The 503,164-nt window shown below is 40.3% G+C and overlaps 27 protein-coding genes, 1 long non-coding RNA gene, 1 other non-coding gene and 1 pseudogene across 58 annotated transcripts in view; 21 read left to right on the forward strand and 9 right to left on the reverse strand.

Annotated features, from left to right (window-relative positions):
* The window catches only part of LOC134883078 (uncharacterized), a 51,132-nt gene extending 49,211 nt beyond the window's left edge, over positions 1-1,921 (forward strand). For all 3 annotated transcript variants that reach the window (XM_063911207.1, XM_063911209.1, XM_063911210.1), the window contains 6 exons: positions 172-190; positions 647-666; positions 782-822; positions 978-1,044; positions 1,208-1,248; positions 1,346-1,921. In XM_063911207.1, coding sequence (XP_063767277.1) covers positions 172-190; positions 647-666; positions 782-822; positions 978-1,044; positions 1,208-1,248; positions 1,346-1,438 — 281 coding nt within the window. In that variant the 3' untranslated portion in view covers positions 1,439-1,921. The remainder of the gene's footprint in view (positions 1-171; positions 191-646; positions 667-781; positions 823-977; positions 1,045-1,207; positions 1,249-1,345) is intronic.
* Positions 1,922-24,262: 22,341 nt separating this feature from the next.
* Positions 24,263-30,388, forward strand: LOC134883253 (uncharacterized). 2 transcript variants are annotated; one of them, XM_063911545.1, is made up of 10 exons: positions 24,263-24,820; positions 25,258-25,284; positions 25,530-25,826; positions 26,083-26,379; positions 26,636-26,917; positions 27,080-27,376; positions 27,739-27,798; positions 29,027-29,122; positions 29,920-29,957; positions 30,068-30,388. In XM_063911545.1, the coding sequence occupies exons 1-10, from the start codon at positions 24,787-24,789 to the stop codon at positions 30,155-30,157; spliced, it is 1,518 nt and encodes a 505-aa protein (XP_063767615.1). In that variant the 5' UTR covers positions 24,263-24,786; the 3' UTR covers positions 30,158-30,388. The 2 variants fall into 2 exon arrangements, with proteins under 2 accessions (XP_063767615.1, XP_063767614.1); XM_063911544.1 differs by having other exon boundaries at positions 24,264-24,820; positions 29,024-29,122.
* Positions 30,389-30,655: 267 nt separating this feature from the next.
* Positions 30,656-62,971, reverse strand: LOC134883600 (voltage-dependent calcium channel subunit alpha-2/delta-3-like). 4 transcript variants are annotated; one of them, XM_063912055.1, is made up of 39 exons: positions 62,764-62,971; positions 61,162-61,243; positions 59,208-59,426; positions 57,665-57,781; positions 55,953-56,012; positions 51,748-51,910; positions 51,046-51,177; positions 49,748-49,808; positions 49,489-49,639; positions 49,202-49,276; positions 49,008-49,097; positions 46,555-46,668; positions 45,496-45,574; positions 44,309-44,442; positions 43,874-43,891; positions 41,985-42,056; positions 41,390-41,470; positions 41,216-41,290; positions 40,290-40,373; positions 39,951-40,022; positions 39,777-39,838; positions 39,624-39,691; positions 39,456-39,501; positions 39,245-39,342; positions 38,661-38,754; positions 37,626-37,721; positions 37,399-37,520; positions 36,721-36,798; positions 36,564-36,625; positions 36,428-36,472; positions 36,277-36,339; positions 35,832-35,902; positions 35,646-35,721; positions 35,437-35,477; positions 34,881-34,936; positions 34,679-34,796; positions 34,428-34,541; positions 34,144-34,225; positions 30,656-31,465 (listed from the first exon to the last, which is right to left on the reverse strand). In XM_063912055.1, the coding sequence occupies exons 1-39, from the start codon at positions 62,886-62,888 to the stop codon at positions 31,373-31,375; spliced, it is 3,489 nt and encodes a 1,162-aa protein (XP_063768125.1). In that variant the 5' UTR covers positions 62,889-62,971; the 3' UTR covers positions 30,656-31,372. The 4 variants fall into 4 exon arrangements, 1 of the variants encoding a protein (XP_063768125.1); XR_010168295.1 differs by lacking the exons at positions 30,656-31,465; positions 34,144-34,225; positions 35,437-35,477; positions 35,646-35,721; positions 35,832-35,902 and having other exon boundaries at positions 34,881-34,925; XR_010168296.1 differs by lacking the exons at positions 30,656-31,465; positions 34,144-34,225; positions 34,428-34,541; positions 34,679-34,796; positions 34,881-34,936 and having other exon boundaries at positions 35,444-35,477; positions 35,832-35,898.
* A 7,730-nt stretch (positions 62,972-70,701) lies between these two features.
* On the forward strand, positions 70,702-75,261 carry LOC134882743 (parapinopsin-like). Its single transcript, XM_063910652.1, has 4 exons — positions 70,702-71,296; positions 71,506-71,834; positions 72,729-72,971; positions 73,528-75,261. The coding sequence occupies exons 1-4, from the start codon at positions 70,969-70,971 to the stop codon at positions 73,633-73,635; spliced, it is 1,008 nt and encodes a 335-aa protein (XP_063766722.1). The 5' UTR covers positions 70,702-70,968; the 3' UTR covers positions 73,636-75,261.
* On the reverse strand, positions 73,974-127,517 carry cacna1da (calcium channel, voltage-dependent, L type, alpha 1D subunit, a). Its single transcript, XM_063910651.1, has 48 exons — positions 127,210-127,517; positions 125,937-126,042; positions 110,759-110,898; positions 107,080-107,258; positions 106,463-106,615; positions 106,064-106,260; positions 105,596-105,699; positions 104,036-104,202; positions 102,375-102,449; positions 100,636-100,723; positions 100,362-100,388; positions 99,715-99,875; positions 99,126-99,351; positions 98,815-99,022; positions 98,004-98,124; positions 97,786-97,873; positions 97,654-97,684; positions 97,412-97,566; positions 97,180-97,309; positions 95,818-95,877; positions 95,682-95,741; positions 94,287-94,393; positions 93,991-94,078; positions 93,790-93,897; positions 93,647-93,699; positions 93,405-93,551; positions 93,062-93,263; positions 92,688-92,846; positions 91,993-92,103; positions 91,026-91,109; positions 87,040-87,072; positions 85,940-86,068; positions 85,778-85,843; positions 85,601-85,692; positions 85,322-85,481; positions 84,629-84,756; positions 84,424-84,520; positions 84,215-84,317; positions 83,973-84,074; positions 82,310-82,443; positions 81,414-81,530; positions 80,663-81,051; positions 79,862-79,888; positions 79,118-79,246; positions 78,854-78,993; positions 78,184-78,290; positions 77,630-77,947; positions 73,974-77,342 (listed from the first exon to the last, which is right to left on the reverse strand). The coding sequence occupies exons 1-48, from the start codon at positions 127,515-127,517 to the stop codon at positions 77,037-77,039; spliced, it is 6,420 nt and encodes a 2,139-aa protein (XP_063766721.1). The 3' UTR covers positions 73,974-77,036.
* A 12,220-nt stretch (positions 127,518-139,737) lies between these two features.
* Positions 139,738-148,399, forward strand: LOC134883326 (transketolase-like). The gene is made up of 14 exons (XM_063911648.1): positions 139,738-140,069; positions 141,385-141,502; positions 141,608-141,721; positions 141,831-141,928; positions 142,726-142,917; positions 143,262-143,380; positions 143,525-143,721; positions 143,826-143,990; positions 145,011-145,167; positions 145,621-145,751; positions 145,867-145,950; positions 146,040-146,133; positions 146,523-146,645; positions 147,313-148,399. The coding sequence occupies exons 1-14, from the start codon at positions 139,963-139,965 to the stop codon at positions 147,498-147,500; spliced, it is 1,887 nt and encodes a 628-aa protein (XP_063767718.1). The 5' UTR covers positions 139,738-139,962; the 3' UTR covers positions 147,501-148,399.
* Positions 148,400-151,427: 3,028 nt separating this feature from the next.
* On the forward strand, positions 151,428-162,512 carry LOC134883325 (protein bicaudal D homolog 2-like). The gene is given in 9 exon segments (XM_063911647.1): positions 151,428-151,940; positions 155,340-155,552; positions 156,424-156,576; positions 157,047-157,505; positions 157,984-158,976; positions 159,169-159,244; positions 159,247-159,319; positions 159,785-160,016; positions 161,107-162,512. Coding segments are annotated over 9 exon segments (2,442 nt in total). The 5' UTR covers positions 151,428-151,700; the 3' UTR covers positions 161,110-162,512.
* A 388-nt stretch (positions 162,513-162,900) lies between these two features.
* Positions 162,901-167,066, forward strand: card19 (caspase recruitment domain family, member 19). Its single transcript, XM_063911649.1, has 6 exons — positions 162,901-162,940; positions 163,397-163,536; positions 164,291-164,447; positions 164,585-164,647; positions 164,729-164,794; positions 164,964-167,066. The coding sequence occupies exons 1-6, from the start codon at positions 162,934-162,936 to the stop codon at positions 165,071-165,073; spliced, it is 543 nt and encodes a 180-aa protein (XP_063767719.1). The 5' UTR covers positions 162,901-162,933; the 3' UTR covers positions 165,074-167,066.
* On the forward strand, positions 166,200-166,327 carry LOC134883643 (U6atac minor spliceosomal RNA). The gene has a single exon (XR_010168305.1). It is a non-coding gene; the product is annotated as a U6atac minor spliceosomal RNA (small nuclear RNA).
* A 2-nt stretch (positions 167,067-167,068) lies between the features above and the next one.
* Positions 167,069-172,620, reverse strand: ninj1 (ninjurin 1). The gene is made up of 3 exons (XM_063911651.1): positions 172,440-172,620; positions 169,188-169,425; positions 167,069-168,096 (listed from the first exon to the last, which is right to left on the reverse strand). Exons 1-3 carry the CDS (start codon positions 172,494-172,496, stop codon positions 167,954-167,956), a joined length of 438 nt encoding a protein of 145 aa, XP_063767721.1. The 5' UTR covers positions 172,497-172,620; the 3' UTR covers positions 167,069-167,953.
* Positions 172,621-174,650: 2,030 nt separating this feature from the next.
* wnk2 (WNK lysine deficient protein kinase 2) lies at positions 174,651-197,035 on the forward strand. 6 transcript variants are annotated; one of them, XM_063910304.1, is made up of 28 exons: positions 174,651-176,063; positions 181,046-181,218; positions 181,511-181,731; positions 182,121-182,278; positions 182,846-182,934; positions 183,135-183,354; positions 184,119-184,371; positions 184,654-184,958; positions 185,903-186,025; positions 186,419-186,451; positions 186,653-186,769; positions 187,688-188,257; positions 188,433-188,482; positions 188,598-188,760; positions 188,845-188,961; positions 189,053-189,223; positions 189,506-189,539; positions 189,641-189,793; positions 189,982-190,853; positions 191,057-191,114; positions 191,215-191,279; positions 191,439-192,028; positions 192,135-192,367; positions 192,459-192,689; positions 192,866-192,964; positions 193,764-193,808; positions 193,923-194,245; positions 194,655-197,035. In XM_063910304.1, exons 1-28 carry the CDS (start codon positions 175,392-175,394, stop codon positions 194,952-194,954), a joined length of 6,438 nt encoding a protein of 2,145 aa, XP_063766374.1. In that variant the 5' UTR covers positions 174,651-175,391; the 3' UTR covers positions 194,955-197,035. The 6 variants fall into 6 exon arrangements, with proteins under 6 accessions (XP_063766374.1, XP_063766376.1, XP_063766375.1 ...); XM_063910306.1 differs by having other exon boundaries at positions 192,866-192,940; XM_063910305.1 differs by having other exon boundaries at positions 189,653-189,793.
* A 291-nt stretch (positions 197,036-197,326) lies between these two features.
* On the forward strand, positions 197,327-212,929 carry LOC134882538 (inter-alpha-trypsin inhibitor heavy chain H3-like). Of its 7 annotated transcripts, XM_063910313.1 has the most exons (20): positions 197,327-197,511; positions 200,229-200,389; positions 200,525-200,629; positions 200,948-201,110; positions 201,208-201,309; positions 201,866-201,994; positions 202,147-202,263; positions 202,419-202,587; positions 202,663-202,773; positions 202,984-203,165; positions 203,263-203,442; positions 203,544-203,665; positions 206,919-207,112; positions 208,146-208,169; positions 208,403-208,417; positions 210,777-210,797; positions 211,205-211,225; positions 211,633-211,653; positions 211,916-212,636; positions 212,915-212,929. In XM_063910313.1, the coding sequence occupies exons 1-19, from the start codon at positions 197,440-197,442 to the stop codon at positions 211,933-211,935; spliced, it is 1,929 nt and encodes a 642-aa protein (XP_063766383.1). In that variant the 5' UTR covers positions 197,327-197,439; the 3' UTR covers positions 211,936-212,636; positions 212,915-212,929. The 7 variants fall into 7 exon arrangements, with proteins under 7 accessions (XP_063766383.1, XP_063766380.1, XP_063766382.1 ...); XM_063910310.1 differs by having other exon boundaries at positions 211,633-212,636; XM_063910312.1 differs by lacking the exon at positions 212,915-212,929 and having other exon boundaries at positions 212,622-212,668.
* On the forward strand, positions 212,828-225,844 carry LOC134882219 (uncharacterized). The gene is made up of 10 exons (XM_063909829.1): positions 212,828-212,831; positions 212,915-212,929; positions 213,155-213,217; positions 213,352-213,366; positions 214,025-214,066; positions 214,691-214,798; positions 224,802-224,970; positions 225,198-225,343; positions 225,477-225,561; positions 225,648-225,844. The coding sequence occupies exons 1-10, from the start codon at positions 212,828-212,830 to the stop codon at positions 225,751-225,753; spliced, it is 753 nt and encodes a 250-aa protein (XP_063765899.1). The 3' UTR covers positions 225,754-225,844.
* Positions 225,845-227,978: 2,134 nt separating this feature from the next.
* Positions 227,979-236,414, forward strand: il17rc (interleukin 17 receptor C). 2 transcript variants are annotated; one of them, XM_063910503.1, is made up of 15 exons: positions 227,979-228,122; positions 228,411-228,741; positions 229,106-229,343; positions 230,162-230,259; positions 230,356-230,467; positions 230,550-230,591; positions 230,694-230,812; positions 231,176-231,232; positions 231,417-231,477; positions 231,584-231,801; positions 232,205-232,258; positions 232,345-232,396; positions 232,510-232,611; positions 232,967-233,005; positions 233,102-236,414. In XM_063910503.1, exons 2-15 carry the CDS (start codon positions 228,634-228,636, stop codon positions 233,644-233,646), a joined length of 1,845 nt encoding a protein of 614 aa, XP_063766573.1. In that variant the 5' UTR covers positions 227,979-228,122; positions 228,411-228,633; the 3' UTR covers positions 233,647-236,414. The 2 variants fall into 2 exon arrangements, with proteins under 2 accessions (XP_063766573.1, XP_063766574.1); XM_063910504.1 differs by having other exon boundaries at positions 230,165-230,259.
* LOC134882668 (protein disulfide isomerase Creld1) lies at positions 235,557-247,455 on the forward strand. Of its 3 annotated transcripts, XM_063910508.1 has the most exons (7): positions 235,557-235,669; positions 236,546-236,824; positions 236,925-237,008; positions 237,586-237,681; positions 237,782-237,922; positions 243,003-243,110; positions 246,566-247,455. In XM_063910508.1, exons 2-6 carry the CDS (start codon positions 236,644-236,646, stop codon positions 243,098-243,100), a joined length of 600 nt encoding a protein of 199 aa, XP_063766578.1. In that variant the 5' UTR covers positions 235,557-235,669; positions 236,546-236,643; the 3' UTR covers positions 243,101-243,110; positions 246,566-247,455. The 3 variants fall into 3 exon arrangements, with proteins under 3 accessions (XP_063766578.1, XP_063766575.1, XP_063766577.1); XM_063910505.1 differs by lacking the exons at positions 243,003-243,110; positions 246,566-247,455 and adding an exon at positions 237,994-239,013; XM_063910507.1 differs by lacking the exons at positions 243,003-243,110; positions 246,566-247,455 and adding an exon at positions 237,994-239,013 and having other exon boundaries at positions 235,569-235,669; positions 236,653-236,824.
* Positions 243,257-275,288, reverse strand: erc2 (ELKS/RAB6-interacting/CAST family member 2). The gene is made up of 17 exons (XM_063910502.1): positions 275,236-275,288; positions 270,214-271,047; positions 261,183-261,617; positions 260,810-260,884; positions 258,311-258,466; positions 257,299-257,466; positions 256,656-256,823; positions 255,436-255,573; positions 254,415-254,555; positions 254,131-254,271; positions 252,695-252,730; positions 250,831-251,033; positions 247,269-247,383; positions 246,555-246,715; positions 245,904-246,051; positions 243,770-244,390; positions 243,257-243,542 (listed from the first exon to the last, which is right to left on the reverse strand). Exons 2-17 carry the CDS (start codon positions 270,889-270,891, stop codon positions 243,513-243,515), a joined length of 3,414 nt encoding a protein of 1,137 aa, XP_063766572.1. The 5' UTR covers positions 270,892-271,047; positions 275,236-275,288; the 3' UTR covers positions 243,257-243,512.
* An 8,025-nt stretch (positions 275,289-283,313) lies between these two features.
* On the reverse strand, positions 283,314-344,251 carry bsnb (bassoon (presynaptic cytomatrix protein) b). The gene is made up of 14 exons (XM_063912071.1): positions 344,073-344,251; positions 336,726-337,116; positions 323,172-324,155; positions 303,454-304,245; positions 295,866-302,219; positions 290,934-293,031; positions 289,914-290,581; positions 289,617-289,811; positions 289,081-289,192; positions 288,843-288,989; positions 288,659-288,714; positions 288,312-288,423; positions 287,679-287,856; positions 283,314-286,669 (listed from the first exon to the last, which is right to left on the reverse strand). The coding sequence occupies exons 1-11, from the start codon at positions 344,249-344,251 to the stop codon at positions 288,674-288,676; spliced, it is 11,961 nt and encodes a 3,986-aa protein (XP_063768141.1). The 3' UTR covers positions 283,314-286,669; positions 287,679-287,856; positions 288,312-288,423; positions 288,659-288,673.
* A 1,011-nt stretch (positions 344,252-345,262) lies between these two features.
* bap1 (BRCA1 associated protein-1 (ubiquitin carboxy-terminal hydrolase)) lies at positions 345,263-354,776 on the reverse strand. 2 transcript variants are annotated; one of them, XM_063911916.1, is made up of 17 exons: positions 354,561-354,776; positions 353,624-353,653; positions 353,429-353,483; positions 353,073-353,205; positions 352,432-352,551; positions 351,900-351,961; positions 351,619-351,761; positions 351,213-351,291; positions 350,992-351,115; positions 350,600-350,732; positions 350,326-350,492; positions 349,183-349,313; positions 348,611-349,074; positions 347,659-347,897; positions 347,400-347,492; positions 347,227-347,299; positions 345,263-346,236 (listed from the first exon to the last, which is right to left on the reverse strand). In XM_063911916.1, the coding sequence occupies exons 1-17, from the start codon at positions 354,595-354,597 to the stop codon at positions 346,103-346,105; spliced, it is 2,217 nt and encodes a 738-aa protein (XP_063767986.1). In that variant the 5' UTR covers positions 354,598-354,776; the 3' UTR covers positions 345,263-346,102. The 2 variants fall into 2 exon arrangements, with proteins under 2 accessions (XP_063767986.1, XP_063767985.1); XM_063911915.1 differs by having other exon boundaries at positions 347,659-347,900.
* A 557-nt stretch (positions 354,777-355,333) lies between these two features.
* rad54l2 (RAD54 like 2) lies at positions 355,334-382,415 on the forward strand. The gene is given in 23 exon segments (XM_063910948.1): positions 355,334-355,475; positions 370,371-370,569; positions 370,729-371,026; positions 371,110-371,240; positions 371,351-371,494; positions 371,608-371,834; positions 371,923-372,105; positions 372,232-372,365; positions 372,454-372,650; positions 372,734-373,076; positions 373,167-373,344; positions 373,601-373,831; positions 374,079-374,197; positions 374,507-374,625; positions 375,036-375,135; positions 375,231-375,436; positions 375,788-375,957; positions 376,199-376,395; positions 376,635-376,819; positions 376,954-377,043; positions 377,130-377,222; positions 378,816-379,036; positions 379,039-382,415. Coding segments are annotated over 22 exon segments (4,497 nt in total). The 5' UTR covers positions 355,334-355,475; positions 370,371-370,421; the 3' UTR covers positions 379,822-382,415.
* Positions 380,847-384,433, reverse strand: LOC134882921 (transmembrane reductase CYB561D2). The gene is made up of 3 exons (XM_063910949.1): positions 383,986-384,433; positions 383,854-383,891; positions 380,847-383,566 (listed from the first exon to the last, which is right to left on the reverse strand). The coding sequence occupies exons 1-3, from the start codon at positions 384,116-384,118 to the stop codon at positions 383,063-383,065; spliced, it is 675 nt and encodes a 224-aa protein (XP_063767019.1). The 5' UTR covers positions 384,119-384,433; the 3' UTR covers positions 380,847-383,062.
* Positions 384,434-386,515: 2,082 nt separating this feature from the next.
* On the forward strand, positions 386,516-393,037 carry rassf1 (Ras association domain family member 1). Its single transcript, XM_063909951.1, has 7 exons — positions 386,516-386,735; positions 388,578-389,084; positions 390,183-390,301; positions 391,601-391,705; positions 391,829-392,117; positions 392,202-392,317; positions 392,435-393,037. The coding sequence occupies exons 2-7, from the start codon at positions 388,799-388,801 to the stop codon at positions 392,582-392,584; spliced, it is 1,065 nt and encodes a 354-aa protein (XP_063766021.1). The 5' UTR covers positions 386,516-386,735; positions 388,578-388,798; the 3' UTR covers positions 392,585-393,037.
* Positions 393,038-393,884: 847 nt separating this feature from the next.
* Positions 393,885-396,893, forward strand: tusc2b (tumor suppressor 2, mitochondrial calcium regulator b). The gene is made up of 4 exons (XM_063910085.1): positions 393,885-394,074; positions 394,909-395,152; positions 395,674-395,794; positions 395,895-396,893. The coding sequence occupies exons 2-4, from the start codon at positions 395,004-395,006 to the stop codon at positions 395,958-395,960; spliced, it is 336 nt and encodes a 111-aa protein (XP_063766155.1). The 5' UTR covers positions 393,885-394,074; positions 394,909-395,003; the 3' UTR covers positions 395,961-396,893.
* A 2,821-nt stretch (positions 396,894-399,714) lies between these two features.
* hyal2b (hyaluronidase 2b) lies at positions 399,715-405,160 on the forward strand. Of its 4 annotated transcripts, XM_063910081.1 has the most exons (5): positions 399,715-399,860; positions 400,868-400,937; positions 401,535-402,514; positions 402,880-402,969; positions 403,051-405,160. In XM_063910081.1, the coding sequence occupies exons 3-5, from the start codon at positions 401,564-401,566 to the stop codon at positions 403,444-403,446; spliced, it is 1,437 nt and encodes a 478-aa protein (XP_063766151.1). In that variant the 5' UTR covers positions 399,715-399,860; positions 400,868-400,937; positions 401,535-401,563; the 3' UTR covers positions 403,447-405,160. The 4 variants fall into 4 exon arrangements, with proteins under 4 accessions (XP_063766151.1, XP_063766152.1, XP_063766149.1 ...); XM_063910082.1 differs by lacking the exon at positions 400,868-400,937 and having other exon boundaries at positions 399,742-399,860; positions 403,051-405,110; XM_063910079.1 differs by lacking the exon at positions 399,715-399,860 and having other exon boundaries at positions 400,690-400,950; positions 401,537-402,514; positions 403,051-405,110.
* A 218-nt stretch (positions 405,161-405,378) lies between these two features.
* abhd14a (abhydrolase domain containing 14A) lies at positions 405,379-409,389 on the forward strand. 2 transcript variants are annotated; one of them, XM_063910084.1, is made up of 5 exons: positions 405,379-405,707; positions 406,423-406,595; positions 406,786-406,901; positions 407,627-407,862; positions 408,419-409,389. In XM_063910084.1, the coding sequence occupies exons 2-5, from the start codon at positions 406,429-406,431 to the stop codon at positions 408,599-408,601; spliced, it is 702 nt and encodes a 233-aa protein (XP_063766154.1). In that variant the 5' UTR covers positions 405,379-405,707; positions 406,423-406,428; the 3' UTR covers positions 408,602-409,389. The 2 variants fall into 2 exon arrangements, with proteins under 2 accessions (XP_063766154.1, XP_063766153.1); XM_063910083.1 differs by having other exon boundaries at positions 405,381-405,707; positions 406,315-406,595.
* A 669-nt stretch (positions 409,390-410,058) lies between these two features.
* LOC134883458 (aminoacylase-1-like) lies at positions 410,059-417,225 on the forward strand. 2 transcript variants are annotated; one of them, XM_063911830.1, is made up of 15 exons: positions 410,059-410,196; positions 410,586-410,727; positions 411,333-411,397; positions 411,519-411,623; positions 411,717-411,811; positions 411,999-412,075; positions 412,873-412,962; positions 413,691-413,747; positions 413,858-413,931; positions 414,025-414,074; positions 414,739-414,883; positions 415,520-415,588; positions 415,674-415,753; positions 416,442-416,502; positions 416,624-417,225. In XM_063911830.1, exons 2-15 carry the CDS (start codon positions 410,601-410,603, stop codon positions 416,786-416,788), a joined length of 1,260 nt encoding a protein of 419 aa, XP_063767900.1. In that variant the 5' UTR covers positions 410,059-410,196; positions 410,586-410,600; the 3' UTR covers positions 416,789-417,225. The 2 variants fall into 2 exon arrangements, with proteins under 2 accessions (XP_063767900.1, XP_063767899.1); XM_063911829.1 differs by lacking the exon at positions 410,059-410,196 and adding an exon at positions 410,219-410,493.
* Positions 417,226-420,822: 3,597 nt separating this feature from the next.
* LOC134883435 (voltage-dependent calcium channel subunit alpha-2/delta-2-like) lies at positions 420,823-450,745 on the forward strand. Of its 3 annotated transcripts, none has more exons than XM_063911796.1 (38): positions 420,823-421,142; positions 428,290-428,371; positions 431,368-431,484; positions 431,706-431,765; positions 433,357-433,401; positions 433,612-433,747; positions 434,251-434,382; positions 434,503-434,560; positions 434,651-434,701; positions 436,219-436,318; positions 436,457-436,618; positions 436,726-436,836; positions 436,944-437,022; positions 438,334-438,383; positions 438,566-438,655; positions 438,782-438,847; positions 439,386-439,460; positions 439,551-439,628; positions 439,807-439,878; positions 440,069-440,140; positions 440,301-440,362; positions 440,499-440,575; positions 440,951-441,011; positions 441,107-441,204; positions 441,292-441,382; positions 442,158-442,220; positions 442,349-442,452; positions 442,767-442,865; positions 443,017-443,108; positions 443,209-443,256; positions 443,593-443,664; positions 443,949-444,101; positions 444,185-444,237; positions 444,431-444,486; positions 445,223-445,346; positions 445,445-445,554; positions 445,660-445,742; positions 445,845-450,745. In XM_063911796.1, exons 1-38 carry the CDS (start codon positions 421,027-421,029, stop codon positions 445,938-445,940), a joined length of 3,294 nt encoding a protein of 1,097 aa, XP_063767866.1. In that variant the 5' UTR covers positions 420,823-421,026; the 3' UTR covers positions 445,941-450,745. The 3 variants fall into 3 exon arrangements, with proteins under 3 accessions (XP_063767866.1, XP_063767868.1, XP_063767867.1); XM_063911798.1 differs by having other exon boundaries at positions 440,069-440,110; XM_063911797.1 differs by having other exon boundaries at positions 439,551-439,625.
* Positions 450,746-451,715: 970 nt separating this feature from the next.
* On the forward strand, positions 451,716-476,380 carry LOC134883436 (uncharacterized). Of its 2 annotated transcripts, XR_010168274.1 has the most exons (5): positions 451,716-452,268; positions 452,673-452,730; positions 454,615-454,736; positions 464,822-465,014; positions 476,176-476,380. It is a non-coding gene; the product is annotated as an uncharacterized LOC134883436 (long non-coding RNA). The 2 variants fall into 2 exon arrangements; XR_010168275.1 differs by lacking the exon at positions 464,822-465,014 and having other exon boundaries at positions 451,717-452,268; positions 476,176-476,364.
* LOC134883433 (myosin heavy chain, fast skeletal muscle-like) lies at positions 454,223-465,013 on the reverse strand. Its single transcript, XM_063911794.1, is given in 40 exon segments — positions 454,223-454,340; positions 454,585-454,716; positions 454,852-454,947; positions 455,034-455,138; positions 455,226-455,396; positions 455,563-455,688; positions 455,771-455,974; positions 456,058-456,366; positions 456,512-456,636; positions 456,770-456,935; positions 457,025-457,208; positions 457,287-457,483; positions 457,567-457,685; positions 457,844-457,970; positions 458,050-458,439; positions 458,518-458,608; positions 458,716-458,861; positions 459,268-459,444; positions 459,527-459,769; positions 459,867-460,122; positions 460,214-460,350; positions 460,442-460,565; positions 460,651-460,768; positions 460,914-461,001; positions 461,085-461,155; positions 461,245-461,551; positions 461,637-461,807; positions 461,899-462,048; positions 462,150-462,268; positions 462,367-462,505; positions 462,608-462,711; positions 462,801-462,899; positions 462,979-463,042; positions 463,120-463,212; positions 463,307-463,415; positions 463,523-463,550; positions 463,734-463,890; positions 463,983-464,126; positions 464,812-464,970; positions 464,972-465,013. Coding segments are annotated over 40 exon segments (5,808 nt in total). The 3' UTR covers positions 454,223-454,319.
* LOC134883434 (myosin heavy chain, fast skeletal muscle-like) lies at positions 472,036-487,185 on the reverse strand (annotated as a pseudogene).
* A 6,356-nt stretch (positions 487,186-493,541) lies between these two features.
* The window catches only part of LOC134882542 (myosin heavy chain, fast skeletal muscle-like), a 10,523-nt gene continuing 900 nt past the window's right edge, over positions 493,542-503,164 (forward strand). The window contains exons 1-36 of the mRNA XM_063910320.1: positions 493,542-493,560; positions 493,770-493,982; positions 494,236-494,379; positions 494,472-494,628; positions 494,724-494,751; positions 494,841-494,952; positions 495,042-495,134; positions 495,227-495,290; positions 495,397-495,495; positions 495,595-495,698; positions 495,907-496,045; positions 496,160-496,278; positions 496,407-496,556; positions 496,643-496,813; positions 496,900-497,206; positions 497,309-497,373; positions 497,519-497,606; positions 497,691-497,808; positions 497,889-498,012; positions 498,122-498,258; positions 498,395-498,650; positions 498,745-498,987; positions 499,066-499,242; positions 499,334-499,479; positions 499,668-499,758; positions 499,855-500,244; positions 500,347-500,473; positions 500,586-500,704; positions 500,800-500,996; positions 501,089-501,272; positions 501,363-501,528; positions 501,853-501,977; positions 502,062-502,370; positions 502,456-502,659; positions 502,742-502,867; positions 503,035-503,164. The exon at positions 503,035-503,164 is cut by the window's right edge and continues 41 nt beyond it. Coding sequence (XP_063766390.1) covers positions 493,782-493,982; positions 494,236-494,379; positions 494,472-494,628; positions 494,724-494,751; positions 494,841-494,952; positions 495,042-495,134; positions 495,227-495,290; positions 495,397-495,495; positions 495,595-495,698; positions 495,907-496,045; positions 496,160-496,278; positions 496,407-496,556; positions 496,643-496,813; positions 496,900-497,206; positions 497,309-497,373; positions 497,519-497,606; positions 497,691-497,808; positions 497,889-498,012; positions 498,122-498,258; positions 498,395-498,650; positions 498,745-498,987; positions 499,066-499,242; positions 499,334-499,479; positions 499,668-499,758; positions 499,855-500,244; positions 500,347-500,473; positions 500,586-500,704; positions 500,800-500,996; positions 501,089-501,272; positions 501,363-501,528; positions 501,853-501,977; positions 502,062-502,370; positions 502,456-502,659; positions 502,742-502,867; positions 503,035-503,164 — 5,410 coding nt within the window. The 5' untranslated portion in view covers positions 493,542-493,560; positions 493,770-493,781. The remainder of the gene's footprint in view (positions 493,561-493,769; positions 493,983-494,235; positions 494,380-494,471; positions 494,629-494,723; positions 494,752-494,840; positions 494,953-495,041; positions 495,135-495,226; positions 495,291-495,396; positions 495,496-495,594; positions 495,699-495,906; positions 496,046-496,159; positions 496,279-496,406; positions 496,557-496,642; positions 496,814-496,899; positions 497,207-497,308; positions 497,374-497,518; positions 497,607-497,690; positions 497,809-497,888; positions 498,013-498,121; positions 498,259-498,394; positions 498,651-498,744; positions 498,988-499,065; positions 499,243-499,333; positions 499,480-499,667; positions 499,759-499,854; positions 500,245-500,346; positions 500,474-500,585; positions 500,705-500,799; positions 500,997-501,088; positions 501,273-501,362; positions 501,529-501,852; positions 501,978-502,061; positions 502,371-502,455; positions 502,660-502,741; positions 502,868-503,034) is intronic.

The following is a 503,164-nucleotide window of genomic DNA, read 5'->3' on the forward strand; positions in this document are numbered from 1 at the left end:
TTCACACCTGCTTGAACATGATTGGACGTCACTAGTAACACAGCTGTGAATGAGCCAATAAATGTGAAGCTTATCAGAAACAGCTGATGTCTAATAAGCCAATACCAACACTATACCACAGCTTCAGTGCTTTGCCCCAACAAACACCATGCTTCTTTCTCTCTTTTTCAGAAAGATGTGCTGCGCAGAGGTGAGAATATATATGTTTTACCTTTTCAGCAAGAGTTGAGTTAGCAATGAGGAAGTTTCTATCAGTTTGACATTTCCTTTATAGGCCTACAGAAGTTTGTCTTATCCTCTTCAAGTAGCTTCTTAGTGCAGCCGCTGCAACAATTGTTCTGCTGTGTAAAGAGAGGGATTCGATATAATCTGCAATGCGAGATGCCACCCACAGTGATTCTTCACACTGTACTTTTAAGAAGTGACCATTTAGGTCTGACAGGTTTTTTAAAAATAAATGTATTCCTTTTGATATTATCTTTATTGTCAACCAGTGAATGCTGTTTCTAGGTAATGAGCACAACATGATGCAAGCTAGCATTTCGCTACAACACTTAACCTAGTGCATCTGGTCCTTGTACATAAGTGTATGTAACAATTCTAATGTGATTTTCAAAACTAAACTAAACTCTTCCCATCTGTATAGGACACAAGCCAATGTCACTGGTAACGTATACATGAAGCAGTCAGGAAACATCACTGTATTATTCAAACATACAGTATACTGACATCATATTATGGTCTTCTTTTGTGTTGAGGTGTGTTTTACTTTCTGTTACAGATGACCTAATGTGCATGAGAAAGATGGACCATGGAGGATTGGTAATTTAAAAAACTGTTTTCTATGTCAGATATAACGTCCCCTTCATCTTAAATAATGGAGCACTTGAAAAGCAAGGTTCCTCAAGGTTTATTAACCAGTAAGATTATTTATAAATTCCCCTCACTTTCTCTCCCCTCTTTCCTGTTATCTTCAGTTACCTGCAGGTAATGAGGAAGCCTACAGTACGGTCACCTCAGTACCTGCTGCAGTTTGTCTTACTGGTGAGCTGCAACTGTATAATTGAATAAGAACTACTCCCTAATTTACAGCACCTTTCCCAAGAAATGGCTTCTGATACAAGCAGATATTTAATCACTGAAGACTTCTTACAAATAGATCAGGTGGACTAAACCACTGAAACCATCCTCTCTGTTGTTCTCGCAGGTCCTGAGAAACTGAGCCGGCAAGAGTCTCAAAATGAGGATGTGAGTGAGACGTGAGACAGTGTGAAATACATTTGCTACATGTTTATATATAGTAATGATTTAATGAGCCTTAACAGTTGGTTTCTCTCTCCTTTAGTCTGACATATACCATGTGTACTCCACCATCTCCGAGGAGCCACCCCCATCAGCCCTGAAGGACTTGGTGTACAGCACCCGCCAGGCTTATTAAATAGAAAGCAAACTTCCTAAAGGACTGTTTTTTGAACCATGTGCCTTTTTTTTTTCTTTTCACTTTTCTTTCAATCTTTTATAGTATCTTATGATCTAGAGGGAAATCAATGTAACTAAAATGTCATATCTGTAAAACAATTAAAATTGAAACACTCAACCACAGAATCCCTCTTGCTAAAGGTAATAAATAAACAGGTCTTCGATTTCTTCTCGTCTGTCAGAAAGTGTGAAAGGGGGCATTATTTGCATTAGTCCATCATTTTCTTTGACATTTGGAAGCTTGCATCAATCTGGGGATGCTAAATACACAATCAGGATTATATTTAATAAAGTACATCATAGTATGTATATCCCATAGTGTGTATGTTTGAGCCGTTTAAAAAAAAAAAAAACGTTTCAGGAAGACCTGCACTCAGTTTACTGTATTTTATCTTTAGTTTTAATGAAGTTGTTTGAATTCAATTAAAAGTAAGACAATGCATATGATGAACAGGGTATTTCCTGAAACAGTTGGCTAACATGAGCTGGGTCTCATAGAGTGCATGCGAGTTCCTGTGGCCTGTCTGTCAGTGTGATTCACTTCTGTTTCTAGCTGTGGTTTTCCTGAGAACATGTTCTTCATAGTGACAGTATGTCAGAGTCCATGAAGTCAAACAACAGGTGCAGTCTTGAAAGGATTATTTAACATATTCATCATGGCTAAACATATGTTGTTTGTGATCCTCATTTGTAAGTGAAACCTCTTCTTTCTTTTATTGTTAATGAATGGTTGGTAGACAGTGGTTAAACACACATACAAGCACCTTTCTTTGTATGTGAAAGAGCCAGATAGATATCGTGAGCCCGTTATGTATGGGCATCAGCATGTGATATGAAGCTTTTACATCGAGTTGAGAGAAAAACAGCAATTAACATTTAGACTTTACTATGTCACGTCTTCCTTGTTAAAATGTTTTTTCTTTAACAGATTCCTTTTCTGAGAAAAATGCACACGGTCAGTTTTTCTTGATTTGACAAATTCTACAAACCATTTGGCTTATAGATATATTTTTTCTAAATTGTAGTTATCCATTAGGAATTTGATTGTCTCGTGACAAACAAATGTGTTCTTCTTCATTTCCTGCTATTCCTGCACCAACACTGACAGCATATCCACTGATATTCACAGAGAAAGACTCAGTCACTCTGCACTGTCGGACTCCACCATCTGTTTCTGTGTCTTACTGCTATTCCCATACTAACATTATCAAATATCGATATTGTACAAGAAAAGAGTTGTGTTGTAATAACAGACATGTTTTTGTAACAATACACATTGAAGAGAGAAGTTTGATATAATGTACACATAAATATAAAAACCTCGTTAATACCTCAGATTGTACAGGCATACATTTAAAATAGAAATCATATCACATAACAAAAGCACTTACCATATTTGTTACTTGGAAATAAAAAATATATGTTTTATTCAGCAGGTCTGTCTGTTAGCAGTGTTTCCCCTCCTGTGACTCCTCTTACAACCAATAAAACAATTTTAGATAATAAGCTTAAAATAAGTGAATAATAATCCTGTGTATTCTGAATACTTTTGAATGTACTTCTGTTGAGTCGTCAATAAGTACCGTTAGTAAGACAAGTGAGCCTGGTAGATTAATCCTTACTCTGTTAACATCAGTAAAACCACCATCAGGTTATTATTCTGTCTTTCTCATTGTTTTCACTCCTTGAAAAGTGTTGGTATACACATTGTAGCGTCCCCGACTGAATGATGGTAACTGTTTAATGTATACCCTTGATTGCATACGAATTGTTTCCAACGTAAGAGCTATAAAAGAAGAAATATAATACAACAATCGGTTACCGTCGGCTAATAGACGATAGCAGTTTCGCAAATTCAAAGCATGAACACAAAACTCTGCAAAAACCACGAAACAACAAAGCATGACATCACTCAACATATCAAATAGACTTGGAAAAAACCTTGTGCCTTTATCAGCCAGGTGCTAAAAACCCAATTTAACGACTTATTAAATGTTCATTGTAGCACTGTCCATCGTCATTGCACATGTCACGGTAGAAGTTCTTTCAAAATAAAAGTCCAGATCTTATACTACCAAAATAAAGGTGCAAAAAGAAACTCCAAAGGTTATTTACACACATATTATACGATATTCTAAATATTCTCAACACTGAATATATTTATAAAGAGTAATTATCCTGAATCTCAGTTTAAGCACATAGTGATGGTTGCTCATTGATTACTCAAATACTCTGTGAAGGATGTTCAGTTGCTGTATGTGTAATTAACCTTTCCACTGTGAAGATGTTAGCCCATATTGTTCAAGTAAAATAAAGCCATTATCCACTTATAATACAGCTATAATTAACTGTTGTTTCACCAGGTCGGACTGTTAACACCCCAAGTATCACTGGTAGTTCCTCCTTTTCCCCCTCACACAAGTGAAACCAACATCAGGTTGAAGAATTACACTCCTCGATGTCAGATTGCTTATTTAATGACAAAGATGAAGAAGCCCTGCAGCAATTCACAAAATAACAATATGAGCTACAATCAGTAATTCCTTCATGCACATGTCTAACACAAATATCAGCAAGAACTTAATAATGATGATATAAGATGACATAAATGATAATGATAACCAAATAAGATAAAGGACTTACATGAATTATGTTAGCATGCTTAAAATCCAAACTCTGTAACAGGAACGTCTGTATTGCTTACTGTTTAACTTCTGTAACCGGAACGTCTATGATACTTACAACAATATGGCCGACTCCTAACTGAGTATTAATAATATACTACCCCCTAGTGGCCAGTGGTAAACTCTGCATCCCCCCCAGTCCGTAAAGCTATGAACGGGAATAGGTTAACGGACTCAGTCTTGCATCCAATGGCCCGTCTCGGGTTCGTAGCGTTTGGGTGGCTTCCTCGGGCGGCATGGCCGGTCAATGCGGGGCAGCGATGGCGGTGATTGCGACACTGGAAGCGACGCATCCGGGGTGACTCCTGCAGGGACGGGTACATCTTGGGCCCCAAAACCAGAGGTTGCCTCACCAGGGGGCGCAGGCGGGGAGGTTGTCACAGCCGTGTCACTGTTCCCATCTGCTGCTCGTGGAATGAACCCCTGGGGTGTCACAGGCCCCGGGTGTGCGGGCAGGGTCTGGCGTTCCAGGGTCGCGGGTGGCAGCAACAGCACAGCTGGCTGCTGTCGGGCGTAGGGGGTGGCTGGAGTGTAGCTGCGAAGAAATCGCCGGTTTCGCAAAGTAAGGCGCCCCGACCCGTCAACCTTAATCCGATACTGATCGTGACTTAGCGACTCCACCACGACTCCCGACCGGTCCCACTTGAGAGGGTTTGGGCCCTGCTGATTCTGGAGGAAAACTTTCTCGCCAAGTGCCAATGGGCGGAGTGGTCTTGAGTGAGCCCTCAAAGACTCAGTGGTGTGGGACATACGGGTCCGAAGGGCATCCTCCTTCGCCGCCCATGCCTGGCGCCAGAGTGGCCGGATATGTGGGTTCGAGAACTTTTCTAGTCTGTTGACAAAAGAAAATGAATCTCGAAGGGGGCGACCAAAAATGATCTGTGCCGGTGAGAGGTTGCAGTCGGGGTCAGGCGTGTTGCGCAACTGTAACATTGCGCGCAAAAAGCGATCATGATCAATACTGCCAGTTGGGCCAGTGTTAGACATCAGAAGGCGCTTAGCAGTCTTCACTGCAACCTCCGCTCTCCCATTCGACTGTGGGAACCCGACCGAGGAGACGCGATGTCTGACGAGCCATAAGCGGAGGAAGTCCTCTGTATGACTAGCTTTGAACTCTGGACCACCGTCGCTTGAAAGTTCCTCCGGCACGCCAAAGGTGGCAAAGAACGTGCGGAGGTGGCGGACCAAGCCAGCTGAGCCTCCTAGATCAGTGCCTGCTGTGGAGCTTAGGACCTCCACCCAGCCCGAGAGTCGATCTCCGACAACTAGGTAGTGGCGGCCTCCATAATCAAAGAAGTCAGCAAACACCGCCTCGAATGGGGTCGATGGTGGTGGGGATGGTAGGGGGGGCGTGGCTGCCTGTGATGGAGCATTGCGGTTACAGTCTGAGCATCCTTGCCTGGCGGCTCGGATGTCCTTCGACATTCCGGGCCAGAAGACTATGGCACGGGCGTGCTGCTCCATCGCAGAGGTTCCTTGATAAGCTGCATGGAGGTGCCGGAGGACTCTGTCACGGAGCGACGCTGGAACCACAACACGGTCGTGATATAGGAGGACGCCATGTTGTGCGTAGATGGACTCACAGGCTGGCGACAGACTCGCCAGGATAGGATCATTAACATCCACCCTGCCCTCGTGCTCGATCAGGTGCAGGAGGTGGCCGAGGCATGTGTCAGCTGCCGTCTCTTGCGCCAGAAGGGACCATGAAATGGCTCCAAGTTCTTGTGCATCGTCGCGGATGGAGGCCATTAGTGCCGACTCCACGGCATCAGGCACGCTTGGTGATCCCAAAGAGAGGCCGTTCGCAGAGCCCGAGGGGGAAGGATGTCTGGAGGTCGCATCAGCGGCATGGTTGCTCTTGCCAGGCATGTATATGATGTCAAAGCGCCATGGCAGGGTGCGCTGCTTATGTCTGAACAGGCGTGAGTTTGTTATCTCATCTAGCGTACGGTCGCCAAAGATCTTTACAAGGGGCTTATGGTCGGTGACCACTACGAGGTTGTCACATCCTTGTGTGAAGTACCGCGTTTGCTCCAGGCCCCAGGCCACGGCAAGGGCCTCCCTTCGATGGCCGCATAGCGCTGCTCCGCCGAGGATAGGAACCGTAAGCCGGCGAGGGTGATCCTCCATCCTCCTGGGCAACAGTCCGGTATGCCTGAAGTGCAGCTACAATGTTTCTGGAGCAGGAATTAGCCAATACCACGCCTGGACCAGTCAGGGCGGAGGCAGGTGCGCCTACGCATGTCGAAGATCTCCACACCCTCACGGATGGCCCCAACTATGGCTTGTTTGGACGCTTGGAAGGCTTCCTCCAGTTCCGGGGACCATGAGAATTTGCAGCGTGGGCTGAGGAAAGGCTTGAATGGCGCCATAGTGTCGCGCAACTGGGCGTAGTTCGCCACCTGGTTGACGAGGCCGAACCAGCTTCTAATATCCGTCGTAGAGTCCGGGGTGGGGAAGTCTCGGATGGCGTCCAAGTACTTCGGGAGTGGCTCTATGGTAGCGTCTGACACCCTGAACCCAGCAAAATCAACACTCCTTTCTGCGAATTGAAACTTATCTGGGTTTAACACAATGCCTGACCGGCCGACACATGCCATGAAGTCGATGGTCCTCCACCAGTGATGCTCTAGGTCAGTGTCATAGTGAATAGTGTCATCCACACAACGTTCTTTGCGCTCAAAGTCCGAGAGGACAGCGTCAAAGCGGCGGTTGTAACCGTCCCCCGATGACAGGAAACCTTGTGGCGCCCTGGTGTAGCGCCAGCGGCCGAAGGGCGTGATAAAGGTGGTTAGATGTCGATCCGACTCACGCAGGGGCACACTATGGTAGCCGTTCCAGGCGTCCGTGACAGTTTTCCAGGTGTCCCTCGGGATGCGACGTGCGAGGTGAAATGGGGATTCAGTGGCGAAGGTTTCACGTTGGCAGAACTTGTTAAGAGGCGAGAGGTCCACAGTCCTGCGGGGGGAGCCGTCGTGCTTCCGAGTGACCACCATGCGATGGCACCATTTCACCGGTTCGCCGTATGGCACACGTTCAATGACTCCAAGGGCTTCATCCCGAAGGAGGTCGTCGTAGACTCTCTGCTGCCAGTGCAGAGACACGATGGCCGCAGTGTGGCATGCTTTTGGTGTGGCTGCGGGATCCACGTGCATTTCGATGGGTGGCCCCTCCATGGGCTCGATGAGGGCAAGTGTTGAATGTAGATGAGGCGTATCTCTCGAGTAGCCACTCTTTCATCCGACCATTGTTCTCCGGTGTGCAGGGGAACGGTAACGCCTGAGGACGTGGAGGAGGGGCTGAACGCTGGGGGCATGAGCATGGAGCGTCATGTGGATTATTTTGGCCTGTGCAGCCACTGTTGGTGGACCTCGTAGCATTCACAGACAAGGACTTGTCTGGTGTGTCACGAGTGCCAGGGCCATGCTCGTCTCTGGGTCCACCTCCACTGTTACCTGACGGGAAATCCGTAGGCAAGAGGCCGAGGCTAAGCAACGACTCATAGGAGAGGTACATTGCCCGAACTGAGCTGCTCACGTACACCATTGAGCGGCAGGACGTCACACTGCAGTTGCTGGGGGCTGTTGAGAGCCTAGCAAAGAATGCTCCCTCAATGGCTATGGGGGAGCGGTTGGCGGCCGACAGGCTAAGTTTGACGGGACGCAGGTCGTCACGCGAGAACCCGCAGGCGAGGAACTCCTCTAGAGACCAAAGATCAGATTGTGCGCCAGTGTCCGCAATGGCGGATATGTGCACCTCATTGACCGAGCGGTTGTGGATGCTGTCCCTCGGCCCGACTGACCTGTCACCTGAGATGGTGATTGGGACTCGGGGGTGGTCTTTTAGCTTGGCCCGCCTCCATTCACCCCGGGAGAAAATGTGGTGCTCGAGCCTGATGTGTGTGGGATGATGGACAGTGCTGTGTGTCATCTGAGCGCGGTGACGGCCCCCGCAGCGTCGGCCAGGGCGTGCCCCGAATTGAAAAGATGATATCTGGGAGATCTGCACTGACTCCACGGCAGCCTGCTGACTATTGGTCGATGGCTGTTGTCGGCTCTTCCGGCGGCGGGCCCTATAGCAGTCAATGCAAATCTGGTGTGGCTTGACATTCCATCCGCGAGACCCCTCCGTGAAGACCCTAAAAGTGCTTTTACAGTCCGGGCACGAGGCTTGTCTAGCCCTGTCTGTCGGGGCTGGGGTCGGGGTGGGGTTTGGCCGTATATCTTTCTTTAGGCGCTGGAACGACGACATGGCTGACAGAGTGGATGATGGGAGAGCATTGCGGGCCATTTCCTTATTCTCAACGACTGCAATTACATCATTCACTGGTTTTGTAAGAATGTCAGGTATTCCCAGTGTTTCGCGGCGAATATCAGAGTCATAAATTCCATTGATTAGAACATCACGGATAATGTGGTCGGTTCTACATTCTTGCCACACTCGCATACTGCTGTGTAGGCGCATGTCTCCGCCTTTCCTCGCACTCTGGCAGTGAAGGCACGGAATGCTTCATCCCGATCCTGGTGAAACTGAAGCAGCTCGGTGCGCAGGACACATGTGGCTACTGGAATGACAGCTAGTGAACGCATGGCAGCGATCAGATCCACCAGGGGCCCAGAGGCGATGTTGGGATTAGCTTTCAACAGGCTGTCTCCAAGATCAGGCCCAGCGCACTGAAATAACTGGAAAGGGGCCTGGGCAGCCCCTATGCCTGAGCCGGTGCGAAAGACATCCCAACGACGAGTAAATACGTTCCATTCCTCTATCGTCACGCCAACGTCGACTTTAGGCCGATCAAGTTTCGGGCCATGTGCAGTTGGGACTTGGGCTGGCGGGTTCTGATGGACAAGTCCGTGATTCGTCAACAGAGCAATGGCGAGTGCTTCGGATACATCTCCAGTTACGAAAGCGCAGCCAGGAACAGAACATCCAACAACAACCATGGCTTCTTCATGAAGAATTACACTCCTCGATGTCAGATTGCTTATTTAATGACAAAGATGAAGAAGCCCTGCAGCAATTCACAAAATAACAATATGAGCTACAATCAGTAATTCCTTCATGCACATGTCTAACACAAATATCAGCAAGAACTTAATAATGATGATATAAGATGACATAAATGATAATGATAACCAAATAAGATAAAGGACTTACATGAATTATGTTAGCATGCTTAAAATCCAAACTCTGTAACAGGAACGTCTGTATTGCTTACTGTTTAACTTCTGTAACCGGAACGTCTATGATACTTACAACAATATGGCCGACTCCTAACTGAGTATTAATAATATACTACCCCCTAGTGGCCAGTGGTAAACTCTGCACAGGTGACATAATTATTCCATGTTTCATACTAGCTCTAAAATAAATAAAGATATTAATCAGCAAATTGAAACTGATATGCTGCTTTATATTTGTACCCCTGAACAAAGACAGTATATTCTGTGGTTTTAATGTTTGTATGTTTAGACTTGGGATTCCTCCAGACATTCCTAGTTCACCTGCACTACACATTTGGGCTTACCAGGTCTGTCCATAGGCTTCCCCTGCCACTCGACCCAAGTGATCAGTTGACAACTCCGCCCCTCTCTTCACCCTAGTGTCCAAAACATGCGGCCTCAGGTCCGATGATACGATAACAAAATCGATCATGGTCCTTCTGCCTAGGGTGCTCTGGTACCATGCACACTTATGAACATCCTTATGTTCGAACATGGTGTTTGTTATGGCCAATCCATGACTAGCACAGAAGTCCAGTAACAAACCACCACTCCGGTTCAGATCAGGGGGGCCGTTCCTCCCTATAACACCCCTCCAAGTGTCTCCATCATTGCCAACGTGTGCGTTGAAGTCTCCCAGCAAGACTAAGGAGTCCCCTTCGGGAGCCCCATACAGGACTCTTTTCAGGGTCTCCAAGAAGGCCGAATACTCTGAACTGCTGTTTGGTGCATAAGCCAACAGTCAGAGTTTTCCCCCCCATAACCCGCAGGCGTAGGGAGGCGACCCTCTCGTCCACTGGGGTAAACTCCAACAAAGCGGCACTCAACCGGGGGCTTGTGAGTATCCCCACACCCGCTCGGCGCCTCACACCTTGGGCAACTCCGGAGAAGAATAGAGTGCAACCCCTATCAAGAAGTAAGGTTCCAGAGCCGACGCTGTGCGTAGAGGTGAGCCCCACCATATCCAACTGGTAATGCTCCACCTCCCGCACAAGCTCCGGCTCCTTCCCCCCCAGAAAGGTGACATTCCACGTCCCCAAAGCCAGCTTCTGCCGCCCGGGTCTGGTCCGTCGAGATCCTCTGCTTTCGCTGCCACCCTCCTGGCAGCGCACCTGACCCCATTGCTGTTTCCCGTAGGTCCTTAGAGAGACTGTGTATAGTTAATTTGAAATCCAAGCAATACTTTTGGCATTTAACTTTGCCTTCATATGTTGTTAATTTATGTCAAAATAAGTTACATCATTATCTTTATGAACAGAAACTAGAATGACGTTATAGCTAAATTAAATATATAATTGTATATATTAATTATAGCAACAGAAATAAGGTCAGAAGAAAACCTTCAGTTAACACCATATATTTATTTTAGGTATTTTATACACACACAAACACACACACACACACACACACACACACACACACACACACACACACACACACACACACACACACACACACACACACACACACACACACACACACACACACATACACACACTGCAGGAACTTGACAGTGAGTCTGCTGTGTGGTAGATTCAGTCTGAAAATACATATGTGAAGTGTGTGTCTGTGGCCTGTCTGTTACTGCAATGTGATCCTCTTCTAATGCTACCTGTGGCTTTCCTGCCAACGTTTTTTTAAATTGCACTTGAGTTTGTCACATACTCAGAAACGAAAATAATAATCTGAGGACCGTACCTCGGCTTCATCATGGCTGGACACCTGCTGTTTGTTATCCTCATGAGTAAGTTAAAACTCTTATTGATTTATTAATTATTACTGTAATGTAGGCTATAAACAACCAAATGCAGGCAAGCAAATTACGTGTTCTATTATTGGTCACCCACATTCACAAACTGTTCAGAGGGATGAAATATTTGCTCTTGTTGTCTTAGCTGCTGCCCTGTGCTGGGGAGGCAAAACTCTCACTCAATACTAAGTTTTAAACCTTTGTTAAAGTCATTAAGTTAACTTGCTAATTTTCTTTTTTGACAGATTCTTATCAAATGTATCAAGCACAAGGTCAGTCTCTGGTAGATTGTCTTTAAAAAGGTTTTTTTGGAATTCATTTGACCAATCCCACTAACTGCTTGGTTGTAAAGTATATATTTTTCTCTAACTCTTATCCCTTTTCCCCATTAGCAGTAATTTCAAATCAATTTAATTATTCAGTATTTGAAAGCATTGGGTTTCATTGCCTCTAATTGATTGTCTTTAATGTCCAAGTTTTATTGTATTGTTGGATATTTAGCTTATCTTGCAAACTATTTGATTGTAAAGTATATATGTTTATCAATTTCCTACATTAAACCATTTTTGCACCATTAACAATACTTTCATATCAATTTAATTATTCATTATTTGAAAGCATTGAGTTTCATTGTCTTAATGCAGCTTTTGAGTGAAATAATTTAACGTATTCCCCGCACAATTTCCAGATCTTCTCCACCGACACTGACAGTGAATCCACCGGTGATCACAGAGACAGACTCAGTCACTCTGCACTGTCAGACTCCACCGTCTGTTTCTGTGCCTCACTGTTATTTCTACACTTTAAGTGAGACATTGTCAGAGTTTTCCCTTGTCTGAAGACACTGAGAGGAACTGAGCTGCTGGAGATATCACAGCAGGGATCCCCTGCTGAGGTTCAAGTGAAATGTTATTACACTGTAACATTTGAAGGGTCAAATTCTCCATCTACAGACAGTGACACTTCCTCCATCACCATACACAGTGAGTGACTGCTATTACCATACTAACATTATCAAATGTTGATATTGTTCAAGAAAACAGTTGTGTTGTAATAACAGACTTGTTTTTATAACAATACACAATGAAGAGAGAAGTTTGATATAATGTACACATAAATATAAAAAAGAGTAACACATGACAGAGACTATTCTTACATTGAGTATAACCTCAGATAGGACAGGCAAATATTTAAAATAGAAATCATATCACATAACAAAAGCACTTACCATATTTGTTATTTAGAAATAAATAATATATGTTTTATTCAGCAGGTCTGTCTGTTAGCAGTGTTTCCCCTCCTGTGACTCCTCTTACATCCGGTAAAACCATTTTAGATAATAAGCTTAAAATAAATGAATACAAATCCTGTGTATTCTGAATACTTTTGAATGTACTTCTGTTGAGTCGTCAATAAGTACTGTTAGTAAGACAAGTGAGCCTGGTAGATTAATCCTTACTCTGTTAACATCAGTAAAACCACCATCAGGTTATTATTCTGTCTTTCTCATTGTTTTCACTCCTTGCAAAGTGTTGGTATACACATATTATGTGATATCTTATCTTATCTTCTCTTCTCTTATTATGCGATATTCTCAATAATCTCAGCACTGAATATATTTATAAAGAGTAAGTGTCCTGAATCTCAGTTTAAGCACATAGTGATGGTTGCTCATTGATTACTCAAATACTCTGTGAAGGATGTTCAGTTGCTGTATGTGTAATTAACCTTTCCACTGTGAAGATGTTAGCCCATATTGTTCAAGTAAAATAAAGCCATTATCCACTTATAATACAGCTATAATTAACTGTTGTTTCACCAGGTCGGACTGTTAACACCCCAAGTATCACTGGTAGTTCCTCCTTTTCCCCCCTCACACAAGTGAAACCAACATCAGGTGACATAATTATTCCATGTTTCATACTAACTCTAAAATAAATAAAGACATTAATCAGCAAATTGAAACTGATATGCTGCTTTATATTTGTACCCCTGAACAAAGACAGTATATTCTGTGGTTTTAATGTTTGTATGTTTTTGTGCCTCTGAAGACACAATAACTAGTATGACTCATGTGAGTCCAGGTCCTGATCATGATGAAACAGGTAGACTAAAGATTCCTATTGTTGCATAAAAATGCTAACATGAATTGCAGTGGATGTTTTAGAAATGTTTTGTCTGTTAATAGGTTCAAGTGTTCGTACGCCTGGTATTGAAGATAGCTCTATCACTGCAACCCCTCAGAAAACAGCATCAGGTGAGTACATTTATTTGTTCACCACTTAAACTCCACGATTAAATGTTTAAAACCTTATTTACTCAGAAATGCATACTTCTATTCACAGCATTTGCCTTTTTGATATTGTTAATGCTATGAAAAGCACAACTGACATATATATTGCTTCTCGTTTCAAAGCAGAAATATGGAAGTTTGTAGCAGTTGTTACTGGATGTGGAACACTTGTGGGGTCATCTTGCTGGTTTCTGCAATTCTCTGTAACAAGAGAAGTACTGGGGAGAACTCAAAGCAACAAAAAAAAAAGCAAAAGTTCCGTTTAACAGATTGTCTCTGATTACAAAACATATGAAAGCTCAAAATTGCATTTCCAAAAGCACTGCAAGAAAAATGTAAGAATAAGTCAGTATGAGACAACTACTAAAAAGCTATAAGCTAAAAAACAAACCTATTTAAGTCAAAGACAGAAGTTTAATGATTGGACATTCATAGCAAATACTTATACAAGAGGTGTCAGGTTGAAGTGCTGATTGCCCCACAGCTGGTGAAAGAGTCATGGTGGTAAAGCATGAAGGAAACAGAAGATTCCAACAACACAGCTCCAGTTCTGAACACATTCTGGTTAAAATTGACTACACAGTTACATATTTGAGCTCAGTCCTTAAAAGCTGTTCGTAATTTTTAAGACATTTGAATACAGCTTCAAGTTGACTAGAGATACTAAAACCTATAGAGTGTTAGTATGTGTTACGTCCCAGTTCGTTAGGAAAAAGGGAAAGCAACATAAAACCTAAATGGTAAAAATCAAGTTGTTTATTGAAACTCACATTGAAATGACAAACAAGCAGCCTTTAAAAAACAAAGGGCAAAAAGAGTGGATTTTTTCCTCATCAGGTTGCACAGAACAACAATGCGAGACATGCATCTCAAAGTAGCACTGAAACACACTTGGTGAAACCACACCCGCACTGAGAAAAAAATAATCTCATTTGCTGAAATCGGACACGCTTTTTCACATGTCGGATTGTGGTGTGAGAACATTTTACATTTATCTTTTCAAGACCATGTCTCCAACCTATATCATGTATGTAACAGGTCACAGGGCAGGAGCACCACATGTGCATGGTCTTTACAACTATTTGATTTCCACGGTCAAGCTGTAGTATCTTATACAGGCCGGTTCAAGCCTGCACAGCCATTGAACTACTTAAAGTCTGTCCTTCCTATCTTCACCACCATGCCCAAGAGTGGCTCATGCCTGCCTTCCTCTAGTTCCCCTGGAGGTGATGCTCTCAGGGTTGAAATATGAGCCATTCACTCTACTTGAAACAGTTAAACTGAAATGAGTTTCTATCTAGTCCTAATTTTTGATGGCCTGTTTGTCAACTAAAACTTAAAGAAAAGCTCCCTATGAAAGGCAAGTATGACAGGCCACCTTACATATTGAATATAGAAAGTGGAGAGATAAAGAATCAAACTAAGTACTTTACATATATAAAATATGGAAATGAGCAAAAGTCTCTCAACCATTCTCTTAAATGCTGTCCAAGATATGTCATTCATTGTTTGATATATTGTTTTGTCTTTCTTACTAGCAGGTTCTCAGAAAGTGAAAAGCACGCAGCAGAATCAAAATGAGAATGTAAGTCTGACATGAGGGGCAATAAACCATAAGCCATATTTCATAATATATATATATCATAGTTTGTGTATTTCTTATTCCAGTCTGAGACATACCATATGTACGCAACCATCTCGGAGGAGCCAGCGGCATCAGACCTCAAGGGTATAATGTACAGCACCGTGCAGTCACACTGAAACTATAGCGTACAGAGAGAAGCAGATAGTCTAAGAACTGTTCCTGAAATGAACATTGTGTATGAGGTTCACTGGTATAATGTTGATTGAGTTTGACAGTTTTACAAGAATTACAGCTATGACATTTTTAAGTTAAAGTTTATGATGCATAAAGCTCAGCATGTGTTTCAAGCTGCATTTCAATTTAGCTTTTTTTCAGATCAAGATTAAAAGAGTGTTTAGTTTAGCTCCAGCAAAGATCACTTCAGTCCTATTTCTTTACTTTGATACTGTTTTTGAACAGGTTTTATTTGATCTGACTATGTTTCTACATATTTTGTAAATACATATGTTGTCACTTTATTAGCTTTTTGTTTGAATGTCATTGCTCTTTTTCAGAAATAATGGCTGGACCTAAAACATTATCTAATCTTTCTCATGCATGTTGAGCTTTCCTGAAATGTGCTCTGATTTAAAATTAAAATAAAGTGAAATGAAGTACTTGAAATGTTTTGGCTGTATTACATTATTACTTAAATATGGGAGATTGTGTAAATCAGAGAAGGCTGAGAAGAGTGTAGAATTGGTCTGGATTTACAATGATGAAAAGGTAGAAAGCTAATATCTAATTTGGCCTATGCATTCTTTCCCCTAAAATGACAATGACAACAGCAGAGAAGCACCATCAGTCCTGAGAGAGACTGTAGTTAATTTCAAATCCAAGCAATATTCTTGGCATTTAACTTGACCTTCACATGTTATGTTCTTTTAATTTATGTCAAAGTAAGTTACATCATTATCTTTATAAACAGAAACTAGAATGATGTTACAGCTAAATTGAATATATAATTGGGTAACAATTTTATATTAAGGTACACAAATTCCCCAACAACTAGTTGTTAATTAAGATGCATATTAGTAGTGTATTGGCTCTTTATCAGTCATTATAAAACACTTATTAATGCCTTACTCTACATGACAATATTCTACAAGTAATAGGCCGTTAGTTAAAAGTTTTTCCTCAATAACCCTCTAATTAGTGCTTATTTATTGCAAGTAAGGAAGTTGTTGTACATGAGTTTTTTTCTTCTTATGCTCTGCTCAATATGGGCCTAATAAGGCAGTACTACCACAAGAATAGTCATTCTCCCATAATAACACCAAACAAATATGGTCTATTCGACATGAAACTACACATGTTAATTGTGTCAAAATAACTCAAAATTTGTTTTTTCTGACTTAGAATATGTTCCCTCTTTGAAAGTGGTTTGCATGACCTTAGGAACAAATATAAAGTCTGAAGCCTGTGAAAGGTAATTGCAGATATTGCAGATAGCAAGTTGATAATTACACTCAAAGTCAAAAGCTTTGACACTATTATTTATCTAGAGAGCTCTGTCTGCTAGAAACACTGACAGAAAACGATTAAGCGGTGAAAAGTAGGTCTTTGTACATGTAACCCATGTGACAAAAGAGGGTTACAAAAGGTATTAATATTGTGGGGACTATTGCTACTCAATATCACCCTGGGATTAACTAAACTGGGTTAGCTAATTGGACGCATTTAAGGCAAGACTAAGCAATATAGTTTCAATATAGTTTATTTTCAAAGAAAAACAGCGTGTGCACAGACACGGTCAAAAAACTATTGCTCTCCAGTCACAATCAATCTCTCCTGTGCCAGGGGGATCATTTATGTATGTTGTTGCCCCACTAGCGCCATCTAGTGTTCAAATAATGAAAACAGATAAGCATTCTAATGGGTGCATAAAGATTAATAATGATTCTGCCTCATTTAAAACAAGTAGAGGGATAAGCCACTCAGAAAAGGTGGTTTGGTTAAGACGGAGAGGAGACATGTGTTAGAAATAATCAATATATTGGAGCATAACATTAAAAGATAATTCACTGTTTCTGGAGGGATCATATTTGTCCAATTCCGGTACTATTACCGGATGTTGTTTTTAGCCTCAGATAGCATAAAGCTAATATTGTATTGTATATATGAGTAGAGGGAGAATGACCAGTGGAGTTACATACTAAACACACCGCCTCTACCTCTCACTCATTGATGCTGCAATGATACTGTTGCCTGTTTAATACCTGATAACCCTCAGAAGGATTGCATAATAGAATATCGTAGATAAGAGATCCAGGATATCACTAACAAGATGGCGACGGTGACGTCATAAGAGGACCCGCCCCCGACGACATCAGCCTATAGAAGAATCCGGAGAACCCCATGTGACAAGCGGCCAACACGATCCAGCCCCCCACTACCAACCAATGAGAGCACGAGAGCGGAGTGCGTCTTATTTTGAAGTTGTTTATTGTATGGCGGGAAAGGGGTGGTTTTATAAAACATGTTTGTATTGTGAGATCGAACTCTCTTTTGTTCCGGACCGCCAGACAGTAACTACTGATGAGCTCCACTCAGTCAGTGGCCTGTGGACGCGGGTCCCGGGCTATTGAGCCACAGCTGTGAAACTTTTGTAAAACCTACTGCTGCATCCTTTTATGAAATACTCCTTTTAAAACTTACAAGAGGAGGTTTGCTTTCTTTCTTTTGAATCGACACCTGGGCTTCGAATAAACGAACATTTCTTACAAATGCGTCGCCTGTGATGAGGATCAGAGCAGAAAGATTGGATGAGCGATACAAGTTAACAAATTTAGCTAAAACTAATTTATCTACAAGCAAATAACACATTGAAGGAGATCGAAAGAAGAAACAACCGGGAGCTTTGAAAGTCCCTTCTTTTCTTCTCAACTATCTCTGTAAGCTAGCAGAATGCTGCTAACGCTAGCCTGAGTCTCGCGGCAGACTGCATACTTTGTTTTCTGTACTTTCATTTGTGGCTATTTTCCATAGCTCTTTACAAACCTGTAGTAGATGTAAGTTCCTAAGATATGTGGTGAATACAGTTGTATGCTAATTGGTATATTTTTTCTGAGTCTTGACAGTGGAGCTACCAAGAGCAAGATATTGATCTGTATGTTTCATATTTGCACATTTATATTTTTGTAAACGTTTTATTGAACATTTTGTTGACACTTTTCAAATGTATGGCATGGTTATATCATTTTAATCTTGTCAAAACACAATAATCACTTTTCACCTATTGTGTAAGTTCATATAAGCAGGTCACACAGTATGATCACACACACATAAACATGAAGTAAAATCTGTATTTTATTAAAAAGTTCAGGCTGCATATGTGTTCTCAGCCTTGGAAAACTTGACAAGTTTTGGGATGTGTTTGAACATCTCTTTAGTTGTTCACACATTAAAGAGATATTTCAATGTGTGCCTACTTTGTTCATGTACTGTTGAGGTTCATTTCAATAGTTTTGTGCTATAATGTATTTACAAAGTGTGAAGAGGAGTCAGCTTTAGAATAGGGAATCTGTGCAGGTCAATTACAGTCAAACTATTAGCTTATTGGTTGTAAACAAGACTTCACTTTAAAATAGGGGAACATATTCTTAGTAAGAAATACCATGATATACGCATGACCAAGGCCAAAAGGGTGGGTGGAAGGGTTCCGAAGGTGGGATTCGGGCGGATGGCCTGGGGGTAAGGCAGAGGACGAGGAGGGTGTCTCGGGCGGACAGCTCGGGGGAAAGGCAGAAAACGAGTTAGAACAAGGACAAGGCCTGTGGCGGGGGAACCGAGGTGGTCGGAGACATGGGCGTAGACCACGGCGGGGAAACTCCGGGAGGCGGAGACGGGCGTAAAACACGGCGAGGGAACTCCGGAGGCTGGAGACACGGGCGGAGGCAAGGGTGTAGACCGTTGCGAGGGAACTCTGGAGGACGATCTGGAGGACAGTTTAATAGCTCCGCAGGGCGGCGAGACATTTCCAGAGGACGGCCTGGAAGGCGGCGAGACAGCTCCGTGGGACGGCCTGGAAGGCGGTGTGACGTCTCTGGAGGATGGACTGTAGGACGGGCTGGAGGATGGCGAGACGCCTCTGGACGATGGGCTGGAGGCCGACGGGCTGGAGGCAGACGCAGGCCGCAATGGGAACCCTCTGGAAGACTGGCAGGAGGCCGGCCGGACCACTCCGGAGGAAAGTAAGGAGCACCTGGAGCAGGAGGCAGCAGGACCACCAAGGAGACAGGAGCACCATTCGGCGGGACCCCCGACGGGACATGAGCTGTTGTCGGCGGGAACCCCCGTCGGTACTGGCCTCGGCGTGACCCCCGAAGAGGCAGGTGCATGGGCCGGCAGCCCCACCGACAGGACATGAACTAGAGTCGGCGGGACATGAGCTTTAGTCGGCGGGGCCCCGACTGGACAGGGACATGGGTCGGTGGGACCCCCAACTGGAAAGGGACATGAATTGGTGGGACCCCAAACGGAGCAGGTGTGCGGGCCCCCATCAGAACAGGTGACGGCGGGACCCCCAACAGAACAGGAGCAGGTGTTGGTGGGACCTCCATTGGAACAGGTGACGGCGGGACCCCCATCGGAAGCGGTGACAGCGGGATCCCCAGCGGAACAGAAGCAGGTGTTGGCGGGAAACCCCATCGGAACAGGTGACGGCGGGACACCCAACGGAACAAGAGCAGGCGTTGGCGAGACCCCCATCGGAACAGTTCAGGGCGGGACCCCCAACGGAACAACAGCAGGTATTGGCGAGACCCCCATCAGAAAAGGTAATGGCAGGACCCCCAACGGAACAAGAGCAGGCATTGGCGAGACCCCCATCGGAACAGGTAATGGCAGGATCCCCAACGGAACAACAGCAGGTATTGGCGAGACCCCCATCGGAACAGGTCATGGCAGGACCCCCAACGGAACAAGAGCAGGCATTGGCGACACCCCCATCGGATTAGGTGTCGGGACAACCGACTGAACAGGCGAGGCTGGAGTCGACGGGACAGGCTGCTTGGGCCAAAACTTGAGCCGCAAGCGTGGCTGCAGAAGGCTTGGCTGCAGGAGGCTTGACTGCAAGCCTGGCCTTGATCCCTTTTGAACCTGTTGAATGCTTCGCAGGCCTCCAAAGGCCAGGCGGGATCCCTAAAAGGGATCCACAAGAGGTGCTAAGTCGGGAACAGGCAGAGGGCTAGCATGCCTGGAGCTAGCAAGCCGGGAATCAGGTGTGGTCTCATAATCACCTATGAAGTATTTTTCCCAATCCGGAAATGAGCCCCTTAACCAGGGCCTTGACGTCATTTTTTGGCGTGCCATGGACAAGAACTTCTCCTCTATACTTGAGGCATATCGACACAAATTCTTTAAGCGAATTAATTTGTATTTCACCTCGTGTAGCTCAGCTGCTGGGTCCATCTTTGGTCAGTTCGTTCTGTCAAGGGTGGGGGAAATAGGATCCAAGTACAGCAACAAAGGGAGGCAGGTATGGGTCCAAACAAAAGGCGAGCTTTATTCAAAAAAAGCTTTTTACAAAAATACAAAGTTTGAGAAATCCACGACATGAAAAACACCTGACTTGACATATGAAGGACCACAACGAACTGACAAAGAACACAAGGGAAAATGTAATGGAAAATTATGGCAATGACTAATGCAATGAGTGTATACACGTGTCTGTTACCTATAGAAGACAGGCTGCTTTAGAATAACATCAAATAAGGATGTTCGCTGGATGCACAGACCATGTCTACCTATTATATAAGACCCATGTGCTGTTATGGAACATGTGTGTCGGGGTCAACGACAGGTTGCCCACTGTGTTAGAATAACAGCACCTGCCTGCATGCCTATAAAGATACTACATGCACAGTTCTCTGTGCACAATTTATCCAGACTGTCTTGCACTCTGTATAACCTGTGACTTCAAGCTTGAATAAAACTCACAAAGACAACTGTGCTCGGATTTTCTTATTTACAGACCTTTATTCTCTTTGACATATACATCAGAACAATTTCCACAACAACAGCAGAACTAAGTACAAAGACACTAATCACAACACAAGCCACAGCTGGGGAGGGGAGGAATAAACACAAGGGAAAATGACAACAATGAAACAATCAGACATGAGGAAAACCAAAAGACAGGAAGTAAAACTACACATGACACAACGGAGGGAAAACTTTTCAAAATAAAACAGGAAACAGACACAAAACAAGGATCATGACAAATACTTGTAGAATATTGTCATGTACAGTAAGGCATTAAAAAGTGTTTTATAATGACTAATAAAGAGCAAATATACTGCTAATATGCATCTTAATTAACAACTAGTTGATGGTGAATTTGTGTACCAATTTAATTATTCAATATTTGAAAGCATTTGATTATATTGTCTTAATGCAGCTTTTGAGTTATATCATTTAACATATTTCCCACACAAATTCCAGCTCTTCCTCCACCAACACTGACAGTGAATCCACCGGTGATCACAGACACAGACTCAGTCACTCTGCACTGTCAGACTCCACCGTCTGTTTCTGTGTCTCAGTGTTATTTTTACACTTCAAGTGGAGGAAGTAGAGTCTTCTCTTGTCTGAGGACACTAACAGGAACTGAGCTGCTGAAGATGTCACAGCAGAGTTCACCTGCTGAGGTTGAGTTGACGTGTTTTTACACCGTAAATCTTGGAGGGATAAATGATCTATCACCATACACAGTGAGTGACTGCTGTTCCCATCTACCAATATTATTATCAGCACAATAAATTGGCATGGTGTGAAATCTGTAACAAACTAAAGAAAGTAAAAACTGATATAACAAAAATTAATTTGTTTTTTGTTGGTTGATTGATGGATTTTTTGTGTTCAATATTTTCTATATGATGATTTGATACACTTTCTTTGTTTTGGATATTTTCCAAGAGTTATCACATCAGCTGACACGTGATAAATATATTAGGAAGTTTTTAAATATGTCTGGTGTTATAAATCAGTTATTTGAAGATACGATGAGAATCACACATTATCCAGAGCGAGACAACATCAAGTACAACCACAGGTTTGAAGTGCTACACCTAGAGAAATAAATCCACACGATAACAGCATTCTCATGAATATTATCTCAAAGGTTTTTCATTTGTTTCTTAATTTCCAGGGTTGACTTTCGCAAATATTTAATTACATTTTAATATAAATTATTCTGCAGGCCAGACTAAAGGCACACCGATATACCCTGGTGGTATTGTCTCTTCTTCAGTGAAACCAGAGTCAGGTTATATATTAACTTCTCAATAATTCATGTTGACTACTTAGAACATGTTTGGACATTTATCATTTGTTTGTTTTCCATTAAAACTCTCACTTCTGCAGGTAGTTTGAATTCTGCTGCCACAACTCTTTTGAATTCAACATCTGGTGATGAAAAGACAGGTATAGCTTTTTTTTTATAGTGCATCAAAATGCCAAACTGCTTTGCTAGGAATTTGTATTAATGCTTTCCACTATTCACTTCCTTAAGCTGTTGGTGTCTCTGAAACTTAAGTGTGAGCAGGAAACACGTCATTTCTTACAGCTGCATCATGCTAATGAGAAAAACAGCATTCTGACATTGTGTTTGAAACATTTTATTTTTAATAATGTCCCGTCCTTTGTGCAAAATACAAATATTGTAGATTATATGTATATTATATATATATATATATATATATATATATATATATATTCATTAATGTAGAATGTCATATTTGAGAGATTCATTTCAGTCAAGAAACTGCTGGATCAGAGAAAATACTAACTTTAATTTTACATAATAACATTATAGGGCATCAAAAGGAGTCTGTCGTGATCGAAATTCAAACTTTCTTGAAAAACAAAATCATCCAAATCGTGTTAATGGATTGTTTGTCACAACTGTTTAGTGGATTACTTTTCTGAGTTTGGTGGAATAAACCTCCACCAGAGGTCCCTATAGGGCCTCCTACACTGGATGTGAGCTAGGTCAAAACTCAGCTGCAGTTACAGTCCTTCACATTATATCACAGGGTTTGCCTCAACAAGAGGTGAAAACAGGCCATAAATCTCTTGTATTGTTAATGATGTTGGTACTTGTTTCCCATTTTAGCAACAATATAGCACCATTTGTAAACCAATATTTCCTCTAACAGAAAGTTAAGATGAATTTCGAACATAATTTCAAATGTTAAATAAAACAAATATATGTTTTTTTTGTTTGTTTTTTTTCATTTTCTAGAAAACTGCATTTCCAAAAGGTAAGAATTCATATTCAGGTTTGATCAGTTACACTTCAACGAGTACCAGTATTTATGTTTGTTTCCATCATGGCTCTGGTTTATCATCATACCTGCAGATATTCAGTCTGTCAGCTGCGCAAGACTCTGAGTGTCTCCACTGTACAGATACATTTGGCTTTACAGTTTCTTTTAAAGTCTTATCTCTGTTAAGTCAACAAAATGAATGCAAAGCAGAAGAAGATGGAGGACGAGGTGGAGGTGGTGGAGCAAGCTGCAGCAGACACACAATGTTTAGGGAGAGAAATACAGTATTTCAATGTGCAAATGCATACTGTGCTTCTGAATTCCTTTGTATTCCTTTTAACGACACCTGTTGTTTTATTTTATTCTCCAATTTAAACTGAAAGCAAACATCACTGGTTTGCAGGGTGATTATGACGACACCTACAGCGTTGTCACCTATAAATGTAACAGTGGTGAGCTGCTTTCTCTTCCTGTTTAAGGCATGAGGTTTTTACACACGTTTATTAACCACTTGGTGCTGCAAGTTCTGCTAAATGCTAAAGTTTTTATTGCAGTGTATCAGAAAATAAACACCTTTTATACGTTGAAAAAATGCATAATGATCACTGACATCTAAACTTTACTGAAGGCAGTTAAGGCTTGTCTTTTTCTTTCTTGTCATAGTGACAACAGCAGAGAAGCTGCATCAGTCCTGAGAGAGACTGCTCACAGCCATCAAAGTTCATTTGAAATCCAAGAGTTTTCTTTCTTTGCATTTATTTTTAAATTTCTGTTAATTTAAATTTGATCATTATGTCCAGGTACAGTACATGTCATGTATCAGGTGTTGCTATGCTTCAAATGAAAATGATTAAACATGATTAAAGAGTCTCCTTCATTTTATAAGTCAAAGTTCAGGTTTGTTTTAAATGATTTAGCCCTTAAACACAAACATGATTGTACCAAAGTGCATTACACAAAAGGAATTGGTGTTGGGATACAATCAAGGCGAAAATCAATAACACACGTTCGTGAGAAAACTCTTTTTCTAACATGACTTAAATAAGAATTACACCAACGACACATTTTACTATGGTCTGAAAAACATATTTACTTTGACAACCCGTCAGTGAAGACTTGCATATACTTTATAAAGTGTTTTATACATACACACACACACACACACACACACACACACACACACACACACACACACACACACACACACACACACACACACACACACACACACACACACACACAATTTATCAACCAAACAACACGTACTCGTCTTTTTTAAGCATTGAGTCTCTGTGTGGTCAATCCCAAAAATAAAACCGTAAAGATAATTTAAACAGGATGTGAAGTGTGTGTCTGTGGCCTGTATGATAATGTCATTCCCTTCTACAGCTACCTGTGGCTTTCCTCAGAGTTTTGTTAAATTATGCTTGAGTTTGTCACACAGTCAAACTCACAAGCTTCATCATGGCTGGACGCCTGCTGTTTGTCATCCTCGTGTGTAAGTTAAACCTCTTATTGATTTATTCATTATTAATGTAGGCTATTACAAACTTATGCAGGCAAGCAAATTTTGTTTTTTACAAATGCTAACCCACAGGTCAATTTAAAAAATATTTTCAGAGAGTGTTTTATGAACATGTAGTTCAGTGCATTTCATACTCATGGAGTGTCCATGTGTTCAGAGACCTGGTGAAGGCTTAGTGAGCAAACAGGTCGTACAGTTAGAAAGCTTCTGAAATGGATTAATATTTACTCTTATTTTTATAAGTGTAATATGTAATGTGTTGTTGTTGCCTACGTTTCCATGTGCTGATTGTGACTCCATTGGGGAGGCAAAACACGTTCAACTGTTACGTTTTTTTCCCGTTGAAGTCATTCATTTGTTAACTTTACGTCTCTTGAACTTGCTAACTTGCAAATTCTATTTTTCGACAGATTTCTTTCAATTGTATGAAGCACAAGGTCAGTCTCTAATCGATTGTCTTTATTGTCCAGGTTTTATTATTGTTGGATATTTAACTTATCTTACAAACTATTTAATTGTAAAGTATATCGTTTTTAGCATTTCCTACATTAAATCATTTTTCACCATTAACAATACTTTCATATCAATTGAATTATTCAGTATTTGAAAGCATTGGGTTTCATTCTCATAAAGAAAAATTTTAGTGATATATATATATTTTTTTTCCCCGCACAATTTCCAGCTCTTCTTCCACCAACACTGACAGTATATCCACCGATGATCAGGGAGACAGACTCAGTCACTCTGCACTGTCAGACTCCACCGTCTGTTTCTGTGTCTCAGTGTAATTTCTACACTTTAAGTGGACACACTGTCAGAGTTTTCTCTTGTCTGAAGACACTGAGAGGAACTGAGCTGCTGGAGATGTCACAACAGAGATCACCTGCTGAGGTTCAAGTGAAATGTTATTACGCTGTAACGTTTGAAGGGTCAAATTCTCCATCTCCACACAGTGACACGTCCTCCATCACCATATGCGGTGACTGACTGCTTTACTTCCATTCAAAGTTATAAATATATTTATTTTTAGAGAAAAGTCTGACAGATATAAATCTCCTGAGAGTTATGTATCCTCCATCATCATTCATAGTCCACCCTGTTAAATTTCACTATGAGCACAACACTTGTTTAGGTTTTCAATAGGCATTCGCTGCCATTATATATCAATTAAAACAGTAATGGTTTTAAACAAATAACATAACTTTATTTTTTTTCACATATCCTTATATTTCCAGCTCTTCCTCCACCAACACTGACAATGAATCCACCGGTGATCACAGAGACAGACTCAGTCACTCTGCACTGTCAGACTCCACCATCTGTTTCTGTGTCTCATTGTTATTTCTTCACTTTAAGTGGACACACTGTCAAAGTTTTCTCTTGTCTGAAGACACTGAGAGGAACTGAGCTGCTGGAGATGTCCCAACAGAGATCACCTGCTGAGGTTCAAGTGAAATGTTATTACGCTGTAACGTTTGAAGGGTCAAATTCTCCATCTCCACACAGTGACACGTCCTCCATCACCATACGCGGTGACTGACTGCTTTACTCCTATTCAAAGTTATAAATATATTTATTTTTTGAGAAAAGTCTGACAGATATAAATCTCCTGAGAGTTATGTATCCTCCATCATCATTCATAGTCCACCCTGTTAAATTTCACTATGAGCACAACACTTGTTTAGGTTTTCAATAGGCATTCGCTGCCATTATATATCAATTAAAACAGTAATGGTTTTAAACAAATAACATAACTTTATTTTTTTTCACATATCCTTATATTTCCAGATCTTCTTCCACCAACACTGACAGTGAATCCACCGGTGATCACAGAGACAGACTCAGTCACTCTGCACTGTCAGACTCCACCGTCTGTTTCTGTGACTCAGTGTTATTTCTACACTTTAAGTGGAGGAAGTATCAGAGTCTTCTCTTGTCTGAAGACACTGACAGGAACTGAGCTGCTGCTGATGTCACAGCAGAGATCACCTGCTGAGGTTCAAGTGAAATGTTATTATCGTGACATGACTAAATCTCCTGAGAGTGATGTATCCTCCATCATCATTCAAAGTGAGTCAACACTGTTAACATTGACTTAAGTATAGGAGCACAACACTTTTAATGTTTTTTTTTATAAGAATGCTCTGCCATTATATATAAATTAATATCAGCAATGTTTTCAAACAAATTACATATTCAGCTTTGTAACCAAACATATATTTATATTTCCAGCTCTTCTCCCACCAACATTGACAGTGAATCCACCGGTGATTACAGAGACAGACTCAGTCACTCTGCACTGTCAGACTCCACCGTCTGTTTCTGTGACTCACTGTTATTTCTACACTTTAAGTGGACACATTGTCAGTGTCTTTTCTTGTCTGAAGACACTGACAGGAACTGAGCTGCTGGAGATGTCACAGCAGAGTTCACCTGCTGAGGTTCAAGTGAAATGTTATTACTCTATAAAATATGGAGGGTCAAATTCTCCATCTCCACACTGTGACACGTCCTCCATCACCATACACAGTGAGTGACTGCTTTACTCCCATCCACAGCTATACATATATTTATTTTTAGAGAAAAGTGATTTTATTGCAGGTGTTAATTTCTGTTAGGAAATTCAAATCCAATCAAATAAAGAAATACTGATTCGACAACCCCGTATTAACACTAAAGTGCCACCAGTGTACAATCATATGGGTGATACGTTTTTTGATGTCAGTACTTTTTTTAACGTATACACATATGCGTTCCCTATTTGGATTGGGGTCAGCAATAGACATATATGCAAATCATACAATATAAGCCATTCCCACAGCTTACATCAATATTTGTTTTTTTGTGAAAGCTGAAATGCTTCATTTAAAATCTATCTTCTCTTTTTATAGATATTGTGGAAAACGAGTCAAGCACGACCCAGTCGATTGCACCATCAGAGGGTACCACAGGTAGGACATTTTATTTATTATTTAGACACACAATCGAACTTTTCTCTTGTGTTGCTTTTCATCAATCTACATTTTTGGGGGTTTGAGAGGTGTGCTTTTTCTTGAATATAAAGGAACTATGGCACCTTTCTTTTGGTGCTCAAAGTGCCAGAAAATACATTTGAAAATTTAAACTCAAAATGATCTACCGACCTCGTCAACAGTTTCATGTAGGAAGCTTTCTATTTTTACCGAGAAATACCTGTCACTCGAAGATTATGAATTTTTAATGTTCGGGGAAACTGTCCCTTTAGGTCAGCAGTCCAGAACATTTTAAAATATAATTATCAATTAGTTTGACATTTTGATCTGTTCTTTGTGTTTTCATTTGAGAGGTCTGACTGTTATTAGTCCTTATCCTTTCCCCCCTGTAACACCTGCAAAACAGACATCAGGTAACAAATGTCCACATATTGATTGTGACATATGTCATTTACAATGTAGGCGTTTGAGTGCATCCAGTATATGAAATATACTTTTGTTGTTTCACAAGGTTGAACTGTTGTAATGTCACATAATACTGGTAGTTCCTCCTCTTCCTCCCAATGAAACCAATGAAAGCAGCATCAGGTGAAATAACTTTTCCATTATTAATACTGACTCATCAAACATTCTGATATATCTTAATCATACTAAGAAGATCCCTCTGGCAAAGGAAAAACAGGAAGGGATTCTTCATATTTCATAGAAATACAAACCTGATATAATGTGGATTTTCAAAAATATTTGTGGGCAGTGTGCACTCATAATATTCAAGTGATATTGTGCCTGCTGCTTTAGAGGAACCTTCTCACATATTCCAAAATGTTAATAAAAAAACATGTCACTATGTATGGCGGCTCAATTCCCATTTAAATTTGAGTTGCCAAGAGGCTAAGTTTGGCTTCATGCTGTGACACATTTTCAATGAGAAAGTCCATACTGAAGTTTGAAACGGTTGAACATATTTAATAAACAAATCGAACAAATAATAACTTACCACCCTAACAGTCAACAGAACTAACTAACTTCATAACTGACATACTATTCTTGATTCTTAAATTTTTTGAAACTGTAATTCAGGTTTCCAATGTCATTCTTTTAATTCATCATGTCTGTGATGAATCGTTGTATTTATGCACAGAACATGATAATGTTGGGAGAAGCATATGTTGGACTGACACTTGTATTGCTTCTTGTTTCAAAGCAGACATATGGAAGTTCGTAGCAGCTGTGGCTGGATGTGGAGTTACTGTGGGCATCATCCTGCTGGTTTCTGCAATTATGTGTCCCCACCGAAGACCTGGTATGAATGTGTCAATGTTTTTGTCTTAAAAGATCAGAATCGGTTTTTAATCACTTCATCTAAAAACAAAAAAATTGTTCAGTTGGAAAGACTTGAACAATTACTGAGAAGACATAAACCATTTGGATTGGGTCTGAAAAGTCATTTGCAGTTAAAACAAATATTTAAAGCAGCTTCACATTTGTTCAGTTCAACAGTTTACGTAGCTCACATCTACTAAAATAACTATTGGTGCGAGCAAGACCTGCATCTTAACTGATGGTTAACCACGCGAGTGGGTTACCACCACTGCACTGAGAAAAAATAAACTCTTCTCCTCTTCACACTGTTTTTCACATACAAAGTATTGTTTGAGATGGTACATAAATTCTTCTCTCAAAAGAAAAATAACCCTGGAAGTGTAATGCTATCCAAGAAACACGTAATCATGACAAGTTGTAGTTGTGACCATTAGATTACATTTCATTTGGCTGACGCTTTTTTCTGAAGCGACTTAGAGAAACAAACTCTGAACAACAAGGAAAGTGTAGATATATTCACTTCAAGCAAGTCACACCATTGTTAGTGCTGGGGAATTTGTTACCAGGCCTACGCTAACTCTATAGCCTACATGTTGCTAGAATTGAATTGCAAAGATGCAATCGAAACACATGTGTTTTCAGTTTGTGATGGGAGTTATGCAGTTTCTTCTGTCCTGATGTCAATGGGGTGCTCATTCCACCATGTGACCATCACATTGTGTACCTTTTATTTTCAGACCTTGCAATAAAAAAGGCATGTGTGTGTATTTTTCTCAGTGGCAGTTCCTGATGAGGTGGAGACCAAAGTTGAATATGTAAGCTTGGCACGAGACAAAAATAAACAACTGCAGCATATATAGTGTTGTATATATATATACACAAAAGACATATGTACAAACTATATTTGTTTTCTTTCTTTTCCCAGTCCGAGACGTACCATATGTACATAATCCCTGAGGAGCCGGCTGATCCAGACTTGAGCTGTAAAATATACAGCACGGTGCAGCTACACTGAAACGTTTATACTGAACAGCAAGAGGAAGCAGGCAGTCTAAAAAAAACTGTTAAAAGAAAAGCAAACCATGTGTCCAAAGTAAATTTTATAATCCAGTATAATGTAAGACGAGTTAAATGTTTGTATTTTCTGTTTAATGTTTTGTATGCAGTTTTACATCTATGAACAAAAGTTTTAAAAATGGGGAAAACCTCAAATATATTTCTATTCTACGGGATGTAATTTGTAAAATAATTCTGTGACTTTGAACTATAAATGTATTTTATGATTATATTGCTTTGAATTTCTTTCTTTTTTGTCTGTCCCTTAAGCATCATTGTTTTATATCAGTTTACACACACACACACACACACACACACACACACACACACACACACACACACACACACACACACACACACACACACACACACACACACACACACACACACACACACACACACACACACACACACACACACACACACACACACACAAAAAACACAAGGGGTAAGTAAAGGAAGGAAAATATTTCTTTGTATTTATTCATCATCTCTCTCAAACATGAGGTTAAGTGTTTGTAGTCACCTTCACAAATTATGGCTGTTGTATCAATGTAACATTCTGTGATCTTCTTCATGCAACTTTAGCTCGTCTGAAATGTCTTCTGCTTTAAAACAAGGAGAAACTGGTAGAATAAAGCAAGTTCTAAAATAAAACATTTTAAATAAATAAAAATATGATGGCTCTGTCAGCTGTGTTCAGCAATTTACTGCCAAAATATAAAGACCACTCTTCACATATGACAAAAGTGCATTTTACATTCCACATACTCTTACATTATACTTCTTTTTTTCCTTCAAACCGAAGAATCAAACATATTAAATGTCTTACTATCATACTTTTCAAAAATGTTCTTTTTTTTTTATATACTTAAACTTCAGCACACATCGTGACACTATGGAAAACTGTCGTGGCGTGATCTGCAATGCTCTGAGCAAAGTCACCTAGCACTTTCTTATCCTCATTTTCTGTTGCTGCGCCACATCGCTTATGTTTCCTGCTTTAATGGATGTGAGCCTTAGTGCTACGGATAAAGATTTGTTTTCTTGGTGGAGCGCTGCCTGTTGCACAGGTATGAGCAAATTCATTTCTGATTGGCCATGTTCTCTATGTGTTTATAAGCATCTTCTTGTTGAGTTAGTCCATACTGAAGTCCGGTCATGCTGCTAAAGGTCACCTGCTAAAGGTCGATGCTATCAGAGGGAGCAGAGCTGCAGCTAGAGGGCTGGAGAGGCGCGATGCTGAACCACACTCCATGGCATTTTCCTGCAGAAGACACTCTTTTGTAATACATATGTTCAGGGTATGTTATTGAATATTTTCAGGGTTGATATGCTTTGTGTTGGCAGAAAGGAGTGGCTGCTTATAGATGTAACCTGAAGTTATTGAAACGAGTCATCTTATTTCCATAGTAGAGGTTGTAAAATAAGACAACAGTTGAACCACATTGAGAGGTAAAACTGAAAGGATACACCTGGTCAATAGTCCCTCATTGTACAGGAAAACATTACGCTGGTTTTAAACAGCTACAGTTTAAGCAGTGAGTTGGTTTGTGGACTGACAGTTTGGTGATACAGTGGGGCAAAAAAGTATTTAGTCAGCCACCAATTGTGCAAGTTCTCCCATTTAAAAAGATGAGAGAGGCCTGTAATTTTTATCATAGGTATACCTCAACTATGAGAGACAGAATGAGAAAAGAAATCCAGGAAATCACATTGTAGGATTTTTAATGAATTCATTGGTAAATTCCTCGGTAAAATAAGTATTTGGTCACCTACAAACAAGCAAGATTTCTGGCTCTCACAGACCTGTAACTTCTTCTTTAAGAGGCTCCTCTGTCCTCCACTCGTTACCTGTATTAATGGCACCTTTTTGAACTCGTTATCAGTATAAAAGACACCTGTCCACAACCTCAAACAGTCATACTCCAAACTCCACTATGGCCAAGAACAAAGAGCTGTCAAAGGAGACCAGAGACAAAATTGTAGACCTGCACCAGGCTGGGAAAACTGAATCTGCAATAGGTAAGCAGCTTGGTGTGAAGAAATCAACTGTGGGAGCAATTATTAGAAAATGGAAGACATATAAGACCACTGCTAATCTCCCTCGATCTGGGGCTCCACGCAAGATCTCACCCCGTGGGGTCAAAATGATCACAAGAACGTGAGCAAAAATCCCACAACCACACGGGGGGACCTAGTGAATGACCTGCAGAGAGCTGGGACCAAAGTAACAGAGGCTACCATCAGTAACACACTATGCCCGCCAGGGACTTAAATCCTGCAGTTCCAGACGTGTCCCCCTGCTTAAGCCAGTACATGTCCAGGCCCGTCTGAAGTTTGCTAGAGGGCATTTGGATGATCCAGAAGAGGATTGGGAGAATGTCATATGGTCAGATGAAACCAAAATCGAACTTTTTGGTAAAAACTCAAGTCGTCGTGTTTGGAGGAGAAAGAATGCAGAGTTGCATCCAAAGAACACCATACCTACTGTGAAGCATGGGGGTGGAAACATCATGCTTTGGGGCTGCTTTTCTGCAAAGGGACCAGGACGACTGATCCGTGTAAAGGAAAGAATGAATGGGGCCATGTATCGTGAGATTTTGAGTGAAAACCTCCTTCCATCAGCAAGGGCACTGAAGATGAAGCGTGGCTGGGTCTTTCAGCATGACAATGATCCCAAACACACCGCCAGGGCAACGAAGGAGTGGCTTCGTAAGAAGCATTTCAAGGTCCTGGAGTGGCCTAGCCAGTCTCCAGATCTCAACCCCATAGAAAATCTTTGGAGGGAGTTGAAAGTCTGTGTTGCCCAGCGACAGCCCCAAAACATCACTGCTTTAGAGGAGATCTGCATGGAGGAATGGGCCAAAATACCAGCAACAGTGTGTGAAAACCTTGTGAAGACTTACAGAAAACGTTTGACCTCTGTCATTGCCACCAAAGGGTATATAACAAAGTATTGAGATGAACTTTTGTTATTGACCAAATACTTATTTTCCACAATCATTTGAAAATAAATTCTTTAAAAATCCTACAATGTGATTTTCTGGATTTTTTTTCTCATTCTGTCTCTCATAGTTGAGGTATACCTATGATAAAAATTACAGGCCTCTCTCATCTTTTTAAATGGGAGAACTTGCACAATTGGTGGCTGACTAAATACTTTTTTGCCCCACTGTAAGTATATCATCAAGGTTTATCTAAAATCTGTATCAACCATAATTTAACATGGAGCACCAAATTATAACCAATAAGAATAATGGGCAAAAAAATATATAAACAATAAGTTGTTAAGGCTGAAATGATCCTGTTATGGTCAAATCCTGCCTAACTTATTTGTTCTCCATTTCACGGAGTTTCTAAATGTCTTACAGTGATAATACACATTAATGGTTTACTTGTTTCACTATGGATTCCTGCCTTATAGATCAATCTGTAACAGTTATTTGAGCCTGACTCATTGTTTATTGGTTGATTACAGTGAAATAGAATTTGTCTTTGACATTAATGTAGCTATACATCACTTATGTTTCATTTTTTCACTCTCTAGACATAAACTGTAACATATATGACAATATATGACTGAATTGTGCCCTTATTCGAAAGATAAATGGGCTCCAGTCTTATCGTCTGTACTTTAAATATGAAGCTACAGTGACTAGTTTGCTGAGTTTAGGTAAAAGATTTGAAGCAGATAGCTTGGCTCTCTTCATTGTTCCAATCTGCCTATAACACCTCTAAATGTTTTCTATTTCTTGGCCATGAGCAGTGACTTCCTAAAGCTTTGCCGTAAACATTAAGTCGCAATCAACCGGTAAAAAGTTCAGGAAGTAAAGAAATACTCCGGTACATAAATCAGACTGTTCCTCCAGTCCCCCATCATCAACTTATAACTGTGTAACTGCACATGTAGACACACATTTGCATGTAGATGGACACACATACCTCAGGGTGGAAAGGATGACAGGATTCAGGCTTCTTCCTGTCCTTCTGAAACTTCAGTCTGTCACATTTTAGTGACTCGTTGTGTTCAAAGGAGTCAAGGGTGTAAAAACATTTACAGGACATGTTCAATGATTCACCAACATAAATACCATCCATTGAGTCAGATGCAAGTCAAACATAAGCCCTATAGAAGAAAATTATACATATTTCAGAGTCAGTAATATGATCTACTACTTGCATCTGCTTCCACATATGAAACATGCTTGTTTCCTGTAGAAAGGATATACATGATCTCGATGGGATCCATGGTTACTGGAGGAGAACTGCTGCAGTCACACTTGTTGTCCACAACCACCATGAAGAGGTTGCTGCTGGGAATCTGCTGTATGACGAAAGATCTGCAGTACAAATAGATTATAAGAATTACACAGTATATGATAAGAGTAGACTGAACATCGACTGTTTAGTTTGAATCGATATGGTTAGGAAAGGCAGCGATTATGTCAGGATTTCACAAGTTGGCCTGAAGCAGTACCTGACACAGTCCTCACAGTCAATGTTGCCTGTTGTTTCTTTGATGGTCCGTTCGGAGACAAAGGCAGGGTATTCTGTATCACACGGCACCATGTGTGTTTTACCTCGAGGCCTTTGAGCTGAATGTGTGACAAAGCAATTTCAGCTATGGAAAAGCCCCAGAGAAGCGGAATAACGCTCACGCCTGAAATAATCGAAGTTACCTTTCACGGAGAGATCCACATTCCACCAGCTGTACAGGTTAAACTCTAGAAGAAAACTAGAGAAGAACATAAAGATCACATTATAACAAATGTTCCAGAGACAGCAATTAAATATTAAACTATATCAGTTGCACTTATTGTGAGTCGCTTTGGATAAAAGCGTCAGCCATATACAATGTGATGTGATTGAATGTATAGTTAAGGATAAAAATGATTAATAGTTAACTGGTTTCTTTCTTAAAGGGTAAAGCGTTCTTAATAAATAAAATAATTAAATGTACAACTATAACTATTAAGCACAATATATATATAGTATCATAAAAGTAATAGAAGTTCATATAATATCATTTTATGTGTAAATGCCTATATATATAACTGATGAAACTAATTATACATTTTATACACAACTTTTTTCATCCACTAACCTAATTACCTCTCCATCCTACAAATAAAACCCCTATAAAAGATGACCACATTGTTTAGGCTTCATCATATCATGTCATTTATGGGACCATGTAATGTGCACTTCCTTCAAATAATGTTGTATGTTGCTTACATGACAAGTTCAGTCAGGAGCCACTTAACAACAGTGAAGGGCTGAAACAGACAAGAATTTAGTGTTAGAATCTGAAACGAAATGAGCTGAGATATGACACAGATTTGAACTCAGGTGTAGATGTACCGTAGTGAAGCAGATACATAGATAATGGTACAATTATTGTTTTACATGTCTCTATCTTTATATCAGCTGCTGTTCTGACTTACGTCTGATAGAGAGCGTGCACTGTCGCTGCTCCCAGCGTACTCTCTGCAGAGCGCCTGGTAATCATACAGCGTGATCCTGTAACACAAACAGAGCAGCAGAGGATGTAAAGTTAAATATGACATTTATGTTTAATGCTTTAATGTATCAGTTTACTGCTCAGAGAAATTTGATAATGTGTCTCAGACCTTTTGAAGGACCCCATCTGGAGAAGTTTGTTCATAACAGCACCCTCTACCTCTCCGAAGAAGAGCCCTGTCTGAGAGAGAAGTTGTGTCAAAGCACACAGGCACACCGATTGAAGATTTTCCAACCATGTTTTTCAGTGCTGCTGCCACGAGTAAAAAAAGAGACTTCAATTTTCTTTCTCTAACTTGCATCCTATATCCCTTTAGAGGTCACCTTTTATGAAAATTCCACTTTTTCATGCTATGTATCCATAAATATGTGTCCCCTCTGTGTTAAGAGATTCTGTAAATTGAGCTTGTCAGATGTTAGCCAAGGGTTACTCTACACATTCAAGACCTATTGAGAAACATTTAAAGGCAACTGGAAAAGGTAAATTGGAGAGTGTTAAGGTGTTTCCCTTTTTCCACTTTTGTTCATAGATGTAATCCTACATGCACACAGTACCTGAGAGGGCTCCTCTGTGACGAGTATGAAGGCATTGTTGTCAATGAGATAGCAGTTTATGTCCTATCAGACAAGAGAATATAAGATTTATGTTAACAAAACAACCTGAAAGAAAATAATTCAAAAGTCAGAGTTGTGTGACTTTACTTACCGGGTTATCACAGCTAATGCCACATTTTCCATCCAGAGCGGTACACTGATCACAAAACATAAGTATTTAAACTTCACACCTGATCTCAGAGCTCTTTACGTTGTAAGACAAGCTGCAGTGGCTGTTGTTTAGTTACCTGTCTGCAGGCCGTCCAGAACTTCCTCTGGAAGAACTCAAGCTTCATCTGGATCCCTACAGCTGAGCACAAGACCAAACATGTAAGAGAACAAAAGTAGATACAAAAGTAACATGAATAAAATAATCATATGAAAACTGGTTGTGAGGTTTGTTACCGGCAACGATTGGAGACTTTCTGTCGTCGAGGAGCTGGATTGCAGTGCTGGCCAAAACCACACTTTTGTTTTCTAACGCTAGAGAGGAAGAGAAGAGGATAAAGTTGATCAGATTACACTCTCTGCTCACCAGATGGCGCTGTTTACCCAGAAGCCCCAGTTGGTTGAAGAAACCGCAGTACAAGTCCATTACATAACAGTTATGTCCAGCCAGAGCATTTTATTCTACAGCCAGATGCCTCCAATAATTTTAAATGGCCGCTGTAATAGCAAGAGTTCAGGTAACGAGAGGATGCAGTCATCATTAACAGAGTAAAGGTGGTAAATGTCCAGAGGAGTGAAGCTGAATCCTCCATCCTCTGGCTCTCAGACAGAACGTGGGCCACATTAACTGAATTAAAGCTGTGAGGGAAGTGAGCTGTGCCGCACATCCTGTCAGGGGAAACCAGTAAAAACCACAATCCATAACAAAAAGAGGGACATAGAGAAAGACTGATTAAGTTGTTAAAATGCTGAATAGCCAGGGAAACCACACGAAATTCAAAAGAGTAATTTATATAATGCACTACATAATTGAAGTTGAGCTGCAATAGCCAGTGTGGTTTTGTGTGGGCTCAGGGGACTTTCATTTTGTACTGTACGCTTGAATCCCTTAACCTCTGGCTTTGTTCTTCGTACCTGTGCTGAAGGGGATGGAGTAGACAAACGTCCCGGGGACCTGCTCTGCAGCTCGCTTGTACCACAGTGGGAAGTGATCAGCATTAAACACACCCTCCTTGTCCTCCGCCGTCAGGAAGTCTCTGAGGAAGCACACAGAGCCGAAGTGAGGCGACGAGGAAAGGATTGGATTCATCAAGCACAATCACAGAGTAATGATTAAAGACGTGTTGAGCAGCGGGACTCACTGATTGGAGAGCTGATCGGCCGGGACAAACAGGTTGGTCCTCGACAGGCCGGTGCGCGTACCCAGGAAGGCAATCTCCACTCCTTTGTCTGAGTTCCTGTTGGTGTAATGTAAGGTGGTAAAAAGAGTGCTTTAATTCCCAACTGATGGTATAAACGCAATATTACAATGCCATGTGATTAAGGTTTGCTAAATGTATTAATGCAACATGACTCAGATCTGCTGCTCATTTATCTGAAAGGCTGCTTTTTCAAATATAAATTCAAGTAATACATATGTTTAAATAAAATAATCACAAGTTGCAAAGCATTATTAAACACATACCCATCATCTATGCATTTTGAGATAATCAACAACACATCAACACGTTAAATCAGGATTTGGAGTTACAAGTTCACATTTCTTAAGTGTGTTTTAATTTAACATTCAAATGTTCACATGTGCATTGAAACAGTTTTTGGCCACTGTGATTATTCCCCATGTTTATACTGGTTGTGATAAACACCTTTATACCCAACGTCATTCTCAAGTTGAGCATACTCAATGAGGCTTCAGCAATCGGCTATAAACCAAAAGTGTGTCTCTAACATTGGAATTGCTTTAAGATGGAAACATTTAAAACAACCAACAGAGCTTATTGTCAGAGAAAATATGATTTCAGAAGTGTCTGTAAAAATATGTTGGTGCCACTTTCTAAAAAGGCCTATTTGATAAGCATGCTTTGTAACTTGCTTTGTGAATGGTTTAAAACACTTTATTTGAAAGGCATTAATTAGAATGATTATGGTTGCCAGCTTGGGAAAAATCCCTTCGGCTGATGTTTCTTCTACTTGATCAACTTATTAGCATTTACAAATGCAGACTTAATGGATTGTTGTTTCATCAATTATTTGCAACTATTATTTACTGCAGATGACTTGCAAACATTTACTGACGGCTTATTAGAAATCCCCAATAAAGATCCTTTGTTAATTACTAGCTATTTGTAGATGTGGACTTTGAAAGACAAACTAAGTAGGAACCAAAATGTTCTTACTCTGACTTGTTGAGGGCCAGACCCGTCCAGTAGGCCTCCAGCGGAGCGGTGACCACAGCATCAAATAACACCTCCTGGATCAGCTCTCGGTCACCTGCAGAGAGACCCAAAACGACTATCACTCTTTCATCCCTTCACACCAGCGACATCATCTTGTTTGTAAAAATGTATGCATAAAAAAGCACATTTGTACAGATAATTGTCCCATTCTCCCGAATGCCATGTCTCAAGAACACCTTCAGGAAGTTTTTTAAATTTGGCACAAACCTTCTCTTGGACAGATGAAGAATTTGTTCGATTTTCATGTTTAAACGGTCACTGGGATCTCTCAAAATAAACTAATTTGGCCATAATTCAACAATTAATTTTCTAATAAATTTCAGACGAATGTCTAATAGGATAAAGTGATGAAGTGAAGACACTTTGGACATACACGCATGTAAATTGCACTGACTGTTTTTTTTATATTCAAGGCAGTATTTCTAATGTATTTCATATTCATGCCTTATATGATAATTAGAATTTGATCACTGATATAACAGGCCCCAAAGACTTTATTCAGGTCTGTCTCAGACATCCCTTACATTTGAGGTGTGACCTGCGGCCCGTCATAAACAGCTTGATGGCTTGAATCTGGGTCAGGTGTCGGTGCTCATGCTGCTCCTCCGTGTTGCAGTAAGTCCTGTGGTCCAAACAGAGCCACACTGTTACATCACAGGCTTCCACATCCCTGATGAACACAGAGGGATAACCTACATAACGCATGAATGCCCGCTCCCATAACCCCAGCGTTACCATTCATCTGCCAGGGCGACATCTGGCTGTTCCAGATCACGGAGCCCTGAAAAACACAAGTCAGTCACGCTTCAGCAGTGCCAGCCTGAATGGACTGATACAAGAGCCCAAGTCAGAGTGACATGCTTTTCGCTGTATTCAGTAAATGACAGGGTTGGAGTGACATACCGGCTTCGACTGACACATTTCCTCTGAAGAAGTACTTTCCATGACCTCTGGAGAGGGCCACCCCGACACTGGAGGCACAAACATAATGAAACTTTAACTGAGACATTAACTGACAGAAAATCATTTCAGGAATGCATGATCATTTTCCCTCACCTGAACGGCGTTCCTTTGATGTCAGTGTAGAAATAGTCATTGTGCATCTTCAGGACACGCCTCTTAAAAAACAAAAAAGAAATGCAGATGAGATTTACCAGTTGAATTCATAGACAATGAAGAGAACAAACCTCCTCTGATAGGGAGGCATTCAAAATCTATGTGCAGCCTCACCCCTCTATCCACCGTCTTTTTCACCTCCATAGAGAAAGTACCTGTCCTCCTTTTTACCATAGCGTTGCGTAGCTGAAAGATAAAGCATTTTAAAACGCACAAAGAGCAGAGAAGTTGAGGCTGGGTGTCTGCAGCACACTGGGTGTAGCTGATATTTAACTAGGATACTGAAAACAGAGTCATTCCACAATGGTTCTTAGGGTTTAACTGAAAAAGTAGATCCTTTACTGGACCAACTTATAAACATGAAGTCTGGGAACAATGTAAAACCAAGGGATTTTTTTAGTACACCAAAGTATAATTTGAAAATAACATATTTTTGTGGGGTTTTTCACGTACAATATCATCTTTGTCCTCCCACTCCACCTCCGAGAGATCCACGCTGCTGTAGTTGGGCTTCCTCCTCTTCTGGCCGTCCTGATACTGCACAAGGGAACAAAATATAAACTCTTTACAGATCCATTTTATGTCATGACATTTTATTTTAAATGACCACGCAAATCTGCATGTGACAGATCATTTTCAAATGATAAGCTTGATTTCAAATAAATAAATCTAATTAGAAAAGCTTAACTGTAATGTGTCTTTTGTGTTTGGATGTTAACATGAAAACTTGCTGTATGCTCTTATTTATCAAGCCTTGCTATGAAGGTTTTGCTGTGTAATTATTTAACAAATCATCTGTGAAATTAACACTGTCATGTAAATTAAAAATAATTAATATGATTGAGAGGATATCCACGCTTAAATACACCAAATCATTAAACTGTACATGTCAAACTCTGCTACAGTATGACATCTGCTCCACAAGAAACAACAAGTCAATGACTACAACCACAGCACAGTTTTAGCCACAAGGAGACACTCACAAAACACAGACACACACACACACAGTTGCACAGAGAGGAATAGCACTACACTGGCACACACAGAGCTCCTGAGGAACCAGCGGTCCCAGGGCGAGCGGCTGTGGTCTCTGCCAGCGAGGGTTAAGTTACCTCTGGGAAATCTCAGGCCAGTCAGCCCTATGAGTGGCCTTTATCCCTGCATGCATACATCAAAGGAAAAGGCGGGGATTACAGATATATACGTGCCCATTGAGCCTCCAAACCAGAAAACACATTTCTTTCCTGTGTGCCCTTGTGAAGTGGGCTTGTTAATTTTGTGTAAACAATTTCATGGAATTAACAAAAAGGAAAACTGGGTAAAGTCAGGGAATGCTGTGAGACTTCTGGTTTAAAAGTCATGTTAAGAAAGTGAGTTACCAAAGGCCTGAGGTCCGGGTGTATCAGGATGTAGCCGTTGTTTGTGATAGCAAAAGCGTACCCATGGATTCCTAACTGGAGACACAAAGGGAGATACACAAGGAATAAGAGTTAAATATTAAATTCACAAAAATGAAATAATTTATTCACATTTTAAAGAACAGCTGACTGTACCATATGTTTAGGGATAAGCTTCATCAGCTCCTGCAGAGGGATGTCTGTTCCTGCTACCCCCAACAGAATCCCCTGGTTCTTCTGCATGAAGAAATCCAAAACACACAAACACAACTTTAGATGAAATTTGTACGAACATTAACTTAAAGCTACTTAAATACTGGTAAAACTACCAATACCAAAATATAACGCAAACTCTATTACAAGTGAAAGTCCTGATTTCCAATCCTACTTATGAATTAGAGTCGAAATACACTTAAGTTATCTAAAGTAAAAGCTTGTTATATATGACATGTCCTATGTCACTGTTAATATAAATGACAGATTTAGATAGCACAAACTAATCAATGTGTGAGTAGCAGTTTTTTTTTTCAGTTGATCAAGTGGTAACTAGTTTAAAGTCTGAAATCTAACAAAAATAATTAAAAGCCATTGTTTATTCTTTAACAATGGATGAAATTGAAGAGATTTATCATATTTTGTGTGTGTAACTAGCAACTGAAGCTGTCAAACAAATAAAGAGGATGAAGAAAGTAACTATGTCAATATTGTTCTTAATAGTTCCGAACATCACGAGTCAACCACGTTCACTCACCGTTTCATTCTTTGTGCTGAAGACAGGCATGGCGACTGTAGTCATCAGACTTGGGCCCGATTTGTCCTTCAACTGAGAAAAAAGGAAATAATATAAACCGTTGAATACTGCCTTTACCTGAGTAATCTCATTTAGAGAGGTATCAGCATGCTCTCTGATCAGGTTTATAAGCAGAAATCAAAGAACAAAAACTGCTCATAAAAGGTGGGAGAACTTTAAGAATGACTCAGCATGTATTCATCAGCACACCTCATGAAGTCTGAACAATAACCAACACAGTTACACATACTGTACAGCATATTACACTGCATATGTATTTAACACAAGTAGACAAGCTGAGATTCCAAAGAAATGTGAGTTCTTCCTCAAGTATTACAGCAACAACTACAAAAGCTGCAATTAACAATGTTTCAAAATCAATAAATGTAAAACAAAAAAGGCTGCCGTGGCAATGTTAATCAATGTTTGCGTGTGAATAAAAACCTATTCTGTTTTGTCACACAGTACAGTATAGCTAATTACCAGTGAAGACGCAGCCTAAATGAAATTCAATTCAATTTAAATTCCCAGATAGAAAAAATGGAAGCATGAGTTATTCATCAGAGAATGACAGCTTCAGGGCTTGATAATAAGGGACTACAAAATGAAATGCTGTGGTAGGGAACAGAAAAAAAGGTCTCACCACATTATAGTACTATTTGACACTGAATTAATTCAAAGCACAATCTAAATGAATTCCTGGATCCTGGTCGCAGTCTCTCTGTTGTCTAACCTGAACCGTGAGAGTCTCAAGTGACGCTCAGAGGGCTCTGCAGGATGAAGGCTGACATAATTAAGCACATGAGCACCGTTAAAGTAGGTCTACTATTCCCTCACCTCAAGCTGACACAGCTGAGTGTGCCTACATCCTGTGTGTGTGTGATATTCATTTGTGTATGTGCATGTATGTGAAGCAAATAGCTGTGAACTGCAGTGTGTACTATCTAACTTGACAAAATGAAGGATGGTGGAGCCTTAAATTCATCACAAGAAACACACAATGGAAGTGGAAACTGGACTGCTTTAGTCTCCATGCAAACACACACACACACACACACACACACACACACACACACACACACACACACACACACACACACACACACACACACACACACACACACACACACACACACACACACACACACACACACACACACACACACACACACACACACACACACACACACACACACACACACACACACACACAGGTAAGGCATGAACGTCCACACTACCCCCACCCCCTCCTCTCTCACTCTCCCTCTCCCTTTTCTCTCCCTCTTTCTTGGTCTCCCCTCCAATGTCAGTTTTATTATGGGCTTTAGGAGATAAAATGCAATGATCCACAGAATGATGAATGGTGTGTCTGAGGCTGAGATACAAGAGCACACACTCCAGAGGACAATCTCCCAACCCTTCTGTGTGTGTGTGTGTGTGTGTGTGTGTGTGTGTGTGTGTGTGTGTGTGTGTGTGTGTGTGTGTGTGTGTGTGTGTGTGTGTGTGTGTGTGTGTGTGTGTGTGTGTGTGTGTGTGTGTTTATGCTCATCGTCTCCATACTGGTACATTAAATGCTTTCCGGCTGCTCCTGCCCCTCAGAGTCTCTCCTCACTTTAGACTTTGTAAGAAACGGTAAAGCATAATGTTGAAAAGTAGGGACAGTAAGCGGCTATTTCACCTCTCTAGTCACTTCTACTTTATAAAACACAACTCGAACCTGCAGCGTCCCATTGGAAAACTTTCATTTCATGCTCATGGTCTCCTCTTTTTTTGGTACGACAACAAATGTTTTTTACAAGAATGATTCTTCCTGAAGGCATGTTAAGGTCCGATCACATTTGGATATTTACCTTGTGAGCCTGGGAAAGCTGAAATGAAAGAAGAGACGCACAAAGATTGAATCATGAATTAGAGCCTTCACTTTTTGCATTGACTTTGTGGACGCAGATGTACAATGGGGTGGGGGGGTGGGGGGGGATCCATGCAGATTAATGAAGCTCATAATGAGGAATCATTCCAGCAGCATGAAGAGTAATGATGAGAAAGCAGAGCCACACATGTGCACACGTACTGTATAGTGCAGGGATGGACAATAAAACATGAATCCTGCAACAAACTACAGCCTCAAAAAGGGGAATCAAAGCATGATGCTGCACTGTACATAAAAGCATGCAGTGTCAATCATATACAAATGTAAATCGAGAATAAGGACTAACAACTTGGACAATCACACCAAGTCGTGATACTGCTTCTACCTAAGAGGTAAAGCACTGTAACACACTCACAGCGCTGTCTACGTAAGCTTCAGTCCACACTGTGTCGTGCTCATGGTCGATAACCTTCGGGCGGCTCATGACGTGGAGATATCTCATCACGTTCTCCTGAACATCTGCTAGCGTGGAGATCTGACTGAAATATCCTGAATATAAGAACACATGAATATTACTTAAAATAAGCCAAAGCATTCCCATCTTCAACATGAAATGATGTATTTGGATTATTATCACAATATCAGATTCTGTGGCCAAAATAATCCACACTGACGATGTTATCGCAATTTCTATAGAAAATATGAAAAATGTAAAATAAATACTTCGTATTTGACTTTGTTTATTGTCTGCTTTGTCATTTTATTGGCTAATAAATTATACTTATTTGAGTGTGGGAACTTGTGGGAGGGAAACAAAATGAGAACCAAAAGCAACAGAAATGTTAACTGCATTGTTTTCATTATTAATTATAAACTAATTTAATATTTCAGTTTTTAAAGATTGTTTTCAATACAGGTATATTTTGACTAAGATAACACTTTAAAGTATTAACACTGATATCTCGTGATCTGATATTGTGGACGTGTTGGATCAGCAGCCTTTAGTAGAACTTAGATAAAAGTGCTATCACAAAAATGTTGTCCAAGTTTCCCCAGCGCCCTTACATAATTGTATCATTTTCTGCTGACGTAAACACTTTGTTTACAGTGACACAGGTGCCATTTTACTCGTGTCAGCCTCTTCGGTTGCTGACAATGCCTCATATTGGACATGTAAGGTTATTCCACAGTGGGGGTCTGTGTGGGGCAGGATGTTGGGGGGCTTGTTTCCCTACAATCCCTCTGTGATCTGTTTTCCTGACTGTGACTTTCCCTTCCAGAGGGCACTCATCCACAGCATTGACACGTGGGAGCCATCAGCAGCGAGCAGCCGAGGGGGAGACAATCTGACAGGAAGAGGGATTAGAGCGGATTGACCTCTGACACCCCCAAGTACCACTTCATTGCCTCTTGGCGAAAAGAGTCTGAGCCAGCACATACACATACATGCACACAGGAAAATACACACTACTGACACATACACTGACTAACCACACGGACACCCACACATCCTCAACCGTTGACGTATTACTCCACAGAAACATCAGCTCGACACCCTGACAGGAAGCTGTCCTGAGAAGTGTTTATCAAAAATTCCCAAACCTTTGTTGGCACAAGCCATCCACTTGAGGTTATCAGCAAATGCAGACTCTCGTCCAATCAGGTATGGGAATATTCGCACCTGTGCAGAGTACACAAGGATGTCGACAGTTTCAAAGATGGGTTAGGGATTTAGAACAACATGCAAAGTGAGGCGACTCCTTCGTGCTCTGTCTTCCTGTCCTGATTCTATCACGCTATGGAGGAAGAATTAGCTGCATGTTTTTTACATCCTCATAAGGAAACGCTGAGAATTAAGCTGCTTTCTTATCATTCTATCAACTATCATTCATCGTTGTTTGTATTTTTGACAATAACCTTTTTCTCAGTTTGCTCATTTCAGTTCATTTCAGTTCATTTTCTGTTGTAGGGGTTTGGCATTAGGGCATGTTTCTCTGTCCTTTCAAGAACTCAGTGTGACATTTTGCCAAACCTGCACGGCTCATTGGCTCCAGATGCTTTGCTAAGCATGAAGCATATAGAAATCACTGAATGGCTGCCATATAGCGGCCCTGAGGGTGTAAGAGGGTGGGGGGTGGGGGGGTATTCAGCCAAATACTGCCCTGTACCCTGCCGCACACTGCCAACACACATATGCTTGGTAGGACTGAACAAAAGCCCCTGGGCTGTTGTTTTTATTGCTTTGTGAGTGTCACAGCAGTCCATTTCATTTCAATTGCATTTAGGTCTCACAAAGGGTGGCTAACAAAAGATTTTAAAGTCGTCCTTGAGTCAAGGAAGGGTGGGGGGGGCAGAGAAATAGCAGTTTTCACTCTAAAGAAGAAGGAAATGTTGCGTTGTAATGCACCAACACATGATAAGCAGCATGTAGACATAGATTGTACATTACAGAGTTCTGAGTGGTAATGCAGTAAGAAACCAATTCCTCAAAACATCACGACAGGAACTCCGGCCGCCATTAGGTATTAAAATGGACATTTATCCCTGCTGAAAGAAACATGCTGAGCAAGCAGAAAATTCTGAATAAGGACAAGAATAACAATAAAGATGTGATACTGTGAAGAACAGAGGAGAGGGGGAAAGAAAGAAAGACATACTAACCTTTCTTTCTGGCCAATTGTACTTCTCAAAAACGTCGTCATACATTTCCGTCGCCCCGTCAGTCACAAGCATTATGGCCTGACTGCACAAACTGCCATGTCCAGTTTGATTAAACTGCAGAAAGACATAAAAACCATGAAGATATAAATGCAATAAAAATAAATAAAGTATAAACTATATTGTTATTGAAACATTAAACAAACAGAGCTGTCTGTTCCCACTGTAAATGATGACGCTGCCATCAGCCAATACAGTACAGATAATGTATTGGTAAATAAAGAGTGTGGTCCACTTTATTCTGATGCCAGAAGATGCATCGCAGTAATTAAGTGGTTTATTGACCTGTAACAGAGTCAATGTGGAGAGAAATAGGAGGATGTAGTGACACGAACACAGGATTAAAACCTTCAGAGCTACTTTCAAATCACTCGGGCCTTTAGATCTCTCTCGTAGAAAATGTGATGCCATGTAAAGTAAGAAGTTATATTCATGTCTGATAATTGTCTCACCACTGCACCTGTGTTCTTATATTCTGGCTTCTTAAAAGTTCATACTGTAAGGGCTGGGCCCAGTCTTTCCATTATGTCCGTTGCACAATAAATATAAAAGTTAATTATTAGAAAATGTTCAATTGTTATCTATTATTTTATGTTCAATTATACAGAATAAACCCTTTAGTAAAAGATTTTTATGAAATGTTAATTGTTTTGCTCACAATTGACCTTTTTCCCCTGTTAACTTTATGACTTGCCACAAAAGGTAAAGCACGGGTATAATTCATAACATTAACAGTTGCTCTCTTTCATTAGGCTACAAAGTAAGCAGTGACAGTGAGCAAACATGCACAACACCATGACACCAAAGCAGATGAATGGAATACAACCATAAATAATCACATGTATATTTCCATTTTCATGATTGTATGTTTTGTACGTTTTAACACATTAAAGAATTCATTGCAGTGTGCAGTCCGCTCCCGCAGTTTTTGTGCAATCTCCATTAAGCTCAAAACTCAAATGGCAGATATGAGAGGGTCAACAGCTTCTCTGATTCACCAGAGTTTATTTTTTGCTTAACCTCTTCATTTTCTTTTTACTTCAGATAGTGTCCTACCTGCATCTTGATCTTGTTGTACTTAACACCTGTATAGCACATACACACTATGTATACTTTCATTTCTGATTTGAACATGCTATAAGTTTGTTATGTTTTTCTTAATAAATGGTGATTTGGCTGTATTTCTAATGTGGGGTCTTTATCCCCTGAGGCAGAGGGGGATTCGCAGTGACAGAGTGAGTCTCTGCACTCTTCTGCTGAGCATCTGTCCTTCAGCTTAGCGTGTGTTTGAATATAGATCTTGCCATATGTTTCAGTATTGTAAGTAAATAAGGAAGAGTAAATCAAAATGTTAACGATAAAAGACATAATCAATGACAGGGATCGTTAAACAATTGATGCTGATAAAATCTAATCAATCTCAACCTTGAGAGAGTTAAATCAATGGTCTTGTTAAAAAATCGGGGAAAAAGGAAAAGATTTGGGGATAGTAATATATGGTGAAGTTATATTAAATGCTCACTTATTTAGTATTCTTCCACATCCTCTGCCTGTGAAAGGGGGAGACGGTGCCTTATTCATATCATTTCTTTTTTAATCGTAACACTGCTCCTGTGAAAATGGTGCATTGCTCTTCAAGTGAAGCATGTTTCTTTTTGATGTGGTCTTTGATAGGATGCATTTCGACTTTATTCACTGAGCAGCAGTGTAACAATGACTTTCAGTTGTAAGATACCGGCTACCTGATTACCATATTCATTGCATGGCATTAATTAATCTGACAAATGCAGAGGTAAAAGCTGCAGTCCCTCAGCCTCAGTGGCGGAGGCAAAGCTTGCCTGAAAACTGGGAGATAAAAGGAGTGCGGCGTGGCTCCTGGCCTTATCTGCTTTGTGTTCCAATCAGCCACGTTATTAATCATCAACATTAATTAGAGCCATTAATCATGATTCAGAATAGATGTGTCTGTGTTTGGAAGGCGGAACAGGGATAGCGCTGGAGCGTTTCGACAGCCGACACACCTCCCAAACGCTCAAATATAACTGACTGGAGTGTGCTACTTTTAATGATTAGCAGAGAACATGCAGTGGGTTGTACTTGAACAATTCCAGTCACTGAAAAAACAGTAGCTTATAAAATGAAAGTTATCCCCATGTTCGATTGGAGTCCATCAGTACAATGAAACCTAGGCAAATGTGTCAAAAGGGAAAATCTTTATTATTATAATATATAAATGAATAAATAATGTTGGGAACTCAAGAATACTCAACAGAACTTTCACACAATCTGTAGACTTGGGATACATTACTTCACTGGAATATAGATTGGATTTTTGTTCGAGCAGCATCCCTATTGTCAGTCGCAGAGTAACAGAGGTTTACTGAACGGGAACTTACTTCATTCAGGATTGTGAATGCTTCAGCCAGAGCGTCGCCCAGCAGCCCTATCCCCTTAGCAAACAGCTTGTCCAGATGTTCGCGGAAGTGCTAACAATAAAAACAAATATAAACAGTTTTAAACATCAATTACAGAAATTCAAGCTGAAACAATCCACGTACATCCATCACATATCAGAATGAGCTCGACTCACGTCTTTATTGGTCCTGTCGGCTCGGACCAGCGTGCCATTCAAACAAGGCTCCACATAGTGGATCTCCTGATTATACTGTGAGATGCAAAAACATTAAGATACATCCATACATAATGAAGTCCAGTTATCCCAAACTTAACACATGTTTTCTTAACACAGAAATGTCTTTTGTAAAAACTATTTTGTTGAGACTATAGACAGGGAGACCATGGCTGAAGACAGAGACATGAACAAACATATAAACAAACAAAGACACAAACTGAGGAAAAGTTGAACTAAAGACATACTGCAATGACGTTGAAGAAGTCATCATCTCCAAGTGTGTCTAATATGGAGGAGACTGTCTGCCTGGCGATGGTCAGCCTCAGTCCTTTCATGCTTCCACTCACATCGATTAAGATAACGACATCTTTAGGAGACGTTGCTGCCTGAATATACCTGAAATGTTACAGAACACATTTTGACACCTTGTCGCAGTAATGAGTGAGGAACTAAGAAATATTTACTGACAATAAAATGCAGCAAGTCTAATATGTAGAGGCTTACCACTTCCTGTTTCTACAGTCAAATCCAATTACACCATGTTCATCTGGATGCCACTTTACTCCTGTAAAGTAGATCAGAAATGTAATAAGATAAGCAACCTCAAACATATGTGGATGTACTGCACACATACAGTGTGTGTAGGGCTGTTTTTAGTTTAAAGCTGACTGTAGGCATTTCAAGTCACCACAAACAACGTATACTTTACATTCACAGGCAGGTTACCAACAATGCTGTATGTTTAAAAAGCTTTGTTTTTTTTTAATTGGTGCCCGAAAAAATGCAGTTTTAAATCCTACATTTATAGCCAGTGCAGATAGAAGCTCCTTCACTTGACTAACAGAAACAATTTGCAGTATAAAAAGTATGTAATTACTATAGAATATTGTTTTTACTGTGAGGAATGCAGTCCTACATGGAAATACCTGTTTTTGCAAAGGTTAGAAGAGTTGTTGTCAAAATTGTAATTAATAAAAATGCATCATATCTTCTACACTGGTAATGTGCTTTTGTACTGTATATAAAATCTTAATCTGAAAGGTGGGGAAAATAAATGAAGTGAAGTGAAAACTGGAAAAGATAAAGCGTCAGAAAATGAAGGTACTCGAGCAGGTTCAGGAGATGTTACATGGCCCAAGTGCTTGAGTTAACGTACTTAGTCACTTTCCACTATTGTCCACAGTATAATCTATATATTTTGGGGATCTATCTGCCTTTATTAATGTTAACACTCTCTGGATATTTCATAGAGCAAAAAACAGAATCCAAGAAGAGTTAGAGAAGAAGTGTGCTTTTTAAATATAGGATATAAATGATGATTACATTGGTAAAACTGAATAGTGTTTAGTAATCTCTTTATTATAAAATTGTTTCAAATATATTTAAACACACTGAGTTCATAGTTGTAATATCATCAGCTGTCTTTCTGTAGCGCCACCTTAGCACTGCAGTGAGCTGCCTGCCTGTTTCAATGTAACAGTCTGATAGGTTCGGTTGGATCCAGCAGCCACGCACTGTTCCTCAGCACGACAGCAGACCCACACCGGCAAATTCTGATTAATTACAGTCTGTATATATGCATCCTCTCTGATGGTCTGTAAAATTACAACATTAGCCAAATTACCCCTTTAGTGATTCTAAATCATTTGTTCTGATCTGGGTTGTTCTCTTGTACTATCGTCTGATGGTTCCCTTTCTTTGCAACACACATACACACACACACCCCCCCACACACACATGCGCACACAAGGACAGACGGTTAAAAAGGAGGATAGACAGACAGACATATTGTAGGCACTCACCAGGGTACTGCCTGAAGAAACCTTTGGCACTCCCAAAGTACTGCCAGATCAGCGTTGGGTCTCTTTCAAAATTATCCACAAATACTTTATTCAGAGCCTCGGACCAGTAAACTCCGTTCACTATATCAGGATCTGAGGAGGATGTGGGAAAAAAAGCAGAGAAAAGGGAAGAAACCAGTAATTCAATGGTAATCATAGTCATCATTCTGGTTACCATTACAGAGTGCACAGTTGACCTTTGTCCCTTATTGACCCCCTGAAGGAGATACAATGCCTGTGACTAAATCATCCCCTCCCCTCCTCCTGCTGGACGAGCCTCCCTTTGTGCTGTGAACAGAGACTTATGGGGAGTTCATTACAACCAAACAAAAGCTGCCCTGGAGATTCAAAGAGCGAGCTGACACACTCCGTTAAAAAACAAGAAGCGACTTAACAGCAAGCGTATGACAAACATCTTCCAACCCCACCCCCCGCTCGCCACTCTTTCCCAGTCTCTTTGAAAGGCCTGCAGTTGCTTTCCCTTTATGTCTGGACTGTTATTGATCCCACAACTCCACTTCTCCCTGGCCGTGACACTGATACAGAGTCAGATTCCATTTCTTTTTGTCACCACTTACTTTCCTCCCTCCTGTTCTTCTCCCCGTTCATCACAGTGGGTAAATAACAAGCATGATCCCGGCTATGTGCAGGCAGAGCTCTCACCTTTGTTGTACATGTTGGTCGGTACCTGCACAACACTGAGGCTCAGGTTGACCGACAAGTTATTGAAATGGTCGTTAGGCTCCAGGAGGAACTCTCCGCCGAGCTCTACGTTATTGCCCTCCTCGTCCACCTCATTGATCAGCACGGCGTTGAAGTACTCATACTGAGGAAAAGAGAGACTAGTATTACACGAATTACAATAACACTATAGTATTGTGTTGTTTAGTGCATAAAAAATAGGTTCACATTTAAACAAATCCAACTTAAAGCAATACTTCCCAAATGTATATTGCTTGCTTTTAATCATTCTTCAGCACAGGCTATCAAAAGATCTCTTCAAAAGGGGATTTCAATGTAAGTGAGTAGAAAATACATTGTCCTGGTTCTGTGCAAAACTCCACTTTAAAGTTCAACCAGAGTCTGAGCTGTCCAAGTACCCTCCAAAGTTAGTCCTTTTAGTTTTAACTAGTTTTAGACTATTTTTCCCCTGACAGAGTTTCTGGGAAAAGGGGATAATGAAACAGAGATGAAATCCGGAATAGATTTTTTCATAGCTAGTATGGACAGGAACCACAATTAGACTATGCATCTACGATTGTAAGCATTGTTGAATGTAAGACTTAAGGGGTTACACACTTTTTCCTGATAAAGTTAATGCCTTTCTTAATTAACAAACAAACAAGCAATGTGTGCTTGGTCCTCACAGCAGTATAAGCTCATTATAAGGTAGAAAAGTAAAAGAAGAAAAGCAAGAAGACAGAACTGCAAAATAAAGCAAGTGTTCCAGTAAAATAAGGTGTACATATATGTATGTATGTATATATATATATATATATATATATATATATATAGGTTTTAATGTTTCAAAATAACATGGTTTCATAGCTTCTCACAATATGCAAATATTACACAACATATTTATACTGGATTTATCTGGAAGAGGCTTATGACCAAAATTATCTAGGTAATTTTCTCCAATTGCACACATTATTTGGGATCAACTTGGTGGCTTGCTCAGCGACACTTGACTTTGTGAAATGTGCATCCACTACAGCAGCTGTAATAGTCAGTTTCAAGGAGGAAGTGCAAATAGGACTTCATGACTTCTTGTGAAAAGTCTTGCCTCTTTAAAGTGAAACTTTTGTATATCCTGTCCTTCAGTGCCTGCAGAAGAAGGACTACCTCATCTGAGCGGCCTCTATGTGGCATGTGGTTCCTATATTGGCTGCACTGAAAGTGAGGGAGAGGGAGAGAGAGAGAGAGAGAGAGAGAGAGAGAGAGAGAGAGAGAGAGAGAGAGAGAGAGAGAGAGAGAGAGAGAGAGAGAGAGAGAGAGAGAGAGAGAGAGAGAGAGAGAGAGAGAGAGAGAGAGAGAGGGATGGGTGATGGACTCTACAGCATCACACTCGGGGGAGGCCGCGCGGGCATCACCATCAAGCAGCCGCTGACAGCTCATACCACGCCTGAGCACCTCTCTGACGAGCTGCGGCAGGGCGGGTGGTGGTGGTGGTGGGTGTTGCTGCAGAGGGGAGCAGCAGGGGAGAGAAACGTGCACCCTCAGCAGAACTGATAGTGCTGTAGAGAGGCACGTTAAACGCCAGGGTTATTACTGTAGAGCAGGCCATGGGACACTGCAGCTCTCTGAGACGCCCCACCGACTCTTACACCACCGCAGTTAGCTGGAGGCCCTGCTGCAGAATGAGGAGCTACATTACGGGCTGCTGGGTCTTAATGTGTACCGCCAAAATCTGGAGACAGTTGGTCCAAATAAGACTTCTCTCTGTTCCCCGAAGGTTTAACAGGCCCTGACTTTTGCTGCATTTTCTATAACTAAAAGCTGCGTAGTCGATTAACACATTAAATGCTGCACACTGATTCTCAATATTAGGTACAATAATATGTGATCCACAAAATGTATGCGCCATTTTATAGTACAATCACCCTTGTACTTGTATCCTTGATATAGGCAAAATACCCTCTACACTGTTCCATAAAATTAACTAAATACATTTTTTGTAACAGTGTTCTTAAATCGGTGTGATTCTTAGAAACCACTTTGATAACAGCAGCCAATAAAAAATACAATAATGAAATATTTAAAAACATACTGCTCTTCCATTTAAATTAATGTAAAATACTAAACAATAATTTGAAATCACACAATACATTTTTAAAAAAGCTGAATGTGGTCCTTTTTCTTAAGGCTTCTTAAAATAAGGTTTCGGCACAAAGGTTAAAATGAGCTTGAATTCAGAAAAGGAAAATTCAATGAAAACAATCTGCGGCTTTATTTAAAAATATAATGTAAATGTTAACATTTCCTATTTCTGATATATTTCCAAATGTTCCTGATTTTCATAATCAGACGCCACATTAATGTTGAGAGTTAAAGGCTAAGCTCTGTAAAAACATTAGGCCAAAGAAACTTTAAGCCAAGAAACATTAATGTAAATACAATTTTAGAGCCTAGTCTCTTTTGCTCCATCAGATTTGATCTGCACACCCTTGAACTGCTGACTATGATCGGGTCAATGCAAAACACCGACTGTCCTGACACGAAGCAGCTGAGATAAGAGCAGCCGGCTTATCTCATTGTGGTCAGTGAAATGGTGCGTGAAAAATGTGCAGTGTCAGGGGAGGCGAGGCTGGCTAAATGATGCCACAAGGAGTAATATCATGACATCACATCATTATTGCGGGAGGATATTGAATTTTCCTTATTATTTTTATGGCCTTTAAGATGAAATGTCTCTGATAGGCCTGTACTGAATATAATAGCTTGAATAAAAAACAAAAAAAGCTTGGACTTAACAAAATCATTTATTTTCATATACAGGTAATTAAAAAAACTAATTAATAGTTAGAATAGAAAAAGATATATGACCTCGTGTCAAAAAAAAATCCAAATCCAGGTAATTATCATATAATAGATTTTGCAGAAATGTTGTGAAAATGTTTTATCCAAAAGAAATTTGAAGGAATGTAATTAATACTGGTGGTTTATTATATTTGTGGAGTCCATACATAATGTTTGATTTAAGGATAAATGGTTTGAAAGTTGAAGAGATGTAAGAGATACCATAAAGAAATTTGGAGAAAAATTAAGCCTTGTTTAAAAAAAAAAAGAAGATAAATAACATTAACTTAAAATATGTAACAAAAACACGTCAAATTCATGCATAAATAATTAGCTTTAGAGGGAATATGTATTAAAGAAGAGGTACGATTAACGATGAAGGTTTAAACAAATAAATAACAGTTCCTTATTATTAGTTAAAAACATCAGTCGTTTTTTTGTTGAAAGTGCTTAAAAATGGGAACAAGCAAGTGAAACGTTTTCCTATGATGTAAATGCTACTATTAACTGTAAAGTACCGCCGTTATTTCAGTGTTTTGTTGCTCGAGTGGGTTTCCAATTTAGAGCCATGAAAGTGAAACAATGCGCCACGCAAAAGAGTTTCATTTGTCTTTGTCCAGTGAGAGAGAGAGAGGGAGGGAGAGACAGAGGGGGCGAGAGAGAGACTAACAAACCACAGAAATACTGCATTCCCTCTGCAGACACTTGGAGGCTCAGTGCGCCGTGGAAATCCAAACTGAGAACCGCTAAACAACGTCCTGAAGAGCACTCAATGTAAATTATGACTAAAATTAAAAGCACTGAAAGCCTACTTTTATCACCATTTTTTAAATTTATTTTTTAAAGTCTGCCTTAGCCACAAAGACCGAGTCCTAAACTTGATTTCTCCTGGAAAATGTTACCACTTTAATCGAAATATTTAACCATGCATTACAACCTGCAGCACATCCTTTAATTCTGCCTGCAACATCAGGACACAATAATCGCTATAGAGCTCCATACTGTATTACAGTTATTCGGTCACTGGTTGCAGCAGCACAGCCCTATTTTGAGCAACGACAACATTTAAAATCAGTCAGTGTGAGTTATGGCAGCATGGCACTGCAGCCTTCAATATGTGCGGCATAGCTTTTCAAAGAAGCGTTGTATCAAACCGCTGACGGGACTTGAGTGTGAAGGGCGATGCCAACGCAGTTAAAGACTTTTAGGGCCTATTACCCTTCTCTAACCTTGCAGCATCTCCTCCCTTGCCCAACTTAAAATAATGCATCCTGGTAACAAGATGTCACACCATTTTTAAAGAATAATTATACCCCTCTTTACTATTCTTTGTCCGGGACAAACCTCACCTGCAGGTCGGGATTATCTTCATGCTGATGGTGCGCTTCTTCTGCTGCCTCCACCAGCCGCTGAGAGGCGGAGAATACCGTGGTTAATAATAGCTTAACACACAATATAAAATGTTAAAACACACATGCAACTCAATCTCTAAATAAAACGTTGATATTCACCATTAGCTTCACTATTCTTTAAGGCTTCCACAAACTTCGGTTTCTAGTAGCAAAATCCATTTATTCCCAGAAGTGTTTCTACCCCCCCCCCCCCGCTGCTCTCGGTATTTGTCCAACGTGCTGTTTTTGCACTCTGCCACTCAATTATTTTCAAACTTGAAAAAATGTAATTCCATTGCAGAGGAACATGATCGAGGACCAATGCCGGGTTTTAGATTAATCTTTGGACGGAACCCATGTCCATCTTTTTTTTTTAAATTGAACTCAATAATAGGTTTTTTGACAGAGCTGTTAGTCTCTTCCTCTTGGCAATCCTTATGTTATTTATTTAAAAAAAAAAAAAAAATGCATAAAATATAGGGCAGTACTGGGGAGTGCAGCTGTGAAATGATTGATGGAGGCAGGATTTCATGTAGCGATAATAACTGGATTCTGTAAAATCTGCTTGGCTCTGTGTTTCCGGGGGAAATGCCACCTAAACGTTACAGTCACTCCCGCCCTCGTAGCCGGGCGGCAGGTAATTAACACCTCTCACATGTGTCAAAATAACTGCTATATAAACACAACTGCGGCGGTGTGGCAAAAATGCAATTGACCTAGCGGTGAGATTTCATGTCGTCAGCAGTGGGGAAATAAAATAAAAACACCAAGGAATGAATATTATTTTTTTCTGATTTTAATACATAATATGCATGTTTTAAACCAGGCAGGCAACCCCCGACACTTTATTGAGGTCATTTCTTCATTTTAAACTCGCTTTTCAATTTCGAGAAAGTGATGACGTCATCAGATTAGTAACCTAATTATCACACGTGTCGTTTTTTTAAGAGTTACGTTTGTGCCATTTATTGTTTTCACCTAATAAAAAAAAAAAAAACCCTGATATGTCGATGTATCTCATGGAGTACAATCGTGTTCATTAAATTAAGCCTTTTCCTATACCTGTCATTTATAAACTGAGCTGTCATGAAGTGCCGCACACATGGGATCAGGTGGGGGGAGATAAACCTTATCATTTCCCAGCAGTCCCTGCGAGGTGCAGCATTAAAATGGTTACAAGCTCCTCTGCGCTGAGGTCACAGACAGGCTGCTGCTGAGGGGCTGACAAAGGCTCAGGCCTGTAATAAATTACATGAGACCATATTCAAAACGTAGCTTCCCATTAACAATTAGATGTTGGTCTTTGAACACAACAATAGTCTGCTTTTTAGGTGATCATGTGCTTAATTTAGGGACTGCTGGAAAATGTGGCCTTTTGTGGTGGGAAGGGGGCTATCTTACACTTTATTAATAAACAATAGTAGACCGTACCCATTTGATTAATATTTGTCTTTGGACCTTAAAGACACAATGGGGCCTTACCCCAATATCACAACACAATAAAACGGTGGTCTTTTTTAAAACCATCCTTCACCCAAATATTTTTTTTTCACATAGACACTCAATCACAGGTTAGTAGATTTAGCAATTGCATACAATGATGGCAATTCCTGAAATATGAATGTATAATAAAGTGCCTTTTTAAAGAACTTGTGTTAAATTGCACATACCCGGGTGGCCTCTGCTTTTTTCCGGAACACTTCCTCCAGCTTCACAGCCAGGTTTTTGACCAGTTTCACACCATCAATTTCTTCCACTCTGACTGACTTTTCAGGTTCTTTATATTTCTGAAAATGATCCAAATGTGACATTCACACATATTGTAACTGTTATAAAACTGTCTGCAAGAAAATAAGCGGCTCACCTAATGAGTTTATGTGGTGGATTAACTGATTAGGATTAACACATTAGGGGTGAATTAAATGTCCACTTAAGACAAAAAAAACAAGATAAGATAATTAAGATAATCATCTTTTTCTGTGTGTTGTGCAACATCTAAGAGCACTTTTGTTTCCCAGCGTCCCACTCCAGAGAGGAAGGGAATTGTTAAACAAGGCTTATAAGAATTCACATGTTGGCTGACAAGCTGCATGCAGCCAGTCTCAGATGAACGGTTGATAAAACCCTCCCTGCATCACAGAGTGATTGATAGTCTTTATCCTGTCGCAGTCATTGGCTGCACATACTGCTCCTTTATCTGTGATTGGCTGGAGATGGCCATGTTGTGTGGCCGGTGTAGGGGGCGGGGCTGGATCTGAAGGCTATGCATGGTAAGAGGGTAATTGAAATGGAGTCAAAGCACAGGAGAAAGATAATAACGTGTCAAGCTTGGGGGATTCTGGGTAATGAACTACACCTCACATAGTGCTGATTCTGCTGGATACACAGGACCTCCAGTGATACAGAACAAAGCCTGCCACAGCTTGGAGGAATATAACATTACATAATCCCAAGACTGCCTCACACACTCAGACACACAAAGCAAATAAAAACAAAAACCTAAACCACTCACGCTGTCCAGTCGGCTTCCTATAATTTTATCTGAAAATAAACATGGGCCACATAAGGCCCACATTCAAACACATTAAACATCGCCTGGACAAGACACACACAAAAACACACACTCACCAGTACATGAGGCGACAAATTACCTACTGAAAGGAAGAGTGTGGGCTCGCAGTGAAGCAGAACAGTTCATTTCACGCCTGTCCTCCTCGCCTCAGCACCCGGAGTCCCCCTTCACCCCCCTCGGCCCCCCTCACACTCCTCCAGTCATCAAGAGGAGGTTAAGCCCCATCCATCAAAAGCACTGATCATGGTTATTGATTAGAGCAATGACCAAAGCAAGAAGTGGGCCGGGAGCCTGTAAAAGACCAGCGTTTCCCCCTCTGCAGAAATCTTAGTAAAATCGGGTAATTCACCATAAAAGCATCTAATGATCAGCCTTAATGACGAACCCCTAACGACCCGTCAGCTTCCTCACAGCTCACTGCTTTGTGCTGACTGGCTCAGCACAGCTCTCTGTCCATGAACAGGAACACAGACAAACCGCTTACATACACACAAAAAGAAAGGGGACAGATCTGCAGGGCATATCGCAAAAAGAAATTTGTACAAAAATGAAATATAATTGGGAACAAATACAAGGGCATTGCTTCAGCTTCCACCAGGTGATTGAACATTACATCTTATCCTACATTAAGTAACAGTCACCTCAGTGCAAGGTGGTCCAAGGTTTGGACCCAGGAGTCGCTTTCTATATGCTGTTTGAAAGCTCTCGCCATGTTTGCGTGGACTTCCTCTGATTCCTCCGCTTTCCTCCCACGCTGCGAGACATGCAGCGTTTTTTGGGTTAATCCTTCCTTTGACCGTGGATCCAGGCTCAGAGCTGGAGTTTGTCCCTGGACGTGGCGCTGTGATGGCCCACAGATCCTAAAATAGTTAGGGGGGTCAAATGCAAAGGATTAATAAGTGTCTCATGGTGTAACTTAACCTACAGCAAGAAAGTAAAGAATAGTCAAAGGCACACGCATCAGGGTGTCCCAGGAAATAGTCTACACAGGATTTATACTGTGCATGAGTTAAATGGATGCCATGTTCACTGGGTGACCAGAAAAATACTACCACTGTCCAATGTGACGCAGTCCTGTGATAAATTACAGCTCATACAATGAAACGAGTTGTCGGAAGACGTTATTCTGTCAATTCAAGGGCTAATGTATGAGGTGTTGGTGAATTAAAATTGTATCATTAAAAGGTGTCTCCAATTGTTTTGTTCTGTCATATTGTGCATGCAATATAAAATACAGCTAAATTCAACACTACACCACAAACTACAGCAGGACACCTGCGTCAAAACTGTTAAACAGAAAAATAAAAGGGAACATTTTAGTTAAGGTTTTATTCATTCTTTATGTGTGTGTCCTACAAAACCCAGCAAGCATTAAGTGTGACCCTACAAAATAAAACAAGCTTTAACTGCTGATTAGACAGAAAAAAGACCTGAGGTAAATTTGAGTCTAAATCCTTCTAAAGTCATTATTTAGTTTGGTTAAAACCTTAAGGGCCAATTACCTACTATACATGTTTGAGGTATTATGTACAGGTACACAACCTGTCATCAGTTTAACCTCTTCAACCCTTGTGCGTCCTTCTCTGTTGTTTTCCTTAATAAACACAGTCTATGTTGTTTCCCAGCTCATTATACGTGTCCAATCATTATAGCCAAATCTAATCATTGGACACATAATGCACACATTTTCCAGAACATTTACATTTGGTGTAATGATGCAGCCATAAAAACACTGTGTGTTGGGTGTGTATATTTAACATGGTCATTAAATATCAAAAAGTCTGTAGAAACAAGTAAGATTGTAAAACTGAGAGTGGATATCCTTTTCCTAAATCTCTTTTGCAGTCTGTTTGCAGATGTATTATCATCCAGTTTGTCTCCTTGTATTTTTACCTACTGTATTTAGTAAGAAGAAAGGTAAGGCTAAAACCAGACCAAGCCAGATTTAATTAAGATTGAATGTCTTTAAAAACAAGTACAATTTCAGGCATGGGTTAAGAAGACTTCAAACTGATTAAACCATGCTGATGAAAAGACTCAGCAGAGGCCTGGGAGCACAGAGCACACATATGCCATCAAGTGGTCAGAAAGGTAAATCTGCTGCACCACCATCAGTCAGTCTCTGCTTACTTCACTCATCATATTAACACTCCTTCCCTCAACCCCTCGCCAACTATCGAACACATCCACACACTTATTCAATTTGTCTCCTTGTCACATTCATATCCAGAGGTGGAAACTCTTGACTCTAGAGAGTTAACTGGAGAGATGAGATGAGAGAGGAATCAGAGCTGTGGTTAATGGGCCGTGTCAAGAACAAACACACATTTGCGCAAGCAAGCATGCACACACACACACACATACACACACAAGTACGCACACAAACACACACATGGAGCCTTGTCCCTACTAAACACACCTGAGTCTCCTCTAAAACCACGCATCAGCATTCATCTGAGACACCAAAATGTCTCTGCAGCCATTACAGAGGGAATGCATTATTACATTGTGCATTGTATGTAACTACATTAGCATCAGACAAAAAGGGGGGAAATGCATTTGTTCTCATCCAAGACTGGGAGATAAGAAAACTACCTTTTGAAGGAGTTGGGATCCAGAATATTTAGCAGAAATTGATTTTATCTCTCCACCAAATGCTGAAGCCCAGAGCTTCACGCTAGAAAGCAAAACAGACAAATAACACTTTAGCAGAAAATCTCCTAAGGGTGTTAAGATTTGTGTAAAAATGAGTAAATAAATGTAAGTGATAGTGATTGATTTGAATATTTCTTATGTGGTCCAAGTTTAAATATTTTATTACAAAAACCCAATTGAAACACTAAATAATCAGTTAGGGCTTTAAATGTGTTATCATTTTCTTCCCACTGAATACTTCCTGTCCTCTCCTCACCCCAGCTGCTCCTGAATGCCTTTAAGCTCTCCTCAGCTGTCACTTTCTTTTAGCTTTTTTTTTTTCTGACACGATCAGTCAAAAGATTATGTTCATGGCCCGTTGTCCCTGACCTTCACTCTCCTGACAGATGATTGCTTGTAATTTTGATGATCTATACTGTAGTTACTGGAGCTCCTTCCATTAAACTGCAAATTACTCTGGCTTAGGCTGCAGTGGAATACTGTACCTACAATTTAGAACCAGATGCATTTAACCGTCCTTAGAATCTGTTTAAAGGATTGGGAAATTGTGGAAAACTACATTTATAAAACAGCAATCCTAATAAGGATTTGCTTTTGTGTACAATGGTAAACAAAGACAGCCCAGAGGTTTCTTAGCACAAACATTTTCCAAACTGTTTCTTAAAAAAACATTTAAAACTCAATTGACGTTCTGTTTACAAAAATCTTTGGGGATATTAAACCAAACTTACTATTTAAAGAGCTTGCAGGAAATGTTACTGCAATCTTTTTGAGAGCATTTTAGCCTTTTGGAGTGTTTGCACCAAAAGTTACAAAACATATATTTCCACACTTGTCTCAGGTTTTAGTAAAAAATTAAACAACATTTCACAATAGCCTTTGCGGTCAAAAGCAAAAACAAATCTGCTTTATAAAGAAAAATGAGATTCACTAACAGTACATTATTGTCATTATAGACTATTGGAAATTATAGATTGCACCTGTAAAGGCCTGCAGCATTGAGATTGCAACTCTAGGAATATACGTTGAGATTAAAAAGCTCATTTTAAAAATTTGTTTAAAATAATTTCATTTTTATCAATTTAAATCTTCATAAATAGGTGATACAAATATTGAGTTAAACGGGACACATATAATGATTATTATCAATTCAATGATTTTATATATTGCAGCCAAATACAAAATATGAACCTCTTTGCTGTAGAAGTAAAACCAACATTTCAGTTTCTCTATCTTTTGTTTTATTTTTACTTTTATTAAAATCGTATTAGTAATTGCTTGTTTTTCTTTAGGCCTTTGTGTGGTGTGGACAAAATTATAAAATTAAATTTCACTAAGTTAAATTTAACTCCACTTATATGCATTGAAACATGTTCAAACAAATAACCTATCTGTACCTGTTCAATCCTCTTTCAAATAAATAAAATCCCCCAAAAAATAAAACAATTCTGCACTTTAAATGTCTACATTTGCTTTGTTTAAGATATCAACATATCAGGTAACTCCACGTGAAACAAAGTTGCAGAAGTGCTGCTCACTCACACTGACAGAGGGATCCCTTGCTGGGACCCCGACACCTCCACCACATCCAGCCCGACGAGCATCCAGAGCAGCAGCAGGCTGCTGCTGCACATGTGCGAGAACAGGAGGCTCCACTTCCCCAGCATCTTCCGCTCTGATAGAAAGTCTCTGTACAGTAAACAAAATTCCGTCTCAGCCCTGTGCTGTTCTGCAGGACCGGTGCACCGTCTCCAGCCGCGAAACTGCCGACACGTAGCCTACTGTATATGAGAGAGAGAGAGAGAGAGAGAGAGAGAGAGAGAGAGAGAGAGAGAGAGAGAGAGAGAGAGAGAGAGAGAGAGGGGGGGGGGGGGGACAGAGACAGAGACAGAGAGAGAGAGAGAGAGATAGTCACCCTCCAGTCTCTGCGCTGCTCATTCCTCCTTTTTACTCTGAAAGGGGTCCCCCCCACCCCCCTCATCCGGCTTTCTGCTGCAGGACCTTTTATTCCTGTAAGCGTGTCGTCTGCGTGTCTGCACCGAAGCCCGAAAAGCTTGAGGAGGTAAAATGTGCAGAATCTGCTTCCTGCATACGAGAGAGGGGGGAGGGGGGGATCCTCTGTTCAGTTTCCAGCTGTGAAGAGGAGCGTGGACAGGTGTTACCGGACACAAAGCGGCAGACACTACGTAAATGCATCTGCAAAATGCTGAAAATCAAACATCCCTCTTAACTTTGCTTCTGTCTGTGACGCGCTTCTCTCATGTCGACTGTTCAGAAGTTGTTGTATTAAACGCTGACACTGCATTATACTGTACACGCTTCATGTATTGCATTGTCTCAAATCTCCAAGCTGCACACACAAAACTGCGCAAAAGCTTGTGTTTTTTTAAATGTATTACTATAACTGCAATGATATTTTTTAATGCATAGCGTGATGAATTATTATGAACTTAGAGGTTGAAATACAAAGCACAGTATAAAGGGAGATTCTTAACATAAAATGGCTCTGTGGGCGATAATGGGACTGCAGATGTTTGATGAAGGCTTCTGCACTGCAAGCAGCAATGTAACAAAACAAAAAAAGTGAGCATACTGAGTTCAAATGGATACCAATACAATAATCGAAATAAGAGAGCCAGTGTTGGAGCAAGTGCTCAATCCATTTGTTTTAGTAAAAGTACAACAATCAGCAGAAATGTCAGTAACAATGTCCCAGCTATCATTTATGTTAATGGTTTCAAGTGAAAGTCCATCAAAAACTGTGGATGAGATCTAAAGAGATTGGCATGGGACTCTTAAATACGTATTTGTTCAAAATGTTGCTGCTTTATGGCATTCAATATTCAGCTGAACCTTTGTTATTCTTTATTCTAACAGCAAATTGACATCAACTATTGTTTATGGTGTGCCATAACTCAGAACAAATTCTTGTGAATATCAGATGGGATTTGTTAGGTTTTTGTTGATATAGACCCTTTTTCACTGTGAGAAGAACTGTTACAGTGTTCCCAAAAATGAGAATGACATTTATGCTCTATGAAAATGGAGTTTTATAATCCAATAGTTCAAATTACATTCAAATACAAAGCACCTCATTAGAGAGGTTCAGTCCTCTAGGCTTGTTTTTTAATGTACTCAGTGTATCTATTAATCACAAAGCAAAAGTCATCAGTCAGGTCTCTGTGGGAGTGCAGAAGTTGTTAAGCCGTATCTCTGTCATTGTAGATCAGATGCGGGTCTGAGGACAACAAACAGAGACAACTCCATTCAGCTGTGGTATTGTACAGAGAGCCGCAGTGTCTTATTCACCTCACTAAAAATCCTGCCGCACCTCCTGCTGCTGACAGAAAACTATCAAGCGTGGCAAGGGAACCAATATATTACTATTATTATTATTATTATTATTATTATTATTATTATTATTATTATTATTATTATTATTATTACCAAGGTCTACTTTCCCTCACTATCCCAGCTGAAGGTGGTTTGAGATGTCATGCCAGTAGTGTAGACATACAATAGGTACTCCTGTGGTGTAAATGATCAGCAGTTCATCAGAGACCGAAAGTCAACATCAGTGAAGTCTCTACCATGGGCAGCCCAGCGCTCTGTCGTGATGATTGGTGAGTGCACATCAGGGATACTGTTCCTGTTAACAGGAGACATCCCTGTGCACCCGAATCCAGCATGGACGTCTGTCGCAGTCAGCCAGGCCTGTCTACACAGAGGAAGAACTGCTTGTCCAACCCCCCCCACCCTCTTATACCAAATGGGTTTCGTACTTCTTAAAGTCAGCAGGCTGGAGGGCATGTGAAGTGTGAGATGGATGGGCCATCACATGCACATTAAGGGCTTCCTTCAGCTGTGTGAAATCCAGATTGTAGACATTGCAATCTAACAGGAGGACATGTCTTGGTAACTACTGTGTAACATCTCACCCACTACAGAAACATTGCAACATTTTCTGGGCAACCATAAACCCACTCATCCCTTTCCTTTAGAGGTGACCATTGTCGACTAAATGTCCCCGCTGCATGAAGGCTGTAATGACTGAATTCCTTCTCCTCATCATTTATGTCACGGCTTACTTACCTCCGCAATCACACACATGGAGCAAAACAAGTCTTGCAAGCGAGACCTCTTGCAATTCCAAGATGTAATAGAACATGTCTGATGTGTAGTTCATCCAGCAGATTTTCACACCGTTGAAATCACTTTTCAGGGTTCAGTCCTGCTGCAAGGGCCCCTGGTTATTTAGTGCTGAGGTCTGGTTTCTAATTCAAAACATTTTGAAGGCAATAATACCCCGCAGTGCATTCTACTTCAGAGAAGCCCTTGATATTATTGGCCTTTGCATTATTACTTCTCTTTTGGTTAGTGGGAAACAAGAGATTGATAAAACCGACTTGTTCTTTCTCAGATTATTCTGACTGGCATTGCTTCTTTCCAGATGCATAGCCAGAGCCCGTAACTTTGCCTGTAATGTGTCTTTGCGATTCTTAAATTGAGAATTTAGTATCTGGCCTCTCTTAACTCTATCCTGTATTCATTGATGGCATCCCTCTTCTGACTTTCATCTAACCGATGTATTGACACCCTCCCTTCACATGTTTTTCTCTTCTTCTTTCTCTATTTCCCCATATCTGCCTGTCCTCCTGCCTGGTGATTTTGCATGAAACATATGCAGAACAATGAATCTGTTCTGTACCCTCAAATTCTGTATCACTGTGTTTGTGTGTGGGTGTCACTTAAGCTGAAAAATCATGTCCTGCATTGAAAATGTCACTGAAATACAGCCCATTCAAAAGAAGCCACAGTAAAAGTCAGCTACTCATAGTGCAGAGTTGCTTCTGTCGGTGTTAGAACTATATATATGACTATTAGCTGTTTATCAAACTTCTTGGTTAAAATATGATAATAAATAATGTTTTATAGGCCTTAAAAAAAGGTGTGTAGACTCTTAATTTAAAAGTATACCAAACCATAGCTCCTAAATAAATGTAGCAATAAGAAAAGAAGCCAACAATATACTGCCAAACTGTGGTGGAGTAGAAGTGTAAGGTAGCATAAAACCAAATCAATTGTAGCACTCTTGGACCCAAGTGGCTTCCAGGCTTGCATTCATTGAAAATATATTTGTTTACTTTGTTTCGTTCTGGAAATACAGAAACACAAACATCACTGCAACGTTTGGGAAGTTGTATGTACTGTATGATGCCCGTGTTCATTCATGTAAACGCTTAAACTTGTAAAACATAAAGCAAAATGTTCGCTTGGAATAAAAAGTACCGAGACCCTCGATATCCTGCACAAATACACACCTTATTATTTTAGCAGGCTTTAGGTTCCTCTCCGGGTGTCCATACAGGCTAGGTGAAGCACTGGTTCACACTCCTCATTTAACCGATATTAAGTTCAAATTTGCACCACCGATAGTCCATCAAACGTATACCTTCATTGCACATCTTTGTCACTACATTTATACATATTTTAACCACTTTTGCTCACCTGGAAATATAAATACAAGCACCTCTGCAACGTACCTTCTTACTGCAGGCTCAGAATAATGTCTGCACGCCTTCCTGCATCTCACCTGTAGGACCCCGGAGTTGCCCTAAGTGCCTGTGTGTCTTTCACTCATTGTAACTCCAATTTAAACTTTAAACTATAACTGATATTGCACAGGAACATATAAATAATAAAGTTACAGGTTAATCTAATGAAAACAGGCCGTCGTATAGCTTAGTGGGTAGAGCTGGCGACCATGTACTGTGGTTTGATTCCCATGCGGTTGACCCAGGTTCGAATCTGGCCTGAGTCCCTTTGCCGCGCGTCATCCTCTCTGTCTCCCATTTCTAATATTAAAGAAGGCCCTGGTTCCCCAAAAACTATTTTGAATAAATCTAATAGAACAATACTTTTGCTAGTGTAACGGAGTAAATAGGTTGTCTTGCAGGTTACACTAGGGTCCATTTAAAGACCCAACAATACTGTGGGTACCCCACAATCAAATGAAATACCTCTACATGTTACCTAACTGCAGTACTTGAACAAATGTGAGCCTACCATACTGTATAAGGCTTACTTATAGTCTTCTATTAACTTTGTACATTTGCCTATGATTAACTGAAGTGTAATATTTCATCACTTTGGCCAATGACATGACTCATGACAGCATACGTTCCATGTTGACCCCAGAGACTATTCAAATGTGTATTGACTGGAATAATTGCACGTATGAAGTATGAGGTTTTGGTCAGTTTGCCACATTCATCAGTGCTTACTACAGAAAATAAGACCCATAGATGTTCCCATAGTCATCTCTAAACGCTGATTAGGAAGCGATAATGATGTCACGACAGCAGGCAGGATGATGCACCACCTTCACCCCTCCACCACCGCAGGAACTGTGTTTCCACTTGAAGCTTTTATTAGTTCAGTAATTGCATCGTACATCAAAGTTGTGAGGAGCCTGTACTGTCTGGGACGTGCCGATAAGGTGCCTGCATGTTGGATGACGGACAGTATCATCCAGTCTCTCTCACAACACCGCCTCCCTCAAAGCTTTAATTAACTATCGACGGCAAATAAAAGCAGTTCTCTGTCACAATACTGAAGAAAGTCCTGTAGTTATATTTGTCTGGTTAAAAAAACAACACCTGCAGCTCAAGTACTGCTGATCCCTGAGCAAGGAATATGTAACCTACTTTAGGGTCATAGCACAAGTCTCACCACTATCATTTTTGCAAGAGGATAGAAATGTCATGACCTCCACCCACAGAGTGCATTGGGTCAAATACACACATTAGTAGGTTAGTAGTTATTTACCATATGTCAATGGATTGATGGTTTGTACTGCTGCATTGCCAGTGATTTGTTGCCTGGCTTGTTTCAAATATTTATTGTGACACATTTAGTGGGTTAAAGCAACTTTGAAACAAACATTTAATGATCGTAATGATAATTAATAAAGACAGAAAGTTTCCACAGAAAGTTCTTCTGGGCCCCCAATGAAAAACACATACTGTAATCACATGTGCTTTTCACACTAGTCATGATGTCACATGATCGTGCTATCTGAGGTGAACACAGATGAACTTAACCAAGGCTGAAGGTATTTCAGGACTTGTTTATCTGGCTCTACTGATGTTTTCCAAGATGTAACATACATAAAAATGGATCTTTATCTTTTTTATATTAAATTCAACAATGAAATTAAAGAATTGCACAATATATATACGCAATTCATACTCCTCCCAATCCCAATATTCAATTCTGACTCAATTAAAATCTTGAGTCAGAATTGAATATCAAATTCAAATTGTATGACTGATTCTGATGCCTAACCATCAGGCTTGGAAACTCAGATTTATTCTTCCTTATTTAATATTTTATAATAATAACTATTATTATTATATATTTATTGTTTGTATTTTATTATTTATAATGTTGAGCATGTCTGACATGTTTATTAATGTGAATGTTTTATTTCTATAAATAAGTGAAATTATAACACAAAATAAAATAATATTCTAAAAGACTATAAACGTTCACTAAAAAAACCCTGTTAGTGTCAAACTTTTAACATACGTACATTATCTGGCACAGTGAAGCTCAAACAGCACAGTGAAATCCCTCACTGTTAAAGGAGATCTCACTGCAGAAACAGGGACTTTTTCTTAAGCTGATTTGCAGAAAATGATGTACAGTGATGAGTGGAATATTTTCAAGTAGTAATTAATGCAGTGTTTTCCTTTATTTTATGGGTTTAACTGCCACAATTATTTACTGAAGTTTAGAGACGTATATAATCCCATATGTGCTCTCCAAGTTGCTGGATTTGGTTTGAAGTGCATCTCCATGGGTATATTGACGACACATTTAAAGCTTTTATGTAAAGAAATACAATTTTGATTTATGGTAAACTCAAACCCTAACGCTTACCTGAGGCTTTTAACCATTTTGCTAGGATTTCAAGTAAAAACAGGAGACAAGGAATGTGATGAGGTAAAAGCGCTGAAAACAATAAATGTACAGTGCCTCTGTTTTAGGCAAATATATAGTTGTATAGCTTTATAATCCGAGCCAGACTGCTGTCTCAACCCAAACAATTGTAATCTCTTTCTTGACTTGATTGGACATAAACCTCTTAGAAGGTGAAACTTTGGACACCTGTTGTCGTTCAGTCCTGAGGATTACTCTTCAGGGATTACCTCACCTCGTGCCCTCGGCAGCCCGGGGATCATTCATGTCAGACAAAATACAACTGTTGAGTTATTCTCATCCAGCGAGCTTTAAATGCAGAATAATACATCTCACCTCTGTGAACCTTAGAGGCTTTTAGGTCATGTACAGACCCATTGTCACGTTCAGGTACCGATAAAGATTAAATGCCATGTCAATATGTTTAATAGAGATTTATTAATAGCACATCAGGGGGTTAATGACTGGCTCCAGACTCTCCATTGTGTACATAATTAAAAGCTTAACCAATGACTTCACCAGTTTGTGAATATCACTGGGGTTAATGGGATCTTAGTGTAGGAACATGGACTTATTCTTAAGCTGACTTGCATAAAACAATGTCATGCGTAAGGCATAAATATAAAGGTACAACGGTCAGGTTTTATCTCACCTATGTTTTAATTCACATGTAAGTAACATTGCAGGAGGTGGACAAAATAACCCAATCAGCTCCATATAATACAAATATAGTAAAGTTCAGTTAAGTTTAATCTCCCAGGCCTTGGCCGTTGCGCAACTGGCTGGGGCACCTGCAACGTACACCGGCGACCCGGGTTCGATTCCCGACCAGTGGTCCTTTCCGGATCCCCCACCAACTCTTTCTCCCACGTTCCTGTCACTCTCCACTGTCCTATCTGATTAAAGGCAGAAAGCCCCCCAAAAAATATCTTAAAAAAAAAAAAGTTTAATCTCCCAAAGATGGAATGAGGTTTTAAAGCAGGTTCAAATCATCAAAATTCTCCATATTCGGTTTTACATGCTTTCATCTCTCCTTGTTACACGCTGTTAGAGCCTTTACAAAAGAGTTAAACAATTGCACAAAAAGATAGACAACATTATTTTATATTATATTTCATATTGTTGGCTAAGATGTATTGTTCGTACATGTGCTGCAGTAAATATGTTGACCTGACTTGATACTAATTAAACTTTATCTGACCCCTAGTGTGTGTGTGCGTGTGTGTGTGTGTGTGTGTGTGTGTGTGTGTGTGTGTGTGTGTGTGTGTGTGTGTGTGTGTGTGTGTGTGTGTGTGTGTGTGTGTGTGTGTGTGTGTGGTGTGTGTGTGTATGTGTGTGTGTAAGACACAGAGAGAGAGAGAGAGAGAGAGAGAGAGAGAGAGAGAGAGAGAGAGAATAAGAGACTTAGAAAAGAGAGGGAATGATCCAGAGATCATCAGCTCTCATTGGTATTTACTGTAACTAAATTCTTGTGACACATCTTTTCTGATCATTTCATTTTCACACTTGTTCAGTAGACTGAATCTGGTGAGAAACACTGCAGAGATGTCCTGTACCTTACAATCAAGAAAAAGGTGAGGGATCAGGGATCATCATTTGGAGGAATTACTCTTTGTTAAATCCAGATCTGAAGGACTTATGCTTAGACTGTCGGCATCTGATCCCAGCTGTCACACTTCAGGAGTGGGAAAATGAACACCTAGGAGCTCCGGGACAAGAACAAAACTACTTGACAATTTCAAAAGGAAATAAAGCCTTTTACCAATGCATCCATCTGCTATGCGAAATGCTTCCTACTACGTGGGCCCAAATGGGGAACCCCCTCTGTCAGGCACTGGCTTCATCATCCTCTCCATCATTATGGCCCTTTTTACCGGCCCGGCCATCGTACTCAATGCTACAGTGATCATCGTGTCCCTCATGCACAAGCAGCTGAGGCAGCCGCTCAACTTCGCTCTGGTGAACATGGCTGTGGCTGACCTGGGAACAGCTATGACTGGAGGGGTGCTGTCCGTGGTCAACAACGCCCAGGGGTACTTCTCCCTGGGAAGAACAGGCTGTGTGATGGAGGGCTTTGCAGTGTCCTTGTTTGGTGAGTGAAAGAGAGTATAAGTTGAGTACAGTTCTTAAACTGTTCAGAATGATGGTGCAACATGCATATCCTTTACACAAAATATTACATTTAAGTAAAAAAATTCAGGATGACTAATTTCATCACTGAGTTAACATACATTTTAGCTTACGATATACATTTCATTTTTTATAATTTCCCCCATTTCCTTTCTCCTCTCTTCTCAACAGGCATCACATCTTTGTGCACAGTTGCTCTGATTGCAGTGGAGAGGATGTTTGTCGTGTGTAAACCACTGGGGCAGATTACCTTTCAAAAAAAACATGCATTAGGAGGTATTGCCTTGTCCTGGCTGTGGTCTCTCACTTGGAACATGCCCCCCCTGTTTGGCTGGGGCAGGTATGAGCTGGAGGGCGTTGGGACGTCCTGTGCACCGGACTGGCACAACCGAGACCCTCAAAACTTCTCCTACATCCTGTCTTACTTTGCAGTTTGCTTTGCAGTTCCATTTGTCCTTATTCTAGCATCCTACTCGAAGTTAATGTGGACATTACACAAGGTTAGCACTTACACATTTTGCTTCATAACAGTTTGGTGAAAAGTGGCTACATTTTAATTTTTGACGTCACTATTTATTACACTGACGTACAATTTCCATATCCCCATACTACAATGTTTTACTTTTAGAACCACAAAATGTATCTGAAATCTATAATTACTGACTTATATTTAATTAATATTTAACATTGACAAGAATTAGCTGAGTTTATAAAATACAGGGAATTGTTAAAGATTAAACCTGTGACCTCTAACCAAACACAACATGAATTCAGATCTGTTAACTGTTTTCATTTCCCCTGTCAGCCTCTCTGTTGATTTTATTTAAATTACTTTAGGCTGAAAGGGGTAAAATAACAAAGTACTTTACAAAAAATATGACATAATTGTGTAGAAGATTGTTTTTCCTTTTTCTTTGCTTTCCCATTGATTGTTTCCCGACCAATCAGATTTATGTAACCCTTTGAAGGCGGCCAGTACAAATGGACTTATCGACTTAACTGGATATTTATAATTAGCTCAATTTAAATGATTAGCTTAACTTAAATTAACAGTAGAACACTGCTTATATTTTGAATTTATATCAACGATGTAATCACACATGGTAATGTATCCCACTCATGGGCCATTTTTTGCAGAATGTTCACTTTTACTTTTTCTAATTTAATTTAATTGATCAAAATGAAACTTTTACTGAAGGAGTATATTGCAGCATTTTACATGGAGTATTTTAACATTGTTTTATTGTTATTTTTTTATTTGTTCTACCTTTGTCTTGAGGAGTATTTAATAGGTTGCAAAACGGTCTTTATTGAAATCAAAGCTTTGCATTCTTGTAGTGTGCAGCCAAGACTATTGGACCCCATAACTGTTTTAAAATGATATGCTGCTACAGGTATCCAAGATGGCCTGTCTGGAAGGCGGTGCAGTGGCTAAAGGAGAGACGAAGGTGGCGTCCATGGTGGTTTTGATGGTCCTCACATTTCTCATCAGCTGGTTGCCTTATGCCAGCCTGGCCTTGCTGGTGATATACAACCCTGATGTGGAGATTCACCCGCTGGTGGGCACAGTGCCTGTTTACCTGGCAAAGAGCAGCACTGCGTACAATCCTATCATCTACATCTACCTCAACAAACAGGTATTGTTACACCACACATAGTAGATAATACTTGAATACAGCATAAAGGGATTGCTTTGAATCAGCTCTAAAATACTTCATGTCAGCTCCATCTAGTGGTGTTGATGGACAGTGTTTAAGGGTAAGAGTGTAAAGACGTTTCTACAATTTAATATATTTACATGTTTTATTTGGTACATTATATTGTTTTAATGTATGGTATTTGTATATTATTTGTTTGTTTAAAAATATCCTATATTTACATATCCTATATTATTTCAAGAGTGTTACAGTCTACAAAATAAAGTTATTATTGCCCCAAACTACATTGCATGTTTAACAAATGTTTATGTACAGTACAGCTTATACATGCTTAGTAGGTTACAATGTAACATAAGTTATTGTTCATTTTGCCACATATTTACATTGGTTAAATCATTATGTAAAATACATTATATAAATTGTATGTATTTTCCCACAATAACGCAGCTTTAATTAGCTGCAGATTGTTTGTCAATATGTTTAAAGAAGACATGTGCTTGCTAAACTTGTTAGGGCTCATTTTGTTTTCTTACAGTTTCGTAAATACGCAATTCCCTTCCTGATGTGTGGGAAAGATCCCTCAGAGGACGATGAGACATCAGATATGACGACTGTGGAGAATACCAAAGTGTCTCCCGCCTAAAATGTATACAAACGTACAACCATCTCGTAGATTTCTGCCTGAAATGTATACAAACATACAACCATCTCGTAGATTTCTGCCTGAAATGTATACAAACATACAACCATCTCGTAGATTTCTGCCTGAAATGTATACAAACATACAACCATCTCGTAGATTTCTGCCTGAACTGTATACAAACATACAACCATCTCGTAGATTTCTGCCTGAAATGTATACAAACGTACAACCATCTCGTAGATTTCTGCCTGAAATGTATACAAACGTACAACCATCTCATAGATTTCTGCCTGAAATGTATACAAACATACAACCATCTCGTAGATTTCTGCCTGAAAGGTTCACAATCCAGATTGCACTTCTTTTTGTCACCTGACGCACACTTATCAGCAACACTATAACTCCAATGTTTAGATGGGTTTGTATTTCTTAAATGATGGATTGATGGTTAGGATTAATATTTCTTTGACTTCACATGTACAGACTTAGTTAGTGGTGACAGAAACAGTGTACAGGTTTTGTGCAGAATACAAATAAACGAGAGCAGTAATTCAGCATAAGTTTATTCAATGATGATCAATAGAAAATAAAATATTAGTTTCGATTCAAATAAAGTCAAGGCCAAAATAAAATGAAAAATACAAAAAATGTATTGATATAAAACCTAGAAGGTTATAGTAAAGCATTTGCTACTAAGAGAAATGATGTTTACTGAATAAAAACATTAAGGAGCAAATATCAAGACTTTCAAGTAGAGAACATTACCATGGGTCTTTCCATACGTTTGTACATATTTTACATTATCTTCTATTTTAATACAGCTTTCAGAACATTAATAGTTGTAAGAGTAATTATAATCATAACAATATGAAGAAAACTAATAGAAATGTTCAAATTAATAATGTGTTTCTCTGTAAACCGGTACTCTACCATTTTTATTTTTTCCCCTACCTGCGAACAGAGAAACAGTGCACCTTGAAAATATTTTTTAATACTCTTTCATTCCCAGCATTGTAAGGTAATGTGTAAATGACAAATATAGATTCCACTAAACCATACACACAGTCACAAAAAGTACAAAATTGTCTCACCTTAATACACAAATCTGTTTAGAAAAAGGAGAAACAAAAGCACTATACAGTTACTTGTGCAAAGACAAACAGCTATGTGCTAATATTTAAATACCATTGGTATAGACCAAATCATCTTTTCTTTTTTCAGGAATCCCTGACATGAGGTAAAAGTAAGTTCTTTTCATCTGAAGTTCAACACAACTTTTAAAAGTGTTTACAAAATAATGCATATCTTCAGTTCATCAGTACTGTATTTGCTACGAATAGTACAATATGCCTGTTATGTGCATTGGTCCTTTTATATGACAGTCATCAACAAAAGGACTAGAACACAATTTTTTTTTACTCACAAACAATTCAAAGAGCCCTTTCAATGTGCACACAAAATGGAAAACCTACATTTTCATGACAGTATTCGGTTGAATTAGAGTACAGAGCGCACTCGCCTACAAATCAAAAACTCATGAACACATTAACCCTAAATATCCTAGGCGCTAATTCAAACTCTCAATGGTTATGCCTGAAAAAGCCCACTTCAGTTTACTTAGTCCAGTATCGGTGTTGTAATAGATAAATAAAGGAAAATTGATCAAAACAAAATAAACTTTATTGTCCTGTGTTCATACCTGTGGGCTTCAGTTGCTCATTTTATGCATCCATGTTGAGTTCTCCCTCCTAGCCTCATTAGTAAATATGATAAAAACACAAAGTCCAGGTTCAATCCCAATCTCGTTCACAGACTTGACTGCGGGACACTGACAGACAGGTAAATTGAGACAATGATATGTTGTCACATTGCCTAACGAGGTATACTGTATGCAGGAACCAGGCCGGCTGAGAGAGAAAGGGGCGGGGGGTTTAGTATTGCTTAGCCTCTCTCCAGCATCCTGACAGCAGGACACCCTCTGTCCTTCTTCCTACAACACGTTGGGACTGTTTCTGACCTTTGGATGTGTGCACGAGCCTCCTGCCACCACACCGCTGCGAAGCCTCTCACACTTTACGAAGGCTGAGATGTGATTGCCAAGATTCAGTACAAAGGTTGAATGGAATTACACCCTCAACGAAGAGTATGTCATGGAATATCCCAGCACAAGCTATGATAAATATGTATTTATCCCTGTTATAACCATCTATCATTTCCCGTTCTTTCAGCAGCAAAAAGGCATTTCAGTAGGGGCTGACCTAGGTTTGACTCTGAAACCAACTAAAAAAGCAGCATTGTTAATGCACTATGCATCTTAAATTCTTGTGCATGCCCTGCACAAAATATGCAAACAAAGGTGTTCGTCACATCTGTATAAAATTTCTGCGCTGGATCCTAAAAATGCTCCTTTAAAGGGGGCTTAACCTTATGCAACTGGTGTTGGTTTAATTAAGTAACACGTGTTCTCCTAAGCTAAGAAATCAAAGCCATTTGCATATCTTGTGCAGTATCGTAGTCACACAAGCAGAACGTCTTAAAAATGCTGTTTTCATAGGCAAAAAAAGGGTGCATATCAGCAAAAAAGGCAAATAAAAAAGTCTGCTTTTATAGCATAACAGGAGTCACAAGGGTCCATATTGCTGATCTTTTAAATTATACATAATTACAAAATATAGAATATCTCTTTACAAAGTTTCTTTTGTTATATAATACAATTTACAGCATATCAACTAGGAAATATTAATCAGGATATTCTAAAATTTTAAAATAACCTGCCTGCTAGTGCATTTATCACAAATGCTTTTGTCGCTTCAAAAGTACATATCTCAAGTTGAATGATGCTATAAGTAGGACAGTTAGTTCCTGCATAATCTGGTACGACTCTACTGGTGCTCTTCACTTTTTTGACTCAGCTGTAGCGATCATTAAACGGTCTGCACTAAAACAACAAAGGGAACGAGTAGGAACTACGGGAGGAGATATGCCTTTCTATGCTTGCATTGAAAACTTGCATGATATGCCAAACCTTAATAAAGTGACCGAGGTAATGACATCGTACATCTGATTGTCATCACCCTTAGAGAGTATCTCAAACCTTTGCCAATTGGTCCATCTTTCACTGGTATCAATGTCCTCATCTCTGATTGGCTGCAGGCTGAAACTGTAAGTCACCTCCAGTGCCTCCGTGCTCAGCAGGTATCTGGCTCTTTGTTGTGACCTCTGTTGCCAGAAGGTGGAGAACAATTAAATGAACAGGACTAATGTGTCTCTCTTCTATATGCCTTTTCCCTCCAATGTTAAAGGCACTTCTTTTGGTCAGAGCCAACAGATGCATTTCTTTTTTAAATTTCCACAGGTTGTAGTCTGACAAAGTTCTACGTTGCAGTTTTCTACAGCCACTGCTATAAAGTCGTGATGCAGATCATCTCGTCTGCCAGGTCCTCCTCATAAGGAGCTCTGGGTTCTGTCTCTGGCTCCTCGTCGCTGTAGCTGGCTGCAGTGTCCTGCAGTTCATAGTCCCTTGGAGTCAGGATGGGGAACACGTTGACCCCGTTGACGCTTGGGGCCATCCCTCCGTTCAGCAGGTGGCTGGCTGCACTCTCCATCTCATCTATCGTCATCTCACATGCATCTGCTATCTCGTGCTTTGTGGCAGCGACGAACTTGGGATCCTTGGCATATCTCCCAAGCCCTTCAGATATCAAAACCTGCTCAACAGAATGAGACGAAAAAAATATGTAACTGGATTTCTGCAATCTTGAATTCCTTATCTGGTTTGTCACATTTTGTTACAACAACAGAATAAATCTAGCAAGTGCATATTCACAATAGCTGTGTTTGCACACGCTGGTTTACAGACAAACACAACCTCACAATCCCTTTAGCTCTATCCATATTTGAACCTGCAAAAACCTTTTTTTAACTTTTAAAATTAGATTTATTTGGAAAGTCACACCTCTCTTCCTTCAACATCCCGACCAATCCTTAAACTTACCGCTTCCACAAGGCTGGTAGCGCTGCCTCTCTTCTGGTGGTACTGGTTGTGGTACTCCGGCGGCACCTGCAGGTGGACAGGTGAGTACATCCTCTGGGAGAATTCCGGGTCGTCAGTGTACCAGGAGCTCTTCCGCACAGACACTTGGCTGCTGGCAGAGCTCCCCCTGTGTTTGTGGTCGACTCGGATGAGAGGGGTGTAGTATGGCGACTGGTCCTTACTGGCCGGAGTGGCGGGGGGCGTGGCCCAGGAGCGGGTGGAGCGGGTCGGGGAGAGGCGGTGGGCTCTGCTGGAGTCCAGGCCTGCTACAGCCATAACCTGATGTGTCAGGGGAGACAGTTAGCACACAGCCACACAACAATACTACTACTCCAGGAGGATTAGTGCACAATTTAATTAACTTTAATTAAATTTAACTAGCTTTAAATGCACATGATTTTATATAGTTTATTATAGAAGAGAAATGATACACACCATGCAAGTCAACAAGGTAATGGAGTGTTCAAAACAGTGTGAACAAAAGTACGGGTGAGGGAGCCTTGTGCCTGTGTTACCTGGTGCTGCATAAGGTGCAGTGGCAGAGCAGTACGCTGGTGTGGAAGCTCGTCCTGGCTACCTTGTCTGCGCAGACACTCAAAGTTGAAGGATGGCCTCCTGTGACCTGAGCGAGTGAGGAGTGGACGGTAAGTGACGACGTGCAGGAAGCTTCGACTGCATGCAACACTCAACAAACACTAAACTAGGTGAGCGGGTAATGTAGTGGTTTGAGAGCATTCAGAAGGTTGAATCTTTAGTGAAAAAGAAAGCTGTTTTATGACTTGGATACGTTACATATACACATGTTTTTTAAACAGTCGGTTTGTAGCCAACTTGTTATTTTTGGATCCAATAATCTGCTTTTATCTACTATGAAGTCATTATTGAGTTCTTTATAACATTGTGAAATTTTGAGTTAACTTAGCTGATGACTTCAAAATTGTTTTTGGCATCTGTTATGTCTCTGTATGTGTAAATAGTGCAACTTAGTTACACTCACATTTTATTTGTGTGTGTAACGGGGCTGGGGTGTGTTTTAAAAGACAGGAGTAACACTCTACCAATGTTTGGACCCTACATCACACATTATATGGCTGGACATGTTTGTGTTTCATTAAACCTTCAATGTATAAAACGTTTGCATGAAGACATTTTGAATGTGTTACAGGATACAAAAGGGTTAGATACCTTGAGGCGTGGCAGGCAGTAACCGTCTCTTTGGTGACCTCCGTGAGTCGTGGTAAAGCGGCTGCTCGTCATCGTCATAGTAACTGTCAGGGTGATGGTAACCTTTGGGAGTCTCATACTCCGTGTCACTGTTCTGATACCTGTCAACACAAACAATAAAGATGTTGGACGCCAATGATTTTGGACACGCTTTTATGAAACCGTTTACTTTAATTTTGTGGATCTTTAGACATCTTAATGCATGTTTCCTTTTCTGAGATATACCTCTCTCCTGACAGCATGCTGTCATCCTCATAGAACTCCTCCCCGCTGTAATACTCCCCGGAGAGCCGGTCTTCATCAAACTCCTCCTCCCTGCGGATGGTAGGGTGGTGTCCATCGACTCCATGTGACCTGAAGAGAGGTCATTGCACAGGAATCAGTGCCTGCACACCGCTGCTGTTCAGCGAAGCAACTAAAACATGGCCATGCCCTGCCATGCAGACGCAAGCAATGCAACTGACCACCCTTATTTTATTCAATATGAACCACAGCAAAACCAAGACAACAGGCAGAACATTTGGGCTGAAAAGCATCACCCTGTCTCCAATCACCTCTTCTCTTTAGAGGTCCTTCGTTAGCTTAGTTAGAACGAGTGGATAAGTGTAGGTCTTTTTAGGATGAACCTAGATTTATAAAAAAAACCATTCTCCTACACTTCCCTTGTTTTCAAGCATGTTGGTCCTTCTTCAGAGCAAGCACGTCACTTTGTCACATGCACAAAGAGGGCTGCTCTCAGCAATAAGCCGGCCGCTAACGTTCATGTTATTGCTACTTCAAAGCATCGACACAACTGCGTCACAACAGAGGCAGATGACAACCAGACAAATGACTTGCCAGCATACAGCACATAACACTGACTTAGCGAGGATGCAACCATTCCCTGGATGAAACAAATGACATAAAAATAAACTCCTTCTTTTGCTGTTAAGACATACCGCTGGAGCCAAACCTAAAAAAGCAACATACCTAACATAGGTCTCATAGTAGCGCCTTCTGTCCAAGATAGCAGAGGGATGGTTGAGAGAAAGCATTTTGGTTAGGAAGGAGAAAAGGAGGAGAGAACACAGAGAAAAGGGCAGAGAAAGCATGACATATATATCATACAGTATATGAAACATATACAGCATTCTCATATATATGTATGAAGAGGAGAGAGTGTGATGGCAGGTGTTGACTCAAGTGTTGGGGGACAATTCCATTTTCTATTTATGAGATAAGAAACAATGTAAAACTCATTACTCTTTTGTAAAGTGGCAGCAATGAAATTGTCCCCCAAATGTATTGGGTACTAAAGAAAATACTGGAGCAGCTGACTAAACAGAGCATGGGAAATCAGGAGATAAGTGCACTATTGATCACTTGTGAAATGAACTGTCAGTATGAGACTACGCTTGTGATCCATTATGAAGTGAAGGGTTTACAGTACAGTAAAGGTTTGTGCAAAGGGAAGATTTGAAAAGAAGCTGGGTCCTGACAGCGGGAAAAAAGTGCTTTCAACAGATAATGTCCTTCTCAGTGAGCACAAACTAATGTTTTTTTTTAATTGCTTTGAATACGTCATTCAGATAGCTGCATGGCAGTGTCAAGTCAACCATGAACAGATGATTTTCAAAACTTCTGCAATCTATGAAATTTCTACATTTGGCAGGGTCAGAAATTAGAACATGTGCTCAGAGACACAGGGTGCACAGATCTGACTCCATGTGTACGATTTTAACTACATTGTTTCTGCAGCAGGTCAAGCCTTGATGATCAGTGTGTGCATACCTTTGCCCCTGAGGAGTCCGGGGCTTCTCGTAGTCATAGTAGGAGCTGCGAAGACCTGGGTAGCCGTTGGGCGGTGCATGCTCATAGTACCGATGGTGTCCTCCGTTAGGCAGGCTGGACACGTTGGCATTGTTGAGGTTGATGTTGGTGGATTTTGGAGACTTGCCGTAGGAGTTGTGGTGGCGGTTGTGATGGTGGTGGTGGTGGTGATGGTGGTTGGGGTGGGACATTGCGTTGGCTCGAGACAGGCGTCCCACCGGCTGGTCCATGTGGGCGTAGTGGGGTGGAGGCTGCACCTGCAGAGGTCGCTGTGTGGCGTTGGTCTGGTGGCCGTTGGATCGCCGATGACCACCATTCATGAGATGGTTACCGAAGAGTCCGCCGTTACGCTGTGGAGGAATGCTCAAAGTAAAACCACCAGAGCTTCTACTTCTCACAAAGCAGCACAACTAATGTTCAATTGATGTTAAGTCTCAGAGCTGAGTTTCAGAAATTTTATGAGCAAAAAGAAGTTGAAAAGCTGGTTTTATGGCATATGGCGTGAGCAAACATGTTTGTAGTTTGTTGGAATTGAGATGAAGAAAAAACAATCCAAAATAAATCTAATTATTGTAGAAATATAAACTAGAGACAAGTACTAGTACTAGACTAGCACTATATATATATTTAGCTGATTAATATGAATATTTTACAAGTACATTTTTAAATGCCACAAACACAACCTCCTGTCATGTAAAATTAAATCAGTTACCCTATAAATTTCCTCGTCTTCCTCTGGAATAAAGTCTACTAGCTCGTCATCCTGCAGATCACATGATATCGCTCGGCGAATTTCGGGCCCGATATCATGCAGGGTGCGAAGGCCAGCCTGTAACCATGACAATAAGAGAGCTAAACGCTACAGCGGGGACCTTCATCTCACAGCAGAAAATCTGACATCACACAGTCACAGCCAACACACATACACACACCTGCGCTGAATATGCAACACCTGACAGTAACAGTACTGACAGACAATGAGACAGACAAATGTGCTCTCCATAATGCAACCTGCTGAGAGGATTACTCCCAGAATCCAGCTGTGCTTTGTCTCACATGTGCTGTGGAGGAAGTGTAATTTCCTTCCTTTTTCTTTATTTTGGTGATGTTTTTTGTTATTTTTACCAAATTAGCACAATATACACAAAAATGTCATTATAAACAAATTAAAAGTTGGTTATGTTTACTGTCAATGATACTGATATATGGGGGTACACTGTAGTCATATATCGTATATTATAAAGGTAACAGAAATGGCGACAAGCTCGTGAATTTCATGAGTGGATGATGAATTGTAAAGCAGACGATGACACACGCTTAACATCAACATTGATGATATTTACAGAGACATAAATAACAAATTCACACATTGGGAACATAAAAGAAAAAACACATTAACAGATTCATACTGTACACCAAGACCATGAACGTCCTGCTGGATCATAAACCATAACATTAGCAAACTTAATGATATTTAATGAAATGCACAAAAAGACACATTTTACAGATTGAAACAACACAATTGCAATGCATGAAAATCCATGTTTTCCCACAATTTCAAACAATCTCTCTCCTAATTAACACGCACAGAAACCGGGCGAGACTCACCTGTAGAGCGATAGCTGTGTTGTTCTGCGTCGGGTGAGCACCCACCAGGCCTTCCTCTTTACGTTTCTTGAATTTCCTAAAGTAGTCCTGTATCAGGAAGGTGGCATAGAACTTCCCCACGGTTACCTCATCATCTGAGTGAACAGACCACACAAATGCTTCCTGTGTCAGTCACTACACACTGTACCCTGGGAGAGAGAAGGAGACGCTCTTCTCCTCTCGTCCATTACAAACTGTCGGTCCATCACCTCAGGACGGCAGACAAATCAGACACTCTTTAAGCAATTACATGTTTTGTATCGTAACTATATACATCCATCTTGATGGAGTATATACTGTACCTTAATCCGCACCACATAAATTATTTTACTTCATAACCTTCATGTGAGTTATATATATACATATATCTAGATCTGAATAGCTTTGGATGATAGAATTAAAAACATATTTCTAATTAAATTATGTTTAATTGTATCATTAGGACTGATTTAAGAGGTGAGTAATAACTATTGTAACTCTTACTGATGAAGACAAAATAAGCAGAATCAAGACCCGATAGACTTCACATACACATACAGGATGTTTATAAATACTGTTACTCTGCACGTGTGAATGGCTGTGTAATACAGGCTGCTAAATAGAGACTTTAAAGATATAATCTATGTTTAACAACTGCTATTTGAATAATACAAAACTACTATTCCTTTTAATTTGTTAACACTTTTGAGATTGTTAAGTGAGAGGTGGGTGCATGAACTAAATATTTTTTCTAAGTATTAACATGTCAGAGAATGCCATTTATTTGACTACTTTAGCACATGCAAGCAAGCAGATCTACAGTATGCCTTATACTGTACATGGCCGTGTGTTTGGGTAAATGCACCTGTTTGTGCCTATGTTTTCTTTTTGTTATGTGTGTTAGTCGTTAGATATTGCACTTAGAACTGTGTATTCATATCTTCCTGCGTTATGTATTTTTGTAATATTTTTATCTTTTTTCTGAGTGTGTGAGAATCATTCTGAAGCAGGGGTCTGAATCACTTTGAACAAGCGCACTGGGGATAGAGATCGGAGAGAGAGGCAACACTAGTTCCATGCCACCACCCTAAAACAGAACTGCTTCAGAATATTCTGAAGTGCTTCAGAGTTTTGGATACAAAGATATAAAAGTGTGAGAAGAATAAGCTGTGGAAGCCCAAGCAGTGAGAAGAGGACAGATATTAGGATAACTGAGTGAGACAGAGAATTTGAGAAAGGAGAGAAAGAGACAGATAAATAAGAAAAGAGAGAGAGGTTAGTGAGAGGACAGAGCATGCACTCGCACGGTTGTCTACAAGGCCATGCAAGCCCAAAGCCCAGCAGATAGTCAGTGGCCTCCGTCAGCATCCGGGGCAGAAGGTAGGACACACATGGATAAAAACACACTGCTGAGGGGACAACCAGGAGAACATGAGCAGAGCAGAAACAGCACAATACAGCTTTACTTGTGTGTGAGAGTTAATATGTGTGCTACTTTTTTGAGGACGTAGTTATAAAAGAGTAGTTTGGAGATTCCTGTAATTTAATGCAAACAGCATATGGTTAGAGTGTGTGAGGTGCTTTAGCTTTGTTTGGGTGTCAAACTATAACAGAAGGACCAGGAGGTGTGTGTGATTTCACTAACCACCAGCAGGGGGCACCACTTGATCCAGGAGCTTCATGCTGGTTCTCTTCCAAATTTTCTTGATGACAGCTCGCAGCTCTTCGTTGGCCTGCTCTAGATTACCTGCAGCACAGGGAAACAAACGTCCCTGAGAAACCAGCACCATTTTAACTCCTCACAAGCATTCCATTACTGGTAACAGAGAATCAGCAGAGTGTTGTATGTGTTTCTGGACAGGACAGTGTTTTATATTTTGCTCATACCTTCTGTTTTGATCTTCAGGGCAGTGCGCACCAGTGCAAACAAAGTGGCGTTAAACATGACTGTGCCGTCACTGTTTAGAGGCATGTTCATAGCTACCAGCCTCTGAAAGAAGACATACATGTTTTGTTTTACCAAGGTCCAGGATAACGATCACTAGTTATGTGTATATTTTACAAATAAGATTATAAAATATGGGAAGAACAGAGACCTTGCAAGCGACTCTGTGAGGGCACAGCTTGCCGAAGCCGAGAGGAGGCTGGATGCGACGAAGAAGTGTCACAACATCCAGATGCTTTATTCTGCCCCTGTGTGAGAAAAACAATCAGATGTAAAACATTTACTGAGACAAACCACTGCACAGAAAAACATGAATGTGAAATACTTTCTTGTACTTTAGGTAATAAAGCACATACTTGGCCTCGGGGTCGTACTCTGACCAAATTCTTTTGAATTCATCGAGGTGGTGTGGACCAAGAATGGACCAATCACGTGTTAGATAGTCAAAGTTGTCCATGATGACGGCCACAAACAAGTTGATAATCTGGAGGGGGACAAGAAGATGGTCGCACATACTTTTGCTTAGCATTGTGGGGTGGTTTAAATGTGTTTCCAAAATCATACCTGCACGATCACTAGACAGAAAGAATATATTGTTTTTTAAACTACAGCACTCTTGGTTAAAATAAATCTAACCTTACAAATGAAAGCGAACAGCTCGTAGGCCTATAGAATGGGCTCTGATTTCTGAATGCTACATGGTCTTCCATAAGTCTTGCAGACCAGATCATTTAAACTAAATTAAATGATAAGACACACATTGATAAGGCATCAGTGGTGAGTCTCTAAATATTAGGTGCCATGTTGTTTAAGGAATATTTTCAATGTTGCATGGACCTGTACGTAAACAAATATTGAGAGCAAGGTATTCATATTAATATTACTCATTCTTTGAGAATGGCAGCCCTTCAAACGTAGACATTTAAAATCTTATGGTCTTCTTGTGATTCTGGTATGAAAAACAGTACAGAAGGTAATACTACACGGCAAATACTGCACTTAATAAATAAGTAGTTGTTAATAAAATATTGTTCAACTTTTGTGATTACCAAGAAGGCGCAAAGCATGTAGAAGGTGATGAAGTAAATTATTGCAAATCCACTGCCACACGTCATCTCCTCCCCGGGGTTGTAGTCAGACTCTGGGTCACACAGTTTCCCTGGCATACAGGCCAACATGATCTCCTGCCACGCCTCTCCAGTGGCACATCTGGGGGATCAGATAGGCATAACAGACTCAAATGTATTACTTAAATAATTGACCTATTAAAAACAATGAACACAGTGAGTCTGTTTGCTGATGATCCCTGACTCGAAAGTCCTTCACACCTGAAGAGGAGGAGCACAGCCTGAGGGAACGTCTGGAAGTTGTTGTTTCTGTTGATGTGTGTGCCGTCCACCATGGCAACCTTTCCAAACACCTGAAGCAGAAAAATAGCAAACATGAAATTGCTTACGACCCTGCCAACCCCACAAAAACCTTTTCTATCACATTTAGAGACTCACCTGCATGCCAATGACAGCGTAGATAAAGAACAGCATGGCTATCAGAAGAGCAACATAGGGCAGCGCCTTAAGGCAAAAGAGAGGTGAAAAAGGTAGAAAAAGGTTTAACATGGCAATATTTCCCTCAGTCGCAGATCAAGTAATCGTTTCACTGTGCCTCACCTGGAAGGATTTGATAAAAGTCCAAAGCAGCGTTCGAATGCCTTCCCCTCTGCTGAGGAGCTTGACCAGCCGCATGACTCGAAAGAGACGAAAGAAGGTGATGGAGATGCGAGCGCTGTCCTCCGTGTTCTGTGGAGAAACAGTCCAGAGTCAGAGGACAGGAGAGGAGCAGTGCATTAGGAGGACACAGAGCACCTGGCTGCGCTTCACAGCATGTCGAGGTCTGAACTGAGACCCTGGCGTCAGAAACATATGGACTGAGAAAACAGCACTGCGTCTTAAGGGCAAAAGTGCCGGTTTAGAGCACACCCGTGCATTTTTGCATTGGGGCATGAATTAGTTTTCTGCTTAGGTAGCATCATCTATTAAAGTTCAAAGTGCAGTTATTATAAACAGCATTTAAAAGGCTGCAGATGTTGGCAAATTTCTGGTAAAATCATAATGCAACAGAGTCTCTGAAGCAGTGTAGCTCCAGCTGATATGTTTCTTTTATACTGCGTCTAAAGCACTGTCAGGGGCCCTGTCACTGTTACACCTACAGGGAAGGAAGCCAGGAGGCAAGCATGCTGGAGAAAACCTTCCCATACAAGCATGGCACCCTCAGTCCAGAGTCACTGCATGCAGAGTCACAGTGGGGCCAACCCGAGCAGGTCAGCCAGGAGGTTCAGAGGTCAGGCCCCAGGACCTGATCCCAGGGCTCACCCATGGGTCCCCACCCCACGCAAGTATGGTGGTAGAGACCATGAAGCGGTGTCAACAGCACAAACGTGAGGAGCGGCACAGAAACCGCTCCCACCTAAAAGGTCACGCAGCGTCACGTTTGAGTGACACACTCTCTTAAGAAATAAATCCAAACATTTAGGAAAATGAAAAGCAATTGTCTTTTAAAAAAAATAATATGCAAACAAAACAAATGCAAGAAAAAACATTCAAAGAATGGGAACATACCACGAGAAAGTAAATAAAATAGAAAATAGCAATAGATCATAGGAGGTATAATGGAAAAATATCAAACCAAGAAATGCAGATCTAAACATGGCATGTCCCTGAAGGGGAGGAAGGGAGGGGAGGAGAGGGGGATGGGGGGAGGAGCATCTTACCCCCTGCTCATCCACCTGAGGAGTCTCCGTTGGCTTTAAAATCAAAGACCTGCATTAATGACTTGTACAGAGTCCATAGGTCTCATACACATAATATGACCAAACACATAAACATTACATTGTAAACTTTATCACACAACGGCAGCACACGTCAAGACGCAGACAGAACAGAGTCACTACTCCTCTCATGGACGGGACAAAACTGTCTGATTGTTTACCGAAGACAAAGACAAGACATTCCTGTATCACTGTCTATGTACACTTAATTTAAGGACAGACATAAACACAATATCGTAACACTTTAAACGCCTGCCACACAACAGGTTTACAGCTTAACATTCCTACGTAGGACTTGCAGTCAGACGGACATACAACATGAAATTACTTCATTACTTATTAACATGTACGACTAACATAAAACTTTATCACTCCCCCGGTGTAATGGTCATAACTGATTGGTCATTACTTTTGGGATTAAATGGATCTTATGGTTGAAATGTATTTGCTGCTCTCCAGACAACGTTAATGAGAAGTTAACTGACTGATGTTATGAATTCATGTCATTGTAAAAGCACTGTCAACTATTCTGACAGAGCCTCGACTCACAGCTAATAACCTGTTTCCTTTGTATTAACACTTAAGGGTCAGATGTAGGAACACCAACATTTGATTTAACAAGAAACAAATCAAAAATTAACCCATTAAAATGACTCTGGTAAGACAGCTGCATCTCACCAATGATTTTATGTAAACCAAGTATTTTTCAATGCACACCCACACAGAGTTATTGTTCATTGCAATTCATATCATTAACAATAAATCACAGTATATTAAGCGAGCATTTGTTCATATAAAGATGCAAAAGGAAATTGGATAAGAGGTGAAAAGTAAATTCAACCTGCATAATTATAATTTGTAAAAGAATGAAATAAACTCAGCACTGAAAAGATTCATACCAGGAGGCTCAAAACTGAAAACAAAGAGATACTCCAGACAGATATGGCTTTGTTCAAATCCCTCAGCACAGTACTTCACAAAACCATCAGAATGAGGTGCAGAATGAGCGGAAATCATAAAATTAAATAAAATGTAAAATTAGCTTGAGGAGGTTCTTTAGGTAATCCTGGCCACAGCCTTGATGGAGCATGCACTGCTGGGGAAGCACTGCACGCACACGCAAGGCATTTGGAGGATGACGAGCCGTAGGTAAATTCATAGCAATGCAGCAACTCATGCATGTCATTGGTGCCCTGCAACAAAACTGCCATAGCAGGGCGCTCTCACAGTCTGGTGCAGAAAGAGGTGAATGAACAACAGAAGAGAGAGGAGAAAGAGTGAGGAGGAAACCCAGTGAGAGAGAGCAATACTGGGTCAGGAAGTAACACCAGACAGTGTGAGTCATACTGGATGAAGAGGAGAGGTAGAGAGGTGTGAAGAGTAGAGAGAGTTGAGAGTTACTGTAGGAGTGTTCATGCACCTGACTGGAGTCTACACACCTGCGCTACACATGAGCTCCACTCTGAGCTTTAAGAGCTCACTACAGGAAGACAGAACAAAACACAGAGACAATCACTCACAGAGACACAAACACAAGATCATCAAAGAACCTCAAACTCAGCTGCATTAAACCACCATCAGTTCACAAAAACCAGGTCTAACTCAGTGTTTTTCTGATCCACTGAGAATTATGAGTCTACTGATTCTTACCTGATGACTGTATAATAATAAAGATGCTGAGACTTTTACTTTAATTTGTGGACTGCAAATTAGGAGTAGTCTATGTTTTAATCTGTAAAAGTAACTGTTTCTATCAATGACACTAAATTGTTTTTTACTAATATTATTGCATTGAATAAGAAATCTGTGAAGACGCAGCGGCCTACACAACCTTAAGGAAAGTATACGATATTTCTTAAAGACAGTTTCAGCTTTTCAAGGAGTTTGAGCTCCACTGATTCTCTATTAAAAATGTCCGTATTGTTGTGTAGGACGGATATTTCCAAGCTCTGAGCTCCAGGGCCATTCTGTCTGGAGGTTAAGCTCGAGGAGTAAGGCAAGAGAGAAAGGGCAAACTTCACAAGGCTCTATGAAAACTGACCGGAGGGGAATGGACTGAATGGCCGAGCGCCATCTGTGAGAGGCGGGACATGGAGAGGATGTTAGGGAGAAAGGTGAATGGCTAACACTTCCCAGCATGCATTTGGAGAGGTCACAGCAGTCAAGTCAGAAACTGAACAATCTCACAGCCTATGACTGGAATGGCAGGCAAGCAGCTCAAATTCATAAATCAAAATGACACTTCAGATCAGCTTTCAGGAATGATTACATGAAAAGGTTCATATCTGATCTGTGAGTTTGCTGTAAAACACAAACTGCAACAACCACATGCAATGCAAACCACAAGTAAATGATGGATAAAATGCGCCTCACAAGAATATCTATGAAGTCCTTGTGAAATTGATATTATGCCCCCAACCTTCACAAAACACATATGTTTATACATACAGCACACCTTAAAATATGTTAAAACAGACATGCATACATTTAACCAACACACACCCACAACCGTATGTTTTAAACAAAGTTAGAGCTTGTTTATACACTCATGCAGACACACATTTAGGAACACAAACTGAGAAAACACAGAAAACATGAAATACAACTCCAGAAAAACAGCACTGTAGCTCAGACGTTAGAGCACTCAGGAGAGGGGCGAGGGGCAGGTGAGCAGTTAGTCCCCTTCCTAACAAACACTATCATCATCATAACAATTGATCCTGGACTTCAAAACTGACTATCTTTACCATTTGAGTAAACTCAAACCAAACACAACAAAGTTCATTACAGACTTTAGTCTTTGTTTTAGGTGTGTTTGTGACGAGCAGAGCCATAAAGAGTTGATTATTTTGTAGTTTTTAAAAGTAAAGAAGTAGTTATTTCCTTTTTTATCGAGCCTGGACATGAATTTTCAGACTTTGACTGACTTTAATTAATACTGAAATAAGCTAATAATTCAATTTAAATCTATTTGATACTGTTCGATAAAACTAACACAAATCTATTTTTGCCTGAGTCAATAACATTTAATGACCAATTAATCCACTATAAGGGGTCCCGGAGATAAAGTTGTTATAGAACAGGTGACACACACACACAACATTGTTGGTCATTGCCATACTTGCCTCTACAAGTTTCTATGAAAACAAAACGGACAAAAGTAAGAATTAGAAAACGTCATCATTAATCATCCTGCTCAGAACAAACATACAGGCCTCAGTTCACAGAGAGAGAGACTCCCGTTTCTGTCCCAAATCTCGCTGTTGTGTAAAAGATTAACAGTCAGCATGTTCAAACATTTTGTCATATTTCCTGCAACAAACAGTTCTGCAACACATTGAGAATAAAACATTTAGCAGAAGGAAAATTCCAACAAGACAGACTATTAGATGTACTCATTGTGCTGAAATGTAACAACAATAACAATAGGACATAAACAAAGGTAAAACTGAAGCTTTACAGAATAAGCCAATGGCGCTCTAAAACTTTAATGACTTCTCCATGTATACAAAATTCAATGTTTTAGCAAGCAAAGTATCATAATAAATATAGAAGTTCATAATTTAGCAGATACAATTTTAAAGTGGAGGCTACATTAAATACACTAGGGAAGTGTTTCCCAAACTCTGAAGGGACATCAAGTGATTAAGGAAATAATACAACATACTTCTGTGCTAATAAATAGTTGTTTTCTTCTTTTTTCTTTATTGTTTTTGAAATGCTAACTAGTTTTACTTCTTAAGGACTGAAAATATCCCTTAATGAAAGGAAACAAATGAGAAAAAAAATATGGTTTAATGTTCACGGCCCTGGAAACAAAGAGGCTGGGAACCACTGCACTAGAGATTGAGAATAAATCTTACAAATGCCATGTGGCTTTTCTGTAAGGCTTCTGTTCAACTTGGAAAGCAGAAGAAAGAAGTACTTACATTCACTTCAGTGATAGCAATATCGACGACACTACCGACAACAATTAAGGCATCGAATGTGTTCCAAGCATCAGCGAAATAGTGCTGTTAAATCACGACGGTACATAAAAGGGAAGTGAAGGAAAAGATGAAAGACCATGAAAAGAAACAGAGGGAAACAGAGTCAGAGAGATGATCAGAAGAGTAGATTTAATGAAATGGCAGGGTCAGGGAAGGACAAAAAGAGAGAAAAAGAAGAAACAGTATTAAGATTTATCAGATAAGAAGCCAGAAGTTAGAGTCCTGCCGTGGTAATCCGCAGTGTGGGCCGAGGTGGCCCAAATAGAGAGAGGAAGAGGGCAGAGCGACTCGTTGCAGCTTTACTTACATCGATCTCACTGAGCACAATGTCTACTATGCTGCCAATCACAACCAGGGCGTCGAACACATTCCAGGCATCTCCAAAATAGCCCTAAGTGAGGTGGAGCGAGCGGGTGGGCAAGGTGGAAGTGAGATCAGCACAAACAAAAAGTCTTCACTGAAATAAAAACTGTCTAATAATTTCAGACACACAGAAACCACTGCTGGCTCTGAAGAGCTCACTGCATTATAGTGCACAGAGTTGTGCAGAATGTGGTTTATCTGCACCAAATTGATGTGGATAATTAAATTACATGCAGAAACACTGCTGCCATCAAGTGGACAAACAGTGTGTGCTTTGAATCTAAAAAGAAAGTCAGCACTGCACCCCACTCTGTCTCTTACTAGTAGCCTGTCCTTCTTCGCAACACAGAGCTGTTGGTCGGGCAGTTGAGGGTAAAATGAAACAAAAAAAGTGTACAGACTCATCAGTTTTCAGACGTACCCTGCTCCACTCTTTTACATATAGTCAATAGTTTGTCATTTGCGGAAAATACGTTTATTTTCTTTTTTTCTTGAAAGTTAGACGGAAGTGCTTGTCAGTGAAGACATTTGCATGTTGACTCACCCTGGGCTTGAAAGCGATGAGTTTGAGAACCATTTCCACAGTGAAGACAGCGGTGAAGACCATATTGAGAATGTCCATTACGTAGTTAAAGAGCGCTGACTGGCCGTAGTGCTGCAGGGAGGAGATAAAATGCATGGTAAAGGACAACAGAAAGAAAGGAGACGCTTTTATTCATTTTAAACAAATCAGAAAACCTGGTGAAAATGATTGAAAAGAAGAAACAAATTGTACCATAAGAAACAATAGCTTTAAAAAGTCTTCCATTAAAGCCACTATATTTCAATTATTTATTTAATTACAGCATCTTTGAAAGGTGAAGCTTTATAAGACAAGAGTACAGAGACACTCAGAGGGAAAATATCTTTTGCTTTTAGTCCATTTTTTACTTTTTCCCTGCATCCTGCATTGATGTCTCAAACAGTTTTTATTTCAGATAAAATCCATTGGAGGGATCCAGATCTACAAGTAAGCAGGTACTGATAACCAAAACCTTACATTTGTCATCCATACTGGTGAAACTATATTTTCTAATTATAAGCAATCAACGTAATGTTTTTGTGATACATTATAATGACATTTTGATGAGATGTTTTAATACATATATTATAGGATGGTATAAAACTAACAGAAGAATTTTCGTTTTATATTGAACATATAAATCATACATTCAGAAGAGTTAACTGGTCACTTCTTACCTGTACGGCCAGGCAGAGCGTGTTGAGCATAATAAGCACAAACATGATGTACTCAAACCCGGTGGAGTTCACCACGTACCAGAATTTGTACTGGTACGGGTTCTTAGGGATGTACCTCCTCAGTGGACGTGCCTTCAGAGCGTACTCCACACACTGACGCTGCACGGAAAAACACAAGGACGGTTTCAGTGCTCGGTTATTGACACAGTTGATTCCTACTTCTCAGTCCAACCTCGACTTTCTTTACTACAAAGTCAAGAGATTTACTGCAGCCGATTTTCTCTTCTGTTGAATAACTTGAAATCGGTATATTTTAACACAAAGAAACACACTGCTTCCAAATTCCCACATTTCGTGAACCTCATGACTCTGACCTGATTTTTGTCGAGTTCACAGTTTTTGTACTCTTTCTCTCCTTGTTCCTGAAATGTGACGATCACAAAACCTACAAAGATGTTCATCATGAAGAAAGCAATGATGATGATGTAAATGATGAAGAAGATGGAAATCTCCACGCGGTAGTTGTAAATGGGACCCAGGTTCTCCCTGTTAGAGTCGATTGCCTTGTATAGCAAACTGAGGAGAGAGGAGAACAGAGAGATCAAAACTCACAGGCAAAAATATTATTTAAACTTTTTTACAAGGGGCTAATAACACTGTTTCTGACTCGTATTGTTACAAAGCTTTAATAATTGGATTAAAACATTTGAATCTTACGAAGGCCAGCCTTCAAAGGTGGACACAGTGAACAGTGCCATCATAGCCATGAGGACGTTGTCAAAGTTGAAGTCGCTGTTGTGCCACATCCGTCTGTGGATGGTCGGCTGGTTCACATCTCCATCCTTATACAGGATGTAGGTGCCCCTGTGAGGAAATAACATGTTAATTAGGGGTTAAGACTGAAACTAGGATCACAGCTGCAGGTAATCAGCTGTGAAGAAACACAGAAGAAAACTAACTTGCACTCTTCTGAGTTGGACTTGGCTTCATCTGTGCAGCGGTAAAATTTTCCCTGTGGAGGAAAATGTGAAATGAAACACTTATATTATACAGTGTTAACCACTATGTCTTGCTACATCAATAATGCAGATTAAGTGCTGACCTTAAATAGCTGCACCCCTATACAGGCGAACATGAACTGGAGCAGAGTGGTGACGATCATGATGTTTCCGATAGTTCTGATGGCCACAAACACACACTGCACCACGTGCTGTAACAGAAAAACAAGAAGATGTTGCGGCATCCACCTTGACTGTGGTTGTTATTGTGGCAATCTGCAAGAGACTTCGTGATGAGGTCTCACCTTAAGACCTTTGGCCCGATTGATGGCCCTCAGGGGTCGAAGAACTCGAAGGACCCTAAGAATCTTCACCACTGAGATGGCCGAGGACCTGAACAATGGAAGTCAATGTTGTGATGTCTGGCTAATTTGCATATTCTTTATGTTTTTTAAGAAGCGCAGGGAAATGCAAACATGAATATAAAACCAATTAGTTCCAGCAACAATTGAAAAGAGGATTTTTCAATTGTAGCTGGAACTATTTCATTAAACAGGGCTCAAATCAGAGGGCGGTTGTGTCTGAGTTTAATTGTACTCACTGAATGCCAAAGGAGACGAGGGAAACTCCCACCACCAACAGGTCGAGGAGGTTAAAGTAATTTCTACAGAATGCCCCTTTATGGAGAAAGGCTCCATATGTTGTCATCTGAGGAGCGACAGAGGAAGTTAGAGGAGGAAAAGTAAAACAAAATACACATATTTCATCCAATGCATACAAGACACACACAAAAACAAAGTCACACTGCACAAGACGCAGACACACACATTGTACTGTATTAACATGTCAAATAGGTAGAAAAAGAAATGCTAACATACATCACTCTCAGTCTTGCACACACAGCTCCACACTCTTGAAATCACTCTGATTCGGGGTGGCAACTCAGAGCAGTGAAACAGGAGGCTATATCTACCGTCGCCACCCCCACAGCCCTTAACTACATGAATGTAGTAGTAAGTCATTCATTTCACAATCAACTATGGGATGAGGCAATAAAACATGCATTTTGTTGCCATGATGTCAGGGATTGTTACTACCTGCAAGAACTCTAGGTATAGTGATTGGAAAGTAGAAATGGCCTTGCTGTCACATTCATGTGGACCGTTATCTTAAAGCACATTCCATTATGTTCTTTAATAGTTCAGAATAAGGGGAAGCAGCTCCCAATTAAAACTTCAGAGTTCAGCAGGCAGAGAAGAAAAAACAGCCAAAATAACTCTTCTTCAAATAATAAAAGTAAAGGATTAATTTTCCAAGTGCATGTAAATGTGGAGCCTTGCAGAAAGCTGGAGAGAAGAGAGCGCTAACCAGGAGCTTTGGAGTAAGCAGAGTTGAACTTGGCAGGTTTTTTGCCCAAGCGGCTGCAGACGCAACTCCACATTTCTATGCACTCAGTCAGGGAAAGCAGACTGAACCATGCTCGGCAGGAACATGGTTGGTTTTGCCCCCTCTTTTATGAGTAATCTGAAGAGCAGTCAGTACGAGAGGCATGGAGTTGGCTTTGACTGGAGTTGATTTCAAACACCTCCCTGATGATGACCTCGAACTCAACTTCAGCCAATGCCTTAAAGATGTCTGAACAGCCCATTAAAATGTGTTGCATCGCACAAAGGGTTGCATCATGTTTTTACATATCTCCATCATCAAAATCATTTCAGCGATGACTGCCCGGATGACGTGACACCCATGTGATTATGTAATGTAATGTAGATGCGATGTTTCCTTCCCCCAACTTGAGTTCTTTGATTAGTGTATTTTGAAGAAATCTGTTTGTGTAAGTGTGTGCAAAGTTAAAACTCCAATATTTGCTAAAAGAGGTGCCATGAAGAAAAAAGTAAATAAGAGAAAGGAAACAAACAAGCCAGGTTGTACTGAGTGGCAGGTGACACACAAGGAGAGAATGCAGCAAGGCTCTCGTTGTCATTTAAGGGGTTACCTTCAATACGATCTCAAATGTAAACATACTAGTGAAGACATAATCTGCATAGCCTAGGACCTGGAAGGCAACGAAACGTTTGGAATGTTATTGGGGTACAGTTAGTCACAGCAAGGACAGGGGACATGGCATTTACCTTCAATACGATCTCAACAGTAAAGATAGCCGTGAAAGCATAGTCAAAGTAACCAAGTATCTGCAAAAAGCAACGTACATGTTTAACAAAGACAGTTCATCGTGCAGCTTCAAACATCATATTTAAAGATGAATGAGATAAAATACATCTGAAGAATTTTCTAGGAAGAAGTTGTTAGTATTAAAAACACAAAGCACTTTAATAAGTAGCTCTAATTAAGTCAAAGTACTGCTCCTTGATAGATGAAATATAAGACATATAACCATAAAAGAATGTAATCGACAATGGTGTGTTAATAATCATAAAAATGAACTGCAAATACAACAGAAAGATCCGGCTGCTTGATTGCTTCCTGTAGCAGTGGTTAGCCTCTTATGGAGCTTATAAAGTATACAGTAAATCGCATATGCTTTAAAATATTGTCAACCAAAGTGTAATATAAGTTAAAAACTTCTAGATGGAATTGAACGTTAATTTTATTCCTGAAACGCGACACTAGTTTGACCTAAAGTACATCATTGTAAAATAACCAACGCCTTTTATTTAGTTTTGTATGAGCTGTGTCTTCACAGGCAACATTTTAAAAGCTCTCCTTTATGGTGCATTTAAGGACACACTGTGATTTGTGAGCCATATTAAATTCATAAGCTTTGTTGCTGTCAAACAATTCCAGGAGACAAACCACATTTTTGAAAAGCTTGCTGCTGAGTACATAAACCGCTAGTCATCAATGTTGGAATAAAACAGCCTGAGCAGGTCGCGGACCCCACCATTAAATTTGGACAATGTGTACTTTCAAGCATTTATCCCGGCGTCTTGACACGAACAGCCTTTGTCCTGGTAATTACGCTGTATGTATTGGTATGGATTCTAAACTGCAAGTAATATTTTTGAAATGTATTATCAAGGACATGATGGATGACACAGAAGTAAAAACCTGTTTCCCTTTATCTCTGCTTCTTTTGGCCATCGTTATAGTGTGGAGAACATAATAAGAAGAACAGCAACAGTGCACAAAAGTATTTATGTTTTTCTGATAACATCTCTCTAACATATCATAAAACACACTTTAAATCCTCCTTGGACAACGGTGTTTTCAAGATGCTGCCTCACTTTATAAACTCATGTGGGAAATGCTTTGGAAAATGTTTAGTAATTATCCATTGTATGTATGGTATAATAAATGAGCTAAATCATGCAAAACCACCAGTGTGGTCAACACATTATAACATCACTAAATCTACTAACTACTTAAAATGCTAAATAACAGTCATATTAAATATTTGACTTCAGCCCTTTATCTCTGCTACACAGGCTGCTAGAGGCCGTCAATGCATTTTAATTGGAGGTTCGTGGACTTACAATATTTCGAGCTGAGAAGTTTCGGATTGGATCCTCAGCAGCAAGAGACACGGAGCTGAGCATGATGAACACCAGGATGAGGTTGGTGAATATGTGGTGGTTGATGAGTTTGTGGCAAAACACACGAAACCTAAAGAAAAAGAAAAATACAGCACAGCCCGAGACATCAGTGTGATAAGAGGTATGACCCGTGTGTATGTGTCCATGTGTGTGTGGCCTGTGTGTTTCATACGGGTTGGTGGTGCTGAAGATGAAGAAGGCGCTTCCCTCAGGGATAGGGGTGATCTTTTCCTTCTTTACCAGATCAGAGATGACCGGCCGAGGCCCAGATGGAACTTCTGGATCCTCCTCGTCCCCTGCAGTGTCGTCATTCTCCTCCTCTTCCTCCTGACAGAAAAGCAGAGTGTTTTAAAGTGTGTTTGACTTCTCGAAATGTAAAGATATGTAACTGTTTAATTCAGAAAGTAATAATACCTTTTCCTCTTTATCGTCATCCTTTTTGTCCCTGTAATGAACATATATATTGTTATAAATAATGGAGAGGAGTTTGAGCATACATCTGAGCATGTTTGCCACAGAATGACACGGTAGGAGATCAGCTGTCACCCTTTCTTGTCGGCTTCGTCTGTGTTGAGAGACTCTGCATCTGCCAAGTTGTCCACAGCGATAGCCAAGAACACATTCAGCAGAATATCTGAGTAAAGTGTTCGGTAAAGGACAAGGCTTTTTGTAAAAACGCTTCTTTATATCTTCCATTAATAAAAAGAGGAATGTAGGTTAACTTCTCTCAGTTTCAGTAGTTTTGCGTGTGTGATAGAGGATACAGTTTCCGCAGATGAAGAGGATGATGAAGTAGAAGCACACAATCATCCCAGAAGAGGAAGGGCCTCCGTACGCCATGATGCCATCGTACATCACAGCGTTCCAGTCTTCTCCGGTCAGGATCTAAAATATATCGGAATATTTATTTTGTGAGAATCAACAACAGGCGTCTCACGTTTATGGAGGGCACGTGTTGACGTCACAGGCCACAACCCTTCAATCCCTGCTGAAAGGCTATAATAAACCCATTAGAGCTGCTTTAAGCTAGCCAAATCTACTCCATGCATTTTATAGATATGAGAGTGCATTGTTTTATAATCAAAAATAATCTTTGGGACATGCAGAGAAAGGTTGACATAACATTAAGATGAATGTAGAGACAATGTTTGGCACAAGTCTATTAATTTCTCTTTAAACACCAACCAAAATACTGAATATATATTAAGCAGTACGTTTGGCAGTTTGGGTTGACGGACTATGACAAACTATGTGAAAGTGACTCTTCCTTAATTACACCAAACCTTTCCTGGCATTTCTTTACCACTACTCTCTGCAGTGAGCCAATACTCAGCGATATATCAGCCATATTGATTTATTGCTCTGGCTCAGTTTCTCTCCACCCTTCAGCAGTCTGTAAAACCTCTTACCATAATTATTTCTAAATCTGATCACACAACAGCGTTTATCATTTTTATCTGCATTTTAAATGTTTTTTTCCACAGGATGCACCAATGGGCAAAAACTGATTGTTAGCTTTTCAGAAGGGGGGGTACTTTGGTAAAACAGTTCTGTCGTAATCTGAGCAGCACGTACCTGAAACACTGTGAGGAGGGCTTGGGGAAAGTTGTCAAAGGTACTCCTCTTGGTCTGGGTCTCGTCAAAGTTGAACTTTCCACCAAAGACCTGCATGCCCAGCAGCGAGAAGATGATGATGAAGAGGAAGAGCAGCAGCAGCAGGGAAGCGATGGACTTCATGGAGTTCAGCAGAGACGCCACCAAGTTACTTAGAGACTGCCAGTGACTGAAGTAGAGGAAAGATAATGAGACAGGTGATGAACTCGACACACACACACACACACACACACACACACACACACACACACACAGCATGGTAACAGTCTTACCGTGTGACCTTGAAGATCCTCAGCAGGCGGACGCAGCGGAACACGGAGATACCAAGAGGAGACATGATTTCCAGCTCCACCAGGATGGTTTCAGTGATTCCTCCGCACACCACGAAGCAGTCAAAGCGGTTGAACAATGACACAAAATAGGCCTGTAGCCCAAGACTGTACATCTTCGTCAACATTTCACACGTGAACAGGGCTAGCAGCACCTTGTTGGCCACATCTGAAACCCAGAAAGAAAGAGATAACATTATGTATAATAGATTATAGAGGGCTTAGGATGCACAAAATAATCGATTCTGTTAAAAACAAACACATTTAATTATAATTATATAAATAAAACAGAAATTCATAAAATGTTCACTAACATTTCATTTTTATTATACATTCCCATTAAAAAAATTGAAAATTGGAAAAATCTGCAAAAATATCCATCATCACAACAAGCAATGTTAAGAAATCCTTTAAGATGTATGTTCTCCTTCTCCCACGGTTTCCACTTCATTGATATGAAAAAAGTGGATCATTATAATATTAATAATAATAACAATAAAAATAATACAATAACTATAATAATAAATCATACCCTGCACTTGTGTCAGCCACATGGGCTGGTTGTAATGCTCTGATGATATGGTGAGCGTGTTGAGGAACACCAGGATGATGACCAGCCAATAGAAAGGCACCGATTTGACAGCCAACCGGCACTTCCTTCGGCAGAACCTGTTCCAGCGACGCCAGCGCCGACTGCAGGAGGAGAAAGAAACATCAGTACGACGAATAACCCTAATGTAAAACGCTTTGCTAGGTAAATGTTTAAGAAGGGCACAGGACTTGGTCACAATTATTACAGTTCAAACAATAGAATAAATACATCACCTCAGTGTTTCATAACAAAATCACTACAGTCTGTATCCAATAATAAGAAGAATGCAAAGGAGTGAGGGAGAAGAGCCACGGGGGAACTGCATCAATACTTTTTTGCAAGTCATACGTTACAGTAAATGAGGTGAAAAATACTGCGCAAGACTGTTCTCTAAAAATACCTTTAGGTACATGCTGACTTTCTAAAAGCTGTTGATTTATCATCCTCAGTAAAGACTCATTAAAATACAGTAAAATGAAAGCCAAGCACTTAAAAATGAAAATCTGTATAATCTAACGCTGGGCATGAACCCCTATAGCAAAAGCTGTATGCACCATGCCGAGACAAAGACTCAAGAAGATACTGACCTGAACTTTGACTTTGAAATTTTTTGACTGAAAGAAAGAAGAACGTCAAAGTTTACAAAGGAAGGTTGAAGCAGAGGTTTGTTAGGCATAGAAATGGTCCATCTGCAAAAGTCAAAAGCATTATAGAATAGGAAGTCAATATAAACATGCAAAGTTTTATTGTGGCTGCTTGTCCTGTAACCTGAAAAGCAGCGCTCCAGCCAGCTATCTGTTGTATCTTAATTCTATGTAAAAACAAGTGTTGTTTTTGAGAATGTTTGTTTGTAGTTCTCACCACAGAGGTCCGCAGCATGGTGTCTTTTCATCCTCCCCGTTTTGGTTCTCTGTGTTCACAGATTCTGTTTCGCTCGCTGGAACGCTCGCTGCAGCAGCAAATAAAGCAAACAATTACAAAATAATACTCGCTTCACTGTGGCACCAGATTCTTCAGATAGAGTCAGTGCAGTGCCTCCAGGGGCAAGAAAAAAATAAATCAGAAAAGGCCTTTATCATATCACGTTATTCTGACAGGAATTTCTTCAAATTTAAGCAAAAAGAGACACTGAAGGAACACATTTTAGTGATGAGCTGAGATTAAAAAATGTTTCATCATGCTCCCAAGCCTATGTGCGTCAAAATGATTTGGTAATTATTTAAAAAAATAAGCAATGATTGTATGTCATTGCTAAACCACGTTACAGCTGCAAAACTTTGGACCTCATAGAGAGGAAGGAGCTTAGCGCTGTGGCTGTGCATCACTGTCATCATTAGTATCATTTACCAAGTGCTGAAAGGGAGCTGACACGGGACAGGCGAGTGGACAGCTGCTCTATGAGGGCTGACTGATGCAGACAATGAGGGAGCAGAGGGAAGAGGGGAGCAGGCCAAGGAGGACAGAGCTCTTAAAGCTGTCTCTGAAATGCTACACTCAAAGTACTGCCAGCGCTGCGGAAAGACTTTCTGCACAGACAGATGATTAACTGTGCGAAACGCCTCAGTGCTTTAACTCGTGTGAGGGAGCGTGGTGTGTGCCGCTGCTTAGCTTATGTAGACGTGTTGGCTTTGATTCCTGAGCGGTCGGACAGCTCTCAGCTCTGAAAATAGTGCTGACTGCTGGAGTAATGATCTGGGTTTAGCCCTGTTTCCTATATTCATACTGAGCCGCTGCTTTTGAAATGGGACATGGAGAGGAAACGGGGCGTGCCTGCTATCGAACGCAGCCACACTTTATTCCATATAAGACTAACTTAATAGTAAAATATGTGCTTTTGTATTTAGAAACAGAGGGCTTTTAAAAAAAAGAAAAAGTGAGAAAAAAAGGAGAGGACAAAAACTGGAAAAGGCTGTGATGCTCGGACACAAAAGGTTTGACAGAATAGTAAAGCACAAAGAGATGCACAGCAATACACTCACACAGTCTCACTCAACACACACTTCATGCTCCAACTGGGATCTTTATTGCAACTGCTGCTTGGACTTCGGATTCATTTCATGGTTTTTACAATGGCTTGTATTCACCAATTATGAGTGTTTGTAAGGATCAATGATTCTTCATTGACGGATTGTCAGTCGCTTTGGATGAAAGCGTCAGCTAAATGATATGTAAAATAATAATAATCACTTAAACGAGAGTTGTAAATTATTGTGTTTGTTTTTGGGCAGCAGCAGCAACAGTAAGAATCTGGCACTTTAAGTTTATGGTTATAATGCATATGAGGTTAGTAGTTTTTTGTGTTAATTCCTGTCCTGCCTGTTGCACCATGAGTTAATCGAAGCAAATTCAGTTTTTTGTAAAGGTAAAAAAGCTATCTCAACATTATAATCTTTATAAAAATAGAAAATAAATTCTGAAGAGTTCTAGTCTGATCTGATTCTGGTCAAATGATTGAGTATAAATTGACAAATGTTCTGGTATCAGATTAATATGAGCATCAAACACTCGCATGTACACGCACCCACACCCGCACACCCACACACACACACATACACACACATACAAGCAAGAGAACACTGGAGGGAAACCACAGGATTTACCATGAGTGTCGGACGACTGGCTGAACCACCCAAACCTTCCTTTCTTCTTCTCAGTAAGGTCAGCCAGAGTCACCCCTTCATGTGTAATGCATGCAAGCCCATGCATTCAGACACAACGGCACAGCAGAGGGACATGGGGGGCGAGAATGGGCTGCTATCAAAATGGGTCAGAGCAGACAAGCACCACAGGACAACAACAGTATTCAAAATATCAATATCCGACAATGACAAGAGCAGCAGGAGCCACGGGGGGCTGGGGACACTGAGGAGGGCAGAAGAACAACACGGAGAGCTGTTAGTCACTGAAGGCGCCTGCAGGTGACGAGGCCCTGCGCTAACATGTCACAGTGCTAAGTAAAGCATTTCCATGACGTGTTAGCCGGGGATCGTCATGTATCGTCGAGAACACCAAAAGCCGGGATAGGTGTTGAAGTAAAGCAGTATGGACCTGCCTCCCGTCACACAGAACCTCCGCGGATAAAGGAGCCTAAACTTTAACTCTATATGACTAGAGGAAAAGACAGGTGGGAGAGGCGACAGTAAATGGACAGAGTGCATTCAAAAATGAGGGGGGAGATCGTAATGAGCAGACAGAATGTAAAAAAATAAAGATCGTACAACTCAAACTAAAGGTGCATAATGTTGAAGTTCTGCATCACGTGCTGATTATATAAAGAGGATTTGGATTAAGAGTTTCTCTACTGCTCAAGTAACATCTTTTTTCCTCTTCTCAGATAAACTGTAATGGTAGTCGCAGCGTGTTCCACTTCTATCAGTGAGTTCCATCGAGCATGAAGATAAGAACAGTCTGTACCGCTCTGCTTCAAACACCTCATGCATCTACAGTATGTCGCTATGAAAATGTATGTGTTCTTTGATCACGGTCAGGAAAGTCTCGCTGAGTATAGCTGAAATATTGTTCATCATTATGGGAAAATTCCATCATGAATTGTATATAAATTGTTAGGTTTTCAACTTTAGCTGACCTTTACCTGCAGCTATGATCGATCAACAGGCTTCACCTATTTCTCCTTCACTCAGTAATTTCCTACAATTCCCATAATGACTTTCCAAAATCAGACCAACATAAAGTCTGCAAGAACTTCAATATGGATTATTTTTCCTTTCGTATGTCAGTGGAGAAGAATGATGTCCTCTCCGGTGGATTTCTTCTTGCTGTACATGATTCTTAAAACAGCAGCAACATTGTAGGGCTAAAATAGGAGGAAGTGTTTTAGATTTTATGTTCGTTTCTACAAATAAATCCTGCTGTTTCTGTGCTAGATATGTCTAAACACGATTCAACAGTTATCTAAGGCATAAGAAGAATAGAGCTTTATCACCCCAAATAGACACAGGCATGCAAGCATTGGTTTGGTTTTAAACAGTATAATGGGATACAGTATTTCTCTTCAAAATCTAAAACATCACCTCAACCTAACCTAACTTATATTTTTTTTAAATAATACTCCAACTATGACACATGAAAGATTTCTAAAAAACTACTGCATTTCATTATCATATACAAACATTCGAGCCAACAATGACAGCGGGATAGATTTCTCGACGTGGCACTAACACACTTGATCAGTTTGAAGTATTGAATGGCTTTTGAGGTGCTAGCGCAGCATTTTCTGGGAGGAATGAGATAAGGTGCTTACGGTTGCGCTTGGTCTCATCTGCCTCATCCTCATTGTCCGGGTCGATGTCCTCGGCCTGAGTGATCCAGTCCAAGTAACCCTTCAGATCCTCCTCCAGCTGCTGCTTCTCGCGCAGCTTCTGGAAGTCTCCTCGTGCTTTGGCTTTCTCTCTCTCCTTGGAAAACTCTCTGGGTTCGCAGAGGGACACATAGACCAAACAGGAAGACATACAAATACAAAAGAGTGCATGAATGACCAAAAAACACACAGAGAGACTTACTTTCACTGCAAAAAAGAATGTATTTTTACACATAATGGAAGAGTATTCCTTCCAGTATTTAAATAATTGGCATTATTAAGGTATTTTTACTACATTGGATTATCATTATCTACATATTCACACTTTAAACCCAGCTTTTAAATGTCTTGTGTGTTGTTATTTTTTTAACCCTAGCCACTGGAGGGAGATGTACACCTTTGAAAGCGAACACAGCACTATATTTAGATCCCGACAGTACAGTAGCGTATCCTTCAGGCAGCGTCTTAATCATACAGAAAAGGCAATTTAGGTGGACAGATGGCTTCAAGACACACAATATTTGCACCACATCTGAATTCAAAGATTATATAAAACAAAGATTGTTGAAACTAAAATATGTAGGGATCCAGAAGACGACATGTAAATATATTCAGTGAATATTGAGATATAGTCAGTACTGAGAGAAATGTGTATTTAAACTGTGATAATTAAAAAGACAAAAAGCAAAGCATTTAGGAAGCTAAAATAAATGATGCCAGTCTAAAGAAAGAGACTTCAAGAGTGTCTGTATTGATGACTCTGTTAACCTTGTTGGCTTTTTATTTTTAAATCAGGCTTTTTTGGCTGGTCAACCATCCAGAGTTAATTCTACTGTAATACCCCACCCCCACTCCACAGAGCTGGGAAAGCAAACTGGGGTTTGAGAGAGCTTAGGAGCGCAGAGGGAGTGAAGGGCGAGGAATAAGATTAATTTCTCTCTCAGGAGGTTTGGTGGGTTTGAGGACGGGGAGGGAGAGGAGACGCTCACTTTGCAGTTGCCGCGGAAAGGACGTGATAGTTTTATGCCAACAGAGGTCAGAGAAGAATGCCTGAGAAAGAATATTCATTTATCTCGTGGTCTTAGCACAGAATAGACAAAGTAGGGTATAATATTTTTATATTTGTGTATAAAGATTGTCAGGATCCTTATATCCAAAGCCTCTGCAGCACAGCCTTACTTATTAATAGGCTAACACTAAATAGTAAGCAGTGCCGGAGTGCACAACAAAACACTGCACACGCTTTGCACACTGCAATCCAAAACCACTGCACAAATTTCCTCTTACCCACTTAGCACACCTAACACAAGGTTTAACACGAAAAAGGATCCCAGTATGATCAGGCTAACAAAATAAATCCAGGGTGTTTCCCAGCCGATGGCGTCATTGACCTACAGGAGCCAAAAGTAGCCGGTTAACAGACAGAAACACAAAAAGAGCAGAGACCCTCCAGCCTGAAATCAAGCAGAAGGTCTCTGTTTGCAAAGAGAGGAAGGTGCTTACCCGCTCAACACACCCAAAACCAGGTTAAGAACGAAAAAGGAGCCGAAGATCACAAGACTGACAAAGTAAACCCATGGAAGTTCAAAGCCCATAGCATCGTTCATCTGGAGGAACAATCATCACCACAGAGGAAGGAGAGGAGTAGGAAGAGAGGAAGAAAAGAGTGAAACAAACTGTTAAAGGTAGTAATCAGAAAAAAAGAATAGCTTTTCGTTCAGATGAAGAAGAATAGAGATCTTTGAGGAATATTAAAAGTAGCAGGACAGCATGTCACTGTTGTTGTGAGTTGTTGAATGCATTCAATCTGTTATTCAATCAATCATATCAGAGTGATAAGAGCTGCCTCAAGAAGTTTTCAGCTGCGTCACCATCACAATGTCAGTCACATATTAGTCTGATGTGAGAAGACAATTGATCTGAAGCCGGCTGGCAGTCACAAGATATTGAACTGGGGACGCAGAGACTCACCCAGTACAGCACGTCCGTCCAGCCCTCCATGGTGATACACTGAAACACTGTCAGCATAGCAAACAGGAAGTTGTCAAAGTTAGTGATGCCTCCGTTTGGACCTTGCCAGCCTTCCCTGCATTCGCTGCCGTTGATGGGGCATTGCCGCCCGTGCCCTGAGATCGCACATGGAGCTGGTTCCTCTTCTGCAAGCGCGTCTAAAGAAGAGAGCATCATAAGAATTGCAGGAAATTACTGTTGTTCAAATTTTGGATTATTTTAAACAGGGGTCTCACACAGTATCTGGAGTCATCATACAACTTTCTAGCAAGACTGTAATATTAGCAGGTGTATGTGAGGTGAGTAGAGTAGAACGTTTACTCTGTTGAATGTGTAAGAAAGATAATCAAAAGGGCTTACCTGCACCAGGCAAGAAGCAGGTTGCGTGCATTTTACCGATGAAAAGCTCCAGGCCAATAATAGCATAGATGATGATAACAAACAAGACCAGGAGGGCAATGTGGAGCAGAGGGACCATGGCTTTAATGATGGAGTTCAACACCACCTGTAAACCTAAGCAAGGCAGAAAAATAAACATTGTATATGAAGCTTTGCTGCACTTTGAACGCACAGTAATGTAACAGACAAATATCTGCTGCTACTTCCTACCACTCTCTACCCTCTGCCATTATTGCAAAAAAACATTCTTGTAAAACATGATGGTTTACATTACAAAAGTATTAAATCTACATGTTTTACATTAAATATGTGCAGCAGTGGAAGACGTACTCAGATCTGTTACTTCAGTAAAAGTACTAAAAGCACACTGCGATGAAAAGACTCCACCCAAAGTAAAAGTCCTGCATTCAAACCAATTCCATCCAGAGTAATAATATGTAAACCACAAACTCACAATTTAAAAAAGGGACTTTCAATGGCTAAGTCTTTAAACAATATGAACAGAAAATACTGGTAAACTGTATGTATTGGGTATGGCTGAGTTGTCTGTGTGTGGGTTTAGGCAGCTCAGTACTTACTGGGTACTCCTGAGACCAGCCGCAGGGGTCGCAGCACACGAAAGGCTCGAAGGGCTTTAACATCGAATCCACCTGGTTTTCCTCCATGTCCCTGCATTGACGGATGGTTAATTTCTCCTTCTGCTTCGACTTCTACCTTATCTTCTTTGGTCAAAAGCTCCAAGACAACACTGAAGAGTCTGTGAGAACACAAAAACCTCACAATATGAGTCTGCTGAGGGAAACCTGCTGTACAAAATACAACGCGTTTGCTAAAATGTTGTTTATATTATATCGTAGGGTGTACTTATATTATGAGAGTAAAGCTGAAATGGTCTGTCTATTGATCGATTTTAAGTTGACTGACAGAAAATTAAATCAGCAACTATCTTGCCATGGTCCAGAGATGAACATGAATTCCTTATACATCTTTCATTGATTCAAGGTTTGCACCCTTATAATAAAGCGTTACCATTACTTTGTACATACTGAAACACAGTACTGTTTTGTATCATCCATAATCGCACATTATATCATTTCCATCACAAATTATTAATAAATACAATTTATCTTTGTACTTACTTACTTTATATTTACTCCCTTAACCAATTGTATTACATATTGTGGCTCATTACACAGCTAATAAATGGTGTAACATCTGGTAAATCAAACTTTTAGCGAGGTAAATTAATTACTGAATCAACCACTACGAAGTTCTCTCACACATGATTTATTATAATTCTGGGACTCTGTAATAAGGAAAACATCTTTAAATTCTTTCCTGGCTGAGAGGGTTTCAATTTAATTGTGGATCCCTCAAAGCATCATTTAGCTGTGAAACTATAACGTAGCATGTGTCATCAGTTTATTTGACAGCCACCCACAAACCGTACTGATATCACCAGCATACAGTTGAGTCTGCAAGAGTTACAGCAAAGTATATTGAATACAATGCACCGATAATGTATACAAATTGGGTAGTTAACACTGTTGTAGTAGCTTTCACATATTTATAGTGTTTGTAAAGCAATGGTGGGTTATTTTAAATATAAAGTCATGGGTGATGCTGAGAATGCATTACAGCAGTATTTTACCCCTTGTGTCTCAATATCTATGCCGATTAAAGTATAAAAACAGCTGAAAAATGTTTCCAAAAGTGGTCTAAAAGTGAAATCAGCCGTAAAAAAAACCCTCACCATGAAAGAGGTCACTGCATTACAGTCAGTCAGACATTCCTCACCTAGCCAAGAGGGGAAATCATCTGGACACATCACATCAAAGCTGTGCACTAAAAACAGTGAATGAAGCTGCCGATGGGAAGGAGTTCTGAGGGCCTGTGAGCGCAGTTTGCTCAGACTTATGTTGTACTGAGTCACAGCTGCAAGACTGCCCGTGTGCCACCGGGGTATCGTTACTCATCCAGTCATGTTCAAAAGGAAAACATATCGACACCTTTACCTCCTTTTTACTCCTCCTACTCCTAAGGAGATCTGCACTCATGAATGTAATGCGTTCTTACAGGGTTAACAAAGCGTATCATCACATCAGGTGGTTTTACCTGCTTAAACACATTTACAACAAATAACTTCAGGAGCTTCATTAATGTACTTCTTCTTTTAAGGCATCCAATAGTTATGATTCATTTCTTTACTGTATTAAAAACAAACAGTTGGAAAACAGAACATCCTTTTTTTCTTCACTCATGGTACTGAGTACAGATATTGAGTATATAGATTGTTAGAAAGCCCACACAATGCCATTATAAGTCGATAAGTTTGTTTGTTGATGTTATAAGTGTCTTTCTTTAATGCTCGCGGTGATTTGAGCTGTTACGTGCGAATGACGTCATAGGAGCTGCCGTGCCTGTGCGCAATCTGAAGATCTATGTTGGAAGTAATGTCTCTGGCTTGTTAGCGTTGCTGGATGCTAGCTTAGTTGCTAACTTCTCTGTATTTGTGTATTTCACTTGCTTGTTTATTACAATTGTATAATTATTTTCTTACATTAATAATGTCATTCCCTTGTTTGTGCTGTTGTTGCAGACCACAGCCACACTTCGCTAACAGCAGGAACAACCTTTATTGAAGATCTGAACTGGGAAAGTCTGTTCTCCGTGTTCTTTTACCGGGACACACCCATCCACACCGTGCCATCTCAAAACCACAATTTCTTGGAGACACCACTCTCCTTTACATAGATATTAAACATATTGACATATCTAGCAATTCAGCACTGCACTACATTAGAGTTAATTTAAAGCAAAGTGGTTGGCTGTCATTGTCTTTATGTGTTGGTCTCCACCGTCTCAGCAGCTCAATAGACATCTCTTGAGCTGCGGACTGCTCCACTATGTATGTTCACCAGTAAAAAGCTGTCAGGAAGTGCAGGTCAGAGCGAGAGAGTACCATCTCAGTACATGAGGTCAGTTTCAGTAATTCATTGTTAATAAAAAAGTACTATTAAGTTTAGTTTAAGAGCTTTAAATACACTAAATAACAAAATTCTTCTCTCATAATTACCCACCTCGACTTAAAGTAATGTTCCCACAACCTTACTGTTACTCTTTTGCTGCAGAGCTATTTTACATTTCTTACACCCACTATCTTTTACATGTATTACAAAAATCGTTTTAATAAATCTTCCCCCCCACTATGGCTCTTTTTTTCATTAAATAAGTGACAGGCTTTTTACTGTAACATTAGACCTTACATGTGTTATTTAACTTGCATTTAAACTATCAAGAGCATTATACATATAAAACCACATTCAAGCCCTAGTGAAAGCACAGCTGAAACTCCAAGCGCCTACTACTTAGGCTGAACGTAGGCTGAACCTTGACCTTTTGGCATACATTTATAAAACCATATTGACAAAGCTATATTTGAAGACTGACAGTATTATTTCAGTGTGATTTAAATGACACTTAAATGATTAAGCTGCAGCGGTCAATCTCCATAGCAGACTTTTTTGCATTTGACTGCATGGCAGATCAACCCTGCATGCTGCATACAGACAGAGATTTGACCCAGCTACCCACTGGACTGTGTGTAGGAGAGGAGAGAGAGGAAGGAAGATAGAGGAGAAAAAAAGAGACGCTGCGATAAGGATGAAGATAACGTGAGCAGAGTGTGCACGGGATAAGGAAGGGGGGGGGTTGAGGTGGGGAAGTGTAAAGCATGACGTTCAAGATCAAAATGGAAGGGGGAAGTATAAGAAAGAGCCGCAAAGACAAGGCAGAGCAGGATGGGAGAGTGTGAGAGGAGAGGAGAGGAGAGGAGAGGAGAGGAGAGGAGAGGAGAGGGAAAATAAGAGGGAGTGTTGGAGAAGAGATGAAGTATGGAGAGATGGTGACTCACTCCAGTGGTGGTAAAGCTCTGATTTATTCTCTCTGTCTTTTCTGGGTCATACAATGTGGGTGTATGAGGGTCTCTGTTAGCACTTGGTCGCTTGGAACAGAGGCTTAAGCAACTTTCACTTTAACACTGGCTGCTTCTCTCATAAACACTGTAAACGGCAGCTGTCAAACTGAGATCAATGTGCAAATCCAAACCCCAAGCTGAAAATAACAAAACCTCATAATTTATAAAAGAACACATTGTTCAGCTGGCTTGATGCCAAATGTAGCAGGTAATTGTTTTAATCAGATACATTATTTAGTTTCAGAATAAGTTCATTGAAATATCTAAACTCGATGACTTACCCTATGACGACAATGACGAAATCCAGCATGTTCCAACCGTTCCTCACGTAAGCGTTTTGGTGCATCACCAAACCATAAGCGATAATCTTCAGAAAGGTCTCAATTGTGAAAATGATGAGGAAGGCATACTCGACTGTTTCCTGCAGACACACAGAAAATAAGAGAATAATAGATTTTTTTTATAGGAACTACAGATGATGTATTATTATGGAGGAGCATGAGCACGACATTAATAAACACACACAGGTACAAACACTGAAGCACAAATACAGAAGAATGCACAGCAACAAACTGATGCAAAAACGTGATGAAAACGTTAAATCCAGCTCTATAGTATTCATGAATGTACTGTAAGGAGAAAAGAGACAGCAACTTTACAAACAGGAGTGCCAAATGTGCAGAATAATGCTGTTCATGGTGTGCCCTTATCTAAAGCATTTCCTGTTTGTTCAATCCGTAACATTTGATATTGACATAGCATTTGAATGTATCCAACCGAACCAAAATAGAAGAGTTGCATGTCGTTTCACAAAGCCAGTCACTGAGATGGCTGCAATGAGGAACGCTTCAACAAATATGGTAGTTATTGGATGAGCCAGTGAAGCAGGCTGAGTCCAATAAAATGAGGATGACTGGTGTCACATGTTGATTTAGGTCCAACAGTCCAATCGATTCAAAAAGAAAAAACAACATTGTTTAACCACAGCAGCCAAAACTCACCTGTGTCGACCTCCTTCTGATCCAATTGGGTTTTTACACTTTCTGAGAGTGTCTCAGCAAATATTCACAGAGGACTTTAAGAGCCATGACAACATAAGAAACCTTCAGGTGCACAAGAATATTTCAAGCTAGGAAAGAAAGGGAGGAACATCAATGTTTTTTATTTACTGTTTCAACCTCAACATTACAGTGAAGCTGTTTTGCGTTTTGGGTCAATTGCTTTTTTTTGCTCTTGAACAGACCACAAAGAAAAAAGTGGACGAACAACTGACCACTGATACACATGTACTTTTAGAGGCTGCACAATTATGTTTCTTCGGTTTTAGCTTTGCATAGGTCTTATCAACCGGTTATCCTTTGGAACTCAGGATTGTAGAATAAATAAAAGAAAATGCACAAATAAGGACCGCACTATGATTAAAACCAATGATTCATTAAACTGAACATCCGGTCAGAAATCTCTCTCCCGATAAGAATGTATCTGAGAGAAAAGTAAAAGTACAAGTAAAAAGGGTCAAACACACTTTGGTTTTTAGACAGTATGTACTGGAATCAGTGATGTAACTCAGCATTATGTCTCTGCGGTTGTTTCAAAGACAGAGAGAACACGAGAACATAAAGTCATCAGGTTGAGGTCGATTAGGAGTGTGGCTTACAACAGAGGCACACGGTGCTGGATAAAGAAGGTAAGTGCATGTTAGTGCACAGGGATGTGTGAGAGGTTGATGGTGGACACACCACAGGGTGACTCAGCTTATTTAGGACAGTGCTGGGACCTCCCTGGAGATATGAAACCAGAGAGAGGCCCTCTTCATCCTTTATGCACGAGACAGGTCAACGTAAACTCTGCACACAGGCTAGTACCTGTGATATCTGTTTCTCAATCCAAACCGCCATTTGACTTTTTAGATGGGAAGACCAAGGGCTTCTACTATACACAAACATATATAGTATATATATATATACAGCTCCGGAAAAAAAGAATAGACCACTTCAGCATTATCAGTTTCTCTGGTTTTACTGTTTCTAGGTTTGTCTTTGAATTAAATTATATATATTTTTTATTGTATTCTATAAACTTCTGACAACATTTCTCTGTGTTAAAATTCAACCGACACTGGAATGGCTGCCATACATGTAGAGATTGACATTTAAGAAAAATTTGAAGTGGTCTCTTCATTTTTTCCGGGGCTGTAGAACTTAAGAGAAACTTCAACTTAAGAGAGTCCTTAATCTTTTTCTCTGTGTTCTCTGCAGACATCATCAAAGCAGGAGCGCTTTGGGCTACGGGTCTCGTTTTCCCAACAGTTTACTGCGGATTGTGAGAAGCACTTAGCCCAGAATAGGAGACATGGGCCTCTTTGTTACTGAAGTAATAGCTTGAGTTAAGCTTGTGGCTGCTTCTTCTGCGACGGAGCATGCTCGGGCCTCAGGGAGCACAGAGAACAGAACAGAAGATTCATACGAATGCGGATGGAAAGGAAGTGACGGAGAGAAATGTGAACAATGAGAAATATTTCTTGAGCGAAAAAGATCAAACTGCTGCTGCAGGAACCTGTTGGTAAAAATGAGGATTCATTTAGGTGGTAATAAGTCCAAAATAAACTACAATGGTTGAGCCATTTCTTTGCCTGCCAAAGATCTTTAGTACTATGATGTGGTAAACTTTTCTGTTAATAAAGAATCACATGTTTCGTTCTGGTGTGTGGTCTATAGCAGTAATTGAGTAATAATTGAGCAAATATGGAAAGCAGCATGAAATTCGTCAGAACAGCTTTAACTTTCCAAGCCACAATTAATTAATTTATGCAAATTGCCACTTCTTGGTTTGAGAAAGCATGTTAAATATAATAGCAAATGATAACCATTCCCTCTCAATTAACCGGCAATTTATTCAATCATCAGCATCTTAAACTGCAAGCAGAAATAGAACGAGGGAGAGCCACAGAAAGAGAAAGAGTGAAAAACGAAACCTTTGGGAATCACCATAAATATCTATGACTCATCCCACTATATCTGTGCTGAAAAGAGACTTACAGTAGTATATTCTCTTTTCTCATACAGTATATGAAACAATAAGCGGTTTATGCGTTTATTTCACTTGCTTCTATTCAGTATACACACAAACCACATGATACAACAAGCACTCACACATACACAGGCAGTCCTTCTGTATACAGCCCATGTTTATGTTGTAAAACGCACGCTAACAGCACATTATAAATGCATGCAGAGCAGGAAACAACATGGCATTATACATGTCCATCCTCAACGCCCACAGCAGTACAGGCCCCCCCCTGCCCCAGGGAGACGTTCATCTACATGCACAACTCAGTTCATCTCATACACTCACATCACCATGTGACAAAGGAGGCTAACCCGCTCAACCATACATTCTTCTACATAACTGGCCATATGACTGAGCCATGCGAACATAAGCCATGTAAACCTATTAAGAATTCAAATAGGCCTGTGCGCAATGCCCATGAGGCTCCGTTTATCTTCTTCCAGACTTCACACACAAAGCAACAATTACATTTTATCAGTGGCGGGCCGTGCATTTCACACCTAGGCCTTCAGTGATGTCCTACACAGTCCTACCTGAATTATTCCACCTCTTAATACCATCATTATGACGCCATGGCTCTAGAAACTATACATTTAGACAGAAACGCAGTATAACCGGGCGTTGCATCACCTTAACATAGTCAAGTACAACAGAGTTATATTAATATTTCCGAAGCATTTATAATCAATACATCAGCATTTACAGTTAATTTAATTAATCAGATTATCTGACAAACCGCTCCTTGACACCTGTGTCCGTCACATAACGCAGGACAAGTGCCAGCTGTGCTACATTACCCACATCTGACGTCTCGTCCACCATAACAGCGACAAAGGGTGCTTTTTTAATCTTCATTTTGATCTCTTCTCCCATCACTTCAGCAATAGCATAAATCAGGTCGTTTTGTATTTTGCCTGACGTCCCAGTAAACATGTTGTTTGTGTGCAGGTGGTAATGCAAATCTGTGTTGTTCTCAGCAAGAAAAGAAAGAAGCTCCACGTAGTTTCCTCTGTTTCTGGACTCGGCGCTTTCATCGTGTCCCCTAAATGAAAGTTCCTGTTTACCCAAAAACAGGACACAATCAATCAGTCTTTCAATAATTCCCTATTTTTGTTCACCCTTTCGTTGTGGAGCTCCGTTTCCCTGGGCACTTGTTCGTTGAGCTGTAGATCCACTCGGGTGTCCCCAAAGGTTTTCAAAAGCACCAGTGCTTCCAAGTGCCCAGCCGTGCTTTGGTGTCTCGTTGCTGCCTTGGTTAGACAACTCAAGTTTGCAAATTTAGTGTGGCTCCAAACACCAAATCGATCAGTTGCAAATACCAGGCATTCCCGGCAGTACAATTTGCAGTGCCTCTCGGAGGCTGTGAGCCAGGGGTACCGCTCGTAGTTTCCCTGCTGTGCTAGGCTCGCTAGCGTTGGAGTTGGTCGTTCCCTTTTCAAGATGTGTAGCTTTACTTGAAAAGTTCGTTTTGAAAATGGCGTTGTTATTATATCTTCGACCAAATTGATCTCTTCTCCTCCTTCAGCCATTGTGGGTTGAAAAAAATAGCTTGTAGAAATCTACACAAATTAGCTCGCTCAAGTTCTAGTTATGTTTGCTAGCTTTTATGGCTCTGCCTACTGCCTAGCTCTGCCTCTCAATAGTGCGTATCCAATCAGAAGATGTGCACGTGCTAACGTTAGCGTACGCCTGCTAGCTGGCCCGTTGTCGCCACCTCGAAATCTGATTGGTTAACGCCACAATTTTGTTTGCGTTCACTTTAAGCTACAGCCGCCCGCACTGTTGATTCTGAAGGCCTAAGGGCAGATTTCTTTGACCCTAGCAACACATTATGGCTGAAATATGATTGGATAAAAGCTCTAACATAAAGGCCAGCCCTCCAAATCTCGTTCTGAGGCTGGAAGCAGCGCAGCCAAGACGAACGCTATAAAATGAAGAGAATAGACTATGGGGAATAATTTAATACGTATTTGTGGAAAAAATATATCAAAATTTAATTTATATTCTGATGATGTTTAGGCCAGCAGAGAAGGCCTTGCTGGCCCTGACGGCCCACCACTGCATTTTATTCACACTAATAAACAGTGGAAATGGCATCATGAAAATACAATAAAAACTTGTTTATTTCTACATTATAGTATTATTATCATTTGCATAACGCTGTTTAAAACGTCCTCAAGTGATAGGAAGACTAATCAGTGTTGAATATTTTGAATTCAAGATATTAAAATACATTAAACATGAAACACTACACATAATGTTCATTATTGCTTCCTAACCAGCTATGTCCCATTCCTTTATATATTAAGTTAATTTAATCTTTACAACCCTGAGTTGTTTTGTGTACAGAAAAGAATAAAATAACTAAATGAAAATATTCAGATTGTCCTTAAAAAAACAAAATTATTTAAAATAGGTAAGACAGTAAATAACGACAACATTTGAAACAGGCCTGCAGCCATAAAATATATCCCTCATTAATGGCACGACAGTCAATTGGAAAAGTGAGACTGTGGGTAAATGAACACACTGTTGGGGCTGCAACTGGATTATTTCCATGATTTCATATTTGTAAATAATATTTTTGTTCTATAAATGTCAGTAAAAATTATCGACCGCACTGTCCTAAGCACTAACTGATGCCTTGAAATGTCTAATTTAATGCAATCCAACAGTCCAAACCCAAAACAGAGCAGTTCAGAACAGACGACAAATCTAAAAATATTCGTTTGAGAAGCTGGAAAGCAGAGAATTTCTGAAATTTCTTAAAATAGTAAGTTTTTAATGGGAGTGAATTTCAATCAATCAGATTAATTGCTGCAATATGCAATATGTGCTAATACATGCATTCTGGAGCCTATAACCTGTATTTTGTATTACATGATCACCTGAGTGTTACTACATGTGCGTGTATGCAAAGCCACATCTGAGCGTTTGGTGGCCAGGCCACATTCACATGAGTCAGAGTGACATCATGCATGTTTGATATCTGTGTGCGACCAGAGCGCTTACAAGCAGAGCAAACACAACAATCTACAAGCTATAATACCAATGTAAACACAAACCATATAAAGTGAAGCAGAGAGTCCACACAGTCAGCACATACGACCAAACACACAGTGAGACCACACAGCAGCCGATACATGACGTACACTGTGCAGCTAGCAGCAGCGGGACAGTTTGAGAGCAGACCTCAGAGAGCCACAGAAATCTTATAATGTCATTTTGGATCTGATCCTGCACACAATAAGCAGACATATATTCTGTAGGACTTTACACAGTGTTCTCCCTCCCCCACGTGCTCTCATTCCCTTGCTAACTCTCATTCCTTCCCCTGTCTGTAGAGATCAGTCAGTGCCAACCAGCCACACCAGGCATTTAGTGCTTCTTCACCGCCTACTCCTGCAGGTTTGCACAGTAAATACATGTGTTTGAGTGTGCAGGCTATGTTGAGATGCATGTTTAAGTGGGTGTTATGCATGTGGTTCTTGTTAATCTAAAGGCCTGTTACACTTCCATAACAGCTGATCCTTCTTTCAGGAATTTGACATTTTATTCCCGTTTATATACAGTGGGGCAAAAAAGTATTTAGTCAGCCACCAATTGTGCAAGTTCTCCCATTTAAAAAGATGAGAGAGGCCTGTAATTTTTATCATAGGTACACTTCAACTACGAGAGACAGAATGAGGAAAAAAATCCAGGAAATCACATTGTAGGATTTTTAATGAATTAATTGGTAAATTCCTCGGTAAAATAGGTATTTGGTCACCTACAAACAAGCAACATTTCTGGCTCTCACAGACCTGTAACTTCTTCTTTAAGAGGCTCCTCTGTCCTCCACTCGTTACCTGTATCAATGGCACCTTTTTGAACTCGTTATCAGTATAAAAGACACCTGTCCACAACCTCAAACAGTCATACTCCAAACTCCACTATGGCCAAGACCAAAGAGCTGTCAAAGGAGACCAGAGACAAAATTGTAGACCTGCACCAGGCTGGGAAAACTGAATCTGCAATAGGTAAGCAGCTTGGTGTGAAGAAATCAACTGTGGGAGCAATTATTAGAAAATGGAAGACATACAAGACCACTGCTAATCTCCCTCGATCTGGGGCTCCACGCAAGATCTCACCCCGTGGGGTCAAAATGATCACAAGAACGGTGAGCAAAAATCCCAGAACCACACGGGGGGACCTAGTGAATGACCTGCAGAGAGCTGGGACCAAAGCAACAGAGGCTACCATCAGTAACACACTACGCCGCCAGGGACTTAAATCCTGCAGTTCTAGACGTGTCCCCCTGCTTAACCCAGTACATGTCCAGGCCCGTCTGAAGTTTGCTAGAGGGCATTTGGATGATCCAGAAGAGGATTGGGAGAATGTCATATGGTCAGATGAAACCAAAATAGAACTTTTTGGTAAAAACTCAACTCGTCGTGTTTGGAGGAGAAAGAATGCAGAGTTGCATCCAAAGAACACCATACCTACTGTGAAGCATGGGGGTGGAAACATCATGCTTTGGGGCTGCTTTCTCTGCAAAGGGACCAGGACGACTGATCCGTGTAAAGGAAAGAATGAATGGGGCCATGTATCGTGAGATTTTGAGTGAAAGCCTCCTTCCATCAGCAAGGGCACTGAAGATGAAGCGTGGCTGGGTCTTTCAGCATGGCAGTGATCCCAAACACACCGCCAGGGCAACGAAGGAGTGGCTTCGTAAGAAGCATTTCAAGGTCCTGGAGTGGCCTAGCTAGTCTCCAGATCTCAACCCCATAGAAAATCTTTGGAGGGAGTTGAAAGTCCGTGTTGCCCAGCGACAGCCCCAAAACATCACTGCTTTAGAGGAGATCTGCATGGAGGAATGGGCCAAAATACCAGCAACAGTGTGTGAAAACCTTGTGAAGACTTACAGAAAACGTTTGACTTCTGTCATTGCCAACAAAGGGTGTATAACAAAGTATTGAGATGAACTTTTGTTATTGACCAAATACTTATTTTCCACAATCATTTGAAAATAAATTCATTAAAAATCCTACAATGTGATTTCTGGATTTTTTTTTCTCATTCTGTCTCTCATAGTTGAGGTATACCTATGATGAAAATTACAGGCCTCTCTCATTTTTTTAAATGGGAGAACTTGCACAATTGGTGGCTGACTAAATACTTTTTTGCCCCACTGTATATTCCTGGTAGTTCTCAACAGGAAATAGAAGACTGTGTTTATGCTTGTCCCCACATTGATTTTCATTGTTAAATTTTCTAATCTTTTAAACTACTGACTCAATTAATTAATAGAAGAATAAAGCAGCAATAACATGTCTCGAAATCCAGCAATAACATGACAAAATAAGATATGATAGGTATCGTCTATCTCACCTGTTCTAATGTCATGATGATCCATGTGTTTATAAATGTCTATCTACATACACATGTATTTGTGTGTGGTATGTGAAGTACTGTGGGGGTAGGCAGGAGTAGTGTGAGGATGTGGATGTCACTCTGCCAAGTAAAACACTACATGTGCAGGTCATCTTAAGTTTAGCCACTACCAATGTCTTCACAAAGAAAGAAAACATCACACTGAATATTCCTTGCATAAGCTCTGTGATGAATTGCTAAGTTTGGCCCTATAAGTAACACAATCTACACAAATGATGTAGTTGTTGAATCAAAATGTTTTCTCAGTGTGCAAAATGCTGCAGACCTGTTCGCGTCACACGACAATAGCTCGTTGCAGTATTACTACATTAAACATATTTTAAAGTGATGGTGTACAATACACCCAGACCTGTACAGAGGAGCCGATAGAATTCAGTCTACTGAGGTCATGTGAATATAGTGAAGAGAAAGAGGGAGATAATGGAACTGAACCTGAACGCATCACCTCAAGGGGAATAAATCATTCTCATGAATGTCCATTTCAGTAAAGCTTACACACTATTTTCTCTATTACAAATATGGCACACACATAAACACACCCACTTACGTAAGGAAGGACATATGATAAACATAGTAACTGGCATGAAAACCAAATCAAAACTCAGGAAATTGGAGTAAGATCCCAAAAGACAAAGTTCAGCTCTTCAGCTCAACGCTGCACGTCAACCAATCAGCTCAGCTCTTCACTTTTATTGAAATTCCTCTCTTGCAGCTTTTGGCTCAAGCATGCATTGAACAAGACCTTGCTTAAGTTAAATATTATTACAAAAAAATATATCGGATTACTCACTCAATGCAGTAAATGCAGTCTGGCTTGCGGTAAAATACTATAATATCTGCATGACATGATAAGGAAAGGAAGAGAAATATTGCTAAAATGTACGTCCACTGCTATATTTGGATTTGCAGGTTGTCTTTATTGTCTCTTCAAAAACTCTTCCCAGTATGATTCGGTGTCATCCTCAGTTATCATGCCTCGCATGTTAAATTCACTGCTCTCACTCTGTCGACTTCAGTCTCCTTCACATACACGTGCACACATTGGAAAAGTTTGCTTTAACAGAACTAGTAGATCTTAATAACAGCAAGTGATATATTTAATGTATATATTTGGTTCAAAGCAATCGTCTGTGATTCTCCTTTAAGAAAGCCTACAGTATTTGACGCACATGCTCTGCTGTTGTACTTAATCATGGCTGCACTTTCACACAGTATCCAAACAAAGCTAACACCGCATTCACTTCCTCTTTGCTCTTTCTTAAACACACGCTCTCTCACACTTGCACACACATGCAGAAATACACATTCAAGATAACAAGCAGGGACAGTGCTAGTGTGAGCCCCCAAATGAGCAGTTACGTTAAGTGACTAAACACATACTTCTACCATCATCTCTATGGGAGTCCACAGTACAGACGTTGCTGCTTGTGCCAGCCGACACACGCACGCAGGCACGCACGGACAGAGTTCCAGATAGTGTATACATGGACTGCCTAGACACACTCTCCTGACGTTCTTGATGCACATTAACTAATGTGAAAAGACGGCTGGGCTGAATTACCACTAAATCTAATGACTGTTTCATGGCAGGTTGAGAGGAAGATGAGAGACCAGGAACTGAACAGGGATGGATTCAGCAGAACTGATTCTCCCTACTTTATTTCCTTTTCATCCTTTATTAGTCTCTTGTCATAATAAATGGATCTCACAGTGTATGGATGGAGTTACTTTTTTGTCTGACAGATTTGATGGTATTGACCATCTTGATTTAAATGTCCCCTATTATACTCGTTTTCAAAAATATATTATAGGTCTCAGATATATCCAAAACATGTCTCTGAAGTGTTTGACTCGAAATACCCAACAGTTCATGCATTGTACATAAACCTCTCTGTTTCAGCCCTGTTTCAAAGTGCTGATTCTGTATCTGTAGCTTTAAATGCAAATTAATTAACCTATACTTTAATTAGACGAGTAGCGTCAGTACAAAGGTACTTAAGAAACTGTATCCTGAATAATGAAAACACATCTTTTAGAAAGTCACAGATTTTTCAGTGTACTGCAGAAAACACACACACACACACACACACACACACACACACACACACACACACACACACGTCACCCACATACATATGTACAATTTTTTTTACACGCGCAGCCACAACATTGGCACATAAAGCGCTCCTCATATGGAAATGCATGTCATCAACTCCCGGAGTGTAGAGTCCAACCACAGGCTACGATTACTACATCAAAACAAAGACTGTAGCAATCAGCAACATCATTGGCTAAAGGTTTTTATATCATGTTTGCTATGTACAAGGCAATTTAAAACAATAGAATAACAAATACAAACTGTGCATGTATGTGTGCAAAATGGGGAACCTAATCTGCATCCATTCAAACAGTTTGATAAAGTATGTAGAAGGAAATTATTGATGCACCTAAAATCTTATCAGATAAGAAAGAAAACTTCACTGTGCCGCTGATAATCTCTCTGACATAAACCACTACAAGCTGGCGCATGTGATGGCTGGCTGTGATCAGTCAAAAGGCATTGGCTGCCAGTTACAAGTTTGGCAGTGCGATGGTTTTTAATATGTATTTACATCAGAAATCACCTTGTTGGTAGTTGCTTATTTTGTAGTACACAGTAGCTGGATTTCACACCTACAGTATAACAGATAACAACACGTGACTTTAGCGTGGCATTTGAGAGCTCATTGAAGTCTGTTTTTAAATTGTGAACTGACTGTCGATGTACGTTTTCGGGGAGGACTCCTGATAGATCCATGTGATAAGTTAAACTGCAGTGGATTTTGAATTTTGAGATGGGAACTGCTGACTGCTGCCTAGATGGTGCTGATGAACTATGGCAAGTATTTGTTTAAAATGAAAATACAGCTATCCTCCTAAAGCTAAGCACTAGTTTATATTAAATTGATTTTAAATGTGTCGCGCAAGAACAGGAATATCTTTCATGTTGCACTGACTATGGCATCAGGCAAGTGAAACTTTTGAGGGTAAAACTGTGTTTTTTGTAGAGGACCTCGTGTTTAAAAAAGTACTTACTACTCAACATAGTTTCTGCTTTGTTGAAACCAGTTCTCTTTCAATTGCACAAACCATTTTGTAATACTGCAAGAATATCAAGTCATGAAATAAGTATAACACTTGCCTGCCATCTCAATTAAAACTGGCATTAGAAAATATGTGCTGTCTGATTGTGTGTCATAGTATAAAACACAATAACATTACATTCAATTACTGGGGGATGACATGACAGGCATGTAACTTAATTTTTCTTAACAAACTTCACTTGTTAATCTTAAACAGGGGGGACAGTTGTTTACAATGATCAACTCCCACCCCTTCACCTCTTCTTGTCTCAACTATTACAGCTAGCTTTGGCAGCAAACGTAGCAAAAGATCATCATTTTTTTATGCATATGGTAAAACATGAAAAACATGCCACCATTTGCATGAAATGTGGGTATAAAACATTACTTGTAACATGCAACATCACAGCACTACATGTTGTGCAATCTTAGCTAAATGTATACACCCTAGTCAATAGCATTCAATCATATTAAAAAAACAATTTTTAGCAAAATGATTAATTCATTAAAAAATGCTGACATTCTTAAGTGTGTCCAATTGTGAAACAGATTAAAGCTGTGCATTCTCTTCAGGTTTCCAAATGACCTCTGAATTGGTTTGTAGAGGGACATTTTTTGTCTTTACATGTTTGTGTCCTTATGTCCCCAGTAAAATAAATAGCTCTGCGGCTCCAGAGGTACGCAATTACAGTGGTATGGGCAAACACTTCATGATACCATACACAATTCGCTCTGTGTTGCCTTCCGAAGGATGAGATGTATGAATCACATTCACCACGAAAAGGTCATTGTTTTGCTCAGCTACCTTCAGCAGGAGCTGCCTGGGGTGTTGAGTCTCAGATAGAGAAGTCAGAAGTGACCTTAAAGCGAAGGCAGACTATTTGTCTGTCCCCTAGACAAGGTGGGTGCTGAGAAGACACAGTCACGTGCAGAATGGGCAGTGTGTCTTATGACTAAACAAATGAAGAGCAAGAAAGGCGAAAGCTTAGCAGGAGAATTTTGGGGAAATTACTGAATTCCTGTAAGGGTTTGTTTTCTTACATGCCTGTGTGTGTGTGTGTGTGTGTGTGTGTGTGTGTGTGTGTGTGTGTGTGTGTGTGTGTGTGTGTGTGTGTGTGTGTGTGTGTGTGTGTGTGTGTGTGTGTGTGTGCGTGTGCTCGCAACATCCTGTTACTCACTTGTGCCTCCTGGTGTAAGCAGGACCCCAATCTTTTGCCCTGCGTTCAGCCCGAGGAGGAAATTGCTTTCTATTTATAATGAGCTGCTGCATTTAACCAAGCCTTACTAACAAGACGGGCAGACTCATGCTATTAAGGCCTCTGTGACTTTGCAGCATTGCACAGTTCTAACCCAAAGCCTCTCTGCAGCACATATAGGCTCAATGTGGACAGTGTAGCACAAGCAAAGAAACAGACCCAATAGTTTTACCTTTAAAGAGTTAATGTTATATGAGAACGCACTAAGTAAACTACATATCCGTGAGTCTAGAAGTCAGCTTCCTGTTTCTCTTGGTGCTGAAAGTTACACCTCTTCTGAATGTATTACTCAGTGAAAACCAGCTTAGCTCAGCAGCCTTGTGATATAATGTGATCCTTGCTTTACACATCAGGCCTCTCAGCACCCCACCTCAGGTTTCATATCAGTCCTCAGTCCACCTGTGAGGCTGTGGAGCAGAGCGGTGTGAGATGGCAATCTTCCCGACAGCCTTACCTGCTGGCTGCTTTTGCAAAACTAGATCAGCACTTTTACCTGTAGTGCTCCTCCTGTGACTACAGTGTGAGTTCTGTAGAACAACTAAGGCCAAGCTGGCACACCTGCCCTACAAAGTATTCTATTGTTCAGCCCGTTTGAAAAGGGTAATATTGCATTATACGCTCTTTGGTATCTGATTTATTGTTGACACTGCAGGAATAAACCAAAGTCCTGTGCAAGCAATAGACCAGGATCAGTACAAGGATCAGCAAAAACATGTATAGTGCAGACAAGAATCCATAAAGCAGGCATTCAAAGTTTAGCCTCAATGAAAGAAAGCAATTGAATGATAAATAATTTGATATCCTATCATCAACATGTTTTACTATTTCTTCTTAATGACCGTGTTCATGAAGCATCCATAAATCCAATCCCACACTTTGGTTTACAGAGACATACAAGATCCAGCAACAAATATTAAACAGCAAAGCATCAACAGGTTGAGACAATAAACATAATAAAAACCCTAACCCTTAAAATAATATGTTGAACTATTCATGACATATTCACATTTGCAGCCTTACATTGCATTACGTTAGATCATATTAGAAGCGTAACGTAGCTTATTTCCAAGCAATGTTATGCCATTTGGTTATCCCTGGGGTGAATATTGAAAGACTCCCAGACTTTCTGAGGGTGCTCAGAATTTATTAATACTGAAGTTACTAGGTTCCATATTGATTGCATTGCAAATCTACAGTATTAAACGTCCCGAGGTAGAGGCTATACATAAATTACAAGTATAATAAAAGCCCCTGTCAACGCTAACACACATGGTTCATTATCAGTCTTAGGCTTGGACACACTTTAGTGAGTAGCATCTGTCGCTGATTGCTCTTTAGCTCAATGGAATTGCTACATCCGTAAACCAAAAAGAAAAAGACAGCTGGTGCGTGTGTCACTACTCTAATGCAGTATTAAAATAATGTTCCAACGGCATTGTTAATGTCTTGGATTCACATCAAGGCTGCCAAATGTAATGTCGCACCAGTGTCTAAAAATGTATCCAAATTCTAAAGTCATTGTACTTTTCTTTTACTTGACCCTGTTAGAACAATCCAACTCTTCTACTTCCACTCCAAAAACAAACCCTGAAAATGCACTGTACTGTACATGATACTTTGTCATACACTGTAAGGTCCCAGGTGGTCCAGTTTCCCCTGATGCACAACCTCTGTGTAAACCAACACCCTGAGATCACCCTCCAGGAGGTCAAACAGAGAAGCAGGACACCTTCTTTAAAGTAGACCAGACACACTTTTTACTGAAGCTGTAGCTAATCGAGCACAGCAGGTTCAGCAGCGTAACAGTCAGAGAAACACTCCGGCAGGTTTTTTATAGCGGGCTGGTATCATTTCTCTAACATGGTGCTGCTCTCAGACCAAGCTTTCAAGAACATTCAAACGTCTACATTGAATAAACTGCTCATGAATCATTGAACACTACAGCTGCATACTGCTCATCTAAGGACCACATTCTGTGTGTTTGTCTAGCTTTTGGAGAGTGCACTCATCCCCAGCTGTGGAACAATGCTTACAACACTACATCACCCATAATTCATCACACAGACATAAATGCACAAGGTGCACAGAGTGGTGCAATGACGATAAATGCTAAAAATAGAAAGCTGAATAAAACCTCAGTACAGGGAAACTATGGCATGATAAAGCACCAATGAGGATAGCTGTCAAAGTGTTTCTGCGTATAGGCATAGCAGCATATCTGCACCATAAAGCAAAATACTGAAGATACAATCTGTATGCAGCATCTCAAAAGAGTGATCAAATCAAACTTCAACTGAAAGAGGATTATGAAGTAGCATTTGGTTATGTATCATAAAATGTTTTTACCCAAACAAGAAAACAACAAAAGGATCTAACTAAGATTATCTTCCAAACATATCGCAAACATCGCAACAGATAAAAATCCTTAATTCAAGCCACCCATCACAGCCTTCACTCATAGAGTCCATATGAGAACTATGTAGAGCATTACCAATCAGTCTGTAGTTTGTGTAGCAGCACTGACACAACACGCATCAAATGAATTAACTGATTATTACAGTGACGTAGAAACTACTCACCAGGTCATGGTTTGTGGAGTTGGAATCATCTTCTGGGAAGGGTACATACACAGCTAAGGCCATACAGTTGGCAAAAATAGCAATTAATATAAAGATATCAAATGGCCTGAGGAAAAAGGTTAAGGAAAACATGAAAATGATGTATCAAACAGGAGGAAATACATTGGGTAAAATATGTTAAGTTATTATGTGTTATATCTTCTTCTTCTAACTTATTTAATCGGTATTTCCCGAAAAATATCTCAATCTGCAGATTTACCATATGTTAGCCAGATGATAAAGTGACACTAAGAAACAATTGCCATACTAAAAAGTATTACTAAATCTAAGAACACTCTGTAAATTATGAAATAGAATGGTTATTGTGATGCACAACTTCACAAAAATAGACTGTTGGTTAAAACAACCAACCACATTGCCAACGACAGTTTACTTTATCATTGCTTTATATCTTTTAGTAAGTCAATTCTTCACCCTTTGATTACTGACTGGTATTACAATTACTTTTTGTTTAGAAACAAACACACTACTGCACTGCTGGATGCAGAACAATTTGGAGTCCTGATACAGCCGCAGCTACACTTCACAAGGAGTGCTGATATTAAATCCCTATTGACCTTTTTTTGGACAGAAACATAAAAGGTGGATTATAAAATATTTCTTTGCCATTCACATTAGGCAATCTCCTTTATGACATCCGGTGGCTTTTGTGATAAGCAACAAACTCACCAGAAAAAAAGCTGCATCGTGGCCGTAAGGGTTAGGAGGGTAACTTTAAAGATGTACTTCCATACATCTTCAAAGCAAAAATGTAATTTGAGCAAACAGAAAAGGCCCAGTTTTAGTTGAATAAATACAGTTTAGCTCAACCTCAATATTCTATGAATATGGCTGCACTTACTGAATAAAAAAAAAGAACAAATGAACAAAAGAAAGTAAAAGCCATAAAGCACCAAGTGAAAGCGTTTTTTGAACTAGAGTTCCCGATGACATACTTGAAGAGTACCTCTGGTTTAAATCGAGACTCATTTCACCTGGTGTTCAACCAAAAGGCCAAAACCCGAAGACATCCAATCTACACTGACAACAAAATGAGTCTCACATTGAACCAGATAACGCTAGTGTTTTTCCTTGAAAGATTAATCAGCTAACAAAACAGATGCCAATTAGTTTTCTAATCTTATCGATTTATCTACTTAATCTGAGCTCTGTGAACAGGTAATGATCTTTGGTCAAATCTCAACACAGACATGCACCCAGCAGTTAAGGATACTTCCACTCCACCAGGCTGATGCAGGCCCTGCGTATGGGGTTGTTGAGGTTGAGGCAGAACAGAGCCCTCGGGGGCCTGCTGTTGGCGTTACTGCCCTGTTTCTTGCTTTTGGCATACTGCTGCCTCTTCTTCTGTGCCAACGCACCTACCGGGATGGTAGTGGACGCTGGGGCAGGCAGGGCAGCAGGTGCGGGTGGTGGCGCGGGAGCTGGGGCGGGGGCCACAGCAGGGGCAGGGGCAGGGGTAGAGGCGGGAGGGGCCTCTGGGGCCACAGGGGCTGGGTCCGGGGCGGGCCCGTTGGCGCTCATGGTGCGGGCGTGGCTCTGTGAGGAGCATCCAGCAGCATGGATCTGCCAGGGTAGACGGGGTGGCTAGAGGAGGGCAGAGCAGTCTGACCAATGAGCTGGCACGTCACCAGAAGGAACGAGTCTGGTGCTGCTGGCATAGTTTGCCTCTGAGAGTGAGAAAAAGGGGAGAAAATCATCAGTATATTTAACAACAATAAATTTTACAACTATCGAATAATAATTGATATTTCTTTCACTTGTCTTCCAATCACTACAGTACATCAACTTGCATAATGCACTAGAATACACTTTCAGGTTGTTCTCCGTGTTTATAAAGCTGTGTAAGATTCCACTACATAAGTTTGACCTGCGACAAAGCTACTGAGACCTCTCGGGTAATGTTTCTGATATTTTCAATATTTCAGTTCTGTAAGTCAGTACGATGTCTGATAAAGCTGCCTCTAGATTGTGTGCCCCCAAATGCTTTAATAGACCTCCTTATGCAATACATTGGTTGTAACGTATTATATATATATATATATATATATATATATATATATCCCAGCAGTGCTTGTGCTGCAGAGGTGCACTGAGAAGGTATAATGTACATTAGATGGTCTCAAAGGCAATGGGAGTACAATGAAGTAAAAAGATCAAGGCAGGGGTAATTCATATTGTATAAAGAAAATACTGAGCCACAATCTATGCAAGAACATTTTAGTTTAGGTTACACATAACTGATGTTATGATCACAGACCTACAAATATCAAAGAATAAAGAAAATAAGCCGGACAGCTGATTGAACCGCTCCAGTCTCTTTAAGGATGCACACAAGATAATTCAATAATGTCAGCACACTTGCAATGTCTTTTGTTTGTTTTTGTGAATAGTGAAAATAATTAAATGTGCAACTGAAGCTGAGGACCACAAGAAGTGTAGCAGGTTGTCCTGGTTCTGTTGCCATACAATTCGTAAATGTATTTAATCCAACATTTCCTAATTCTGAAAATATTGTATGAGGGGAAAATATAATCAGATAATATACAGATGTCAAAACACACTGAGAAAGGAAGCTTTAATTTCAGCACTGCCCCTCTCAGGCATCTCTTGGTCACATCAGTTGTGTAAGTCCTTGAACTGCTGAGCAGGCCCCGCAGAGGAAGAAACAGAAAAGGTCACATTGCAGGGATGCTCCAAGAAGAATTCATCTTCATATGGCAAAGAGAAAATATGATATGTGTGTTACTTTGATGTATGACTGCCCATCATGTGGTGAATTCAGCCAGCTTTTCATCTCCTTTGTGCTACGATGGTGCCTTCATGTAGCCGAGGCTAGTGAGCTCGATTTGTGAACAATGCCTACCAAATGCGCTTATTTTTAGGAATTTTAATTTCACTGCTGCATCGACAACGTCGACCGTGCAACCGTGATGAAAATGAACACTGACATTTCCATGAGCGATTCGTGACAAAGTAACCATCATCAAGCGTCCTCGTAATTCTCCTTGGACGCCACCAAGGTAGGAAATGGTAAAATCACCCCCAAAAATTATGTGAAATGACAGGCTGACTCCGGGCGCTCATAGTGAAAAATTGAGCAACGCACAGCCTTCAGATGGTCCTCGCTGCTCAGCAGAAAGAGCTGGCATCGTTATTACAACAAACCTCGAACAGAGAAGGTCTTACTCTCAGGGCTAATATAGTGGACAGTCCACATGACCAGAGCCCACCTCTGTTTGTGGAAAAGGTACCCGCCCGGTATCAGCCCAAACCAAACTCCATTCAAATGTATTTACATACGTATTGTTCATGACAGGACGATGAATCTCCTCCTCTGAATCCATAAATCATGACAACGTCGAGAAAAAAGTGGCCATTTAATTATAACGGCTGTCCTCTTACAATAAAAAGCTATCATCACTGCCTGCATGCAGGAAAACGCAGCTATGCTAAGAGGCTAACTTCAGTCAGTGGAGCAGAAACCGCACCGTGCTGTACCTTTTATCCGAGGACTTTATGACTCAGGTCCTCTCCGCTCGGTAACACGGGTCCAGGGCAAGAAACACAGGTCCGGTCTCAAACAGCGGTGTACAATTCATCAGCTCCGGTAGCAGAAGGGACACATAAAGCCTGGGCATTAATTAAGCTCTTCCATGGTGATCGTGGAGAGCTGGAGACAGGAGAGTGCGCACCAGACAACAGAGCATCCTCGTCCGCTGCCTGCTTATCGTCACGGCGCCAGTCAACAGTGAAAGAATAGCAGAGCTCTCCTCCTCACATCCGGAGGTGCTGCTGTGGCATGTCCGCAATGTTACCTGCTCACCAATAAAAAGGTGACCCATTTAAAACAGGCTGTCACATGCCGCATGCGTTAATCACGTGAAGGTCACTAAGGCAACAGAATAGACTCAAATCATCGAGCCTGATTATTTGTTCATTTTGTAAGTGAACTGTGAGGCTAAACAGGCTTAGTAACTCATCTTACTTTCTAAAGGCTATACAGGTTGAACCTAATGGTTAAACAAGAAGACTACTTTATTAATGCGTTATTGTTACGTTTTAACCCATAACCTATAGCTTTTGTGCTGCCGTACATCTAACTGACAAGTTATTCATAAAATTGACTAGCTAACTGATTTATTCACTATAGCAAAACACAAGTTACACTTTTGAGCCCGCCCAAATATGGCTGATATCCTTAAGACAGGAAACTAACTGTTCCCCAAATTTCAGGGCCCAGTTTTTTTTTTTTGCCATACTCAACTATAAACCATGCTGGATTAAGACAGAAAACAGCATCTCTTGTTATGTCTTAACTGTTTTCTCACTATATCTGTCCTTCTAGTCGTGAAAACTGATACTATTCCTTATTTTTCTAATCAATTACACACAATTGTCAAAAGGACGTAAAATCATTATAGAGTTAATTATAAATAATGAGCAAAAATAGCATATGTCCCAATCTTCAGAGATCTGGGTTCTGTAAATGCAAAAGGCCCAGACAAGACTAAGACAGGTTTGACTATGTCTGCACTGAATTGCAGGATTGGGAGATTCTGCTGGTCGCAGTGAAAACAGCCTTAGCAATGTACACCCCACCAACTACAACAGGCTTTCTATTGATCATCAGCAAATAGTTGATCAGCAGTTGGTTTTTTTTGCATCGTTAACATTCATTTGGAGTTGTGAGTCTGTCTTTTATTCTTGTTATTTAGGTCTTTCCTGCCAAAGTCAGTGAAAAAGTCTCCTTAACACTGACATGTTGTCCTCCATCAAACTGTTCCCTTTTTCAATGTGACTACATTTCCCATTTGCCTCCTGTGCATGTGACGAGAAAGTAAGTCACACCACCCTCCTGATCTAATTGTAAGAAACACTAGAGCAGCTCATTGTGAGCAAGCACATTTTGGAGTTCTTCAGATGTAGGCTATCTAGTAAAAACAAAACTATGCCTTTGCTCACATATTTCAACACATTTATCATTAATTTAGGGATGTCCAGCGGGAAACTATTTTACATCCAGAAATAATTTTTAAAATGTACAGCAGTTTTTACTCGGTCAAAGATAATGCCTCCAATAACCTACTACAAAACGGTGTAAGTTTTGACGTAATCTTTTAATCCTATGGTTTACATTGTTGTTAAATTTGAAAAAAAGCAGATTTATAGGTTAGGACAGTCTGACAAATGCAACTTGCATCTGTCATGCATACAACACACTAATCCCCCCCCCCCTTATAAAAAACTAATGACCAAATGATAGCGTTGACCTACAGAAGACTCTTAAAAACTCTTCAGTGGATTTTATTTTCAAGGACTCATTACATTGGCGTCAAGCAACTTGAGTAAAAGCAACACGTAGAAACACCGTCCGTTAAGCCAGATTGACTTCTGTTATTTAGACTATTTCAATGAATGGTTTCACCCAGAAGTATTTCTTTTCTCCAAGTCATGCCTTCAATACTATCTCAAACCATAGGCAGCATAAAAAAACAGAACCTGATCATAAAATTGCAATTTTCTGAAATTAGTGTTCACAGATCAGTACTGCTGAGCTGTTACTGTCAGTGTTGTAAAGATCCTACCTGCCAGAGTAGAACAGCTGAGCCTCGGCTTCACCTACATGTCCCAGCTGACAACAGGGAGTAGAAAACAGTCCTCTTCCCGGGCGGGCTGGTCAGTGAGTGAATGGCAGCAGTGTTTGTTGAGAGGAGGCAGGGACGAGGCTCCCCATATCAACTTACCTGTCTGCCCAGGATAATGGTTTCTTCTAGAATCGCCTTGAATTATTCACCTATGGATGAGAGGTGTGTGTGTATGTATATGCGTGTGGTGGTAATTGTGTGGCTGCTGCTGCATGTGTTGTTTTCAGAAGGCAGACAATTGTGAACACATTTTTTCATTTAAAACCAAATGTATTAATATAATATTAATATATTAACTCAGGGCTTCTGTATTGTAGGTATTTTTATTGTGTCAACCCATGTATTCAAAGAAAAGTTCAAACAAGATTTAATCTTTGATATAAGATCATTTCTTATGTTATAAAAAGAAAATGCAGCTTCTAAGACAGAAACAGTTCCCTCATTTAATGTTTGGTCATAAAGCAATCGTTTGAAAATTGGGAAATACACAATTATATATTTCTGTTTGACAAAAGTAAGATCAATAAATACAAGAATAAATAAATGCATCTCTCATTAATGTATAGTAATGTGAAGTTTGAACCAGAAGGCATCCAGCTCAGCATTAACACTGGAAAAAGTAGGAAACATCTAGCCTGGATACGCATCTCTAAAGATCACTAAATAACACACTGCAGGAAGCCACTGCACTCATTAAGAAATATTTCTGGCCTAATATCACAAAATAATAAAGTACACAACTTTCTGCTTTTACATTTTGGTATGTGTAACGATGAAAAAAAATATATAGTATAAGGCAATTATTTTCGATCTATTGAGGTTCTGGTATGTTTTGTTTATCCAAGCTAGTGGTTTCCCCCTGCCTTTAGTCTTTATGCTAGGCTAAGCTATCCTGTTAGCGCTATAGCTTTACATAGCTTCTCATAACTCCTGAGAAGAATCACAATCAAAATGTCGAACTATTCAATAGATAATAATGTTTAGACAGCCCTTCTATTAGTTTACCCCGATTTAAACACAGTATTTACATTGATTTGGACTTTATAAGGAAACATATCACTTCTGTTTCACTTCCCTTGGGAAACTGCTTTTTCTTCTTTTTTCCCCTGCTCGTTTCTCCTGTTGTTCTTGACCTGGTTTTGTCTATACTGTGGATTTCACTACAAAGCTGGCCATACTGTAGCGAGGATGGTGGAAATAACAGTTAATGTTTCTGTATCCATTCACCTGGAACAGCCGATGTGCAGGTAGCTGTGTGTGTGTTTGTGTTTATTGTGACATTGTGTTTAAACTCTTCAAACACACACAACCCCAGTGTGTACTTCCAAGGTGGAAAGCGCAATGCAGTTTGTTTTCAGTGAAAATGGGGGAAAAACACAGAGGGTGCAGTGGCCCCCAGGGACCACAGTGTCATTTGGCTCTGAAGAGCAGTATGCACCCACCTCTGATTGGATCTGCTTCTCTACTCTTTGTTCCACAAAAAAAAATCTGAAGAATATAACAACTATTTCTCAGGATAAATGGGGACGTTATGATCTTTATCTCCCAATAATAGATGTTCAGTATTTTTCAGATTACTTTTTCAAAAGGTCCTGATTAAGATTTCTTGTCTTCTATTCAGTGCATAAGCAAATCAGATAACACATTTTTCTCAAAGCAGGTCTTTGATTTCAGCTGTGTTAGTGGTACTTTTTGTTGGCCATTCTCTTAAGAGATTATGATGTTTTGGAAGATAAAAAAGCACAACGTGTTTAGTTTACACACTCAATTCACTGAAACAGCTGTTATGTTTTTAGATCTCTTTGAAAATGCACTTAGCTTTTACTATTTGCTTTATCCCGCCCCCCCTCTCTCTCCCTCCCCCTCATTCTCCTTCCCTCTGTTTCAGCATCTCTTTTTAAATCAGATTGCAATAAAGCTACTAGTGTTCACTCTTAAGCTGCAAAACTGCTATTTTCTTTCCAGTGCTGTTCTCATCTAATCTCAACTCCATTCAACATATTGGTATCACAACATACTTTAAATCTGATATGTATTTTGTCAGTCATATTGTGGTAATAAAAGTTTCTAATATGTGAAGCGAGTTTGAACATTAGCACGTGCAAAATTATGTTGATTTCCTTGCCTTACCATGCATATAAAATCTGTTTAGTATGGCACTGAATCAAAAGCACTGATGCAAGAATCACTGCTTCTGCATGTTTATGAGAGCAGTGTGTATATTTGCGTATGTGTGTGTGTGAGAGGGAATGTGTTGGTGGAGCTGCTTGAAGGAGAGCAGTAGTGATGGAGCCTGAAAGCCCTGCAGCGCAACTGTTCTCCCAGTGCATCGTCAACTTCACTGCTGAGCCCACAACACACGCTCAGCCTTAACCCCTGCTCACTCCACACTCTACTCTTCTCTCTGAATCTTCTTTTCTTTGTTTCTCCTCTTTCACTCTCTCTCTCTCTGTGCTTATCTGAAGCTTTTCAGCTGAATTTTTATAAGGCTTATCTTAAAGTAGTTGAATCCACTTGTCTTGATTTCCTCATCTATTCATCAATTCCACCATGGTGCCACAGCCATGTCTCAGGCTTTTTTCACCCACCCATGTGTGCCTTTGTCTCAATCCAGACAACCTACTTTCAAGATGATCACCCTTTTCAGCTGCGAACAGCTATATGAGTGAATGCTCTGTTGATAATTCAATCACAAGTCCTATGCTCTTGTCTTAAACGCTGTAAGGAGGTGGGGCCTTTGGGTGACAGACAGCTCTCAGATAGAAGGGCAAGCAGTATGTCATCATGGTGACTACAGAGCAATTTAAGGAAATGGAGTGATAAGAGCAGAGTGGAAGAGGCTCAAGCCTGAAGGAGCGACTGGCATTAAAGCAATGTTCCAAGATTCATGGATCTGAGATTCTACGCATACGAGTGTGAGAATATTCAGAGCTTGTTTATGTGTGTCCATGTGCACATGTCAGGATGCCTCAGTGCATGTGCATATGTAAGCCTTTATATCAGTAATGTGAATCTGTATTTGTGCTGCTTCTAAAATCCCATTAATCATTAAAGCCCAACAATGCTGACTACATTGTTGAAGCTAAGCACTGCATTGTGTTGGAATAGCCACACACATGCTCGGTGTTATATTAAGGCATTGTTTCAAAAGTGGTTGCTTTGCTCCTCTTTTTCTGCCAGAGAGATTAAAAATAGAAACATTCATGCTCTCTGAATGTACTTTCCCTCCAGGAAGTGTGCAGTTGTGGGTGTTCGACATTGGCGGCTTACCATCACGTGGCATCTTCTTCCCAGGCTGCCATTGGCTGGCACCTGTGGGGCTCTGTGAAGAAAAGCTTTTCTGACAGGACCCAGGAGCCCAGAGGAGTTGCTGCAAACTGGGAGAAGGACAATGTCGGAGGAACCAGGAGAGCAGTGGGGGGGCTCAAGAGATGGCATCACCTCGGCTGTGAGCGTGGAGGTGCTGGGATGTGACCTCCAAGTCACAGCAAAGGACAGGAATCAACAGAGATGTCTACATGGATGGTGAGATAAAGAGGATATGAATTACGGGTATCCTCATATCTCATAGCTCAGCTCATAGCTCAGCTGACATTTCATTTGTTGTCATCCCTTCTTACTGTTTCCCAAAACTTTACATCAATTCAGATTTGGTTTCATTCTGTGGCTTAAAATACACGTGTCATTACTTTGACCTCACTATTGATTCAGTTTAAATTAATTTCAAAATTAATAATTTAATTCAAAAATCCTCATCCCCATTTTTTCCAGTTCAGTAATGAGCTAATAAAGTGAATGGAACTATATCATATAAACCACGGGCCATAAAAAATATTCAACATTTATAGGGAAATAGGGTCCTCTGGTGTTAAATGTGAGAAATACAACTGACCAGTATTGCAAGGCTTTTCAAAATGGAGTATTGAAATACAATGAATGTTCATACAACGCATAAAGGATTACATCCAGAGGATCCTAAACTGTCTACCTCACATCATTTTCTGGGTTTTTGTTTACCTTTTATGTTAAGCAAGTAATGTATGATTTATATATATATATATATGAAAAAAAGAAATTGGACAAAAATCATTGAAACGTCAAGACATTTGACTATGATGTTCATTCAGATCTTATTGAGCTAGATATAGCCTACATTTCCTCACTGCTCCATAACATTTTTTTTTTTTTTTTACAATGAATGTAATACTACCCACTCTTTTCCGTCCGTTGGAAGATTCCGGACTGAACCACAGCAGCAGACTGAACAACTCTAATCTGTGAGCAGTTTCATCACATATGCTTTAGCAGCAGCACATGTTTAAAATTAAAGCTGACACGTCTCTCCACATGGCTAAGCTGGTTTTGTGATATTATGCAATAAAATGTTGGCTCTTTTTTCGGAATAAACCAACCATTAATGGACAGTTTGTGATTGAAAATGTATCAGATGTAGCAAAAGGTCCTAGATGGTACAATGTAACGAGTTTCGAGTCTCTTCATAAATCTCCTCATATTTTATTTATTCTCTTCACCTTCTATGTTGACTCAGCAGGTGCCTAATGGAAAGAGGTCAAATGTAGCATCAAAAATAATCCTCTAGGTGGCAGGCCAACTCTGTCCATAATAATAATCCCCTCAAATATTTTGTGCATGTGAAGCAACCACCCCATTTAGCTATAAAAAATATTGTGTAGTACAACTATGGGCATTGCATGGGTTATGTTTTCAATTAATGGCAATATTAACTGTACTTATAAATAACTGTTCTTACAACCTTTTTACGTTTAGATAGATAGAATCGGAGGATGAAACCCTCTTTATTTGTCACACACATGCACACAGCAGAGCACACACAGTGAAATTAGTCCTCTGCATTTAACCCACCCTAGTACTAGGAGCAGTGGGCAGCTATCGTGCAGCGCCCGGGGAGCAATGGGGAGGGGGGATTGGAGGTGTCCGGTGCCTTGCTCAAGGGCACCACAGCAGGGCCTAGGAGGTGAACTGAGACCTCTCCAAGTAGCAGTCCACTTCCATATTTCAAGTCTGTTCGGGGACTTGAACCAGCGACCCTACGATTCCCAGTCCAAGCCCCTGGGCTTGGGCAGTGCCTCAAATGGATTTTGAATGTAATTTGTATACCTTATATTTCATTAATTTAATATTGCTTATATTTTACAAACCATTTTAAAACAGTTAAAAACGTATCCGATAGACCAAAACATATAGGCTAATTTCAACTCAATTAAAACACAAATGTACATTTTAAAAGTCTAAACCACATTATTAGTTACTCTAAAGGCCTTAACGTTTTTATCGATCATCTTTAATAAAGAACTAATATCACAACTGCATAGCCACTTTTAACATGGGTCATCCAAACTAAACGTTGGGCTCAGCCTCACACACCCTCTCACTTTTCTACTAAAGCTAAAATGTAAACAAACCCTCGTCGCAGGCCTGAGTTGTAGCTTAGCCAGCGCCAGCGTTAGGGCCTAAAACAAGCCATTCCACATGTTAACTCCTTTATATACAGTGTATGGTTCAAGTCAGTCTATTAGTACTTACAATTCGTTGACACAGTCAGGAGTAGGTTAGGGGGAATATATCTCCGGTACCGCAATAAGGCTGCAAGTTGGTGCTCCAAAGGTTTCCCCATTTTCTCCACTCTGTCATAGATGCCCGTATCCTGAATCAAGAACAACCAGGTAAAACAAATCAACATGCCATTTCAAGACGATTTAACAATAGCTTGGCTCAACTAGCTCAAAATGCAAAGTTAAAATCTACTATGCTAATGCCAACGGCTACTCGCGACGAGCTACAGAATACGAGTTTTATACAGTCTAAGGTTTTAGACCTAAAATATTTCACAGGTAAGAAAGAAGTCGGATACATGGCTTAGTATGATATTCATCCCAACATAGATTGGCGCAAGAAATCAGTTTACAACTTCCGTTTTGTTCATGAAGTCCACTACATACACAATTTTTAAAAGTTTTTTTTAACGTGTTTATAGTTGGCAGGATATAGGTTACGGCATAAAACATGTCAGTAAATGCTTACGGGTGAATGTCTAAAGCTTCTATGTTTTATAAAGACGGTGGTTGTAAACAGGTGACTAAATCAATGACACGACACGTGTCCGTCGTTAGCTTTCTTGTGGAAATCCATGCGACGCTAGCTGCTTCCGGCTAAGCCCCGCCCCTTTACCTGTCCTTGTGGTGATAGCTGATGATTTAGGGAAATTCCAAATTAAAGTTCAGGGAAACAAAGATTGACATATCATACTGCTAAGCGGGGCTCTCGTACACATCAAATAAATAACATTCTTTTAAATTAATGTTAATTTTAACAATTCATACGTTTGAAAATAATTTGTGGTTGAACCATATTTATAAATGTTTTAATTTTGTATAACTTTTAAGATGTTACATTTCTAAATTCATCATGTTTAGCTACAAATCATATGCAAAGATACCAGCTAATTTTTTTTTTAATCCCTAGTTTAAAATAATAATAATAATAATAATAATAATTAACGATGTTTCATTACATTTTTGTTGTAGTAATTCTGCTGTTTTACCCTTTAGGTAGAGTATGCTCTGAGCAGTGAGGTCCATGCTTGTATTTGAAGGGTGTCATGGGAAAATAACGTAGTTTCCTCAGAGTAATACAACTCAGTATCATGGCAGAAGTGAAGTGAAGAGGAGATCCAACTGAGGAGAGAAATTGTGCTCTCTCTATTGTTCTCTCACTTTTTTCACTCTTTCGTTGTCTTATAACAGAGGCAGTAAACTGTAAATGTGTTGGCAACAAAACTTATTTTCTACAATACCAACATCCAATGGGGCAATCCCATTGCTTTTTGTCGAGGAACCCTTGCGATGCTACTTCCAGCTAAGTTCTGCTCCATTTCTCAGATAAAAAATTGCTCTAATGGCATGACAATAATTAAGTACAATATTGCCGAAGCTACTTGCATCAGATTGTTGCACATTACTACACAATGTTAGAAACTATACTGTACTGCACAACTACAACACAGAAATCCTACTATATATTGTACCATGACGCCAGAAAACAAACAATTAACAAAAGTAAAGAATAATAGAAAATACATTTAAAAAAATAGATTTAGTGTTCATCTTTCTCTCTCTTGAATTCTTGTATTGTTATGCTTGAACAATTATCGTCAGCACGGTGATTAGATAGAAGTGATTACAGTATGATAAATGAGGTGGAGTCTGGGTATAGATTACTGCAAATGTAGAATTTAAAGCGTGAAAATGCCAACGTCTTGTGCTCTCTCTCTCTCCCACATTTTCTCTTTTGTTCTGTCAGTCCCTATTTTTATGTTTTTTGTTTATTTTTTACTTACATCCATCATCTCTGTTTTGTGTTACGTTTCTAAGAAAAGTCCACTTAGGCGTTTCCAAACTTCGGCTTCAGCAGTAAGAATGTGCTGTTTGGCGTGAGTAAACAACAAAGAACCATCAACATCAAATTCATTAGCTTAACCCCCCTATACCCTCAGGGGACATGGAGGGCTGGAACCAATGCCAGCTAACATTGGGTGAGAGGCGGGGCACACCCTGGACAAGTCGACAGCCAATCTCAGGGCTGACGCACACACACACACACACACACACACACACACACACACACAGAACCATTCACGCCCACATTCACACCTACCATCACAATCTGAATTATTAGTTTAGACAGCAAAGCCAAAGAGAATCAGGGTGAGATGCTTCAAATGCCTGACCCCCCCTCCTCTTCCCAATTATTCAGCCCCTCCTTAGACACCCACACACTAATGCACATCTAGCTGTGACACACCTCCAGCATCCCAGTCTCACAGTGGCCAATGAAATGAGCCGCTTTGATTTTAGCAGAAACACCCAGCCCACGTCACTGGATTCCCCCTCCTCTCTCCTCCTCTCTCCTCCTCTCCCCTCCTCTCCCCTTCTGTCTGGCTGTGTGTGGTGTGTGTGTGTGTGTGTGTGTGTGTGTGTGTGTGTGTGTGTGTGTGTGTGTGTGTGTGTGTGTGTGTGTGTGTGTGTGTGTGTGTGTGTGTGTGTGTGTGTGCAGTCTATCCTTGTGCATCTATGTGTCTGCACGCTTGACAGGATATATCCAGCCTCTCCTCTATTCTATCTCTCTTTCTCTCCGGCTCCCTCTTTATCACACACATACACAGCTGCTGCTCTTTGCGGCAACTTTTACTCTCTCACACACACATTTAATACTCACAAACTTAAAATAGGATCATTGCTGGTCCACTTTTCTGGTGCTGAGGAACTTGACATTTAGCCTTCATGGAGGATTACCACAAACCAGACCAGCAGACAGTGCAGGCGCTGAGGAACATCGCCAACCGCCTGCGGATCAACTCCATCAAGGCAACGACTGCAGCAGGCAGCGGGTGAGTCGCCTGCACTGGCTCTCAGACATGAGCTTAAACAATGTGATTGCAATGCAGACGTGCACAATGAATGAAACACATAATGCAAACTTAATATTTCTTTGCAGCCTGGATCGAAAAAAATGTAGAGTCTCTGGTCTCTGTCTACTGACCTCTTCCCACATAGTGAAGTGCTAAAAGAACAGCATGTACTGCCTTTGTTCTCCTCCTATGGAAAGGCCTATGGAAACCCAAAATGGAAATACCTACATATCACAATTCCTGTATTATTCTGCTTTATAGAACATTTATGGACCGTTTTCAGAAATGAAAGGACTCAAAAGGCAAACAGATAAATAATATATTTTTCTAGCTTTGGAAAGCTAATATGCAGTACAGCACAATCGACTACCATGTGCAAAACTGGGTCAATTGTATGTTGCAGATAGACTTAAATACTGCGTTGTTTACAAGAACATTCATTAAAAGTGAATTTATTAAGCTGATATCGTGATATTGTGTCCCCTTAAAACAATGTGAAATACTGGTAGTGCATTGTTACATTTCCAGTGTCACAAATTCTAAAGTTCAAAATGCATGTTTTTTATTTATCACTATAATTAAGAATTGTGTGAAGCCTAAAACGTTCTCTATATTTAAAGAAGCAAGAGGGTTACCATGATTGAGAACCACTCACTATGGCATAGGGTAACAGACACTGATAGGGACAAAGGGAAGCACTGAATTATATTTGACAAAATGTAACCTAATGTAACATATCTAAGTCTTATTAGTAGTAATGACTAATGGCTTTGTTACAGTTTTGCATGTGTAATATTCATACAGTTTTAATAGAAAATACTTTTATTGATTTATACCTTTAGTTGTGGTAAAGACTGAAAACAAACCATAAATATCAGCACATCATAATGCTTGCACTACCAAAATGTGGGTAGTTTATTTTAAAAGTGCTAGGTAAGGATTGTTTGTATGATTGCATCCACTGCCTGATCTCTTTATAATCTGGTTAGGGCCTTTTAATGAAGTATACAGCACGTTGTTTCTAGGGCTCAGTGATTGAACTACCACAAATAGACTTTATTCTGTGTATTCCAATTCATTTCAAAAAGTTACTGCTCCAAAATTTAACTATTTTACCATTTGTGACATTTAAAAAACCCCATTAGTTTTTATTTTAAACGTAGCGTTTTCTTAGGAAATGCATAGTACTAGTTGTATTGCGTGTATGTCTTTGTGGTTACGGTACATTCATGCATGTCTTTGTACTCATGCCTGCTATATGTGTAACATATAGCATGTCTCATCTTTTGCACAGACACCCCACATCATGCTGCAGCGTGGCAGAAATCCTGTCTGTGCTTTACTTCCACACCATGAAGTACCGCCCTGAAGACCCGAGGAACTTTAACAGTGATCGCTTCATCCTGTCCAAGGTGAGAGTCAGGTTTTTAATGTCGTACAGATTTTGACCTTTTCTTTTAATCACTTCAGTGTAGAATGCAAAGAAAATTTTGATTTATGATTTTTTTCCCCCACAGGGTCACGCTGCACCGGCCCTGTACTCCATGTGGGTTGAAACAGGTTTCCTCAAGGAGAGCGAGCTGCTCAGCTTGTGCCAGGTTGACTCTTCCCTGGAGGGCCACCCAAACCCCGTAAGCTGTCAAATAAGGAGCCACCTTATAGAGCGCAAACAGTCTAGCAAATGTTTTTAATAACACTGTGTATGTGTGTGTGTGTGTGTGTGTGTCTTGTGCATTTCAGAAGCAGCAAATTGTGGATGTTGCCACTGGCTCTCTGGGACAGGGTCTTGGTGTCGCTTGTGGAATGGCTTACACTGGGAAATACTTTGACAAGTCCAGGTAATTTGTCATACATGTGGATTAACAATTGAAAAATATCACACTGGTTTGATCATTTTAGTTTCCTTAAATGCATTTTGTTTTTCTTTTGCGATCTAGATTTCTTGCTTGTGTTTAAAAAACCCTTGCCTGGTCTATATGAACAAATAGAAATGTGTAGGTCTGCAGAATTCATTAAAGTGTTCAGTGATTAGGATTTTCCAGTTTCTGTGGGTATGTTCCCCGGCTACATGCTCTGCTCTCACAATTCTTCTGCTCTAATAATCACACACCCAGTAGTCATATCTCACTTGTATGTACCATCAAAGCTGATTTCATATCTGATTCAAATTCCGGCATTGTGGATTTCCCATTTAATCTTTTTTAGGTATGACTTATTTATTTTCACAAACTGATTCAATGTTCCTTGTTGCCTTATTTAGTTGTATTTGACCCATATGGCGCCATGGGTTCTTAAGGGAGACATGTTTTAAATGCAGGTGTGAAACTCAGCAGCCACACCTTAAGGGGCCTCAAGCTGTTATCATGTCACAGCTGGTTATCATCCCAACTGTCAGCTAATGGAAAGAGAATCAATCAGACTGGAAAACTGTCAGAGAACATTTTCCATTTTTGTAAGATTTGCACCCCACCTCACACACGCAAACAAACACACATACACACACACACACACACACACACACACACACACACACACACACACACACACACACACACACACACACACACACACACACACACACACACGCATGCACGCACACACACATACTAATCGTATCATCTCACCCTTTTCCCAGCTATCGTGTGTTCTGCCTGCTGGGGGATGGAGAGATGTCGGAGGGTGCTGTCTGGGAGGCCATGTCGTTTGCCTCCTACTACCAGCTTGACAACCTGGTGGCTATCATGGACATCAACCGTCTTGGCCAAAGTGAAGCTGCACCCCTGCAGCACCATGTAGAGAAATACCAGAAGCGCTGTGAAGCTTTCGGGTAACGTAAAGATCAAAATGTATATTGCAGTAGAGGCTGATCCAGTTTCAATGTAGCCCACTGTATGCTGTGATGGATTATTATGTGGTAGGTGGTGGTAATAGAAGAGCATTATCTGTCTATCCATAGCTATTACATTTATTACACTGCCATGGTGTGCATCTATGATTTCCACCTATATCAAGCATAGTATACCAAGCGTACCAGATGTCAGGCATTAATGTGTGTGTGTGTGTGTGTGTGTGTGTGTGTGTGTGTGTGTGTGTGTGTGTGTGTGTGTGTGTGTGTGTGTGTGTGTGTGTGTGTGTGTGTGTGTGTGTGTGTGTGTTTGTGTGTTTGTATAGCTGGCATGCCATTGTTGTTGATGGACACAGTGTGGAGGAGCTTTGCAAGGCTTTTAGCCAACCACGTCATCAGCCAACTGCCATCATTGCTAAAACCATCAAGGGCAAAGGCATTCCAGGTAACTATCTGTCACTCTCCGCTCCTCATCTGCAAATGCATTGCTCTCACCCTAGTGCATATTACATAACAGTCTAAGTGTGTAACGCATTAGTGAAACACTGTTTAAACAGAACAATGTGATAAGCTGTTCATGTTGTTACAGCTGCAGAGGATAAGCTGGGATGGCATGCAAAAACTCTACCCAAAGACATGGCCGAGATGGTTATGAAGGATCTGCAGAGTCGCATCATGAACAGCAGCAAGCACCTGTACCCTCCGTCTCCCGTAGAGGACTCACCACCGGTCAGCCTGAGGAACATCAGGATGCCGAGCGCACCCAACTACAAGACTGGCGAAAAGGTTTTCCACCCGCACACAATAAACCACAAAGGCACATTATTTAATTATTTATAAAGATGAAGCTTTGTTAATGACTATTTTATTTGGTCTCACTTTTCTAACAGATAGCCACACGTAAGGCATATGGGATGGCTTTGGCAAAGATAGGCCGCTACAATGAACGTGTTGTGGTCCTTGATGGAGACACCAACAACCTCACCTGCTCGGACATCTTTAAGAACGAGCACCCTAACCGCTTTGTGGAGTGCTACATTGCTCAGCAGAATATGGTATGTGCCCCTACAACCAGCATAATTAATTCCCTCTCTTATTTTGTAAAGCTTTTAAAACCCCTCTTTAATATTGGAATTTTGCTAAGAAAATGCTCTTTCTCAGTTCTGATTGGATAGGAGTCAACCTTACATCTCACAGCTGTCAGTCGGAGCTTGCGGTATTTAATTAAACATGACTTGTCTATTCATAATCAATAATGAACAAAGCAGCCCACTTGCTTTGTTATGGCCAATGTAGCTGCTGTTGACAGACTCCCCACATGGTCATTTGTCATTCTTTATCTGAGCTTAGATTAATGATTTGGAGAGAGGCGTTCAGTCATAAATTCCTTATGCCGTTATTGCTGGCTCAATCAGCACCAAACTCTAATGTAGGTCATGTGAGTGATTTTAAGCAGTCATGACAAGTGTAGTCAGAAGTAAAATATTAATCAGCGCCGAGCCGGGCACCATCTGGCTGAATGCAAGAGAAAGTCAAGCGCTGAATGGCAAAACGTCTGGCGATTGAAAATATATCGATTGAAATTATGCAAAATGTTGTAAAAAGAGAAAAATGTACTTTTATGGTAACCTTTATTATTAAATACATTCTATTTTAGTTTGGATGATACATTTAATATTTTAAATGCAGCCTTTAAAGTCATTTATTTTTGGTTGTATCTAGACAAGTCTATCTGACATTCCATTTATGCTTTCATAGATGGTTTTGTGGTGGTTTTGAAAAAGCAAGGAAATCACTTTTGGTATTTGGGAGAGTTTTGAAGTCAGGCTAAAGGATATTATTTGTAAGTGGAGGCATGCCACTGAATCCACGCATATGGGAAAATAAGCTCTGGAGCTTCGGGAAACTCTTCTGATCCCTCTGGACTTATCATGGTCTGTGGTTCAAAGAGACTTTAGAATATGGTTTTTGATGCAGATAGTTCTAGATCTCTAGAAGCACAAGTGACATGTGGAAGGTTATATTTCTTTTCTTTAGTATTGGTGCTAAAATAACTTTAAATTCCATTTACCCAGGTCAGTGTTGCCATGGGATGTGCTGCCCGTGAGAGGAACGTTGTGTTTGCTAGCACTCTTGCTTCCTTTTTCACCCGTGCCTATGACCAGCTTCGGATGGCAGCCATCTCTGAATGCGACATCAACCTGTGTGGCTCCCACTGCGGCCTGTCCACTGGTAAGACAGGACAATCCTTCTCACACACCTTACCCTACCAAACCTTCACAAAAATGCACCTTTATTCCCCTCCAACTGAAGCCAGACATCTTCACAGACCATATGCACAGTACCCCAATGATGAAGATCTTTTAAGAATGATCTTTGTGTGTTTGTAAGTGTACAGTTGTTTCAATCCTCACTTTCCCTCTAACTCTGTGTTTTCCTTGCTGTATTCACCCCCCTTTGACCTTACAGCTAGTACTCAATCTTCCCATTTCCTCCCTTCCTCACTGCCCTGGAAGCTGTCAACAGGGAACCAGGTGTCCCTCTGTTAGTGCAGGTATACTGCATGCAAAGTCTGGCTTTATGTCTGTGTATCTGCATGCAGCCATTAACCTGACCTGTCAGAAACCTTTAAGAACATTGTGAAAGTTGGACCTATACAATGAAACACAAATGTACATATTACAGGAGAGGAAGGCCCCTCTCTGATGGCTCTTGAGGACGTGGCTATGTTCAGGGCTCTTCCCACAGCGACCATTTTCTATCCCTGTGACGGTGTGTCTACAGAAAAGGCTGTGGAACTGGCTGCAATCACAAAGGTACAGAAAACATAAACGGATATCTGTAGAACATTTATTTGTTGGCAAAGCCAAATGTGCCTATTTAGTGTCAAAATGTCTCAGTGATCAAATGCCAATGTTTCCATTCAAAAAGGGTGTTTGCTACATCCGAACCAGCCGCCAAGACAGCGCCATCGTCTATAACAGCAATGAGGACTTCCATGTTGGACAGGCTAAGGTGATTCGCATCACTGCAAAATAAACGCACCATGCGTTGTCAACACTGTAACCTAAAAGACAATATAATACTTTTCTCTTTGTTTCCAGGTGGTGTACCAGGGCAAAGATGACCAGGTGACCGTGGTTGCAGCTGGAGTGACTTTGCATGAGGCCCTGGCTGCAGCTGAACACTTAAAGAAAGGTACAGTACATGCAATTCTGCAATCATAAGAAGATAAGGAATAAACCAAATCATCTCTGACACTTCAATTAAATGTAAATATGCTAAGATAAAACCTATTGTAAATGCCAAATTCTTTAATGTTATCTATAATTGTCACGCTTACTGTGCATAAAATAAACAACGTCTATCCTTAGATTTTGCACTCATAGATAGTGTCTGCTTTAAGTGGACAAGTACCATATCATATTTCATAAATGCATTGCGATGATCTTAATGACTGGCTTCTTATTAAAAGCAGAATTATTGTTACAAGGACCACTACATAGATTGCATGTTTCGGTGGCCGCGGTTACATTTAAAGTATCACGTTATGTTGTTTTCATTAACTGAATGAACTGAATTTCCAGAGAGGATCTCCATCAGGGTTATTGACCCCTTCACAATCAAACCACTGGATGTCAAAACCATCATCGACAATACGCGCGCCACAAGGGGACGAATCCTCACCGTGGAAGACCATTACTATGAAGGTAGGCTTGCATAAAAGTTGCTGATACTGTTCATCTTCTGCATAATGTATGACCACCACCAACCTAACAGCACTGCAGGGTAATGCAGCTTTGGCCCTGTCATTGGTCCGGACCCTTGGGTGTGTTGCGGTGGCATGTTTTTATTGGCTCAGAGACAGAGACGCAATATGGTGGCATTTGCTTATTGGCTCAGGAGAGACTGACTGTTGTGTGCCCTCCTATCAGGCAAGGTATTTTATGTTTTAAATGCGAGAGCAAGAGAGGCAGAGTGCTGTCAGATTTCCTTAACTGAGCATGTGCCCATGGGGCTGTGTGTGACCTAGATAACACAGACAGCCATGCCCTGTGCCTGTTAAGATGAAGGGGGAGGGTGACTTGACTAGACAGTCCCTTTATGGCATTCATGTGATGTTAGGTATCTTTTTCGCTTTACATCTGGGCTAGAAAATAGTACAATGGTCAAGGGAACATGTTTAGATTTAACTTGTTTGTAATGTTTTTTGTCATCTCTAAGTATTGTACATGACATATTGAGATGACATTATGCCTATAAAAAGCTTAATTTTGATTGTCAATTAAGTTTCAAAGCTTTTGAATGCGATGCCTCAAGGATGAGGATTTGCCTGCTCTCTACATCCCTCTCATGTAATGACTTGTTGTTCCACAGGTGGCCTCGGAGAGGCAGTGTCCTCAGCAATGGTCAATGAGCCTGGCCTTAATCAGCTTCGTCTGGCAGTGTCTCATGTCCCCCGCAGTGGCAAACCACATGAGCTGCTCAAGATCTATGGCATCGACCGTGACTCCATCGCCCAGGCCATCCGCAAGATGCTCAGCAGCTCCACCAATGCCAAGTAACTTGCTCCCTGCCCCACCCACTTATCTGATCTGATATGAAGATAAACAATCAAGTATGTTTTATTCACATGACACCCAGCTCTTCACTGTGAATCCCCCTAAGTATGTACTGAAGTAACGTGATTTTGTGCCGTACACTTTAAAGTAGAGTTCCACATTTGTCTTTCTTTCTTTCAAACGTCCATCTCATCACATACAAGAACAGAAATATACAAATCCAAACAGACATCCTCAATCCTAAACTCAGCGTTGTCATGAATCCAGTTAATTTATCAAAATGTGTCCATAACTGGCAGTGATGCTCACCATGCAAAACTATTCATTATTACATGATCAATATGCTCTTATGTGTCTGTTTTTGTATTGCTCTTTGATTAACTTCAACTGGAATGTTTTATATTGTTCTTATGTAGCTCTTGGGTGGGGCATTTTACTTAATCATGGTAGTTGTTTCAGAAAGAAGCCAACAGAGTTGTTGTTTGTAGAAAAAGTAGTCGAAAGTAGAAAATCAAACAAATGTAGGTAGGTTATAAAGAGCAGACACTCAAAACCATAAGTCACATGTTCAGTTAAATTTGGTTTCATAAGTTGTTCCATTTCTCTTTAGCACTGTATTTTAAAAAAATCTGATTTAAAGTTACTATCAACATACACGCCTCAGTGTTCATTTGTGTTAGCTGTACAACTGGACCATACCAGCAGTGTGGCGATAATAACTATGTGCTCAGTGACATTGTCTTTTTTTACATAAAGTGGAGGTCTTGATGCCCTTCACGTGCTGATGGAGAATGTGAATAGCTGCAACTATGAAACTAGAGTTACATATGTCTTGTTAACCCAAGAAAAAACACTTTCTTTGTAACTTGAAATTTTGTATGTACCTTACTTTCATGAAATAAAGCCCTCTGCATTTGAATTTGAGTTTTTTCTCAGTGTTTTTATTTGTTTTGAGTGTTTTGTTAAAGTGTGTGGATAAAGCAGTAGACATGCACATCTGAACGTTCGTTTTTTACTTTAAGCAGTGCACAAAATCATGAAAACAAGTTAATTCATCACACATGTAAACAGCACTGTGAAATGCATCCTCCTATTTATCCCATTCACGTTTTAAGAGCAGTTTTTAATTTTAACCTACAAAAGGTCAACTAGAAATCTGATGGTGAAATTGACTGACAGAGAATATTATGTGCCTGTTTCTTTCGATACATGCATGGCTTCATGGTCAAATTCAGCATCTGTGACTAGAGATAATTTCATCAAACACAACTCTGCGGTCTGTGGTTGCAAATGTCTTCTACCACCCAGGCCGCCGTCTCTTGCACAGCGCCCTGTTCAAAAGATTTTAAAATACCATCACACAAGACATTTAAAAAACAGCATTGAAGCTACCATCAAGCTGCAAACAATCAACAGTGTGCAGAATAAAATCTTATTTGCAAGCCCACTTACCCCAGAGAGCTGTATTTCCTTTTTGCTCCACTAAGAGCAAATATAATGATTCCAAATCCATATGACAGTGTATAAACTGGAAAAAAAGCATAAAAGTTACCACAGAAATAGCATCTTACCATGGCGTCTGCATTTATTACATGCTATAAAACCATGTAGTTTACCGTGATAGGAGTTTAAGTTTATGATGGCCACAAAAAGTGCAACACAAAATCCCCAGTAAACATCTAAAGAGAAAGAGAGATGGAATTAAAATATTATGACATATCTGGAAACAGATCTGAATCTAGACCTGATTGGTAATTATATTTCAAGGTATATCATTCAGCATTTTGCGATGGCAATCGAAACCAGCCATTTTATTGCTCACTCAGGTGCTGGTACAGATTATAATCAATTCATGTATCAAGTGTCTGTACCTCTTCTGTCATATGGAGGGCCTTTACATCTCCTAGTATGGGCTGGGATATCTGACAGAAAATATAACAAAGAATTAACATTAGTATTAGCATTGTTGTCAAAAGAAGATTATGGGATTATCTCAAATAACATATCAAATGCACATCTTCTGGTAAAAATATGACAGCAATTCAATTCAAGTTCAAATTACCTGATATTATGCCCACAACCTCAAACACTATGGTGGAAAACACAGCAGAAACTGATGGAATAATGAGTGCTGGAACACAACACGAACATTATTAAACAGACGACATTCTACAAGTTGTAAGTAAATTGACCATTTAGATCAGTTGTTAAGAATCTAAATAAGGATGTATGTCTACTTACAACGGAAAGGCCTATACAGTGCTGTTCCACATCCCAGACCGAAACAGATTGAATAAAAATGGTAATATTTGTCTGAAATGTTCAAAAGAATAGATAAAAAAAATCTTTAACATTGTCAAAATAAACATTGATTACTTTTGTTTTCTACCGCCACATTAATGTACAGTACATACAGTGTTGGTATAAGTCCCCTTCCATATTCCTGAAAAAGACACATTATCAGGATCTCTTGATATAGTAAGAACAACACCAATAGACTGATTGGTAAACACAGAGTAGGCTGTTGCTAGAGACAGAAACAGATGGGGGAGACTGAAAAAAGAGAGAGAAAGCAGGCGAATGGGAGAGAGGGAGAGAGAGAAAGAGAGAGACCAGGATTATATAGTAATATAAATCAGAAATATTATAGTGAGTATAAACTTACATTACAACAGGTAAAAACCCTGAGAACCAGAAAAGAACAAGTATACACACCGTTTATATTAAGTTGCAGGTGAATTTTCCAGGCAGGTATTCCAACAACACCTATAAGACAAGTTTGTGAAACCTGTCAAACAACTCCGTTAAGTAATAAGCACAGACAGAAGGAAAGTCCCAGATAAGTAGGTTTTACTTTCACATTCTTTCATAGGCTAGTTTTATATGTTTGTTAGGCGTCAAGGCTTAATGGCAATGGTTTAATAACGAGAAATCTGAATTTTTAGCTTTTGGCTTCACATAGGTAATGTCTGGACAATGGTTGTAAATATTATTGATGTAAACATCACAAAACAAACATTAGAAACATTGTAATATATTTACATCATCTCAGTCCGTGTAATTAAGCAAAAGGACACATTTGATATTTCAAGTCTGATTTTCTTCATTTCATATAATCCTAATTTTAATGTAATATTTTTGGGTTCAGGACTGTTGATCTCAGCTCTAGGAGCTGCTGATGGGCAATTTATTGACGATTGATAGTTTAAACTATTCATCAGAAAATATTCGACAGTTAATATACTATGAAAATAACCTCAGATCATCAGATCATGAAAAACATAAAAGTGTTTTTTTAATACTGTGAACCATGTTGTTGTTCAACTTTCTGAATATATTTTTCACATTTCTGCACAGCCCTCCACTTTAAAATATAATATACTGAAGTTTGCACATATAGTCATGTATTCATTGTACTACGTTTGTTTGTTTTGTTTATTTGTATATACAAATTTGGGGTAAATACTTTGTTGTTTTCTTTTTTTAATGTTTAATATTTTCTTTAACTATATTATTATATTTCGTAATATATATTTTAGAATAATTTTATTTTTGACATTATCTTACAACATATTTCTGTATGTTTCCACCTCCATATACCAAAGCAAATGTATTGTATGAGTAAAAGTACCTGGCAATAAACTCGATCCTGATTCTTCTGATTGTAGTCTTACACCCATAAACAAAAACTAAATATAATGCAGCAAGTCTGAAACGTTAATAAAGTCGTAGTTACATTATAAAGTCTGTAGATGGCAGTGATGTACTGACATCTTCAGTAAATTACCAGAACCGGTCCAAGCCGGCGCAATGGATTCTGGTACTTGAAGTCAATAGGACAGCTGCAGAGCGTAGATTGTGATATGGTGGAAAAACCTCAAAACTACATTTCCCATTCAAGTCATAGCCATTTGAATGTCGTGAAAGGGGAGCTTTTTTTCCCCAATCGATGATCTCAACTGAAGTTTCCTCTGTCAGCTTCACGTAGAGGCTGAAGAAACTCCTCGAAAATGAAAAAAGTATCGTCGAGGTTGAGCTTCGTTGAAGTCCTCGGCGGGAATAGTCAACTGGAACGTAATAACATTTAGACAATGCGGCTCAAACAAAGAAGGCAGTGATTTGTGGTCTCGGTGGTTTTCTGTGCTGCTCCTGCTTAGCCAGGGCTGGGTCCCGTTACATTGAGTGAGTCGGCGGCTCACCAAGATGTCTATGGAGGAGCAGGAATATCCCGAAGCGGTACTGGTGACAGAGGCCGGGCCGCAGTGGCTTCAAGTCGAGGTCGAGCGTCTCACCCGGGAGCTCCGTGAGACGACCCATGAAAAGATCCAGGCGGCCGAGTACGGGCTGGCGGTGCTGGAGGAGAAACAGCAGCTCAAGCAGCGATTTGATGAGTTGGAGACAGAATACGAGACGGTCCGACATGAGCTGGATCAGCTGAAGGAGGTAACCCAGGGTCATAGCCACGCAGACACTGACACTTTGAAGATTTGCGGTAGATTTAACGTTAACCCATTAGCTGTATCGGTATGTGAACAAACGGCTGTAAACCGAGCCGATCTCCTGTTGAAAGCATGTTACCAGACCAGAGGTTGTTGCAGCAACAACACTCTTTTTGTATTGGTAATCCCAGTCATCATACAATATAGTAGTTAATCAAACACTGGTTGAAGTTCATATAGCAATCATGGCCCTGGTTCCTTTAAAGCTCAGCTATAACTTTAATGTATGCCTCCAAAAACGACAAAGTGCCCCAAAGAGCATACCGACAAGCTGAAAAACTATATGAAGTCAGCCAGATTATCATAAACTAGACAATATTCGTGTGGTTTAATGATTTCCTCACCTTGTAGGATAAACATCAACATTACTTTTTGGTCACTTGCCCGTACTTGCTCCTGGTATGCAAGTAAGGTTGAGGCCTTCAGATCAGACGCCTGCAGCTGCAGCAGTATGTCAAATTGAGATGCCTATGTGGCCAACCTGCTGTGAGTTTATTGGGTTTAAAAGTAACAGGAAGGGTCCATGCTGTAGTAGAAGAGACACACTTGTCAGACTTGTTTTGCATTTCAGATTAAAGTGAAGCTTGAGAAAGATGATATCCCTCCTATGTTATTTTTGTAACGCTTACTCCAATGTCCTTTTCTATCATTTATCCTGCTCTTTGGAGAGACATTTCTGAAGTAAGACTACAACAGTGCTAGCATTGTTTTTTGGGGGGATCTTTCAGTGTCTTTGGGTCACTTAGCAGTCAAAAGAGACCTTGATTCACATGGCAAGGAGGTTTTATTATTCATCATAACTCAATTCAGCCTGAGCCTTAACCCAATTTAGCAATACAACGTTAAGACTTCAAGCCATGCTGTTGTCAACACAACTATAGCTGTCCCCTCAGCCCTTGATCTTTGAAAGGAGCGGTACAGTTTTAGTTTTCCATTTGATGCTGTGTGACAGTCATCAGAGCTAACAATTAAAGAATAAGTCAAACCTAAGGCGGGATGGTAAAAGCAGCATCCCACACAGCTGAATGTGAGAGAGACATTCAGACACCAAAGTCAACCAAATACAACGCAAACATTTGTTATTATCTATTTAATAAACCAATTCTTTTTTTTAGAAATGTTCAATAACGACAGACATAACAAGGAGTTGCATTGGATACTGACATTAAACATGTTGGGAAGTTAGGACTCTACATCAATGGAGAAGTTAGGGGGTTTCCTGTCTGCTTACTAACGTCAGTCGTGTATATTCTTGCAGGCAGTGTTACTGTATCCTGAAGCACTTCTGCATTGGCTTTGAGGATGAGCACTTGTGGTCACCACTTGTTATCGATTTGTCATTGTTAATAATTGTGTGTATTGGAAAACGGTGGTGTGGTGATTTACTGGTAGCCAGAAAGCCACAAATGCATTAAGACGGAAACAGATGACAGCTGTTATCAGACGCCTAATCGATGGGCTCAGATGGATGTCCGTCTCTTGTTTCGATATTCAATAACCTGGCTGCAGCAACAATTCGTTTTCCTATCAACTAATTTGCATTCTATTTTCTTGCCTCTATTTTCTATTTCACATTTTCTGACATGTAAAAAAAACAAAGCTAAAACATTCTAATTCTCACTGTCATGTATAAAAGTTGCTTGTTTTATTTAACCAACAATGAAAGCCTAAAATATAATAAGTTAACATATATATGACAAAGAAATGCATCAAATCATCTGTAAGCTTAGCTTTAAAAGAAGCTGCAACCAGGGAACATTTGGCATTTAATTGACGGATTGTCTGACTCATTGTTACAACTGTATTTCTGAATAATAAATGAGACGTCATCTAGTTATGTTGAAGAACTCACTTGTGTCACTGGTTATGCTTAGTTGTTGTTAGATGGGGATTTTTGCCCACATAACGTTTTTTTTTTCATGGCAGATGCATACACCCAGTCACTAAGTGAGTCATAGACGTAGTCATTGTCTTGGTATCTCATGATGCTGACGGTCACTTCTCTTTTTAGTAGAGTATGGCCCCGATGTAGGAGAAGTGATTCATTAGCACCCACTGTGCTCGAGGCTGCAGATCGATTCACGTTTTCACCGACCGCTGCCTGTCACATGTTTGTTGACGGAAAAACTGTTGCTAAAGCCAATGTGGAGTTAGAGACTAGAGGGAGAGCTGCAGCTCTGTGGGTTTCTTGACTTTCTTGGACAGTCGTTGTGATGTCAGCAGTCTGGCTCAGGGGCATGGCTTGTTGGCTGCATGTCCACAAGCCTTTAATTCAGATGGCTGTGGGAATAGGACATTAACCATTCATCTTATTTAAAGTATTGTTCTGACTCTGTTAGCTTAAGACTATACGCATTTCTTGGTATCTGTCAAATGTGCATTCACTACTGCGCTATTGGTGACCTTCATTAGACCTTGATGCTTTTATGGGACCAGAGAGTGCCGCATCATTTTCCCCAGCAGTGTTTTGTTGTTAAGTTGGTCCAAAGTGACTCTGTATGCCACAAATGCAACAGCTTTTCAGTTTAGTTGACTGACAGTACATGACCAATTTCTGCTTTATTTTGCAATATCAGTCATTCATTTAGAAGCTATGCTTCAGCTGGATAACATGGTGATAGTTTAAATAACTCACTGATGGTCACAATATGTGATTTCGTGTAAAGGAATGCTCATCACTCCCAGGCTGTTGATCAGTTGCTCCATCAGTCAAGTTGTAAATGATGGGTATATATTAAGGTTTGGTTTGCAAAGATTCTAATTAGCAGAGTTTGTTAAAGATGACTCAAAGCGTTGATTTGAGTGCTGTAGTTTATTTGTTAAGGTTTGATTTGACATGTGTTTGTAACTGTAGTGATTACTGTTGTTATTATTAGAAAGTGCAGGGGCAAACCAGACATACATAGTGTGTCTCAAGTTTTTATTAAAATGTGTTAAAACCAGATCAATGTTTAACTTTAAATTCAAATTTGGTTGTCTCAACTCAGATTTCCATGACAGACCAAACTGAGAGAGATGATTTTGGATTGGACGACAGCGTCCTCCAGCTTGTCATGTGAGCATGATGAATCCAAATGCATATAGTTCAAATGTATCAGTGCCTGCACTAATCTCTTTTCATGCTCTGCCAGTGAACCTCGTGACATAAAACCAATTTGTAGCAGTAGTATAAAGTCACTGTATTTATTACTGGCTTTTGGTGTTTTGGAATAAACAATGTTTGGGTAAGATAACTCTTATCATTTGCCAGAGCGTTTTTTTAAAAGGTCTTAAAACAGACCGGCTCTTATATGTTGATCAAAGTAGTATTTCTCTGATGTTCATTCTTTCCCTGTGTCCCCAGGCTTTTGGACAGGCTTACTCGGCCCACAGGAAGGTGGCAGCAGATGGGGAGAGCAGGGAAGAGTCACTGATCCTGGAGTCTGCCAGTAAGGAGGCTCTCTACCAGCAGAAGGTCCTCGAGCTGCAGAACGAGCTCCGGCAGTCCAAAGTTTCCCTCACCAGCGTACAAGCTGAAAATGATCGCCTGTCATCCATCGCCCTTGAGATAAGAGAGGTGAGAGGCTGTTTAATTGTCAAAGTATTTAAATATGAGGAGCAAGGAACAGACTTCAAAAACTACGCAGCCATGAATATTTCTGTTGCTCAGTGAATATTAATGTTTTCTTTAATGAAAAATAATCCTAATGTCTCTGTTAACAATGAACTCTTTATGTACACATTTAAAACTGTTTCTTACCAAGTTTTTACTTTTGTGTATTTCTAATATGTTGACTAGAAATTGCTCCCTAGACATTGTTGACACACAGATCCACCATTTACGCGTGTGGTGTGTTGTGAGCCACACTTTTGCTTTGTAAAACTCATGGAAGTGCTAAAATCTGGTTTAGTTTATCTCACAGATGTAAGTGGGAGCCAATAACTGAATCAAAGTACTAGTGGTTTGAAATGGTACACATCTTCCCAATAATGAACCAGTTCAAATTAAAATAGAATGAAAGAGACGGTTAGTTTAAACGATTTAACTTTAGACTGACGTTGAGGCCAGACAGCCACTAGTCATCAGGGTGAGTTGTTAGAGAGTTGAAGCCTGTGCTTGTGGTGGGGGAGGGTCTGCCTAGGAGAAGCAGGAAAGATGATGTAATGGTCCACTGTGGTTGACACAAAGGATGTCCTCTGCCAGGACTCTATAGCATGGATTGGTAAGTGGACCATGTCCTCCTTCTGTCATTACAGTCGCCTGCCAAAAGTCTTGCCCATGTGCTATGTGAAACATGCTGACACACTGATCCTTGTGTCACCTGACCAACTACACAGTTGCAAGGACGTAGTTTGCACTTCGTGGGTCATTTCCGATCAATAAAAAACATTGAGCATTTTTAAAAGTAGTTTTGATTTTTGTTTTCATGCATTCTCCCTGTGTGTAGGGTTCAGAGCTGGCCGATCTGCAGCGGGGTCAGCTGCGTGATGACTTGAGAGAATGTAAGGTACGGGAGGCTCGTCTGCTGCAGGACTACAGCGAGCTAGAGGACGAGAACATCTCTCTGCAGAAACAAGTCTCTGTGCTGAGACAGAACCAGGTGAGCTAAAGGACATGGGACATTGAAGTTGAAGACACAAATTGAAGTTGGTGAAAGCGATTGGAAATAGTAAGGTTTTTCCAGATTAAACTCCTTTTATGAACAAAATCACACCCTTTTTTTGTCAGTATGTCATGTAAGAAAGTGACAAGGCAAGACATGAAAGACACCTATTCAACACTGCATTCCACCACTGAGCATCCTCCCCCCTTTTCTGTTTTTGTTTGTCTCTTTATGTATTTTTTTCTTTGTTTTCGTAGTACTCTGTCAAAAAGTCTTTGAGTTTCTACAAAAAAAAGAGTTTTGTTCACCTTATTAGTAGTTACAGTGCATTTTAATTCAAGATTGTGTATAATGATAACTGGAAAAGATATGGTCATTTTTGCACAATGTATCTTGGCGGATAAGAAGAGGCCACAAATCAATTAAGTAACATTTTGTTTAATTTCTATTTTTGACTATCTGCTTAGGTGGAATTTGAAGGTCTCAAGCATGAGATCCGGCGTCTGGAGGAGGACTCTCAGTGCCTTCACAGCCAGCTGGAGGAAGCTATGCGCCTGAGAGAAATCGCCGAACGACAGCTGACGGAGGCCTTAGAAACAATAAAAATAGAGCGTGAGCAGAAGGCCACTCTCCGCAAGGAGCTCTCGCACTATATGACCATCGGCGGCTCCCTGTACAGCAGCCCTTTCAATATCTCCATCGACAACCTAAAACTCCACGATGATCACTCCACCGTCTCCGAGCCCGACAACGACGACCTAATCAGAGGCTTTGAAAATGGCTTGGCCAAGCTCATTGAGGGTGAAGAAGACAACAGAGGAAACAAGAGAGGAGAGGCTTTCAAGCCAGCTCCCAGCCTGGTAGATGACCTGCTGACTGAGCTCAACATCTCTGAGATCCAGAAACTTAAACAGCAGCTGATGCAGGTATGAAGTCCTTCAAATGCTCTTTGCCCAACCAGCCCCATAACCTGCCAGTTAACCACAATGTATTGCCTGATCACATATTTTCAACACATTCACTCAAATTAAATTCAAAGTATGTAGTTGCACAGAAAGAGTTGATTGTCCTTTCTAACTGCTCCTGGGTACACCTTTGATCTGAGCAGATGTATCTGGCTTTAGTTTACTCACTCTGCTCCATGAAAGCCTTTAGAAGCAGTGCCCAAACAGATCATTGTGCCAAAACTAAATGAGTCTGTTGAAAAAAAAGATCTTTGATAAAACAATATTCCATTCATAGACAAGCTAAGTAAATGCACAAAGCTCACCAGGGATTTAAGTTTTTGAAGAAATGCCTTTTTGATGATGCCGAAACAGCAAGATTTGTTAATACGGTCCACATCAAGTGGAGTGCTTACATTGTAAATACATGATTGTTGATCATCTGTGTTTTTATGTTTAGGTGGAGCGTGAGAAATCAGCCCTGATTAACTCCCTGCAGGAGAACCAGAAGCACCTGGAACAGGCCTATGGGACTGTGTCCGAGCAAAAGGAAACGGTCAACAAGCTGACTGAGAACCTCACTGCCATGAGGAAACTACAGGCCAGTAAGGAGCGCCATTCTGCTCTGGACAGTGAAAAAGACCGGGACAGCCACGATGACGGAGACTACTACGAGCTGGACATCAATGGACCGGAGATCCTACAGTGCAAATACACAGTGGCTGTGTCTGAAGCTGGGGAGTTGAGGCAGGAACTGAAGACGCTGAGGTCGAAGTACGAGGAGTGTCGAACGCAGTATGAGGATGAGCGTGCGCGGTTGGATAGCGACGTCCATGACTTGAGGTCAAAGTTGTCGTCCCTGGAGAAGATAAGCCGAGCGGATCAAGCAGAGGTGGTTCGTCTGGAGAAGGAGCTGCGTTTGGTCAGCACGTCAGCAGGAGAATCACTCGGCAGCCTCAATGTGGCCCAGGATGAGCTCATAACGTTTAGTGAAGAGCTGGCCAATCTCTACAACCATGTGTGTATGTGCAACAACGAGACCCCTAATCGTGTCATGCTCGACTACTACAAGGAAGGCAAGGGCATAGTGAGAAGAGGTAAAGAAGGGAAGGAGCAGCAGTCTTCCATACTTCTCACTAACGGGCTAATCACTGAGACTGAATCTGAAAACTCCAGCAGCCCCACAGTCACATCCCTCCCTGAACACCGGCCAGAACCGATGAACGTGTATAACCTCGTAGCCATCATCGGGGACCAGATCCTCCACCTGCAGCAGGCAGTGGACCGCACCACTGAGCTGTCACGTCAGAGACTAGCAAACCTGGAGCTGAGCACAGTGGCAGACAAGGACAAAGAGGCTTGCATGGGAGAGATCCTCAAACTGAAGTCCCTGCTTAGCACCAAAAGGGAACAGATTGCCACTCTCAGGGCTGTGCTCAAGGCAAACAAACAGGTCAGAGGACCGCACTGTGTCTGTATGTGTGTGTGGGCTTCTGGGCCGCTGTATGCATGCCTGCTGCTGTGTATGATTCTCAGAGGAAGGATGTTCATTGTTTCTCATAGACTTTGGCTTAAAATAACTGCTGAGTTTAGTGCAATAAATGAATAATGAATGAATACTTATATAAGATCTTATTCCTTTTAGACGGCTGAGGTTGCTCTGGCCAACCTGAAGAGTAAGTATGAAAGCGAGAAAGGCATGGTGACTGAGACGATAATGAAGCTCGCAATGAACTAAAGGCTCTGAAAGAAGATGCTGCCACGTTCTCATCTCTTCGAGCCATGTTCGCTACAAGGTATGATTACTGGTTTACAACCTAAATGTGAACACGCACTGATTTACATTTTATTCCTGACAAACTTGAAATTAGCCAACACTTGGTCAAGTGGTCCAGCACTCGCACCATTACACATGAGAACTCATGTACTGTATACGTCACAGGAAGTATGAGAACATGACCAGACTTATTTTAGCTTATTCTTCCTAAAAATAAAAAGAGAAAATCAAAAACATTCAAGTTGGTATGTATGAGACACAAAGCATTGTGGGAACAGTCTGATGTAATACTTGTGTGAGTGAACTAGCAGAGCCCTCATCCTCCCATCTGGAAATTGCTGTCTCAGGGAATGGAGAAAACATGTGACTGCAGTAGTGGATAGAAAGCAAATTGCTCCACCTGCTGGAAATAATGTCCATCTCTGGTTTCTTCCTATTCCCCTCTCTTTATCTTTCCTCTTCATCTTTCCTCTCCTCCCCTCAGGTGTGATGAGTATGTGATCCAGCTGGATGACATGCAGAGGCAGCTGGTTGCTGCGGAGGATGAGAAGAAGACTCTGAATTCTTTGTTACGCATGGCCATCCAGCAGAAACTGGCCTTAACCCAGCGCCTGGAGGACTTGGAGTTTGACCATGAGCAGGCCCGCCGCAACAGCGCCACAGCAGTAGGAGGCAAGGGCAAACCAAAGGCCAAGGGAGCCTCTTCCAGCAAACATGTAAGTTGTATGCTCTACTGCAGAGCCAACCTTGAGCCACAAAGCATGTACGGAGGCGCTGGGTGCTTCTGCAAGGCTTAAAGTGGCCTTTTGAACTTTAAATCTTTATTTTGCAAGATTTGTTGTTCTCTCCAGTTGTGCATTCATTAAGGTGTTCTCACTCTAAGCTCTCTGTTTTGGAGCCATTATACTTCTAACACAATGTATGGCATACTAATATTATTTCTTCTTAATTATTTTTGGCCTGTTATAGTACATGGTTGTGCTCACAATGTTAGACTGGTCCAGCAGAACCATTCCTCCCTTTTTTGCTACTATTCAGGGAAAAAATATCATACAGAATATATTTAATTGGCCACAAGTGATGCACAAATCTCCTGAACATGAGGTATACGTGTTAATTTCCTTGGGATATTTATATCTTTATTTGGCTTGCGGTCCACATGAAACTGGAAGCTTGAGTGCTAAATTAAATTCAACTGAATTAGCTTCCAGGCTACATCCAATTCCAAATGTATATGTTATAATTATAGGAACATATAATTAGTAAGTGTAAGAGGATGATGCCACATGGAACCAACAAAAAAATATATGAAAAAGTGCTTGGATATTCTAGCCTGAGAACCATTTCTGAAGAGTTTGGATGAAGAGGTTTAATTAGTATTTTTAACCAACTATTTTTGCATTTTGTTAACATGTTAGCTACCTTGTTATTTCTCTTGAGGAATTCTTTGGTATTTAATCAGTTCATATTCCAACTTTTTTTTTCCGCTCACTGTACCGAAAAAGGCTTGTCTTCTATAGCACATGATATACTTTCCTCTATGTTCTGTATCATACTCAGGACCTGAAGAGTTTGATTTAATTATTTCAATGATTATGACAGAGAGATTGTGTAAACATTCCCTGTATTATCAGTGACTCCCTACTGAATCCTGCATGCAAAACAACCCTCAGTCTTCTGCTTCCATCTCATTTTTCTAACTGTTACCTTAATGATTAAACTTGATCTGAGTGATTCACTGGAAATATACATTTCAACAATCAAATGAATGTGATTTTTCTTCTGTTTTTATTTTTCTGTTTGCAGTAAACCAATCATGCCAAGTGTCCTTAAGGAGGTCCGTCAGACTGTCTGTGACAGTTTCCAGTCACCTGGTTCCTTCACTCTCTAATCATGGTCCAAATCATGTTAATGTTAACACAAGAACATATACAGTACAACAGGATTTGCCAAGGGCCTTGTTTTAGAGTGCCGAAACCAGTGTGTTTAAATCAGTTGAACATTAAGAAAGAATGACGTGTGTCCTCTGCAGTTCTTCAGTCTTCCAACAATATGCACCACTATTATTATTGAACCATAGAAAGCATCAGCGTGGGCCTTTTGCTGATCTCTCATGCCAATGTTACCATGACTGCACTTTTTGTTTTCCCTACCCATAGCTGTTTCCTCTATCTTTTAAAAAATCATCCAAATTATTTTCAGAATGATACTTTTTTTTTTACCAGATGTGCATGTCTATCTACCAGATTCTTGGTGATATTTGTAAGTGATTCTACATATTTTTTATCCCTATTTATTTCAAAGCAACAAATTGAGAGATTATGTGGTAGTTATTTTTAAACCAGAGTCTAACAAGAGGGACAAAAACACTTTTCTGCCTTAGTTGTTTTCCTTTTGGCCTTAAATGTATGTACCCTTTCAAGGTAATCAAGATTATTGATAACCTTTTTTCCTGTTCATCTGATCAGAATAAATATGAAATATATTATTTTCACTAAAGACGATCCTGCAAATATGGAACTTCAGTTTCAGGGTATTACTACATGTTGTGTAAGTGTGCTTGTCCTTTGTAGACATGGCAAAGCTAAAAACAAATTCAGTATGCTTGTTACGACTAAGAAAGAGTATTAATGCAAAGCTTATTTAAACATTTCTAAGTTAAAGTCAGATGTTAAAAGTATTCATTAACTTTATTCATGAAGGAGAGTTTTAATGTTATTGTTTTAATACACCTCTACAACGTTTGAGTCCTTATATCTGCACACAAGCCTGCAATGCCATTTTGTGTCTGTTTGTATGAGTGCAATTTGCAAACATGGCCAAGAAAACACAACTAAATGTTTGTGCTATGTAAAAATGTTCACACATTGTTGCTCACATAATTGGTCCTAATTGTGTTTTTTTTAATATGGTTTTACTATAACTGCAATTGTATTTATTTGACACTGCTCGGATGCCATCATCCTCTTTCTTTCATAAGGGAGTCTAGAGTGAAAGTGGCTGTTCAGAATATTGGTCGTTGAAGACTGAACATGGGGTAAAACACTAGTAAAATGTTTGACTGTGTGTTATTTGCTAACAGTTATGGATGGTGAAAAAATAAACTTTTACAAGTGTAATTTTCGTTCATTATCATGCAAGCATAATGTTACTCTCATCCAATTGTCATTTTTAATAAAGCTTCATTCTTTCACCGTTGAGACATTATCCTATACTGCTTGTTAAGAGTGAGTCAATTATGATGCCTCCAAGAGTTGAGAAATGGGTTCAGTATTACAATGTTTATGCCTACCTGATGCCTAAGAAACGAATACATAAAGTATACATGCACTTTTTCTAGTCTCATAGGACACAAAGATGGATCCTTTTCAAATTCTGACATTTACCACGAAAGAGTTTAATGAATTGCTTAGCCATATTTGGAAGATCATTTCCTAGATTTATTGTAAGACATTTCAGTATTTGTATAAAGTTAATTTCGTTAATCTGGGTTTTACCACATCTATTTCCATTTCCGGTAAAAAAAAAAAAAAGAACGTTTTTTTTCCCGTTTTTAAGACGTCTACGTAAACCACTCCCTGCCTGCGCGTTGACGTCAGGGGGCGTGTCAAACAAAGGACAGAGGGGACTACAATGGGAGGTTTGTGTCTTTCCTTACGAGAAATTACTGTTATTTTAACAAAGGTTACAGTTAGCATTCTGTTTTGGTTTAATCTCTTCCCAATGGGTCTATACACACGAACATTACAACAGCGCTAACGACCTCAAAGGTTGCCTGCCTTCGCCAATGACAATGTAACGTCTCAGTCAAGTCCTGTTTCTAAAAAGTTTCTTAACGACACTTTTGCACTTACTAAGTGTTCGATTTGCTATCAGCAAATGTTTAGAAATATTGCCGATCATCCATGTCCTCTCACACTCTGTCACAGTTACGATTAGAGACTGGAGATCATGTCAACTTATTTTCTGTATTCAGTGTCTACATGCTACCGAGAACTGACGTCCCCATGAACCAGCTACCCTGTTGTCAGGCAGTGTTTTCAATGTATCGATATGTTGAGTTATTGTTTAAACATGTCTCTGGTAACGTGAACAGACAGTTTCCATGAGCAGTTGTTGGAGGACAGCACCTTCCTCAGAGCTGACCGCAGACTGGATACAGAGCTGGTGGACAAACTCATCCTGCAGCTCAACAGGATCTACCCACAGATCCTCTCAGACAAGGAGGCCACCAAAGTAAGTTCTCATTCACAACGTTCCTCACTGACTGGATCACGTGCAGGCAGCGGTGGAAGAGATGAAGTAAAAGATGTACTGCAAAGGGAAGCATCCCTGTCAATATTAAACTTTATTTGACTATTATTACTGCTGGTTCATTTGTAAGCAGCATCTGTTTTTAGTTTTCAGGTATCTGGTAAATATAATTTTCTTTTACTATTTTAGGAGATGTCTACTGTGAAGCACATTGGACTGCAATTCTTGTAGGAAAGATACTGAACAAATAAAGCTTTTTATAATGCATTATATTCTATAAATTTGTAGCAAGTTCTTATGTGAACTGTTCAATATAGATAGCTATGGGTGACGGATACATTTCAAGTTAGAAATGCATTATTACCATTTGACATTGAGTGAAACGATCATGTTGAATTGTACAATATACTGCAGGAAGGTGCAAATACCTTAAAATGATATATTTCAACAATTATATAAATTGTACTTGCGTACAAGTAAATGTACTTGATTATGTAACATCACTGTTGAATACATTCTTGTGAAACACCTGATCTTCTTGGTACATGAGTCTTCTTTCTTTGAACAGAGGCTGCTAATTATGTCCTGAAATCTACAGTATATGAAAACATAATGAAATCCAAAAATTCTTTAGTGGACATGCTTTTTCCTGGCCGGGGCAAGACATGCCAGCAAGCATTTCCATATACCCTATATATTATGATATCCTGTACTAACTGTTGTGATTGTTATACAGTTCAGAAACTTGGACGTGCAGACAAGTGTTCGACTGGGTGAGCTTCTGACACACCTGCAGGGGAAAGGAGATGAAGCCTGCAGGGAGTTCTACAGAGCACTTCACTTGCATGTGGAGGAGGTTTACTACAGCTTGCCTACCAGGCTCCGCCTCAGAGGTTAGTCCCCAAAAACAGCCTCTCTTTATCATATGTGAGCTGATTATTCATTATTTAGATATTACAGAATGGGTTAAAGATATGTATTTGTTTGTTTTAGTATACGTTAGATTTTATTCTTATCCGTCCTGCTCTAGATTCCTTAGACCCACTCTCATATCCACGTGTCCAGCAACAGAGACATGTTCTGAACGACAGAGGTAAGATGCAGGTTATTATGTTTTAATGTTTAGCAGCAAAATCCTATATATAAAATACTATATGTGCTAACCTCTTTCCAGGGCCCGCCTTCTTTCTGGGCTGTTTCAGCGTTGCAGTGGGAATGGCTTTACTTTACTACTACAGTGGTAAATATATTTCAGTTTTTTTAACATCACCTGACATTGTAATGTTAATAATCAGATAGTGTCAGTATTAATGGATATTTCTTACCAATCTAAGAATGTATGCTTTTGAACATAGTACTTCACATAATGGTGTTAATTCAGTGTTACAAAGATGGTGTCTGTGCTGTAGAAACAAAAGTGACGGGAGGAAGCCGGGCCCTCGGGATGGCGGCTCTGGGTTTGAAACGAAAAGCTCAGGAGGTTCTCATATGGTACACTGAAGAAGGCCTCATGAAATAAGGGGGGCGACTCCTTCACACCAGGTGCTTCACCAGTTCTGCTCCTATGAATTGTACCAAAGCATAGCACACTATATCTTTACTGGATTTGAATACTAATTTTCTACTCAATTGTAGCCTATAAAGTATTCTGGTTGTGTTCTAAAATGAGAAATATTGGGTAAATGTAGAGCTACATTTGGCCCTTTGCTCTGTTTTCTTCACATGTTACCTATTTAAGTTGGTAAATAGGACTGAATACACTCTGGCATGAACACAGGGAAATCATAAACAAGCTCATTAAAGAAGTTGTTCTCGCCACCTTTAAATGGAAAATAAAACACATTTTACAAACCAAATAAACACACAAAAAACAGCGACTACACTGGCGACAAAATTAGCCATTTTGAAAGACTAAATATTTACAAAATTGGAAGTATGTTCTTTACTTTAAATGTCCATTTTCAGCACTACACAAACTATAGCCTTTATCATTTAACATTTCGCAGTCCTATAATAACTATCCTTAAATGCAGAAAGCAATACCCTGCATGGTATGTGCTTCCTTACACGTTTGTGCTGAACCCCTTCTTTTGTGAAGAATTACATCTACTTTTCTTCTCATTTGCAACCGATGTCAAGCATACAACTTAAATGTTCTCCCCAAATTGACCTTTGGTGGAACATTTACTGCCCTCTTGTGGCTAAAAGTGAACTACATCACCAGCAGTGTACACGTTTTGGCTTGTGTTGGTTTCATAATAGCTTTCCGAAAATCTGCTGCTTACATTAAGACAGAAAACGGGAAGATGCATTTTTAACAGCAGTACATTATATTGAGCTGGGTCCGTATAAAAACACTTTTAGACGAGTTTTGCAACCACGTGATTGCTTTCGCCAATGAAACGCTATACCATCGCAGTGCATTATGGGAAAATACTTTACCCAAAACATAAAAATGTCTAGTTAAGAGTCGTAATAATAAGAATCATTTACCAATTTAGCTTTTTACGAATGAATTATTCACTAGATGTGTCTCATACGTGTGTTTGTTTTTTTTTTGTAATCCAATCCGGAAGTTACACCGTAATGGAACGTAGGTTGCACATGTCAGGGTATATATAGGGCGGACTTTCCTCGTTATTCTTGTGTTGTATGAAAGGAGAGAAGGTTAGCACTCCCCTTGACAAGGATGGAATTGGCCCTAGTGGCCATCAACACATATACGGTTAAGGCACTGCCACCTACTTCGTGGCATCTATAACCAGATTTTTTGATCAGTATAACTTCGATGTAATCCAACAAAGTTTGACGGTGTTCTTTTCCCCGATCACCGTTTAGACCATGTAATCTTAGAAAGGAAACATGCCTTAATATTTTTCCTTGTCTTTGTTTCCGCTGGGTCGGGCAGGATGTAAACACTCCCCCCCTCTTTGCCTAAGCATTTAGCCTCTGCTGTGTGTCTGTCTCATAGAAGGAGCTAATAAACTCAGTTCGCGAGCGTTAAAGTGCATTTACATTTGCAATTCACAGCTATATATATTTTATCTTATAGTGTGGATATTATATCATTGTGCCTTTTGGTTGACTATTTGTCAATAATTTAATTACATGTATTCATTTAGTCTACACGGGTAGGAAGAATAAGATGGTATTTCTCAGGCTGTTTGTAAACCATGACATACAGAACATACTAGTAACAATCATGATGGTGCTTTGGTAAAACTGTCTCTCTGTTAATTTTATTTTGGTGGGTAGACCACTAAAGCCAATATCAAGAACATCTAAACATTTTCTATGTGCATGACTTGTTGTTATTGTATGTAAGAATTTTGTAATATTATTCTAAATGGACATATTGATAATTCATTTTGGATGTCCATTTCTTGGCGGTTTGTTACATTTTGTGTAATGTGTCATGTAAAAAGGCCTTAAATTAAAGTGCCATCGTTTGCAGAACTGAGACTTGTCTTTCACAAAAATGCATGATTAGAATAAATGGGACAAAAAACACATCTTATAATGTTCTGAAGTTTTATTTATAAAATGTAAGTCACAGTGTGTAATACAAGGTCATGTAAAGCTTTGGAAATATATGGTCATTTAAAAAAGTGATTAAAAAATGCCTAAAAGTAACCGCATACACTATATACTGCAGTAATTGAATGTTTTGAACTAACATATACAAGACAACACACAAAAGGCTTTGAACAGCACACAAAACAGAGTATGTAAGGTCCACTTCATTTGATTGGTTGAGGTTTATGATAGTGTAAACTTTAAAAATGTAAATAAAAAAAGTAATAAAGCTTTTATATCATGTAATGCCTCATGAACAGCATGGTCCATGATGCATTTACTATTAAGGATGTCTTTTGGATTATGCTATTGTGATTCTATTCTTTATTTATTTTGTAATCTGCTGGCATTCCTTATGGTTTAGACTGACAGATACTGACACATTTTAAAAATAAGGGTAGCATGCACTTTTTGGCTCCTGATGTTTTTTTTTTTATAGGTAAAGGCAGTTGTTTATTTGCATTAGCAACCTGAGCATGATGAGGTAATTAAACACATCGATAGCCACATGAAATAAAAACAGACCGAACATTTGTCCAAAGTCAGAGAAAGGGAAGGGAACACAAACAAACGCACACACACACACACACACACACACACACACACACACACACACACACACACACACACACACACACACACACACACACACACACACACACACACACACACAGCCTCATGCCTAGGACTTCAACAAAAATAGAAGTGCATGTGCAATGCCACTTAGTTTGGGGAATAGATATTCTGCATATTTGTACGAATAATGTGGAAGTTCTTCTTTACATAGTTGATCAGCAGGCATGTAGAGTTGTGTAAAGGGTGATCAAGAACTCGGGTTGGGCCGCTGTACACCAAAGGCTGTGATGAAGACGTTAACCACGACTATGAGAAAGACAAAGGTTGTGGTAACATTCTCCAAGATGTTCAGCTTGTAGTGCATGCTTTGATCATTCAGGTTCCACTTAACTGTAAAAAAGACAAAAAGTGAAGACATTACTGAGGTTTGTCTAGTCAGTAGGAATAAACTTCTTATCACAGAGTTTCCTGTTGGATTGGTAATCATTTCTGAGCTTTGTGGTATAAGTTAACAACACCTGAAAGCACAGCCCTCAGGTGAATAATTAGCTTCTTTCTCCATTAGGAAATTACATGGTTTGCTGGGTTGAGAAGGATGTTTTTTTAGACAGAGAAGGTCTTTATTTTTTTAATGGCTCTCTTGGATTTGGCAAATCTCCAACACATTTTTGTTTTCTTCAAAAGTTAAGAGAGCACTTTAAAACTGGAATTTTATTTTTTATTTTGTTTTCTATGGGGAAAAATGGTGGAAGTGAAAGTAGCTCAAACTGAAACAGGAACAACTGGGATTTGTATGACCAGGTCACCAAAGTGACACACAAAAATGACCTCAATCCGGTTGTAGTGGAAAGCAAAATAGATCATAAATACACCATACATAAAACAACATAGGCAGTGTGGAAGACCATCAATTGACCATGATTAATTTTCCGTCCTTTTTTGTTGAACAGTAGAGAAAAGGGTTACGCTTGTCTCTTTGGTGAAATGAGAGTTTAGTAAACATGACTATTACATCACAGGGTCTGTGGTCATGAGTTTAGGTATGTGCTCAGGGTTTCAACTCTTGTGTTCCCATGTGAAAGTGTAGTTACACATTGTAACAAGTACACTTTTTTTTACCCTGCCTGTGTCTGTAACAGCAGGCCCAAAAAGTCACATTTGAAACTTAAATGTGTTTGCATGTTTAACTTCAGTGTCATAAAAGCATGGGAGATCTGAGTATTCAGTTACACACACGGTGGTCTGGCTTGGATCTTTAAACAGATTTTCACAAAACATTTGCTTTTGTTACATAACTGTTGTTTTTATCAAGTTGAAACATCCAGCTAATCTCGACAAAGTAAACATGATCTCACATTTACTTTACATAGGGTTGCAGTAAATGACCAAAACAATATAGTTTATATATTTCAATGATCTCTAAATCTTCAAATTTGTGAATAAAAAGCTTGTCAAATAAAACTTGGAGACTCTCAAATTACCTATGAAGAGGAGCAAAACACCCACTATTATTTGTAGGATGAGGGAGATGCTAATGAGAGTAATAAGGGGGGCATAGAAGGTGAAGACGGGTCCTTGCTCCAGCACAGCCTTCAGCTGTGAGGCGTTAGCCATCAGTAGAGCTACATCCAGCATGCTCTCTGCCGCGCTCTTCTTATTGGCATAATGGTTCATGTTCAGAGGCCCCTGTAGCCTCCTCCCTTGGTCTCGCAGCGGGACCTAAAGGCAAACATAAACCATGACATCAGTATCACACCATAATGACGGTTAGAAAAGTGGTAGTAATATTCTTCAATGAATGACTCAATTATGGTAGATTTCATGAACATAAAATATATTGTCATCAGGTGACAGTTAGTTACTTACTTACCCCCCCCGGTCTAAGTTCATTTCCCCCCTCTGCATAATTACAAAATATTCTAATAAGTGGGAAAGAGGCCGAAAAAGCGGGAAATAGATTGGAAACATACGTAGATAAGTTCTAACAGGTGCACTCTGTCAGCCTATTAAGGTTAAGGGCTGATTAAAAACACGTTAGATGACATTTATCGAGCTATTTTCAACTCGAGATAATGCATATTTTATACAATTGGTAAGAAATGTCAATAATAACACCAGCATTGATGAGTTTATATCATTAGTCTTACAGCTTGAAAATGTGTGCGTGCACAAACTCTTTAAACTAAATGATCTAACTCACTACATCTGTAAATGAACCCACTGTTAGTGTACTGATGTAATGGAAATTAACTTTGAGTATTTTCACTTTCACCACAGTAACACTAATGCTGGAAAGCACCTGCTTTCTTTTCCTAAATTGCATAAAGAAGGTTTTTAAATGAACAGTACAAAATAACAACACACTGCTGCAGTGTTGAATTTGATTTAAACATGTGAGGGCTGACAGGAAAAAATGATGTCATCTGCACAGGAAATTCAGAGCTGGATAGGTGGGAGTGGTTTTTCAGCCTAAATCTTCCACTTACAAATATTTGTGTTAACTCAAACAGGGAACTATTTACCAAAGCTAGTCCAGCATATGTTTGACAATTAAAATGACATTTCTTTAGTTTTCTATGAAAAAAAAATGAGTGAAAGTGTTTCAGTGGCTAAAATGAAACAGGAACAATGACTTAGTTTTAGTGTTACCAGGTCACCAAAGTGACACACAAAAATGACCTCGATCTGGTTGTAGTGGAAAAAAATAGATAATAAATACACCATACATAAAACAACATATCCAGTGTGGAAGACCAACAATTAACCATGATTAATTTTCCATCCTTTTTTGTTGAACAGTAAATAAATGGGTTACGCTAGTCTCTTTGATGAAATGTGAAATGAGAGTGTAGTAAACTAAAAACAAAACTATTACATCACAGCAAACCAGGGTCTGTGGTCATGAGGTTAGGTCTGTGCTCAGGGTTTCATCTCGGTGGAGAGTTGTTCAGAGAGTGCAACCCCCTTGTCCAAAGGTTGACAACGTCGCACACTGAGGCTCAATTAAGCGTTTCTGTTTCTTAACCTCTAAGAAATGACCAAGCCAAAGAGGAAAACGGATGAGGATTGAGATGAGTGTCAGAGTCAATAGCTGTTCCCCACTAAATGTCTTCATACTGTTACAGCTTGATTTTCAGTTTCTGTCCTCTGACAAGGTATGGTTTCCTATGAATATGGTGCTTTCTAGGGATGGGAGAGCTTTCTTTAAAAGTTGGTTATAATGTTTTCCTTATGTGCTGTGGTTTTTTGGGAGAGGTTTTTATGTTGTCTTCTCAGAGCATCTGGATTCTTGCTAGTTGTGGGCTTGTGAAGCTATAGGCATTATTTACAATATTGGGTTCTAAAAGTGAAATTGATTTGATGACTTGATACGGCTTGCTGCCCAAAACAAACACTTTAAATTGTAGAACTTAAGTTATGTGAGCGCAGAACAAGAAGACATTTCATATTGTGTTTCTAAAATCAATATACCTGTCTCAATTATATTTTATTTTCAGAATCAATAGGTTATATTATAACACAGTCATAGATGAGATAGTATGCATTGAGGTTATTATTAGTTATACACGGTACCAGTGGTGAAAAAGGTATTCATATTCTTTAATTAAGAAAAGGTTACAATACCAAACTGTAGAAATATTAAATGTACTGCATTGAGAATGGCACTCGTAAAAGTAAAAGTATCATTAGGAAACTATACTCAAATTATTAGGACTATGAGTACTCATGGCAGAAAAAATTCAAAAGAATATTTAACTATTTAAAAAATATTTCAAGTATAAGCAGCAAATCCTTATATTTAAGAAGCTGGAGCTGTGCAATTATTCCGGACAAAAAAAGTATGGGCAAAATTACTGCCAATTAATTTCCTGTCAACCCACTTTTGGTTTTGGCTACATAAATATAATGTTGGATTGCTCAATCTATACCAATAATCATATTTTAAAGGTTTTTCCGAAGTATTGTGTGTCAGAATCTGAAAACTCTTTAACATAAATGTAGTGGAGTAAAAAGTACAACATGTGCTTCCAAATTTAGTAGAGTAGTAGAAAGTAGTAGAGTACAAAATACTCAATGATGATAAAAATGAGAATTGCTCAAATACAGTTCTTGAGTAAATGAACTTTCCACCACTGCACAGTACCATATATATGAAGGGGGAACAGTTTAGCCTTCGGACCGGCTTATACCAAACAGCTATGTTGCCTATTGCTTTTACATGACTGAATGTAACCACTTTTTAACAAGCACAGTTTAAAGCTTAGCGTCAGTTCAGATGATCATATTCCTGGTTCAAACCTCAACAGGATTCCATTACAGAGCAATCTAACCTGCACCCACACGGTCTGCTGTATCATCATTAAGTGCAAACTGAGCCCCTGTAGATGAGAGCAGGGAGACAAAGGCAAACTCTGCACACAATACAAACACACGTTACTCTGTTGGATAGTGATGCTAATCTGCTAACCGGTCACATTGGGTTAATGACCTCAAACCCAGACACTGAATGACCCTTTACCAATGGTCAATACATACAAATTATAATAATAACAAAACACCGTTAGGATGTGTGGAAAACAACAGCAGTTTCAACATTAGATATCCGCTGTACCCGAAAAATATCTCTGAATTGTTTGCTTTTGAGGAGATTTTGCCGCGCCTGAGTTGCCCTGTATGTCAGTGGACGCTTTACATTACGCTATCTTTTGTCGCGGACACCAGTGTTAACTTACCTCCGCCTCTCCGTTTCGATCGGCATCACCGTTCATTTCATAGTTATCCGTAGCCATTTTCTTAATAACCCACTTATATCCACAAAAGCTTGGTTTATATTTAGTGTAGGCTTCAAGGGAGTCGGTGCTCCAGTCGGCTGGTACGGAGTGTATAAAGGATAGCGTGACGACAAGAGGGCAGAAAAACTCCAGACTACCGCCCCTCCTACACGGGGGAGACCGTCCTGAGAAAGGGGGCTGTTAGTGGAAGTATAAACACGGCAGGCTGCTCACTGGAAATTATGGGGTTATTTCCCACAGTTGAAGTGAAACCATAATTTCATTAGAAATAGCAGTGTTAACGACTGTTACGTTATTTAGCCTTGGCTCACGGAGAGACAGTGAAGGCACCATGAGGTTTCATTGCCATCTCGTGTAATAATGTGGTATTGCATGCTCAACTCTGGGAGGAGATGCAATGAACGGGTGCTGTATTTTTATCATAATGTTCAAGGAAAACATGAATATGAAAAACTAGATGTTGTTTCAGAGCCTTTTACAACAACTTCTACACAAGTGACACCATAAGCAAATTACATTTTTTTATTTTCTTTGGTGCTGGATTTGACAAATTAAGTAAACAAACAAATTATTAACAAGAATGAATTGGTTAATTAACCGAGACCACTAATGGGCCCCTGTGGTTTCTTTTTTATTCCGGCTCATCCTCTTTGTTCTGTGCTAGATACTTACAATAAAACATTTGCATTTTTGTTGAAGTTGAACACAGCAAAAGAAAGATAACAAAAAAGAATAGAAGTTGCCCACTCGCCGAACCTCTCAATCTAAACTTGAGTGCCACCTACATCCAGTGATTTTAGTGTAAGAAGTTAATAAATAATTTACAATTGGGGAAAAGTGTAAAATCATTATTAGTGAAAACTGGCATGATTATTATTTTACACCAATGGCAATTCAGTACTTCTTAAACTAGGTATTATTACAGATTAAGCATAATACCATATAAATGAATACTGTTTGAACCTCGCAGGAGTACATTGTAATGGGATTATAACCATTAACATTTTTGCATCGCTACCCCACGAGTCAGATCATGTAAGTGTATATCTATTTTAAGAAGATTTGGCAAAGTAAGATAAAAGCAACAAGTGAAAGTGTAAATGAAAGTCTTATCCAATGAAACACATGCAGTCATGTGTCTTCCGGAAACAAGACAATGAACGGGATGGCCATATACTTTTGTTTGTCACATTCAAGGCTTCACATTGTAAACCGGCCCCCACACATTGACCGCACCCACCAACACGGTTCCTATTATTTCCTCTGTTACCCTGGTGATCCAGGCGGGTTTGACCACAAGACTGACCTATAACATTTTAGAAAGATCCTTTAAGTTGATTGTTGATTAAAAAAAAATTAATATAATGTAAACCTTAAGTGAGCATTTTGACCTATACATTCATGTCCTAAGTACAATGTTTTCCCCTTTTCATGACTTTTTGGTATAAAAAAAAACTTTAGGCTATGTCAAGCATACTAGCATGACAATGTGCATCTCAGCATATGGATGCAAAATATGACTTAAAGCACAAATCAACACATTTTTGTTGACAGTAAAACATAATTTAGTTGAGACCCTAGCCATTAGCTGCTGGTAATAATATTCTAACATACATTTTGCCAGAGAAATACAGCAGAGCGTGAAAAGTGTGCCAACAAACCCTGGTCAGGGTTTTATAACATATAAGACTCACATAATATACTATAATAGTACACAAAAGTATTTGAAAAGCCATTTTAAAACAATAATACAATTATAAAATCATTCAGATTCAAAAGGTAAAATTACTGTTTGTTTAATAGAAACCTACAGAAAGCACTTTATTTATTACTACCGTATGTAGCCTAATGTGTCGTATTCATCGGCCCCTCTGCACAGGCTCAGTACTGCATTAAAATGAGCTCCGGTGCGTTTTACAAGGCAGCCCATAATCCCTTGCAGCGTCCCTTTCGGTTGTTACGTTTAGAAAGACATCTCCCCACAGAAAGCTTACCGCGTCACGCCAGGGCGGACATGTGGTCCATGCAGCCTCTGTCACGGGAGGCTGAGGGTGCCGCCTAAAAGCGTGCGGAGTTATTGGATACGTGTTGTTGCTAGGGGCGTGGGCTGTGCCGTGAAATATTTTAGTTTTCCTAAACCTGGATGAGATTAAATACAGGAAGACAGCAGTCATATAAACTGGACGACAGATGAGCAGATTTATTTGACCTGAGAGAAACTGTGCCGCAGTGAGACATATCTAAGCGCTTCTGTCCATCCTGCACTCTCCGGTACTGTAAGGAGAGGGGGAGAGTACGGAGGACAGCTGAAGGAGCGACGCAAAGAAGCTGAGGTCACACTTCTCGGAACTCATTTTCACCCGGAACACCTGCTATTTATTTGCATCAAAAGATGGATGAGTGTTTACAGGGGATGACAGCTGCGCTCTTGGTCTTCCCGTGATGTGACTTTGCAGGGATTACTGAGCGAATAAGACATCCTGGTCTGTTAACACAGGCCAGCGGTTTGTCTGCGGGAAAATAAATCAGATTTTATAGTTTGCGCTGGAGCCGGGACCTTATGCAATGTGGAGGGAAGTGTGTTCGTGAGCTCATATAGCTTTACCTGGCAATGACATCAGGCTTAACTTGAATGGCTCCGTGCTGTATTGCAGCAAGGTGGACCGGGGCGTGAGGTGGCAATGCGCGCATCCTCCGAGTTGGACGTTTTGTGGGGGTGTTATGTTTCCTAAACGAAATTCAAAGCATAAGGCCATACATCCATCCTGAGCTGGCGAACTGCGTCACTGCATGCGAGTCTTGCAGGTAGGCAGTATACTCTCCAACCGCCGGGAGAGGAGCATCATCCTCTCTGCACTATGTCTCCGATAAACGCTTAACAGTTCAGCAGGGATGGAATCGGCTGATGAATCAAGTAAAGATCCGCCACTGGGATCCACATTTTCCTCAGCACCCAATTTAGATTTGGACATAAATGCAAATGGTAGGGTTATATATCAGAATGGGACGGACCTCAATGTCAACAACATCCAAATCGCAGCCCTGCGAGGAGCCAGTGACCCCAGCGCATACCCCTCTACAGACTACCGCGCGCTTGTCCGCCAGAGGTTCATCCGGCGGAGTTTGTGGTTGTCAGACTCCGAGGAGCAGCAGCCAGTGGACACGCCGGAGCCTGTCAACAGCTGCCCGGTACTAAACATTGACCTGCGGACCATTGTTGATCGGACTCGGAGCCGGGTTCTGCAAGGAGCCCGCCTAGGCCTCCAGGAGACTTCCAGCACAGAGAGCCATGTGGGGCAGAAGGACAGCGCCTCAGAGAGCGCCGACGAGGAGAAGAGAAACCGAAGCGAAGCCATGCCAAAGGTAGAGGTGGCGCCCTCGGACATCTCAGGTAAAGCCGGAAGTGACGAGAACGAAGAGGAGCCCGGGATGAAAGCTGTTTCCACTTCACCTGGGGGGAGATTTCTCAAGTTTGATATTGAGCTGGGGAGAGGGTCCTTCAAAACCGTCTATAAAGGTCTTGACACCGACACCTGGGTCGAGGTAGCATGGTGTGAACTCCAGGTGGGTTCATTCATCATTCAAGGCCAACATCAGCCAGTGATATGATTATAACAGCACTATGGGTAATGGTTTGTTAAAAAACAACAACAATGAGCACAAAAAGTCAGTTTGCAGTATTGTGCAAATGTCACCCAGGATGTTTCTCTCAAGAAAACAAATGACTAGTTTAATCAGAATCCGAATCAGAAGTACTTTATTTATCCCAAACTGGGAAATGTTTGCGTTGCAGCGAAATACAAAAAGAAGCAAAACAAATACAAATAATTAGAACTAAAAAATAAAGTAAAAATAAAAACGAAAGAAAATGAATACAAATGAAATACAAATGTACAAAAAGGCAATAATAATATAGTGTAAATGTACAATGTTAAGTGTACTGGCTCTAAGTTTATACTTTGAAATGTGCACATATTTGCCCCGATCATCAAACTAGAGGTGTCGCAGATCATATCATACAAACTCAGTCAGGGGTCTCACAGGTAATATTCTGTTAATGTAGCATCATAGGCACCTTGTATGACAGTAACCATAACTTCTTACAAATGCCTCAAAATTCACCCAAGAGCAGGTTGAAATTGATGAGCTAGTCCGCTGTTACAGTTATTTGTTAAATTGATTTAAAGATTTTTATCAACAGAATAGTTCTGTTCCATTGTTTTTTATACTCTGATATTGCTGAGGTACTGTGCTTTACAGCGCCAGGTGAGATACTGCGTTTGGTTCCTATTGGGGAACTGAGAAAAGGCATTATTCAGAGTAATGTTACAGGGCACAGTGAGGAAGAGGAGGAGACTGTCAATCATGTTGCTGTCTTTGTCAGCACTCACTTTGCTCCAGCCTCCCCTCATAATTTGCTCCCTTATTGTTTTTTTATCATGTAGTTTTGTGTTTGTCAAAGACATTAAGACTTCAATATTCTCATTTTTTGCTGTATACTTCCTTGAGATATAACTAAATTAGTGTTTCAGCTTTTGCACCTAAACCGTGTTTAGCCCTAATTCACACTGTTGCCAGACAATCTTTTGACACTGTAATTAGTCATCCTTATAGCATGGAGCTAATATAACCATTATAGCAGGCACAGCTTACTGTATCACTAACTATTGTATCTCCTTTTAGGGTTTATATTTTTCTAAGCTTTTGCAGTCAGTCTAGAGCTAATTACTACCAGACAAACGACCCCGGGAATTGGTTCAGCCACTGTTTAATCCAATAGTTTGCATCTCTCGATTAGTTGATATAATGGACAGATATCTAAAATCTGGTGTTTACCAGAGATGTGCTCATTAGTTTCTTAGAAAAAGTCATTCAAATGTGGCGGGGTGGTGAGGTGAAAATCTAGAGTATTAAAGTTTAATAAAAGGGGGACCGACAACGCCACCTGGGGACTTGCACCCCAAGATATAAACCTTCAAAGATTTGGGCACAAGTTCGTACTGAGGGGCAGAGACATGTTTTGTACAGTAAGAAACTTTTATTAATTATGAATAAAACAACAAAGAAGCTTAGAAAGAGGATGCTAAAAAGAGAAAATACAAAGTAATCACGTTGTAAACAATAGTACAGTTTAATATCTTTATTACTAACAAAAGGTTTTAAAATCTTTATGTAAAAGCTGACATTTAAATCAAAACAGAAAAATAAACTAAACCTCGGTGAGATGAGGCCAGTTAATGGGGTCGCATACTACTTTGTGACACTCGGGTGCAACCAAATACTCACAGGTGCAGTCACAGCAAACCAGTCACAGCAAGCAGGTCACTCATTCGTGGTGATCCCCGGTGATCTCCACCACAGCAAACAGTGATACGGACTAGCCCTCCCCATATACTGGCACTCAGCTTGAATAGCAAACTAAGACTAAAAACTAAACCTAAACAAACAAGAAAATCCCAGCTGGCAAAAGGAACTAAACTAAACAAAACCAAAGTAACTATACAAAACTAAACTAAACAGCAATGAACAAAACAGCAGTGAACAAAACAGCAATAAACAAAACAGCAGCAGGTACACCACCATAGGAAGTCAGCAGACAACTGTAAGGAAATATAAGCAAGTCAGTACAAAGAGACAATAACTTGTTGTCAACATGTGGTCAAAGACAGCCTACCTGCACCACCGACCATGAGGACAGGGCCATGGGGAAAAATGATTGCAGCAGGTGCCATTTATACTCTCTCTAATTAGGGGGAGTGGTTCTGGGAGGAGTCAGGCCCTGAGCTGCTTTTCCCAGCACCTAGCTACAAAAACATAATTAAAAAATCGGAAATTGACTAAAGGTAGCACCAACAGGGAGCAGCCTAACTATTAACAGCCAGCCAAGTCATGAACTTATTTTCAGCAGTATGCCACATTTTTTTCTCCATCACATCTTTTTTTCATCAGACTTTGATTATATGCTTTGTTTGAGTCAATGCGCTTCATGGTTCAGGCTGAGTCAGAAACTCAACATAAATGTATGAACTTTCGTTGAGCTAAAAATGACCATAATAAAAATACTGGTTGTGACTTTGAGACGCAGCCCAGCAGCAGTATTTTATAGGTTTGGTGTGGCTTGAGAACGACTAGAGCTGAGGCTTTTTTTGTCTTCCTACTCTTGCAGAACTCAGGTTCACCCAATCAGGCCCAGGGGAATAACTAATCACAGCACAACTCAATAAGGTTCAGACATAGAATGAAATCACTATTGCGTTGTGCTTATCTCACAGCTTTTTGTTGGCAACAACACAGGTCCAGATTCAAGTGAGGCTACGGATGAAGCTGAAGTTCTCTATTTGTTTGATGCACCTATACTATAGTATATTATACATATAATGAACCTTATTTGCATGTCCAACTTCAATCAACCCTTGTTGAAATTAAGGAAATTAGTTCCTAAATGATTGTGCAGAGGTGATGAATTGTCCTGTTTCCTCTCAGCCTTGAGTAAAACTTTAGTATTCAAGTCTTTCTGGTTTTTAAAGACCCACTATTTTTTTAGTATAACTATTCACGTCTGAGCAGGATTTTATGAGATTTAGTGATGATTCTTTCCATTCTGTAAGGCTTTGCCCTGCAGAGCTTTTGTGCATCACTGACAAAAAGCTGTTGCAACTTAAATAGATAGAGGTATGCTAGTGTGTGGGTTTGCGGGTAAAAGTAAGAATGAGACAGCAAAAAACATTCATGCTCATAAAATGGTTTGTAAATCAGAGAGTGCCTGTAACAGCCCGCTGGACTTGTTACTATGATCAAACAGCAATTTGTTACCTAAAGTGAGCAAATTATGCAACCTGATTTAGTAAAATGCCAAAACACTTCACCAGCTTCAGATCTGTTGCTCAATGTTGCACATTATTTGTCTTGTTTGATGGCTTAATTAGGAATACTAAAACTGGAGAGTGGAGAGTGAATTTTGCTGATGCAGCCCTCTGCACCAAGACAGAAAAAGAGAGGTAGAGAGAGAGAGAGAGAGAGAGAGAGAGAGAGAGAGAGAGAGAGAGAGAGAGAGAGAGGAGAGGGGTTCAGCTGAGGACAGCAAGATACAATCGTAGTTTTCATACAGAGCAATTAAAGAATACTATATTTATATGCATTGCAGCGTTTGTCTCTCCATCAATCCATTATTTAGTAATGCCTGCTGTTCATACATTTTTTCTATGCTTTCATTGTGCAAAATGAAGACTCAGTAACAGAGATTCTGTGTTGTAAGTGCCACACCCTGCTCAGATCTTCTCTCTGCCGAGGACCATTACTAACCTGTACGTAAACTTCCCGGAAAATTGGACAATGCGAACAGAAAGATAGTCTGACTGTAATATATATTTTTTATAAATGGAAATCATCATTATGAAAGGGGCTAAAGCAGGTGAGGCATATCCTTCACAATGCCGCTCGTAATCGAAGACGCATTAGGCTGCACTGCATAGGTCACTGTGGACTGAATGAAATCTGATTCCCCAGCATCAGTCAATAATCAATGCGAAGTGATGTACGGGAGGTTATTGTTGCGTTCCAGACATTTAAAATACTACATTCAACCGTATCCTGGCCCTTAAAATGTGTATATTGAGACAGCAGGAAAGAAATCCAGAGGTCATTCAGCATTTTGTCAAGGCTGAGGCGATTGGGTTGTATCTGCCATGCTGACTGGAGAGAACAGAAATGTAGAGGATGTTCGCCCGTCAGCTGTTTTACTATTTATACAACGGTTCAGGGAAGGCAGGGGCCAAAATATTGATCCAGTATACACAGATTCACTCAGGCTTGTTACCCAAAGATACAATTTGAACTCTGAAGAATTGGACTTTAACTAACATTCAAGATTAAGTTATTTTGTATGACTTGTGTTCTTTGATGGATAAGAATTAATGTCCAGTTGCTGTTTTAAACTCTTATTGTTATATTTCTATCTTCCTTTTTATTTTTAACCAACAGCACATTGGACATTAACTGATTAAAAATGCATCATAATCGTCTAATGAAATGTAATATTTTGTTTATCTGGCATAACAGATGTTTTTGTCTCTGTATAACAGCACCAGATTAAATAAGGATTTTACTTTATCAGGGTTTCACTCACATTGGTAAGTTTATTAGTCCTGTGTGTTTTACACACATATAAAATGAAACAGATGGTTCAGTCCCACATGTTTACATAGTGAAAATGCCAAAGTTGTGTTCACTCTTAACATGAGCCACAGGCCTTTGTAACAGGGTTCCCACATCTGAAGGAATGGTAAACTATTCAAAGGAGGTTTAAAGGGGGTTTTATCTTCCTGTTTACCTTTCAGAATATTAGAAAAAACACTGAACATGTTGATGATTCAGCACCTTCTTCCTGCCCCTCTTCAACTCTACAAACTTGTTCAATTTCGACAAATTAAACAGCACTGGAGCTCTCCTTTGATAAGGCTCGAGGATACTGACAGAAGTCAGTGGATGAACCTGGAATTTATTATTTTTCATCCAAAAAATGAAATGTCTTTTTCCTTTTTCCCTAGGAACGGAAACTATCAAAAGTCGAGAGACAGAGGTTCAAAGAGGAGGCAGAGATGTTAAAGGCTCTCCAGCATCCCAACATCGTGCGATTTTATGACTTCTGGGAGTCACCGGTTAAAGGGAAAAAATGCATCGTTCTGGTGACAGAGCTGATGACCTCAGGGACACTTAAAACGTGAGTCAATTATTGAAATCATTTTCTATGATTTGTAATATTGGTGGATGCCATGGTTTGTTTTCCATCTTAGCTCATGAGTGTCCTTTTCAACCGTATCAGTAAATCACTGATCGTAAGATGCACATATTAGTCTCCTTGTATTAGTCTCACCTAACAGTTCAATGACCATTAGACGGTCAACATCATGTGAATCATGTTTTATACTTATTGCCTTTCATTTTATTCAAAGTGTTTTGAATACCAAAAGTCTTTAACTGGTGACAACTTGAACATCTCCTTTGTCTAATAGGTATCTGAAGCGCTTTAAGGTGATGAAGCCTAAAGTTCTTAGGAGCTGGTGCAGGCAGATTCTCAAAGGCCTCCACTTCCTCCACACAAGGACACCTCCAATCATCCACAGGGATCTGAAGTGTGACAACATCTTCATCACTGGTCCTACGGGTTCTGTCAAAATAGGAGATCTGGGCCTAGCAACACTGAAAAGGGCCTCTTTTGCTAAAAGTGTTATTGGTAAGTCACTGTCTGCATCAGGAATATGTTTTAAACCTGAAAATACAAAACTGACATTATCAACTTTTAAGATGATACAGCAAATGATACAGAGTAATATAAACATTAATTTGTAATCACTCTGGTAACCCGGAGTATGTTAGACCAACACATCCTGAGGGAAATATCTGGCTCTTAAGCTTTGATTGAAAACGTTTATTTTAAAACAAAGATTAACATCAAATCAAAGTGTCATAGTTGCATCCCAATAATTTCTTTCACGTGAGTGATGACTGAAAACATCCTTGTTGGGTTTCAGTCCTTGACACTGATATTGATCTCTCTGAAATAGGATGACACACTTGAGACTGCAATTTACTTGATCATTTATGTGTTGCATTATTCTCTAGGAACTCCCGAGTTCATGGCCCCAGAGATGTATGAGGAGCACTATGATGAGGCTGTGGATGTCTACGCCTTTGGGATGTGTATGCTGGAGATGGCCACCTCAGAATATCCCTACTCTGAGTGTCAAAATGCTGCTCAGATCTACCGAAAAGTCACCAGTGTAAGATCACATTTAAGGCTGTTAAATCACAACTGCTTTCGGTCAGCGTTAGCTTTTCTTAATGAAAAAAAAACATGATGACACCTGCCCACATGTATTCGTTGTAAAAGTAAGTCTTGAAATCTCATAATTGGATTCATACAGTCAGCACACTAAGTTAGGGATGTAGAAATGTTTGATAACATAAGCTACCAAAGCTACTAGTCTTTAAAGCAAGTGATGCTGTAGCTGCATTGTATTAAGCACAGGTGAATTAACATCTTAGGAAATGTAACCTTTTTTTTAAATACATTTTTTCAGTAGTTTTATACATGTAGTCTGCCCTTAACTAGCAAAAGTTTAATATTTTCTTATTAAAAAAATTACTCCTACAATAAACAAATTTGCACAATTTTACTCCGTTCTCATTTAATTGAATACTCATTTCATCTTTTCAGCGCCCCAGGAAACCTATTATACATTGTTTTTAGTTGAGGTTGAGGTTTCAGGGAGAAAATTTTACACTGCAGACAGCGCTTTCTGTACTATTGGTATTTCGAGAAATGCTAATGCTGGTTTGTATTGCAGGGGGTGAAACCTGCTAGCTACAGCAAAGTCAGTGATCCAGAAATCAAGGAAATAATCGGGGAATGTATCTGCCACAGATGGGAAGAAAGGTAAGCTGGACCTTTGCCAGAGGCTGATCTTTAACTCAACTCCGTGTTGTTTTGTTTCTGTTTTTGCAGTGTGACATCAATGCCAGTATTTGGCTCTGACCCAGTTGATGTTTTTGTGTGTTATGCATCATTGATGTTAGGTCACTATCATCGTGGCCTGTAGCCCAGGGCAGTATCTGATGTTTGTCTGTTTCCTGCAGGTACTCCATCAAGGACCTCCTTAATCACGCCTTTTTTGCAGAGGATACAGGTGTGAGGGTAGAGCTTAATGAAGACGATGATGGCAAGAAAGCATCCATTGCCTTGAAGCTGTGGGTTGAGGATACAAAAAAACTGAAGGGGAAGTACAAGGAAACTGGTGCCATCGAGTTTTCCTTTGACTTGGCGAACGAAGTCCCAGAGGTGGTTGCCCAAGAAATGGTGAACAAAATCTTTAAATTACCAAAAGAATCATTGTATTTTGATAAGTATGCACAGACAATAGTTGGAAAGTTTATGCCATTGGCAGTTAATAGGTGTGTTAAACCAGAACAATCAGGTTATCTAAACAAAGGATTGATCCCTTTTTTCTTAAGACTTGTTTGGATGTCTCTGCAGTCTATTGACCTTTGCTTTTTAACTGGCCCTGACTCACTCTCCTGTCCCACAAGCGTCATGTGTCGAATCTTTGAAAATACCAATTTCTGATGGGCTGGCTTGTGTCTGTAAAAATTCATTGACACTTCAAAAATAGCTTCAATTCAGTCCGCAAGGAATATTAAGCTGGAGGTAACCATAGCAACAATACTTCTTTGTTCTTCTAGGTGCAGGGATACACAATGAGCGAGTAGATGTCATTCAAAGAGATGCCTTCTTATATCAGGACCACTTTTGTGGATTATTAACTATGTGGTATAAATGCACTCCAAAGGTTTCTGTATACAGAAGTGTCTTGTAATAATACAGTCTTTACTTTGAAACACAATCCTGGGCCCTTTATTAGGTGTAATGTAACTGGGAATTGGTTAGTGGTCACGTCGGTAATCATATGCCTGATGTACTTTATTGATTAAAACTAATAGCAACTGATCGGTTGATCTTTGCTGTCCCATGTAATGAATGTCAATGTATTGATTGATTACATAAACTGTGGAATTACAATCTTTGTTCTGAGCTGCAGTGAACATCTTACCTGGTTTCTGTAGGTCGAATCAGGGTTTTTTCTGGAATGTGATGTAAAGATAGTTGGGAAGTCCATTCGGGACCGCGTGGCTATCATTAAATGGAAAAGGGAGCGGACTGTCTCAGCAGCTGTGAAGAAGCCGCAGCCGAACCTACTGACGGTGCCCGGACCCGCCGTACCACAGGCAGCCATATTAGCTACGACAGATGGTGAGGAACAGGAAGTGGAGCAGCAGACACTGGTCTGCTCCGTGCCAGTCAACCCATCTACCACATGTGAGCATGTGCAATCAGTAAAACACTTGAATGTATCTTACATCATACAAACTCATTAATCCATTAATAGGACAGGATACACTGCTATAAAACGTTACATTCGTATATAAAAAATTAAATGAGGCTGCAGCTTCTGAGTAAGACCTATTAGTCATCATAAGACATCATCACCCAGCTTTTGAATTTTAATGAGATGCTTCCCCCTGTCCTTTCGCTGTGTCCGTCCTTCCTGCAGAGGACATTGTTGAGAAATATAATGTTTTATTCACTCTGTTATTACAGCTGACAGCGGAGTCGGCCCTGCCATGCAATTAGATGATCTAAATAATCAGCAAAGTAGCTCCAACCAGTCGCTTCCAGAGCCCATCTCCACAGCCCAGATGGTCTACAGCCCTCCTGCTCTGGTTGACCCCCATCACCAGGGGCCCTACCAGCAACCCACAGCACAGGCCTCTCAAGAAAACTACACACAAACATCCTCTCAACTACGCCAGGGGGCCTATCAGCAAACCACAGACCAGCTGCATTCTGGGGCCTATCATCAACCTGCTGCACAACTGCACCAGGGGCCTTATGAGTCTCAAACAGTGAGTGACTTCATTTCTCATTTCTGTGTGGCAAGTTTCATATTTTTTTTTCATTAGAATCCTTTGAATTTACAATGCAATAATCGCTTAGCATGCTATCACAACAATGTGTTTTAGGGGTGAAAGGTCTCACCATGTTGAGGTGTTAATGTCAGAAAACACTCTCTTGCTAAGACAATGAATAAAAACCCCTCTCTGTGTCAAACACAGGATCTAGCGTAACCAAATAGCATAGACAACCTATGCCACAGGCTTTGTATCCTCTAACTCAGCCCATAATCCATCATTATTATCTTCTCCAATGCCCTCACACACACACTCACATCATGACTCAGCAAGTCATTTCAATTCACCTCTGCGTCCCCTGAGTTTACTGCCTCCCTCCGAGCTCCGTCGGAGTATCACAGCCCCACCTCCAATGAATGGCTTGCGTGTCTCTCCTTGTGACAGTCAAGACAAAGGGAAGAGCATCCTTTGGACACACAAATATGCACTTTTTCTCTACATCTGCTTAGTTCTTTTCAGTCTCTAACCCAGGCTCAACCACATCTCCTACAGTCACCTTTTTTTTTTTGGCCTCTTCTTATCCCCCATTCTCAAACTGTCAACCAAACCCAGTGACTTTTTCCCTTAATGTCTTTCCCCACCCTCACAGTTTGTGCTCTCACTGAATTAATATGAGGGTGGATATCTCTTCTGAACCACTTTTTCATCACATCATCAGTCGCAGAACCAGTGCCCCCACCCCTCCGCTGTGCATCCACTGCACAGTGCACAAGAGCCTTTTTATTTTACCTTGCCTAAATTAACCTTGTCATGTCTAGCCCTTTCTTGGACACACTTAACATTTTAACCATGTTAAAGTAAATACACTAACATGACCATGTCAGACTACAAATAACAGAGCCAAATGCATTCAAACCCTACTATGTGTTTTCTGACAGACTAGTTCGGCTCCAGCTACACCAGCCCCTACTGTGCACCAGAGTAGGCAGACAGCACAGAGCTTCCCAGCTGCAGACCCCAATCCACAGCCACAGCTTACTACCCAACCCACACAGGAGCAGGTATTGCATGCATCAACTGCGACAGGCCCTGGCAACAGCTTTAGTGAGACACAAAACTTTGGTAGTCAACACCTGCCAACAGAGGGAATTGTTCCAAATGCATGTTTGATTTTTAGAAATACTGATTCTACGTTCAGCATTCATTCTCACCTTTTACAGTTAACTAAAACATTTCAACATATAAATGTTGTATTTAGTGGTACCAGCTAGCTGAAAGCACACTATTTTGAGTTATATCTGCAAGTGAGGTTGGTACAAAGTGCATCTGATACCCCTTTTTAATTCCTCATCAGATATTGTTCATCTATATATATTTGTTTGTGTGTGTATGTCAATGTAAATGGTTTTACATGTGTTTTTTGTTTCCTTCCCATTTGTCTTTATTCCATTCAGTGCAAAGTTCAACCAGCTGCTGTCCTGCCCCAGGTATGGAAAATATTTATTTTAACTTAACTGCGGGCTACAGTGCATACACTGCTAACACCACAAAATAGTTGGATCAAATGACGTCTAGCTGTCACACTGCTCCCTTTTTAAATTGGAGCTTAGACTAAAATATCTTAAGTTTAATGCAGAAATGACTTTGTATTTCCATCACACAGTTCATACTCTCCATTGTTTTCTTAGCTGTTATCTGCTGAGCAGCCCACACCTCACCTGAGCCCTGCTGACATACCAACCAGTTTTCCACAGTCAGTATCCAGTACTCCTCCCCTGCTCCTGCCCCTTCAGATCAGCACACAGGTGTGTTGTAGAAACATTAGCGCACAGTCACACATGAAGGCCAGTGACCAGTCCCTGCCAAGGCGATATTCGCTTGGAAGTTCAAGAAGCTTTAAATTCAAATTTGCTTCGCTACGGGAAGCAACATTTTCATACCATTGCTTGCATAAAATAAAAGCAAATGGGAGGCAAATGTAAATTATGGACATGTGTGACTGTCCTTAGAAACATCAAACTTGGTAGAAACATATTACAAATATTAGTAGTGCATATATAAAGGGCCTGTCTGAATGTTATTTCTATCGACTGGTTGCCTTTGTTCATTTTTGATCATTTTCCATTCTTTCCCAGTTTTCCTCACCATGTCCTTTTCAAATAGGGTGCCTCAAGCCCTCTTTCTTCCCCCCACCTCTTCTGCCATGTGCCTACCGCAGCTGTGGCCCTCTTATGTCTAGCTCCCACTACTCACCCTTAATCCACCATCCCTCCCTCACTCTGACCTCTCATGCTGCCCTGTCCTCTCTCGGCTCCCCTCAGACCCCTCTGTCCACACCTCAGCACATCCCCAACTCTGCACTCCCTATTCCACTTTTAGCTATGGCCATGTCTTCTGCAGTGCCCCAGCAGCAGGGCGGCCCTCCTTTATCTCAGACAAACTTCAGCTTCCATACCACCCATACATTACCTCTCTCCCAGGTACAACCCATCCCATATTCCGCCCCCTACCCTGAGCAGGAATTGGTTCAGCCGCCTGTTCAGGTGAATATTTAGCTTAGTTCTAACTGTTGTGGTTGGGCCATTGGAAATCTCTAATACTACGGTAGCAATGTGTCTTGTGCTTATAATGCATGAAGGGCATGTGTTTAGGGATTAAAAGGTAAATATAAACCAGTTATAATGTAATGAAGAGCAGTCCCCTAAATATGCCATTGTTTCCAGGTACAGATGATTCCACCTCAGGGTAATGTGGCCCTGGTCCGACCTGGGATGCCTGCTGTACAGACTCCTCTCTGGGAAAGTGGAGTAGATGCAGAAACTTCTACAGCTGTCCAAGACAAACAAACAAATGATCCTACTGTTTCAGCTTCAGCCTCAATCTTAGCTACAGCTCTAGTTGAAATTCAATCCCAAACACCAGCTCTGGTCCCAGCACAAAACCAACCACAGCTTCCAGTATCAGATCAAGCCGAGGTCATGCCTCAAACTATGGATTCAACATTTGTTATTGACCCAACATCAGTCCCAATACAAGATCCAACGTCAGTGCAAACGAAAGCCCAAATTCAAGCACCACTCTCTGTGTCAGATCTCACTTTTGAATCACCAAAAGACTTATCGATAAGCTTAGCTCCAGCCCCTGTCGCAGCTTCTGTCCCAGCTGCAGTTCTGCAGCCTGCTGGCACCCAGACAGCAGGCTCAGTGTCTGAGAGTGCCAGCGTGGCCACAACTCAGCAAAACCTTGAGTCCACATCTGCATCTGGCACCCTTCAACAAGAGTCCTTTCTAGAGGTGGGAATTAAGCTACATTTTTTACACTTTTGAGTCTAATATTGATCCATACACTTATGCATACTTTCTAAAAGAGCATGTTTTATATATTCTTGCAAGACTCCATTCTGTATATAATGAAACTTTGACCAAGGTCTCCTAACTGTTTTGCACATGCACAATTCTCTGTCTTCAGGATGTGCTTCAAGACAAACCCATATCTATACCCAATTATGCCTATGACAGGTGTGTCCAGTTTTTCATGTTTTTTTCAGCTATTTAGAGATTCTATACAACTTAGTGTGATGAAAATGTGTCACCGACATAGAGGTGATAAAGTGTTCATCTTTTTCTTTTATAGTCTCAACTCTGATGTGGCATCTGGTAGGGAAACAAGTGATGGCTATGACAGCTTGGCTAGCGTAGGGAAGGGAGACGGAAAACCCAGGAAGCACCACCGCAAGTCTGCCCGCACGCGCTCCCGGCAAGAAAAGACCAGCAAACCCAAACTGAGCATGCTCAATGTGAGTCATACTGCCATTTTTTAAGTAACAGTTTTTTGAAATTGTGATGTGTATGATTGTTTAGTGTATTTTCTGCCCACACAGGTTTGCAACACTGGTGATAAAATGGTTGAATGCCAGCTGGAGACACACAACCACAAAATGGTGACCTTTAAATTTGATCTGGATGGAGATGCTCCAGAGGAAATTGCCACTTACATGGTTAGTTGAAGATTTTGCTGTTTGTAGTTTATGCAGTTATTTGGTTATATTTGTGACACTGTTTAACATATTTTAACCTGTATGCTTACAGGTAGAGAATGGGTTTATCTTACTGATAGAGAAAGAGATCTTCATTGACCAGCTAAAGGACATTGTTGATAAAGCTGAAGACATGCTGAATGAAGACATTGAGGGAGAAAGGGCCTCGGCCTTAAGTTGTAGTCCTGAACAAGGCCAGATATTTGAAGGACTGGTAGGAGAGGTAAGAGCGATATACTTGGCAACTTTTGCAACATTTGACTTTCATCATTTAAGACAGTATAACAGATTGATCATTCCTTTCCTTGGTCATTTAGCTTCCTGAATCAGTATGACTATATTAATTTAGTTGAAATATCAGAATTGACTATGAATATTATTTTTATTATATGTAAATCACTTCTCCCTAAAATCAGACATGGTTATACAAAATGAAATGCAGAGGGGCAAATAGAATATTGACTTAGCTAACTTTCATCTGTCTACTTCTCTGCCGAATCAACAGCCTGGAGCACATCAGCCTGTATATCAGCAGAACGGTAAGCAAACAATAATGTCCTTCATCCCGTATCCATCTGCATGTTTTCATTTTGAATGTCACATTCCCCCTGAAGAAAATGAGTGGAAATTGTTTGAACAGTTCTTCATACAGGAAAGAGATGGTTCATAATTTGCCCCGTTGAGGAGACGCCCACATCCAGCCAGGAAACCCCGTCTGATGGGACTGTTACACAGTCTCCTGGGAGTTCCACCACTACCCAGCCTGCTGACAGTGTCACTGCAAAACCCAGAGGTGACTTTGTTGCTACAGAGCCATTTAAGCCAAAATATACAGCTTCATAGAACAATAGCACTACTTTGTGGCAGCTGAATGAATGGCAGCCCAAAAATCTTGTGTGCATTTATAACTTTTAAATAAAAAGTTGTTGTTTTTTTTAACTAAAGAATGCTCTCTCATCTTGTTTTTTTTTTGTCCTATAGAAGAAGGGTCATCCTCCACAATGTCTGGTGGTAGTGGAGGCTTCACCTATGATGTCTATGGATTCTGTAGCCCTCCGATAATGTCCAACACAGACCCTCTCTTCTTAGCTACCCTGTCTCCCCCTGTGTCTGCTCCCCCGACCCTTCAGTCAGTGACATCAGGGGTGCCTGCGGGCAGCTTGGTGCAGCCCAGTGTTCATCAGGCTCAGCCCGCCAAAGCACAAACTTTGCCCCCATCATCCCCACATACGTCTTTCCCAATTGATGAGTCACGGGGATCCCCTCTGGAATCTGTCTCTCCAATTCATGCAACTCTGCAGATGCCCGACTTGTCATGTGCTGCTGCTATGGCTGATGAGGTGCCCTGCTGCTCTCTGGTTATGCCCTTGTCTCTGGATGTGAGCGGTTTACAGGCTGTGCCTTCTCTCGCTCCTCTTCCACTCCAGGAGCCATGTTCAGCCAAAGATCCTCCGTCTGTCTCCTATGCCTCGGCAGCACGCAGCGAGCGCCCACAGCAACCTGTGGTGCTTCACCAGCCTTTTTCCAGCATAGGAGGAAGCAAAATGTCCTCGGTACCCCAGAGCCCAGCGCCATCCCAGCACGGCGCAGGGCATGGTGAGTCAGATGGTGAAGGAAGGCTTGGCCGTGGAGGCTTTGTGGACAGTACTATAAAAACACTGGATGAGAAGCTAAGGAACCTGCTCTACCAGGAATATGCTCCCATGTATCCATCAGGCAGTGCTGCAGAGACACCGGGCTCCTGCACCGAGTACATCCAGTCTCCTCCGGGTCCAGACAGTGCCGCCGGAGGGTCCGGAAACAGCACGCCGGGGCCAATAGGGGAGGGCCGCTACAGGGGAGGAGAACAGCTGGTAAGTACAATCCCCAGTGAGTGGTTAAACTGAATGACAATATAATGTATTTTATTTGCATGAAGTGTAAAAAAAAAGTAAGAGTAAGATTTAACCTACAGCAAGATCTCATGAGAAATATATTAACAGGTTCATAATAAAACTGTAATAAATAGTTTGTATCGTAATTAATAATTGCTTGTTTTGTTCATCTCTTACATTAGCCCCAAATTCCAGAGAGAATGGATAGTTTGAGCACGTTGAGTGACTCAGCTGTATGTGGTATGTACAACACACTAATCAATCCAACAACACTGCTATCATTAACTATTTGTTGATTTTGACAATGCCACAGTGATCATTGTTGTTGAAATGTTTGCAGCTTCCCTGTCAAGAAGACACGTTCCTCACTCCACCTCCTGCTCTGGAACAAGAGGCCGATTTAAAGTACGATTACAAGATTGAACTCATATTTACACACCAGTTTCAGCAAATACGATAAAAATATCTGTAGTTTTAAGGTGCAAGTAGAATTGTCTTTTTAGGTGAGTTCAAATGCATTTGCTCTATATTGTGTTTGGCTGACTTGCTCTTTTCTATTGTCAGATCATCTCTGTTCCTCCTGAAGTGGCCAACAGACGAGATGTGAAGCAGAGGAGCTGGAGCAGTGCTGCCTCACCAGCACATCCTGTAGGGTACAATGAGGACTACATCCAGGCTGAGGCCTTGTCAGAATCCACCACAATTGGCCGTTTCTCTGTGGTTAGCACTGAAGATGACATGACTCAGAGGACGCGTTGCAGTCGATACTCTGCCCCGCCAGATTTCTACCTGGACACACCTCCATCAATTGCCAAGAGGGAATCTCTGCCTCGGGCCGTGACATCCAACTCTGTCGCTGTGGATGTCACGGTCCATGCTCGTTTCCTCTCCTCAGACTCAGGGGCTGAGAGCAGTCCTGCAAAGAGGGCTCCTGCCACCCCGTCACAACATACTCGCTCTGAACGCAGAGGAAGTGACCTCATGAAGAGGGCAGTGGCATTCCTCCGTCGTTCAGGGCGCAGCAGCAGTGTGCAGAGCTCTGACTCACCAAGCAGGCATGGAGGCATGCAGGGCTCAGCCTATGCCAGCAGTGATAATGACTCAGAGATGGAAGACTCAGACATGAAGACGGAATTACAGAGACTCAGGGAGAAGTGAGTATAGCCATGTTTGGTTTTGGCCTTTTCAAGTGTCTTTTCATGAAAATTGGTCGTCATTTAGCTTCAAGTGACCACTATGTTGTAACTTCCATTCCCTCAGACATCTGAGGGAGATCTCTGAGCTGCAGGCCCATCAGCGAGGGGAAGTGGAGTTGCTGTATTGCCGGCTTGGCAAAGCCCCTCCTCCTGGTCTGGGTCTCTCTCATGTTGCACCACCTGCAGGGCGAAGGAAGAAGTCCAACAAGCACAGACTGAAGCCTGGCAAACTTCTCAGCCCTCTGGTCCAACAATTTAGAAATGTCACAAACAAAAGTAGTGACTCCAGTAGAACCGGTGATTAACTTTTCAGAATGGCAAAGACTTAATATTTACAGCAGGGGAAAATGAGTACTCCCTTCTGATGCCTGTGTGCGTGTGTGTTCAGTTGTTGCTACAGGTACAAGTGAACCCGCAGTGAGCCTAAATGGCTCACCTGCCAAAGGGTCTTTCCCCACTCAAGGGAGGGCTCGGTCCTGCACAAGTCACCTTCCCAGCTCAACACCAGAGCCTGTGCAGACTCAGCAGCCCTGTTCCCTCAAGGGCTCTTTGTCTTCTGATAATATTTACGGTGGACTACAAGGAGACGGCACTGGCACACAAGCTCCACCGGGACAAGGTGAGCACACAACCGAACATCTCAGCCCGACAGTCTTTACACAAATGCAAGACTTTAAACATGTATATTCATCAGAGATTAGTAACAAATACATGACTGTGGATTTTCATAATAATTCAGTGTCTGCTCTTCTTACCCTGGTGTTTTCTTCCCTCTTTCATTATACTCCTCTACAGGCTGGTCTAATAATCCCCAAACATCCGAGAGAGTGACCTATAAATCGAGTAGCAAGCCACGAGCTAGATTTCTCAGTGGGCCTGTGTCTTTGTCTATCTGTTTGTACCTCTTCTCTTCCCGCATAGCTTCATTTTTCTGTTTATCATTATCCTCATTTATTTCTCTACTTTATATAGCTGTGGTTGGTTTATCAGTTTACTGATATCTTTTTATCAGTCTTTGGCAAGTATTATGCAACACTGCCAGGTTTTTTGAACGCTTTGCCTCATCCTTATCACTTGCTTTTATCTTTTATTTTAGCGCAATAAATATTGCTTATTCAAACCCATGAAGGAAAAAAGTAAAATTAAACATTTTGATGATTATTAAATGTATGTTTAATTAACACAAATTAATTATAAAAAATAAATAAATAATAATAATAAAAAAATAATTATGAACTAATTACCCTTTTCAGAATGTTGAGGTTTGGATAATCAAATTTAATTTAATGACATTATTTCACATTTAAAGTGTCTCCTAATAATTCAATCTAACACCCTCTGACAAAAAGTGTTTTTCTACTTAACCATCATCCTAGATTTCTGCATGCCCCCTAATCTGCCATAACATTTTTAATTTCTCATTGTTTCTTAACCTCTCCTTTTGTTCTCTGTATCCCTCTAAAAAAATATAAAGCACGTTGATATGGATAATTCACTTAGACCACTTGCATGATTTTGCTTTAAATGGACTCACTTATTTTGAGGAATGATTGCTTTGATTGTTACTTTTGTTTTACTTTGGTTCTTGTTTTTGTGGCAATATTCAGCATCTTTGTTTTGCACTGCATCTTGTTATTTAACATTACCAGCTAATGGAAATGTACATTTGTATTAAGTATTTTTTGTCTTACAGGGACAACACTGAAGCGTCTGTGTCTCGGGAAAGAGCGTGGCAGCAGTACGTAGAATTACTGTGTCTCGCTAAAATTCGTTCCAACGGGTGTTACTTTAAATCCGTTCAATGAACCCAACAACATGATTTCATGGTATGGGTGTATTTGTGTCTTTTCAGGGTCTGGAGCTGGGCCAGGGGCTTTCAATCCAACCCAGCAGCCACCTTCCGGTGCCACGCCTCCTTCTCACCAGCCGGTGACAGGACTGGCCCAAGCTCAGGCAAATAACAGCAACAACAAGACAGCCACATACACTGGCTTATCCATTAGTGCCGATGAAAACAACCTGTCTGAAGACTTGCAGCGGCTGATGGAGGACTGGGCCCAGGAGGTGCTTATCGTCACCCACAGGCCGCGCACTAACTCTCTGAGCATTAGTGGGCAGCAGCTCTGGAATCAGGTTGTGCACCGAACGCATGGACAGCTGACAAGTGCTTCAGATGTGAGTGTCATGTTAGTTATGTACCAGTTTGCTCTGCAGTCATATAAAACAAAATGATTTCAAAATATTTTTAAAGTTAAGTTGATCATAGAGGTACAGTGGTAGTTGTGCATATACCCAGTCTTTAGATAATGCAGCCTGAATTGGAAACATTAGGCTTTGATTAGCTTAGAGTTAGGTACAATTAGAATTATTTTAAACTACTGTATATGTTAAGACTAATATTTAGTTCATTACGCCCTGACAGTAATCAACCATTAGCTTTTGAAATTAGAAATATTTACAGTTTGGTCCTGAATGTGTTACATGTAATGGGCAGCAATATCCCTTTATAATTGATTTTATTTTATGACATGCAGTTGATCATTAATGTGAAATTCAATATCAGCCCATTGTCTGACCTTGATAGGTATCATGGACAGCCCCAGCTCCGGAGGCCTGCAGTGCTTCTTTGTCCTGGCCTGATAGCACGGAGTCAACAATCATTAACAGCCCCTCCACTGGGCCCCATGGCAGTTGTCAGCTACGCTCTCCTGCTGCATTCAGGGCCGTGTCCTCGCCTCTCTCTGTTAGCCAGTGGCCTGGGTTGCTCTTTCCTCTTCCTTCAGGAGCCTTTGCCTTTCCTGCCGTGCGCTCATCCCAGGATGCCCCCAGCCCCACTTCAGATCCATCATATCAGACGCCGGACCCCAAAGCCAGGACTCTGTGACTTAAGTAGCATTGTGTCTTCCAACTCCGTTACCAAAAATAAATCCCACTATAGTTCTAGTCAATCTTCTTCTTCTTATTATTATTATTATTATTATACTGTATATATATGTATATATATATTTAACCAGCATGTATCTAATCACATGTACATATTTAAATCCATTCTTGAGTTTAATGTTACTTTGTTATCTTGCATCAACATACCTCATGTCCATATTAGAGTACATAATCCTTCAGTGCAGTGTGATGGTAGTAGTACATGTAAAGAAGTATAATAAACCCAATCAGGCTAAAAGAATACATTTTTGTCATAGCTTGTAAATGTATCTTACCACTCATTAAAAGTGAACTGTTCATTAATAGTAGGTTTATATAAATAGTTCATGTTTGTTTGCTCATACCACTTCTATGGTTGTGTGTATATATGAATTATTGTGAGTCTGTACATAGCCTCTGTGTTTGTACAGATAACATGAGATAATCCATTGCTCGGTGCTGCAGATATGCGTCTTAATGCAACACCTCATTAGCCACCATCATGCCGTCACTGTGAAGACTTGACATCCTGGTCAGTAGGACCGGTTGCTTAACTTTGCTCTCAGTCCAAGGATAGGTTTCATTCTTCATCGATGAAATGCTTCCAGCACAAGCGCTAGAAATATCTTTAAGAGATTTGAATGAACTTGAATTTTATCTTCAGGTGTTAAAAACACCTGTGAGAGTGCCTTGAAATGAAGTTTCAGTTTTATGAAGAGAAACATTACAGATACCAGATATTCTGCATTCAACTCACACGGTAAATGATGTGATTTGAATAATGAATGTGGAATTACACATTTAACTTAGCAACACAACATAATTAAACACTTGAATCTGGTCATGTTGATAGACATGAAATATCAGAGATTGTAAAACAAAACCTTGTTCACTGAATTCATTTTCTTGTGGGATTTGTTCTAAAACCTGCATCATCTCCTGCATGAATACACTGATATTCTGAATGTGCACAGGTTGATGTGATTTGCTTCTAGGGGATATTATTAAGAGAAAATAGCATTGAAACACAACAACATGGAAGGCTGAAGGACTCAACCTCGAGCCAAAACCATTGTCATGCCATACCTCTAATGCCGTCTGTAGCTTTACATATGGTTGCCTTTGTGGTTTTTAAGAGATTACTGTGTGGGTGGTTGTTGTTTGAGACATATTGATGATATGATTATGTGAGAGGTCCATGAAGAATGTGAATAGATGAGAAGCCACAACTGTTTGACATGTTATTACTACAATGCATTTCTAGATTATGTTTATTCAACGCTGGCCTCACATGATCATCCGGCTTATGAAGCTAATTACACGTATTATGGCAGACTCAATTCAAAGATCTCCAACAAACATTACACTGTAATGCTATAGGTTATTTCAATAGTGCAGCCTCTAAACCACCATTTTCACTTCCAATACTTATAGCTCTTGTAAAACTTTAAAATATAGTTCATTAATGTTTTGATGTGTTATGGTAAAACAAAGCAGAGACAAAAATCGATATAGTCAAGAAGTAGGCTGGACTTAATAATTTTAGACAGTGTATGGATCAAGCTTGAGAAATACTGAAAGCTCAATTTCCCAGAATGCTATTTAGTAGGACATTTGACATCATAATGGTTATTTTGTAACTTTTGGACCTTTCCAGAGCCACAGAATACAAGAGTACAAGCAGTTCTCTTTATGATGAAAAAACTGCGCGACTGCAGTGCCGCTTTAAAAAACCTTTCATGTTAGCACAGTGTGACGATATTTTGTTTGAAAATCAATACATTTTCTTAAAGGTAGAATTTCTTCCATAATGGTTTATGGATTATTATGTTTTTCATGAAAACTTCTCCTATGCAGATTTTTCTTTGTGCTTTTCACAGTTACTTCTGTATTTGATTTTCTTTAATGCTTTCAAAGCAAGCTAGATGTATGGTTCCTTTCGTCCACTGTATCACCTGTTTTCAAACATGGATACTATTCCACAAAAGCTGTATATACTTGAAGACAGAAATAATAAATTCATATTTGCTTGACATCATACAATATTACTCTTGTACTTGTTTCATTATCAGTGCATTGTGAACATATTATCCTACATTGTCTTTCTGTATTTCATTTTGAGTTTTTAAAAACTGCTTAGATAAGTAGTCGAAATTCCAATTGATTTCTGCAATGTTATCAGATTTTTGTCTCCCATTCCCAGCAGTATGCAAATGTGGGAGGTGATTTGTGTGTGTGTGTGTGTGTGTGTGTGTGTGTGTGTGTGTGTGTGTGTGTGTGTGTGTGTGTGTGTGTGTGTGTGTGTGTGTGTGTGAGATGTTGATACAAGAGAGAGAAAGAGGAGTTTGACCTTTTAAACAAATGAGTATACACATCATGTTGTCCTTGTCTGTTTAAGTTTATAACACAGTTTGAACTGCAAGCATTGCATTCTGGAGGGAGCCATCATGGAGAGAGCTGTGCTGCAAATCACCCTCTTTGGGCTGCTGCTGGCTTTGGCTGCGACACAACCGAAAAACGTGAGGACACTTAACTTAATATAACTGAGCATGCTGCTGCAATGAAACTGAATCTATTGAATACATCAGTTTAGTAGGACCATCTAGGGATTTTTTGTAATTTAACAATGCAATGCACAGTCAAAATCATGTTATTCTATGTGTGTGAATCAGTGGCAGCAGGGGCATCTTTCTCCAGGGGGGAGGGCAATACCGAAATTTAAGCAAATATATGCACAAAGTAACAACATATGTCATATTACAACGCAGGGCTAGCTCAAATGCACTGCAGAACTTGATACAGTCTAGTATTTTAGAAAGGATGTGCCTGTTTTTGTCAACCTCATTATTATGCTTACTGATCCCTATCCTGTAGCTTTCAATGAGTTGGACAGCTATTTTTTATTTCCCAAACATGGCTAGTCCCATAGCATTTTCCATGTGGACTCTAGTTTGTTCCTGCTTTTAGTTTTTTCTGATATGCGCTTAAACCCTTATGTTGTGTTCGGGTCTGCCAAAACCCGTTTCAAGTTAAAATGATATAATACAACAAGTTTGAATCAACAACAAATTTGACGTAATCGCTCTCAACACCTCCCCCTGTTCGCTGATTGGACCGATAGAATTCTGAGTTTCAGTAATCGTACGTAATGAGTTCTTGCTATAGTAATATAACGCATTACTTCTGAAATTTGTCGTACGATCGCTTGCCAGTTCACACTTCACAACTCGCTCGGGAGTCTTGAAGTCGTTGTGGTGTGCACGCTACGCGATTGAACGGCGACAGAGGGTCACACACTACACGATTTGTCACCAGTTGAAATCCCCGAGGAGTCTGTCTGGTCTCCAAACTACATTTTGTCACGAATACACGCGAGATGTTTTACCTAGAAACTGTCAATAAGTTACTTTGCTTAAGCTTGTTAGCACATCAGCTAACGTTAACTTCAGTGAATTGTTTAGCCTAGCTACAACTTTACAGTTCAAAATCAGGTTTCAAACAGCTGTGTCGACTTGTTGTGTTGGACAACGCTTCTTTTTCTTTTTAGAAAGTTGTGCAGCTCCTCCCGGGCTTTTCCTCACCCCGTGTCTTGCGCTCTCATTGGCTGTAGCTCGTGGGCGCACCCATTACCAGGCACAACCCTTTTCACACTACAGGATTTGGACTCTCCGACAGGTCCAGATATTTAGCTTGCTAGAGATCTGTCGGGCGTCGAGGACGAATCGGGGAGGCGTCGGGGAGTCTCTTGAGCAGTTCACACGACGATCCGACGCCGACTGCCGAGCGGCGATTTAACGCCGATTTAGTGCCGACTCGTCCCGGAGCTCCAAAATCCGTCTGGGAGCGGCCGATTGGGCTAAAAATCGTGTAGTGTGAACTTGACATAACTGGCCCTAGTTGAATTTTAGTTGAATACCCCTGCCATAGAGACTCGTTCATATACAGAAGGTTACAGGGCCGTGCAGAGGCCCCACTAACATATTATTAATAACAAACAGCGATGTCATGTTACCGGTATCAAATATTATTTACCCCACTTAAACGGAGCATGAGTTTAATTTCTAGCTCTTTTCCTAATTTTCAGCATACTGTCAGATAAATAGATAGCTTTAATTACTGAGCTGCAATAAACTACATTTTTGCATTTAAAGCCATACTTTTTCGGTTATGTTGGTGAAAGTAACAAAAGTAACGCAACAGTAGTGTAATGCATTACAGTTCAGAGACAGTATTAATGTAATGTAACTTATTACTTTAAAAAGACAGTAATAAGTAATATACTGTATAACATTTTGGAGATAAGTTGCCCATCACTGGTAATATAATGAGTGAATTTATGTTAAATATGGTGTGCCTAAACTATGTATTTACTCAAATGTACTTACTGGCAATGCCACACCAAAATGGAAAGATAATGTTCAGAGGAGCTGAGCTGACATGTGACCTTCACCTTGAACAACTGAAAAATGACCATTCCCAGAACAGGAAGTGACATCATACCCCAATCTGAGAAATTACTCTGTCAAAATAAAAGTCACTATCAAAAATATATTCCCCGTGACATCACAATAGTCATTACTTTTGAGTGTTTAGGTTAAATCATGGGTCAAAATTGACCCGCGAACACCATGAACGGAAACGACTTTCGAACACAACACAAGGGTTTAGTCACTCAAACCTGTCTGGGTCCCTGCTGGGTTTGATCCTGACATTTGAAAACGGAGGCAGGGGAAGCAAAATTCAGCACTGGCGTGGCTACAGGTAGTTAGCCAAGCCTTCTTTCTAAACCAGCTCCTTGAAAAAGAGCACGTATACAGCCTTCCTCTGTCTGTCTTCCCTTTTCTCCGACAGAAACAGGAATCCCATAATTTTTATTTTATAACAACACTCTCAAATCAGCATTTCTTGGACAAATGATAAATAAAATAAAACTTTCAAAAATATTTTTTGTAAACTTTTTTTTGAAAATTCACATTGGGGGGGGTCACATTTTGAGCATAAAAGAATAGGACCCCATGATATTGTTTATCAAACTTTAGGCTTAAGACTTGGTGATGTTGCGGTCATGGAGTAATGGGAGTCATTGTGACATCAAAACTAAATAACAAGAGGGGTGTTTCTGCAGTTCGCCATCCACTATTAGTTTTTCACGTGATCTTTGGTCAGCTTATCTCCAGCCAGCGTGATTAACCAAACCATTTACTTGTGAAATGTTCCTCCTGCTGTATTTGTTTAGGAGGACTGGGACATCTACAGCTTTCACATCAACTCCACAGTGAGCAGTCGTTATGCAACCACTGTCATCACGAGCCGCATGGCCAATCGTATGGACGAGTCAAAGGAAATAGAGTTCCACGTCCGGATTCCCAAGAACGCCTTCATCAGCAAATTCAGAATGTGTGTTAAGCAAACATATTTACAGGAATTTGCACAGAAATGATTTGACATCACATAATCATAAAGAAAATATCTGGCATACGCATACACGGCAGAATACGTATATAAAAACACATTTACCTTTTTCTTCTTCAGGTTTATTGATGGCCAAGTGTACGATGGCGTTGTGAAAGGTAAAGAGAAAGCTCAGCAGCAGTACACTGAGGCTGTGTCCCGTGGACAAAGCGCCGGACTTGTCAGGTACAACAGATCCCTTTTTTGCCACGTCTTTTATTTTGTATTTGGTATAAGAGCTGTGTGTTTCCTCTGTAGAACAAAGGAAAATACATTTCTGTATTACCTAAATGTTTGCATTTATGTGGAAAAGTATGGCAAGTTAAACATAATTTCGGTAAGATCTTTCAAATGAAACAATCTGAGAAGGACATATTCCCCTTTGGTTGAACTAATGTAACACATACCCAGTGATTAGAGTTTATAAACACAGGTAATACTTTTTTTAAATGGTCACAAGACAGAGGGGGTAACCACTGTTTTAATGCAAGGTTGATCTTATAGTTCTGTAGGGAGGACCCTGGAGGAATTTAAGACCTCTGTGACTGTGGCTGGTCACAAAAAGGTCACCTTTGAACTCACATATGAGGAGCTGCTGAAACGCAGGCTTGGAAAGTACGAGCTGCAAATCCACGCTCGACCAATGCAGCCTGTGAAAAACTTTAAAGTGAGTCTTGAGTGATGTATTCAGGCAAACATTGCAGCGGGAAAACATGTTCCATGTTCAGTACTTCTAACTATTTTAATGTATTTCATTCTGCCAGGTTGATGTGTACATTCATGAGAAATCTGGCCTCAATTTTGTTGAGGTTAAAGGAGGACTAGCCCTGGCTGATGCCATCAACAAAACACATGCAGACCATGAGGTACATCATGCAGTGATTAGAACTTTTGTATTTAATTATGAATTATATTTAACCATTTAGCTACATATACAGCTCCGGAAGACCACTCCAAATGTTTCTTAAATCTTAATCTCTACATATGTGGCATACCCTTCTAGTGTTTGTTGAATTTCAACACAGAGAAAAATTGTCAGTAGTTTATAGAATACAATAAAAAATAAAAAATCATTCAACTCAAAGACATACCTATAAATAATAAAACAAGAGAAAATGATTATGCTGAAGTGGTCTCTTAATTTTTTCCGGGCTGTATAATGGCATTGTAAATGATACATTCTGTCATTGGCTCATGCTTTTACATTTTTATATATCTATTGTTAACGCACTTTTTCAACAGTTTTCGCTTTCTGGTGTGATGTTAAACTGCATGTTGTTGTTCCAGTATTGTGAAGCAGAGAATCATTTTCAATCATATCAAATTTGACAAAAGGCAGAGGACTTTTGAAGAATAAAACATGTTCAATCAACTTCTGTGTCAATAAAAAGTCTGTAAAAATCTTCTTCATCCTGTTTCCAGGCATGGGTGAACTTTTACCCAACAGAGGACCAACAGAAAACGTGTGACAGCTGTGGAAAGCAGGGTATGAATGGAGATCTGGTTATTGTTTACGATGTCAATAGGGACAGCGGACTGGGAGACATTAAGGTACAGCAATAGTTATTTTTATGGAATCATTTAAATGGTCTATTGTTTTTTATTAAAACAATACCAAACATACAACAAACAAATATTTAACCATCACCTGTTGGTTCAACAATATTTTGTAACAATCAAACTCTCTTTTTTCTTCCCCCAAGACTTCAGCAGGGTACTTTGTTCATCACTTTGCCCCAACTAGTCTTACCCGCATGTCAAAAAATGTTGTCTTCTTGATCGATCAAAGTGGCTCAATGTACGGCAAAAAAATTCAACAGGTACAGTAATTGAAGAGTGTGAGTGTGTGACATATTGTTCATTTCAGTAAGACTGAACTCTTTATTATATACACGGACACAAATTAAACACAACACATTACATTATTTTATGCTTGAATTAAACTTTTGATTTGTTAATGATATTTTTTGCACAGACCCGGATTGCCTTAATCCACATCTTGAACGACCTGGCAGAGGATGACCACTTTGGTCTTATCACCTTTGATGGCAGCGTTTTTTACTGGAAACGAGAACTCGTTCAAGCCAACAAGCAAAACTTGGAGAGTGCCAAGACATTTGCAAGGAATATTCAAGAAAATGGAGGTAAAGTTTTTAATTAAAATGTTATGAAGGGATGAAAACAGAACGGTGATAATGACATGTTTTATTTATTTTTAGCCACAAACATCAACAGTGCAGTGTTGGAAGGAGCCCGTATGCTCAACGTACATCACAGAGAAGATTCAGCGTCCATCCTCATTCTTCTCACTGATGGAGACCCAACAACAGGTTACAATAAAACACTCTTGTACATAAACACAAACCAACACTTCAACAAAATGTCACAAGGACCCCTTGGGACACAGTCCATCATTTAAAAAATAATCTCATGCAGTTTTTTTCTCAATATCTCCTCTGCAGCTAGTCACAGGATAGTTGTTGGATTGGAAAGTCTGAGTGGAATGGTTTTATTTAATGACATTTCATTTGTCTTTGCAGGGGTGACAAATCTTGAACAAATCCAGTCAAATGTCAGAGCGGCTATAATGGACAAATTCCCACTCTACTGTCTCGGTTTTGGTTTTGATGTAAACTTTGAGTTCCTTGAGAAGATGTCGCTACAGAACAATGGTGTGGCACGACGGATTTATGAAGACTCTGATGCTGATTTACAGCTGAAGGTATTTACGATTAGTTGCTCTAGTTGTAAATGTTATTTGATGCATTTCCATACAAAATGATAATGGTTGGAAGTGAACATTTATACGTTGTCAACAGGGTTTCTATGAAGAGGTGGCCACTCCTCTTTTGCTCAATGTGACTATGAGCTATAATGGTGGCACCAATCTGACGCAGACTGACTTCAGTCAGTATTATAAAGGATCTGAGATTGTGGTGGCCGGTCAGATTACTGACAACGACATTGAGACCTTCACTCCACAAGTCGTGGCAATTTCGGTAAGAATTGCTCTGCACTGCACACCATCTATAATCTTCTGAAAGGTTAGTGAAAGTTCCTGTGTATGTGCTGACACAACACTTCATTTGGGCTTTGACAGAGCACTAAAAAGTTGACGTTTTCTAACTCCAACGGCACCGTGGAGTCCACTGGAAGAGAGTCTGCCGACCACATCCAGAGGGTTTGGGCCTACCTCACAGTCAAACAGCTTCTGGAGAAAGAGTGAGTGTCATGTCGACCATCATTTTTCTTCCTTTCTCTTCGTTAGATTCAGACACAAGTATTTATCTATTTGGAATGAATTTACAGCTCTTCCCAGTCCATACAGCTTCAAAACTCAAAGGCAGGCCTATGTCAGGAAGACAAGATCACTCCCTACCTGTTCATAGTTTTTGTCTCCTTTTTGTTTTTCTTTCTCTTTTTAAATATATGTATCTTTTATAAAAAAAAACTGTTCTGACATTTGTAGCAAACATAGATATACGGGATACTGTATTTGAAGTGTATTGAATTGGTAATTTGATGCTGAATGTTTTTTATTTTTTGCAATTAAAAAAACAAGACATTTTCCTTTAGGTAATATAAAATATCCAAACTGGAAACATTAATGTAGTCAGTATTTGTACATATAAAGTTGGCCACAAAGAGTAGGCAAACTTCAAAATACACAGTATATTAATTATTGAAACAACAGGTATTTTATTTGACAGAAGTAAACAAAGAATACTTCTCATTTCTAGTCGATTACAGTGGACAGAAATGACGATAATTGTATCAGTTATAGCAGGGGTGCCCAACCTTTTTTGAACCAAGATCTACTTTTAAAGTTGATAGTGTGTTGAGATCTACCAAGCCATATCGAAAGCCATAGCGTAGCTCCACAATTAATTGTGCACCTATATAATAACACACTTTTCTGACACAAAGATCAAGTTTTAACAATAATAATACATTGAAGTAAATTTACGCCGTGCAAAGAATAAGCACAAGTAGGCCTAGGACTGGCCCGTAACAACACAACAACATACAACCCAATTAACACAATGCCTAATTTAAGTTGGAAAAGTGGTTCTCTACCTTAGTGGGACTTCTGGCACTGAGAGGAAGAAGCTAGTGTCTCATAGTACAGACAGTAGGAGCTGAGTGCCAGCCGTAAGCAGGCAGCAATGTGGTCATCAGTCATGGTGGATCTGTATTTTGACTTAATGATTTTCATATGTGAAAAGGCAGACTCACACAAATATGTTGATCCAAAAAGTGCAGTCAAATTCTTTGCAGTTTGTCTGAGGTTGGGGCACTTCTCTTTCTGCATTAGATACCAGAATTGGACATTTGTGTCAGGTGTAGCTCTTGATTTGAGCTCAATGTCATTATTTGGTGTGAGGATCTCTTTCTCAATAGCACCGCTATCCAGGTTGAAGAGTGAGGCCACTTTGGACGTTATACAATTCACATCTATATTTCCCCAAATGGAAAACTGAGAAAACTGACAACAGGCTCAATGGATGCAAAGTCAGCAAAGCGCCTGTCAAATTCTGACAAGATGCTTTGCACTTGATCATCATAATGTGCACTCTCAAGCTCCGCACAGTCTTTGCCCTGACGCTTAGGTTCTGTGTCCATGTGTGGAAAGTTCCGCATATCACACTGTTGCAACCTGCTTGATAGCAGCTGCAACTTGCTTTTAAAAGGTGTTCACGGAGCTGATCATGTTGATGATGTGTTTGTTCTTACCCTGCAGCTCTAGATTCAAGTTATTGAGCTTGTCAGTCAGATCGGTAAGAAAGGCTAAATCCAAGAGCCACTGACTATCTTCTAGCTGTGCATATTCAGCATGGTTTGAACATTTCAGAAATTCTTTAATTTCGGGCAACAATTCAGAAAACCGTTCCAGAAATGTACCTCTGCTGAGCCACCTTACGTCTGTGTGCAGCAGCAGATCTGTGTGTTCTGCACCGGTCTCCTCCAGTTGCGCACGGAATAATCACCTCTGCAGACTCCTGGCCCGAACAGAACAGGCAATCTTGTTAGCCACATCCATCACGTCTTTCATGTTTAAAATCTTCCCGCACAACCCTTGCTGGTGAATTATACAATAGTAATTCAGGAAATCCGGGAAAGATTCAGACTCTACTGCACAATCCAATGAACCCAGCAGTACGTCCAATCATTGCTAGAGCCCCATCGGTTGTAATGGAGATGAGTTTGAAGAGGGGCAACTTGCTCTTACTAACGAATTCCATAAAAACCTGAAAAATATCTGTGCCTCTTGTGTGCCCTTTCAAAGGCAAAATGGTCAGCAGCTCTTCTTTTACACTCATATTGTCGAAAACCATTCTAATGAACACACATAGCTGAGCCACATTCATTGAATTGCAGAGAAAAACACTCACGTGTCAATATCAGTCCTCAATTGCTGTTCAACATCCTCCGCCATTCCCTCGCATCGCTGAGTAATAATTTCTTGATAGCTGCACATCCTGAATAGCAGACACAATCTCCTTTCGATTTTTAAAATCGGCAAAAAGCGCATCTGCGGCTTCCATGAACGCTTCTTTCACAATCTCACCCTCCTTGAAAGATTTCTTTCCTTTTGCAAGAACACGACAGACACGATAAGAAGCTATGGTTGCAGCCTTACTCGTGGGAATTGGGCCTGGTAAAAATGGTGCTGCTAGCTGACTTTTCAATTCCTTGACTTTTCGGGCGCGCAGTGGTGATTTAGCTGGGAAGTTTGTATCGTCTTGTGGACCGTCTTCAAATGCCGCTCCAAATTCCCTTTCTTTGGTAATGCCCATTTGCATTGCAGATAAGACAGATGGACTTGGCATTCGAATACACGAAAAAATAATCCTCCTCCCACTGAATGAAAATGATAAGTTTTAGATTTTTTAGCTTCTGCCGCCATGGTAGTATCCACTCGCTCTAGTCAAGCTTCTCGCGCCCTTCCGAGTCCTTAGTTAGAACCTAGCAACCATACCATGCGCGCGCAGATAGAAAGAAGCGCGTGTTTTTTGATTATGCCTGATCTACCTTACTACAGCTGTACAAATCTACACACTGCTTCTCGCGATCAGCAGTTCATTGTGCTTATTTAAGATGTTTTAAGTTGGAAGTTTTAATGTAGGCCTATTTTACACAACAGTAGGAGGATAGCCTACACACAACATTTTCTCGCGATCGACTGGAACTCAGCCCGCGATCGACTGGTAGACCGCGATCGACTGGTTGGGCACCCCTGAGTTATAGCCATACTTTACGTTAATTTTAACACTGACACAATTGATCAACTATCATCAAACACCTTTTCAGCACTTGTTGCCGACAGCAAAGAGTTGACAGTAACTGGGGTAAAATGTGTTGGGGAACATTACTTGTAGGTGAAGCCAAAAAACCACAACAATGGCAAAACGTAAAGTAATAATAATCATACTGTCATGTCAACTCACATGTGTAAACACAATTTGTGACACAGGCTGCTGTTATCTGGAGCTGAGAAGGAGAACGTGAAGAAAGAGGCCTTGGAGCTGTCGCTGAAGTACAGCTTTGTAACTCCACTCACATCCATGGTGGTCACCAAGCCTGTAGGAGAGGACACCGATGTGCTCCATAAACCCAAGGAAGGAGAAGTTTCACAGAAACACTCATGGCATAAACTTGTTGGTTCTGGTAAGCAACACAAATGTGAACAAAGCAAAGCCGATGCTAAATCCTGTGTCAAGATTTGTCTTTCAGAGCAATTTAATATATCTGGTCAGTCTAAACAGCATGAATTGATAAATGTTGGTGTAGTCACTATGTATGAATACCGTTAATAGATTTGATAAGGACAATGGATTCCTTATTGACAGGTTGTTGGTGTGATTGCATGCATTTTTTGTGAAAATAATCCACCATAATCTATTTATTTGAATAACGTAATGGTTGGTACATTTGTTTCTTATTCAGGTAATTTAGCATAACCATCAACTCCTAATACTAGTGTATTGCAACAGGTGAGATGATTTAGGTCAGGGGTGTCCATCTTTTTTCACCGAGGGCCACATACAGAAAAATATACGGAGAGCTGGGCCACTTATAGAGGTGAATATTGCCTCATAAGTAAAATTATAAGCTAGCAAAATCAATAAAATGTAGGTGAATAATGCGTGGTACTTTAAAATGCATTAAAGAAAAAACAGCCTACATCCCATCTCTCTTTAGGGTTTCATTAATTTTGTTGGCAGCTCATTCCTTAAAACAGAAGCCTCAGATTGCTTATAATAAGAGTAAATGTGAAGGTTCAATTTCAAGCTTGTTATAGAAATAAGTTATTCGGCTTTTTTTTATCAACTAAGATTTGTTAGAAAAGGTTTTCAATTGTAAATGACTGAATTTATTTGAAAATTGGGCTCATTAATATATTTTAACATATATACTGTATTTGAGAAGTACAATATATGACAAGCAAAAGTTTAATTTGTGGGCCATATTCCATTATACTTTTAGAATTTGCTGAGGGCCGATTCAAAATGGCCTGCGGGCCGCATTTGGCCCCCGGGTCGTAGTTTGGACACCAATGATTTAGGTTATTTAAGATGGTTTGGATATGAGAATCCTGACATGACTATTTTCCAGCAATGCGACCTAATTTGAAAACATCCAAAACATATTTCTAAGTAAATAATTGTGAGCTTTTGCCAATGTTTTTTTGTCTTGACAGCGGGCAGTGCGAGACTTTCCCCAGGTAAGACATAAATCTGGACTGGACATAACAGAAACAATATTGATTTATGATTTATATGACGTATTTTAATGAACAACATACATTTATTATTTGCTGACCAAATGTAATTTACTGTATATTAAAAACTGACAAAGCAGGAAGTTGAAAACGTATCTACAAAGAAGAGTATTTCAAATTTAATTAACAAGTGTTTTTGTGAATTTATATGATCATCTTTTTCTTTTTAACACTAGCAAAAGGGTTAGCAGGTAAGTTGGACTTATTAATAATAGACTGTCCTTTATTCTCTTTTGCATTGTTATTGCAAGCTAACATTAATTTCCTGAGTTTTTCAAACTAACTGCATATTTAATTCACTTTATCACCTTTTCATTCTAGCACTATTAATTAGTTTTCAATACAATAAGGAATAAATTACACAACATGCACACAGCATACATTTAAATCAGGACTAAATGTTATTTTTTTACATTATGTAAGAAATTATAAGAAACACTGTAGTTCATTGGATATCAAGGACTGTGGGGGAGGACGGTTCATGCTTTAGTATTTCAAGTAAATTAAAGCTGCAAGCAGCAATGAACGGGCCTTTGCAAATCAGCGCACGCCGGGGTACTTCAAGGATCCAGGAACGCGTCTCATAGAACTGCCATCGTCACTGACCGCTACATATCCTCAACCTGATTTGTTCCGAGCACCACTTTTGTTTTGCAGCAGCGATGAAATGTTTTCCTCACTACATTTCCCTAAACACACACACACAAAATCTCAGACAGACAGACAGACAGACACACACACACACAAACAAAACAACACACACAGAAAAACACACAAACACACACACCCACATACACACAGACACAAAAAATAACACAAAAACACACACACACACACACACATATATGCATTAAGATTAGTCTAGGGCGGTGGTGGCAAAGTCTATAGGGACTTGGCCTGGGAACTGGAAGGTCACCATTTCAAGTCCTCAAAAGACCAAGTGCTACCGTGGTGTGAAGGCACCGTTCCCTACACTGCTCCCCGGGTGCCATACATATGGCAGCCCACTGCTCCTAACACTAGGATGGGTCAAATGCAGAATATAAAATGTCCCCTCTGTGGGACGATTAAGGGTTCCTTCTTCTAAAGACCACAACACACTCTGCATGGCAGAGCTGGACAGACCTGTCACCAGGCTTGTAATTTCGTAATTTTAGGGGCGAAGCCATTTGGCCTTTTGTGTCACAAATTGTTTTAGGGCACAAAGGCCATTTAGGGAAAAAATTGGATTTGGAGCTTACAAATAAACAACTTCACTTTCTGATAATAAAAACACACGAATGACATGGAAAACAAATCACTTTTTACTACACTGCACATTGAATAGAGTAGTTTTTCATTCAATGTGTGCGGCAAAAAATAAATCCCAACTGGAGCAAAGCGCTCACAGCCCCACTAAAACGTCGTATCATCAGAGCTGATTGACTTTAGTGTGTGCGAAAAGTGTAGTTATGAAGAGGAGACGAGAGGGCTTAGAGCATAGGCGCCAAATCCGGCCCGCAAACTAATTGTATGTGGCCCGCGAGAGTTTTCAAAGAATATAATACGTTTATTATACAGCTATACGCCGCTTTACAGAAGCTCGTTGCCCATAAACTACATGTCCCACAATTCATCTCATTTTGTGACATGCGCATTGAAGCGACTTCAGTCACTGTCGCGTGAGGCAGTAGTGAGTCACAGAGCTTAATTACAGCCGCACAGCGACACCAAACACGGAGCAAAGTCTGCTTCAGCAACCGAGAAAAGAAACACCGGAACCAGAACCGACAGTCGGCTGCTTCCTCACAGAATGTGCTGCTCTGTCAGTCGGCTGTCGCTACGGCTCATTCAGAGACACACATTTAAAAAAAAACTTGCATTACGGTTATTTCCACTTAGGCTATATGATATGAGAAAGATGTGTGGTCTTGACTTGCAGCTTATGAATTAGTTTTCTCTATATTCAGACGATGAATACTTCTAAGTACGTGTGTAAAGTTTGTGATGGCAGTAGGAAAACTCCCGCGATCGCCGTCTCCTCTCTGTTCCTCCTCACCGCCCCCTCCTTATCCCTGAAAACAATGAATGACAGGTGATACACACCAGGGTCTGGAACAGGGGGTTTCAGACTATTCAAATATTGCAAAATTCAAATCATAAATACTTAAATAGTGCTTGATCTAAAAAATAATAAAAAATAAGGCTAACTTAATCTCATAAATTCATGGGATTTATTTAACAGACAGAGAAATGTATAGGCTAAGTGTACACCCACATACAGTATTTCTGTGTCTACCTGCACCATATGTCAGTGCACAACTATGTGTTAATACTTCCAAACTCATCTTTTGAATAAATCGTACAATTGTTGTAATTGTTTGGGTAGGCTAATAACTTAATCTTTACCATCTTTTATTTCACAACATCCCCATGTCAGTCATATAAGAACTCATTAGCACCGTTCTGATATGATGTTATTATTAATAATCAAATGATGTATACATAAATTAACAGCTGTATGTTATTTGTATCATAACTTTTTCCTTATCATCTTTTTCTTTTTAACAGATGCCTATGACACGGGAAGCTGTAAGGAAACATTTACACTACTCTGCCCTGATTTTATTTTATTATTTATATTATTATATAACAAACATAAAGCATACATTATTTGTCATTAGTAAAAAGTTAAACTAAAACCTAAAAAAAACTGAGCAGAAAAATTCTGGTTTATTTAATGATTATTAGAAAACTGCGTGGGAGGTATGTGCTTGAGTATTTCAAAGTGAATTAACAGCTGTTTTGCCATTTGGGTAATAACTTAATCTTTACCATCTTTTATTTCACAGCATCCCCATGTCAGTCATATAAGAACTCATTAGCACCGTTCTGATATGATGTTATTATTAATATAATCAAATGATGTATACATAAATTAACAGCTGTATGTTATTTGTATCATAACTTTTTCCTTATCATCTTTTTCTTTTTAACAGATGCCTATGACACGGGAAGCTGTAAGGAAACATTTACACTACTCTGCCCTGATTTTATTTTATTATTTATATTATTATATAACAAACATAAAGCATACATTATTTGTCATTAGTAAAAAGTTAAACTAAAACCTAAAAAAAACTGAGCAGAAAAATTCTGGTTTATTTAATGATTATTAGAAAACTGCGTGGGAGGTATGTGCTTGAGTATTTCAAAGTGAATTAACAGCTGTTTTGCCATTTGGGTAATAACTTAATCTTTACCATCTTTTATTTCACAGCATCCCCATGTCAGTCATATAAGAACTCATTAGCACCGTTCTGATATGATGTTATTATTAATATAATCAAATGATGTATACATAAATTAACAGCTGTATGTTATTTGTATCATAACTTTTTCCTTATCATCTTTTTCTTTTTAACAGATGCCTATGACACGGGAAGCTGTAAGGAAACATTTACACTACTCTGACCTGATTTTATTTGATTATTTATATTACTATATAACAAACATAAAGCATACATTATTTTTCATTAGTAAAAAGTTAAACTAAAACCTAAAAAAACTGAGCAGAACAACTCTGGTTTATTTGATGATTATAAGAAAACTGTGTGGGAGGTATGTGCTTGAGTATTTCAAAGTGAATCAACAGCTGTTTTGCCATTTATGTAATAACTGAATCTTTACCATATTTTCCTTTTGAACAGATGCGCTAGGTAAGACATAAACAACTGCACAGTTCTCACATGACAGATACACTATTACCTTACATTTGTTTTAATTATTAACAGTTGTCATTGTATAACATGAATCAATTCTCAATCATGATTATTTCTTGAATTATGTTAAGTAAAACAACTAGTGAATGTTTTGTATTACAAAAACTAAAGGTGGAGAGGGACTATTTCAAAGTTAATTAACAGCTGTTTTGAATTTGTATAATGACTTTATCTTTATTATCTTTTTCTTTTAACATGCCTTACAGTGCCAGGTAAGATATAATTCCACAACTGCTCACTTCTGACATGAAAGATACATTATTTACTATAATTATAAATAGCTGTTATTGTATAACATTAATTGATTCTCAATAATGATTATTTCTTTAAAATTATGTAAAAGAAACAGAAACTAGAAATACTAGTTCATGTTTTATAAAACAAAAACTGAAGATGAAGGGAAATGCGTGATTGACTATTTCTTGGTTAATTAACAGCTGTTTTGAATTTTTATAATAACTTTATCAAAATCATCTTTTCCTTTTCAACAGCTGGTCGTGGTAAGACATAAACATGTGCACTTTATTGACATGACAGATACACTTTATTTACATATTGACTATTTCAAAGTGAATTAACAGCTTCATTGAATTTGTATAATAACTTTATTTTTATTATCTTTTTCTTTTAACAGGCCTTATAGTGCCAGGTAAGATATAATTACACAACTGCTCACTTCTGACATGAAAGATACATTATTTCCTATAATTATAAATAGCTGTTATTGTATAACATTAATCGATTCTCAATAATGATTATTTCTTTAAAATTATGTAAAAGAAACAGAAACTAGAAACACTAGTTCATGTTTTATCAAACAAAAACTGAAGATGAAGGGAAATGCGTGATTGACTATTTCTTGGTTAATTAACAGCTGTTTTGAATTTGTATAATAACTTTATCTTTATTATCTTTTTCTTTTAACAGGCCTTATAGTGCCAGGTAAGATATAATTACACAACTGCTCACTTCTGACATGAAAGATACATTATTTCCTATAATTATAAATAGCTGTTATTGTATAACATTAATCGATTCTCAATAATGATTATTTCTTTAAAATTATGTAAAAGAAACAGAAACTAGAAACACTAGTTCATGTTTTATCAAACAAAAACTGAAGATGAAGGGAAATGCGTGATTGACTATTTCTTGGTTAATTAACAGCTGTTTTGAATTTTTATAATAACTTTATCATTATCATCTTTTCCTTTTCAACAGCTGGTCATGGTAAGACATAAACATGTGCACTTTATTGACATGACAGATACACTTTACTTACATATTGACTATTTCAAAGTGAATTAACAGCTTCATTGAATTTGTATAATAACTTTATTTTTATTATCTTTTTCTTTTAACAGGCCTTTCTTTACAGGGTAAGATTTAAATGCACATCTGCATCAAGTATCTCTATATGCAATTATTCAGATTCTTGCTTAACAATACATGTTTTGCATTAAGGAAAAAATGGTTTATTTGATGAATATTAAAAACTGAGGGTGGAGGGAGATGAATGCTTGATTTTTTTTCTAAGTAAATTAATAGTTGAATCGTGATTTGTATTGATTATTTAATAATGTTATATATTTTATACTCTTTTTCACACATTTGGAGTGACATCCCAAAAATTACATGAGAAGTATTTGCTAAACATTTGAATTGTTCTGCTTGTAAAGTCAAGCCACAATAAATGAACATCTTTTTTTATTTTCAATTCATCTAAATGTACTGTTTAAGACACACTTGGGGGGATGCAAGCTTATTTACAAAAAATTATCATTTCAAAATATTTTACCAACTGTATCTTAAATTAGTGTAATCATCCTTTTCCTTTCAACAGGGTAATGGTACACATCTTCAGCGTTGTCACACACAATTGTTTATAATAAAGAATTTCACATACTGTATTTTATGTATCTCACCTGGTCTTGATGAATGTGTTCTACTATTAGCATGAACCTTTTTTTTTTATGTACTGAGCTATAAGCCAACCGAATATGTTCAATTCTAAAATGTTGACTGTTCCTTCTTCAGCTCCAACACATAAAACACCCACAAATGTTGGTCTTTCTCAAGGTAAACTTATTTTTTGTTCCAAACTTATCCATCATTTGCATTTTGTACAACCACCCTAAAATTCCTTCGAGCTGAGCATTACCAGAGTTTTTCTGCTAATTTTGGTTAAACACAAGCACAGAATGAGACAATTTTCTCAGAATGTATGCTTTATGTATATTGTTACACATCAGCTTCACACAGGCTGGACAATGTGTTTATTCAGTGGTTTGTTTTCAGTTTGGGTGTCTGTATGTGTCAGCTGTGTCAATTAAGGCTTTGTTTAAATGTAATTTACAGATTAGGAAGAGGAATTATCTACTGAATTTCCTGCCAGCCTTGGGCCGGTAATGATTAACAGTTGAGTTTCTCATCGATGTTAATCATAATCATTTACATAAATACCAAACAATCAACTAAGATAATTTGGTTTATGCTCACATTTTTCAATAGGTGTGACTCTAAGAGCAAAATAAGAGCTAAAAGTCATTGCTTAACAGTCACAGCTGTATTTGCTTTGTAAATTAAATATCCAAATGCCATATTAGGACAATCGTTATGAATTAGTTTATAATTCATGGTATCATCATTACCCTAGCGAATAGTGTTTCCTTCAACTGTGTGAATCTCTGTATTCTTCTCTAGCTCCCGTTTCCAATCGGTTTTTGCTTAAAACTGAGAATCAGTCCCTTCCACTCTGCTTTGATGTCAACGGAGACGTACGCCTTAAACTATTACACCATCCCAACAGTGGTGAGTAAAGTTCCTCGTTGTGTCTTCACCGTTTTATTTACATATCTATAAATGCCTAATCGTAAAGTCCTGTTACAAAAGTGCTGATTATGTTACTGTAGTTGTAAATGGAAATAAGCTGCTTCCTGCCCCCGCTCCTTTAGGGCGTCGCCACGGTAGCGGTGAGCCAGGGCCGGCCCTGGGCATAGGCAGTATAGGCGAATGCTAAGGGCGCATCCATCCATCGGGGGCGCGGTAAATTGGGGAGAATAAAAAAAAGTAAACTATTAATGCTGTTAATACGCCTGCATTGCGTATAGCGCCCATTAGTGCTGCGTACCGGTATGCCGAAAGGGTACTGGACTTGTAAAAAGTTTCGGTTCAAGTCCGGTTAAAACCGGAACGTCGGGAACTGGTACTTGGACTCGCAAAAACACTAGCACTTACGTATATTTTCCTTTTTATTCTAAACCATCTAAAACCTTCCATAGATCGAGAAATTTGCGCTGGGAAAAGACGAAAAACATTGTGTCGGCTTCTGATATGGCGGCCATTACTAAACTCACAAAGTCCCGCAAAATATCGCAACTGCTCGCGAGATCTGTGTGACGTCAAGGGAAGAAAGCGATGTGATTGGCTTAGACATAGTGGACAGCGTGGACTGCTGTGGTCGCCATATTGGATATTTGGTAGTGTAGCTAACTCCTTTGTTTGGTCTACGGCGTCACGGGTCATGTAAACACAATGCCGCGGGGCTTTGAATCCAGTAAGGTGTGGGATCATGTGACGAAACTGCTTCTAGATACTGCGAAGTGTAAGGGGCCTTTCATAGTCTAAGCAAGCTACGCGGACGCGAACGCATCGAGCTACGCTTGGAGGGTTTGACGCGTACTTGCGTAGCAAAACGTGTAGTCCAGATTTTTGTAACGCGACGCAAGCGCAACTACCATTTCACGCCTTTCCGATAGGGGCGCTGATGAGAATTACTGTACTTGTGAAAAAGGCCCTCTCACTTGGACTGTTCCGTTTCCCCCCCTTTAGTTTGGATTAGTCCATGTAATGGTTTGGCCCAATATCTAACGTCTCCGTAGTTGGTGACGAGAGCTGTGAGTTCCTGCTGCTGTATTTCCAGTTTACCTGTGTTAGTGTGCGTCCATTAAGATAAACCACACACACACACACACAAGCAAATGCATGTAAAGAAAGTTTAATAAAGAAAGAAAGAAGATAACAACGTGATTTACTGTCACTCAATGGTGGATTGGCATCTGGAACATTAGTTTATAATAGACGACGGACAAAGTCATCCAGTCTATTTTTCATGGTCCTTCGAGCCGGATCTGATTCATCATTGATAAAGATGTATGCGATGTCAGAAGACCCGAACAGTGCGCGTGTCAGGAGGAAGACTACCCTCCCCGCGTACCTGGAAAGCTACGATCTCACAGCCCTCAGGAGAACATCCAGACCTCCACTTCATTCACTATACGGCCACAGGCATGAGGATGAAGAAGCAGAGGAGCATGAAGGAGCAGTGGGTGGTAGGCGTTCACCATCGCCCATCAGTCAGTGCAGCCTTCAAGACCTTCATACAAGGGATGAATGGAATCCCAAGGATGATGAGTCCACTGAGAAGGTTAAGAAGCCTAGCAAGGAAGGAAAGAGAGCCTTATTCAGTGAGTTAGAGCTGATACAGATGGAGAACGAAAATCTTCGCAAAGAAAATAAGAACAACGAGTTCAAGATGGAACAGCTGAGTCGCAAGAGTGCCTTTGAAACAGAGCAGCTACAGCGTCAAGTTTCACATCTGAGTAGTCTGATTCAGACATTACACACAGGCGATTCCCCTGCAAAAGACAGATCAGCCCCTACTCTCCAATCAGAGGTAAAGGAACAGACCAGAAGAGGAGCATCACCATCACCCCCCAGGATGGAGTCAAGCAGGGAATCACGCCTGAGAGAACCATCACCAGCACTGTCTAGGATGTCAGAGGCATGGAAGGAATCACATCAGAGGGAACGCTTTCCAGCTCGGCATAGGATGTCAAGGGCAAGTAGACAATCAGATACAAGAGAAACATCTGAAAGCGAAGATGAAGAGGCATACTGGAGGCGGCCTGCTAGAACTCCACAATCCCGTGGTTATAGCCAGAGGCCCTATAGGCACAGCCAGACACCAAAGTCTCGTCACTCTCCGTCTCGATCGCCAAGCCCTATCGGTGGACGGGAGCAGACTTACCGTGGGCCGAAGCCTACTATTCCAGATATGACACAGCCCAGTCCAAGAGAATTCAGTCGTCTTCGAATAGCTCTTGAAAATCTTCTGCCCAGGCACTCATCAGAAAGGTTCAGATACCAGATCTTAGTTGATCATCTGAAGAACGAAGAGGCACTCCTGATTGCTGATTCATATAGTAATTCAAGACATCCATATACAGACACAATGGGTGCACTCGACCTCCAATATGGGCAGCCCCACCAACTTGCCTTGCAGAGGATAGCAGAAGTTATGGATGGGCCCAATATAGCGAGCGCCGACATCAAAGCCTTCAGGATGTTTGCTCTCCGGGTGCGTTCTCTGGTGGGCATGCTGGAGCAGCTAGGAAGAAAAGGCAAAGTAGAGTTGGAGTGTGGCTCACATGTCTCCCGGCTGCTATCCAAACTCCCACATGATCTCCGCTCTCATTTCCGGCGACATACCCATCCACATGTGGTACCCATACCCACTCTCCTTGATCTGGCTGACTGGTTAGAGTTCGAACTCCAGGTACAAGAGGACAACTCTAGATTCAGTATCAAGAGCACGATAGAGAAGGAAAATAAGAGCAAAGATCAACAGAGGACCTTCAAGTCAAGAAAGGAGTCCTCCACCGTCCTCCTAAGCACAGGTGTGTCGCCTACACAGGTGAAGACAACACCGCCTTCTTCTGACACCAGTAAGAAATATTGCCCATACTGTGACAATGATAAGCATTCCTTTAACAACTGTGCAAATTTCAAGCTGCTTAGCACCACTCAGAAGCAGACCTGGATAAAGAGCAATAACGGCTGTTGGCGTTGCGGCAGGGCACATCGTGCATCTGAATGTGACCTGAAGATGCGATGCAAGACATGCAACAACCGACACCTCCTTGTTCTGCATGACCTCAATGAGCGGTCTAAAGAGAAATCAGGGAAGGAGGGCAAAGACTGGATCCAATCCAAGTCAGAGACACATAAGAGCAACACAGAGGAGGTTTTGTATATAGACAGGCCACTGGAAGGACGGAAAGTGCTACTTAAACTGATCAAAGTTGTGCTGCGGAACGGAAACAGGGCCATCGAGGCCTATGCCATCTTAGATGATGGTTCCGAACGAACCATCCTCCTCCATGCAGCTGCCCATCAGCTGGGTCTCGAAGGCCAACCTGAGGAGCTCCACCTGAGAACTGTCCGGCAAGAGCTACAGACTGTTCATGGTGCTGTTGTGTCCTTCACTATATCTACAGCAGCAGAGCCTCAGCAAACATTCCGGATCACCAGAGCCTTCACTGCTAAGCGTCTGGGTCTAGCCGAACATACTTACCCCGTGCAGAGCCTTCAGAAGAGATATCGGCACCTACAAGATCTGCCTCTAAAGCCCTTTCAAGGTGTGCGTCCACTGCTGCTGATAGGCTCCGACCACCCGCACCTAATCACCCCGGTTGAACCTGTGCGTCTGGGGCCACCAGGAAGTCCAGCAGCTGTGAGGACTCGACTGGGATGGACGCTCCAGGGTCCAGCCCATGGAATGAAGCACTACCTCAATGAGCAGCAGTGTTTGTTCACTGCCACCACATCCACTCCACCAGACATCTACAGCCATGTAGAGAGGTTGTGGCAGATGGACACACTGCCCTGGCATAACGAGAAGCTCAGCACGCGCTCTCGTCAGGATACAGAAGCCATCGCCATCCTTGAGAGCCAAACCACAAGGGTGGAAATAGCCGGAGTATGCCGCTATGCTACTCCTCTTCTTCGGATGAAGGACATGCCTCCACTTCGAGCCCCGAAGGAAGCCGTTCTTCCCCAGCTACGGAGCACAGAGAGAAGACTGGCCCGAGAGCCAGAGAAAGCAGCAGCATACATTGCTGAAGTCAAGAGATTGGTGGAAGCTGGTTACGTCCGTAAGCTACCAGCGGAGGAGGAAGACAACCACACCCGCTGGTACATTCCACACCATATGGTGTTCCATAATGGCAAGAATCGGGTGGTCTTCAACTGTTCATTTGAGTATGGAGGTAAGAATCTCAACAAACTCTTGCTTCCTGGTCCAACACTGGGACCCTCTTTACTCGCAGTGCTGCTACGGTTCAGAGAACACGCTGTGGGTATCAGCAGTGATATTCGTGGCATGTTTCACCAGGTCAGACTTCAACCACAGGACCAACCCCTACTCCGTTTCCTGTGGAGGGACTTGAAGCGTGAAGAGCCACCAGACATCTATGAGTGGAGAGTGCTTCCCTTCGGCACAACGTGTTCACCCTGCTGTGCGGTATTTGCCCTCCAAAAACACATCGTGGACCACAGCAGGGAGGGAGATGCCATCAGGGACGCTGTGCTGCAGTCCTTCTACGTGGACAATTGTCTGAGGAGCATACCTGCTGAGGTGGATGGCAAGGCCTTGGTGGATCAGCTACAAGCTACTTTGATTAGTGGAGGCTTTGAACTGAGACAGTGGGCAAGTAATAAAACCTCTGTCATTGCTCATCTCCCACGAGAGATCAGGTCAGACAGTGCAGAAATGTGGATAGCCCAAGGCCAGCTGGATGCCCATGAGTCTGCCCTGGGACTGCACTGGCATTGCCCTTCAGATACACTGTCATACAAGTCTCGCCCCTTGGAGCACTCTACTATGACCATGCGCACCATTTATCAGGTGCTTGCGAGCCAGTATGACCCTTTGGGTTTTATCGTGCCATATACCACCAGGGCTAAGATGATAGTTCAGCGGCTGTGGGACAAAAGACGGGACTGGGACGATCCATCGTTGCCTGATGATCTGTTACGCACCTGGCAGGAGTGGGAGAGCGAGCTTCCAGTCCTACAGACCATCAAGTTGGCAAGATGCTACACCAGCCCTGGTATGGATTCCTCAGCCATTCAGAGGGAGATACACGTCTTCTGCGACGCTTCCGAAAGGGCCTATGGCTCTGTTGCTTACCTGAGGAGCGAGGCGTCCGGGGGTGATGTTGAAATAGCCTTCCTCAGTGCCAGATCGCGTGTAGCCCCAAAGAAACAACAGTCCATCCCTCGTCTGGAGCTCTGTGCAGCGCTGTCCGGAGCGCAGCTGTCTAAGGTGCTGAAAGAAGAGCTGACACTCCCTATACATCGAGTGACCCTGTGGACGGATTCTACCACCGTCCTCGCTTGGCTGCAGTCAGACTCCTGTAGGTATAAGGTGTTTGTGGGAACACGCATTGCCGAAATTCAGGATCTGACCGACAGAGAGGCGTGGCGGTATGTAGACACAGCAAGCAATTCGGCTGATGACATCACCCGAGGGAAACTCCTTTCAGAACTCACCGCAGAAAGCCGCTGGCTTCGAGGACCTGCCTTCTTATGGGAGAAACCAGACCAGTGGCCTCAAGCGCCCATGCAGCCAGCAATCATTGCAGACAGCGAGGAACAAAGGAAAACCATTTTCTGTGGTCTCACCTCTACGGCAGTCATTCCTCCAGTCCCTGATGCTGATCAGTACCAGACTTTTCATGATCTAGTCAAAGCCACTGCTTTGTCTTTACATGGGCAGGACAGCGCACAGCTTACAGCTGACAGTTACAGAGAGGCTAAGAATATTCTTCTTCAGCAAGTCCAACAAGACTGCTTTGAGGCAGACCGTCAGCAGCTCGTGGCGGGTAAGCCTCTGTCCAGTACCAGTCGCCTCCTCTCTCTCGCACCTGAATTTGATAGCACCTCACAGCTAATACGGGTCGGCGGACGCCTGCGTCAAGCTACTACACTGGAGGCTGGGGCAATACACCCAATTGTGCTGGATCCTAAGCACAGAATCACCCAGCTCCTCATCCAGGAGTACGATGACCAGCTTCATCACCCAGGCAGTGAGCGTGTGTTCGCAGAAATGAGGAGGAAATATTGGATTCTAAGAGGAAGAGAAGCCATTCGTCGGCATCAACACCGCTGTGTTCAATGCAGGAAGTGGCGCGGCCAGCCCGCCATCCCAAGAATGGCGGATCTACCTCCAGCTCGACTCCGCTTACATCAGCCTGCCTTTTACTCCACTGGAGTCGATTGCTTTGGCCCGTACAGCGTTAAGATTGGTAGGAGAACTGAGAAGAGATGGGGTATTATATTCAAGTGCATGACAACCCGAGCTGTACATTTGGATATTCTCTCTAGCATGGATTGTGATGCCTTCTTAATGGCTTTGAGGCGGTTCGTGGCACGTCGAGGCAAGCCCTTCGAACTACTCTCAGACCACGGAACCAATTTTAAAGCAGGTGAACGTGAACTTAGAGAGACCTTCAACTCACTCAGCTCAGACCTACAAGCCCAGCTTGCCACTCAGCAAATTCAGTTCACCTTTAATCCCCCAAGTGCTCCTCACTTTGGGGGTTGTTGGGAGAGGGAGATAAGGTCACTGAAGCAAGCCCTACAGGTGACTGTCGGCTCTCAATCCCTCTCTGAAGAGGTCTTGCGCACGCTGTTAATAGAAGTAGAGGGGATCTTGAATGCCAAGCCCCTGGGCTACACTTCATCTGACGTGGCTGACCCTGACCCAGTTACACCCAACACTTTGCTGATGGGGCGGCCTGACGCGTCCCTTCCTCAGGTGGTGTACCCTGAGTCAGAACTCCTCAGCCGACGGAGATGGCGTCATAGCCAGTTGCTTGCAGATCACTTCTGGAAGCACTTCATCAGGAGCTACCTGCCAGGTCTACAGGCTCGTCAGAAATGGCACTCAGACCCACCAAGCCTGAGTGTTGGGGACACCGTGATGGTGGTTGACCCTCAGCTACCTAGAGCGTTGTGGCCAGTGGGGAAGATCACCCGGACCATGCCTGGACTTGATGGTCGGATCAGAGTCATCGAGGTGAAGGTGGGAGATCGCTCCCACACACGTCCAGTGGCAAGAATCATCAGCCTACCCAGCATACCGGATTAGATCGTGTAGACTAAGTAGGTTAGATAGGCCCTTTAACAGGTACAGATTTCCTACAGAAATCTGGGGGCGGCTGTGAAAAAGGCCCTCTCACTTGGACTGTTCCGTTTCCCCCCCTTTAGTTTGGATTAGTCCATGTAATGGTTTGGCCCAATATCTAACGTCTCCGTAGTTGGTGACGAGAGCTGTGAGTTCCTGCTGCTGTATTTCCAGTTTACCTGTGTTAGTGTGCGTCCATTAAGATAAACCACACACACACACACACAAGCAAATGCATGTAAAGAAAGTTTAATAAAGAAAGAAAGAAGATAACAACGTGATTTACTGTCACTCAATGGTGGATTGGCATCTGGAACATTAGTTTATAATAGACGACGGACAAAGTCATCCAGTCTATTTTTCAGTACTGTACTGTACTGCACTGTACTGTACTGTACTAACTCGCTATTAACAGATGAAGTACTATAGCAACCATGGCTGACAACAATGCGCGTCTCTGTGAATTAGTTTGTGTGCACCAGCATCTTTATGACACTGCGAGCGCTTCACATTCAGATAGAAACGCAGTTGAAAATGCACGGCGAGAAATAGCGCTGGACCTAGATATCGATGTTGATACCATAAAAAAAAATGTGGAAGCAGATGAGGGACTGGTTCGTGCGAGCCCAGAAAAAATGGAAACAGGCAGCAAAAAGTGGCGTGGGGCAGCTGAGTTTCGGCTACCCCGCAATACTTTCTCGTCTGGGTTGGCTAGCTTAGTTAGGGTGACCAGATTTGAGGTGGCGAAAAAGAGGACACCAGATTTGAGGTGGCGAAAAAGAGGACACTTGCGATTGTTGGGGGGTTGGGGGAAGCGCCAGTCAATTTAAGTACACGCTTAATGGTCCCAACAGTGAAAACCGGACGTTTTCATGAATTTATAAACCCCCCCCGGACGCTCCGGACAGGACGTAAAAAGAGGACATGTCCGGGCAAAAGAGGACGTCTGGTCACCCTAGCTTAGTACATCAAGCTGTCGGCGATTCAGAAGAAGCAAAATAAGCACTCCTCTTCTGTAGCCATTTTCCTTTTTTTCTACCAGACAGACAAGTCACCGGAGACTCTGCTACCCCCTGTTGGACGAGCGGTGTATTGCGTCTGACGAGGCACAGCGCAGCAACTGACGCGCTTTCTGTATGTACTAAAAATACGCGTGAACCTTGCGTATACAACTGCGTCCGCGTACCTTGCGTAGACTATGAAAGGGCCCTAACCTGTGCGGGAAAGTGATCAAGTGCGCTGGGGGAACATCGAACATAGCGAAGCACTTGCGGCGAAACCACAAAATAGAAACTACTCCACATGCAGCCTCAGCCACATTGGCGGCGATGTTTGGCGAGCGAAATAACAACGATCGAGGTAAGCTGAACAATACTTTTTGGAAATTAGGCTTTAACTTTAAATAGGCTTGAAAAAAATAGGCATTCTTAGCATTATATTATAAGATATACTAGTAGTAGCATCGGGACTAGCCGACTAGCTAGGGCATTTATTCAGCGTCATCTTTTCTTGTGCGGGGAGCTTTTGGTTTGTTTACTTTAGTTTGGTAAGTGAAATTAATGTTTGAACTTTGTAATAGACTAGTAGTTTACTGTAGTTGATGTCATAAGTCATTTGTAGACTAAGTGGCAAAAAGTGTATGTAACTTTTTTTAACATTTGTACTTTGTAGAGAAATGTAGACACAAGTTGGAAGGACAGTAACAGGGGACACAATAAACCGGATGAGTTTGAATTTGAGTTGATTATGAGTTTATTTTCAATTGATAATTAGCTTACAATAAGTTCACTTTAGTTACTCACACAAGCCATGGGTTAAGGTTCGGACCTGAACCTGAACCTCTGGACTTGAGTCCGGACCTGAACCTGAATGTGAGTCCAGGTACGCAGCACTAGCGCCCATAAACGTAACATACGTAAACGGATGACGTATTTTTGTAGGCCGACCCAGAAGTAAACTGCGCATGGGTTCACTTGACAAAAAAGCAATGCGATTTCTCCATAGGATTTCGGAATATTGTAAAAAAAATAAGATCTGTTGAAAACGAACCTGTTTGATAAATGCACGTTTTGGTCAGCCGGATAATCTCCACATGTCTACCCTACTTTTATAATTTTCGAATCATAAATGTAATCGCCAGAAACAAAATGCTAACGTTATGCTATAAACGAACTACAGACGGGTACAGCAGTGTCGCAGGACTTTAACGCCACGCCAACTTAAGATGGTTTCAACTGACTTTCGCACACTTGCATATTTTAACCAAACTTTTTTTTTTAGCCACACTGAATTTAACTAGAAGTCATGGCTGTTTCAATTACCAGTCAGATAACGTTTTACAAAGAAAAGAAAACACAACAAAACAAATTTAGCGTGAGTTTTTACGTGTTCGGCGTAATGACGTACAACTTCTGTAGTCCTATTCAGCCACTTGTTAACAACCATCGTTTTTCAGACACGTAAACTTTTCAAAAATCTCCAGTGGGGTCACTGGAGGTTTGACACAGCCACGAGTGCAGCTGACGCAGTGCACTCAAGGACCTTTCACCCGAGCAGCTGCTTACAGGCACTGTTAGGGGATTCGTCGGCTTCAGCCCCCGTAAAACAGGTCTAACGACGCCACTGAACAGAGTATTTCTACATTGTGGTATTTTTACTTTACAGGAACAATAAAGGCATAACATTGGAAGATCTGAGTACTTCTTCCATCACTGCAATTTTGTTACAATTCCACCGTGCTTCCACTTCAGATGGATGTTTAAACATTTACGTAGATACTGTAGGTGTACAGTATGGTAAAAGTGTGATATTGAGTTGAGTTAAATTTTTTCTCTTTTGCATCAGAGCTGTCCGTAAATGGTGAGCTTGATTCAGTAATGCATGGAGGCTTCAAAAGGATTGTCATCCAGGTCAATGCTGACCTGTATGTTGATTTTGTCATCAACAATATCATCGTGAGAGAGGGAACGAAAGTGACAAATCACACTGGACGGGATCCCATCAAAGCTGGAAGGTGACTGCGTTGTAATGGCAGGAATCTTGCCATCTTGTTTTTCATATTTGGCCATAGGTCATCTCAGAGCAACAGAAGGATCAAATTCACCCCAGTGGCCCTAGTGCTACTAATGTTATTGTCTAACTCTCTGCAAAAAAAAGCTAACACATACCTTTGAATATTAAACTTTTCCATGCAAAACAAGTCTGAAAGAAAATTAAAACAAGCTGCGTGTTTTTTTCTAGTTTGACAATTATTAGGCGGGACAAGGAAATTGATGTTGCTGGGACACACACACACTTGGTCATCTTAATTCATGGGAAGGACAGTCAAGAATTCCTCTGGCCCGTTTTAAGAAAGCAGTCATTGGACAGTGCTGAAGGAATTTTAGGTGGGTAAAAATTATGAAATTGTTTGTATGCTTATATATCAGGTCAACAATACATTGCAATATCAATATTTGCTGCAATGTGTCCTTAAAAGCCAGCTTTCTCCTTTTAATTGTTTGCGCTCTGTGTGTCCAGCCCTGAATCCAGCAGTTTATGAGGAGGTGCCACAATCTGCCTACACAAAACTTAGGATCAAAGACCAGGAGATTGACGTTACCAGGTATATTTTAGTTAGTTTTAATGAAAAGCTGGAGAAAGCTTTCCAGCGTATTCAAGTGTGTGACTATTTGTGTCTTTGTTTTCTAGAGCCAATGCTGTTGACTACAGTATTATCCCTCCCCTGACACTGGACTGCTGGCTCATGACGGCCGAGTCTGCCCTGCAGAGACGCCTGGATGACTTCATCGTTTGAAAGGAAAATGTATCAAACACAAACCAACTAATCATGGAAAAATACTTTCCAGCTGTACCTAACATAATAAAATAAATATTTTCGAAGATCATTAGTTGTCTGGTATGAACTTAATAAGATAATATTTCCCTGAAGGAAGAATTGATCAGATAGTATACATTTTTGGACGAAATATTTAATATTACAACGTATTTCTTAAAACATTTAAGCTAACATTGTAAATCAGGAATATATACGGACATTTCTCTGGCAGCACGATATCCCTCAATTAATCTTCCAAAGTGTTATGCCTTTATTATTCTTTAAGGATTACAACATTACCATCATGTAATTAATAAACAACAACTTATACAGATCTTATTCTATCCTATGATTATTGTTTGGAGCAAAATGCATTTTTGAGTGCTTATGCATATGAAATATAATCTGAAACGTATTTGTATATGTATAATATACAGTATAATGGACATTTTGGAAAGTTTTTGCCCAAACTTTTCATTCAAATTACATTGTGTTGTGGAAATTCCACGATTAATCACCTTCTGGTAAGAAAATAACAAATCCTCAAGCTTCAAATCAAAGTTGTGTTATTTAATAAAAAGTAGAGTATGTAACAGAATCAATTCCAGCTGGAGAACAGATAACCTGCACAACCAAGTATTACAAGGATCTGACCCCAATCAAACATTAAACCAGATGTTTAAAGGGAAGGAAGAAGGGGAACAGCCAATCAAATTCTACATTACAGGGTATTGGAAAACATCTGGTCAGAGGGACAAACTGCATACAACTAAGTAATTTACACTACAGTGGTGTAAATGTTGGCCACAGAGGCAAACATGGTAATTACAAGCTAAACATAACAAAATGGGACTATTATATATTTCCACATTACATTGTATTACTTAAATGTAACTATTTAAACACACTATCTGTGATTTAATTACTTAAAGAGTAAATCATACCATAACCAGCTTATAGAATAACTGTTTCATGCTCAAACATTGTTACTAAAGGATTTGATCAAGCCCATTAGCAGCAGAGCAGGTCCTAAAACGTATTTAAAGTTTAGACTGAGAGGTTCCACTACTGTTAACACTCTGTACTATTTGTTAATATCTTTCTATTAACAGTTTTACATAAATGTTAAGGCGTATTCAAATGTAGCCTCTGAACAATAAATAATATTTTAATTGACATTATAACATAATGTCACCGAACACCTTAAGAAGCAGTGGAGAACGCAACTATTTGAATCCTGCATTCGCCATACAACAATATTAAAAACATGCTAATACGAATATAATTTCTTGCACTCAGAGCTCAACTTAAAAAATAAGGATAGTATATTTGATGCATTACATGCTGACTCAGCAGCAGTGCAGTCAAATATGTGATGCGAGTTCTGCTTTACTTACTGTTTATTCACAGTTTAAACAGATACGATCTCTTTATCAGGAAGCTACATACTACAGCAATCAGTTAAATGTTTAGGAGTAAAATATATATTTCTGAAAAGTAAAGAGCATATTAAATGTATAAATCCTTGTCTTCAAAATGCAAAAATTCATGATAGTTCCTCACAGTGAAACACAGAACTTGAATTAACATGCCTTTTCTTATTTGAAGTAGCAAAGTAACTTCCTGAATTTACAGAGTGAACCGTAGTTTTTGTATTTTCCTGCTGGTTTGAAAACATTTCTAAAGTTATAAGCCACCACGTTTTTTTCATTTCATTCAACATTATATGATCAAACCAGTCGAGCAGCTGTGGGAGGCGTGTTATAGTGATACTTTGGATTGTCCTCTCGCAGTGCGCTTGAGTGCAAAGGTATGTGGGTTATTATGAGCGGAGTTGGTAAACTTGTTTATCAAGGCACAGTCTACTGAGAGCTACATTACACAATCAAGGATCTCTGCCAAACCCGCAAAACAAAGCAATTTGACAGGAAAATGTAACAAATTGTTGCCAACACTCCACCTATGAAGTGTCAACTGTGGTTATAATGCAGCTCTTGTTTATCAAGCCTCGTTAACTCAGTGTTCAAGGTGGAGTCTGAATTTTAAATCCCAGTATTTGAGGACTTTGACCTGTCTATGTTGTTCTGGTTATATTGTAATGAGGAGTTCAGAGCAGGAAGTCTCAGTATAACATGCTTTTTAACAAGGTAGAGGATTGTGCTGGGACTTAACAAGAGTGATAGAGAAAGAGGGAGGGAAAGAAAAAAGGGAGGGAGGAAGGGAGGGACGTACCTCCAGGAAAGATTGTGACGTGCTTCATGATTACATTTTACAGTGACTCAAACAACACAAGGTGTCCAGGTAATCCAAGGAAAGGAACGTGCTTTCGGTTCGGATTATTAAACTAAGTAAGTAACCCAGAAGATGTTTCTTGTGTTATTTCATACTGCTGATGTTACATCTATATACCGTTTACAGCCCTGTTTGCTTAAAGGTGTTTTAAAAGGACTATCGAGTTCCCAGTAACTTTGTTTGTTGAGGGATTTGTGAACATGACTGATCAAGTTAATTGTAAAACACAAACAAGTGGAGCCCATTTGTCAGTTATTCAAAGAGAAGAATGTGATGAAGTTTTATATCACTGCAAACATGTAAGGAAACATCTGCCCATACCTGGATTGTTTCTTCCTTTTCAGGCTAGGACTAAAGGTGAAACCAGTCAAACTCAGATAACCTCGTCTCGTTTTCCTCCATGCCAATGAGCAGTTTCATCAAGAACATGACCAGGTTAAATGCCAACCTAAAGTCACAATGAGGAAGAAGACACTGAGCTCGTTTGAAAAGGTTGTGATGTTGCGTGTGGACAGAGATGTTTGGAGAAAAATACTGTAGGACTCTATTGGAGTGTCCTCAGTCAAAATGCTTCACACTGGATGGACCATTTGGTGCGTCTTACTGACTCTACACATGTCAGCCTGCGGTCTGGAGATTTCTGAATATGAGAGCGATCGAGTCATTTGCTCACAGGTAGCCAACTGCTGGGAAACACTCAAGCACACATTTCCTTTGGTGCAGTATAGTACATACCGTTTTTGTTGACAGATCACACTTTTAATTTCCTTTTAGTGCTGGTGTAGCCTGCTCTGACACTTTAATTTCCCTTTTCACTGATAAGTGTTTACTCTCAAACATTTATTTAAACAGACAGCTGGATACAAACCTCTGCTTGCCTGTGACGATATAGTGCCATTGTGTGTGGACCAATCGCAATATATTCCTCTGAAGAGCAAATATTTACCATGCAGATGATTCTCAGTAAAAAGGCGATGCCACACATTAAACATACTGTATGTATTTTTCCTTTTTCATTTCTTTTTTTGACTTCTTTTAGGGTCTCTCTGATTGCACCATGAAGGATGAGCCTTTTGATGTACCAGAGAAAAATCATGTGGATGTCAGAAACCTGACTATATATTTTAAGCTCTGCTGCGGGGTAGATGCGCCATGTGAATTATGTTTAGTGATAGAAACAGAGATCAACATCCAGCTGCCTAAAGACCTGGAAGATGAAAGCCACTCAGGATATGATGAAGATTCTGATGGGGAGGAAACAGAAAGGAATTTTAAAGGTACAAACTACATGCAGCCTACTATTACTTGTTACTGGTTGTTTTGTTTAAATCAATTTAACAATACATTCCTTTCCGTCGCCACCGACCGTCTCCCAAAGTACATCACAGGTTTTCAACGTTTTCTTACTATCAATGCATCTATGTTTTAGTTTGATATTCAAGTCCACTTGCAAGGACTTTCATTTGCTATAATAGGCCTCACAGTAAACACATATCTTTTCTATAATGTTCTGTCAAAGCTACATTAATGTCACATGGGGATTGACAGTGGGAAATATTTTGAAAAACATCCAAGATTTCACCGTCACCTGCTAAGGAGCATGTTTTCATGTTTGTTTTTTTTACCTTTATTTATTCAAGGTAAGGAATACTGCGAGCAATTCGCCTTTTTTCAGGTGGTGGGATGTTGTGAAATGATTACTGGAAAATGTATGAGCAAGCATGGAAGTTTTTATTAGAGGGTAATTGTGAAATGAACAGTGCTTTGTTTTACAGTTGCTGTAACATGTAACTACCAGACCACAGACAAAAATATTAGCTATCTTCATCCTTGATCAATTAAGTTGGACAAATTAGAAACTCGTCAATTTGTAATAAGTGGAATCAATGAAAACCAGTGACTGCAAATCTTAGGGTTTGGCAATACAATCCATTCACATAAGTACTCTATGCTACATGTAGCAATAGTTTAAACATGAAATAAGGTTGTGATCTTATAAGTGTTTTTTGGAGGTGAGTTGTTAGTGCGTTTCTTACAGTACAACTATCTTTTAATATGTAAATGAATTCTGAGCCCTGCGTTGTCTGTGTTGCAGCAGCTTCTGTGATAGTGTGTTACTGTGCAGCAGCTACCATGTCCATGTGCAAGAAGGTGGAGTTTACGATTAATCATGCGGCTCTTACTCGTGAAAAGGTACTGTAGACTCCCTGTACTGGAATTTAAAGTATGTATGGCTCACTTCCAGTTAATGTTGTCTTATAAACTCTCTATGTTTCTTCTATACTGTAGTTTTCTGTGGTGATTATTGAGCCATCTGGGATTTCCTTCAGCAGTCGTGTGATTGTTTATCTTAAAGCTTCACCTCTAATACAACAAGTTGATGTTCCTTCTCTAGATGAAGGTAAAGTCTAGTCATTTTCCTTCAAAGCACACTATAATACGTCATTGCCAGTAATGACACATACTGTGTTATCTGTCTTCAGTGTGCTCCCAGGAGCTGCAGGGACGTCTAGATGAATGCGATGGTAAAATAATACACAAAATACCTGGTTGTTTTTTTCCTTGTACCTTGTTATGATTATTTGTCTTGGCAAAAATTAGCCAGTTTCTTCTTTTCCTCATGTCAGTGCCTAGGCTCATCAGTGTTATCAACAAAGAGATGACACAGGTGGAACTGCAGTTTGCTGGCAGGAATAAGAGCTTCCCCTCTATGTGCATCCAGTATGAGAAGAATGGAAGATGTCTGGTCAGTGTTGTTTATCAGTGCAGTTTGACATTGTTTCTTTTGTTATTGTTGTCTTTCACAGAGTTCAAGATAGTCAAGTTGAAAAATTCAGTTTGCAATGTTTTGTCCGATCAGCAGTCCAAAACCCAAATACATCCAGTTTAAGCCAGTGAATGTTTAGCAATTTTTTTAAAGCTTAGTTGTTTTTTCAATACCATTTTTATGCGTAAAGTGGCATTAAATGGAAGGATAGAACAAATACCCACAGAAATTCAGTATATGTACCTTTAGTTACTTACAACCACTTGTGTCTCAATCTCATGAATAAACAACAAATAAATCTAGTTATAATAAAACCTTGTTGTGTTTGATGTTACTTTGTAGGGATTGAACAGGACGACCATCCCACTGTATTCTGTGACCCCCTGCGTTTGTCTCCAGGTAACTCTACTTAAACATCATTGTTATTTATAGTTACCACATCAACACTGTTGCGTAGACCTTTATACCTTTATAACTGTGTGTGTGTGTGTGTGTGTGTGTGTGTGTGTGTGTGTGTGTGTGTGTGTGTGTGTGTGTGTGTGTGTGTGTGTGTGTGTGTGTGTGTGTGTGTGTGTGTGTGTAGGTCTGGGATGAAGATGGGCAGAGGTCCAGACGCTCTCTCAGTTGCCCTTTCAATAACACAGGTGACACGTCTCTTTCTAGTTCACTTTGTTATGGTCTTGTTATCACAGGGTAAAGACTGAGCAGTTTAGCTTTGGTTTGCTGATGTTTACTATGTGTCCATTTCAGTTTTATTCCAAAGGAACGTATGGCAGAATGTGTCAGTGTCTGTTGGCCCGGGTCAGATGAACAACCTCCGCCCAATGCTGTGGTGGAACCTTTCTGCCCCCTGCAGGCTGGAGGGTGAGGTGTGGCCCTGTAAGAAGGAGGACAGCTGCAGGGAGATGAAGGGCTTTAGACAGCAGCTGTCAAATGGCAAGTGGCAACAAAACAGCAAGGGACTGTGGGTAAGACACTTTAAAAAAACTTGTTTTTGGTTTTAAACCTACAAAAAGCTTAGCTCCTTCCTTCACTAAATACACGGAAAAGAACAGAGAAACTGAAAAGATTCTGTTGGATCAGCTAACCGTCTCTTCGCTTTACTTGGAATCAGAAATCAGTTAATGAAGTCCTTATAGTCCTATTCTCTGGAAGTCTCTGCCACTTGTTAAAGGTCTACTGCAATTGTAATATCATCTTATCTTATGTGTCTTTATCTTATCTGTATGAGTCTTTGCCTCTATTAATAAACATCCTTATATACTCGACTTGTTCCCCTCCTTTTAAACATGTTTATTTTGTTAACTTTATTACTTATTTTCTCACAGTGCTTTAAGTTTGACAGAACATTTATGATTTTGTCTCCTTTAGAAAAAAATAGGGGAGTTTGAAGAAATCAACTTGGAGCTCTCACCATGTGTGAAGGTAAGGTATACACAACGTCCCTCCCCAGTTATGTATTTACCTTGCCAACGTTGAATAAACATTTTTCTGTTTATTGATTTGTGCAGGTGAAAGTAAAGGGAATGGATCAGGAGCTCGGTCCATTCTGTTTTAATAACAGTGAGTTATTCATAATACCACAAACTGATGCTGGTTTGGACATACTTTGCTAAAATGCAGCACATGTTCCTCATGCTTTTTATAAACAGGGTTTTGTTTTGTACTACTTGCAGCTGACAGGTGGCACTGGAATCTCCTGATTGTTGGTATCATGCTACTCCTTTGCTTGACTGTGCTTGTGTCTTCATATCTTCTTCGTCATGACTTTGTGAAGAGTAAGTTCAAACTTTTTTTCTTTTTGCAATTTTTTTTTTTTGAATATGGATGAATTCCTGGACAAACAATGCCCATGTGGACACGAAGAAGGCAGAGCAATGTCTAATTTCTCTGCTCTGAAATTCCTAACCATGAGAAAATCTATTTGAACTGAATTTCCTTAAGGCTGTTATTATTTTCCACAAAGACCAAATCATGTTAAATAGACCTGAGATTTGTTAAAACAATTAAAGTCTGCACTCCTTATGCAAATATTTGATCAATTATGTGTTGCGCTGCAATTTTAAATATCCCTTTGGTGTATTTATGCTTAGCACACTGGAATGTTTATTCCCATCTTTATGACTTTTATAGAATGGGTGTGGAGCTGGCATCATGGCGGATTTGTAGACAGTAAGTATTTTCTTGTAATATCACTACTTTATTAAAAAATCATCAAGTTGGGATGGAACAACTCTCTGACTATACTCTTGTTTTACTTCTACACAGTTGGCATGAAGTGTCATGTGGTGTTGCTGAGCCCCCCAGATGTGGATGATGGTGTTTCGGAGTCAGTGTGTCGGCTCGGCTCACAACTCTCTAACCGGGGCTTCAGTGTGTCTGTGGACCAGTGGAGCAGGAAGGAGCAGTGCACTTTGGGGCCTCTACCATGGCTGTACTCCCAGCTGCTGGAGCTGAAAAGCCTGGGCGGCCGAGTTGTGATTGTGTTGACCCACAAAGCCTTAGAGAGAGTAGAGGCATGGACCCACCAGAATGAAGGGGTTATCATGATGAAGAGGGAGGACAAGGGTTTCCCTCAGAAGTGTTCCCCTTACTCTGATGTGTTCACAGCCTGTCTGTGTCTCATCCAAGCGGACAAGCGGCTGCACGGAGCTGCAGAACGTTTTCTTCTTGTGACATTTGACCCCAATTCAAGCATTGACAGGAGTCTACCAGAGCTTCTTCAGGGGCTGCGCCTGTTCCAGCTTCCTCCTCAGACCCAGGCTCTGTTGTCTGAGCTTGCCGTGGCGGGGGACAGGGAGGGGATCAGGTAAGGACATGGACAGGGTGGAAATGGAGTGCCTCAGATGGATGGAAGTCAAAGACTAAAGAAGGACTTATATAGCACAAGACATTACACTGTAAATATGTTGACAATTGAGAAGAAAAAGAACATGGAGTCAAAGCCTTCATAGCACCCTTTAGTTAGTTCCGTACATTATTGCTGCTCTGCACATCTCAAGTATGTGTTCTTCCAGTGTGGATGAGATAAACATATATTATTAAATAAATGTTTTTTCATTGTTAAATAATAGATGGCAATTATCTATATGTAGCCATTAAATTACCAATAACAAACCATCTGATTTTGTTAGTCTCACCTCTGTTTATCTTTTAACAAAGATTTAAATTAATATCCAAACTAACAGCAGGAACATGAGGTGTTAAATATAACTCAGAAAGGATTAACTTGTGTTTTTGTTGGGGATTATTTTCAATTGGACATGATGTGCTTGTGAACTCCTTAAGCAGCAGAATATAGGACTGACTACAATGTGTATTGTTATTTATTCAAATATCACAATATGGGAGAACTGATAACTGATTTGAATTTTTTTTTTTTTTTTTTTACAAAAACAGTGATCAACTACTGTACAGACTAGAGCAGTGGTTCTCAACTGGTCAAGCCTCAGGACACACTTCTTCCTTCGTCAATAAATCACGACCCAAAGTTTTTAACCACTACATAAATATATATGCCAAACAAGGCAGATTATATCCCTTTACAGAACTAAAGTATACTTTTAAAAAAAGTTTAAACTGGTGATGGTCATCACATTTTCTAGAATCAGAATTTAGCTTTATGAAATGAAAAAAGGCAGACTTGGAGCCAATCCTGGAAACTCACCACACGTGAAAAATGTGACAAATTGAAAACCCAACCCCTGAGTTTTTTTGAAATACGAACATTTAAACTACGCATTCTGATACACTCTGAGAAGAAACATAAATACATCTATTATTACCTGACATATTTAATAATATTTAATGCCATTTATCTTTTGTTAGGCCTACTTTTTTCTGACAGCTGAACCTGCTTCTCTTCACAGATAGAAGAGAAAAGAGGAGAAGCTGTGTGAATTACTTTAAATTGTGGATAAGGGTAGATATAGCCCCCATTGTTCTGTGGGTCAAAATGAAAGCCTACACATTTTTTCGTTGTTATATATATATTAAAACAGGTAAATGACATGGTTGTATAAAGAGTAGTTCTACCGCAAAGTTATTCTCCATGGGGACTTGCACCAACGTGCAAGTCCCCATGGAGAATAACTTCATCTTGATTCCGATTGGCCAGTTTTCAAAACGGTTTCTAGTGTCCGACATTTCCAGTCAAACGGCTACTGCATGCGCAGCATTAGAAATTCTGGCCTTCAAAATAAAAGTGGGCTTCAAAATAAAAGTATAATTTTTTTCCGTGGTACTAATTTATTTATTTTTTTCTCAACTTCTGTTTTTCACTTGCATATCAGCGACCCATTCAAAAGGGTCCCGACCCACCAGTTAAAAACCACTGGACTAGAGGAATAAATTATATCAGGCTTCGGCTACACCTTCACACACTGCTTGTTTGAGGATTAAATATATTCTTTTTCATGTGAAGAAAAATGTAGAACATTATCAGAACTATCCTTTAAGCTTAATAATGTTTAACTTAAAATCCAAGAGACTTATGCACTGTCAGTCTGTCAACACTTATCTATAAATAAATGTGCTTATTTTTGTGCGTCGTGGATGTCGGAATTTGATTGGCCATCTGCAGTCAAGCGCTGTGGATCTGATTGAAGCAATCTAGTGTCAGTTTAGGGACGTGGAGAAGCGCTTGTTAGAGGTTTACACTACATCTCAAAGGGGCGGTGCTATGAGGTAACTCTATGTTCCACCCGCTCGGGATGTTTGGTGTATTTATTTCAACAAACCGCAAAGGAGTGTTGAAGTGTGTCAAGCGCGTGTTAGTTGTATTCACTGCATTTAAACTTTATATAAACTGACAGTCAGTCGACGCACATAGAGCAGGTAACTAAAACCCTTAACGCATGTCTACAGTTTGTTTTGAGTAAATCTTAATGGTTGCTTTTGATTATTTAAGTATTATTAGCTAAATTAATTTTGTGAGAAATCAGAATGAAATGTGAAGCGTTCTAATGAATTTGTTTTAAGTGATGCCAACTTTTATTTATTTTAGTTTTGCCTGTAACAATGCATCAAACTTTGTAAGCTGTCGGGTCAATGTAGAGAAGGCAATACAGCTTCTTCTATAGAGCACATTTTACCACCAGGAAACTTACTGTGCTTAATATTTAATAGAGAGAAAAAATAATAAAATAACATCTATACATACTATACCAAATACTTAAACATACATACTGAACAAACAGGCCAAGAAGCAACTCTGCCCACACAAGTTAGACTTTACAGAACTGAATTTAACAACATGAATAGCTAGAAGTATATGTCGTTGTTTTTAATGTACCATGTTTCAGTTTAATGGCATTTTTTTAACAGTTATCCAAGGTTGTTAGTAATTGTGTGTGTTGAATGACTATACATGTGTGAGTGCGTGTGTAATAAAGATATATTTTGTATTTAAAATGTACGTAATTCTGAATATATTATGGTAACTGATTATTCATCCTTCTGGCAGTTTGTATGGTATACTTTATACTTTTTTGTAAATGGTTTTAATGAATGTGTGCAAAGGAAAATATATTTTCCATCTCACTTACACATTAAACTGGAGAGTAAGCTTAAACCACCTAAATGTCTCACAACATTGAAGTTATTTTAAGGGCTTCTTAATCCGTTTAACCACTTCCGAGCCTTGCCTCTTTATATTTATATTATAACAGATGTACAATCATATAAAAATGTCTTTCTTTTCTTATTTTTAAGGTAAATTCTGCTCCCTAGCTTTAAATGTACATACAGCTAACAGATAGATTGAACTGTGATATTTTGGATGAGATAAACAACTATATCATGTGGACCTGATGGAACAGATGGGAGTCACGATGCTCCACAGTAACCCTCTGCAAGCTGCTTGGCTGTGTAGTCTGCTCGCTGTTCAGGTCCTCAGCTGCCCAGATTCCTGCATCAAGTGTTCAGGCCCAGAAAATGACCAGTGTGAGCAATGCAGAGCAGGATGGACACTCCACAATAACACCTGTGTAGGTACTGTGCAGAGCTTACCTTTACATACATGTTTGGCATAGGAAAAGCAGACACATGTTCTAAATGTATTTTAGTGTATGCATGTTTTTATCTGTTTCAGACATTGATGAGTGTGGCACTGAGCTTGGCACCTGTCCTACAAACAGATACTGCTTCAACACAGAGGGTTTGTTTGAGTGCAGAGGTCAGTGGTCTACAATCTTTCTAAAATACATAATATGTTACCTTAGGGAATTGAAATGAATAACTGAATAAACATAACATGCCAGAACACAGTGGAAAAATTACAATCATAATTTCCCGGAGGGTTAGGAAGACATCCTCAGACACGTTGTTTTGCCAAATCAGCAGACCAAAACCTAAAGATATATAATTGACATGATAATAAAGACAGAACATCAGCTAAACCTTACCTTTGTGAAGCTGAAGCCAGCAAATGAATTACTTATTTTGACGGATATGGGGCTAAACAACATATACTTTTAATGCCGTCTATACATTTTGTATTCTATTTATGTAAAAAGGAGGTAAAAAGTGTATCAGACAGCTCAACCAAAAACAGCCAAATATACAGTACGAATAGATCATCAATATCAGTTATGATGATATTTCCTAAAATACATCCAGTTGATAATATAAAATGTAAATGTTTCACCTGGTTGTTTTTTCTGTTTTCAACATATATTATCCTTTATCAATGCCCAAGCAATATCAAGCCTTATTTTGTAAAGGAATAAATGTAATGGTCACTCTTTCTTCAGATTGTGACTCAGCCTGTGTGGGCTGTATGGGCAGTGGACCAGCACGCTGCAGGAAGTGTGCCTCTGGTTACACATTAACAGGGTCCAAATGTTTGGGTAAAGACCTTAAAGAGAATATTTTAAAGAATGATTTCGCGGAATGCATTGTTCTTGTGCTCCAGATGAGATTGCATACTTCTCTCCTTGTTTTTACCAGATATAGATGAATGCAGTGACAGGGTACTTGCCTGTCATGGTCTGGATGAGATCTGTACCAACACAGAAGGCTCTTTCCGCTGTGACTGTGCTGATGGATTCATCCGCAAAGATGGTGTCTGTGTGAAGAAGCAACAGCCTCGTGAGTCTCATCACAATCCTATGAACACCTAACCTTACTGCAGCCTCTCACATGTGTATTTCTCTGTGCAGGCGTTCAGGAGAAAGGTCTGTTTGAGGATATACAGGATGACGAGGTGCAGGTGCTGCAGCAGATGTTCTTTGGTGTTGTGCTTTGTGCTCTGGCAACATTAGCTGCGAAAGGAGATATGGTCTACACATCTGTATTTATGGGGGCCGTTGCAGCCATGGCTGGTTACTGGCTTTCTGACAGGGGGGACCGTTTGTTAAACAACTTTGTCAGGGGACGTTAACACCAAAAGTGTGAAAAACAGATTGTACATGCTGTATGACAATGCCTTAAACAATCACTCTTCAGACAAATCAAATCAATCTTATGCATTAACTTTTATTATCAACAATATTTGTTATTGATATGAAAGCTATTTTGCTCTGCAATGTGTTCATGATTTTCACACTTTTCTATCTGTTAGAGAAATTGTTGTGGTAAACTTTAACCACTGAACTGTTGTGAACAAAATGTAAAAAATACATGGTGCTAAAGGTGTTTGTGCAGAACCAACCTTTCCTGGAGAAGTGACCATTTTCTCTGTCCCTGCAGCTTCTCTACGCCGACTACATACTTTTCTTTTTCCCCAACTGACTGGGATTGGTCTTTTTTTGAGTTTTCATTCTGTAACACAGTGTCTGTGGCATAGAGCTTCTCAAAATGAATGTGGTTGTTTATTCTTGACCTTTTCAAATGTAGTTGAAAAAGCTTTATTTAAGAGGCACTTACTAGTTTATGGTCTGGAGATTTGTAACTGTAACTAGCTGGGGATTGAGTTGGTTTTAATGTAAATAGTCTCCAGTGACTGAAAGACTGTAAGGTTTAGTAGAAAGTTGTTAAGGCTTTAGACATTTTTCAGCAGATGCCTTGTTTTGATATTCGGAGCAAATACAATAACATGTTAGTAACTGTAGATTGATTTAGGATTGATTTAAAGCTTGCTTGGACTTGCTGTATCAAAGACATTATATTTGCACACTCGAAAAATAAATGTTTTACCTGTACTAAAATGTAGTATATCATAACATTGTAATGCCCCTTTTTTATGTTAAACCTCAGGACTTTTGATGATTGAATCTCATTGATTCTATTAGAATAAGTTACCAAGTTGGCACAACTCTTGCTAACCGCATAGTATCATTCAGAGCATTTGGTTTTGAGTACAGGACTAGATTATTGCAACGAATAAGAATATAAAATGTAAACTGATACAAAATCAATGTTAAAATTGCACTTACTAGTGTCCTTGTTTGCATTTTCGAACAGCTGCATACAATGATTCCAGTATTACTAGGGAATGCTTATATTCATGAGTTCACTGATCCTAGCTTTGAGTAAAAAAATTGCCAACAGAGACGGAAAGAAAGTCACCTTTATTTGATGGATATAAACAAGCTGGCCAACACTCAATAGTAATATTCTGTTACAGCACATACAATAGCAAACTGGGGAACTGAGGACAGCCTCAGAGGGTTAAAAAAAACCAGAAAACATCACAGAGTATCCATGCTTCATTCAAAACTTTGACTCAGTCTCTCTTTTTTCTCTAGGGACTTCCTCTGATAACGTTTTTAAATAGATTTTTCTCTTATGCATTCATGACACACACGCACACATACCCACACCCATAAAAGCAGCTATGTGCACACACACTCAGACATACTATCACTCCTTTCTCTTTTCTGAATACATTTACACAAGCAACCCCAAAAACATGCTGCACTCTCACAAAACTGCACAGGCTGTCTACTAAGGGGACACAGTAAGTGAGACACACACCACTCTCAAACACAACATCACACCGTCACAATGCATGATGCAGATGCAAGTAATGAATGAGGAATGATGCTTCATGGGAGGCTAGCTCACGTTCACACAAGTAATCATTCAGCATGCTGGACACTCACATTTAACGTGTTCCTAGGTCTTTACTGTACAGCTCAAAACATTTACTTATACAAATAGTACAGTCTCAAACTGGCATATTTTATAAGCTTAAACAATAGAAAAAATAAAGCTAACTTAAATACAAAAAATGAAGAATAAAAATGTAAACAATTTTTGTTCTGTCAAAACAAAAAAAAGTTTCTGGCATTGGTCACAGTGATTTGTTTAATCCAAAGTTTTCAGCAACATACAGTTAAAGAAAAGCAACCTGTATACAACGATAAAGTGAACATGTTCGGCTTTTCAAACTTTTTTCTCAAAGGCCTTTTGAAAATAACGGGTGAACCTACAGGCCTTTCAAGTCTCTTTCTACACGGCTGCTTCCAGCCACAGACAGACATGACTTCTTGACTCCACCTCACTCTGAGTGCGATGTTCATCTTTCACAACCAGGATTAGTGTTTCGTCTAAGCCCAGGAAACAAGCCCCAGCCTCTAAGCCTCTGTGTGTCCTACGCTTATTTATTTTTTTACACAATAGTTGAGAAATCGCTCTGCATAGAGAACAGGAGATTATCCTTACGTCGTCGCTTTCAGTTGGCACGTTATGTAAAATTCAGCATGCATGGGCACAATTAAAATGTTTCATGTGTTCTACCATGTAAATCATATATGGTATTTGATGGTAGGAGAACCCCCTACTTCAAGTATTCAGAAGATAAGGACCTGAAAGTGGGGGAATCACACGCTGCCACCCCCCGATGGTGAAGTGAGAGGATTTTGGCTCCTCTGTCTGTTTGCATTGTCTTCCCTTAAAAAAACATTTAAAAAATCAGGACCTTTCTTTTAACATTTGTAAACACAACCACGAAAGTTTCACACATCTATGGATTCTTGGTCAGTGACAGGAGGTGTGTAGGTTCATATGTGAAGTGGACACATTAAAGGTGATGCATGGATCACCTTGGTTTTTGGAAGATGGGTAGATGGAAAGACATTTACATACTACGATCAACACTTGGCCATATAAAGGAGACACAGGCACCATGAGGGGAGGGAGAGGAAGTAGGAGATTGTAACAGTCTAATTCAATTTTCCACTATATAATGCAAGTTGTTTTTTCTACTTGATCAGCTGTCACAGTCACGTTATGTCACCACTTCTGTTTACAAGACGACAACAACGACAAACACGCGAAAGAAATACATCCCGACAGAGTCACTCAAACCTCTACTTGGATGTTAAACGTGATAGTCCTCACTCACAAGTGCAAGTTTCTGACTGCTTCAGTGCAGCAGCCATAATCTCATTGCTACTGATGTGAGCTGCAAAATTCAGTCTTTTTTTTCTTTGTTCGAAGTTGTCACCACAAGCCAAGTGATGATCAACTTAATGTTTTCATACTGAAGGAATGTTATAATGTCATAATTTATAGACTCCTAAATAGATTTGGATATACTTCTCTATTCCTCATAAACTGCTCTAAAGCTCTTATTTTTTCTTTTTGGGCTGTCCGGTGTTTTCAGACAGGGAATGTTTCTTGCTGCTGAGGGGTTTTCTTACAATGTACAAACCAGAGGAAAATCACACCACTCAACACTCTAAATAAGACATCTCACTGACCTCCAGCCAGTTAGAAAAATAACCATGAAGAAAAAAACATATATATATCTTGTCAGTTTTAAACGATTTTCTGACCACGTATAGACACACTATAGATTTCTCTCTATATGTATAATATATATGCATATCTATCATATATGTGTACAGTTTTTACGAGGCACAGGCCACCTTTTTGAGAAGGAGAAAACAGGTCACTATGTTTGGGGAGGTCACACAGGAGAATTACACCAGAGAGGGGAGCAGGAGCATACTGTAGTCAGAAACTGGGGTGTCAATGGTACAGACAGACCTGCATGGAAAACATCTATTGAACCTCCACCCTAACCCTAACCCTCCACCTTATAGTCTCTACTGTATTTATAGTAGCACTCTTCATAGAGGGGCATCACCTCTGTGTGGGTCTTGAAGTAATTGTGGTTCATAAGGTCAAGACGTATGTACAAAGCAGTCTTACAGTTGTTTGTGAAGCCCGTTTTGGGATCAAATCCCTCTACTGTAAAAGGACTAAAAGATGCTCTTGACCAGGTCTTCTGACACCATTTAGTTTGAGCACCAGCAGAAGCACCATTAGTAAAAATTCCTGCAACACGGAGGAGGTGCATAGGTGCATAGTATCAGAAAGTAAAAGTAAAATGACTGATGATTCTTTTTTAACCCTCTCTTGGCAGCTCTGATTGGATGGTTGGTTACACTTTTGGTGATCAATTTGAGCAACGATGTGGGAATAAAAATGCATTCACTCTACATTGACTTCTGCATAGATTGATTATTTTTCTTCTGATTAAAATGAGGTAAGATGAAGAGAAACATTGATAGCACCCACAGCCTTGAAGCTATAACAAGCCCATGAACTGGAGGGCCCTGCTTCAGCAGCCAAGGAACCCCTTATCGCTGCAGCCAAGGCTTAAGGCGTACTATCAGAAAGCTTTAAGCTCTCTCTTTTACCAACAAGAAAATTAAAACAAAAAAACGATCTAATCTGGTGTGTGGAAAAAGCAAGAGCCTCTCAACAGATGTGTTGTGTGTTGGCATGTATAAAGGTAAAAAAGAGGTCACTGTGTGCCACAAAGGGTAAATTAGCTCATCGACATGATCAAATGATTAAAACTACAGAATAGTCATGAGTCATGAGGGTGATGTCAGCCAGGGTGAGGGGTTAAGATGTCAACAGGTGAGTCAGCAGGGCAGTGAGGATCAAGAAACCAGGACAGTGTCAGGTGGGGAAGCCAACCAGAGCCAGAGGAATCAGTCGGGCAGATAAAACACACAGCAACAAGACCAGGATCTTGATCCATCGCAGGGAGGAGGATGAGGAACAAATACTGGACTGGCAGGCAGTCATGAGATCCCTGGTGGGTGGATAGAGAGGGCGTTGTTGGCCTGAAGAGGTGTAGTGATCAGCAGGTGACGGACAGGTGAGGTGACCTCTGTGAGACGTAGGACAAGGCTCTTGTCCAAGCAATAATGTGACACAGGGCACATCTGTCTCTATGGGCATCAACATCTGTGTCTTTCTTTTCAAGGTAGTCCTGCATCTGTGATTCTGTACAGAGCAAGAAGAGGACGGCTGATCCTGTTTCACTCAAAGAAGAGGTCCCTGGTCACCTTGAGAAGAAAATGAAAAAAGTAGAGTAAGTTGAGTTTGTTTTGAATAGATTGATTGTGTGTGTCATTGTTCATTATGTGTTTGAAATTACCTGTTCAGCTGTCAGTCTCCCCGCCTGACCAGCACACCTGAGGCCCCCCCCCCCCCCCCCCCCCCCCTCGTCCCCGGAGAATATAAACTAAAGTCCCATTGCTGAGTGTGGACTGAGTGAAGATTATAAATGTTTGGCTGGGTAGTTTCAACATCGTGGCGTGGCTGTGCTACTCCAGTAGTGACTGAATCATCTGAATGTGGGAGATGACGAAAATCAAGGAGCTTATGATACAAAGCAGACACTGCAAGCAGAGAAGAAACTAAGAATCATAAAGTTATAACGTCTTAAACATATCTCACCCATCAAAACAATATTTGGTTGTCACAGCAAGGATTATGCCCAAATGCCCTCGTCGTCATCCTGCTAATGGTAGCGTTTCAGACAAGCAGCAGTGATATATGCAAGAGGAAAAGAAAGCAGACAGAAACCAGAGTTAGAGCTGAACAAATAACCTCTGTGGGACAGCAGGCAGTGTGATAAAGAAAAGATTAACGTTTACAAGTAAAACTACGCATCATAGGATTTAGTGATGTGCTAAGTAGTTGCAATACTGCTTTAACTTTAAAACTACAAAACAAACGTTCTCTCACCTGGTCTTGGGCAGGGCGGTGACCAGCATGTGGGGGTCCTCTGGCCGGCCCTCCACGATGATGGGGCGATGGGTGACGTGGATGTTGGCCGTGATGTGGATGCTGGGGGTGCTGAGGGTGTTGAGGGTGCTGTGGGTGCTGGGGATGTGGATGTTGGGGGTGGGGTCCTTGTTGGGGAGGGCCGTGTGGGTGCTGCGGGTGAGGGTGCTGCGGAGGGGGATGTCCGTGTGGGTGCTGTGGAGGGTGCTGTGGGTGAGGGTGTTGGGGCTGTGGGGGTCGTGGGTGCTGTTGGTGCTGGGGAGGTGGTTGTGGGTGCTGCTGGGGGTGCTGCTGAGGGTGCTGCTGGGGGTGCTGCTGCGGATGCTGTGGATGAGGGTATTGGGGTTGTGCCTGCTGTGGGTGTGGGTGCTGTTGGGGGGCCTGCGAGTGCTGTGGGTGTTGCGGATGCATGGTGTGAGGATATGGAGTCTGCTGGGCGTGAGGAGCGTGGGGAGGGTGGGGGTACTGAGGCTGGGGCGGAGGCTGAGCGTGTGGAGGCTGAGGCTGGGGGTGGTGAGGAGCGTGGGGATGATATTGTTCGTCTTCGTAGTTGTCGGTGATCAGCTTCACCCGGCTTTGTGTCTGCAGAGAGAGAGGACTGTTAGTGCGTGATGATCTGCATCTGTTAAAAAGAACATGATTCCCTCACAATGAACATCAGATGAGTTAATGGCCGGACAATACACGGTATTTAGTAAATGTTGGTTGACATAAAAACAAGGAACACCTTACAATGTTTTATAATCCAGTAAAATAACCCTGCAAACAACACTGAGGCTTATGTGTTTCTTTTAGTCTGTGACTGAAGCAATTGACCTATCTCTGTAGTCGTTTTCAAGTATACTGTGATGTGGTTTAGAGAAACTATTGGAAAAGATCAAAGTTGTTGGTTTTTGTACCAGGTTAAATACCGAGATCACTACCACTCTCCGATTGTACAATAAATACGGATCTAAAGTCAGTAGCCAGCTGAGCATTAAGATTAAAAGCTAGAGAAAAGTCCAAAAGCATCAAAATTCACTCCCAGCACTTCACAGCTCACTAGCTAACGTGTTACTATATATAATTACAATAACACATTTATCAAATTGTAATAATAACAAGTTGTGGTTTAAGATGAGTTAGCGGACGGCAGTCATTCCATACATACTATGCAAAGCTAACTGTCTGCGGCGTATAACAAACAACAGTATTTTACAAAATGTTTAACTGCTCCTTTAAGTGTCAGTCCTTGTTGACATGGGACTATGTACACAACAACCACTATTTGTCTTTACTGCTGCTGTTTCATTGCAATCTCTATACATCATTATGATTTATGAGAATTATTTGTGCTGCTACTTTTGTGATATTGAATATAAATAATTTACAAAAGAGAGTCATGTTGAATAGAGGTTGAAGTTGAATTGCAATAAGCAGCATATGTTACATTCAACAGAGGTCTAACGATCATCGTTTTTGAAGTAATGAAAAAGTAACCTTAAAGGTCACTAGAAGACCATCATTTTGCTGCCTGAAATCCTGGTGTGTAAATCATACTAGAGCTTTAGATCTGAGACTTGGAGTGAGACTCGTTTAATTAAGATTAAACTTGGACTTGACTGCTGCAAGACTTTACTTACTTGAGACTTGACTCCTTGAAGACCTGACATGCCTTGAGGCTTGAAAGCAAAAACATTTAAGACTGAAGTTTGGAGCTGGTAAACACACCTTGCATTTTACATTACTAGGCCTATGCACTGAATGGATTTGACCTCAGCTATGGAAATGAACACGTCATGTCAAATGAAATAGCATGTTAATGGCCAGAGAAGTGAGGCAAATGACTTGCAAATGTAAACGTGTTACTTGAGTTGGACTTGGATGGAATGAGAGTTGACTTCCACAGTACAAATAGATTTGACTCGTACAGATAAATGAGACATATTCAGAGAAAAACTGAACAAGCAAGCATGCATGTGCACTGCCCCCTGTAGATGAAATGGGAAAAATGTCTAGTTGCCTTGTGCAGCTACATTTTTCATTTTGACTAATGTTGCCTTGGCAACCATTACAGTGCAGACAGTTTTGATTAACATTGTGCTGCAATACTAACGTGTTGCTTGAGCTGGTGCATCAGTTTGTCCCGCTCCCTCTTAAGGGACAGCACCTCGTCCTGGGTCTTCTTTTTATTGGAGGCCGACAGCTCCAGCAGTGCAATATTAGCATCTTTCTCACTGATGGCTGCAAGCAGAGCCTGTTGCCTGAAGAAGAAACAACAACGTTTTTCTCATCAGCATTTATATTCTTTGAATTAGAAAGAACGTTTAAAAACGTAATACAGATAAGCCATCCAATGCACTCTTAACTAAAGAAACTTCAGATCAAACTCAATCTAATGAAAATTGAATTACATTAATGTCGGTTGCTGTTTAAGAGCAAGTAAGGGGGTTTATGTCTATATGTGGGACTATTTCTTGGCCCAGTCTCTGCTGGTTCCCTAGATTGGGGCCAAAAATGTAACTACAGTATAGGAGTGAAAAGGCTCATCTGACTTAAAATGTAAACAAAGTATTTTGGTATGTGTATACATTTAATATGAACATTTCTTTTAATGGAACATTTCAGATTACTGACCAGTAATGAATTAAAGCCTCAGGCAGAAACACAACAAGAGAAGTGGCCACCACTGTACATTATTTAATGTATTACATATATTATTTAATGTATTTATGAAGCTGACAATAAATGTCATGATGGCACTAACTTCATCTCCAGGATCTCCTCCAGCTGTTTCCTGCGCTCCTGTCTCATGTTAGTGAGGTGGCCGTCCCGCTCCTGCAGGGACTGCTGTGTGGACGAGAGACGCTGCTTTGTGGAATCCAGCTCCTGCCTCGTCCTTTCCAGTGTGTTCATCAGCTCCTCCAACTGCACGAAGAAACCCACACCAAATGTGTAAATGAGACACGTAGAAATGTATATGCATGTTTCCTTAAGAATATGTTAAAGCACCAGCTAATACCAACTAGCAACCTTTATGTCTAAAACGGCAGCTGATGTGTAAGAGCCTTAAACCTCTAGTCTATCTTCTTGTCTTCTTCAATACAGAATGATCTTCAGTTTGTAATCTATGGTCCTACAAACAGACAAAGCAGCATTTGCTTTTGGGAGTGTAAACCTTGCGACAGATCGCCACCACAATGTCGTCATAGTTTGGTTTTACAACTCTGACCTATTCACGGTATGATTTCACTTCAGGACATTTTGTAACATTTTGTCCCAAAAAATGTATTTTTTCAGTGTTTGGTTGTACTTTTCTTCACCCTCGTTTCACTTCTTCATAAAACCGAAGTTGGTCACAGCCATGCATGACTCAAGCTTACAAAACAACCAAACAACCAATCGATGGAGTCTATGTGACTACTTTAACTCCATCTTTTAATACACATAGTAAATACACAGTGTACTTCCTTATCCGTACCTTTAAGTGGTCCATGGAACCATCCTTACGAGGGTCTTGTCCTATGCCCTTCTTGTCCCCTTGTGGTCCCAGTTTGACATTTGGACCCTTCTTGGTCTGGTCTTTGCCACCTTGTCTGTAAAACCATAAAACTTTTGTAATATTTCCATGCTAATACTTTTTTTCTGAAATCCAATCTGTAGTTGCTGCAACATTTATTCATAAAAAAATTAAAAATGCATTTTATTACTGAGGGAATATTGTTGCATAGGAAGTAAGTAGTGTGAGTAGAGTACGATATATTCCCAAATATCAAACAACAAAAATAAAAAACACACAAACAAGTAAAGCATAATGGACGATCATTGAGTGCATGTTGTTTCAAAAAGGTAGCAATCATGAGAGGACTGGGACAGCGACAAGACATGAGTATCACAGATGAATTGATAGCTTCATGTAAAAATGACATGGGTGAAATGACTAACATGTTTAAGCACCAGAGTTAGTATGTTTCAAGGTAGAGATGGGTGGGAAATGTGGGGAGGGGCATAACTTACCTAGGAGAAAGACTGCAGATGGGGAGAGGATGAGGTAGAAGAGAAAGATATGGGACGACAAGTGGAAGAGACGAGAGCACACAAAGGAAAGGTACAAAAAAAAGACATTAGAGCCACAAACTTAAAAAACAACCACAAAAAACAATACAGAGGACCTTGAGGATATCACAGTGACTTCATTGTCAAACAGCATGGGATATTACAGAGCTGCCTGTGACAGCCGCTGCACTGCAGCCTGACACAGATAATGCAGGATGCACCTTCTCTGAAATAATCGCACATGTACATCTGCTGCCAAGCCTGGGAGACATGCAGTCAGACAGGCACTATGAAGAAGAGGGAAGACAGGCCTGAGTGGCCGAGCAATAGGAGGGAAAGCCAACAGTGGTTAGACCGAGAGAAGGAGTGAGCTACTGGGAGAATTAGTCATGGATGCAGGGAAGTTCAGACAGAAGAGACCCGACTGGACTGACACACTTCAAGATTAAGGGTTCAGTCCCTTCCTACTACATCACCTCACTCACAGACGTGTGTAGACTTGGAGACTCAGCTCTGTTCATGCAGGTCACTACGCTGTTTCCCTTTGTATCGGTTAGAGCAAGCCTAGCAGGGCGAGGGGGAAAGAGGGCAGGAAGATGGGCAATGAGAAAAAACACAAGAAAAGAGAGGGGCTCTCTGGGGAGAGTTACAGAGTGTGAGGGTAAAGGGGGAGATAGGAGGATGAAATGAGCTGAGGAAGCTTGCTCATGGCAAGAAAAGGCCTCAGCTTTATAGGTTGCAACAGACAGCTAACACCACATAAAGACACAGAAAAGTGAATGTGTGCGTCTGTAAGTGTGTCAGTGTGTATTTCTCCTTAACAAAGCAGACTGAGGGATAGAAAATATAACATAGTCAACTAAATGGATGAAAGAAAAGAAAGGTGAGTAGGGAGAAACACATCAAAGAATGGCTTCTACTGAGTATATAGTGCAGTTTTTACAGTATTAAATATTTACAGGGGCTTTCAGTTACAACTGTGAACATTTTCACATGTGAACATGTGACATTTAGATCATAGTTTGGTGCATACCTGATGTGATTTTTTTTGGGGTGACTTTCCTCTCTATCATTACAGAAGCAGGCCACAGCAGCAAACCAAGCATGAAGAAAAGTCTACTGTTCAGTGAATCAAAAGAAAAGCACTGAATATACTGTATGAAAAGTAAAAACCCTTAACTCAAAGGTCTGAACATATTATTCATTTGGATCATTAAGACTTAAAATATTTCAGCCACATGTGAAATTAATCATTAATTTTTACGTGGTGCTTTAATTTGCTGGTTTGTCATTGTTATGTGATTTGTCAATTTACTTGATTCCCCACTGCTTCATCAGTGCAGACTAAGAGGACTTTTAATGATGTCTGCCACATGCAGTTCGGAAAAAAAATAAACGTGCTGCATAAACTATCTCCCACTCACACAAAGTAGTTTTAAAACATTCATGGCACACATGCATACCGTTGGGTAAACACAAGAGTAATAAATATAAGCAAACATGAATCCAGGGAACTTTGTATCATGTGTACAGGTACAGTGCTAGCAGTACAGATTAAAATCACACTCTGATACAAAGTCATGTAAATCCTTCAGACAGCAGGCAGACCCGGGCAGACCCAGGCACACAGGTGAAACCAGATGCAGTTGCAGCAGTCCCAGTCTGAGACTTTAACCACGCAGCCGAGCAGAAAGTGCCAGGGCAGAGCACTCACTTTCCCAGGAAATCCCACACCATGCCCCCTATCTGCTGGGGGGCAGCGGACACTGAAGGGAGCGGGTCAGGGGGAGCTCTGCCACCAGGACGAGGGGCGGGGCGAGGGGCAGTGGAAGGGGGGCTGGTGTCAGGGTGCACAACAGAAAAGGAGCCCAGGAGATGGTGGATATTTAAAAAAAGGGAGGATTGAGACCGATGTTGAAAAAACATCAATGGCAGAGGTTGAACAGAGGGATGGGTGGACATGAAACAGGAGATAGAAAGGTGAAAGGGACAGAAAAAAGTGGGTAAAGTTGGCAAAAAAGGAAAAGAACACTCAATCAATATAAAACCACCAACATATGACCATGAGACAAAGTTAAATGGACCCTGTTGCTACTTAGGAAGAAAAATAGAACTTGTTTTTAAAAAAGCCACATTTTCACTGCATGGAACGGCTTTACATAAGTCTTTACACTGTCTTTCTTCAATAGACAGAGCCAATGTGTTGTTGTCATGCAGGCCATTCAGTCTCTGTTTCATCATTTTAAATTACAACCAATGTGAATGACAATGGTTTCCTCCAACAGCTGGACCAAAGCCAAAAGTTTCTAGTGCTGAGGCTCATGACCACGTACCGCACTGAGAGGTGAGCCAAGAGCTGATGAGGCCACCAGCTTTATTTATATGGTCCATTAACGGAAATCAGTTTGACCTCTTCCATTATAGGGGTGATTAAGTGGCACTTTGTGTTCAAATATCACATCTCACATAGCATCACAACTTCAGCAGAGAGCTTTCTGTGTGTGTCTCAACAAGCAACTGAAATGATTGTCCGTCAAAGGGTGTATTTCTGAGACTGTTACATAAGACGCTGCCTGGGTTCAGTGTAAGACAATGTGCTGACACAAATCCATGATACCATACTGTATACAAGAACATTTAGAGATAACAACAAAAAAAGGTGGATTCACACAAATTACAAAATATATTTGGAGTTGAATACATTTTCTGGTGATGCAAACAAAAAGGCAGAAATTAAAACGGCAGAAATTAAAATAGCTATACAGATAAAGCCAGAACTATCTGTTTGTCAACAGCAGCAATACAGCACATGTTTTGCTCCAATAGTGTGTTGTTTTTATTATTGTATATCTTGGTCTGAAACCCAGAGGACTGTATGTTTCTATACCAATATAAGACAATATATTCTGTAGGACAAACGTGAAAGTTAAGGTTAAGATGCCTCTGAATACTTACGCTAACTTGTCCAGGCAATCAAAGTTAATTACCTTTCCAGTTCAGCGATTTTCTTGTCCTTGTCATTCTTTTCAGTCTCCACCTCTCGCAGGATGTCCAAGAGTCTCTCCACCTCCGTCTGAGACTTGTTAGCCTCGTCCTTGTAGTAATTCACCTCCTTCTCCAGCAGCTTCACTCGGTCCACGTACTCCGGGTTCCCTCTGGGGCCGGTCTGATGATCTACCTCATGGGCCTTCTGCATCCAGGTACCAGAGAAAGACACAAACATGCACGCAACCACAGAAAGACTCAGTTAACATTAAAACATCAACGTAATCCTGCAGCACAGCACAGCATGTTTTACTGCCCACTGAAGAGAGATACACACAGTACAATGCAGTCCATCATTGTCTTATAATAACCACTCCCCTTACACTCTCTCTTTCCCTCTCTGTTTCTGAATGAATATAGCAGAGTAAAATGTTGTGGACAAGGGCATCATTACTGGTGCTGGCTCATTAGCTTTAACAGAGCTATTATTTAGCTCCATTTAACAGCCCTCTGAGACTGCCAGACACTTCCCACACTTGGTGAGTGTGCAGAATAAAGGGCTGTGTATGTGTGTGTTTGTGTCTCGTGTCAAAAATAGTAACAAATCAGTGGCAGTGGAAAGATAAATCATGATTCTGTGTCTTTCTGTCACAAACTAAACACAGCTCTACTGCTTGGTCTATATGGACATATCTCACTATTATTGAAATAGGTTGTAACTCTCCATGAAATACATTACAGTGGTACACATCACCCTTGAGACAATATGCAGCCACACATGTCAACACAGGTCGCAAAAGTGCAAAGTTGTACAGAGCCAGAGAGAGCATCCACCAAAACACTGCAGTGATCCCCACCACGGCTGACACCTCAGCTAACCGCACCACATTGTGACGAAAGAAAAGCGCGGCAACACTGACAGTGACAACATGCAACAAGGTCGACCATGTCATGCAAACCCAACGAAGCTGCACAGTCTTTGTGATTGTCAGTCAAAAGAATGGAGAAACAGAAGCAACAGGGACCAAGTAAATCTGTCAGCTAACAATAAGTTTCATATTTTAAGCATGAGGAGTGATGTCACGATTTCACTTGTGGGAGATTTGAAAGAGTGAGAGTATTTAAAAATGATCGCGTCAAAATAAATGTTTTGGATATAGAACTTAGGCTCCATTCAGCCTGCCGTTTAAGATGTTGAATTAGATTTTTTAGGATGTGTTCAAAGATCGTAGGAACAAACTATAGCTACTTTTATAAACTCAACATAAATGTGTAAAAGATACACGTGAGAAAATATCAAATGTTGTTATCAGCTTTAAAAATCGATATTTACTGCATCCCTTGAAACTATTTGACACCTGACCTGGATCTGAGATTCTTAAATACACAGAATTTGAATCTGTAAAAGACAAAAGAACATCATGATCTATATTTTTTCTCAGTCATCTTTCAACATATTTCAGTTATAGAAAAGATAAAAAAGGTAAGCTTCACAGACAGATTGTTTTTCACTAATGTGCAAGAAGAAGAAAACACCTTAAGACTAGCAACAGATAAACCAGCTACAGACCACTATTGAAAAAGTTCAGAATACACTTTAAATACTGTGTTCTAAGCACCAGTTTCACCAGGTGTCACAAACCCAAACGGGTGCAGGATGAGTACGTTGCACAGGACTCTTGAGTGCAGTGTAAAGCTCCCTATATCAGTACGGTGCGATGATCAACATGCATCTGGTAGCTCGGAAGTGTAAGCAGAACCTGTGCTGACGGCTGGTATGATCACCATTTAGCATGTGTCAAAGACATTATCAGTGGTCCTCATGCTTTCAATATGTGCCTCAGAGAGCTCAAGAGAGGAACTTACAGGATTGTTCATGTGACTGAATAGCTGCTCAGCTTGCTACATTGCAAACAGAGGGGTTGAGGAAGGGAGCGGGGCGGGAGAGTAAGTGTTAGGATTTAGTTGAGCCAGAGGAGAGAACAGCAGGATCAGACATGTCACAATACATGTTGGACAGAGCAGTAACATAGTGTCAGTACAGCACATGTTGTTACAGGTTAAGGACAACACAGCACGGACAAATGTAAAGGAACAGACATGGGGAGAGTCTGTGGGGGATGGAGTAGGAGTAGGCGGAGGACGTAGTTCATGGACTGTTTGCTCCCTGCAACCCATCACAGCAGAGAGAGGGCCTGATGCTAGCCAGTATCCTAATTAACTGTGTTAACACATTCCTGCCTCTAAAACTTTAAAAAAGGATTTCAAGTCTTCACATTACCATATGTTTAGTGGCAAAAAGTGCATTCTGTTGAGAAATTGGGGATTAGCCTTTGAGAATAACCCTTTATGGAAGAAACAGGCTGCAAGAAGGCCTGCCACAATCACCTCTTTTGTTGGACAAAATATTGAACATTTATCAAATTCTTGTCCATATCGTATATCATAACGATAAAGTGAGAGGCCTTTAGTGCAAGGTCTTCGTTGGTTCGTCATTAGTGGAGAAGAAAAAAAAAATCTTTTAATGATAAAAACCCTTTAATTCATTTAATGGTTTCTTTCCAAGTGCTTCCAGGACTTAAGAGGAGCTAATATTCTTCCTTTCATTAATGAGTGGAGGACATTTGCAATCTTCACTCAGGGCAGAGAAGCTATGCACAGTTCAGCCAAAGTTAAAGCATTAATCATAAATAATTACTACTAAAATACGCTATTTCTCTCTTTGATCCTTCTTCATTTGTATGTTACCTTTTCATAAAGATAATAACATGTTTTTATTTTCATTTTTGACATTCATTTGAATTTGTATCTTATTTATTTGTATTTATTTATTCTGCAGCCAGTGGGTACATTTACTGTATAGGGTATAAGGGTTTATTTTAATTCAGATATGTGTGGGAGTTGACTTATGAAGTCTGTGTTTTTGGTTTGAGTGAGTCTAAAGAATTGTACATTTGAAAGAAAAAAAAACATTAGTTGACAAACGCATTTTTATAAAGCCTTGAAGTTATTGCTCTTAAACTTTTTTTAAAATTAGATGTCAATTTCAGATGTATATCATGTGAAACCAAAGCTTCAGAAAAGCTATTACATGGTCTCTGCAATATGATTGTAATGCCAACAGAAATTATTTCCCTGAATTTGGACTGCCTCTTTTAATGCAACAAAAATGTGGACATACTGTCTATACAGAGCTTTTAGTCCAGTATACAAAATGGAATAGTAAACTGTTTCATAAGATATTAATCAAATCTACACATTTGCATGATGAGTAAAATCTGTACTTTGAAACGCACACTTACCTTCTGCAACTGCGTCTCCAACTTACTACACTCCTCTTTCTTTTGCTCGATGGCGATTTCCAGTGTTTTTAGCTTTGAGTCTTTCTTGAGGCCAGAAGATGCCAAAGACGAAGCGTGTTCCTTCAGATCGATGAGGGTGGACTGCAGGTGGACAGACAGCGCAGACAGTTATCACAAGTTCAAAAAGATATGCAGTAAAGTACAGCCGAGTAGAGTAGAGAAAAAAAAAGATGCAGCATGTTTGCAGCAATGTGAATCTCTTTGCTCCATGCGTACTCACTGACCTCTTTCTCTGTTAGTTCTATCTGAAGGCTGTTGACCCTTTCCTTCAGATCCTTGTTGTCCTTCTTATAGGACTCCACTTCTTCCAGACGTTCTCTGTCTTCCCTCTCCCTTTGGTCCTTTAAACGCTCTATAATCCTCTCCTAATAAACAGAGACATAAAAATGGAGTTAAATGGATTACACTTGAGAATGCTTTAAAGAAACATCTTAAGAATTTAAAAAGTCTTAGCTCAATGTGAAATACAAGACACATATACTGTATCAAGCAACTTAAGAATTAAGTGTAAGAGTAAGCGCTAAGACCTTTAAGTGTATGAGGTGTCATAAACAAAAGTTCAAGTTTGCCAGTTGGAGTAAACACAAAGTATTATTACTTTTGGGTTTGATCTAAGGAAAAGTTGTTGTGTCTCGGCAAATATGCTGAATTATGGTTATGGTTTTTTGACCTTAGTTTATGTATATGTATTGTCTAGTCTGTGTCCAATAATCCTTTTTGTTGTCTGCCATTTCCTGTGTGTCATTTCCGGTTTTATTTTATCACTAACATCCTTTCTCATTTCAGGTAGCTTGATTTCCCCTCCTTGGTTGTCCTCCCCTTGACCTGATTAACTGCCCCGCCCTTATTGTTTACACCTGTGTTCACCTTGTATATTTAAGCTGTGTTTGTCTCTGTGCCCAGGGCCAGATCGTTTTGAGTTATCACCACGCTAGTGTGCGTTATGCTTAGACTTTTGTGACTATGGAATATTACCTCTAGTAAAAAACCTTTTGTTGGAAACTCTTTTTGTGTCGAGTCGTGCATTTGGGTTTTATCATTTTATTGTGCCCCAGACTGAACAAAAGTTTGAAAAATGTGCTTATTAGCTTTTTGCTGAGACTTTGGATTGATACCAGTCACGTGTATCTTGTTTGATTAATCTGTACAAAACTGCCATACATCAATTATTTAGTCCTGCAGCAGGTGTTTACATCCCGACTGTGACCATTGCATCCAGCGTAATGCTGCAGTTTTGTACCATACCTTCTCTGACAGAGCCTCCTCCAGGGTGGCCAGGGCAGTGTCTGTGTTACTGGAGTCAGTCTGCAGAGACTTGACCCGATCCTTCAGATTCCCTAGCTGCTTGTCTTTGTCTCGCAGCTGCTCCTGCAGATTCTCAATCTGATACAGGGAGGAGGAGGTGGCACAAGGAAGGGAAAAAAAGGGAAAGAAGCAGGTGTAAAAAGCATGACTTTAAACCAGAGTATTTAACGTTGCTTTAAGAGCTGGACTCAGAGATTATGAAAGTCTTTGATGATTAATACCCGCTACAGACAACGTCATGTTCATAGTTTGAAATAAATGTGCAAGGGCTTTACAACGAAGGATTTCCATCAAAAAAATTACATCAAAAACTGCAAGACTTTGAGAAGTTTAGGAAGTAGAACTAAAAGTAGGACGGATTATAAATCAAGCAGCCATCTGTTAGCATTAAGACTTGTGTAAAAACACAGCTATTTAAAGACACAACAAAATGGGAGTTATACTATACTATATTGTTGACACAACAGAGAAATAAAACCAAATAACCACATCAGGAAAAATCCCAAGAGATGTCAAAGAGAGGGATAAAAGTGGATGGATGAGGAAGAGGAGGTGTGATAGAACAAGAGGAGAGAAAAAAGCAAAGGGAATGGGTGAGCGGGTCAGTGTGAGAGAGGGAGTAACACTCAGTGAGTATTTATAGCACACACACACACACACACACACACACACACACACACACACACACACACACACACACACACACACACACACACACACACACACACACACACACACACACACACACACACACACACACACACACACACACACACACACACAGAGGCAGTGAGGCAGAAATATCTTCTTGCTTGTCTTTCTATGGACACTTTTCCCCTGAGAGCAACAGAGAGTCTTAATGGAGATAGTAGCTACTCTGTTTTATCTTTTCACACAGTGACTGGTTTCGTTCAGGACACAAAAACATGACATGAAGACTTGCCTAACTCACCACTAATTTAACATTTCAATGTATATCTGTATTAGGTCAACATATACCTGTACCTCCTCACCACAGTTCTTTGTACAAGATGAATAATGTAGCAATAACAATAGTTAGTAAATGGTTAGGAACATTTTCCTCAGTTTCTATGACCACTTTTTGACTTAAAACTCCTCTTATCCACCCTAAAGTGAAGGGCTTTTTTTTTAATTTTCACCTTTTTCTGCAGGACATTGATCTTCCTTTCTTTGACCTCCAGCATGTCCTTCATGTCCCTGATTTCTCCAGCGAGAGTGCCCTTCTCCTCTGTCAAATCCTGCAGCTGCTTGGTTTTCTTGTTCAGGAAGGACTCTTTCTCCTCCAAACGCAGACGCAGAGCATCCACCTGAAGCACGACACAGGCAAACACACCCAGTGCAGTGAGCTACTTAAAATACAATAATCTTGCATCATTTTTATTTGATTGTAAATAAGTAAAAAGGGAATTATAAGACAAACAAGAGGCAAAGCTAAAACTGGCTTTTAGCTATTAATCTATTTTTATCTTTATATCTATGCAATTGCAAAGGCGTACAGGTGCTGAGTGAATATATAATAGTATGGGATGTATGGGAATGATGTTAGGTTTATGCATTACAGTAAGAGTAATCAGTGCTCAGTTTTGTATATTTGGCAGAGCCCTGAGTCCCAGTTTAGTTTGAAGTCCCAGAGTAAATAAAGTGCTGATATGATTTGCAGTAATAAGTCTTGGGCACAGGGCTAGCCTCTTATTGCTCAGTTTGATCAGGAGTATGAACATGTTTGCGTAGCAGTGAATTGTTCTGTTTATTTTCTTTATGTTTTAAGAGTTTTTCTGTTACCTCTGTTTGCAAGATGGCAGCACGTTGCTCCTTGGCAGTGAGAGACTCTTTGAGCACCTCGATATGCTGTTTGCAGTCTGAGTTCTGGTTGTTGAGAGTCTCTAGTTTTGTCTGCAAGGCCAGCAGCTCTGACTCCTTCTTTGACAACTCCTGCTTCAGCTGGTCAATCTGCAGACGAGAACCATTCAAATTAGAACATAGTAGAATCGGAGGATGAAACCCATAGTGTAGAAAAAGAACATAGTGTGGGGGTATGACAGAGATAATGAGTGGGAAACCGTGAGCCAGTCAGTAAGGCTTATGCACTATTTTCATCAACACGCTCTCTCATTAAAAATGCATTTGGGACTGACTCTCCTGCATTTGTCATATATTATACACCATCTCTATTCATGATTAATGAAAGAGGTCTAAAAATAGAATAACAAAACTGTGGCTGACCTACGCCTGGTTGACTTGTGTAGGGAGCGGCATGTAAACACAGGGCCAAAGCTCCTGAGAGACATGTGAGCCCCAGAGAGCGGCAGACTCACACACCTTGATACAATAACAGGTTTCAGGTGGCTCTGCTAGTGTAGTTCAAACTGCTAAAACACAAGCTATCATGATGTAATGTAGCATGCACTGAAACTAGATAGAAACTCTCACTGCTCTGAAAACTACACAGGTGAATCTGTGATTTCATAATGTTGACATTATGATTGTTGGCAACACAATAATAAAGTACCCAGCTTTTCTAAGCAATTAAGAAGGAAATGTTAAGTATTGTACTATGCCATAGCATTCCCTTGCTGGTTATGCCTTATTTGGTAGACTTGGAACACTTGGGACAGAAGCTTTTCTCAGATAGATGCCAACAGAACACTCTGCTGATGAGACAAAATGCTAAAGCAGCTTATTTAAAAAGACACACAGCTTCGTTTAGTATTCTCCTCGCTGCACAGTTCTATCTGTACCCCAAACAGCCCATCTTAAGGATCTACATTTCATGCAGAGTGCAGACATTATTTACCTTGGTCTTCATGAACTTAGAGTGGTTTTTGTAGACCTCCATCTGTTTGATCTCCTCCTCTCTGTCCTCTGTGTTCAGTAAGCCGTTCGCCTTCAGCATTTGGATTTCATCCTCCAGATCTCGAATGTTGCGCTCCAGAGAGGCAATTTTGGTGTCCTGCACACAAACATGCAGAGGAGACACACCTCAAAATCCAGACTGGCATGTCCAAAAGTTGCATGCTGCAAATGAACGTGAGCTAGATACAAGAGTCCAGGACAGTAAGAAAGACGGAGACTAAAAGACAGAGGGAGCAAGAGAGAAAGAGATGTAGCAAGATAAAAGAGTGGAAGAAGCTCTGGAAGACGCTGAAAGCAACTGCAGTATCTGTTGGTGAAATCAGAGGCTTTCTGCTCAGCTCCTTGCAGCATCTCAGAGGATTAATCACCATTGGGAAATATTGAGCAGACATCCAGCATGGAGAGATCAGCCCAGGACAGTGAGAAATGTGCAGAGGGAGAGGAGGAAAGTAACAAGCCGTAGCTTTTGGCGTAGTTGCTTGCAGATCGATGCAGAATCCAGGCTCTGGACTGCGACTGTGAGTGCAGCTTCACGGCTTTTTAAATAAATAATACAACGTCTTTAAGATTAGCCATGGTCCATCTCCCTCTCCAACAGAGCATAGAGCAACCTTGTTCCTTCCTGTCTTTCTCTCTTTTTGTGTTTCTCCTCCTCTCCTCATAGTGGCTCTGAACTCATGAACCTGTGGCCGTAAGCAGGGTCATTCACAGCCCGAATCAGAGGAACATGGGAAATGTGTCGAAATGATGATTGACAGACGACCTGAGCACTGCACATGTACATGCACTTCGCCCTACCGCTGCATCCCACCTCAGTCTCCGTGTTACGAGACGAACATCAATGAACTAACATCGCTGCAAGAGATATAAGACGGCGTACCTTCAAAGGAGGGTGAATTTATTCCATCCACATGTAATCACTGGTACATCGACCTGGTCAGTAAATCTTACTCTTTATCTCTCTTTCCCTGCCTCTTTCCATCTATCTCCCTGCAAACTGGCCTCTCGCTGTCATAAACAACCACACCTGTTTCCATGGTAGCAGCAGGCAGGCTATATACTGTGCACTGTCTCTGGTGAGTGAGCAGGAGAGGGCGGGAGGGATGTAGGGTAGACGGGGAGGGAGGATTATTCGTGCTTCAGCATCAGCATCCACACAGCAGAGGGAGTGGATGAGAGGGGAGAGATGCAGGGTCTTCCTGCACAGCACAGGGGGGAAGGAGGGGGAAGAGGCGGGTCTTCCCTCACTCTGTATGCAAATCAACAGTATCCCAGAGCACAAATGTCACATGACCGCATCGGGGGAAGGCTGAGGACTGCACAGTGCCGACCCAGCCAAGAGAGAGAGAGGGGCTGTGTCAGCTCAGCAATGATGTCATGATTTATTTTGAGGAAGTGATGTCAGGCCTCTGCAGTGAGGCTGCCGGGAGTACAGCCGTACAACACTTGTTGATCTGAATAAGCATTTTTATATAAGCATACTGCAATATATAAACTGAATCAGATTTTGCATGTATTGAAAATGTATGTGAAATGTTATTTGACGGTGATGGGTGGGGTCCCTCAACTGTCTTTATTCTTAAATAGTTTGGAATATGAATGTTTGTCTGAGTATTTAAATGTCCCTTAAGTTTTCCCTTAAGCTTCTCACATTAAACATTATATACGTAGTTTTCATCTCCTTGGTCCACTGTCATAATTGAAGATGAAGTATTCAAATCCAAGACTCATTCATTTTCATTGATTCACTTTAAGGCCTGCACAACCAGCTTACATCAAATCCTAATATGTTTTGCATCATTTGCTTAAATTCAGTTTGGCAATTTTAGTGTCTTCAAAAAAATTGTGTGCATGTGAAATTAAAAAGTTTAGAGCACTTCAGATTTAAACAATGCCAAACTAAATCAAATCTGTCTGAATGGATGGACCTGCAGTCTCTGATGTTGAAGAGTTAATTTTCGAAATGTTTGTTGCCATGAACGGCTGCTGCATCTCTTCAGCGAGGGACGACAGCTGTAATGTTGAACAGTAATATTGATTCTTGTTGATGTTTACACAACTGCTCTGTGAACAGAAACACAGTCTGTGCATGTCTGTGTGTGAGAGGGAGATAGAGCGATGTGTCAGTGTGTTAACTATTGACTCAGCTGCTGATCTTCACAATAACAACAAAAGATTAAGCAGAACACACAGGCCTGTTACAGCAGCTTACATAATACAAGGCCTGTAAATGCTAGTGCGCCATACACAACATCTGTATTTTAACATCTGTTTATAGACAGACTGTAAATGATTACCTTGTTAGAAGTCTGTAAACTGTCAGATAGAGGTACCATTCTTTAAAAGGTAAAACTAATTATTCTAAAGAACACTTCAATGGACAACTTCACTGGTGACTGCTGTAGGTGGCAATATCCTGGCTGTATATTGTGAGTCTTACTTTCATCTCTATGATGGTCTGCAGGGCCTTGGTTTTGCCTGGATCCTGGTGCAGCTGATTTCTTCTGTGCAGTTCCTTTAAGAAAACATACATTATTATGTGGCACCATTACAGCAGTATATATTGTAAACTCAACAGAAAGCAACATTACATGACTGAAATGAACTAAGGTGAAAAAGCAACACTAAATGCATATTGAGTGACCTTACACATGTAAAGTGTGTATATTACATAACCAACATGCTACCCTGTGAGCCACAGAATAAAGCATACTAAATCGACACTGCCCTCTAGTGACGAAAAACAGTTAGTTTTCAGTCTTATACAGTTACCCTCATATATTAATATTAACTGAACCTTGGTCATAGAGTACCTCTCGTAGATGGATGTTCTCCTTGTCCTTTTGATCCAGAATAACCTCCAGGTGTCCGAGCTGGGCCTCTGCCTCAGCAATGCGCCTGGCTCTCTCCTGCTCCTCCTCTTCGGACACCCTGCCGGGCCCCTGTGGCAGCCCTTTGCTCTGCAGCATCTCCAGCAGCTTCTTTATGGACTCGTCCCTGGCACCCAGCGTCTGCTTCTGGGTCTCGATCCTCAGCTCCATCTCCTCAAGAGTCTTCCGCAGCAAGAAGAGCTCCTTGGCCTGCCTGTCGTGTTCGGCCTGCAGCCGCCGGAAGTTCTCCTCCGTCAGCTCGATGGTAGTGAAATGGTCTGAAGCGGAGCGGTTTCCGCCCTCCTGCTGCAGCAGGTGGTTCAGGTCTCTCTGTGTGCGCAGCTCGTCCTGCAGAGCCTGGATTGTCATCTGGAGATGCTGGAAGAGAGACTTAACAATTATTGAAATTAATTTTAGATGTTACCACAATGAAACGTTTTCATGGCAACACTACACGAAGGTCACCACATTTCAAAACACTTATTTAATGCAGTTGCACATTGTTCCGAGGAAAAATGCTTCAGCAGGTCTGTAAGAGGGGAACATATAGCGTATGAATCATTAGAAGCAATTAGACTGCGAACAAATGACGTTGTCCAAATATATTACAGCCTATTTAAGGAAGAATGTTATATATTTATATATTTTTTTATCTATGTGCAATGACAATACATTTATTCTTTTCATAAGTGAAGATTGCTCTCATATGTGAGCAGAACTAATAAGGATAGTTATTGTGCTAATCCAAGTAAAATACTCCCCGGATGCTTCCTGCAGTGCAGCAGAGGACTTGATACGAATACTGTTTCAAACCTCTGAAGTAGCATCCAGTTATAGTCAAAAGGGGACTATGAGCTAATAAAAGCTTCATGTAGGAAAGAAAAAGAAAAAAAACTGTTTACGATTGTTTTTATCTTCAATTTCACCATGACCTTTTAACGTTAGTGGACACAGTATCATTACACTGTAGAGACGGCACAGTAATGTGTTGATTACATGCGTGCTTATCTGAGAAGTACGACGTACGTGTGTAGAATAAATCAAATAAAAACAAGCTTTATTTAGCCTACTATATTTCTTTGTGTGCAGGGGTATTTTTGGTGGATTTAGGAGAGGACTGTAATGGCCGAGTTTCTGTCACAGATTGCCTCAGGCTTGGTATCTCCTGTCAACGTTTTCCTCCAGCAGATATCTCCAGAGAGAGATCAATCTATGTCCAGAAAATGGCTCAATCAGGATTTAAAGGAGAGGAAACAGATTCTTACACCAAAAACAAACCCACTTTACAGGCAGTCTGGGTTTGTGTTACTACAGGGGTATGGACCACCAGACATGTTTGGATTGACACAATTCAACAAACACTTTTTATAGTTTCACAGTGTTTATAGGGAAACATATGAGGGTTCACAAGAAAAGGAGATGGGGTGAACTGCTGTAAATAGTTCACCTCCTTTTTGAGGTTCATAGGAGAGATTGTAACGGTGCAAAGGGATTGTCAGGTGTCTGAAAATACAGGGCACACTGAAGGTGACTCTATGTTGTGCACACAACTGGTGTTGCAAACATAGGGACAAACCTTGTTTCTCCTGACATCCAGCATCTGCAGAGCATGGGCAGAATGAACAGAAAAACACATGTATGGTAAAAACAGAGCGTTAGAGCATGATAAAACAGAGACGGGTGATACACACAAAACAGCCAGAGACTAAAAATGAGAGACACGCAGGTGCTCGGTTATCAGCTCCAGCCCTCAGTCAGAAAATGTAATACATACACACATGGACAGAAAATGTGATTATTGAATGACAACCTTTCTGGAAAGAGATGAAGAGTAGTTATAAAATGGCTGTAAAAAAGGTTCCACGCAACTAGCATGGTCTAACATTGACTTATCTTAGATGTATTCACTGGTATAATATTGTTAACAATTATTAGTAGTAGCATTGACCTAAAACATTTGGTTTGGATTGATCTTATTGATTCATCAACAGCATCCACATAACATACAGTATGTAGTCAATTATTATTATTTATTAAATGATTAACAGTGCTAGTATAGTAGTAGCAGCAGTAGTAGAATTAGTTAGTACTGTAGTAGTAGAAGCAGTAGTAGTAGTAGTAGTAGTAGCAGTAGTAGTAGTAGTAGTAGTAGTAGTAGTAGTAATAGTAGTAGTAGTAGTGGTAGTAGTAGTAGTAGTAGTAGTAGTAGTAGTAGTAGTAGTAGTAGTAGTAGTAGTAGTATTAGAAGTAATTTTAACAGTTTAAGTATGGGTGTTGTCGTGATAAGATAAAGACAAGACTTCATTTGTTGAGGAGCTGAAGCGTTAATCAGTCAACATGGAATAATTCATTGACAGTATATTACTTTTCCACCACTTGAGTAAAACATGTGCTCTTACAACCATTGGGGGGCAGTGTGTGTGTGTGTGTTAGCAGAAGGAGTTCATAAATGTTTCAGCTGAGTACATGGCAGCTGCCATCATTAACAGTTTTTGTCACACTTATGGTAGTCAGTGGTTAAATCCAGCAACAGAAACCACCTTCCTAGTATATCTCAAATTCTGAATTTCATACTGAGTATAGCCTGACTAAGTATCATGCTGTCACATGCCAACATGCCTACTGTCACATCTTGTAAATATATTTTGTAACAATGAATGGATCTATACCCGGACATAAAACCTTCAATACAACAGTTATTTTCCTCATACATTTGAAATAGTCCTTAAAATAAAATAAACATGCAACTATCCCTTTTTAACCATGAATACATACTGTACATGTAATGCTATTTCACAGAGTAATAATCAAACTGTAAAAAGAAAACCTTTTTCTCTCTCCTCATCTTATCTGTGTTTAGTCTGACCTGACCCTGCTTCCTCTGCCTTCCTCTGTTCTCCCTGATCAATAACCTGCTGTCTGGAACTGAACAGCAGGAAGCGGCCCAGGAAATCTTTTTTTTTTTTACAAACTGTGGGTTTAAATGACTTCATGGCCGTTCCTCCCGACATCTGCAGCAGAACAGTTCCAGCTCCTGTGAGTCAGTCATCTTCTGCTGCACATCCCAAAACAGAGTTTCCAGAGGTTTCCCAGAGTCTCGGAGAGATGTTGAGCTACAGTGCTCCCATAGACTATTGGAATTTTTCAAAATTACCGCAAACCTCTGTCAAGATGCCAAAGCTATATGTGCTAAAATATTGGTTAATTAAACATTGGGAAATATATTTAATATTTTCCCCCAAAACAGTAAGTCAAAGACCAAGGCTCTACAGGTATGTTAGTGGCAGTCTGTTAAGTAGATATAAGGTTTACGGTCATTAAGTTGACAATCTTAGCTAGTTAGCATCCTAACACCTAACTATGACTTTGGCTAAGACTGGTAACACTTTATTAATTTTGTACCAACGAAAACCAAATAGTGTACAAATTAGAAATTTGACTGATGATGGGAGCAGATAAAAGGTTTGGGAATCATTATTCCTGGGGGGAACATGAATGTCTGTTCACAATTTCATTAGAATTAATCTTATAGTTGATGATGTCATTCCCTTCAAACCACAAATGTCCGACTCATTGCGGTGCTAGGGGAAAGCCGGAGGATCAGCAAAGTCATGAGCAGACATTTTGGTAGCAACATGAATGCCTTTGAAAAACTTTGTGGAAAATGTATCTTCTATTTGCACCTGAGGATAAATCCGGGAATTACGAAAGGCAGAAGCTTAACCCTTTGGGGATCAAAAATATCTAGACTAAATTTCCTTCCAAATCATCCAATGACGGGGCCCAAGAGTTGGACATGTTAACACATAAAGCTTAAAGCTATTCTGTGCCTGGATTGTTACTCAAAGCTGATGACATTAAAATTATTTTACAGGTGGCACAGGCACGAGCAGCTATATGTGTTACAGTAAATACTGCATATGAGTGTATGATAAGACAGAGTGGGCGTTTGCATCTGACAGATGGACAGCTCCAAAGTGCTGAGTCAGAGCAGCCTTCTGCTCACTACATCCCTAATCTCTGTGTTGTATGTCGTGACGGCTGACAATATACAATTACACCCACAGCTATGCCAGCAGACTAGGCATTTATTCATCTCCACTCAGCAAAAGAGGGTAGAAAGCAGCGTTAAAGCAGAAATCTGAGTTGGAACAGAAAACAGGAGTGATGTGAATTGTAAATTATATTTATGTAAATAACTGTTTTTCTAGTGTGGCTGGGCACCATTTAATATAGTTTCTTCATATCCCTGTTTGTCATTTCAACAGTATAGGATGCGCCTGAGCAGACAGAAGGAGCCAACCATACCAATGCAGTATTGATCAGTTTCATAAAGCCAAACAATGGCCTTTTTAATTTACTGCGAGTCACTTTGAACAGTAATAATAAGTGCGTATGCAAATACGATGCAACCAATATAAAGTATTTGCAGGCCCTCTACAAATTCCCCAAATAACACTGATCACGATGAATCTTACTAAAGTAATTATGTTATAGAAATATTGTATTAAAACAAGACAACGACGCACTTTGAGTTTAGGTAACTTAGGAAGTTATACTATCAAAAGGGGAGCCCCACTTTTACGTTTGTTTACATCGACAGTCGAATAAACACACACACACACACACACACACACACACACACACACACACACACACACACACACACACACACACACACACACACACATATTATTATAGGAATGACAGCTATTTGATTTAATAATATGTCTTAAATCACTTTACACTGATGTAAAGCGCTCACTGATGCTCGGCCTGTGTAATGATGAAGTGAAGCTGTATAGTGTCAGTGATAGTCTGTAGACAGCCTGTAAGGCAGTAAATAAACCATTCAGATAGAAGAAAAGGCTGACTCTTTAACAGCAATGTCAACAAATCAACAATTTTCAAATAGCACAACTATTATCATGCAGGCGTGTAGTAAAACGTTTAATTCCAAATTATTTTCGAAATCTAGATTTGACAAGCTGACATGTGAGCATGAGAGGACAGGGATCAGACGGCCAACCCTGCAGTAGTGCATAACCCTGAGTGGACTATCCTGAGCCACAGTCTTCTGTAAAAACTGCAAAAATGCAGTGTAATGAGTGAGAGTGGATTTCACTGTCTTGTCTAATTCTCTTTTTCATGAATCACCTGGCCTCCTTTCCAAGAATAACACTTTTGCAGTCTCGCTTTTCTTGTAAAATGGACATTTTTGCACAGTTAGCACTGCTCCTGTCTAATCTAAAGACATGCTCGACTGGAGAAAAAGACACAAGCACCCCTTAGCTTTGGTGCTTCATCCTCCACTCCCATCTTAATCAATCAAATTCAATCAGATTCGTTTTGTATAACCCAATATCACACATTTGTCTCAGGGTGCTTCATAATGTGTACAGCATGAGACACTCTCTAAGTCAACATGGAACAACTCCCATAGAAACCGTACAGTTAATGGGGGGGTTTTTCACACCGTAGATGTTTTCCTGCTGTAAAAGTTGAGACTCCTTATATCATCACCTTCCTCTCCTCTGACTAAAGCAGCAGCCATCTTATGTTCTCACAGAGGGGGGTGGTTACCACAGGAAGTATCCATGAGCTCTTTTAAATGTTCACGTGATACTCCCTGAGTCAACTTGAGCTCACAATGTCATGACCTTTACTCATCATGTGTATGTGACTCCCAAAAGAGTGTTTGCTGCCAAGTCCATCTAAATACAATACTATTTAGATATAACAATACTTCCTTTATTGATTTCTTAAATGCATTTACGTTTTCAGAATAGGGGGCTATAAATAAGCAAATTAGGCCTTATCTAGACTTTACTTTGATGAATTTAAGAAACATCTTCACATCAAAATAAACAAAATGTTGTAAAGTACACATTGACAAAATAACCAAAACTGACCAGTGCATGACCATAAGGTTTTGCCTGTTGAGTCTCGCTTTAACTCACACCTGCTGAATCACCGCATATGAATCACGTGTGCCAATGACTAAATGTGACTTTACCTCTCCCACACAAGAGACAGGCGGGTGGTGATGACTAAACACCACACATTAGCAGCTGGCACGACTACAAAGGGAAGAAACCTCTGATCATGAATTCAAACACCACTGTCCACATAAACACTACAGAATGTTGTATGTTACACACACACACACACACACACACACACACACACACACACACACACACACACACACACACACACACACACACACACACACACACACACACACACACACACACACACACACAATGTATTGAACACCCCTTACTTTACTGAGACACAGTCCCATCCTGATGAAATGTTCACCCTTTAGAGCTCACGGAGATGTAACATTTGGCAGTAGAGAGTAAAGATAAAATAAAAAATGTAATGCCTGAGAGGGAAATTACCATGCATAGAAAAAGCAGTGTGATGAGAGGAAGCTCAGCCTCCATTTTAGGGCTTATGTGTTCAATAGGACTGACTGGGTGGCTGAGCAGCAGTGGCCATGACTCAGTCCGCTCTACATGTAGCTCACAGACTTCCCTCCAGCAGGTTTGTCCATCCTCACCTTCTGCTGAATTAAAGTCAAACAGTTGCATGGCACATCAAAAATGCGTCCTGGGCTTGTTACCTCCAGTCATGACCATCGACTGTCTTTTTTTAACGCTCTGAAGGCTACAGCTGGTATTTCACTCACAGTTCAGTTTGTGCTTGAATGAAACAGATGAAAGATAAACTAATGCTTGAATGGCTTTCTCTTTCTCTAAGATGTGGTAAAAAGATGCACACATCCCTAGATCCTTTTTTATTAACAAAAAAAATATTGCACAGCATTTGCAAAAGCTAATGGAGGCTTCAGGCACCTGATGCAATTGTAAAGGCTGCTACAAGATTGATGTAATGATTGGCCTGAAATTACTCCATTATTAATGAGGCAATTTGCTCCTCAATCAGCCCCTCAAACCATCCCACCGTAAGTATACACTTACGTAAGGACGCCTCACAGCCCAGAAATCAAGATAGAAAAAGACCAATTATAGTAACAAGGCACATCTGCCTTTTATTAGCCGGCATACTTTATTAATGAACCCAGCCAGGAGGAATATACATATCATTCAATGCAGAGTCAGAGCAAACAGTGAGGGACAAAGCTGAGCATAAAATACAATAAAAAGAGCCCTCTCTTTGTATCGAGCACAAAAGAAATGAAAGCCAACGCTGTACAGCTTTCTTCTGCCGGACACATTCAGCTCCTACAATGTATGAAGCCAAGCTAAAAATATATACAAGGATATTGAGTATTTAATCACAATGAACACAAGGAATAAGTGGCATGATGAATGGCCTGGACTTGTCAGTGGCAGAGCTGGTTAAGCTTGAACAGGCACATTCTCCGCCCGAACACTGTCCCCATACATTTACATGAATCATAAAGATATAAAAGGATCAAAGTACCTCTGGCTCCCCTCTAGGGACCACCGGCAGGTAGAACTGTGAGGCAGAGTGCTCCACATCCTTCCCTTTAGCAGCGTGACACTGCTTCAGGGCTGGCAGACTGCAGCTCTTTAACCTCCAGTCAAATCAGGTGCGCCACCATTGATCCGTTTTAAGAGGGGATGTGAGGATACACAATCGCATGCAGATATGTCCTGCACAAAGACAGGCAGGTCTCATTGAAGGGTCAAGCTAATGGTGTCCTGCTGTGACCTTGAAGTGTGGAGTGACAGTGTTGAGTGATGAGTGGCCTACTGGCTGCTCAGGGTTTTGCATCACTCAAACCCCAGACAGACAGAAACGCAGACTGGCTCAGACAAGACAGCCAGCTGGCAAATTTCAGGCTTAACGTTGCTTGAGACTTCGTACAATCACCTGCATCATCTCACAGAATTGCTTAAAACAATCAAAAACACTGGTGGGCACAACCTATCTATTTCGCAATCTACCTCAGTGTGTCGAGCACTTTTCTGTGCAGCTGGAATCTCAAATTAAACCGAGAGCTGGCCTGTGAACAGATAAAAAATGTTCTTATATTGAATGCAAGTGCTGTACAGTAGGTTATGATTGGCTTTATTAATCTACTTTTTTTTTTTTACTTCTTTTTGAATTAAAAAAAATATTCCTAGGGCAATTAGGTGATAAAGGTAAAGGACTTTTGCTGTATATTGATCATTTTCTACATTAGGTGAACAAAATGTGAGGGATAACTAAGGCCAGATGAACAGAGGCAAACAATGAGAGGCAATCAAAGTCAGAGTGAGTAAAGGAAAGTGAGTTGAAATGGAAAGAGGGAGGTAGAGTAAGACAGAGATTGTTTAAGCCTCTTTGACATGTGTCTCTGGGCCTTGTGCCTGCTCTTGTCAGTAACTGATTTAACTGGGCCATAACAACACCCCCACATTAAAGTAAGCAAAAAACATTGGACATTTCACACTCCTCTGCCAACCAGATGATGATATTTGAATTAATATTTTGTTGAGGCCAGATTCCATACATACCTGACCATTCACAGGCCAGCATTCTCACTGCAATAGTGCCAATCATAAAACATCTGAGAACATGTTTATATTGTCAAAGGTTTGGATTATCAGATGTTTATACAAGGCACAACACTCAGTATATGAGCAGATGATTGTAACATTAGATTATAGAAAACTATATTTCAGGCTTTTGTATTTCCCTGCCCTCAAGTGGTCTCTCAGACATTGATTCTATAAGTACTATGCGAGGAGAGTGCATGTTAAATATTTATGTTCCCAAAGAACTCTTTCCAGAAAGGTTTTTACGAGTACTAAAAAACATGACTGACTGCAATAATTCTCTGAACTCTGGGTCTGACGATGGTAGTGGTCTATTGCAGAGAGGAAATGGTTAAAGCAGAGACACACAGATCAAAGAAGACCATAGAGAAACAGCAGAGTAGAGAAGTTGACTGCTGTAATGGATAGATTACAAGAGCTGAGAGGGTTGGTTTCACCTGGTTCTCTTCATGAGTGACTCTCATCTGCTCTTTCAGGATTGATGTGCGAGCCGCCTCTTCTTTCCTCATTATCCGCTCCTTCTTCAGCTCAGGACTCCAGAAGCTTTTGATGCTGTTGGTGGACGATCCCAGTTTGCTGTCCTTAAGGTCAAGCTCCCGGCGCAGCAGCTCATTCTCTCTCTGCATATCCCTGAGCTGGACCTGCATCTCCAGCAGCTCCCCACCACTGCCCCGCACCGCCTGCCTCAGCAGTGCGGAGGGCATCCCCTGGTGGTGGTGGTGGTGGTGCTGCAGCATGGAGAGGGAGCCCAGGTCACTGTAAGACAGCAGGTCACCGTGTGGCAGCCCCACTGAGGCGATGTTGGGACTGCTGCCCATGGCGGTGACGCGGCCCCCGTACATGGCCCGGCTCGTGGCGCGTCCCAGGGTCATAGTGCCTTTTGGGTAGGTGGCAGTGGAGCCCACGCCCTCGTGGTCGCTCAGGTACATGGGCCCCGAAGTAGCATAGGCAGCGTTGAGTGACTGGATGTTCTCCATGGAGAGCGTCTTTCCCCCCGCACCACCCCCGCCCCCGCTGTTGGCCCTCCGATGGCCCAGTCTGGGGGACCTTGGCAGGCGCGGGGACCGTGCGGGGCTGCTCTCTATATGGCCTACAGCTCTGGCACTGCCGTACATGTCCTGTGAGTCGGCGGTGTGGCCGCCAGAGGGTCCTTAACGGGAGCGTACTGAAGTGAGACTGCTCTGACCCTCTGAAGCACACATGAGTGACTTTATTTCATGTCTTAATGGGTGGAACACTTCAAAGTCAGATCTGAGGAAAGAGAGAAGAACCTGTTAGATGAAAAACAACTGTTTGTATGTGTCAGATGAAAGGAGCAGAAATAAACAGCAGTATCAGAAAAATGTTTTGCCTTAAGATACCCAAGTTAGATAAATAGTTCTGAAGACTGTATTTGCCAACAAAGTCAGCTAACTGTCACAGTTTATGTGGCTCTTATATCAAATGGACTAAGAATTTTCCCAGCATCATCTTGGATTTCCCACTGGCCAACATTTACAGTATCTACATCCCATTAATACTATAAGGCCAGACAGCTTTGCAACCACACATCAGGTAAACTCTAAACTAATTAAAACAGAGGAAACAATTTTGTCTGTACTGGAGTTTTTTTACAATAAGAATCAGGCTTAATATAAAACAACAAGCACACAGTTTATGCATCAGCTAATTCTGTAAAGACCATGTTAGTAAAAGACCAATTTTGATCAGCGATACAGGGTGAGATTATAGAGATTAGAAAACATCACAAATATTCAGAGTACACCAACATTCGTCGCGGTGTTGCACAACACATTGTGATTATTACAATGTCCCCAACTGTGAGCAATAACAGTCAAATATAAAGTCAGCTATCATGATTAGGCCCATGGCAGGTGACACAAACTAATCCTTTTCTGAATTGTATTGCCTAATAAACACATAAAATGCGCTCGTGAAATAGCCAAGGGGAGATGATTTTGTAACCATATAGTTATGCAGTTCACAATATGCCATATAGTTTTACTAGCCACCATTTTAATATAATGGCATAAATCATAAGATCCTAAAATACTACAGAGCCGGCTGCCTAACAAGGAGAAGGGGATATGGATGGCTTAATTTTTAATGATTTAATAATGGTTCTGCCATACCTCGAGCTTTAATATAGTACGAAATATTTCACAGTCTATAAAATATTTAAGCACAAGATGACACGTAATGTCTGTTCCATTATGACATTATGGTAGAAATATTTGTAGGTAAAATACAAAAGTTGGATTAACAGCGAATGTTGAAGACAAAGCTGTTGACAGAGTTATGGATGTCACAGGCTGTCTGGTGACAAATAATATTGGACATTCTGTGGACAAAAACATTTTGACTCTTCCATCAAAGTGAACTGTGGCACTTTTCTCCTCGGGTGACACTTGCTGCTCAGACCCAGTTGCCATGGTGACTATGCCGGGGCTAACGCAGATGAAGCACCTCAGTCGTCTCACATGACGGTAGCATAAGTTCCAAAAAAAGTGGCCAAACAAAGTGGGTGGGTGTTGCTGCAGTGTCAAGCTGACATGACAGCCTGAAGGCTTCATGGAGAAGTTTCTTTGTAACAATCCCAATCACCCCTCGTTTCCTTTAATGGAAAGAATTACTGATGCAATGACTATTCATGTGTCAACAGGTTTCCTCGGAGTAGGACGTTTTGGATGACAAGACCCTCAGTTGCACTCACCGAAAACACGTAGCTAGGGGGTAATCACTGCAGTCGGATATGACACTATCGTCACTGCTAGTAGAATTAAGTAAAAAGGTGTCTGAGTGGATAGCAAAGTCCTAAAATAAAATGGCAGAACAAATCAGCTGAATTTGGATTGGACAGAGCATGTGTTAACATTTTGCTTTTATAGTATAAGAACAATGTACACCAACTTATATTTCTGCTGTTCAGTTCCTGTGAGATACAGTACATGCATAAATTAAATACACACAAACAAAGAACACTTTACTCTGCATTAGTCAGCTTGCTACAGCAGGTCTGTAGTCTGCTTGGGAAATGTATTTGTAGCAAAAACAAAATCCAGCAATTGGAAGAATAGGCAAAAGTATCTTATATTACATTATAGTTGACCTGCTTTATGTCTTGTCTGTTGAGCCTCGTAATGAAATTGTCTTATTTTTTGGGTGGAAACTTGCCTAACAGTGGATTAAGGCCAAACATAATGAACATGAAGCATCAGTCTACCTTAATGACTGTGCCTTTTTCATGTTGCTACTGTTGTTCCTGTGATTCAGGCAGTAGCTTGTTTGTACCCTTTAAGTTGCCTTGTCTTACCTTGAAAACAGATAGATATAAATCGTATTTGTCGGCAGACACATTCTAGTAAGTGTTATTAAACTTCAGCTGTGATTCACTTATCTTGCTGCATTTGTTATTGTGAATTACATTAAAATCATGTTACGTGATGCCAAAAAAGATAATGCCAACTGTGTCGCACGGGTGGGCCAGTGATCTGGGCTGTGTGCCATCTAACCACAACCTCCAATCGTTCATTCTAGCTTCATCTTTGTTAATTCAAATTTTCACCCTCGGCTATTTATTACATTTTCACATATGCCAAAAAATATCTAGGCTAATAAATCATGATGACAAATGCCTAATAGAGGAAAACTTGGTTAAATAAATGTGTACATTACAGACTTCCACTTCTATTGTCTCAACAGAAGTAAAATATCCTTACTTAAATGCCTCTTGCTTGAATTTGTACTGTATCGCCGCATATTGTGCGTTAATAAAATATCATATATCATAATCTGTTAAACGGTAATGTTTACTTTAAGTAAGGGAATACTGATATGGTTTGATCCAAAAAGTAAAAGTGTAAAGGGATAAGCTGCAAACATTTTTTAGTAATTAATTAATATTCTTATCCATGCAATAAAAAATGCATACAATCATACAATTATCAATCACGTACATATTGGACATGTAATTTAACAAATATTGTGACATTGTGCACAAATCCTTACCAGACAAAATAATGTTCTACACCTTTTTTCCACATATCCACAGAGCAGTAAGGCTCATTTCTTAGGTTGGGCAAAGGGAAATGACCAAAGTGCAATAATTAGATCATTGCAGAAAAAGTGATAAAACTGTAAAATATGAGAGAGGCCAGCTGAGAAGGTCAATTGTAATCCATCAGTACACTTAAGAAAGGATACTGACAAAAACATACAAAGGTAAACTACACTTCATAGATAAATGTTTTCCATGCAGCTTTCTGTGGCTTATGGCCTAACGGTCATGTGTGACCACTGCTCAGGTATTGAGTAATTACTGTTAACAGGACCCAAAATCCTGTCGGTTAATGCCAGTAATACTCCAGGCCACTGATTAAATGATCACTGGCAATTCAAAGAGCAGTGGTGCGTTAACAGAGGGAAGGATTCAGATGTTCTGACACAGAGATTTCACCACAGGCGATGCTGAGTGTATCAGTGGGGTTATGGAGAGTCTTTTTCTATAAGGCGATCATGACATTTTGAAAGACAGCATGCAGGCATTTTGTTCCAACTCTTTCCAATCTGAATAAGACTACTAATAAGAAGCAGTGATCTTTGACTGTGAGAACATGCTTTTGAGGTCAGAGCGCATGTCTAGGGTGGACAAAAGGGATTTTTCTAAAAATAGCCTTTCCAATGGGTTGATAATAAAGGCATTTCCTGTGAAAAGAAATGCCAGGCTGTTCAGTGCAGTGCAGTGCTACTTGAGCAAGTGCAACACATGCAGCGTCCTCATCACGTATTACTACACAGCATTACCAACCCCGTGCTTCCAACAGAGTTAAACGATTGGATGATAAAATACAAGTGTGGGACTTGAAATGGCCTGAGATCACCGGTCCACCAAAATTCAATATACAACAAAAGCCCTGCTTAGAAATGGCTTGTGAATGCAAAGAGAGTCTCTCGTATGAAACGTCCTCGGCAGATGTTAATCTTAATCATGCTACACACTGAGCCTTCCGTTTGCTATCAAATATTTACAAATATTTATGTTTTCTTACTGGTGATGTAGGCTGACTAACATTTGATGCAGCATAGGAGGCACGACTGACCAATTGACAGCTCATTGGGCCTACATTTTCGATGGCTCCGGCGTGGTGTGCGTACCTGATACACCAATGAAATATTTTTCTTACCCGCGGTAGGGAAGCCGACTGAAACCTTCATTTTTAAATACGTCGCTGAACTATCGTTTCCACACGGCTTTAAAGTACAAATTCCAGGTATCAAGTCTGCACTGACTGGCTGTGTCCATGCACATCGACGACCACCGGAATGGGTTTAAATGTATAGCCTGTTCTTCTAAAGCCACATCGCTCACATGACGAACGAAAAAACGAAAGGACACACGTGGCACACTTCGATAAAGCAACGCAGAAAGACTTTGTTTAAAATAGAAGAGCCAAATGTACCTTGCTCGATGTTAATTCCTCCCCTTCACCGCTTGATATGGCATCTTGTCGCCTCCATTCACCGGAGCAGCCTCTGTGAGCATCCTGCGCTGTCATTGGGCAGCGGCTCTCTCCTCCTCTACACACAGGAGCAGCATCACTACAGAGGCAGCTGGCAGCAGGGGATGGGCGGAGGAGATCCGGGAGCGGCCTGCTCTCAATTTCACATCATCTTGGTGTTGAATGGTAATTATTGACAAAGTCACCACACAATAATAAAATGCGTTTCAGTTTGTTATTTGAGGTATCTTTGTCTCTTCAGTGGATGTTGTTATCTTTCATTTAATTACAGGTGCCCGGAACAGTGTGATTTAGTTACTGTATTCATGGGTAGGAGGGCCTTAGATAAGTGGCTTTATATCAGCCGGCAGAAGGGTTTTCGATGGGGTATGTTTTGCCCTTTATGTTGAGTCTTAGTCAGCCTTTCGTATCAGCTGTGTGTCACCCTCATCAAGACATTCTGACTTATTGCTGTAGGTAAATTAGGGTTGGGGTTAAATTAGGAAATGGACTAGTGTGTGGATCCAAGCGTAGGCGGATGGATTTGCACGCCTGGCAGGCTTAACTCTGGGGGAAAAAATCCTCAATATTTTCATCTTGTCATTTCTTCCTCCACTACTCTTGCACATCTGATCCACTTAATTCTTATTGGCTGAGTAGAAGAAACAGAATTACCCCAACACCTCGTGCAAAGTGGATCAAATAAGCAGGGGCGGATAATAAAAGCTTGCTCCACTTGGGGAGACTTGCACAGTTAAATGGGAAAATCAATTCCACTCTCATGTCAGTTAAATATAAACCTATAGCCACATGTAAGCATATCTTAGCATAAAGACTAGATTCAGAAAAAAGCCAGTCTAAATCTGTATAAAGGTAGCCTAACACTATCCACCTACCAGCAGTCTAAGTTGTTAAAGGAAAGGTCCAACTAGTGTCAATGGTAAATAAAAGCAATACATTCCTCATCTTGTGCTATGTTGACCAAGAACGCTAAGTTTGCAGCTGCAAAATCTGTTTTTTTCCCCGGCATCCAGCATTGTAATTTGATGTGACAGTAATTTAACTAGCTAGATTTAAAGCAGCGTAGGCGTACCGTTTATGGAAATCCAAAATATAGGTGCAAAGAATGTTACAGACAAGGGTACATTAAACAGGGTTTTGGTTGAGTCAATATGCAACCGTATTCATTTTAGCCACAGTTTAAGGCCCAAGGAATGAGAGAAGCTTCTGCTGGATTTGCTCAGTAGAGGACACAGCTGGTGAGACCCTCAGGCCCCTCGCGCTCACATGTGATGCATCCTGGTATATGTAGGCATAGTTGGCACGGCTTAACAAGCAGAAATCCACTTTTTCTGTTAGTAAAGCACACAAGGAGAAATGTATTGCTTTAATTCACATCCACAAAAACGTAGTTCCATGTGTGCAGGCGGTGCAAAATTGTATTTTAATCTATTTAACCTCCAGCAAGAAGTACGAGTATTTCTGTAAAATATCAAACTCTTCCATCTAGTTCGAAATGCAAGTAATGCAGAACTGCGAAAGGTATTGTTTTTAAGTAGATGGGGAGTGACCAAAACAAAAAAGCAGTGACGTATGATGATGTATTATCATACATTATGATAGGAACCACAGTGAGCAGGCTTGACGGAGGATCATTTGTCACAGGATGTATCAATCTGAACTAATGACATCACACACTGTGACTTCACAACGAGATGCGCACGTCTTTCATAAGTGTTCGAACAGACAGCCCTGCAGGGTTTACAAAGCTGAAACAATGCCCCTAGATCCTTTCTTCCATCCGCTTTTGCCTGCCTTCAGGCCTCCTGGAATTACTGGGACTATTTTGAATTGTAAACACTGATGCTAAGTGAGCTTGACAGGGCCCAAAGGAGAAGCATCAGCATTTCTGTGTCCTGAACACACAGACACTCAGTTTTTATTCTCTCATACTAATCACTGTTATATAAACATTCCTTTTAGGCGCCAGGTGATTGAATACCTCTTTCTTCTATGTGGTATTTAGATTTAGACTATGAGGTCGCTGGAACTGGCTAGTTAGGTTTTCTTGTCCCTTGCGGGGGTCATGGCAAGTCTTGGCTTCTTATCCCTCTTAAATTAATACAAACATTAGTTAAGGTAAAAGTGTGTAACAAAGGTCCCTTTGAGTCATGGGACACAGCATCTTAGGGACAGCACTTTAGACAAAGGAACGAACCAGGAGGTCTTCCACAGCAGAGACCCTCTGAAGACTCAGGCCCATGGTGAAGCTCTCAGTGCAATCCTTGTCGGCCAAAGCAGTCCAGAAGCCATCAAAGGAAAAACATTGTTGATGGAAACTATACAGACGTTGTTGATGGAAGCATTTATTTTTTAAAGCACTGTATCACTTGGTTATCAGCCTGCTTGGATTTGTTTTGCAAGACACAAGACAACAACTGCTTATATGACTGCATTACAAATAATGATGTTCACAAATTAAAAGAAAAACATTTCAAAATATACATTAATGTCTAATTGTGAACCATGCATTTTATGGAGCTCCAAAGTATTCTCAGTCGAGTAAATAAATACTTAATTACTTTTTAAAAAGGAATCACGTGAATTAATAATCTGAAAAGTAACTATAATTAGTTCAAAATAGTAAAAGATGTAACTCCTTATAATAAAAAGCTACTTCATTATTTTAATCTCATGTTACATTTGTGTCATTGTGTTATTTATTTAATTACAGAAAAACATTTTATTTAAGCGTTATCTTGTGCAAAGTTTTTTTTATAGTATGTATGTATGTATGTATGTAGCCTATGTATGTATGTATGTATGTATGTCAGCAGTCTCCTTAACAGGCCAAAAGCACACTGCTTTTCAGGTGTAGTCTACAGTGACGTTCATGACAACAGAACATGATGGGACAACAACTATAACAGTTTCTATCCACAGCTGCAAAATCAAAACGTAAGAGAACTTTACTTATTAACATAATGAGTAACTTAACATTTCCCACACAGTTTAATAAGGGTGATAACCTGACTTTGCACATAGCCTACCTGTTTATATCAATCTAGTGTTTAATTTATCCAGTCCAGGTAGATGCGCAGTTTGGAGGAATTTGCTCCAATTTCTTCGCGTTGTTCTGGTGCTTTCATATTTGGTGATACTCTCAACAAGATGCTTGAGATCCCAAAAGTTCGAACTATCTCCGTGAATAACAATTACAGTAAGCTAAACAGACTCCATGGCATGCTAGCATGTGTTTTCTGGAAAACCACTCAATGTAAAATCAGATTATTTATCAACCAGCTGCGTGGTTTGTAACAATGTCCCGCAGCTGATCGGCACCAAGGTGTTTAATCTTACAGTTTTTCATCGTGACTAAACTTGTTTGTAGTTTTTAAAGTTACTAACATCTGTAAAAGAAACACTCACTGCTAACTACCGCAGCGTTTGGCAAACAGCCAATCCGATTGCAGTTGGGAAAAAGGGAGTTACAATTGTGCCATCCATTTTCATTGGCATAGGCTTTGAGCATGCGCATTGTTGTTTGCAAAAATAATTGTTTCGTACAAAGACAAGACACTCTGGTACTTGACACTGTGAGGTGCCTCTTCTTATACATAATCTTAAAGGGTTTAACACAGCACTTGAGGTAGTTTATTCCATGCAATTATCATACCACGAGAAACCAAACTGTTCTCTGTTACAAGCAGGTGTATGCTAAGAGCAGAGGTGGGACCAAGTCACTGTTTGGCAAGTCCCAAGTAAGTCCCAAGTCTCAGCAGTCAAGTCCAAGTCAAGTCCCAAGTAAAGACAGAGAAGGGCAAGTCGAGTCCAAGTCCAAGTAACACCAAAGCCAAGTCGAGTCCAAGTCCAAGTCCCAAGCTTCTTCGAGTCCTGAACAAGTCATCATGTACTCTTCACTTAATAATGCCATTATCAGACTAACGATCACACAATTTCAACATATCAACCTAATCTTCAGTATTTTTTTATACATACAGATTAAACTATGCATATATTTTATATATCTGTATATACGCATGCGCCCAAAGACCTTCAAAGTATTGTGTGTGAATGGTGGGTTAGAAATGTATGAGCACGGAAGGCACCACTGTCATCCTAAAGTTGGTAAAGCGCCTTGACTAGTGAGGCATGGACTGTGTGGATGCATGTAACTGGCATTGATGCTTCAGTGGATGCCAGTTACAGTAGGTCAACATTTTGCTTAAATCACAAAGAAACCTAATATTTCAATAAAACAATGTTTAATCTGCATAACAATTAAGCAGCATGACTACACACAATGAAAGGTGCTGGGGGTAGGCGCTTGAGAGACAGACAGACAGAGAGAGAGACAGAGTACACCTCCCTAATCTTAGTTATTTGTGTACTGTATGTGAGTGTGTTCGTGTGTGTGTGTGTGTGTGTGTGTGTGTGTGTGTGTGTGTGTGTGTGTGTGTGTGTGTGTGTGTGTGTGTGTGTGTGTGTGTGTGTGTGTGTGTGTGTGAAAATAAGAAGATGTCTGATGAACTTAAGATGAATAGCATTTGTAAAGTCAACTTTGACAACAGTGTGTTCAACATCTGTGCAGAACTACAATATCTGTGCAACAGAAATCAGTACAGTTGAGAGAAAAATACGGGTACAGTCATCAGGAACATTTATTTTTCTCTGGTTGTGCCTCCAAATGTAAGGGTGTGAGAGAGAGAGAGAGAGAGAGAGAGAGAGAGAGAGAGAGAGAGACGCAGACCAGACGGACAGCTCTCGACTAGGCTTCCCTTCCGTGGCACAATTGCATCTTTTCCGTAGATGAAATCCGGGGAAATCGTGAATATTAATGAGGGGAAACCCGGGGATTATCCAATCACGCTGGTTAGGTCCCTGATCCAATCCAAAAAGGCCAAAATCCACCACATGATTGCATTGCTCGCACTTGCCTGCCGGCTCTCTCACTTTGCGGTCTTTGGGGCTTCGCAGGTTCGCATTGCAGGGAAGGATGTCCATGATCAGGAAATTTAGCTTTTGACTCGAGGGATGTCAAGTCATTACAAGTAAAAGAGGCAAAGTCCGAGTCAAGTCTCGAGTTAATAGTATTCAAGTCCAAGTCGAGTCGTAAGTCATGCCGAAGTTGATCAAGTCAAGTCTGAAGTCATTAAAATCATGACTCGAGTCTGACTCGAGTCCAAGTCATGTGACTCGAGTCCACATGTCTGGCTAAGAGTATACATTAACATTAACTTTGTTTAGGGTTAGTTTACAGGGACAATCATAAGGACAAGTTAAAGTTCAAACCTGTTTTGGAGTCTGAAATCCGATCATCAGTTTATTTAAATTTTTCTGAAACAAATCCTTGATTCAAGATTATTCATCTTTTATTTAGGTGGGACAGCATTACTCCACAACCAAACCCTGGAAAAGGATTGTTTCATTATGAAAGTGTTGTGTATTGATTATACAGTCTGTAGGACTGGCAAGCACGCAGATTAAGACTGTGAGTGGCAGGTGGGCAAGGAAAACCTGAGCCGTGATTTCTTTCTTTGAATCAGCTTAATTTTAATAGATTGGCTCAACTATGGTGATGTGCAAGTGCACTGTGGCTGTAGCAATAACAAATAATTAATGAATTTGCAAAATGAGTCATTCTCAGTTCCTCTACCGCTCTGTGTCACACTTCTTATCACATGAGGCTTAGTCACAAATTTTCCTCTGATGTCATCCCTGATGGAAATAACCTGATTATCTTCAGATGCTGAAGCTGTTGTCATGGCTTTCAGGAAATAGAAATTTGCAAGCATCCCAATTATAGTCTAATTCATGCCATTAAGTAACGGATGGTTAGGTCAAGAGATCTACAGATGACGACAGTTATGAACAAACATTAATCAACCTGCTGGATACAAACATTCACCTGCTCTGTAAGGAGAGATGGGACAGATCTGGTTCAGTTAAAAGACTGCTGTTGCACAGACAAAACAGAAACAGAGAAATGTCTATTAAGTAACAAAGCGTGAGTGACCTCTAACAGTCTATACTAAGGGTCGCTCAGCAGCTTTATATATCATGATGATGTTAAATACGCTTCAGTTGACCTGAAGGGAAAAAAAAGTTAGACACCAGTGCTGTAGAGTCAGCCGTCGGGCCTAGCAATAAATCCTTGTTAGATCAAAGATTGAGCACTTAAGGCTTCACAACACTTTCATTTATGGGTCACTTAATACAGAAGCTTTAGTGGTGTTTTAACCTTTGTTGACCTATGTAGCGATCATCTTCAACACAAAATATATCTTGTATGAAGCCCTCACTTACTTTCTTTTAAAATTGCTTTTGTGCGATTGGTTATTGTATGGTACAGCAGGGTCAATGGCTCTCTTGAAACTGACACTTTCCATTTTGTTTCTCGCAATTCAACCTCAAAAGTAGGGAAAGAAGTTTCAAGTCTTTAAAATACCATCTGCTATGTCTTCCCAAGGTTCTGCTCATATTTCAGGGCTTCGAGATCTGTCAAGTTTTCATACATTTAAATTAGGTCATAGTACAGAGACTGACCTCATTAAAGAAACCATTACCCTTGTTTTAGCCGCAGAATTAAGTGAAAGTTCAGGTACATTTTTTCACCTCTTTGACTATGTTGACAATGCAAATATAATTGACCTTTTAAATTCAGGATTAACATCAAGGATATAGCATTTACATTAACATTTATATCGGTTTCATTAGGAATGTTTACACTTCACTATTTTGACAAGATGCCCATACATGTATTATTGATTTCTGAAGCCAAATGACAGCCTAAATGAATTAATAATATTTCCAAACCCTTTCCAGACACCAACCCCAACTCAAGACTTTAACTTGGTTCATACTGAGTCAGCCTACCAACTTGAGTTCAATTGCAAAAGGTACAATTTGTAGTCCTTCCTTTTTTCAACTTGAATACAATTACTACTTCGCTACAGTAACATATTACATGTGACAGTTAACACTACTTCTTGCTTTTTTGAAGTAGGTACACACAGTATTTATTTTTTAGAAGTAATTGTATGAAAAGATAGGTTATATCCTGCTTCCACTTATGTATATAACCAGATGAGGGCAGCAAAGATCTGCAGATGAAACCATTACTGCTTTGCTCTGACGGATATGAAAGCAGCAGAATGGGTTGTGTTAACAGGTCTTTGGGAGTACAACTGCCATATTAAAAAAGAGACAAAGTACTATATTTAAAGTCTTTTGTAGCTCCAGAGGAAGATGCTTAAGATCGGATAAATGACCTCAAATTATTTCACTTGAGTCACTATTGGTTGGTTCTTAGGATTACAAGTCTGAAAATAAAACACATTTGGTAAAGTGGAGTTAGAAACGAGCAAGCTTACCTTTGTAGCTTATCGAGTTGCATTGTGGATAATGTGGGTTTTGTCAAAGGTAAAAAATACATGAATACCTATGTTTCTGTATACATTTTTAAAAAAAAAGAAAAACTGCTATTTTTCTTTAAAAAACAAACATCATTTTTGCGCTGTTTGCATTGTACCATAGGCTATACTTACAAACATGACTGAAGACACAAAAGATAGATGGAAGAATGGATGCATTGATGGATGGATGGATGGATGGGGACAGACAGACGGACGGATGGATGGATAGTTTAAACTATTCAAATTCTCTCTCTCTCTTCCTGATACAAACATGCAGACACAGTCACAAATCTCACACCCTAACACCTCAATCTCTTTGCATTGGCAAACACTTCCCCTCTCACTGCCTCTGCTTCCTTCCCACCCACTACGGGATAAGTCATCACTGCTTCAGCGAGTAAAGCCTGGTCTTATCTGAACAGTCTTGTTGCATTCAAATTCTAACTCTTGATCCCTCTTCAGTCTGCAGCAGAGCTATGTACAACTTACCAAGTGTTGCTATCAGCACAGCAAGGAAAAAGGTGACTTCCACACACACACACACACACACACACACACACACACACACACACACACACACACACACACACACACACACACACACACAAGACTGGAGACAATAACCACAATATATTCCTTTTCTTTTTATTCTTCTCTCTGTTTGGAAATTGCAGGGTCAATATTTTCATTAATCACATTACTTGACATGATGCACCAAAATTTACTCTATCTGTTTACAGGAATACACTGAATAGAACACAAGGTTTCACAATGGATACACGACTGACGTTTTGCCCATTGCACTTACAACAGTGAATGACATTTTCCAGATTTTTTGTTTCATTTTTTTCCCACTGCTTCCCTTTACCCTCGTCACCTTGCAGATCATATCAATTTAACCGAAGACCTCCTGATGCCTGACAAAGGCGTTCTGCTCTGCAATTGCTGAGGGGCCTTCTTCTTGTTTTACAAACACAATATGTATAGAAACTATACACAGACTGAATATGTTTCTGAACACACGTTTTGTTCCACTGCTGTAAACAGTCAATACACGTCAGCCACATACACTATGCTTATGCAATAATAATCATTATTATCATTAGTTTCATGATCATCCTCATTATTGTGGTAATAAATATTCTTTTTATACACAAAAGTTGGCAGCAAATACGGCATGGGGATGCACATGACAGCCGTACTCAGAACTCAAAAGCTGTACAGAAGAATGAATTTGTATTTACAGTAAGAATGTGTGTGAGTCAATCAGACAGCTGCACTGAAGGCTGTTTTGTCTCGTGCACCTCATATCTGCCAGATAGCATCTGCCCCTCTTGCTTTGATTTAGATCTTACACTGTTCAGTTGGAGGCACTGTTAAGTTACCTCCATATTTCTGCGTTTCATCGAGCAACTAGTGCTACCAGTCAGGCTTGTGCTTTGTATGACAATGACATGCCCTGATTGGTCGACTGGCTGAACATTTTACTCATCAATATTCTCTACGTTGGCCTGTGAAAGTCAAGGTTCGTTAGGCAAACCTTGGTGTAATCATGCCTTACCTTTTTTTTTTATTCAGGTATACTTCCAAGAATATAAGATCTAATCATGCACCTTTCCAATGGCTTGGCTGCTGAGTGATTTCATCAACAATGAAATATCCATTAGAAGCATTCCATTCAACCCACAGGTTATACTGACACCCAATATGTACATTGACAATTATTAATGAGAAGTGCTGGCCATCTGTATCACAGGTTTATAGCAGCACAGACAGTCACTGCAAGCCAAACACTGAGGAGCCCAGGTCAGCCAAAACGCACAAAAACTGAATGAGGGCCTACAAACAGCCAGACAAAGCCAAGCAAACCCATGCTTTAAAGCAACATGATGGTGGACATTCAAAACTGACAGTCTACACAGTTTACCCTTTGGCAACAAGTCCCCTGTGTGGGGAATGAGGGGTCAAAACATGCCACGAAAATAAAAACAATTCTAGTTCAATATTCAATATTCAAATTCATACAGACAAGTTGCTAAGTAAAAACATTTTCATGACCATTTTTTCTTTCTTTTTTTTTTACTATTTTAGTTCATACTTTTGTTGTTTTCTTGTGAATACAATGATGATTACAAACTGTTTTGGGCAGAATCACTTCCAGGTTCAAAATGAGTCATTGCATAGAACATTTGAATTGATAATTGCTTTCAACCTCTCTATTATCTGTATGCGTGTGTGTGTGTGTGTGTGTGTGTGTGTGTGTGTGTCTGTCTGTCTGTCTGTCTGTCTGTCTGTCTGTGTGTGCGAGTGTGTGTGCGAGTGTGTGTGTGTGTGTACGTGTGTGTGTACGTGTGTTTGCAGAAATAGAGGCAGTGGGCCCAGCTAGTTAGTGAGATCATCCTCATTAATCAGCAGGAGATTAGCAGGTCTATTTGGTGGACAACACAATTAACCTTGGCTCTTAAGTGTAACTATGGTGCAAAGTGTGTGATGTGCAAAGTGTCTGTGTGTGTGCATTTGTGTTTGCAAGAGATAGATAGAGTGTGTGAGAGTGTTCGTACCTGCCTGCATGCTCTTATGCGTCTGCACATAACATGCACCTCTGGACATGGTACTGTGGTTGTAAACCCTTTGACAAATTGTATTACGGCTATTTATCGACAGAAGTGTTTGATATTTCCCATCACTAATTCAAATAACATTTACACATTTGTGCTATATACCATTTTCTGCATGCTATTGCTTTTAAAATCAACAAGCAAATTATTTGATGCAAGAAAACAGATTAGAACCAATAAAAAGTGAAAAATATAAAGTTTTACCAAAGAAAAACACAAAACAAAAAACTCACTGGAGAGTGAATCCATAAATACACAAATGAAAAACTTACATAATTAGAACTCTTATTTGTTTTATGTACATACAATAGTATACAGTTGTGTAAAAAGAAATGCATGATGACTTGGACATTTTAAAACATATGAGGTATACAAGTAAAAACATGTACTGAATAAGGCTCTTCCATTCAGTGAATATCAGGCAAAAATGAAAAGAAACTAAAAGATGAGACAAATCAATAAAAAAGATAAAGTCCCCTCTGGGGCTTTATCCTTTTCATAGTCAGCCCCAGAGCATTATAGTTGGCTCTGGTGCTGACTATAAAGATGGCTTTTCGATGGCTAATTAAAAGCCGTGGCCACTCTCTCGTTTGGTCCTCTCATCAGTGTGAATCTCACACTTGTGGGCACACTGGTAGTACTTCCTTCCCTAAAAACCTACAGCTGACGACTAGTGGCATCTCATAGGTGTTGAAAACATATTGATATGGACTTGTTTTTTTTTGTTTTTTTCAAATATTTGTGCGTGCATTCTCATGTCCACATTTACGCAATGCATTCTGTAGACATCAAACAAAAGGAGAATAGGAGAAATAAAAACACATTCAAAGAAAGGGTCAAATTCCCTATACTGGAATGTACTGCAGAGATCAGAGAAACCAAGCGTTCAAGAATTGTAGTGGAGTCATTAAGTTGGTTGTCATTGCCGTGATACACCTCGTCTACTCCAGGTATGTGGTGTCATTGTTGTGGGTAAAGATCGGTATCTTTGATACGAGGAAAACCTATGAAAATGTGTCTTCTTTTTTCACGTTGTTTTGCATGAAGAGGCTGTGAAGAAGTCAATAAAAAAATCAAATATCCTTGCCAGATGTGTACTCCTCAGACATGAGTGGCGTTCTATCAACATTCCTGTAGAGGGCGCTGTAGGGCTTCCTTTACAGAACTGTTTTTTTAGAGCCATGCACGACCAAATACGCTGAATCTCTCCCATGATATCCAGGTACCTCAGTTAACGGGCCTTTTACTGTCAGAAAAATCCTAGGGGGCTTTCTCAAACAGAAGAGAGGGGGAAGCAGACCATGAGTCCCCCTTCCCCCTCTCTACTCTGCTTCTCCACATCCTCATTATTGATTGTTCTTCCTGAAATAAAAACAGTGGATATGTGAATGTTAGCAGGTTAATCATTTCACAATACAACATTCTTCAGACCAGATGGATACACACAATCCTGCAGCAATGTAGACTAAACCACTATAAATAAAATAAATATGTATATACGTATATTAATATATATTTAAAAAATCAGCATGTATTGCAATTGCCCATTTCACAGCATTACACAACTGTCATAGACAAAAACCTGCAGTGTTTATGTTACAGCTCTGCAGGCTTACTGTCCTTTACTCCCTGTGACACTCCAGCCAATCACAGCCTGGCTGGTATTGGTAGTAATCCACAGGGCTGAGCAGGCTAGCCTCCTGCTCAAAGAAGCACTGAGTTGGGTTGATCTTCACGCTACCACACTAAATCCTGAGACTGGCCACAGACACACAGATGAATTGATACAGCTACTGATATTGTGTCGACATAGCAGCTGATTGATATACCTTCACAAGAATGAGCAACAACTTCAACCAGTTCCAGTCACAGTGCTCGTTTTGACAGGTGCTAGATAAAGTGCATGAAAATCTGTTTTATTTTGCTGCTGTAGTTCTGCTTCATTGAGCAGAATTAGTCCGTAAATTGAATCTACCATGTAATGAGTGATGCTGACCATGAGTCAGTGTGTCTCATTCTGTGTGTCTGCATGTGCTCTTGTCCCTGTGAGTCTTTGCGTGTGTGACATTAAAGCAAAGCCACAGTTAGCCTTCTCAGGCTAATTATAGCCCACTTTGCTTGGCCCAGATTATTAGGTGTGTGTGGAGTCAGAAGGTAAACCATACAAGTGCTGACCTTTCTTTTTCTTGAATTTGGCTTCTGACCTCTGCACCAGAAAGTTAAAGCGAGAAGTTACTTTAATAACCTGACCTGACACAGGGTGAACCAATAATAGAAAACACGAAAAAAAAACAATGACAAAACCAAATTCAATCAACCCATAATTTAACAGGACCAACAAAGATGCATGAGCACACACAAACACAGTTACCATTGGTCCAATGAGGCATATGACGTCTCCTCAATCATCATTCTTTCAGGCATCTCAGCCCTCTGCTCATGTCTTGAAACACCGTGCTGACGAAGCGATCACCCGTATTTAATTAACTTCAATCGTGTGCCCATGTCTGGGGAATTCAGTGCTGACAAGTCATCTTTTAAATCCAGCTCTGTTCAGTAATTTGGGGTAAGGGAAAGGTACAGCGGATCAGTCAGAATATACACTTACAGAGTTTAATCAGTCATCACTTTGTTTGAGTCTTGTTATTATGCAGACACACACTATGCTAATCTATGTAAAGATCCAGCTGATTAAACACTTAATCAATTAATCAGAGTGTGACAGTATTCTGTGTTTTTTCACAGTTTTTGAGTCACTCTGTAATTAATGACTCAAAAACGGGGATAAAACGCAAAATATCAGCATTGATCAACAGTTTACCAAGTTCCCCCATTTCTGATTTTGTTTTACACAATAAAAGTGTCACAAAATGTGGATGAACACATTATCACATTTTTAACAGTTTAATGTTCAGGGGAGCATGTGACACTATATTTATCATAAAGACATAGTTTTAAAAAAAAGCACAATTTCACAAGGATAAAGAGTTAATGAGATACTCACTGATGCAGGATGTCTCTTTCTCTGTTGCTTCTGTATGGTGAAATGTATTTAATGCAGTTTCATAGGTTTTCAAGTACAAAGTTACCAATCCATCTCATGTTAACTCTGCAACCTGAAAAAGCACATATTATTGAAAATAAACAGGTGAATCAATAAAAACATACATTATAATTTCCCAAACATCCCTAATTTACTGCAAGGAAGCATTTAAAAAATGTCTGTTGTTAATACGAAGGCTGCTAGCTTTTGCTAACTGCCCTGAGATCAATCCATGTTATATTGAATGTTTAAAAAACATAAAGAGTTTGAGATGCTGATGCATGTAAAACAAAAATCCACTCACTTACCATCCTCTCTTAAGTTCACCAAAATGAAGTGAACTTCTTCCCAAGGCCAGTCAAAGCTACAACATTGACAAAGAGGAGGCAGATGTCAGAAGACAGTCCGACCCAAACATGAATTAACATTCGCTGGACCCAAAGAAATACATGTATTTCAGTTTCTTATATATTTATTTATTGATGACTGTACCATCTCCCAGTTTTCCAGCCTGCTCTGCTGCCCCTCCCTGCAGGATTTTAGTTAGAACGTTGTCCCCTTCAGCGGGAGCTTGTCCTGCTGCAGCATTGCCTATGACAACGGGTTTGCTACCAATCCCAACAGGGGGGGCCTTGGAGCCTGCAAACAACAAAGAACAAAACATCACATATTTCGTTGTTTGTCCTTTGGTCCTTGTTAGGTGTAAAGTTATGGTGGATCTTAGACTAACCAATGCCTGTAAGAGGAGGTGTAGCAATTTTGGTAGGTTGAGGTGCTGATGGGCCTCCTGTTGTAGGTTTTATTCCTGTGGCTGCTGCTGCAGGTGTAGCATCCACTTTTGCCTGTGAACAGAACAGAGTCAAATATGGAGTTATAGGCAAAGTTTCACTTGATAATATATATTATTATAGAGTATTGTTATATTAACTTACATTTTAAATATTTACATATGTAGTTAGTAACTATTCTATGTTTTGTTGATATATCAGTGTAATTCTTCTTCTTTCCTCCATAACTCAGTGTCAGTGTAAATTTAATATCATGATCACGATGCGATAGAAGTTTCTTTTTTTCAGTGAGATTGTTCCCACACAAACACATCCAGTTTTTTGAAAGCTTTATACCACTTCAGAGGCATTTTATGAAAATAATTATTATCTGTTAGCCTTACCAACCAATATTTTTAATCAGAAAAAGAAAATAGCATATCCCTATGTGTAAAGTCTTTTAATGTATGCAAAGCAAACAAGGCTACCGTCTACTCACCGCTGTGGTGGTCGGCTGCCCTGCCGCAGACCCTATTCCTGGCTGTCGTCCCTGCGGTGGGGCTTGGCCGGGTTTGGGCTGCTGCTGTGCCGGTCCAGCACCTGTGGTTGTTGTTGTAAGCTGGCTGCTCTGAGGGGTCTGACTGTGCTGCTGGGGTTGTTGCTGCTGCTGCTGGTGCTGCTGCTGCTGCTGCTGCTGGTGCGGCTGCGGCGGCTGTGGCTGATGCTGCGTCTGATGCTGCTGAGGCTGTTGTTGAGCACTCTGCTGCTGCTGCTGCTGCTGCTGCTGCTGCTGGGCCTGCTGGCTTCCTTCGATAGGTTCGGAGCCTGGATGTCTCCCAGACTGGCCTTGACCACCTGGCCGCTGCTGCCCAGCATGGCCCTGAGAGGGCTGCTGCTGCTGCTGCTGCTGCTGCTGCGGCTGCTGCGGCTGCTGTTGTGTTTTAGGCCCTGCAGCTGAAGGCTCTTGCCTTCTGGAGGATGTGCGGTCTCCTGGGGGTCTCTGACTCCTTCCCCCAGTGCCGTGGTGATGACTGGAGGCTGGGTCGCGTGAAAAGTCGCCCGAGTTTCGTGGGCTTCCCTGTGCAGAACGGGAGTCTGGACCACTCCTTCTTTGTGCAGTCGAAGAGCCTCTGCCTTCGGGGCGGACGGATGGGTCTTTGGGGTGTGCCCTGGAAGAACGGGATGACCGGGGATCCTCTGAGGAGTGGCGAGAAGAGCTGTGTCTGCCGGAGCTGCTGCCGTGTGGACGGTGATCCCGTGGTGTTGTGGAAGAGGGGTGGCGTTGTTGGTTGTACTCATCCTGGGGACAGTATTCCTCTGGAGGTTCATCATAATCATGATAGGTGTGTTTACCACGCCTACCTGTGGATGAGTGACCTCCACCTCCATGATGTCTTGAGCGATCAGAACGGGCCTCCCGTGGCTTCTCAAACCAATCAGTCTCCTCTTGGCCCAAATGATAGGCTTTTAAAACCAAAACAAACATAATCAGTCAATTGTTTTACAGTAGGTTGTGAGAGGGATTTCATGCAGATGAAGCCGTGCAAATATAACTGGGAGAACATGCTCAACATCCCAGAGCCATGCAAAGTTCTCAAACAGAAGAAACAAAAATCCTAAAAAAACGTGACAAAAACTAAGCGTGCAACACAGAAATATAAAACAGGCATTTTTGGCTTAATTCAAGAAAGGGATCATTCCATTAAAAAAAGACAAGACAAACAAAGTCACTCTTCTTATAATTCCACACTTGGCATGCAGGCCCTTTGCAGCACACGTTAAAGGTGGAGAGCCAAATATATTCAGCACCAGTTACCTTCACTGTCAGAAACAGCACAGTGCATGTCATCTACGAGGTAAGGGTCATCTGGTTTATAGACATGACTCCTAGGCAGGTCCTTCTTATGATGGTCCTGCACATCTGGCAGTGAATGGCTGGAGCCATACTGGTTCCTCACATCATGGGCTTCAGGTATGCCAGAGCCTCTTCCAATGCCCACAGGCTTTCCAACCGGACTAAGTGGACTCTCCTCTTCTGAATTCTGGCTGCGCATAGGAGGCCTTCCGCTTCGGCTGGTTCTCTGAGACCGCTCCATGGCGTCCCTCTCGTAGGATTTACTTCTGTGACCAGTGGCATCTCTGGACGAAATCTTATCCATGCCATATCCGGTAGACCTGGACCTACCAGAGCTGTACATGCGGTCTTCCTCCTCAAGACCCTCACGACTGGTGCCGTAATATTTCTGCTGGTCGTATGCATTCTTCTTCATCCCGTATGTGACATCGTCCTGTGGCTTCTTGGATCTGGACACAACTGTACAGCTGCCTCCTGTTGATGTTGTCATAGTGTAAGAGGCAAGGTCTGATTCAACATCCCTTGCTTCCTCAATAGGGGAGAATTTAGAAATCTTTTGCTCCATTCCCTGCTTCCTGTGCTTACTACGTTTAGAAGAGACAACTGCAGGGGCGAGATTCTTGGGTGTGAGTTTGTGGCTACTGGAGCTGCTCCGTGATGGGTGTTTATAATCATCATAGTAATAGGAAGAGCTGCCACTTACTGTGGTGCTTGTGCGACTTTCCACTGTACTCTGGTACCCTGTTGTTCCTGTAGGCCTACCATAAGCGTCAACAGGCTCATCCTCTGGTCTACCATAGGCACTCCCACGTGCTGGGCCATTCTCATTGCGATACCGCCCACCCACAGGATGTCCTAGAGCATCAGTAGGTTGGCCAGAGCTGTCTTTTGTCAACTCACTGATGTCATCGATCATAACGTAGTTCCTTGGAATGTTCTGCTCCAGGTTAGAGGTGTAGACTCCTTCTGAAGCATAAGCAGAGGTGGGGCTGTCCACAGAGTGAGTCAGCCCAGGCTCTGGGGGGCGGTACTGTCCATATGCATTGCTGTAGACTGACCCATAGTTAGTATCTGGAGCTGATGTGGCCACTGACACTGATGGGTTGTTGATGACTTCATAGTTGGTGGGAAGTTTTTGCTCAAGATCAGCCAAAGAGGTTTGCCGAGGTCTTTGATGGACTGTAAGGATATCTGCCTGAGGCTGGTAGGAGAGTACAGGCTGGTAGGAGCTATGGCTGGGGTAAGGAAGGCTCTGGCCTGGCATAGGCTGACCGGGTGGGTGGAAGCCCTGGTGACCATGCTGCTGCATGCCAAGATCTGCCTGGTAGGTAGTCTGGGCATACATGCGATTGGAGTAGGTTCCCTGGTTCTGGTAGCCTGGGCCTGGTGGGGGATGGGGCTGGAACGTTCCTGGCTGAGGTGCAGAGGATGAAGGGTACTGAGGAGGCTGGAAACCTATCTGTTGGTAAGCAGAGCTTGGCTGCTGTGTTGATGGTTGACTTTGAGGGTATGGATAAGTCATATAGGATGAGGTTGAGGGATACTGGGAGGTTGCATTCAGGTCATTGGTGAACTGGCTCAATGGTGCAGTGCTGGGCCTTGTCAGCAGACCATTACCATCAAAGGTTCCTGTTGCAGCTACCATCCTGAGGTTATTGAGCTCACTGTCAGACATGTAGTCCCGTGCATCACCCATACACCTCAAGTAAGCCAGCTCCCTCCTCTCTCTGTCCTTCACCATGGTCTCCTTACGCTGGGTGATCCCCAGTTCCAAGTAACGTAGCTTGGCGTCAATCTCTTTCTCTTCTTCCTCCAGTTCAGCCTGCTGCTTACGAAGCTTTGATGACTCTTGTTCCACAGCTTTCAGTTCACTCAGCAGGCCGGCCTTGGTGACTCCCTGGGCAGGTCTCGGTAGGACCCTCTGGGGCATGCCAGGGGAGCTGTACATTTGTGCTGGAGTGACAATGGGGAGCGGAGTCTCCTCTGGAGGGGGGCTGGGGAGAGTCCTCTTTATTTTCCTCATCAGAGAGTTCTGCTGCTGCTGCAGGGAGGCCATCTGCTTGGAGAGGCAGAGACACATCAGAAAACACAGTGCTATAAACAGAATGTGTTTATGTAAATTAGACTCATTACTGTACACTGGGTACTCAGAAAGGGTCTGCCATTTCCTTTTTCTTAGAACTAAGTGAAGTGCTATCCAGCCTTATATTTTGTCAGAATACTCGATTATTCATCAATGTTTTCTCCTCAAGTAATTCAACTTATATCATTTGATTTAATAAAATTGATTAAAATGTTGTTACCAATAAAACCATAGACACTAAGTGACTCTGTCATATCATTCCTAATTAAGATTTCTGAGTCAAAGGTTTTGTGGAAGAGGTCAATGTGGTCAAGAAGCATATACATTACTACTATTAGTATAATCATTATGTAATAATTTTGCACAGTGGCTCCATTTGGAGTATAATTTAAGCATGTTACTTCTGATGTTCTTGAATCCTACATAAATAAGATATTTACATAGGATTCAAGAATTTCACAATGATTCTTAATCAAAATAATACACTGATCAAATAAATGCATGTATGATTAGGTTAGTGAATGTCAACAAAATGGCTTGAACATTAACATATAATGAAGCCATTGCATTTGAGTTGTTTGATTTCATTCTAATGTAATTTCCGAAATTACTCTTTTTTTCTACTTTTGATCAAATAACAGTATCTGGTCTTTTTCACATTGTTCCAAATATTTATGTGTGGCATGCATGTAAGAACATTCAAACATATAGACTACAATTGAATACACATCTGTGCTAGTCTAATACTTACAAAATAGTTGTGTTGGGTAGATCCATGGTGATTTATCCACAAGAGTACCGTTTATAAAAAAATAACACTAAAGATTAGACACAGTAAAACTGTGTAAAATGCCTGAAATCTGATTTCTATGTTTGCTTCTCTGACTGGTTTTGGTCTGAGTGCAGAGCAATGTCAATTTACTTTGACCAGCTGCTAACAATCAGGCAGACAGCAAAGCAGCACAAGGATTCCTCCACAACGTATGTCCCCCTGGCAACTCTTAAGGGTTTGCCAGATATAGAAGACATGAGACTGTGTATGTGTGAGAGAGAGAGGAATAAAAATTGAGAGACACAGAGAAAAGAGGCAGAGAAAGAGAGAAAGAGAAAATAGACTAAAAACGAAGAATGGGGAAAGATAAGGGTGGAGATACAGCAGAAAGAGAAGATGGGAAGAGCTTTTCTGGCACGGCCAGCTGCTCTCACGAGAACATTCTGTCATCTTCTTGATGCCAATCCTTTGTGATCACACATATTATTATTTAACTCACAAGCACTACCTTAAATTAAAAAATATGGATACCTTGACCCCAATATATGTTGTATATCATCAGCAAAAATGTAAAAACTAAATGTGATTCATACGTATATACAGTGAAGGAAATAAGTATTTGATCCCCTGGCAATTTTGTAAGTTTGCCCCCTTACAAAGACATGAACAGTCTATACTTTTAATGGTAGGTTTATTTTAACAGCGAGAGACAAAATATCAAAAAGAAAATCCAGAAATGTACATTTAACAAAAAGATATAAATTGATTTGTGTTTAATTGTGGGAAATAAGCATTTGATCCCCTTGCAACCAACAAGAATTCTGGCTCCCACAGACCGGTTAAATAAATCCTCTTGCTTTAAGAAAGTATTCCTGATGTCAACGTTTTACCTGGATAAAAGACACCTGTTCACAGTCAATAAATCAGATTACAACCTCTCCACAGAGGGCAAGAACATAGACAGGTGTTGTGATCATGTTGGAACTAATGTCTAAGGACAGCAGGGACAAGATTGTAGACCAGCACAAGGCTGGAATAGGCTGCAAGACCACCAGCAAGCAGCTTGGTGAGAAAGAGACAACTGGTTTGATTATTAGAAAATGGAAACAAGCCTAAAATGACCATTAATCGCCCTCAATCTGGGGCTCCATTATCTAAGATCTCGCCTCTTGGGGCATCAATGATCATGAGAAACATGAGGGGTCAGACAATAACTACACACACACTTGGTAACACACTATGCTGTAATGCATTAAAATCCTGCAGCATCCACAAGGTCCCCTGCTCAAGAAGGCGCATGTATAGGCCATCTGAAGTCTGCCAATTAACCTCTGAAGGATTCAGAGAAGGATTATGAGAAGGTGATGTTGTTAGATGAGACCAAAATCAGGATCTTTGGCATCAACTCCACATGTCGTGTCTGGAGGAAGAGAAATGCTGACTATTACCCGAAGAACACCATCCCCAGGATCAATAGGATAGGTGTTCCAGAACGACAATGACCTAAAACATACGGCCAAGGCAACTAAGGAGTGGCTAAAGAAGAAGCACATTAAGGTGATGGAGGGGCCTAGCCAGTTTCCGGACCTCCATCCCATAGAAAATCTGTGCAGGGAGCTGAAGCTTCCAGTTGCCAAACATCAGCCTCCAAACCGTAAGGATTTTGAGAGGATCTGCAGAGAGGAGTGGACCAAAATCCCTCCTGAGATGTGTGCAAATCTGGTGACCAACTACAAGAAACATCTGACCTCTGTGCGGTCCAACTAGCCTTTCTCCACCAAGTACTAAGGCATGTTTAGTCAAGGGGATCAAATACTTATTTCCCACAATTAAACACAAATCAATTTATATATTTTTTTTAATGTACATTTCTGGATTTTTAATTTTGATATTCTGTCTCTCACTGTTAAAATACACCTACCATTAAAAGTATAGACTGTTCATGTCTTTGTAAGTGGGCTAACTGACAAAATGTAAACATATCCATTTCTTTTTTATATTATATTATTTTCTTAAAGAAAAAGTAATGGTTTCGTACCTGACTGTTGGACACAGCTTGCTGATGATATGGGGAGAACCTGTTCTTGGCAGGGTCCTCTGATGTTGGGCTGAGAGGCTTTGGATCCGACATGGACCGCTGCACACTCTTTATGGGTCTTGGTAGGCTTTGGTGACGCTGGGGTGATTCAGCAGTGAAGGCCTTCTGCTGTGGTGTGACATGGGCCTTGTTTAGTTTCTCCTGGGAGGCAAATGTTGTCTCCAGCATGCGATGAGGAGACAATGGAGATACAGGGGAGTATAGCACCTGGGGAGATTTGGGGGGCTGGCGGGATGGAGACTCATTTTGTTGATACCCAATTTCCAGTGGGTCTGGTTTCCTCCTCTCGAACTTAGCAACTCCTTGGAGTCTAGGAGAGGTTGGATCAGATGTGTTTGCACCTACTATATGTAGACTTGTGGAGTACGGACTAATAGTTGTAGGGACACTCAACTGAGGGGCAACCACACCCTGTGACTGAGACTCTGGTTCTGTCTGGCAAGCAAGACTCTCTCCTTTGTGGGTCCTTTCAGGGGCCGCTATGTAATGTAATAGGTCAACCTTTGAGGTCTCTGCCATTGTTATGTGGATTGCAGGCGAATTCCTTCCTAATTGGTCAGGCTCTGTTTGGCATGATGAATCGTTCGTGGTCTGACTAGCTATACTTGCAGAAGCCACTTTAGATGATGGTTCTGATTTAGCCTCACCACTAGACTCAGAGTGCTTGGATACACGTGATCGCCTGCGCCTCACTGGCTGCTGGTCCCATTCTCCCTGGTCCTCCTCGTCAGTCTGCACACTGCAGTCTGCAATACGCCTTGTTCTCCTACGTCTGTTCATGAATCTGTCCTCTCCATCTTCATCATCTGTTTGCACACAGCTGTCTGTAATCTTCTTCCCAGAGTCGTCCTCCGAGCCATCTCTCAGCCGCGGCATGGAATTTTGCTTTTTCATTGTCTTGGAATCAGCTTGTTTGTCAGTGGTTCTCAAAGACATCTCAGAAGCTGAACTTTGAATAGGTCGAGCAGCTACCATGGCTTGGACCACTTGTCCATCCTGCCAAAATTGAACACTCTGTGCATCTTGCTGAATAACCCTACCACTCTGGTCACAAATAATGAAACCTTGAGGGGGCCCTCCTCCAACAACTACTCCTTGTATAGCACTCTTAGCAGATGTTGCTGCTGCGGCAACCACTGCTGATGCGGTGGCTGCTTCTGCTGCTGCCACAGCTGCTGCCTCTGCTGCTGCCGTCTTTTGTCTTTTCTGCTCCTCCAACTGCTGCTGCAGCTGATGTTGCAGAGATTGAATTTGTTCTAGCTGCATTCTCTGCTGGGCCAGTTGTTCTCTTTGCATGATTAGTTGTGTTTCCCGTTCTGCCTGCTGTTGGTGTAGTACTTGCTGTTTGATTGTCTGCAGTTCCTGAATTTCACGCTGAACAATTTGTTGTTCTTTTTCTCTGTGTCGCTGAAGCTCAATGCGATCTCTTTCAAGCTCCTCATGAAGGCGTAGCTGGCGTACTTTCTCTAGTTCAACCCGCTCTCGCTCTAGCTGCAGCGCATGTTCTTGTTGCTGGCTCAATCTTTCATTTTCCTTACTTGACTGAGCATCCGTGGGGGGAGAAAGTTGGGAACTCAGTGCCAGGGCAGTGCCGTGTGGTGTCTCTGGTTGAACCTGTGGCAGTGGTTGAGGTTGACTGATGGGTTGTCCTTGAGGTTGCGTTTGAGTCAAAGATAAAGGTTCAGTTTGACTGGGTAGGTGGTGTAGCTGCATTTGAGCCTGCACTGGCTGGACAGATGGAGGTTGGCCTTGAGCTTGAGAAAGGGACGCAACACTCTGTGAGGTAAAGTGAGTCCGATCTGTCTGTTGATCTGCCATAGTCTGCATATTACATGCTGGTACATTTTGTGCTCCTAAGTGAGCCGCAGCTTGGGTGGTTGGAATGGCTGCAGCTGTTTGTGCAGCAACTGTTGTTAAATTCTTTCCAAGGTACACAGGAGCTTCCTGGTGTAAGCTGTTTACATCAGGCACACTTCCTGATGGTGTAACTGAAGTAGGATACTGATTTGGAGGAGGGTAGGAATACATTCCCTGTGTAGACAGAGGCATTCTGGGAGACACTTGAGGCAACCTGGTAAGGCTAGCCAATGGTACAGCAGTCACACCTGTCGGGTATGGTCTGTAAATTCCTCTAGGCATAGGACGCATGACAGAAGAAGGCTGGGTAGTAATTGGCAAGGTGGAGGCTATGGGAGTGTTAATGGTGGAATATATCATGCCATCACCTCCTCTCATAGCAGCAGGGTACAAAGCACGTATACTTGCTTGTCTAGCATTTATTAGATTTGTTAGTGTTTGGCCATTTGCTGTTGGTCTTCCATCTGGGCCATACAGAAGGTTTGCTCTTATAGAGGCTAAGCTTTGCTGGAGATTTAGCCTAGCTAAAGGTCCACCCCCACCAGCCCCATATGCCAAGAATTCGGGGTTATTACCATACCGGCTTCCATACTGGTCCGCAGAGTTAAGAGCTGCACACATGCGGCTGATTTCTCTGGCAGTGGTTGCACTGTACTGGGCCAGATTTGAGTCCTGTGGTCCTGATTGATCATGTGAACTGTAGGCATAGTCGGAATTGATATTTGACATGGAGCCATATCGGCGAAGGGGTAATGAAGGGCCTGCTAAATCTCCTTGGTGACGCAAGTCTGTGTAAGATCCATACTGTGCTCCAATGCCAAGGTATCCACCATCATAACCTTGATTCATGCTGCTAAGATCTACTGCCATACCCCCCTGGATATTACTCTGATAGTGACCACCTTCAGTCATGGAGGGCAGATTGGTATCGGACATTGAAGGTTGAATTCTTCCTGAGGGGACTATGGGTGGTGGATATGGCTTATGTTCCTCTGCCACTGCTTGTGTGGCGTGAGGCTTTTGTTGTTGTTGTTGTTGTTGTTGTTGTTGTTGTCGTTGTTGTTGTCGTTGTTGCTGTTGTTGGCTGACATTGTATTGTGGTGGGTAGGGAGGGTGGTTTGCTTGGGGGGTTTCAGTGGTGGGGGTTTTATCTGAGGATACATTTGTAGGCTTCTGAGTGAATGACCCTGAACATGAGCCGGCAAAGGGCAATTTGTAAACAACATCACAACAAGCCACCTGGTTTTCTGGTTTTATCTGACCAGTGAGATCCAAAACCTGAGGAGGGGGAGGAGGTTCCTCTCTCTTTACTAGCTGAGTCACTGTGCCGACCTGTGATGTGTTGCTTTCATCAAGTTGCACCATCATAACATGGGGCTTACCTGTCGACAAGTTCATTACTGTTGGTTTGTTTTTAAGCTCTAAGGCATCTCCACTATAGACTTCATGGGGAGCATTAGAAGCAAGAACCCCAGACAATGCCTGTGGAGCCAGCGGGGATACTCTAGGAATGGCACTTGCAGTCACTGCAGGCTGGGCACTGCTTGTCTGGCTTACTACAAGGTCTTTTTTCATCAGCAGTGGCTGGACCTGATTCGCTAAATTGTAACGAGCAAAAGAAGATTGCTGGTGGTGCTGCTGGAGCTGCTGCTCAAGAAGCTGTTGCTGCTGCAGGAGTTTCTGCTGCTGTAACTGCAGTTGTTGCTGTTGTATGCCCAGGTTCTCCAGGCATGCATCAATTTTGGGAATGGATGGGTCAGTAATCGGTGGCTTGCTCTGGGTTAAACACACAGCCGATCCAACACCCTGGCCCAAATCCACACGATTTTGCAAAGGATCTCCATACACAACTTGTTGCTTGGGTTGGGACATGAACATAGAACCTGCAACTGTGACACTAACTGTGGTCGGTGTTGATACAGATATGTGTGGTTGCTCTTGTGCATTCAGGTTCATAATAAGAGGTTGCACTGCTGTGTGTCGACCAGATGGTTGCTCTCCTCCTAAAGAGTATCTCCTTGTGTCAGAGGCAAGGGATGTTAAGTCCATGCCTTTGTCTGTCATTATAATTGGAGCTGGCCTCATTGGGGCTCTCAGATCCACCACGTTGGTATTTGGATACATTTGACCCTGAGACTCAATTATTGAAGAGCCTTGAATATTTGAGATTTGGCCCAGAGATATGTTTTCCATAGATCCACGACTTGCAGTTACAGTGCTCATACCAACATTAACTTTTTCAACATTTTGAGCCATCTGTGAAGAATGTTTAGGAGACCTTTGGGATGGGTGCATTTGTGGTGATGTTGGGGAACTTGTTGAAGGGGGATGGGAGCTATATAAAGTTTTACCACTGATTTGTGTGGGTGATGACAAAGGGGAAGTGGAAGAATTTACAGTGATTGGCTTGGCAGGACTAGTTGTATTAGAGCCTAGTGTAATCACCATCACTGGTGAATCTTGGGAGGACTGTTGTCGTGCAAGACGAGGGGAATTTGCCCTTTGAGGTACCTGTGCTCCATGGGTTGCTGCAGCCGAGGTAGGACCACCAGGCAAAGATGGCAACTGCCTGCCACTACTACTAGTGGGTCTTACAGGTGGCGTATGTGTTGGGCTTTGTGCTGGAGAAGCGCTGGGGGAGACTGGGGGGCTGGGACCTTTGAAAAGGGAGAACACTTTGGAGGTTAGGGACGATGCTGCAGAGTCAGGTGATGCCTGTGTAGGCCTTTGGGGGCCTGCTCTGTTGCTAGCAGGCCCTGTGCTACCTGCCTGTCGAGCTGTGGCAGTCTGACTGACTTGGGCTTTGGTTGTGGCAACACCAACAACACCTTCAATTTTGGCACTCTGTGTCATCATCCTATTTTGTGTTTCTTTTGATAGATGCTGTGCTGCATGCATTCCTGGAATTCTTGGATCACTCCCTGTTGTGGAAAACGACATGGGTGCAGTTACCTGTGTTGGGCTTGACCCAGGGGTTAATACTGTTCCCGCTTCAAGTTTATGTTTACTGTCAGGCTGATAAGGCCCTTTTTGCTGATTAACTGTATTTCCTTGCCTCTGCATTAGCTGTGCTTTCTTCATCATCTCCTCATAGACTTCCTCTGCACTTTTTAGTGTTTTATCAGATGGTGAGGTTGCTGATGTCTTATCGGTAGGAGAGTAGAGTGATGTGAATGTTGGAAGGTTATATTCATTTCCTGATTTGTAAAGCTTTCCACCAATCATTTCATAGCCCTCTGCCTCCGAGTCCATAGATGGCGAGTATTCAGAACATGACGATCTGTGAAGTTCCTCCATCTCTGCAGCCTGCCTCAGTTCTTCTGTTGGTGATGCATCCTCAATAGGTGAGAGATTACTAGGTGGAGTTTTGGATCTTTCCCTGCGTCTCTGTGCCCGAAGCTCCTCTTTATCCCTTTTTGTTTTTCGAGCAGTACTTCGAATCCTCTGTTGCTCTAGATCTCTCATCTGCTCCTGTTCTCTTAGTAGTTCTTCCTCTTCTCTGAGCTCATCTTCTTCAGATGAGTCCTCAATGGTTGGCAGCAGTGGCCCATGTGACCGATGTCGAGCCTTTCTCTGCTGCTTTGCCTCCTCTAGTTTTGCCCTACGACTAGGGCTGCTGTCACTGTCATCCTCCATGGAGGACACAGATGTAGGGGAAGTTCCAGAGGTGTAGCTGGGAGTGGTTGCAGGTAAGGTTGATGAATATTCTCCCTTAGACCGCTCCTCAGGAGAACCAGTCAGACTCTCCATCTCTAGCTCTGGTTCTCTTAGGTCATGCTCTGTACTGAGCTCCATGTCTCGGTTGTAGCTGTTGGTGTTATTTAGCTCAATGGTCTTAAATCGGCGCAGGCCTCCGGCCATTACAACATCTTCCTCTTCATTTGCCGCTGATGCCTTGGTGTCGTCCTCAAAACTATTAGATTGTTGAGAGAGTCGTCGTCTCTCTTTGCTTACATCTCCACTTGCTTTATGTCCCCTTTTTGGCTTTTGGTTTCCATGTTCTTCCATTTCCTCTTCATCTGCACTCATCTCCATAATTTGCCTCCTCATGAACTCCTCATCTGTTAACTCTTTATGGGTCTTCTTTTGTCTTACCGGCAATGGTGAGAGACCACTTTCGCTGCTGTCTTCTACATAATCATGACGAAGCTTACAACTTAGGTCATCCTCTGATTCATCCCTTGCTGCATCATCATCAGGATTGTAGTCCCGACCCTGCCCTACAGACAGTGAGTGTGGCCTGTTTGATGATGACTTTGACTCCAGTAGAGGCTTCATGGAGCTCTCTAGCTTTTTGATTTCTGAGGGGATGGAGGCACCACTGAGCTTGATTCCTTCTTCCACGATCTGTCCTGTAATCTCCCCATGAGAGCTGGAGATCCCATCCGAGGAGTATCCAGTGTCACTTAGACTCTGTGTACTTGATTTGTTGTAATCCTGTAAAAGAGAGAAGAAGAAAATAAATGTTGGAAGCTAAAAAACGATTTTCCAACGTTGTATCCTACTTATTCATCAAACTCATCAGAGGGGAAATTTTCAAGAATTAACTTAATAATAAGAAGAAATTAAATAAATACACTGGACCTTGTACAACTGAAATATACTCTATTATTTAGGCATGACAGAATAATTACATTGCAAAGAAAAAACTATTATCAAACAACCAGACATTGGACAACATTAGGGTAAAATCAACCCAAATGTAACTTTGCTTTGTGGTTGCATAAGATAAGATAATGTGAATTTTCATACAGATACCACCAAACAACTGTTATCCTCATACTGAAAATGTTGTTGGTGAATATAATATTATAATATTAGATTTTATAAGTTATTGACCATATTAAACTGATTTGGGTTGAGTTTGCCCTTCAAACATATGTACACACAGATGGATAAATACACTGCAAACAGAGTAAATAAAACAGACAGTTAAACATACAAACATCTACAGACAAGTGTCTTTTAATTACATGCTTGATTGACATCTTTGACACATTCTCTGTTTCATTCTTCGAACCATTGAAGAATAACGAACATGCGTAGAATGCTTCGAATATCATCACGAAGTGTCACAGAAAACAAAAAAGCTTGCATTTGACACAAATAAAATAAAAGCGTACAGAACCAGTCTGAGGAATGAGTAAACAGGCTGAATGTGAGGAATGGACTGAGAGGAGGAGGAGGAGGATGATGATGATGATGATGATGGTGATGATGATGATGATGATGATGATGATGGTGATGGTGATGGTGATGATGATGGTGATGGTGATGATGATGATGATGATGATGATAATTAACTGAATTGGCGTCATGATGCAAAAGCTAAATTATTACATTAGTGATGATAGTAAGAGTTATGACTACTACTTACTAACTTAATATTACATAATAACGGTGGACCGATGAAGCTTTTGGTTGTGAAGAAAGAGAAAACCGATAAAAAGTAGAAAACAAATGACTAGAAGAAGAATTCGAAAACAAAAGAGAGATAATGATGACGGCGATAGACAGTGGTGTGGAATGAATCATTTACTGATCATGATTTGATGAAGATCAGGATGTTCAAGAGAAATGCTTACAGTAACTCAAATGGAGCAAAACGTTTTAAATAAAAATGACGAATCAAGAGTAACAAATGATGGTGAAGAAGTTGCAGGTAGCTCACTTCATGGTGTCTTGACTTCTGTGTATCGTCGACTATCTTCATGTCTTTTGGTGAAGTGACAGTCTCTGACAAGGCCTTCTTTGGTGAGGCCTTGATGTCTTCTTTTAGAGATTTAGATGTGACTTTAGTCTTCTCCTGGCTCTGCGTCTGTTTGCGGGCTTGGTTGTTACCTGTGGGTTTGGACTGAGTAGGTGCTGTTTTTGATGGGGTGGGAGTGGCCTTAGCATGGTTAGGGGAAGTTTTACCAGGGGGGGCCTTGGCAGCAGGGGGATGAGAAGGGCCCTTGGTCTGAGCAGAGGGCTGAGCAGACCCCTTTGTCTGAGTTGGCCCTTTAGCTTGGTTTTGGCCCTTCGTCTGGTTAGCAGACTGAATAGGGCCTTTACTCTGAACATTTGATTGATTAGGACCTTTATTTTGAGGACCTTTACTCTGAGGTGAGGGTTGTGTTGGACCCTTAGTTTGGGAAGGTGGCTGAGTTGAACCCTTAGGTTGGGCAGAGCCCTTGATTTGAGGGAAAGCTTGGCTTGGCCCCTTGGCATGAGGGGCAGGCCCAGCTTGTTTCACAGGAGAGACAGGGCCACTTACTTGGGGACCCGGTGGTTTCTGTTGTTGAGGGCCTGTGGGCCTAGGCCCCAAAAGTTGATTTGGCCCTTTCTGCTGAGGTGGCTGTTGATTGGCTGTAGCAGGTGAGCGGGGGGATCCCACGGGTTGTGCAACAGGAGCTGGAGTATCTCCCAGGCTTCCTGACAGAGCCCTCTGCGTCTGGCAGTTCAAGCACAGCCATTCTTTCTTCTGGAGAAACGAGAATACAAAGAAAACAACAATTAAAAAATGTTGTAATTGAACAAACGCAGTGCTTTCCTGTAACAAATGATGATTAAACATTATGTGTTTAGCAAATATCTGTCAATATTCATCTGTTAAAGAAATAGCAGGCTGTATGGAGTCTTTCAGTCAGATGTTTCACAGAACTACCAAGTTGATGTTCAGTGTCTCTTAAGTGAAACTCACTTCAGTTACCATTGCAATGATAAAAGGAGTGAAGAGAGACATGAAAAGTAGAAGTTAATTATACATATGATGCTTTATTGGCATAAACAAATAATGTGATAAAGTTGCACAGCACACTTAAGGTCTTCTCTCCGAATACAGAAACCAAGACTAATAATTGTGTTGGTTAGACAGATACAGATGATGTCTCTGTACATCTCTAGTGACTACATACACAAAGTATGCTCAACATTGACGTCTACTTTGACATTGACACTGTGTCAAGACATTATTTGATTATTATTTAAATATGATTAATGGGTACAAAAATGTGCCTGTTCGTTTTTTAGTTAAAAATGAAATCAGGAAGTTGTTGCTTTATAAACGGTCATGAGTGTCAAGTGTCAAGGACTCAGTATAGCGAGTCCGAACAACTGTTAGCTTTCAACCATTTGAAAGCCTGTCCAAACACGGCCTTTCATCTCTTGGTGAAGACTTAATCATTTGACAACATTAAGCACTCTCAAACAGGGTACACAGAGGAAGAGTGCTGTGTGAATACAAATGAACACATCTGTTATCAGATGGGAGCGCTTCAACTGTCCATAGACATTTTATTGCGCATGTTAAAACACATATAAATGCAACACAAGAGAATCATAAAAGAAAAGAGACAGATAAGTCACACCAGCAATATCCATAACTCATTCCACCTGAGTCAAGGAAAATGTAAAACAGCTGCACATCTCCTTCAAGGCCGTTTGTACTAGACGAAGACAGCATATAAACATAAAGAGATTCAATTTCAGGTCAATGCAGCAGATCGATGAAGGTGCTCCATGGAAATAAATGGTTACGTTACATGTTATGAAAGCTAAAAGAGGAGGCGGCACCATGTTGGTAACGCGTCCTCTGTTTCTATGATAATCATCTTTGCCCAAGGCCTGAAGAGGGAGCACTGTTATGCCACAGACTCATTTAACAAAACAAATAACCTCATAAACGTCGCTATTGCCTGTTGCCATCTGCCCAATAAATCATTACTTTCAATGTTGTCATGCTTCTAAATCTTAATAGAGAAGTGGGAATTCATGCCTAATAAAAAATTGACTCTAACAGAGGACGTCCTCCGTGCAGTCCAAACAGTCAAGATGCGAGAGAAGGCCCACACAGACCATCACAGGCCACTTCTACTCTTTGTCCGGTCAAACTGATTTGTGAAAGCAAATTTATCTACAAATAATATTCAACCACATGCCGATGTGGGTGGTAGGCGTCAAAGCAAAAGTCAAAATTTTACAGAAGAGGAAAAAAGGATGATGAGGAGGTGGAGGAGGATGGAATAAACAGGAAGAAGAAAGTGGTGGTGGAGTGGTAATGATCATGACAGGAAGAACGAAGGTGGTGATGAAGATGAAAGCTACAAAGATTTTTATTTTTAACTATGCTACATCTTTTTACTGTATTGATTAAATCAATGCCCATCAATCAAAGAAATAATATTTATATGAGGCAAGTGCAGAGAGCATGATAACTACATTGACCAAGTGTTTCATGTAAATGTTTATATAAAATAGGACTGCAGCTGATTCATTTATCTACCAATGATATTTCTTGTTCAATCGAAAAAGGTTGCTTACAAATGTCGGGTAAAAAAATAACAAATGTCCATCACGGACGGACAGCCCAGAATCAAAAGATATCCAGTTTACAGTCAAACAAGTTTACGTGTAGCGCAAATATTACATTTGCCAAGCTGGAACGTGTGGATATTTCTATTTGTTTCCAAAAAATGCAAATCTGTTTAAGTTGATGTCTTTTAATGTCTTATTTTGTCCGAAAAGTCTAAAGTCTAAAAGCCCACAAAACTAACAGAAAATAAGACAGGAAAAAATTAATTATCAAAATAGTTGCTAATTTATTTTCTGTCAATTAACTGATTGATTGATTTACCAGCTGCTGTGTGAGGACTGGACAGGTAGCGTGCAGAAACTCTCAAAAATAAATATGAAAATTATGATTAATTCAGCTTTGGTACAGGTAGACTTTATTCTGTTGATATTAAGTCATTAGAGTCTTTATGCAACCTGAGTGTTAAATTATGCAACTGCCTCGTTTAGAAATGATGCCATTTGAATCCTGAATACTGTGAAAATATGCGGTTCAGTAAGGATAGTGCTGCCGCACACTAAGGAAAAGTGTGGGCATTTTTCAGCATAAAAGGACACAAAATATCAGCCTGGCGAACACTAGGATCGTTTAAACAACCTTTCAAGGAGTAACATAACCGGGGACTATGATAACGGTCATCCTTTAACTTTACCCAAAGTGACATTCCTGAAATACTGCCAAAAACAAAAGTAATATAAAACGAAAAAGAAGACAGGAATGGCGACTTCATTTAAAATCAGTTTGTAACATGCTATTTTTTACTCGTGCTATTTTTTCGTTCAAGATAAAAACCTTTCTTAATGTTCCCAAATCCTACAGGATTCAGCTGGGACCATGAAGCGTGGATGGAGCCATTGGCATGCCAAACAGACAGACTTGCTTTGTTTTCATCTCTCTCAAGTGCTCTACTGAGAAGCTATATTTAAACAGGTGCAGTACGCTCAGAACTAGCCATCTGTGCCGGTTTGTTTCATATATTACAAAAAAAAAAGGTTGTGTGGAAATGTCAGAAGCGAGTGTATGCAATTTCCTTAAAACACCATGAAATCTACTTTTACTATTTTTTGTTGTATATTCATGAAGCAGAGTCTTATTATATACCTTAATTGCCTTCTATTTTAACCTTTTTCCGTCACCAAGAAGCTTTCTTCCTGCCATGTTGGCACTGCCACACTCCCATCTTCGCTCCTGAATCAGCATAACAACACTGCGTGGGTAAAAGGGAGAGAGGAGTGAGGCCAAACTGGAGCTGGGAGTAGCAAATTATTCATGTAGAGTGCTTTAGCTTGTACAGCAGTGAAGCATGTGGGCTGTGCTTCCCACCTCGGCCCACACTGTGAGGAGGAAATCAGGTCCGTATAAAAGAGACTGAGCCTCTGCGCCTCAGAGACAGGCCTTTAATGCAACCTCAAAACAGAGCAACCAATCCACTGTGGAAATCCACTTTTACTTTTTAACTGCTCTCTGAGTGAGCACACTTACAGTTCAATACACAGAGATTAAACTACTGCTAAAACTACAATAGAGACAGATAATGAAAGTGTTTCTTCCAAAATTATGTTGGTTTTGGCCACTGAGTTCATGTTTTGTACAACTTAATACTTTTTGTGTTTTGGGGGATTTGTTGTGTGAGTGTGTTAGTGTGTGTGAGGCAGTAGGCACAGTTTGTTATTGAGATCATCTTGTTAGTGAACTGTTAACCTCATTAAATGGCAGGAGGTTAACTTAGTGCTTAGTTGAGAGTGCATTTAACGTTTGCTCTTAACTGTAACTCAGATGCGGCTGACAAGACGACACACTGACTATAATCTATCAACTACATCTGAAGCACAGGGTGTCTGCACTTCAACTGCAACGTGCAATGAGTCAACTACGGAAGTGGCTTTCAGCATCTGGTTTAGAGATATTAAGACAAAACACATGGTTTGGTTGCACTGTATCCATTCTGTATTAATTGCAAAGTGTGTGTGCGTTCCTGAGAGCCAGAGAGATTTAGTTTGGAACTGCACAGAACTCAACTACAAATACACTGCAAACACAGTCAAATAGAGAAATGCATGGAATGGACTACCCATACTGTACATGGTGTTGAAAATTAGCCGACAGCTTATGTTTATTTAGGTTTAAATGTTCTGATGTTATGACTTGGAGATTTCTTGTGGACATTTGCGTGCTTGGGTGTTTGTCAGTTTTTCAGCATACCCAACTTTGGACTTTTTGGCTGTGTTACGCTCAAAATGAGTATTGAAACAAGTGAAAGATTCTGCATATTAGAGATATGTTAATGACTTTAAAATCAGAACACACATAAAGATACAGAGCTTTTCTCTCAGGGTCACTGTGTACTGTAATTCCCTCGAAAAAATTAAATGTACAAATATAGCTGGTGCATTGTGGAGCGCCTCCAATTACTTTACAGTTGTACATCTCTGCAGTAGATGTTACACCATTTACCCAGACAATGATTTTAAGCTTGCAATGTCCACAATGTTTGAAATGTAAAAAGTAAAGCGTGTAACACCAACGTAAAAGTGAGTTCTGTTTCGTTACTTCATTTTATTTTGAAAGGGTAGAGTGGAACGGAATCTGCCATAAGAAGCAAAGGTGGATAGTGTTAACACCGGCAGTGTAGTGATGCTCCATCCAATCATCTCACAGCCGGAATAGCTGCCCTTTCACTCTCAAAATAATGAGAGATTGAACACTGCAGGTTACCACAAGGAAAAGGTCAGAGAGATTGATCCCATTCTTATAGATTGATCCCGCTCTCAGAGAAGCTTGCTGAGACATTACAGCCATGATCACTCACGTGTGAGGTTTTGTGTGTGTGTGTGTGTATGTGTGTGAGTGTGTGTGTGTGTGTGTGTGTGTGTGTGTGTGTGTGTGTAGAGTGAACTGAAAGTGCGCATGCAAGTATGTGCAGGACTACATTTGAATTTTTTCGATGTCTATGCTAATGTGGTTACATATTAATTAACTAAATGATGTAATACAACAGGGGAAATATATTAATTATCGAGACTGCTCACACCTAATGACAAGCACAGCTATGCACATGTATGTGAATTATAACTTAAAGCGCTCAAATGGGGCTTAATTTGATTAACACAAGTACCATCTTGAATTAAAATCTAACTATGTTTATCGTCTCGCTCAATTTAGCATGATCCAGTAAAGGCAAAACTGACTTGAATGTGACCAAGCTCTAATAAGTACCAGACGAACTACAGGCTATTTGATTAAAGGTTTTTTGGTATACAGTACAAAAGTTTGCTTACTTTAGGCAAATTAGCACGAGCCCTGCAAGATTGTTATTTTCTGAAGATAATTAAATAATTCACACTTCCTGAACTGCATTGACTCCTTATGATGTCAAATGTATAAAGAGAAAAAAAAAGTTAATATGGGGAACGGATATTCATTGTTCTTTTTGTATGCCATCTGGAAAATTTAAGTCCCTCTTCTTTGCTCATATTTAGCTCCCTAGCTGCTAAATGCTCCACTGTATTCACCAATTATTAGCTAAATGTGTCATTGTATTTATACTGTCACATACTTTAGTGATGAAGTTTCATTTTCTGTTCTATAAATATTGTTGGAATCGCTTGGTAAACCCAAAGGAACATGATAAGACACTGCATTTTGTATTGTTGCAGTTAATTAATGTGTGTCCCTTTGTACTTCATTTGTCTTCATTTATATCTTCTGAATAATACTGAAGTAGTGATTGCATTACATTGCCTACTCCCAGTGGAATAGTGACTCCACCCTCTAACTGAAATGCAGCCATGCAGTCTTTCTTTTGTATGGTGGGAGTTTTTCTACATGAGAAGAGCTGGCTACTGAAAAGCATTATCCTTATCAAGAGATGTCTAAAAAAGTAAAAATCCCCCCCATAGACACGTTGATCTATCCTAAAATTACTAAACTACGTGATCCCCTTTCCTCCACATGGCTAAAATAAAAGGTCACATTGTTCAACTCAAAATCCTTCTCATTAATTTTATGTTTTTACCTGCAAAAATGAAAATTAAGTCCCTAAAATTAACATTTCAAAGAGTCTACGCTAACATTACTAAACTGCTGGCAAAGTGAAAATATCATGAAGAGCTGTAATACTTTCTACCCATGGAGGGAGCCAGAGAGCACAGAATTTCATCGAGAGATACTGTATGGAGCCCGTGGGAGCACACACACCCACACAACAACATGAATACACCGAGTAGAAAAACACTCACAGAGTCGCATTCAAGCACACTGATAAATACTGGCACTGGCACGTGGCTGCATAATTAACACTAACCTTTAAAAACAATCGTATGTCCTGCACTAATGGTAGTGACAGTCACACTCCCTTCCACTTGACTTCTGACACACATACATCAGTTTATATAGATATCCTGTTCAGCAGAGTGTACTGTGCCTGCACATGTGTAGGCAGACATACTGTCGGCAGCCTGCACAACCTCCACCCCTCACTGTCAGTCAATTCACAGCAAGAGACTGTCCCCTGCCTGGTGTCTCTGCCAGGAATTACACCACAAGCTGGGCAAAGAAATGTCATTAAGTAATGTCATTAAACGCAGAGACATAACAGTTTAAGTGCTCTTAAACTGGAAGGAAAGGAAGATAATTTCCTACAGAGTAATTGTATTTGTGCCACAATAAAGATCACAAATGAAAAACAGAACTGAGTTAATGTCAGAAAGACAGCGAGACAATTTTGCAAGGAGAATGAGCAAATGGAAGCATGACAGCAATGCAAGGCAACATAAAACCTTTGTCATGCATCATGTGTAATCCTCTTGCCAAAGTTTAACTTCTAAAAGTGTAACTTAGTCAACCCTCCTATCATACAAAAGTCATCCCTTCACGTCTTTACCATCAAATCAGCTTCATCATTACATTGCAAGTGTGAAAACAATTTGACAGTGGACACAAGTGCTGGCCACGTCAACCTTCAAAGTAAGAACTGAACAGAGGAAAACCTTGTCAAAACAAAGGCAGAAATCATCATAATAATCCTTCCAGTTCTGTCTCACAGAGATTAATGAGGCGTACAACAGAGGAGGTCATAACTAATTTGTAACAAGTGAAGGTCAGGGGAGCAGAGGGTCAGTGTGAATTATTAACTACAGCATGCAGGGGCGCGCTGCCAAGCAGGTGGGAATGGGGTGAGTTTGAGGTGAGTGGGGAAATATGTCTCGCACTGTATGGGGCCCAGACCCATACACACACTCATTTCATACAAAGAGCAAAAGAGCAGAGAGACACCCAGAGTATGGACATAAACATGGCAGCGGTAGCACTCCAAGTCTACATTTAATCAAAGATTGAATTCACTAAAAATAACCATAATCACTGTTTTCAATTCTGTTACAATGCCATAACATTCACATGAGTCAAAGATCAGCAGAGCAGGTTACGTTATTAAAGCCCTATCAGAGCCCTTTAAGCCCCTGTATCCATTTCTATTATGCACAGTCTGTATGAGCAGTAGTTTAAAACTACCAAGTGCGCAGCGCTATGCGCGAGCAAGCACATGTCACAGCAGTGTGCCAGGCTGTGCCACACCACGCCGCGGCTCTGACAGGTCAGTCAGAGTCAGCAGGTATATAGGTTAATCCCCTGGGACTCCTTCAATGGGGCACGTGGTCAGGCCTGTGGATTAGAGAGGAAATGAAGGATCATCCACTGAGGAAGCAGGACTCAGGTGCAGTCACTGTCACTCATATTATACAGATCCACTCACTGCATTCAGGTGAAATATATCAATATATAGAAAATAGATTAGCATGGTCAATAGGCCATCCTGCAGGTAGACAATAGAGCTAATTTTTCTCGGTTTTACTGAAAACTAAACATCAGCAAACAAACCTCTACACATCCAGCCACTGACTGCGTCCTTGCACATTGGACTCACATTCAAATACAGATAGTTGCTATATTTCCTCAAGACTAGGAGTATACAGCCAACAGCTGTGTAACACTGCCCTCAGTTAAAGAGGTGCTTTGAACTTAGTTCTATGGCAACATGCTAACATGCTCACAAAATGCCCTGGCTATCCATTCATGTATAAAAGAGGTCTGTTCCAAAGTGGCAGACATAACTGGTCGACTGACGGCTGAACAAAATTCTGATATAAAGTTGAATTCTGCTGCCATGGATTAAAACAGACATGTTTAAGTCAAAAATGTGCATTGTTTATTCTTATTCAACTACTATCCCTAGCTTTATGTGCATAAAGAAATATATCAACAACATTTTAAAAGTAGAAGACTTATCCAAAACAATGGAAAACTACATATGAAATAACTGTTGCTGCAGGAGAACTGCATGTCATTTTCCATTAAGTATGTGTGCATCTCCTGTCCCTTACGGGGCAGGGTAGCATAGGGAGAGGTTATGTTTTTCTGCCCTTTATTTTAATTATCGTGTCTGTTTGTGTTTGTTTCAATGGGGGCAACAGGTGTCCTCTTTTAGCCCAGCAACCAGGAAGATATCAGTGAGAGAATCTTTCCTCAGAAGGGCCTCGCAATACATAAATCAGACAAATCAGTCAAAAGCAGCAAGACATCTCATTGATCCCATCCCATCATTCTGTCGATAAGCATGTTAAGAAACACATATCTTCATTTCAAACAGACAACACATTGTTACAGTATTGGATCTGTCAAGTTATCATTATTTCAATGGGAAAAATCTTTATTTTTACGGTCTTTTTGAGTTTGAAAATGTCTTTATTAGGAGTGTTTTGCAGCAATAACAATAGATTACAGACTAACAACAGCATGAAGATTACGTAAAATCAGAGAAACGACCTAAAAGACACCTCAAAAAGTGGCAGCAGCAGCTTTTTAACTAAGCTACTAATATGACATATAATAACCCTAATCCATCGCCTTCATAATGTCTAAATATAACTCAATCTTTAAGAGAGATTGTGGATCCCCCTCTTTCAGCCCTCAAACAAAGGGAAATCTTTCCTAGAGGACAAGAACAATCCAATATCCCACTTCACAAACTCCAGGACAGCAGTCAGGGGACGACTGCAGCTGTTCTGAAGGCAAAGGATGGTTCAGTGTTTTCTTAGTTTTATTTTTTTTGGAGAGCTTTCAGTTCAGCTCTGCTAATTCGCCCTGAGCATATTCAAGACAAACTGCGGTGTTTATCCCTCTGCAATATTAAAAAAGCACCCAGAGCTGCAGCACACACCTCAGGTTAGTTCAGTGGATGCACCTCTCTCTGTGGTCAAACTGTCTGAACTGTGCAGTCAGTAAGAAGTCATTGATGCAGTTTATTTTCACCTTCGTACACTACTGACCTTTTAATTCCTGTCTCATTCGCTGTCCTCCACCTTTTCATGCTTGATTTAAAGTATATAGGCTTCATGTCAGCAAGATAACAAGACAGATGGTCGAATGACTTAAGATAAAGTCAGTAATATATGTAATGTACATACACCAGTACAGTTTGTCTGCAGCATCATAGAGAGGATAGGTGATACCATGGATAATTATCTCACTGCTTTGGAAACACAGAAGGATTTGACTAGCCTTTTGCTAAATGCCTCCTAGCCTGAAACAGAATTAAGGCAGTGGCAAAATAACATTCAAACCTACAAACATAAATCTGTTTTCTAAAATGTTAATCAAGCAGCCAAACAAACCTCATTTTACTCTGTGGTTGGCAGCCAAGCCCAAACAAGTCATGTGTCTTATCGCATATGTCTGTCCCCAGGACAAGTTAATCAGGCTGTCTCCTCGGCCTGTTTCATTTTAGATGAGATTCTAATACTCCTGCCAGGCGAATTTACAGCTATCAGCCAAGCAAATACAATTCATGTAGCACACATCTATCTTTTAGACAAGTTACTCAAGCTTTAACATATCACCAGCAGTGAGCACAAGTCAGGTGATAATTTTACTGAAATGAGTCCAGCAAAAAAAAAACATGTGTGTTTACTCTACACTTGTCTTTCAGACAGGTTGTTCATTGTTCATGTGACCCGACGTACAAAGATATTTTAACATGGTTAGCAAGTCTGTAGGGCAGAGCGAGCATTAGCATCCTTTGAGTCAGCATGGGACTTGTACAGACTGTAAAGGAGTAGTAAATACATTCCTAAAATAGAAAGAGATAATAAAATGTAATTGTTTAAAGGAACTGATTTATTTTATTCTATAATGATAAATATAATTACAGCTTTCAAAGCCAAGGCTAAATTCTGTTTGGTGTACAGAAATGGCTGACATCAATTATCCAACTCAGTCCCGCCCAATTTCAGAACCACTTAAAAGCACAGTTCAACAAAAAATAAATAATAATATATATAAATATGTAAATAAAGGGCTATTAAAGACATTTAGGAGGCTTAAATGTCTATCCAAAGTTCCTTATAAAATGATGAACAAGGCGGCTCATCATGTGATGAGTTGAGAGTGGTTCTCTGGAGAGATAGCAAAGTTTGATCAGACAGTTCTGATACAGCTTTTTGTGTCTGGAATAAAAAGCATGAATTATCCTGCTTTCAAATGAAAAGTAAAAAACTATACATTTGAGACCAAACCCCTATATGTGTGTTTGTGAAGTGAGATGTTTATAAGGAAAGCACAGTGACCAAGTGAACCCATTAAGCACTATTATCCTCCCTTTGGTTGTTGTGTCACGCCCCCAGCAGTAAACTATAATGGCAGTGGAGCCACAGTGTCTTTGCTCATGGAGGCAGTGGGAGGACCATCTCTTTGGCTGAGGGTAATGATCCTCATGCTGCTTTTGCCATTGTAAATACTGCTCTCAGGCCAGACGCCCACAACTGATGTGGTCATCTCCACTGCTGCCCGACAGCTGCAGCACTGAGAAGATTAGAAAGGGGTTAAATGTAATATCTGAGCGATCAGTGAGCTTTATCTATTTCAATTTGTGTCTCAATCTCCTGCTCTCTTTCATTATAGTTCTCCTTCGGTCTGGCGGTGTTTTTTTGTCTCGCTGATATAAAACTACACTTCTCCATTCCATAATCTCGTATTTGTGTCGGCAGCCTTTTAGTATTTGCCGCCTATAAGCATAGCGCACACGCAACTAACCCCGTCCTTCTTTCTTAATGCCAGCATTAGGGAGTAGTATCATGCCTGAGGTGCTGCCGGGAAGAGAGAGCGGTACCGATGAGGCGGGTGAAGTGATGTGTTGAGACAAGAGGGCCCAATAGCAGGGGTGGGAGGACTGCTCAGGCCCACCTCTTTGGCTCTGACAGTGAGGATAGGCACTGCACTGCCAGCGGCCCCTGGAGCAGAGCTAAAGCTTGTTAGCATAGCCACCAGGCCTTGAGCATGATGAGTTCTGAAGAGGTGATTAAGCCATTGCTGAGGTCCCTTGTATAGGCTTCAAAGCTCATACACTGGGTAGGAAGGAAAGGAAGAGCTTTTGAAGGTAGAAGCACAGAAAAAGGACTGGAAGGGTTATTAAAGTTCAATATGGTCACTGTGCTCTTACATAGACATTCATCAAAAGAGCTGATACTGCTGCGGGTAGAAGCAGAGTGTGGACAGGTCGAGGTTGACCTCAGAGACATCTCATGAAAAACACAAGATTAGCAGAAAAAGGCAGAATAAGGTACGTGAGATGCAATCCTGCCTCTCATAAGGGGCTGATCCTTTTAGATGTTCCTCTCCTTTCAGTCTCAGGTTTGGATTCAGGAAATACAGAGGGACAGTTCAAAAATCTTTTAAAGCACAAGCCAGATAAGACTTGAATGTACAAGCAGTGGTGGGAGCACTGGATCTCTCAGCAGGTCTGTGATGTACAGGAGCTAAGCAAAGTGTGTACATCTCCAGCTCAGGCTGAGCACAGAGCCGACTGCCAAACACAAAGGACCCAGAGATGAGAGTGAGTGGCATTTAAGCCTCCAGACCAGCGAGCCATCTGTGCTGGGTGCCACATAATCTCAACAGGAAGCTGGCGCTGCTGTACATCACATCATCTCCCTGTCTTCTGGTGTACCGCAGCCATCACACACACTGAATTTTGTAAGTGAGCATACTGTGGCATAAGAATTTAGGATGAACATGCCTCATGTAATTTAAATTGAATTGTATCGCATATGTAGAAAAACAGGGTTTACGTAAAAAAACGCTAGCATATTAATCAGACAAAGTCAATATGGTCTCAGTTAATCATCCAACAAGGCTTACTATTCTCAGATGGCACTCATTTGTGTGGGTGGATCTTTACAATGGTGTGTTGGGGTTAAGCATCATACTCGAGGGGATCACAACACTCCCTCAACACGGATTACAAACACTCTCAACTATTATCTCCCTCTAAGAGACACCCCCACCCCCACAAAACACACACACATGCAGAAACACCCATCTCTCTGTCTCTGTCTCTTTTGGTTTGTGTCTGTATCACCTCTTATACACACTCTGTCTTATTTGGTGCAGGGTTTTAAAATGCTCGCCCTGATGTTGCTGCTAAATCAACAGAGCGTAGACTGAATCAAGAGGGCTGAGTACCCGTGTTGCAATGTCAACGGCAAGCGATTCAACCAGAGGTAATTGCCAATTCAATCAATGTGTCAACAGCAAAGAGTAGACAGGAGGAAGAGGAATGCAAACGGAGGGAGAGGACCACTGAAACATGAACAGAGAAGGAGAGCTTGTGTATAACCAACAACCTAACTACAACTGAAAGAAGAAACACAAGAGAACCGGGTCGTCACGTTAAAGGGGAACATTTCATGCATCGGACACGTCACTTCAATCTGTTTAATGTAAGAGTAAGATAAAGCATTAGAGAAAGAGCCGACATAGAATAAGGTACAAGCCAACAATTAATTATTTCTTCTGGATTACCGGCAGTTTTACAGCAAAGTGAGTCAGGTCACACATTTAAATAATTTGAAATAAGAGGATGGGTTGCAATGATGTGTGAGGGCCTCAATATTGTATGTGTGTGTGTGTGTGTGTGTGTGTGTGTGTGTGTGTGTGTGTGTGTGTGTGTGTGTGTGTGTGTGTGTGTGTGTGTGTGTGTGTGTGTGTGTGTGTGTGTGTGTGTGTGTGTGTGTGTGTGTGTGTGGGTGGGTGGGTGGGTGTGTGGGTGTTTGCAGAGCTGGAACATGTTTGAAAAGGACCAGATGCTACCCTTAGCATTTTAAAATAAGCGTCAGTGGCATAATGGAACATTGGGATAGTGGAAATCACACTGAGATGTAGTTATGGCTAATCGTCTTAGTGGTATAGGTTATTTGAATCTAAGTAAAACACTATAAAATAAGACAGTTTTTCTGTAGGCTTCAATAATTACTTCATCAACAACAGAAGACAAATATTGTATATTTTTTGCATAATACTACTGGAGCTCTACTGTGTCTAATCTGAAGGTTCTAAGTACTGTGTTTCTGTGAGCGTGAAGACATGCATCCTGGCATGCACAGCATGTGAATGACGCATGTAGGCGTGTGACTCTGAACCACAGTGCAAGTAATATATATGCACTGGCCTTTTACGATAACACAGCGCATACAGGGCAAAGGAATATGGAAGTATTGAAAGCCGGCAAGCAGCTGATGGAGGCTGGGTGGGTGTTTGAGACTGTGATGGTGTACCATCATCACTTTGGGAGCAGCCAGGCTGAGCATGGCAGGATTGGATGCATGATGCTGGCAGCCATCTGGCTTTGGATTGGACTCCTGAGGGAGACACAGGCTGGTGCCAACCTTCAGAAAACACTTCCAGCTTGTTTGAGAAAGAATGACATGTTCATCTACTCTGTGGGTCCATGTGGGAGAGACAACTGTGTTCATGCAGAGTTGTGGCACATGAGAAAATACTACATGTCGTATGTTGGTGGTGTCTTCAAGGTCACTGCATCTGAAAGCAAAGTGTAGTCCTGAATGGAAAAATCCCTTCAAGAATTTAATTAATCCAACATATTGATTGGGTGTGTGTGTAGCTCTCAGAAGCTGTTTGATAGGAATGATTCTTTAACTGAGTCACAGTGTGTTCCAGTTTATTAAGAAATGTTGGAAAAATCACAGATTAAACATTTATAATTTAACATTTTAAAGGGTACATCTTATGCTGTCTGGATTTTCTCATTATCAACCTTTCATTGTGAGCTAACTAAACATCCTGTGTTCTCAGCACATAAAACTGAGCCAATACGTAGACACTGCAGACGGTGTTGAACAGGCTCTCTTTGCACAGCCTCTGACTGTAATTTCTTTGTCACAGCTGAGTGTATCACAGAATCAAACTGTGAGAGGGCCTGTGTGTGTGTGTGTGTGTGTGTGTGTGTGTGTGTGTGTGTGTGTGTGTGTGTGTGTGTGTGTGTGTGTGTGTGTGTGTGTGTGTGTGTGTGTGTGTGTGTGTGTGTGTGTGCGTGCGTGTGTGCGTGCGTGTGTGCGTGGGTGTCTGTGGGTGTGTGTCTGTGGGTGATTATGTAAGCCTGTCACGATAATTACCTTACCGATGAATGGACAACACCTTGACCATCTCTGCTGGCCTCATTAAAGCTCATTGTCTTATCATGTTTGTTCACAGATGAATGTAACCGACATGTTGTCAGAATAAACGGCAGGTATTTCCCAACCATTGAAATACTTTCTCGCAGCAACATCCAGGTGAAGTTGACACGTCAGGCTATGAGGGGTTTTTCTTAACAGCTACCAACTAAAAAGTTTGGATTTATTTTGCATGTGTATTTGTTTTGGTGAGTAGTGTTTCATCATAAACAATGAAAACATTCAGGTAACAGTGATCTAATGAGCAGGTAAGTAGCAGACACAATATTAAATAATGAGAGTAAATATATTTAAACTGGCCATATAAAGCATCTATCTGGTATTTTAAATTGTTCTCTGATGTCTACAAAGAAGGTATATACATTTGGTTGATCCAAAACATGTCCAGATGCGGTTTTACAGGCCCATTTACAACCCTATGATTTAGCCCTAGAATGAAACAACCTGAATTGCTCTGCTCTGATCTGCTATTTTACAAGGAGCAATCCATGGCTGCCTCAGAGCCCACAGAAGTAAGTGAAGCTGTGAGAGATGAAACTTGAAGGCTATTGGCATCCGACCTTACATGTTTGAGCCTTTATCGGAGGAGGAAACCGATGAATTTGAAGAACAGCCAGTTGGTCGGAGATTGGAAAGCAACATTACGGAGTGGTAAGCGTTAGTGTTTCCAGTAGCTGGTGTATGCAAATGTTGGGGCTGGACTACCGTGCGTGACGTAACACACAGGGATTGTTGTAATTCGCCTGTTTTACCGCTGTGATATGCATATTCATGATTTGCACGTGATGGAGGAAACAATTGTTTGAGGTTGACGGTATGTAATGTACTGATCTCTCCTTATTCAACTATGCCAAGGGACAAACAGTTTTCCATTTTATGGTATCAAAAAATCTGTATGGTTTCTGTTTGACTAGGCCACATTTAAACTTTACTTCTCGAGACTGCTGATATTAAACTGAAGTTTGTCTGAACTGCTTTAATATTTTAGAGGATGAGAGATAGTCTTATTAAGAAAAAAGCCTTTTTAGACTGAAGAGGCAAGTGTAAACATTGGATTAAAACTGCTCTGAGTATCCAGAGGAGTTCATATGTTTGACATGACAGCAACATTTATATTTTTAAAGGGTAAGTAGACTTTCTGTGAGTTCAACAACTGTTTTTTTTAAATGATATAAGATCTAATATCTCAAATATAACCTGCCCCTTATACCAAGCTGCAAAACAAACAGACAACTGCAGTAAAATAACATTAAACCTGCATGTACGCTTTTCACACACACACACACAAACACACACACATGCTTGCAACACACACACACAGGCATTAATGCACACTCATGTGACATGACAAATCAAACACAGCACTGTCCCTGCTCAAGAATGCATGAACATTTATAATGTTCTCTCAAGTTGAATTATTGATGAACTATATTTTCTGTTTCTCTTCACTTTTTCTGCAGTTATGTTAGAAATCCAGTCGGCTTTTCTTACGGTCCATTCCGGGTCCTGTTGTACACAAAGCCACTTCTATATCATAATAATAGACATACAGTATCCCATCAGTAAGCCCGCCTAACCGTGAAAGCATTATGTTGGCCATATCTGAAAAAAATGAAACAGTGAGACTCCTGGGAACTGAAACACAATGCAATGTCAAAATCACGTCCACCTGAACTTCGTTTCAAGAGGCATGACATGTTCTGCCTCTATAGGCCGGAGAGTCTGTAGTAGTACTATGAGCAATTCAGTGATGAGGATTGACATGCAGTGTGATGTTTATTACATCAAGAAGCAGACACTCAAGTGAAAACATATTAAGTTTGTTTGCAACCATACTCTGGGGAGACGACAATGACACAAGATTGTTTTTAATCTCCTTGAGAAGCGTAATGGGGGAGGAAACAGTCCCAAAACAAGGACATCTTATTTACTCAGTCACACCAGACTTTCAGCACTAATTGATGTGAAATATCATGCAAGGTTACAAACAGTTGGCTTCCTCTCGCTCATTATCTCTGATTCCTTTTGCTTCTCAATCTATCACCTCTTTCCTTTCTCTCCTCCTCCATTCTGCCACTCTTTCTCACACAGACGCTGGCATCCATGGTCTCATCATAGATTCAAAAGGAGCCGACTTCGGTACGACTTTTTTTTTTATATGATATAGCTCAGCCTAATTTGCTCTGAATGAATTAGTCAGTGTGTCCTTCATGTGCTGGCAGAATACTGTATGTATTTTCATGAATATTTCCATCATTTTTCTGATTTACACAAGCTACAGACCAGTTATTAAAATCCTCCATAGTACTGTTACACACATGCATTACATGATGTCTGTTTCAAGTCATGTTTAAGGTGTGATAAAGTAAAGGCAATAACACTGACTATACAGTATTTCAAAACTTTATATGTTTAAATAATTGAGGCCAATTTGTATAATATATTTTCACCTTTTTCAATGTTTTCTCCTCTCTCTCAGAGCAGTGGTTCACAGGACTTTAGTCAAATGTGGGCAATATGTTTTGATTAATACCATGTAGTTTAACAATGTTTTGTTCTTTTTAAAAATAGCTTTAATTACTATGGTACAAACTGAGCAGCTCATTTGCATTTTATCCACTATGTCACTTTTCATTAGCAGAAGCATTTCCTGAGCTGTCACGCATGCAGGAGGACTTTGTTTACTGTACATTTTTCATCTTGTAGCCGAAAAAATAACAAGCTTTTGAAATATGTGGTAATCCAAGTGAAAATCTGTTACTCCTGTGCTGTTTAAAAAAGTGTTGTAGCCAAAGCCTGATAAAAACCTGTTCTGTTTTTCCTGAATCCCTTCATCGCAACGCTATCACATACGGACAGGCAGACGGAGGAGCACATTTTGCCATGAGGACACACATAGATGTACAAGGTGAAAATGATACCTGCATCTGGTCATCCTTGTTCCCTAAGTCAATTGTCACAAACCAGTTGATCGACTTGGCACAGTTTTAACTCACAGGTTATCATCTAGAGTGATTTACTAAGAAATTCAGACCAGACCAGTGACACGTGAAGGAATAAAGTACCCAAAGGCTTTTACACCCCACATGATGAAAACAGGAAGCATTGATTTATAATTTAGCTTGCAACAGACAAAAAAAAGTTAGAGAGAAAGCATGGACAGCAAAACAGTAAAAGTTTGGAGTGATAGGAGAGGATGAGGAGAAATAATGTGCCAAACAGGCTGTGTGGAAATCAAGCTCAGAAACCCAGATTCAAAGTACAAAGCCTCACACCATGTCCAAATGGTTCTCACCCACTCTGCAGCGGCAGGCCTGCCAGCTCGCATGGAAAAACAACAAAAAGCATCACAGATTTGAAAAGAAAGCACCTCGTGCTGGATTGAGGCCGCAGCCATCAGCGCAGAAACCCATCTAATAACAGATTCTCTCATAAAAACAGCAACATCAGTCTCAAAGTTTTATCAGACTCTCAGCATCTTAGCAGCCGAGCATGAAAGGGACGCCTGAAAAACAAATGATCTCTCTGTTTCCATAGCGATCTATGAATGGCCTGTGCTAGTGCCTGTGACAACCAGATGCCTGGGAAGACAAGGCTAGCCCATAAAAAGCCAGTGCTCTGCAGAAAGCCTGTTATTACTGCTATCATTCAATTGGACTTGATTTGCATAATTAAACTCTGTTATTGCCTGGCTCTGGGAGCTACTGCAAGACTCTGCTCTGCCGCCCACCCTCATAATAGAGAACCAGGGGCACTTCAGAGAGGAATATACCTTCAGCTGACTACTAGATGTCATTAATCAATACTTATATTATCCATTAAATTGAACTTGGTAAGGCTGTGTTTTCTGTGGTCCGTTTCATATAACTCTGTGCAGCTCCGGGGGAGAGTGCACACTGATGAGGTGAGTCACAGCCTGGACTTCACTCCGCTACATACATGAGAGGCCCTGACAGAGCAGAGCAGGTCCTGACCGAGAAACACACAGAGAAAGGCAGAAGAAAAGAGAAGTAGCTCACAGGCTTACATAAAACAATGTGTGTACAAGCTGCATACAGAACCTGCAACTCGAAAAGACAAACACCAGTCCTTCTTGTGCAGAAATGTTGTTTTGTACAAATTCTTTGCATGAAATATTTTGAAATAATTTGTCCAACCCTCGGAGTTAAAGAACAAGAACAAAATCTAATGGACCATTCTTATAAAATACTAATAATCAATAAGAATCATCACAGATATACAGAAGGGCATCATGACCAACCTCAGACCAAACAGAGACAATTGTTGGCCAACTGACAGCACCTGAAGCCGAATACTTGGATCATGAGCACAATAATCCTCTTAAATTGAAGCTACTCATTCAAAGACCATGCGACCGCAAAAGGATAACAACATGACTCATTCAACTGCACCATGACACAGCATTTCCACAGAAACTGGTCAATAAATCATTTTTATACAGCGAATCCCTTGCAGTGTCCAGCTGACACTTTGTTTAACGCAGCTGAAAGCCAAACTAATTGAGAGTCTTACCTCGACGAGGTGTGGAGTTGGATTGAATCCACACAGGTTGCACACCTGCTGGTGGCACTGTGTGCAGGTGTTGTAGTTGGGCTGCTCTGCTGTGTTCCCGATGTTGAGGTTTGTCTTGCAGAGAGGACAAGAAGCTTTAGGTTTAGAGGCATCCGGGGAAGCGTGCTGTTGTTGCTGCTCAGCAGGGCCTCGAGGCCCTTGTTGTGTGGGCTGGGGTCCTGAGGGTTTACTCGCCCCAGGCCCTGGACCATGAGTTCCTCCTGGTTTGGGCGCTGTTTTGGGGGGCGGTTGTTGGGGTTGAGTAGTCTCAGATATGAGAGTGCTGGCTTGGTTAAGAAGAGAAGCACCAAAACCAAACAACTTCCCAAAAGTCTGCTCTGGAGGCGGCGGCTGCCGCGAAGGGGAGCTCCCCGCACTGCGAGTCTGATCCTGGCGGGGGTGCTGGGGATGATGGGCGGGAGAGTTGTGGGACAGATCAGGCTGAGATGGGGCCTTGGCCATACCGGGGAGAGCGACTGCCCCTGGAGGGAGTCTAACTTGTTGCTGACCTGGGCCACCAGGACCTGTCTGTCTGGTAGGGCCAGGAGCTGGAGGGTGGCCCTGGGCCGGAGGATGGGCCTGGGCTTGAGGATGGGCCTGGGCTGGAGGATGGGCCTGGGCTTGAGGATGGGCCTGGGCTGGAGGATGGGCCTGGGCTTGAGGATGGGCCTGGGCTGAAGGATGGGCCTGGGCTGGAGGATGGGACTGGGCTGGAGGATGGGCCTGGGCTTGAGGATGGGCCTGGGCTTGAGGATGGGTCTGAGGAGGGGGCTGCGTCTGTGGAGGGGGCTGTGTTTGGGGTGTAGGCTGAGTATCAGGCTTAAGTTCTGGTTTGGCTGCATGAGAAGGAGAGTGTATCTGTTGCTGACTCTTGGAGCGTGGTGTGGTCATGTCCATCCCCAACGCTCTCTGCATCTGACAGTTCAGACATAGCCACTCCTGTACCTGTGAATGACAAAGAATAAAAACATAACAATAGCAATTAGGTATAGCATACAATCTTAATATTGAATTTAATAAATGACTGTGGGTTTTAAAGAATCAGTTCAATATGTTAGGAAAGATCTTTATTTGCTTTGAAAAAAGTGTTTGATATGAAGATAATCACACACTTTACAACTTTAACTAATAAAAGAAACTGTGTTGGCAGTGAGCTATAGAAGTGCTTGAATGCAGATTGTCAGAGCCAGCTGTTTTCATCCTTTTCTTAGTTTAGTGCAAAGCTAACCACCTGCTGATGGTAGCTTTATATTTATCATGCAGACATTAGAATGCTATCCAAACAAGACTGTTACTCTCTGCTAGAAAGAAAATACTTTCCAAAGAAAGGAGCTAAAAACAGTTAAACTGACAGGGCTATTGTTAATGATAACAATTGTAAATTAATGAATAAGAAACTATATATATATAATCTTCTCAATGTTTTCCCCTTGGCTCAGTTAATGCCCCACTTCCTGTCGACTGTCCAAAGATATTAAAGCCTTTGGGTGTGAATGTGATCTGTTTGAGTGTGTTGATCTGTTTATGTGACGGACCGGACCCCCTCCCTTCCCTCATCCAATGCAAGCTGGGATAGCCTCCAGCCTGCTCTGAATAGGGAACCTTGTGTATAGAAAATGATTGAATGCAGGAATAATTGTGAGTGATGTATAATATCTCATTGAGGAAGGATTTAAGTGTCCCGTGCCTTGACATGCAAATGTATTGGTAAACATAATTTACCAATTTAAAATAAAGCTTAGGAAATCAATGTGACAGACGAGGTGAACTCTGGACTTCCTCAATAAATCATGGACGCCCTGATTTGAAATCTTCCCTGGCATATTTTCTGTGTGTGGGCATATAGCCCTTTTGTTTTTCTCTTACATCCTCACTCATTAAACACCATGTTCCGTTTCTCATTAAAATCCTCTCCTGGTTCTCCCCGTGTGCTACCTGCTGTTGTCATTTCATTTATGTCTTTACCTCTCCTATCTTTTGCTCCATATAGGTAAGCAGGTCAGAAAGAGGGATAGTACATGGCTATACGGTATAATTGGCATCCTGGTGCTTTGACAGCTGCCACACTATTGTAGCTGTCTTGGGTTCGTGGTCATTACATAATGCCTTAATGCATTATTAATGCACAGGGAGAAAGGTTGTGTAAGGGTTGGTGGTCCAGGGAACAATAGGCGTGGTGGGAGGTCCAGCCGTCTGCTTTTTTCCTTATACCTTTGGGTAAAAAAATCCCTCTTTCTCTAGTGGAAACAAAAAGATGTCGGTTAAGCTTCAGCAGATGCCCAAGCAAGGACTGAAAATGCAGGAAGATCTCTCACTTCTGCCGGCTGAGGAATCAAATGTCTCTGAAAGCCTGTGGCCACGGGAGACTGATTCATAAACAAGCTCACAAACAACACACACACACACACACACACACACACACACACACACACACACACACACACACACACACACACACACACACACACACACACACACACACACACACACACACACACACACACACACACACACACACACACACACACACACCTATGAGGTACTATGCATAAATGATCCAAACATTAGTACTGACTTTACACTAATACTCCTTTATAAAACTACTTTTTTAAGTAAACAATAAAACGTAAATACTTAAAGGTCCTCTAAATAAGCTGATCTAAGCTCTGAAATCTGCCCATTGATAACTTGTTACTGTTGTTTTACTTTTCTATTGTGTTTTATTTGCAAAAGGTACAACTTTTAAAGTGTTATCATCTGAACAGTTCATGCAAGCTAGTGCAGCACTTTGTCATTTCACGGTTTAGCTACAGTGGGATGAGTCACTTAACCTAAAGTGTAGTATTCCTCCACAAAATGCCAAACGCTGACTCACTGCTGTGATATGACTTTAAGTTGAGCAAGAAACTGTGCTAAAGCAGTTACTTAACCCCAGCTGATAACACCTAATTCTACTGTCAGCTGATAATCTGCCACCCCGTTTATCTCCATTATTCATTAGTAATTATTCGCCATTTGAAATACCGGAAAAACTGAAATGTGGGAAATCATTTAGAGGTCTGGAACCAGACTAATGGTGTTTTAAAATGATTTTACATTAACAGGCAAACCATTACTGGAGAACTATGAAGCATGGAGAGGTGTCTTCTGTCGCCTGATGCCTTTCTCCTAAAGAGGATTCATTCATTTTGTGGGATCTAATAGTTTCATCTACCTTTTAGTAAATCATCATATCCTATTCAATAAATTATCATATAATCAGGAGATATGTTAGATGAAATAACGTTAAAATTAAAGAGATACTGTACTGAATTCTTACTTATGCTGTAAGGAGGAACATTTAATTGCAGTGGAGCAATACAAGCGAATCAAATGTTTAAGGCTGGCAGATATTGCTGGGATATTAGAATACCTCACATGTACATTCAATCAAAAGAGAGACCAGCTCTTTAACATTTGGAAACCCTTTTTGAGAAGGGTAGAGCCTGGTGTCTCTGCCATCAGGCTGCAGGGATTGTTTTGTGTCAGTGCTTATATCATTGTAACCTCTGTGAAATGACAACAACTGCGCAAGCTTGCATGAACTGCTTTAATGATAAACCCATACAAGTTATATAACCTTTTGCAAATAAAACATAATAGAGACCTAAAACAACAGTAACAGGTTATCAGTGGGCAGATTTCAGAGCTTAGATCAGCTTAAAATCAAGAATACTAAAGCCACACTTATATAGGACATTGTAGTATTTACGTTTTATCGTTTACTTTAAAGTAATGCTTTGAGAAAGGAGTATTAGTATGAAGTCAGGTGTGTGTGTGTGTGTGTGTGTGTGTGTGTGTGTGTGTGTGTGTGTGTGTGTGTGTGTGTGTGTGTGTGTGTGTGTGTGTGTGTGTGTGTGTGTGTGTGTGTGTGTGTGTGTGTGTGTGTGAGAGTAAGTGAGTGAGTGAGTGAGTGAGTGAGTGAGTGAGTGAGTGAGTGAGTTGTGAGTGAGTGAGTGAGTGAGTGAGTGAGTGAGTGAGTGAGTGAGTGAGTGAGTGAGTGAGTGAGAGTGAGTGAGAATCCAAGCTAGTGTGCTGTGTTTTTATTGTTTGTATATATGACATAATATAACCAAAACTGAGTTATCATAGTAGTGACGCCACCTCAACCCTTCTTTGCTCAGCCCACATTGGTACAGTGACCTTTTGACTGGCAGTCTCCTTGCAGACAATCCAGAAAGAGACCCCTCCTTAGACACAGCCTCTAACACAGTCTGTCTGTCAGCCACAGACTCAGCAGCAACTCAGCCATTTGTCTGGCCCCTTGTTATTCCTCGGTATAAGGAATGATGAGGCTATGGTTTTAACTGTCGATCTGGAAAGTTGAGAAGCTGGGAGCAGATTTCAACCCTAGGGACAAACAGCGTAAAGTGGACAGTGAAAACAACCCCTTGAGAAACACAACAACATCCAACACTGGACAATCAGTGATCCTCAAGTGGGAACTTCTCTTTCCGTAATTGTTATTGTCCTTGATTTTTTTTCTTTACGAATTACAGTCAGGCTAACCATATTAAGCCCATTTAGTGAAAAAAACAAAGAAAGCAACTGCAGGGAAGGCAACTAGCTATTTATCAATTCCATCGTGTCTCTGCTTGCCTCTGCCTCATCACTCCATATCATCCCTTTCTGCATCCCCCTTGTTATGAGGCAATCATGTGGATCTTTATGAAATCTGATCTGTATCAGCAAAAAACAGGCGCACTGCACACTCCGTCTCCTGCCCTCCTTCTCACACAGCTCTCTGTTGCAACCCTCCATCTTGTTCTCCTTCACCCATCTTTATTTTCCTTCTTATCTTTATCTCCCGCATCACACCCCTCCCTCTGACTCTCTTCTTCCATCTCCATCTCAAGAATACATTTTTGATGGCTCGCATCCGGTCTTGCCTTCATACATGGATCCAATTCCTGCCTGTGTTTGTGTGTGTGTGTGTGTGTGTGTTTGTGTGTGTGTGTGATGTGCGTGTGTGTACAGTGCATGATACACGACAAAGGTCATGAGCAGGGACCGGAGCCCACTGTTCCGCGAGAACTCAGCGTTTGCCAACAGGATGCTCGAGCAACGTGGCTTCATGAAGAACAACAACTTGCTGCCAGAAATAGAACCTTTTAGCAGCAAGGGCCCACCGAGACTTGGATATGGATCAAATAATGAGAGCAAAGCATCCTTGGCAGCAAACACAAGCACACATATATTTACATGATGAATGTTATGCTAATTTATGTAACATACGATACTCTTCATTGTATCAACTTGGGCTACAGTTAAAGATGATTTTAATTAGTGGTGAATTTAGAGGTGTTTTACTGATTAAGTGTTCAGACTGAAGAACTTTCACAATTTCCTGAAGCCCATCTTGACGTGTTCAGATTGAGTTTTTTTTTTACTAAAAGCTTGGAACTGGAACTAGATATCATTTGCAGTTTTTTCTTAATTAATAAATAATTAATTCTCAAAATCGTTAATACATTTTCTGCAGACAACTTGACAAAACAGATTATACAAATAGTAATATCAGCAAGGGTGATGAGGCATTAAGCTCATCGAAGCGAGTATTGACCCACGGGTTCCACACTTTGTTCTTCCTTGTTCATCCCAATGCAACATCCCTCATTTCAGCTCACCTAAAACAACCCCAACCCTTTCCTAACCAGATCATCCTGCCATTCTAAACAAATGATCCTTGGTATTATGCAAATGGTCTTTTTGTGAATGGAAAATTAAACAAACATTCATTAAAATGATAACAGATTCCAGTCTAGCGTTGGGATTTTAGAGGGAGCGGCATGTTACAAGTTTGTACCACTGCATACGTCACATAGATGCAGGGTTACCCATGTGTTGCTGCCCAGTTTGTTGACAGGGATGAGACATCTTGCATTCGCGTAAAGAACATCTCAAGACAATATCAAACTTTCACCGAACAAGAACGCAAGCGAAAGACGAAGCTCGGTGTATGAGATCACAATGCAGTATTACCGTTTGCACAGAGGCTGAGCACTGCAGTTTGTGGATGCTAAGAATGCAGCGGTTCATCAATTCCTAGAAAAATGGGCCAAAAGACATTGATATTCCTTACAATGCCTCTCTCTGCCTCTGCCTGTCAATGTGTCTCTTTCTGATCTACAGGTCAGTGCTACAAACAACTACCACCTCAATAAAACACATCTGTTTTACTCCTCAACATTACCAAGCAGCGTGAAAAGACAGATAGAAATGATGAGTTAATCTTCTATTCATGCTGTTTGTTGTGCTGACGCAGTGTTAGGGACCGCGGGGAGCCACAGTGTTTCTCGGGATGCTGGAAAGTAGTGCAGAGAGGAAGTGTGTATCATTATATCTTGGTCTATAGTACAGTAGATTTACACAATGTAATGAACACCTACACAGTGTAATGACTAATTTACTGCAAAATAAATGATGCTACTTAGGGCTGCCTTCTTTTCGACAATTGATCGACTAATTGTACATTCTTGACATTTCTTTAATATTTATTTTATGCTAAATTATTTATTTTTCAAGAAACTTATTATTTGAAGTGGTGCTTATGCAGGATTGTTTTTTTTTATTGACAGATAGGTCTTTCAATTAAATCAACTAATCAGGCATTGTTTATATTGTTGTGTACATTACTGTAACATGGAGCGATCAATTTCAAAATCTATTTCATGAACATTAAGATGTTACTTTCAGAAATAAAATCTTGTTTTGAGGTAGATTGCATTAGATTGTGTTTTTGTTCAACAGCTTATAAGTTATATTTCAGACAATAAATATGTAAAATATCTATCACGTGACTTGACTTGAAATGGAAACAAATTAATCAATTTGTTGGTGGAATTTTAAACAAGTAGCTCAAAAAGTAAGTGACAAGAATCAAGCGTGCTGCTGTATAGGCTTTAGATACCCAAACTGCAAAAACCTTTACCAACCTGAAGGAACGGAAGAATAAAAAAACACAATCCAATCAAAGAAGTATTTGGTTAACTTAACAGCTGTACAAAGTAATAAACCCCACATTGTCACCATGTTGCAGAAAGTAAGCGTTCACTGTGTTTATTCAGTTTTATTGTGTTAGCTAAGTCAACTAAGTGAAACATAAGAAAACACAAGTGTACCACCTGAATGCACTCAGACTGAGAAGCTGTAATGGTTGCTGAAAAGCAGAGCACAAATGACTAGAGCACGCCGGGACATTAAATGCAACGAGTTACAGGACAATAATCAAACCAGTGTCCTAGATTTATTCTCTGGCAGTTCTCCTCCCAAAATATTTTGGTATATGCAAAATTGAGCGTGAAGTGTCTCAGCTGGATTCCTGACCCAGTTCACACTGTTTGTCCACTTAAAGCCCCAGTCTATGATCACAAAGTGGTGCGCTGCATAACGCTGTCACAAAAACTCTGACATTATTCTATATCTTGATTTAGTATACTGTATATTAAACTTACATTTGAGGTTTCCTCTAACACATTTATATGAAATCATTTAAAGATAATTGGATTAGAGTTTTTCTCGAACCATTTTTCTTTTAAATCAGTTATTTTCTTGTGTTTATTAAGCCTATTTGTAATGATTCATAGGGGTCATAAAAGAAGTCCAACTGTTCAGGTATTCATATTAAGTGAATGCTTTTAGTACAATGAATTAAACCCTTTTAATCTAAACTCTTATACAATCTAATAGGTAATACAAATATATTTTACATACTGATCAATGTGTCATAGAAGGATATTTTTTATTCCGATGAGACATAGCCTCAGTTGCAAACTAATTACAAATGACACACACAGGCAGGCTGACTCTTGTTGGTGGGAAACCAAGAAAAAAAATACGGCTCACTTTGTCCTCACAAATAATTAAACAGCTAATTTTTCTGCAAAACCTTTGATGAATAGCTGTTGGCCCTCAAAAAGAAAATGATTAAACTTCCATTCAGAATATTCTTTTTTACAGGCACATTCAAGGCAGAAGAGAAACAGATCCCGCAACCCTAAAGAAACCAATTTACCAAAACCTTCCACCTAAAGGACCCAAATTATAACGCCTTTTTCCCCAATATGAATTATTTTGACCTTTTGTGAGGGTAAAACCCCCAAAATCCCATCCTGATTCTTTTCATGGATCACATACTGTATATCACCCATGCTGTCCTTTGCTAAATGTAACTTCACACATGTGAAGCCCATGAAAGTATTGGCGAGCGATCCACATAACAACATAGTGTATTCAACCTTGCCAGATCTGACTGCCGTGGTATCTGCAGTGCCAGATGATGTAGAGTTAGAGGCGGATTAGAAATATCGGATGCTAAACATTGAATATATTTGAGGGGATTAGGAACCAGACTCTTGCTCCCTTGAGGCGTAATGGACTTATCCTTCAATGATATGACCACATTAATTTAGGTAATATCTATTTCTCACATATTATTTGTAAACTGTCTAAAACAAAATTGACAGTTGATAATGTTGTGTTTATGTGGTTACTTGCATAAACAATATTAATGTAATTTTAAAACTCAAGGAACTCTCACTTTGTGTGTACAGTTAAAGTTCAACATTAGATCAGTGATGTACCTGAGACACTTAAAACCTACAGAGTTGCTTTCAAAAACCCTTTGAAATAATGAGGGTTTGCTCATGACGCTATGGACAGCTCGTTCTCCCAGGTTGCTGTTACTCTAGCAGCTTGTGAAAATCCGTTTTGGGCAACGTTAACATCCAAGTAAGAGGTGTCTTACTTGAAGCCTGTATCCCACAGCTGTGCATTTGCAGGGAGGAGAGGGCTGAACCGTTGATTAATTGACTGACAGAGTGACTCACAGCAGCTGCTAGTCACAGCTAAATACATACTGTACTTTTACGAAAAGAGTGCTAGTGGAAAACTATCTATGGACCACACTCAATTCAATTTACACAAACCTTTGAGCTGCACCTTGCACAAGCTGTAAACACAAAATGTGTTATCACCTAATGTTACGTTAAGTTGTTGTGGCAAACATTTTAGCAAAGTGGTGCCTAAAACATGTCTATTAGACACAGAACTGCATTTGCATTCATGTTGAGTAGCATGTCTGGCTACCTGTCAAATGTAAGTCTGTCCAACATGCACTCTGCCTCTTTAGCTGTCAAATGCTCCACTATGTTCACCAGTTAAGATTCTGACATAGATTATATATTGTTTGGTGCTGGGCAGGTAGAGTAGAGTTGTTTTGTCTGACTGGACAAATACATAAAGTTGTGGATCATTAAACCAAAGTGATGAGCTGAATGACGCCACAATGCTCTGTAGGGCTGAGGAGAACTGCTGAGTCGGGTGCAAATTATTTGTTGTAACTAAGAGCGGCACCGTTCACATTCAAAAGTCATGTTTCCATTAAGAATGTAGAATAAATAAAGCTTGAAGAAACAAAATACTAATACATTTTTGGATGAAGTATACATCAAATGAAAATAACATTATGTACTCTATGTACTGGATTTGTTTTAAATGTAAGATAATGTATTTTGGAGTTAAAATAAATAAACATCTTACTGAATGTTAATACATCTGTCAACTGTGGCAACATAACTGATAGAAATGTATTTTGATCAGGGAGGCGGAGATATAAAAAGTGTATCTGGTGTGGGAGCATGTGTTGAGAACTAGTCCTTAGTGTGTGGGATTGCTGGTTTTAAAAAGCAGTTCCGTGGCACTTTTCAAACCAAACTATTAAAAAGTCATCCTTGCATGTAAAATAGTTTTTTTGAAATCCATCTGCAGAGAGCTTTTGCAATGCAGATGCCTTCATCAAGGCGAAGGAAACTAAACTGCAAAGAGAATAACTTTTTTCTCAAAATTGCCCAGAATATTTCTCTGATTTATTTCTATTTTTGGTATTTTTGTATTGGGGCTGAATCATCCAGTGTTTCAAAGCGTTAGTATGAATACTCTTAAATGTTATAGTTCATTTACGATGCCTTTGCTCTTTTGTCTGTATCCCTCTGTGACCACACAGCTTTCCCTCTCTTTCTCTCTCTGTATCTGTCCCTCTCTGTCGCTCAGCTGTGGCTTCACAGGAACAGGCTATTGTTGCAGACAGGAGGAGGGTACAATCTATAAATAGAAATTGGACCAATTATAAAGCAGATGTTCCCCTGTATGATGGTGGGAGAACACCGCTGGGGAAGAGTGTCAGCGGTGCGTTCACTTTCTCTCTGAGCTCTTTTTCTCTTTTCTCCAAGTCTATCCGTGTCAGTCCTGCTTCTCCCCCCCTCTTTGATCACAATGTTTTTAATTAAACACCCGCCTTCTGTACATATTTTTTCAAGCAATTTTTTCATCATTCTGTTTTCTAAGTCACCCACACCCGACGCACGAGCTGACGTGTTTGATTGCTCGCACGTTCTGAGCCAACATGTCTAAATACATCTCGTCATCTCAGGTTTACTGACAGCCCTGTAACAGACTGTGGCACGATACCCATGTGTTGCTCATTGTTTACATCTCTATAAATTGCATTCCCTTATTCAGATAGTTTAACAGGGGATCAACTCATATTTTATCTGCTGTCATTACTCAATCTTACATGATTCTCTTCATGAGAAATCCCCCTGCTAATCGGCTTCTTGCTTAAAGTAAAAAAAAAAAAAGGAAATGCTCTAATTTATACTTTTGATGCAAAGCTGGAGATATCATTCGGGACTTTGTGGTGAATAAGCATAATCTAAAATATCCCAAAATGGAAATCGCCCTCGGTTATGAACATTTTAATCAGCACTGCCATCGTTCTGTAATTTGAAGGGAAATCCTCTTCAGTAACAGATTTCGCTCATATTATCTCTGTAATCCGGCACAGTTCAATCAGTGTCTGTAAACTATTTGTAACGCGGCTGACAAAGGGAACCGAGCCCTTGTTTTAATCAGGAGGCAATCCTTAAATGAATTTAAAGAGGATACCTTCTTTAATCGAAAGTTCAGGTGATTTTTCACAAAAAGAACAAACAAAAACAAGTGTAATCCTTCAAAATCCTGAAAGTCTGTCTCCACTTAAACACAACAATATCTGATCCGCTTAGAACAGTTATTTTCACTTCAACTTCCATAGCTCTCTCTCTCTTCTTGTCCTCACCATCAGAGTTACTTTAATTCCAGTCATCGCCGTCTTCAACGTTATCATCCCTTTGTGGCCATCATCAATTTCACTGATGACTGATACGGCTGCGTTAGATCTGCTGCAGTGAGGCAACAGCCCAATCCATGCTAAGTAGGTTATGGGGGTAAATCTTCAGGTCTCCAGAGGCTGAACGCTTTCCCTCAGAGTCTCTCTCCCTGCCAGCATCTGACAAGCTCACCAAGGCTGAGCTGAAACATACCCATAAAATCCACCTCTGCCGTTCTCTTCACTGCCATGCTCCCTTTCACTCACTGCCACGATATATTCTCTGCAGTCTGTCTCCGCTTTGGTCCACGCTACTCTTTGTAGTCCTTCCATCGACCACAACCTTGCAAAGTCTCCCTTCTTATACACATAAATATGTGCTCATGCAAACATGTATTCAAGCATACAAACACAAACTTACATACACATGCATGCATCCGAAACACTGTTTTTAACATTTACTCCCTGAATCCGAGTATTTATTCAGCCTACAGTTGCTCTGATAGCCTGTAGCCAGCTTAACTGACATTGCATCTTGGCTACAATTTGCAACATGACTCATGGAGTTGATGTGAAACTTTGTGACGGATGACACAGCCGCACTTGACTCACAGTAACAGCGAAGCATAGACTAATTCAAATTAGGGAAGTCATTTATTTTAGGATGAAGGCAATAGGCGTTCTCAGCTACCTGTTAACGGTGATGACTGTTTAGGTGCATGTGAATGATTGTGAACGATGGGGGGATGTGTTGTGCTGCGTTCGGCTGTGTAATAAAAAGCTTTGTTTTGTAGAGGCTCTGGGCATGATTTGGATGCTCACCAGTGCCTGACAGGAAGGATGGATAGAACTTTGTTTAAGGGTTGTGTGCATTGACTATGAACCTCAGCTCGAGAAGAACATAACCCTTGCTTTAAGATAAGGGCCTAAGATTCATTTCAGCCATTATGAAGTGACCAATATGCTACCGGGCACAGAGTTGTGTGATTTATTTGGGGATTAAAGATCATGAGCAAACCACCTCATTAAACACTTCATCAATCAAGGCAAACAATGGCTCAAGCAAAAGGTTCACAGCTCTCAATCAACTCACATCCAGCTCAGTTCCAGTTGGTGCAATCCAGCCTGCGAGCCAGTCACAGCCAACTTGACAACAATAGTCATCAACGACATTACTCACAAATGTCAAGAGAGAAATAATTACCACTGAAAAAGTGAAACCAAGCTGAAGCACCTGAATCCCCCACAATCAACAATGTCCTTTTGAACGTACACCTGCTTTCAGAGACTTTCCTGCTCATGTGCTTTATGAAGATGCTTAATAATACATAAGCTAGGCTCTGACGTCACTTTTTATCATACAGCCTCCCTCAACATCACCTGCTATGCTATGAATGGAGCTGTTATACTGTTGGGAGGAAGCACATTAAAAATTAAAACAGGGATCTGTACAATGTGCGATACAGTCAAGATACAGGATTTGATATACTGTACAAGTGTAGCTCCACATTAGGGAAATAATGTTGGAGTAAATAAAATCCTGAAGACATAAAAAAACGCCGGATCTAAAGCTTTGTCTGCCTGATCAAAATAACAAGGACATATAGTGTCCTGGTTGTCTGTGAAGAGGTTTGTAAAATATTTAGATTTTATAACGCTTTCATTCAGAAAACCATTTGCGTGGTAAATCATCGTCATAGAGCCACCCAAGTACATCTTCTATTTTTTGTTGCCTGCAGGCAGTCTATAATACGGTATTCCTGGATTCATTCTGAATCTGTTTGTGCAGTCGAATGTACAAGAGTTTTGTTTTGTTTTTTGCCATTTCGTGGTGGTGTTTTAGAGGTTTTTGTTTTCCACATGAATGCATAATGGCAGACGCTGGCTATGTTCATTCAGAGCAGAGTGATACTGATGACCTCTCCCACACAGTATGTATGTCATATTTATGTATTAGGTTGTTTGTTGCGTTAACTACTATAAAACTGGGCAGGGTACGAAATTAGCACCTGCTACCTGCCAAGTACTGGGTGCTGGCTGTGGGAGGATCACACTGTTGAAGATCCTTATATGTTGTTTTTGTAAAGCAAAAAGGTCTAAAATAGTCAGGGATTAAGGTAACATGATATATTCCATAATTATTCATTTATTAAGTGTTAACAATCTAAAGCGCTCTACATACATTTCAGAAGAGGCATCCAAAACACTAAATACCCAGTACAAATGTTCAGTGCCCTGACAATGACACATATCAGGCCGTGTAACTGGGGAAATGAGAAGAATGTCCCTCTAATGGTGTCAGGTATCGTCTTAGTGAACGCACTACCTACCTCTGTGAGGTGGGGGTTGGGGTTGAAGCCACACTGGTTGCACACCATGGAGCAGCATTGTGTGCAGGTGTTATAGGTCGGCTTGTCGTCCCCGGTGCCCGTCAGGTCGGTGGTTTTGCAGACCGGGCACAGCTTGCTGCTAGGCATGGGTGCAATTTGTGGCACAGAGTAAGGAGATGTGGGAACACTGCCTCGGTCCGGGGACACAGAGGGGGACCTTCCCGTCCTGCTGCTTCCCACGTCCACATGCAGACTCTTCCGCGCAACATGACCCTGGCCCTGCTCTCCTTGAGGCGCAGCATGCTGATGAGTGTCGTGGGAGGCCAACCGGTCCCCTGTCCCATGACCACTCTGGACTCCTGCTTTAGGTCCTGGATCTGACGGAGGTGCTCTGGAAAGGATGATAAGAAGAGGTTGTTTTACAATGGATTCAATCCTCAAATCAATACACAAATCTTCACTCTGTGACAGACACTGCCAGTGGCTATTTAAGGTAGTTTATAGGGTGCAATTATAAGGTTAAATTGTTTAGCATCTCACCCCTACCTGGGATAAATGTTAAAGCAAAGTGGCTCCCCTTTCCCACGTCTACTGGATGTGCCCTCACCTACAAAAGAGGCTTTCCTACCCTTTCAAAACATCTTATAGTAGGATCTAGCTGCAGAACCTCTGATAACTCTGTCATTACTAAGGGAGATATCTGCAGAGCGCCACATGGTTGTCTTAGCCTCACTCTTGGCCAGACATGCAGTTTGCTCGGATGAAAAGCTGCTGCCCCGCCCACACTTAGTCAGTGGCTCCAAGACATAATGTCCTGCCTTCACTTGGAGATAATACATCTCTCAGTCAGTGGCTCTGAGAAGAATTTCTATAATACATGACATCACTCCTGACTTTATAGCACAATCTTTAATGGGGGGTAGACTTCCCATTTTTTTCACTGGTGTTATATTCTTAATTGTTTTATTTCAATTGGGATTAAACTGAAAAATGTAATAGAAGGAGATTTGAGAAGAAAGAAGAAGTGTCGCCTTACTGGGTTCACTCATTGCAAAACTATTTAGACAATTCTCTCCAAACAGCACAACAGATAATCCAACTAAACACAATTAAAATACTTAAACATCTTGGGTTCCGCTCCAGTAAGATGTGGGACCAAGTCATTGTTTTATAAATGACGAGTGAATCTCAAGTCTTTGCACTCAAGTCCTAAGTCAATACTGAAGTCATAAACTTTGAGGTTTCGACTTTCTAGGAAGCCATAATGTGCTTCTATCTGTGATTTTCGGCCCCCACCTTTTTTTTACTGCAATTTGCTTTTATGACCACCACATATTTTTAGTAATTCAAGTCCACACCTCTGACTTTGCCCCAGAACGCTGAGAACCCTTTGTCACAAGTATAATTGTCCATGTTTTTCATACCAGTGATCTCAAAGTACTTTCAAGAAAGAGCAGTACTTCTTCTTGACGTGTATATTCCGGAAGCCTTCAGCTGTGAGATGCACATGGTCCACATGCCATTTAAAAATGTTACAGTTGTTCATAGGGTGATATCAGACTACTCAAAACCTTGGCCAACTACGAGGCATATGTTGAATATTTTATATAGCCTCTATCAGTTTCTGTGAAGTGCTCTTTGTGGCTTGCTTTCAGCAACATGTTTAGGGTGGAACAAATGAGTGCATCAGACAACAGCACTGCGAAACTTTGGGTTTTCTTGCTCATTTCAGCCCTCAGGCATTAGCACTAATTATTCAATTGGAATGGAGAATTTCCAATGTCATCACAACTCAGACCTTTTGTCATGCTCGTCATTTTCACGACAGTCTCAACAGCAGCTCTGCATTTACAATGAAAGATTGTTGGAAATAAATGGAAGAATAAAGGAATTCAATTAAAGCACGTTAGCAATTATGAGTCACAGCTGGTGAATTGAGCAGCTGCACAACTCTGACATTATTCCACTCTCCACAGGAGTCCTGTGTTCACCGTCGTGAGCCCATCAGGAAAAACCTAGCACTCTTCAGACCATCACTGGACTGTTACATTTGAAATTCAACACAATCGTGACTGGGTTTTATACACCGACACTGTGCTGAGCGGTGCTCTCGTGCTGTGTGAGGATGTTGTTAAAGCTACTGACCACTGATCAACGTGTGGCTTTGTTTCTAGAGCAGGACAAATTGTTTGCTTCAACACAAAGTGGATAGCAAAGGGTTTCCTACGTTGCCAAAATGTTGTAATGGGAGTTCCAAATGCCAGTGACAATTAAAGGTCAACAATTTAGGAAATAATTGCATGATAAACTATATTATCAGGCACACCGTGGACATCATGATTTGTACATATGTTCTGGCATTGTCAGACTCGACAGGGGGGACCAAGCAGGTCAGGAATAAACATTTCTCATTGAGACAGTTTGGAGAGTGGTTCCAATTAAGTAAAAATCCGACAGATGGATATACTAAAAATATGAATATATGGGTATCAGCTTTTAGAAAGCTGAAAGATAAGGTAAGTATTTCATATTTGGCAAGGTACCCAACATTTTACAGGCCAGTGTCTGAGCCTCTCTTGTTTCTGACATTAAAACTTTGATCAAAAAGTAATTGCACAATCCATTCCAATTTGAACACAGAACAAGGAAAGATTAAACCAAAGTTATGTTCATTAAAATCTCAGCAGACATGTGGGCCCATTACTCTAGTATCCTCTGGCAGCACTGCACCAATACCGGGTTGTTACTGACAATACCAGTTCAGAGGGCGTGAATCAGAGGACTGGCTGGTACAAAGTGCAGAAAGGGTTAGCTTAACTATTAAAAACTGGTTACTTGGAAAAACTATTTGTACAGATTCACCTTTAAAAAACATTGTCTCACACTGGCCTCTGACTTGGCAAATGTGTCAGGGATATAGAACAGGAAAATATTCAACAGTATATTCTTAGCCTGGCACAGTTCTGTATCAGTATTTCTTCAATGGAGAGTCTATACGTTTCCGATTGATTTGTATTTCTGGCTTCTGAGGGAAACGCGTCTCCACTCGTCCATTTAGTTATATGGAAAGGTCAAACCACAGATGTAGTGGATGCATCATCTGTTTGTGAGGGCCAGATGCACATTAAAGCGCCCCGCAGAGAATACATCTACATGATATGCTCATTGATTTAGGTGTGAGGAATGTCAAAGATTATTATCTTTTTGGAAATAAAATTGAAAGAGGTAATGATTTGCCCCAGAGGGAAATACACCTGACTTTATAATATTCAGTCGAGGGAATTAAATGTGTCATGCTGTTGCTGATGGACACATTACTTGTTAGAAAGGGTTTCATATTTTAAGGTGTTTCGTTATCAGCTCCTTTTACCAGGTTGATGTAAGACAGTGAAGGATTTAAACACAACTAAGTTAGCTCTTACTTATAACTAAGCTAGCTCTTAGCTTAGTTATGTCATGTCAAACATGATGACAAATACATTATTTTTAAAAAACGATTTTTGGGTTGATGTTGTAAGCAGGGAACACCTTGTTTGTGCTGCATTCAAACTAAATGGAAAGGAATCAGAATCAAAGTTAAAGTATTGTTTTGCTTCCTATAGCCAAACCTGTGACAGAGGAAAATAGACCCAGGTCAACGCTGTTCCAATATTCACTAAACTAATTATTAGTCTCAGACAGAGGTGAATAGGGGTGTTAAAAGCCAACGCACTTCTAATTTTTTATTATGTTCTGCCAACTAATCATTTCAAATTGGACAAGTTTGGCAAGCCTTTGAAAAAGTTATTGATGAGCAGTCGAACACGTCTGAGGGAGAGACCATGTTGGTCAAATGCAAATGCAGGAGCTGTAGTGCTGAAACTTTAAATCTCCCACCTGCAGTGCGACACATTAAGAAAAGGCTTGTCATATAAAGCAGGCTACATAAAATGACAACAAAGTAGCCCTCACGGATCCCAAAAGATAGCAGACATGCTGCGTTACAGCTATGTTTTGTTTTATGGCGTGTGTTTGAACCTCATTTAAATAAGGTGTGTGCCTCTTATGTATTGTATATTAAAGTAAAAGTGCCATGATTTAAAAATATATATATATATAAATAGCTGGTAAACTTCTAAAAACAGTTTGGAAGAATTACTGATGTTCTGAGGACATTTACAGAAGGTTAAGAGAGTCTTCTAATCATCTGGAAAAACATATATCCCATCCACAGTACCATAAAAAGATGTCTTATTCTGTTTCCCGAGTTGCAATTATAATTCCTACTCAAAAAAGAAGCAGTAGCAAGAATGTCTTTGTTCAATTCTTACATCATGAAACAAAATTAAAGATGTATGTTGCCTATTTGTGTCTTACATACAAAATGACAGATTATGGTAGTTTTGAGGGAAGACTCATGACATTGACGAATTGTTAGGAAAAGTAGTAGCAAATGTTAAAGCAAATTGGGTTAAAGATCTTTTTATGGTGCAACAGATAACATATTCTTTCATCCAGATGGTCACAGAGTCTTCGAGGATTCAGAACAGTGTTGTTAAACAACCATCTGGGTTTTTCAAAGACTGTTGGGTAGGTTTTTTTACCCGTGAAATTGTATTCTTAGCTCTGTCTCTAATGTAATGAACGGCACCAACTTGAGTTAGGTGCACCTCTAACTACACAAATCACTGTTTCCATTCTGCCAAAACAAGCAGAGCGGCAAAAGGGAGTAGAGCAGAGTTCATATTTAGCCATGGTTTAGTACTGGTGTGGACCATCTACAGTTTGAGATGATTAAACACACAGAGGGAGAATGTTGCAGTGGTTCAGTCAGCTTACAAAATACACACATGCAATAGAGCATTTTTAGTCACTGTGACACAAAACAGCTGTTTGCCACTGAAGTCCTAACTTGTAACATGCATTGAAAAAATAATGTTGCGTTTACAGGCATTTTCCTTTCAAATTAAAGTGTCAATCTTTAGACATCTTGACAGCAATGCTACACTGCCAATGACTCCTTTGTTGTCATTTCTTTTTCTGTATCCTAGGGCTGTCATAACCTCATAAATAATAAGATCTGGTTTTGCTTTACTTGTTGTGATAACCATTTGCTATGTGTTGGCTACATAGTGCATAATGCTTTCATTGCTGAAGGTAAATTAATCATGAGGGCATACTGTTTGTTCACTCTTTCTCAGAGCATGACTGTATCCATCATTTTCATGGGTTGTATGAAGTACAGCTTTTTTCAGGTTTGTAATGGACTTTTGATTTATATTTATTTGCATTACTTGATGATTTACATTGTTTGAAAAGACCGCATGAAGCAGCTCTTAGCACTTTGTAATATACAGTACATTATGGCATGTACCGCTCTTTACTCATTTGGTTGATAGACAGGAAACAATGAGACAATAATGTAGTAGTGGCACATTTACTAGCTTGTTGTAAACATAGGAAATATCTGGAGCTGCGTTCAGCACAATTCATTATTTCTAATAATTCTGAATGCTCGTCAGTTATGGTCATCAGTTCAGGTTCTTGTCAATGCCGTCATGGTTAGGGAATAAATAAACCTTGTATTGCTTTGCAGAGCAGAATGCTATGGTGACTTCCTATGCTTCATGGAGTCCCATATGGGCTCAGTTTTAGCTCTTTGACTGCCATGAATATAATATCATAAAGGGCAAAACTGCCTATATGGGAACCACTTCTGAATATGGTTATATATAGCATATTATGTCCCCATTCATATTAATAGGCACATTCATAAAATGCCGCAACTAATTTCAATTAAGATGAAAGTCTCCTATCTACAGTCTCAGCACTGCCGCCGTCTCATTGTTTCTCACACTCTCGCAAGTTCTTTGTAGGGTAAGATTCAGACGGTATGTGGGGGCCCTGATCTTGGGAAGCCTATTTTCATCAGCCACATGATATACTGTCTCCCTCTCTAACCGTCTCTATCAAAAAATCAAGATATGACAGATCCTTTAAACCTGCCCCTTTGTGGATAGACATAAGGTACAGTAACTAAACATTATTATTGGTTTACAATTTTCAAGTTACAGTAGCTGAACATCGGAACAGCTCCACATTGTATGTTACAATCACTTTGTAATGTAATGACACAAATCAGGCCTGAATTTTAGCGTTGAATGAAGGTTTGTAGCATTTAGAATTGTATGTACCTTATTGGATGGCGGGCTAAAAATGGCAAGTAGTGAGAGATTGTATGCAGGTGTGGCAAATCCAAGACGCAGCAGTGCATCTGTGTATTTAGGTCTACAACTGTTGAACTGTATAATTAAGGCAATATCAAATCCACCCCACACACACAGAAAATACAGACAGGATACTATGTGTGATTAAAGCTGATGATATGGGCTGGATTTGTGTTGAAGTTATTCTGATTATATTGCGTTGTAATAGGAAAATGGTTGAGCTTTTACACGTAACTGCAAAAATAATGAAAATATTGTCACGCAAGTCACTCAAATGTTAATATGTCTGGGCTCAGTGTCTGGATTCCTCGGAGGGATGAAATGGCACTGTTTAAGCAGAAATCAGCCTTTTTCTGTGCTGTATAGTGGTGAGAAACAATTTCTACTAGCTGCTGCATATTGATTTGATTTGAGATCTGATGAATGAATGAGGCAGCTATGTGTTAGAGTCCTGTGCTCACAATGACGCTGTCTGATGGTAGCACTGTCACCCTATATAACGTCAGAAAGGTAATTTCTCAGGATGACTCTGTATTTACTGGTTTTCATGTCGAGGCATGTTCAGGAAATTAACATGTAGTAGAAAGCGAGGGAGGCATTCAACGTGAGAGATCAATAGCACTTTGCATCATTTACATGTGTAATGTATTTAGCACCTGAAGCTAATAGGGGGCATATATTTTCAGATCCATTCCGAAATACTGATATTTTGCTAGACACTACCATGCTATGAGGGTAAAAATGTCGCTCACTCTGTCATGATACTTAGCCACTGATGCCTGAGGACAGACACCGTGAAAACGGGCGTAAAAATCCCCATTGAACGCTATGTTTACATATTATTGATTCTACACCGAAAGCATTGCATATTACATTTGACTTCGACCCAAATTAACGTTGAGTAATAGGGTGGTGCTGCTGCCAAAAAGCAGAAACGGGTCTCCAAAGGGGGGTGGTGAATTGTGTTGACAAGGATATAGAAATAAATAATTAAGCACCCATTCACGTCTATCCGAAACACAGTCGGCTGATCCTATAGCCTATGTATACTCCACATCGTACAGATGCACCGTACACGCCACAGTAGCCTCCCTGATTTCTCTCTAGTTTGCCGGAGAAGCGTCCTAGCTATCGCGGCTACCTGTTAATCCCCGGCCCGGGTACAGCCCCACTTCCTCCGGCTGGCGCTCCATTGCTCGGCTTGATGAGCTGTCCAGAGTCCGGTGGTGCTGAAATGGAAGCCGGAGCCCCTGCTGCAGGCACGGCGGGGCCGGGCAGTCCCGCCTGTCCCTCCCCTTCCATACTGGCCTCGTTCCCCATCGCCTCGGGATAGGTCTCGACGGAGAGAAACGATGTTGTAGACGGTTCTACAGCTGTGGTAAAAACTCAGATGAAACTCAGCGCTGCTCCCCTTCCGCCATCATCACCTACAATTCAGCATCCCGCACGGAGCACGCGCACTGAAGGAGAGAGCGAGGGAGCGCGCTGACGCAATGGGTGGGAACTTGAGAGGCTCGTACGTGCGCGTTCACGACGCTCGGTTATCTCAAATCACCACGCAAATACCTCTGAGCCGCTCTATGGCACATGACTGGAGACCACTGGGACCTCCCCGATTTAACCTGGGTCTTTCCCTCATATGGACCATTTGTTTTGTAACCTAAGCGACAGAAACATTACACATCGTGTACTGCGTTTTTTTAAAAGCGATAATCCTTTATCTTGTTGGTATATATTCAGCATTTTCTGTAAATACTCCAGTCCACAGCGCAACATATTTAGACATTGGCTACTATACATTGAATTGATTATTCAACTGATAAACAATGAATTAACAATTTTAATAATCAATTAAAATGGATCGTTTTTCATTTAAGCAAAAAGGCTATAGGCTGAACCTTGTAAATGTGCATTTTGCTAGATAATCTCTAACTAATCCAAACCAAATACTACTTAAATACAAAATACTATAACAAAAACAATTAGAATACTACAACATGTACACCGAAATACACATGTACAGCTATGGTGCCACATGACACCTTTGCAGAAAAAGTCAATTTTATTGTGAAAGGCTCTTTACCATAATGATGGTCCCTGAATGACGGCTCTCCCTAGTGTACACCAACTGTCACTACAATAAAACATGTTACTCTGGTTTAATAAAGCTAGTCTAGCTAACCTCCTAGATAAACATCGCTAGATTTGTGTTCAGTGACATATTGTAGTATGAGGTGGAATCCTACAATACATTCACTCCAAATATAAAATGCACTAATCCTCAATCACCCATTGTAGTCATACAACTTGAAAAAAAAAGGCAAATCTGGATTATGGCAAGATATTTTCGTTGACTTTATTGTAGTATGAACTCGCAAGCACAAAGAACTGACCTCGGTGTACTGGTGAGCCAATTAACAGATACATATGTACAAAAACACACGAGTGCACACATTCAACTTCTATTCACTCACTTTGAGTTCCCATTTCTGGTACAAAAATAACATAATAGATTTGTTTTCATTCACAGGACCTCTTGAAAGGACATTCAAAGAAAATTATAAACCTTGATGCATCATGATGTCTTCTTTAGTTTAAAAATTGTCCATGAAACAAGTGATACAAAAGATGATTTTTATGTTGTATAGCAAATTAGCAACAGAGAAGATTAGAACTGAAAAGCTCGGGGTGGATAAAATGTGGCCTTTCTTCTTTCAAAATATTCAGTACTTCATTGGCACCATAACAAAATCTAGTATGGCATACAGTTAAGGAAATGTCGACGTATTGTTACCAAATTGTAGTAACAGTGCTTGTGCTGATTTCAGGACTTTGGGGAACATCTTCCAATAACAATGAATACTTTGATGGATAAAAAAGCATTCAGATGCACCAATGGAAACATGATTTTATCATATTTACAAAGCGTCAAAAGCAGTAGCACAAGAAGAAGAGCATTTACATTGAGATTAAAATGGTAGTACATACAGTATATACATAAATTATAAAATAACTGACCTTGGTAACATGATGGATTTGATGAAGAAGATGAGGGTCTGGCTAAAGTACAACACTAGACTGTCTTTATGAGAGTTTCAGGAGTGCAACAATATCATTTCCTCTCTGTGATTTGCTCAGTTACTTTCTTATAGAAGTTATGATTGTTTGTAGTTATTGGCGCTTGGCTTTGTACGGTCGGGAACGTTTCCTGCGATCAGGCTTTCTCTGTTTGTGCAAGCGGCCAATACTCACACCTTGCCGACGACGCACAGAAATGTTTTGCTCCACAAGGCTGGCCAACATGCCTGAAAAAGATACCGAGTCAGAATAATGAATGAGCCAAGAAGAGATAAAAATGTCAACACAACAACACATTCTAAAATTAAAATAGGTTTAGATATGTGGCTAAATGTTTGATTTATTTTTAGTCTTCTATATTTTCTATTTAGAAGGGACATGTACCTGTGTGTAGTAACGTCACATTTTTCCTTTCTTCTACATGTATGTGTGTGATATGCTGCTTAAAAGGAAAAATGTGTCCTAGTATGTATTTCAGGCGGACAAATGCATTTTACCATTCAGAAAATTAAAGTTGCAGTAGTCATTTTTTCCCTTTAACTTATTATGAAGTGCATGTTTATTTATCTGGAATGTGGCGATAGAATAACACCACCATTTGCGTTTCGATTGGTTTCCTGTAAACCTCTCTTTTACTCTGAAAGACAGCGGTGCCGATCTTCCAGGAAATAGAGGCTTTGTGTCACAATACCATGGAAAAGAAAACGCAGCGCACTGTTTCCAGCTCTTTTACTGTGAAAGTAGCTATTAATATCACCAGAATTTGCTCCATTTTAACAGATGATGTTGTACGTTCATTAGAATACCAGCACTGTCCCTGTGTTCTTGCAAAAGTGGAACAAACAGTAATTACTGTGAGGAGTATCCGGCAGGACAGTTCATTTATTTTTTCAAGTTTGATGTTCTATTCAGTTTCAAACCTTTGATCCACTGTTTACACTTCTGTGTGTTTATGATTCTATAATAACAGTGAACATTAGCAGCCATGTTAGATTTTTTTAGGACAGTTTTGTACTGTTTGTATTGTAAATGTTGCTAGTGATGCATGCAGTTTCCAGAAAGGTTGTTTAAGTTTCCAGTGCAATCCTGGGTTATATTTGCCCACTATAAGAAGGAGAGCTTCAGTTTTATGTCAGTTGTTAGCTTTTGTGTTGTAGCCAAGCTGTAAGCAGCCGACACTGAAAAGGAGTGAAGAAAACAAGGATAATGAGACTTACCTTCTTGGGCCAGCATTGATATAAAGGTGCAGATGAACTCATCGTAATTATGGGTCCTCCTCTGATCATCAATCTGATCGATGAAAACAAAACATTTTGATTAAAAGCCAATAAAAATCGCATTTCACAAAATACTGAATATTGTGGATTGTTTCCAGGTAATCAAAACCTACTTTGTATTTCTTTCTCTTTTCTACTTCCTCCTTTAGATACACTTCATAATTGGCAATGTCAGCTTCCACACACTTGAGCAGTGCAAGCAGTTCCTGCAAGAGACAGAATAAAATGAACTTCTCAGTTTGTTTGTTTGTTTAATATTTCCAGTATATCTTCATAGAAACAGCTCCCTAATTGGCAGTAGAACCAAATATGTGAGAGTGCGCAAGGTACATACTACAGTGCATTATAACAAAGGGACATTGTTGGACTTACTTTAGGAGAGTACTTATCCCCAGGGGGCTTGCTGTCTGAAGCAGTTTCCGTAGCGTTGAGCTTCTCCTTGCTAGGCTTTACCTCTGCTCCATCTTTGCTCTCCTCTTCTTTCACCTCCACAGACGATCCCTCATCTCCCTGGTTCACTCGTTCCTTGTCTCCTGCGGAGAGCACTGCTTTTACTTGGTCTTTTATCTTCTCAGGAGTGCAAGGCCGCTTTGTGCCATCAGCAGCCAGATCTGCTGTAGAGACAGCAATTAAAGATAAGTAAGCAGACTATGAATAAAAGTAATGAATGTTGATAAAAAGTCAAAATGTATCGATTTCCTGCCTAATCTTTATTAATAATAACTGATCAAAACAATACATTTCTCATTGTGTGAGGAGAAAACCTTCCAGCTGCTTTCCTTCTGTTTTGCATTCAGAGTCAGCATTTGACGAGACACTGAGATAGTTGAATGCAAAGAAGAATGGCAAGCTGTTTCAGCATGTGTTTCTTTGGGCAGCCAGTGGTGCACTCTGTATTCCTCAAAACTGTATGAGCTGTTACATTTCAGTGTTTCTCAACGATTTGTAGCATCCCAGAATATGAGTTCAGAGGAGGAAATGGTGAATTATACATTTTGCAGTGTTTCGCTGTCTAAGAGATAGTACATGCACGAGGATGCTCCTCGAGCTGGAGAACTCAGTTTTCTCTATCAATGCTCACTGAGGAATGAATTGCTTCAATTGAGAACACTACCCATAAACTCTGATTGGACATCCACAAAACAAATGGCCCATTCTCCCTTTAAGGTCATCCCAAACTGTTAACTTCTATTGTCCTAAGTGATTAATATGCTCCGACTGTACCATAAATATCAAGTGATGGACTAAAATGCTGACTTCAGCTGAGGCTGTTAAAGCACCTTTGTAAATAACACAGGCGACAGTAACGACCTCTTGTACTCACCAGATGGAGGGAGAGCATAGATGACTCCGTCCTCCTGCAGCTGTAACAAAGCTGCACTGACAGAGGGACCCAGTTCTCTAACAGCACGGTTGTGTCTGGAGTCTAGCCTCAGCATCTCATCTTCTCCGAACAGCACACGAGACAGATGGGATGCGACTGGACTGGAAGGGCGCGTGGCAGCCTGGGAGCGTGCAGGTGAGCGCAACGGGGAGTTGAAGGCGCTGCCAATCTCAGAGGCTGTGTCAGTGCTTTCGTTGCTGGGTGTTGGGGACGGCTGTGAAGCAGATGTGATGCAAATGCCCCCTGTGCGCCCTTCTGTGCGTACAGAAAGGGGTGTATTGAGGGCATCCTTCCTTTGGACCTCCTTCTTCAGTTTCTCAGCTAATACAGTGAGGGCAATCTGGCTCTCCATTCCAGTCACTACCCGTCCCGGTCGTGATCGCAGACTTGCCTTCCGTCTGAACCTAAAAGACAGCAGATTTAAGACAAGAGCAAATAGCAGAAACATTCAGTGGGGTCATAAACCCAAACAAAGAAAGCAATTGTACCTACAAACACAATAGAATGCTAACCTGGTTGTGCCTGCAGAACCAGTTACTTCTTCCTCTTCATCCGCATCTTCGTCTTCATCGTCGGAGTATGGGGGTTTGGGCGGAACTGCCACCCGAGTGCGACTAACTACAGCAGCAAGATCCTCTTCCTCCTGTGAATTAGAGAATTCTCATCAAAGCTCTAAATGACTCAATATATGAGCTGCAACAAAAGAAATGTAGAAAATTTGACAATCGGATAAAAGGAGGATTTTTGTTAAAAGTATAGCAGTTATCTGAACAGTGACTAAATTCCCATTTTGCACCCAATGAGCACGAGAGAGTGATCGAGACTCAGAACGCTGGAAAGGGAGAATAATTACTTAATTATATAGAATTGAGGGAAATAAAACGCACAGTGAATGTCCCTAGGTCAGATCTGAGGGACAGAAAGATGTGTGTGATCTCCGGAGCTGCTAGGAGTGTTGAATAGTAATATTCTGACATAACTCTCAATGTAATACCTGCCTCTGTTCGAGCGAGCGGATATAGGATGTCATATGCTGTGAATGTTAAGGCCTCTATAAATACAATTGAGTCGTCTTGACAAGACTAGAAAGATCAAAGGGGAAGTGTGTGGCTCAGTTGGGTAGTGCGCTGGTCTTCGGACCAAGGGGGGCACTGGTTCAATCCCCACTGCAGTCAGCATGTCGGTGCGTCTAACGAGTGACATGTAATGTAGTCAAATGTATTTCCATAAAATATTGAAAAAAAGTATCTTTTTTTTTTATGATACAGGGCAATGTGAAATAAATATTACAGAAAAACTGCTGTAGGACCAGTAATCAAAAAGAGCTAAATAATGAAGTAAACTTGGGAAATCAAAAGATAAATAATAAGCAACTGTTCCAAAATCAAATGAATTACTTTTGAAGCAAAAACCTAATGAATACTTTCATATCTTGTGGAGCAGCAATAATGAGAAAGATAATTGGTATTATAACTGATGAGGAAAATAATCATTAGTTGCAGCCCTGAACACCACCCCAAGTGCACATTACTATCAAAGCCTCTGAAAACGATCTTTAGAGGCCTATATTGGTGGAGAAAGTACACAACACACTACTGTATACAACCAAAAGACCTTTCTGAGTCAGAAGCTTTATGCTGTGCTAGTCCTCTAACCTGCATTGGAGACTTGGCATAGTTGTGGTTATCCAGGAAGGCCGGCAGCCGCTGAACGACGGGGCTGGTGACTCCTCCTGTGGGGACTGGTGGTTTACCCATGACCTTAGCGTTTCCTGAAGGGCTAGCAGCATCTTTAGACTGAGCTCCAGACTCAACAACTGAATCTAAAATGAGAGTAATTGTATTTCAGTGCAATGTTTATAATTAACCCCTAAACCATTTACAAGATGTACTCTAACAAAGACTGGGGGAATAAAGCCCACTTAAATACCCGGATTAGCCCCCTGGGATGTTACAGGCTCCGCATCGGACTCTTTTTTGATCGCAATGGTGCCATCGTCAGGGGAGGAGGACTCCTGCTGCTTCTTGTCTTGTGCAAGATCGGGCTGATTGAGCCGGATCATCTGAAGACAACAAAAGAAATTATAAATATATTCACCAAGGTCAGTACTCATGACAGAGGAGATCCTGCTGGGCCAAATGTCTCCCCCTTGACAACAACTTTACAGAATTTCCCTTGGACAAAAAAGTTCAAACATACACAGTTATTAGGGATATTAAATTAGGACAACTGTTAAATATGACGTGCTGCAGCAGAGGTCATAACAGTGCATCTGTGTTTATTCATTTTGGCCTCTGATGAGACATGCAGCAGTCCCTGACCTTCTGCAGACCCTCCAGAACAGTCTGTCGATTCCTCTTAAGAATTTCAAGTTTGGACTCGTACTTCATCCTGCGGTCAGGCACCACTGCCATCAGGTTGAAGCGAATGTCATGGTACGGCTCGCTGAGAAAGAGCAGAAGCAGCAGCATGAGAATGAAGCCCTGAAGGTGTATGTAGAAGGTGAATAATCACTGCTCGGGCTAACTGGCTCAGGACTCACCCGGCAGTGGCTAGTCCAATCCTCTCCATGATGACCCGCCGAGCTTTATCGGTCCATTCTTCCTCCTCTCCCCAGGGCCCTACAATAGAGTGAATATTATATTAACTTTCTGAAGCAAAATCCCAAACACAAAATGTATTTTATATCAAATGTGTCATAACAAAGTTTATCCAGTGAGGAATTAGACCGGATTTCTGGGTACTAACTTTATCATCAGTGGCTTAAATTACGCTAAAACTTTACAGTGAACAAAAAACTTTAAAAAGGGAAGAAATCAGAAAAACGATTCTAGGAATTTCACTTTAAATCATATGCATAGCTTTTAAGACAACGTTCAGTAGTTCCACTTTACCCTAAATGCTTCAAATCAGTGTGACAAGAACTTTCTGTCAGTGTGTACTCTCACCGTGATCAATGGGGTAAGCCTTGAGTCCATCGAGCTCAAAGAGGCGGTCTTTGATGGGCACATAGCTAACAAAGTGGAAGGCCTCCATGGTCCGTACTGCACTGATCCCATTCTGTTTCTCCGGTAGGTGCCTGGGCTCCGGTCTCCATAGAAATACAGAAAGAGAACTTAAGAAACTGAGATATCTCCCACAGTATGGTAGACCAATCACAGAGGATTTTCCCTCTCACAGAATCAGAGACACCTGAACATTTCAAAAGGAACCTCTGACTGAAACCTACCTGGCATGGCTGTTATGTGCTCTGGCAAGCTCTGGGGCATTTCCAATTGCGTAACCTTTACTCTGAAAAATACATAAAGAAGTCAAGTTTTACATGACAGTAGGAGAGGAGGAAGAAGAGAGGGAGAGAGCGAAGGTTGAAAAATGTTCATGCCAATCCAAATATTTGAATTTGAGAGAGAAGGCGAAGAGAGATATTTTAACATGAGATCAATTGAGGTGACTTGTACAAATGAAAATAATTTGGATTTTAAATACTAGGTAAATGTATTTGGCAAGCTCATTTTTGTCATTGAATTTTGTCTGTTCCTAAAATATATTAAATTGTTGCAAACTAGAGATTCTGATTACTTTATCTAAATGACTTACATAGCGTTTGTCAACCTACTATGATCTTTTAGGAATTACAGAAAAATCAAAAACAAATCTGAGAGCTGATTTTTAAATGAAAACTTTAAATAAAAAGCTACACATTAAATGACACTAGAAATAACAGTGATAATGTACATGAGTGAGCGTGAGAAACATCTTACCTCTGGACTAAAGCCTTTGGTGAAAGCCTTCATGCGACTAATAGTGGGGCCGAGCTCAACGCCACTGCAGTTCAGAAGCACACTCAACAAAGCGTGGGTGGCACATGAATTTGGAATCAGCTAGAAAAATGACAAGTCAAATCAAGAATATGGGTTTAATTAACAATTAGACTGGGCATTACTGCGATAAATTACTTATAGGTTTCGAATTCCTGGAAGAAGAAAAATATCTTATGATGTCTACTTTGGATGGTTGGATGCTATTGTTCATTTTCAAAATTGTATTTACTTATATGTTTTATACATAACATTACATTTGTCTCAACTCCCAGAGTAGCCTCACAATAAACAGGCTAATCATTGAGGAAAAATCTTCATAGAAATATTAAAATATTACTTGATGTTAATAGTCAAAATAACATTTTCACAAATTGTGTTGAAGCCTGAGAACTTATGATCATTGTTTGAGCATTGCATTTACATTATAGGCAGAACTAATACTGGAAAGATTACATCCCTTTAGAAATCTTCTTACGGTTTTATGGCTTCAAATACAGGCCAGTGGCTCACTAATAACAAGTCTTCATAGAACAGGAATCACTCAAATAAATACTATCATGTATGATCACAGAAACACTTACCTGGTGAGCAAAGAACATATCATTTACAATGTCCTCATCAATGACGGAGGTCTCATCCACCAAAGTGTTAACCTTCCTCCTGGATCGACGTTCCTCAATCCACTTAAACAAGAAGATGAAGCCATAGACAGGACTGCAAGAAATGAAACACTGCTAAACACTTTTCACATGGTGTTGCTACAATCAGAAAATAAACTTTAAATCCAGACATGAAACTTGGACGTAGCCACCTACTACAAATCTGCATGTCAGATTTTTATATTTTTGTCTCTCTTTCTGTCTGTGGACAGATTTTGTCAATCATTGCTCTTCACCAAATCTATTTGCATAGACCGGATTGGTACCAGGAAACATACCTTGGACACTTGCTTTGAAGATCATAGATTTCCTCTACTTGGACACCTTTGACCCCTAAAAAACAGAAACAACCGCACAAAGGGAAACATTTTAATTGGATTTAATAATCTCAGGATTAAAACTGGTTGTTGTAAACATACCTATTCATATCACAGAAGTGTAAGATATCCAGCTACTGTATATGAGCTACTCACCAAAATCTTCAACCAGCAAAGTGAAGAGTCCTGAAATTAAAATAACATTGTATTATTTATTTTCAAAGGTTCAAATGCATTTTCTTTAACTATCCGCCTTAAATAAAACAAACTTGTTTATTCCATATAGGTCATCTTGTAGTCGAAGTCCAAACTATGGCACTGAGAATACCTTTTCCTTTTCCTTCTTCTTTTCTTTTGTTTAATAGACATTTCTAAAGAGACTGGTTAACAAGCCCTAAAATGTGAATCTCCGTCTGATTGGAACAACCTGCCTAGTTCAATAACTATTATCTTCCTTTATGTTGTTGTGGATTTTTCTCATTTTTCTTCAAAACACCCTGCTCTTGCTCCTAGTTATCTTTGAGGTATGGCAATAATATAATGAATATGGCTTTGTTCATGACAGTGTACATTTATGTCTGTATGTATTTAGCAGTGGTGTAAATTAACTAGGTACATTTACTCAAGTACTGTACTTAAGTACAATTTTAGTAGAAGTAGAAAATCTGACGACTTCTCCTGTGGTATCTGCTTTTGTCTGCCTATGTGTACTTGTTTTATTGTATGTACTGTATTATATATGGAAAACGAGGGGGCTCCTCTCATCGTTCTAATGGCAAGTTAAAATCATTCTAATAAAATATCGAAGGTTATTGGGATTCAATAACATAGAATAAACCCCAAAAAACAAATACAAGTCAAGTGTAATATTTTGCTCATAACGTTAACTTACTCCTCATCATATTTCGCCTTTGGTAAGTCAATCAAGTGAATCCTCATGCCCAACACAACACACAAACAAGTTGTATTTATCTGTGTTTAAATCTCGTAATGCATTTAAGTCTTTATATAATCTTAATAAGTACAGCTGAAGTGTCCCTCTGGTTTAGTGTTGAAGCTAACGACAGCTAGCTGTGTTGTCGAGATGTCTCACCTGGATCACTCTCCAGCTCCAGCCACCCTTTGTTCATCTTCCTCTTCGTGCACAGCAGACTAATATTTAAGATGTTTTCCAGTCCATTTCCGAAAGAGGGGTAATAATAAACTTAAACGATAATCCGGTATCCATTCACGAGACAACTGTGGAGCTCAAGATAAACACAATAGACACAATTGGCCGCCTACAATCTACGTCATCAAGAAACGACGGGAGTCACACACAACACAGCCCCCCTGCAACTTCCTGTAGTCAGAACTACAAAACAATGTAACGATAACTTCACAATCTGGAAGATTATTTTTTTTAGTAAAGATGGAAATGGTGTACATACATATTAAAAGAAAGTTCAACGATGAGAGTTTTGTAATTCATGAAATCACGACTTTGGTACGGGATAAGGGTCAGGGCATAACTAATAACAAACAAACAAGCTGTTAAATGTATAACAATATTAATGATCGTAAAATTAACAAAACAACAAATGAACCCACACAAGAGCTTTACCTAACTTAGGTTATTTTGTAAAAAAAAAAAAAAAAAAGTAAGTTTCCATATGTTCAATCTGGATTCGAATGTTTTGTGTTTTAAAGACATAGTGTGTGCTGTTTTTTAAATTTAAAGTAAGATGGTAATCTATCAATGTAAAAGTTGGCTATGTTTGCAATGATGGGTCATTTCGGAATGTTTCATATTAATAGCACACCGTGTTCTACATCGGGCTTTTTAACTCCCGGAACCTTAGTTGGAGCTACCTCTACGGAGACGGTTTTTATGGTTACACTAAAAGAAATTGGAAATTTGCAACGTTTATCAGTTGATTTAATTTAAACAGGTTCTGTGGGAATTATTTGGTCTGTCGGTGTATGCACAGCGAGGTTTCTTGAGGAGCACAGCGCAGCCGCATGCACGGTAAGATCATCAGCGGACTGATGTGTGTGTTCAGCTGGCGCTTCCTACCTAGCCGACAAGGATAGCCTTGTTGTATTTCAGGCTAGCATTAGCGCCGCTACCGTTACCCCTGCTCAATATAAACGATTGTTATCTTTCAACGACATCCCACAAAACAGTCGTTTTTGGAGGGAAAGCTGTTTTTCCTCCCCACCCAAGTTACAATCAGCTCCCCCCTGTTTTGCTGCCATTGATGGACATTGAACGGTTAAACAACGACGTGTTTTAGCGTTTGAATTAGCGTTTATTGTTCTGCAATTAGCTAGCACGGTGTTGTGCTCACTGTGTCTGAATATCAATAATATTTATATGCATTAGGTTATTTAGATCAACACGCCAACCCAGGACAGATGCTTGGAGTAAATGTCCATTAATAATCAACATTATACAATAGATAAGCTGCAGAGGTAGCTTCATGTTAGCGGCACAAAACCCTTTGGGTGACATCTCTATAGGTAGCCTCACCTAAACATTGATCGTTATTCATAAGATCACGCACTGATGAATATTTCTATCCTGTGGATTCAGATGTCTGACATTCAGTGCATGACATATGCTAATGTAAACATACTGCATGAGGACAAAAGGAGCCTCATAATAGTAGCCTTATTTGGAAATACCACAACAGGGATAACTTCCATTCAATATGAACACTAAACTTTTATGAATTGACTGACAGACATTATTTGTGCACCTGTACCTTACCTTTCACGGAAAGGTAGATTTTCCATGTAGTTAAGATGATTGTGATCCAATTTAAAAAAGGACTCGGAGGCATCAGGTATATAAATATTTAAAGTCTAATTTCCTTATGACTTCTACTACAGAAAACAAGTGTTTTATTAGAAGTATTGTGCTGTTCTTTTTTTCAACTATGTGCATGTGTCTTGCTTGTTAACTGCTTCAGATGGAACACATACTGTACTATACTTTGTTTCAAACATGTTATGTTTACTTTTGGCTCTATGATTTTATCATGCGGTGGCAAAGGTAACTTTGGTAATTCACACATTTTAATGACTCGATGGGTGTGGAGGACACGGTGCGTGCAAAGTTTTGGTTGTGCTGCAGCTTGATTTCCTATCCTCTGTAAGAAGGGTCGAACGACTTGTGAGGAAGAACGGCTGTCCACAGGCAGTTCCAACTTTAACAGACTTTATCGCAGGGTGATGAACTGAACATTGATGTAGGTTTAGCAGGGGTTAGCGTGTTACAGTGCCGGCGCTAAGGGGGGGCATTCGAGGGCCGTGCCCCCCCTAGCGGTCATTGATGCCCCTCCTACCAGCTGTGAAGCATATTCTCGATCTGTCACAATCGACTATAATTGACGCTGAGTTCGAAGTTGCTAAAGAGTGTTTAACGTCACAAAAGCAAGCAAGCAAGCCCCCCCCCCGCCAATGACCCAATGCCCCTCAAGTAGATCTGCTCTGGCGCCGACTCTGGCGTGTTATACAGGGTGTGTTCTCTCGTGTGGGTTTGTGTGTAGTGTGTGTGTGTGTGTGTGTGTGTGTGTGTGTGTGTGTGTGTGTGTGTGTGTGTGTGTGTGTGTGCGTGGTCTCTGTAACATAAAGATGAAGCAGAAATCAGTAAACAGGTAATGTAGAGGGATGATACAGTTGTCATCTACATTAAGAAAAGGCACAATTGGCTGGCCTATGCCGCCCTCTATTGGCCAAAGGCCGCAACAGCATAGCACCGACATATGCTATTACACGAGGCCTAACTATTATAACATAAACACATAACAAAGTACAGGAATGCACACGATTCTATATAATAACTATAGTGTACATAATAATGCTTACATTAGCCCAGCACTTAATGGGTGATAGCGTTATACGTTAATACAGGCTGTGCTGCCACGTGCTCCGCATGGCAAGGCTAGCTGCTATGGCTAACTAACCTCATTAAACTTACTGAATACTCCACTGGACAAGACTACATGCACTTACATTTTTCATGCACGCACACGCATGTCCACAACACAGACTCCGCCAACATTATATCACAGTTGTGTGGTTATAACACAATAGTGACAGTCCGATCGCCATCAGTCTCCTTGCTTCCACTGAACAGCAAGTGCACGTTGCGAAATGGCGCCACATGGTTGAGACCACTTGTAATTCTGGCTAGGGGTCACACGGAATAGTCCAACTAACGGGGGAGTTTTATACAGCCGCCCCCTAATGTGCACAGCACATTAGGATCCCGTAAAAGTCCCTGTTACTATGACTGCATCCTCAGCAGGCATCTCCGGCAGGATGACGACTTTGGCAACGGAGCGGAGATAGGTGTGCTTCCCTATAGCCACGTCTGCCACCCTGATCCGTCCATCTGGGCTTGACGTCACCTGTTTGACTCTGCCCACAGGCCAAAGAGCACGTGGCAGTTGTGAGTCTACAACCATTACCACTTGCCCCACTGTCAGATCTGGAGTGGACTGCTGCCACTTCTGACGTTGCTGCAGGCTTGGGAGGTAACGCTGGGTGAACTGAGTCCAGAATTGGTCGGCGATGACTTGGCTGTGTCTCCATCTACGTCTGCCGAGCTCTCCTGGTCCATATGTAGATTAACTACCTCCAAAATAAACAGCAGGACGTCGGATATGAAAACAAAGGCTTCTTTATTTAGAGAAATCAGTAGCGACCATTACACGTTCAGCAAACACCAACAAAACATATAATCAACAGCTCCATGTATGCTAGTCATTTTTCGTATAAGCGGCACTACTTATCATCCTAAGGAAAACGCGCGTAACTCTTGTTATAGCCGCTAAGCATTCTGGTAGTTTCTTAACCCTTTGTTAGGCAATAGAACAGAAAACATATCTCAAATCAATATCAATCAGATAGAATACAACAAAATATAATTATTTCTAACTCTCCTTTTAACTGTAAATAGTAATACAACCTTTAGCAGCTTTCTATGCATTAAATCAATAAACAGATTAAATCATTAATCTTAAAACTGTAAGCTATTAAGTTACAACACCATATGCTGCCTGAGGGAGAGAGGCATCTCGCCGCCCCATGAGCAGCAGATTTGGAGTAATGGGATCCTCATCTGCGATGTCGGATGACACATAGCCAAGCGGCTTTGATGTCTGTTTTCTGGGAGCGACACGCGATCGGGCCATGACAAAGGTGGTGTGGACCACGTCATGAGAAGCCTGCAGCTGCAGATATGCCACTGCTCCATAAGCACGCTCTGAGGCGTCGCAGAAAACATGCAGCTGGATTGAGCGGTTTTCAGTTTCAAGTGTGATGTTGCACCTGGGAATACTGATGCTAGGCAGATGTTGAAGCTCACTAACCCACTCCTGCCACTGGCGAAGTAGCTCATCCTCGATTGGCTCATCCCAGCCTGTCTCCTTCTTCCAGAGAGACTGCACAAGGACTTTAGCTTGCGTGGTGAAAGGCGTGATGTAGCCTAGTGGGTCATATTGTGAGGCTAATATCCTGTAGACGTTGCGCTTTGTGGCGTCTGCAGATGAAACTGGGCGGCATTTATATCCAATCCTGTCAGATGGACAGTGCCATGCGAGCCCAAGGGTTGGCTCCTGAGGATCAGCCTGGTTAGCCTTTAGCCACAGATCACATCCCTCTGATCTGGCATCAGATGGTAGGTGAGCCACCGTCTCTGGGTGATTGCTGGCCCACTGCCTGATCTCAAACCCACCAGCAGCAAGAATCTGCCTTGTGTTGTCAATGAGCTGTTTAGCTTGAGTTGCTGTAGGTAGGGACTGAAGGCAGTTGTCAACATAAAATGAGTGCAGAACTGAATTCACAACATCTTCATTCTCTTTTCCGTGGCTCTGTACGTGCCGCTGGAGGGCATAAGTGGCGCAACAGGGGCTGCCTGTTGTCCCAAAGGGGAGCACCCGCCACTGGTAAATGTCTGGGCTCCGTTCCCTCTCCATGTCTCTCCAAATAAACCTTAACAGGGGCTGATCCTGTGGAAGAAGGCGCACCTGGTGAAACATTCCTTTGATGTCTCCGCTCACAGCCACAGGATGTTCTCTGAATCGCAGCAGGACGCCGAGTAAGGAAGGGCCAAGGGTTGGACCAGGTAACAACTGGTCATTAAGGCAGCCTTGCTGGTGATGGAAGGAGCAGTTAAAAACCACTCGGGGCTTCCGATTTCGGTGTACAAGGTGATGAGGGATATACCAGGACTCCTCTGTGCTTTCAACCTGATCGGGTGTGAGTTTGATGGTGTAGCCTGCCTGCTCCAGTTTGTGGATTTCCTGATTGTACACTTGCGCCAGCTCGGGGTCCTTTGCCAGGCGCCTCTCTGTGGATCGCAGGAGAGCCATGACTACGTCTGGGCGAGTCTTTAATTTAGCAACATTTTTTCGGCGCAGAAGAGGAGTTGCATAGCGGGAAATGCCCTCGACATCAACTCGCGCTGTCTTTGCCTCCAGTGTCTCCAAGGCCTCTTTGTCCTGCTTTGACCGAGTGGCTTCTCTCTCGGGCCGAAATGGCAGCACATCAAGCTGCCATAGTCTTTCAACACTGGTGCGCAGGTCTTGAGAGTGTAGAGGGATTAATGATGTTTGGAGACAAGTGGCTCCATCGGGCTGATGGAGGAAAGTAGCTGGTCCCTGTATAGCCCAGCCAAGTTTAGTTTTCACAGCGACAGGGCTGCCTAGGGGCCCCATCCTGACAGGAGATGTGGGAGTGATAAGCTGTGGGTTGTCTGAGCCTATCAGAAGCATAGGTTGTACACCTTTGAATGCTTTAAGTGGAATATTTCCCAGGTGGGAATACTTCTGCTGTAAAACATCCATTGGGCAGGATTGTTTACCAAGGTCTAGCTCTTTAGCAGTGAAGGCATGGCTGATGTGATGTCTCACTTGAGGGCATCCTGGTGCTGACACATCAAAGGACACAGAGGCTCCCTGCAGCTCTGACACCTCCTGTCTGATAGTGCGGAGTTTGAGCGACTCATCTGCTCCGCCCAGTTGCAAGTAGTATACTGTAGATGAGAGTATGATGGTTCTTTCGGACCCATCATCCAGGATAGCATGTGTGGATAGTGTTTTGCCTTTACTGTGGAGTTTCACTGGCACGACCTTTAACATCACTCTGCCAGAGTGGGTGACTTGATCCAAGTAGATGGCGCTGGATACTGTACTCACTGCAAGGACACTCTTATCTGTGCTGGAAACAGTCTCGTGCAGACACGGTTTCTTCAGAGTGCAGTTATCAGGCGGATGTGCCCTGCCACACTTCCAGCAGCGTTTATTGTCTTTTATCCATGCTGCTATTTGTGTGGTTGTCAGCTTGCTGAGGTCATGACATGAGTTCAGGTAATGTTCTGTACTGTTGCAGAAGGGACAGAAGGGCTTGAAACGTTCCCTTTTATTGTCTTTAGGTGTCTCTCTCTTCCCGGAAGAAGATGTTGTAGAGGCAGTAATAGGCTTATCTGGGACTTGGTTAGTGCCATAATAAACAGTAGATTGAGGTTTTGAAGCCTTGAATTGTTTCTGCTCTCTACGCTCTGAGGGTGGCTTGTCGGCAGTGTAGCTTTCTGTAGCTCGCCTGGATATCTGGATTGCTTGTGATTTCCTCTCCAACCACACAGCAAGATCAGGGAGTGTGTAGGTGTTCGTAGTGCCACTGCAGAATGCCTGTTGTTAAACAATACTCTGCAAAGCCGTCCCTGTATGAGGATGGGAGTTTAGTAAGCAGTCTATCCACATGAGACCCACACAATAGTTCAGTTCTAGCTGCACCATCCAGGCTGCTAAGCAGTCCAACAAGGCTATTAACTGACAGAGCAAAGTCCTCAAAGCCCACGGCATCTCCATATTTCACAGCAGGCGCATTAAGGATGGTGTTTATTTCACCTTGCACTAACTGTCTTGGCTGTCCATAGCGCTGCTGCAGTGCCTGCATGGCCTAAGTGTATGGCATGGTGTCATGGACATAGGCTACTTCTTGGCTATTTGGAAGGCACTGGGAAATTTGAGATGGTCTAGCAGCACTTGGTATTTATAATCTTCAGACAGGTGAGCATGTGGACCCAATACCCCATCTAGCCCTTTCTTCAGCAGCAGGAAATCACTCTCTTTCCCAGTCGTGAAACTGATCAGTTTGGGCCGCGGAATACCATATGAGGAGGATATGGCCATCTCCATCAAGTTTGGCATCTGTGCCGCTGGCTGGGCCTGAGCGTACAGAGGCACGTTATGGTGTGTGGGCGGTGGAAAGGTATTTGGATAGCTGGTGGAGTGAGGTGGATGCACATGGGGAGCTGTGGGCTGAAACGCGTGCTGTTGGCCTGCAGCCTGAGGGGGATGCTGTGGCTGCAGAACGGGAGGCTGCCCTAGAAGATGTGAATTCATGCCGGGAATCATAGCAGGCATGTGTTGTTGGTACTGTACAGGATTCGGATGTGCCTGAGGGTAAGCAGGTTGCCAGACGGCAGGAGGAGGACTTGGCCGGGCAGTGGTATATGCCGGAGACCGTTGCTCCTGGTGCTGCTGTTGCTGTGGCAGAAGTGGATATGGTAGGCCAGCTGGAGCAGATCCAGGCCGTGGCGCCAGAGGGGAATGCGCAGGTGAGACAGGCATTTGAGGAAAGGGGACATAATGTCCTGGAGAAGCGGGAGCCAATCGGACTGGAGCATGTGTTGGACTGAGGTGTGATGCTTGTTGCTGACGAGGTGGCTGGAAAGGAGAGGCCTGTGTATTATGGGGCAATGTTTGGAACACAGCAGGTAATGATGGCACCGAGGCAGGTGATGTCGGTGGAGGCATATCCACACGGCCTTCATCAGTGATGGTTGCAGGTCGTCTGATGTCTGAAGAGAGGAGAGGCAGACTAGCGGTACGTTCTGGCATGAGCTGGGGCGCATGTGGCATACGCCTGCCGAGTTCCATCGATGTCTGTAGTGTGCTCTGTAACATCCTGACCTGCTGCTGTACATCCCATACACACTGTTCCATACGGCGTAATCTATCCGTTTCAGGGTCTTCCCTTCCTTCAGTCCAGCGTCGTTCAGGTGTGGATGTTTCGATAGTTCAACCCTGGGTGAGACCCAGTGTCACTGCGTTGTATGTCGTCTGGCAGTGCAGGTGGAACAAGCCGTCGGGGTGGATAAGCCAGAACGTAGTCCTCTAAATGTCCCGGGACCCTTTGGGGCCGGCGAGGACGAGCACCTTGACGTTCTTCTTCCTCATTGTGATGTTGTGATGTCGCCATTAGGAAAAGCTGTCAACACAATCCGGCTCGAAGGACCATTTGTGGAGTACAGGTGCGTGCAAAGTTTTGGTTGTGCTGCAGCTTGATTTCCTATCCTCTGTAAGAAGGGTCGAACGACTTGTGAGGAAGAACGGCTGTCCACAGGCAGTTCCAACTTTAACAGACTTTATCGCAGGGTGATGAACTGGACATTGATGTAGGTTTAGCAGGGGTTAGCGTGTTATACAGGGTGTGTTCTCTCGTGTGGGTTTGTGTGTAAATGTGTGTGTGTGTGTGTTCTCTGTAACATAAAGATGAAGCAGAAATCAGTAAACCGGTAATGTAGAGGATGATACAGTTGTCATCTACATTAAAAAAAGGCACAATTGGCTGGCCTATGCCGCCCTCTATTGGCCAAAGGCCGCAACAGCATAGCACCGGTGGAGTCGAACTACAAGGGCTCCAACGCCAGAAATATGTGGTCTGGACTAAAAACAATAACAGACTACAAAAGGACAACGAGTGGTGCTGAGGAAGTGTCTGCATCTCTCCCAGATGAACTGAACACATTTTATGCACGCTTTGAGAAGCCCCCGGCTGTGGAGGCACAAAAGGTCCAGGATCCCTGCTCACTGGTTTTAACCAGTGCAGATGTGTGTAGATCTCTGAAAAGGATCAACGCACACAGGGCTCCTGGACCTGATGGCATCCCTGGCCGTGCTCTCAAGGTGTGTGCAGTTCAGCTGGCAGATGTGTTCACAGACATTTTCAATAGGTCACTGCTCCAGTCTGTAGTCCCCCCATGTTTTAAAGAGTCCATCATTGTCCCTGTCCCCAAAAAGACAAAACCCATCTGCCTCAATGACTACCGCCCAGTTGCACTCACCTCCATCATCATGAAGTGCTTTGAGCGGTTAGTCAAAACTTTTATCACCTCCTCCCTCCCTGGACCCCCTGCAGTTTGCCTACAGAGCAAACAGGTCCACGGATGATGCCATCTCCCTCACCCTCCACACTGCCCTCTCCCACCTGGACCAGAGGAACACTTATGTGAGAATGCTGTTCATTGACTACAGTTCAGCATTCAACACCATTGTGCCCTCCAAGCTCATCATTAAGCTCAGGGACCTTGGGCTCAACAGCGCCCTCTGTGACTGGATCATGAGCTTCCTGACGGGCAGATCCCAGGCAGTGCAGATGGGGAACATCACATCCCCCACCTTGACCCTCAACACCGGAGCCCCTCAGGGTTGTGTGCTTAGCCCTCTCCTCTACTCCCTGTTCACGCACGACTGCGTGGCCACACACAGCTCCAACACCATCATCAAGTTTGCTGACGACACGACCGTCATCGGCCTGATCACAGACGGCGATGAGACGGCGTACAGAGAGGAGGTCAGAGCCCTAACATCTTGGTGCCAGGACAACAACCTCCATCTCAACGTCAGCAAAACAAAGGAGCTGATTGTGGACTACAGGAAGAGGCAGAGAGAGGCACACACACCCATCACCATCGACGGGACTCCTGTGGAGAGAGTCAGCAGCTTCAGGTTCCTCGGGGTAAACATCAGTGAGGACCTGACATGGACACATCACACCAGGGTCATATCCAAGACGGCTCGACAGCGGATCTTCTTCCTCCGCAGGCTGCGGAAGTTCAACATGGACTCCAGGATACTCTGCAACTTCTACAGGTGCACCATCGAGAGTATCCTGACTGGCTGCATCACCGCCTGGTATGGCAGTTGCACCGCCCTCAACCGTAAGACTCTACAGAGGGTGGTGAAAACTGCTCAGCACATCACCAGGACGGAGCTGCCATCCATGGAGGACCTCTACACCCAGCGGTGTAGGAAGAAGGCCGGTAGGATATTAAAGGACCCCCATCACCCCAGCAACAGTCTGTTCTGTCTGCTGCCGTCTGGCAGACGGTACCGCAGCATCCGGACCAAGACCACCAGACTCAGAGACAGTTTTATACCACAGGCTATAAGACTGCTGAACTCCTGAGCTGTGTGAATGTCTACTCACATCTTTTTATAGTACACACATATATATATATTATACACATCTGCCATACATATGTTTATAGTACACATATCTATATATTATACATATCTGCCATATTCATCTGCTATACATAATGCATCTGTCCATACCTCCTCATTCAACAGTGTAAAGTGTTTAAATACTCTCAATGTATTCCACATATGTATATATTTCACCTCCTCAAATCTTTATTGTTGATATTGTAAATATTCTTCTCTCTTTTTGCACTATTTTATTTATCTTATTTGCACCATGTATGTTGAGTTGTTGGAGGAGCACGCGACATAAGATTTTCATTGCCAACATATACGCTGTATCTGCTGTGCATATGACAAATAAAACCTTGAAACTTGAAACATTGAAACCGACATATGCTATTACACGAGGCCTAACTATTATAACATTAACACATAACAAAGTACAGGAATGCACACGATTCTATATAATAACTATAGTGTACATAATAATGCTTACATTAGCCCAGCACTTAATGGGTGATCGCGTTATACACATAGACTGTGTATATACAGTCTATGGTTATACATTAATACAGGCGGTGCTGCCACGTGCTCCGCATGGCAAGGCTAGCTGCTATGGCTAACTAACCTCATTTACGGAGTTAGCCGGGTAATTGCGGACACAAACTTACTGAACACTCCACTGAACAAGACTACATGCACTTAAATTTTTCATGCACGCACACGCATGTCCACAACACAGACTCCGCCAACACTATATCACAGTTATATGGTTATAACACAATAGTGACAGTCCGATCGCCATCAGTCTCTTTGCTTCCACTGAACAGCAAGTGCACCTTGCGAATAGGGCTGTAGCGATACACTAATCTCCCGATACGATACGATACACGATATTCAGCTCACAATACGATATATGACGATATTCAGCCAACGATACGATTCGATACGATTCGATATAATTCGATACACTTACATCATTTTCTGAAAGATTTTAAAGGGACAGTGTGATTTTGGTGACATCTTTGGTGAGTGTTCCATTGACTTGGATTGAATTAATTCAACTGAAAACTGAAAGCATCAATTACACAATATATGGCTCTGACTAGACAGAGAGTCTACAGCTTGCAAATGCTGGACAAAATTAATCAAAATATGTGGTGAGAAAATTTGTTTCATTTATTGAAACAGTGCAAACTGTAGCTTACAAGCCTTTGAAACATAAGTACATAAAGTGCAGTATCACAATGGACAATGGAGAATTAAAAGGTGCAGCAGGTGGCCGCAGCTTCTTGAGTTCCTCAGTTAGCATTACCTTGTCCGGGTGGTGACGTTGTAGGTGGGTTCGTAGGTTAGTGGTATTTCCAGAGTATTTCACGTTTGTGTGACACAGCTTGCAAACCGCAATAGTTTTATCTAAACTGTCACTTTCCTTCTTCTTTTTAAACCCGAAGTGCTCCCACACATCTGCTTTTAAGCGCGGAGGTGCTGGGTTAATGTCCGCCGCCATTCTCCTGAACCGCTTCGCACTCACCGCGAGAAGAAGACACACTAGATCTGTGTATCTAGAAATGCTCTACAGCGACACTAGCGGCTGGCTGACGTAATGGGCAGCGAGCAGAGTGCCAGGCGGAACACGGGGGATTTGAATGGGACTTAATGTATCGATACTCGCGGCTGAAATATCGATACTTTCTCGGGAAACAAAATATCGATATATATCGCAGGATCGATTAAATTGCACAGCCCTACTTGCGAAATGGCGCCACATGGTTGAGACCACTTGTAATTCTGGCTAGGGGTCACACGGAATAGTCCAACTAACGGGGGAGTTTTATACAATGGGGCTTTTCCTCCCGTATATAGACTGAAGAAACACACTCCTCAATGTCAGTTTCGGTAATTTATTGATAAGGATGACAACACCATGAAACAGAGTAATGCAGCAAGATAAGCTGACAAAGTATTACATCCATGCAATCTACTCAACACAAATATATACCACGAAACAGAGTATAGTAGTATAACAGTATAATATATATATAGTATAATATAATAGTGGAAACAGTCTTACATGAATGAGTGGACGAACGTCTCAACTCGAGGCAGAATGTTTGAACTAAAATGGCCGCTCGGCACTACCGGGTCAGAGCACGGCATAACCGGGCAGCGACAGCAGTGACACTGCCCTCTAGTGGCCGGCGATAAACTCTTCATCCCCCCCAGACCGGAAAGCTATGGGCCGGAATAGGTTAACGGTCTAGATCCCGTATCCAGCTGCCAGACTCGGGCTCGTAACGTGCAGGTGGCCTCCTCACACGGCCCGGCCGAATCGGCTGGGGCAGCGTCGGCAGCGTCGGCGGCGACTGCGGCACCGGGAGCGGTGCACCCAGGAAGGCACCCGTAGGACCAGTGAGGTCAGAGGACGCCTCAACAGCAGGCGTCAGTGGGGAAGCGCCAATAGCCGAGTCGCGGGGCCCGACAGCCGGCCGCTGAGCAATCCCCTGGGGCGTCGACCAGCCCGGGTGGATAGGTGGGGGCTGATGACCCAGGGCGGCGGCCACGGCGCAGCCAACTGCTCACGGGCGCAGGGTGTGGCCGGCGTGTAGGCACGGAGGAACCGCCGGTTGCGCAGTGTCAGACGTCCCGAACCGTCAACCCTGACCCGATACTGGTCGTGGCCCGGCGACTCCACCACGATCCCTGACCTGTCCCATTTGTGGGGGCTCGGGCCTTGCTGGTTCTGGAGGAAAACCCTTTCGCCGAGTGCCAATGGGCGGAGCGGTCTCGAGTGAGTTCCCAGAGACTCGGTGGTACGGGACATACGGGTCCGAAGGGCGTCCTCCTTCGCCGCCCATGCCTCGCGCCATAGCAGGCGGATATGCGGGTTCGAGAACTTCTCGAGGCGGTTCACGAAGGAAAGCGAGCCACGAAGGAAAGCGAGCCACGAAGGGGGCGGCCGAAGATGATCTGTGCTGGCGAGAGGTCGCAGTCGGGGTCAGGCGTGTTACGCAACTGCAGCATAGCGCGCAGGAAGCGGTCCTGATCAAGGCTGCCCGACGGGCCGGTGTTGGACATCAAGAGGCGCTTAGCAGTCTTAACCGCAACCTCCGCCCTCCCATTCGACTGCGGAAAGCTAACGGAAGACACACGGTGTTTGACGTGCCATAAGCGGAGGAAGTCCTCAGTGTGGCTCGCCTTGAATTCTGGACCACCGTCGCTCGAGAGCTCCTCCGGTACGCCGAAGGTGGCGAAGAACGACCGGAGGTGTTGGACAAGGCCAGCTGAGCCCGCCAGGGCAGTACCCGCCGTAGAGCTCAGGACCTCTACCCAGCCCGAGAGCCGATCCCCGACAACTAAGTAGTGACGGCCCCCATAGTCGAAGAAGTCAGCAAACACCGCCTCGAATGGCGTGGACGGGGGTGAGGACGGCCGGGGGGGTGTAGCCGCCTGTGACGGAGCATTGCGGTTGCAGTCTGCACACCCGTCCCTGGTGGCCTGAATGTCCCCGGACATCCCGGCCAGTAAACTATGGCTCGGGCCTGCTGCCCCATAGCTGAGGTCCCCCTGGTGAGCGGCATGGAGATGCCGAAGGACCCTCTCACGGAGGGACGGGGGAACCACGACGCGGTCCCGATAGAGCAGGACGCCGTCCTGGGTGTAGACGGACTCACAGACCGATGACAGACCCGCCAGGGCAGGGTCGTTAACGTCAATCCCACCCTCCTGCTCGATGAGTTGGAGGAGGTGGCCGAGGCATCCATCAGCCGCTGTTTCCCGTGCGAGGAGGGGCCAAGAGACGGCTCCGAGCTCCCGTGCATCGTCGCGGATGGAGGCCATGAGTGCTGACTCCACGGCGTCAGGTCCGCTCGGCAGCCCCAATGAGAGGAAGTTCGCTGAACCCGAGGGGGAAAGATGCCTCGACGTGGCATCAGCGGCATAGTTGCTCTTGCCAGGCAGATGCACAATGTCGAAGCGCCATGGGAGGGTGCGCTGCTTGAGTCTAAACAGACGCGAGTTTGTGATCTCATCCAGCGTACGGTCGCCAAAGATTTTCACCAACGGCTTATGGTCGGTGACCACGACAAGGTTGTCGGACCCCTGCGTGAAGTACCGCGTCTGTTCCAGGCCCCAGGCCACAGCTAGGGCCTCTCCCTCGACGGCCGCATAGCGCTGCTCCGCAGGGGACAGGAAACGCGAACCCACGAGGGTGATCCTCCACCCTCCTGGACAGCAGTCCGGTATGCCCGAGGCACAGTGACAATGTTGCTGGAGCAGGAAGTAGCCAATGCCACGCATGGACCAGTCAGGGCGGAGGCAGCTACGCTTCTGCATGTCGTAGATCTCCACGCCCTCACGGATGGCCTCCATTATGGCCTGCTTGGACGTCTGGAAGGCCTCCTCCAGAACGGGGGACCATAGGAACACACAGCGTGGGCTGAGGAACTGCTTAAATGGAGCCATCGTGTCACGCAACTGGGCATAGTTAGCCACCTGGTTGACAGGCCCCCTTCCAGCTGTTTCAGTGCGCTGGGCCTGTACTTGGAGACAGCCTGTTGAAAGCCGTCCCCGACGCCCCTTCCGGACCCTTGCCAGACCTGATCACCGTCATGCGTTCCCTAGCTGTCATCCCAGTTGCTACATGCGTCCTGCACACCGAACTACTTCAGTTACGCCAGGAACGCTACGAGGCATTCCGCGCATTCGCTGCCAGGGTGCGGGGTAAAGCAGAGACATGCGCATATAATGCGGTATGCGAGTGTGGTAAGGACGTGGACTATACCGACCACATTATCCGCGATGTGCTGCTTAATGGCATCTATGACTCGGACATACGCCGCGAGACGCTGGGGACAACTGACGTCCTGGTCAAGCCAGTTAACGACGTGATTGCACTCGTCGAGAACAAAGAGATGGCCCGTAACGCTCTCCTGTTGTCCTCCCTATCAGCCATGTCGTCATTCCGGCGCCTGAAGACGACTCCACAGGCCAGCCCCGCCCCGAGCCCTGCGGTTGCTACATGCGTCCTGTTCGTCTACTCATTCATGGTGTCATCATGAAGAAACACACTCCTCAATATCAGTTTCGGAAATTTATTGACAAGGATGACAACACCCTGAAACAGAGTAATGCAGCAAGATAAGCTGACAAAGTATTACATCCATGCAATCTACTCAACACAAATATATACCACAAAGCAGAGTATAGTAGTATAACAGTATAATATATATATATAGTATAATATAATAGTGGAAAGTTGGAAACAGTCTTACATGAATGAGTGGACAAACGTCTCAACTCGAGGCGGAGTGAATGAACAATGTTTGAACTAAAATGGCCGCTCGGCACTACCGGGTCAGAGCACGGCATAACCGGGCAGCGACAGCAGTGACACTGCCCTCTAGTGGCCGGCGATAAACTCTTCATAGACAATAAATAAACTATTGTTTCCAAATAAGTGTACATTAAATATCTGTCAATTTCTAAATATTGGGACATTTTGTGTAGTCTTGTTGCTAAAGAATAAATGTTTATCGATAGGGGTTTGACTTTAATGTCATCATTGGCAAATTGAATTGTTGATTAACAGTGCAACGACATGAATACTACATTGTGATGAAATGTTTTGTTCTTTTTCTTAGGGCATCTAATGAAGGTGTGCAGGTAATATTTTGAGAGCCTAGTAAGACGCCATGTCTGAAGAGGCAGTTTCAGAAAGTGACGTTGAGCCCAGCCTTAACAGTGAATTGGAGTATTTGGAAAATGAGGAAGAGGAGGATAATGAAGACCTGGAGGAAGATGAGGATGACAATGATGGAGACGATGAGGATGATGGTATCGGTGAGTGACAAATTAAATTCTCTTGTGCCTCTTGTTTCTCCAAGTGTCTATAAAACATTTGAAAAGTGGCAATACAATTGTGGGAAAGAAAATACGATTCTGCTTGTTGTTAGTCTTGGAAGACATCAACTGAAATGCTCTCAATTGTTATGTCTGTAGAACGACCTGGGAGTTCACAGAGCAGGACAGAAGCCACTCAGGATGACAGGGATTCTCCTTCACCTACCTCAGGAGAGCCATCCCCCGAGCCTCCATCTCAGCCCACGTCCCCACCCTCCTCCAGACCTCCCTCTAGGTCTCAGCCTCCAACCAGCCCAGAAACCCCAAACAAGAGCAAGCCACCTTCCAGCAAAACAAAGAAACATAAATCCTCAAAATCATCCAAATCTTCTAAGTCCTCAAAAGGCTCCAAACCTTCCAAGCTATCGAAGCCTGTACACATGAGGAAGAATATCAGGTATGTTGATCTGTTGGGTCTTTTTCTTCAAGTATATGACATTATGTATCTATTTATACTGAAAATGTTCCTTTTGCTAACAGAAAGCTGCTGAAAGAGGATCAGTTGGAGGCTGGGACCAAGGCTGCCCAACAGGAGGAGATGGACCGGCGGAAACGTCTGGAGCAGCAGAGAAAGGACTTCCCGACAGCAGCTGTCCCAGATTCACAGCTAGGTGATTGTCCCTCTTTAGTGAAGCTACACCTTCTCAGTCATATTTTAAGTTAAGCCTTTTTTGTGTTTTCTCTCTTAAAGTTTCCTATTATCTTCTGATCTCTCCAATAGTCGACGCTGCTTCAATTTTAGGAGAAGTATCTCACTTGGTCCCTGCTCTGCTGAGCAAGCAGGATGTGATCTGTCTGGACAGCAGTGGTGATGAGGAGGAGGATATAAAGGACCCAAGGCTGCCTGCACTTGACATTAGAGATGGTAAATATATGATACTACTGTGAAACAATGATGTTTATTTGTTCAAAGTAAATCACGACAAAGAGAATTGAGCATGCTCTCACACAGTGTTCACCTCTCCTATGATGATGTAGATATAATCGAGCTTAGTTCTGGGGATGAAGACGCCCTGCAGATAAGCAGCGAATCGGCCGATGAGGATGCCGATGGCACCTCAGAGGAAAGCAGTGGGGCACACATCAATGACGCTTTGAATCTGCCTGATGCCCAGGGTCAAGTGCTGGTTAACATCAGTCACCCTGCAGAGGAGAAAGACATTTACCTTGCTCCACAGTTGGCCAAGGCGGTCAAACCTCACCAGGTATGGCCACCATCTCTTCATCTCACAAAAAACAAAAAACCCTAGTCCAGACTGTTTTCTATCAAACATTTGTCTTCTCATTTCTAAGATTGGGGGAATCCGGTTTCTCTATGATAACCTCATTGAGTCTCTGGAGCGGTATAAAACAAGCAGTGGCTTTGGCTGCATCCTCGCTCACAGCATGGGGTTGGGCAAGACACTGCAGGTCATTTCCTTCACTGACATCCTTCTGAAGAATACTGAGGCTCACACTGTGTTGACCATTGTTCCTGTGAGTAATCAAAGTGAATACAGTCTTAAAAGAAATACAGTTGATCACACATTCACATTTCCTGAACTCACTATCTTATTTTGATTTAAAATAACCTCTAAACCATATTTTGTTCCTCGGTAAAAGGTGAACACACTTCAGAACTGGCTGACGGAGTTCAACCTCTGGCTCCCACCACAAGAAGCTCTTTCCCCGGACACTGACCCTGCAGTCATCACAGGCCGCACCTTCAGAGTTCACATTCTCAACGATGAGCACAAGTATGTAACATGCAATGTTCTTTATAGGGGTTAAGCATTCATTATAAGACATTGGAGATATTAATCATGCTAAATGTGTGATCTGCAGAACTACGATGGCCAGAGCCAAAGTTGTGGAGGACTGGTCCAGAGAGGGAGGAGTCTTGCTGATGGGTTATGAGATGTACCGACTGCTATCTATGAAGAAGAGTTTTGTGACAGGTAAGAAGAGGAAATCAAAGAAGCCTGCAGGACCAATCATCATCGACCTGGATGAAGAAGATAGACAGCAGGAACTCATGAAAGGTCAGCAGAAATCACTAGATATAGGGAAGCAGTGGCCCTAACAAAGTTGTCGGTGTGTGCCATTAAAAAGTATGTCTTTTCAGGTATTGAAAGGGCCATAGCGCGGCCTGGCCCAGATGTGGTCATATGTGATGAGGGTCATCGCATTAAAAACTACCATGCCAGCACATCACAGGCCCTGAAGAACATCCGCTCCCGGCGCAGAGTAGTCCTGACCGGTTACCCATTGCAGAACAACCTCACTGAATACTGGTGCATGGTGGACTTTGTTAGGCCCGACTTTCTGGGAACTCGTCAGGAGTTCAGCAACATGTTTGAGCGGCCCATTCTTAACGGGCAGTGCATGGACAGCACACCTCAAGATGTGCGCTTGATGCGCTATCGCAGCCACGTGCTGCACAGCCTGCTGGAGGGTTTTGTCCAGAGGTAAAAATCAAACATTATTTATACATAAGCATAGTGGCCTGGATAATGCTCACCTGTTAATGTTCTCTGGGGCGTTTTTCTTGCTTTCAGACGAGGTCATGATGTGCTGCAAGACCAGCTCCCCTCCAAGGAGGAGCATGTGATGTTGGTGCGGCTCTCTCCCATTCAAAGGGCGCTGTATACAGAGTTCATGAAACGCTTCCGAGAAGCAGGGAACAGTGGCTGGCTCGGCCTGAACCCACTCAAAGCCTTCTGTGTGTGCTGCAAGGTGAGACTCTTATCCTTGCTGTTAGGTAGAAACCTTAAAATGTTATACCTTGAATTGTTTTGTCTTGTACATCAGTAGATGCCTTATAAAAACAATTGCCATCCCAGTTCCTCGTGAACGCCGTATCTCAGCGATGCCTTGAGGGAATTTCTTCAAATTCGGAAATCAATGTAAACTGTAACTTGGTTGGTTGTCATACAAACATGGTGGTAATACTCATCAAGTAAACTCCCTTCTTTTTCTTGTACCCCTCCAGATCTGGAATCACCCAGATGTCCTCTATGAAGCCCTGCAGAAGGAGAATCAGGCCAACGAGCAGGACCTGGACCTCGACGACATCACGTCAGCAAGTAACGCCCGCTGCACTGCACCCGGTGCTGGCCTCAAAGCAAAAGTAGCCGACTCAAGCAACAGCAAAGTCAACAACACCATGCCACTACTCAATCACTCTCAGGAAAGAGCCAACCAGGTCATCACATATGAATGGGTATGTCATGGCAGATCATGTAAAGATTATTTACATGATTACTGCAGCTAAAAGAGTCCTTGTTTGGAAATGTTTTTTTGAAAGCTCAAGCACCTAGAAAAATGTAAAAATATTTGACTTTGCATTGTGCTGATATGTCTGCTGTGCTGTATTTTTTGTGGTCTTGGTCGGCAGGGTTTCATCCCTCCAGGCTCGACATCTCTTTTAATTTAACAGCCTTTTTCCCCCCCCATATTGTATGTGTCAGGCAAAGGGCATAATGGCAAACTACTGCACTGGACTTCTGGAGAACTCTGCCAAGATGATTCTGCTCTTCCATTTGATTGAGGAGAGCGTACAAAAGAGAGACAAGATTTTAGTCTTTAGGTAAGACCAGCCTACATAGTGTTACACACAAATCCAGCAGTAAGCAGCTTAGGGGAGAGGTTGACTGTCTTTTCATTTCTGCTCATTAATCAGACATTCAGAGCTTTATGGAAACTGCAAGAAATTCATGTTTGAATCCTCCTACATTTTATAAGGTTTACTGTTTTTTTTAACAGATTACTCTTGTAACAGAAATGTTCTGTGTCATTAAAAACATCTGACTGACTGATTAGTTGTTATTAATTATTTCATAACACAGTGCCCCTTATTTTGTTACCACCTATTATCTGTTTTTGCTTTGTACTCTAGTCAAAGTTTGTCCACCCTGACGGTCATTGAGGAATTCTTAGGAAAGAGACCCATGCCGGCAGGCGTCACCCCCCCTGACACCCAGAGACAAAACTGGGTTCGCAACCTCAATTACTACAGTGAGTCATCCAATCCCTGCTCTCTCTCCTCTCTCTCTGACAAACCAGCAACCCTGCAGAATTGTAGTCGTCACAACTGAAGATTCAAATGTGTGATTGTCTTTATTGTTTTAGCATCAGTGGCTGCAATTCCTCAAATTCAACCTTTTGACCACTTGTCTAAGCTTTTAAAATGTGTCTTTTTTTTTTAATGTACTTTAATTCCCCAGGGATAGTTGTAAATTCCCTTTTTTGTGATTTTTATTTACTATTCTTCCAAGCTGAAACAGTAGTTCTCTAATGAGAATTCAATATGAATGATGATTCAAAGTCTCCAAGCTTTATCTTAAGTATTCAATGAAAAAATACCACGACACACAGCAAGTGGAAGTGTGTTTCCATGTTTAGAGATGATGTTTGTCTGTCTACAGGACTGGATGGGAGTACATCTGCCTCAGAAAGAGAGCGCCTTATAAATCAATTTAATGACCCAGAGAACACCGCAGCATGGGTCTTCCTACTTTCTACAAGGTAAATGTCCCTGCTCTCTATTTTCTAAAGATGTTTACCCTTCCTTTGTGCACTGGCAGAAATGTTTAATTAATCATTTGGTGTGTTCTTTGCAGAGCGGGATGCTTGGGGGTAAATCTGATCGGGGCCAACCGTGTCGTTGTGTTTGATGCCTCCTGGAACCCGTGTCATGATGCTCAGGCAGTGTGTCGGGTGTACCGCTACGGTCAGAGGAAACCTTGCTTCATTTACCGCCTCGTCTGTGATTTCACCTTGGAGAAAAAGATCTATGACAGACAAGTCTCCAAACAGGGCATGTCTGGTAAGAGATTTGTACATGTGAACCATTTGTTTGTTAGACATTGAATTTTGCATAATTACACAGGGTCTGGCTCATGAAGGGTAAAAAAGTAAGTTGAAACCCAGAACAATTCCAGCTATAACCTGTTAGAGTGCAGACAATAAAATGTAGATTGTTGGACTTCACATTTACCTATTGGTATTTAATTGGAAGTCTTCATTTCACTAGTAACTATTAAACAGATATTAATATTTATTGTTTCATGGGATTGTTATTGTCCCTCATCCAAGCGGATCTGATGTATTCAATATTTAACATGTCCATGAATATGATCCAGTCTTATGAAGCATTTTTTCTGCGTGTGTTTTAAAGACCGCGTGGTTGACGACCTGAACCCGGTGCTGAACTTCACTCGGAAGGAAGTGGAGTCGCTCCTGCATTTTGTGGAAGAAGAACCTGATCGAAGCCCTCTGCAAGTGGGGGATGAGTTTGAAGCTGTGATGCAAAATGCTTGTCAGCTTTACCCGCACCTCATCTCCAAGGTACAGCTGAGTGATAGCCATTGCATATTAGTCCAAACTCTGCAAGTCCGTTTTTTAGTGTTTAATTTTAAATTAAGGTATGAGATATCTGAGCTTAAACTCAACCAAGTATTGGCCTTCTGTGAGTTTTGAGTATATGTTTTTTTTTATGCCTAGTAGTCTTAGGCTGAACAGTTCATGTGAAATTAGATCTGAGGGCTGATCTGTAATTCAATTTCCCTATTTCCATTCATCTCCTTAGCAACCTTTTCATCACGAGTCTCTGCTGGTGGACCGGAAAGAGTCGAAACTGACTAAAGCAGAGAAGAGAGCCGCCAAGAAGAGCTATGAGGATGAGAAACGAGCCTCAGTGCCCTACTCTCGCCCCTCGTATGCCCCTTATTACCCAACAAGTGATCAGACACTCACAAACATACCAGCATTCAACCAACGCGGCTGGTATGTTTTGGATTTAATGTTTAAGCTATTACGTATTTAGTGTTTATTTGCTTCCACTTTGGAAAAAATCTCCTAAAAATGCCTTCTGGCAAAAACACGTCCAAAAATAAAAACTACCATAAATGGGTTTGTGTGATGATGTAACTCTTTGTGAGTTCATCTTCTTTCTCTTATGAGTTTCCATTGGACTGGACAAAATTGATGTGAGCATCTCATGAATTCAGCCTTTATATTTTCAGGCGTGCCATGGTGCGACCCGATGACAAGCCTGTGGCAAGTGTTAGACCCATCCAGTCAACCCCAATTCCCATGATGCCACGCCAGGCTGGCATGGGCATGTCTGGCTCCAGCTCTGCCGGCAGTCTGCCTGTCAACTTCTTACAGAAAGCTGGAGTTCATGTGCAGAGGATCGTCACTTCAACTGGTATGTATAATCTCTGTTTTTTGTTAATTCCGTAAAAGTACAACAACTCCAAAATGTTACAACATTGGTATTTTAAGATAATAAAAAAAGTATAAAACAGACATTAAGGTAGGCAATTGTGTCCAAATCTATAGATATTGTAATCCCAGGATCCAACAGCACAACAGATGTTCAAGCAAGAATTACTGCAGGAGAGAGCATCCATGTGATCAGAGGATCAAAAGGTAGTTGCAACAAAGAATACATTTTCTCTTTTGTACAAAGCATTTTGAGTAATTAACTCCATCTCTTGATATTTTCTAAAACACAGGTACCTACATTCGGACAAATGATGGAAGGATTTTTGCTATTCGATCTGGAAAACTCAGTAGGCCTGCAGTTGGGGGCTCTGCGACCTCAAGAGGTACAAACACATTTGTATTATTTTTGGTTCTTCTTGCTACAAAGCAACCAACAAACAACAACCATTGAAACTTGCACGATGTTAATTTGTCATGAGAAATATTATACAACCAAAGTTTTCTGATGCTTTTTACATGGCCTTATACAAATCAATTAAAAGGTCGCTGCATATTTATTTTTTTGTACTATCAGCAGATGGATGTGTTAGTAGTTTAGCTTTTTAAATGATGCTAAAAGTCCCTTTTCTTGTAGTGGTTGGTATATTTGCTTTAACACTACAAACATACCATGCAATCAAATATTTAAAGTATGACAAATAAGACATTTTAGAGGGAAAAAACCAAAAGGAATCTCAGTTTACAATTTTCCAGGCTATTAGTTTCTGAAAATTGTTCAGTAAAATATATATTTGACTATACCATCTTATTTCCAGGACCCTGTAGAATACTGTACATGTATCCTGACCAGTGTTGGGCGAGTTACTTCCGAAATGTAATACAGTACATATTACTTGTTATTGTCTTTTTAAAGTAATAAGTTACATTACATTATTACTGTCTCTGAACTGTAATGCGTTACACTACTTTTGCGTTACTTTGAGTTAGTTTCACCAAAATAACCGCAAAAATAAGGCTTTAAATGTAGTTTATTGCAGCTCATTAATTAAAGCTATATCTCTCTCTTTTTGCACTATTTTATTTATCTTATTTGCACCATGTATGTTGAGTTGTTGGAGGAGCATGGGATATGATTTTCATTGCCAACACATACGTTTTATATGCTGTGCATATGACCAATAAAACCTTGAAACCTTGAAACCTTGAATCTGGCAGTATGTATGCTGAAAATTAGGAAAAGAGCTAGAAACTAAACTCATGCTCCGTATAAGTGTACTAAATAATATTTGATACTGGTAACATTACGTCTGTGTGTGTTATTATTAATATGTTAGTGGAGCCTCTGCACGGCCCTGTAACCTGCTGTATATGATCGAGTCTCTATGGCAACGTTAGCTCACCTTGTCATTGGTGTGTTAATGGGGATTTGGCTGACAAGCTTTCTAAAAGCCGGCGATTCCACAGCTGACGGAGGCTGCAGATCTTCAACACTCCGCCACGAGTCTCTGAACTTCTTGGGGTTCAAGAGGCATGTGGCCCGAGAGAAAGTTACCTTGTGTTGCTTTGGCCTGCGCGCACTCGTGTGTTTTTCTTCTCTTTTCTCCGAGCCTGCAGCTCTGCATTGCGAGCAAGCAGCTCTCAATCACGAATCTGTTACTGCAGCCCTCTTAATCAATAGTAAACAGGCTTACTGAGTTACTATTCTACTGGCACATTTTTTCTCTGGTGTCGAAATGTCTCGCGATGTTTGTGAATTCTTAGAAACAAAACACCACCTAATTTCGGGTTAAAATGTGTTGTAACTGCGTTACTGAGAATTGTAACCAGTATTATATTCGCCAATTTCAGAAGTAATGCGTTATATTACTGCGTTACAGCAAAAAGTAATACATGACTGTAACTCTGTTACTTTTGTAACGTGTTACACCCAACTCTGATCCTGACATTTTGTGAATGCATTGCTGTCTCCTCCACAGACACCCAGGGTTCCCACATCCATCCACTCAGTAACGGCTGCTCGTCGCCTGCGGATCAGCAGCAGGGCTCCCCCAGCGAAGAGCAGCGGCCGTCCTCTCCCTTAAGTTCAGAGATCCTCAGAGAGCTCAGCCGCTACACTTCATCCACAGGTGATGCCAACGCCAGCAGTGGGAATGAGTTGCCGTCAGAAATGATGGCATTACCAGCGGGGGATGAAGGAGTTCGCAATACAACCAGACCAGTGATCTGAGCAGGGAACTCGGTGAGGACCTCTTGAGCTCTGCTTTAGAGATGCGTGGCAGCAAGCGCAGAAGTACTGAGAGCCAGGGCAACACATCGATGGGAAGCAAACGCACTTCTGCTGCATCACGTTACCCCGGGCTGTCCATGGGCTCCAGCAGGCTCAGTTTCCCCTCTGCTGGTCTGAACTCATCCTCCGTACTGGGGAACCTGGGTCACATGAGTCACCCTCTTCTAATGGGTGGTAGTGGTGGGTCCTCATTCCTTCAGAATCCAGGACAAACACTGGCTGACCTACAAACCATGTTCACCTCTGCAGGCTCGGACCTACTGAGACAGCCTGCCACAGGGAACGGACACCTTCCCTCCTCCTCGTCCTCCTCTCTGTCTCCCGTTTACTCCTCTGCTTCGGCCACCATCCCTATGTCATCTACACCCTCGGCAGCAACTTCCTCCTCCCTGGCTTCAGGTTCTCTACCTCCGTACCTGATGAATCCCAACATGGCCGGCCTGCTTTCCTCAGGCTTCCCCCTCAACTACAGTCAGTCGCTGCTCTCTGAGTCGAGGATGTTCTCCAGCCCTCTCCTTCCAGGGGGATTTCAAATGCCCAACTCCAGTTCCAACACATCCAGTTTCCTCTCCCATTTCAACAACCCCACTTCCAGCCTTTTGGGGGCAGCTCTTAGCCAACCGGACATACATCAGAGTACAGAGAATGGCGGAAGTAGTTCTGATGACGATGTTATTGAGGTGACAGGACAGTAGAGATTCAAGGTGTTGGAGGCGCAGTTTCACATATAACACAGTTTCATCACTCACAGCTAACATAAAATACAGAAGGATTGGAAATGATTACTGTTTTTATAAATGAACTAGTTTGATTCTGTTACAGCATCATTTTCGCAGACAGAGTGGGAAATTCCACAATGATGACTTGACTGGTCATCTACATTTTAAATAAATACAACTTTTCTGGAACTAAAAAAGATCATTATTAATCCCAAACAACAACTAACAATTTGTAAAATCTTGTAATAAGTTAAATGTGTTTCAAGCCCTTAAATCTGTTTTACATAATCACCTGTGAAGTGAACTGCAGTCCCATTCCTAATGGTCTCATGAAACTACACACACACACAAACAGACTTTCACCTGCAATGAGAACGTGTACCTTAATACATTTTCAAAGTCAGAGCAACAAATCTTTATGCTGAATATCTGGGACTTGTTCAGCTGAAGCATCATAGCAGTGGTATCAGAACTTTGGCGTTCGGGGACCAGCTGAATCTTTCAGAGGCTTTCTAGCCTCGTCTGATACACTTTAAAGCGAGGCCTCGCCTTTCTGTTATTTTTATTTCCCGTGTTCAGAGGAAATCATGTGGCGAAAACCGCTTAATGTCAGATGATATATTGATGTGAAACAGTCTACTGCAAACCAAAATTTGACTTACTGTTCCACGTGTCAGCAGTACTCACCTGCTGAACACTAATAATAACACAATCATTTTATTTCAGCACAATTTCCTTTTCTAGTAAACAATTCTATAAAGCTAAAAAGTACAAATAACTCACAATGGCTACAGAACATGGGCTTAATATTTGTCAAAAATCCTTCCTTTAACAACAGAAATCTTAGGCTTTCTGAGAATACTTCACTCTTTAGCGATTTGATAGGCGTTGTAGCATCCTCTGTTGAAAGGATATTATGTGTGATACTATAACTGAACATGTTGATACTTTGTATATAGCAGTCATTATCATTGTTTATATTGCAAGTCAATAATGTGCAGTGTGTAGATTTTGGTTGTAGGTAGGGAGATGTTTTATTATTACAGTCATGATGATAAACATGCTCTTGCATTTATGCAGAGGAAACAAATTTACGTTAAACTTTATAATTTACCTTTTTTTGTTACCCCCTTAAAACTAAAATGAATGTATTTACTGTTAGCCTTTGATAACATAGGGGCTTTGAACATGGATTCGGACTGTGTTCTTTCATATTTAGCCTTAAATAACACAAAGGGGTCTTGAGTCTTAGCATTTATCTTAGTGCATTCTTTTACAAATCTGTTAGAAGAGTTACTGAGTATTTAGACAGTCGGTTTCAAGCAAAAAGAAAACAAGTGTCGGGCAGATTCAGCATTGTGATAAGTGTGAAGCTCAAAGGAGCACAAATGTTTAATGTTGCTTACTCATTGGCTTCTTTTGTTGCAGTTTTTACAGATCAGTCAGCATTGACTATACATGTATATTTGACCCCTTTTTTCCACCACCTTGCCAAAAACAAACACAACCCAAACAGTAAAAACATTGCATTCATGCAGCCTGAGTCAAGGTCCATCAAAAGGGATATCAAACGCTTCACTACGACCACCTCTGACTGGCAGACACAGGTCCGGTGTTATGGTGGCCTTACCAAAATGACAGTGTCATAACGTGGTAGCTTTTTACAGAGGTGCGTCTTATAAAGCAGTGCTGTGTAAGTAGGTTCTGTCAGTCGTGTCGGTCATTGTAGGTCTGCAGTGCTTTAGGGGGTTTAGGTCTTTGCTGTTCTCTGTAGCCTTGTGTTTATGTGTTGTGATGACACCTCAAGGTATGTAGATTTAGAAAAGTCTCTCTCTTCTGTTGGTAAAATAGGCCAGATGCAGTTGTTGTTGTTAGCCTTTTTAGAAAAACTTGGATAACCTGACTCAACAGATCATTCCCTTTTTTGGAAGTTTCTTTTTTTTGTAGATCTCTTTCCTTGCGGGAACCTTTTGATCTCACAGACTAAGTACTGTTCCCTTACTGTTACTGATGGCTGCTTCCAGTTGTTGTTCTGGATGTTTCCTTTCTTTCATCAAGGATGTATCCAGTTCACCATCTCTTGGAATCTTGAAATGGTTTGTGTTTGACCTGGCACTTTCAAATGGATCATATCTGTAGGTTAAATGTATGAGGTAAATCCTACTGACGCCTTGTCTTTATTCTCGGTCTTCTCGAAAAACACTTTAACATTTCAGTCTTTGAAATTATCAGTTTATAAAACAAAACCTGTCTGCCATTTCTTGTCAAATATGGGGAATTTCTATGTTTAATTAAATATTTCTTCTTTTTAAATGTTTTTTATAACTTCCTATTGGTGTTTACTCACCTGACAGTTTCTGTTTTTTCAACGTTAGCGTCCAAAAGTTATTTATTTATGATGGAAAATATACATACTTTTTTTGTAATTATGTTTTTTAACTTTGTGTTCACTTCGACCCATTGATGACTGATCCAGTAAGAATTTCGTAAACGCAGCCTAATGCGAGCATAATATGACCGTGTTATCAATGTTATTTTAACAATAAAACACTCTTCTATTGCATTCTGAATCAATTGCAAATGCTTTTAATTTACAACATATATTATTCAGTGACATACATCTTTGTCATTTAAAACTTGGCTAAATAAATAGTCAAAGGCAGCAAAAAAGTCAAAAGGCAGGATGAGCAACCTGAGTTATAATAATTCAACAAAAACTCCAGGTCATTGGCAGGATTGTATAAATACTATTCAGGCAATTTGAGCTGCGAAGCCAAAAGATGTCAGGCTGCACAGCGATTCTTTGCATAGTTCTAACGCAAGCATGCTTGGACACAGCAGTTTAATTAAGCATGTTAGCATTCTAATATCAGCTATTTACCTGTTAATAAAGAAGAGCTTAGGCTGATGGGAGTATTCTGTCAAACTAAAACTCAACATGTGTATTTGTCATGAAAACTCAAACAATTAAAAATAAGCCAAATCCCAACAAAAGAAATGCAAATTACCTCAATGGTCCTGTGTATGGTATGTACAAAAACATGACAACAAAACTAATTATTTGTATCAATATTTGGCACTGGGTATTCATGATATAACCAAGAGGCACCTAGCTGCAGTCATTAGTTCCTTTTTGACTTGAAAGGAAATTTTTGAGGCCAACCTTGCTTTAGTATTCAGTGGGTGTTTTATTAAATTGTCAATACTGTGTCTTCTTTCAGGACTGCAACCGTTTCTTAGCCGTGTACGCCCTGCTGACTTGGTCCATTATGACCAGGGCATTGAGAGCAGAGCAGAGTACTGACAGGTACCAGGTGTATTCCCCGACAGACGCAGTGAACCATGCAGAGCTGAGGCCCAGGAGCAGGCTGCCACTACCCAGCAGGTATGTGACGAGCCCGGATGCTGCATGGTAGCGTTTGAGTTTGGCCAGGGACCAGCCTTTGGCCAGAGAGTGGTAGATGAGAGGCAGTGCTGCCAAAGACTGTAGCCCTACAACACACAGTGTGAGCAGGCCCAGCAGACCATGCCATGAGGTGAAGTGGGGTTTACCATTCAGATGTTTGTTGTAAAAGATGGATGCCAGACCCAGGATTGCACAGGTAACACAGAGGCACTGTAGGATCCAGTGAGCACGACCTTTTGTCTTGTGTGGAAACTTTTTGGTGGGGGAGCCGTAGGGGGAGAACAGGAGTATGGCTTCTGTCATGAAGAAGGAAAACTATTGGGAAAGGGGAAACAATGTATGGGCTGCAATAAACCAAAATGTCATTGTTGATTCAAGTTTTGGTGTATAAAATATAACATCCATAATGTCCATCACATTTTCAAATTGCAGGAGTTGAGGCTGGGTTTCTTGAAATTGTATTAGTTAGCAAAATAGTTGTCTAAGTTGACAAATTATTAACTGTTTCAGCTCGACAAAATTATAATTCAAAAGTTTGATTTAACTTATTTCATGCAAAAATAGCTGGAAAGATTTCATATGACATTTTAATTTGATCTTACTGCCAGTGTCATGAAGAAAGGATGCCAGGAAAACAAACCTATGGGAAAAAAAGTGATATGAATACATGGCATGCCAAAGGTAGGCTACTTCCACAATGAATATGTTTAAAAATGAATAATAAGAGCACTCACTTGTACCCGGTCGAGACAGAACTGCAATGAACACAGAGAAGGAGATGCAGATGAAGTGTGTCAGCACTGTGGTAGCTGTTCTGGTATAACCGTAGATCCGAGGCTCAGATTCAGGCTCTTTGTTGTAAGCCATGATGAAGACAAATTATGAGAATTTAGGCAACTACACTACAGCCGACCACCCCACAGGTTTACGTATACAGTGTGTGTGTTTATCACCTTAAGTAAACTTGCAGCTTCAGAAAAACAGAAGCGGAAGTGATGGTGAATCTAAAGTAACCGTTGCCTCTTCAAGTCTTGTTAAAGCCCGAATACGGGACTTTATTGTCAGAAGTCTGGCTTAACAGATAAGTGTTTGAAAGCGGTAAGATAACTTTACCAATAATATATATACGGATAAAGTCCAACACGTTGTTATGTATGTCCACCAGCTATAAATACAACTTCCGGTTGGTTAATTTCACAATAAAGCTCTCAATTAACCACCTCACCTAAACATTCAATCACACGTCTTTTATGGGCATATTGCCACTATTTTTATAATTGATTTGAAGGTCCCTCACTCAGTTCAACAATTATTAATCATATTTGTGTTGTAGGTGAAGAAGAATTTTAGCAGTGGGTCCATTTGTCTTTAAATGAAAATAAATAGCTTTCCAAAAGCTTTTATTGTGAAATCGGAATGCCCGGAAATACAGGCTGAAGCTCCTCAGCTGACGGGCTGACGTGGATGCCTCTCTTCGAAATATTTCCCACACACATTTAGGAAAAACACTTTTTTTTCTTTCTAGTTTCATCATGACAGGGGGTTGCGCACAGAGTTGTATTTAAAGTTGTACCCATAAATTGGGATATAATTTACATGTCTAAAAAATGTAAATTAATCAGTGTAGGTGCATGTTATTAGTTGAGCAAGCTGGTTATGGATGTGATGCCTGGGACTAATGGTCTACTACATTAGCACACACTCCACATTACCTAACAGTTCAGTGGACCCTCACTGGTCAGCTGTTCATAGGTTATTGTGCTCCAATTACTCTCTGATAAGCTTGTGACTCTGCAATGCCTCCACTGGGCACAGAGCAAAAAACAACAACATGTTTATTCAGGACACCCTCTCTTTGTTTTACACACAGATTATATTGTAGGCACATTATGCCCACCAACCATAGTGACAGATGTTCTATTCAGCATATAACATGGAGTCAAATTAAAGATTGTTACTGTGTTTATGTAAGCCTATTGGGAGTTGCTTTGTTTGTTTCAATGTTTTCCAGAAAAGCCAGAATGGTGGGTTCCCATTATGACCCATACTCATGTGCTTGTGTGGTCCAGATGGTGGCATGTACCATCAAAATAATAGCCTATAAAAAGTCCTAACTCCCATGTGTCAAGTTTATATGAGAATCGAAATTATAATGCATGCAATCTTTCCACCTACTTGACTTTTAAACAGTGGAAGCATTTTTGTAATCATCGTAATTCAAAATTTCCATTGAGTTAAAGTACTACACAAGTATAAGCACAAACTATTCTTTAGGTATCAAGAAACTAACAAAAACTCATAATGCAAGTTGTCAGTGTCATTGGTCATTTCTTTACCTTTTAAAAATATCTATCAGTGACTGAACACAATTTATTTTGAGATGCGTAGTAGATGAAATAGATTCATTAAACAATTGTTGTTTTTTTATTTTATTTTAACATTTGGACCAATAAAATAAAGCCACCCATTTGACACTCAAATAAACTTTGTTTTCGTATATTAATCAGGTTATCAAAAAATGGAGAAAGAGAGCTATGCAGATTTATTCAAACCTGTTACTGTATTTTACATTCCCTCTCTGTTAAAGTGGGATCTTGCTTTTCTCTTGCTACAGAGATGGAATAAACTCAGGAAAAAAAAGAAGAGAGTGGTAGTCTAAAGCTCATTGTATTCCAACATGCATGTCTGGTTTGAGAGAGATAACAGAGCCCTTCATCATCCGCCCCCATATTTAAGCCTGAAGGCTTTTCCCCATTGAGTGATTTCCAAATGGTCTATAATTAAACATTACACAGTCTATTCATTCCAAACTAACATTGACCATCAAAAGTGAATCCCTATGTTTGTCAGATTGTATAAATCAAAGCATATTACATTGAATACTAAATCCCTCTTGGACAGAAGTTTTTTTTTTTTTTTGGGGGGGGGGTTAAACAACTATTAAACTGTACATTTCGTTATTATGGATCCTATAGAGGTTTTAACTGCAATTTATGGTCTCACTTACCCTATACTAGATACTTTTGGCATGTGTGTCTTACATTAAGATAAAATGTAGAACATCAGACCTAAACAGAGAATATATAAAATATACCAAAATACTTTATACTTTACTTTATTTCATGTATATTTTGTTTTTATTGTAAGTGCACACATTGCAAGGTTTTATTAATTTTTTTAAAAGTGTTATTACAAAAACTACAATTTATGGACTATGCTACTGACCCTCGATCACTTTACACATACAGTAGTTTATCAGTGATGTGTGAAGACAGAGGGGCCTCTTTCCGTGGAGCCTCCCCTCAGGATGGTTTAATTCACATACAAAATTAGACGGTAATCCCACGGTCACATTGTGCATGCGCAAACTGAAGTGCGTGCGAGAGGCGAGCGGGAGAGGGACGGTAGGTGTTAGTACAAACGACGAAACTGCAGCCACTCTCAAATCTACTCTACGATGAGTGGCGATGATGAATTAAACGAGGTAAGGTCATTTTAACTCCTTGTCTGTCAGGAAATCAGAACACTTGTGTGTGTGACTGTCAACTGAGTTTGTTGTCCCATTCTCGGAGTGGATTAAACCGGTTTGACCCGTTACTGAGCTGCACTTTGCAACCATGACAAATGCAGAATAAAAAGCAATAATATAAACTTGAATGATCAAGCCGTGTATGCTTAGTTTCAATCTATTGACAAAAGTAGCAGACCGTGCTCGGATGATCGTGGTTACAATATGTTCTTGTTGCCCTGAGAGGATAATTGCACCGTGTGGTGACCCACTTGGCAGATAGAGCCCCGGGTTGTTCATATTCAAGTCACAATGCTGCCCAGGGAAACTAATGAAACTGAGTTTCTGATGCACCCGTAAAGAGTTTACACGAATTCACGCTACTGACAATCTAAAAGAATGTGTTCAGTTCCTTGCATGTAAGGTTTGGAGGGTCACGTTAAAAATGTATGCCAGTACAATTACTAGGTATCTGTGAAATGTAATCAGCAAATTAAAGTATTTTACATTAGCACAGTACATTCCACCACTGTGTTAGCACCTGTACTGTAGCTGTTATACATGCGTACATGAGTCTGTAAATCATGCAAGGCTATAGACATTTTACTCACTTAGTGCTGCAATTTATTTGTGGGATAATGGATTTAAGTTAATTCTGTGCTTTCTGAAAATGGTAAAATGGTACTGGCCAGGGTTGTTAAGTAACTAAGTACATTTATTCAAGTACAATTTTGAAGAACTTGTGCTTTACTTGAGTATTTCCATTTTATGTTACTTTGTACTTCCACTCCACTACAAATCAGAGATAAATATTGTACTTTTATTCCACTGCATTTATATAATACCTTCAGTTACTTTGCAGATTTGGATTAATGGTGAGTTCAGAATTATAAGGCTCTATCTCCACTTTGGTCGAAATTGAGTTTTTGACATAATATGATCCATTAGGTGTTTATTAATGCCTGTGTGGTGTTATTTTTGTAAAAAAAAAAATGTTTTTAGTTAGTTATTGATAAAATAAAAAGGTTCCATCTCACAAAACATAAAACGAGTTGGGATTATAAGGTTATATCTCCAGTAGATTCAATATCCAATCAAACCCCCGAATGAACACGGACGGACCAATCAAAACCCACCTCTTAGCGCTGTAGCCTGGACACAGAGCTAAAGGCTGGACATTAGCCTGGACCTGGACATAAATGATATGATCAACACTTATATAAAACTTCAGTTACACCTGGATTAAATTCAAAAGTTACCCACCAGAAAATTAAGTAATTAATACTAGCAGCACCTTTACAAGCTTTGATAAACACATTAATGCATCAATATGTTAGGATCAAAACATATATTATACTGAAATAGGGCAATCTGCCTTATAAGTACTTTTACTTTTGGTACTTTAAGTATATTTAGATGCCAATACTTTTTTACTTTTACTTGCAACAGAGTATCCCTACACTCTGGTATGTCTAGTTTTACTTGAGTACAAGGTCTGAGTACTTCTACCACTGGTGCTTGCACACTTTCAGGGGATTTGGTTTCAGCATGGCCAGGCTGTTTGAGTTGTCCCGGGATTGCAGAGGATTATACTAGTCGTCTTGTCCCACATTTGATTATAATCATATAAATCCTGGCGTCAGATAAATAAGGTTAATCTCTTGTTTGTTAATTTTTTCATTTTTTGAGCTCATACTGTAATACATCATACATTGATTTGTTATGTACTGTAAGTTTTGCCTGAATGGAATCTGATGTATGAAAATCCTAACAATACATTTATTAATTGTATTGTGTATGATTTCAACTTTCTTGCAGGTTCTCTTGATTTAGAAACCACTGTCCCTCTGCACAACACACTGATCTGGACTAAATTGAAAAAACTGAACTGCAGACTGAGCAGAACTCGACATTCACAACATCCGCATTAAGGATGCAACATACTAATGCTGTCTCCTCCCAGAGCTGGATTTATACGCACACTAGCTAATGGACAGCAAGTGCTTACTTGAAATGTCAGAGTCTGCATCAGGGACAGGATGTCTAAATGTGAGCTGATTGAACTGAAGGACCTCAGTGCAAATGATACCATTGAGCTGGCTGCTCCTGCGGGCCACACAGCCCCGCCTTCTGGAAACCCAGGTCAGCCAAGCCATGTGGTCCGTCTGGTCGGAGACAGCGTCAGCATTGAGGCCCCCCGGGGTCAGTTAGGACGAGCTGGAGTGGGTCATGACTTCCAGCCGTACAGCCACACCCATCTCACCTGGTGTGACCAATGTGGAGAATTCATCTGGGGCATCTATAAGCAAAGTTTACGCTGCGCCAGTGAGTACATTTTGCATCTGATTTTGTTTGCCAATATTCTTTATTTTTCCCCTGTGCTGTAGACATCTGTTGCTGTTGCTGTATAACTAAGCACTGTAGTTTATTCTAAGTCAAGCACACATTCATGGTCCAGTTGTATGTGTTTAAATCCATGGTTGAAAAGAGTCCCCAACAAAATCACTTTTTACTCCTGGATGTAATTTGCTAAAAAAAACAACAACAACCTAGTGTCCAGTGTCTAGTTGTCAAATAACTTTAGCACCCCTAAAAAGAAAAACAGAGATTTGTTTAGTTTTTTTTAAACTTGGAGGGAAAAATGGGTTGGGTGCTGAAAACAACAGACAGGTTTGAAAGAAAAGTGGGACAGATTAACAGATATTTGATAATATAAATAATAAATATAGGATATAGCACCAACCTCTTCCTTTGTGTTTAGTGTATGCATAATGAAAATATTGTTCTGCAACCATTGTCCTAGAGAGCTGTTACCAGCCTCTAAACATAACTTTTATGAGATAATATGACGTCCAGCATATTAGGCTGGTATCATCATGTTCTTGCATTTGTGCTTAATAATAAGCACTGTGAACCATCATTTTTCTCTTACTCAAGATTTATGAAGAACACTGGCATGAAGTTAAAACCTTCAACCTTATTAGAAAAGTCTTAAATTGTTCTCAACTTAATAACCACATATAGTCCTCTCTATTGAAAGCTCTCAATGATGTGACATTGTCTTCACCTTCAGTATCACCAGCCTCAGGATGTTATTTTTCCCTTCATGAGATACTTTCACAGAGTTTTTCCTAATCTTAAGGAAGCTCTGGCAAGCTGCATGTAGGTATAGTTCCTGGGAATGTATTTGTGTTTATATAATTTGACTTTGTCCCAGTTCAACAGAGAAATTAGATGCTGTTGCGGCCTATAAAATCATTGCATCAAATATCAAACATGAGCAATCTTGAATAGTGTGTTTTAAGGCAATGTTTCTAGCACAGGGGCAGAATACTGAACACAACAGAGAGCTCTTCACAAAATGTGTAGACCGCAAACCAAAACATAACTGAGAGACATTTCCTTCTTTCTATCTTTTCTAAGACTGCAGTTACACTTGTCACCATCGCTGCCGACCATTTATCCAGCTGGACTGCAGTACAGATGGAAGTTTGTTACCAGATGAGGAAGATTTCTCTGTGGACTCCCTCGAGACAAATGTGGTGAGGAACAGACCTACAATCTCACATTTTCTAAATTTTCTAAGCAGTCTTCATTGGATTGTTTTTGGTGGGTAGGTCGAAGCAGATGGAGGCTACCAGATTCACTGAGTGTTACCATGCCATATGTCCGCAAAGACACTGGTTTTATAACCTTCACATTGTCATGCATCTAAGTAGGAGAGAGCTGAAGGGAGGGGACAACTTCACAATAAAACAGTTGCCTTTATTTTAGAACCACAGGGGGAAAAAATGGACCAGCACAAGTTTTCAGATAATTATTAAGTATTCATCAACCATTTTTCAACTGTCTCAGAACATAAAGACTCTACCACAAAATCAAATGGGACATTCAGCCAACACACTGAAAACATGTTTTGAAGCCCTAAATGATTGCCTGTCTACACCAGGGTTTTAAAAGCCTGAGACTGTTGGCCTCCCTTAGACAACACTTGGGAAAGGTACCCCCCATCCTCCATATTTTACTTCCTTGGTTTCGCTCAATCCCTGGATACCTATGGGATCATGGTTATAATTTTGATCCCATAGAGACTTAACAATAGAGCCAAAACGGCCAAATATGGCTGTTGGACATGCATTCAGACTAAATTAGTTTCTGGCTAATCAATGAGTTTTGATATGTTCAATTCAAACTATATATTAGAACTAAATCTTAATCTTAATATGTACAAACACCTAAACAAAAACATTTGGTGAATGTGTTGCTTCTAGGATAGTTTTAGCATATCTCCTCTGGATATTGGCTGGCCTTTTAGACATCATTGTGAGGTTTTATTGTCAGGGAGGAGCAAATGTAAATGCTGAGGTCAAAAGAGCAGATTCAGATCTCGACAGCAGAAGAGAGACAGAGAAAAGCTCATTCGGACATACAACTCCAGAAGAGATATCACGATTTTGGCAAGGAAAAAGATCTAACCAAATCCTTCAGAGATGACCTGGGATAGCACAGCAGCGGATGACACGTTTTGCAGTCAGGAGAACAGTAGCTCAGAACGGGAAATGTATTTTACTGCCCATACTTCTTTCTTTCAGAGGGTCAAAACATCATCGGTGAGGCTATGGCATAATTTATCTTTTTTTAGACACAAAGCTTTCTTCACTGTACTTTCTAATCGCATATTTATTTTTGTAACTAGAGGCAAAATGCTTGAATTAATTTTATTTTAATTTCAATGCTTCGATTCTCTTTCACTTTCTCTTCTTCCTCACTTCTAAGGACACGCTCTCTGCTGACATGTGGCTTATTTTCTGTATGTACAGTACCTGCTCTTTTATTTTTAGGATGAGGTGATCGATTCGGGTGAACAGGAGCTCACGCCTAGTGAGATTCAACATAAAATTAAGGAGTATAATGCACAGATCAACAGCAATCTCTACATGGTGGCTGTGAGTGACAAATACGTCTTTATTTTGTCAATATTAATTTATGAGTACTTAAATTGTATTTGTAAATAAAAATGTGCAGATCATTCAACTCCAATTCTTACAATATATATCTCTACTTTGCAGAATAAAGATGGGTCCTACACTGGATTCATCAAGGTCCACTTTCAGTTAGTCCGTCCTATCTCCCTCCCTCCTGCTGAGAATTTGTGCTCGTCACAGGAGGAAGATCAGCAGGGCCGACAGATGAAACGGCAGACATCTTTCTACCTCCCTAAAGACGCTGCCAAGCACCTACATATAAGCTCCCAAACACGGGTGCGAGAAGTCATTGAGGCACTACTCAACAAGTTTACTGTGGTGGACAACCCGTCCAAGTTTGCACTGTTTGAACGCTCAGAGAGACAAAGTCAAGGTAGAATACTCAAAATACGTAGTTACTATTAAACAAAACCAACCAGGTATTAACTTCTATGGTGTTGTGTTTTATTCCCTGGAGTGTACATGCGTAAACTGCCTGATGCTGAGTGCCCCCTCCACCTGCGCTTGTGTGCTGGCCCCAGTGAAAAAGTCTTGAGCCTGGTTTTGAAAGAGAATGAGACAGGGGAAGTAAATGTAAGTTTTAATTTGGCTCTGATAATTTATATCTATGAAAAACAATATTTGCTGAAAATACCAGTAAATGTACTGTACTTACAATTGATTATAATGTGAAATTGCTCTCCTCCACAGTGGGATGCATTTAGTTTACCTGAGTTGTGCAACTTTCTTCGAATCCTGAAACGTGAGGAGGAAGAGCATGTGCGGCAGATTGTGAGGCGCTACGCTCTCGCTAGAGAAACCACGAAGCAGGCCATGGCAAGGATTACGACTCCTGGTTGACTGTGAAGGATTTAATTGATATCCATATCTTAACATAAAGAAGAACACGCTCCCACTTTTAATAGTATTGTTGAATATGAGGGTAAAAGGTAAAACAAAAGCTCAGACAATGACATTGTTTTCAGTAAATGTTGTTCATGAAGGAGGGATGCTGCTAGTGTGTACACACTGTTGTGAAATTAATGGGGGGTGGTGTATAATTGTTGATCTTGGATTGAATGCAGCTCTTTCTTGAAGCACCATGCTACTTATCTGGGTTATTTTATTTATAGTGGTATTAAAACACACTTTTAGTATTTCTGTTAATTTATGATATGATCTTTAGTTACTTTCTGTGAAGCTGTTCTATGATGTTGGCACTTTAATTAACCTGTCAAATGAGTTTGGGCGAGATAAAATGTGAAACAAAGTGTTTACATTCTAACTTTCTAATAAAAGATGATAATTAATCAATGGTGCTTATGATATCCTTGTTGAAACTGTGCATGAAGTAATCAGTTTGATACACTTTGTTAGACGAGCAGCTTACATTCAAGCATGTTAGGCCTAAACTGAAAAACACAATAGGAAAGTATGTGGACACCTATACATTACACTGATATTTTACAGTTGAATATCTAATTTGAAACCACAGCCGTTAATATGCTGGTAACAACCTCCACTCTTTTTCAAAGGTTTGAAGGTTTGATAAATGGAGGGAGACTTTTCGCTTAAACAGCCACAAAATGAATGTTACGCAAACAATCCAAGCATGTAGGTGCTGTTCAAATTAATCATAAAGGTTTTAAAGAGCGGACCTGTCTTTTGAGCGTTTTTAAAAGCATTTTTTATGGACTTTTATGCTTTATTTTAAATAAAAGTGTAGGTTGCAGCATTACGATTAGATTATTTTCTAACAAATAGGTCAAACAGAAACCATAAAAGTATACAAAAGTATAACATGTAACTTATTGGTTGTGTATATTTTTGACGGACGAGATTTTGTAAATGGGGGCTCTGGCAGGATCAATGCTTCACAACTTTACCTTACTTTCCCTGTAAGGGATTAATAAAGTATATCTTCTTCTTCTAAATGGCTGTGCTTTAAAAAATAAAAGGAGAAAATAGAGAAGGAGTGGTAGCAAGACAAAACAAGTTACATTTCCTTTAAATGCTGTTTAAAGACTTTGAACATAAAAATAATGTTATATGTTTAGGCCTAGTTAAAGGGACAGGCAATACCTTTACAATAATCACGTTTTACGCATAGACTGTACAGTACGTCTGTTCTTCTCACTTCTGCACTTTGTCCATGTGGTGGCGGTAGCTTACCTTATTCTCTTAACCAGCCGCTGGAGAAAAAGACGGAGAAGAAGAACGTGTACCATTAGTTAGCATAAACAGCTAGCATTATAGCTGTGTAGGGATATCTTGAAAACATCTAGCAACCCACCAAGACAAATTCATCAGAGAACATTATATACCGGCGACCGCACCAATCCCCACTTTAGGTATGTTTCCACCAAGCCAAGCGACGGACGTCAGTCATCAAACCAGTTACAGTTAGCGTTAGCCATTGGCAGCGTCGGTTAACGTTGTTTTGTCAGATGGAAACATGTTGACCTGGCTAATGCTAGTAACAGAGTGCTAACTGTATTTTGTATTGGTGATGTTAGCAACCAGAACATGACATGACATAATCACTGTTAACTAACTCAAGCAGTACCAGTGTTTTGATGGTGCTGTGGCTCAGAGCTAGCCAGCTTTAATAGCCGTTCTGTATAACCTATGCTAATGGTACCGAGCCTTCTTGACTACAAGCAAAGCCGAATGTTAATCAGGATGTTTATATTTCTAAAATACGAATGTACCGATATAATATTGGAATACACAAGTGGGGCCGGGTTTGCAACGTTGCCAAGCTTTGTGTTGCTTTTTAACAATGTGTATTTATTTAATGTAGCATCGTCTGGTTGCACTGTCATGTCAGTGGCCTGCTATATTCTGGCACTTAGACATAGGGCATTTGACACAAAATATATCCGTACTCGACATCAGCTTTGTCTCTTTGTCCTTTATTTTGTGTCTTATGTAAGCTGTAAGCAATATATAATTAGTGTTTATAGAATAATTACGTAATTGAAGGCTAGCTTTAGGTGCAAATGCCAAAGTGTTTAAATGTAGCGCAGCCTATTTGATTTCACTTTCATATTTTTAATGTTTGTCATATCCCTATTCTGGGTTTCCAAAAAAATCCATGTTCATTGTAGATTATTTTGTTGGGGTGATTGTTATATAACGATTCCTAAGTAACTTAACTCATCTTTTTCATGTCATTTTTGTAGGTGTTTTTTTGAAGGTCACATTTCATCTGGTACAGTGACACTGTATAACTACTGGCAGTCCGGTGACCCAAGAAAAGAATGTGCTGCAGCTGAAGATGGGGGGTAGCGGCTCCAAATCCAAAGGATTTTGGCCTTTTTCAGGCTCAGTTAGTGGAGAAGATCCAATCAAAGATGGAGAGGAACAGTCAATGGCAAGAGTTCGGAGTTTCACAGGCGCTACACCTTTTGTGCTAACTAGACGAAGGTAAATTTAGCCTCAGCATTATATAGCTTCCATCATACCATTTTTACCCTCACTTGAAGCCTGTGTTGTTTACACTTGGTATTATGGACCCATAAATTCCCTGCTTTTCCCCATAATCTTCTGGTGCAATACACCATTAAAAAGGGCTTGTCAGATCAGGGTATATATATTCCTCCAGTAAATGTTTGTGTTAATGATTCAACTCAATCTTCTTCCCATTGTTTGAGGTAACACAATAATAGTTTTCCACCAATAAAGCTAATTTTTATGGTTTTAGCTGCCCTCCTATGCAATACTGTTGTAAAGAGCTGTTTAACACGACTTTTTATAACCCAGGCATTTTACCCACAGGAAGACAGCTAACTTAATGAATTGGTTTCTTGCACTTTTTTAAGGTTAACTACATATTGTAATGTTACGATTTTCAAGGAGGTTTACTGTTGTAGCCAAAGCATTGGAAAACTACGATACACAGACATGTTAGGTATATACAGATCCTTAATTTAGTCTCTCTGCTGCAGCTCTCTGTACTTTGATGAAGATGGCGACTTGGCCCATGAGTTCTATGAAGAGACAATTGTGACAAAAAATGGACGAAAAAAAGCCAAGCTGAAGAGGATTCAAAAAAACTTAACACCTCAGGTGAGTATATTATAATACCTAAACTAAAGCTTTTCACAACAAGGGTAGCTCTCTGTATTACCATGATTTAACAGTTTGAATCTTTTGTGTGTCCTTTTAGGGAATTATAAAGCTGGAGATCCCTTGCATCCATGTAGATTTCCCAGTTGTCCTCTGTGAAGCCTGATGATGTCTGAGGGGTGTCTCAGACTAGCCACTGTGTCAACTCCGTCCTGTGGTTTCCCCTACAGCTGGAAGCCTGAACCACGTTTTAATATATTTGTTCTTGATATATTTGATGCCCTTGTGTGGACAGGCTGATGCAATGTGAGTGAGCCTCTGCATGTGATCTGTTTTGGCTTGTGTGAAGTTAGACAGAATAGATCACCCATGGAGATCTAGAAGGATGCCAAGTTGGCAAAACCTACTCAGTTTACAGATCATGGTTTGTCTGCATGTAAGTGTGAATGTGTGTGCAGACACGGGATGACATGGGACAGTCCTGAGTTTATTACTGCATATTGTTTTCTGGTTTGATTCATCAAACTCTTGGATTTTGAGCAGAAGGCAACCAGTTCTTCCCAGTGTCACGGTCCTATCTGGAGCTGGAAAGTTCAAGCGCACACTTTATTTTTTGACACCATCATGACTTGCTTTTTATGCATGGAACAGGATCTGCTTGTTGGTAATAGCCTAGGGAGTTGACAATCAGTGGCACACAAAAGTGGATTTATGTCATTATAACGCTGGATGGACTGGCTTCAGTGACCTCAGAGCCACACATGTACACAGCAGCAGTGAGTCTAGTAAGAAAACCTGTTGTTTTGTTTGCTGCTTTGGCATAATATGTTTCACTTTTAATTTATTATAACTGTTTTATAATTACAATATCAAATGCTTAACTGTGTCATTGTCCTTTTTATACATAATAGCTAAAAGAATATAAGGTAATTTACTTTCTCATAAAGATAGAAGTGGAAAGATTATCCATAGAAACAGTTATAAGTCATTGCCTGTCAAAACTCTTGGAGAGCATCAAGTTCTACAACTCAACATGTACATCTGCGCTCTGTTTATTTGGATGATTTTAATTGAATAAAAAATAAAACTGAGGCTCCCATACCATATGACAGCCTGTAATGACTTGACCACAGAACCGTACTGAGGTCTGGTAAGTTAGACCTGTGTGTTTAGAAATGTAGTAATAATAATAATTATAATAATAATAATAGAGAAACAGAATTGGCTTTAAAGGAAATTAAAATGTTTAGAAAATAAAGTTGCAGGAGAATATCTCTTTTTATGGGCGTCCAATATAAGGCTTTAGACTACATGTTGTAAATACTAAATAACTGACCGGAGCTGTTCAGCCATGTGGTGGAAATAAGGTCCCTGACTTCCACCCATGATGAAATTAGCCAGCTGCATAGGAAATTGCAAAGGCAAATCATTGTTGGGAGTGGATGTGTGTATGCATGTGCCAGTTAGGGATGGATGTAGGTATGAGAGGAGTCTTCATGAGAAAGGGTTTTCTATCAAGCTGTCTGATATTGTTCTTCTTAAAGGATAAAGACGGATATACCAAAATCCACTCCACTTTATTGCTTCCATGAAAAGATTGCTCCACACAAGTCGTTGTGCTTTTTTACCTCAGGGCAAATGTATTTTTCAGCTGAGATTTGGGGAGACATGGCAGTACAATAACATTTTGTTGTTTACTCTCACAAAGCTGTAATAACATGCAAGGTTATGTGGTGAATAGCAGTATAGAGTTTAAAAGAAAAATAACTGACTCAGCAAACCACCCATCGTCTGGCTTTGCTACCAAAAAGTATGAGCACGTTTTAATACATAAAATATAAAAAAGTAAGCCATTATTCACATAATTTATTACCTTTTACATATATTCATTAAAGATAAAGTGTTCAGTATTCAACCTTCTTATAAAAAGCTATTTGTTTCCGACTTGCCATGTCTAAATGTTTATTTTGTATGTTTTGGATAAACATCAGAGAATTCAATATTTACTTTGCTGTTTTCGCTTTGTACGCTGTAGGAACTGTTCATCAGTCCTGAAATCTGATTGTGTATTTAAGAAAAGGTAATAATATGACAATGAGGTATTCTGTGTGAAAATACACTCATTGTCAAAATGAGCACCTTGTTTTCTTTGCCACAGGTGCAAACCGAGGTCTTACAATATATAGTTAATATAGTAATTCATTTACCCTCAGAGGTACAATGCAACATTTGGTTCAACAAAAGGTTAATGTGTTTGTTTGCTTTTTTTGAGAAAAATGAGTCTCATGATGAAGTCACTGTTAGATGTTGCTGACTGCAGGACTGTGGTAATCATTCTGAGACAAATTAGAGTTATGTAAGATAGTACTTCATATAAGCTATATAACAACTTTACATACCAGCTGATTCATGTTTATTTTAATACTGAATCAAAAATCATTCTTTTTTTTGCAATCAAAAACCATTCACCTGGTTTATCTCATGTTTTATGAGATTTACAAATTATAAAAGTAAAACAATTACTTAGTAAGCAAAACATAATAACAAAAAGGAAAAAAACAAATGTTTGTTCGTAAGTATTTGGCAAACAGTAGCTAACCCATAAATATGTGACATTTTGCAATTGAATGTGTGAACGATGCTCATAGCTTTTTCATAAATAAATATAAATATGTACATGTAAAAAGTACATATTTAATTGTACATGTCCCAATATGAATGAATATATGAGGTTATGTGCCAGTGTGCCAGAGTCTCATGTCAGTTCATAGAGTGCAGGCCATAAAGCTATTAACGTTTTTTATTCTGGGCCAAGCCTTGGTTGTGGCCCTCATAATGTGACTCCAAAGCCTTTATAGTGTAGCCGGTCTGGGCCTACTTCTCAGCAGACCCTTGCTACGACTCTGCGTTGTGTTGTGCGTGTTTGATGGACAAGGAGATTCGGTTGTTGTCTTTAACCGAAACTGTGGCGTATTTATTCCTCTGCATGAAATAAACACAATAATGCAGCAGCATTAATACAGATGGACGTCTGCAACACACCAGTCTCAGTCTGCCATACAAACAACTGCGAGACTAGTACTTATAAAACATTCAAATATCAAATCTGTCACAATAGATCACAATACACTGTAAAATTACAGTTACACTGGAAATGTATACACCCGGCTAATTAGTATTTTTAGACATGTAAATAAAACAATAAAATAAACACATAGTACAAAACACAATAGACCAAAAACATGGGAGCAACAAACATACCTGCATGAAATAAACACAATAATGCAGCAGCATTAATACAGATGGACGTCTGCAACACACCAGTCTGTGGTGGGGAAAAGACGCCATTAAACATGCTGCAGGTGCTGTGTGTGAGTCCTCACAAGTGCTGCTAAACAGTACACTTAACTAAAAGTTTGCTAAAACACTCAAACTTCTGCAAAACAACTACACAGCAACACATTAGCACCATGGAATGATATTATAACCTTGTTTCACAGTTTAAGATTATATAAACACTGTAAACATCATTTAGACAGAAATCTACAAAGAGCACATGACAATAAAATAAAACGTGAGGGATTATTGGTGGAATGCATTCCTGTATATTTATATACCTGCTACAATAGCACACCCTAAACATCAATATAACTCCTGACGATCATGTGAGCCATAATGGTAGAAATCCTGTTAAATGCTTTCAGTTGAGTCGTATAAATCTATTCAATTTTCCGTCTACTGCTTCAAAGTGTATGAAATGACTACAGGTATAAAACATTCAACATACAGTACAATTGGTGTAATGTTTACATTTGAATCTGGCTCAATTGGATGATGTCAGAGAAGCAGGTAAGAAAAAGCAATACTTCCCAAACAGAGGTGGAGTCTACTGGATATTTAAAACAACACTCATGGTGGTTTTCAAACACAAGTAGAAAAGCTGCGTTAGTCTGCTCTGTAAAGGGGAACTGACTATGATTCGTTTTGAGCAGCATGCATTCTGATCCAAACATTTCGCTTGATTGAGCTACTTTCATCTGGATCAAAGAGAGGAAAAGGTTTCTTGGTAAGAGACATTATTTGGACACTAAAATGTATGTGATTAATGAAAGTTATGCTTTATCCTATCTTAGATGCAAAGTAAAATGTAGGGGATGTAAACAAAACATAATGAGCATTTTTACAAAGATGCTTGTAGCATGAAGATTTTGTGAACTATGGTTTAAAGCTTCTTTTGATTAGCCAAATCAATTTTGCTGAATGACATTTTATAAAACAAGGTCTGATCTTTTACTAAGTAAAAATAGTTAGTAAACAACCAAAATGCTCCGTTACAAGCAAAAGCACTGCATTCAAAATAATATTTGGGTAAAAGTAATAGCATTAAAATATACAAAATATAAAAGTGCTCATTATTCAGAATGGTCCATCACAAGAATAATGTTTGTTATATCATTTGATTATAAAACATATTTGTATTAATGCATTTATCACTATGTTGTTGCTATTACAGTTGGAGTCAATTGACTTTAAATATTGCCAGGTTACTTAATTTCTAATAATACATCTAATGTGTGAGTGTATTGTTTTTGATTATATGTTACATATAATCAACATATTAATCTATTATGTTGTATTTATTTTGATCTAAAGAGAAAGCTACCAGTAATTTAAACTTTCACATTTATGTAGCGATAGGAATAAACCTAACTTTTGACTTCCCTCTTTATCGCATGAAGTACAAAAGAACAGACTACTTATTCAGTGGGGGTGAACGACACTGGAATGTAATTTCACTGTCCATTTCATGACAGACAGCGTTATGATCCTTCTTATTTTTTGAGTAATACTCTTTTTAAATTCAAACCCCAAGCTGTACAAACAAAAACGGCAAACTAAGAAATGCTTTTTTCATTCATAAATTTCGACAACCCCCTACTCAGGAACTCAATGCTCTGGACTGTTGCACAACATTACCCATCAGCATCGCTCTCGTTGTATCTATTAGCCTAAACTCTGTAAATAATCAACATGGGATTACACGTACTCTAATTTATATCTTCCACATGGCAGGGCTGTGGAAGATCAATTCATCTGGAGGTTACATCAGTGGAATAAGCCCCTGTGCACTTCCTCAAAACAGGTCAGACCAAATAGTAAGAAAAACAACATGTTAGCTTACTTAGCACGATTGTCAGTTTCAATGAAAGTTTGTCAAATTGAGATAATCTGTGCCCGTGTACGGAAGAAGTTAAAAGTGTTTCGAGAAAACCCAAATGTGCATTTACATGTTAAAAGTGAATGCTTTAGTTTGTTTCTGTTGCTTTACATCGCACTCTAACCACCATTTAACTTTTGCCTGAACTGTTTCCGAATAAAAATGACTCTGGTAAAGTCATCAAACAGTAGAGTGAACTGCTATCAACCACTTGGCAATATCGGTAATAAACTGTTACCTATAATTCATCTTAGACCTGTTAGGTAAATATAGTATATTTGTTGTGACTTTATTCTAACAATATGTATTCCCCAATATTAACATTTCAAATAATATTGCTTTTGCTTTTTTGTTTCTTGTGAAACTCTTATAAATGTAAAAAAATACACAAAAGATTTACTATTGTCATAATATAAGTTATCATTAAAAAAAGCTGTTCAATTCCCTTAAGCACAGTATTATATATTTTGAATTGTTGGATTACATTTTTCTGAATTTAACAGCTTTATTTTTATTCTCAAGAGAAAGAGGAGAGAACACGGGCAGTGACCATGGAGGCTGTATTTCACCCCCTCTTCACCACAGCTGGCCAGATGCCTTGGTTGCTTCTGACTCTGTTAACATCGTGGACAGTCTTGTGTTCAGCAGATTTAAAGCAGACAAGGTGGCCATTATATTCCCAGACGCCAGTTCTTCTTGCTTGGAATGCCCCAACACAGGAGTGTGGTCCGTGGCATAGCGTAACTTTATCTCTGGACCAGTTTGACATTGTGGCATCCCCCAATGAGGGCTTTGTCCGACAGAACCTCACAATTTTCTATAAGGAGCGCCTTGGGTTGTATCCCTATTATGAGCGTAGTGGCACTGCAGTGAATGGAGGCCTTCCACAGCTTGCCAGCCTCACTCAGCACTTTGAAAAAATGCCTGACGGTTTGCAAAAATATATACGTGAGCCACAAGCAAAAGGTTTAGCTGTTATTGACTGGGAGGAGTGGCGCCCATTGTGGATTCGAAATTGGGATATTAAAGATATTTATCGGAGTAAGTCTCGTGAAATGGTGGCCCAAAAGAACCCAAAGTGGACCCCAGAACAAGTGGGAAAAGTTGCACAGCAGGAATTTGAACTATCAGCTCGCAAATTTATGCTGGAGACTCTGAAACTGGCCAAAAGTTTGAGGCCAAATCAGCTGTGGGGCTTCTACCTGTTTCCAGATTGCTACAACCATGACTACAGGAATGACTTGGAAAACTACACAGGACGCTGTCCAGTTGTGGAAATGGGCCGCAATGATCAACTTAACTGGTTGTGGATGGAGTGTACAGCGTTCTTCCCATCTATATACATGGGCTCAGTACTTGCCTCTACGAATTATGGGCGCCTCTTTGTCAGAAACAGGGTGAAGGAGGCAATGCGACTGGCATCTGTTGGGGATGGATTAGCTCGGCCAGTTTTTGTTTATACCCGCCCTACTTACATGAATCAGATGACCCTCCTATCTCAAGTAAGTTGGCTGGAGCAAAAGTTCATCAAGTACAGGAGGCTTATACATTGTTGATGTTATCTAGAAGATTTTTAAATTATATTTAACCATGAATTGGAGGAAGCAGTTGCCACACATTTCTGGATACACATTATAACAACATTAAATAATGTTTTAGTTTTGGGCTGTTGACACTATAACACCACAAGAAGGTTAGATGGTTAGACAAAATGGTTATCATTATACTTTGTTAATGGTGTTTTAGCTAAGCAACCATTTAAATATTTATTTAATTGACTCAAATGTACCAATTTTTTTCTCCTGTGTGATAATATCAACGTCATTGTACTGTTCACCACTGAACTGTTTATGTAAATGTTATGTAGACAGATCTGGTCTCCACCATTGGCGAGAGTGTTGCACTTGGAGCTGCAGGTCTGATCTTCTGGGGGGACACCTCCTATGCAAGCAGCAGTGTAAGTGTCACTCCCTCTTTGCTCATGTGCTGAATAATGTAGGTTTGGTGTTAACGTAAGGTTTTGTTTTTTTGCCTGCAGGCCAGCTGCACCGTCATAAATGAGTATCTTAAGGGACAGCTGGGCCAGTACCTCCTCAACGTCACTACAGCTGCAGAACAGTGCAGTCAGGTGCTGTGTAAATCCCATGGCCGCTGTCTGCGCAAAATATCAGACAATGACGTGTACCTGCATCTCAGCCCCTTAACTCACAGCATCACAAGTCAGGGCGGCCAGCTGAAGGTTACAGGCGCACTTGGCCCAGCTGAGCTGGCTTATTTCCGCACACACTTCCAGTGCCAATGCTACAGTGGGTACAGGGGTGAGGCCTGTGCTGAGAAAGAAGGGCAGAATAGAGCTTCCTCTGTCTTAGGGACCTGGCCTCTTTGCCTTTTACTCCCACTAGGGCTCCTTACTCTACTACACGGAGGAAACTGAGAAACCCAAACTATTCACTGCTTCTGCCAGCTCTGAAGAGCACAGGTCAGACTTTCAGTATGAATTTGCTAAGTTATAGTTATGCACTATAGAAACTGATGCATTTACAACAGCAGACACTCTCTCCTAATGTCAGAGATGAGCCATGTATGACAGGAGATTTTTATCCCAGTACACAGACCCATCAAACTGGAACATTTGTGTTTGACAAGCTGCACTGGCAGAGCTCCGACTTTAGAACTTCCTCTTGGAACTTATTTTCATTCATCAATTCGAAAAAAACCAACTTTTTAAATTATAGCAAATGATGTCAAAAATAAGACATCTCTTAAAGGCCTCTTCCATACTTCAGATTAGAAGATAGATACTCTATACTATAGCTGCACATGTGTATTAGTGCAAGTCGCACAATGTTGATGCACACTTTAAACATTGTTGTTTCTTTCTGTCGTTGAAGCCTTATGAATGAAATGTAAATTGTCAATTATGCCAGATGGTGATAAATTATGAGAAATGGAGCCTTACATTTTTTAAGGTACCTTTAGCTTACAGAAACAACATGGCTGGACCTGCCTGTTTCAGTTTTAATATGTGCCTTAACCGTGCTACAGTATGAAGTGCTCTTTTTAATGGTCACCTTTGTTTAGAAGTTTTGACTTTTGAGGTTTTAACAACAGTGTTTATCTCAGCCCTATGCTGCACCCTGTGCTTTATACTGATATGAATGATATACTCCCATTAGTTTTCATCTGAATTAACAAGTAACATGTACAGTATATTTAAAGTTTGAACAGATCTGTAAAGTGAGATACGAAAGGCTTCATTTTATTTAATTGCCATAGGTGTCTTCTATTTGACATGGATATCACTGTGAAAACAATTTATGGATTTATTCACACAGTATGTAATGATAAATCATTTACACAAATGTAACCTGGTTGGTTAAGCTTGGCCAGAATTCTTTAATATCTAAGGGATCCTTAATGTTTAGGAATTTAAAAAAATATATATTTTGGTCTCAAATATCAAAATCTTGCTCGGAAATCCAGTATTGCTCTGACCCATTAACAATTAACAGTTTAGATGTGAGGGTGCAGTTTGAGAAAGGGAGTTCCCTTTAGGGACACTATTGATAGCAACTACTGTAGGTACATCTTCATATTAGTTTACTGCCCTGTAAATATATTTTCTAGACTATAGCTGGCTGAACAATTACCTATTTATACATTCAGTTCTGTATTTATTCTCTCTGATAACACTCATAAAGTACTTTAGCTACCTAAAATTAGTATTATTAGAATACAAGGTAGGTTTACTGTTTTTCATATACCAAATACTATTGAGGTCAAATGTTTCAAGTATCCTCAAAAAATGTTAATACTGCACTTTAACTTTTGTTCACACCATCATATGATGTGTGCTGCCATTGATTATCTCACTCAAGTAAGTTTCTTGTCTCAGTGCAAATCAGTGGCTGTCTGAAGCATAAATCTATCAAGAGTCTAAAACAGTGAATCTGTAATATATAATTTATGGAATTGTACATTTTGAAAAACAAATCTGAAAGAAATCGGTTTTGTATTTGAAAACATTTCATCTTAAACAGTTATTTGAATGGATTATTTTGTTTTTCTTATTTTATGAAGCCTATATAGGCTATAGTGTACTGGAATTCAACACATTTAACGACTCATTTTTGCAAAACAAATAAAAAATATGGAAATAAAGTAATGTACTGTATCTGTTTGTATCTAATGTAGAGTTTTTTTTAATTTTTTTTTTACTTAAATCACACAAAGAATGAGTATCTTATTTTTATTGAACTGCATAAGCACTATTTACAAAAAGGTTTTCACAGATGTACGTAGCTTCAGCAGGAAATGACACTGTGGGGTTAAGTGTTGTTGTGTGCAGCTCTTTAAGTGCTCCGACGAGGAACAAGCAAATTAAAACGTTTGTGTTTAATCGACACATTCATCGACATTGCTATGCATTTCACGAGTTTTTCGTGTGAGCATTTCTATCCAGTTTTTACCTGATGATTGATCGGACATTTTCGTCGAATGTTCTTGTGGCATCGTGTCAGTAAGCTCATTTTTTCCTATCACTTTGAAAAGCTAGCTCCAGCCAGCGTCGACCCGAAGCCTCATTGCAACATCCCATCACTGGCAACCAGCAATGCAGGGGACATGACGATAAAAAAGCAGGCTTACCTGTCCACCTGTCAGTGAAGGTGTCTGAGAATAATCTCCTCTTTGTTGGTATGTTATCTTCTGGTGCGGCATCCTTAAAGTCTCCTACACTGACCTACTGTACAAAAGCTTTCAGAAGAGGGACACTTCAAGCTAATGTTAGCTTATTTGCATATTTTGGCTAATTTTATTATACAGCGAACCGTCTTTGCTTTGCAATACCTTAGGCTTTTTCTCCTGGAGGGTTGACTTTCATTCAATTGTTTACATGTCTTGGATTTTTCTCGATCAACTTTGTCTCACTGCACAGTCAGCATCTGAGTCCTAACTGTTGAAACATACATTTGGTTTACCTAATAATCCTTTACTTTCTAAAGTGCAATGTTTCAGGCGATGTGAGCTGGTATTATTGTCTTCGCTTGGATTTAGCTCGTGTGTGGACATTTAAAGACGTCCCTCTTTTATAACTACTCTGAAGAAACTAAGGGTTTATTTTATTTTATTATATATATACTATAAACGAATATATTTAGGCTGATGTTGAACCACAATTCTCCTGATGGAAGTGGTGTGGCAATTTCTATATACTGTAAACTGCCAAACAATTCAAAATACTGTATGCTCAGAATCCACGTGATGGGTTCTTACACAATGCACTATCTACCTATTTTCCTAGATCGTTCAACCTAACAAAATGAATTTCTTGCGTAATCGTCTTGTTGTCCTGGGCCTGGTGTTGTTGGCCACGTTACTGCTCTACCTGCTGCTGCCATCCATCCGACAGGGCAGCATGGAGCCGTCCCTAGACGCTCAAAGAATGGGGCTAATGGCCACCCCTCCTCCTCAACTTCCAACCATCAATGTGACTATTCGCACTGGACAGCTACCTGGGGACCCTCCACTGTTCTTCAGAGAAGCTTTACCTGTTGATGGAGCTGGACGACAGATATTGCCAAGGTCAGTCGACAAGTAGAGAGATTTATTTGAAATGTCTGAGCCAATAACAAGCCTTGTCATTGTAATCATAACCTGAGGTGAAATCATCTTGATTGTGAGTATTATATATTAAAGATACATTAAACACAGAAAGTGTTTAATGTATCGTCTTTGATAAAATCCTGAGAAACTATTTTCTTTCTCTGTGCAGGCTACAAGTGGTCCTTCTGCATGGCCAGGCCTTCACGTCCAAAACCTGGGAAGAACTTGGTACAATGGCCCTGCTGGCAGCTAATGGATATCAAGCCTTAGCAATGGATCTTCCAGGTAGAACTTAAGCCTTGTTGCATATAATCAGCATGTTTACAATGTATAGTGATACATGGAAATGATTAAGTCTAAAAGTGACAGATGAGAAGATTGACACACTCATTCTGGAAAAAAAAAACACCCGGTCACTGTTAGTAACCTATATAGTATACATATATATTTTAAAATGTTCTATATGTTGACCTAGTTTGGATTTCATGAACTAATATTGTGGTCCAAAATCTGAAAATGTTTTTGATTTCCTGATCTGAATGTAGTAGTTTTCTATGAGGTCTGAGCAGGACACATGGGATGTTCTCCATCGATGAATTGAAAAAACTAACAAGTTATATATTCTTAGATCTGGCAATATATTTAGATGTTTATTGTTATCCTTATGCTGGTTTGCAATTTTCAGACATATTCACGTTCTGCGTTGCCTTTTGTATTATGCTGTCGGTACAGGTGGGATTTTCTATTAGGCTTATATTTTGTTTAACATAGCCAGCAGAAATCAAAGTGTTAGATGACCTACAGCAATTCCCGGCACAGCACCGACCCACATTTCTCTGATCAGAGGTCTAATCAGACATAGTAACTCAAAACAAAACACCTTTGTCTGCAGGGCTTTAAATTGAAATTCATTATGCAAAACTAGAAATCCAAAGAGCAAATAATGAAATAAAAGGAAAAAAGTAAGTGTGTGTTCAGATTATGTTTCATTACTGCTGTTCTTCTTAAAGGATATGGAAAATCGCCGGACTCAGAGGCTTTGAAGACTGATCAAAATCGAGTGGACCTCCTTTCAAGGTTCATGGAGTCTTTGGGTGTCAGGACAGCGGTGCTCGTGAGCCCCTCCATGAGTGGACATTACTCCATCCCCTTCCTCATGAAGAACACTGCTCAGCTGCAAGGCTTTATTCCCATAGCACCAGTTGGTACCCGAAGTTACACTGCACAGCAGTACCAAAATATTCAGGTGAGGGATGGAGAGATTGTATAAATGTATTCCTAAATAAATATATGTTCATTATCAAACCATAATTTGGCAAACCCATTGATAAAACCTATTCACTAGGGAGGCCTTGTATGTAAGCTGTCTCTTCCCATTTATACAGACCCTATTGCGTTCTTCAAATACCCAGTGTAAATCCAGTGTATATGATTTAGTGACCTCTAGCTGTGATGTTGCAGATTGCAAACAGCTGCTTAAACAGCTTGGATACTACAATGTGTCGTTTGTCCATGTATTTTATAAAATGATAGAAATATTGCTCTTTTAATTTCTAAAGGGACATTTGATTTTTCTTGATTTTTCCAACAAACAACGATTTTTAATTTACTATGTAACATAAGACAGGTAGAAAGCATAACATTTGTATGCAATTGCTATACACTACAGCCAGGTACAGGTGATTTACCACCCACATGTATTTCAGAAGACCTGTGGTTGGTTGGTGTGCGCATGCGTGAATATGCATTTTTTATCCTTTGTAGCCTTGAAGTTTCCCAATCCTGTGTTCTTTTGTATTTAGATTCCTACTCTAATTGTGTTTGGAGCCCTGGACACAAATCTTGGTGCCCAGTCCCACAAGAACCTCATACAACTTCCACACCACTCTGTGCTGAAGCTAGAAGGAGCTCGCCATGCGTGCTACATGGACAAACCCAGAGAATTTCACCAAGGGTTGATTGACTTCCTTGGCAAACTAAAGTGAGCTATCTAGGGGAGGAAGATGAGCTATAAAGATGGAAATTTAAAAAAAGAAGAGGAACTCTAAATCTACATTATTCTCATATTAGCTTCACCTGAAGCAAAGACCATTGGCATGGAAGTTGGTTTTAATACATGTGAAACAGCATGTAAGACCTCATAGTGACATTTAACATTATAGCATTTCAGATGTTTCCATTATAGAAGTGTCTTTTTGTATTCCCATCATGTCACCTAAAATACTAGTTCAGCTCAACTTAAAAAGCTTAAGGTATGTATAGTGGTGTTTTTGTTTTCTGTCTCTCTTTGCATGTAAAACATGTTATATGTTGGTTTCGCTGTTACCATTTTTGTAGGTGACATGTAGGTTGCTGTAAATACGCAAATGTTGCAGGTGTCTGTGTTTTTAAATAGCTTCTATTAGCTTCACATTTGAAGGATTAATATATTAAGATCTGGTAACCATTCAAGAAAACGTGTTTAGCAAAGGCAAACAGCTGATACACACTGTTATAATTAAAAAGAACAAACCATATAAAATAACATTTATTTATATGATCTAAAATATTTGCAATATGTTTGGACAATCATGCATAAAACAAACTTAAAATGAGATAAGTGTGACTTTAAATAAAACATAAATTGTGTGTTTTGTATGTTTCAATTGATAAAATGCAATGGTTTGGAAACTTGAGGTAACTTATGATGAAGTGTCACATGTTCTGCCAATATAGCTGTGTGTAATGTCAAGAAAAACCTAAAACTAACAATATTAAAGAATTTGCATTTTTATTTGCTCTATGGTTCATCCAGCACTAAAGGTAGATTACCCATTATATGTTCCAGTATTTGGTCTCCATTTAAACATTTCGTCCATTATTGAATTGCACACACCTATACACAAAAACTCTCGAACAAACCTATCAAATAACAATGTTTTAATTGCCCTGTTTAAGTCTACTCTGTAAACTCACTGTTTGAAGAAGTACTCAGATCCTTTACTTAAAAGTTAAAGTACAAATACTATGGTACTCTATTACAAGTTAAATTCCTGATTTCAAAATGTAACTTTAAGTACAGAAATATTAGCATCAACATGTTGAAAAAAGGACTTATTCTGCACAATATCCGAATTCAAAATAATACAAAGTACAGCAGTATTATCAGTGTTATCAATGAAAGTACTTTTCACTGTATTGTATTATTATTTTTATTATATTGTCCTTTTTTATACACTTTAGAGCATTTCAGTGTTGTAGTAAAAAGTACAACACTTGCCTCTGAAATGTAGAGTAGAAGTATAAAGTAGTATTTCATGGATATACTCAAGTAAATTTAATAGTTAATATAGCATTTGAGTATAATACTTGAGTAAATATAATTGGTTAATTTCCACCACTATGTAAATTATTCAAGAAAAATTGAGCAAATTATTTGAAGGCTGTCTTTCCATGATTATTAGCCAATCATTGCAGGAACGTAGTCAGTCCTCAGAAAGGGACTCCCTTCCTGCGACATGACTTTTATTTTGAAGGGCAGGAAGAGTGCAGGTCAGCTGAATAGTGAAGCTGCGGTTGACCAGCAAGTCGACTGCACTAGGTGAGTACTGTGATAACTCCAGCTAAAAATAATTAAATACATCTTTGATGGCAGTCATGTATTCCATGTTACCAGTAACCAGGTAACGTAAGAACATAACGGTAAAGCCGCAGCATGGCTTTGTTCTACTACTACCAGCGTGAATAACAAGCACACTAGCTACAAGCCTAGCTAGCGGTTTTAGCTTACAAAGTGTCAGCGTCTCAGTTTAAATCAGGTAAAGACAGTTTACGTCAGTGTGTCAGGTTGATGGCCCGAGGAGAGAGCAGCCATAACTGGGTTTACAACACATTGATAGTAAGTCTTTGTCTCGGTCCTGGCGTGTTAGTTATTATATTTGATTGTGATATGTCGTTGTGTATTTAAATTTTACACCTGTGTGTCCACAGAAAATAAATCCCACCATGCTGCCTGACAAAGATGGTCCGGGTGTTGGAGGCAGACAGAGCTTTCCCGAGGGAGAAGATCTGTCTGTGAGTCTGTTCAGAGAGTACCTCCGGCTCAAAACTGTCCACCCAGACCCGGACTATGGTGAGATACATTCATCACAAGGCACTGATGTCCAGCCATGCCCTTTTGAAATGTCACAGATTGTCTAGCATTTACTCAGTTTGATGGGGTTTGAGTCCAAACAACTATTAGAATAATACATGTATGGAGAGACCTATTCCAGTTAACGCGATGTCTTGAGCCTATTTATGAGCTTTAATATGATCATTCACACTATTTATAAGTGATGTGTGAAATATATGTTCCTCTATAACTTGTTTGATCTTATGTTCTATGATTTATCAAAGTCCATTTCTTATCGCTGTCGGTTAGACATTAAATGCTTCCAGTTATATAAACCTAGAATACTGTCTTTAAAAAAAAAGAAAGCTGAGATGCTTAGCAAGGCTTTCACTCCACTGGTTAAACAAAACAGACAGCTGTGGTCCTGACCAATATCTTGGATCGCAGCATGCAGTGGCAGCTATTGTTGTTTTGAGTTTACAAAACTTAATGTTTGATTATATTTTAAGTATTTGAATCCACTGTTACAACGAGCCACAGAAATAATGACAACATAATCTTTTGGAGAGGTTTTACAAAAGTTTTTAAACAAATTGTTATTTCTTCTCTTCATTCATTTATAGATGCTGCTATTCGTTTTCTGGACAGAATAGCTGAGGAGCTTGATCTACCCATGAGAAAGATTGAGGTTTGTGTCTGTGATAAATAAATGAATGTAGCAGACATTAGTATATATTCTTTACAGAAATTAGTAATACTTACTCTGAAATGTAATGAGGAGCCTTATCTGCCGTTCCCTCTCCTTGTAGGTCTGTCCAGGCAGAGTAGTGTCGATCATGACATTGGAAGGGAAGAACCCGACGTTGAAGTCCATCTTACTGAATTCCCACACTGATGTTGTACCAGTTTACCAGGTATGGTGTCTTTCTATGTTTATGGCGTTATAATCCTATTTTTATCGTTAATAGACATAAAAAAAATAGATTTGATATCAATCTCTTCTCCAGGAACATTGGAAATACGATGCTTTCAGTGCTTTCAAAGATGCAGAGGGCAACATTTATGCCCGGGGATCACAGGACATGAAATGTGTAACTATACAGTGGGTATAAAACTGCCTTAATAACTTGTTTTATCAAACAGGATTTGTGCTCTAGTGTTGTTGTGATCTTCACTTTTAATTTTGTTCAATGAGAAATTCCCACCCATACCTCACCCACCCTGCATACTAAGTTCAGGCTCCATTTCTTTGTTCTGTCATAACTCTACCCATTTCTTTTTCTTTGCAGGTACATCCAGGCTGTCAGAAGACTGAAGGCAGAGGGACAGAAACTGATGCGCACTGTGCACCTGATGTTTGTTCCAGGTAAAATATTTCATTGCTTCCCTATGTTCTGTTACAGTTTGTTTCCAAAAGATCTAAACACCCATGGTCCACCCACAGGTGTTCTCACTAATTTTGCTAGTCAGTGGTTGTTTCTCAAAGTCATAAATGTTTCACTGAAACTCTCTAGGGAGTGTTCCAGTGTGCTTCTAAATCTAAAATCTAAAATAACAATGCTGTACTGACAATATAGAATACGTTATAAAATCTCAGGGTTTTTGACAATGAATAACATGATTAACATATAACTATGTACAAGTATTCTATCTTTTGTTGTAAAACACTTCATTCAAACACGACAGTTGGAAAAGTACTTTGGAGCCATTGATCCTCAAAATCAGCCATTGAAGGATCCTTTCCTGACACGTGATTGACACTTTCCTCACTCTCCTGGTAGCTTTGTTAAACCTGTTAAGGGCGGCGTACTCTTCCATTCAAACAACTTCTTCATTTCCACTAAGAGTACAGCAATTTTTTTAAGTGGCTGGTTAAGCTCATCCATTCAGTCTGTCGTTCAGGAAGTGATCGTTGACGTTGCAAATGTGTAGTATGGAAATGAAATGTGACTCTACCTCTAGGGTGGGACAAATTAGACCTTTCTGTTGAATGCCATGTGATGCATGTTAAATATATACTACTTAGTCTTTATTGTTGATGATGTGGAAATTGTACTATTTCTTGTTTAGCAGAAATGAAACCATATCCCTGGCTTGGAATGAGTATTTTCGCAAACACAAATGTGACATTAAAACCTAAAAAAAATGTTTCTCTTTTTTTAGATGAAGAAGTTGGAGGTCACAAGGGAATGGAATCATTCGTGAAGAATCCGGAGTTCCAAAAATTAAACATTGGCTTTGCCCTGGATGAAGGTAAACAAATAACAGTCTGGCATTTCTTCTTTCCAAAGTTAATGAGTGAGAAGATAAACACTGGAGGTGTTTTCAGTTACTCAATAAGTCAAACCACGTTCAGTTTAGTTTATATTATTGCCCTTGGAGAGAGAATAGCAAAAGAGGTAGTGAAAGATGAAACTAAGGTCCCCGGCTGGATTTGCCCTACATTCCACACATTCTCAACAAACAACATTATCAAGTATTTTTAAGTCTGAAAGCACTAGGACAAATGAAATGTACTCCACAAAATGTCATTTTTTCTAAAAATATATAATAATGGCTATATTTCCTTTTGAGGAGTCATTTTGATGTTTGAATTGTACGGTTAATATTTTAGTTAGATGTATTTGACACAATGTAAATCATACAACGCAGGTTTATACTCTCTTGTTACCTTTTAGTTAGAAAAGAACCTGCCTGCGTAGCGGGGTTTGATACAGAGCCAAAGTCTGACAACCAAATATTTAAAATGTTTTTATGTTACCAGCTGTGCCAAGTGACCCATATTGATCCTTCAGCAACGGCAAAGATGTGCTGTGATCAATCTCTGCTGTTGAGGTTCATAAACCTTCCTGTGGTGAAGATGATGATCTGTACTTCATCTACTTCTGTCCTTTGCCGCAGAGTTTGTCCTTTTGTTATATGAATGCATAAGACTAATGTTAAATATTAAAAGTTTTTATTTGTCTGCATGTTTTCTGTAGGTCTTGCGAACCCTGGCGAGGCCTTCACTGTGTTTTATGGAGAGAGGAACCCGTGGTGTGAGTATAAAATACATACAGTAATAGACTTCCATGTTATCAGAATTCCAGGGTTTTTGAAGGATAATGAAGCCGATCTTGAATCAAAAAGAACAACTTTTTCCTTACAGGGATTACAGTCCACTGCCCCGGCAGTCCAGGTCATGGGTCGAGGTTTGTGGAGAACACGGCTGCTGAGAAGCTGGTAACTATCAATGCCAGTCAAACATTTAATAAAACACCTCAAAAACCTCTTGTTTACAAGGTTTCATTGACAGAACTTCCTTATCATTCTCAGCGTCAAGTCATGAACTCCTTTCTGGACTTCAGAGAGAAGGAGAAACAAAGGTGAGATCGAACTGTTTGCATCTTGATTTGTTTTTGTATCACGTTTATAGCAATTGTATTAAAGAGGAAATATTATGCTCATTTACAGATTGTATTTTGTTCTTCTAATGTGACGTGATGACATGTTTTAATGTTCAACAAGTGCTTTATTATTTGCATACTGCTTGTGCTGCAGCATTTCTTTTAACCCTATGAAATGAGAGCCCAGTTTAAAGTTTACTTAGGCCTTTTAGGGAAACTGCCTTGGAAACTGAGTTTAACAAATAACTAAACTGCAACTAAAATACCAGTTTTAAAACATTACCTCCATATTGTCTATAATTCTCTTTAGGAAGCTTTCAAGGAAATATTTATGAAATCATTGGTGTGTAAATAAATTATATGAAATTTCATGAGTCTGGCTTCTGGACAATTAAGAGAAAAGCTAATCAGCCATCACTTGTTGTGTTTGTGTCCCAGAAACATAAATACATATGGGCGAGAACAGTTGCTAATTTGTTCTGTGGAATTAATTTGATTAGAAGTACATTTTCAGTGATGTATTTGCAAAGTTTCAATTATACTTTAGATTTTATTACAGTGCAATTGCAGTAATGTCATCACTTGTGTGTGTGTGTGTGTGTGTATGTGTGTGTGTGTGTGTGTGTGTGTGTGTGTATTTTAGGCTGAATACAAGTGAGTGTTTCACCCTTGGTGATGTCACCACAGTGAATATGACCATGGTGAAAGGAGGCGTGGCCTACAACGTCATCCCGGCTGAAATGGACGTGAGCTTTGACCTTAGGATACCTCCAACAGTTAACCTACAGGTGTGTACACGTGCATCTTTATGAGTTGGAAGGTGTGTCTCCAGGTTGTTTTAAACTTTTCTACCCCAGTGATGAGTTTTTAAAGAGTAATCTTAAAACACACTTATATTTTTTAGCTGTCACCTGATGTCTCTGTATGTCTGTGTTGTCACACACACATGGACTAAATGGACTGCACTGTCTTTGCAACCCTCAATTCATTCACACCTCATTCATGCAGAGCAGTACCACTTGGTCAAGAGAATCTTACATTCATACACATTCACACACCGTTGGCCATGCAATCGGGAGCACCTCAAGGTTAAGTATTTTAAGGGATACTTGTGGCTGGGTTCAAACCCACAACCTTCTGGTTGAATGACGACCACACTCCCTCGCAGCCACAGTCGCCCCCTACTAACTATCTTTGTCACTTTTATTGTATTTTATTGTGATTCTATTGTTTCTTTTTCCTCTGAGTTTGGTTTAACCACTTTAAATCAACTTGGTCTATAGTGCTATATAAACGTTTATTTGATTTCTGTTCGTCTGTCACACATGTGGTCATGGAGACTTCTGATTAACAGGTGTGGGTGTGAAAACCTCCAGCTCAGTGACAGCTCTGAACTAACTTCTCTATTATCATTATCCTACCAGGAGTTTGAAAAACAAATTAAGGAGTGGTGTAAAGAAGCAGGAGAAGATGTCACTTACGAATTTGCTCAGGTCAGTGCACGTAATACTCCATTATGAAAGTGCGGTGTGTTCCTGTTGTTGACAAGGAGATTAAAGTAGCTGCCATCTATTGCAGAAACACATGAACCAGAACATGACTTCTACAGAGGAGAGCGATCCCTGGTGGAGTGCCTTCAGTGCAGCCTGCAAGGCAATGTGAGTACACACTTATACATACCGTATCTTCATGTGTCAAGAACTTACAAACATAATTTTCTATTGTCACTATCGACTAGTAAGAGAAGCTACTATATATTTTGAAAATGTTAACATTGATTGTAGCTCCATCTACATTTATCAAAGTAATTTCACTACAATAAATTAAGGTACTATGACATTTTAGGCTTCTCTCAATGCAATTAATCATAGAAAAGCATACAAAAAGCAGTAATATAAGAATGTAGAAAATAAAAAAAATATGAGGCACAATAAATGGTGTGTGTGTGTGTGTGCGTGTGCGTCGGTCGGTCGGTTAGAAATTAGTTCATAAAATCTGTCTAATGTTTTTGACTCAGAAAATATTATTTTTGTATCCTCTATTTTTGCTTTCCTTCGTTTGAATCCACGCAGTTTCACACCTTTGCTGCTCATTTTCACACAGCTCCAACAATCCTCTTCTGTTGATTGGACAGAACTGCATTGCCTGTCCTCTCGACAGTTACTTCTGTGCCTGTTTTTTTTTTACGATGCATTCTGCTGGAAATGTATACAGTATAGGTTCTTTTGGTCATGCCTGTCTAACATAAGCTGTAATACATTTAGGATATCTTTAGAAATATTTATCCTGATAATTTAATTATAGGACTGTACTGAAGCTGTCCTCGTGTCAATGTTTCCACTGTAGGAACATAACTTTGGAAAAGGAGATATTTCCAGCTGCTACGGATAGCCGTTTCATTCGAGCGGTGAGTATAGAAACTGGATATGATGGAATAGACAATAAGGAAGAACGTTTTTCAATTTTAATTCAGGAATTAATCATGACATTTGACATTGTTGGCTTTTTTTTTTTTTTTTTGAACATAGGTGGGTATCCCTGCCATCGGCTTTTCCCCAATGAACCTGACTCCAATCCTGCTGCACGATCACAACGAGTTCCTGAATGAGAAAGTCTTCCTGAAAGGCATCAGCGTGTTCGAGAAGCTCATCTCAGCTCTTGCCAGTGTTCCTGCCTTCCCTGATGAGGCTTAGACAAGTCTTCATTTTAATCCTGTCTAGAAACGTATTTCACTAAGGATAATAATATTTAACTTGAAACTTGAACGTTTTGAAGAGATTACCAAAGAATAGTAAAACGTATCATTTAGCCAAACTGAGCACTTAGCCTTTGGTACTTGATTTTTTTTATTTACGATTCTCAGGATATAGGTAAGGTTTGCATTTTTCTTTTGCCAACTTACTTGCCTGTGTGTACACGGTCTTAAAGATGTATCACCCCTTGTGAAAGCAATGTTCTCCATTACTATGGAGAAATGAACTAACTTAAATGTGAAGACGACTTTGATTTTCACTTTGATCAAACGTCATTTAATTGCCACTTTTCTCATCAAGCCTGATTTTAAAACTATTATTCCACAGATATAACTTTATTTAATAAATTGAAATTGAATAAATATATTTGTTCATTACTCTCATGCTCGTATTTTCTTCTACATATGTTTGAGATCCGTATCTGACGCCACGCTGACGTGCACATTTATAACATCGATAAATAAGTACTGTAAATGCAGGACTAGAGCTTTGTTATTGAGGAAGATTTCTGACTGCATTTGACAAAGGCATTTTACCTTCAAACAACCAAGTCTGTTTCAAGGACAGACAATAACATTTATAATTACTACATCAGAAAATGAACATAGTTATTGTTATACTTACAGCTGTTAAGCAAGCAGCTTCTCGAAGAAGGATGGGAATAAGCGCAGGGTAGAGTGCGTGCATGTAGACAGCCAGTCCGTCCAATCACTTCATTTAAATCAAACGATTTGACCAACCTATTACAGTCCAACAGCCACAGACATATTTTGTTTGTTTTTTTGTCAGTGATTTCTGTTGTAGAGTATTTTAACAACTCTTAACAATGCATTATTCTGAAGTACATTACCCACCCTACTTTTTAATGCAGTCAAATATTTAATATAAGGTAGAATGTTATGTTTCACGGTGCTCTGATAGAGATACCCAAGAGACTCTATTTTAGAAGCTATGAGAACAAGACAGATTAACGTTGCCATACCATCACTGCATAGCCGGTCAAGCTTAACCAATTTATTCAGAAAATCCTCTTAACAAGAAAAGTTATTTGCATTTATTCAATACAACTTGCTTTCAACTATGCAGATAAAATGGCGATTTTTTGTTAATAAGGATGTTATGTTATGAAGGTACAATAAGGGAAATTAAAAATGTGTTTTCATGTGTAATGCTGTTTACATGAGGCAAAGGTCAGTCTCATCTACAGTTCAGCTCCTGTTGGAGTTGTCGTCCAATTAACAGTGTATGGCTCTCCAAGGGGGACTGGCAGGAAGACTGTGCAGTCAGTAATTAGTCTTCTCTCTCCCCAGGACGTGACAGCAGTATTAGCACATTGGGCCGTCAGGGAGACGACTAAAAGCTGAACCCACATCCTTCCTCCCAGAGGGGGCAGGAATAGGTGCACTCATCCTGTCGGGTGAGCTGCCGAGCATCTCAATGCCTGGCTGCGGAAAAACAAAGAAGCTGTTTAACAGTTCCACATCTCCCTATTTTAAAGGGCTTTTCAAGAATTTGGTACAGCAGCATCATATTGAATGTTAAACGTTGTTTGTGGTTTCAGTCAAAAGTAATGCATATTTCTCAGGATATAAAAAAATCCTTGACATTTGCTTCCTCTTCCTCTCTTTCCCGCGGTCAGAGGTCAGGATCAGATTCAATAACAGCGGCTCTGAGGCGAGGTGGCTGAGGATCAGATCCCGGTCAAGGGGCAGGGAGCTTAACCACATGGAGAGATTTACCAGACTCCGGCTTTCGTTCTCATACAGCCTCCTGTGCTCTTATTATCATCAATATTAAATGGCTCCAACCTCTGCTGTATGGAAATGTGAAGGGAGTGAACCATTGCGGGGGGAGGTAAATTACATTTTTTGGCACTACTGTGAAATAAAACACATCACCATATATTTTTTTGTCCTTACAGCAGCTTTATTTTACATTTTCAACATCACAGTGTGGAGTCTCAGCTCTCTGGTTTTCTTGCTTCTGGGCAGAGCTGTTCATATTCACAGATGCTGCAGTGTATGAGGGAACATGCATTCTGTAAACATTCCAGCTGAATGGCATTTCTCTCTGCTGTGCTCTCCTGCTGCGCAGCTAAAATATTCTCCCTTAAGTGGAAATTAATTAATTGCAGTCTGTCAGAGATTGCAGTTACACTACACGGTATGTTACACTATCATTTTAGTTTCTTTTAGCACATAACCTGAAAGTCTACTGAAAGAAAATAAGCACAAAAAAGAACATTGTATGTGTTTCTACACATAAAATGAGAAATCCTGCTGTATTTGTCACAGCGTATCAATGTTTTTAATTGACTTATCTCTATGCTCTGTTTGTGCTTTTCCTAGACAGAAAGTTCATTTTGTGCAGCTTTCAGAGTCCCTGCATTAATATTCATTAGCTGTAGAGTAGAGTAGAGTGATATTATGGTAAATAGGCAAAATATTCAACTGAATGTTGTCGGCCTCTTTCATCACTGTTGCAATTGTTTGATTTTGCGCTGACATTTGACGTAAACAGGATGGACACCAGAGAAATACCCAGACATGTCTTATAAGAATATACATTATAACAACAGACTTAACATTAGCACCACCATTGTTCCATTTAGGTGTACAGCCAACCTGTTTAACAACAGTTCAGAGGCACTTCCAGCACTAAATATAATGCAGGCTTTATTTTAGCTATAATTTATTAGAAGTGAGAAAGAGTAAAATAACAAATATTGGTATTATTAATATGACAATTTATACATTTAATATTTGTATATAATTACATATCTGTTTTTGTAAATATTTTACATAAGCATTTGACTTTTCTATTTATTTATCTCCATACATTTTTAACTCTCTTTGAATTATGTAACAGAATATATTATGTATTCATATGTTAAAATGCAAAAAGGTTGTTGTGTGCACATCCCATTCTATATTTAGGCCAGAGGCAAGCTAACATATTCCTCTGCACACTCCCAGAGCCACACACTGGAAAAAAGAAAGTCATATTTACTTATACTTTTTACCTTATATAGCCACAATTTTGACATCAGGGTGCATGGAGGAATAACCTGTTACGTTATCACATTTTCTAGAAACCTGTTTCATCCTAGCTCCCATTTAAAACAATGCAAATAGCAGACTATATACTGTATAGCAGCTTCACAGCAGATGCTTTGACATGTCATTGTAGCAGAAGCTCAAATGAAACATTAACGATGTTTGCATTCAGTTTTAGATGTCCCATGGACACGATGTAATGCATACTGCCTTTCTGGCTTAGGCCTACTAATACACTTAAAAAGAGAAGAGGCATCAATAATGTTATAAGTTACACTTGTGTTTTTCCAGCTATGCCAAGTCAAAATCTCTGTTGTAAAAAAAAGGCAAATAAAATGTCCTAAATCCATACTTATTATATATACTTTATTCTTACCCTGTTACTGTGATCTTTTGTAATCAGTAACAACCTACAGGTTATGAGTCAAATTCAATGGCCAAAACCAGATGACTTGACTGGACATATGACACCTGGGCCCTGTGTGAAGCCTTGAGGGGAAACAACAGTTAAACACTTTCTTCATTATGTGGCATTCAGGGACATTTAACTGTTGCATCCTACATGCCAAACCTACTCCTTCAAGTCGGTCAGTCTTACTTTTACACTTATTTGGCATTAGAACCCCGTTTTATGTATTTGTTTAACCTTCAATTCAGTTACAGAACCCCAAACCGAAGAACAGCGTTGAGTATTGAATAAAACTAAATTTATGCCGACGACAAATCACACGTGGCCCTGCAGAGATAAATAAAGCCTAAACCAGATTCTTCTTCTGCTCCTCTGTTGCCTGGTGAGCGTGAACGCGCATTGACGCGCTGCTGCTGATGAGAGAGGGAGCTGTCGTGCTCGCGCCGGCCTGTGTGTTGGTGTTGGTGGTGTTGGTGGTGGTGTATATGTGGGAGCAGGAGGAGAGACTCTGCAGTGTCTTGGCAGCTGCGTTAGTGCATCTCCCACCGACCGCGATGCCTCCGCGGCCAATGCCTGCCTCCTCCTCCGCGTCCACTTGACAACACACACCGATATGAAGTGAAGCTGAGCCGGACAGACTATCCTGATATCTATATGCCCCGGAGAGCTTCATTCACGCACAGAAACCCCGTGACGAGAATTGTTAATGGAAAATGGCGATAGGCAAAGGGTCTTGCAGCATCGTCTGCTTGGTATCTATCCAGATTATCTTGATTTTCAGCGCGTCGTGGCCTGGAGCAGCGGGTCTCACATTCCCCCAGCAATACACGTAAGTGACAGGCTCTCCCTGATGGAAAACAGACAGGGGCTTCTTGGTGGTGATGGGAGACAACTTTGGGTTTGACCACTGCTGTGGTGTCAAGAGATACTTCAGTGTTACTGTTTGATTTCTGCTCTTGTATAATTTTACAGTCTTGGCGATCCAATCAATGTGAACTGGGTATGGATGCTCAGTGCTGTTGAAGGTGTAGTCCACAGTGTGACATGGGAATACATAGGAAAGCTATTCCATATCATTTACATGGATATATTTATATAGGGACAATCACATTTCAGTGTCTCAGTTACAGAACAGAATACCTCATTAATGTTTTTTTGTTAATCAAGTTGGCCATCAGATAACATTTTATTCTAACCCTAATCTCTCTTTTAACATATGATGACTTATAGCCTTACATTTGTATTATCTGAACAATAATAGCTATTATCTACTGGCATATTGCAGAAAATGTGATTTTTATTTAATGCAACATTACTCCTATACTCGTTATTCTCTTTAGCAGTTATGGAAGGGATGGAGAGATGTTTTCATTTTGACTTTTACTTTAAAGTAATGTCAGTGAAGTTCTATGTGAGTCAGGTCATGCAGGGGTTTTATTGGTTAAAGCATTCAGAGACATACTTTTCTGACAGATAACATTAATAGTGTGTGCAGTTGTTGTGAAACTAAAAATGGCTTTTTTCAGCCTCCCCCCTGCTGCTCTCTGTGCACCAGTACTAGATTTTTCCACTCGGGTGTTCATGTTTCTTTATTTTTTGAAACACTTACTTCTCTATACCTCCTGAGAAATCAACTGTGTGGTAACATCTCACTGCATGTTCAGTTGTACAGTAGTATGCCTACCATGTTGTAAAGAAGAAGAAAGGTGTGGTTTTAACTGTAAATTCCTGCTAAAGGCGACTCGATTTTAATCAAGCCCAAGCTTAGCACTTATTTATCAACCTTTAACCCGTTGCTGTTAAGTACAGCTGGCACTTAACTTGGGACTACAGTTTTCTGGGCCCACCTCCAGGCTCTGCAATCAGGCTGCTCTGGAGGGAGGAGCAGGCCAGATGGTCCTCTCATCTTCGGGGCACACAGTGAAGGTTTACTGGCCAATCACAACTGGAGACTAGAGGTGTATTTACCAATTGGGAAAGGAGTCTATAAATCTGGGAGGTGTGTGTGTGTGTGTTTAAGTGAGTCTTTTATGATGAATTGGGTTATTTCAAGTACGGTATAGTCGTTGCTTTCTCCACCTCCTCCTCCTCCTCCTTCTTCATTCTGCTGATTTTTCTGCTGAGTGGTATGAAACAGCTACATAGCCCTCTGTCCTGGGTCTCTTCATGTAAGCTAAATGAAGCAGAGTTGCTACGCCGAAGAACAGGATCTCTTTCCAATTAAGAATTAATACTGCAGCAGTAAGGATTTATTCCCCTCGCCCTCTCTTCCGTTACTCCCGCCCCTTCTGTCTTGACTCTGCCCTTACATTGCTCTCTTTCTCTGCAGATGATAGATAGATAGATAGATAGATAGATAGATAGATAGATAGATAGATAGATAGATAGATAGATAGATAGATAGATAGATAGATAGATAGATAGATAGATAGATAGATAGATAGATAAATAGATAGATAGATAGATAGATAGATAGATAGATAGATAGATAGATAGATAGATAGATAGATAGATAGATAGATAGATAGATAGATAGATAGATAGCTCTCATACATAAAGCAGTAAAGGCTCCTCTCTGCTTCGTATGCTCTACCTATTGCTCTGCTGCTCCACCTTCTCCACCTCTCATTCTCTCTGCTGCAAGTGAATATGGGTCACATCACACAGTGCTTCTCTATGCCTCATCCCAGGGGTGTGTGAGTATAGCAGGTAACAGAGTAGAGTCGAGGCACAAGTGCGCTGTGCTGTTCAGCCGCTTCATCGCAGCTCTGCGAATGCGATACAGAGTTTTCTGATGTCCCACAGGGTTCGAGAGAGGAGAGGAAATGGAGCACACTGAAAAAAAAAAACTTAGAACTGTGCTTCAGCTGCACTGACTCACACAGTTGAAGCACTGCATATCTGTGAGCTACAGTCATGTAACAAACCTGGTTTATTTACACAGAAGACACAACACTTTGTACATGCTAAATTCATTCATTTGTGGTGCAACTATCTTGTTGAATCTGGTCTTTTTAACATGTTTTGGCAACCCGAAACATCATTTTTGAGTTCTTACAATTTCATAGCATTTATGACCAAGTTCTCTCGATGTAACTGCTGTTATCTATCACATCTACACACCAACATATCATAATACTCCACACAATGATGGAAAATAGGCTGGCTTATGCAACAATGTACACTATTCACTTGGCATGCTGAAAAAATGGTATCATAGAGTTTGATACACATTGTGTTAAATATTTAATGAGAACAATCTGATACAGTGTGACATGAAGCATGCTGTTGAGTCACAGAGTATAGAGACTCTATGAAAGCAAGAGCAGCATACATCGGCTAAGAATCATGAACGATTCACTTGCATTTTATATTGTTGGGGGATTCAGGAGCCTGTGTGCTCTACATTTCTGCTAAAACTATTTGTTTGTTTTTTTGTTTTTTTTTATAAAGTCAATTGTAGAATGGCCAAACATGATCTGAAAACATGACGGTATTAGAGAGCAACAGAATATATAAGGTCTTGATATAAATATAAATATATCCCAAGTGGCATATGTGTTTTTACTGTCAATATTTTATACAAATTCTGTGAGAATCAAAACATGCTGACTCACAATTGTCCGCGTAATGTTTTATATTTGGAGATGTGTCTCAAAAGAGCCTGCATAGTTTTCATTTTTATTAGCATTTTCATTTGCTCAGCAGAGGTGGTCTTTGCTAAAGTAATCTCATTCAAATAGTGCTGTGTTGTTCTTAGACACCTTGTCAGACATTCAATCATACAGTATATTCAGTGGCCCTTTAGGAACTAGTTTTAATGTTCCTGGAATAATACAACTAAAAATGTACTGCTCACTTTTCCACAACCCTCCCTTTAACTTGGCACATTTCTATCAGAGAATCAAGCATAGGCTGTCCATTCATTCTCATGCTTAGCTTATTTTCAAATCAGAAAGCAGGGACACATACAATATTCAAATATAGGGCCCTCATTATGAAGAGAGTCTTTCTGTAGATCTGGACAATTGAGTCGTAATTTGTGGCTCGTCCAACTATAAAAAACAAGCACAACAAGACTTTTACCTGTAATTTTGTCTCGTAACTCTGCCAGGAGCTTTCGGACTGATAATGAATCGACACTTACAAGATCAAGGGTGTTTTCTTTGCATTGAGATTTATTTCCTGGTTTAAACTACTTTAAAGTCAAGTTGAGTCAGTAAGGTGCGAAAGGTGAACAGAGGGAAGTGAGAATCTTTATAAAGACTGCATGTATTCAGTGAGGCTCAGGGTCTTTTGAGGAAATGGTATCAACGTTTAGAAAAACAGGGAGAGTCTTTGTATTCTTTTAAATCATATTTCACAACCGAAGCAATGATGTTTGCCATGGATAATAGCATACGCTTCAACATGGCATTGATGCACTGACTATACAAGACACTTATTCTGCAGGATGCTGTTTTTGATCTGATATTTTGTTCGTCATTGTGTGTGCTGCTGTTAGAATGAGATTATGCATTAAGGAAGAAAAAATACAGAGCACAGTTTTTTTTATGCGCTCAATGCATTAGTGCCTATATATTAGAAAGTATAGCACACACATGTTCTGATTAGTTAAACAAATGTAGGATAATCTCTAAAACTATATTAAAACAAGTAAACTGAACACTGAATGTATATATTGCTAAAGCCAGACACCCTTCTATGGACTGGTATGATAGCATTGATGATAGAAGAATTACAACCTTGATGAGGCTTCAGGAATCAAAACTTAAAGACATTAATGATAAAACAATATATATATTTGTTATTTTGTTTAATTTTGTATTTGCCTTTATTTATTTTTTAATCTCTAATAGGAAACAACTCTCTGTACAAGTGTATAACTAAAGATGGCTCTGTGAACTGCTACTCTAATGTGATCCTAAACAAAGTAAGACTTTGTTTTGTTATAAAAAATAAAAATAAAATATTGTGACATGCTTGGATTGATTAGTAAGGACAAAGCATTGATTTCTCCTTGGTCAGTCGTAGCTGAAACTCCACGTTTTGTGATCAATTGGCCACGTAGTTAACATTATACCGTCTCTAAAAAACTTGATTGCCTCTTGTAGAACAGCTTCTATTCCTCTACCTTACAGCCACACCAATAACTTAAAATTGGCTCTATTTATGAGCAGTGATACTAAACCTGTGAGCCACAGTGAGCTTCCCATACTCTGAAACAAAACCCTTGAAAGTGTTGTCAGGAAAAACAACATTGAAAAGTTCACGTTTACTAGCCTTAATTTTGTTTATCTGTCAATAACTTTTTTTTAAAACTCAAGTTTTGGGCTGCATGATAGCCTAGTGGTTAGAGTTGGCAGCCTATATGCTGTGCCCACTGCCCAGTTCTTGGGTTTGAATCTGGCTCGACAAACATTCAAGCTATGTCCTCCCCTCTGCCTCTCACCGTCATCAAAGGATTCTAGGTCAATACACTGTAAACAAGGCCAGTTTTGGTTCCCAGTTTCTTTGAATGTCTGGATGTAAAGGAAAAATATACATTTTATGTGCTCAGTGAGCTTTTTTCCCCTCTTTTTCATAATAGAAGCGCTGGGTTGGTTTGCGTAGGCTGGGAGGAAATTAGCTGCTGTAAGCACATGTGCTTACAGTGCTCCGGTGGTTCTGGCGTTTCTGGTTTGCAGCGGATGGTGGGTGTGATTTCTGTGTTGGAGTTGACATTTAACAGAAGTATTGGTAGGAGTGCTGAAGCAAAGGTCTTAAACCTTTTATCACTCAGTCTTTCTCATTTTAGACCTAAAAACTATCGGTGTTGGTGCTGGCAGGCCTCCACGTTTGGGTGCAGTGGTGGTTGTTCTCAGTGGTCTTTCTGCTGCTGACTTGATTCATTTCCAAAAAAACTGAACTGTTTCTCTCTCTAACAAAAACAGCTTATGTTGTTCCTTTTTTTATTTTCAAAACGCTGTAGTATAACATTGTTGAGAAATCAATAGGATGAAATGTTAGCGGGAAGGATAGGAAAAACTATCAGACTTCTACAACAAAGGATTAGTATCAAGTATGCAGTCCACAGTACCTGGGTGAAGAATACATTTTTTTGTTCAAATAAAATCTACTGAATGGTTTTCTAGTACTAAACTCAATATTATGCACAAATCTATTGAACCACGACAAAAAATTATAGTTAAGCATCTATAACATTTTATTTTTTTATGGTAACAATTTACGCAAGAAAATGTGAGAAGAGTTGCTGGTAGTTAAAAACCTACAATAGAATCTCCTTGCCTTTTTACAATTTACATGAGGTACACTGCATGACATAATGATGGCTTTTGTGTTGCAATTATCTTGGCTTTAAGCCATTTTAATTTTAAATGATATATATATTCTGGACCCCTTTCGTGAATCTTATCAAACAAATGGTTTTGTGAGTAAGATTAGGGTTCTTTCCTAGATCTTCACATTATCCAACTTGTTTCATTTCCACTCGTCAAATATCTGTCCTGTGGAGCATTGAGCATCTAATATTATCCTGCACAACCTCCAATTTTAAATTGATCACTGCTCTCATAGCATTGTTTTTGGACGTACCAGGCAGCTTTTTCTCAGGAGCAGCATATGACAGACAGGCACAGTTAGAGACTAGCTGGTGAACACAGTGAACCATTTAGCAGCCAGAGAGCATGATATTTCCCTCAGGAGGTTTGTGGAGAGCTGAAAAAGAGTCACTGACATTCGCAGGTGGCCAGAAGCACAACTCCAGATGAATGCTAATGATGCTCCTTATCTGCTGGATGTGTAACTGTTTGCTAAAACATTTACCATGTCAACTTAAGATGTTATAATATGTCATTATTATGCTCACAACTTACAATTATTACACATTCAAGCCTTTTGATTTTACTTTTACAATACAGATTTGTTAGGATTCAAGCCACATCTTCTGTTTCAAAAGTGAAAACTCAGGGTTTGATACGATGGATACAAACACTGTGTTGTTTAACAAAAACATAACACAACCAACATATTACTGCAGTTCTTTGTTTGAAGAGCATCTTCAAAACACAAAGTCCTCACAGCTCCACACCATTTCCTTAGATTCCTGACAATGAGAGGCAGTTGCTGCTCTTCACAACTGTCACTGTCTTGGTTTTTGTCACTAAATTCCCCCAGTTGTTATACTTATCACTCATATAGTAGACGTTATGTTTTTCTGCCTCATTAGTTGTCTTTTTTGCGGCTTTGCAAGTAAATTCCAGTTGCATTAAGTGATCTTGGCTGTCGCAGCATGTTTTTAAGGCTGATTACACAATCATATAATAATGATGTAGCAAATTTTTTTTTTTCTTGCTCCACAAATATCCTTTCACAGAATTATGATGATGAGTCAACAAAGCTGATTAGGTAGCAATATCAACATTACGAAGGCTTATTCCCATCAAAAGCCTGCTGTCAAATTTTCTTTTCTTTTCCACTTGTCGTTTAAAGAACCCCTGAATTGGCGTGATTAGTGTTTTCTTCTCCTAAAGAGATATTTTCGAGAAGTGCACAAGGTGAGCAACGTTGTTTTCAGAAGGTGTAAACTTCTCAGACATTACCAGCTTCTGTCTCGGCCAACGTCATTGAGAAATACATCTGTTCCATTGACTACATTTACCATTAACACAGTTTTTACCGTTTCCACATCAATTGTTTCAAATTTCTTTGAAATAATGGTTTCATTATTTGGGTTTCATTAAACTATTACCAGGTATTTGTTGTATCAATGCTTACTTCTGTGAAAGACACACACACACACACACACACACACACACACACACACACACACACACACACACACACACACACACACACACACACACACACACACACACACACACACACACACACACACACACACACACACACACACACACACATCTTTGTCATTTGTATGAGTGGTGTGACAATCAGCCTCTGATGTTTATCCACAGGATAATGCACTGGGCCAGGCGTATCGAGCAGGAGATTGACAGAGTCTTTCAGCACATCACTGGAGCTCAGCAGTTGAAAGGGGTGAGTGTGTATCTCTCTTTTTATAGTACACAAGTCTTACTCATCATAGTGATGCATAAACTCAACAAGAAACACACCGCAGAGAGAGGTTTGCCTGCAAAACAGCTGTTTATTCATTAAGTTTCAAAGCTATAGCTGAGACATTTTATAATGAACTTTTTTCTTTTTTAATGATATAATATGTGAGCAGCCAATAACACAATGTTTTTTTCCAGACATAAAACCATGTCTTGCTGGCACATTATCTATTGTGTGTAGTCATTATCTTGCACACATGGCTTTATTCCTACAAAGCCTGAACATACACAGAACCAAACACAGTGAATAGATGGGGAATATTTAGTATTGTTTACATTTATGTATTTGTTACTAGTGATAAAATGTACTTTCATTATTTGTATTCATGCACATGTATCTTTCATTGTTTAGGTAATCTGATTTATGTAGGGGAAAAAAGAGGTGTCCTTATACATCTTAATAAGAGGTGTCCTTATTTCTCCTGCAAAAGGAGCTCCAGTAAAAAAAAGCTGTGGCCAACGACGTCTGTGGACTATCCGAAGTAACAATGACTTTGTTTAGAAATGTCTAATGTTCAAGGTCAATGCTGAGAGCACCACAAAAAAAAAGTAATCAAAGAAGAAGCGAGGATAAATGTGTGAAGGATGTCTCAAAAGCTTGGCACATAATGGGATTTGAATCATTTTACAAAACAAACAAAAAAATATATTACTTATGCACTGTAACAAATACAATACAATACTTCCTTCCTTTGTGGTCTTCTTTCCAGAAAGACAAAGATACCAATGATAGATAGAAATTAAAGACCTTTCAAATGCAATGCAAATACAATTACTAATTTCTCTGGTTTCACCTGATTTCTCACAGGGACCTGACTGATTCAGTGCAGTTGAAGTTGCATGATAGGAATACAGTACAGCTATTACCATGCTCTTAACAGTTGGTTGAAAATAAGGAGTTGTCCCCGACAGGCTGAAAGTAAAAAACAGGACCAAAGATCATCTGCAGAAGAGCCCTGCTCTGATGTGTGGAGGCGTTCCCTCGGCAGAGCAGCGGCACGTGTCTCTCTGTTGTGTCACAGCAGAGCAGATGGTCAGCCTGCAGCCTGCAGTAATGCCTCGATGTGAGACACCCTTGTTCAGTCAGTCCTCATTAATCCCCTCATGCTCCTGAAACGCTCTGGATATGTTAATGAAATTGTTCGCCTCTCCTCGGAAAAAACTTGATGCAATCTTCTTTGGTCGATTAAACGCCTGTAATTCAAACCAAATGTCATTTTCAATTCTTCAAACAATATAAAGCCTCCATTTTCTATTGCAGATATTTGCAGTCTGTGATACAGCCATGCTCTAAATCTGTTTTGAATTTTTCCAGACTATTTTGTTGCAGTTTGGCAGGAGGTTTTTGTTGTGAAATACAATTAAAACATGATTATCTGGAGGACAGGCAAACTCTGTAAATCAGACAGACCATTCTTACTATTGCCAGTCAGTAAGGCAGCAGAAGAAGGGATTTCTTTTTGGTACAATTGTATTCATAATGTTGCTTTATGGATTTAATTTAAGTGTATTGGGGTTATTGTAATAGTATTGACAATCTATCTAATTCTGGCTAGTTTGCTAAAGGTTTTATCTATGTCTTCTTCATCCATATATCTTGATTCTGAATATATTCTTCAGAGGAGTTATTTCCTACCAGCAACCATTTCACAGATACACGCTGTTCTTTACTGCTTGCTCCCATCTGTGCGGTTTGGGCCAATAAAGCAACTGGTCAGTACATAACTTGAGGGATATTTTGAAGTTTATTTTGTGAAGGTCTTTCATATGTAGAGGGCTGTGGTACACAAGGTATGCAGGTTTGACAATTGTCACTGTCTGTCGTCATCTTCTCTATGACTTTTCTCCTCATGAGGTAGTGTCTCTGATGGCCTAAAATCTGCAAGACAGCGAGCTTTCCCTTCATATCTGATGATAATGGACCTTTTGTACTTCCAGTCACAGTGGTGTGTGTTTAGTTCAGTCGCCATTTAAAGCTTTGAAAGTCTCTCCCTGTGCTACTGTTAGCTCCTGAACAGACGCGTTCAGCATGTGCAAACAGGCAGTAATTAATGCCAAGATGTACCAACATTTTCTACACCAAACTTTCTCAAATAATTTGGATTTGAAGGAAAATACTTACTCAGAAAATTGCTCTTAGTGTTCATGCTGCTTCAAGCTGTAATTGCCAGATACTTCCTGATGACCCATAAAGTAAATTGGTGTAATAAATCATTAGAAATACTTACTTATACTGCAACAATGTTGGAAGACCACTTTTTTCATGATAACTGTGGTGTGTTTCCACTAAAGGTCTGATGGTCTGAATCTGTCTACAAAATAGGGAGACACAAAATATTTCTGAATGGATGCTAACATATAATCAAAGACTAGTTAACTATTCTCTTAAAGCATAGGATAACATTTAGTTTATAGTTGATGCTTTATATTTGAGTACAAAATGCTTCATTATCTGTGTTCAATAATTGTAATTTTATTAAAAATATTATTTAATGACTAAGAGAATGTCATATTGGTAGGAAATTTCAGTAATGTGATTTTTCTGTCTGAACTTCCTTCAGAAACAACAGACACTGTGTGTGAACAGATCACATGAAAGGATCCATATTTAGATTGGGATTGAACAGACAAACAAAACATGTGACTGTTCCCCTGTGTCCTCAGTGTTTGGATATAAAAAGGATTTGTTTTTGCAAATTCATGAGCTGTGAATTTTAATTATTATCAGGGTTGTTCTGAGATCCTGGGCTTTGACATTCTTCCCATCCATTTACTTAACTGTTTGGTACTTTCAAAATACAGACTTGAACATTTTTATTTTCAAATAACACATCACAGATACAGCCCAAAACAAATGAGACTTATTAAACGACTGTTCATCTGTTACTGCTCTCAAGTTTTTTATTTTTTATTTAACAGATATACAATGAAGAAAGGCGACGGTTCAGTCTGGTGAAGAATCAGCCTCGGAGGATTGTGGAGAGGGTGGCCTCGGATATAGAGAAACTCCTGGCTAAGAAGCGCAAAGCACTCGTTGTAAGTTTATTTTCCTGAAAGACATGAAACACTTGTTTATGCAACTTCAAATATTTTCTCCTGTAATTATTTCTTCTTAAGATGTTAACTATTAATTTTTTATTTGTTTTTTGCAAGTGAAGTTATCCAATCTTCCTCCCCCTTGGATAGCAAATGTATTATCAGACATGTCCTCGCCCCCGCTCTTCTAATTTCAGTGTTTCTCTGTGTTCAACATGTAGAGATTAGCCAGTGAAGCAGAGAGGCTCCAGCGAGAGCATCTATGGCAGGATGGAATCAAGGTAAAATCTTAAATAACATTAGGTTTTTTTGTTGAATCATTGAGAGCTTTTGATGTTGCTTCTTCTCATGTATTCAAACCCAAAAACTTAGATTTGTCAGTGAAGTTTTTGAGACTACTTTGTCCTTATTTTTCTAACTGAGTGGAAACATTACGCAGTCAAATTCAACCACTGATTTAATTCAGACCAGATGGGTCTGATGTCTTGGAGCGTTGTGGCGCCGAATGGGACGACCTGATAAAAGAGGAAGATTTTCACCAGTCAGCTGAGCAGATCCCTCAGCGCTCAGCTGACTTAGACAGATGACAGAGCGCACTCAGCCATGCGTTTCCCTTGAGTCCTGCACAGATCACTCTTCCACTCGGCCTCCCTCATTTGCCCGGCAAAATGAGACGGGGTTAACCTCATCCTTTCACATGGCCTCTCAAAGCCTCTTCTCTCAGGCGCAGTGTCCCTCTATCATTTTAAAAGGCTGGTAGTTTTACATAATTGAGCCCAATAATTGAAAATGATGAAGACTTGTTTTACACCTGTTGACCATTTTCCAGAACACGCCACTGGCTGATTGCTCTCATACCTTGTGAGTTTTCGATATTACTAGATTTACGTATCCAGTATTTATACTACATATCCATGTATATATACAATCTAAAATCAATTGTCGCGTCAGTAAATGAACACTATCATTTTCTAATTTCCGTACAGGGAGAACACTGCTCTAAAGTTAATGCAGTCTTAACTTTTAACCTTTTCTTTGTGATTTTTGTTCGCCAGACAATGATCGTCATCAAGAACAATTAGCTTAACTGTGCGTTATGTATCGTTTGCCCTTCCGTGGGCAAAGGACAGGGACTATTGCACTTGATAAAAAACACTGTCTGAAAACAGCTGGATGTTTTCAGAGCTCTACTCCTCGTAGGACAGATCGTAGTCAACAAACAGCGGACTAAGAGAGACTTGATTTAAGTTGAAATGTAATATATGCAAAGCCATAAATAGGAGCATAGAAGGCTGGAGTAGATGTCTGGTTTGTTGTGAAGTATGTTAGGTCTCTTCAGAAACTAAGACCAACAGATGGCGATGCTCTATCCCAGCCTGTCTACTGAGTCATAATGTGACAGTACTGAGCAGAAACAATAGCAAACATTTGGTGGGTACAGCTTAAAAGATACAAGGATTTGAGGCTTTTCTTACAACATTGTTAACCAAACATTTTTATATAAGTGACTTTGAGGTGAAACCTTTATTCTACAATCATACATTTTGACTGAAACTATTCACATCATAGATTTTCATTGAAAAGATGTAAATAACATTTATATTTTAAGCTAATTAGAGATTAACAAGGAATTTAGACATTCCAAGTACAAACATGCACTTTTATAGGGTTAATCTTTAGTGAGTTTTATTTATAATTCCAGAACAATATATAGTTATATCTCTTTATAAGTTACCTCTTTGTGTGTAGAGGGAGCCCTGACCTGTTTGCATATATACTGTATACTGAGTGACTACTAGCCCTCGTGTGTTTTCATGTTTGCCAACATTACATCCTCCTCTAATCTGCATATCTGCATCTGTTTCCTCCTAGGAGCTGGACATGGCTTACTATGACTCCAAGGCAGAGCTGGATTATGTGAGTAGGAGACAAACAAACATAATGTTCTGCTTTGTTTTATTACTGACGCCATTCGACAGAATGGGGATTATTTGACAAGTTGAAGTTCAAAAATGTCCTAGTTAACAAATAATAAAGAAATTACTGCAAGTGAAAATGTAGTTTTAATGTTCATGCTGATGATAGAAGAAGAGTATGTGACATGTACGTTTTCTCCTGTCCTCATAGTACTCCATGGATGGAGAAGGAGAGGTGGAAAACCCCTCGCACATCAAACTGGAGTTTGTCTACGATCCAAACTTCAAAAACAATGTCAACTATTCCTACACAGCTGTTCAGATTCCCACAGATATTTATAAAGGAGGCAAGTGAAGTTCTGATTGTTTTATTTACTTCTCTGCTACAGAGAATGATGCCATGTACTTTTGATTTAGTTTGACATATTCTATTAGCATACCTAAGAAGTTTTAGGGCGAGACACCACAGGCAAAAAAATGGATATGTTATCACTGGTGAATTTTTAGATATTAGGCTGTATTGCTTTTATAATATCACTTGTTTCAGACTGGTGGAAAATACATATTTAGGTTTTTATTTTACTATGTAGATTTCTCCTAAATTCACTAAATCTAGCATAAGATAATTCCCCATTGCACATTTATATTTCAGAGAATTTTCAATACACATTTTTTTTTAATCTTAATATGAGTAAAAAACTTTGACTCTAAAATGTCTACAAAATGAAACAATATGAACCTGGTGTTTTCAAATGTTTGCTCACTTCATTTGCACATTTAAAGATCAATTTATGAATTGATTTGTCACCATTTTCACCTTTAGTGTTTTCCTTATCTCTTCTCCCATCAGCGCCAGTCATTCTGAATGAGCTGAACTGGACGCAGGCGCTGGAGAAAGTGTTCATGGAGAACAGTCAGGAGGATCCGTCACTTCTGTGGCAAGCATTTGGCAGTGCGACGGGCGTCACTCGCTACTACCCAGGTAGCTTTTAAATACCCTTACTGAGCTTTTTAGTTGGACATGAATGTGTTAAATAGACTGAACACTGGGCAAACTCAAATTCATAAATAGTATGAGGAAAACACATTTTCATTTTTTCAGCTACACCTTGGAAGGCCCCCGACAAAATTGACCTCTATGACGTCAGGAGGCGACCCTGGTACAGCATGGTGCTCTAGATATTTTCATGATGGTTTATCACACGTGCAGCAGATTAACGTACCGTATACTATCTCTCCCTTTGACACAGGTACATCCAGGGAGCCTCGTCCCCCAAAGATATGGTCATTCTTGTTGATGTGTAAGTATTTGATAATGATTGAAAAGTTAATTTATTAGCTGACATGTTAATGTAGCATCCAATACTGGCAAAAACAAGTGTGTGTTGCTTTTATTACTGCATGACCTGTGAATATAAAAATGTTTTCCCTTTTTTTGCATTTTTAAATAATGAATTGTGTTGAAATCCATCTGGCAAGTTATCCTTAGCCTTCGTTGCAGTTCTCTCCAACTCACAAGTGAAGTGAGAAGACCATGTGTGGTGTAATTTCACATAAGAGAGCAGCTTCTTTGTGCTTCTGGTCCCAGCAAAACGAGAAAAAGTCATGTTAAAGTGGAAAAACAGTGCACCTGGCACTGACTCTGCACCAAAACAAGCTGAGAGTGCAGCTCATATTGCTTATCATGTGTAACAACGTAAAGGTCAAGTTAGAGATGATCAAAAGAGACACAAGCGAAATCTAAATGTTTGTACATTATGTTTTGTCTATAACTGAAAAAAAAAAAACACAGCAAAATGTGTATTGTGAAATTAACTTTACCATTTAAATGAATAGTCATTTGGGAAACACATTGATTAGTTTGGATATGTGTATTTCCCCACATTTCAACCTATTGTTTAATGCCTAACATGATAAGACGAATGATTCCTGTTTCCATGGTAAATCAGGTATTACAGTGTGTTTGGCAGAGTATAAACTCAGGGTCGAGTACAGCGGTCTGTTGACGCTGTAATGTCCCAGTAGTTGTTTCATTGCGGTCGTAATGCATCATTCACTAGAACTCTAGGTTAATCCTTTATTGAGTTGAATGAAGAAAATCTAAGAGTTGCCCTCATGAATGACTTTTTGTCAACTCGGTTTATCACATGTACAACACCTTAAAGGCAGCCATATATTCAGGCACAAATCGTAAACATTGATTTATAAACAGAGGGCAATCTCTAACTGCTGAATTAAGTATAGGCCAAAACCTAAAAATCACTGCCTCTATATTTATACAGTACTTATGGACATCAGAGTATAATTACTGAGTAGTGTTTGTTCATGTGTTCACTGGGGTTTGCATTAAGGGGTTTTATACTAGCAATTTTAGCATCACTGCGGAAAATTGTGTTCGGGAAAAACAAACATACACTCTATTAGAAGACTGTACATTAGTGCTTTCCTCTGTGGACTGCAAAGCACAGAATAAATAAATAAATACAAACAAAACCAATGTATCGCTGTAGATTAATCACTGCTGCAGGGGAAATCATGTTTTATGATTGAACACCTGGAGGAAGCATGTATAAAGTCTTCAGAAAAGCTTTTTCTCCTCACGTATTCTCCATTCATGTGGGGCACAAATTAATCTCTGTAATTACTTTGCACAAAGTGCTAGACAGCTAGACAAGGTAATAATAATCTGCCAATCTGAAAAATGTGCTGCTGCATAATTTTGCATACCTTTATGTAAAATCGTGTTTTGTCTTATGTTTGCTGTAACGCCATGTTTAACTAAGCATTTGATTGTGATGATACTTATGTGTGTCCTCAGGAGCGGCAGTGTCAGCGGTCTCACCCTGAAACTCATCAAAGCATCAGTGACGGAAATGCTGGACACTTTGTCTGATGACGACTATGTCAACGTGGCCAGGGTAAGTATCTGCTTCACTCACTGACTTTTCATCACTGACTCTTCATAATTTAACATCTCTGTCCCTTGGCTTTGCTTTACTTGTTTCCTTCAATCTGGACATATTAAAGCTCAAACTGTGTCTCCTGCTGTGTTTCAGTTTAACGAGAAGGCAGAGGCTGTGGTTCCCTGCTTCAAACATCTTGTCCAGGCTAACGTCCGCAACAAAAAGATCTTCAAAGATGCTGTGCAGCAGATGCAGGCTAAAGGCACCACTGACTACAAGTCTGGATTCCATTTTGCTTTCAACCAGCTGTTAAATGTAAGTCATATATTGATTTAGACTAGGAATGATACCAATACTGATGTTTCCACACACTGTCTTCCCACTGTTGACTCGTTCATCTCCCTTTTAAATTTATTTTATAGAAGACAAATGTCCCTCGGGCCAACTGCAATAAAATAATCATGCTGTTTACTGATGGAGGCGAGGACAGGGCTCAGGATGTGTTCATGCAGTACAACTGGCCCAACAAAACGGTTCGTTTCTTCTGGTCGTAACAACTTTAACTCACATCAGGCATTTTTTAAATTGTGGTTAAGAAGTGCTGAAGAGTTCATTTCTTTCCTCATTTGTGCTACCAAAGGTTCGAGTGTTCACCTTTTCAGTGGGTCAACACAATTATGATGTTACACCTCTACAGTGGATCGCCTGCACCAATAAAGGTGAGTTGAAATGTTTGTGTGATTTACTCATTGTATTTTATTTGCAGTAGCACATGCTGTGGGGCAGTGTTTTCCAGACCTTTTTCTTAAAAACAAAAAACGTGTGGTTCCATAGTTACTCCCTTAAGTTACTCCCTTGAGTATTTCAACTTCTCATTGGCTTTCTACCTATTTTTTAACTCAGATTGAAGAGCATCTTACTGATTATTGAATGGTATATTTTAAAACTATAGACCAGTATAAAACCGATATGCAATACTATCTAGCTGTTTTATCACCTCAGTGAAATATGTTTAATAATTTCTTCATTTCAATTTTCATTTGAGTTTGGCTTATTAGTCAAATGTGTTCACATACACACTGGTTGATCCAATTAGGATAATTGTTTTGAAGTGTATTTTAAAATGTTTTACTATAAAGGCTGTGCTGCTCCGTCCTGAGTAACAAATATCAAAGTATTTTTAGCTGAGCAGATAATCTTTAAATTCATTGCTACCCACTCAGTCCATACTTTCAAAGAGATGTCTGCTGTGCATTTATTAATCAATGCCGAGACAGAGGAACAAATAAATAAATCACTGAGTCTAAAGTAGAGTGCAGTGCACTGACCTCACTAATGGGGCTTCCTCTCAGATCAGTGAGCAGACCACTGTGGCTAACGCAGAAGTCACTTTTGTTCGCCGAGATTTGATTTGCTCTTGGCTGAGATCCGACACTGATCTTTCAGGAGAACTCATGTTAGTGAGGATGCTTTTTGCTGATGCAGGAATATTAACTTAATGAAAGGGTAGTTGTACACAAGAGTTAACTTTTGCCTTCACAGAACAGTAATCCTAAGGGGAGGTTTTTCTTATTGCTCTGATGCGATAGGCTGGATTCCAGCTGAGGGTGAATAAGTTGTATCTGAGTGGGTTATGCTTATTTATTGCCTTGTTATGGGTTAAAATAAAACTAAATAGTCCTATTATATTGTTGTACAGATATGTTACTTAAGAAACACCAGGTTTGCTACCTCCAATGGTGATGCACTTCATACCCAAAGATGAGACATGCAATGGATTCTGAATAATGTGGTTTTATGAAATTAATGTTATTTTGTTTTTTTATAAAGATTTAACCTGGTAATTGCTAGTAAACCTTATGGTCACTGGATTTCACTGCTCTGTATCTGCGGGAGGGAAGTGGCTGAGTCACTGGTCAAGTCGCATCTACTAAAATCTGGAATATTTATGAACTCCACTCTTTTTTTCTGATCACTCACACATGCTCTCGTCTCTCTGTTTGTCTTTTTTTTTCTCTGTTGCTTGCCAGGTTACTATTTTGAGATCCGTTCCATCTGTGCTATAAGGATTAACACCCAGGTGGGTTTGTCTAGTGCCTCTGACACAGCTGATCCCCGTTCACTCTTTCAAAATCTCCTTGTGGGGCTCACTCTCTCTGTAGTATCATCTACTTTTGAATTTGCTTTACACTTCCTTTCTCCCCGTGACCTGATGTAGTTGGTTGTTGTGGAGCTGCAGCCGGTCTCTCTTTGTTTTGTCAGGAATACCTGGACGTGCTGGGGCGACCCATGGTTCTGGCAGGCAGCGAAGCCAAGCAGGTTCAGTGGACCAATGTGTATCAGGATGCTCTGGTGAGACTGTACCACGTTGTTGGCTGAATGTGATCAAATATAATAAATTCACCAAACATACAGATTATACACAGTGAGTATAAGATTGCATAATCTAATTTGGGATGTTGTCTTTGGACTCTGTAGGGTCTTGGCATGGTTGTAACTGGGACTTTGCCTGTGTTTAATCTCACCATGGATGGAAACTCACAGGTAACAAAACCGTTTTTTATATAAAAGAAAGTGAATCATAATGTGGATTTCTGTTCTCTTCCAGGTTATAGTCATTTTTCTTTTCAAATGCAACATTTAGCTATATTGGATAAGATCATAAATGACTAAGTTACTTTAATTAAGGGACGAATGTTTAAGATTTAGGGGACAGGAATCGGATACACTGTATGCTGCCTACCCCATTTAGCATGTGTCCACGAGAAGAATCAATATGAACGCCGCCATAGTATGATATTCAGAAACTCGTGCATGGAAATGTTCTGTGAGCTGACAGTAACGTTAATACGGCTGTTGCCTAGCAGTGGAGTTATATGGACTTAGCCTCTTGAATTCCAACAAGTCATTAACACTACTTTCTGTCGTTACCAAGGTAGCCATAAAACGAACTATTTTTTCATCATTGTAAATCACCTAAAACGCTGCCATGTTTCTGCAGTAGCCCCGGAGGAACAAAGAAAACACCGGTTCTCGTGAGGACCTTTCACGTTAATCAGATTTATGTATTTTGTCTGACCAGAATCAGCTGATTTTAGGTGTCATGGGAGTGGACGTGCATCTTGACGAGATAAAGCGTCTTACACCACGGTACAATGTATGTACATCACATACATCTTTTACTCACTTGTACATGTGATGGGAGACAGACTGACACATCACTGCTATTCCTTTCTTTTATCAACAGCTTGGAGCCAATGGATACATATTTGCCATTGATCCAAATGGATATCTTCTCCTTCACCCTAATCTTCAGCCAAAGGTGGTGTGTATTTCACTTGTATAAATATATATTTTACTGCTGTTTGCAGGAAGGAGGACTGTGGAGAATACTGGTCTTTTGGTGTTTCAAATTAAGATTGTAATTTAAAACATAGTTTATTACGATGCTATGTACCTGTTCTACATTTGAGGTTGATGTAAATCTATTTGCCTGCTCTCAGCTGGTGAACCTCCCGGAGCCTGTGACGCTGGACTTCCTGGATGCAGAGGTGGAGGACAGCAATAAAGAGGAGGTGAGCACTTAGTGGCAGGTCAAACTGAAATGTTTCAGGCATTTCCTGTTTCTTGTTGTTGTTATTGTTCAAAGTCCTTACCGGGCAAACAATAACATCTGCTTGCAATCTGCCTAACTCTGCACATGGTTTTAATTTCACGACTGTGGGTTGAAAAAAAAAAGAAAGTATTTGTGTTTTTATTTTCTAGATCCGGCGACAAATGATTGATGGAAGACCAGGTGAAATGCAGGTCAAAACCCTTGTCAGGTCGATTGATGAGGCTAGTAATTTATCTTTACTAAATTATTATTGTCTGTTTAGTAACAGCATTAAACAACATTAACACACAAACATACTTTAAACACATGTTCAATAAAATAAAGCTGCTGCCTGTTGTCTTCGAATTACTGAAATGTCCTTAAATGTTTCCTCTACTGCAGCAGTACATTGATGACGTCTACAGGAGTTACACATGGACTCCCATCAATGGCACAGATTACAGGTAAGCAGTACAATGTTACAATAAGAAAAACAGCTGTGGCCTGAGGAGGACTACACACACAGATGGATTCACTCTCCCTTCCTTTCTCTCTGTCTCCTTATTCATTCTCTCTCTGTTGGGATGTCGCCACCTGCAGTCTTGGTCTGGTATTACCCACTTACAATGAGTACTTCATCCAGGCAGACCTGAGTGATGTGATGCTGCAGCTCCAGTGTGAGTACAGAAGTGCAGAATCAAGATGTTTTGTATTATTATTAAATATAACACAAGGAAAAATGAATGCAAAAGGCTGACTGTAAACTTATGTATATGAAAGTCTGGCATTTTATTTTAGAAAGAGTCCACACTACTACTTTTTGCATCTAACGTTGTTTATAAAGCACTGGAGTCACTGTACAAATCAAAAGTGTACCCTGAGGTGATTTATGTTTACAACTGCTACGTATCATGGTCATACAGCAAACGCAAATAATTCTGGCTCAAAGTATAATGTGATTGCTGTCATTATTTGTTGTGGTCTTTTTGTTTGATATTTTAGATAAATTAAAATAACTAATACAAATGAAGACATCCCTCTCTCTGTTACAGATATGCAGTCACTGCTGCCCAGCTCTTTTGAATCCTCGGGACATGTGTTTCTGGCTCCAAGGTGAGCATCTAACCTTCCTCTCATGATTTCACTCTTCTCAGTGTGTTTCTGAAAGTACGAGAAGTTCTTATTAATTCGGCTCCCTCTTTCTCCAGGGAATACTGCAAACGTCTGCATCTTTCTGACAACAACACCCAGTTTTTGCAGAACTTCCTCTCACTCATGTTGGACATTTCTCCAGAGTCTGATGAATGTGAGTGTGTTAACATCACTTAGGTGTTTACAATATTTTCCACTACTGCAGACACACCAAAGAGGTAATACACTTGTTTTTTCTCAGGTGACCAAGGGCTCATCCACAACCTGATTTTGGATTCCAGGATTATCGGGCAGCTGGCCTCTCGTGTTTGGAAGAACAAGGACCTGAACTCGTGAGTCAACTTGCTTCATTAAAGGTCCCCTATTATGCAGAATGCACTTTTTGCTCTTTTGTACATAAATATGTGTCCCCAGTGTTTAAGGAGACTCACAAAGTGTCAGAAAATACAACCCTCTCTCTTTTCCTCCTTACCCGCATCTCTAAAAACGGGGGTCCAAACGAGCTGATCCAGATTTGCTGCCGATATGACGTCATATCGGAAATGTGGGCTGGCTTTACATTGAAATCCTGGCAACGTCCCTCCCACGTGACACGTCTCAACCTATTGTCTGCAATATACAGACGCGAGCTGAATCCCTTCTGCAGCACCTCTGTGTCTCTGTGCAGGGTGTCTGAAAGAGGCACTTAGAGTTGTTGTATATATAACACACATAATGTCTCTGTTCTAGTGGTAAACACTGAGAAGTGTTTCAGAAATAATGCTTGATGTGGTTTGGAACATAATATGGGGTTGAATCATGGCAGCGTTTAGCGGAGTATCTCCTTTAGAAACGTCTCTCTTCAGACAGAGAGATCATGACACTCCAAAGGGGCGTGGTCAGCAAAACACGGGGCTGAAACAGAGGGATAGCAGACATGCTAAAATGCATGATCTGTTTGGTATTTTGAGCAAAACACTTCAGAGACATGTTTTTTTATATATATATATTAATAATAAAAGAGCATAATAGGAGACCTTTAAACATTCTCTCACCAACAGAAATCTACTATGATGATGTCCCCATTAAATCAAACCAAACGGCTTAGTAAAAACACGTTTTTCACAGGTATGGCTTCCTCGCTGTATTTGCGTCCACTGATGGAGGAATAACACGTGTTTTTCCCAATATGTGAGTAAGACTAATGCACTTACTTCAGCAAATAAATATATGGTAATCTCATTGATAATATCACTGATAATCTGTCTATACATTTTTTTTCATAAAGCATGTTAAAGGTTAGTGTTTTGTTTGTACAGAGCGGCTGAGGGATGGGATGAGGATCCTGAACCATTCAATTCAAACTACTACAGACGGAGCCTCGACAACAAAGGCTACATGTTCAGAGCTCCATCGAGATCCTGTGAGTAACTGCAAACATGTGTTAGAGCTGTCAGTTTTACAGGAGACAAACAATGTGCCTCCCCCCAGTGCTCCTGATAACAAACTTAGTTGAGGAGAGTTTTTTGCCGAAATATCTGCCTGGTTTTGGTTTGACTCACAGATGATAGGAAGCCATATGATGTGGTAGAGGAACATGATTTATTTTACATATAACCTGTGTTATGCACTTCTGTCAGGTTATAGTGACAGCAGTTTGAGCATACACGATGAAAAGTTTGTTTTTACTAACATTTCCAAATATCTAAAAAACAAAACACATTTTGTTGTGACCAGCATTGGACGACCTTGTGGGTTCAGAAAACGGCACGGTTGGAATTCTTGTTAGTTCGGCTGTGGAGGTTAATTTAGGAGGCAAACTCCTCAAACCTTCAGGTAAGAGAAATACTTTTATTCGGCAAACTTCATGTGGTATCCTGTGTCAATGTTTTTTCAGCTACCTCTATTTTGTCCTCTTCTAACTGAAACAATTGTCTTGCCCTCTTCTTCCTCTCTTTGCTCTCATCCTGTGGATGTTTTTACTCAGTGGTCGGGGTGAAGCTGGACTTGGAGGCCTGGGTGGACAAGTTTAAGATCCTTGCCAGCAATGTGTCGGACAGTCGACAGGGCTCACACAAGGTACAGCGCCTGGCGATAACTTACTAATACTTATCATTTAATTACACTATACTCTGACAGAAGTGACATCACTGTTTCATTACACATTTTGTCACACCAGTGTGGACCATCCAGAAGCTGTGAGATGGACTGTGAAGTGAACACTGACGTAAGAACTTATAACTCACAATAACTAGACTGTGTGATTCTTCATACTGCAGCCATATACTATCTTTACTTTAGCGACCATCATTGTATTATTTATTGTACAGCTTTTCAACTATATTATATATACATAACATTTAAAAAAGCAAATGGGTCGGACATTTCAACTTGATCTTTCTCTAGCCGTATGATTGCTAATTTATTATCTACCCTCCAGGTATCAGATATCTCTTTCTAATGTACGATAAGTTAGATCGATTAACCAGAGATGACACTGAGGAGATTGCATGGGAATAAAAAGCGTTTTCTGTAAATGTGTAAACTGCCGTGTTGTCTGTAGGATCTCCTCTGCTATCTCATCGATGATGGTGGATTCCTGGTTATGTCCAATCAGAGAGATCACTGGAAAAAGGTCTGTGTTTGTGTGGTAATATGCTTGCTTGTACATATTATATCATAAGAAAGTATGTCATACTTATGTATTATTCACTATTCATTATTTATCTCAACTAAATTACCCTCAACTCATGTACATTTTCTGACATTTGTACCAGTTTAGTTAATTTGTTGCTGCTGGGCCAACTGAAAATAAACATGAAGCGAAAAGTGCTTCACATAAATACAGTTTATGTTTACCCATTATGTGTCACTGTTCCCTCATGCACTTTCTTTTCCCCTTTATTTGTTTCCATTTAGATTGGCCTTTTCTTTGGTGATGTGGACCCTTACTTGATGCACGCACTCTATAACAACTCAATCTTCACTCGCCGTCAGTCTTTCCACTTCCAGTCCGCATGTGAACCAGTCAACAGCAGCCAAACAGGTTCAGCAACGAGGGGCATCTTTGTGGTGAGAGACCAGCTGCACATTCGATTCTGTGCCTTTTTATTGTTTTGATATATTTGAAATCAGTAACTACTGTGTTTCTTCAGCCTTCCATTGCTGACATCCTCAGCTTGGCCTGGTGGACTTCCACAGTGGCATGGTGAGCCTTTATTTACTGTTAATTGACACAAAAGCATGCAAAGTGCCCTTTAAAACAATCTCAACTGTTTAAAGACCTCTGCACATGGACCCAGGGGGGTTATTGTTAGCTCTATGTCCCTGTAGCTGTGACAGATTGATGCCTACGGATTGTATTTCATTTTTAATAAAGACCATTGTGTACACTCTTACAGGTCTGTGACCCAGCAGCTCCTGTATGGACTGGCATACAACAGCTGGCTCTACCAAGGTGGATTTCTGCATCTTAACACTATATCTGTTATATCTGCATTGAATATTGGATTGAGGAGTTTGTAATGCTCATTTCAATCAGTTTTTACTCGTTTTAATGTAACACAAGGTAAAAACTGAACTTTTACAAACATCTAACCAGCAGCTCACCTTTTGTTATCTTAAACATGTTCTAGGATGAACCCATTTAAAGGGGATTTTGTTAACAATGATGTGCATTCTTGAACCATGGTACCCATAAACAACGAAAACATTTAGATGAATGTGTACATGACGGTTGCAGTTTTAGCCTCAGTTGAAGAGCAAATTGAGATTCAAGAATATTATATACATTATATAAAATGTGCAATTTGGATATGTTTGTGTTTGGCGCGGCAGTGGCTCAGTCAGTAGGGACTTGGTCTTGGGACCGAAGGGTCGCCAGTTCACGTCCCGATCGGACCAAAAAAAATATGGAGTGAGCTGGTAGCTGGAGAAGTGCCAGTTCTCCTCCTGCCGAGGTGCCCTTGAGCAAGGCACCTAACCTCTATCTGCTCCCTTGGCGCCGGGTACCTGGCTGCCTCTCTGCTCTGCCACCTCTCCTCTGCATGTGGTTGTGTGTGCATGTATTTCCTCTGTGTTTGTGCATGTATATCCTCTGTGTGTTTAATGTGTGTCAACACAACAGAGTAGAGAAAGCAATTTCCCTGTAAGGGATTAATAAAAGTATGTCTTCTGTCTTCTTCTTCTTCTAGATGATCTTCTGGTTGATGGTTTTGAAACAAGAGAAAGCAGCTGTGTGACCATCCAAAGCCAGTTCTACTTTACAAACACCACTAACTCCTACAACGTGCTGCAGGACTGTGGAAACTGCTCCCGGTGTGTTACTATGGAGCATCAGCAGAACGTGTTTGTGATCTCATACCTTACTGTACACTGTGGGAAGTCTGATAAATAACCATCACTGTCTCCAACAGGCTGTTCCACGCGAAGCGGATAGAAAACACCAACCTCCTCTTTGTGGTGGCGGAGACGCTCCCCTGCAGCTCCTGTGAGATAGAGAGACTGACACAGATCAGGACAGAGTGTATCCTTTCACAGCTCACACACTTTGTGCTGAAAGTGGAAATCTCACCAATCTTGTGCAGCAAGTAAATTCACTGTTTCACCTCCCTTAACAAAACACTAACAGTTAAGGAGGAGAATCCATGCGAAGTACTGAGCAACGCACGATATCGCAAAGGCCCGACATCCTGCTTTGACTACAGTGCCTTAGTAAGTATATAACGCTTTAAGTACGCCATTATATTTCCAAATTCATAAGTGATGAATCATTTGCTTGGGAAAAAGAACATTTATTGTTGACTTCCCTTGCAGGAAAACACGTCAGAGTGTGGACGGGGTCTTGCACTGCAGTCCTCAATAGGAGTCCTTCTCGTTATCCAGCTTATTCTGCCTCTTTTTCATCTCTGACACATGCACACGCTCTAACTTACATCTTTCATCTCTCTGGGTTGAGGCCCGGATCTACTGAAGGTCAGATCAAACAGCAACTGCAAAATGATTCTTTTTTGATCTGCAAACGGCACACAGTGCATTTGAGCTAAAAAAGAAGTATGTGGGTCAGCTCTTAGTGTTTTTTGCCTTATTGCTTATGCATTTGTTGGTGTTTCAGGGCTTGAGTGCAAAATATAGAAAGAGAATGTGTTGAGTCTGCATGCTAAAGGACAAGCACGTTTAACATATTTGCGCACAGGTTCAGCCATGTAAGCAAACACCAAAAAGTCAGGGACGGGGCGAATAAATTATAACCCAGCAGGAACAAATGTCTGTCTGAATTTAGGTTGGATTGTGGTGGTCAAATTATAAATTGTTGAAAAACAATTGATTTATTTGCTTTGTGTTAAATACACAGTGGTTGAAAGAAGCATTCAGATCTTAAACTTAAGAGAAGCATTTGAGATTTCACTTATATAAAAGAATAGAACTATTAGCAGCAGAATTAACTTAAAGTATAAAATAAAATATTTATTTGACAGGATAATGGGTATCATCAGCATGCATTTCAATGTGGTAGCTTTTTAAGATGGTAGCTCACCACTTTATATACTGTTGGATAGTTTCATCTTTAACTATCGTTTTAAAAACTTAGTTTTCTATGTAAAGTATTACATATAAAGTACCTACAGTACACTTTTCAGATAGATTTAGTGGAGATTTCCCTTCACAATGCCTGGGGTTTAAAGTAATATAAGGTGCTCTGTGGAGTGTTCTTCCAAACAAACCTGTTTACAATGTATGTATTTTTGACAAACAAAAATGTTGAATGCACTTCCTGCCATTTAAAAAACCATATTGACTAACTTTTTCAAAAAATGTAACCCCCTTTTTTGTGTCCATGTTTACTTGCTTGCATCTTTTGTCTTCTCTGCATTTTCTTGCATATTGCAGCATTTCTAGGCGTGTTACTGCCACCTGTGGATCAGTGGAATAACATAAAGTCATCTGCGAGACTGTTTATAACATTGCTTTACACGAGAAGAAAAAACTCCACAGGGTACCTTTTAGCAAAATTGGGAATTGAAGGAAAACCAACACTGCACCCAAGTGTACCAGAGTAAGTTAAACTTTGGTGAGTTACAATGCTACATATGCCACCACATGCCCTGGGTTTTATACAAGGGAGCTCTGTGATTGGCCAAACACAGCTGTGAGGACAACTATGTGAGGAGAGTGTTCTGAGTTCGTAGATATGTTTTCTAGCTGTAGGTTTAACAGCATTTGTGTTTTGGGGATGGCTCATTAGATGAGGCCAACCAGAACAGTTTGTATGGATTCACAATGTCCATAAAAAGGCTGGGGAAAGGCGTTGACACAACTTTACATTGTGCACAGCACACATTAAGCTGCATTGCTACTGCATTAATGTAATTAGATGAACAGAATCTGCTGAGCTCGGCTGCTGCTGCTTCTGGCAACGTCTGCTTTATTTTGGTTTTGTGAAATTCAAAATGAATTATCTGTGCTAGTTTTCATTTGCATGGCCGGTCTTAGTAAATGTATGCACATAATAGAGCTTCCTGCACCTACAGCAGTTCTTCCATGATAGTAGATCCGGGCCTTAACTAGGAATTCACTTCAGTGTCTTTCAATTCACCTCTGACCTTTGCCACGACAGTCTCAGTACTATACATTGTTTCATACATGACTCGACACTTTAAATACAACCAGAAGTATTTTCCCCCCCAAAAATGTTTTTCTCAGAGCACACATACTGTATGAGAAAAAGCCATTATGATGAAAAAATACCAGTTTCAAACGCAAGAAGATTTGTAACTTTTCATAACACATATCAGTGATGAAACATCAGTTCATAAGCTTCATTGATACTGTTGATTCAATGATTGTCAAAGATTGTTATGCTGAACTGCTTCCACCAATACTATCTAAGATCTTGTAGTGCTTCCTCTTGATAAGAATAGTAAAAGGGTGTAAAATCAGACAAAAACAGACCAAAATTATGTAAACAGTGATTTTGTTGCAAAAATGTAGTAGTGAGTCCTCCCAGCTACTGCATGGTTTAGTGCAATAATGTTGTGATAATCTTTATTAAAGCACTAATTATCATGTGAATCATTGCATTTAGATTTTAAGAAATGTACATGCAGTGTTATCTCTGTAGTCTTATAGCACAGAACATGCGCAGACGTCAGTATTTGGGGTTTTTAAGCAGCAGTTGTTTGATGGAAGGGAGCTCTTGCTTCATTTTTGTATCTTGTATTGCCACTATTTGTCAAACCTGAATTTATGCACTTAAGTATGCTTCTGTATGGGGAATGTAGCTTTCGGTGTTATCAATATGTTATCTGTATGTGATGCTTTTCAAACCCTATGTTGCGTTTCCCCTTATGTCTCAGTGAAAGTGATGATTTACTGTGGCAAAATATTTTCATTTGTCATGCATACCTCATCATGGGGGTAAAATCTCTTTCAACTTTTTACGCAATTATAAAGCTGTATGACTTAGTTATTTATTTGCAATGAAATTCTTTCCCAGTACTGCATACATGGGATTATCCCTACTGGGGATACAAAAAAGATGTATTTACTCTAAAGGCAGGGTTAAAACCTTCTTTGTTCAGGTTAATATTTAAAAATTAGAATACATAAAACATATTTTAGGTCTACAAGAAACCATTTACCTTATTATCTATTGCTATGCTAGTTTTTTTCTTAATTGATCAACAGATATTTGCATATTGGATCACAATTGACTATTTGGCATTCCACATATCCTGCTGGTATTTAAAGCTCAGATTCAAGGCCATCACAAAGAAACCTTCCCCCTTTAAGCAGACTAATGTGACAACTTAGCACACAGTGGTTAAACACTGGCTCTAGTTGACGGGGGACTTTAATGATATAAATGAATTCTGGTGAAAAAGAATGGACAGTGTTATTTTGTAACAACGTATCACTGTCTTATTTGTGAGGAGCTCTGCATGATCAAATCCTGAAAACATTTCCTCACAGTGATTAACAAGCCCCTGATGTCTTTTTGTGTTTGGATCATTTGATCTGTTTCAAGAGTTAATGTGAGATATTTTTTAAAAGCTTTTTTGACAAGATATTTGTAAAATGCCATTTCTTTCAGTCTGCCTGGTGTTCCACCCTGCAGTGCCTTGTGGCACTCATTTTGGATGGCAGAAACACTTGGCTCTTGTATGTGTGGGCGATCATCCTGCTGGGCCAAACAAAAGACACACTCGAATTTTAAGGGTTGCACAGCTCTAAATGGACTTTATGGTGAAGGAACAAAAAAGATGCTCTTCATGAACTTATGAAGCATTTTAAAGGAGCACAGTTGTGAGCACAACAGCAGTGTGTCGAGCAGATTGCCTCCCCTCCTGCCTTCTTGTGGACAGATGTTAGTCAAAGGGATGAGAACGAGCCTGCTTTCCTTCTGCTACGTGTCGTTTATCTTTACACTGTGGTTCAGCCTCGAATCAAAGCACAGACACTGTCCATTTTCATAGATTTTCTTTGGCCCATCTGCACACTATATTCTATATTTGAAGCCTGTCAGAAAAATGTACTTTTTCATTAGGACTGACTGAAACGAGTGAATGTTTATGTACAGAAATACCTACTGTTGTGCATCTCTGCTGTACCCGAGCATGGTGGGAACCCGGAGAAGCAGATTCAAGCTCAACACTGTTTGAAGACCTCAGCAAAACACTGCTTTCAAAAAAAAGGAACAAAAAAAGCTTTTCTCTGAGACCTGCAGTATTAACTTTAGGTCGTATTGCATTATTCAAACAACACTGTTGTGAATTAAGGAAAATACATTTTGTTGAACTCTTTATAGCCTACAATATATGAATACTGTTGAGGTCAGTGTTGTAGTTTGGTTTTGAATTACTGGTATTTATTTGCATGATATTTTTAACAATTTACAGATTTGTGTACATAGTCTGATGGATAATTTACATTCCTGTCCACATCCGGCTCTCCAATACTGTGGGGAGAAGTGAAGGATGTTTGGATTGATGCAGAGGCCTCAGAGCTCTTTGCTGTGTGTTACCGAATGAAGCTGAACATTTGACTTCAGTGAAGCCTACAATAACTGTCAGTGTTTGAAATATAGGTCATTCTCAGAAAGTAAAAGCACAGAGGTTTTAGTTAAGAGCAAAATACTGCCTGATTAACTTTTGTCATTTATTGAGGAAAAAAGTGACATAAAACCACTAAGGATAATTTATGCATTTAAAGGCTGTATAACAAACAAGGCAGTGGCATGTGTGGGGACAACCCTTAATTACCTAACTTTGTTTATGAAATAGATTCAAGTGTTGCTTATTTAATTCATTTAAATATTATTTGTTTATTTATTTTGGTATTGTGAATAATACTTGTACTGAACAGGAAGGAATTGAATGTGTTAAAAACGTGCGTGGGCACACCAAGCAGTTTACAAGAAAATTGCAGACAAAATCTATATACTGTATGTCCATGTCCTTTATTTACTGAGTATCAAACCATAAGAATGTTAATGTTTTTGCTGTAACTTTGCTTTTCATTTGCTGACGTTGTTGTTTACTCGGGCCAGTTTCCTCTCTTTGTGCCAGTCTCAAATGCCACCTCATTTTTGTACAGACAATGTGAAGCAGTCAGCAGAAGATAAAGGCTAACTTTGTAAAGATTTTGTCAGTCACATTACAAAAATGGATATTTAAATGTTTATATCTTTGGTGATTAAATGCTGTTGATATTTTTCACTTCACCTCTGAATCCTTATTGTTCTTCTCTGATCTATTCTTTACAGAACATAATAACTCAAAGTGACATGAAATGCATGCATTACATTTTTAGAAATATTTTCAATCCAGCATAATATAACAGTGACTCCAAAACACTGCATTGATTTGGAGTCATAGGTCAAATGTCATGTCGTGTAAGCTATCATTTTGTTTTTAAACAACAGAACTTCTAATAAAATATCCATATAAAATGTTTAAAAAATACAATCATATTGAAAGTGGTGTAATATCACAATGCTGCATTTATTTGGAGGGACTTAGTCCTATGACTATTGAAGCTATTGAGCAAAAATGACAATTTTCAACAGGAAAAAGTTTAATTTAAAATGAAATGTTTATATAAAATAGAAAAGAAACACTAAAATCCAATAAATTGAGGTGTGTCCCACTCTTCCAGCATAATATTACAATGATGCATTGATTTGAAGTGACTTGGTCCCATGACATAGAAGCTATTGAAAAAAAAACATGGCTTTTCAGTAAAAATGTAACAACTATACATTACTCCATACACACACATGCATACACATTAAATAAACCATCCATAGATAAATGTTGGAGAAATACCATGAAACAATAAAATACACAATAAACTCATTAAAAATAGATGTTCAATACCCTTCAGGTATCCATGTTTTGTTTTATTCAGTCCTGTATTGTTCAGTCTGACAGCTGCAGGCAGGGCTGCTGCTCTAAGCCTGTTTGTTCTGTGTCAGATTGATGCTGCCCCTTAACAGTCTGTCAGTATTGGTATTTTCTTCTCTGCATATATATTGCACTACATGCTATAGTATAAAATGATCCATTTTGTAAACATGCACATACTGTATGTCAAACTCCACCACAAAAAGACAAGTTTCCGTGACACATGGCTATAGGTTTTCTATGAAGTGCCCTGTACTGTGTCAATCCAAAAAAAATTGCGATGGGCAAGCTGTCCTTCCATTATCTAATGCAGAGAGACTGTATTTCAGCTGTTGAGGATTAAATGAGGTGGCTTGGCATGGACCAGAAAGGAAATACGAGTGTGAAGCAGCCCCTGTGCATTTGCCCATCACGTCAGTCAGTAAAGATATCAAATGCTAAGCTGAGGTCCTCTGGGGAAAGACGAGAGGTCACTGAATACTTGCACAGACACAAACAGCTCTGGATGAATGTTGCGTTATGTTTTGGCTCCTCTCATCCAGTAAAGCAGCATGCCTGCATACCATCTGCTTTCAGTGTTATGTTTGGATTAGTCATACTTTCAATCCAGCATGCATTGTGCCTCGATATGTGGCTTAAAGACAAATTCACCGTCCGATTTAGCCATGATATCAGACCATCAGTGTTTGGCAAAGCAGTAACAATCCTATTGTCCTTTTAATGCCTCTTATAACAGGCAGACCTCTGAGGCTGTTCTGTCACAAGCTGAACATCAGAGAGAGTGAAGAGGCTTTCAGGAGAGACCAGGTCTGCAGAGAAACATGACTTCCTTTTGGGTAAAACTGTTTTATTTACAATTTATCTAAGTGGATATCTTGTCCAACGTTTTAAAATGCAGTCTCTGTGTATAGTCGAGGGGCTTATAAATATGATTATGTTTAAGCTTATTTGTTTTAATGTTGAGTAAGGGCTTTTTTATTTTTTAGGATGTGTTTATGATACAATTACTCGTGATACAGTTGTAAAGTGTAGCAGGACTCAAATCAGGTTCCTTTTATGTTCCTTTTCTACCAACATGAATACAGTAACTTTGCTGTTGAATCATAGGTTAACCTTATAAGAGAAAAAAAGCAATTGCGTTTACTGTAATATACCATACGTATCTGTGTGTTGTTATTTATCTATAGGATCTAAAAATAAAACATGTAACAGTACAAATGTGTGTCTCCTATGTTTGCAGTGCAGCGAGACCTCTGACAATGACATAAAGTTGTGTCTGGTTTCACGGGAGGAAACAGGTGCAGTATGATTAAGAGTGGGAGACAGCTGTCATTTTGTCACAAGCAATACATGGTTGCTTTAGTCCCAGAAAATATGTGTAACTTGTTTTTAATATTAGATTTGGATGTATGCCTGTCCTTAACATGTTGTACATTTGCCCTCCCTATGTTCCTGTGAGCTATTAGTGCCACTCTAATTCTGATTGTGATGTTAAAGGTCTCCTATTATGCTATATTTGAAAAAGATAGTATAGGGCAATATCTATACAAAACTTGTCTGTGAAGTGTGTTGCTCAAAATACCAAACAGATCACCCGTTGTAGCCATGCCTCATACCCCTCTATTTCATCCCTGTTCCTGAAGTGCTGATTCTGTGACTGTCACTTTAAATATGATCTGAGCTGAAGCTGCTCACGCCCCTTTGGAGCGTCATGCTAAACGCTTCAGTAATTAAACGCCACATTGTGTTCCAAACCACATCAAGCATTATTTCTGAAACACAGATTTTCTCAGTGTTTACCACTAGAACAGTTACATTATATATCTTATATATACAACAACTCTACAGTAAGTCCCTCCTGCAGACATCCTGCTGAATACACAGACAGTTGAGGTGAACGACACCATGTTCCATACAGGAGCAGATAATAATAAAGATGTCTATTTTAAATTCATTTTCTATTTAAAAAGAATGTAAAATAACAAGAATATCTGACTAAGCTGTAGTTTTCCATCAGGTTAAATAGAGTAAAGCGCAATGAAGGAAATAGTTTTTTAATTTGGGAATTATTGGATTTATTCAAGAGTTTTCAGTGTATGCCTGGCAGCTCTTGGGCAACAACAAAACTCCATGGAGGTATTGCACCCAGCTGAGAAATACTCAAGGGTATTTAACCAAATTAAACATTTTTACTAGTTTTTATACTTTATATGTTAATTAGTGAGCTTAGTTTGTTGGTGGATTCAGTTATCGTTGACAGAGCCAGACAGGAGTGTCTATGTTCCCCACCTTAGCATCCTCTTAACTTGACACAATAACCAGACTTGTGTGTGTTGTATGATCTCAGCAATGGTTGTGACTCCACGTTGCATGTAATAGCCAACTGATGTTATTACATAAGACATACAACCTAATTAAGCTGACTGTAGCAGTGAAGATGTGGATATATGTCACATGTCACACATTAGTATAAGCTTATTATACAAGATGCCAAACTATTTAATTAATGCTTCATTCACTGCAGATGGGATTGACTTCTGTTTCTGCATTTATCTCCCTGGCAGGTAGTAACTCGATGCTTATAGTGCTGCAGGGATGACATATAGCCAACAGGATGCACTACATTTTGTCTGCAAAGTATTAACTATATTTTATAATTTATTTAATGATTTTAACCTTTAAATACGCTTAATACTTAGAAATAGGTATATCAAGAACCCCTACATGTATTTGTTTAATAAGTTGCAGTACTTGTGCTTGTGTTGTGCAAAGAAAAGTGTAACAACAGAGGACTGGCAACAACATTTATTTTGTATCGATCTACAAGAGCAGTTCAATGAAAAAGCATATTGTATGATTCTCATTGGTCTCTCAAAGATGTTGCAGATTATTCTTCAGCCTCCTTTCCCTAGAATAAATAGAGAGAAGAAATAATAAGTTGTATTTGAGCTATGAGAGACAAAACATATTTGTCCTGTGACATGCATGTAGCTTAAACTTGCTTCAGTTACTGATGCATGTGATTTATTGAACTGACAACAATATACTATAAACAATAACAACATTAGCTCAGGAAACTACTCTAGTGTTTTTTGTAGGATTTTCTACAAACTATTGCAGTTGTTGCTGCCTGAGTATTGTGTTTCACTTACTTTGCCAATTTCCCGACTTTTTGCCCTTAGCTTGTTGACCTGAGACTCGGCGATGTCAGCGCGCTCCTGGGCTTCCTCCATCTCATGCTGCACCTTCCTGTATCTGGTCAGGTGGGTGTTGGCCTGCTCCTCCTGTGAGAAAATTCAACACTGTCAGTATCTTTCATCATTACAATCATAAAAAGTTTTATTGTATTCTTTTGTTTCCAGACTGGAAAGGTATTAAGCTTTTTATGAGATGTTGCAGAGTAATCGTTTGTGACTCACAGCTTCCTCAGACTGCCTCTTGTAGGCCTTCACTTTGAGCTGCAGTTTGTCAACCAGATCCTGAAGTCGGGAGACATTCTTCTTGTCTTCTTCTGTCTGTGGTTTTCATGAATACATGAAATTAAATCATTTGTGATCTTCTCTACAACTGTATCAATCATACGAAGAAAAATCATTTCTACCTGATAAGTGAGCTCCTTCACTCTTCTCTCATATTTACGAACACCTTTGATAGCATCTGCTCCTCGTCTCTGCTCTGCTTCCACTTCAGTCTCAAGCTCACGCACCTGAAATATGAACATTATATGCTCTTACTTTAAGTACAATATTATAATATAAAAGTAAAAGTTTTAACCAGATCATATTGTCTTTACCCTAGTCTCCAGTTTCTGGAGCTGCTTCTTGCCGCCCTTCATGGCAAGATTCTCGGCTTCATCCAGGCGGAGCTGCAGGTCTTTCACTGTCACCTCCAGGTTCTTCTTCATCCTCTCCAAATGAGAACTGGTGTCCTGCTCCTTCTTCAGCTCTTCTGCCATCATGGCGGCCTGAAATGTTGTGAATTGTGAATTTCAGATTGCATTTCAGCCTATGGCAGTCTGGTGTTTCAACTGCTCTAACACTAGATATGGTAGAGCAATGGCCAAACATATAATATCATGCACTGAAATATTATGTATTACACTTTTAGTTGACTTTAAGTAGATGACTCACATCAGTGATGGCCTTCTTGGCCTTTTCCTCAGCATTTCTTGCTTCCTGGACAGAATCTTCCACTTCACCTTGGATTTGGACAAGGTCAGTCTCCAACTTCTTCTTGGTGTTAATGAGGCTGGTATTCTAAATAAACAATATTTTGGATTAGGCTGCATACTGTCATTTTCTGTTGACAGGTGTTTCACATGTCATTGTTTTTAATTACCTGAGAGTGCAGCAGTCCCACTCGCTCGCTGGCATCAACCAGCTCCTGTTCAGCCACTTTGCGGCATCTCTCCGTCTGCTCCAGTGCAGCTCTCAGCTCCTCAATCTCAGCTATCATCAGGTTGTTCCTGCGCTCAACCATGGCAACCTGCTCCTTCATATCTTCTTGACCTCTTAAGGCTTCATCAAGGTGAAGTTGGGCATCCTAAAACATAGGAAGCTATAAATCATCTAACACTTTCAGCACATTTTTAAAGAAAGATGACACAAAACCTTTAGTGAATGTACCTTAAGTTGTCCCTGCACGTTTCTCAGCTGTTTCTGGGCTTCAGCCGCCTGGCGGTTCGCGTGGCTCAGCTGAATCTCCATCTCATTGAGGTCTCCCTCCATCTTCTTCTTGATTCTCAGGGCATCATTCCTGCTTCTGACTTCAGCATCCAAAGTGCTCTGCATGGTCTCAATCACTCTCTGGCTGTTCCTCTTGATCTGCTCAATCTCTTCATCTTTCTCTGCAATTTTTCTGTCAACTTCACTCTTGACTTGTGTGAGCTCAAGTTGAACACGCATAATCTTGGATTCCTCATGCTCCAAGGTAGCCTGTAAACAAGTGTGAGGTTTATCAACTAGCACAGAACTGTTTATTTATAGCAGAGAACCTGAGAGTTAGTCTATAGAAAAAACACTTACTTGTGATTCTTACAGACTTTTGATAATATCATATATCATTTTAATTCATATTTACCTCTGCTTCCTCCAGAGCAGTTTGGATCTCAGTCTTCTCACATTCCACTGTCTTCTTTCCCTTCTCAAGTTCATGGATTGTTTTGCCGGTCTCACCAATTTGTTCACTCAAGTCTGAAATCTCCTCTGTTCGAGCAGATTTAAATGGTATGCATTTTAGAAATGTATATACAAATGTAAAATAAAAAACACACTTCAGACACAGTGACTTGGTGTTTAAAGTGCATGTCTGATGGGGAAGATGAATGAGTTGTCTTACGTTGCAGGTTCTTGTTCTCTCTCTTCAGGGTCTCCAGGTGGTCTAGAGCTTCTTCATATGAGTTTTTCAGCTTGAACATCTCTGTGCTGAGAGAACGAGCCTCCTTCTGAGAACCCTCCAGCTCAGCCTGGCTCTCCTCAAACTTCTGCTTCCACTCTGCAAGAACCTGAAAACACAACAAACAATTGAGGGTTTTTTTCGTGACCTCACCTTGTCCAAGAACCAAAATAATTTCTTTTTACAAAAATATCTGACCTTGTCAAAGTTTCTTTGCTTCTTGTCGAGGTTAGCAGCCAGAGCATTAGCTCTCTCCACATCGATCATCAGGTCCTCCACTTCAGCCTGCAGTCTCTGTTTTGTCTTCTCCAGAGAGGCACATTTTGCATTCACAGCTTCAATGGATTCCTCTGCATCCTGAAGACGCTGGGCAAGCTTTTTCCTGTTAAAACACGGGTTTAATAGGTTTTATGCTGATTTACAGAATTGATGTTGGAAAAATGTGATCTTAGTTCATTACTTGGCTTCCTCAAGCTCCTCAGTGCGCTGAATGGCGTCAGTCTCATATTTGGCTCTCCACTGAGCTACCTCGCTGTTGGCCTTGGACATTGCACGCTGCAGCTCAGACTTGGCCTCCTGCTCTTCCTCGTACTGCTCTCTGAGCAGGTCGCAGTCGTGACGAGCCGACTGAACAGCATGAGCCAGGGCATTCTTTGCCTATGAACCAAATGTGCTCCTGATGAATATTTCTTAACAATCGTATGGTGCCTTTCCTCTATTGATGATTCATAGACTGTTACCTTAACTTCCTCCTCTATATGCCTCTTCAGCTCCTCAATCTGCTGAGTGTAAGCCTGCTTGGCTCTTGTCAGCTGAGAAACAAGAGCTTCTTTCTCCTCCAGCTGACGCGAACTTTCCCCTAATCAAAAGAAGTTGTCTTAATGAACATAAAAACAAAATTGCAACAGCTAACGAATTAATGTATATGCAAGAAGGGTTTCCCTTTCCATCCATCAAGTGAAATGGAGATACATTAAGCACATTTGCAGCTATTGGATGATGTGATGATATTCATACCATTTTCAGTTTGAAGTCTTGCTTTCTGTGTATTCAGGTCGTTCAGCTGGCGAACATTTTCATCATTCTTGGATTTGAGCTCACTCAGTTGATCTTCTAATGTCCTGCACATCTTTTCAAGGTTTGTCTGGAAAAAGAAGAAGTGTATTAGAATAAAAGTACTACCACTATTGTTTGCTGTCTGTATGATAATTTTGTCAGCTCACTTTCGATTTGGCAACAGACTCCATGTTGCTGCTGAGGTCATCGATCTCCATCTTGTACTCGCTCTTCTCTTTCTCCAGCTTCTGTTTGACTCTCTGGAGGTTGTCGATCTGTTCTCCGAGCTCTGCCACACTGTCAGCCTGCTTCTTACGGAGAGCTGCAGCGGTGGCCTCGTGCTGCAGGGTAGACTCTTCGAGGTCACGACGCAGCTTCTGAAACTCGGCTTCACGCTTCTTGTTCATCTCGATCTGAGCAGATGTGGCTCCGCCAGCTTCTTCCAGCCTCTCGCTGATCTCCTCAAGTTCCCTGGAGAGATCAGACCTCTGCTTCTCCACCTTGGCCCGAGCAGCCCGCTCAGCCTCAATCTCCTCTTCAAGCTCCTCGATACGAGCCTGAAACACAGAACGTTTAACAAAAAATTCTGCAAGATATTTGATAATTCCTATTATCTAAAACACTTGAAATTATACCTGAAGTTCCTTAATCTTCTTCTGTAACTGGATTCCAAGAGTCTGCTCATCCTCGATCTTACTTAGGAGCTGGCTTATCTCGAAGTCCTTCCTACAGGGAACAGAGTGAGTTGTCTTATTGGAGTTACATGTAAGCAGTGTTCCTCAAATCCTTTATTATTGCAAATTGGTTGACACATAGCATTTGTTTACTCTTACTTCTTTATTTTCTCGTCAGACTGCTGCTTGTCATTCTCCAGATCCATCAGGGATTCCTGGGCCAGTTTCAAATCCCCCTCAAGCTTTCTTTTGGCTCGCTCGAGGTCCATACGGAGCTTCTTTTCTTGCTCTAGAGAACCTTCAAGCTGCCAGCAAAGTAGAAGTTTTCGTAAAATGTAAATTCTAACAAAAACAAATCCTGTTGATTATGATTGCTGTTTTTCTTCTTTATCATTTATTTGAATTAACATCAAGCAATGGCTGTTTTTTGAAGTTTTTATGGTGGCAAAGTCCAGCACTGAATATACTTTGCCTCCACACAGCCAAGACTTTCACAGGAACTAAGTCAGGCATGTAATCTAGCAACAATTTAAAAACAGAAAAAGTTTCACTTTTCAACACTATGTCAAAGCCGTATGAAGGCAGCATTAAAATACTTCCGTGAAGCAAATCAATGCTCATTTGTCAGTGATGTTACCAGATTTTAAAAAGAGAAGATTTTTTCCTTTGAACTCAATAATATCTTCATTTTAACAGATTGTTGTTACATACGTCGTCCACTTGCTGCTCCAGCTTGACTTTAGCCTTGGACAGAGTGTTGACTTTGTCTTCCTCTGCCTGCAGATCATCGAGGGTCTGCTGATGGGCCTCTTGGAGGGCTTTCTTCTCTTTGGTCAACTTGGCAATGGTTTCATCTTGAGATGACATTTCCTCTGTAAGGTTCTTGACCTATAAATGTTGACATGAATTTTAAGTAACAAAAACGTTTTAATCTTCATGAAAATGTATGATTGATAAGCCGTCTTGTAACCTTGTTCTCTGTGGCATGTTTCTCCTTTTCCACTTTGGCCAGGGTGAGCTCCAAGTCATCGATGTCTTTCTTCAACTCAGAGCACTCATCCTCCAGCTTCCTCTTCTTTGCAGTCAGCTCAGAATTCATTTCCTCCTCATCCTCCAGTCTCTCAGCTGTCTCTTTGAGTTTGGCCTCAAGCTGGATTTTTGCTTTAATGAGCCCCTCACACCTTTCCTCTGAATCACTGAGGGTTTCACCTTCCTAGATTTAAAAATGACATAACGTAAAAATATTATTAATTGAAAATTTAAAACCAGGATTTCTGAAAAAGCAATAGCCTCACTCTGTTTTAACGTACAGACTGAATTTGAAGCTGCAAGTCATTCTTCTCCTGCAGCAGAGAAACCATCTTCTCCTCCAGCTCCTTTTTCTTAGACAGAGCCTTTGTTAGATCCTCTTTCATCTTTGCAAAGTCCTCTTTCATTTGCGCCATCTCTTTTTCAGTCTCAGCACTCTTCAACAGAGGTTTAATCTTGAAGTACAGCTTCATCCATGGCCAGGTTTTGACATTCATGAACGAGCGGATGTTGTACTGGATGGAGTAAATTGCCTCTCTGACAAAAACAGAGAAAACATTGAGTTAGAAAATGTTGAAAAGTTGCAAACTTTAGGAATATGCTTTTAAATGCAGGGCCAACGCATTACCTCCTCTCCATCATCTTGACAAACTCTGTCCTCATGAGGAAACCTCTGCAGAGAGCCTGGGTCATTGTGACCAGCTCTGCCAGTTTTTCATCTCTCATCTCCTCAAGAGTACCCAGCAGACCGGCTTTGAAAAACACCTAAGGGTCAATAGTTAATATAAATAGTTATTTATGACAGTTCACCATATACTTCTTTGTAAACAGCCTTGGGAACCATGTCTCACTCTACCTTGGTGTGGCCAAACTTGTACTGAGTCTGGTCCACATCGATGGATCCCAGCAGCTTCTCTGAGGCCTTCTTGTTGTCGATGAATTGTCCCTCAGGGATGACACTGGCGTTCAATACTTTGTATCTGAAGGTAAAGATGTCATTCAGTTAGACACACTAACTTGAAGACTTTAACTTTTCAATATCTGTCAGGGAGATATTTCTGCTACCTCTGCTTGAAGTCACCATACTGGATCCTGCTGGGGAAGCCCTTTCTGCAGATCCTGATACCTTCCAGCACACCGTTACACCTCAGCTGGTGGATGACCAGGAAGTTCTCCATGAGACCTATGATAACATTTAGTATTTGTGATAAATAAGTAACCAGACAGTAAACGGTCAAATCACACAAAGCATCTTCCTTAGCTTCTATTTTGTCTCTAATCTTTATTGCTTTATTAATTTAATCCACATTACCGCAAAGAGCACATACCTGGTGTCTTTGATTCATTGGGAATCAGGCAGCGCACAAAATGAGGATGTGTGCTTCTCAAATTGGTCATCAGCTTGCCCAAATTCTCCTGAACAATTAAAAGGACATAAAATTGACAAATGAAACACAATAAGTGCAAAAAATGACAATAGTCCTTCTTTCCTATCTTACCCTGAACAATGCAGAAACAGTTTGGAAGGAACCGCCCTTCTTCTTGCCACCTTTTTTTGCACCACCTTCAGCTGTCAGTGGATGAAAAATGTTTAAATTAAACACAAATAATAAATCTGCTATTTTGATAACTAATGTACAGACAGTTGACAGCACGTACCTTCTGCTGCGTTATGGGATGCATAGAGGTGAGCCAGCAGTTTGACTGAAGACTTCTGGTAGAGCTGAACCACTGAGTCGTTCAGGGGGTCCTTGTTCTTATCCAGCCAACCATTGATGTTGTAGTCCACAGTGCCAGCATAGTGCACCAGAGCAAAGTGAGCCTCAGCTTTGCCTTTGGCAGGCTTTGGCTTCTCAAAAGCCTTGGTTTTACCAAGATGCTGGTCGTACAGTTTGTTCTTGAAGGTGACGTCTGATGCCTTGGGGAACATGCACTCCTCTTCAAGGATGGAGAAGATGCCCATTGGCTGTCACGAGGAAATGATCATTACAAACCAAAGCTTAAAGTCATAAACAGTTTTCTATGTCGTTAATAAACTGCATGTCGCTCACCTTTTCAATCAGCTCAATGCAGGCAGCCAAGTCCATACCAAAATCAATGAACTCCCATTCAATTCCCTCTTTCTTGTACTCTTCTTGCTCCAGGACAAACATGTGGTGGTTGAAAAACTGTTGCAGCTTCTCGTTGGTGAAGTTGATGCACAACTGCTCCAAGCTGTTGAACTTGAGATGGGAAAGAAGATAGTGTCAAACTTTCATTGTGCTATTTCACCCGTAAAACATAATACAAAGTCCAATGAGTTGTTTAACTTACATCAAAGATTTCAAACCCAGCAATATCCAGGACACCAATGAAGAACTGTCTGGGCTGCCTGGTATCCAGCATCTCATTGATTCTGACGACCATCCACAAAAACATCTTCTCATAGACAGACTTGCAGAGAGCACTGACTGCGTTGTTGACCTAATTTTTAGACATGCAACAATAATAACATGTTATTATCAATAATCAAAGATTAATGGCTTTAGAGCTAGGCTTCAAATGACTGTATGGGAAGTTTTTACCTGAGGCACGGTCTGGCCTTTAGTCACAAATTCATTTCCGACTTTGACCCTTGGGTAGCACAGAGCCTTCAGTACATCGGCTGAGTTCAGACCCATGAGGTATGCGATTTTATCGGCGACTGAAAAGAGTAGAAAACTGAGTGAGAAGACGTCATTTCATAGAGAATGCAAAGATTCACAATTCATAACTTTTCTCATTCTCAAACGGGTCACGTACCCTCAGTGCCATCAGGCTCGGCCTGCTCTTCACGCTGCTTTTGCTTGAACCTCATTGCTCCGTGATGCATCACAGCTCCAGTCAGCTTGTAAATGCCCAATTTTTCATCACCACTGAAGCCCAGGATATCGATGGCAGTCTAAGAGTATTGAGGGAAAAAGGTTGAATTTCAAAAAAAGTAATAAAACATTTCTATATTTTTTGAAGTTTTTTGAAAGTGTGGATTTTATCATTTTCTTACATCAGTGGCAATAAACTCTTCAACGTCATCTATACTCTTGACAGTGATTTCACCCTGACTGATCATGGGATAGTCGTACGGATTGGTTGTGATCAGGAGAGCCTCTGAAAAGAAAAATGGTGGTTAATTATGGAAAGCAACATACATGACACAGCTGGTAGTAAATGGCCTTGAAAATCAAAAAATGTCTGACCGATCAGCTCGGGTTTGTGGCCGGTCATCAGCTGATAGAAGATGTGGTAGCTCCTCTCAGCAGACAGCTGGAATGTCACTCGAGACTTCTCCAGCAGATCTGGAAAACAAGGCAATAAAGTGTTTTACTGTTTGTCTTTTGATCAAATATTCTGGAGAATAGTAGGATGGAGGCTTACATGTTTCAATATCAGCTGAAGCCAACTTTCCAGTTGATCCAAAATGGATTCTGATGAATTTACCCTGAAAGACGACCGGTGATTAGAAATGTAACTAATTGCATTCCTATGTTAAAAAGACTTACATTTGCAAACACTTACAAAGCGGGATGAGTTGTCATTCCTCACAGTTTTGGCGTTACCATAGGCCTCCAGCAAGGGATTGGCTGCAATGATTTGATCCTCCAGCGACCCCTTCATTCAGCAAACAAACATCACGCTTTAGAGCTGATGTTCACATTCAAAATGTCAGCTTTAGTATAAAAAAAATCTAAAAGATTTCATTTACCTGTATTTTGCCAGATGTTTCTATTTTCTTTCCTCCAGCCACTGCGATTGTCGCAAAGTACTGGATGACACGTTTGGTGTTAACAGTCTTTCCTGCACCAGATTCTCCACTGCAATGCATATTATGACACATGTGTTGGTGTTAGTAAGTAATGATACATACAAAAATAATCATTCTTATATCAGACCAAATAGGTTATCTTTAGCATTGACTTACGTAATCAGGATTGACTGATTCTCACGATCTGTTGAGAGAATGAAATGTGAACACACACATTTTCATTCATTTATTCTTAAAAAGTGTTATTGCACTATGAATTTGATATGACCACAGTTATAGTGTCACAATAAAATGCACGTTTACCAACAAACTGAAACAATTGAGGCGTCCATTGAGGACAGATCGCAGCCTAAGAACTGACGGATACCTTGGAGCATGAACTGATAGGCGTTATCAGAGATGGAGAAGATGTGGGGTGGAGCCTCAATCCTCTTTTTGCCTCTGTATCCTGCGACAACCTTTGAGTCATACACTGGGAGCCACTTGTAGGGGTTCACAGTGACGCAGAACAGCCCTGAGTAGGTCTACAACAGTGTGAAATATCAAAGAATGATCAATGTTTTTACAAATACATGTGCGTGCAATAAAACGAAGCTCTCTCCTGCACAAAACTCACGTAGATCATCCATGCTGCATAGCGCTCTTTGAGGTTATACAGCACAGAAGGCTCGCTGAGGTGGGTCATCATGGCCATGTCCTCAATCTTATCATACTTTGGAGGGTTCATGGGGAAGATTTCAGTGTCTTTAACAGTGATAGTCTGTAACAAGAAAAGTAGAAACACAGAACTTCAGTTTTGACAGTCAGTATTCATTATGGCGGTAGATCAATCAGATCTTTTACTTAGTGAAAGTAGAATGTGTGTGTGAAACTACTCTGTTACATGTTGAAGTCCTGCATTCAAACTGTTACAAAAGGAAAAGCAGAAATGTCTTGTGATCAAAATAAACTTAGGTAGGAACAATTACAATACTCATTCTGCACAATGGCCCGTTTCAGAATAATTGTCATTGTTACAATTTTGGTATTCACTTTTATTTTGCAGCTAGTAAAGGAGGAGATTATTTTTTAATACATATACTGCTTATCATAACTTAGTGTGTTTAAATCTGTAACGTCACATGATGTTGATTATATTCTTTATTAGTAATCTGAATACAAAAATAATCAGTCACAGGTACAATATTTGTCTGTAAATTGTTCAGCAGTAAAAGGATACATTTGCATGAATCAAAGTTCAAATACCTCACAACGGTACCAAAAGAGCCCACAGAATTTGAATACATTATTGTCCAGCCCGGACAATTAAAAAAAACACAAACATATTTTGTCCCAACACAAGACATGCACTTCATGCACTAGTTTTTCAACCAATATAAAAAACACTCTTAAGAATACTGTGTCAAATTTTTTCAATTCCTAATTAAAACTGCCATCAACATTACCTTTCCACAGAGGGTCTCCACAGTGGCTTTGCCCCCTTCTTTCTTCACAAGTTTCCCCTTGAGGTACATCTCTGCGGGCTCAGTCACAAAGTATGCTGATTTAGCATCAAAGGGAGTGTTTTGAGCCTCAATTCTCTCTCGCTCTGGCTTGCGGAGGAAAGCGGGCCGCCGGACCAAAACATTCCATTTCCGCGTCCCCCATGGTGAGTGTTTACTGCAGGTGGGTAAGAACAAACAGCAGGCATTTCATTCAGTCTGTATCTCTTGCCATGATGGTACTTCACTAATGACCAAAGCTAATAATGTTGAGATAAATCCTACAATTAAATGGAGAGAAAGACGTAAAGTGGTATAACTTTACTTATTTATTAAGAAAAATGTAAAAACAAGTTAAGGTTATAGTTCACATCAACCAAGACTCATCATCCCTGCATAATGTGTCCTTAATTGTTTATCTTTGTAGATTCCATGGCTTGTTACATGCACCACTAAATCCAATCACAATGCAATTACACAAATAAAAGAGACAATTTCTTTGCTATTTCAATGCTGCAGGTATAATTGTTTAAGTCAGATGCAACATTAGCTATGTTAATGTATTTGTTAACACACAAGTTTAACATTTGATGACCATAAAGTCATTCAACAAAATGTAACTTATCACAAAAATTCTGCTATTGTTCGACGATATGAAACAGCAGTAAAATAAATGAAATACCTTCTTCCCTTCCCAGTAGATGAGGGTCTAATGAGCGTTCTGAAGAAAAAACATAGAAAGTCTCAATTAATAACTGCACACTGTACACTATAGCCTGGCACAGACACTATTCAGTATTCAGTTTGTGGTGTCTGGCACTGAGTGGTCATGGCCTGCATTGTTTACTAAGCAGATGCTCCTGCTAATAAAAGACTGTAACACACTCACCTTGGCTGGTCGTGTCTCAGTCCTCGAAGGAGTCCAGCCTCCTTCTTATATAGAGAGATCGATGTTCACTCAGCAGAAAGGACTTGCTTTATTTGGTCATGTACTTTTACGTCGTCATGCTTGAGTTTGCCTCCAATGTAATCTGAGGTATCTTTTGTCACTAAACATAAAAGACCATTCATCACAGATACCTCTGGTGACTTTGACATGAGACTAAAAGGGCAAAAATGTGAAAGAGACGTTCAACCAAAGACTATTCCTCAAAATCATTATAATGAAGTGTTGTTGTGATGTTTATTTTTTATAAGGATTTGAATGAGTTTCGTTTTTGTTTTTTCTTAAAAATAAGCAACAATGTCCTTTAGGGCTGCAGTACCTAGACAGAGACATTTGCTCATAGTAAAATATTTTACAGGAGAATAAACGGTGCCACTCAATGCACACAGTTAAACAAGAGACTGAATTTAAAGGGTATAAATAGATCAGAACAGTTACAAAGCAACATTTTTTAACCTTGCATAAATATTGTCCTGGCATGCGTATTGGGTTACTGAAGTTCAGACATTGTTTAGCTCTCTGCGGTAATCTCTTTAATGCACCTTGGCACTGCCGACGATCCGACTTTAGCCGTGGAGAAGCTCTCATATGTCACTGGTATTCTGATGCAGAAGCCTGGCAAGTCTTTCCTGTGACAAAGAAGCAGAAAAGGGCCTAACAGTTGCTGATTTAAGAACCTGTGAAAATGATGATACCTCATGATAGCAGAAACACTCGCTGAGGTCGGCATTTTATGAAATACCTAACTTAATTTGATTTGTTCTGAAGGGAGGAAGGAAACAATATTTATAGTGCTTTCATTTCCTCTGTTCCTCCTCTGTTTAATTAATGTGTCCAGAAGATGATTATGGATCTGGTAAAACATTACATGTTGTGAAAGATAACTTTTCAAACAAATGGTGATGGCATTAAGCACTTGAGGTTCAAAATGGTACAAAAAAAACTGTATTTCTTGCAAAACTATGCAGTTCCAGCACAGTGCCATGACATGTAATCTTTCCACTACACCACTTGAATGATAATACAGCCGGCCAAAGCGTGTACTTATCTCATTATAACATGCAAAGGTGGAATTCTTTTGGAGCAGGGCCAATTTTTTTATAATATGACAAGGTTAAAAATGCCATAACATCACTGCATCAGCTTCTGCCTCAGATAATTACAAATGAAATAAAGAAATGGTTTTATAATACCTCACTGTATAATGTATTGTCCGCTGTTAGAAGTGTTTAATGAGTTTAATATGGCTAGAAAGTTCTGTGGCTGCACCTGTTTCGCACTACACACTAAGAAAATATCTAATTTCCTCATTGAATTAATGACAATAAAGAAAAAAGAAAACTATGTAATATTTATATTTATATGTATAATGCATGATAAGCCCTCACATTCATAACACATTATGAAGCATGATGAATTAACAGGCCCACTCATAAATTGCTGGTCACTCACTGACATTCAAATGGTCTGAAGGCATTTTGTGTATTTTAAATCTATTCAATCTGGTGTGAATTCTTATTGAGGAAACATTGCATCAGATAAATGTAAAAGTCAACCAGTTGTTCATTATCAAAAGTTGTGTCCTCTGTTATTAAATCATTTAACTGTGTTTCCTGTTTTATTTTCTACTTTATGCAAACCCTGTTATAGAGACTTAAAACCATCTTATTTTGTATAACCCAAAACCCAGGGGTCTCCTTTATTTTCCTTGAGAACAAGTAGACCACTTAAAGCAGGGGTGTCCAAACTTTTTTCACCGAGGGCCACATACAAAAAGATATACGGAGAGCTGGGCCACTTATAGAGGTGAATATTGCCTCATAAGTTAAATTATAAGTTAGCAAAATCAATCAAATGTAGGTGAATAATGCGCAATACTTGAAAATGCTTTAAGGAAAAAACAGCCTACATCCCATCTGTCTTCAGGGTTTCATTTATTTTGTTGGCAGCTCATTCCTTAAAACAGTAGCCTCAGATTGCTGATAATAAGAGTAAATATGAAGGTTCAATTTCAAGCTTATTATAGAAATAAGTTATTGGGCTTTTTTCATCAACTCAGATTTGTTAGGAAATGTTTTACATTTTAAATGACTACATTTATTTGAAAATTGGGCTCATTAACACATGAACACTGTGTAATATATCTTAACATATATATTTGAGAAGTACAATCTAAGACAAGCAAAAGTTTAATTTGTGGGCCATATTCCATTATACTTAGAATTTGCAGAGGGCCGATTCAAAATGGCCTGCGGGCCGCATTTGGCCCCCCGGGCCGTAGTTTGGACACCCCTGGCTTAAAGTAAATTATAATCAAAATATAATGCATTATGACAGAGATTATGCCAGCAATTATATCACGTGAGCTATGTTTATAAGTATATGCATAATGTTTTGTCATAAAACATTATACATATTAATGAGTGGTATCAAAAGACTGTATATTAATACAAGTTTAAAAATGCCCTTATGTCTGTTTATTATATTAGATTAGATTCAACTTTATTTTGATTGCACAGGTAGTATTAAGACAGGTAAATAAAGTGATATTCTGACAGATGAAAAGGCTCTTTTATGAACAGTATGAACAGCAGTGTAGAAATTGAATGTACTATAGAGCTGCTATGAACATAGACAGCACATACTGTATAGACACAATAGAATGTGAAATATGAATACACTATTAAAAAACACTTTTAAATATTATTATTATAATTATTTGTATTATTTTATTAAGGTGTGTTAAAAGGCCTGTATTACATGTTTGTATACTACTCATAAATGCTAAATGTCTAAAATTCAGTTGCGTCACATACATAATGCATCATGCATCAGTGAGGGATGTTTAATGTTGACTGTTCATTTTTTATAGGCAACATTTCTTCTTGGGAACAGAACTAATTTTACCTCATATTATTATCCTCTCTTTAGACTAATCATATATTATCCCAAAGAATTTTTGCAATTACTGAGGCATAATTTAGGCTCCACAGCCATGCATTGTCTTGGTTGTATTGCACGAAGGAACAGACAGGCAGAGATTGGAGGAGCCCTGGCTTTATTTTTGCACTTATTACTTTCCAGCAAGTCTACCGTCTGAGCCATTGCAATTTGTATGGAACTGTGCCTCAGAAATACACTTGAATTTGAACCACACACTGTCTGGAAATTCAAGGGGGCCAGAGCTATTTATTTTTAATGCGAGTCATGAGATGGAAGGAGATCTGTAAACACTGTGATCACGTAAATAAATCTCAACATTAACCTTTCACATTGACTCGGGACAAGTGATTTGTAAATGTAGACTTTAAAGACGCAGTAATACATATTTAAAAAATGATGTTAATTGTACTATACTGTATGAAGGTCGGAGGTGAAACCCTGTTGCTGCCATGTTTACGCTGTTTGACACTAGTTTACATGACTTCTCGAAAGCTGTCTGCACATAAAACCGTGTCAGGTTTCTCCCACTGACAGCACTCTGTCACAGTCTGAGGATTCATTTTTCACTTTTTTTAGATTCAAAATTTGCCCTAAAATCTCCCACTGTACCCTTGCGAACATACAAATGAAAAATATGTTGCAATCTACTGACTCGGATGTCTTATTTTCGTGGTTGTTTATGAGGGTGTGATGATCCTCAAGCTCAGACGGATAACAGACACGGCCTTTCTAACCAGGGTTGTCTGGCAGGGTCAAAGGACTTCAGCTTTCGAGGGACTGTCTTTGAAATGTGATATCATCAACATTAACACAGAACCTTTCATTGACACGTCGAGCAGGGGGTTACGAATACTGTCACATATCATTACATTTTTTTAAACCAAATGTATTTTTGACTGATTATGATTTAAATATGTAACAAAATAAATAAATTAAAGTTCCCAAACATTTTCCACTGGGCCCTTACAAGGATGATTAAGCATTTCCCAACTCCAACAACATTCATTGCTTTTAAAGGATTTTCCCCAAATGGCCTTTCTGCACAAAAATAGCAAGTTTACCAACTCTCTGAACATTTTCTCTTCATGATTAAACCTACAATCCTGGTCCTGCTGACTCACCTCAGTTTATCATAATTTAAATTAAATCTTTAACTAAATCATAATGTTTCCATTCTGAACCTGCCAAGCTTTACAGCTTTCTCACATTAACAATAACGGTCAAAATGTAACGAATCCCTTTCTCTCTAATTACATTATCCTGATTTTTCGAAACAAATAATTAAATGTTTGTGTCTGATAATTTCCTTTTCTTGTTATCACTTTCACCATTCAAAATGTTCGAGCATATCAGATTACACCTTTACATTTCTGACAGCAACACCAGGCTCAGTTGTTGACCCTCTGTGTGCTGAAAGTCAAAGGGTTACAGGTTTTCCTGTTGACAACTCAACCGTCAGTATGACACATGAGAAAAGGTTTTGACCCCTGTAAATCGCCTGTCTATAGGCGCAGGCGACTTGGCTTGTTGCCTGAGAAGTGTTAAATCTCGTGCTTCATGAAGGTTTATTTGCCTGTAAACTCCTTGAATGTATAATGCAGCTCTATTGTCCGACGTGGAATCTTTAGTGAACAGGTGATAAGGTTTGTGTTTCCGTGTTTCTCGCATCAGGCACTTGTGTTGTCTCAAGGGTGGGCACTGTATTTATAAACCTTTTCTTTAAATGGACTTGTACTGTGTGCCTTTGATAGATGAACTGAGGACAAGGCCACGCAAGTAGCTCGACCTTCTCTTAAGGCAAGTGTTTGTTCCCCATATGAAAGAAGGGGATCACGTTATACGATGTGTAGTATCTTGCATTCTTTCCTTGTTGAAAGATGACACTGAACTGGCAAAGATGGTGAGGGGGCATTAGGAGTTAAATACTCATGACTTTACACCCTGCCAAAGAGGACTATATACTCAATAAAAATGTGAAACTCGATCTCTTATGCTCCTGTGTGAGCTTATTTGGAAGAAATACAAATATAGCTGTCTCCTCCACTACGTTCTCATAGCTCAGCCATTTGTCACTGCCTCGAGTCTTATTGTGGAACAACCTTTGATATAAAACATGTACTTCCTCTGTGGTCTTAGGCCCATACTGTATGTATAAAGAATGACTGATGTTTCTATCAATATTTAACGGGTTCGACAGTAAATGACTCTGAAAATACTTTTTTTGTTTGGAGATGAAACATAAATAAAGTGTGAAATGTTGTGTTTTTTCTTATTAAGTTATACTAAATGAAATGGATTACTGTAAGTGATGTGATAGCACAGAGCAGTTTTGATTCCTGCAAATTGTGGACTTGCCCACAATGCAACAAGATAATCAGATATCTTAGAGGGAGTTACTGTACAAATATCTGATGGTAAACCATTGTTAAATGTTATTTTTTATACATTTTATAAAGCTTGTAATGCACACACAAAGTCAGAACACAGGTCAAGCATCAAGTACCATTGAGATTGTATAATGCATTATAAACATACAGACACAGTATTTGATGACGCTTTTAAAACAGCATAATAGTAACAAACTCATACATGTTCATGATGCTTTATGAATGTATTTTTATAATACATCATGAAATCTATGACGACTCATAAGGGATCTGCATTAGAGAAATGTTACATTCTTTCCATATTGACTAATTAGTGAAAAGCTAAATAATTTTCTTGCTTTCTATTGATTTAAATGATTGTTAACCTCCACACAATGCACTGTGTGTCACTGTGTGTTGAAGTTCACTAATAGGTCTATTTCCATCACAACTTGAGATGGTCTAACACGTGTTTTCGAGGCACATAAAAAAACTGTAAGGTCACAGGACTGTCAGTAACATTATCACCGCGAGGAACAGATTTACAGTTATCATAACCTGCAGAACTTCCACGTGATAACACGCAACTGTAGACGACCCTGTTATTTTAAAGGAGGAAGCTATACTGTACACTGCTGCTCAGATGTAGACCTAACACACAGCACTTACTTTGTGAAGGTGGACTGAATGGCTATTATCTTATGCTTTCTTGTAATAGTTTGGTATATTATAGTGTATTCTAAATCATTTATTTTTATTCTTGAGTGAGTATTATATAGATACTGTATAGACATATTTTTCTACCGTCAAAATGTATTTCCAGTTTTTTTTTGCAGATTTATTTAAATAATATTGCAAATTATGTGTTTAAGTATGACTTTGAATTAATTCTATACATTTTTTGTGAAACAAACAGAATAATGGCACACAAAAGGTTTTCAAATCCTTGCAGATTTATTTCTTGTTACACACACGTGACACATCAATGGTCATATTTTATGATTTCTTGCGCTGTGTTTCCTCTTTTCCGATGCTCATTCTTCAGCCTCCTTTCCCTTTAAATCAATACAAAACAGACAGTGAGAAGTTAGTGTTTTAACCCTTTGTCAAGAAGTAGAGATACAGGCGTTTGTTTTATAGTATACTGTAAGTATAATATACAAGTACGATTATATTGTACTTTGAATAAAAAAGAAATATAAATGAATATACCCTGACGATCTCCCGACTTTTGGCTCTCAGCTTGTTGACCTGCGACTCTGCGATGTCCGCCCGCTCCTCTGCCTCCTCCATCTCATGCTGCACCTTCCTGTACTTGGCCAGGTGAGTGTTGGCCTGCTCCTCCTGCAGAACACCAATTCAAAGAAGTGACGCCTTGAACAATTCCACCCGTGTACAGTACGAGATGAAAAGCATCCAATTATGATGCATCATGCTGTCAGTCTTCAGGCGCTATTGAAACTGGTGTGACACATACGCGTTGCATGCGTCAAATATTTCACACTCACAGCCTCCTCAGACTGCCTCTTGTAGGCTTTCATTTTCAGCTGCAGCTTGTCCACCAGGTCCTGAAGTCGGGCGACATTCTTCTTGTCCTCCTCAGTCTGGAGGCAATATACAGTACAGGCGGTTTAAGGCCAACACTTCATCATACCAACGTGTCAAAACGTATTGCAAAACAATTAAGAGAATATTTCATTCATCCTTCACAGTTAAGTCACTTCAGAAAGACTAGCAAGTCCAATGGAGCAGATTCAAACACTGAATATATTAAATAATGCATAATAGCGAAGGCATTATGAAAGGAATAATGGATTGTGGTTGCTGATAGCTTCATGACTTAATGTAGGCATAATTTGGAAAAGCTATCGGCCAAATGTTAATGATATAATAATGATAATGACCCCAAAATGAACTGTAGAGCACAATTTGCCCTTTTCCACAGATCGAGGGGGAAGAAATAGATCATTTATTTGTTTTATAATAACAATCTTCATTCTTGTATGTATTTTTACAAAAAATATATCTTCTCACTCCAATATATAAATACTTCAGCAAACACATTTTTTGCTCGAGTTACCACTAACTCTGTGCAGTAATAACACTGACCTTTGAATTGGACCGTTTTTGCACAGAAAGTTCAAGGTAAACATCTGTTGAACATATCTTTAAAGATAACTCATGTGGTCAAACTTATACAAGCTATATTACTTGTTGTATTTATAGCTGCAATGCAATGTTTATTTTTGGCTCTGGTCCACTCACAACTCGGCTGTTGGAGCTTCAGAGATATGATGGTGATTAACGCCCTCTAGAGGTTTCAAACATATTCTACATCCAGTTTTTCAACACGGCTAAAATTATAGAATTGCTTCAAACAAATATCACATGATGATAAGCAGTTGCGTCACTATTTCAAAATACATTTTAAGGTGCACATTGTTTTGGTTCTCTGTACCTGGTAAGTCAGTTCCTTCACTCTGCGTTCATATTTGCGGACGCCTTTCACAGCTTCAGCTCCACGTCTCTGCTCCGCCTCCACCTCAGACTCAAGCTCTCGGACCTGAAAGATAAGAAGGGCAAAAATTCAGCAATTGAACCTCATTAATGGCTTCATTTCGAAATCAAATTGAAAGCAGCACAAAGAAAACTGCTTGATTAAAATAGTGAAGATACCCTAGTCTCCAGTTTCTGGAGCTGCTTCTTGCCGCCCTTCAGGGCCAGGTTTTCGGCTTCATCCAGGCGGAGCTGCAGGTCCTTGACTGTCACCTCCAGGTTCTTCTTCATCCTCTCCAAATGAGAGCTGGTGTCCTGCTCCTTCTTCAGCTCTTCTGCCATCATGGCGGCCTAATTAGGAATGATCGTAAGGAGATCAATTAGCAGATTGTTCAGGAGAAATGGCCCATTTTGTAAAAAAAATGTAAAATAAAAGAGTAGATTACTAACTGATAGTGTTCACTTACGATGTATGTCCATAAGCGTAATGTCAAATTACTTTATCCCACAGTGTATGTTTTTTGTTTTTTCATGTAGTTCCCTAATATTCCTTTTACAGTTGACTGATTATTTCAGTTTAGTTTTATAAAACAAAGGATTTAAATAAAGGAGCAACAACTCTAAAAGTACTACTTGTGTATAAACGATATGCATTGACATTGCGAAAATACAAAGTTTCCAACATGTGGCTTAATGCTTTATTTAAAACCAAGCCAATACTGGCTGTTCCAAAGTAACCTGTGCAATGTCTCAATTTCAATACTGGACCTTCTACATACGCAGCTGGGTACTGAATACATACAAAATAAACCTAAGCAGGACTCACATCAGTAATGGCTTTCTTGGCCTTTTCTTCAGCATTTCTTGCTTCCTGGATAGAGTCTTCCACTTCCCCTTGGATCTGGACAAGGTCCGTCTCCAACTTTCTTTTAGTGTTGATAAGATTTGTGTTCTAAAAAGGAACCAATAAACAGTAAGGTTTCAAATGGTCAATACATTTAGTACACTGCCTTGCGTTTAACAGTAGTGGTAGAATAAAGTTACAAACCTGAGCGTTCAGCAGTCCCACTCGCTCGGTGGCATCAACCAGCTCCTGTTCAGACACTTTTCGGCATCTATCCGTCTGCTCCAGTGCAGCTCTCAGTTCCTCAATCTCAGCCAGCATCAGGTTGTTCCTGCGCTCCACTATGGCAACCTGCTCCTTAATGTCCGCCTCACCTCTGAGAGCTTCATCAAGGTGCAGCAGGGCATCCTGAATTAAACACGATATAATTTAATCAGCAATTTACATATGTTTTAGTCATGTAGCTTTACATTTAAACATATTTATGTTGAATTTTCAAGCCCCACCTTAAGTTGTCCCTGCACGTTTCTCAGCTGTTTCTGGGCTTCAGCTGCCTGGCGGTTCGCGTGGCTCAGCTGAATCTCCAGCTCATTGAGGTCTCCCTCCATCTTCTTCTTGACTCTCAGGGCGTCATTCCTGCTCCTGACTTCAGCATCCAAAGTGCTCTGCATGGTCTCAATCACTCTCTGGCTGTTCCTCTTGATCTGCTCAATCTCCTCGTCTTTCTCTGCAATTTTTCTGTCAACTTCACTCTTGATTTGTGTGAGCTCGAGCTGAACACGGATGATCTTTGATTCCTCATGCTCCAGAGTAGCCTAGAAAATAAAATGCAAGGTGTTTTTTTTTAAGTATCAAGATGGTTTGAATAAGGATGCACCTTCTTTGTAAATGAGTTGTTTAAATACCTCTGCCTCTTCTAGGGCAGTCTGAACTTCTGCTCTCTCGTTCTCAGGCTGTCTTCTTAGCCTTTTCCAATTCATGAATTGTCTTCCCGGATTCCCCAAGATTTTCAGTCAAATCTGTGATTTCCTCTGTTGAGAAAACAAAACACAAAATCCCCATAGTACACAAAAGTATTTCCCAACAAAGATAACTGTTGTATTTCTTTAAGTATTAAATTGACACTTAAAACTATGAACACTACAATTAAAAGGGCCAGTACAATGACCTGAAAAACAGAACTTTAAACAAGAACTTTAAAAAGGCAGAAAGGTATCCAGTGCAGAGATTTTAAAATGGGGGTATTGTACACCCTGTGTCTGGTCCATTAAAATGTTTGCAGCTGAGTTTTACAGCAGTCCCTGTAGAGCTATATATTTTTGGGGAGGCAAGAAAGTAGAGCAATATATTAACCAATTCAACAGGTAATAAATACTTTTGTTAGATTTGAAATATGTGGTATATAAGCTTGACATTCTGTTTTTATTATATTATGTTTGCATTGTTTTAATCTAGTTTATTTTTCTGAAATGCTCAGCCATCCATGGCTTAATATCAAAAAGAGCATCTATTGTTTCGAGTCATCAGGAGACACGATGATGTAGAGCTGTGTGTCGTCAGCATAACTAAGGAAACTTGTCACCTTTTGATGTTTCCAGGTAGTAGCATATATAGATTAAAAAGTGAAGGAACTAAAATGAAGCCTTGAGGAACACCAACATTATTTGTATATCTCTTGACAATGACCATTAATTGAAATTGAAGTATTTAATGTTTGCTATCTTACGTTGCAGGTTCTTGTTCTCTCTCTTCAGGGTCTCCAGGTGGTCTAAAGCTTCTTCATATGAATTCTTCATTTTGAACATCTCTGTGCTGAGAGAACGAGCTTCTTTTAGAGATCCCTCCAGTTCTGCCTGGCTCTCCTCAAACTTCTGCTTCCACTCTGCAAGAACCTGAACATGTAATAAACAAATGAGTATTTTGTCGCCTCACATTACCAATTAAAAGAGTAAATTACAAAAATATCTGACCTTGTCAAAGTTTCTTTGCTTCTTGTCGAGGTTAGCAGCCAGAGCATTAGCTCTCTCTGCATCGATCATCAGGTCCTCCACTTCACACTGCAGTCTTTGTTTTGTCTTTTCCAGAGAGGCACATTTTGCATTGACAGCCTCGATGGATTCCTCAGCATCCTGAAGACGCTGGGCAAGCTTTTTCCTGTGAAAACATGTTAGAATGAGTTTTAGAAATAATGGTAAAGGATATAAGACTCAAGCTTCTGTTAGATGCATCTCTCCAAAACAACCCACTGCTACAGCAGAAGAGCCTATATTTGCCATTGGTAATGTTTATACAAAGTTTACAATTTAATGACTTACTTGGCCTCCTCCAGCTCCTCAGTGCGCTGAATGGCATCGGTCTCGTATTTGGCTCTCCACTGAGCCACCTCGCTGTTGGCCTTGGACATTGCACGCTGCAGCTCAGACTTGGCCTCCTGCTCCTCCTCGTACTGCTCTCGGAGCAGGTCGCAGTCATGACGGGATGACTGAACAGCATGAGCCAGGGCGTTCTTGGCCTAATTAAGACAAAAAAAAGAATGTGGTTGTAAAAATGTCTTACAGTTGTATGATGAAAAACATTGGGCCATTTGTGGCTATGTTATTAAAAAAAAGGACACAACAGTACCTTAACTTCTTCTTCAAGGTGCCTTTTGAGCTCATCAATTTGGTGAATGTAAGCCTGTTTTCCCCTGGTAAGCTGTGAAACAAGAGACTCCTTCTCCTCCAACTGATGACCAAGTTCCCCTGATAACAAAATTATTTTTGGTTAGTGATTTGTGCTGAATAAAAAATGTTTTCTGAAAAATTACAGGTTCAGAGTTGAATTATAAGTTTCCCAGATGTTTCACTCACCATTTTCGGTCGTGAGTCTTGATCTTTGAGAATTGATATCATTTAACTGACGCACATGTTCTTCATTCTTGGTCTTACATTCACTTAGTTGATCCTCAAGGGAACGGCACATTTTTTCCAGGTTACCCTACAGACACAAATCAACACCATTTAGTTTGCTGTAGTCATATCACTTCTGACAATGATAAAAGGATAGGAAGCAAAACATAGTATAAGTTTGAATGTTTATGTTGGATATCTGACCAGAGAATTCCCTTGTGTTTCTCTTCCTGCTGTTTACTGTAAATTATTCCAGATGAAAATGGCCCTTCTACTGGTTTTGTAGCATAAGTTGACTACAGCTGCATTTCATTATTCATCTTTATTGAATCAAATATAATCATTAATGTTACCTTTGATCTGGCAAGACTCTCCATATTGCTGCAGACGTCATCGATCTCCATCTTGTACTCGCTCTTCTCTTTCTCCAGCTTCTGTTTGACTCTCTGGAGGTTGTCGATCTGTTCTCCGAGCTCTGCCACACTGTCAGCCTGCTTCTTACGGAGAGCTGCGCCGGTGGCCTCGTGCTGCAGGGTAGACTCTTCGAGGTCACGACGCAGCTTCTGAAACTCGGCTTCACGCTTCTTGTTCATCTCAAGCTGAACAGACGTTGCCCCGCCAGCTTCTTCTAGCCTCTCGCTGATCTCCTCAAGTTCCCTGGAGAGATCAGACCTCTGCTTCTCAACCTTGGCCCGAGCAGCCCGCTCAGCCTCAATCTCCTCCTCAAGCTCCTCGATACGAGCCTGTGATGCAACAGAAAAAGAACACTGTCATGTCTTTTTACACTATTTTATTTATCTTATTTGCACCATGTATGTTGAGTTGTTGGAGGAGCATGGGACATAAGATTTTCATTGCCAACATATACGTTGTATATGCTGTGCATATGACCAATGAAACCTTGAAATGGTCTGTAAGTCTTTTTTTAAATGTATTATGGTTTAACATGTTTTTTGGGGACAACATTTTATTATCAAAAACAAAGTAATTTATATTAATAGAGAAAATAAACCTTGGTTCGTTTAGAAATGAACTCTTTTTGCAAAGCAGAAAGTCTTGTGAAATAGAAGCTAAACAACAGGACACTGAAATAGTCTCAAGTAAATCACACATATTTTACTTTAATGCATTCTTTATCTTTCTGTCACTTCGATGATGATAACTTTAAACACGGTACTTTACTTACCTATATACAATTCAAAACATATACCTTCACAAAGCCCAAACACATATTTACACATTACCTGCAGTTCCTTTATTTTCTTATGAAGTTGAACACCAACTGACTGTTCGTCTTCTATCTTGCCAAGAAGGTGACTTATCTCGAAGTCTCTCCTAGTGAGCAAAACAAAGAAAAGAGTGTTAGAGGCATACTGTTTTTAGGAATTTGGAGGGTTTTAAATAAAGTTGTAATTATTACATACTTCTTTATTTTCTCATCAGACTGCTGCTTGTCATTCTCCAGATCCATCAGGGATTCAAGGGCCAGTTTCAAATCTCCCTCGAGCTTTCTCTTTGATCGTTCAAGATCCATACGGAGCTTCTTTTCTTGCTCCAGAGAACCTTCAACCTAGTGAATTCACGTAAAGTATGGTGTGAAGTAACAATGGAAATATAAAACTTTGGTGCACTCTCAAAACGAAAAAACACAGCTTCTTACGTCGTCCACTTGCTGCTCCAGCTTGACATTAGCCTTGGTCAGAGTGTTGACTTTGTCTTCCTCTGCCTGCAGATCATCGAGGGTCTGCTGATGGGCCTCTTGGAGGGCTTTCTTCTCTTTGGTCAACTTGGCAATGGTTTCATCTTGAGATGACATTTCCTCAACAAGGTTTTTAACCTAAACAGATTATATAAACACATGTTTAGATTATTAAATCAGGGTATTTTCTAATAAGCAATGCTTAGGTAAGTGAAAAGAGGGACTTGAACCTTGTTCTCTGTGGCATGTTTCTCCTTTTCCACTTTGGCCAGGGTGAGCTCCAAGTCATCGATGTCTTTCTTCAACTCAGTGCACTCATCCTCCAGCTTCCTCTTCTTTGCAGTCAGCTCAGCATTCATTTCCTCCTCATCCTCCAGTCTCTCAGACGCCTCTTTGCATTTGGCCTCAAGCTGGATTTTTGCTTTAATGAGCCCCTCACACCTTTCTTCTGCATCACTGAGGGTTTCACCTTCCTAGATTTCAAATGACATAAAATAAAAACATATATTTATTGAATTTTATAGCCTGGATTTTTGGAAAAAACAATAGCCCCTTTTATTTTAACGTACAGACTGAATTTGGAGCTCCAAGTCATTCTTCTCCTGCAGCAGAGAAACCATCTTCTCCTCCAGCTCCTTTTTCTTAGACAGAGCCTTTGCTAGATCCTCTTTCATCTTTGCAAAGTCCTCTTTCATCTGCGCCATCTCTTTTTCAGTCTCAGCACTCTTCAGCAGAGGTTTAATTCTGAAGTACAGCTTCATCCATGGCCAGGTTTTGACATTCATGAACGAGCGGATGTTGTACTGGATGGAGTAAATGGCCTCCCTTGTGACACAACACAAAAAAAGTGAGTGAAGATTCAGAGTAGTCAGGAAATCTTAGTTTTAAAGCTTTTGTTTCAAATTGTCTTCCTACACTTGCAGACGTTATTTTGGCACATGTATAAAGATTTCTTGGAAGTAAATAGATAATTAGAGACGGATGTGCCCTTTAGTAGCGTCTTGCACTTCCTTTAGCACTGGAGGCGCTCAATAAGATGAATACAAAAAATATATTTTCCATCGAGCTTAATATTTATTTTTGCTTGACCTATTTTGGAGTATCAGGATAAAATAACATATTTAATGTAATAACAATGAGTTTAACATAAAGTAAGACTAAAATCATTCCTAAAGTCTGCAAAGCAAGAGGAGAGCAGACTCCTACGTCTCCCTGGATCTCATTAGGATGTCAGGCGTAAACAGAACTGAATTAAATATTTACTAGTAGTGTCTACTTCGAAGCGGTTACATGCTGCTATTCCGACATACCTCTATTTTTATTTTTTTAAAGGTGCCACCACACCGACAACATTTTTTCCATTGTCGGAGTAGCGGCACTTTACTTTTTTTCAAACATTCCGCCATTCCGACATGGTGCGTTGGGTCTGCATAGCTCCACTTAAGTGGAAGCATTCGGAGCGGTGGTTGACACTGTCAGACACGCAGGGCCCCCCTCCTCCCTCACCGACGCTTCTGATAGCCCTCCCGAATCCACTGCCACTGCTCGTCCAAGTCTCCCCATCGTCATCCGATCAGCTCCGGTCTAAAAGCTCCGCAGAAATGGGAGCAGCCTCGATGGCTTGCATAGCTTTAACTTTCTTTGAGCGACTCCCTTGCAGATCGGATGCAGGGCGATCAGACAACAACGAAATTGAGTGCCAACCAGTCAGTGCATCCATTACAACAATAGGCTATATTATATTATACAAAATAAACTGAATATGTTAACAAAGTATATGTTAAAAAGACACACAAACAAAAATGAAAGAAAGACGATGCCCCGACGCGCCTGGGTAGACTGTCGGAATGGCGGTACTACAATTGTGTCGTGTCGGAATAGAGGCATGTCGTTATAGGGGTATGTCGGAATAGGGGCATGTCGTTATGGTGGATGTCGGAATAGAGGTTGCACCCCCTTTGAAGCAACCCCACCTATATGCCTACAATAGCTCAGAGTCTACAAGTCCACTAACTGAATTGAAGCAATATGCTCCTGAACAGTTAAGCTGTAAAACATAATGTATACAATATGAATCATTGATCAGAAAATTAAATCCTTAACAGTATTTAATTTCATAGTCACTCAGTTCTTTAAAAAAAATCAGTTTCAATGTTTGTTTTGCTGTAAATGGTAAAGTATATGAAAATACTGATCACACCTTCTTTGCGTCATCTTGACAAACTCTCTCCTCATGAGGTAACCTCTGCAGACAGCCTGGGTCATTGTGACCAGCTCGACCAGTTTCTCATCCCTCATCTCCTCCAGAGTACCCAGCAGTCCAGCCTTGAAGAATACCTGACAATAGATGTGACCACATAGATAATACAACATTTAAAAATAAGTTTCAAGCTACATCTACTTTAACATTTCGTGATTGCATTTAAGTTCGTTTATTTACCTTGGTATGGCCGAATCTGTACTGTGATTTCTCCACATCGATAGATTGCAGCAGCTTCTCTGAGGCCTTCTTGTTGTCGATGAACTGTCCCTCAGGGATGACACTAGCGTTCAATACTTTGTATCTGAAGGTAAAGATGTCATTCAGTTAGACACACTATCTTGAAGACTTTAACTTTTCAATAACTGTCAGGGAGATATCTCTGCTACCTCTGCTTGAAGTCGCCATACTGGATCCTGCTGGGGAAGCCCTTTCTGCAGATCCTGATACCTTCCAGCACACCGTTACACCTCAGCTGGTGGATGACCAGGAAGTTCTCCATGAGACCTTAAACAATAACAAGCACAATGTGTTGAAGGTGAAGCCCTTGCACAGATCAGTGGTACTGAAAAGGTGTCTTTAGCAGACAGGATAAGCATGCAGAAAGAGAGATAGTTATGGGTTTACAGAGATAATAAAAATGTGTTTTTTAACTTACCTGGTGTTTTTGATTCATTAGGAATCAAACAGCGCACAAAGTGTGGGTGAGTGCTCCTTAAGTTATTCATCAGCTTGCCCAAGTTTTCCTGTGGATGCATCAAACTTTTAAAATGTTCCCTACAATCTTGAAACAGACACGATTACAAGACCCTTCAAGTTTCATACACTTTTGATCATACAACTTCTCAACACTTTAAATAAAAATAGTGGCAAGTGTATGAGCTCAAGAAGTTTCAGTTTGTAAAGGTTGAATGGTTAGTTGAAGTTCTTCCTATGCGTAGTTAATACATCAACTTGATACGAGGTCTATGGCATTAAGGACTCGCTGATAAACCACATTTACTGTGCTTCATCTGTAAAGCTTTGTGATCATCTCCCTGCGTGATGGACAGTTAGATAATTATATTTAAAGGTGACCAAATAAACACAACAATAATTACCCTGAAGAGAGCCGACACTGTCTGGAAGGATCCACCTTTCTTCTTGCCACCAGCCTTCTTTCCACCTTTCGTATCTGTAAAAAGCATTTGAAATTTGATTTTCATTTAGATGTGTGGTATTTAAATTACTTCCAAGTATGTTCGCATTGATGTTGCATCAATACACTTTTTTCTCTTGGGGTGATTTTGTTTAAAGCTCCTCATTTTCCCTCTTTCCTTCCCTACATAAAACATTGAGTATAGAATGAACCGGTAATAACTGGCTGAAATACCATGCATTAGTACATTTCCTAACATCTTATAAGATGTGTAGTTGATTCAATATTAGAGTAAAACCTTTACCTTCTCCTGAAGAATGTGATGCATAGAGGTGAGCCAGCAGTTTGACTGAAGACTTCTGGTAGAGCTGAACCACTGAGTCGTTCAGAGGGTCCTTGTTCTTATCCAGCCAACCATTGACATTGTAGTCCACAGTGCCGGCATAGTGCACCAGAGAGAGATGGGCCTCAGCTTTGCCTTTGGCAGGTTTGGGTTTTTGGAAGGGAGCACTTTTACCAAGATGCTGGTCGTACAGTTTGTTCTTGAAGGTGACGTCTGATGCCTTGGGGAACATGCACTCCTCTTCAAGGATGGAGAAGATGCCCATTGGCTGTCACGAGGAAGTGATCATTACAAACCAAAGCTTAAAGTCATAAACAGTTTTCTGTGTCGTTAATAAACTGCATGTCGCTCACCTTTTCAATCAGCTCAATGCAGGCAGCCAAGTCCATACCAAAATCAATGAACTCCCATTCAATTCCCTCTTTCTTGTACTCTTCTTGCTCTAGGACAAACATGTGGTGGTTGAAAAACTGTTGCAGCTTCTCGTTGGTGAAGTTGATGCACAACTGCTCCAAGCTGTTGAACTTGAGATGGGAAAGAAGATAGTGTCAAACTTTCATTGTGCTATATCACCCGTAAAACATAATACAAAGTGCAATGAGTTGTTTAACTTACATCAAAGATTTCAAACCCAGCAATATCCAGGACACCAATAAAAGAGTTTCTGGGCTGCCTGGTATCCAGCATCTCATTGATTCTGACGACCATCCACAGGAACATCTTCTCATAGACAGACTTGCAGAGAGCACTGACATTATTGTTGACCTAATTTATACAAAACAGAAATAATAAAATGTTATTATCAATAATCAAAGGTTAAAGGCTGTAGAGCTAGGCTTCAAATGACTGTATGGGAAGTTTTTACCTGAGGCACGGTCTGGCTTTTAGTCACAAATTCATTTCCAACTTTGACCCTTGGGTAGCACAGAGCCTTCAGTACGTCAGCTGAGTTCAGACCCATGAGGTATGCGATTTTATCGGCGACTGAAAAGAGTAGAAAACTGAGTGAGAAGACGTCATTTCATAGAGAATAGGGTTGCATGATGTCAGATATGTCAATCTTTTGCAACTCAACTTGGCCGATTGCAGATTCTCATATATGCACAAATATTCTTCCAAATAATTATTGTAATGAAGAGAACATCAAGCGTCACCTGTAATAGCATAAATATATTACTATATCTACTGTTGTTGTGATGGCACACTGGCAGATGCAACATGTAACATATCTGGAGCAGCAACAATCACTTTATAAACTCAATAACATCAACACATTTAAAATAATATTTCTGATGGAAAGCCCCAACACAGAGAGCAGAGGCTGCAGGATGATGATTAATTACATTAAAATGTTTAAAGAAAAACCTGAAATAACTGGTATAATATAGGGGCCAACATTTACTATAGTTGAATAATTTAGCCCGGGCTGTTTAATACCTCTATTTAGTACCGGCCTTCTTAACAGCCTGTCAAAATGAAGGAAATGTTCAATTTCGCCCAATGTAGATATTTCATTTTAATTTAAAGCCTTAATCTGCCAAGACCAAAGATGAGGTGATATTATCTTGCATCCCAAATAGAAAGTAAGAAAAGTTCCAATTTATAACTTTTCTTTTCAAATGTACCACGTACCCTCGGTGCCATCGGGCTCGGCCTGCTCTTCACGCTGCTTCTGCTTGAACTTCATGCCTCCGTGATGCATCACAGCTCCAGTCAGCTTGTAAATGCCCATCTTCTCATCAGGACTGAAGCCCAGGATATCGATGGCAGTCTAAGAGTATTGAGGGAAAAACGCAAACTCTTAGCTGTCCGCTTTATAAGAAATAATGAAAATCTTAATTTGAAATGTTCTTACATCAGTGGCAATAAACTCTTCAATGTCATCTATACTCTTGACAGTGATTTCCCCCTGACTGATCATGGGATAGTCAAATGGATTTGTTGTGATCAAGAGAGCCTCTGAAAAAATAAAATGTGTGGTTATTATTTAAAGCAGAATTTCACGATACAGCTGGTAGTAAATGGCCTCGATAATCTAAAAGATCTGACCTAAGAGCTCAGGTTTGTGGCCGGTCATCAGCTGATAGAAGATGTGGTAGCTCCTCTCAGCAGACAGCTGGAATGTCACTCGAGACTTCTCCAGCAGATCTGGAAAACAAGGCGATAAAGTGTTTTACTGTTTGTCTTTTGATCAAACTTCTGGATAATAGTAGGATGGAGGCTTACATGTTTCAATATCAGCTGAAGCCAACTTTCCAGTTGATCCAAAATGGATTCTGATGAATTTACCCTACAGAAAAAAAGCAGTTATCAATGTGGGCATATTTGTGACTCTTTTCTAATTTACGTCTTTCTTTGAGATCTTATAGATGGCATTTTTGACTAGCACCACATAGAATGAGAATACAACCTAAAATAAACAAATGAAATCCTACTTACGCAAAACACCCCTTGGAGTTTATCTTACAAAATGTATACAAACAAAAACATCATGCTTCTTTGACGTTGCACTTTTATAGCATACATTCCCCCACAAATAGTGATTGCAGAGGACTAACACTTCACCTTTAAAACAGAGACAGTCAAATGTTGTGACTCAGAACTTACAAAGCGGGATGAATTGTCATTCCTCACAGTTTTGGCGTTACCATAAGCCTCCAGCAAGGGATTGGCTGCAATAATTTGATCCTCCAGTGACCCCTTAAAACAAGGTAACATGACATATTTTTGTATTTACATTTCATAGATATCATATTTATACTCTACACAGTTTATCAAATTATTCACCTGAATTTTTCCAGAGACGGCTTCAGATTTCTTTCCTCCAGCCACTGCGATTGTCGCAAAGTACTGGATGACACGTTTGGTGTTGACAGTCTTTCCTGCACCGGATTCTCCACTATAATGCATAATGACACATGTTGGTGTTAGTAAGTAATTAGAGTTTGTCAAGATGATGCAAACAGAAGTTATATCAGCCCAAATAAATTATCTTAAGAATTGACTTACGTAATCAGGATTGACTGATTCTCACGATCTGTTGAGAGAATGAAATGTGGACACACACATTGTGTTATTGCATCCGTCCTTCATCCTAAAAAAGTGTTATTGCACTATGAATTTGATATGACCACAGTGCTAGTGTCACAATAAACTGTGTGTTTACCAAGGACAACAAACTGTTGTGGAAAAAACACAAAAGAGTGAATTTTTCTTTAAACACAAGCTCCTCTTATAGGAAAACTGACTGATACCTTGGAGCATGAACTGATAGGCGTTATCAGAAATGGAGAAGATGTGGGGTGGAGCCTCAATCCTCTTTTTGCCTCTGTATCCTGAGACAACCACTGAGTCATACACTGGAAGCCACTTGTAGGGGTTCACAGTGACACAGAACAGCCCTGAGTACGTCTGTTTCAGGAAGAGGAAATACATATTTAATTAAACATTCCTACTTCCAATATATACTTAAATCAAATATATTGCATCAGATTTGTAAAATGTTTAAACTCACGTAGATCATCCATGCTGCATAGCGCTCTTTGAGGTTATACAGCACAGAAGGCTCGCTGAGGTGGGTCATCATGGCCATGTCCTCAATCTTATCATACTTTGGAGGGTTCATGGGGAAGATTTCCTCATCCTTAACTGTGAGATTCTGTTACAAATACAGTAAAAAAAAATGTTTGAGTATATGCAGCACCATTAGAAAATAATGGATCCACATACATGACTTGTGTCTAATGTATATCCTGTATGACTACATGGATAAATGTAGACGTACCTTTCCACCTTCAACTTCAACTGTGGCTTTACCACCCTCCTTTTTCACGAGTTTCCCCTTCAAATACATCTCAGCAGGCTCTGTCACGTAATAAGATGTTTTAGCATCAAACGGAGTATTTTGTGCCTCTATTCTCTCCCTTTCAGATTTCCGGAGGTATATGGCTGCCGGGCCAAAACACTGCATTTCAGCGTCCGAACTCATGGCTGCTCTGTAAAAAAAATTATAAAAAGTGTCAATTAAATAATGAAAGTAGTACTTAGTATTTAGCTTGATTAAATATCTTCTTCCAGTCAAAGTAATTTACCTTTTTGCTGCCAAGCGATGCAGTTGTTATAGGGATACTAATGTAAAAGAAGTGAAATTAGAAAATGAGTCACATGGATGTCTCTATATAAGGCAACAGAATCAACAATTTTCTACAATCTAGCAAAAGAGCTGCTGTTAAAGTAACCAATTAAATGCAATGATCACTTCAGAGAGACTCACCTTTGTTGGCAGCCAGTCAGTCCAAAACTTCTGACGAGCCTGGGAGTGTGTCTTTTATACTGATATCTCTGGACCCCCGCAGGAGCAGACCTCCTGTTTAGGTCACTGTGCTTCAGAATAGTATGGGATCTCCAGCCCATCATCACGACTGGTGTCACTTTATCCTGTAGGATACATAAACAACATTAACTTTCAGTGAAACCCTGGAACTAAATTGCAGATTCCTGGAAAGTAAGTAAGAACAACCCGCCTTGTTATGACTAGGAATTTACACACCTCAATATGTTGTACTACAGTAAGTGTTTTTTTATTAGCAAGAGTCATTGGTTAGTAACTCTTTAGTTACTTTATGACTTTTTTGTATAAAGGAAAATGTTATTGCTCAAAATGTTTGTAAATTTGGATCAAAAACTTTTACTACAAGATTATTTCATCAATCTGCACACAGGCTTTTTTTTTTTTTAGCATCAAACTAACTTTTGGCAGTGACATTTTTTCAAAAATCTCTTGAGCATAGACCCAAGTGTTCAGTTGAGGCTAATTTAAGACCCCATTATGGTCCATTATACTGTTGTGATTTCTCTAAAGAAAGATGACACCTGTGACACTGTGAAAGTATTCTCTTGTGGCGGGATTAAGTTGCAATAAAAGGTGATATTCGATATGTCTGGCCTTTTCTTTACAGGCTTATTAGGACTTAAAGCAAAAATAGCCTCCAGCTTGCAAATTCCCATGCTCTTACTATTGCAATTGTTGACAAATGCATTGAACGCTTCTGTTAATTACATGTCAGATGTTTTTAGCATCCTGTTACTGAGAAATCCCGGCTGTGGATCTACTCTTTCTTGCTTCACTACTATTAGTAGCGTGGGTGGATCGTAAAGAAGGTTACATTTAGTTTAGTTAGATAAACAGATAGTTTTATAATGTTTGATGGCAGAAATATTTCAATTAGAAATGATTGTGGTTTCTCAATTTACATTTAAACTCATCATCAGTTTGTGTAGAGTTATTATCCGGTATGGTTCTATGTAAACATGCAGATGCAGATTTTCAAAACAAAATTAACAACAATTCATTTGAAACTTAATCGCCTTTCCCTTCTGGTGTGGGATGGATTTTTAGGAGCCATTATTTAAAGGGCCAGTGTACTGTTCATGTATGTAAATGTGGTAAATGCTTAAAATGAACCTTGAATGCTCACATGCATATGGGATTGGAATAATATATCATATAAGTAGTTAATTTTGCTAGTTAATAATTGCTTTATTCTGAATTTAATCATTTATAAATCTTAAGTTGCCTCCATTGTATCAATGTGTTTTAAAAAGCAATGCAAATATTTGCTGAAAATAAAGGGGATTAACACATTGTCAATGTAATAGACCAGCTGCTGTCTTTAAGTCAACACAGTCTCCTCTTCAGGGTGGCCAAGACATTTCTAAATTCCAAAGCAGCTTATATTCCACTGTGTGTGATAATTAAGACATCTGTGTGCAGGTGTTAGGCAGCACACTGAACATTTTGAGTATGTGTGTGTGCATTAGAGAGTTTGCAAATGTGTTTGTGTGTGTTTTAGTTTCCCTCTTGTGTGATGGAGAAATTCATGTTACTAAGAGCAGAAAGACAATGAGAAAAAGAGAGATTGAGCGTGATGCATTGCTTTGCTGTCTTCTTGAGTCACATCAATTTCAAGTAAGTTAAAAACCTAAAATACATTTTCAACTGGGCATTTTTAATTATATTAAGCATCTATGGAATATAATGTACTTAATATCAGGGTACTGTCTGCATTTAGATGTACATTATTCATAATATTAAATCAGTTTTCTGTTAAGTATAAAATGTCATTTGAAATTCTTGAACTTGAAATCTCTTTTGTTGATTCATGCACTCTGTGGAGATGTTTGTATTGTCTTAATACCTGTTTCATTTGATACATTATAACATCTCAAAATGTGGTTTTGTCATGTCTTTTTGTATGTTATGCAGCAAGGGGATGGTGCATGCTGAAAATCCTTGAACTTGCCTGAGAGTGAAAAGCATTTTGAAATCAAGTGACACTGTAAAGAAGGCAGAAATGTCATGGCCAGCAATATGAAATTCCTCTTTTCATGGAGTTTATATAACTTTCTAAATAAGTGTTTTATATGCTGAAAAAATGCTCACAACTTCACAATGACTGAAACCTGGGTGTAATAATAAGGTCAGTGTCAGTAGTATTTATCAAAATTAGGCCTAGGTCATCTTTTGCTGAAGTTTCAGTTGGTTTGATGAAGTTAAAGGTAATGTGTATATGCTACCAGATTATTAAGACAGGACTCTTGCTCTTCTTAAATCAAAACTATTTTACTTGTATATCATTGTACATCTTTGTATGAAGTATATGTACATGTATACATGATATACTGTAAGTATAAAGAATCTGTTAATTTGTTTGAATAAAATACAATTCTTCATTTTGATTAGAATTACATTCAAATGACTTTAAAACAAATCAATTAAGTCTAATTTAGTAGGTTAATGTTAATTGTATATCATTTAATTTATATAGTTTATAACTATCTCTGTATTTTGCAATTTATTTCATCTGCACACAAATGCAAATAAAGGTCATTTGATATATTGAGTATCGTTGGTATTATTTCTAGTAACATGAAGTTTACACAACACGAATGATTCTACTGTGAATCCTCGCAGTTAAGTTGTGCTGAATCATTGCAAACTGTTTAGCTATGATAACACAATATTCTAAAAGCTCGAGTTTAGCACATTTAAGCAGTGTGTTTATAGTAGACAGTACACACTAGGAAGATATTTCTACTAAAAAGACTAACTCTAACATCTACCCTCCTTTTTTGGTTGCCTCGAACTCTAACAAAAGCATTACTGTGATGCTCACTCTGGGCCCCTTGGGACAGATGGAATACCATTGTGGGGGTAAATTAATTAATGAAGATTTAGACGTCTATCCTTGGTGCATTACATCAGCTGCATACAGAAGGTGTCACATAACAGCCTTGAAACAGAACTCTACAATTGCCTTACTGGAATTTTTATTTTAGTTTACACATTTCAAATCATTCTCTCAATAGGCAATAGAGGATCTGCCAAATACTTGTTTCAACAATAAACTTCAGTACTTCAGTTCCTTTTACAGTTGTAACAATTAGTCTATAAATGATTTATTTGATGGAAAAATAATCATCAACTACTTGGATGATCTTTGAAGTAGTTTTGCATGCAAAAATAGTGGGGAAATTCTGTTCAGCTTCTTAAATATGCAGCTTTCCTGCTTTTCTTTCTGTCATATCACAAAACGATTAATATGTTCTGGTTTTGAACTGACACGACAACATATTAAAAGACATCACGTTGGACTTCAACAAACTTGGATGGACATTTTCAGACATTTTATACTTTAAACTATCAACCAAGAAAGTAATTAGCAGTTCAGTTAATATCAATGGTAATTGGTTCATGCAGTTCCACTACTTTTAGAATCACATAATACAATGGTCAAGCAATGAGTAAACATTAGAAACCCTAGCCCTAGAAAAGGTTGATACAAGAAAACAATTCTTTAATGATATCTTGACTTTATTTTTCTAGTCTTTTATATGAAAAGAAAATGTATGCACACAATTTCGAAACAGTCAATCACCGACATGTACAGTATATACTCAAACATTCAAAGTTTAATCACATACCTTTGATATCTAGATCTTAAATGTAAAATACCATATTTTAAAAGCGTTATGATGAACTCTCTTTGTGTCCAATGCATGGTGGGAGATGTGAACATGTCTTTGTGTCTCTGAACAAGAAAGAAAAGATCAAACATATCCAAACATATATATTAAGGAATTCACAGTGCTGAATAGATATTTATAATATCATATCAATAATTACTCGTGTTATATATTCTTAACTCACTGCCCTCATCATGAGTTGGTGTTGTGGTGTTATGTTAGTGGCATTAGAGGTTGTTGATAGAAGCTGGTAATATAAGCTGCATGTTTTCACCTTTGTAACTTAAGGCTCCCTCTGGTGTTTATAAGATGTCAGTGACCTCTTCCACAAACATTTATAAAACATGTTGTTAAAGTAATTAACACCACCAAGGAACTGACAGCTCCCCAAGAACCCTCTTGCAATGCGGTCATACAAAAGGTTGTCACACAAGGGTTCAAGTTTGCTATTATTTTCAGAATACAGTTGAGACAAAGGCCACTAACAAAGGCCACTAACTTTGACTTTAAGAATTGTAAACATTATTTGCTAAGCGGCATGATGACGCCAAATGTAATCTATTTACAAAAAGCCATAAGATTTCATATTCATGTGTGTCAAACGGAGTGATGGGGTCAGTCCCCACTTCTCACCTTCACCACCTCTAATCCCAAAGGCTTTACTGCAAGATGGACAAGTAACCACTCCAGAACTAATTTTAACCCACAATCCTCAACCCTTGCCCCAACTTTGTTGAAAGACTGCAAGACAATATAACAATGAGGATCCAATTTGAATACAGAAGTACTTAAAAAGAAGTACGTAAAAAGAAAACACATTCCTGAAATGGCCGAGGATTTTTAGGTAACAGCTGAACAGTTAGTGAGCCTTAGATATGCACCCTTGTTTTACAGGCTCAATAGAAAGCAATACAAGTTGTAAATGTTTTATTTTACTGTTTTAACCCCACAATACGATTAAACATAGTCTGAAGGGTTCCCATATCCCCGCATACAGTCAAGGGTTTAAAGTCAGCTATTTGTGTGACCTTTCAAACGCAGATGCAACACCTAGCTATAGAATTTAAATTGTAATAACAGCACATAAATAAAACCACTTTTTCACTATAATAAGTAGGTAACAATAAATAACTATAATAAGTAGATAACAAAGGTTTTAAAAGTGTGTACTTACAGAGTTGAAGATGGATGCTACTGTCACTTTAAATATCTGGCCGTGCACTTTATCCCGGCTTGCAGACTGGAATGTTACTCAACTCTCACCTTGGTTTGTAATCCTGAGCCCAGTTGTTGCTGCTTGACACAAGAAGAAAGTGACAGAGGAGATCAAAGCCCATAAAAACACAATAAGCCCCTTAACAATTTGGCTTGAGTATCAACACAAGGCTGGTGCTATATTTGAATTTTGCCCTAATAAGACAGAAGATTTCAAAGGAGGTATCATGTAACACACATTCATTGAAGATAGGGGCTCATTATATCTTGTGGGTAACCACTTCACAATTTCTTCTACTTAACATCGGCTATAAATAGATACCCTTTTTCTAATTGAAACGATGCCTAAGACCTGTCTACCCCATACAGTCCATGGACTTCCCACAATTGTTTTGTGCCACAAAGTTCTTGGCAAAACCGTTTGGTGATGAGTCCGCTTGCACTAGAAGTAGGAAACATCCTATCTACAGATACTTTAATAAACAAAACAGCTTAGAATTTAAAGCACTTAGCATTATTAATCATTGATTATCTCCAAAACTCCCATAGTGAGGTTATTTGTAAAACATAAAGGAAGTGGAGCTGGAGTCCATCACTCAGCTGCTCTACATTTAGGGGTCGTCTGTTGCTCCTTTGTTTATCCCTTAAGAGCAAGAATGAGAACAGCTGTTGGCACTGTTTTGAGAAACAATCCCTTGGCAATCTTTTCCTTTTCTTTAAAGCGCATTGGCACACATTTCATTTTAAAATAATTTCTGACTTGTAAAGACTCTGAAATAGTATATCAGTGATATTTTAAAGCTTCATTGCAACGTATCAAGGGGCTTCTGTTGAGCCAAGGGACATGTAAGAGACGCATTAGTCATACCTTTTGACTGTCTGCACTGACCTGACCTTGCGGATAAACTGAACCTACTTTACATCTTTTCCCCTGTTACCATAAACAATATCCACCTTCACATTTGTATGCTGTACCAGAATGTATCAAACTCATAATAAAAAAGTGTACATCTCAAGGTATTGCTACTATCTTCCCAATTTATAGCAAAACAATTTTCTGATGGCAACACAACAGCTTATTATTTGGTCAATAATCCAAAGCCAAAACACATTTCAAGTCTGACAATGATCTATGATGGAAGACACCCCATAAACATCGTAATGCGGCAGCTAGAGGTGAGAACTGTGCACTGCACAACCATTATGCCAGGCAACATGACCAAATACAGAAATACATGTGTGATAGGCTCCCATCACACTGTATAAAAGGCACAGCAAACCACCAAGGACAGACACCCGGCAAAAGGTACGTTTCTTAGTGGCTAAGAGAAATATTATAGACATTATACTTATACTACTGCTATACATCATTTGTATGTCTGAAAATATAGAAAACAAACATTTGTATGACTATAATGGTGTAAATATTTTGCAATACATATTCCTCACATTTTCAGATAAAGTATGATGAAGTAGGTTTTATAAACAAACATTTTCTCTATTTTTTTCAGAAATCTGCATTAAAGTCTGCTCACCTGGGATCATCCAAGGTAAACCAGGCTTATCCTAGACACTGACTTAAGATGGAATATGTTTTAATTTATGTACATCACACTCTTTTGACTAAATAGGCTAGTTCTGATATAGTACCAATCTGTTTTAACAGATTTAGAGCTAATCCATCAATGTTTCAGGCACATTTGTTTTGGATGAAAGACTCAGCTAAATGTAACGTAATGTTTTTTTTCTTCTCATGCAGTAAACACTCACCATGGGGGACGCGGAAATGGAGTGTTTTGGTCCGGCGGCCGTTTACCTCCGGAAGCCAGAACGAGAGAGAATTCAGGCTCAAACATCTCCCTTTGATGCTAAAACCGCATACTTTGTTACCGAGCCCGCAGAAATGTTCCTCAAGGGGAAACTTCTTAAGAAAGAGGGGGGCAAAGCCACCGTGGAGACCCTCTGTGGAAAGGTGAGAACGAATGCATTTGATTTAAGGTGTCTAACATGTTGATGTAAAATCTGCTGACATATGTTAAATATTGCTAATCAGTTAAGGAAAATCTAAAAAATGAGTTCTGGTGTCAAAAGATTGTTTGCTGGAAGACAAATGTATAATTTAGGATTAGCAACTAAGATTTCAAAACCTGACAGTACATTAGACCAAACATGACTGCTGGAAAGTAATTCATTTTATTTCTGTGCCTCTTCTGTCTTTGTTACAGACTATCACTGTTAAAGACACTGAAATCTTCCCCATGAACCCTCCAAAGTATGATAAGATTGAGGACATGGCCATGATGACCCACCTCAGCGAGCCTTCTGTGCTGTATAACCTCAAAGAGCGCTATGCAGCATGGATGATCTACGTGAGTTTTGTGCAGGAGAGAGCTTTGTTTTATTGCACGCACATGTATTTGTAAAAGCATTAATCATTCTTTGATATTTCACACTGTTGTAGACCTACTCAGGGCTGTTCTGCGTCACTGTGAACCCCTACAAGTGGCTCCCGGTGTATGACTCAGGGGTTGTCGCAGGATACAGAGGCAAAAAGAGGATTGAGGCTCCACCCCACATCTTCTCCATCTCTGATAACGCCTATCAGTTCATGCTCCAAGGTATCCGTCAGTTTGAAAGCTATTGTGTGTCCAGAAATATCAAAGCTGTAAAGGTCAACAATCTAACTGTTAAACCCAATTTCAACTTCTTGCAGATAGAGAAAACCAGTCCATCCTAATTACGTAAGTGGCCATTTTTTAAATAAGCATTGTTAGCAGAAGTAAAGTCAGTCATTGTTAATAAATATTTATGAACACACCCATCAACCCAGTGGAGAATCCGGTGCAGGAAAGACTGTCAACACCAAACGTGTCATCCAGTACTTTGCGACAATCGCAGTGGCTGGAGGAAAGAAAGCTGAGCAGCAAGCTAGCAAGATGAAGGTACAAAAGTTGAATAATATAAGTTTATAATGAAAAAATCTAAATTATTATTACTATTGTTATATTGACAAAGTTAATTTTATTTTAAGGGGTCACTGGAAGATCAAATCATTGCAGCAAACCCACTGTTGGAAGCTTATGGTAACGCCAAAACTGTGAGGAATGACAATTCTTCACGTTTTGTAAGTATTTTGGGGAATTTTCTTAATGTCTGACTTTATGACAAATAAATGATTCACCATGACATTAATTTGAGTGTCGTATTTTTGTATAGGGAAAATTTATCAGGATTCACTTTGGAACAACTGGAAAGCTGGCTTCAGCAGATATTGAAACATGTAATATTTCATGGAACTTATCACTGTTTTACATCAAGCCCCATTCTTGTTGCTGTGCTTCTTTAGGACATTTCCTCACATTTTTCCACAACTTAAATCCATACAGATCTGCTGGAGAAGTCCCGAGTGACGTTCCAGCTGTGTGCTGAGAGGAGTTACCACATCTTCTATCAGCTGATGACCGGCCACAAACCTGAGCTACTAGGTGTGAGATTGGTTAATAATAATGTCAGTTATTAAACAATGGCTTATCACAGGTATACATTGTTATATTTCCATACATTTGGTTTCCTTTTTTTTTCAGAGGCTCTCCTGATTACGAAAAATCCATATGACTATCACATGATTAGTCAGGGGGAAATCACTGTCAAGAGTATAGATGACATTGAAGAATTCATCGCCACTGATGTAAGGACAACAAGTCATCATCTCTATTATGATTACGACTTTTACTTAATAATTCATCATACTCTGCACTACATCATACCTTATCTATTCTTTAGTTTAATAATTGGGAGAGAAATTACTACAAATATGTTTACCTGCTGCTTTATGCTTTAAAGCGAAGACGTCAGAAAGAATAATTCTAGTTTTAAACAGACTCTTTCTTTTACAGACTGCTATTGACATCCTCGGCTTCACTTTAGATGAGAAGGCAAGCATGTACAAGCAGACTGGAGCTGTGATGCATCATGGAAACATGAAGTTTAAGCAGAAGCAGCGTGAAGAGCAGGCCGAGCCCGATGGCACTGAGGGTAAGGAACCTACAGTAGGCTCCATTGGTTTTAATTTAGTGGTCAAGTTTATACTGTATAGAAGGTATGCTGGAAGTGTGTTTTTGTTCATAACTATTTTTGTTTTTTGTTAAGTGGCTGATAAAATCGCCTACCTCATGGGTTTGAACTCTGCTGATCTGCTAAAAGCACTTTGCTACCCCAGAGTCAAGGTTGGAAATGAGTTCGTGACGAAAGGTCAAACTGTCCCTCAGGTATGGAATACCAACAAAACCATGCAAAAAAACTGTCTTCCATTTTCACCATTAAATAAAATGTAGGATAATTTGTTCAGTTTGACAACATCCTTGGTAATCATGCATTTTTACATTTTTTAAATCAGGTCAACAATAATGTCAGTGCTCTCTGCAAGTCTGTCTATGAGAAGATGTTCTTGTGGATGGTCGTCAGAATCAATGAGATGCTGGATACCAAGCAGTCCAGACAGTTCTTCATTGGTGTCCTGGATATTGCCGGGTTTGAAATCTTTGATGTAAGTTAAACAACTCATTGGACTTTGTGTTTTACGGGTGAAATAGCACAATGAAAGTTTGACACTATCTTCTTTCCCATCTCAAGTTCAACAGCTTGGAGCAGTTGTGCATCAACTTCACCAACGAGAAGCTGCAACAGTTTTTCAACCACCACATGTTTGTCCTGGAGCAAGAAGAGTACAAGAAAGAGGGAATTGAATGGGAGTTCATTGATTTTGGTATGGACTTGGCTGCCTGCATTGAGCTGATTGAAAAGGTGAGCGACATGCAGTTTATTAACGACATAGAAAACTGTTTATGACTTTAAGCTTTGGTTTGTAATAATCATTTCCCTCGTGACAGCCAATGGGCATCTTCTCCATCCTTGAGGAGGAATGCATGTTCCCCAAGGCATCAGATGTCACCTTCAAGAACAAACTGTACGACCAGCATCTTGGTAAAAGTGCTCCCTTCCAAAAACCCAAACCTGCCAAAGGCAAAGCTGAGGCCCATTTCTCTCTGGTGCACTATGCCGGCACTGTGGACTACAACGTCAATGGTTGGCTGGATAAGAACAAGGACCCCCTGAATGACTCAGTGGTTCAGCTCTATCAGAAGTCTTCAGTCAAACTGCTTGCTCTCCTCTATGCATCACATAATGCAGCAGAAGGTAAAGACTATATTTCAAAGAACATAAGTTGGAGATGTATTAAGTTTTCAGTAAAAGTATATCGTTCAAAATAGAAACTCACATGTAGTTGCCCTGTTACAGCTGAGGGGAAAAAAGCTGCTAAGAAAAAGGGTGGGTCTTTCCAGACTGTATCTGCTCTGTTTAGGGTAAGTATGGCAAATGACTGCCTCACTACACATATATAAAACAGTGTTTGAACTACAAAATTTCCCAAAAGCTGCTTAAAGGTCGCATCTAAGGAAAAAGGTTAAGTTATTTATTTTTAGGTAACTCTTTAATTTTTCCATTCAGGAGAATTTAGGAAAGTTGATGACGAACTTGAGGAGCACCCATCCTCATTTTGTACGTTGTTTGATTCCAAATGAATCAAAGACTCCTGGTAAGCTAAATGTCAGTTTAAGTCATACATTTAAGCACTTTTGTAACTATGCACGAAAAATACTAAACTTAGCCTGTCTTTAAGGTCTTATGGAGAACTTCCTGGTCATCCACCAGCTGAGGTGTAATGGTGTGCTGGAAGGTATCAGGATCTGCAGAAAGGGCTTCCCCAGCAGGATCCTCTATGGTGACTTCAAGCAGAGGTAATCCAAAACTAAGATTTACTTTATTTTGACATTATTATGACAAATGACTCACTGTTGATTCATTTCTCTTGAATCAGATACAAAGTTTTGAATGCCAGTGTCATCCCTGAGGGACAATTCATGGACAACAAAAAGGCATCCGAGAAACTCTTGGGCTCTATTGATGTTGACCCAAGTCAGTACAAGTTTGGACACACAAAGGTAATCTGTGTGTCTGTAAATGTTTTTTTTTATTTTTTAGATGCTTTCCCTTATACTGCAAATAATGTTACCATCATGTCAAGTAACACTTCACTTTTTGTTGTTTTAGGTGTTTTTCAAAGCTGGTCTGCTGGGGACTTTGGAGGAGATGAGAGATGATAAACTGGCTAAACTGGTCACAATGACTCAGGCTCGGAGCAGAGGTTTCCTCTCAAGGAGAGAATTCCAAAAGATGATGGAGCGCAGGTATTGAAGGCAGATAGCATTGTTCATCTAATTATATTTTAAATTATTTTGAAAATACAATCCATGCTTCTCATCAACATAGCTTTATGAATCTAAATGAATCTGTTTTTTTTACTTTGATCCCTGTTTTCCCCAGGGAGGCTATTTATGCGATTCAGTACAACATCCGGTCATTCATGAATGTCAAAACCTGGCCATGGATGAAGCTGTACTTCAAGATTAAACCTCTGTTGAAGAGTGCTGAGACTGAAAAAGAGATGGCACAGATGAAAGAGGACTTTGCAAAGATGAAAGAGGATCTAGCAAAGGCTCTGTCCAAGAAGAAGGAGCTGGAGGAGAAGATGGTTTCTCTGCTGCAGGAGAAGAATGACTTGCAGCTTCAAATTCAGTCTGTACGTTAAATTGAAGAAGATCATTTGCTTCTTCAAAGATCTCCTTTTTTTACAGATAACTAATGATTTTAACTGATTGTCATTGCAAATCTAGGAAAGTGAAACCCTCAGTGATTCAGAAGAAAGGTGTGAAGGTCTCATTAAAGCGAAAATCCAGCTTGAGGCCAAACTCAAAGAGACAGCTGAGAGACTAGAGGATGAGGAGGAAATGAATGCTGAGCTGACTGCAAAGAAGAGGAAGCTGGAGGATGAGTGCTCTGAGTTGAAGAAAGACATTGATGACTTGGAACTCACCCTGGCAAAAGTGGAAAAGGAGAAACATGCCACAGAGAACAAGGTTGGTATACCTTCAATGACAATTCTTAAAAGAAGACTAAAACCCTTTAAAATTGTTTACAAACTATTCTGAATACAGGTTAAAAACCTTGTTGAGGAAATGTCATCTCAAGATGAAACCATTGCCAAGTTGACCAAAGAGAAGAAAGCCCTCCAAGAGGCCCATCAGCAGACCCTTGATGATCTGCAGGCAGAGGAAGACAAGGTCAACACTCTGTCCAAGGCTAAAGTCAAGCTGGAGCAGCAAGTGGACGACGTATGTATATACTCACAGCTGAAACTACCAACAGTTATTTTAATCCCAGTTAAAATGAAATACAAAAAACGCCTTGTCTCGGTTAAAACAGCTTGAAGGTTCCCTGGAGCAAGAAAAGAAGCTTCGTATGGACCTTGAGAGAGCAAAGAGAAAGCTTGAAGGTGATCTTAAATTGGCCCATGAAACCATCATGGATCTGGAGAACGACAAGCAGCAGTCTGATGAGAAAATAAAGAAGTGAGTGTGAATGTACTCATCAATTCAGTGCATTCACGTTTGACCTAATTGTATTCATCCAACAAACAGAAGCCAGAATAAAATCCTCCTATAGGCAAAGAAACAACATTTGTACACAAAGCTAAAGTGATATAAGGTAGTCCTGAATACTAGATGTAATGTTTATGAACTCTTTTGTCCACACGCAGGAAGGACTTTGAAACAAGCCAACTTCTTAGCAGGATTGAGGATGAGCAAACACTTTCTGCTCAGCTTCAGAAAAAGATCAAAGAACTTCAGGTTAGTACAGTAGATATATTAAGGGCATGAATTGTAGACAGAATTGTTTTACATTGTTGCTATGTTTATTTGTTTTTTTTAACATGTAAATATTAGGCTCGTATTGAGGAGCTTGAGGAGGAGATTGAGGCTGAGCGGGCTGCTCGGGCCAAGGTGGAGAAGCAGAGGTCTGATCTCTCCAGGGAACTTGAGGAGATCAGCGAGAGGCTGGAAGAAGCTGGAGGAGCAACATCTGTTCAGATCGAGATGAACAAGAAGCGTGAGGCAGAGTTTCAGAAGCTGCGTCGTGACCTCGAAGAGTCCACCCTGCAGCACGAGGCCACCGCTGCAGCTCTCCGTAAGAAACAGGCTGACAGTGTGGCAGAGCTCGGAGAACAGATCGACAACCTCCAGAGAGTCAAACAGAAGCTGGAGAAAGAGAAGAGCGAGTACAAGATGGAGATCGATGACCTCAGCAGCAACATGGAGTCTGTTGCCAAATCAAAGGTAAAGTTAAACAAGTTCACTTGCAACAAAAACTGCTTTGTTAAATATCTGCCTTAATTGGCTTTCACTGAATTAGATCCACACAACCTATGTCAATTTCAGGTCAATCTGGAGAAAATGTGTCGTACTCTTGAGGATCAACTGAGTGAGATGAAGACCAAAAATGAAGAACACATGCGACAGCTGAACGACATTGGGGTTCAAAGGGCAAGACTGCTAACTGAGAATGGTACTGAAAAAAACATATATACACACTGTATATATACTGTATATATATATATACAATTTTTGTACCGATAATTACCTTACATTACCAATTCAATACTACTGTATTTCCTTAGGTGAATTCAGTCGCCAGATGGAGGAGAAAGAAGCCCTGATCTCTCAGTTGACAAGGAGCAAGCAGGCTTTTACCCAGCAGGTTGAGGAGTTCAAGAGGCACGTTGAGGAGGAAGTTAAAGTAGGTGCACGTTAAATCACCAACACAATCCCAGTACTGCAAAGTTAAATGATTCATTTTAGCTGACAAATTATGTCAATGTGATTCTTTGTAAGGCCAAGAACGCCCTGGCTCATGCTGTTCAGTCGGCCCGTCATGACTGTGACCTGCTCCGAGAGCAGTACGAGGAGGAGCAGGAGGCCAAGTCTGAGCTGCAGCGTGCAATGTCCAAGGCCAACAGCGAGGTGGCTCAGTGGAGAGCCAAATATGAGACTGATGCCATTCAGCGCACTGAGGAGCTTGAGGAAGCCAAGTAAGCCCACAAGATTTTAACTGGATCTACCCTCCAATTATGAGTATGACTTAAACTATACTGAAAGTTTGTGAATCAAATAATCTTAACAGGAAAAAGCTTGCCCAGCGTCTTCAGGATGCAGAGGAATCCATCGAGGCTGTCAATGCAAAATGTGCCTCTCTAGAAAAAACTAAACAGAGACTGCTTGCTGAAGTGGAGGACCTGATGATCGATGTAGAGAGAGCTAATGCTCTGGCTGCTAACCTCGACAAGAAGCAAAGAAACTTTGACAAGGTCAGATATTCATTTGTGCCTTTTAACTTAAATAAGGAACATAGAATTGTGAATTCCCCAAAAACCCGGGTCTATTTCAATGTTTTTCAGGTTCTTGCAGAGTGGAAGCAGAAGTATGAGGAGAGCCAGGCAGAGCTGGAGGGATCTCTAAAAGAAGCTCGTTCTCTCAGCACAGAGATGTTCAAGCTGAAGAATTCATATGAAGAATCTCTGGACCAGCTGGAGACCTTGAAGCGAGAGAACAAGAACCTGCAACGTAATTAAAACAAAACCCAGAATACTCAATAGGCCACTAATAAAATCATTGGTAGCTTCCTGATCTGCAGAGTTTTGCAGACTTCATAGTTGAAACTGTGTCATTTGCTTTGACAACAATGGAAGAATGCACCCCCTGGTGGGCAAACAGGTTTAATTTGAATGGCCAATGATTTTAAGTACCAACTTCAAATGTAATACAATTTGGCAGTGTTTTCATAAAGGTACAAGTGTATGGTATATTGAGGTTGAATGTCTACCATAAAGATCAAACAAATATTTCAGCTCACACCTATCTAACCTGCTTTTACCTTCATTTTAACAGAGGAGATCTCTGACCTGACTGAGCAAATCGGGGAGAATGGAAAAACACTTCATGAACTGGAGAAAGGGAAAAAGATTTTAGAAACCGAAAAGTCTGAACTCCAGACTTCACTTGAAGAGGCAGAGGTACTGTCTGACAAAATATATCTAATCAAAACAATGTTTTAAAGGACTTTGGAAATAGACAACATGTATTTATTTTTTATCTAGGCTACCTTGGAGCATGAGGAATCAAAGATTCTCCGTGTTCAGCTCGAGCTCACACAAATCAAGAGTGAAGTTGACAGAAAAATTGCAGAGAAAGACGAGGAGATTGACCAGATCAAGAGGAACAGCCAGAGAGTGATTGAGACCATGCAGAGCACTTTGGATGCTGAAGTCAGGAGCAGGAATGATGCCCTGAGAATCAAGAAGAAGATGGAGGGAGACCTCAATGAGATGGAGATTCAGCTGAGCCACGCGAACCGCCAGGCAGCTGAAGCCCAGAAACAGCTGAGAAACGTGCAGGGACAACTTAAGGTATGGTGGTTAATGAAAAAAAAAAAAGTTATGTTTTACTTTTTTCAGGATGCATGGCTCATTGTCTATGTATTATTCCTTAAAGGATTCACTACTGCACCTTGATGAAGCCTTAAGAGGTCAAGAAGATATGAAGGAGCAGGTTGCCATGGTTGAGCGCAGGAACAACCTGATGATAGCTGAGATTGAGGAGCTGAGAGCTGCACTGGAGCAGACGGAGAGATGCCGCAAAGTGGCTGAACAGGAGCTGGTTGATGCCAGCGAGCGAGTGGGACTGCTGCACTCTCAGGTAATTAAAAACAATGACATGTGAAACACCTGTCAACAGAAAATGACAGTATGCAGCCTAATCCAAAATATTGTTTATTTAGAATACCAGCCTCATTAACACCAAGAAGAAGTTGGAGACTGACCTTGTCCAAATCCAAGGTGAAGTGGAAGATTCTGTCCAGGAAGCAAGAAATGCTGAGGAAAAGGCCAAGAAGGCCATCACTGATGTGAGTCATCTTTACATACCTCAATGTAAACTGAGCATTAGCGTATAATAAGTCAATGTATACTATTTTTTACGAGGGCCATTTCCCCACCACATCTAGTGTCAAGGCAATTGAACCACTAGATTGCAATAGGCTGAAATACAATCTGAAATTCTATAACATTTCAGGCCGCCATGATGGCAGAAGAGCTAAAGAAGGAGCAGGACACCAGCTCTCATTTGGAGAGGATGAAGAAGAACCTGGAGGTGACAGTGAAGGACCTGCAGATCCGCCTGGATGAAGCCGAGAATCTGGCCA

The sequence above is a fragment of the Eleginops maclovinus genome, chromosome 20, assembly GCF_036324505.1.
Source record: "Eleginops maclovinus isolate JMC-PN-2008 ecotype Puerto Natales chromosome 20, JC_Emac_rtc_rv5, whole genome shotgun sequence".
Lineage (NCBI taxonomy): Eukaryota > Metazoa > Chordata > Actinopteri > Perciformes > Eleginopidae > Eleginops > Eleginops maclovinus.

Bases quoted from the DNA above. Each gene is read 5' to 3' on its own strand.
- LOC134883253 (XM_063911544.1), top strand. From the start codon at position 24,787: ATGGCTGGACGCCTGCTGTTTGTCATCCTCGTGT. The intron at 26,380-26,635 runs GTGACTGACTGC...TTATATTTCCAG, and splicing joins GTCCTCCATCACCATACGCG to ATCTTCTTCCACCAACACTG. The intron at 27,377-27,738 runs GTGAGTGACTGC...CTCTTTTTATAG, and splicing joins GTCCTCCATCACCATACACA to ATATTGTGGAAAACGAGTCA.
- LOC134883600 (XM_063912055.1), bottom strand. From the start codon at position 62,888: ATGCTGGGGAAGTGGAGCCTCCTGTTCTCGCACATGTGCAGCAGCAGC. The intron at 36,626-36,720 runs GTAACAAACCTC...TCTTGTGCTCAG, and splicing joins AAAGTCTCCAATCGTTGCCG to CTGTAGGGATCCAGATGAAG. The intron at 35,903-36,276 runs GTACTGTGTGCA...CTTCTCTCTCAG, and splicing joins TCACAGAGGAGCCCTCTCAG to ACAGGGCTCTTCTTCGGAGA.
- LOC134882743 (XM_063910652.1), top strand. From the start codon at position 70,969: ATGCATCCATCTGCTATGCGAAATGCTTCCTACTACGTGGGCCCAAAT. The intron at 71,297-71,505 runs GTGAGTGAAAGA...TCTTCTCAACAG, and splicing joins CTTTGCAGTGTCCTTGTTTG to GCATCACATCTTTGTGCACA. The intron at 72,972-73,527 runs GTATTGTTACAC...GTTTTCTTACAG, and splicing joins ACATCTACCTCAACAAACAG to TTTCGTAAATACGCAATTCC.
- cacna1da (XM_063910651.1), bottom strand. From the start codon at position 127,517: ATGAGCGCCAACGGGCCCGCCCCGGACCCAGCCCCTGTGGCCCCAGAG. The intron at 106,616-107,079 runs GTAAGTACTGAG...TGCCTTGCTTAG, and splicing joins GCTGGTCTCAGGAGTACCCA to GTTTACAGGTGGTGTTGAAC. The intron at 97,685-97,785 runs GTGACAGCTGAT...TGTTCATTACAG, and splicing joins GACGAAGCCGACAAGAAAGG to GGACAAAAAGGATGACGATA.
- LOC134883326 (XM_063911648.1), top strand. From the start codon at position 139,963: ATGGAGGATTACCACAAACCAGACCAGCAGACAGTGCAGGCGCTGAGG. The intron at 141,503-141,607 runs GTGAGAGTCAGG...TTTCCCCCACAG, and splicing joins ATCGCTTCATCCTGTCCAAG to GGTCACGCTGCACCGGCCCT. The intron at 143,991-145,010 runs GTATGTGCCCCT...CCATTTACCCAG, and splicing joins ACATTGCTCAGCAGAATATG to GTCAGTGTTGCCATGGGATG.
- card19 (XM_063911649.1), top strand. The intron at 163,537-164,290 runs GTAAGTTCTCAT...ATTGTTATACAG, and splicing joins CAGACAAGGAGGCCACCAAA to TTCAGAAACTTGGACGTGCA. The intron at 164,795-164,963 runs GTAAATATATTT...TCTGTGCTGTAG, and splicing joins TTTACTTTACTACTACAGTG to AAACAAAAGTGACGGGAGGA.
- ninj1 (XM_063911651.1), bottom strand. From the start codon at position 172,496: ATGGCTACGGATAACTATGAAATGAACGGTGATGCCGATCGAAACGGA. The intron at 169,426-172,439 runs GTAAGTTAACAC...GTTTGCCTTTAG, and splicing joins ATCGAAACGGAGAGGCGGAG to GTCCCGCTGCGAGACCAAGG. The intron at 168,097-169,187 runs GTAATTTGAGAG...TCTTTTTTACAG, and splicing joins TGTTTTGCTCCTCTTCATAG to TTAAGTGGAACCTGAATGAT.
- wnk2 (XM_063910304.1), top strand. From the start codon at position 175,392: ATGGAATCGGCTGATGAATCAAGTAAAGATCCGCCACTGGGATCCACA. The intron at 183,355-184,118 runs GTGAACAAAATC...TGGTTTCTGTAG, and splicing joins AGGTGGTTGCCCAAGAAATG to GTCGAATCAGGGTTTTTTCT. The intron at 188,761-188,844 runs GTGAGTCATACT...CTGCCCACACAG, and splicing joins CCAAACTGAGCATGCTCAAT to GTTTGCAACACTGGTGATAA.
- LOC134882538 (XM_063910310.1), top strand. From the start codon at position 197,440: ATGGAGAGAGCTGTGCTGCAAATCACCCTCTTTGGGCTGCTGCTGGCT. The intron at 202,588-202,662 runs GTAAAGTTTTTA...ATTTATTTTTAG, and splicing joins GAATATTCAAGAAAATGGAG to CCACAAACATCAACAGTGCA. The intron at 210,798-211,204 runs GTAAGGAAACAT...TCTTTTTAACAG, and splicing joins TGCCTATGACACGGGAAGCT to ATGCCTATGACACGGGAAGC.
- LOC134882219 (XM_063909829.1), top strand. The intron at 224,971-225,197 runs GTGACTGCGTTG...GTTTTTTTCTAG, and splicing joins GATCCCATCAAAGCTGGAAG to TTTGACAATTATTAGGCGGG. The intron at 225,344-225,476 runs GTGGGTAAAAAT...CTGTGTGTCCAG, and splicing joins CAGTGCTGAAGGAATTTTAG to CCCTGAATCCAGCAGTTTAT.
- il17rc (XM_063910503.1), top strand. From the start codon at position 228,634: ATGCTTCACACTGGATGGACCATTTGGTGCGTCTTACTGACTCTACAC. The intron at 231,478-231,583 runs GTGACACGTCTC...TGTCCATTTCAG, and splicing joins TTGCCCTTTCAATAACACAG to TTTTATTCCAAAGGAACGTA. The intron at 231,802-232,204 runs GTAAGACACTTT...TGTCTCCTTTAG, and splicing joins AAAACAGCAAGGGACTGTGG to AAAAAAATAGGGGAGTTTGA.
- LOC134882668 (XM_063910505.1), top strand. From the start codon at position 236,644: ATGGAACAGATGGGAGTCACGATGCTCCACAGTAACCCTCTGCAAGCT. The intron at 236,825-236,924 runs GTACTGTGCAGA...TATCTGTTTCAG, and splicing joins CCACAATAACACCTGTGTAG to ACATTGATGAGTGTGGCACT. The intron at 237,682-237,781 runs GTAAAGACCTTA...TGTTTTTACCAG, and splicing joins AACAGGGTCCAAATGTTTGG to ATATAGATGAATGCAGTGAC.
- erc2 (XM_063910502.1), bottom strand. From the start codon at position 270,891: ATGTACGGCAGTGCCAGAGCTGTAGGCCATATAGAGAGCAGCCCCGCA. The intron at 258,467-260,809 runs GTAAGACTCACA...GTTTGTGTGCAG, and splicing joins AGACCATCATAGAGATGAAA to GACACCAAAATTGCCTCTCT. The intron at 247,384-250,830 runs GTAATTAACTTT...ATGGTTTTACAG, and splicing joins AAAATCGCTGAACTGGAAAG to ACAAGGTGGCAAAGACCAGA.
- bsnb (XM_063912071.1), bottom strand. From the start codon at position 344,251: ATGGGGAACGAGGCCAGTATGGAAGGGGAGGGACAGGCGGGACTGCCC. The intron at 324,156-336,725 runs GTAGGTAGTGCG...TGTCATTCACAG, and splicing joins CCAACCCCCACCTCACAGAG to GTACAGGAGTGGCTATGTCT. The intron at 289,193-289,616 runs GTGAGTAGACGG...TTCTGTTCACAG, and splicing joins GGCAGCCGACCACCACAGCG to GCAAAAGTGGATGCTACACC.
- bap1 (XM_063911915.1), bottom strand. From the start codon at position 354,597: ATGAACAAAGGGTGGCTGGAGCTGGAGAGTGATCCAG. The intron at 352,552-353,072 runs GTAAGTGTTTCT...TCATTTTTCTAG, and splicing joins ATATGTTCTTTGCTCACCAG to CTGATTCCAAATTCATGTGC. The intron at 349,075-349,182 runs GTTAGCATTCTA...GCTGTCTTTTAG, and splicing joins GGTTCTGCAGGCACAACCAG to GTTCAGACGGAAGGCAAGTC.
- LOC134882921 (XM_063910949.1), bottom strand. From the start codon at position 384,118: ATGGCTTACAACAAAGAGCCTGAATCTGAGCCTCGGATCTACGGTTAT. The intron at 383,892-383,985 runs GTGAGTGCTCTT...TTTTTCCCATAG, and splicing joins TCTGTCTCGACCGGGTACAA to GTTTGTTTTCCTGGCATCCT. The intron at 383,567-383,853 runs GTAAGATCAAAT...CTTTCCCAATAG, and splicing joins CTTTCTTCATGACACTGGCA to TTTTCCTTCTTCATGACAGA.
- rassf1 (XM_063909951.1), top strand. From the start codon at position 388,799: ATGTCTAAATGTGAGCTGATTGAACTGAAGGACCTCAGTGCAAATGAT. The intron at 389,085-390,182 runs GTGAGTACATTT...ATCTTTTCTAAG, and splicing joins GCAAAGTTTACGCTGCGCCA to ACTGCAGTTACACTTGTCAC. The intron at 391,706-391,828 runs GTGAGTGACAAA...TCTACTTTGCAG, and splicing joins GCAATCTCTACATGGTGGCT to AATAAAGATGGGTCCTACAC.
- tusc2b (XM_063910085.1), top strand. From the start codon at position 395,004: ATGGGGGGTAGCGGCTCCAAATCCAAAGGATTTTGGCCTTTTTCAGGC. The intron at 395,153-395,673 runs GTAAATTTAGCC...TCTCTGCTGCAG, and splicing joins TTTGTGCTAACTAGACGAAG to CTCTCTGTACTTTGATGAAG. The intron at 395,795-395,894 runs GTGAGTATATTA...GTGTCCTTTTAG, and splicing joins AAAAAAACTTAACACCTCAG to GGAATTATAAAGCTGGAGAT.
- hyal2b (XM_063910079.1), top strand. From the start codon at position 400,861: ATGGCAGGGCTGTGGAAGATCAATTCATCTGGAGGTTACATCAGTGGA. The intron at 402,515-402,879 runs GTAAGTTGGCTG...AATGTTATGTAG, and splicing joins AGATGACCCTCCTATCTCAA to ACAGATCTGGTCTCCACCAT. The intron at 402,970-403,050 runs GTAAGTGTCACT...TTTTGCCTGCAG, and splicing joins CCTCCTATGCAAGCAGCAGT to GCCAGCTGCACCGTCATAAA.
- abhd14a (XM_063910083.1), top strand. From the start codon at position 406,333: ATGAATTTCTTGCGTAATCGTCTTGTTGTCCTGGGCCTGGTGTTGTTG. The intron at 406,902-407,626 runs GTAGAACTTAAG...TTCTTCTTAAAG, and splicing joins CTTAGCAATGGATCTTCCAG to GATATGGAAAATCGCCGGAC. The intron at 407,863-408,418 runs GTGAGGGATGGA...TTTTGTATTTAG, and splicing joins AGCAGTACCAAAATATTCAG to ATTCCTACTCTAATTGTGTT.
- LOC134883458 (XM_063911829.1), top strand. From the start codon at position 410,446: ATGGCCCGAGGAGAGAGCAGCCATAACTGGGTTTACAACACATTGATA. The intron at 413,748-413,857 runs GTGAGTATAAAA...TTTTCCTTACAG, and splicing joins TGGAGAGAGGAACCCGTGGT to GGATTACAGTCCACTGCCCC. The intron at 415,754-416,441 runs GTGAGTACACAC...TTTCCACTGTAG, and splicing joins AGTGCAGCCTGCAAGGCAAT to GAACATAACTTTGGAAAAGG.
- LOC134883435 (XM_063911796.1), top strand. From the start codon at position 421,027: ATGGCGATAGGCAAAGGGTCTTGCAGCATCGTCTGCTTGGTATCTATC. The intron at 443,665-443,948 runs GTCTGTGTTTGT...GTTTCCATTTAG, and splicing joins AGAGAGATCACTGGAAAAAG to ATTGGCCTTTTCTTTGGTGA. The intron at 444,238-444,430 runs GTGAGCCTTTAT...ACACTCTTACAG, and splicing joins TGGACTTCCACAGTGGCATG to GTCTGTGACCCAGCAGCTCC.